This window comes from Pleurodeles waltl, chromosome 7 (genome assembly GCF_031143425.1).
Source record: "Pleurodeles waltl isolate 20211129_DDA chromosome 7, aPleWal1.hap1.20221129, whole genome shotgun sequence".
Classification (NCBI taxonomy): domain Eukaryota; kingdom Metazoa; phylum Chordata; class Amphibia; order Caudata; family Salamandridae; genus Pleurodeles; species Pleurodeles waltl.
The window spans coordinates 1,323,463,952-1,324,040,667 of NC_090446.1; the positions used below are offsets into that span (position 1 = coordinate 1,323,463,952).

The 576,716-nt window shown below is 45.3% G+C and overlaps 1 protein-coding gene and 1 non-coding gene across 2 annotated transcripts; both read right to left on the minus strand.

The window, feature by feature from the left end:
• Nucleotides 1-141,430: 141,430 nt before the first annotated feature.
• On the minus strand, nt 141,431-439,612 carry CACNG8 (calcium voltage-gated channel auxiliary subunit gamma 8). The gene is made up of 5 exons (XM_069200664.1): nt 438,919-439,612; nt 260,257-260,887; nt 192,835-192,918; nt 149,878-150,018; nt 141,431-143,962 (listed from the first exon to the last, which is right to left on the minus strand). The coding sequence occupies exons 2-5, from the start codon at nt 260,477-260,479 to the stop codon at nt 143,379-143,381; spliced, it is 1,032 nt and encodes a 343-aa protein (XP_069056765.1). The 5' UTR covers nt 260,480-260,887; nt 438,919-439,612; the 3' UTR covers nt 141,431-143,378.
• LOC138247485 (U5 spliceosomal RNA) lies at nt 162,470-162,585 on the minus strand. Its single transcript, XR_011194524.1, has one exon. It is a non-coding gene; the product is annotated as a U5 spliceosomal RNA (small nuclear RNA).
• Nucleotides 439,613-576,716: the final 137,104 nt, after the last annotated feature.

Genomic DNA, 576,716 nt, shown 5'->3' on the forward strand with positions numbered 1-576,716 from the left:
ACCACCCTGGGCGTCGCGCTCCTCACCGTGACCTGGACCAATACCACCTCAGGCCCAGACATCGCCATCGGCATCCCCCAGGGACGCAAGATCTCCTGGAAATACCACCCCAGCCGCCCTGGGGGGGGGGAAGGGAATCACCAACCTCCGCCTGAACACACACTCCGAAGACTCCGAAGAATCCACAAGCCTGATGGAACACCTCCAATTCAAGCTACACACCAGCCAGACATCCACCATCAGAGGAATTCTCATCTACCACCTCCTCCGGACCATGTACACCCTTCTCCGACTCCATAACGGACTGCATCTCCGCACAAGCCTTCACAGCTACCAACTACACCATGCTGGGAGACCTCAACTTCCACCTCAAGAATCTATAAGACCCCAACATCGCATCTCTCCTAGACAACCTCCATAACACAGGACTCCGACAGATCGTGACGGAGCCAACACACTCAGCAGGACACACCATCAATCCCATCTTCACTACAGGAACCTCCGCTACCTTCAGTCACACCACAGAACTCCCATGGACAGACCACCGATGCGACAGACTCAACACCTACTTCCACCACAAAATCAAGACCATCAACAACAGTTTCAGGAAGGACAACCTATGCGCAGCACCCCCTCTACCAAATCCCGACACCAACAAACCAACAATCACCACCCGGACCCCCCCTCACCACCGAAGATACGTTAAGAACAATGAAGTCCATACACTCTGGGGCCCCATAAACCCATGCCCACACCACATTTTGAACACAGCTGCAGATTCCATCACCCCCAAGCTCCCCCTCACCATCAACCGCTCACTGGCTGCCGCCACCTTCCTCGACGACTGGAAAAAAGCCAAGATCAACCCCCTCCTCAAGAAACCCTCGGCAGACCCCACCGACCTCAAAAACTTCCGGCCCATCTCCCTACATCCATTTCCTTCGAAGGTCATCGAAAAAGCAGTCAACAGCCAACTCGTCACGTTTAGAGAAGACCACAACATCCTCAACATCTCCTAATCGGATTCAGGAAAAACCATAGCACCGAAACAGCCATCCGGGCCACAACAGATGACTTCCGCTCCCCGCTGGACAAGGGAGAGATGGCAGCACTCATCGTACTAGACCTCTCAGTGGCTTTCGACCCAGTTTCCCGTCACACCCTGATAAGAAGACTCCACAAAGCCGGCATTAGAGATAAGGCCGTCAACTGGATCCAATCCTTCCTTTCCAGCAGAACTCAATGAGTGAGACTCGCCCCCTTCCTCGAAGACCCCACACCCACCACCTGCAGAGTGCCCCAGAGATCCTCCCTGATCCCCATGTTGTTTAACGTCTACATGACCCCACTTGCCACCCTTGTCAGAAGCTGCAGAATTAACATCATCTCCTATGCTGACGACACCCAACACATCCTCTCCAACAAACCCGACAAAGCCAGACACAACTTTCACAAAGGCATGAAAGCAGTTGCCAACTGGATGAGAAACAGCTGCCTTCAACTCAACGCAAACAAGACAGAAGTACTCATCATGGGCCCTCAGCCCAACACGTGGAACGACTCTTGGTGGCCACCCTCCCCACAAACCTGCTCACCCCCTCCATCCAAGCCCGCAACCTCTGAATCATCTTGAACTCCGACCTCAGCATGAACCATCAGATCAACTCAGTCACTTCCACCTGCTTCCGCTACCTCTGCCTCCTACTCAAGTCCCTCAAGTGGATCCCCCTCGAACATAGAAAGAGTGTCACACATGCCCTCATCACCAGCAGACTGGACTACAGCAATGCACTCTATGACGGAATCCACAAGAAACTCACCCGCAAACTAAAAAAAATCCAGAACACCGCCACCAGACTGGTCCTCGATATACCTCGACACTACCATATCTCGCAACGCCTGCATACACTGCACTGGCTTCCCATTTAGAAAAGAATCACTTTCAAGATCCTCACCCACGCACACAAAGCCCTCCTCAACTACGGACCAGCCTACCTGAACCAGCGACTCAACTTCCACGTACCCCACAGGGCCATACGCTTAGCCCAGCTCTCTCGTGCAGAAGTACCCCCATCAGGAAAACCAGAAATGGAGGATGCTCCTTCTCCTACCTCACAGCCACCGCCTGGAACACCCTTCCTCTCCACATCAGACAAACCACCTCCCTCCTCAGCTTCTCAAAGGAAATTAAGACATATCTTTTTAAGAAACCACCTCACTGGCATACGGTAGAATTCCCCCAGCGCCTTGAGACCCTAACAGGTGAGTAGTTGCGCTTTACAAGCACTGATTGATTGATTGATTGATTGAGTGTAGATGTTAGTCCGATTCAAGATGACGCCCGACATCAGCCTGATGATGACACCCCAGCAGGCTTCAGTTCTCTGGCACAGCAAGCATCAGCATCAGTTCTCCGCACGGAAACTAGCATAGAACACCGAAGGATCTCTTGTGCCACAGTCCCATGGAAACCAGCATACAAGACACCTCTCGTGTAAACATCTCTCATGCAAATATTGCACTGGAGTCAGCTCGCAGGGCTTTGGTTTCTCGTGCCGCACACAACCGTCCTTCACTCTTCCTCTCTAGAGAGAGGCACAAGTGAAGAGTAAAATCTGCTTACTGCATTCGTTTGTAGAGATGCTCCACATGTTCTATTCTATTAAAATGATAATCAGACTTCTGGTTTTGGCGTTTCCGATTTAATAAATCTTCTTGGGTAGTGTGGAATTAGTGGTGTGCTTGTCCATTATCAAGCTTGGTGCTCATCGTCTCTTTGCCAGTGTTAAGAAGGCTCTGACTTCTTAATTAGTTTAAAGCTTTATTGGCTGAAAAAGATACACCACAAACAATGTCTTCTGCCAGCACAGTGCACCAGTGTCTAACTGCCCTCTTTAGGACATTGCGCTCAAAAGACTATAACATTCCTGGCATGAGACAAATGCTCCGGTTAAAGAAATACACCTATACATTACTATAACAGGTTGCAGGCCATGGTCCTCTGAAACCACAGTTCCTGGAACACTTGACACATAGTATTGCAACTTGACTGGTATTAAATCACAAGAAATTATTCTTGCAGGGACCAGTATACAGGCATGGAGCCTTGAGCAGGTGAGTGTAAAAAGGTGTGTGTGCAGCCTCAGAGATCTGGCCTCTGATGTGGCTTGGCTGAATCATCTGTCATGCAGTTAGTTTAAATGTCACAAGGTGAATTTGAATCAAATTGAACTTCCTCACATACCCATCAACAATATGCCTAATACCAACAGAAGACCATATTGTTTATCTTCCTGCCACAGCTGCTGCTTGTCAGGATGGCAGGGACCAATGCGCCCTTGTACTGTGCCAGGACAGCCAGGTCCTTCGACTTCCAGAGTGTACACTGTGCCTGAAGTGTAATCATAGACAGTCAAACCTCCATCTGCCCTGTCACTGCACTCTTCTTGTGTTTCTTATTCTAAAATGAATGTGTGAACAGTGTCTCGAGTTAAGGGGTGGAAGAGGTGCACTAGGAATGCAAATGTATAGTCATATGCCAGCTGCTTTTCAGCCAAAGAAGGGACTCAGCCTTTCCACGCAGTTCCTTGTGTGAAGTCGGGTGCCTCTTGTTATGTTATGTTATGTTATCAGTTAGGCCCTTATGTGTTTCCAGCACAATTGCAAAATGCAATCCTACTTCTCAGCCAGAAGCACTTGTAGACTCCTAGGGTCTGAAGCATTCGTTTCTCTGCAGTGCACGTGAAACAAAATCCTTCTGAACTGCTGCTCTCGGTGAAGATGAGTCATCACAGGAGCCAAACACCTATAACTTTTAAGCCGGAGCTAGCCATGGAAAGAAGGCAAACACAGCCTTTTTGTCTTCAGTAAAATCAGCTGCATAGTTAAGCCCTGCATTTGTTCAGCATTCTGAATATTCTGCCCCAAGTAAATAACTTTACTGACCTGAAAGGGCCCCTGTTAGGGGGGGGCAGATACAAATATAAGCTGGCCAGGCCCTGACACCTCCACCTCCTCCAGCTGCGGCCCTGAGGATTGACCCCTTGACCCTTGTGGCTTACTCAGCCATATCCCCTACAGTGGAAGGTGTAGTCTGAGGTCGGCTACCCAGAAGATACAGAGACAAAGCTACAGAATAGCCATCATTACCAGTTTTTGCTAATTAAATATCTGCCACCTGGAGTGTCATTTGGGAAGCCATTTTAAAAAACTGCTAGGTTGCAGATTATATGTAAATCAGCAGATCCTAGATTTAGGAGCATGGGCTGAAAAAAATAATGAAGTGTTTGTGGTTCTTGAAAATTCTGTGTTTTCGATGAAGTATGTTCTTACTTCTGCCAATTATGGTGAGTTTTCTAATCAGATAGAGCAGTGTTTAAAACAGATGCCCTGAAAATCTGTGAGGTGATCTCAAGCCTGAATGAGTTTTAATGTGGAATCATTGGAGTGACAACTGGAATTTGTGGTCACTACTTTGAAAACAAGATATCAATTGTGGTGTAATGTGCAGCATTGACTTTAGGGTGTCAAATGTACGTCTGTTAAAATTTTCATTTAGACACCTGAATCAAGGACACGGGTGGTTTACTCAAAGCCCACGATAACCGAATATGCCCCGAGATTACTACTTAAAATAAGCATTCTCTTTTAAGTATGTTTTGTCTACATGGAAGTATTTCAGAGAGGATGCTAAGCCAGGGACGTTCGCTAGAGTCAACAGGGCCAGATCCATTTTAGAATTTTAGGATACCGCTAACTGAAAGGGAAGGGGGGAAGAGAGGATGTAGCGTACACCCTTCTATTTACAGTAACCAACAACAATTGCTCTAGATAAACTAGGAAAATATCTTATGGGAAGTATTTATCTTTTTAGGATGAAAACCCTCATTAACCTCAAGGTGGTGTGTTTCATCATGAGCTCCTTCCCACATTGGCAAGATGTTGATTCTAATGTGGGCTACAGCCGAGTAATTAGGGAAGCACTTAGAACCATATGTGCATAAGCAATTTTGTGGGGTGAGCTAATGCATACTGACAGAGGGGAAAAAGGAGTTAGGTAAGATTAAAACTATGTACTAGCGAACCATGGGCCAGATGTAGCAAACTTCCAAATTGCGACTTGCAATTTGCGAGTCCCAGCGACTCGCAAATTGCGACTTGCAATTTGGAATGCAGTACGGTGTCTCAGACACCGACTGCGACTCGCTATGGGGTCGCAATGACCCACCTCATGAATATTCATGAGGTGGGTCGCAAATTGCGGCCCCATAGCGAGTCAAGGCACTCGCAAACATGGAGGCCTGCTGTAGTCAGCAGACCTCCGTGTTCGTGACTGCTTTAATAAAGCAGTTTTTTTTTTTTTTAAGTGTAGCCCGTTTTCCTTAAAGGAAAAGGAGCTGCACTTAAAAAAAAAAAAAGAACGAAACCTTTAGTTTCGGTATTTTTTAAGGGCAGGGAGTGGTCCCTTGGACCACTCCCTGCCCTGAAAAAATATTTTTGGGTCCATTCACAAAGTGGAAGGGGTCCCATGGGGACCCCTTCCAATTTGCGAGTGGGTTAACATCCACTTCAAGTGGATGGTAACTGCGACTCCATTTGCGACCGCGTATGCGGTCGCAAATGGAATTGCATCCCACTGCGAGTCGCAAATAGGAAGGGAACACCCCTTCCTATTTGCGAGTCGGAAATGCATTTTGCGAGTCGGTCCCGACTCGCAAAATGCATTTCTGCATAGGAAACTCACATTTGCGACTCGCAAACGGCCATTTTTGCCGTTTGCGAGTCGCAAATAGTTTCCTACATCTGGCCCCATATGTTTTATTTGTGCCCCAGGTGTTTAGATTAAAGGTTCTGGGCAAACCTTAAACCCTGTGATGTGGTTGTTACAGAACAAACATTATTAATAAAAATAGGAATGGACACATCTTATAATTGATGTGTACTAAAAGAGCTTAATCAGAGAAACTTGTGCTAGAAATATAAACGTGCATGTTTGAAAAGTGATTGACATGGTGTCCGCCACTTTGAGTTTTATGTGAAATAATAAATAACATTGAAAACATAATTTTGATTATCTTTTGTCAATACTAATGATTATAATTAATGACTAGATCTAATGATTTGAAATTATCAATGATTAATTAATGTACTAAAATATGGTTTGACTATTAAAATTGTTTTATTATTCATGTATTACCATTAGCAAAAGATCTAAGCTTTGGTATTTTTCCACTCTACAGTGTTCAAGATGTTATGCTGACGAAATTGAAATTCTTCTTTCTTATTGAAAGCTCCCAGTGGAAATCTATTGTCCTGTTCCACTCTGATCATTCTGTACTTCCTTGTGATATCATTGAAAGTTTTTTAAATGGCCTTTAGTTTCTGGTAGGAAGTACTAGTTAAAATGTCATGTTCTGTGCTGTGTTCTACAGTGTTATTATTCTGCTGAAACTGTTGTCTGGAGAGGAGTGTCAACATGGGCCTATCTCAAAGAAGCAATGAGAAAAGATACAAACGAAAGAAAGGATGTAATCCAATTGGTTGCTCACTGTCATACCACAAAGTCTTGTATAATAGAAGTGATTCTTGAGACTTTAATTAGGCAAAGTTCTAGATGATGTTGTTCAGAATTTATTTAGTTATGTTCTGATACAGTTGCGTAGTGTAATATTCAGCTCTAAATTTGACGTATGATTCTAACAGTTCAATTACCTTATGCACAACATTACTGAACTGTTGCCCCTTTCCATGTTCCTAATGCTGATCTTTGAAGACCTGCTGTTCCTGTGCACTGCTGACAAAGACTCTGCTAACTGTTGTTTTCATGAGGAGAGGTATAACCAATGTGCACTTGTTTTCCTTTATAGATTTCCCTTTATAAATCCAACTTCTTATTTATGCTTGTGCCATAGTATATATGTTTTCCAAATGAATTTTTGCCTTATTTGTAATTTTTTGCATGTGACAAAGCCCAGCCCACACATGCTTTTTGAATTAGAATTTGGTAGCAAAGATGTCTGACCCAATAATTAAAATGTTTGTTTATTCATTTATCATGACTAATTCAACTACACAACTAATGAAATCTGTTGCTATTTCACAAATAAATATGTTGTTAATCTGTATAATTCTTTTGGAGTGTTTTATGGTGATTGCTTTTATTAGATTAAGATTATTCAGATGTTTTGGTCAGCTTGTGTTGTTTCTGTATTGCTATCATCTGGTTTGCATATTATTTATTTAACTTTAGCATTGTTCATATAAAGGCAATAAATGTTTAAACATTACTAAATTATATTGATTCATGGCCACATAGCTCATGATGAGTGTAAATTACTGACTCCTTAGTGAATTTTGTTGTTGTTTATTTCTATTAGTTCTTCTAGTCTGATTGGATGATCTCATTGCTCCTGTTTGAGTCAAAAGATTTGAATCGACCTCTGACGGTAGTTGATGTCACTGCCCTCTTACATGTCACCTAAGCCTAATTTAGGAGGTCACACGCCCACATGGTCATTATGTTTCTGTCTATAAAATCACGCCCTACAAGTATCAGAGGACATTCATCGGGACCTAGACCCTCTCTGTATCTAGTTAGTCCCAAATTGAGGTTAAATCATAAGTGTCTAAAAGTATTTAAACAAAAGCTTCCAAAGGAGGGCAGGGCTTCCACCATTCCCATATAACCTAATGTATGTTATTTCCTACCACCCAACATGGAGGGTGAACAGTATAGGAATCAATGTAAAAAATATTCATAATTGGAAGTCAGTGTTGCCAGTTTCAACAATGCATTGGCAAAGCCAATAGGTCTGACATTGGTAGTCAATCTTTTAGTTCGTTTCTATGCGTGTCTTGTTTTGACGGGGATTTTGTGAAACTTGAATGTTGTAGGACCAGTGGGGCCCCCATCATTGTAACACATTTTTACAAAAAGCATAAATATTTTTTGGTTGCAAAAAGCACACATTGCCACAGTAGTTCCTGGCACTGAAGAATACTACTTTGTGTGCTGATGTGCTCCTTGTGAAAGAGCAGATTGCCTTCATTGTAATGTAACCTGGATTTGTACAGTACAGAACTTGCCACCTGTGAGGGTATCCATGAGCTGAGTAGGAGCGGGTTCCGCAAGTAGGATCAGTCACATTGAATCCAGCCAATAGATGGATATAGAGAAATAGAATTTTAATAAAATAAAAGGCCTTGGTACACGCCAGGCCTATCAAAGGTATGTGTCTTTGCATTTGTGCAGATTTGCGTATTTCATGAACTCACAAGAATTCAGAGAAGTAGACCAGGAAATCATACTCCTTGAAAATATTTGTGAACCGTATGTTAGCATGAGCAAATATGCATGTGTAGATTTGCTCATGCAAAAATTTGTTGAGTGTTTAGAAGCTTACTTTCCCTTTAACCACTTTATTCCCAACCCTGGAAGAAGGTTTACTTCTGACCCTTGTCATGAGTGAATTTCCAACTTTTCTCAGTATGGAAAATAATTAGAAAGATCTGATCCTGATACAAACCCTTAAAACATGCAAGTTAGTAGGTTTGAACAGACTCAAAAGGACATTCTAACCCTTGAACTATTGCCTACTGCTTCCTCCAGCCTCAGTATGTAGATCTGTGGAAAGGTGGCAAAATAAGGAAATTGCTAGTATTCAAGCCCTGCTATAGTATTAACCCTGGCACATCCAGAGAGACTATTACCAGAGCTCAAATAATGAGATTGATGCCATAACTTGTTACCTCGCTATATGGCACCAAAGGGCAAGTCGATTTTTTTACAGGACAAGTAGATTTATGAAGCAACCTGTCCCATGGACAAGTAGGTACTTTATAAAATTTCACATCCCTGTCATAGGGTAGTAATTGTTTCTGCCAAAAAGGAAATCAAACACTGAAGCTTTCATCTGCAAATTACATTTTAATGCAATATTTAGACTTCTTTTAATCCGCCAACAGGTTGTCCAAAATATGCAAGACATTCATTAAATGTAATGCATAAAAGACAGAGTCAGCACCCTACTTCACACCACACAGTTGCATGACACAATCTTAGAGCACAGAAATTGCAGAAAACTCAGTCTTAGGCGATGTAAACATTGTTTGGAGACAGCCATGGACAGGCAACAGCAATTCATGACAATTTTGAAAGATAAAGTGATTGATGCTGGCAGACAAATGCCTCTGGATGTATTGATTTTACCATACCCTATAGTGATGATCCCTTCTGTCATGTCAGCTCAAGAGTTTGAGGGTTGAGTCCCTAAATTAACTCTACCTCCTTTAATGAATTACACGTGCAGTCTCTGGCGTTAGAGGAGCTAGCATTATGTCAATGGCCAGAGTCTATTTTACACTATAATGATGATTCTTCATGGGCACAGGTTTGAAACTAGATCTATGATCTACAAATGACTTGTCCTAGCCCACCGGTCATTGCTTAATTTGTGCCTCTGGGTGCAGGATGCTAGCACCAGCACGTATTGTGAATGACCAAAACTTATTTTTCTTCATCACCCAGTAAAAGAGAGCGAATGGAGAATGGAGAGAAAGAAAATGGAAGAGAAATTTGGAGAAAAGTGAAAAAGGGGAGAGCAGGGATGGAATAAAACCTACAACATATAGAGACATTGTTAGGGTGTTGGAAGAAAGAGAAATTGGGTGGAATCAAGACAAAACAACCTTGAAATTGAGCAATAGCAGTATGTGGCAAATTCAGTAGAAAACTACTAAATAAGTTTTGGACCCCTGTACCTATTTAAATGTTTGTGAAGGGCCCTTAGAAAAGGCTTTTGGGTCCTGCAGTTATTTTATTGTAGGCTTAAAGCACCTAAGAAGAGCTTTAGGCCTCTACATTTATTTTCTTTTTTTACCTATATAGAACTAACACTGGCACTCATTCGAGAAGAGGATGGACCTTAAATATTGTGCAATAATACAAAATACTACATCCACATAACTCCCAGAGGTAGATTTCTTTGCAGAGTACCACATATAAATGTGTAAATTCTGTTGACAACTGATCAACAGGAGATATGTTGTATTCAGGATCAGTTCACTGTTCCATACTGGTTTATTTAGCACAACCCACTCAGTGCATAATGTTACGATTTGCAGCCGCTTCCTGGGCGCCCTTTCAGAGTGCATGGCTGAAAAGGGGTATGTTGCACCTTAACTGGTTTCTCAGGAGTCAGTCAGCCCGACTGACACTTCCAAAGTTCCACCTCATGGCACAATAGAGAATGGAACCTGGACTCATCCAGGATTCCTTGACAGACATAAAGGTTAAAATAGGCAAAGTTTAAACAACAAATTACTACAAGATCTAACTGACTCTCCTTTTTTAAAGGGAGAAAAAACAGCAATGGTACAGGACTTGTTCCTGCATTAAGGATGTGCAAGCCAAACTGTCTATGAATTCTCTGTTTTCCAACTTCTGAACATTTTCTATTCCAATCTCTTATCCTTTACCATAACATTAATACCCCCCAAGAAACAAACATCTTGGAAAATTATTCTACCATCCTGTTTCCCTTGATTGTCATAGAAGTTCAATGATCTCCAGCAATTTTCCCTTAAAATGCATACACAGCGAGCAACAAGCCTTTTCTAATTCTGGTGGTGGGTGATGTTTCATGACATTTGCATTTTGGTATTACTTTAGACCTTATGGCAGCTTTTGGCAGGATAATTGGGATAAGGAGCATGGGCTGCGGGATGCAACTTCGCCTGGTAGGCTGACCATATCCTACAATGTGAGGTTCAAATTATCACAACAATTGTGAACAATTAGAGCATTGATGTCCTATGTCCCTCTATATGCTGGAACTGTTATTAACTGTGACAAGATTTTCTAATGTCGGGGTTCCCTGACATGCTGCCCTTCGTAAGTACTTACCATTGTCTGGCACCTGTGGTGAGGTGCCTCATTTTGCCCGGTTTCTCTTGCCTCCATTAGGTGTCCCATTCGATATGTTGGCCCTGATGAGACCCATTTTGCACTAGAGGGTTGAAACGCCATTAATAGTGTCAAAAAATGTGATTCAACCCCTTGAGACTCAAAAGTGTCTTGATTGTTAGAAATGTATTGAGTTTAAGATAATTTGTTGTAATTACGGAATCCTCTTTTGGTTAGTTTTTTCTTCTTTTTTTATGATTGGACTTATGTTTATGTTTTTGGGTTCCATTTCACATTGGATGTGATAGGACTCCAATAGAAAATAAGAACATTTAGAATCATAATACTAATCATTAACATGAGAATTAATTGCTAGGCCTAAAATCTGTTGTTGCATGAACGTTTAAAAGCATGTTTTGAACGCTGTCTAATCTGTGCTGCATGACTTGGGAAAGGTGCTAGGCTGGCACAATTAAAAAAAAATGTTTCTTCTATAACCTCTTCTTGACCTGTGAAATTACACAACTTTATTTAAAACAATAGAACCAGTATTACTTACACTCATACCCACCTGTTACACTGCTTTGGAATGTGCTTATGTGTATTTAGAAAATAACCTTTTGTTTGAGTTGAAGCATTACCATTGGATGAATGATGTGAAATGAGTGGGTGTTGTACTTATGCATGTAAAATTGTTCTTACAGAAGGAAGAACGCGTATGGAAAAGGATACATATATATCCGATCCTCTCCATCCAACAAGATGATGCGTTGTCTACTGTTGCTATATCTCAAGAGACTATTACATTGTTAACAATTGTATCAATCAAATTAATTATAAAAGGTGTCATAGGGAACGAGGAGCATCAGCATCATATTCGGGCATAGATTAGACATCAGATAGCAGAGAACAGAGATGACAGATGATTGACTGAGAGAGAGAGAAACAGGGAGATGACCACTGTGACTGACCACTAATTCTTGCCACTGTTGCCATTGGGAGCTGAGAGTATGGGTAACTAGTAAGCACTATCTGAATAATATAGAGGGTGTGAGGTGATTTTTAGACAAACCATACTGAGCATATTAGTTTAAGTGAGTAGGAACAAGCTTGGAAAGGTTTGTGGGGACTGACTAGTTGACGAGTTGTTTGATACCACAGAGTTATTCATTCTGCTGCCCAGATTGTATTAGGTCTTAGAGAGAGTTCATAAATTGTTTCAGAATAGTATGATAGCTGCAAGCACATGAGGCAGATAACTGTGAGAAACAGACTGAATGTTATTTTCTGACTTTCCCAGACTAATTGACCATATCATTTAGACAATTTACAGTTGTGCGATGAAGATGAATAGAGTAGGGACAGATTCAGGACACTCTTTATGGATTCATAAAAACAATATTGATTCTTTAAATACATATTTTGAAAACTATTAGAACTCTATTGACTCTAAGAGAACTAAATTGTGAATACAATTATTGTTATTGCAAGGCAAGACTTCTTCAGCCATTCTCAGTTAAATATCTATACGGAGGATCCAGTTATAGTAAGGGGGACGTTGCACCCAGCAGTACTTTCTGGTAGCAGAGGGACGATTCAGTGCTAGGAAGAAAAATGAACCAGCAAAAGATTAAAAAAGACATTAAAAGATAGATGAGAGATAGGATATAATAATACTTGAAGCCTGATTTCAGTGAGCAGATGAAGAAGTGATCAATGATGGTCACACGTGGCTGTTGCTGAACTGAAGAAGGCTTTCAATGGGTGTGAGTATTAACAGGGCTGCTGTGTCAATGAGTACGGAAATCTTTGAATGATTGTTTTGTTTTAATAAGAAAAGAGGTTATCGGACTAAGAAAAAGTCTAAGATCCCTGAATACCTAGATAGGTAACTGAGTTATTTTGTCTGCTAAGGTGAAGTGTAAATCGTGAGAAGTCTTCAATTATGCAACGTTAAGGATTAAGTGGATGTACTAACAGGAATTGATGATTGGGGAACCTAATGTGCAAAGGTGATTTGTCACTAATTAGGTGATTTCCCACAGGTTGAGAACTCATTCGAAAGAATTGTGGATTAACTTGGCAAGCTCCCCTTAAAAAAAACCTTACTCCAGTAGATTCAGAGAGTATCCTCTGATTTCTTTAGAAGAATCAGACAAAGATTTAGTAAACCTTGTATATTATAGTGGTATTCTATTTAGAACAAAGAAAATTATAAAGGAGGGGTACGTGCTGCAGAGAGTAGGTTGTGATGTAATAAGGTGCCACGTTGTTATTGGTCGGTTGGTGAAGGTTAGTGCTGGGATTGGTGGAAGGTCGACTGAGAAGACTTTGTTTCTGATCATTGTAATTAACCTAAGTTTTGACAATAATGAAGATCTTAAAAACAATAAGACAATTAGTAAGTGGAAATGTGGTGATTCTGGTTAGAGAGGGAGAAGAAAATCCTCCAGAAGGAATAACAGGTCACCATATACTGGTAGAGTGGGGATTACATACATGTTTCTTGCTCAGAGAATGGAGTACGATTACTGAAAAGGAGGATGAACTGAGTTTTCCATGATGGGAACTTTTAATTTAGCAAAATGAAGACATTTGAGAGAGATGCTGTGTGTTTTAAGCCCACCCACTGGACCCATTCAGTTTGAAGTGTTATATGAATGGGAGAGATAAACTTAAAAGCATGAAAGGGAAATAAATATTAGACAAACAAAAACAACAGTAGGAAATTATGAGGATGCAGTTTGGGACCAGAAGGCATAGATTTGGAGAAAAGCTATGGCTGAAGGGACAAGATTTTACCCTATGCATTTAAAGGAAGAAGAGAAAAAACTGAGGAAGAGGAAAAACATCCTAGAAGAAAGTTTAAGACAGAAAGTGAAACACAAGTAGAACAAAATACATATACTAACACTGATTCAGGGGACAATATATTGCAGGAAATGTTATCAACATGTCCTCCTCAGTATGTAGAATCCTCTATAATAAGCAATAGAAATAGTATGGCAAATAAAACTGCTTCTGTATATCCTGCATTTTTACAGCTTACTAGCCAAAGGCAAACACTGATGCCTGTAAATATACCATCCATAGTGGAACAGCAGATACCGTCACAAGTAATAATAGCCCAACCAATTGCACCACAGCCTGTTGTCATGCAACCCTTGACACAGCGAGCTATTGTTAGTACTCCTGCTCAAATCAGAACTTCCCGGTTGATATCTCCATTAGAGGTGTCAGTTGGACAGGTTACGGTTACTCAAACTATTGGACTAGTGTCACAGCAAACAGAACCTACACAGGTCATGCCGACTGTAGAGACACAGCAGACTTCAGGGTATATTCTAAGGAACAGGTTTATCTTGACCTCAAAGAATTATGGTTTTGACTCTACCACAAAATGTAATGACACTAGCAGAGGGAACCCGATTTGTCTTTACAACACAACCTAAACAGGCTGAGGAAGCAACAAGAGAAGGATGGGTTCCAGAATGGATACAGGAAGTTAAAACAGAAGAAGCACAGCAATTGAGCACTAGCACCAGCATAGTCAATGCTGAGTCAAATCCAGAAACCCACAACAAGAGATCAATGAACATTCCTCAATTAAAAGTAGAATTGCAAGAAATCTTGAGAGAGTGTTTAAAAATTAAGCATATTGAACAATACCAAGAAAAATAATTATTTTATTTGTGAAAGGATTTTCCAGAAGAGCAGCACAAGTGCATGACCAGTTGAAAGATATAGCAAATAAATACAATTTAGACATTTCCAAAAGTGTACCCCTTCAGAAGAGCTCTACAGTGCAGGTAGATGACAATTTTATTAAAAACATGCATTCACCAGGATTGCGAATACACCTCACTGAATTGGTGAAATGTGTACGCAAGTTGCATGACATGGAAAAATACAAAATTAAGTGGGCACAAAAGCAGGAGAAGAAAAGGAAGCAAGCCGAGGATGCTGAGGGGAAAATTAAAAATAAAGACCCGTCAGAAAAGAAAGAAACCACTACCGCATATCCTTTGAGAGAAACACCAAGTGGGGAATACATTCATGTGCCATGGAGCAGAGGTGATCTTTTGTCATTTACAAACAATTACCCGAAATTTAAAGACAGTCCAATGCAGTGGTATACCCATGTTGAAAGGTTTGTGAAATTGTCAAAGATTTTTCAGGTTGATTTAGTACCTTTTTTTGACATAGTGGTGCCAAGTGATTTGTGGGCTGAGTGCAAGGCAGCAGTTCAATGGCCAGCCTCAGAGGGAAGATGGTACAAATGTGCCGTCTCCTGTAGTGATGACAAAATACAATGAAGCGGTTGAGTTTTTATAGAGGAGTATTCCTCCCAAGGACCTGAATTATTTAAAATTAAACAGAATGCATCAAGAGGTTAAGGAACTGGGCAAGACTTTAATGAACAGTTAATGAAAGCTTTTCAGCAGCATACAGGACACACATTTAGATCCAGGATGACTTTTGTGCTTGATTTTCCACCTGAAATTTGTCAGCATATACAGCAAAATGTAATTTGTTGCCAGGCAAAGCCATTGGATGAGATTCTGAAGTATATGCAGTACTGTAGTGATGAACAGAAAAGGAAGCAGGGAAATATTAAGGAGAAATTCATGCTAGCCCAAACTAAGTTAGCACAGCAAGGGTTACAGAATCCTACATGCGTTGACAATGCAACAGCTATTCAGGGGACAAGAGGAGTGATGCAGACAGAAATTCCGACATTACCAGGAAAAGGAATGGGAGTTCCCATAGATTCAGGAACAGTTGATTTTGCAACACTAAAGGAAACAACTGCCTGTCACATGTGCAATAAGGTAAGGCATTGGAAACAGGAATGTAGATTTACGTCATAAAGAATCATGTTAATCAAATGCAAGAGAGGAATCAGGTCCAACAAATAAATGTCCCTATAAGACAAATTCAAGCTTCTATCCAGAATCTGAACCAATTAATGACCGTGGTACAACCACCTGTGATTCACCCTAATGTGAATGGGCCCCAATTTAATCAAAATCAACAACAACTTCGAATGTCCCGAAATGTAAACCAGAATCCTGAAATAATATCACAATTCCCAATGTTTGATGAAAATGAGGTACTGGATCTTGGCATGTCACAATGGCGGTGCCTGAGAAGAGAAGCAGCTCGCATGCTTGGTGCAATCTTAGAGGTACACCAGAGTGGAATATATTTAGAAGAAATTGTGAATAGTCACTCAGGAGTGTTTTTAATAGACATTGGAGCTACCCATACCACTATGAGAACAACATAAGTACCAGACCTACCTCTTTCGGGACTAATAATACAAGTGATAGTTGTTGCAAATAAACTGGTTACTAATGCCATTTCCGAAGAAGTCTCAGTAAGCATAGGATCTTTCAGAGACAGACATCAGTTTTCTAGTATGAGATCCAAGTACTGTTAACCTGCTAGGAAGGGCTCTATTGTGCAAGTTCAACTGCATCATCAGTTGTACTCCTAATGAAGTCATTTTTCGGATTCATGATGATTTAAATGTAGGAATCAGACCAGGTTTGAGAGAAACTACAGAGTTCTTTCCAATGTTGGTAATAATTATTTACCCAAGCAGCTGATTGAAAAGGTGAAGGCAGATGTCTGTGAGGTTACCGGTTCAGACATTGGATTAATATTAGGAGTTGAGCCAGTACAAGTAATTGTTAAGCCAAATGTGATTTACCCCATAGCATGACACCAGAACCAATAGCAAGAATTGCACTGCTGATAAACTAGATGTTGAGGAAGGAAATATTAAAGGAACGTATTGGGAGTCCATGCAACTCAACAATCATGGGATTACGCAAACCAAATGGTAAATACAGAATAGTGCATGATTTGAGAAAAATTTATGAAATTTTAATCCCATGTTGTCCTGTGGAGCCGAATCCAGCCAACATATTTTACCAGATACCGTGCACAACAGAATGGTTCACCATGATTGACCTCTGTGATGCTTTATTCTCTGTATCTTTACACAAAGACAGCCAGTTCCTATTTTTCTTTATGTTCCAAGAGAAGATATTCACATGGTGTTGTGTCCCACAGGGGTATCCTGAGAGTCTGTTGCTTTTTAATCAGATTTTAAGGAAATGTTTGGAACCTTTGAAATTGCCATGTGACTCATTCTTAATTCAGCACATCGATGATCTACTGATCGCATCTAGTCATGAAGAAAAATGACAGGAAGACTCCCTAGCATTGCTAAACCATCTAGCTGAGAATGGATACAAGGTATCACCACAGAAACTACAATATTGTCCAAAAGAAGTGCAATATTTGGGGCACATAATTGAGAAAGGAACAAGGAAAGCGTCCAAAGACAGTACTGAAATGATAGTGTAAATGAATACCCCAAGAGCACAAAAAGAGGTCAGAATATTTCTTAGAATGGTTGGCTACCCAACTTTACCTAGTGGCAAAACCATTGTTGAAAATGACTTACAAGGATGTTACTGATCCGATTTCATGGGACAACGAATGCATGAATGCATTGTTAGAACTGAGAGAAAGTCTTTGTTACGCACCTGCTTTGGGAATGCCGGATTATACTAAGGAGTTCATTCTGTTCTGCAGTGAGAGGGAGGGGTGCGCTCTTTCAGTGCTAATCCAAATTCACAGAAATTACATAAGATCAATGGCATACTTCTCTGTGACTCTTGATCCCGTAGTGGTCGCTTTCCTTGGTTGTTTGAAAGTGGTAGCCACACTAAGTGCGAGTCTTGAAGAAAGCAAAAATATTGTGTTGGAATTTCCCTTAACTGTTATGGTTCTGCATTCAGTTGAGGTGTTACTAACCAAAACTAAAACCCAGCATCTCATGAATTCGCGACTTACTAAATATGAGCAACAGATATTGGCTGGAAGCAATGTGGGCCATTAAAAGATGTCATGTTTTGAATCCCAGTACACTGTTGCCAATACCTGAAAAAAATAATTTTGATCATTATGAACATGATTGCCTCAATGTCACAGATTTGTGCACCAAATTGAGATCAGAAATAAAGGCTAAGCGTTTAATCAATCCAGGTCATGTGCTTTTTGTGGATGGCTCATGGTTAATAACAATTGAGGGATGCTTAAGAGCAGTGTGTGCATTCTGCACAATGCAAAACGTAGTTGACGCTTTTGGTTATAGGGAATCACATCTACTTAAGTTGCAGAATTGATTGCTTTTACTACAGTCTGCAAACAAACTACGGGAGTCAGAGCAACAATTTTCAGAGACTCAATATGGGTTTGGTGTTGTCCATGACTACGAGCAAATGTGGTTGCAGCAGAGTTTTATGACCTCTGTTGGAACGCCTATTAGAAATGGGCAACATGTGAAAGATCTATTGGAGGCTTTACAAGAAACCACTGAAATAGCTGTTATAAAATATGTGGCACATTGGAGTGACTATAGGTATGTCACAATCGGCAACAGGGATGCTGATGAAGTGACACTTTATCGTGTGACTATCTCATGCACTCGCAAAGGATCGTACATGATTGGAAATCAGGAAGGGAGCATTCTTGAAATTATTTTAAGAACTGCTGACAATTTGTATGAATTGAGATGGATGCATTTGAATGCACTGATTGAGGAGAAGAAAGGATGGATCGAGGCAGGATATGGAATTGATGACAATAATGTATGGGTTTCATTAGAAGGGCACCCAATATTAGCAGACAGCTTACTGATTCCAATGACACAACAGATACATGGTCAGGCACATCTGGGTTGGAATGCCATGATTACAACATTCAAGCAGTACTGGTAAAACCCATGATTCAGAACACAAGTAGAAGAAGTTTGCAACAGATGCATTCAATGTCAGCAAATGAATGTGGGGAAAAGAACACACATTATGCTGAGTCATGCAGGCAAATCAAGAAGACCTTTCAACAGGATGCAGATGCATTTCATTGAAATGCCACCTTCCAATGGGCTGAGGTACATTTTGGTGATTGTCTGCTTCTTTTCCTGGTGGGTGAAAGCTTATCCAACAAGAAGGAATGACAGTCTAACAGTGGCTAAATTACTTTTGAGAGAACTGATACCAAAGTATGGTATTCCTGTTTCTCTGGAATCAGACCGAGGTATTCACTTTAATAGTGAGATTATAAAATTGTTGTGTGCCGCATTGAGGATTGATCAGAAACTTCATTGCAATTACCGACCAGAAGTTTCCAGAATAGTTGAACAAATCAATGGGGCTATAAAGTCAAGATTGACAAAAGTCAGTGCATCAACATCATTAGAGTGGCTGAATGCTTTACCCCTAGTCCTGATGAGTTTACAAAATACACCAGATCGAAAAACTGGGTTGTCAGTCAACGAAGCATTGATGGGGAGAGTCATGAGATTGCCTGCAGTCCCAGCAAATCAGCTTGTGAACATAACAGATGACATGGTACTTGATTACTGCAAAGGTCTGGCTGATGTGGTACATAAATTCCTCACCCCGAGGGGAGTGACCCTTGCCTAAGGGGTCGCTCCCCACCTGTAAAAATAAAAAAGTAAACAATCCCTGGCATCTAGAGGTTTCTGCCCCCTTGGGGGCAGATGGGCCTAATTAATATAGGCCAAACTGCCCCCAAGGGGGGCAGAAATGGCTTTATAAAAAAAATGGCCCCTTTGGGGAGCGATGCTTGCCTAAGGGATCACTCCCCTTAAACCAATTAAAAAAAAAAAAAAACATCCCTGGTGTCTATTGGACATTTTTGCAACCCGATCGCTTCAGAAATGCTCAGAAAGACATCAAAGGAAAGGAAAGGCCTTTCTTTTCCTTTGATGCCTCTCTGCCGTCCCCACCCCCAGATCGGAAAAGAAATGCTTTGCATTTCTATTCTGATCGCGCTGGAAGCTCAGCTTCCAGCTCGATGTGGGTGGCCTCTGATGAGGTCAGCGCGCGATTGCGAGCTGACATCATCAGATGCGCCGGGGTGTGGCCGGGGTGGAAGTGGAAGCGATTCCCCTTCCATTCCTGCCCTAGGCACATGGGGAAGCACTAGCGCTCCCCCCCATTGGCCTGGTGCAGGACGTAATTAATGGTTACGTCCTTGGCACCGGAGCGGTGCTGCCAAGGACGTGACCATTACGTCCAAGGCACCGAAGGGGTTAAACACATTGGGAAATATCTCTAACATGCGAGTTTCAACATTTTTTCTCAGCAATGATTATAACAGAATCTGGATTATCAGGTTTCACAATCATGTGAAGATTGCCTTAATCAGACAACACCAACACAGAAAAGCCACTTTTGCCAATGTACAATTTATCAATAGTTTCCGAGTTCTTAAATTGAAAAATCAAGGCTCTAAAACCCACATTTCAATGTTTCTATTCAGTAAAACTCTTTAGGCGAATATCTGACTCAATTAATCTAGCCAAAATTATCATCCTCTTAACCTTGCTCGTATTTGTTTTCTGCACACATTATAAATGACCCATAAAACCACATGAAGTACAATGTTGTTTTAAGGCAGGAGAATCTTCCTATATGCCAAATGTGAATTTACTTTCAAATCGATAGCATCGTAGAGTTTCTTTATACTGTTTTTTACTCCTGGCACTGCCTTTCAGAATGTTGGGATTTTATTGTACTCTCCCCAAAACTTCTTCGTGAACACCTACTGTTCTCACTCTTGTAGCTTTGGTACGGTTGCTGGATAATTCAGCTTTATTTCTATTGCAAGGGTGTCATTAAGCTCGGAATCACTGCACACCCACAATCTTTCTTGAATTGTTTGGTTTCTAATGTGCACGACTACCTGGTCCTGGACAGGGTCCTCTTGCAAACTCCCAAATTTACAATCAAGAGGCAATTTCTTAAGTGCTGCACCATACTCATCAATAGATTCGTTCACTTTCTACTTTCTCTGGAAAAATCCTTATCCACAGTGCTTTAAATGGAAAAATAGAAGTGCAGGTACTCTCTATCAGAGTACCTGCTGGTTTCTGAGAAGTGCCGGTACTCTCCAATTAAAAGTATTACGTTTTTCTTGAGATATGCTGGTACTCTCCCTCTCAAAATAAAAAAGTGCCGGTACTCAGTACCGGAGAGTACCGGCCCATTTAAAGCACTGCTTATCCATACATTTGGAGTAAAATAGGCGTCAAAATCAGTGACTGCCTTGTCAAATACAAGCCACCCTCTCCCGAATCTTTAGGCATATGGTCATGAACTTTGAATCCCTCTGGGATAGTGGAATGTAAAAATACTCTTTACTTTTATTCTGCAGCCATCTTTCCTTCTTTATAAATGATCTCTAAATAGTTAATAAAACATGATTTCCATTCAGTCTACCTGCAGGCTAAAATGCCTGGAGAGGAGATAATGAGAAATTGGGATTACTCATGTTTCAAGTGTAACAAAATGTATGCACTGTGGTTTAGTTCAGTGTCCATTCTTCACTACAGAGGACTAGTTCACTATTTCACTGTTCTCACTTCACCAGTGGAAGGTATAATTACCAAAGCAGGCAAGGGGAATTTAACTCCAATAGTTAACCAGAGCATTGGTATTTCCTCTTTTTTAATGAAATAGTAAGTACACCATTTAGTCCTATAAAAACCACTCCAACATTAAGATACGTCCAATAACCCAGTACAGGCAACAAAGATGGCTGCATGTAGCTTGAACTAGGCATGACCCCCAGTCATTTGATGTATCAGCTCTGCCAAGCACCACACATCAGGGGTTAGACTAATGCATTTTAGTGTAGTGGTCCACATCCCTGCACTAAAATGCATTAGTCGCGCATTTATAGCACCTCCTGACACCACCAGCTCTATGAGGCACAATGCGAGATCACGGAGAGGAGCTACATTAGCGGTGTGAACTGTGCACTGCTGGAAGGGGGTACAGGCCACGAAGACTGGGGTCGTTGAGTCTGAAATGGGTTCACCAATAACCCTTTGAAAACTTGTATGCAATTATAGTAACAACCAAGAGAGCTGTTTTAACATGAAAAGGAAAATCCTATTGCAATATGCTGTGGCAGTGCTCTAAACCAAACTTTCTTTGCACAGGACTGGTATAGTTTTGAGAGAGCATAGCATATATAATCTATATTAACATGAAATGTTTATGAACTAATGTATGATAATGCTGCATAGAAGATGTATTAATGTATTTTGCTATAACATGCGCTTGAAACGTGCCCACAGGGAGTGGCTGCCAACATATACGAAGACTGATGAAAATAACTAATAATGTTGAAATGATATGTTATGATATGATTTTACACTAATAATAATAGACATATGTAAGAGTTTTGCTAATAAATCATTAGGCTTTAGTTAGCATGAGAGGCCTAGCTGCCTGACTCTCATATTAAATGTGTTTTTCTAACGTACAGTGTGCTGACTTGCTGAAGGGCATGAACTCTTGTTTTTTTCCTCTAAACTAGAAGCTGAATGTAACTGTAGTAGATCCGTTCTCATGAAATTCGACTTGCTTGTAGAAACATTTTAGCTGAATACAACACTGTAGACCAGTCGTAGGTACAAGGTCGCCTGAACTGGTACAGACAATGGAGCCACTGACCGAAGATGTGCAAAGAACCACAAGACTATGAAATCATACCGGACATTCCACCCACTAAAGACGTCAATTATAAGGACCAATAAATACTGAGAACTGTTATGGGGTGACAAATTCGATGAGCTAATGTGAAGTTAATTGGTTAAAGATAGTGGGGTGCAACCCCTTGTCCAACCAAATTTTAGGGGAATGTACAACAGAAAGGGGATAAAAACCCTTGACACCAGGAAGTAAATTAGAACTAGGGAGTAGGAGACTAGGAAAGGGGAAGATGCTGATGCGATTTGCTATGATCCAGACACTTTGTCACTTTGCTTAGTGACTTGCTAATTTTACTTAGAATCATCCTTGCCCTTAGATTGCCCGTATACACTTTACCTCCCTATGAGGGAAGTGCCCCCTTTTACCCGATTGCTGAATTCCTGATAGCGAATCAACTGATGTCCTGAGGACGAAGAGCGAACCTGAGTGCTGACCCCAAATGGAGGGTAACTATATGACAATGAAATTGTGATTGTCTGTTTGCTTTTCCTTTCTAGGTACCAACTGCTTCTTTTGACAGAGACCATAGTTAGATGTTTTCCAAATTGATGTTATTAAATTGTTTTGCATGAAGCCCAATATGCCAATGCTAATTAGAGGTTAGTTGAGAAGGGTTCACTAAACTGACGCGAATAGACAAATGACCGAATCTACTCTTTGTTGAATAACGTGATGATACTCTGCTAGAATAACCTATGCTGACGCCGTGTTATATTCTAATGTTCGTGATTCTTGCTTTGATGAAATCTTATCAAAGTTGCCATATTGTGACTATGCTAATATGTTTCTTGGTTTTGAGACTAATAAACTTACTAGTAGAATTGTAATCAATAGGGAATAAATATCACAAAATTCATATTATTCTGGTGTGGTTATTCATGACTGAAAGGTCATGGTGTTTCTGAGTTTCATTAAATGTCATTGACTAAGGTAAATTGCATTGTTATAATAAATATTGATGACGTTATTGACATATTGATTGACATGCTGATTAGCTATCTCATCCTAAGGTGTCTTCAATCAGGGTCAAAAGATTCATTGGCCTAAAACGAGTCCCAAAGTGAGTAAATTAATCATAAAGGGACGCGTTAACAGTTCCACTCATCCCTAGAAAATGGGGATTTTGTCCGTGCTTGCAGAAGAGTCTTCAAATTGGTCCCTCCCGCATGCCACTCGACAAGAAAAAGTAGTATAACATCATCACATGTTTTCCACTGAACCAATCAGGAAGAAATCGTGAGTAGTTTCTGTGATGACTCTAGAGTCATCTCATTTAAATATTTCACCCTATACACATACTTCAGGATGGTTTGGGACGACTTCCCCAGGGCAAAACCTGAACTGGAGCAGCTAATCACCCTGGATCTAGGGTACTTGGCAGGACTGTACAGAATGTTCCCCTTCCTGTTCCCAAGACCCCCTGTAGTCTGCCATCTATGCCAAGGCAGGGATAAAGATGCCTTTTGCTGGGATGTCTTTACTAGGCCCCCAGTAGCCTGTCCCTCTGACTCTTATGAAAAAGACAATTGAACCCCTGTGCCTCATCCTCTCTGCGGGGGCCAGCGCCTAACCATGTGCCTTTTATAAACAGTCAAGCTCAGGTGCCTCACCTCCCTCCTTTGGATCATGCATAAAGCCCCACAGCAGTCTGAATACTGGGATGGTCTGCATTGAAGCCAGTGCTAATCAAGTGCTGTATCTCATTGACCTTCTCCATTCCCCTTCCACCACTCACCTTGAAAAGCTTCTATTTGTAAAACAATCAATTTGTCTTTATTTACAGTGACTATCTACTAACGTATCCAATGAACTTATGGTCCTGTGATGCACCAGTATTGCTGAAGGTCGCATATCTAAGGTAGCCACCTCCCACCAGGTCAAAAGGTCACTGTGTCTAGTCCTGAAATGTTCACCTACACATTATCCATTTCAGGTGTGTTAGTCTAGTTAGTTGAAGAGAAGCAAAACAAAACATGGCTGCAGCACTCGGAATACATTAGGCTATCATACAAATGTCCACGACTGGAAATGGTGACCTTACCAACAGGAAGGGAGTGACATTAGGACCACCCCCGCAACAAGTGCATAGCTCCCAGATTGAAGACCTCTGAGTTACAAGATGAAAGTAATTAGCTTATTCCATTCAGCTTTTTTCAACCAATTGGATAAAAAACATTGTCAATCACAATTCAGATCACTCCAGTTCTCTCTAACAGTTATGCTGGTGGCTGGTTTCACTTGTTCATTCTTCCTGTTATGCAGTGCTTGCACTGCAGTGCATGATGGGTTATTTTGAATCTAAAAATGCACTAATCATCACATGTTTTTTCCTATTCAATTATTCATCTCGTGTTTGCATTGCATACCGAAAGCAATCACCTTTTTAGCTGCAGCATGCACATTTGTATTTCTTTTGTCATGCTCGAGTGCAAGTCGAACCCTAAAATGGTCTCTTAATTGTTCTCTCACTATACTGTGATTAATGCAAGCATTCCAGACCATCACCTTTTTGTTTTCCTCAATGTGATGTCCTAAGTGACACAGGTATCCTGAGTCTTGGTTCCTGTGTACACTTTGCCACAGTAATCAAGCAACATCTCACGGATGAAACCCAAAACAGGCAGAAACCAGCATGAATTTGTTTGTTCAAAGGGGACCTGGCTTGAGAGATCAGGCTGAACTGTTTATATTTGTGCAGTACCAAGGCTGATTTGCATGAAGGTTGTCCTTGTCTGAAGTGGCACAGTGGTAACAGTGGAGTGAAATGTGTCCCGGGAATAATTATGAGTGGCTGAGATTATTTCAAGCATTCCACCCATCAACTTTTTATTTTTCTCACTGCAGAGCCCTGTGTATGATGGGTATGTCCAGATGAGAGGAAGATACTCAGGATGCCAGAGGAATTAAGCTTCACTTCACTGACAGGACCCAAAAAGGCTGCCACTGGTCTGGAGTTGATTATTTCCCTAAATGGAACCTGGATTTGCAGTTTTTTGCTGGATTGTTCCTACTGGAGCAGGACAAAGCCTCTTTTACATGAGAAGGGATCCTGTCTGAACTGTCACAATGGGCAATAAACAATGTTCTGGAATGCAGCCAAGAGGAATTATGAGTGGCTGAGATGAATTCACGTTTTTCAGCAAACACTTTTTTTCTTTTCCTTATCACATCGGGCATCCATCTTGAAGTTAGGTCATACGGAAATGATAAAAATATCAAGAGGTGTTTGTACAACATGTACACATATTAATATTTGGTCATGGGATCAGAACAAATGATCCGTCAATCACCAATGTCACACCACATGTACACCATCATTAGTACTATAATGAATAAAGCCAACACCAATACAGATACCACCACCATCAATCCTCCATCACTACCACCACAGCTACCAGTACCGGCAATACGAATTTGACCACCAATATATGACTAATGCATACAAAGCAAGCCAGGTAGTGGTGGCAAGTAGGATGCACTTCCCAAATGTGGTGACAGCATGAATGTGGTGTTTTAGATAGAAAACTGTAGATACAATGCAGTTAAGTACACTCCACTACCCTAGAGCGTATTTTGGTGTTCAGGACAAACACTTCAACAAAGTTAATAACAGACACCGCCACACTCAGAAAGTCCATATATAAATCAGTCTTTCAGTTGAAAACAGTTGCAAAATGATCCTTCGAGTGATCAACATTCCTTAACCACAGCCATCGTACTCAGTTGAACCTTTTCATTCTAACACAGACCGTTTTACCTTTATTATTGCCACTCGGATTCATTCCGGGATTACAGCAGTTTTGAGGCACATCATCCTGGCTTGTGCTTTCAGTTATTTTTAATGGAAAGCCCCTTGTCTGTTTACTCCGTAATGCACCTACTTTTGCCCTCGGTTTGTTTCCGACAATATTGGATTGCACCAATAGCCCTTGCTTCATTTGTCGATCGGTTACTAGGTTCAATATTATTTTTTGCTCTCCTAGATACTTGTGCTAATCATTTACAAAAAGAATTCCATGTACATTTAACCCTATTTTTTTTGCACTTTAAGATATTTGTGCTTACTAGTTATCTAACACTTGCCATCTATATATAGTAATAAGTTCACATTTAGTCCCGCCACTCTTGCACATCTTTTATAATCTTTGTTTACTTTATAGAGATTTTACGGTCTCAAATCTTACCTGGAATTTTGTTCCCTCACAGATTTGAGACTTATCATGGTCTCACATAACTGCCACTTTTCTTCCTTGTGACTACCATGAAAGATTTACTCATAACCATATTTCTGAAGCATATTCTATCTTCTTTCTACATACATTTGGTACTTTCTGGACCATGCCTTTGCTTTGAGGTATGCTTTTCTTCATTTCTCGGCTATGATACACTATCACCATTTCTAGGTAACTCCTTGATGTTGGTGATGGGGTTTTAATACAAGATTTTATTTGTAACACTTTTCCTATGCCATCACTACTATGTTATGTCACTCAGGGTATGCTGACACTGGGTTCAGGAAAAGTATGTTTTTTTTTATTACTATTGATTTTTTATTATTGTTAATTGCCCCCCATACCCTGTCCCCTGCCTGCCCCTCCCCTTGAGATTTGCGGCAGCTGCCTCAGATCACCAATATCAATACCATCAAGAACACCACAAAAGCTACACCCCCAATACCACCGTCAATATCACCACCACTACCTATATCACCACAAATACCACCAGCAGTACTACCAATCCCATGATCACTACAATGCCACTAATGTTACCTACACAATACCAGTGCCATCACCACCAATAACACACCACCAATAACACTAACAAAGCCACTACTACTGCTACCATTACAACTATGTTTTGGCAAAGCCAGTAGATCTGGCTTCATGATGGTATTTCATGGAATACTCATGCTTCCATGCCTATGTTTGCATATGTTAAAACAATAAACCCAGCCACATTGGCTTTGGCAATGCTTGTTTATGTTTACTGTTGTGAAACAGGCTGAGGATTCCATGGGGCAATGCTAATCAGCCTCCTCCAGGGTGATCCTAAAGCTGGTTTATTGTGGGCCAAATGCACTTAAAGATTCTGCGAAGTGAAAAAAAGATTGGTAGGATAGCATATCTCGAAGCACTCCTTACCAAAAGGAAACTAAGGGCCACATTTACAAGAAAGTGGTGCATCACTAGTGATGCCACTTTTCTTGCAGCCTCCTTGCAACTCCTCACGCCACCATGGTAGCACCGTGTGATGCATGTTAGGGGCAATAGCATCATTTTATTTATGCTATTGTAACGCTGTACTAGATTAGCGTAAAATAAATGACGCTAATCCAGTATAGTGTTAAGATGCTCATTGAAATCAATCAAGCAGGCGTTAAAAATGAGGCTAGAAATGACGCAATGGAATCCATTGCACCGTTTTCAGTGACCCTTTAACGAGGGAACACCCCCTTTGCATACATATATTATGCATGATGTGGCGCAAAGAGTTTACAAGGTGGAGCAAACCTTGAAGAATGGGTTATTCCATCACAAATGTGGAAGGTATCTCCCACCGCATTATAAGTGCATTATATCCTATGACACTTGTGACATGGAGGACAGGATACCTTGAGTAAACCATCCACCAAACTGTAAATCAGATTTTAAGCTACCAATGTGCATGCTGCTTTTAATGGCACATATCCAGCACTGTATCCACTCTGCCAACTGCAAGTTCAATTCTCAAAGACTATTGTAACAGTGAACAAAAGGCTGTGTATATGTGCATGGCATACATCACTTGATGATTCACGAAACTCCATTTTGAATATAGGAGTGGATGTCTTCCACATAATTGTCAGCCATGCCAGCACAATATTATGCAGTCAAAAAAGTACTGCCAAAGTATAAATTGTGAAAACGGGAAGAGTGTAAAAATGTTGAAGGTCTTCTCAAAAGTGAGTGTGAACGTCAAGGAGGGGCACAGGAAAGGCAATGCAAATCCCACTACAAGTCTACTAAATAGAAAGCCCACCTTTAAGAAGGTGTTATGTTTACATTCTCTTTATCTGTTGTGCTGATATTTACCAGGTGAATGTGGCACGCTCTCGGTACTCTAGAATTGTCATAACTTGATCTAAAGACCCCTGAGGGCAGTTGCCAGAGAGGAGTTGGAGAGTTCAGTCTTCCTTCCGGCTCCACCTGATGTTTCAGTTATAGAATAAACATCTAAAGAAGCAGCTGTTTGACGATTTACTTAGCACAGTGACGACGAGGGATACATAAAACACTGGGAATGTTCAGACCTACGCAAACATTTGGAAATTTGGAGTTTCATTTATTATATTCTTCTCTACAGTTGATCATTGGATCTATTTGGAAATTACACATACTTTCTGAAAAATGGTTAGGTTCCAATTGTATTTTCCTTGCCCTTGGATTGTTGAGACATGGCCGTGCTGTGCATGAATGTGACGAGTCATTTGGGACGCTGCCTTGCATTATTTAAATTACTACCTAACTGTGAACATATCTGTGGGAGCCGCCACAAGCAAGCCCATAGGTATGCCAGAACTCCTGTTAGCGGGCTCTACTCGCCGCATGTTCCTGCGCGGGACTTTGCCTCTATAAGAGAGAGGCACTGAGCTTTGTGTTCCACTTGCAGTTTTGTCCAAACTCTGCAGTCCGCATCAACAGCTCCAGAAACACAGGACATTCGCAGTATGTTACGTATCGCCTATTAATACATCATAGCTGCCAAGTTTCAGATTGTTTATGGGCGACATTACCATGGATTAAGTGTTTTTATATGCGACATTTCATGGTTTATGTGTGATACGATCAGTGAAACTTAATTGCAAAGCAGAAAAAATCCTGTAAAGATAAATATGACAAGGGACCCCGATTGGTGCCATATGAAGGACTAGAAGTGCCACTTGTATACTGACAATGAATTTTGATTTACCTGCATGTGCAGCCAGAAGGTACCACCCACCATCAGCCTGATAAAACAGTGCTCACTGTACAAGGTTTGCCAATGACAGCAAATATATTTTCACACATGTGGTACACAAAGAACTGCTGCCCAGCGCATAGGAATTCTCAAAATTGCTTCACAAAAGGTTGCAATGCGGGAAAGACTAACTCCGTGGTGCTGGAACAATTTTCAGACAGGTGGTGCTGCAATAAATATTACATCACTGCGGTCATAGGGATTCTGAAAAAATCCAAGCATCACACAAAGAACAAGTACCACAAATGAGTCACACCCATTCAGCAGGAGAGTGGTAAGGGTGTGGTATGTAGCCGATGTTGCATTACCCTGTTGTTATTTTCAAAGCCAGGGCCTGGGACATTTTCACCATCTAGCTAATTGCCATAATGCTCATTGTTTGATGTACACAAATGAGCAAATCAAAACATTATGTTTTTTTTTTAAGGTACAGACTGCATCCTTAATTATGATCCTTGGCTAGAATACATTTTGAAAGGCACATGCTGACTTCACAGCTCTCTACTAGAAGGACCTAGTGCATGAGTTTTACATTTTCCTTAAAATATTAAAGAGGACAGTTGACTGGATTTTACTGGATTTACTGTTTACCTCCAGAAACTACTATTTTTGCTTGATCTTATTTTAGACAAGTTTGGTCAGGGTCCAACACGTTTTTGTATTTCCTGCTTTCCTTCCGCTCATCACTAAATATACACCCAGTTTCCAGAAAGCGCTTTTCTGTGCGCATTTCCACCAAAGTAAACACCTCACTGTACTCTAAAAATTCAAACATCAGTGGAACTAGTGAATTGCGCTGTACACATACACATGCTCTATGAAATATGGTCAGAAATCTAAAAGGAAGATCATCCTGGAGACATTCTGAAGTCATCTGATGACTTCAGCTAGGCTATCCCTGTAGTTATCCTCGCCATGCACAGTTTTCTCATCAATAATTTTAATGCAAATGTAACAGTGATATTATCAATGATGTCATTAAAGAGGTTATGATAAGTGCTGTATTATCTGGGGTAAGTAGCAGTGCATGGTGAAGACCCGAGTTATAGTTACCTTAGGGCATGAGGAATAGTTACTTGAAAAAACTCTAACGTTCCTGTAACCTTTGGTTTTTAGTGAATTTCTTAGTTTATTTTAATTCTATTTCCTAGCTCTAATAATGTCCCTGTACCCTTAGTTTTTTTCAGTGAATTTCTAGTTTTGTTTTTACGTTAAGTAAAATACCCATCACAATGCATAGTTGGGGAAGGAGTTGGACGCAGGGCTTGGTCTAGCATTGTGCTGCCCACACCCAAGCTTGCTGCTACGCCCCTCCTTGCCATCCATTGTCCAAGCCGTGCCCCTGCTCCCTCATTACAGCCCTGTGTGGCTGTTGTTCTGCCAGTGCCCTTTCTGCCTGCCCTCAACAGTTAGCTTACTGCCCCACCCACCTCCTCCCCACCCTCTGTTGTCCGAGTCCATACACCACTCCCATCCCTCCTGCCCTGCATGGTCCAATGTGCTGTCACTGCCCTCCATTTAGCTTGATGTCCATGCCCACTCTTCCTGCCCTCCGTTGCTCAATTTTATGCCCCATCATTGCTCTCCTGCTTAGCCGCTGTGCTTAGCTTACTGCCCCAACCTCCTTCCCCCTGCCCTCCGATGTCTGTGTGCCTGCCCCTGCTCCCTCCGTTCCCCACTCCATGTTCCATGGACCTGGCACTGCCCCTCCTATCTACACTGAGTGTGCTGTTGAGCTGACACTGCCCCTCCCACCTGCCTAGCATGGTCAGATGACTGTCCCTGCCACCTCCACTCTGCCTGTCCAAGTTTCATGCCACTATTCCCTCCCTCCTGTCCTCCATGGTCCATTTTGATGCCACTCACTTCTGTCCTCCATGCTCTGTTGTGCTGCAACTGCTCCTCCTGCCTACCCTGCGTGGTCTGTTGTGAAGGTCCTTCCCCTTCCCTCTCTTGTCTGTGTGCAGTCCCTGCCCATCCCTTCTGACCTCCCCAGTCCTTGGTGCATGCCCCTAGCCACTCCCTCTTGCCCACCATGGTTACTGAGCTGTCACTAACTCTCCTGCTTGCCATGTATGTCCTTCTGTGCTGCCACAGCCCCTCCCATAAGCCCTGTGTGGTCAGCTTGCAGCCCTTTTCCCCCTCCCATCTTCCCTCCGTTGTCTGTGTGTAAGCCATTATAGTCTTACTGTTGCCCTCTATGGCGTGTTGTGCTTCCAGCGCCCATCCCACCTGCCCTCCATGGTCAGCTTGCTGCTCAAGCCCGGCTCCCTTGCCCCCTGCCCTCTGTTTTCCATGTGCAGGCCGCTATCCCCTCCCTCCTGTCACGTATACTCTGTTGTCATTCCCCTGCCCCATCCCTGCTGCCCTCCATGGTCCGTTATGCTGCAACTGTTCCTCCTGTCTGCACACGATGGTCAGCTTGCTGCCCTTGCCTCTTTCCCATCTGCTCTCTGTTGTCCATGTGCATGTTCCTGTCCCTCCCTATTGCTTTGCATGGTCCGTTGTGCTGCACTGCTGTCCCGCATGCCCTGTGTCTTGCATTGTGCTGCTGCAACCCCTGACGTCTGCCCTGTAATGTCAATTTGGTGCCCCTGACTATCTCCCCCTTGCTCTCTGTTACCCGAGTCCATGTCCCTATCTCATTCTTCCTGCCCTCAGTGATCTAATGTACCATACTTGTCAACATTTTGAACTTGGTAAGAGGGAAATTTCGAGAAAAAAAACTACGGAATTGATTTTCAACCATTGTCTTACACAGAAAATTAGGATATTTTAGTCAGTAGAAAGGTAATATAAAGCCCTTTTGGGCTTAAAAACATCAGCTGAATTGAGTCTTTTGGCATGTATGGTTGTACTGCCACTTCCTCTTCCTTCTGCCCTTAATGATCTCTTCTATTGCCACAGCCTTTTTTGCCTGTCCTGCATGGTTGGTTTGTGTTCCCTGTCACACTTTCCCCTGCCCTCCATGGTCTGCTGTGCTGTCACTGCCCCTCCTGCCGCCCAGCGGGTTCAACTTGTTGCCTCTGAACCCTCCTCCCTGCCCTTTATAATCCAAGTCCCTGCCCCTGACATCGGCTTTCCCACAGTATTCTAATCAACAATTAGACTGCTAACATTCTATATTTAAGGAAAAAAGTGTGGCACGCCTGACATCATCTTGATGTAATTGTTAACCCTAAATTAAATATTGATTATTCATGTAGTCTGAGTGTTGAATTTGCATAGAAAATGAATTAACGTAGAGAAAAATAATGCTCGCATTTGAAGGTGCACCCTTCTGAGTGGCCGCCAATGTTCACAAAATGTAATTATTAGTGGCTTATTAATATGAAATGTTGAGTTTATGTTTGATTAATGTAGTAATATGTCAATCAAGGGTTATGCATTAAGTATTAGGTTTATTAATCGTAGGCCTTAATTTAGCGAGGTCTTGGCCTAGTTGCATGGCCTCATGTCAAGCTGCATTTCTAAATCAACTTATAAAATGGCTGTCCAAAGAATTAAATTGTGATTTCCACTGTGCGGACCAAGTGCTTGTAGGTAAAAGTCTTTCTCATGAGAACTGCTTGCTAGAGGATGATGTAGCTGCTAGTGAAACAATGTTTGATGTAATGTGTGTAAGACTGACCTTCCCAGTGGAAGTCAATTGATGCAGTGACTGGAGTATAAGCTGCAACAATATTGACACCTGACAAGCCAAACGATGGGAACAGGAGAAGAGGAGCCAATCACTGACATGTGCCATGTACTGGTAGAAGTGTAGATTTAGGGTTTTAGTTTCATTGGACTAAGGCCCACATTTATACTTTTTAGCGCCGCCTTTGCGTAATTTTTTGAAGCAAAAGCAGCACAAACTTACAAAATACAATTGTATTTTGTAAGTTTGCACCAATTTTGCGTCAAAATATGACGCAAAGACAGCGCAAAAAAATATAAATATGGGCCTAAATGCAAACATGCGATTCTTCAAACTAATAGGGACATGGGAAGTAGTTTTAGGAGATCTAACTTAGCTGGACTGCACTGAGAGGAAACTACCATTTACCATCTGCCATTCTTCCATTTTCTCGAGAAGCGACATGCTTAACTTTATTGCTTAAAGATACTGCTTTTTCTGAACTTTGATGCTGAATCCTGATGCCTTGCTGGTTGAACTGATGTCCTATTGACGAAGACTGTCCCAGCATGCTGAACCATATTGGGGACAGGTATTAAGACTGAGGGGTCATTATGACCCCGGTGGTGAGGGGCAAAGTGGCGGCAGTACCGCCAACAGGCTGGCAGTACATACCGCCACATAATGAGAATGGCGGGTTGGCTGATAGCAGCCGCCGGGGCGGAGATATCAATCTCCAGCCCGGCGGCCGCTATAGTACCGCCGGCGGCATTTTGAGCAAGCCTACCACCACGGTTGTCAACATGGCGGTAAGCCCTACTGGTGACAGGGAATTCCTTCCCTGTCACTGGTAGACGGCTCATCCACCCCCTCAACACTACCGCAGACGTCCCCCCCTCCACCAACACTCCCCCCTCCGATCCTCTCACCCCCATACACGCACACACCCGCAGACATGCACCACGCATACACCCACTCACTCACACTGGCATACATGCATTCATACATGCATACATCTAGTCTTGCTCACCACATTCGTACACCAATTCACATTACCATTCTTACATGCATCCACCCACATGCATACTCCCACGCAAACAACACTACACACACAGACGCATTCACGCACACACTCACACATTCATGCACACACTCAGACACACACACAACACTCCCCACCCACCTTCCACCCTCCCCTGTCGGAAGCCCAACTTACATTCTTCCAGGTGGTCTTCCGCAAGGAACGGGAAGGGGTGCTGCTACCGCCAGCAGCGCCTGCCAGCAGAACACCGCCAGGCCGTATCACAGGTCATGATACGGCTGGCGGCGGTCTACTGGCCTGGCAGTGCTGGCGGTAGCAGCGCCACCTTACCACCATCCGCCACTATGATCACTGCCGGATTTCCACCCTTCTTGTGTCGGAAGTCCGGCAGTGCTTATAACATGGTGGACGGATGGTAGCTGCGGTGACGGTCTTTTGGCGGCCGTCACCACGGCGGTAGGCAGTTTTTACTGCCAATTACAAAATTAGGGCCTATGTTACTGATTGTGATTTCTATTTGCTTTTGTTTCTAGGTACCAACTGCTAATTTTGATAGAGCCATAGCTAGATTTGTTTCAAAATTTGTGTTGACTAAATTGTTTTGCATGAAGTAAAAACATGCTATTCTAATCTTACGTTAGATAGGGTTCTCATTGAGTATGTTCGTTACTTGTAATAACAGTTGATGTCTTTTCTTTGCTGAATCTAAATGTATGTGATTTCGTTTGTGCAGTTATTCTTGCTATTAATTTGTATTGTAATCTTAGAATGTGTAGTTGCTCAAACCTGGATTAGATCGCAATTCTTTTGCTGCTTTGGTCAGCCAGTGTTGTTTCTGTATGTTTATCTTTTGATTTTGAGATTACGTTACATGACTTTAGCATTGTTATTAAGGGAAATAAGCATTCCAACTTTTACATAAAGGTGTGGTTATTCATGACCTCAAGGTCATGGAGTGTGGAAATTACTGACTCCTATTGATTATTGATGTCATTGATAGTTATTGCTATTGATTTGTATTGGTACAGGGTTCATGGTTCAAAAAACTCGAAGCACAGTCAAAAGGTCCATCGACCTATTCACATCTTCCTTGTAAGTTCACTTCATAAGAGCCGGAAAGAGGACAAAGAGGAACTGAGACCAGAGCTGAGCAAGTTGAGGACGGTTCAGTCACTCCTGTGAGAGACGAAGGAAAAGACCTCCAGGAAGTTGATAGTGAGCCTATTTCAACTGAAGCAGCAGGAGAGTCTAATCAGAGGTTGGCTCTCCCAGAAGTAGATGATTTTGAGAGACAAACAGAGCAAACGCTAGGCTCCGAGGGGGAAGGAGTTGAGTTGGAACAAAGCCAATATGATCTAACTCCTCCTGAACCAGTTGTGGGTCCATCAAAAGAAAATCCTGCAGAGCAAGAAGTTTCAAGTTCAACACTAAAAAGAGCATTGACCAAGGGTCCACTGAAAGGAGATAAATGGCTGGAGTCAGAAGCAAAGAGAAAGGAATCAGTTGTTGTGACAACAATCGAGGAAGAAGTAGATATGACCAGGAGAGAAGACCTGAGAGAAGGAGAAGTGAATGGATATAAAAAGCTGAAGAGAAAGAGAATAGCAAGTCAAAGGTACGCAGGTCCTGAATGGGAATATACAACAACAAGTGAATGGCAGAGAGAGTTTTTGTCTTTTTGTTTTGATTGAGACGTTCCATGTCAACATTTTGGTACTGGAAGGAAATGAATGAACTGAACTGTTGAAACAAATTGACAAAAAAGTACAAAGAAAAAGAGACTGTTGAAAGCAACAAGAAAATACTTTTGAAACCTGATTATGACAAGATAACCTGATTTAACAAGCTGCTAAACTGATTTTTGAAAAAGGATCCTGGAAGTGAGACTGAAAAGCTAAAAATAAATACTGAAAGAAGATTGAAGATTTTTGTTTTTGATTTTTGCTGCATAGTTTCTAAATTTTTCTCTTCTACTTTCTGATTCTTTACAGATCATGAGTAATGTTAGCCAGCAGGGTAGGAAGAGCAGGCGCTGTAAATACATGAGTATTGGTTTGGCAATTGTGTGTGTGATATTGTTTGTGATGTTGATTGTGGGTATGTCTGTTCCTGACAAGAGTAAAGCCAACCATACTTCAGCTTCAGAGACAACTGCTGCATTAACAGCAATAGGGAAGTTTAGGTTAGAGGAGAAGTATTTGGACATAGGAAATGCACAAGGGGAACTTTCCTCTAATGTCTTCTATCGCTTATTAAGTGAGTATGTTGAGAAGATGGATGCGAAGAATTGTTATGTGTGTACACAGATTCCTTCATCAGTCGAAGAAGGAGTTACCTATCATAATTTTTCCCTTACTTATGGGATAAGTTGTAGTTACTAACAAGATTCTATAACCAAGAGTATATTCAGTATTTCTACTCCAATCATGAAATAGTGGACATTACAACCCAGGCGGTCGGTGTTAAAGCGGCGGTAAAACCGCCAACAGGCCGGCGGTTAAAAAAATGGAATCACGACCGTGGCGGAAACCGCCAACATAGACAGCCACTTTAACACTCCGACCGCCACGGCGGTACAAACAAACACCGCAGCGGTAACCACCAACAGACAGGCGGAAGACAATGTACCGCCCACCGTATTACAACAGGCCAATCCGCCACCTTTTCCGGGGCGGATTTACCACGAACAAAAACACGGCGGAAACAGGACTTGGAAGGGAAAACGCTCACCTCTACACACCCCACGAGGAACCAGGACGCCATGGAACTGGAACTCCAGATTCTCCCTGCCTTTGTCTTCCTGCTCCTCCACCAGGAGCACGAACGCCGCCGGCGGCGACCACGGTGAGTACTGCACCTACGACACAGGGGAGGGGGGAGGGAAAAGAGAGTGAAACACACACGCAACACCCCCACCCACACCCCCACCCTCACCCACTACAACACACACCAATACATATTGATACATTACAGTTACACCCCCAACCCCCCCGGAAGAATGCAAAGACAAAAGGAAATGATTTCAACGTTTGTAATCTATTAAAATCCAGTACTCAAAAATATGTATACACTACAAACAAATATATACATCAAGAATAAAAGTCCAGGTATTGCACCATTAAAGTCCGTGGACCACTGGGCCCAAAATGCATGGGCGAGGCCCACACTCAATACCCGACCAAAACTGAGAGAACACTGCAGGGGCATCAGATAGAAATACAACAGGCACCTCAGGGGGAAGGGAAGGGGGGCACCTCAGCCGGATGAGTACACAATGCAAGATCCACGAGGGGGCTCCATGCCCACTGCTCTATCCTGGGGAGTGCAAAGCCAAGGTCTCACAAGGCTCTCCAGTGGGTGGGTTGCCCACTGCTTTTCATGGGGAGTGCAAAGCCACAGTCTTACAAGTCTTTTCAGTGGGTGGGTTGCCCACTGCTTTATCCTGGGGAGTGCAAAGCCACGGTCTCACAAGTCTTTTCAGTGGGTGGGTTGCCCACTGTTTTATCCTGGGGAGTGCAAAGCCACAGTCTCACAAGTCTTTTCAGTGGGTGAGTTGCCTACTGCTTTTTCCATGGGGAGTGCAAAGCCACAGTCTCTCAAGTGGATAACAGTCTCCACTGGTTCTGGAGGGGGCTTTGTGTCCAGAGTGCTTCATCCTGCCAAGGACAGAGGTAGTGGATGTCATGCTCCACTGGTTCTGGAGGGGGCTTTGTGCCCAGAGTGCTTCATCCTGCCAACGACAGAGGTAGTGGATGTCTTTCTCCACTGGTTCTGGAGGGGGCTTTGTGTCCAGAGTGCTTCATCCTACTCGTGGCGGACTCAGTAGCGTCGGAGCTTTCTGCGCTCATTGGCCTGCAGTGCTGGTGGCGACGGTGTCCTTGGCAGCGGTGCTGGTGGTGGTCTTGTCCGCCGTGCAGGTTTGCAGCGACTTGCCTTTCTTTCTGTGCCCCCTCCCCACCTTGGATGGTGGCGCAGCTGTCTTCCCACTCCCAACTGTACTCCTGGGAGAGCCTTTCTCCCACCGGGCAGTGGGCAACTTTTCATGCTTCTGAGGTGAGGGACTGTCCGTGGTCTGGCTCCTTGGCACAGTGGCTGCCCTGCTGCTTGGCGCACTCCAGAAGCCGGTTACTGCTGGCACCACTGTTCCCGGTGATGTGGTGGCTGAGGTGCTGGGTTGGGACCTGGAAAGGCGGGCCTTAGGGGACTGAAGGGGTGGGGGAGGTGAGGGGAAGAGGTCAAGGTTGGACAGGAAATGTTTTTTGGACACACTGGGACGGGTAGATGGAGGGGGTTTGGGAGTGGAGGAAGAGGTAGTGGTTGTAGGAGGTGTACGTTTGCTGACTTTGGGTGAAGGTGCATGGGCTGGAGGCTGTCGTGAGGTGGATGGCTGTTGGGTGGGTGTGTGGCTGCGTTTGTGTACCTTGGGAGGTGGGCTCACAGACACACTGGGAGAGGACACAGGGGATGTGTGAATGGTGAGTGCACGTGAGCGGGGTGTGGTGATGGGTGTGCTGGTGATGGACGTAGTGGCTGAAGATGTAGTGCGTGCAGGTGTGAGTGGAGACGAGACAGAGGGGGAGGAGGGAGACGAGGAGGAGGGGGACACAGTGGAGGCAGTGGATGTTGGTATGTGTGCATGGGTATGATACTTGTGTGAGTGCCTGTGGGATGTGTGGTGCTTGTGTTTGCCATAGCTTCCGTTGTGTGTTGAGGTGTGTGCATGCTGGTCTGATGGTGTGCTTGGGATAGGCTGAGGTACAGAGGATTGGGGCTGGGTGGAGGAAGTTGGAGGGGGGGGCTGGACACAGGGACAATGGCTGCCATCAGTGCTGAGGCCAGAGTCTGAAAAGCTCACTGTTGGGCTGCCTGACCAGAATGAATGCCCTCCAGGTATGAATTGGTCTGTTGCAACTGCCTCTCTACACCCTGGATGGCATTCAAAATGGTAGAGTGCCCAACAGTGAGGGATCTGAGGAGGTCAATGGCCTCCTCACTGAGGGCAGCAGGGCTGACAGGGGCATGGGCTGAGGTGCCTGGGGCGAAGGAGATGCCGACCCTCCTGGGTGAGCCGCCACGGGGCACACGCTGAGGGTCTGCTGGGAGGGCGGTGCTGGTAGGGGGGGAGGCGGCTGTACCTGTAGATGCGGGGGGCACAGAGGGGCCCGCCACCGCTAGGGAGCTCCCATCAGAGTCAGTGTCGCTGGTCTCAGCTCCCGTCCCCGCCCTGGAGCTCCCCTCGCCCTCCGTCCCACTGGTGGTTTCAGACTCCGTTGTGTCGCCCTCCAGGGCCATGTGGGATGCAGCTCCCTTCTGCTCCGGTGGCACAGCTCCTCTACCTGATGAAGCTAATGCACACAAGAACAGGGAGACCACAAAAAGGGGGGGAAAGACAGAAGAAAGACATGTTCAGTGCATGCAATACCGCTACCGTCGGCGGACACTACAGACACAGAAGCCCCCTGCACTACTCCTTACGCTTTGAGTACCATAATTAATCACAGGGACATGGGTTACAAGGCCTATGCCCGTAACACATGGAAGTCACAGGAGCCTGACTAGGTGTAGTTGCCTCTGAACACAGGTGTGGGGGGTGTGCCACATGGCCTGCCTTACGAAGGGACCTTGCTTACTAAACACGCCCTGGCCTAGGGGAACTCACAGCCCACCTCCCCCACCCAGAAGCCTCCAATGCGTGCTGAATCAGCTGAATGAGAGTGTACTCACCCCCTTGTGGCTGCTGTGATGCCCAAAAGTGCCCATCCAACTCTGGATACGCCACCGCCAGGATCCGGAACATCAGGGGGGTCATGGTGCGATGGGCACCCCTCCCACGTTGGGAGGCCATCCCCAGCTGGGCCTCAGCCGTCTTCTTGCTCCAGCGGTGAATGTCCACCCATCTTTTACAGTAGTGGGTGCTCCGTCTGTGGTGGACCCCCAGGGTCCGGACTTCCTTGGCGATGGCACGCCAAATATCCTTCTTCTGGTGGGCACTGACCTACAGGAATAGTACAGGGGAAAAGGAGAAGATATAACCGTCTGCACCGTCACAGTCATTGGCCTGCACCCCTACCCTTGCCATGACGCACATCCACTCACCGTCGTTTCATGCACGCCTCATTCTCCCCCCCTATCTTCCCTCCACACCACTCCACACAGGCATTGCCCATACAGCATGCTCACAGTGTACTAACCTGTTTGTCTGGAGGACCGTAGAGTAGTGTGTACTGGGGTAGGACCCCATCCACTAGTTTCTCCAACTCCTCCGTGCTGAAGGCAGGGGCCCTTTCCCGAGGCACATGAGCCATTGTCTCTTCCAGACTGAGGTCACAGCAGCACTTGCAGTGCAGGTCCTCTCTTGTCGAAGATCAGGTATCAAGTGAGTGAACAGAGAGAAAATGGCGGTTATGTCCGCGGCGGTTCGTACCGTCACCGCCGGCGTACATCGTCATTGGCTCCTGGGACCCATAGGGTCCAATGTTAACCAATGCAGGATTGCGCCGCGGTCTTCGACCGCCTACCGCAACGGTGTACAACGCCAGCGCAGTTACCTCATATCCCCTTGTCCCACATTACAGGTCAGGCAGCTGCCATTTCAGGGGGCCACATGGCATTAATTTTAAATGCGTCACACATATCTAGGCCTTGCATACACACTAAGACAGGCACCTAGCGGATTAAAAAAATTGTGGAATAAAGTTATGTTTTCGTACCTCAGTGTTGGCTGACTCTCTGCTCGCTGTTCTCCTCCATAGAGCACGTCCGCTGGGGCAGGTGAGGAAATGGCGGCATCCTCAGGTGTACAGACAGCTGGTGGACCTGTCGACAATGGAAGAGCGACATGTAATGGTCACCTACAGACTGGACCGTGGCACAATCCAGGAACTTTGTGCCCAGTTGGAGCCAGACCTGATGTCAGCTATCCGCCATCCCACAGGAATCCCCCTTCTAGGGCAGGTCCTGTCAGTACTCCATTTCCTGGCAAGTGGGTCTTTTCAAACAGCAGTGGCCATTGCATCAGGGATGTCCCACCCTATGTTCTCCAACGTGTTGTCCAGATTGTTGTCTGCCCTGCTGAAACACATGCGCAGCTACATCGTTTTCCCTCAGGTGGAGGATTTGCCTACAGTGAAAGGTGACTTCTATGCCCTGGGACATATCCCCAACATCATTGGTGCCATTGATGGGACACATGTGGCCTTGGTCCCCCCCGCAGGAGTGAACAGGTGTACAGAAACCGGAAGAGTTACCATTCAATGAATGTGCAGATGGTGTGTTTGGCTGACTAGTACATCTCCCATGTGAATGCCAAATTTCCTGGCTCAGTTCATGACGCTTACATTTTGAGGAATAGCAGCATCCCTTATGTGATGGGGCAACTCCAGAGGCACCGTGTGTGGCTATTAGGTGAGGACATGGACCCTATACAGTGTGACTAGGTGTCTGGGGATATCCCTAAGAGTTATTGTGTGTCTCACACATTTCCCTCGACATTTGCAGGTGACTCTGGTTACCCCAACCTGTCATGGCTACTGACTCCAGTGAGGAATCCCAGGACAAGGGCAGAGGAATGCTACAATGAGGCCCATGGGCGAACTAGGAGGGTTATAGAGAGGACCTTGGGCCACCTGAAGGCCAGGTTCAGGTGCCTCCATATGACAGGTGGTTCCCTATTCTACTCACCAAAGAAGGTGTGCCAGATCATCGTGGCCTGCTGTATGCTTCACAAATTGGCTTTGCGACGACAGGGGCCTTTTCTGCAGGAGGATGGTCCAGATGGAGGTCTTGTGGCAGCTGTGGAGCCTGTGGACAGTGAAGACGAGGAAGCAAAAGAAGAGGATATCGACAACAGAAACACAGTGATTCATCAATAGTTCCAGTGAGACACAGGTAAGAAGACATCACTGCCAGCTACATCTGATACCCTTGTTCTACCTCTCATCTGTCTGTCACTTTCACCCAGAGTATGGACCCTGAGTTGTCACTTTCCCTTTCAATTTCACAGATGTGGGTCCCACTGTGTGACATCTGCTTTGTTTCCTCATGGACTAGAGCTGTGTGACATAGGTATGTTGACAATACAATGGATATAGCAGTTTTCCACAGTTATTGCAAATACACATTTTCGAAAGCACAGACTGACTCCAGATAGTTTTGTGATTCAAGGGTGTTTGTTTAAGTGCTAAATAGTGGAGGGGGTTGTAAAATGGTCAGGGGTGATGGTGGAGGAATGTCCATGGCAGAGTCCAGTCTATTAGTCTCACAGGTGCATCATCCAAAGGGGCATAGGAAGTGGAACTGGGGCAGTTTAAGGATGGATAGGGTGACAAAGTGGGACAGTAGGATGACAATCAGGGTGGTCTCATTTTTTGGCGGGGGTCTTGGCATTGTTCTCTGTCTTTGTCCTGGATCTCAGGGACCGCTTGCAGGGTGATTCTCCATCTGCACGGGGTGAGGTGCTGGTGTTGTGGTCCTGTGGCGGTGCCTCCTGTCCACTAGCGCCGGCGGAGGTGGTGGGCAGTTCATCGTCCAGGCTAGTGTCAGGGGCCCCTTGTTGTGCCAGAGTGTCCCTCCTGGTGTTGAAGAGTTCCTTCAGCACCCCTACAATGGTGCCCAGGATGGTATTGATGGATTTGAGTTCCTCCCTGAACCCCAAATACTGTTCCTCCTGCAGCCGCTGGGTCTCCTGAAACTTGGCCAGTATCGTTGCCATCATCTCCTGGGAATGGTGGTAGGCTCCCATGATGTTGGAGAGTGCCTTATGGAGAGAGGGTTCCCTGGGCCTGTCCTCTCCCTGTCGCACAGCAGCCCTCCCAGTTCCCCAATGTTCCTGTGCCTCTGTCCCCTGAACCGTGTGCCCACTGCCACTGCCCCCAGGTCCCTGGTGTTGTTAGGGTGGTGGGTTAGCCTGGGTTCCCTGTAGTGGGGGACACACTGCTGCTTGAGGTGTCCTGGGTACAGAGGTATGGGCCCGCTGGGTGGGTGCTATGCTGGTGTTTCCAGAGGGGGGAGGCTCTGTTGTGGCTTGTGCCAGTGTGAGGGGAACCGACTGTCCCGAGGTCCCAGATGGACCGGGATGGTCATCTAGATCCAGTTGGACAGAGCTGCTGTCATCACTGTGGGCCTCTTCTGTGGGTGGAGTGGACATGTCTGGAACCTCCAGTCCGGTGACGTTGGGTAGGGGTCTTGCAGGTTGTGTAAAGGCATGATTATTGCATCTGTGTGTGCCATGGTGTGCAATGGGTGGGTGACCCTGTACCCCAGTGCTTGCATTCTTGTGTAGGACCTTGTGTACTAATTGTTTAGGGGTCTGTGTGGGTATGTGCAGTGGCCATGCATTGGTGATGGGTGTCCATGCTTTGTTGTTGCATGCAGGGCTTGGTGTTGGGATGTGTGGTTTGTGATAGTGGGACATGTGTGAGGAGTTGGAGTGATGGGGTGAGGGCGAGGGTGGGGGTGTGTGATAGCATGCAGGTAGGTTGGGGGATGAAGTATTTAAAGATTTGCCTTACCAGAGTACATTCTTCCAGCTACTCCTGCGAGGCCCTCAGGATGCAGTATAGCCAAGACTTGCTCCTCCCATGTTGTTAGTTGTGGGGGAGAAGGTGGTGGTCCGCCGCCAGTCCTCTGAACTGCACTCTGGTGTCTTGAGACCAGGTAACGTACCTTCCCCCGTAGGTAGTTCCACCTCTTCCTGATGTCATCCCGTGTTATTGGATGCTGTCCCACTGCATTGACCCTGTCCACGATTCTGCGCCATAGCTCCATCTTCCTAGCTATGGTGGTGTGCTGCACCTGTGATCCGAATAGCTATGGCTCTACCTGGATGATTTCCTCCACCATGACCCTGAGCTCCTCCTCAGAAAACCTGGGGTGTCTTTGCAGTGCCATGGGGTGGTGTGGGTGATGTGTGGGGTGGTGTGTGTTGTGATGTCTGGGGTGATGTTTAGGGGTGTGTGGTGTTGTGCGTGGATGTTGTGTGAGTGATGGTGTTGAGTGCCTGTGGATGCTAGTTTGTAGATGGTGGTGTCTCTCTCTGGCCTTCAGTCGCAATTGTGGTCGTAAGGGTTTGTGGGCGATGTGGATGTGTGTTTTATATTGTATTGGATGTGTGGGAGTGGTGTGTGTATGTGTATCAGGTGTGTGTATTTGGAATTGTCCAATGTGGTAGTGTTTAGTAAATGTGTGTGTATTTTGAGCGTGGCGGTGTGTACCGCCAATGGAATACCGCAGTTGAAAGACCGCCGCGTGGATTTGTGGGTCGTGATAGTGTGGGTGTATTCCTCTTGGTGTGACGGTGGAGGTTTTGTTATCACCAGTTTATCACTGAACTTTGGTGTGGCGGACTTGTGTGGGTGTCTAAATTTTGGCAGATTCCGAGCTGTGGGTCGTAATAGCGATGGCGGAATTCTGCGGCCGCAGCGGTGTGTTGACGGTCTTCTGCACGGCGGTAAGCAGCATTTACCGCCAATGTTCTATTGACCCCCATTGTGTTTTCGTTTGTCCACATAATTAGATACCTGAGTAGAATAGCTAAGGACAATGACATAGTATTAGTGAGAGGTTTCCTTGAGCCTGCATTAACTTTTGGCACAGCTTGCGCGCACAGGAATAACCTGACATGTTTGCTTACACCTTTAGAAAAGAGCTTTTTAGATCACACAGATGACAGGACAAAGGCATTGAAGGAGAAGCTAGAAAAGGGTTTAGAGAAAAGGACTTATAAAAATGATTATGCTTTTAGGGAAATAAAAACACAAGGGAAATTAGCTTTAGATGCACAACACGTAGGAAAGCTTTGTGTATATAGATCTAAATCTCACACTGACCCTTTATTTGTGGGAATGAGTGAATGTAGACATGTGTTTTGGTTTCAGAGTAAATGCACATTTATATTGAATGGACAGGATCCAGCGATTCCTGGCATACATTACATTTGTGGACCAAATGCTTTTTACCATCTTCCAAGAGGATCTTATGGCACATGCTATTTGGGGATAGTTTTCCCAAAGATATTCCAACTTGATGACCTGAAAAGGTTTCTGAAAGTGACAGAATTATATCACATTAGAGAAAAGAGAGGGTCTCCTTCTCGTATAGGGGGAGATATATGTGGAGCAATAATTCCTTCAGTAGGAGTTGTTCTGAATTCGATAAAGATTTGAAAGTTGTGCACTATTGTGAATAACATGCTGACAAATTTTTCAGGAGTCATGATCCTGATAGATACAGAATTACCCACTGAAAAAGTTATGACTCTCCAGAACCGCCTTGCGTTAGACATCCTTTTAGCAAAAGATGGCGGAGTTTGCAAAATGCTTAATTCTAGGCATTGCTGCTCATTTATTCCTGATAACAGTAAAGAAATGAGAAGCTTACTTACTAATCTTTCTAATGAAAGTGCTGATTTGAAGGAATTGAAAGACCGAGGTGTTTGGGAGAAAGTTGGCAAAGGATTTGCTTCAGTGGGAAATTGTCTCAGCAACATTAGGAAAGGGATACTATTGAAAATAATACAAGGGATATTGATTATTGTGATTTGCGTAATTGGAGCATGGGGAATATGTACATTGTGTAAAAGGATCAAACTGAAGAAAATGAAAAATAATCAGAGGAGTGAAGAAATTAAAAGGGAGAAATTTGAAAAAGGAACAAAGATTTGAAGGGATAGAGTTGACAGAATTTTAGCTGAAGCACAAAATTTGTGTGGGAATATTTAGGCCCTCATTACAACCCTGGCAGTAAATGCGGCCTACGTCAATGCTGACAGCCTCCAACATACCGTGACTGCGGCGGTATACCGCTACGAGTACTATGACCCACACAGAGAAATCTGCCACTATAGACATCCACACAAGTCCGCCAGCCCAAAGGTCAGTGATAAACTGGTGGTAACAAAACCCACACCGCTACGCCAACAGGAATATGCCCACAGTATCAGGACCCGTGAATCACCGCAGTGGTCTTTCAACTGCGGTAAACCATTGGCGGTACAGACCGATGCACTCAAAATACACACACACTAACAAAACTATACCACATTGGACAATTCAAACTACACACACCTGACACACATACACACACCACACCCACACAAACACACACCCACATTACCCACAACCCTTTCAACAAAAAAGATTGCCAACAGAGAGAGAGACAAGGCAGGAGCACCCACTCAATCTGAGTCACAGAATACCATCACCCATACACCATCGACGCATCTCACAACACACACCCCAACACATCACCCCACACATCACCCCACATATCCTCACACATATCACTCACACCACATCCATGGCACCCCAAAGACAGCCCAGGTTTTCAGAGGAGGAGCTAAGGGTCGTGGTGGAGGAAATCATCCTGGTAGAGCCACAGCTATTCTGATCACAGGTGCAGCAAACATCCATTGCAAGAAAGATGGAGCTATGGCGGAGAGTTGTGGACAGGGTCAATGCCGTGGGACAGCACCCCAGAACAAGGGATGACATCAGGAAGAGGTGGAATGACCTACGAGGGAAGGTGCATTCCGTGGTTGCGAGATCCCAGGTAGCAATACAGAGGACTGGCAGTGGACCCCCACCTCCTCCCCCACAACTAACAACATGGGAGGAGCAAGTTTTGGCGATCATGCATCCTGAGGGCCTCGCAGGAGTAGCAGGAGGACTGGACTCTGGTAAGTCAAATTTTTACTACAAAATCCCCCACCCTACCTGCATGCCATCACAAACTCCTACCCCTACCCTCACCCCCATCACTCCACCACCTCTAATATACCCCACTATCACAACCCACCCATCCCAATAACAAGCCCTGCATGCCACACCAGTGCATGGACCCCCATCACAGACCTGCATGGACACCCATCATCACGCACACAAGGCAAAGCTAACAGGGCAATCACAACCATACAGGGAAACACACCCATGCACAAGATGGCACACTCAGATACAATAACATTGCATTGCATCCTCACAGGATCCCTACTCAATGTCACCGGAGAGGAGGTGCCACCAACATCCAGTCCCCCCACAGAAGAGGTCCACAGTGATGACGGCAGCTCTGCACGCCTGGATCACAATGACCAATCTGGCCCATCAAGGACCTCTGGACAGTCGGTTTCCCTGCCACAGTCCCATACCACCACAGAGCCTCCCCCTCAGGAAACACCAGCACAGCACCCACCCAGCGTGCCCATGACACTGTCCCCAGGACACGTCAATCAGCAGTGTGTCCACCACTACAGGGAACCCAGGCAAACCCACCAACCCAAGAAAATCAGGGACCTGAGGTCAGTGGCAGTGGGCACACAGTTGAGGGGACAGAGGCACAGGACAACAGGGAAGCTGGGAGGACTGCTGTGCGACAAGGGGAGGACAGGACCAAGGAACCCACTCTCCACGAGGCACTTGCAGGGATCCTGGGAGCATACCACCATTCCCAGGAGACGATTGGCCAGATACTGGCCAAGTTGCAGGAGACCCAGCGGCTACAGGAGGGACAGTACCTGGGGATCAGGGAGGACCTCAAACACATCCACACCATCCTGGTCACCATTGCAGGGGTGCTGGCTGACATGGCCAACACCATGAGGGAGGCAGTGGCACACCAACAGGCCCTGACACTAGCCACACCGATGAACAGCCCTCCACCTCTGCCGGCACTAGTGGACAGGAGGCCCCACCACTGGAACAACAGGCCACCAGCACCCCACCCCCTGCAGAAGGAGAACCACCCCGCAAACGGTCCCTGCGATCCAGGCAGAAGCCAAAGAACATTACCAAGACCCCCGCCTGGAAATAAGACTCGCCTGATTGTCACCCTTCTGTCCCACTCTGTCAACCTGTCCACCTTGAACTGCCATTACTCCCCTTCCTACGCCCCATTGGAAAATGCACCTGTGATACCAAGAAACTGGACTCTAACTGGACATTCCTCCACCATCACCCCAGCCCATTGCACATCCCCCTCTACTTATTAGCACTTAAATAAACACCCTTAGAACAAATACAAATCTGGAGTACAACATTCTGAAAACATTGCAATTAATATGTACAGTAATTTATACATTGGCATGACCTGTAGTGGGCAGCAGTAAACATACCAGGAGCCAGAATGAGGCACAGAGATCTGAAAATAGAGATGCCTAAGGGTACAGTAAGTGGCCATAGACATAGGGAAATCATGCAGCCATGTACAATGTCCAACAGAAAACTGAAAAGTAAAGTGAAGTTACAATGTCTTACCTGTGTGTCACTGGAAGTACTGCTGTATGATATTACTTCTGTTGTCCACATCTTCTTCCTCTGCCTCCTCTTCCTCACTGTCCACAGGCTCTACTGCTGCCACAAGACCATCTCCAGGCTCCTCCTCCTGCAGAAAAGGCAGCTGGCGTCTCAAGGCCAGGTTGTGCAACATGCAACATGCAACGATGATCTGGCACACCTTCTTGGGTGAGTAGTACAGGGATCCACCTGTCAGATGGAGGCACCAGAACCTGGCCTTCAGGAGGCCGAAGGTTCTCTCAATAATCCTCCTTGTTCACCCATGTGCCTCATTGTAACGTTCCTCTGCCCTTGTCCTGGCATTCCTCACTGGGGTCAGTAGCCATGAGAGGTTGGGGTAACCAGAGTCACCTGCATACATCGGGGGTCAACTGTTAGACACACACTAACCCTTAGGGACAACCCCATACCCAGACACCAACCTATACTGGGTGGGGACCTTGGGCTCACCTATAAGCCACACACGATGCCTCTGGAGATGAGCCATCATATATGGGATGCTGCTATTCCTCAAGATAAAGGCATCATGCAAAGAGCCAGGATACTTGGCATTCACATGGGAGATGTACTGGTCAGCCAAACACACCATCTGCACATTCATAGAGTGATAGCTTTTTCTATTCCTGAACACCTCTTCATTTCTCCGGGGTGGGGGTGGCAAATGCCACATGTGTACCAACAATGGCACCAATGATGTTGGGGATATGTCCCAGGGCATAAAAGTCAGCTTTCACTGTGGTCAAATCCTCCACCTCTGGGAATACGATGTAGCTGCGCATGTGTTTCAGCAGGGCAGACAACACCCTGGTCAACACGTTTGAGAACATTGGCTGAGACATACCTGATGCCATGGTCACTGTTGTTTTGAAGGAACCACTTGCCAGGAAATGGAGCACTGACAGGACCTGCACTAGAGGGGGGGTACCTGTGGGCTGGCGGATAGCTGACATCAGGTCTGGCTACAATTGGGCACACAGTTCTTTGATTGTGGCCCGATCAAGTCTGTAGGTTAGGATAATGTGTCTGTCCTCCATTGTCAAAACGTCCACCAGGGGTCTGTACACTGGAGGATTTCTCAATCTCATATTCATCCTCAGCGGTCGAAGCCTAGGGAGGAAAACAGTGAGCAGAGGGTCATCTTCACACATCTATTGCAATAATGATGCATCTCTTCATTTACAGAACCAGTGTGTGAGTCCGAGAGTCAGTTGATGTGCCAGTGTCTGCTGTGAAGCAGTTAGGTGCCATCCCCTGTGCCCCCCTGAAATGGCGGCTGCCTGACCTGTGAGGAGGGACAAGTGGAAATGAGGTAAGTCCGCTGGTATTGGGCGCAGTTGCGGTAGGCGGTCAACGACCGCCGCGCAGCTTCGCATTGGTTATCATTGGGCCCTATGGGTTCCAGGAGCCAATGGCGATGTACGCCGGCGCTGACGGTACGCACCATCGCAGACGTGACCGCCATTTTCTAACTATTCACTCACTTGCTACCTGACCTTCAACATGAGAGGACCTACACTGCAAGTGCTGCTGTGATCTGTGTCTGGAAGCGACAATGGATCATGTGTCTGGGGAAAGGGCCCCTGCCTTCACTGCGGAGGAGTTGGAGAGACTTGTGGATGGGGTCCTACCCCAGTACACTTCACCTTATGGTCCTCCAGACAAACAGGTGAGTACACTGTGAGCATGATGCAATGGCCATGAATGTATGGAGGGCTGTGTGTGTAAGCCACATGTAGGGGGGGCTGAGGTGTCCTGGGCAGAGTGTTGCATGTATGGTGGTCAATGTATGTGCATTAGTGTATGGAGGGATACGGTGGGGCATGAGTGTGACGGTCCGGATGGTATGACTAATCCCTTTTCTGCTGTATTTTTCCTGCAGGTCAGCGCCCATCAGAAAAAGGGTATTTGGCGTACCATCACCAAGGAGGTGCGGACCCTGGGGGTCTTTGACAGGCGGGGCACCCACTGTCACAAAGGGTGGGAGGACCTGCGCCATTGGGCAAGGAAGACGGCGGAGGCTGGCCTCCCAACGAGGAAAGGGTGCCCATCAGACCCTGACCCCCCTGATGTTCCGCATCCTGGCGGTGGCCTATCCGGAGTTGGATGGACGCTTGAGGGCATCACAGCAGCAACAAAGGGGTGAGTACAAGTTCAGGTTCAAGATTTGGCGTGCCTTAAGGTTTTACCTGGGTGAGGGATGTGGACTGTGGGTGCCCCTAGGCCAGGGCGAACATGGCATGGTAGGTCCCTTGCTGGGCAGGCTCTGAAGCACTCCAAACCCAATGGTGTTAGTGGGCATCTACTACTGGGCAGGGTCCTGTGGGTTTCAGGTGTGCAGCTGATGGCATTATGCCATGTCCCCCATGGGCTGGTGACTAGCATTGTAACTGGCAGTGCATGGCCTAATACATAGGGCAGCTCCCTGTGTGTTGTGTACGCCAACGGTAGTGGTGTTGCTGGCAGTGACCAAGTGCATCCCCTGACTCTCCCCCCCCTTTTGTTTTGTCACCCTGTCCTTGTGTGCGTTAGCATCATCTGGCAGAGGAGCAGAGGCACCGGTGACGGAAGGAGCTGCATCCCACATGGGCCTGGAGGCCAAATCCACCGAGGGTGAGGGCACCAGTGGGACGGAGGGCGAGGGGAGCACCATGAGGAGACAGGAGGGGCCACTACAGACAGCGACTCCTCCTCCAATGGAAGCTCCCTGGCGGTGGCAGGCACCTCTGTGCCCACCCCAACAACAGGTACAGCCACCACCCCCCTACCAGCACTGCCCTCCCAGCAGCCCCTCAGTGTGTTTCCCGTGCCCGCTCACCCAGGAGGGTGGGCATCTCCTTCGCCCCAGTCACCTCAGGCCCTGCTTCATTCAGCCCTGCTGCCCTTAGTGAGGAGGCTATTGACCTCCTTAGATCCCTCACTGTTGGGCAGTCAACCATTCTGAATGTCATCCAGGGTGTCAGGAGGCATTAGCAACAAACAAATGCATACCTGGAGGGCATTCACTCTGGTGTGGCAGCCCAACAGAGAGCATTTCAGGCTCTGGCCTCCGCACTGATGGCAGCCTTTGTTCCTGTCTCTAGCCTCCCCCCTCCAACTTCCTCTACCCAGTCCCAATCCCCTCAACCCCAGCCTATCCCAAGCACACCTTCAGACCAGCATACGCCCAAATCAACACACAAACGTGGCTCAGGCAAACACAAGCACCACACTTCTGCTCACAGGCACTCACACAGGCCCCATCCCCATGCAGACACACCAACATCCACAGCCTCCACTGTGTCTCCCTCCTCCTCGTCATCCACCTCCCTCCCAGTAGCATCTCCACTTACACCTGCATGCACTACATCCTCATCCACTACCTCCATCACCAGCACGCCCATCACTACACACCCCTCACTGGCAGTCACCACCCCCACATCCATGCACACGTCCCCTGTGTCCTCTCCCACTGTGTCTGTGACCCCCTCCTCCCAAAATACACAAACACAAGAACACACCCACAAAACAGCCATCCACCTCACAACAGCATCCAGCTCATGCACCTGCACCCAAACACAGCAGACGGACACCTCCTACAACCACTCCCTCTTCCTCCACTCCCAAACCTTCACCCTCTTCCTGACCCAATCTCCCTAAGAAGCTTTTCCTAGCCAACATTGACCTGTTCCCTACCCCCCGTCCTTCCCCTCAGGTCAGGGTGGCCAAAACCCAGCCCTGCATCACAGCCACCAAGTCCACGTCTGCTGGGGTTCCTGCAGCTGTCAGAGGCTCAAAGAGGGCACCCGTCAGGCCAGCCAGTGTGCCACCAACCCCTGCCAATGCAAAGAACATTCTGCCACCTGGCAAGGTGAAGAAGAAGACAGCATCCAGTAAGGGAAGGAGCCACAACCACCTAGCAAGGCCACCTCAAAGACTCCAGCTGCCAGACACAAGGTGACACCACCATCTGCCAAGGGCAGGAAGGGGCACAAAACACCAGCCAAGGGACTTCAGCCGTCCGAGCCTGCAGGTGAAAGCCTGGTGGCTACCAGCACAACCGCCAGCACCGCCACCTGCACCGCGGCCAGCACCGCCACTTGCACCACCACTTGCACCGCCACAAGCACCACCGCAAGCACTGCCACCTGCACCACCACCTGCACCGCCGCAAGCACCACTACAGTCAGCAGCAGCAGCCACAGTGGGCAGCCGTCCAAGGCTGCAGGAGAAGGGCTGGAGCCTCCCCCCACCACTGGCAGCACCAGCACCTCCACCGCGGCCAGCACCGCCACCTGCACCGCCGCAAGCACCACCACCTGCACCACTGACAGTAGCACCACTGGCAGCAGCCCCAGTGGGCAGCAGTCCAAGGCTACAGGAGAAGGGCTGGAGCCTCCCCCCACCACTGGCAGCACCCGCACCACCACCAGCACTACCACCACTGTGCAGCCGTAGCCATCAGCGGATGGATTGTAGCCCTGCCCCCATGGTCTATCATGCATCCTGACCACTGCAAATCTCTTGGCTCTGACACCCAGTCGAGGGACTGTGACCTGGCACCCCCCAATTGCTGTATCACTGGGCACCAAGCCCCATCCAGAACCAGTGGAGAAACGCATCCACTCACCCTATCCTTGGCAGGATGAAGCACACTGGGCACAAGGCCCCCTCCATAACCAGTGGAGAAAGGCATCCACTCACCCTATCCTTGGCAGGATGAAGCACACTGGGCACAAAGCCCCCTCCAGAACCAGTGGAGAAAGCCATCCACTCACCCTATCCTTGGCAGGATGAAGCACACTGGGCACAAAGCCCCCTCCAGAACCAGTGGAGAAAGCCATCCACTTCCCCTATCCATGGCAGGATGAAGCACACTGGGCACAAAGCCCCCTCCAGAACCAGTGGAGACAGCCATCCACTCACCCTATCCTTGGCAGGATGAAGCACACTGGGTACATGTCCCCCTCCAGAACCAGTGGAAGAAGCCATCCACTTGAGAGACTGTGGCCTTGCACTCCCCAGGACCAAGCAGTCGGCAACCCACCAACTTGAGAGGCTGTGGCTTTGCACTCCCCAGGACCAGGCAGTGGGCAACCCATCCACTTGAGAGACTTTGGATTTGCACTCCCCAGGACCAGGGAGTGGGCAACCCACCCACTTGAGAGACTGTGGCTTTGCACTCCCCAGGACCAGGCAGTGGGCAACCCACCCACTGGAGAGACTTGAGAGACTGTGACTTTGCACTCCCCAGGACATCGCTGTGGGCATGGAGCCCCCTCCAGGAGCAGTGGCATTATACCATCTTCCGGCTGAGGTGCCCCCCCTTCCCCATCCCCCTGAGGTGCCTGTGTGTTTTCCATGCCACTGGATTCAAGCTAGCCTGGCTGATGAGGGGTGAAACCCCGAAACCGGTCCCAGGATGCTTGTTTCCGGTCCAGTGAGGACCTGGCTTGGCAGTTCGGTCTGGACTGTTCCCATGAGGAACAGGGTCAAGACTGATTTGCATATGGCTGGGTCCAAACTGGGGTGGCATGGTGAGCAAAAGAACGATGGATTAAACCCAGATCTATGACTGGGGGTGAGTGTTTGACAATGTTCAGCATTCCGTCCATCACTTGTTGTTTTTGCCTGTGTGTTTTCGACTGATGCCCCTGCAGTGTTCTCTCCGTTTTGAGGCAGAAGTCAAGTGTGGGCTTGGCCTATGTGTTATGGCCCACTGGGCCACGGACTATTTTTGTGTGGCCAATGTCCCTCATTTTGCATATATTGTATATATTGTACATACTGTTTATTTATTTATTAACGTATTTCTCTTAAATTCTCTATTACACTAATTTGACTCAATTCCTTTTGTCCTTGCGTTATTCCAGAGGGTTACGGGGTGTATTTGTAATGTTGTTGCATGTGTTTGTGTGTATGGTGTTGGGGATGTGGATGGGGATGTTGTGTGTTGCGTGTGTGTGCCACTCTCTTTTTGGTCATTGTTGCCACCGTATGATAAATGAGAAGATACACCAGCATGGGCAGGACCTGCAGCTCAGCCTCCATGGTGTCCTGATTCTTCCTTGAGTGTCGAGAGGTGACTGGTTTCCCTTCCAAGTACTGTTTCTGCTGTGCTTTTGATGGTGTTGGTCGCCCCGGAAAAGCTGGCGGATGGGTGTGTTGTAATCGGGTGGGCGGTACATTGTCTTCCGCCTGGCTGTTGGCGGTTACTACCGCGGTGTTTGTTGCTACCGCCGTGGCGGTCGGAGTGTTAAAGTGGCTGTATGTGTTGGCAGTTTCCGCCGTGGTCGTGATTCCATTTTTTTTACCACCGGTCCGGTGGCGGTATTACCGTCCCTTTAACACCGACTGCCAGGGTTGTAATGAGGGCCTTAGTGTGATGACAAAAGAGGGATTGTTAGCACTGAATTTAATAATGATTACTCATGTATTCTGAGTGTTGAATTTGCATAGAAAATTAATTAACGTTGAGAAAAATAATGCACCCACTTGAAGGTGCACCCACCTGAGTGGCCGCCAATGTTCACAAGGTGTACTTATTAATGGCTTATTAATAAGAAATGTTGAATTTATGTTTGATTTATGTAGTAATATGTCATATTAAGGGTTATGTATTATGTATTAGCTTTATTAACCGTAGGCCTTAACTTAGCGAGGTCTTGGCCTAGTTGCATGGCCTCATGTCAAGCTGCATTTCTTAATCGACTTATAAAATGGCTGTCTAAAGAATTAAATTGTGATTTTCCACCTTGCTGAGCAAGTGCTCATAGATAAAAGTCTTTCTCATGAGAACTGCTTGCTAGAAGATGATGTACTTGCTAGTGAAACAATGTTTGATGTAATGTGTGTAAAACTGACCCTCCCAGGAGAGGACAATGGATGCACTGACTAGAGTATATGCTGCAACAATATTGTAACCTGACAAGCCAAACAAAGGCAACAGGAGAAGAGGAGCCCATCATCGACATGTGAACCACGTACTGGTAGAAGTGTAGATTTAGGGTTTTAGTTTCATTGGACTAAATGCAAACATGCTATTCTTTAACCAATAGGGACAAGGGAAGTAGTTTCAGGAGATCTAACTTAGCCGGACTGCACTGAGAGGAAACTACCATTTACATTTGTAATTTTTTAATTTTTACGAGAAGAGACGTGCTTAATTTTATTGCTTAAAGAGAGTTTGCTTTTTCTGAACTTGATGCTGAATCCTGATGCCTTGCTGACCGAACTGATGTCCTATTGATGAAGACTGTCTCAGCTTGCTGAACCATTTTGAGGTCAGGTTTTAAGACTATGGCCCTCATTTCGAACACAGCGGGAATTCCCGCCGTGTTCGGGCTGGCAGTCTTTCCATCGACTGCCAGCCTCCTTGAAAACCTGCCGCCCGTATAAGGATCTCGCCTGGCGGGGAACACACGCGCAACATTGAGGGCGGCTCCATGAGGAGCCACCGCAAATGTTGTTGTGCGGCGGGTGCAGCAGAACCCGTCGCGCATGTCACTGCCCGTAAATCGGGCAGTGACATGCGCGACGGGTGCCTGCACGGGGGCCCCTGCACTGCACTGCCCCCTCCACCAGCCTTTTCCTGGCGGGACATTCCGCCAGGAAAAGGCTGGCGGCATTTGAAACATTATCCGCAGGGAAGCGCAGCTACCCTGGCGGATGGTGTTTCCTCCCGCCGCCAGGCTGTCTGGCGGCGGGTGCATGGCGGTGGGTGACGGCTGCTGCTGGCGGGCGTCACCCTGTTCTTTATATGGCGGTTCGGCCCGCCATGCCAGCTGGCGGCTTTAGCCGCCACTGCCGGCATGGCGGGCCAAACCGCCATGTTCGAAATGACCGCCTATTTTACTGATTGTGATGTCTATTTGCTTTTGTTTCAAGGTATCTGCCGCTAATTTTGATAGAGCCATAGCTAGATGTTTTACCAAACTTGTGTTGACCAAATTTTTTTGCATAAAGTCCAAACATGCTATTCTAATCTGATGTTAGATAGGGTCCCACTGATTATGTTTTCCATGATCTCTTTTCTTTGCTAAATCTAAATGTATGTGATTTCGTTTGCACAGTTAATCTTGCTATTAATTTGTATTGTAACCATAGAATGTGTAGTTGCGCAAGCCTTGATTAGGCTGCGATTCTTTCACCGCTTTGGTCAGCCAGTGTTGTTTCTGTATTTTTATCATTTGATTTTGAGATTAAGTTACGTGACTTGTTAATATAGGGAAATTAACATTCTAACTTTTACATAAAGGTGTGGCTATTCATGACCGCAAGGTCATGGTGTGCGGAAATTACTGTCACCTATTGATTATTGATGTCATTGATTGTTATTGCTATTGATTTGTATTGGTACAGGGTTCATGGTGGGGAAAACTCGAAGTGCAGTCGAAAGGTCCATCGACCTATTTGTGCCTCCTTTGTAAGTTTACTTAACAAGGTCTGACGTGCTAACGTACTCAAAACTGTAATACTTAAAGCATTTCCATTTGAAATTATAAAATTAGAGGGTCTTATTCTCATAGAAATTATGGTTAGTGCTCTAAAAAACTAAAATGAGGGCATTTTCTGAGTTCTCAAATACCAACAAATCACTTTTCAATTATTTGCTATCTTGATTTTTGTTTTATTCAGTTGATCACCTGATTATATGTTACATTTAGGGAAGAGAATATGACATTACAGCAAGAGCTGCAGACTTTGCAATTGGGGAACCAGGGTCGAGTTTTGGCATCAACTCAACATATTGTGATTCTGGGCAAATTACTTAATCTTTCCATACCAAAAGCCAAAAAGGAGTGTTTCCTTGTGTAATGTAAGTGATGCTCATGTAAAGCACTCTAATACCTTTGAGTCAAGTCTGTGCTATATAAAAATAAAACAAAACACCAAAAAATAAACATTTTGTACACTGGTCTCATTGGCCTATAAATGGGCTATATTTGAGGGATATTTGTACTACATTTGGGCTCTTTTTTCTCTGGTGGCCATCTTGGGAGACTTATTTGTTATGAAGCTCCCTAATCTCCTCAATTACTGCAGTATCCTCAGTAGAAAATGCTTTCAGTTTTCCACTTTGATACCATCAAGATGGCAGTCAGATGTTGCCACATTTTTGGCATAAATTCAGAATGTTAGCATTCTTGTTGCTTATTAGAACACTACAGTAAACTACTGATAACCAGAGAGTTAACTGGCAGTCTGCTGCTGGTGTTGAAAGTGCATGTTTCAATCTACATGTCAGAATTTTTTAACCAAATAGAAGAGGAAGCTATGTAATAACACACTTAAAACATGTACTAATTTTTCTTTCTACAGCACCAACCATAATTTTTATGACAAAATGAAACCCCTCATTTTATTCCTTTCTAAATTAAATGTTTTATACTTTACCAGTTTGATTAAATCAAGATGGCTTCAGGTGCCACACATTTGTCTTATGTAAGACTGTTAGCACTTTAGTTGCTCTTTAAAACACTCTGGAAGGCTGCAGAAGGACACAAAGGAATCAACTGACATGTGCTTCTGTTGAAAGTACATGTTTTACTGAGAATGTCAGACTTCATTCTCATATGGCTGAGAAAGATAATGTGCATTTACAGAAAATATGCTCTCATTTTAGCTTCTGGAGCTCCTACCATAACCCCCATAGGAAAATAATGAGAAAATAGCTTTCTCTCAAATATGATTCATGAAATCCCAGCAGAACGCTTTTTCACAGGGTAAAGTCATCTTAGCAACAAATGATTTATATTGTAACTAAAATCTGATATCACCCTTTATAAGTTCTACTTTTTGTGACTCTCAAAACCTGCCATTCACTACAATGCATTTCAGTTGGGTGCTATCATGTACATTGGTCCCAAGATGACTACCATCACTTTCGGAATGAAGTGCTGACAGACAATCAGATCTCACCATATATAGATATATACATATATACATATATAGTTATATCTATATATATCTCTATAAATATTCACTGAAAAAAAGGTTACAGAGACGTTAGAATTAGGTTCTGAATTTACTCCTACAAACCCATAGAAATTCAGCAGTCATAGTTGGAGTTCTTTCAAGTAACTATAACTCTTGGCCTTGCCATGCACAGTTTTCTTATCAATAATTAAATTGCAAATGTTGCAGTGATAATATCAAAGATGCCATAGAAGATGTCATCAATGATATAAAATGTGGAGTAATTAGCTGTGCATGACGAAGGTGGTGTTTGTTGCTAGAGTTATAGTTACCTTAGGGCGCGAATTATGGTTATTTGAAACATGGAAAACACAACCTTTTTTGACCGCCCCTTTTACCTGGCCCCCACTTGACGGATCACCCTGAAACGTTCGGTGTGCAACAAGAATCACTGGCACACTTTTTTTGGGAAAATTTCATGAAGATTTGTCAAACGGCGCCAAAGATATAGGCAAGTAAGAAAACGCTTTTTCAATGCAAACATAACTATAATTATCTAGTGGTAAGATTTATTTTGTCAAAAAGGGTCACAGCACTCCAAGAGACTTGGTTTTCCATTTAATAATCACCCCAACACCAACACCAATGTGTTTCGACCAACAAGTCTTGATCACAGTAGTGAGTGAATTTTCTGTGTTCACTATATATTTTGTCTCATATTATACCATTATCCGGCATTCTGGTGCCTGAAGTTCTATCTACCAAACTAAAGAAAAATAATGAAAAAAACTATTTTTCTTTTTTAAACGTTAACATGTAATTGTGAACTAAAATCAAATGTACTATTATTATTACCTTAAAGAACTTAACATTTTACATTCTGTCATCATTATAATTGTTTCCAGGCTACCTAAGTCTTTTGGATGTGCTACTAGAATAATGTCTACCTTTAACATTGATCTTCGGTTTTCTACTGATATCTCAGTTCTCTATTTTCATCATTTTTCTTATGTAGCAAGACATACTTGTAAGGCAGGATTTCAAGTTCATTAAAAGTTCTATCAATGTATATTAGCCAACACCTATGTCTTGTAATATAATAATTGCTGTTCATCTATGTTTATATAATATTGCCTCCAAATATATATGATCTACTCACTGGTCGAGAGCTGTATCAATAGTGGTAAACTTATATTTTCACCCTAACTGATAGTTAAACTTAAGCTCATATTTAAAGGATACAGGTGACTTCTTAAGGGTGTTAGATAACATAGCATGATAAAACTTCTGAATGGAATTACACCAATTCGTCAGAAAGCTAGATCTTGATGCACAGATTGTGCTTTTTGTGATTTTGTGTTAATCTGTTTAGTAATTTTTGAGAAACTAAGGGTCAAAAACAATTGTATATTTTAGCAGTTTGGCTCGCGGGAGCTCCATTTTTTAAAACAGTGCAGTCTGATTGGACCAGGGAGCTTTACTTCCCTTGGGCTATATCACTTTCACTTAGTGAGACTCCCTCGAAAGCGAGCACTCTGATTGGTTACAAGCAACATGAGAATAATGTTCCTGGCAGCCATTACAGGACTCGGGTACTTAGTTCCCTGTCCTGAAGTAGTTTTAAAAAATGACATATGGGGGCAGGGTAGGGATACCTGACCCTTTATGCCCCGGTGGGGGGATCTAGAGGGACCCCCTGGGATTAAAAAATAAAAACATGGCAAAAAATGTCATGATTCCTTAAGACTCTTGCAGGATCTCCAAAAAAAACAAGGGGGCCAGGCCGTATTTATTCATTATAAGCCACAGGGAGCTTACCCTTGGGGCTAAAAATTATTTTTATGAGGAGGGGGGATGCATGGGCTCCCTCCTCGAACCATTAGAGGCCCCGGGGAGTCCCCTCCTGGAGCCGACATTAACTTTTATGGGGAGGCAACCATGCACCCTCTCCCAAGCCTCAAGCGGTGCTGAGGAGCCCACCCCGTGGTCATTTTTTAATTTTATAGGGAGGGAGGCTACATGGCCCCAGGCCCCTAAAAGCCCCAGGGAGCCCACCCTTGGGGGTGAAAATGCACACGCTTTACACCGGCTGAAGTTGTACTTTGACTTCACATGCGCCAACCGACAACTTGGCACATTGATGAAGGCACAAGTGGCCCGCATGAGCAGTTTGCTTGGATCACAGCAAACTCTCCAGGAGAGCACTTTCTTCTTTGGGTTACTTATCTCATTGTCAGTTGTAGCGTCTTCCCCAGCTTGGTTCCCACTGAAAGGCCACACAGGGAGCTGTAAATCATATGTCTTTATTCCTCTGTGTGTACCTGTGAACTCCAACATACTAAAGCAAGCTTTCATTACTTTCTACACTAGCAATTATGTCATATAGATATGGAGTCATCTGAGAGCCAGAAAGGTTCTGTTCTAAAACATGCAAGACACTACGGTGCCCAGTGCTCATTTATGAGTCATGAAGAGCCCCATCTCAAAAACAAAAATTCTAAGCACCAGTTTTGAAACCAGTGATTATGAGAAAAGAGGAAATAGAAAAACAGTACAAATCGAAGAATTCCAGAGAGAATATTCAAAAATATGATCTTTGTTTGATCTTTTGTTATTTTTCGAGTAACGCTCCATCATTTTCGCTAATAAGAAAAGACTTGTGTGAGGATCCTTTACAACCCATTCGGGGCCACAGGGCAAGCAGGGGTTCCTGGGCCACAACAATGAGAGTTGGAGCCTTTTACCACTAATGTCCTGGAACCTGATTTACTATAACACAGAAAACTAGTTGACAAGCCGACCCTTTCTGCACTTGACTCTCGCTGTACCGAGGGCGAGCAGTCCAAGGCCGATCAGGGTTAGTGTGGAGGTGGACACTCAGAGTTGAACCAGTCAAACAACAGACACAATAATTACTGTCCAGCCAGTGTCTTTCATGTAAAAAGAGAAATACTTTGGTAATACACCTAAATGTAATACTACTTATAGGAAATGTTAGCTACACAGTTCTAAGAACAATGCTATGGGGTTCTAAACACACATAAATAATCCACCATTAATCTGGCACAGGTGCAAGCTCACTTTAATGTGTTGCAAGCAGCTTCCCTGGTTCTGTGGCCCATTGGTCAGTCCATATATGCATCGCTTCTAAGGTTCTTTAAGACAGTTCATCCCCACTGCAGTAAATAACCCACTTGAGTTACTTGAAGCAGGGGAAGTCACAGTTGTTCAAGTTCATGCACCTCAAGTTACCAGATGTTAGAAATGGGGTCTTTGGTTGGCAGTCAGGTTACCCCCTGTCCAAGCAAGGAACCCCACTCTAGTCAGGGTAAAAGAGAATCACCCTCAGCTAACCCCTGCTTACCCCCTTGGTAGCTTGGCACGAGCAGTAGGCTTAACTTCAGAGTGCCAGGTGTAAAGTATTGGTACCAACACACACAGTAACTTAATGAAAACACTACAAAATGACACAACACAGGTTTAGAAAAATAGAACATATTTATCTAAACAAAACAAGACCGAAACAACAAAAATCCACACTACACAAGTCAAGTTATCACTAAAAATGCAAAAACAGACTTCATGTAATTTTAAACACAACACTAACGCTGCTAGCATGAAAATGTACCTTGGGTGCGTCAAAAATAACCCCACACAGGCGAGTGTGCGTCAAAAAGGGCTTACGATGCATCGATTTCACTCACAAGTGAGATCTTGCATTGTTTCTCCTTTAGTCGGATCGGCATGTGTCATTTCTTCTCTCTGCAGGAGAGCGATGCATCGATCCGGTCAGCACTCTCGGGTCCAGGCAGGCCTTGCGTCTTTTTTACACCCCCAGCCGTGTTTGCGTTGGAAATCTAGCCGCACGATGATCCGAAAACCACGCAGCGCAGGTTGGGATCTCACCAGCCTCAGTCAGCGATGTTGTGTGTCGTTTCTCTAGCCCCGGGCGTCGATCTTCGAGTTGCGTTGCAGGCGAGTGGCGATTTTCAGCTGTGAAACCGGTGGTGCATCGATTTTTCAGCCGCAGATCGGAGTCGCGTCGATCTTTTCCCTGAACGGAGTTCTGTGCGTGGATTTCTCACTCTTGGGCTGCCAGCTTTCCCTTTCAGGGTCCCAGGAACTGGATGGGCACCACTTGGCAGGGTAGGAGTCTCTCCAGAGACTCCCGGTGCTGGCAAAGAGAAGTCTTTGCTGTCCCTGAGACTTCAAACAACAGGAGGCAAGCTCGAAATCAAGCCCTTGGAGATCTTCACAAGAAGGAGCAACACAAAGTCCAGTCTTTGCCCTCTAGCACCGGCAGAAGCAGCAAATGCAGGATAGCTCCATAAAGCACAGTCACAAGCAGGGCAGCTCTTCTTCCTGAGCTCTTCAGCTCTTCTCCAGGCAGAGGTTCCTTTTGGTTTCCAGAAGTGTTCTAAAGTCTGTGGTTTTGGATGCCCTTCTTATACCCATTTTGTCCTTTGAAGTAGGCCTACTTCAAAGCAAAGTCTCTCTTGATTGTAAAATCCTGCCTTGTCCAGGCCAGGTCCCAGACACTCACCAGGGAGTTGGAGACTGCACTGTGTGAGGGCAGGCACAGCCCTTTCAGGTGTGAGTAACCACTCCTCCCCACCCTCCTAGCACAGATGTCTCATCAGGAAATGCAGACTACACCCCAGCTCCCTTTGTGACACTGTCTACTGTGAGGTGCAACCAGCCCAACTGTCAAACTGACCCAGACAGGGAATCCACAAACAGGCAGAGTCACAGAAATGGTATAAGCAAGAAAATGCTCACTTTCTAAAAGATGTATTTTTAAATTGTGAGCTAAGAGACCTCAAACTCCACATGTCTATCCGCTCCCAAAGGGAAACCACACTTTAATCAGATTTAAAGGTAGCCCCCATGTTAACCTATGAGAGGGACAGGCCTTGCAACAGTGAAAAACAAATTTAGCAGTATTTCACTGTCAGGACATATAAAACACATTACTATGGCCCTCATTACAACCCTGGCGGTCGGTGTTAAAGCAGCGGTAATACCGCCAAAAGGCCGGCGGAAAAAAATTGAATCACGACCATGGCGGAAACTGCCAACATAGACAGCCACTTTAACACTCCGACCGCCACGGCGGTAGAAACAAACCCCACGGTGGTAACCGCCAACAGACAGGCGGAACACAAGGTTCCGCCCACTGTATTACAACACGCCTATCCGCCACCTTTTCCGGGGCAGTACCAACGCCATCAAAAGCATGGCTGAAACAGGATTTGGAACGGAAACCACTCACCTTTCGACACACAACGAAGAACCAGGATGCCATGGAGCTCGAACTACAGGTCCTGCCCATGCTGGTCTACCTCCTCTTGAATCAGGAGCAGCAAAGAAGCCGGCGACGACCACGGTGAGTACTGCACCTAGCACACAGGCGGGGGAAGGGAAAAGAGAGTGACACACATACACAACACCCCCACCCCCCGCTCTCACCCACAACACCATACACACAAATACATGCAGCAACATTACATATACACCCCTTCACCCCCTGGAAGAACGCAAGGACAAAATGAAATGATTGTAACAAGTGTAATCATTGAAAAATCAGATAGGCCAAATTCATATATCAGTATATTCAAATATGTACACCAACTACACAAGTCCGGATATAAATGAAATTATTGTCCGTGGATCAGTGTCCCAAAATGCATGGGCGAAGCCCACACAAGATACCTGACTCGAAACGGAGAAAACACTGCAGGGGCATCAGATGGAAAATAAACAGGCACCTCAGGGGGAGGGGGCCACCTCAGCCGGATGAATGGACGACGGCACTGCTCCACGAGGGGGCTCCATGCCCACTGATTGGTCCTGGGGAGTGCAAAGCCACAGTCACTCAAGTCTCTCCAGTGGGTGGTTTGCCCACTGCTGTATCCTGGGGAGTGCAAAGCCACAGTCTCTCAAGTCTCTCCACTGGGTGGTTTGCCCACTGCTGTATCCTGGGGAGTGCAAAGCCACAGTCTCTCAAGTCTCTCCAGTGGGTGGTGTAGTGTGGTTAGTTTTACGTATTCTTCGCGCATTAGCTTCAGGCTTTAGGCCTTTGTGCACTTTGCCCTGGATGTATTTTATTCATTTGCTTGCAGCTTAGAGCCTCTGTGCACTTTGCTCTAAATACTTTTTATTAGGCTTCGTACTGTTATTTTTCAAATAGCCAGTTCTACGGTCTTGTTTTTTATTCATATCACACTGTTTAGCCTACTTCAGCACTGGAGTTCTCCATAACACATTCCTGTTCACTCTGTGCTTCAGTCAAGGATACAGTCTGGTTTTTTGCCGATAGACGTGGTAGGAGTTTAGTCTTTGGCATTCCTGCGTAGGGACATTTTGTGATCACGCTGACATGTTAGTTATAAAATCACTTCCTTGTCCCAATACATACAAGAGGGAGATTCCGACCAGGGGACCACAACTAGACGCTGACTGCCTCGTCAGATGCTGAACCAAGATCACAGGCCTTTGCCCAGGTATGAGGGCTGACGTCTCCCCAGTGATTCAGGAAGGCAAGTTAGAAGCTTAACATGCTGTGCTCGAAATAGACCAAGCAGAGGGAGAGTAGAAACTATTAGACACCATGATAGCTTTGTTCTTATGTTTTACTCTCCTGGTGACTATTTCAATCCTACTGTGTTGTATGGTTCTGGTTATTGCGGCTCACGCCTTATTATCTAAAATGCAGTCGTTTTATTAAAACATTATATAAAACTTATACTGCCTTTGTCATTTGTATATGAGATCATACTGTAAATGAGAGAGTTGGTTTGGATCTGAGTGACCACGACTTCCCTGAGAAGTTCCAAAGATGTCATGCGCTCGGCTGCCCAATCATCTCTTCCCCTTGGGAGAAATGAGCCACTGCTAGTTAGCCGGAGCAAAAACCGGATTTAGGGTGACAGAGTTCCTTACACGTGGGTCCGACTCAGTCCCCCACACCGTGATCGATCCTGCTGCCTAGAAATCCAGTAGTCTCATTTAGGATAATGAGAGCCCACGCGACAGTGGTTTGCCCACTGCTGTATCCTGGGGAGTGCAAAGCCACAGTCTCTCAAGTCTCTCCAGTGGGTGGTTTGCCCACTGCTATATCCTGGGGGGTGCAAAGCCACAGTCTCTCAAGTGGATGCTTTTCTCCACTGGTTCTGGAGGGGGCTTTGTGCCCAGAGTGCTTCATCCTGCCAAGGACTGAGGTAGTGGATGTGAATCTCCACTGGTTTTGGAGGGAGCTTTGTGCCCAGAGTGCTTCATCCTGCCAAGGACTGGGGTAGTGGATGCTGCTCTCCACTGGTTCTGGAGGGGGCTTTGTGCCCAGAGTGCTTCATCATGCTAAGGACTGGGGTAGTGGATGCTGTTGTCCACTGGTTCTGGAGGGGGCTTTGTGCCCAGAGTGCTTCACCCTGCCAAGGACTGAGGTAGTTGATGTGAATCTCCACTGGTTCTGGAGGGGGCTTTGTGCCCAGAGGAATTCATCCTGCCAAGGACCGAGGTAGTGGATGTGAATCTCTACTGGTTCTGGAGGGGTCTTGGTGCCCAGAGTGCTTCATCCTGCCAAGGACTGAGGTAGTGGAAGTGAATCTCCACTGGTTCTGGAGGGGGCTTGGTGCCAAGAGTGTTTCATCCTGTCAAGGACTGAGGTAGTGGATGTGAATCTCCACTGGTTCTGGAGGGGGCTTGGTGCCCAGAGTGCTTCACATGCAGTGTGGCAGGTCCCATTCCCTCACCTGGGTGTGTGTGCCACAGGATTGCCTGGGAACAGGTAGCATGATACTCCATGGAGGCAGAGACACACTCCACCCTGCTGCGACTTCGCCTGACACTGGTCCCCTGTGATGCCCATTAGGGTGGTGTGCATGTCTCCTCTCTTTTCTAAGACAGGAGTCATGTGGTATGGATGGGTTTGCATCAGAAAATGATACTAGGTTGGTTAGAGTCATCTTTTTTTACTCTAGCCAGCCTAATGTCATTTTTTGGTGCAAAACCCCCTTCTCCCACACCGCCAGCCCCACCCGGCTAACGTAATTTTTTTTTTTTACGCTAGCCCACCCTTTGCACCAGCTTGCGCCATTCAAGAATATGGCGCCCGGCAGGAGCTCAGTAATGGTGCAAGCCGGTGCTAAACTTTTTGGTACAAAACTGCGTTAGTGCAGTTTTGCACCAAAAGGTATAAATATGCTGCTTAGTTCTTCAGCCCATGGCAGACATATACATTGGGGATCCACTGCCATTTACTGGGATTCTGCTTACTTGACTTGTTGCGGAAACCTGTAAGGGAGCAGGGAGACCTTCTACAAATTTAGGACAGCATATTTCCAGACACTGAATGTTATTCCTACTGTCAACATCCATAAAATAGTTTGGAGTGGTTCCATCTAGTAGTTTATTTTTCTTCTGCAGAGCAGACACATTCCTTTTCAAATCCGCTGATTCTCACAGTATGCAATGACGATTCTAGCTCCAACTGAAGCAGACACATAAAGAGTGAAGTGTGTGCACATGGCTGACATCAGCCTTCTGGATGAGCATTCAAGGAAGAGACAAAGGAGACAGTACCTCGACAATTTCATCTCCTTAATAACACAATCCCCTCCCCTTCACCACTAGCAGCCCAAATGGCAGTGCTGAGCAAAAGATAATTACCAGATCCAACTAATCATAGCCTCTAGTTTTGCTATAAAATTAGAGACATGTTTGTTTTTCTGGGATTGCAGGCTTCTCTGCATTGTATCGAAACTTGCTCTAGCTTTGTCTGCACCTGTCCGGACTGTTTTCAAACAAGGGAGACGTGTTTGCACAGAAAATGTCTTGCGAGAAATGTGACACTGATGTCTGTCATATAGATTTTTTCAGTGGAACAAACTCCGGCAGGCATTTTGAGCCCCTTTTGTACCTCAGGTATTCCGTCTTATACAATATTTGCGCTGACAGCCAGAGAAATGTATTGTTCTCGTGATTATTGAAATCACTTCAACAATATATCCGAAATGCTTTCCTGCCATCTGAAATGCTTTGATTTATGCTGAAAGTACATCTTATTGCCTCTGGCATACCGTACCGAAACCCTATTTAATTAGGGGACCCAGTACTGAAGTTGTATGCCCCACTGAGAGGTAGCCTTGATCAATTAATTAACTAGCCCCAACCTAGCCATGTGAGCAACTTTAAGCATTGCTGCCCTTTGTTTGGCCCTTTTGAGAATTCTGTTCGTGGCACTGGTCATGACACTTTTTGGAAGCTATTTTGGAGTACATAATTTTCTCACATTTTTTATGTTTGTGGAACTTGCAGTGTTTGTATGCAAGAATGGAGATTATAAACAAATAGTGTACACATACATAAACGCTCTGCTCAGTGCTGCATTGAATCAGTTACTAGTTTGCTGAAAGTTAGTTCTATATCCAATTCGTCAGTTTTCTACTAGCTGAGATGTTCATAAAAGGGTGTATTTTATTGTCTTATTGCATTTCATGGAAAGTACAAAATCCAGAAAGGAGGACATTTCATGGTTTTTGGCTTGGGACTGAGATTGCTAGGATGAGGTTATGAGGTGTTTGGATTCGTGGGATGCTGGGTTAATTAATATAAGTTTTTGCTACCTATGTGGTTAGAGTGACTGGATGTAGTTAGTTTTATTATAAGGTAGAAATGTTGCTATAGGGCCTAAATTAACTTGTGTTGATGGCAACAGAGTCATCCACTGCAGAAATCTGAGGTTTGGTGTAATACAGTTACAGTTCCTCACCCCAGTAATGAGCCTGGATCATGGATTTTGGGGCAGTTTCACAACTTGAAATCTTATCAAATTGCATTTACTCAGCTGATGCGGTTCTGAATGAATCAGGTAAAGAAAGAGTTTAATGTCTGTAAGGAAGTTTTCATGGTATTGGGTCAACTGTGTCCTAATGGCAATGTGCCTCACAGACAACAGTTGGAATCCATGAGGTGATACCACTGTTTGCTAGACAAGGCATCAATGACTATACACCATTTCCTTTCTATGTGAATAAAACAGAGAAAGTACTCTAATTTTGCAGGATTGGATTTGAGCCTACAGTTGATATCCAGGTCTTAATGAGTGACAGGTAGTTCTATAATTGATAAGTATGGGGTTTTGATAATACACTGAGGAATAATTTGATGTTCTAGGCCATAGTCCATAAAGGCAAAAGATTCAGAGAGATCCAGCAGTAATGTTAAGCAGGTTCCTTTCTTGTCTGTGATGTGAGTAATGTCACCAACCTACTACACGGTGTCTGTTTTTGCATCAGTGGGGTTTAAAGCCAGAAATATAAGGAAGGAGAAGGTCAGATCTGTATGCTGAGCTTTAGGTAACATGTCAATAATTTCTTAATAACCCCACCTTGGAGGGACATCAGTACTAAATGTGGTAAATGCCAAATGTAAATCTAAAGATTTTTAAGGCGGCGGCCACCCCTTCCACCACTGGTACAGAACATTTGCATCTATAACACAGAAATATGACTGCTCCACTTAAGTCACCTTCCCAATTCCTTCATACATGAACACCTCTTAAGGCCAATTCTTGAGCTCACATGACCTCACTAGGGTTATTTCCATTTATGGAAGTAGAAGCCTCACACATCCAGTTGTGTCATGCTTCATCCTTGGCTCCTACTCCCCACCATGGTAGGGTCAATACCACCAAGGTGGACTCAACCATCTGTCTCCTCTGAGCAGATGGGAGTTATTGATGAATATTTACTGGCTAAAATGACCAGGATCCAGACTTATAAGAATACCTTGTGTTTAACCCTGGTAATTTCTTTATTAGTGGGGAACACAGGTATTATTAAAAACATAATGTGAGGATACAATAGTGATGATTCATTTCACCTATTTAATTCAACATGTTTCTGCCTATTATTACAAGCCCCTATGGGTCTCAGGCATTCATCGGGGACAAGGTTCCCTACTCACCAAGATTTTCTTTTTTAATTCTCTAGTACACCCTACAAGACATTTCTGCAGAGAGTCACCAGCAAAGAGTCCTACCATCAATAAGGTTAGAGCTTCACAGGGCACCCTGAATAAGAGGGCCTTTCATTTCATGGTCCATAATTGGGGCAGCGCCCTTTGTGGTCACACCTTCATCAAAAGGAACACCCGCTTGACACACGTATCTCATCCCCGCATTGTCTGTAGAAATTAGTCTAAACCTTACCTATCTATAGGTATGGTACTGGTAGCCTCCCAATTAAGGTTTTGGCTGAATCATTACTGCTGTTTGTTTCAATATTATGTCAAGCCATGCATTACCCTGGATACCTGTGAGAAGCTTCGCTGTCAAATATCAGCTCTCTAGCATTCTCTGCAAGCAGCGAATCTTCATGTCTGTCCCTCCCTAATTCACATTTCTCCTTATACATTCTTCCTCTATGTTTTTCTATCAAGATAGAAGGAGGAACTTATGTGTGTAGATAAATACATGCATGAAGAATACGTCAATTAGGGAAATCTCCCAAAAGACAGCAACTGTATCAAAAATAAGCTTCTTTCGTCCTCAGTACTGTCATCGGCTGAACAACCTTGCAAAGTTCTTCAGTGCACTTAGCTTCCTAAAGAGCTGAGAGGAATATTTTCTATTTTCTGCATTTCTGTTATGTTTTCCAGCGCAACTAATGTCAGCCTGCTTATGAAACAATATGGCAATCTCACAGTTCTACAAGCTATGGTCACAGTTCCAAATAGTAGCTTCCATATTCACATTCCTGAGAATTAGTGTGATCATGTTTAACATACAAGTAAGCCTCATTTATCTGTAAAATATACAGGTTGTCAGGAAAGCCATGCCATTTATGTCACTATCTCTAGCAAATCTGCCTTTTCTGCGTGGTCACCCCAAATTGTTCATCGTTTTCTGAACTCTATATTTGCTGGCATTAGAACTTGTTGCTCTTCACTTCTGCTAAACAGTAGTAATGTGTCTGTGCTTCCCTTCTAAAACATGTGCTTTACATTGGAACTCTCTATTTAGCTTCCCTATACGTCTATGTAAATGGTACCTAAAATATGCCTCTGAACTGGAATGTTGAAGTCATTTGTAGGCTGCAGTGTGTATTCATACCTGATGTTTGTGAATTAATAGAAAATGAAAACTGAGGAACAACATTGGAGAAAACTAAATCATGGAAAACCAATTTTAAAGGAAGACAATTTTAAGGAAAGACAACAAATCGAAAATGAAACAAAACATTTTAGAGAAATGATAATTCCATGGAAAAATTCTAAATTAAATTAAATTTGGGTGGAGTTTAGGACTACTGTGCGGGCTCCGGGTTCAGGCATGGGTAATGATGGTTTTTTAGGGGTCAGGAATAACTGGCGTTCTGGCATAGAAAGGATTTTAGGGTTCATAGATGAATGGCGTTTCAGTGTGTGAAATGTTTCTAGGTTTCACTGATGTGTGGGGTGTAAGGGTGTTGAGGGGTTTCAGGGCTAATGGATCGTAGTGTTTAGGGCTGGTGAGGGTTTATAAGGTTCAATAATGGATAACGGTTTGGGTAGTATAGCAGTTTTAAAGTTCAGGATGGGATGGATCTTAGGCTGGTGAAGGGTTTTTAAGATTAATGACTGGGTGCAGTTTAGATGTGGAAATGTTTTTTTAAGGGTTCGGGGATGAGTAGTTTAGGGTGAGGAGGAGTTCTTATGGGCCATTGATGGCTTATGATTAAGGGTGGTGAGAGTTTTTTAGGGTTCAGGGATGGGGGGAGTTGGGGTGTGCTGAGGTGTTTGAACGGGCATGGAATGAATGGCCTTTAGGCATAAAAGTGGGTTTTTAGGGTTCAGGAATGCATGGAGTTAAGGACAGTGAGTGAATGTATGGTTCAGGGCTGGTGGATATTTGGGGTAGAAAGGGTTTTAGGCTTCAGGGGTGAGTGTGGTGAGAGGTTTTATGGGGCAGGGATTGATGGTTTATAAGGGTTGTGAAAAGTCAGCGAAGGATGGTGTTTACAACTGGTGATGGGTCAGTGATTATTTGAAAGCATCCAACATAATTGTTTGATAGTTTAAAAGACATGAATATATGAAATGATGTTCCCTGAAGTAAAGCTTTGAGATCAATATCTCCGACAAAATAGTTTCTGAAAGTGAGATCCACAACCATTGCATTTATACTAACGAAAATAAGCATTCCAAAGCTGATTTTGACCAAAAAGGCATTCTATGAATTGGTTTCTGTGAAAAGATAAGCCATTCATTTAAAGAAATTCCATTAAACAGGTCAGATGAAATGGTTTCTCAATACTGGTATTTCACAGAATCATTTTTTTTTCTTTAAATTACATACAACCCTTTGTACCACAAATATGGCAAAGCACCACAGTGCCCAGATAGGGATGAACCTGAAATGTACTTCAATGATAGGGAATATGCCTTTGCTTTGTAGGACAAGCTTTTTTTCATCAGTTAGACCTAGCTTTGCCTTGTAGGCCCACAAGACAAGGTGCTTATGTAGAAAAATAGGGCATCCTACATATAAAACCCCAAAGATATTTCACTTTGTAGACCCAGGAAAACTTTTTCCTAATAGTCATAAGTAGGCCTATTATTTTCCCCATCCACTTTGGAAAAGACTAGAAACATGCTTCAAATGTATTCCTGCTTAGGTTTTAAAATATGACTTAATAATGAAATTAGGTTTTTGATTACTTGGGCAGAAAAGTAACTTTGTAAGAATCCCTAACCCAGAAATGGTTAAAGCATTCCTGGGTCCAGGAAACGGCAATGGGTGTTAACCTGCTGACCTCTTATCAGGGATTAACTGTTTGGGAGTGGACAGAAGCAGTTTGCAGGTCAAAGGGTAGCCTTAGCACTACTCTTTTGACTGGAAAATGCCAGGGCGGGCTTCCACTATTCATTCCCATTACACACATCAATTCAAAATGGATCCATTCCTCGTCAATAACCAGTACTAAATGTGGTGTAACTCCTGAATGCTATTCAACATTTACCCAACACTGTTTGCTCATAACTTAGGGGGTCATTCTGGCCAGGGTCGGCGGGAGCACCAACGACAGACCGGCGGTGCCCCGCAGGGCATTCTGACCGCGGCGGTTCGGCCGCGGTCAGATGCGGGAAACCGGCGGTCTCCCGCCGGTTTCCCGCTGCCCTGCAGAATCCTCCATGGCGGCGGAGCGCGCTCCGCCGCCATGGGAATTCTGACACCCCCTACCGCCATCCTGTTCCTGGCGGGACTCCCGCCAGGAACAGGATGGCGGTAGGGGGTGCCGCGGGGCCCCTGGGGGCCCCTGCAGTGCCCATGCCTATGGCATGGGCACTGCAGGGGCCCCCGTAAGAGGGCCCCACAAAGTATTTCAGTGTCTGCTATGCAGACACTGAAATACGCGACGGGTGCCACTGCACCCGTCGCACCTTCCCACTACGCCGGCTCAATTCTGAGCCGGCGTCCTCGTGGGAGGGTTGATTTGCCCTGGGCTGGCGGGCGGCCTTTTGGCGGCCGCCCGCCAGCCCAGGGCAAATCCCAAAATACCCTCAGCGGTCTTTAGACCGCGGAGCGGTATTTTGGTGGGGGAACTTCTTAGTCTCCTACAAGATCATTTACCATTTGTATCCTGATTATCGAAAGTACTACGCACATATATACCTCAATCTTGATGATAAGCCTAGCAAACTCCATAACTTGTCTCACTGCCTTCCTTGGTTCCATCTTTGAGAGTAGAGTAAATAGCTCAGTCTAAATGTTGAAAGAATTGAAATCCTGCTATTTGTCCATTCATTCATAATCCCCTTCCGTTATCTTGGCCTGAACTGGGAAGTTGACATTTCCACAACGCTCAATGCTAAAGCATACAGATTGGGAGTGTTCTGTGATAGTGATTTGTCATATACCCTAAATAAACAGTCACCAAAACAGAACTTCATCATGTTTTTCTGCTACAAATGGTTCTGCCGTTGCTCAACTGCTTTAAGAAAATTGCCACCATCCTTGCCATCATCGAGACCCTTCAATTGCTGCAACAGCGTATACACAAAACTAACAACATTTTTCTATATTAACTGCACATAATTCAAAACTACTCTTTTGTTTGAAACAAAATGAGCACATTACATCAGCCATGAAATCTCTCTGTAAGCTTCCAGTAAAAAACAGTGTCCTCTAAAACACCCTACCTCATAAAGGAAGTTCCTTCTACTTTTTTACACAACTACCATGCAACACTGTTTCTTACTTACAGAACAGAAGCTTCATATCTGCAAACAGGTTTTGACTGACTATCTGACTGATTAAATGTAGATAATATCCATGTTTTGGACGCCTCCATTTGGAATACCCTATAACTACGCTTGAGACTGGAAAATTACTAGATCACAGTCAAAATATTCTGAAAGACTTCACCTGTTCTCCTTTGGTTCTCCTTACATGTAACCACACATGAAGGCCCTCTTGGGTCATTAGCTGTCTTTTACAAAAATCTTAAATAAAATAAAATAATAAAATAACTCACTCTTCTCTTCTACAATATACTTGAGGATACACACAAACAATCAATGGTATCTTCCCTACTATGAACCTCCTCACCAGCATCACCTCAGATGCCCAAGCAAAACTTCAAATGACATTTAAATACACTCCCATTTGCCACGGTTTTGCAATCTAGTAACACCATAAAGGCTTTACTGGCACCCCACTAATTATTCTGTAATTTTAGCCAAAGCAAAATTACTTTAAATGGGAAAACAGTATACCACATAATTCAGACCTTCCTGTGATACACTGACACCTTCATTCTCAGGATGATGCTTGCTTCTGGGATAGATTGCTCAGTATACAATAATTCACCAAGAGACCTTGAAGGGCCCAACCACTTCTTCTTCAGTCTCAGTCAAGTTCTGCATCTGCTGACCAATCAGAGTGTGGGCATTACAGTTGTGCCTGAACAAACTCTACTCTAAGGGCCGGCCTCATAATTTTTAGAGTTTTGGGATGAATCAATTTCTACAGTGGCTCTTAAGTTCTCCAATTTGACAGTGTTTGATGATGTCAGTTTGCAAGTGGATACGATTACAGATAGCTGTAGGAAGGCTCTGGTGGAAGCATGTCACATGCCTAATATGTTTGAATATGTCAAATATGCTACACATTAAAGCGGGCATATGATCAACCTCATCTTCTCCAATCTTTCGTTAATCCTTGACCCTCCTCTGCCCCTCCTATCACTTCCTGATTCCTTTTTCCTGGGATGCAAGGACCAAGAAAATTCGGTCTGATAGTCAGGGCCCCTTGGAGGTGAAACTTCAGAGTAAAGTTGAGGAGGCCAGAATTAACTCTTTCTTAAGGACCTCTCTACGGGCTTTCTCAGGTGCAATGAACAAAGATGCTGGGTTATTTAATATTTGGTTGCAGGATGCAGCTGCTTTGTTCATCCACCCTAAAATGATTTCAACTTAGGAAGATGTCTCTCCTCTCTCTAGTTTTTGCCTGAACTTTTGTCTATTAAGAAACTGTGTAAACATTTGGAACAGCAATGCTGTCAGGACTGTAACCCAGCAAGCAAAGATCGATATAGACAAGCCATAAAGGACTATCACTTAGCCATTAAAAATGCTCAATGTTCCTTCTAGGCCAAACGCATTGATGCCGCTGAGGAGTCTTGCAAGGAAATTTTGAAAATAAAATCCTATTTAAACACTTTATCATGTATTCCATCCATCCCTACCTTGGACATGCTTTGCAAGCAATTACCTTCTTTTTTGAGGATAAGGTCCTAAAGATATTTGATGGCCTTGACCCCCTGGTCCCTGCTGCAGAGTTATTTGAAGTAGCAACTCAGATTATAAATCCCATTGTTTCATTCTCCCTAAATAAATTAGAGCCCCTCTCCTTGGCTCAAACTCAGTCTGCCCTACTTTGTTTTATATCTGGCTGTCCTTCCATCTAGGTTCCTCCCACCCTTTTTAGATTATTTGCCTCTTTTATTGCCCTGGTATTAACTTAGCTTTGCAACAGTTCACTGGAGTTAACATCTGCCGCAGCCTGCTGGAAAAGAGTCAAAATGATTCCTCTTCTACAAAAAAAGCCTCTTGCTGATCTAGTTGTTATGTCCAGCTATTTGCCTATCCTCTAATTACCCAAGGTCACCAAAATATTAGCGAGAGCTGTTAACATCCAGCTATGTAAATACTTGGAGACCAATGGACTTCTCAATAGCACTCAGTCGTGTTTCTGCTTGCAGCATAGTATGAAACCTGCCCTTCTCAAAACTTCTGAAATCATCAAATCCACATTGGTTGAAGGGAATAGTGTTTCTTTAGGATGGCAGAGACATGCATAAGTGGCTCGGCTTGGCATTGGTTTAAATCCTTCTTTGAAGATACGGTTCATGAAATTTGGCTTGCTCCCTATTTTTCCTCTCACAAGAGGCTTCCCTCAGGTGTGCCACAGGGCTCTTCCCTGTGCCCTACCCTGTTTAATATCTACATGGCCCCTCTAGCTACTTTGATTGAATCTCATGGTGTGGCAACTATATCTAATGCTGATGATACTGAAATGAATCACTCTACCTCCAACCAGATTTCGTCTTTTGTCATTTGCCTGAGCGATGTACTGCATTGGATGTGTAAGACCTATCTTCAGTGTAATGCAGACAAAACTGAGATATTACTATCTGAGAAGGCTGGAGTCTTATGGACAAATTATAGTTGGCTGAGGGATATTCCTCTTCTTCCTCCTCCTACATCAGTAGACAAGAATTTGCGTATAAAAATAGATTATGCTATCTATGGACTTCCAGATTGTGTCAGTAGCGGGGACCGGTTTTAGTGTGCTTTGGTCTATGAGGAAATTTCCTGACTTGCTACCTACCACTATATGCGCCCAGAACAGTTGACCATGCACTCATCACTTGGAGCCTGGGCTACTCAAACTTCCTCTATCTCGGGGTTCCAGAGTATAAAATAGGGGAACTAGAAACAGTACAAAATGCAGTGGCACGTTCAGCCTGGTATTATCTAGAAGGAAATGTTTCTCTGCCCATCTCTGGAAGCTGTATTGGTACCCTATTGGGAAGAAAATTATGTTTAAAATGCTGATCATCTTCCATTGTGTCTTTTATAATCAGGGCCCCACGTACCTGGTTATGAAAATTACACACTACAAACGTTTCAAATCCTCTGCTCTGCTATGACTAGATCTGGAGGGCGGGTAAAACTTGGAATAAGCTTCCATGAACTCTTTGCTGTAGGCATGTGGAAATTCGTTTTAGGAAAGAGCTGGAAACCTATCTTTTCTCAGTGGTCTGATTACTACAGTGATTGGCCTTTTGAGGTTTAGCGCCAGCACACTCCATAGAGTAGCTGCACGCTTTATAAATCCCTTCATTCATTCTAATAGGCCCTTCCTCCTGGAAGAATTTATAGAACTCACTTAGTGATACCTGTAAAATACCCTTAAGAAGAATTGTTCTTACTTAGCAGCCCTTAAATGATGTTGACTCAAAATATACAGGCAGACGCTTAAATTGCCTCAAACAAGGTAAGAGCTAACTTGTGTAATATTTTAGCTGCTTCTAAAAATAGTTAAGCCACCTTGTACAATATTGAAGCATCAGTAAAAAAACAGAAATGCTAGCAATACAATTATTACTAATTACAAATTAGATTTATTATTTTCAAAAGAAACTTGGCTATTTAATGACTGTGAGCCTATATTCAAGGACCTCATTCCAATGGGGTGTAAAGTATTATGTATTACACTATGGGCCAGATTTAAAAAGCAATATTGCCACAGGAGCATCACTTTTAGTGACGCTCCGGTGGCATTATGCACTGCTCCATATTTACAAAGTGTGGTTAAGCCACTCTTTGTGGCTAAACGACATTTTGTAAATACGGCCCCTTCACAAGCAGCACTTTCCGTGGAAGGGGCGTGCAATGGGCATTGCTGTGGACGTGCCACAGCAACACCCATTGCATTTTTACTCTGCCCCAGATTTATGAGTTTTCAGAAACCTGAGGCAGCGCCAAAATCTAACGCCACCCCAATGGTGGTGTTTGCATGGCGCAACAAGGAGAAATGCTCTCATTTCTCCTCGTTTTTTGCTCTTTCTATGTGTGCTGCATTCTGCCTACTAATCGAGAATTCCCGACTTAATGTACATGATCTTGTAAGTTGGCTCCCAACACCCTCAGCAATGTGCAGTGCTCTGTTGCTTTCTAGCTAGGTTCAGTCTCCATAACATAAACAAATTTATAGCCACACAGATTAATGCTATCATGGTAGAATGCTCTTTAATCGAGTAATTGTCTCGCCCCCAATTATTGCCTTCATGTCAACGTATTCTATTGTTACTGCCGACTTCTATGTTTCATGTTATCCATAACACTCAGAGGTCAACTCAATGCGGTTTATAGTGCTTTAGACAAATAAATACAAATTTGAAATAATGCAGCCAAGTACAGATGTAACAGCCATGTAAGGACTATAACATTTGTAAGAGTGAAATTGTCAACCGACTTTAGACAATAATGCACTTTTACGCAGAACTGTTCCACTACACTGAAGTTTTATGGTCTAAAGATTAAATGGATTCGATTATAATACGTTTTTGTTTTGTTTCCCATTTCCATAAGACAGATAACTTGTTTGTTTGTGTTTTTGTAATATAGGGAGCTCAGTAGAGGTGTGGTATTTATTAACATTTGCTGTCTTTTCTATCCTTCACTTACTTCACGAGCCTTGCATTTTATTCTTGGTGTTCTGGTTTTCGCCATTGCAGACATGGGGCCAGATGTAGGAAACTGGTTGCGACTCGCAAACGGCAAAATTTGCCGTTTGCGAGTCGCAAAACGCAGTTTCCTATGCAGAAATGCATTTTGCGAGTCGGAACCGACTCGCAAAATGCATTTCCGACTCGCAAATAGGAAGGGGTGTTCCCTTCCTATTTGCGACTCGCAGTGGGATGCAATACCATGTGCGACCGCGTACGCGGTCGCAAATGGCATCGCAGTTACCATCCACTTCAAGTGGATGGTAACCCACTCGCAAATTTGAAGGGGTCCACTCCCTGCCCTGAAAAAATACCGAAACTAAAGGTTTCGGTTTTTTTTTAAGTGCAGCTCGTTTTCCTGTAAGGAAAACGGGCTACACTTAAAAAAAAAAAACTGCTTTATTGATCAAGCAGTCACGAACATGGAGGTCTGCTGACGACAGCAGGCCTCCATGTTAGCGAGTGCCTATACTCGCTATGGGGCCGCAATTTGCGACCCACCTCATGAATATTCATGAGGTGGGTCATTGCGACCCCATAGCGAGTCGCAGTCGGTGTCTGAGACACCGTACTGCATAGCAATTTGCGACTTGCAAATTGCGAGTCGCAGGGACTCGCAATTTGCAAGTCGAAAATTGCCGTTTTGCTACATCTGGCCCCTAGTGAAGTTGTCCAGCAATCCCTTCTGAATAGGCATCTTACCAAGGTTTGAAAGTCTTCAGAAATTCCATCACTGTAGCTCCTATTGTAGATGAGAATTAGGGGTCAACTTTGTTATAGTAAGACAAACACTGTGAGTTAGATGATGGTTTATTGCAAGAAGACCAACCCAAAATAGGATCCGTGCTCCGTCATCTTACAACTGCTGTTCCTCCTCCAACCGCCTTCCTCCCAGAACCTTAGTGTCTCCAAGCTCCAGAAGTAGGTCCTGGAACACAGAGGACGGCGGGGTTCCAGGTATGACTCAACTAAGCATTACAACACATCCCCCTCCCTTTACATTGATGTCTAAAAACCCAAAACAGAAAGCCCAAAACAGAACAGATAAACAATGCAATAAAAGAAATAGAAAAACAGTGTTAAAAACAGACTCGCAACTAACAACAAGTTAAGATACATAGGCCCTCATTCTGACCCTGGCGGTCCTAAACCGCCAGGGCCGCGGGCAACGGAAGCACCGCCAACAGGCTGGCGGTGCTTCATTGCCCATTCTGACCGCGGCGACCAGGATACGTCAATGGGCATGGTGCCCCGTCGTGGATCTGGCTTCGCATTCATCTGGCTGAGGTGACCCCCCTTTCCTTCCCCCGGAGGTGCCTGTAGTATTTCAATCTGATGCCCCGGCAGTGTTCTCTCCGATTGTGGTCAGGTGTCGTTTGTGGACCTCGGCCATGCATTTTTGGACTGTTGGTGCACAGACATTGTTGTGTACATATCTGCACTACTTCTCGTATTGTATATAATTATGAGTGATTTTCAAATATATATCAGTATATTTTTGTATGAGATGTATATTGGCACATTATAATGTTTGACCGAATTTCGCATTGTGTTTTCATTCTTCCGGGGGGATTGTGGGTTGTTCTTGTGATTTTTGTGAATGCATTGGTGTGTATGTTGTGATATGCGAGGGTGGGGGTGTTTGGTGGGTGTCCCCCTAACTTTTGCCTCCCCCCCCATGTCGTAGGTGCAGTACTCACCGGTGTCTTCTGCGCCTACGTAGCTGTTGTTCGTAGAGGAGCAGAAAGACAAGGGCAGGGAGTATTTGCAGCTCTGGTTCCATGGAGTCGTCGTTCCTCGTGGGATGTGTTCAGGTGAGCATTTTCCAATAGCAAAAGCTGTTTCCGCCGTGTTTTTATCCACGGTGAATCCGCCCCGGAAAAAGTGGCGGATTGGTGGGTTGTAATAGTGTGGGCGGTACATTGTCTCCCGCATGTCTGTTGGCGGTAACCGCCGCGCTGTTTGTCTGTACCGCTGTGGCGGTCGGAGTGTTGAAGTGGCTGTCTTTGTTGGCGGTTTCCGCCAGGGTCATAATTCCCTTTTTTTGGCCGCCGGCCTGTTTGCGGTATTCCCGCAGCTTTAACACCATCCGCCAGGGTTGTAATGACCACCATAGTCTTTCATCCAGACTGGTTTGGAACGTAGTCTGGACGGAACATTAGTAGACTCCATAGAAGTTCTTGTAGAGAGATTCCCTCTCCAGTCATTCGAGGTGGAAGAGCTCTCGACACCAGTAGAGAAGTTTTCCACACCAGTCCATTTTGCAATTCTAGATATACTCCACGCATCTCCATTGTCCAGGATCACGACATTTTTCCTTACTTCCCTGATGCGGAAAGGGCCCTTGAAGGATGATTTACCCTTAGTTTTAAAACTCAGGTTCTTCACCGACACTAGGTCACCAACCCTCCACCTCACTTTGCCAACACAATGCTTAGCATCAAAACGCAACTTGTAATTGCGTTGGTACATATCTCGGAGACTAGGTGCCTTATCAAACCTTTCTGGGTCCAAATCGACCCGATGTAGAGTGTTGTTGAACCATGCCGGGAATAACTTAGTGCAACCCAACCTTCCTCTCATGTACTCAAAAGGGGCTATGTTGGTGATGCTATTTGGAGTGTTGCGATGTGCCCACCACAAATCTCTCAGAAGATTAGCTAAGGGAGTTCTAGTCTCAATAGCTTCCTGCACACAAGCCTTCACCATCCTATTCATACGCTCAGCTAGACCATTGGCTTGTGGCAGATACAAAGCCGTTCTCAAGTGTACAATAGCAAGGGAGTCTAGAAATCTCCTCATGTCTTGTGATATCAACTGCACACCATTGTCCGTGACTAAATGACTAGGTATACCCTCCTTAGAGAACTCTTCTTCCAAAAATTCAATCACAGTACGAGTATCAATTGAGTTCACACATTTAGTCACTACCCATTTGGATGCATAATCCACCATGAGCATGACATATCGTTCATTCAGTGGTAACAGATGGAAAGGTCCCATGAAATCAAGACCTAGTTTCACTCAGGGTTTATCCGGGATCTCGACGGGAGAGAGAGGCGCTCTCGCCACCACTTTGCTCTTGTCATTATGTGCACAACTCAAACAATCTTTCACAACTGCCTCAGCTTCACTATCCAACTCTGGCCACCAATAGATGGCTCTAAGTCTGGATTTGGTTAAACTTCTGCCCAGATTCCCCTCGTGAGCCAGATTCAAAAGTTTGCTTCTCAGCCCCTTAGGAGGAATAGATTTACTTCCCCTAAACAACTCACTCCCATTTAAGGAAAGTTCATTTCTCACATTCCAATAGCCTTTTAATGAGTCAGGTAAATCCCTAAACTCTGGCCATCCTCTAACAATAAATTCACCAAGCTTATGTCTGTCCGAGTCCTTCTCTGCAGCTAACTTCCACTCCTCTTCGTTGATGGCCGTTTCTCTTACCCAACCAATCATAACCTCATCAACTACTTCATCACCTTTGTCAATCGAAGAACGGGACAAAAAATCTGCCACAACATTCTTCGATCCAGGCACATACTCCACAATAAAATTGTATTCTAACAATCCTTCTGTCCACCTCCGTATTCTCGGGGTCAATTCTTCATTTTTCTTAGGAGAAAAGATTTGGACGAGGGGTCTGTGATCCGTCCTCACCACAAAAGGTAGACCCCACAAATAAAATCTGAAGTGTTGAACCGCCCACATACAGGCAAGGGCCTCTCTTTCTATGACCGAATCATTTTGTTCAGCCTCTTTGAGAGATCGGGAAGCAAAAGCTATTACCTTCTCCTCCTGACCAACTCTCTGCACAAGAACAACACCGAGACCCTTGATGCTAGCATCAGTGTACAAGTATGTTTTCGCACACACATCGAAATGCCCTAAGTTGGGCATCACTCCAATACAGTTCTTGACAAAAGAGAAGGCAGTCATACATTCTACCTGCCAGATGAACTCACACCCCTTCTTTAAAAGGGCTCTCAAGGGTTGTGTCGCGCTAGAAAAATTGGGAAAAAAATTAAAGAGTAATACTCCGCCAACCCTAGGAATGACCTCACATCATCCTTGTCTCTAGGTTCAGGTGCCTGAATTATAACATCCACTAGTTCCAACTTGGGTCTGATCCCTTCACCTGAAATGGTATGACCCAGGTATGACACAGAAGTGACTCTGAACTTGCATTTTTCCTTCTTAACAGTAAAACCGGCCTCTGCTAACTTACTCCAAACTATCCTTAAAATCGCGTCATGATCAGCTACAGTTTTACCATGAACTAAAATGTCATCCTGGAAACACAACGTGCCTGCGACCTCTCCCAAGATTTTTTTCATGATGCGTTGGAAGCACGCAGCCGCCGAGGCTAGACCAAATGGCATCCTCAAGAATTGGTAAGCCCCCAAAGGTGTAACGAAAGAGGTAAGATGCCTGGACTCAAGGTGCAAAACAATCTGATGGTAAGCCGAGGAAAGATCCAATACGCTGAAAACTCTAGACCCACCTAAACTTGACAATTCCTCCGTAATGTTGGGTAGGGGTTGACGATCTATCCAAATGTACTTGTTAAGATCCCTGAGGTCCACACACATCCGGATGCGTTTCCCATTATCTTTGGGTGCCAAAACAACAGGGGCTAGCCACTCTCAAATCTCTTCAATAACTCCAGCCTTAAGTAACTTATTAAGTTCTGCTCTGAGAGGTTCTAGCATCAACTTGGGTACTCTTCTGACTTTATGTACAGTTGGCACAGCATTTTTTTTTAGAATAATCTTGTGTTCAAAGTTTGTCAGGCAACCTAAACTTTCACTGAACACACTCGGAAACTCTTTACAAATCTCTAACGGATCATCTCCAATGTTTACCACCATGACTTGATTGTCCGCATTGGGATCTAATTTAATACCCATGTTTCGTTGGTGTCGCCATCCTAACAAGTTATTATCACGTTTAGCTACATCAACTTTTGCTATGGTCACTCTGTCTTGGAACTGTATTTTCATGACTCTATATCCTATTATCTTTATTCTGGTTCCCCCATAGCTGACCGGGTTGATGTCAGGTTCAATAAAAGAGTCCAGAGACTCCCCAAAAATGGCTTGCCAGTTCTTAAAACCAACTATAGTGTAGGGAGAACCCGAGTCTGCTAAAACCATAACTGTTCTATTATCAAGTTTAATAGTGCATTCAGGCATGATCACGGGTCCCTCATCTACCGTGCAGGTATCATGCCCAACATGGTCAACCTCTTGACACACACATAATACCATCTTATTGATATTATCGGTGACACAATCTATGTTGCTCTTATCATTGTTGCAAACTCTAGCATAATGGCCTTTCCTCCCACACTTTCTGCATAATGAGTTACGTGCAAAACAATTGGCACTGTTTGCAGCATGACCCGCGTTGTCACAACGGTAACAAAGTAAACCTTTAATGTCTCTTTTCTTATCTTGAATGGATGCTTGTGCTTTAATGTCATTGCTCACTCTAGAAACCTCTTCTTGAACCTTTGGTAACTGCACAGTAGCAAGATTGTCCCCTTCAGTATGATTCATTTCTTTGATCCAGTTGCTAGTACTCTCCATTCCTTCGACGATGGCAATGGCTTCTCTCAAGTCAGGGTTCTTCGTCAAAAGTTTCTCCTGAACCTTTTTACTATTGGTACAGCGCACAATTTGGTCGTGAATAAGAGAGTCCGTGATTTCACCAAAATCACAGGTGCGTGCCAAAGTGCGAAAGGCAGCTACGAAATTCCCTATGCTCTCGGTGATACCTTGAGATCTGGCGAAAAATGTATGTCTCCCTAACACAACATTAAGTTTGGACTCAAAGTGTGTTGCAAAGATTGCCACCGACATCTCATAAATATCTCTAGGTTCACCATCCGCTCCACCAATAGCCAAGGGTTCCAAACTGTCATATATATTTCTGCCTTCGATTCCCAAGTTGTGTAGAAGAACCGCTTGTTTCCTGGCTGGGGAAAAATTTTCTCCACCAATAGCTATTAAATAAGAATCAAAAAGATTTTTCCATGGGAGAATGGGGTTGCCTTTGTCTGATAAGAAAGGAGGTGGTTGTGACATAGTAGGTGTAGCCATAGTAGCACAAAGGAAAATTAAGTTCAAATTGTCAGAAATTGGTAGCAAAGTAGTAACTGTATCAAATCACAAGTAAAAATGAATAAATAAAAAAAACAAGAAAAAAATATGAGTCAGTACTCTTCTTTTTTTTTTTTTCTTCCGTTTGAACTGTGGCAAAACCGATGAATAGAGACAAGAAAACTATACTTGGATGCTTAAAAGGCTTAAACGTTTAGCACACACCTTCTTATTTAGTTACAGTTCAGTTTTTAGAAGTTAGCGGTCTAGACCCTGAACCGCTCGCACCAACGGCACGCGTGACGTCAGGATTGTCATGTTCTGCAAATAAACATGCGCGCAAGAAGGCGCGAGGGTGCGCGAGAAGGAGCGCGTGCCCCGACAGGAGACAACGGCCACAGCGCGAGCTTGGTTCGAAAGCGGACCTCTCACGGGAACCGGCAGGAAAAAACGAAGAATATAACAAAAGTCCCAGTTGTGGCACGGTACCTCCAGTACTCCTCCGGCAATCTTCAGTTTGTAGGCTCCTTAGCCTCGAACACCATAAGCGGCAGCACGGACCCAAAATCATCAAGGTAGCCGGTGAGTTCGTGGGTTCAGGGTTGGTAAATCGTCGCCAGTGTTATAGTAAGACAAACACTGTGAGTTAGATGATGGTTTATTGCAAGAAGACCAACCCAAAATAGGATCCGTGCTCCGTCATCTTACAACTGCTGTTCCTCCTCCAACCGCCTTCCCCCCAGAACCTTAGTGTCTCCAAGCTCCAGAAGTAGGTCCTGGAACACAGAGGACGGCGGGGTTCCAGGTATGACTCAACTAAGCATTTCAACACATCACCTCCCTTTACATTGATGTCTAAAAACCCAGAACAGAACAGATAAACAATGCAATAAAAGAAATAGAAAAACAGTGTTAAAACGGACTCGCAACTAACAACAAGTTAAGATACATAGGTGGTCATTACAACATTGGCGGCAAAAGGCGCTTACCGCCGTGCAGAAGACCGCCAATACACCGCCGCGGCCGCGGTAGACCGCCACAGCTATTATGACACACATCTCGGAATCCGCCGAAATTCAGACACCCACACAACACCGCCATACCAAAGGTCAGTGATAAACTGGCGGAAACAAATCCTCCACCTCCACGCCAACAGAAACACACCCATGCTATTACGACCCACGAATCCACGCGGCTGTCTTTCAACCGCGGTATTCCATTGGTGGTACACACCGCCGCGCTCAAAATACACACACATCTCCAAAACACCGCCACATTGGACAATTCCAAATACGCACACCTGATACACATACAAACAACACTCCCACACACCCAACACTATATAAAACACACACCCACATCACCCACATCACCCACAAACCCCTACGACCACAAATTCTGAAAGAAGGCCAGAGAGACAGCACAGCAATTGACAACCCCATCACACAGAGGCACACAACACCATCACCCACACAACTTCCACGCACAAAACACCACACACCACTACACTCACCACACTCATCAACACATACACCACCCCACACATCACACACACCACCCCATGGCACGCCAAAGACACCCCCGCTTCTCCGAGGAGGAGCTCAGGGTCATGGTGGAGGAAATCGTACGGGTAGAGCCACAGCTATTTGGCTCACAGGTACAGCACACATCAATAGCCAGGAAGATGTAGTTATGGCGCAGAATAGTTGACAGGGTCAACGCTGTAGGACAGCACCCAAGAAATCGGGAGGACATCAGGAAGAGGTGGAACGACCTACGGGGGAAGGTGCGTTCCACGGTCTTCAGGCACAACATTGCGGTACAGCGGACTGGCGGTGGACCCCCACCTCCTCCCCCACAACTATCAACATGGGAGGAGCAAGTCTTGACCATCCTGCATCCTGAGGGCCTCGGAGGAGTCAGTGGAGGATGGGACACTGGTAAGTCAAATCTCAACTATCAGATCCCCCACCCTACCTGAATGCTGTCACACCCCCCCACCCTCACACCCTCCCCTATCACTACAACTCATCACTAATGTAACCATAACACAAACCACACATGCAAACACCAAGCCCTGCATGACACAACTAAGCATGGTCAACCCTCACCAAAGCATGCTCACTGCACATACCCAGAACACCCCCCCAACCATCATCACACAAGCCCCCACACAGGAAAGCTTGCACTGTGGTTCACGCACAGCCAGCCATTGCACACCATTACACACACACATGCAATAATCATGATCTTATGCCCCTGCAGGAACACGAAGGACCGTCACCACACCAGAGGGTCCAGACCACACCACTCCACCCCCAGAAGAGACCCACAGTGACGAGAGCAGCTCTGCCCTACTGGGACCAGCCCGGACCATCGTGGGCCTCAGGACAGTCTGTTCCCCTTGCACAGGCAGAGCCCAACACCGACCTTCCACCCTCTGGTAACACCAGCACAGCACCCACCCAGCGGGCCCAAACCTCCCTACCCAGGACAGGTCAATCTGCGGTGTGTCCACCACTACAGGGCACCCAGGGTAACCCAATCTCCCAACAACAACAGGGACCTGGGGGCAGTGGTAGTGGGCACACGGTCCAGGGGACGGAGGCACAGGAACACAGGGGAACTGGGAGGGCTGCTGTGCGACAGGGGGAGGACAGGCCAACGGAACCAACTCTCCACGAGGCCCTCTCCTCCATCATGGGAGCGTACCACCACTCACAGGAGACGATGGCGACGGTCCTGGACAAGTTGCAGGAGACCCTGCGGCTGCAGGAGGAGCAGTATTTGGGGTTCAGGGAGGAGCTCAGAACCATCAGCTCCGCCCTGGGCACCATCGTAGGGGTGCTGAAGGACATACAGCAGACCTTGAGGGACACCGTGGCACTCCAAGGGGCCCCTGACACTAGCCAGGACGATGAACTGCCCACCACCTCCGCCGGCGCTAGTGGACAGGACGCCCCGCCACAGGACCAACACACCAGCACCCCACCCCTTGCAGACGGACAACCACCACGCAAGCGGTCCCTGAGATCCAGGAACAGGACAGAGCAAGATGGCAAGACCCCCGCCAGGAAATGAGACCACCCTGATTGTCCTCCCACTGTCCCACTTTGTTACTCTGTCCATAGTTGAACTGCCCCAGCTCCACTTCCTATGCCCAGATGGGCAGTGCACCTGTGAGACTAATAGACTGGACTCTGCCATGGACATTCCTCCACCATCCCCCCTCTCCATTTTACCACCCCCTCCAATAATTTGCACTTAAATAAACACCCTTGAAACACAAAACAATCTGGAGTCAGTCTATGATTTCGTACTTTGTATTATCAATGACAGTGTCATAATGGCTGTACCATTGTAAGGCTAACATACCTATGTCACAAATCACAAGCCCTTGAAGGATGCAAGCAGTTGACACGTAGGTTACCACACCTGTGAAACCGTAATGGAAGGGTACAACTCAGTTAACAAATTGTGATTGAAATAGACAAACAGGATAGAGGTAGACGTGTGACAGTGAATGTAATGTAAAATCTGAAAATTTTCTCACCTGTGTGTCACTGGAAATATTGCTGTATGACTGACTCCCTGTTGTCGTTTTCTTCTTCCTCAGCTTCATCCTCATCACTGTCCACAGGCTCCACAGCCTCCACAGCTGCTACAACACCGTCATCTGGATCATCCTCCTACATAAAAGGCACCTGTCATCGCAAAGCCAAATTATGGAGCATGGAGCAGGCGATGATGATGTCGCACACCTTCTTCGGTGAGTAGAATAGGGATCCACCTGTCATATGGAGGCACCTGAACCTGGCCTTCAGGAGTCCGAAGGTGCGTCCGATCACCCTCCTAGTCCGCCCCTGGGCATCATTGTAGCGTTCCTCTGCCCTGGTCCTGGGATTCCTCTCTGGGGTCAATAGCCAGGACAGGTTGGGGTAACCAGAGTCCCCCAATAGCCATACCCGGTGCCTCTGGAGTTGACCCATCATATCAGGGATGCTACTATCCTGCAGGATGTAGGCATCATGCACTGAGCCAGGGAACATAGCATTTACCTGCGAGATGTACTGGTCTGCCAAACAGACCATCTGGACATTCATGGAATGATAACTCTTCCTGTTCCTGCACACCTGTTCACTCCTGCGGGGGGACCAGAGCTACATGGGTCCCATCAATGGCACCTATGACGTTGGGGATATGTCCAAGGGTATAGATGTCACCCATCACTGTAGGCAAATCCTCCACCTGAGGGAAAATGATGTAGCTCCTTACGTGTTTCAGCAGGGCAGACAACACTCTGGACAGCACGTTGGAAAACATAGGCTGGGACATCCCTGATGACATGGCCACTGTTGTCTGAAAAGACCCACTTGCAAGGAAATGGAGCACTGACAGCACCTGCACGTCAGCGGGGATTCCAGTCGGATGGCGGATCGGTGACATCAGGTCTGGCTTCAACTGGGTACATAGTTCCTGGATAGTGTCACGGTCAAACCGGTAGGTGACGATTAAATGTCTTTCTTCCATTGTCAACAGGTCCACCAGTGGTCAGTACACCGGAGGATTCCGCCATCTTCTCATATGTCCCAGCTGACGGTGCCTACGAAGGACAACAGCGAAGAACCAGTCACTATTCCTCCAGGTATGTACCCACAGTTACACACAAGACTACACCACTCACGAAACCCTTCCTGTATGTGTGTTGAGTGTAGGCCTAGCTATGTGTGACGCAGTAGTAAATGAAGCCATGTGGGCCCCTGAAATGGCGGCTGCCTGACCTCTAAACTGGGACAATGGGATTGTGGGGTAACTGCGCTGGCGTTGCACACCGTCGCGGTAGGCGGTCGTAGACCGCCGCGCAATGCTGTATTGGATAACAGTGGATCCTATGGGTCCCAGGAGCCAATGAACAGGTGCGCCGGCGGTGATGATGCGCACCGCCGCGGACGTTACCGCCGCGGACGTCACCGCCATTTTCTAACTGTTCAATCACTAGATACCTGACCTTCGACAGGAGAGGACCTACACTGCTAGTGCTGCTGTGACCTCGGTCTGGAAGCGACAATGGCTGCTGCGTCTGGGGAAAGGGCCCCTGCCTTCACTGCACAGGAGTTGGAGAAACTTGTGGATGGGGTCCTCCGCCAGTACACGCTACTCTACGGTCCTCCAGACCAACAGGTTAGAACACAGGGAGCACGTTGTATGGGCTAGGCCTGGGTGGAGAGGGCTGGGTGGAAGAGGGAAGTGGGCAGAGTTGATTGAACATTAATGCATGCGAATGAATGGGCCACATGGCCAGAGTAGGGAGGGGACCACTCACAACGACGGTGCAGTTGGTAATGACTGTTCCTCTTCCCTTGTGCATGTCATGTAGGTCAGCGCCCACCAGAAGAGGGACATATGGCGTGCCATCGCCAAGGAGGTCCGGACCCTGGGGGCCCACCACAGACGGGGCACCCACTGCCAGAAGAGATGGGAGGACATTCACCGCTGCAGCAAGAAGACGGCGGAGGCTCAGCTGGGGATGGCCTCCCAACGTGGGAGGGGTGCCCGTCGCAACATGACCCCCCTGATGTTCCGGATCCTGGCGGTGGCCTACCCGGAGTTGGATGGGCGCTTGAGGACATCACAGCAGACACAGGGGGGTGAGTACAACCTCATTCTGTGGACTCTGCGTGCAGTGGAGGTGTCTGGGTGGCGGAGGTGGGCTGTGGGTGTCCCTGGGCCAGGGCGAGTTAGGTAGGCAAGGCCCCTCCGTTATGTAGGCCATGTGGCACTCAACCCCACCTCAGCAGAGTGCCAAGTCGAGGTATATTTGCCCCTGTGGCATCCACGTGCGCAGATGTCCACCATTGCCATGTAGGCCATAACCCAAAAATTGCGTGTGCAGAGTGCAGGAGCACGGCGTAATGCAGGGGGCTGCTGCGTCTGTCTTGTCCGCCAACGGTAGCGGAATACCATGCACTAAAACTCTCGTTCTTCTGTCTCCCCCCCTTTTTCTGCTCTCCCTGTCCTTTTGTACATCAGCATCAACAGGCAGAGGTACAGTGGCACCGGAGCACGAGGGAGCTGCATCCCACATGGCCATGGAGGGCGACACCACGGACTCTGAATGCACCAGTGGGACGGAGGGCGAGGGGAGCTTCACGTCGGCCACCGGATCACCAACCAGCGACACAGACTCGTCCGCCGATGGGAGCTCCCCTGTGGTGGCGGCACCATCGGTGCGCACCACTTCTACAGGTACAGCCGCCACCTCCCCTACCAGCACCGCCCTCCCAGCAGCCCCTCAGCGTTCGCTCCGTGCCCGCTCACCCAGGAGGGTGGGCAGCACCTTCGCCCCAGGCACCTCAGGCCCTGTCCCAGTCACCCCTGCTGCCCTCAGTGAGGAGGCCATTGACCTCCTCAGGTCACTCACTGTTGGGCAGTCTACCATTGTGAATGCCATCCAGGGTGTAGAACAAGAGTTACAACACGGTAATGCATTCCTGGAGGGCATTCATTCTGGTCAGGCTGTCCTTCAGTGAACCCTGCAATCTCTGGCCTCAGCACTGATGGCAGCCATTGTCCCTGTGTCGAGCCTCCCCCCTCCAGCTTCCTCCACCCAGACCCAATCCCCTGTACCCCAGCCCATCCCAAGCACACCTACAGACCAGCATGCACACAAGTCAACACCCATACAGACACAGCAGCATCCACTGTCTCCACTGTGTCCCCCTCCTCCTCTTCTCCCTCCTCCCTCCCAGTCTCGTCTACACACACACCTGCATGCACCACATCTACAGGCACCAGGAATCGCACCAGGACACCCAGCACCACAAGCCACTCACCTGCACTCACCACCTCCACTGCCATTTACACGTCCCCTGTGTCCTCTCCCAGTGTGTCTGTGACGCCCCCTCCCAAAGTACCCAAACGCCGGCAATCACTCACCCAACATCCATCCACCTCACAACAGCCTCCTGTACCTGCACCTGCACCCAAAACAGCTAAAGTAACACCTCCTACAACCACCTCCTCTTCATCCACTCCCAGACCCCTCCAGCTACCCATCCCAGTGTTCGTCAGAAACTGTCCCTGTGTAAAATTGACCTTTTTGCCCCCCCCCCTCCAATTCATCAGTCCCGTCGTAGCGCCTCAGCCAAAAAGCCTCCAATACCAGTGGTGCAAGTTCAGGGATTGTGGAGTGCACCGGCCACTAGGGCAGGCAGTAGGACCCGGAGACAAGGCACTGGCAGCCCACCCCCTGTAAAGGCTCTAAAATTGGAGAGTGGACGACGGGACCGTGTTAAGACTCCTGGTAGGACAACAACTGACCTGGGTTCAGGGGGGATTGGAGAGTCAGCTGTGACTCCACCAAAGGTGGGGAAGGTCCAGAGGAAGTCTTGCCAGCCTGTTGTGAGTGTCACGGCGGAGAAGTGCGCCATCATTTCCGGTGGTCCAGACACAACCGCCAGCACCGTCGTCACTGCTCCATAGACCACCGCCAGAGTCACAGCCCAGGAGGGCCCAAGTATCGTCACGGGTCCAGAGACCACCGCTAGAGTCACAGCCCAGGAGGGCCCAAGTGTCGTCACTGGTCCAGAGACCACCGCCGGAGTCACAGCCCAGGAGGGCCCAAGTATCGTCACTGGTCCAGAGACCACCGCCGGAGTCACAGCCCAGGAGGGCCCAAGTATCGTCACTGGTCCAGAGACCACTGCCGGAGTCACAGCCCAGGAGGGCCCAAGTATCGTCACTGGTCCTGAGTCCACCGCCGGAGTCACAGCCCAGGAGGGCCCAAGTATCGTCACTGGCCCCGAGTCCACCGCCGGAGTCACAGCCCAGGAGGGCCCAAGTATCGTCACTGGTCCTGAGTCCACCGCCGGAGTCACAGCCCAGGAGGGCCCAAGTATTGTCACTGGCCCGAGTCCACCGCCGGAGTCACAGCCCAGGAGGGCCCAAGTATCGTCACTGGTCCTGAGTCCACCGCCGGAGTCACAGCCCAGGAGGGCCCAAGTATCGTCACTGGTCCTGAGTCCACCGCCAGAGTCACAGCCCAAGAGGGCCCAAGTATTGTCACTGGTCCTGAGTCCACCGCCGGAGTCACAGCCCAGGAGGGCCCAAGTATCGTCACTGGTCCTGAGTCCACCGCCAGAGTCACAGCCCAAGAGGGCCCCGGCTGCCACAGCCCCGCTGGGCAATGATGGAACGTCATGCCACACACCAATGTCCGTACCAGAACCGCCATGGCAAAGCACCGCTGAACAGGGCAAAGACCGCTATGGCAAAGCACCACTGAACAGGGCAAAGACCGCCATGGTGAAGACCGCTGAACAGGGGAAAGACCGCCATGGTAAAGACCGCTGAACAGGGCAAAGACCGCTATGGCAAAGCACCGCTGAACAGGGCAGGCACCATGTAGGAATGAATGGACCGCCACATCAGGCATCCTTATCCCATGTGCAGCTGGGACAGTGACAGGACAGGAACTTTCACATGGAGACTCATCCAGTATGGGCACCAGTCCCACCCAGTACCAGTAGAGAACTGCATCTACTTGAGAGACTGTAGCTTTGCACTCCCCAGGATGGCACAGTGGGCAACCCACCCACTGTAGAGACTTGAGAGACTGTGGCTTTGCACTCCCCAGGATGGCACAGTGGGCAACCCACCCACTGTAGAGACTTGAGAGACTGTGGCTTTGCACTCCCCAGGATGGCACAGTGGGCAAACCACCCACTGTAGAGACTTGAGAGACTGTGGCTTTGCACTCCCCAGGATGGCACAGTGGGCAAGCCACCCACTGTAGAGACTTGAGAGACTGTGGCTTTGCACTCCCCAGGATACGTCAATGGGCATGGTGCCCCGTCGTGGATCTGGCTTCGCATTCATCTGGCTGAGGTGACCCCCCTTTCCTTCCCCCTGAGGTGCCTGTAGTATTTCAATCTGATGCCCCGGCAGTGTTCTCTCCGATTGTGGTCAGGTGTCGTTTGTGGACCTCGGCCATGCATTTTTGGACTGTTGGTGCACGGACATTGTTGTGTACATATCTGCACTACTTCTCGTATTGTATATAATTATGAGTGATTTTCTAATATATATCAGTATATTTTTGTATGACATGTATATTGGCACATTATAATGTTTGACCGAATTTCGCATTGTGTTTTCATTCTTCCGGGGGGATTGTGGGTTGTTCTTGTGATTTTTGTGAATGCATTGGTGTGTATGTTGTGATATGCGAGGGTGGGGGTGTTTGGTGGGTGTCCCCCTAACTTTTGACTCCCCCCCCCCATGTCGTAGGTGCAGTACTCACTGGTGTCTTCTGTGCCTACGTAGCTGTTGTTCGTAGAGGAGCAGAAAGACAAGGGCAGGGAGTATTTGCAGCTCTGGTTCCATGGAGTCGTCGTTCCTCGTGGGATGTGTTCAGGTGAGCGTTTTCCAATAGCAAAAGCTGTTTCCACCGTGTTTTTATCCACGGTGAATCCGCCCCGGAAAAGGTGGCGGATTGGCGGGTTGTAATAGTGTGGGCGGTACATTGTCTCCCGCATGTCTGTTGCCGGTAACCGCCGCGCTGTTTGTCTGTACCGCTGTGGCGGTCGGAATGTTGAAGTGGCTGTCTTTGTTGGCGGTTTCCGCCAGGGTCATAATTCCCTTTTTTTGGCCGCCGGCCTGTTTGCGGTATTCCCGCAGCTTTAACACCATCCGCCAGGGTTGTAATGGCCACCATAGTCTTTCATCCAGACTGGTTTGGAACGTAGTCTGGACGGAACATTAGTAGACTCCATAGAAGTTCTTGTAGAGAGATTCCCTCTCCAGTCATTCGAGGTGGAAGAGCTCTCGACACCAGTAGAGAAGTTTTCCACATCAGTCCATTTTGCAATTCTAGATATACTCCACGCATCTCCATTGTGCAGTATCACGACATTTTTCCTTACTTCCCTGATGCGGAAAGGGCCCTTGAAGGATGATTTAGGGGTCAACTTTCCTCTGTTTCACCATGGGTATCTAGCCCTCACCTTTATTTTCATCCACACAGAGTCTGATGTTGATAACGCAGGTATGCTAATTAGAAATTAATGTTTAGGTAGTTTGAGTAATTAATGTAGAAGAAAAGTATACGTTTGAAAATGTGCCCTTGGAGAGCGATCACCAAGATTCACAAATGTACTAATAAAATGAATAACATGTATGAAATATAGAAAAACGTATTGAATGATGTAGTACTATGTCTTATTGAGATATATAACGTATGTTTTACAGTATATTGTAGAACTAACTTAGCGGAAGCTGTAGCCTAGTTTACCAGGTCTTGTGCAAAAATCGAGTATTAATGCGCAATGTAGAAAAAAACTAATGTGCTGGACTGACCGTGAACCGCTTATTGTTTAATAAAATCTGCTAAGCAAAAATCCTATGTGTGAACCATGAAGAGGAGATGCCAGAGAAAACGTTGTATCCAAATCAGTGTAAAGTATACTGGATGTACTTTCCCAGGACTTGAACAATGGTGATACTGACTGGAGAAGAAGATGCAACATTTTTGATACCTGACGTGCCGGACGATGAGGACATCGTACAGCGAACCAATCGACATCTTGAGAACTGTGTAATGTTAGACTTCATAGATTAGGATAATATGGACTACTGGATAATGCAAAATCATGAGACTAATTGACCACTTAGGAATTGGGGGATAGTCTGGGTGACTTTAATATAATGATGTGACAGAAGGGGAGAGTTCAGATGTTAGGTGCAGATGTTCGGAGAGACACTGCGAAATCAAAGAGATTTGAGATTCTGTCATTGGGCTCATGCTCATGAGAGCCTGATGAGATGCTGATCGATTGGTGACCTGAAGACGAAGACTGATTTTGTTGCTGATCCATTATCGTGGATAAGTAGCTATGACAATGTGACTGAATTACCGTTTGTGCCTTTTCTTTCTAGGTACCAACTGCGCTGTTTGATAGTTTTCTTTTAGCTAGATTTGCTTTTCCAAATTCATGTTCTAAATTGTTTTTGCATGAAGTCTCTCATGCAGATGCTAATCTGGGTTAGGTGCGGTCCTTACCTAATGATATTGACAATCGCAGAGACAATTGATTGACAAATTGATTGCTGAACTTCGCTATTCATGTTGACTTATTCGTTCCTGATTCAGTTATTGACTTATGCTACTGCTTTAGAATGTACTCTGATGCAAGTTTTGATTAGATTATATTCTTGGCGCCTTCTAATGAATTAATATGGATTTACTTTGAATAAAGTTTGAATTAATTCCATGATTTAGTATTGTAACTAATAGGGAGATAAAATTGATAAAACGTTCATTGAGTTGTGCTTATTCAAGACTGAGGGGGTCATTCTGACCCCGGCGGGCGGCGGGAGCCGCCCGCCTGGAGGGAACTGCCAGAATACCGCTGCGCGGTCAAAAGACCGCCGCAGGTATTCTGGGTTTCCCACTGGGCTGGCGGGCGACCGCCAAAAGGCCGCCCGCCAGCCCAGTGGGAAACACCCCTCCATGAGGATGCCGGCTCCGAATGGAGCCGGCGGAGTGGAGGATGTGCGACGGGTGCAGTAGCACCCGTCGCAAATTTCTGTGTCTGCTAAGCAGACACTGAAATTCAGGGTGGGGCCCTCTTACGGGGGCCCCACGACACCCCATACCGCCATCCTGTTCCTGGCGGCCGAAGCCGCTAGGAACAGGATGGCGGTATGGGGGTCAGAATCCCCATGGCGGCGCAGCAAGCTGCGCCGCCATGGAGGATTCTACAGGGCAGCGGAAAACCGGCGGGAGACCGCCGGTTTTCCCTTTCTGGCCGCGGCTGAACCGCCGCAGTCAGAATACCCTGGGGAGCACAGGCAGCCTGTTGGCGGTGCTCCCGCCGACCCCGGCGGTTTTAACGGCTGATTAATGTTTTGCTTAAATACTTATTGATTTGTGTATTGATTACTGATGAACATTGGTTACACCGTAGCTAGGATACTCCATGTGAATCAAAAGGTTCATCGACCTATGCGCGTCCCCTTTTAAGTTTACTTATTAAGGACTGGGCGCTCTAGCAGTTTTTGCTAGCAGCTTGATAGTTAGTTTCCTTGGAGAATTAGTTATGTGGTGACCGATGGTTATGGTGGTAGTTTGAGTTAGGGTTAGTTATTTGTTTTTATGAGATTTGAATTTTGTTTTCTGTAATGGCAATTGTAGCAAGAATGATGTCCCCTTAAGCCTAGAAATGACTTTCCCAGATCCTGGATCCTGCAAGTAGAGTTGGGTATGTTCTCGGCGCTTTAGTGATAGTGTGAAAGTCATAGGTTGCGCTTGCAAAGGCTTATGCAAATCTCCGGTGAATTGTGACGTATGTGAGGGAAGTAGCAAATCGGCGTACTCCAGTTGAGGTTTAGTAGGAGTGTGCAGACTCCGCAGTATGAGAGTAGGGAAGTCGTTGAACTTCACATGTGAGTGGCGCTTTGTGCTAAACAATTGTCCTCGTGGTCGTTGGTGATGTACAGACCCTGCGTGGTCTAAGACTCCGGAGTATATTGACAAGTGTAAGAGATATTTGGTTATATGTTGTAATCCGTCTGGTTTAGTAGGTTGATCGGGCGAGGTCAACAAGTCGGTGTGTATAACAAGAGAGTAAAAGAAATTTTGACTGAGATTTGATGAGTCCTATGTTCACCAAGACAGACCCATTGATCAGTTGAGAGTAAAATTTGCAGGTCGAATTTTGCTTGCGAATGTGGGAGACTGAGAAAGAGGAATAGCTGCATGAGCGAAAGGGCCATCAGTGAAAATCCGTAAGGTCTCTGAAGCGATTGCGTACCTTCCTGTAGTAAACCAGCAGATTTGTTTTTGGTTATTGTTTTTTTGGTTAGTGCTTGCAATAATTTGCATTAGTTTGTGTGAGTCGGAGAGTAGGAGGACGAGCCGCAAGACTTTGTCAACCGCAGTGTGTAAGTGTGACATCAGAGTGAGTCGCACTGGGATAGGTTGGTTAGTAAGAAAAGTCGCAAGCAGATTGGCAGCTGTCTGTGAGAGACAATTGGTTGAGAAGGCGGGTGAAGGGAATCCTGCGAGTAAAAGTCATTTCCTTATTGAATTCAAATAAAAACAACAGAGAAAGATGATGTTTTTCAAAGCGTTGAGGTGTGCCATGAAGCGTGATACATACATTAAGGTGACAGTGGGGGAGCCTACCCCACCGGAATATTCTCCGGCTTATATTGTGATGGAGGAGCGAAGTGTCACGCCATGTCTTTGGTTAAAGCAGTGGTGCAAATTGACCGAGCAACAGGGAGCTTTAGCGTTTCCAGAGCATGGAACGTTTAATTTGAGAATTTTTGACCAATTGCGGATGACATTGTATGAGACAAAGCCTCTCCCGAGACCAGCACAGTTTGAGGCATTAGCAGTTTGGGAGCTCATAGCGAGACACCAACAAGAAATCAAATTCCAGAGGAGAATAAGGAAGGTAGACAAGTCTCTAGCAGAGGCAAGATGGGATTGGAAACAGAAGAGGTGGAGAGCGGCGACATTGCAGGATGTTAGGTTGTTTCCTGCTATCACAGAAGAAGATGAGTCAGAAGGGAAAGAGGAAACTAGCAGGAGGGATAAAAGTTCATTAGGGAGTAAGAAGAAGAAAAAGACCTATGTAGAAGAGGAAGATTCAGATGTTGAGGCTCTTAATACTCAGGTGTTGAGAGATCGACCTCCACCATATGAGATGCATGAGGGGGGTCCACGTATTAGTTCTGCTCCAACTGCCCCAGCACAAGTTTTGGGGACAGCGGGATCAGTGCAAACAGATAATAGACAGGTACAAGCGGTAGTGCAGAGTACTCCTAAAGCACTGGCTACTTCGGTAGTCCAGGCGCAAATGCCCCCGTCACCAATACAGAGAATTTACCCAGAGATACCGATTCTTGAGACAACCTCGAACCTAGTGATACCTACGGAGCAAGTGATTCGAGGCCGATGCTAGTTCAGACTGAGCCAACTCCAATGTCCATAGGGCTCGCCGAAGTTCACACCAATGACAGGGACACAGTCAGATGTGACACTAGTAATGAATCAGAGTATGGGGGTAGCCCTTCCACAAAATGTGGGTGTCAGAGCAGCACCAGATGCAATATCGCTGCAAATTACTGTTGGTCCAGCAGGAACCATTATTTGCGCAGAAGAAGCAGATTGCAGGAGAACAGGGTGAAATGTCACAAAGCCTTGTGAGGAGGAGGGTTAGACAGCATGTGCAGGTGGTTTCATCTATGGGTCAGACCTTTGATGGATCTAGGCCATTAATGGACCTTAGTCCCCTTGTTGCGCTTCCAGATGCCCTAAATGGCCCGAGTGTAAGTCAGAGCTTGAAGATTTTGACACCGCAAACTCCAGGTGCAGTGGTACAACAGGTGCCATTGCCGAACTCAAGTATTGTTTCATTATAGGGACTGACAGCACAGCAGTTAAATGAGTGGTTAGATAGTCTGAATACCCCACGAATCACGTCCAAGGGTGAAGAGCAAATTGATTGTGTACGGCTGGCTACGGAAATGACTGAACTGGTTGAGGGATCAATGGGAGTGAATAGGTTAGAATACTATACTGAAGGAGAGCTGAGATACTTGTGCCCGAGAATCACGAGAGAAGTGGGCAAGATACATCAGAAATTGGCAGATTTAGTAGAGAAGCATAACATAGAAATTGAGAAAACAAAGCATTTGAAAAGGAGTTACAGGTTAGATTTTGAAGCAAAGGATTTTGAATATATGAGATCAGCTGGGATGAAAGCGCACCTTAGAGAACTATTGCAGAGTGCTCAGATCTGGGGAGCATTAGAAAAGTGGGAAAGCAGATGGGCAAAGAAGAAGGACAAACGGAAACAAGATTCACAAGAAGGGTATGAAGGTGCTCAGAAAGAAAAGGATCCAGTAAACATTTTGCCAATGAGGGAGATTCCAGGAGGGCAGTTTTTTCATGTTCTGTGGTAGAGAAGTTATAATCTGTCATTCACGAATGATTATCCGAAACTGAGGGAGAAACCGGTTGAATGGTATCAGCAGACAGATAGATTTTGTCACAGTGTCCTTTCCTCGGTATCTGCATGTTGCTGGGCAAAAGGCCCACCTTCCGGCGTCACCAACTCAGAAAGCTATTATAGCACAGAGTTATGATGAAGCCAGTCCGGGGAAGGGAATTAGGGTAGGGAACAACAGGGAGAGGGATCTGAAAAGAAAAGGTTAGGACAAATATGCACTTACTCGTTCATAGAAATATAACTCATCAATAGACTCTTGACTAAATGCATCTCCGATATCAGATGGAGACCCCTTTTGAAATAAGGGCAAAGCCCCTTTTTGAATCATGGAACAAGAATAAACTATGACCTCAGAACCAAGAAATGGCAAGAGCTTTGGACTATGATCATCATGGAACAATAATAAACTATGACCTCAGAACCAAGAGATGGCAAGAGCTTTGGACTATGATCATACTCAGAATATCAATCCTGTAATATCTATGCATTCATAACATAAACCTTTGATCATGACCTAGAAAATCTCAAAGAATTAAATATGCTTTTCACATATTTTGCTTTCCAAATACAATGAAAATTATGATTTGCTTATCTCTAAAAATACTTTCACATTCACAACTATAAAGGCCGAAAAGTTTTTACTCATTGAACTTGAAGCGCTATACTTATAACACCAGGAAGCACTTTTACTTGTCTTGCCTGAAGCGCTACACTCGTTATGCTAAGGGGGCGCTTTACTCATGTGGCGTGAATCACTTTGATTGTTGTACCAAGAGCCTTTTACTCCTGTGGATTGAAGCGCTTTGATTGCCGTGCCAAGAGCGCTTTTCATCTGTGAATTGGAGCGCTTGAATTGCTGTGCCAAGATCGCTTTACACCAGTGGACTGAAGCGTTTGAATTGCCGTGCCAAGAGCGCTTTACATCTGTGGACTGAAGTGCTTGAATTGCTGTGCCAAGAGCGCTCTACACCTGTGGACTGAAGTGCTTGAATTTGCCGAGCCAAGAGAACTTTACATCTGTGGACTGAAGCACTTGAATTGCCGTGCCAAGAGCGATTTACATCTGTGGACTGAAGCGCTTGAATTGCCGTGCCAAGAGTGCTTTACATCTGTGGACTGAAGCGCTTGAATTGCTGTGCCAAGAGCGCTTTACACCTGTGGACTGAAGCACCTGAACTGCCGTGCCAAGAGCACTTTGCATCTGTGGACTGAAGCACTTGAATTGTCGTGCCAAGAGCGCTTTACACCTGTGGACTGAAGCGCTTGAATTGCCGTGCCAAGAGCGCATTACATCTGTGAACTTAAGCGCTTGAATTGCCCTGCCAAGAGCGCTTTACATCTATGAACTGAATCGCTTGATTGTCGTGCCAAGAGCGCTTTACACCTGTGGACTGAAGCGCTTGAATTGTTGTGCCAAGAGCGCTTTACACCTGTGGACTGAAGCGCTTGAATTGCCGTGCCTAGAGCGCTTTACATCTGTGAACTGAAACGCTTTTGGTCATCGCGCCAAGGCCACTGTACTCTGGAAACTGAAAACCCTTTGCTCATTGTGCTAAGGGGCGCTTTACTTCTGGAAGTAATGACTTCCTCCTAAATTGGATTCATCAAGGCCTTACCGCTACGAGTACGACCTACTCGTTTTTTAATTCACCATGGAAACAAGGATACTTCGATTGGATGTCCCTCTGCCATGCAGGAACTCTGTTCTTCTTCAGAGGAAGCCCCCACAAGGTCTGACTGCAGTGAAGTCTTCAAAATAATGAGCAACGTGCTTGGGTGTGGCTGGGCTTTATAGGCCTGCCACACCCCAAGATGGCTGCTGCCTCTAAAAACATGGGAATTGTAGTCCATTCATGGAATAGCACTGATAAGTGCATCTTGTCCACCAATGTCCTGAATCTGCAGCTCTATGAGCTTTGCCACAGGGCAGACAACGCTGATGACCACTTTTGGAACACGAGAGGATGACAAATGGTGCGCATACATAAAGCACGCCAGAACCACGCAGCGGAGTTTCGGGCGGGACCTGGACTGCGTATGGCCTTATTCCTGACAGATTTGTGAAGCTTTTGAAATGTCTGTGGGAAGACCTGAATACTCTGTTGGAGATAGTGATTCCAGCTGATCTGTGGGTTGAATGCAAGAAAGCAGTGGATTGGCCAACGAGTGAACCGGAAAGAGATAGAGTTACAGGTGCACCATCACCCGAAGTGATGAAACATTATTATAAAGTGATTGAATTCCTGAAGACGAGAATCTCACCTAAAAATATTGATGGGCAGAGAACTGACAGGACAGTACAGGAAGTAAAAGAGTCGATACATGCGTTCCATGAAAGATTGTTGAAGGCATTCAAGGAGTACAGCGGCAAGGAAGCGATTGAGCCGAAAGACATGCTACACTTTCTGTTCAGGTTTGTGGAAGGATTGAGACCTGAAATAGGTCAGATGATTAAGAGTCATTTGATTTGTTGGCAAGCAAAGCCGATTGATGAGGTGTTCCAATAGGTGAAGTACTGTAGTGATGAAATTGAGTTAAAACAGAAGAAGTTGAAAGAAAAACCGATGGTGATGCAGATTAAGGCAGCTCAAACAGGAGTGCAGGGAGCTTTAGTGCAGCAGATACTGCACCAGCAGGGAACTGTTATGTTCCAGCCCCAGGTGAGAGGTAGAGGTCGTGGAGCTAATATGAATCATGGTCCAGATTTGAATACGGCAGTGGTTCAAAATTATGTGCAGGGGATGAAAAAGATGTTGCCGTGTCATCTTTGCGGAAACGTGGGACATTGGAAGCAGGAGTGTCGGATGATGATGCAGGATGGTGTTATTAAGCAAAGTGGTGATGTCAATACGCTTCAAACTGTAAAAGTTCCAAGACTCAAGGACTTAATCCAAATTTCCAGAATAACCTGAATCAAGTGCAGGATTTTCAACCCATGCAACGGATGCAAATACCTCGTGCACAAATGACACAGTTGCAACCAATGCAGCAGCAGGTTCCTATGATACCTAGACAGCAAATGCAGATACCTCAAGCCCCGATGGAACAGCAACAGACGATGCTTACTCAGCAGGTCACAGGTCAGAGACAAGACAGAAATATTGACACAGTGCACCAATTCCCATTACATAGTGAGAATGAAATAAACGACAAATGGATGTGTGATAGTTCGAATGACGAGCCATGCATTCTTGCAGCGTCCCTAGAGGTAGATCAGAGAAGACCCTTTGTGAGAGGAAAGTTGATGGGTCATATGGAGCTACACGTTCTACGGTGAGATGTGCGGAAGTTCCGAACTTACCTCTTTCAGGCAGAACAGCTCAGGCTGTGGGGGTAGCGAATAGACAGTTGATAAATCCGATCACAGATCCAGTACAGGTTGAGATTGGCAACTTTCAGGGACTGCATAAATTTGTAGTCTGTGATTTAAGTCCAGTATCCCTACTGGGAAGGGACTTGTTGTGCAAGACCAGATGTTCGATTAATTGTTCAACTGCTGGAATAGAGGTTCAAACGAATAGTGATGACGAGAAAGAACAAACTCCTGAAACTGAAAATGAAACCACTAATGAAGAGTACCCATTGATTGAGTTTTTCCCGATGTTTACTGTGAAAGTATTGCATGCAGACTTTCAGGGAACAGTGTAGGAAAATGTGTGGGACCTGACTGGTAAAGAAGTGGGTTTAATAAAGGGAGTGGAGCCGATTAAGATCACTTTGAAGCCGAAGGTAGTGTTTCCGCAGCTTCCACAGTATACCATGGCACAAGATGTTCTGATGAAAGTGGCGCAGATAATTGGAGATTTTCTGAAACAAGGGGTTTTGAAAGAAGTGTTGAGCAGTCCATGTAATTCACCGATAATGGGCTTGAAGAAACCTTGTGGGAAAGTACGAATTGTGCAAGACTTGCGAAAAGTGAATGACATGGTAGTTAAGTGTTGTCCTGTGGTGCCAAACCCAGCAGTAATATTGTTTCAGATTCCATGCGATGCAGAATGGTTCACAGTGGTTGAATTGTCAAAAGCTTTCTTTTCTGTCCCTCTTCGTGAGGATAGTCAGTTTCTTTTTAGTTTCAAATTCCTAGACATAGTCTACAACTGGTGCAGGCTTCCTCAAGGGTACACGGAGTCACCACCCTTGTTCAATCAGATTTTTAAAAAGAATCTGGAGTCATTGGAATTGCCATACCAATCGACTCTGGTGCAGTACACTGACAACTTGCTGATTGCATCCAAAACGAGGGACGAGTGTAAGTACTACTCGGTTGCCCTGTTAAATCATTTGTGAAAATTCACACATAAAGTGTCACCTTTGAAATTGCTGTATTGTCAGAAGTAGGTGAAATATCTGGGACACCAAATTGAGAAGAGGTCAAGGAGACTTTCCAGAGAAAGTATTACCATGATAATGCAGAGAAGTCCCCCGACTTCACAGAGAGATATCAGGATGTTTTTGGGAATGGTAGGTTATTGTCGTCAATGAATTCCAAATTTTGTTGAGATTGCCAAACCGTTGCGGCAGTTGACACATAAGGATGTTACAGATCCCATTGCTTTGGATCAGGATCAGATGAAAGTGTTCACTGAGTTGAGAGAGAGTTTGTGCAGGGCTCCAGCGTTGGGAATGCCTGATTACACAAAACCATTCACATTGTTTTGTCATGAAGCCTTGGTCGCTCCTCACACTGCCGCCCTGCGCCACCTCCACTTGGCCATTCCCTTTTGCTTAAAATCCCTGCCGCTGCGTCCCCGCGGCCCCTCTCGCCTCCCCCCACCTCCTCACCGTCCTTTTTCCGTCTTTTTCTCCTTTCCCTTGCCGCTGCGTCCCCACGGCCCCTCCCGCCACCCCCCACCTCCTCACTGTCCTTTTTCCATCTTTTTCTCCTTTCCCTTGCCGCTGGATCCCCGCGGCCCCTCCTGCCTCCCCCCACCTCCTCACCGTCCTTTTTCCATCTTTTTCTCCTTTCTCTTGCCGCTGCGTCCCCGTGGCCCCTCCCGCCTCCCCCACCTCCTCACCGTCCGTTTTCCTTTTGTTTTTTTCCTGCCGCTGCCCACCTCCCAGCCTTCCCTTTCGCCCAGACCTCCCTCCTCCCAGCTGCCACTGCCTCCCTCCTCCCCATTTATGGCAACCGCGGCGCTGTAACAAGGAGCAACCCTTGGTCGCTCCTCGCACTGCCGCCCGCGCCACCTCCACTTGGCCATTCCCTTTTGCTTAAAATCCCCGCTGCTCCGGCCCCGCCCGCCTCCCCCACCTCCTCAGCGTCCGTTTTCCATCTTTTTCTCCTTTCCCTTGCCGCTGCGTCCCCGCGGCCCCTCCCACCTCCCCCACCTCCTCACTGTCCTCTTTTCATCTTTTTCTCCTTTCCCTTGCCGCTGCGTCCCCGCGGCCCCTCCCGCCTCCCCCCACCTCCTCACCGTCCTTTTTCCATCTTTTTCTCCTTTCCCTTGCCGCTGCATCCCCGCGGCACCTCCCGCCTCCCCCCACCTCCTCACCGTCCTTTTTCCATCTTTTTCTCCTTTCCTCGCCGCAGCTTCCCCGCGGCCCCTCCTGCCCCCCCCTCCACCTCCTCACCGTCCTTTTTCCATCTTTTTCTCCTTTCCCTTTCCGCTGCGTCCCCGCTGCCCCTCCCGCCTCCCCCCACCTCCTCACTGTCCTTTTTCCATCTTTTTCTCCTTTCCCTTGCCGCTGCATCCCCGCAGCACCTCCCGCCTCCCCCCACCTCCTCACCGTCCTTTTTCCATCTTTTTCTCCTTTGCTCGCCGCAGCTTCCCCGCGGCCCCTCCTGCCTCCCGCCACCTCCTCACCGTCCTTTTTCCATCTTTTTCTCCTTTCTCTTGCCGCTGCGTCCCCGTGGCCCCTCCCACCTCCCCCCACCTCCTCACTGTCCGTTTTCCTTTTGTTTTTTTCTCGCCGCTGCCCACCCCCCAGCCTTCCCTTTTGCCCAGACCTCCCTCCTCCCAGCTGCCACTCCCTCCCTCCTCCCCATTTATGGCAGCCGCAGCGCTGTAACAAGGAGCAACCTTTGGTCGCTCCTCGCACCGCCGCCCCGCGCCACCTCCACTTGGCCGTTCCCTTTTGCTTAAAATCCCCGCCGCTGCGTCCCCGCGGCCCCTCCCGCCTCCCCCCACCTCCTCACCGTCCTTTTTACATCTTTTTCTCCTTTCCCTTGCCGCTGCGTCCCCACGACCCCTCCCACCTACCCCACCTCCTCACTATCCATTTTCCTTTTGTTTTTTTCCCGCCGCTGCCCACCCCCCAGCCTTCCCATTCGCCCAGACCTCCCTCCTCCCAGCTGCCACTCCCTCCCTCCTCCCCATTTATGGCAGCCACGGCGCGGTAACAAGGAGCAACCCTTGGTCGCTCCTCGCACCGCCGCCCCGCGCCACCTCCACTTGGACGTTCCCTTTTGCTTAAAATCCCCACCGCTGCATCCCCGCTGCCTCTCCCGCCTCCTCCACCTCCTCACCATCCTTTTTCCATCTTTTTCTCCTTTCCCTTGCCGCTGCGTCCCCGTGGCCACTTACGCCTCCCCCATCTCCTCACCGTCCTTTTTCCATCTTTTTCTCCTTTCCCTTGCCGCTGTGTCCACGCGGCCCTTCCCGCCTCCCCCCACCTCCTCACCATCCATTTTCCTTTAGTTTTTTTCCCGCTGCTGCTAATCTCTGTGGCCCCAACCCCCCAGCCTTCCCATTTGCCCAGACCTCCCTCCTCCCAGCTGCCACTCCCTCCCTCCTCCCAAAGGCAATCCCGTCTGTGCCCGTCCGCCAAGACCGTGCCCAGCGCCAGCCCCCCTGGCCCCCTCAGACAAATCTACTCCCCCCTCTCCCTCCACTCACTCAACCCAGGCCCTCGCCCCACCTGCACCCTTTCCAGCCCCACACACACTCATGGCCTCTTCACATGCCACACCTGTCATTTCGCCTGCTCCTCATCCCTCACACCACACACCAACCATAGCGACCCCCCGACAACAAACACAACACCCCCAACGCAATACACACCTGCTTTGCCTCCACCCCCACCAACCAGCCTTGCAGCATACCACCCCACAATCAGAACACACCCCGCAACAAAACCCTCATGCACCACAACAACACCACCCACCACAACTACCTCAACTGCCTGCTCCTCAACACCCGCTCCCTTCACAAACATGCCATAGAACTCTGGGACCTCATCACATCACACTCACCTGACATCGCCTTCCTCACAGAAACCTGGACCAACCCCTCCTCGGAACCCGACATAGCCATCGCCACCCCCAAGGGATACAAACTCCAACGCAAAGACCGCCTCAACAGGCCAGGTGGTGGCATCGCCATCCTGCATAGGGACACCATCAAAGTCACCACCAGCTCCCAAGACACTATCGACAACACAGAACACATGCACTTCCTAATCCACATTAACAACAACTCCACCCTCAGAGGTACACTAATCTACAGACCACCAGGACCACGCCCCGCCTTCTGCGACACCATCGCCGACACCATCAGCTCGCACGCCCTCACCTCCACAGACTACATCCTCCTCGGTGATTTCAACTTTCACTTGGAGAACCTTCAGGACCACAACACTACCTCCCTCATAGACAACCTTACCAACCTCGGACTCAAACTACTGGTCATCGCACCCACCCACTCAGCAGGACACACGCTCAACGCAATTTTCAGTTCAAGCCAACACATAGCCTACACCCACACCACCGAACTCCTCTGGACTGACCACCACTGCGTCCACTTCTCCTTCACCAAACCCCCCGCACACCACCATCAACACACCACACCGTACTGCATGTGGGACACACTAGCCCCCCTCAGAAAACACATCGCCACTCGCAACATCAAGAACACCCCATGGTTCACCCCCTAACTCCAAGACTCCAAGCGCAAATGCCGCCAAGCAGAGAAAATATGGCGACAAGAACCCTCTACAACCAACTTCTCCACCCTCAAAGCCACCATTCGCACCCATCACCAACTCATACGCACTGCCAAAAGAGATCACTACAAGACACGCCTTGACAACAACTCTCAAAACAGCAAAGAACTCTTCACCATCATTAAAGAACTAGCCAAACCCAAAGTCAGCAACATAGACCTCACACACACAGCCCCTATGTGACGCCCTCTCCAACCACTTCCACAACAAAATCCTGGACATCCACAACAGCTTCATACCACACACACCCACCACACACACCCCTCACTCACCCAACTCAACCCCCACTCACATTCACCGCCACCACACTCACCACCTGGGCCCCCACCACACACGAAGAAACCAAAAAAAATATGAACACCATCCACTCCGGATCCCCCTCCGGCCCCTGTCCACATCGCATCTACAACAAAGCCAGCCCAACCATCACCCCTATACTCCGTGACATAATCAACTCCTCTTTCGACTCCGCCACCTACCCAGACCCCTGGAAGCACGCAGAAATCACTGCTCTCCTAAAAAAAACAAAGCCGACCCGGAGATCCTCCCCATCTCCCTCCTCCCTTTCCCCGCCAAGGTTGCCGAGAAACTAGTCAATGCCTGCCTATCCCACTTCCTCAAAGAAAACAACACTCTTGACCCCTCACAATCCGGGTTCCGCAAAAACCACAGCACGGAAACCGCCCTCATCGCATGCACTGACGACATCAGGACCAAAGTCGACAAAGGCTAGGCCGTCGCACTCATCCTCCTAGACCTCTCCGCAGCCTTTGACACTGTCTGCCACTACACACTCCGCACACGCCTCCACAACATAGGAATTTGCCACAAAGCCTTAGACTGGCTCACCTCCTTCCTCACCGACCGGACCCAGAGAGTCTGCCTTCCACCTTTCCAGTCCACCGCTCCCTCAGCCCCACACGCTTCAACATTTACATGATCCCCCTGGCCAACATCCTCCGACCACACGGAATCACTATCCTCTCCTACGCATATGACACCCAACTCATCCTCTCCCTCACCCGCAACCCCACCACCACCAAAACCAACCTGCATGCTGCTCTCCTCGACACCGCCAACTGGATGACAACTAACCACCTCAAGTTTAACTCCAACAAAACCAAGATCATCATCTTTGGCCCCAACAAAACCATATGGGATGACTCCTGGTGGCCCACCGCCCATGGCCCCGCACCCACCCCCGCAAACCACGCACGCAACCTCTGCATCATCCTGGACCCCTCCCTCTCCATGACACAACAAATCAATGCACTAACCTCCTCCTGCTTCCACACACTCTGCACTCTAAAAAAATCCTTTAAATGGATTCCCCTAGAGACCAGGAAGACAGTCACCCATGCACTCATCAGCAGCAGACTTGACTACGGTAACGCCCTCCACACCGGCACCACACTCAAACTCAAACACAAACTCCAGAGAATCCAGAACACAGCCGCACGCCTCGTCCTTGGCCTCCCCGCCAGGAACGAATCTCACCACACCTCAAATCACTTCACTGGCTCCCCATAGACAAGAGAATCACTTTCAAGATCCTCATCCACGCACACAAATCCCTCCACAACACCGGCCCGACCTACCTCAACGAAAGAGTGAACTTCCACACTCCCACCCGCAACCTCCGATCAGCCGACCTTGCAGTAGCTACAGTCCCCCGCATCCACCTAACCACCAGAGGAGGCAGGGACTTCTCCTACCTCACCCCCACAACCAGGAACTCCCTCCACACCAACCTCCGCAAAACCAAAGACCTCCTGCTCTTCAGAAAAAAACTCAAGACATGGCTGTTCGAACAGTAACCCCTCCTCAACCTCCCCCCCACTAGCGCCTTGAGACCCTCACGGGTGAGTAGCGCGCTCTATAAATCTTTTTGATTGATTGACTGATTGATGAACGTGATGCTTGTTTTTTGTCTGTCTTGACACAGGTCCATGGAGGTGCTTATCGCCCGTAGCCTATTTTTCAGCTACCTTGGACCCATTTGCAGCAGCCTTACTGGGTTGTTTGCGTGCAGTTGCCGAAGTTGGTCAAAGCCTTTCACAGTGTGAGGGAGTAGTGATGGGATACCCTCTGACGGTAATGGTACCTCACTCTATTGAGATCTTACTGACAAGGACAAAAACGCAGTATTTGACTGGTGCCAGACTGACAAGGTATGAGACGAGCATTCTACGTGCTCCAAATGCAACATTGAAAAGATGTACAGTGCTGAACCCGGCAACCTTAATTCTAAGTGGTACTGTTCAAATTGAAAAAGAATTAGATACTGAGCATGATTGTCTTGAGGTAACTGAGTTGTGCAGGAAACCCAGACCTAATATCAGAGATACACGATTGGAAGAAAATGACCAAACTGTCTTTGTTGATGGCTCATGTCTCAGAGATGGTACAGGAACATTAAGAGCAGGATATGCTGTGACCACAAATAAGGGTACTTTAGAAGCTTTTTGGCTTTGAGGTGAATATTCTGCACAAGTAGCAGAATTGGTAGCTTTTACTAGAGTGTGCCACGTATCTGCAAGATTGAGAGTACCATCTACACAGATAGTCAATATGGATTTGCAATTGTCCATGACTTTAGTCAGCTGTGGTCGCAAAGAGGTTTCCTAACCTCTAATGGGAACTGATGTCAGATGAAGATAATACATGTTTCGCATTGAGGGTGATTGATTCTTTAGAAGAGTTGAAAACGCTACAAAATAATGTTGACAAAGAAGAGAAACAACTTTGGTCCAAACTAAAATGTGTTCAAAGGCCAGATGAGATATGGGTTTCCGAGGAAGGTCAGATGGTCCTGCCAAATAGTTTACTGTCACAAATGGCCAGGTACTACCATGGTCAGACACACATTGGGATGGAAGCCATGGTATGTCTGTTTAAAATTGACTGGTTCAATCCTAAGTTTAGACAGGCAGCAGAAGCAGAATGTCATCGCTGCATAATGGGTCAACAACTAAATGTGGGAAAAGGGACAGAGGTCAATTTGAGCCACATTGGAAGAGCAGGAGGTCCATTCAGCAGAATACAACTGGATTTCATTGAGATGCCTGCGTGTGGAGGTTTGAAGTATGTGTTGGTGATTGTGTGCATTTTTAATCACTGGATTGAAGCATACCCCACAAGAAGGAATGACAGTCTTACAGTAGCAAACCTGTTGCTTAGAGAGTTGATACCATTGTTCGAGTTTCCGATATCTTTAGAATCAGATGGGGAACGCAATTCAATAACAAAGTAATTAAGCTTTTGTGTGCAGCACTAAACATTGAGCAGAAGTTGCATTGTATTTATCGCCCTGAAGCATCAGGACTAGTGGAACGACTACAACAGCTGTGAAGTGTGCAGGACTCCCAAACTAGATTCATGCAAATCATACGAAGAAAGTGGCATGTCCACTGGATCTTGAAGAAGTGTTGTTGAGAGCACCAACAGCAGTGAAACAGGTTGTCACACCTGAACCAGAAAAAGAATCAAGAGAGCCTGAAATTGAACAAGAGCTTGTGGAATATGGTTCTATTACCGCTGTAGAAGACAAAAGTGAAGAATTACAGGAGCGTGCGGAAGAAACAATCTCCACAGATACAGCAGGGGAACCTAGCTCAGCAGGGGTTCTCCCAGAAGCAGATGGTGTTCAGAAGCAGACAGAGCAAGTGCCAGACCAAGAAAGGGAGGGAGTTGAGACGGATCAAAGTCACGGTGATTCGACTCCTCCTGAGCATGTTGCAGGTCCATAAAGAGAAAACACCATAGAGAAAGAGAAGGAGAAGAGTCCAGTCTTGAAATAGAATATTAACAGAAGGATTGAGGAAAGGAGATAATTGGCCTGAATAGCAAGTAGGAAAAAGAAAGGAAGTGGTCATAAAGGAAACAATAGAGGAAGAAGTAGATACTACAAGAAAAGAATTGAGTTAAGGAGAAATAACTGGGGATCGAAAGTTGAAAAGAAAGAGAATAGCAAGTCGGCGATACGCAGGTCCTGAATGGGCATATGCAACTACTAATGAATGGCAACACGTGTTTATGTCCTTTTGTTTTGCTAGAGAAGTTCCTAGTCAGTATTTTGATGTAACCTGATGGGGAACAAGGAGCTGAATTGTTGAATCAATCTGAAAAACCTTAAAGAGACTATTGAAAATAACCTGGAGAAGACATTGATAACCTGATTTGACATAAACTCGGATGTGACAAGCTCCTAATCGATTTTGACAAAGGAAAAGGGTTTCTGAAAGTGAGACCGAACTGTGAGAGAAGAATTTTTCCTTAGTTTTGATTTAAATGCACTTCATAAGAAATTTCTTCTGCTTTTTGATTATTTACAGATCATGGCTGAGTTAAATAATCAAGTTAGGAATGCTAGGCGCTGTAAATATATGAGCATTGGATTGGCAATTATGTGTGGGATTTTGTTTATTGTATTGATTGTGGGTATGTCTATTCTTGATGCAAGAGGAGACATCCATACTACTGCTTCTGAACTACTACCCTAACACCTTTAGAGAAGTTTATGTTAGACGAAAAGTATTTGCATGATTATACTAATACACAAGGAGAGCTTTCTTCTAATGTTTTCTATCGCTTGTTGAGTGAATATGTTGAGACAATGGATGCAAGGGATTGTCTTGTGTGGACGCAAATTCCTTCGTAAGTAGAGGAAGGAGTTACGTACCACAGTTTTCCTCTAACCTACGGAATAAGCAGTAGTCTGCTACTAACAAGGTTCTATAATCAAGAGTATACACAGTATTTTTACTCCAATTATGACTTGGTGTTTTCGTTTGTTCCTATTATTAGGTATCTGAGTAGAGTAGCTAAGGATCATGATTTAGTATTAGATAGAGGATTCTTTGAACCTACACTAACATTTGGAACTGCTTACGGCAATAGAAATAAACTCACATGCTTGCTTACACCTTTAGAGAAAAACTTTATAGAGCATACTGATGACAGAAGAAAGGCACTGAAGGAGAAATTAGAAAAAGGCTTAGAGAAAAGGACTTACATGAATGATTATGCTCATACTGCAATTAATGTTCAAGGGAAATTAGCCTTAGATGCATTACATGTAGGGAAGCTTTGTATATATACATAGGCCAAAATCATGCACTGACAATTTATTTATGGGAACGAGTGAATGTAGGCATGTGTTTTTGATTCAGAGTAAATGGACTTTTACGTTGAATGGTCAGGACCCTGCAATTCCTGGTATCTATTATATTTGTGGACTTAATGCTTATTACCGTCTTCCAAGAGGATGGTATAGGACATGTTATTTGGGGATAGTTTTCCCAAATATTTATCAGATAGATGACTTAAAGGAGTTTCCAAAATTGACTGAATTACATCATAAGTGACAGAGGAGGGAATCCTCTTCTGCTATTGTGGGAGATATATTTGGTGCGGTGATTCCTTCAGTGGGAGTCATCCTGAACTCAATCAAGATACGGAAGTTGTCTACTATTGTGGATAACATGTTGACAAATTTTACAGGGGCATTACTCCTGATGGATACAGAATTAGCTGCGGATAGCGCTATGACGCTTCAAAATCGCCTTGCTTTAGACATCCTTCTAGTGAAGGATGGTGGGGTCTGATTAACTCTAGGCATTGTTGTTCTTACATACCAGATAACAGTAAAGAGATAAGAGACTTACTCACTAACCTGACTAACTCAAGTAAGGATTTGAAGGAATTGAACTCCCCAGGTGTTTGGGAAAAGGTTGGAAAGGGATTTGCTTCAGTGGGAAATTGGCTTAGTAACATTTGGAATGGGGTATTATTAAAAATTATACAGGGAAAATGTTATTGTGATTGCTTGTATATCAGGATTATGGGGTTCACGTAAATTGTGTCAAAAGATTAAATTGAAAAGATCTAAAAATAATCAGAGGAGGGAAGAATGAAATAGAGAAAGAATTTATAGGGCAGAATTAAGAAGAAGACAAAATACTGAAGAGATTGAATTGTGAAATTGTTAAGAGTAAAAGTAGTGTGATGACTTATTTAGTCATCAGAGGAGGGACTGCTAACGCAGGTAGACTAATTAGAAATTCATGTTTAAGTAATTTGAGTAATTAATGTAGAAGAAAAGTACTCGTTTGAAATTTGTGCCCTCGGAGAGCGATCACCAAGATTCACAAATGTACTAATAAAATGAATAACATATATGAAATATAGAAAAACTTATTGAATGATATAGTAGTATGTCATATTGAAATATATAACATATGTTTTACATTATGTTGTATAGCTAACTTAGCCGAAGCTGTGGCCTAGTTTACCAGGCCTTGTGCAGAAATTGAGTATTAACGCGCAATGTAAAAAAAAACTAATGTACTGGGCCGACCGTGAACCGCTTATTGTTTAATAAAATCTGTTCAGCAAAAATCCTATGTGTAAACCACGAACAGAAGATGACGGAGAAAAAGTTGTATCCAAATCAGTGTAAAGTATACTGGATGTACTTTCCCAGGACTTGAACAATGGTGATACAGACTGGAGAAGAAGATGCAACATTTTTGATACCTGACGTGCTGGACGATGGGGACATTGTACAGCGAACCAGTCGACATCTTGAGAACTGTATAATTTTAGACTTCATAGATTAGGATAATAAGGACTATTGGATAATGCAAAATCATGAGATTAATTGACCAATTAGGAATTGGGGTATAGTCTGGGTGACTTTAATATAATGACGTGACAGAAGGGGAGAGTTCAGATGTTAGGTGCAGATGTTTGGAGAGGCACTACGAAATTGAAGAGATTTGAGATCCTGTCATTGGGCTCATCCTCATGAGAGCCTAAAGAGATGCTGATCAATGGCTGACCTGAAGATGAAGACTGATTTTGTTGCTGATCCATTATCGTGGATAGGTAGCTATGACAATGTGACTGAATTACCTTTTGTGCCTTTTCTTTCTAGGTACCAACTGCGCTGTTTAATAGTTTTCTTTTAGCTAGATGTTTTTTTTCCAAATTCATGTTCTAAATTGTTTTCGCATGAAGTCCCACATGTAGATGCTAATCTGGGTTAGGTGAGTTCCTTACCTTATGATATTGACAATTGCAGAGACAATTGATTGATAAATTGATTGCTGAACTTCGCTATTCATGTTGACTTATTCGTTCCTGATTCAGTTATTGACTTATGCTACTGCTTTAGAATGTACTCTGATGCAAGTTTTGATTAGATTATGTTTTTCTAATGAATTAATACGGATTTGCTTTGAATAAAGTTTGAATTAATTCCATGATTTAGTATTGTAACTAATGGGGAAATAAAATTGATAAAACGTATATTGAGTTGTGGTTATTCATGACTGAATGTCATGATGCAATGTTTTTAACGGCTGATTAATGTATTGCTTAAATAGTTATTGATTTGTGAATTGAATATTGATGAACATTGGTTACACCGTAGCTAGGATACTCCAGGCAAATCAAAAGGTTCATCGACCTATACGCGTCCCCTTATAACTCTACTTATTAAGACCTGGGCGCGCTAGCAATGTTCATAACTCTTAATTCACTGATCTAATAGTGATAATTTTTACTAGTGAATAGAATTCCTAGATTGGTTTAAATCTCTAAGTTCTTATTCTCTTTTGAATGTATTGTTGTGTAAATTTTCACACCATCACCACTATGCGTGAGTGGAATTTCCGTTACGCCTGCAAAATCCTGCATGTTTTTGGAAATTTTGCACCATTGTTGTTATGTGAAATTTATCAAATTATGCTATTACGCCATGTCAAATGATAACATGCTTTTGCTTCAAAAATGTAGCGCGAGCACACGGGAACAACGTTAATGACCACCAGAACACAAGCGGTAGCTTTGCATAGCTTTTGTTTTTTAAAATATTTTTATACTGCAAAATGCTCCTTGTGTCCAAAATGGATGTGTGGACACATCTCATGCTAACATATGGTGTCAAATGCCGTTTTCGTGCAATTACAGATATTGTTGCGTAATTTCTCCAAAATTTCACATAATTAAGCAAAAGCAAATTAAGCAAGTTTTGCACTTCCCTACCATTACTGGTCAAGCCAGATTACCAGAGGTGAGCCGAGAATACCTTACATGATAACCTGTTTAACCTTCAGGGGTGGGCATTAGGACTAGAACCACAGACAGGCTCCTAACATGGTTAACTGTTCTAAGCAGCTAAGATGCTCCTTAATGAGTTAAACACTCGGAACTGTCATCTGCTGTGAATTGCAGGTAAAATGTTCGACCCCTCACAAAGCTTGTGCATCCTTCCGAGGTCAGCTAAAGGGAGTACAATTAAACTGAGTTGTAGCACATGATATTTAACCATTTACAGAACACACAACCACGTCACTGAGTTTTAATAAAAGACTAGTTGTCATTATTATATTTCACATCCTGTTTAACATTCAGTTGGTCTCTTAGAAGACAGATACCTGCCAGGAGATTGCTTGAACAAGCAATCTCCTTACTTGTTCAAGCCTTGTTGAGGTTTTAGGAAACACGGACATAGACAATTACATGAGATGGTCCTAATATCGGCTACATTTTTAAGAACGACTTGTGATGGCAAAGAAATGATGTCATCATGATAAGTAACCACTTACATATCTGACTCCTTCTTCTTAAACCGAGAATGTGGAAATGTTTTCTGCACAAATTGAGAGACAATCTAACAACAATTACTTTAAACCAATGACATTCTGTCAGCATTTTTCATTTTATGCGATCAATTGTCTGAAAAATTGCCAGCGCCATTAAAAGAGGCATAGATTCAGAAAAATAATTTACAAATTGTGAGAAAATAACAAAACCTTCATGCAACCTCTCAGTTTTAAACTAGACACTTTCGCTAGGGAAGTACCTATTAACACTTTTCTGTGAGTAGTTAATTCATGTAAGCGCACAAGTCGATTAATACAAATTACATATCTGGTTTCTGGAGGGCGATATCAAAAAGAACAACTTGCAGCTCAGATTCTTTTAATAGCACTTTATTTATAGAAGGACTCCAGTAAAAATTCATGCATTGTCATTCTTGGTTTTTATGTTTTTTTGTTTCTGTTTGTCGGTTTATTCTTTGTCAACTATTCAACAGCAGTACAACAGGTGTACACAGGAACGTAGCTTGTTAGGGAACATGGAATGGGTCGGTGCTGAGCTTTTACTCTCCTTTCTCAAAAAGAAAGGGGTCGGCGTAGGAAATAAAACAACTCATATAAAACATATTGATTGATGATACTGAAATGACAGAAATCGAGAGAGAAAGAGCTTGTTGAAACGGCATTGGTGGGCTGCAGGTACCACTTTCAGAAGTGTAAAGATGGGACAGACAAATGACGATGTAGAAAGGTTAAAAGTGATTGTGCTCTGGTATAAAACACTGTTTCATTCTGTCATTGTCACTCGCACACACGCACACACAGTCTTTCAACTTTATTTATAAGTAATTGTTTTACAAAGATTCTGAAATGTCTCCTCTCCACAGTCCCTTTGAATTTAGCTAGTGTGTCGAGAAGTTATTTTCATGTAGTTAAGGTATTTACAGAGGACTGATGGCAGAGACTGAACGCCCAAAAACTAGTCATGTCATCCAATGTATAGATTTTAGTAGCTCTGCAAAAAACATTTTCACGATTTCTATTGGGAAATGGAGACATAATGAATGAGAACAGGATCATGAAACTTAGGCCCATATTTATACTTTTTTGCGCCGCATGTGTGACATTTTTTGACACAAAAACGGCGCAAACGTACAAAATATAATTGTATTTTGTAAGTTTGCGCCGCTTTTGCGTCAAAAAGTGACGCAAACGAGGCGCAAAAAAAGTATAAATATGGGCCTTAATATCCTCTTTTAAAGGACACCAGTATTTGCCTGATAAGGAAACGAAGGCATGAAGCAATGAAGGGAGAATGGCAGAATGCAGTCAAGTGGAGTAGGCAGGATTAGAACTCAGGTGTCCAGGATCCACAATTTTCAAAACAGCCACCGACCACATCTATTCCATTATCCAACACATGCTCCTTTGACTCCTAATGAATCACAGTTTTCCCTTAAATATATGAGATATTGAACCCACCACCCAGATATTAGAAAATGTGTAGTCAACCCAGCCTATCAACAGGTAAATTGTACACAACTGGTGAAGTTGCATTGATCTAACCGGAGGAAAGAATGTTTGGAGCACGTTGCAATACAATCAATCAGTTAGTCATTTGTAGGGTGCAGCACTATCACCCCTGGGGGTATCTGGGTGCTGGAGAACAGATGTGTGTTTCATAAAAGTCTCTGTCTCAGCGGTTGTGATATGGCAACACGCCATGCAAGGTAAGGAGGAAAACTTCCCCTCCACTAACCACTCAACGCTTCTCTGCATCGGTTTCGTGCTTAAGTAGCAGTAAAGGACCCTGGGAGTGGGCAGCCCTGTCAGGGAAACACGTGTCTGAGTAGTACGTTCCTATCCTAGCTACAGGTTTCCTAGAATGTTAACTGTACACTGTCCCTTGTGACCTAGTGATCTATGGCTCCATTAGGAATGACTTTTCTCTCCGAGTGACCTTGAATGAAAGATTCACTCACACATTGTCTCCCCCTGTGCCAATGCCCAGAATAAAAAGGAAGGTCATGGCCCTTTGTCTCCATGTATCCACTGCGCACGGAAAAAAGTGATCTTCTTGCAAATAATTCCAGTGTTCCTCATGACAGGAAGATGGTCTCAAATCCTTTGACTTTTTTTTATTTATGGTATAGAAGGTAATTCCCCATGGAACATGTGACCGTTACCTCTGGTCCTGCATTACTTATTGGAATCGGCATATAACTGATGTTTCAACAATGCGTGAACTTTTTGCTGACCTATAATGCAAACACCCCCACCACACTGAGGAACGACCTACATCTTTTAAAAGAGTTAAATTCTGGTTTGATAGTCCTGTACAAAGACCTGGAGGAAGATATACTCTTATAATGCCTTGCCTGTGCCACTGGCCCAAAAAGCTGTTTGCCTCGGCTTATCTTCTCTATACCATTGGTCCGGGGGTGCTTTCTGCCATGTATTGGTGCCTCTGTACTAATGATCTAGAGAAAGGGGATCTCTCTCGGCTTAAGATCACTGTGAAAATGGCTTAGGGGAGAACATTTTGTCTTCTACTGAACATCACAAAGAGTGGACACATTGAATAAGTCTGAATGGATATTTTCTTCCTAAAGGACTGTATAGTGGTTCAGAATATTAAATTGACCTGCCTCCCCCCCCCAATGTCCACCTTCTATGGAAAAATATGACACCCTATGAGTGGCATAAGTGCCTCATGTCCTGTGTAAGGCTGTTGGCCATGGCCACTCCGAGCCTATTCTATATGACCTGATATAGCCTGGGGATGTTTACTTAATCCTCGCTTCTGTATACTTGTAGTCATACAAAGAGTCCGAATGATGATTCCACAACCTTTTTCAGTTCGGAATCTCATGCGAGTCCTGTCATTGTTCTAACTGCTACCTTTTAAACCTGAAGCTGACCAATCCTTTTTTGGCGTGGGGAGCCACAGTTTTTCTCATAGCATAACCCCCCTCAACTGACTCCATCATCAGAAACCATACCGTATCAATGGATGCATTGTAGGCAGTGAGATCCCACATGGCAGGCGAGCATTTCAAAATATGGCAAACAGTCCCCAGCCAGCAGGACGGAGGCCATGGCCTCTGCTGACCTGACAATCGGTGGGCCATCTACGGAGGTCTAAATCACCTCTCAGGCATTCTGTTTGTATCTATGGATAGCAGCTTTTTGAATAATCCTTACCCTTGATGTACATGCATCTGTATTTTAATGAATATGTGTGTAAACATTTTGCACACCAATAAATGTTTTAATAAAAAAAACAGTTAACATCAATGTTTTCTCTTTGGCCTTGTGGCAAGAGTAGCTTCTTCTAATCCTGGATTAAAGTGAATATACATGTATGGCAATTTCTAAGTCACTAACAGACTTTCTGATATAAATCTCTTGAAATGATACACAGATGATATGACCCTGGCAACCTAATCAATTGCTCTTAGAATTGTAAATGTTCTCAGCGTAAGGACACCATATAGTGGCTACACTGTTAACTGTGGAACATGCAGGTGTTGAGTTCTAATCCTGGCTTTCCTGCTTCACCAAAAAGAGGAAAGTCAGCTTCCCTGAGTCTCGAGTGTCTTAAATGCCAAACTCACATTTGAGTACTTAGGAACAGCTCTATATGGCAACTGAACATGTAGTTAGATACACCATGCTGTTCATTCTCAATGGTTAGATCTGCCAACATCCTTTTTTGACATTCAAATAACATTATGGCAGAGGGTTATGCAATATCACACGAGTAGAAGTAACGGAATGGCTGTATGATACAGTAGAGAATTAAATACGTATTTGTTTGTTAATCCCAGAGTGATAAACAGAAAACAATATAGAAATCCAATACATTTAATATATATGGAAATAGCTAAGATAAACACCATTAATACTTTATCATAAAAGCAGTCAGTTAAAATTACACATTATCCCTTTTTAGGTCCTTGAAAGAAATACTGGTTGAGAAAACCAGCTTTAAAGCTGTCTTCACAGTGCGTTGTTAGCCACAAAGACATGATTTTCAGACTTTCTCAAATTGTATTTAAGTCTACTGGTAAACGCCCTCTTGGTCCTTATTAGCATGTATCAGCATACAGATACACAGAGGCACATACGTATATGTGCTGCAGGAGATGGCAGTTTTCACTTGGTTTTTTGCGGCAGGTGCCAGGCAATTCCTCAGGCCGCACCCAGTATGTTCAGTCCCCATTGTTCTAATGCCCTAGGTACATCTCTTGCTCTTATCCCTACTTGCATGATACTGAAAGCAACATTCAGTATTTAGTAAAAAGAAAAGAAAGACGGCCTATTGAACACCCACCAACCCACTTGCTCAGATTGATAATCAATGCAGCATAGTTCTTAAAAACTGGGTCTGGTGACCAAACGAAGGTGGAGACAGCTTAGAATCTTCTTACCTTGTTTTTCTTGATTGTATGTCACAAAAGAATGAGGATTGCCATGAAAAAGTTAGTCAGTTGGATTTACATTTTCAAGTTGCTGCTAGATGGAATTTTGTGATGGAGACCCTGAAAAAATAGGTCAAGGTATATAGGGCATGGCATATGGGGAAATAAGTAAAACGAAAAAATAGAGGTCTCATATACATCTGTAGGTTCTTCTTAAGCTCTGGGGCACACCATTGCCCCAGCTTTGACACTGTCACGCACTCAACCACTCTGCACGCGGAGGAGTTGTCCCTGGTGTGCCCTAGACAGCCCTGATAGTGTGAACGGAAATGTTTTCCAGACATTTGTATATGACAAAGCATCGACCCACCATTCCTTGACTTTCTATATAAACTCCCTTCTTCCCTTCTAGCTAGAGCAGGTCTCGTCCCAGATGCAGCAACATGTTGAAACTGCATGTGGAAACTGTTTGTGTGATCACCTGTAAAGGATACTGGATAACCAACAAGCACCGATGAATCAGCATGTACCCCAGTTGTTTCAGGTGGTATGTACTAAACCTAAACCAGGCTGTAGACAATAAGATGGTCTGGAGTGATCAACATCTTCGGAAAGCTTGACCAGTGAGTGACAGTAGCAATTTGTCTGTATCTCGGCTATAAAGAAGACCTCTACACCGCATGGATACTTAAACAGACACACCTGTTCTACTGAATTGTGATCCTTCTTCATCCTACGTGGAAATTCTCTCTGTCTTCAGATCATTGGCTTTGTGCATCTGCCTATCTATCAGTAAAGCAATCAAGCGCAATGAGGCCTTACTTCTGATCACCAGAGCTAGGCCTGCCTGGTCACAACGTATCTGCTATGATTTCAGGCATATATACCAGTTTTTCAACTCTCAGCTACAAAGTGTCGAAGTGCTGAACATATACTGGTCTAGATAGAATAACTGTGCCATTGTACCCACATTGTATATATACATTAATATGTACATTAATCTACACATAAATTAGGCTATATAATTGTAAATATATACATTGGTGTGGGAGATATCAAGTGAATAGATAGATAGATAGATAGATAGATAGATAGATAGATAGATAGATAGATAGATAGATAGATAGATAGACACTGCCACAAAAATTTGATAAGCTTAAAAACATAAGAAACATTTTTTTTATAAAATATATAGTTCTTCGTGTGGTATACTTGACTCACTGTATCTAATATATACATAGTTATGTGCCCAAATATAATGCAAAATAACAAGTTTTGTCTGTTTACAAACCGTATGGGATCTCCTAAGCCATAATGAGTTTGATGCTTCAGTGGTTCAAGGCTGGCGTCTCAGTACATTTGTTAGAATCAAACCAGCATAATCTGAACTCAGCGGTAGCAAACAGTTCACCCCCAAAGAAGGAGGATGGCAATCTGTATCCCTGTGACGTGCAAGTCCTGCAAGACATATATGCCCAGTATTGCACCGGCTATTATACAGATATAGGGTAAGCACTGCTAATTATATTTACCATTTATCCCGCTCAGGCAATCTCATAGCAAGAATATTCAGTAGGGGGTATTACAAAGCAGCGAGTGCGGATCTCATGGTAAATAAGTTGTGGCTTTAGTATCACATTGCTCACCCATAAGTGTGAGTGAGCATTCATTATGAACTGGAAGTAGCCATCTTTAAAATTAATGGCCGAGAAGGTTGGTTTAAGGTCAGCTCTACCACCACTATCCAGGAGGATGGACTTCTGGCTGAGGGTTCTTGCATTCGTTAATTCCTTGTATTTTGTTATGTCAACAGGCCTTGCTTTCTAATACGTTCAGGGTATAGTATTTATGTATGTGCAATGATAGGGTTATTGAATTAACGCTCTGCTGAAAGAGACTAGATAGAAAGCAGTATCCCCTTTTTTTATTTTTTCAATTAAAAAAAAAAGGAAAACTGAAATGGATATTCGCAGAAATTGCTCCAAATTAGGAATAGGTGAACTGTGTGGATTTTGTCGTTAATTTACTTTCACATAATTCAATGTCTTTTGTGCCTGACCACAATGTAAAAAAGGCAAACAACTGCCAACTATTATTGAAATTTTGAAGTCAAATAACACTCCTGCTAAACAATCCAAACAGTTGCTTTTTTGTCATCTACAAATAAATGTGTGAAGCAAATTATCTAAACTCTCCTCAGGCAAAACAATCCCAGGAATTAGAAATGGGACAGACTAGATTTATAACAGCATTTTTCTACAAAAAAGACTTACTCCCACTAATTGTTCATTCCATTTATTATGTTTTGTATTTTGTCAGGAACATATAGACGTTATGGGCCCGATTCAAGAAAACAGTAGTAAATCAATACCTGTACATATGTTGGTTTGAGCACTTACTACAACTTTTTGAAACTCACAACCATTCCCATAAGTAAGTATATCTGGAAAACCATGACAGCCATTGGTTCCTGGGCATACTGGTAGAAAGGCCATGTGACTACTCTCAAGGATCCTACTCATCCTGTACGGAGTTCTCCATAGGGGCGATGTCTTCACTCTGTAGCAGAGACATACACCCTTAAATACTTATACTTCTGCCTTGATCTCCTTTGTGAATTACTGGCAGGCATAAAAAGGTGAATGCAGTCATAAACTATCGTTTAGAACCAAATTTGCCTTTATCAATAGAGCCCTTTATGTTTTGCTATTGTTATTTCACAACAAAAGCTGTTAGCAAACAAACACCGAATTCATGGGAATCACATCATAGACGTGGACTATTGTATGTAACCGTCAGTGTCATTCCAACCACATGTGCAACTATGTCATTTTTCAACCAAGACATATCTAAGATGGGCTATAAAGGGACATAATGAGAACATGTATTATAGGCCACCGCTGGAGTTGTGTTGTGTTTTGTGGTATAGACTAGATAGATGTCAATAACATTTAACCCTAAGCGAAGTTTGTGTAGTTTCCTTTGCATAAATTATGTGAAATGCCAAAAAATAAACGTAAGTGTTATTTAAGCTGAATATGTTTTCATGCAAAATGGGCGTCATCGCATGTCACGTTAACAAATGTAGAGGAAAATTACACATGACATGAACAGCCATGTGAGTTCACTTTTCTCATGTCATCCCCGTGCTCCCATGACAACATTTCTACCCTTAAGAAATCTGTTTCATGATGTGGTATGATGACATAATCTCTGTCATTTCACGAAACAATGGTAACATGAAATGGCAGAGATTGTACGACATTTAACAAAGCAAATGAAATTTCGCCCGGGCGTAATGATAATCTTTTGAATCACTACTTCATTTGTGAGAAATCTATGACAGATAATTGCTTTAGTGACATTATTGCAATTTTATTTCAGTTTATGTGGCAAGAAAAGTATGGTTAGTTATGTGAAACTGTTTTACTTTTCATTTTCAGTTTATGAGGCAAGAAAAGTCCGGTTAGGAGTTCACGACGCTGATAGCTCTAACTCGAACAAATGTGAGACCCATTGCATTGAAAATGCTTGTTTAAAATATATTTCTGGCTTTCCTAGAAATTACAGAGAAGTCTAGTTTTATGCTTGGGAAGCTGTGATAGTCTCAGGTTCAAGGACAGCATTTTTGCAAGTGCAAATGCAACTGTTGTACATTTACTCATGCCTGAATGTAACTCAGTGGTACAATCTCTTCATCTGTATTGGAAGATCGTGCCTGTGAAGAAACCCATTCTCGGAGAGTCCAACAAATGTTGTTTGTGTTACTCCTTATTCTATCCTTGGCCCTGTCAGAGCTCAAGATCTCACCATGTTCAGATTGTACTGGGCCATGGAAACATTTGTGTATACGCATGCAATACAATGTGTGGGGTGCACGTACCTCCTAAGGAATTCCTAACCTCGAACACCCACTTGCAGCCTATGGGACAGATTTGCTCACATGGACAAATCCTTTTATAGCTGCAACCCTCGCTGGGAATCCTAAATCATTAGCCATAGGGGAAAATGAGGCCACTCACGCATTTTAGGCATACTTAAATGTAGACCTGGGTGAAATTTAAATTATGCCAGAATAATTTGCATACATTTGGGATTTTTTTGTTATGCTTGTTACGTGAAATTCCTGAGATTACGCCATTATGCTAATTGGTGTAATTATGCATTATTTGGGGGTAAATAAATTACATCGAAACGTGTCTGTCACTCATTGCAAAAATTTACCAAGAACGCATGCAAAGAGAAGAGAGCAAGCAGCTGTTGTTAGAGGTGCTTTTGTTAAATGCGACTTTGACAAAAAGTTGATGCAAGGGTGCATTTCGCGCTACAATAGTGTGCAAATTGAAGTATTTACATTTTGTGTGTTTTTGCTGCAATTTCGCATAATTACACAAAAGCAAAGTACTAGAATTCCACACACTTCTGCCTAAATGCTGAACTAGCTTTTAGAATCAGCCCGGAACCAATACTCTGATAATAATACAAAACAGTATTGCACTCCTGGGATGACCTGTGTGTTACACAAGTGTAGACGCCTTTGGGATTCCTCCCAGCCGGATGCAACTCTTTTGCTAAGAATTGAGACGTATGAAGTCAGTAATCCTGTGAGTGTATTCCTCCAAGAAGGGGTTAATCTGGTCCCAAATTCAGGCCAGTGCACGAGGAAGCGGATCGAACGCTCAAAAACAGACCCCAGTGACATTTCTGATCGATCTAGTCTGTCTCTCATTTTCAGGTCTATCTGTACCAACCTCTTCAGTTGACTCTGCACGTTGTCATCATTTGCCTGCATTCAAGATCCTTCGTGTGGCTAGCTACTTTGCTAGAGCTTAGCTGTTATTTAGCTTTCGTTACATTTTTTAGGGAAATGTATCTTTGTTAACCTTTTCGCGAACATACTGCCTGAGTAAAATATGAAAGCGGTTTTTAACGGCTATGTGCCTATATGGAATGTTTTGGGGCATGCGCAATCCTGCTATCCTTGGGTCCAGCAAACATTGAAAATCTAATAGTTCTGGTATTGGCAAACATGTGCTTTAGATTAGATTTACTATTTATTTTTTCATTCAAGCATATGGCACAAAAATGTAAAGCAGCAAAAAAAAGGAAGAAACGTGGTGTTCCTGCAGTGCGGTAAAAGTGCTTGCAATACATTTTTTTAAAATGTACATTATTGTAGTAGAACAGCATAAGTGCTTCCTCGCAAACAGGTGTGCTTAAAAATAGAGTAGAAACCTCTTATGAATAGATTATTCTAAGTGAAACAAAGATTAGATACTATTAACTTTCAATTACCTGAAGACATAGACTCTAATTACGAGTATAGGTGGTATCGATAGCGCATGATAAATAATGATACCACAGGGTGTTATTTATGAGGTGTGATAAATAGCACTTATTACGAGTTGTTGGGGAATAACAAGCAGATTTTGCTGTTTAATGCACTAAAATCCACGCCAAATACTGTATGGTTTTCACTTGTTGAATTTCAGCAGGTCTGACTTGTTGTAATTTAATCAAGGATTGAGTTATTTTCTGTTACATAACTAACAACTAGTAATTCTGGTCCTTGGGTAAACAGGGGTTTATGCACGGGTCAAAATATACTGACCACATCGTAAGCAGTGACATCGTGTAAAAACACAATGATGGCTGAAAAGGTAAATGAAACTTCATAATGAATTGAAAGAAAAAAACATTGGAAACGTAATTTATTGGCTGACCAGCCCGGCAAACTGTAGTATTCGTCTTCTCTGATATATGATTTTTCTTGTTCATTTGCATTAATGAAATGTAATTGTCTATTAGTATATTTTTCTGCCATTAGGTAAATTAGCTAGAGTTAGCTTATTTATATATTTTGTTATATTATTTGGAATTGTATTGATCATTCATTTAGGGCAGGAAAAGACTATACTACCAATAGATTGGTACAATGATTAGGTTATAACTAGTTCCGCTTGTTAATTGGATGCACTCTTTATTGATTCTCAGACATGTGATTCTCATTATAGTGTTAGGATAATATAAGCTGTGTGTTTAGATGTCCGAATACCTTCCCGTTTGATGAATGCCTTGATTGGACCCAGCTGCTCTTTAGGTCTCTGAAAGGTGTAAGGTTACCATAGTTTAAAGTTTACATATAGTGGGCTTTGAGCCCACCCAGAGAAGTATTATTCTCTCTCCCGAAGCTATTTGATGTAGCATTCTGCCTTCAAGGAAAATAGGTTCTTCCACTGTAACGGCTTAGTGACTATTTCTCATCTGAAAAGTGCAATGAATCATCATGTTGTTTGCCACACTAAAATATTTAACTCAAATATGCATTTTATACATAAAGCAGTCCTTCCTTTATTGGTACTTTTTTCCAGGAAATTGGCAAAGACAATAGAATAGACTTTAATGTAATAAACATAATTTTGGCATGGAACACATTGTAAACAGCATTTATGAATGCTGGTGGTTACATATGTTGGCACAACAAAACCAGAGCTATTGGTTAGCCCAATGCTTTTGGACAGTTTGTTAAACATATGTTATATAATGATTATGTAATGAGTTGGTCAGTGGATGCCCTTCATCTTTTAAGGAGAGAAATGCTGGTTGTTCTCAATAACTGAACAATTCAAACACACAAAGAGGGTGAGGGAAGATTTTAGGACCAGCTGATATTAGCTCCCCACAACACAAATCAAAAACACAATGAAATGAAAATGAAACTAAAGTAATGATATGTAAGCTAAGATGTACACAGATATTTCTTTATTAAGATGAAAACCCTCACCCACCAAGGATGGCATGCTTCATCACAGGGTTTCTCCTCACACTGCAAAAAACTGTGGTGTGGGCTACAATTCGTAAATAATTTAGGAGGAGATCTGCAGACATTTAAATGAGAAACTATGTGAGTAATAGTTTGGGTGGGTAATGCAGAGTGTGAAAGGGCTAAAGTGTAATGAAGCGAACACAGTGAGTTAAAACTAACTCCTCCACAAACGTTAGGCTTTGGGGTAAGGGTTAAAAAACTGTGCACAAGTGAGTGAGCATGGAGGGGTTTACCCCACCCTAGTAGTGCTCTTATCTTTGGTCAGCCCTCAAGATACCCTTATCTCAGGTGTAGGCGCATTGATCAGGACCTAAGTTTCAATCACACCTGCTAATCACAGTCAAGGTATAAGGTAAGACAGACACTTGCTATAGAAGGGACATGCACTGTAAACTGTGTAGTCCTGCAAAGATTTTTTTTTTAAATTGAGCTATAATTTAAGTTGATTTTTAAACGTTACTGTTTAAGTAATCACATGATATGAGGTTGCCATGACTTTGTGTGCTATGGTTAGGAACGGAGAGTAAAGTGCAACAACATGCTGTTATGTTTCAGCCACTTTCCAGTGTTGTTTTTTCTATAGTACAATAACGTATCCACGATCAAGCTGCTTAGTAAAAAAAAAAAAGTGTCTATTTAACACTCAATACTGATCCACCACCAGACTTAAAGAATCTAAGAAAGCACCCTATCTTTGAAAGCAGTGAAAACCTGGCTTTAGAAGATGTCTGCTTAATAAATTAGATACATTAGGCCCTCATCTTTGAAGTTTAGTTCTCACACTATACCTAGGTGCTATGAGGCTTTAGTGAGATAGTGTAAACGAATTTTAAAAAATGACACATGTCAAACTCCGATCCTTTAGTTAAGCTCACTATTTAGAAATGCTTTCCCTGTCACAACTTTGCAAGTGTACATGACATATTTTTGGATTGGATTGTTCATATTGTTGCAAACTTGATTCTTACTAAAGCAGCATATAATGACGAATTAACTAACACTGTGTGGAGCAATATTTTGAACTGCAAAGTGTGTATTTCTTTAGCGGACAAAATGTGGTCTTTTTGACTACATTACTGTGTATGAACCTAAAGTTCTGGATTAAAAGTCAAACATTGACATTTTCCAAAATACTGTTATCCTTTGTATATAAAGTCTCTCTTTGTGTCACAAATTATAAATATCTTTTCATGGTAATATAAAATCCAGCTTTTTATAATCTTATTTTAGGCAGAAGGCAAAGCTTTGGTCTCCATTGAATACTAGGAAACAGCACTGTGACAGCATTAGTTTCCCTTGTTTCCTTTTTTTTTCTGCACGTGTTCTGCTTCTTTGAAACATTGTTTTAAATCCTGCTTTCTCGGCCTTCCTTGAATGATTGTGGAATATCTGAGGAAATATATATTTATAGCACTGGGAATATATCCTTCTAGCCATTTTATGGAGCAAGCAGAAGAGAAATATATCTAGTTTCTTACTAAGGAGCAGTGAGGTTCTAACAGGCAAAACAACAGGCAAACCACTAGGGACTAGAGGAGCCTGCTAGAACCATTTGATAGATTTTGATTCTAAAAATATTTGCTTCTGCCCAATGAACTCGGTTCTTTTCCACTTGTAATAGATTGTTTTTTCTTAATCTGCATTCTGTAGTCTCTGACTTCACATGACAGCCTGCACAAATATGTATATATTAAATCTTGTTTCTCTATGTATTTGCATAGAGGCCTATAGCTGTTCGTTGCATGTATCAAATTGTCATCACATCTAAAAATCCTTTTTATGTTCTATGATTACATCCTTGAATATATTTATTTGTCACATCACATCTTCTATACCTTCATTCTCATATTCATGGCTGTAATATCTTGTATCCTATCCTGAAGTGTCCTAGACTTTGAATCATGCTGCGTAATAGCTCTCAGTACTTAACTACATCAGGGTATGCCTCATTTCTAGTATAATTTAATGCATTCCCTTGCTTTATGTCACATCCAGTAATCTCTAATTTCCTATGTGGCTGCAATCTTTCCATTGTTACAATCAACTCTAGAAATCCTCATTACTTATATCACATGCTTTAACTTTTTAGGTTTTACATAACACATTGTAATTTCCCATGTTTTGCCTCACACGTATTAAATATATTTTGCTGTACCTTCATAATTACCCCACGTTCTGTTATCCCTCAATACATACTTCACATTTTGTTGTCTCTCAGCACATACTTGAAATCTTCTAGTACCCAGTTCCCTACATCATCTACTGTTGTCACTCTGATCTTACAACTCAGTTTACAATCTGTAAAGTTTTACACTACATCGGGTAATCTCCCAGGTTGTTAAACACTTTATGTAACAGATCAAAATTATATATTACAATTCCCTATAACTTAATCTCATCACATCCTGCAGTCTCTGGAAGCATCTAATACTCTCAGCTATGCCACATATCCAGTTATCCCTCAGTTCTTAGATAACATGACCTATCTCCTTAGTTTCAACATAAAATCAAGTAATCTTCCCATTTCTCACATCACATCATGCAATTGCTCAATTCTTACATCAAACCCTTGTATCTCTACATCCTTTCATCACATCCTATAGTAACGTAACTTTAAAATCATATCTTGAAAAGTTCTGCTGTTTATTATTATGGATTTTTGTAAAGTGCTGTACATCACTTTGCCGCAGTGTCAGTGCACTGGCAAAATTCTTTGCGTTTGCTTTATGATTACATCACTATTACGATGATCCAGGAAATATGCTGATTAGCAAGGAGAAGAGGCCCATCTAAATGGAAGAGATAGGATAGCCCATTGATACAATATTATAATACAATTGAGACTTTCTGCAATTGGTCAAGAAAACATTTGGGGGAAATGACATACTTAGCATTATCAAAGTTTTAGATTAGGTATTCTCTGGGGCACAGGCCACCAGTGAATGCAATTTAAGAGAAATGGAGGAATTGATATGGAAGTTGTTTAAATTAGACCTTAGACTCTTTGGTATAAGTAATAACGTTGAAGTTCAAGCTTTCTGGCATCTTTCAGTTATGTATATGGCAATCTAGACAAAGTGCAAACTGCAATGGTGATTTCATCTGACACATGGTTTTGGTCGGTGACAAATTAGCATGCCTATGGAATTGCTGAAATATATGTTTCCAATACATCATAGAATGAATATTAAATGGCCCATTGTGGAGAAATGTATCTAGGGTATGCCCGCAGTAGACTCATGGGCAGATTAATTAATAGAATTGCCAAGGTATGATTGTAATTAAGCATAATTTTCAAAGTCAAGTCTTGCATATCATTGATCAGACTACAGTTTCCAATAGATGCATGTCACAACGGTACAACTGCAGTATAATTCTGCTGCCTTATAAATTATTTTCACTATGGCATATTCGCAGTAAATTATTATGACATGCAGCACGTATGGATTGGGGGCACTATCTTTTGACACCATTGCCCTAGCATGACTGCAATGTATGGATTTCACATGTGACATCAAAATCCACATGACTGCAACATAACTATTTGGCACACATGTTATCAGTTAATATGTGATGCTACTGTGCACACTATGTACTGATGTTCCCAGGAAATTAATGCAGTGTTTGGATTTGGCACTATAATTCATGTTCCCATGAAGTCGTTGAAGCAAATCGATTTGGCACGTTATTCAAAGATGCATTTCTAGCATATTGGTAATATTTTGACTTGGCACATTCTCATTAATTAACCCGTAGCACGACTAAGCATTACACAATTGGCACAACCCTCAACATACCCTTGACGTAAGTGCAGAGTATATATTTATTGAAAAAAAGTATATTTATTCCATCACTGCCTCTTTTATGCAGTCAATACACTAAAGGTTGACTTATCCATGATGTCTGAAAAACATTGCTCTGGTACCCCATAGGAGGAAGTGTAACATTATCGGCATTATTGCATGGTGCAAACATTTTAAAATTCACCCTCGAAGCTGGATAGAGTTGAAAATGCCTTACATGCTTGGAACTAGTTTATAATATTATGCTTCTCTTGCAGAAACAGTTTGTGAAAGAGTTCACTTGATTAAAGTGAATGTGTTTGCAGCGTTTCCCTCTTACCAACTTACATATACCAAAGGATTCTCCTGCTATTTATGTATTTTTATCTTTCAAACTTTATGAAGCTCACAGTGATTGTGAAGTTTAAAAACGGAACAAACGGTGCACCTTGTACATCCCTAGTGTTTATATGACATATTTAAAGAAGTTGTGTGTATTGGAAGACTGCAGTATTGTAATTTGGCACCTTGCAAAGGGCATTGCAGTAATAAGGTAAGTCTAAGTTTAGAACACTTAGGGCCTGATTTATACATTTGATCACTGCATGTGCATCATTTTTTTTATGCAAAAGCGATGCAAACTTACAAAATATTATTTAATTTTGTAAGTTTGCACCGCTTTTGCATCGAAAAAATGACTCAAATGCTGTGCTAATTTATGCTATGCCACAGGCCCTTAATTTATGGTTAGACCAATACTGGCTGTAATCTGCACTGATTAGGCAAATATTAGGAGTGATCTTACTTACTGCTGGCTTTCATTGTTTGTTTTAGACATGGTACTGTAGTATAAGATTTTGTCAAAATAAATAGTTTTTGTATCTGTGTAATAATGTAAATGCAGGTTTGACAAGGTATACAGAGCTAGATTCATGGCATAACCATTGCTTACTGTTTTGGTGTATATTATCATGTGTATCTTTTTACAGTAATGTATAAACTTATCATGCAAATATTTAGGTATAGTTATGTTACAACTAAAATACATGTATTTTGCCACACTCATGCAGTGAACATCCATGTTATGATTACAGTGTATCAAATTAGCAACCTAACAATAGGTCCACCCCTATTAGGAATGCAGTATATGAATTCAGCACCTTAAAAACGAGTGTATTCATGTTGTGAATGCAGTATATCCATTTTGTAGACTACAGATATGCATATACTTGGTGTGACTGCAGTGTTCAGGTTTGGCACAAAATAGTATCTCAATAGTGTGACAATGATGTATTGACTAAGAGCTGTGGTATAAACAAGCACAGCCTTGGTAGGACTGGTATTTATGAAAGGGCACTGTGTAAATCAATTCTTTGTAGTTATGAAAGCAGACTCTGGATTCAACCCAACTGTAGAAGGGACAAGTGTGGCAAGACAGCCGTGTAGTTCATGTGGCTCACAAAAGACTAGTAAAGTCTTTAAAACACTTTCTCCCATAAAGTGCTTATTTTTAAATAAGCATACCATGAAATCAAAGGAGTTTGTATTGAGATAATTAGCTCCACCATAATTCTCATTCTTTGCTAAAACCATTAGATGGCGGCTGTTGTACCATCATATACTAATATTGGGTTGTCCACATAATGTGTGATAATAATTGCATACAGTCATTAAACCAAATGGATACTTAAGAACTTACAAAGAGAATTACCCAGAAGTGATATAAGATGAAATATGTCTATAAAGTACTAGCAAATGTTCTACAATATTTTCAATTGGTTAAAAGTTATGTTGATCTGTGATGTTTACTTGCGAGAAATTATATGAATTATTGGAATGAAAACTGTAGTTTATCATTTATCATTTATTTAAGTACATTATTTTATAAAAGGACTGCTGTAGCCAAAGCCAAAAGAAAAAAAAAAACTCAATAGGAAAAAACTTAGGGCCACATGTACTAATATTTGAAACTGCGATTTTCTAATTGTGATTCAATGCGAAGTGCTATTAGGGAAGCGCAATTCCAAATGTAAGAAAGTCCATTGAGTTTCTTTTGCGATTCCCAGTGGGTCGCAAATAGACCTGCCTCATTGAAATTAATGAGATAGGTCACACTTTGCGACCCCCCAGGACCACCATGTCTATGATTGCTTTTAAATAAAGCAATCCTTTTTTTTTTAACGCAACCCGTTTTCCTTAAAGGAAAATGGGCTGGGTTTAAAAAGAAAAAAATGAATCCGTTGGACCACTGCCTGCTCTCAAAAAACGTTTTCACATGCATTCACAAAGGTGAAGGGGCCCCTTGGGGACCACTTTTCCTTTACGAATGAGTTAGCACCAATTTGAAATTGTTGCTAACTTCGATTGTTTTGCGACTGCATTCACGGTCACAAAACAACCATACATACCATTTAGATTCGGTATTAGGAAGGGACGCCCTGAACATGCCCCTTCCTAGTACCGAATCACAAAACCCAAATTGCGATTCGGTAACAAGTTACTGAATCGCAGTTTCGGATTTGTACATCCTAAAAAACATTTTTCTAGTCACAAACAGGACGATTCACAATTACAAAAATGCTTTGTACATGTGGCCCTTAGTTCTTCATTCCATAACGCAAGAAAAAATCAGCCTACCTAGGCAATGTTAGATAACATAACATGCATTAGAAACACATATTTAACAGAAAGAGGGTAAATAGACCCTGATGCTGTCCAGTACCTACTGTCCACATGTGTCAATACTTGCCCTATCTGCAATCTACAGATCAGGCATCTGTTGCATTCACCAGTACTGCAGTGTCACAGGTTAGCTTGCAGTTATTTGGCCTGACAGACTTGCTAATGCCCAAAATGAGGGGTGCGAGAAAGGTGGGGTTACAGATGAATAATGTGCGGCGCATCCTGTGGACCATAAAAAAAATGAACACATCTTTTATCTGACTGAAAAATTCTATGGCTGAACAATAAAGACACTGGAACATGCTCTTTCTCTGCTGAGGTAGGTAGCAGATGAAATGGAAACCCAAACACATCCGACTTTCCCCCACACCGACAATCTTCAAAAAGTTAATAAAAAATGCATGTCGGCCAAGTCCCTGCACAGGTGTAAACAAGACTAATCAATCAAAGGACTTGCAGTTTTGTTCCAGCACACTCTCAAAATACCACAATATCTACTAAAGAGATTTATCACATCTTCTTTTGATCTATGTCAAGAACTAAGGCGCCAACCTAGACCTGGTTCATATTTATACACAACTCCCATCAATAAATTAATAAACAATTAATAATACATTTTCGGAATTAAGCTACTTTGAGGACTATTTTAGGCAAATATTTGCTCTTGGGAATTCATTGTAAGCATTGTGCAACTCGGTACGTTTTGTTCATTGCCGGTTTGATCAAGCTATCACTCAGTGTTACTTTATAAGCAGCCATTTTGTTCAAACTGTGACACGGTTTCTATTTTCTGGTTACCTGCCTTGTTTGGTCGCAAGGAAGGGTGTCCTCTACCACTGGCTCCTGACCTTTTTGTTTTCTTTTTTGCAGCCAGAAAGTGAAACTGAAATGGAACATTTCTCTATTGGAATATAATAGGTGGTACAATCGCCTGCCTGCCATAGCAGGAGAACTGCCATCTTGTGCTCCCGCACAAGGTATTCACAGCATCTTGTTGCAGTAGGTTGCTAACGAGGCCTCAGCACTATATAATGCAGGCTTCCATTTCCACTTCATAACTTTGCCTATGGCTCGTCTTTCTTGCCAAGAATCCAAGGAGGTATTTTAATTGGAACACTATTATTATAAGCAAATTAGTATTCTAAATGTATCATTTTCGTTTCAGTGTTCTGAATATAAACGAGGTATGACCTCTTCACTACTGTGATCATCTTGTTAAATTATATAGGTATAGGATGATGTTATTGCTGAGTGCAAAGGTCATCCCTCGAATATAATAAGTGACTGCCATTGCCAAAGCTCGTCTTCATAGCACGGGAAGAAATTCAACTTGAAGACGATGCAACTGAGAGGGTTACAAGAGTCAAGGAGAGCAGGAAGAGTAAAAAAAACAGAAATGCTTTGAGTGCGTAATAAATATGTATTATTGAAATACAATTTGTAGGAGACACTTGTCCTCACATCAATATTTCATTTCAACTGAATTGATAAAAAGTTTTATACTGTTGAATATAATTATAACATCTCTCTTTTTCTCTCCATGATTCTCTGTTTATCTTTACACAGTAAAGCTTGCTTGCCAACACATACTGTCGTGGATCTATTTTAGTTTGCTGAGTATAGCAGTTTAACTTAACTTCGGCTAGCAGACCTTTGCCCTTTTACCTAGATAAACATGATCTGTTTGGATTATTCATTTTATTCATTTAAGCATTGCTTGGAGTTCTTGCATTTTAGAAGAAATGTTTTTATTTTAGAATCATTTGCCATTCTTTGAAAGCATCATTATCAGTAATGTATGCATTGGGTTGTCATCATGTCCTTTGCTGTACATTAGACAAGAACAGAATGTGAACATGTCAGGCATTTTCTTATTATATTGCAGACACAAGTTTGTGCACACAATTTAACACTTAGGTACATACCCACGTTAGGATGTCTGCACGGACAATAACATGGGCCTTATAAAACACACTTTGTGACACCAAGGCCATTAGAGGGGGTTATGCCCAGTATATTCCATCTATACTGCACGTCGCTTTGCGGCAGACTTCAGCCTTTGTGTCGCTACGAAGCCTGATTCGGAGACTTAGGCCGACCTTGTTCCAAGATAACGGGTTGGGGCGCTTCTCATAGCTTGGGCTGATTAGGTTTATCACACCTTGCTCTCTTTAGGGTCGAAAATATGCGTTAGGGAGGCATTTGTGTATTCATATTTATTGCAAAAATGTTGGGATTGTTCATATTCACATCGCTTATTCTCACAATGCTGATTTTGTCTCGTCATTATCCTAATTATTGCAGCTCATGCATTTTATCATAGATTGCAGTCTTTTCAACAAACGTATGAAAAACTACCCTGCATCTTCTTTCTTTCCTGTGTGTGTGTAAGAGACTCATTTCTAACGAGAGAAAAGGATAAGACTTGTTGCCCTATGATTTCCCAGAGATGATTTCAGAGTCCATGTGCTAGACTGCCAGAAATCACCTTTATGATTTTGGTTTTAATGAGGTACTGCTAAAGAGCCAGAAGGATTGGCCCTACAGCTGCCAACTGGTGTAGGAGTGACTCAGTCACCTACAATTAGGGGTGCTGCCGCCCCTAATTCAGCAGTCTTGTACAGATGAAAGAGCCCATACAACAATGCTTTACAAATAAAGTTGTCTTCTTAAAGCCTAACACACATTTCACACAGTATTGTCTCTACTTGCACTGTTTATTTGGTAGAGTGTTTTATTCAGGTTAACATGATTGAGGAAGGCAGGTTTTGAGAAAAGCATTGACATGTACAAAGACTAACAAAGTAGCATTGAGTGAAGTACTTAACTTGCTTTTAGGAAGCAACTTTTGTTGTGAAACGTGTCAGCGAGCAAGTTTTTGAATGTGAACAATGTACTGGGAGAATCATAACATTTTCTATATTCATAATTAACTATATGAGAAAATAATAATTTTGCTGAAAATAAATAATTGCTTTCATAACAGGTGCCTCCCATATTTAAGTAATTTCACATTATAGTCCTCATTTAGAGTTTGGGGGGAAATAGAAGACCTGCGATTTAGGAAGGAAACTCTAAATATGGAGTAGAATCCATTGGCTGAATTTCATCCACAATAATATCCCGATGGTGGAGGAAGTCCAGCTAATGGATACTGCTCCATATTTAAAGTTTCCTTTAGAAACTTGAATGATTTTTAGTTCCTTTCAAACTCTAATTAGGACCAATGTGACTTTAAAAGAATGAAGATACCCTTATGATTGTGCTATTTTGAAGCAAATGTCTAACTTTTGATAGACCATTGATCTGAGAAAATGTGACAAAAGATTTTTTCTGAGGTGATGCAGGTTCACTGGGAATTGCTGTATTATAATAACACACCTATGCCTCTTTCAGATGCTTACGGCAGGAATATATTCACCCAGTAATGTCTGTGTTCACTTTTAATCAAGTGAGTTACAGAGCCCGGTCCACCTTTAGTGCATCACAATATAGGCTTTTAAGAGCTAAAACCCCCCACTGCTAGGAAGTCACACGTAGGGCAGAGCCAGTACATGAGAGTTTTCTTGTGCTTGTGCCTAGACTTCATCCAAGTGGGGACTAGATTCTGTGCGCTGAGCCAGATAAACATCTGCATCCCCGTCCTTCCCAACTTTACATAGGTGATGGTTATATTTCTTCTCCTTAGCAACCTCAGGTTAACTGTGATGGTTTTTACAACCGTGCATGGTACATGTCACTTTTTTCAGTCTCAACCGTTTACCAGAGGCCAGAAAGCAGATCTTAATTTCAGAATTGTAGCTATTAATGGTGCCATAAGGGAAGAGACACTAGGATCTTGCTCACTCTTTTGAACAATGCCAGAATGCTGGAACTCATTGTCTTCAGACTTGAATGCCAAAGTTTACACTAAAACAAAGCTATGGATGTGTCCTTTGTCTCCCTGGTTGTCTTTAATGCCCATATTGTGTATTGATTAAACCAGGCAAAGCGTATTGCCCGTTAGAAAGGACATGATGATAAAAAGACAAAATGAACTGGAAATTAATATATGGATAGCCTTCTGGGGGAAATGTTTCTTCACATCTCTTCTGAATCCCTTACGGTCTTCAACAAAATTTAGATATGTAGGGAGAATGTTCCGTAACACAGAGCCCTGCACTGAGAAGTTCCTACCCTATGTTTGCTCAAAGGAGAAATTACCATATAGTAGCTGGTAGACGTCGTACATCATTGGTGGGTCCACATCTTATTACTCAGTTTCGCATCAATAGGGTGGGATCTGAAGCGTAGGCTCTGTAGGCCATAGTTATGATGATAAACCAGGCTTTGGTACAGTGCTTAATTTGTAAAATAATGAGTGCTGTTGCCCAGAGCACTTCTCAGATGTCACCAGCTGACTTTCTACTAAATATCAATGTGCCAGATACCAAGGATGCATAGTCCTAACTCCACATGAGGCCTCTTAATTCATCATCAGACAATCCCTGAACCTTTATCTCACTCTTTAAGGTTCCTGCTTTCTCCAATGGTGGCGGTTTTCCACCTTTCCCTTCCAAACTTTTTCCCATTTGTGTATTTTTCCCTCTCTTTTCTCGGAAATGTTCTGATGAGGAGAAATAAGTGCTGGTCCCCAAACATGAGTGCCGGTGGCCCCCACTGGCAATGACTGCTGTGGTGTAATTTGGGGCCTGAACAACAAACAGACTTTTTCTGAGTGTAGCACAGTGACAGGCTCATTGAGTGTCCCACTTTAATGTTATTTTAGGGGGAAAAAATGAGCTGCAACCCAATTAAGTCTCAATTCTGACGAACCACGGAGTTATAATGATGCATTGAACTGAGAAACAAATGCGAGGTTAAGTTGAATGGAAAAGGTACAACACAAAATCCCTCCTTTACTTACACTGAATGCTAAACTTAGTTGTAATATCGAGAGGTAACACTATTACTCTGCAGCTGTTTTTGATTGACAGTTGATCCCTGTGTAGCCCTTTACGGCATTGCTCATTAATGTATGCAAAGGTAGTGGAGGGACATGTCTGGGAAAGTCCAGAGCAAGTATCTAGATTTAGCACAAAGGCTGACCTACTGAATTAACATGATCTGGCTTTGCCCCAAAATGTAATGCTGAGCAACAGGTGGGTCAAGAGGTATCCTGCTAATGAATCTACTTGTAACAAGTGTCTTTTACCTTGAAGCACAAATCTTACATGTCTGAAACCTATGCTGTTATCTCCATCTAGAAATGTATATTAGAGGGTGTACCTCTAGCACAAATCCAAGGCCAGACACTGCTGACTTATCTTTGAAAACAGTGTAAGGGTTAGTGTCACGTACAACAGTCAGACGTAAAGTGAGTGTTGCCAGTGACGTCATTGGCGGGTGCCCCTTACTAAATCCGATTCGGCGCTCTTTTCTGCCCCTCGCACAACCCAGTGCTGCAATAGTTTTACCTCGCATTCCGTCGCGTTGACAGCAATAGATCTGGGTGTATGTGTTCACTGCATGAGATAGGCACAACTCCCTCCCAAACATGCTCCAGCCTGCACTGTTCCTGGTCTGTGACAAGAACAGGGCTTTTGTCCCCAGTCCCCTCGGTCGTCAGCACTACTGCTTCACTGCCTCTATCCTGAAATAAATGATGCATCCAACCTCGAGTGCTGTGAGACCCTCACCTCTGCTGAATGGTGCTCCTGCTTGCACTGTCCCTGCCCTAGGATACCCAGAGAGCATGTGTTCCCAGCATCAGGGGTGTAACGAAGGTCCGTGCATTCACTGGGGTGCACGGGGACCCTTAGTCCTTCAAGAGGCCCCACCCCATCAGTCAGCCCCAGACCAAAGAATAAGTGCGGCATGGGAGACTTTGGTGCCCTCGTCACATTCTGCAGTGAGGTCCCCATCATGTTGAGTTATGTCACTGTCCAGCATTCCCAGTCCTCGCCTCCCACAAGCCCTGAACCTGCAGTGCTCCTCTCCTGGGCTGCTTTGACCCCCCCTGTTGTCATTGGCCACACTTCTCCATTTTAGCCCTGCTAACCGGACGTAACCGGAAGTGAGGCGCTGTGGCCGGAATGGAAGGGGCTGTCGCCAAGGATAATGTGGGGACAGAGGGTGGTCAAAAAAGACTGCAGCTATAAAAAGTTATCGGTAAACAATTACCAGTTACCGCTTACTTCGACCTTCGAACAGGCCAAGGGCTTCGGCTTTCTGTCTCTCGCCTTCTAACAGCCCTGCGTCTGGACCGTCTACCACCTAATGATTAGAGGATGTCGCTCTACCCCCCCCCCCCCCCAACCCTCACCCCCGCTATTGCCTGTCAAGTCCCTGTGCTTGGGATCAACAGAGAGTTGCCGTTCACCTCCCCTTAGCCCTGCTCTTGTCTGCATTGTTCCTGCCGTGTGATAAAAGATGTGATCCCACGGCTCTGTCAGACACTCACCCCATCGCTGCTCCTGTCTGCACCAATCTTTCTTATTAGAAACCGAGCGTTTAAAAGTTGTCAGTCACGGACTCGCCCTTTGCCCTGTCCCTGCCTTACATGTGCACGTTCTGCGTCAATCAGAGGGTTTCCCTTCAGAATGATGTCAATCTCTCGCCCCTCCCCCACCCGGCAGTGCACCTGTGCTCACTGCCCACATCACTTTCAAGGCTTCAGTCCAGAGGGACGTCAGTCTCTAAGCCCTCCAACCAGCACTGCTTCTGTGCTCACCGCCTATGCACTTGCACGGCGTCACTTACAAGACTTCAGTCCTGAGTGACGTCAGTCCCTCATCCCTACCAAAAGCACTGTTCCTGTGCTAACCACCTATGCACTGTTTCACTTACAAAGACTTTAGTCCAGAGTGACATCAGTCCCACATCCCTCCAACCAGCACGGCTTTTGTGCTCACCGGCTATGCACTGCGTCACTTACAACGCTTCAGTCCAGAGTGAGGTCAGTCCCTCGCCACTTACAAGGCTCCAGTCGCCCAGCCCTGTCACCAGTGTTCTTCTCCTGTGATAAACGAGGGGCTTGACTGGGGTCAGGGCCTCACCGAGGGTCCTCAGACTTCCTGCTGTCCCGCCAGGGTGGCTGTGCATGCTGCAATATGCTGCTCCATGCCTAATCCATCTGACACCCTCCCAGCCCCGTCAGACAGGGTAAAGCATTTCCCAGCGCAGCATCGCCATAAATTATCCAAAACAGCAGCTAGGTGATCATCCAGGAATACGTGAAATAAACGATGCGTGGGCGATGCTGGCAGAGGTAAATTACCCGTTGATTCGGATGCATTTGCCCTCATCTGTGGAGTGAGTCTCCCAGGACGGAGGAGCGTGAAACATCTGTCCCAGACACCTGCTCCGGGAGGGCCTTCCGCCTAACGTGTAAACGCTTCCATCCATCTCTGTTCCCCCACGCTCCCACTGCACCCCTCTCTCGGGTCTCGCCTGCCTGCGTTGTGTTGGCAGCCGCTAGTGGGGGTGGGGGGTGTAGGGGGTCTGTCGTCACGGCAGCTCCGCCTGCAGTGTTTGTTGTGTTTTCCGTGTGGAGTTCACAGAGGAGTTCGATGCTGGGCTGATGGTCTGGGTGGACAAATTATGGTTGAACTCTCACAGACCCACATAATTTCATGCCTACCTAGACCGCTGACAATAGACCATGAATGCTCCCCAAGAGCCCATGAATGCCCTTCAGTTCCCCCGTTCCTGCCCCGCACTGCTTAATTTGTAAAAACAAATACATAAATAAATACATAAATAAGCGAGGGGTCCCAAATGTTGCCTTAGGAGCCCGCCGCTGACGCTGCCAAAATCCGGGGCTATGGACTGAAAAGGCTGCCCACTCTCGATTCCGTCTCATGTCTCTATTGTTCCCTCACCCTATATTTCCTGTCCCATTATCTCCCTCGTGCAGGTTCTTTCACATTCCTGTATTTCATTGTTTTCTTATCACTCTCTTTCTCATCCTTTCTCCCTATTTTATATTTCTTACCGGGTCAAAGACTGAAGGTGAAAAATAAGCATCAGTCTTTAAAAATCTGTGCTGCCCACCACCCGTAACCACTGGCACAAATTAGGCACTGCTGCCTCACTCACACCAGTCTATGTCACACAAACAAATTATATGCAAAGCTTTTATGAGGTGAGCAAGTTCTGGAGTAGATCCCATAGGTTATTGGCCTACGTGTGCTTTTTAAATTTCCTACATTTATGCCGTTTATAATTCTCCTTCTCAAACTGACAAGCTCACTAATTGGCTTTGACACTGATGCGCCGAAGTGACTGCTAACAATAAGCAATGATTGCTCACCACCAGGCTGTGGATGCCTTAACCAAAGATGCCCAGGCACCAAGATGTGACTCCCTAACATTAACTAATGATTGCTCGCTTCAAGCTGTGGATGCCCGGCCTCGACCAATGATGTCCAGGCAATAACATATGACTGCCTAACATTAACCAATGACAGCTCGCTATCAGGCTGTGGATGCCCGGCATCGATCAATGATGTCCAGGCACTGAATGTGACTGCTAACATTAGGCAATGATTTCCCACCATCAGGCTGTGGATGTCCTACCTCTGCCAATGACGGCCTGGTATGAGAATGTGAGTGCCTGAGATTAACCATTGACTGTTCAGGATCAGCTTGCGATTTCAGGGCATCATCCTATTACCGATCATTATAAGTCTATGACAGCTCAACACTAGCCAATGATTATCTGAAATTAGGTGTGATTGCCTGACATCAGCAAATGAATGCCCAGAATGAGCCTAAGACTGCCCACTATCGGCCCATGGATGACTGGTGTCAGTATTAGACCATAAATATTGGCATCAGTTCTTAAAAGCCCATCATCAGACCCTGACTTGCCTACATAAGTCGGTGTCTACCTGGTATTTGTTCATCATATGTCCATGACTGCCAGATATCAGTGCATGACTGCCCAGCACACACCAAACAGCTGCTTAGAATCAGCCAATCACTACCCAACATTAGCTCTGACTGCCCAGCAACAGTCAAGAACAGTCCAACATTACTTCATAACTGTCAGGCATCATCCCGTAACCGGGCAACATTAGGTCCGGGCTGTCTACATAAGCCACCAAATGACTGGCATCAACTCATCATAAACCTCTGATTTCCTGACCCAGCCAGTGAAGTGCAGCATCTACCAATAGCTGTTTGGCATCAGTCAATGACTTGGCTTAGCGCAAGCCCATAACAACCTTGCACTTTGTTGTCACCAGGCTTGCAGGACAAGTTCCAGCCTCACTTAGCATTGTAGTGTAGAGTTTCAGGGATTGGTTGCGACAGTCCGGGAAGAAAGAGCAACACACCAAGCAACTTCAACCTAACTACCCAGCAAAAATAGGATGGGATTACCTCTTACTTACCGTTTTAAAAATATCCCTTTCCCTACTTCCTTCATGTCTTTCCCCCTATTCACCTCCTTTCCTTGTTTCCACCCATCCTCCTTGTTTTCTTTCCTTTATTTTTCTGCATTATTTCCTTATTTGCTTTGAACACTCATTGCTTTCTTTTCTTCCTGTCTCCATTTTCATATTTTTCTTACAATGCTTTTTTCCCACCATGTCTTACTTTTCTTTTCTTACACTGCCTCCTTTCAGTGTTCTTCAGCATACATAATTGTCGCTGCTCTTTTCTCTATGTGCAATCTATCACTGCATCACTTTCCTCCCTCCATCCCCCAATTTAGTTCCCCGATATATCTCTGTGAGTTTTAATCTTTTGTGAAGGAAAACATTTCTGGAATCTTTCTCGTGGTGCTTCATGGCAATAATGGCTAATAGCTCCTCCCACAACACTCGCTCAGACACACACACACACACACTCCCATACACTCACACCAACACATCCATGGGCATGCCAACTCCCCTACACAGGCGTGGTCTTCCTGTTTAGCGTGTTGGTGTTGGAGCCATCTTTGCCCAGCGTGCCCGTGTTGGACGCTGGACCAGTGACGGTCACGGTGACCCCAGACTCCTTGGGGAAGCAGTTGTGGAGCTGCAGGAAGCTGTGATCTGCCCGCTCTGTGTTGTACAGGTTGCTGACGTTAGCCTTGGAGGGATCCCTGGACAAGGTGTACATGGAGATGTCAGTTGATGGGACCCCTTTTACTCCCACTGGTGACGTGTCCCGGGACTGGGAGGGCTCGGTGGACCTGGAGCTGGACCGGGAGCGCCGGCGGTACCTGAAACGGTAGCTGGGCAGTCGCAAGATGGCTGATGGGTTTTTGATAAGTTCCGTGCGAGATTTGCAATGGGCTTCCCTGTTTTTTTCAATGTAGATGTTGACAGCCAAGACCCCAATCATCTCTGCCAGTATGAATGATAGCCCTCCAAAGTAAAAAGACCAACCATACGAATAATGGCTTTTCTTTTCGTCGTGAGACTTGCCCGCTGGCTCGCTCGTATTGTTGGCAGATATGTAAACAATCACTCCAATAATGTTGCTCAAACCTGCAGTAGAGGGGAGGAATGAAAATGATGAATAACTATGGTGACTAACAGAATAAATACAGCATTCATTAGTACATAAAGCTATGTGAGGGCTGGACCTCTACACAAATGTTTTGCAAGAAGAAATTCTATGTAATCAGAAACTCCTCAATTTGAAGATACAGATTTTTCAATATATTTCATCCTTAATCCTTAGGCCACAGGCATTGTTTTCATGTAGTACTAAATGTATTACATAATGTCCTCTAAAAATGAACTTAAGAAGATTGTCCCCTACAAAATCCTAACATTTTATTTTCAATAAGGGTACAAAAAACACGTTTTTAAAAAGTAAAAAATGTTATTTTCAAAATCTGTAATAATCAAACCCAATATTTTTAAAAGTTAAACCAGGTATTTAGTTTTTAGGGAAACTTGGGCTTGCTAATCAAAAAGTAATGACATTTAGTTACAGTAAACATGGTAAAAGTAGGACTACTAATGACAAACCTCTAATCATTTTCTGTCCACATTTTACTACTAAGTAAATATTGTGCTGGAAACAAACAAGTGGTAATTCTTTTTGCAGAGTTTTTTCTGCAAACTTGCTTGGTGATGTATTTGGAAGGCAGGTAAGACAAAGATCCAAAACATCTGTCATCATTAGCACTAGCTTACCACGAAGAAGCCTAACTATTTCAAAGTAATCACATTCATCAACTAGCCAATGCAGAAGAAGAAAAACATCTACTAGTATATGCTCAAACGCCAACTAAACACATCAAAGGCAGCACACATTAGCAAAGCCAATAGGTCTGGGTTTCACGTACTAAAGCATGCTGTGTTAGCTTATTAGAGTGAGATATACGAGAAAGAGAAAGAGCAAGCAGGAGCAGATAGAAAAAAGCTATAGTTGTAAAGTACTACCTCTTGCAGTTTAATGCAAGCGCTCAAGTGTGGTGAAAGGAAACACCTAAACAACTAGTCATATTAGGTTAGAGATAAGTACTCTACTGGGCTGAAGGAAAACATGACCGACAGATTGTTAATTATTTGGGCAATGGTGAAGCATGTCACATTATGTGAGTGAGCCCACCTCATCCAATTCTTGGAATTGCCTGCAATTGGAGGTATCTGAGCAGACAAGTATATAAATCAGTTGGAGACGTTTGAGAAAGATTCAAGTACCCGACTAAGTGGATACTGCATCCTTTTATGTTGTGACAGTTGAGAGGCAGGCGCAGTACCCTAAAATAAGACTCCCCTTTCTCTCTTCCTGGTTGCAGTTTGATAGATTGTTAAACAATTGGCTGAAAGAACCTGGTCCTAAAACGTCTATGGTGGAAATGGTGGACCCAAAGCCCATTCTGTGTTACTTATTGACAATACTCTGATTTGGCAGCTCTGCTAAACAGCAATTTTCCCAAACGTAACCAATGATGGAGGGAAATTGACATTCCACTGAGAAGGGGCTACAAAGTTCTACCACTTCTAATAGGGACCGATCTAACCTTATTGTGAGTACAGAAACTCCTCAAAACCTACATCTCAACAGACAAATAAATCAATACCAGACTTTCAGCCTCAATACAAATAAACATTACTTAGAGAATTTCAGGATTACAACAGCGGTACAAAATATGTTTAAGTAAATAACCGAAAGGACAAGAGAGAACATTTCATGCAACTCTGGGATTATGGACTATGTAAGGGCTACTGGCGTACAGTTCTGCAGATGGTTGGTCATATGCACAGCAGCAGGAGGTGTCTGATTTACAAATGCAGTGTATAAGTGAGAACATTTGCACTTATAGGGTTAGGCCTAAACTTGGCATAGAGCTCCTGTTTTCTAAGAATGCTCAAACTGTCAATGGAGTAATGCAGAAAGTCTGCGACAGTTGAAGGATTCTTAAAGAAATCCAATACATAAAACATAACCATCAGTAATTTACTCATTAGAAAATGCTGACTGTGTAAGTGATGTGTACATGTGAATTAGTGCATATAACTTTTTTCCTCTAAGGAGAAATACTTTGTTTCAACTGAGAAATGAATTACTCTGCATTCCCTTTAAACATTGAACACCTCCTCTCATTTCCAAATCAATTACTTGTGACACTCAGAGAAAAAAACTAAGTTTGTAGTTTTCCACCTACTTCTACAGGAAGCCCCACCAAGAAATACCCACAATTTCAAGATTCTGAGTTATTTATGACAGTCTAAAGTTCACTGAGTATTCTACTCTGGAGAGTTTTAACAATGAGGTTATAATGTTTTTTTATGCTTTACTTTTTGAGTGACCACCTATGAGGTAAAGGAAGTATTGATACATCTAATAATAGTCAGAGTGAGGACTGCCTAACAAAAGATATTCTTTCAATTTAGTTCATTAATTGTATTCGCTGCTGCACTACAGTTGATGATTTTTTTGAAGTATGCAAAAAGTGATGGGTGGAATGTCTGAATTCATCTCAGCCGCTGGTAATTACACGGTGACGCATCCCAGTCTATCATTGCTGGGCTCGAAATCCTCACTCAAAGAACTAGCTTGACTGCGCTGAACTGTTCATCAGTATAAATTACTGGTTGCCTGACAACTTCACAGCGACATTTGCCACATGTATATACCTTTGCCACATCCAGTTTATTCAACCAAGAATCTTTATGTAAGTACTTTCTCGTCCATCTTGTACTGCGCTACTTCCTGAAATGCTGCCAGTTTTTCTGTGAATAAGAGTTACTGTGAGGGAAAAAGGATGGATTAATTTTTCTTGCTCTCTGGTTATAATTTGCCTCATCATAATCCTGTAGTCTTTGGTTTCTTTCCTGAAGACAAGAACCCTAGTTGGGAAGGTTAATGATGGTCATTTCAGTTTATTAAAAACACATTTAAATGAAAGATATCTAACCCTAGGCACTGAAATCAGCCAGCAGGCACTTCTATTCTAGGGATGCCAAGGTAGGTCTTATGCCCTTTTAAAGTTAAGGTGAAAGAAGTTGGTGATAACATGGTTAGGGCAAGCTCACATTCTGATTCATAGGAACTTTTTCATATATATATATATATATATATATATATATATATATATATATATATATATATATATATGTATATATATATATGTGCACTGCATTACAAAAACAAACCGCTTCTCCCGGTCTCTTTTCCATGGAGTGGCGCGTGTTTCCCGTAGTGGCACCTGGCATAAAACATGAAAAATTATAATCCAAAAGGATGAAGTCACGCACCCTAGGTCTATCGGGGCTGGACTTTTTTGCAAGCCTTAATAAACATTTCGATAGACTAAGAGTGCATGACTTCTTCTTTTGGATTATAATTTTTCATAAATATATATATAGCTATATATATATATATATATATATATATATATATATTACCTAGTGGGGGTTGCCAATAGGTAGTTATAGTTAGTACCTAGTTTCCATGGATGGAGCGTTTTTTTGTTTCATCTATAACTTTGGCGCTGCTTGATGAATCTTCACAAAATATTCCAAACATACTTTGGTCAGTTCTGTTTATGTCTTGAAAAGTTTCAAGATCCATCAAGTGGGGGCCGAGAAAAAGGGGGTATCCAAAAACGCATTTCCCCATTCATTTTTCCATAGGATGTTTAGACACGCCTACAACCCGAACGTTTGAATGGAATTACACCAAATTTGGCACAAAGCTAGATTCTGTTCTGTAGATTACACTTTTTGTGGTTTGGTGCAAATCCGTTCAGTAGTTTTGGACTCATTTAAGGCAAAAAATATAGATATCTAGGTACGCAGACCCTCCGCAGATCCAACTGTTGCCATGCTGATACCTGATTGGTTGTAAACACTTCAACAAGGAAGTGTTGGTAGCCATCTTGTACCGTAAGGTAACTCTAGCTCGCACCCTCACCATGCACTGCTAATTACCCCACAAATTAAGGCACTGATGGCATCTTTGATAGCATCATTGATAATATCACTGTAATAGTTGTAGTAAAAGTTTTGACAAAAAACTGTGCATGGCGGGGGCGTGAGTTATAGCTAACTTAGGGCACAAGTTATAGTTACTTGAGATAAGGCTAACTATAACTGGTGAACTTCTATAGTTTTGCACATTTAAAATGTGTGCCTAGCTATAATGTCCCTGTAGCCTTTGTTTTTTTTAAGTGAATTTATATATATATCTTTAGAGGGGGGGATGAAAAAGCTTATATGAATCTCTCTGTTAATATAAACATCTATGCTTATATTAAGAGAGAGAGGGGAAGAAATGAAAAAAGCTCCTATGAATCAGAATGTGAGCTTGCCCTAGCCATGTTACCACCAACTTCGTCCAACTTACCTTAAAAGGGCTTAAGACCTACCTTGGCATCCCTAGAAGCGCATATAGGCTGAGATCAGAGTCTAGTTTTAGATAACTTTTATGTAAAGTTGTTTTTAATAAGCTCCATCATGATCATTAACCTTCCCAACTATGGTACTTGTCAGCAGGGAAGAAATCAAAGACTACATGATCATGAAGAGGCAAAAGAGAACCAGAGAGCGAGAAAAGTTGACCCATCTTTCCCTCACAGTAACACATATTTTTATATATTTAGAGGGAGGGGAGAAATGAAAAAAATGAAAAAAACTCCTATGAATCAGAATGTCAGCTTGCCCTAGCCATATTTGCACCAATGCACCAAATATATATATATATATATATATATATACATATATATATATATATATATATACATATATATATATATATATATATACATATATATATATATATATATGGAGAGAGAGGGGGAGAGAGAAGGAGAGAGAGAGTTCACCAGGCACAGGACGTCTAAATACATTGCTGAACGTAATCTTACCCTATAGCCAAGAAATCATGTGGCTGTGTCCTTGGGTGCGACAAGAAATATATGGGAGACAAGGTAAACCTATCTGTATATAATCGTATCATATGCTACCCAGCTAAGAATTGCGTGAAAATAAGCAAATGCTGCCCACATGTACATACGTCTGAAGAGAAGCACCACAATGGTGTGCAACACATTGAATTTCAAGCTATATGTGAAAGTGGACTGGTAACATGAAAATGTATGTCAACATATTGAAATAAATGTAATGAAACACGGCCAGGTTTACGACAAGCAGTGAGGTTTTGACTTGGCGTGATGATGGCAGGTCTGGTAGCTTGGAGCATGTTCAGAGGCATCAGAATATCTGAGGCGCAGGGGAGGAGAAACTGTTGCAATTCTAAATAAATACCAAAATAAGTACACACAAAAGGGTCTACGTAAGAAGGAGAGAAATTGATTTGACAACAATGAACTTGTTGGTAAATAGTACCCTTTGTGAGGAAAATCTCAGATAAAGCTCCTTATTAAGTTGTTCAGCACGATAGTTCAATTCAGTGCCAGAGAAATTTAATCTGGAGCACCTGAAACAAAGCTGGCAGCACGAAGAAATATGTCGCATTGCATTGCATCATTTATATAGTGCTTACTACTCTCACGTGGGGTGCTAGAGCTCTTTCCTAAAAGGACAGCATCCTTCAAGGTGTACAGAGTGCGTTGCTAGAAGGGTGACTTCGATTCACAAAGGGACTTACGCCTCATAAAGTTCAGAGTGCTGAATCTCCGTACTCGGGTGCAATTTCCACACTGAGCACTACAGTGCGGAGATTCCCCCCGAGTGCGGACATTCCACCACAAGTGCAGGAACTCACTCAGCTCTTGTAACTTTACGAGTCGTAAATATCTATGTGAATCAGGCCCTGAGTTTTCAATGTCGGGCATGAGGGCCATTGTAGTGTGTTTATCGTGTTATTTGGCGCTGAGCAGCGTGAAGGGTGACGTGTGAGCAATAGGCAATTCGTTTATGGCTTTCAGTAAGATAACAGCTTTGAGGAGTTGCGTTCCCGAACTGGAATTTAAAGTACTCACCTGCAGCCACAAAAAGAATTCCAGCTCCCAAGATAATATTCCTCTTGGATTTGTAAACACGACTGGCGGCGACACACAGTCCTCCCAAGAGAAGGAGCATGGCACTGAGAATGGGAAATATGCTGGAAGCGCGCACTACGCCTGTTCAGAAAGAAATAAAAAGTCAGACAAAATAAAGAGGCAAGACAGACAACATTCGGGCACAGCACGACCATGGTAATTGCATCACTATTCAGAATCACAGCTAGGGCCTAAAATAATATTTAACAGCCGCACAAGGTGCCACAAGCAATACGGTGCCGGATTGCACTAGAAGCACCGTGGGAACTTTTTCAGAAGCCCAAGTGCACAAAGAGTTACTGGGTTCAGATTATAACAATAAGATACTTTTACCTCTGTGGTCCTGGTGTTTGTTTAGCTATTACAACCAAAGCTGAAAACAAGAGACATCCCATTTGACCCTCAGGGTAGCTACGAATAGAGGTCCAAGTCTTACTCAGGGAGATAGTGTGGAGTAGAGACTCAGATCACAGTAAAGGAGGACATAACACTGTTCAGTCAGTGCTTTTATGTGGAAAGAAAAAGTACTTTAATCAATGCGCAAAGCTAAATGTTAAACATGGAAAGACAGAGCCCTAAATAGTGCACATATGTACAGGAAATCATTGTGTGGTAGGAGCCGGCCACGCTGTTCCCAGACATTTATACAAAGGGTATTGAGGTGAAACAAACAGTGCTGGGATTTGTATGACACAACTGCGCATGCCTGAACCATGCAAGCGTTAATGCAGTCAGAACTATGGCCGAGTCTTTACCATGCATGCCTTTACCACTCATGCCTTCACAACGAATTTTGTTGTAAAAGTATGCTTGGTAAAGAATGTGTGTTAAAGACATGCATGGTTGTGTCATACAACCACCCGCCCTGAGCCCTGTATCCCTGCCCCCTTTAAAAATAAAAACTACTCTGACCCCCCACCCGCCCTGAGCCCTAAAACCACCCCAGCCCTAAAAGATCCCCCTAAACCTGACCACAGCCCCACATACCTCACCACGCTTGCAACTACTGCACAACAGTGCCCCCCTCTCTGCCCTGAGCCCTAAAACCCTACCTCTGTAAAAAACACAACAACTATCATACCATCTTCACCGTCCTGAGCCCTAAACAGCCACAACCCTCAAAAGTACACCCCCAAACTCGGCCCCAGCCTGACCCCCCATCAAAAAAACTTACCCAACCTCCCGCCCTGAGCCCAAAAACCACCCCACAACTAAAAACCCCCTCCTAAACCTGGCTCAAGCACCACTTACCTCACCACATGTGCAACTACTGCACAACAGCGCCCCCCTCTCTACCCTGAGACCTAAAACCCTGCCCCCTGTATAACGTGGTGGTGATTTTCCTTAGCACCAAGATGTCACAGATGATTTGTAGTTGGCTGTGTCATTTGTAGACACATTCACAGTCTCCAGTCTCCTTCCAAAATGCCAGTGGACTAGGCAGAGGAAATGCAAGCACAGATTTGCAGAGTGAATCACCTATCTTTGATGCATGTGGCAGAGGGAGCAGGGTCACAGTGCCTCACTTGGTGGTGCTGAGCTACAGCTGGCAAACATCCAGTTTTTTCAGCATAGGTCCTCTTCAAGGCAGCCTTTCATTCATACACAGATACGTCCAGCACCCCTCACCACAAATCAGTGGGTTGCTTCCCACAAAGGTTGTTCAAAGTAGCTCTTTGTTGCCGTGAACATAACTTTGCCAATGTGTTCACATTTTATGTTTGCTGGGTCGAAAAAGGTCCCATGCATGGTTAAATAGGGTATGAATGCCTGTGTTGAGTTCTCCATCTAGCAAGTCTCCTGTAATGTTTTATTTTTGGCCTCAGCACACAAAACAAACTTATACTTACTCTGAGGGCCCACTGTGACATGGAATTGGAATGGGACCCACGACCTAATTCATTGGTCTGGTAAGACACATCTTCTGCCCCCTGCCCCCTCCCCCACCCATGTTTTACTGCGCATGACTACCATCAGATCACCAGTCAAGACAGGGCTTTTGACTATATTTTGTAGCCCTGGTATGTGAGAAATCCTGGCATAATTTCCATCCTTTTGTTACATCAATCATGCAGACAGCATGGTATTCAAAAAGTCTGGCTCTGGGGGCAGTTTCAGTACCTTTTTGACTTTTGCATATTCCACTCATACTAAAAAAGTCAGAGCCTTTATCCTTTAGTGAAGCAAGAAGGTGAAGCAGGGGTGGATACTCTCTCTGAAAGCAACCCAAAACGAAGGCATAAAAGAGGGAGAGGTTGTCTCTACAGTTCCACAGGGCTCTCTGTGTCCTATCATCCACTCCTCGTCCATTTCAAAAGATCTCATGAATGCTTTGGAGGAGACCTACAATTGACATTGCTATCTGGCATGTTCCATCCAACAACCATACAATGCACCATTCACAGGAGATCCAAAATGAATTCCTTAGTTGCATCAGTAAAGCACAGAACATATGTTCCATTCTTATCCTAGTACACATTTAGAGGTAACACATACTATACCACATACATGTCCAATGTGGATGGAATGAAGGGTATGGTTGAATGGGCAGACAATTGTAATAGCTGAGGCTGGTAAGCAGTTCTCCATGTCCATGAAGCAAATATAAAGGTCTGTTCTGACCGGTGAGGTGATGGCAGTCACTCTCAGTAAAATCGGGGGTTGCACATGGTGTGCCCTTCCAGGCTAATGAATTAAGTTGTGGGTCACATCCCATGTCACAGTGAGTCCTCAGATCATAAGTATATTGTTTTGTGCGCTGAGGCCAAAAATAAACAAGCATTGGCAAACCTAATAGGTCTCACCCATGCGAGAGCCATTGGCTTTCACAGTGTGTTTTAGTCATGTTGTACACCAATGTGGCTGCTGTTCAGTATGGCTACAAGTTAGTGGTATGGGGTGGGTTGGGGTGGATTTGATTGGGGTAGACTGGAGAGGAGTAGATTGCAGTATATTGGAGTGGGGTAGATTTGAGTAGAGTGGAATGGGATAGATTGGAATTAAGTAGATTGGGGTATAGTGGAGTGGGGTAGATTGTAGTGCGGTACATTGGGGTAGAGTGAGGTGGACTGAAGTGGGGGTAGATTGGGGTAGGCTGTAGTGGAGTAGAATGAGGAAGATTGAGTGGGTAGACTGGAGTGGATTAGAGAGGGGTAGAGTTGACTTGAGTGGGGTAGATTTGAGGGGAGTGGGGTAAAATGGAGTGGGATAGATTAGCTTTGTGTAGATTGAATTGGGGTAGATTGAAGTGTGGGAGAGGGGTAGATTGATGTTGTAGTTAGGATTAGGGTAGATTGGGGTTGACTGGGGTAGACTGGGGTGGAATAGGATAGACTGGAGTGGACTGATGTGGATTGGTATATATTGGAGTGGACTGGGACAAACTGGAGTGGGGTGGGGTAGATTAGAGTGAGTGAAGTACGGTAGACTGGGGAAGAGTGGAGTGGGGTTGATTGGGGTGGATTGGAGTGGAGTGAGGCTGATTAGGGAGGAGTGGAATGGGGTTTACTGGAGTGGAGTAGGGTAGTTTGGAGTGGGGTAGATTGGGTAGATTAGAATGGGCTAGATTGGAATTGAGTGGGGTAGATTGGAATGGAGGGGGGGTCGAATGAAGTGGAGTGGTGTAGAGTGGGGTAGACTGGAGTGGGGTAGATTGGAGTGTGATATTTTGGAGTGGCATAGATTGGGATAGATGGTTGTAGAGTGGAGTAGTGTAGAGTGGAGTAGATTGGAGTGGCTCAGAGCATTGTGGGGTAGATTGGGGTATTGTGGGTAGAATGGAGAGGGGTGAAGTTGGGTAGATTGAGGTAGAGTGGGGAAGACGGGTAGAATGGGGTACATTGGAGTGGAGTAGACTGGAGCGCAGTAGATTGGGGTAGACTGGAGTGGGGTAGATTCAGGTGTGGTACATTGAAGTGGGGTAGATTGGAGTAGGGTAGATTGGATAAATGGGGTAGATTGGAGTGGGTGGACTGGGGTGGGTTGGTGTGGAATGGGTTAGAGTGAATTTGAGTAGGGAAAGTTTGAAGGCAGTGTGGTAGACTGGATTGAAGTGGAGTGGGGTAGAATGGAGTGTGGAAGATTGGGGTAGAGTGGAATGCAGGAAAATGGAGATGAGTGGCGTAAGGTAGACTGGAGTGCAGTGGGTAGATTGTGGCAGATTGGAGTAGGGTGCATTGTGGCACAATGGAGTGGGGTAGATTGGAGTGAAGAGGGGTAGATTTGAGTGCAGTGAAGTTGGCTAGATTGGAGTGGAGTGGTGTTCATTGGAGTGGAGTGGTATAGTCTGGAGTGAAGTGAAGAAGATTAGATTAGGGTGGAGTGGGGTAGGGTAGATAGGAGTGGAGGGGGAGAATAGATGGCTTAGTAAAGGGTAGATTGAAATAGAATGGGGTAAACTGGGGTAGACTGGAGTGGGGTAGGTTGGAGTTGGGCAGATTGGAGTTAGATTGGTAGATTGGGGTAGATTAGACTGGGGTGGAGTGGGTAGGGTAGACTGGGCAGAATGGAGTGGAGCAGATTGGAGTGGGGTCGACTGGGGTGGGTAGTGTGCAGTAGGGCAGATTGGACTGGATTAGGGTTGGGTAGATTGGAATGAAGTGGGGTAGATTTGAATGAAGTGTGGTGGATGGGAGTGGGGTAGATTGGAGTGGATTGGGGTGGAGTGGAGTGGGGTGTGGTAGACTGGAGTGAAGTTGAGTGGGGTACACTGTGTGGATTAGAGTAAAGTAGAGTAGAGTGGGGTAGATATTGGTAGATTGGAGTGGGTACAGTGGGGTATATGGGAGTTGGGTAGGTAGATTGAAGTGGAGTGGAGTTGGATAGATTGGAGTGGGTAGAGTGGGGTAGATTGGAGTGGGGTGGGTAGATTGAAGTGGACTGGAGTTGGATAGAGTGAAGTGGAGTAGAGTGAAGATGGGAGTGGAGTAGATTGTGGTAGACTGGAGTGAGGTAGAATGAGAGAGTTTGGAGTGGGGTAACTTTGAGTAGATTGAAGTGAAGTAGAGATTGGAGTGGGGGTAAATTTGAATGGAGTGTGGTAGATGTAAGAGCACTGGATCAGATTGGGGTAGAGTGAGGTAGACTGGAGTGGAGTTGGTAGATTGGAGTGGAGTGGGGTAGACTGGGGTGGAGTAGGTTGGAGTGGGGTAGACTTGAGCGGAATGGATTGGGGTAGCTTGGACTGGGGTAGATTGGAGTGGAGTGAGGTAGATTGCGGTAGATTGGAGCGGAGCGGGGTAGATTTGAGTGGAGTGCGGTAGATTGGGGTAGAGTGGAATATGGTAGATTGGAGTGATGTGGGGTGGGGCTGATTGTATTAGACTGAGTGGAGTAGACTGGAGATGTATGAAGCGGAGTAGATTTAAGTGGTGTGGTTAGGTTGGGATGAAGTGGAGTGGAGTAGATTGGAATGGAGTGGGGTAGATTGGAGTGGAGTAGATTGGGGTTGCAGTGTTGTGGAGTGGGGTAGATTAGGGTAGAATGGATTGTAGTGAATTGAATTGGGGATCACTGGAGTCGAGCGTGGTAGATTGAAGTGCAGTGGGGCAGACTGGAGTGGGATAGATTGGAGTGGGGTATTTTGAAGTGGCATAGATTGGAGTATAGATGGCTGTAGAGTGGAGTGGCTTAGAGTGGAGTAGACTGTAGTGGGGCAGAGCATTGTGGGGGTACATTAGGATATTGTGGGTAGACTGGAGTCATTTAGATTAGGGTAGAGTGGGGAAGACTGGGGTAAGATGGGGTACATTGGAGTGGGGTAGACTGGAGTGCAGTAGATTGAGGCAGACTGGAGTGGGGTAGATTGGGGTGTGGTACATTGAAGTGGTGTAGATTGGAGTAGGGTAGAATGCATTGAAGTGGGATGGGGTAGATTGGAGTGGGTGGACTGGGTGGTTTGGTGTGGAGTGGGATATAGGGGACTTGAGTAGGGGAGATTTGAAGGCAGTGTGGTAGACTGGAATGAAGTGGAGTGGGGTAGAATGGAGTGTGGAAGATTGGGGTAGAGTGGAATGGAGTAGATTGGAGAGGAGTGGAGTAGGGTAGACTGGAGTGAAGTAGGTAGATTGTGGCAGATTTGAGTGGGGTGCATTGTGGCACAATGGAGTGGGGTAGATTGGAGTGGAGTGGGTAGATTTGAGTGGACTGAAGTTGGATAGATTGGAGTGAAGCAAAGAGAATTAGATTAGGGTGGAGTGGATTGGATTGGGGTTGGTGGATAGGAGTGGAGTGGGGAGAATGGGTGGATTAGAGTAGGGTAGATTGGAATAGAGTGGGGTAAACTGGGGTAGATTGGAGTGTGATGGGTAGATTGGGGTAGATTAGAGTGGGGTTGAGTGGATAGGGTAGACTGGGTAGAATGGAGTGGGGAAGATTGGAGTGGGGTAGACTGGGGTGGGTAGAGTGGAGTAGGGTTGATTGGACTGGTTTAGGGTTGAGTAGATTGGAGTGAAGTGGGGTAGATTTGAATGAAGTGTGGTAGATTGTAGTGGAGTAGATTGGAGTGGATTGGGGTGGGGTAGATTTGGGTAGAGTGGAGTGTGGTAGACTGGAGTAAAGTTGAGTGGGGTACACTGGGTGGATGAGAGTACAGTAGAGGAGTGGGGTAGATACTGGTAGATTGGAGTGGGTTAGATTGAAGTAGACTGGAATGGGTAGAGTGGGGTAGATTGGAGTGGGGTGGGTAGATTGAAGTGGAGTGGAGTTGGCTAGATTGGAGTGGAGTAGTGATGGGAGCGGAGTGGAGTAGATTGTGGAAGCTTGGAGTGAGGTAGAATAAGGGAGTTTGGAGTGGGGTAAATTGGGGTAGATTGAAGTGGAGTACCGATTGGAGTGGGGTAAATTTGAATGGACTGTGGTAGACTGGAGTCGGGTAGATTTGAAAGCAGTGGGTTAGATTGGGGTAGAGTGAGGTAGATTGGAGTGGAGTTGGTAGATTTGAAAGCAGAGGGTTAGATTGGGGTAGAGTGAGGTAGACTGGAGTGGAGTTAGTAGATTAGAGTGTAGTGGGGTAAAGTGTAGTGGGGTAGACTTGGGTGGAGTAGGTTAGAGTGGGGTAGACCTGAGCAGAATGGATTGAGGTAGTTTGGACAGGGTAGATTGGAGTGCAGTGGGCTAGGCTGAGGTAGATTGGAGTGGGGTGGGTAGATTGAAATGGAGTGGAGTTGTATAGATTGGAGTGGAGTGGTGATGGGAGCGGAGTGGAGTAGACAGTGGAAGATTGGAGTGAGGTAGAATGAGGGAGTTTGGAGTGGGGTAGATTGGGGTAGATTGAAGTGGAGTACAGATTGGAGTGGGGTAGATTTGAATGGATTGCAGTAGACTGGGGTAGAGTGGAATGAGATAGACTGGACTGATGTGGGGTGGCGTTGATTGTATTAGACTGAGTGAAGTAGATTGGAGGTGTATGAAGTGGAGTAGATTGAAGTAGAGTGTGTTAGGTTGGGGTGCAGTGGAGTGGGGTAGATTGCAGGGGAGTGGAGTAGACTGGAGTGGAGTAGATTGGGGTAGATTGCAGTGTTGTGTAGTGAGGTCGATTGGGGTAGAATGGATCGTAGTGAAGTGAATTGGGGAAGAGTGGAGTGTGGTAGATTGGAGTAGTGGAGAGTGGAGTGTGGTAGATTGTGGTAGAGTGGCATGGAGTGCGGTAGATTGGGGTACATTGAAGTGAAGTGAATTGGAGTGGGGCAGAGTAGATTGGAGTGGGGTAGATTGGGGTTGCAGTGTTGTGGAGTGGGGTAGATTAGGGTAGAATGGATTGTAGTGAATTGAATTGGGGATCACTGGAGTCAAGCGTGGTAGATTGAAGTGCAGTGGGGCAGACTGGAGTGGGATAGATTGGAGTGGGGTATTTTGAAGTGGCATAGATTGGAGTATAGATGGCTGTAGAGTGGAGTGGCTTAGAGTGGAGTAGACTGTAGTGGGGCAGAGCATTGTGGGGGTACATTAGGATATTGTGGGTAGACTGGAGTCATTTAGATTAGGTTAGAGTGGGGAAGACTGGGGTAAGATGGGGTACATTGGAGTGGGGTAGACTGGAGTGCAGTAGATTGAGGCAGACTGGAGTGGGGTAGATTGGGGTGTGGTACATTGAAGTGGTGTAGATTGGAGTAGGGTAGAATGCATTGAAGTGGGATGGGGTAGATTGGAGTGGGTGGACTGGGTGGTTTGGTGTGGAGTGGGATATAGGGGACTTGAGTAGGGGAGATTTGAAGGCAGTGTGGTAGACTGGAATGAAGTGGAGTGGGGTAGAATGGAGTGTGGAAGATTGGGGTAGAGTGGAATGGAGTAGATTGGAGAGGAGTGGAGTAGGGTAGACTGGAGTGAAGTAGGTAGATTGTGGCAGATTTGAGTGGGGTGCATTGTGGCACAATGGAGTGGGGTAGATTGGAGTGGAGTGGGTAGATTTGAGTGGACTGAAGTTGGATAGATTGGAGTGAAGCAAAGAGAATTAGATTAGGGTGGAGTGGATTGGATTGGGGTTGGTGGATAGGAGTGGAGTGGGGAGAATGGGTGGATTAGAGTAGGGTAGATTGGAATAGAGTGGGGTAAACTGGGGAAGATTGGAGTGAGATGGGTAGATTGGGGTAGATTAGAGTGGGGTTGAGTGGATAGGGTAGACTGGGTAGAATGGAGTGGGGAAGATTGGAGTGGGGTAGACTGGGGTGGGTAGAGTGGAGTAGGGTTGATTGGACTGGTTTAGGGTTGAGTAGATTGGAGTGAAGTGGGGTAGATTTGAATGAAGTGTGGTAGATTGTAGTGGAGTAGATTGGAGTGGATTGGGGTGGGGTAGATTTGGGTAGAGTGGAGTGTGGTAGACTGGAGTAAAGTTGAGTGGGGTACACTGGGTGGATGAGAGTACAGTAGAGGAGTGGGGTAGATACTGGTAGATTGGAGTGGGTTAGATTGAAGTAGACTGGAATGGGTAGAGTGGGGTAGATTGGAGTGGGGTGGGTAGATTGAAGTGGAGTGGAGTTGGCTAGATTGGAGTGGAGTAGTGATGGGAGCGGAGTGGAGTAGATTGTGGAAGCTTGGAGTGAGGTAGAATAAGGGAGTTTGGAGTGGGGTAAATTGGGGTAGATTGAAGTGGAGTACCGATTGGAGTGGGGTAAATTTGAATGGACTGTGGTAGACTGGAGTCGGGTAGATTTGAAAGCAGTGGGTTAGATTGGGGTAGAGTGAGGTAGACTGGAGTGGAGTTGGTAAATTTGAAAGCAGAGGGTTAGATTGGGGTAGAGTGAGGTAGACTGGAGTGGAGTTAGTAGATTAGAGTGGAGTGGGGTAAAGTGTAGTGGGGTAGACTTGGGTGGAGTAGGTTAGAGTGGGGTAGACCTGAGCAGAATGGATTGGGGTAGTTTGGACAGGGTAGATTGGAGTGGAGTGGGCTAGGCTGAGGTAGATTGGAGTGGGGTGGGTAGATTGAAATGGAGTGGAGTTGTATAGATTGGAGTGGAGTGGTGATGGGAGCGGAGTGGAGTAGACTGTGGAAGATTGGAGTGAGGTAGAATGAGGGAGTTTGGAGTGGGGTAGATTGGGGTAGATTGAAGTGGAGTACAGATTGGAGTGGGGTAGATTTGAATGGATTGCAGTAGACTGGGGTAGAGTGGAATGAGGTAGACTGGACTGATGTGGGGTGGCGTTGATTGTATTAGACTGAGTGAAGTAGGTTGGAGGTGTATGAAGTGGAGTAGATTGAAGTAGAGTGTGTTAGGTTGGGGTGCAGTGGAGTGGGGTAGATTGCAGGGGAGTGGAGTAGACTGGAGTGGAGTAGATTGGGGTAGATTGCAGTGTTGTGTAGTGGGGTCGATTGGGGTAGAATGGATCATAGTGAAGTGAATTGGGGAAGAGTGGAGTGTGGTAGATTGGAGTAGTGGAGAGTGGAGTGTGGTAGATTGTGGTAGAGTGGCATGGAGTGCGGTAGATTGGGGTACATTGAAGTGAAGTGAATTGGAGTGGGGCAGAGTAGATTGGAGTGGGGTACATTGGAGTGGGTGGGGTACATTGGAGGGGAGTGTGGTTGATTGGGGTGGGGTGGGGTATATTGGGTTACATTGTAGTGGAGTGGAGTAGCCTGGATTGGGGTGGGGTAGATTGGAGTGGAGTGGGGTAGATTGGAGTAGAGTGGAGTAAACTGGGTGGATTGGGAGTAGGGTAGACTGGATTGGAGAAGGGTAGATTGGAGGGATGTTTAGTGGTGTAGATTGGAGCAGAGTGGAATGAATTGGGGTAGATGGAGTGAAATGGGATAGACTGTCGGGCAAGGGATTGGAGTGGGGTAGACTGGAGTGGAGTGGATAGAGTGGAATAGATTAGACTGGAGTAGACTGAAGTAAAGTGGAGTGGGATAGATTAGATTGGAGTTGATTGAATTGGGGTAGACTAAAGTGATGTGGGATGGATTGGGATAGACTGGAGTGGAGTGGGGTGAAATGGAATTGAGTGAGGTAGATTGAAGTGCGGTAAGTGGTGTGGAGTGGAGGGGTATAGAGTAAAGTGGTCTATAGTGTCATGTTCTATTGTGGAGTGAGTGGTGTAGAGTGGAATAGCCACCGGCGGCTGCCGCAAATCTCAAAGGATGGGGGAGTGGGGATGACAGGGATGGGGTTAATAAATAATAATTTTTAAAAAGTACCTGTTTCTGACACCGAAGCCTCACTCCTCTTCTCTTTTCTTCTGGTGTCCCATCATTCCCCGGAACACCAGCATAGGTTCCTCAGCAATCCTGGAGCTGCTCTCATGCTAAGCATAGCATGAGAGCAGTGCTAGGATTGGTCTGAGTTGTTTGGTCTGCCGCTCAGACAGTACACTGGAGCCTGCGCAGTTTCTCCAACCTGGCTGTGTAACACAGCCGGGTAGGAGAAACCTAAATGCGCATGTGTGTTTGGCCAGCCTGAGACAGCCGGCCAAACACACATGCGCACTTAATGCACAGACTCCACTCCAGCATTGTAAATTCCTACCTGGACGTTTCTTGCCCCATAAATTGAAAATAAAAAGTAAAACAGTTGACATAAGCGAGCCTGTTCGAACCGCCAGTGCTGCCATGAGCATGAGCGCAGAGACACAAAAGGAAAAAGAAGTTCACTCGCAGTCAAACCTATCGACAAATGTACAATTACCCATGTAACAGGGTCGATGTCCAAGGTGGTAACAAAACCACCCCAAAGAGGGTCAATTGTAAAGCATTTACCAATATTAACAAAGGTTTTTTGAAAGGCAAGCCCATGAACAAGTGATAGTGATGGAAGTGCGGTGGGCATGGTAAAAAGCCCAGATAGATTACAACAGGTCAAAATGCTTGCATGGTCAACCTAATGAATAAGTTAGTCCAGTGCTAGCCTCAATATATCACTTTTTCCCAAAGCATTGATACAGCCAATAGGTCTCACCTATGTGAGACCTATTGGCTTTCTCAATCTTTTGTGACATGTTGTACAGCTGCACGGCTGCTGTGCAGCACGGAAATAAAATAAAATAAAAAAGAGCTATGATGGAGCAAGCGTTGACCGTGCCATAGAACTTTTTTTTTTTCTACTTTCAGGCTTGTTGCATAGCAGCCACGCTGCTGTACATGGCTAAGAAATAGCATAGACAAAGCCAATAGATCTTGCATAAGTTCAATCTATTGGCTTTGCTATTGCTTGTGGTTTTTAGGCAAGGGTTAAGTGATTTTCCCAGGATCGCAGGAGATTCATTTTGCTGGATTCGAACTTTATTCACCAGTTTCAAAGTTGGCCATTAGACCGTGGCATGACATACATACATTTTACACACACACACACATATATATATATATATATATATATATATATATATATAGATATATATATAACAAAAAAGATTCTTGCAATAACAAGAAAGGTCAGGACACTTCCAGTGAAATTGAAGCTTTCACTATCATGCAGATATTCACAAATCAGGACACTTCCAGTGAAATTGAAGCTTTTACTATCATACAGATATTCACAAATAATTATTTGTGAATATCTGTATGATAGTAAAAGCTTAAATTTCACTGGAAGTGTCCTGACCTTTCTTGTTATTACAAGAATCTTTTTTGTCTTATTTATGGTGTTTCCCGAAACCATGGTCGGACTGCCACTTTTTTGAGCCTCGGTATTTCGGGTCTCTTTGATATATATATATATATATATATATATAGAGAGAGAGAGAGAGAGAGAGAGAGAGAGGTATGTTTGTAAATGTATACTTTAACACATATTTACAATTAAGTCACAGATGGGATTTGAATAAAATCTCAATAATCAATGAGAAAGGAGAGGCAAGAGCTGATCCAGAAATAAAACTCAGATTAGATACAGTTGTGTGTTTCAGTTACAAATTGAGCCTTCCTTACCTGTTGTTATGTATTGCTGCTTCCCACATGGTACTGGATCCTTTTGGATGATATGGAGTTTTTTGTGCAGCATGCATCCTTCTTATATGTCATGTAAAAGGGCTATAGGTTAATTGTGTTGCAGTAAGAATCACTCCTGAAAAGCGCTTCAACGGATACCAAAAGATAAATAAGGGTAACCATGCACTTGGTAAGGATTTCAAAAATTTAGTGAAACTCTTAAATGTTCCTCTCCAGGGAAATCTTTAACAAAAGGCGAAAGATTTATTTGTTTTGAAGAGAAACCAGAGTATATGTTTCATGGCCACCGTCTGTGGCGCCAGGAAACACAGTTCCACAGACTGTCAGGGTGATTTAGTTAGAAACCCCTTTAAAAAACAACCAATTCATAATAATAGTTGTAATCTGGTATATTGATGAAACACTTGTTGCCAAAAAGAAACAACAGGAGGACTCAGAAATGACATGTGTTGGAAAATGGGTTATTGGTAGGGCAGGTAGGTACCTACACCTAGCAACAAGCCACTAACCTCCACATAGGTACAGTTAGGTCTCAGTAAATTAATCCCAGCTCAACCCTTGGTAGCTTGGCAACGAGCGTCAAGGCTTAACTTAGGAGACAAAGTGTAAAGCATTCAAATATCACAAAACAGTAATTAAATAAAACACAGGAAACAGTTTAAAAATCCAAAACCAATTTATAAAAATAGTTTATATTTTTATCTTTAAAATGACACAAAAACGATTAAAATCGGTTCAGGGGAACCGGAGATATGAATTTTTAAAGAATTATTACTCTTCTAGCGCTTAGAAACAAAAAGCGCCAATCGGGTCATCTGGTTGCACCTCGACCGGGGCAAAGTCAAACTTTCAGGCCGACCGCGATGGAGCCCTGCTCGGCTACAGGTCGCGGGAGGCCTCGGTTAAAAAGTTACCTTCTGACTTAGTCTTTATTTTGAAGTTTTTCTTCACCGGGACGAACCTGCCAGTTGGATCCGACCTCCTGGAGCCCCTGTCCGGATACGCGATGTGGGTTTCCTCAGTGGAGACTTTTACCTTCGGACTTAGTCGTTTTTTCGAGATGAAAATCCTTCGACCGCGGTAAACCTGGATCTTGATCCGACGTCCATGGAGCCCTTCTCGGATACGATGGCTGGGAGGTCCCGGTCAACTTTTTACGTTCGGACTTAGTCTCTTTTTTGGATGTTTTTCTTTACCGAGACAAACCACGAAGTCAGGCCGGGTCGCGGTTGAGGCAGGCCGGCTAGAATTTCCGCGGCGGGTCGGTCCCTCTCTGGAGCTTTTTTCCCAAAATTCTCAAATCTTTTCCAAACTTCTGGGGCTTCACCCAGATGTTCTTTTAAGGTTCTTTTGGGGTCCACAGCTCACCCCAAGGGTCCAGAAGTTCTGTGATGGTCCTTGGGGGGTGCGGACTTCAACTCCCAGAATGCACCTGGCGCAAACTCCTTTTTGGCCACTGGACAGTGGTCAGCTGGTCGCTTTCTTCAGGAGTTGGTGCAGGGGACTCTGGTTAGCAATTTTTCACCTGTAGCAAACAGGGAGTCCCTCCTTGAACCAGTTGAAGCCAGGCAAAGTCCTTCTTGTGGTGAAACCCAAGTGTGCAGCTGGTGCAGTCCTTCTGAGTGCAGGTTCCAGGTGCAGGCCAGGGGTCCAGCAGGGCAGTCCTTCTTCTCCTTTAGTTCCTTTCTTGTTGAAATCTGGTAGGGATCTGAGGTGTGGGGTCAGGTCTGCCAGTTTTATCCTTGCTCCTGGGTGAAAAGCAGGGGGGTCCTGATCCTCCAATCAGGTACAGGGTCGTCCCCCTGTGATGACCACTTCCTGGGAAGTGTGGCAAAAATCCATCCCAAAAGGCAACAGTCTCTAAAAATCCAACATGGCTGAATCTGATTTTTGGAGGTTACATCTGGCTGAGCCCACCCACTGGTGTGGCTAAAAATCATAAACACACCCCTCTCCTGCCCTCTCCTAATCTAATCAAGGGGGCACCTAGTTGTCTGGGGTTGCAGGATGTGGGGGTGTTGCTGGGTGCTCCAAATGTCCTTCTCTGCCTTTGAAGACCAGTTTGGCCGCCCTCCCCCTTCCTGCCTCACCATCTGCTGAGGGGAGATTCTCTCCCCCAAGCACATTCCTTTGTGTGAAGTCAGGCCACTTCACACCTCATCAAGGCAGCCTGGCAGAAGCTGCTGCAGGCTGGCCAATCAGAGCACAGCAGCAAAAACAATGCAGAGCTGAAATTGGCAACTTTTTAGGTAAAGTCTAAACTTTTTACCTGAACAAGTTATATTAAATCCAACAACTGGAAGTTGTGGGATTTATTACAACAATTAATTTGATACCAAATTCTTGGTATGTAACATTTAAGGAGACTTTAAAATTTAAAATAAAGTCTGCCCATTCTAGCCTATGAAGGCCATTTACTTCAATGAGGGAAAAACGAATTTGGCTGTTTTTACCTCACCAGGGCTTATAAACCTATTTTTATAAAGTCCCTGCTTATAGTTATATGGCACCCAGCCCTAGGGGCACATAGGGCACACCTTAGGGGTGACTTATATGTAAAAATAAGGTAGTTTAAGACTTTGGAAGTACCTTTAATTCCAAAGTCGAATTTGCATATAACTTTAATTTAAAAGCAGCCAGCAAGGCAGGCCTGCTTTTAAAATGACACTGGGCACCTCAGCAGTGCACCTAGGTGTGCACCACCTATGCTGTGGTCCCTAAACCTACATGCCCTACCATATACTAGGGACTTATAGGTAGGTTCACTTAGCCAATTATAATTAGCCTAATTTGCATATTGATTTTACACAGAGCACAGGCCCTGGGACTGGTTAGCAGTACCCAGGGCACCATCAGAGTCAGGAAAACACCAGCATAAAGTGGAAAATGGGGGCAAAAAGTTAGGGGGCCTCTGCAATCAGCCCTGTTTTCCCACACAACCCCCCCCCAGCCCACACGCCCAGGAGACTCAGCCCAACCCTGGGAGTGTCTTCCTGGCTTGTTAGGCGAGGAAGACAGTGAAGAAAACTGGCTGTCCCTTTGCAGGGCCTACTCTGCCTTATATCCTCCTGTCAGGGTCACTCCCTCTGGGTAGTGAACCCACCCCAACAATGAAAGGACCCATTTCAAACTGAAACTTCCCTCTAGGGGGGTCTTCCTCCTCTCTCTCTGCCAACTTGGGTAGTGAGGTGCCCACCTCCCCTACTCCTAACTTTGCTAGGGCAACACCTAGCTTACCCAAAGAGGTCACCCAACACTTGAGCAACCCCACCATGACCAACAGTGTCAGGGGGCCTACTTTGCTATTGGCCCTGGGGTCTGCCTCCCAGGCCAAGTACAGTGCTGCCAGGAAGGCTAGCACCCAGCAGAGGCTACTGACAGCTGTCAGTACCCAGAACCACACCCTAAGCTCTCCACTGACAGGTGGCTGAGCTGCTTTAGGGGCAACTTTGGGGTCCTGGCACCCCTCTTGCTGTCTAGAGTGGGGGGCTACCACCTCCTGTGGCAGACACCCTCCTTCCACTCTCCCTTCTGTCAGTGCAGGGGCAACACCCTGCATCTGGACAGCTGCCTGACTACTCAGGACTTCCTTGGGGTCAGGGGAGGCCTCACCAGTGCCAACTCTGGGCTCCCCCCCTACTGGGGCAGAAGGCCTTTGGCTCCCTGGAACTCTCTTTAAGAGTGGCCTACCCTTCCTTTTCTTCTTTCCTTTTCTTGGGGACCCCTGTCTCCTAACTGTAGGGACTGACTCCCCAGGACTTTGGGTTGGGGGGGCGCCCTGGGCGACCACCCCATGTGGGACCAGACTCACCTCTGGGAGGTCATTGCCCAGGATACAATCTAGGGGGAGGTCAGCACTGACTACCACCCTAAACCAGTCAAGGATACCCTCCCTCTCTAGGGGCACTATGGCTACAGGTTTGGTGGTGACCTCCCCTGTGGCTATCCTGACTTTCCTTGTCTCTCCTGGGACATACATGTCTGGGGTCACTAACCGGTCACTCACTATAGTGTGACTGGCACAGGTGTCTCTCAGGCCAGTGGTAGGGATCCCATTCACCTGAATGGGGTGGAAGTGCCTACTTCCACCCTCAGGGATCACCAGTTTACCATCTGGTCCTGTCTCCCAGCTCAATGCTAGGAGGACTTCATCACCTGAGGAGTCCTCCTCCATGGCTACACTGGACAGCCCAGTGCTAACCACCTTCTTTGGACAGGCTGCATCTCCTCTGAAGTGACCTGTCTGCTGACAGTCAAAGCAAGCCCTACTGTCCAAGAGCTTTTTTAACCCTGGGTCTAACTGTCTCTGCTGGTCAGAGTGGGATTTACTCTCCTCCTTCTTAGGGTTCTGGGGTACAGAGGGAGTCTCTGTGGTGGGCTTACCACCTCCCTCCTTAGGTTTTTGGGGACCTGTCCCCCCCTTCTTGGAGTCTCCCCCCTGGGACTTGACAACCACCCTGGTTCTCAACCACTCATCAGCTGCCTCCCCTAGCTCTCTAGGGTTGGTCTGCTTAGAGTCCACTAGATGCTGGCGTAACCTTTCTTGGGTACAATTGGTCAAGATGTGCTCTCTAATGATCAGATTGTATAACCCCTCATAAGTATCTACTTTGTTACCAATAATCCAGCCCTCTAGTGCCTTTAGTGAAATGTCCACAAAGTCAACCCAAGACTGGGTACTGACCTTCTGGGTGTCCCTGAACTTCATTCTATATTGCTCTGGGGTCAGACCAAACTTCTTGGCTAAGCACCTCTTCATACTAGGGTATGAATCTGCCTCCTCCCCCCTTAAGGTCAGAAGCCTATCCCTCCCTGAGTTGGGGACCAACTCCCACAAAAGGGAACCCCAGTATTGAGGCCTAACCCTTCTCATTTGGAGTGCCCTCTCAAAGGCCCCCAGCCACTTATCTATGTCATCCCCCTCTACATAAGCAGGAACTAACCCCTTGGGTAACCTGGGGCAAACTCCCCCACCCATGGACACCTCAGCTTCTTTATCGCTGCTTCCATCTCTTTTCTCTTTGTATGACCACTTTTTCTTTTCTAGGGCCAGCTTCTCTGCTTCCAAAGCTATGTATGCTAGCTGGGCCTCCAGCTCTCTATCTCTGATGGATGGGTTCTCTCCTCCTGAAAGGACCCCCTTCCCACCACTAGCTTTGGATCTGCCCCTAGTGACTGTATTTACTGAGGACCGTTCTTCCTCATCCTCACTTAGGCTCAGATGCCTTCCCTCCCCTGAGTGGTTAGAGCTAGCATCCTCCCTTCTTTCTCCCTCCTCTGGAGCTTCTTCTGACTCTACCTCTTGGGCCTCAGCCCATGCTGTCAGGGATGTGATCAGGATTTGCTTCCTGAGATCAGTGGTTGCAGGCAACCCTCTTTCAATACACAACCTCCTAAGCTGGACTACTGTCAGTGTGGGTAGGCTAGCCAGATCAAGCTCCATGGTTCCCTAGTTTTGTGTCAACAAAAACTTTTTGCAAAAATTGAAAAAAAAGAATTTAGAAAAATTACAAAAATTCAATAATTGAAATTAATCCAAATTAAAAATTAAAAACAATTTTTGCACTAGGACAATTTAAAGGATTTTTAATTTGTTTTACCTAAAACTGTAACGTGATATTGAACACAAGTACAGGATCCCGTCGCTGCTTCCAATTATGTTGGAAAATGGGTTATTGGTAGGGCAGGTAGGTACCTACACCTAGCAACAAGCCACTAACCTCCACATAGGTACAGTTAGGTCTCAGTAAATTAATCCCAGCTCAACCCTTGGTAGCTTGGCAACGAGCGTCAAGGCTTAACTTAGGAGACAAAGTGTAAAGCATTCAAATATCACAAAACAGTAATTAAATAAAACACAGGAAACAGTTTAAAAATCCAAAACCAATTTATAAAAATAGTTTATATTTTTATCTTTAAAATGACACAAAAACGATTAAAATCGGTTCAGGGGAACCGGAGATATGAATTTTTAAAGAATTATTACTTTTCTAGCGCTTAGAAACAAAAAGCGCCAATCGGGTCATCTGGTTGCACCTCGACCGGGGCAAAGTCAAACTTTCAGGCCGACCGCGATGCAGCCCTGCTCGACTACAGGTCGCGGGAGGCCTCGGTTAAAAAGTTACCTTCTGACTTAGGGGGTTATTCTAACTTTGGAGGAGTGTTAATCCGTCCCAAAAGTGACGGTAAAGTGACGGATATACCACCAGCCGTATTACGAGTTCCATAGGATATAATGGACTCGTAATACGGCTGGTGGTAAATCCGTCACTTTTCCGTCACTTTTGGGACGGATTAACACCTCCTCCAAAGTTAGAATAACCCCCTTAGTCTTTATTTTGAAGTTTTTCTTCACCGGGACGAACCTGCCAGTTGAATCCGACCTCCTGGAGCCCTTGTCCGGATACGCGATGTGGGTTTCCTCGGTGGAGACTTTTACCTTCGGACTTAGTCGTTTTTTCGAGATGAAAATCCTTCGACCGGGGTAAACCTGGATCTTGATCCGACGTCCATGGAGCCCTTCTCGGATACGATGGCTGGGAGGTCCCGGTCAACTTTTTACGTTCGGACTTAGGGGGTCATTTTGACCTTGGCGGACGGCGGAGGCCGTCCGCCAAGGTACCGCCGCTGAATGACCGCACGGCCATTCAGACATTTCCTCTGGGCCGGCGGGCGCTCTCCAGAAGAGCGCCCGCCGGCCCAGAGGAAATGCCCCTGCAACGAGGACGCCGGCTCAGAATTGAGCCGGCGTAGTTGCAGGGGTGCGACGGGTGCAGTTGCACCCGTCGCGTATTTCAGTGTCTGCTTAGCAGACACTGAAATACTTTGCGGGGCCCGCGGCACCCCCTACCCGCCAGGAACAGGATGGCGGTAGGGGGTGTCAGAATCCCCATGGCTGCGGAGCGCGCTCCGCAGCCATGGAGGATTCACAAGGGCAGTGGTAAACCGGCGGGAGACCGCCGGTTTACCCTTTCTGGCCGCGGCTGAACCGCCGCGGTCAGAATGCCCTCGGGAGCACCGCCAGCCTGTTGGCGGTGCTCCCGTGGTCGGTGACCCTGGCGGTCACAGGCCGCCAGGGTCAGAATGACCCCCTTAGTCTCTTTTTTGGATGTTTTTCTTTACAGGGACGAACCACGAAGTCAGGCCGGGTCGCGGTTGAGGCAAGCCGGCTAGAATATCCGCGGCGGGTCGGTCCCTCTCTGGAGCTTTTTTCCCAAAATTCTCAAATCTTTTCCAAACTTCTGGGGCTTCACCCAGATGTTCTTTTAAGGTTCTTTTGGGGTCCACAGCTCACCCCAAGGGTCCAGAAGTTCTGTGATGGTCCTTGGGGGGTGCGGACTTCAACTCCCAGAATGCACCTGGCGCAAACTCCTTTTTGGCCACTGGACAGTGGTCAGCTGGTCGCTTTCTTCAGGAGTTGGTGCAGGGGACTCTGGTTAGCAATTTTTCACCTCTAGCAAACAGGGAGTCCCTCCTTGAACCAGTTGAAGCCAGGCAAAGTCCTTCTTGTGGTGAAGCCCAAGTGTGCAGCTGGTGCAGTCCTTCTGAGTGCAGGTTCCAGGTGCAGGCCAGGGGTCCAGCAGGGCAGTCCTTCTTCTCCTTTAGTTCCTTTCTTGTTGAAATCTGGTAGGGATCTGAGGTGTGGGGTCAGGTCTGCCAGTTTTATCCTTGCTCCTGGGTGAAAAGCAGGGGGGTCCTGATCCTCCAATCAGGTACAGGGTCGTCCCCCTGTGATGACCACTTCCTGGGAAGTGTGGCAAAAATCCATCCCAAAAGGCAACAGTCTCTAAAAATCCAACATGGCTGAATCTGATTTTTGGAGGTTACATCTGGCTGAGCCCACCCACTGGTGTGGCTAAAAATCATAAACACACCCCTCTCCTGCCCTCTCCTAATCTAATCAAGGGGGCACCTAGTTGTCTGGGGTTGCAGGATGTGGGGGTGTTGCTGGGTGCTCCAAATGTCCTTCTCTGCCTTTGAAGACCAGTTTGGCCGCCCTCCCCCTTCCTGCCTCACCATCTGCTGAGGGGAGATTCTCTCCCCCAAGCACATTCCTTTGTGTGAAGTCAGGCCACTTCACACCTCATCAAGGCAGCCTGGCAGAAGCTGCTGCAGGCTGGCCAATCAGAGCACAGCAGCAAAAACAATGCAGAGCTGAAATTGGCAACTTTTTAGGTAAAGTCTAAACCTTTTACCTGAACAAGTTATATTAAATCCAACAACTGGAAGTTGTGGGATTTATTACAACAATTAATTTGATACCAAATTCTTGGTATGTAACATTTAAGGAGACTTTAAAATTTAAAATAAAGTCTGCCCATTCTAGCCTATGAAGGCCATTTACTTCAATGAGGGAAAAACGAATTTGGCTGTTTTTACCTCACCAGGGCTTATAAACCTATTTTTATAAAGTCCCTGCTTATAGTTACATGGCACCCAGCCCTAGGGGCACATAGGGCACACCTTAGGGGTGACTTATATGTAAAAATAAGGTAGTTTAAGACTTTGAAAGTACCTTTAATTCCAAAGTCGAATTTGCATATAACTTTAATTTAAAAGCAGCCAGCAAGGCAGGCCTGCTTTTAAAATGACACTGGGCACCTCAGCAGTGCACCTAGGTGTGCACCACCTATGCTGTGGTCCCTAAACCTACATGCTCTACCATATACTAGGGACTTATAGGTAGGTTCACTTAGCCAATTATAATTAGCCTAATTTGCATATTGATTTTACACAGAGCACAGGCCCTGGGACTGGTTAGCAGTACCCAGGGCACCATCAGAGTCAGGAAAACACCAGCATAAAGTGGAAAATGGGGGCAAAAAGTTAGGGGGCCTCTGCAATCAGCCCTGTTTTCCCACAACATGGAATTATGGATATGTAAATTTAGTAGTAGGTCACATGACTGGAAAGGCTGCACCACAATAGTTTCCCTGCTCAAGTCGTAATGTCAGCTCCTTTACTGTGCACATTTTGAATGGTGCCTCACACGGGCTTTTGTGAGGACCGGTGGCACCCAACAAGAGGATTTTTATATGCCTACGTCAAAGCATCCTTGCTGGCTCATTGCTATTCTTTCGGAGACAATGAATGAGCCAGTGTGTTTTGTACTTGAAGCCTGTAAGGCTGCATAAGCTGCTGTAACAAAACAAGTATTGGCAAAGAGGAATGAGTTAGAGCTATTAGCATTGTAAATTCCTAACTGGACCTTTCTTGCCACATAAATTGAAAATGAAAAGTAAAACAGTTGACATAAGCAAGCCGATTCAAAGCGCCACAGCTCACTTGCATTTACATGTATTGGCAAAAGTGCAATTATCCATGTAACAGGGTCGATGGCCAAGGAGGTAACAAAACTGACCCGAGGAGGGACAAACGAAAAAGCATTTACCAATGATAACAAAATATTTTTTAAAGGCAAGCCCATGAACGAGTGATAGTGATGGTTGTGAGGTGGGTGTGGTTAAAGCCTACAGATAGATTACAAATGTCAGCGCGCTTGCAAACTCGACCAAAAGAACACCTCTATGGATTGTTTCTGTGCCCCTTCCTGCACAAAACTAATCCTGCCAACAACACAGGCGCCCTTACACCATGGTTCAAGGGTGCTTGTGTTGGCTCTATGTTGCCTAAAAAGCACAGAGGGAAAGGACAGAAATGTACCATATTGCATAAATTCGGTGCATTCCTACCCTTTCACTTAGGTGTAAGGAAGCGCAGCAAAGTGACTTACTGCACAGCCCTACGCCAAATCTTCGTAAATTTGGCCCATAATCCCCATAATTAATTTGGCAAAAAGGAACTGCATATTATGGAAGAGCAAGTGTTGCAGCTTCGGGTCCTCCTTACATAAATGTAAATCATAAATTCACCTAAAATATAGATATTCATTTGTCCCTTTCTTTCACATAGTTGGGGGAGGAAGTAATCCCTATACAATCTCACCGTCAAATATACTAACGCACTGGCGACGACAAAGTTTAAGACGAAATTGCACTTCCTCATGTGCAAGTGCAGTTTGAAAAGACAGCTTGCAAATGTTATACATTAGCTCTACTTGTGCCCGTAAAATACAAACGCAACACATTGTAAATGGCGCCCATAGAATGCAGACTGGCATATGCTATTGTTCATTTTGCACCTTATTATATGATCAACGTCTTCTAACTTGGATATGGATTCCTTTTCTCTAAATATAAATGTGCTATACACCCGTTTGAGTTACAAAGATGTAACCCCCCAAAAGTATCTGCAGTCCCCATCTAGGAGAAATCGAAGTGTTAACATGCCCTTGGAGTAATTCTAAATGCGCATCCTCTTAGAGTTGTCTACGTGGGTTTTATAAACATGATTTCGCTCATATTACATGTTCAAGTGCTAACCAAAGTGAGGAAGAACTTACTCAAGCCAATGTTTTATCTTTCAGGTGTCACGTGGGTTAAGGACTGCTAGCTCCTGGACTAGTTCCTTTACAAGTGACAACGTGCAACTCTTTCACGTTCTCTAACATGCTTGTGTGAAACAGCCCTGAAATGTCTAAATTCCTGTTAGTAAAAGTGCAAAGAGGGCACAGTCCTGTTTATTTGTACTAACTGCAAATAAACACTCTGAATTTTCCTATTTTATTCCCATTTTAGATGTGCTGGGGCTAATTCACTAAAGAATGCAGGAATATGCAAAAGACTACTGCAGTAGTACTACTTTACCTACTCCAAAAAGCCTTTGAGAATAGGCCCTGTTGTGTTTAGCCTAAGACATTGTCAGTACAGTACTGTTTTTTGCGTCCTATCTCCCTCTGTGAAAAAAGCACGCTGTTGCTATAAGTCTTCTACTGCAGACTCAGTACTAAGTCTGCTTTTCACTATTACTGTTTACACGAGTATTAGATCCTGTTCTAAAGGACAATCAATTCCTTGTAGTGCCACAGCGGACGATCAATGAAGATTCAGTTGTCGTTTAATTTTTGTGCCCGCCTTTTTACATGCGTGATTGTTTGCATTCATTTTTAATTTCCTGCCTTTTGCTTGTCCAGATGTGTGTGTTTTATAAAACGCTCTCCTATGTTTGTTTTTAAAAAACAATTATTTATATTGCACGTTTTTAATTAATTAAATGCATTTGAAACTGAACTAAACGCAGTATAATCTCAACAACAGTTCCTTTTGTGATGCAGCGTGGGACTGTATCAGAACGGTAAATAATTGATTTTCTTTGAAATGTCAAGGGAATTGTCGATGGTAATTTATCACGTCGGCTGTGCAGACAGGAACAACTGCACAGCACTATAATGTGAATCGGTTAAAAAAATAGCGATAGCATTTTGTTTTCTGTTTCTAGTTTTTTTTCCTTGCACATTTTTAAAATAAAAGTCATCATTCAGTGAAACAATGTTTTGAGCTGGTGAATTAATGCATTTGTACAATTTAATTATAAAATCCAATTAAAACGTATGTTTAAAAAACACTGTGCTGTTGTATAAGCAATCGCGTTTACTCACTGTCGCAGATGAAACTACCGTATCAGCGGACCCCACTAGTATTGTGTGTGCATATATTTATTTGCCTGTGTGTATGTCTGTCTGTGTGCACCTGCGTGCAGAAAAGCAACGATAATATTATCTTATGCATTGTATCGGTTTCATTTATAGCACTTTATGCCATGCGCTTTAAATACACATTGTATTACATGTTTGAAATTGGCCCATGTTTTAACCGATCTTGGAAAGAAAACATTAAAAAACAACGAATTAACCATCTAAACTGGTTCACCAGCTATGATTTGACATAATAACTAGATGCACCAACACACAGGGACTCTTAGGGGATATCTGAGAAAAGGTATGCATGAGGTTTACTGAAGTATTGTGCGGGTACCCAAATATATGACTTTAACTGCGGTGTGATATATAAAGTGTAGGAGTGCAGCTCAAGTCTTTGCTAATAGGTCTACAGTGATCAGAAAACAGGGAAACGTTTTAAAACGTTTTATAAAAGTGGAGGTGTTTTATTATAGTGCCCGTTTTGCTGAATATAAGTCCACGTTCTCCACATTTGTAAACTTTCAGTTACTTTAAGGCAATGTCTTCGTGTCACAAGCCACTGAAGTACAAACAAAAAGTGATGGGTAGTGATGTTTGAATTAATCCCAGCCACTGCTTGCTCAGTCTGTCTTTTTGCCCACCATGCCATCTCACATGCAAATCAGCCTTGAGCCTCCTCCAAAAAGAGCAGTTCATCCTGAACTGCCAAGCCAAGCCATCTATGAAATGGCATATAACCTAGGATTGGTTTTTACCCTAGATGGGGCTCATTAATCAGATGAAGCCTGGTTCCAGTGATAAAGTTAGCCTTGGACCCATATCTTGGCACACAAATTACACTTAGGCACTCGCACAGAACTGGGCAAAAAAGTGATAGCTGGGAGGCTTGAATTAATGCACGCCACTGGTAATTACTACAGCCACGTCCCAGTCCCTAATTTCATTTACCCTAATGCCACCGCACATTAGATCCAGCCGTATTTACATCAGTCTTGAGCTTGTTCCCATTGGAAGAGTCCAGCCTGACCTGCCAAGCCAGGTCCTCTCTGAACCAGAACAAAGCACTATATTTATTGATGTTTCTATGCCTGGCTTCAGTGCCTCCTAAAAATGTTGTCAGGTCCTGCTGCCTTCCCATTCTCAGATGTTTGACTGCTTGCCATATTTCTTCCTTGGTTGGTGTGCTGCAGTTAATTGGCAAGTCCTTGTCAGCTGGATGTATATCTGGTGGAGACTTCGGCACGGGCTGCTTAAACAGCTCTTCAAGGGTCTCCGCCCATCTTAGTTGTTGGCCTTTGTTACCCATGATTATCTTCCCATTTTTATCTTTAACAGATGCTCCTGGCTTGCTGTATCTGTCAGAGAGTTTCCATGTTATGTCAAAGAGTTCTTTCAAGTTTCCATGGCTTGCTGCTTCCTGGGAGTCTGTGCAAGTTCATCAATGAATCTTCACTTGTCTGCTTCTAAGCTTCTCTTTGGTTCCTTGTTGGTTTCGGTGTACTCACCCTGAGCTCTCACTGCTCTAATATGGCTGCGACTTCCCCGTATAATAAACTACTTTTACTGGGTCCAGTCATATTTATTTGAAAGATTTCACCTCGACCATTAGCAACTGTGGATCTGAGCAGACAGCCTTTATCAAAGGAAAATGTCTTAAGCATTAGGAAGTACCAAAATAGTTGAATAAGAAAAAAAATGCATTAAAAACCCAACATCAATTCATAAAAAAATAGGTTGTATTTTTATCTTTAAATAGACACCTCAACAACAAAAATCCAGGTATAGTGCTTTTGTTACGGTAGAACATGTTGATCAAAAGTGATTGTTTTTCTTTTTGTTTGCATCACCACTTTAAGATGACGCTGATCATATATGCGAGATGGTGTTGCTCTTATACACAAGAGAACAAACATGTTTGAAAGTCTAACAGCATAGGTATTACATAATTGTAATGGGTTTACAAAGTTAGGTTTTAGCAATGGCTTTTTTGAGCGAGTGAACACAAATGGAGTACAGAGCTACTGATCTGCACCACTCAGGAACAAGTACGATTGTAATTTTGGGTGATCATATACACAAGGTAACAAGCTTGCTTGACCACTTTAAGACGGCGGTAATTTTATACGCAAGGGAATGAGCATGTTTGAAAGTCTGACAGTGTGAAGATTACGAAGACTAAAGTATATAAAGTGAAGGTTTAGCAATGACGTCTTTACTGCTGGTTGAGGGAGTGTACATACATCGAGTATGGAGCTATTGCTCTGCACCGCTCGGGAAAAAGTAGGTTTGTAACTTTAGGTGTTTAAGGGATGGGTTTGGATAATCTCTATGGCGAACAATTTGGGATGCACAGCATGCCTCTGTGTAAATTAGGGCAATACTGTGTAACGGGGAATAGGTTTAAGTTACAGTTGTCTGTAGGAAAATACGGATGTTGCAACTGTTGTAGTTTAATTACAAATCCTTTACATTAGTTTAACTGTCCGTTGTTGATAATTTATTTAAATAAGCTTTTGTTTGAGTTCTTTAGAATGATGGTCATTACATATGTGAAATAGGAGGTTAAAGTGGAAACTTGAAACCGTGGTGAGGACACGAAGGGTTTGTTTGTAATGTGTGAGTGAATGAGTATGTGATTTAGTGTAAGTGTTGAAAACGATTTTAGAATGAATTGGTCTATGATTATGGCATTTATATATATTTTTTTAAATAGAATTAGGATGTGACTCTACTTAATGTTAATAGAGGCCCCTTTGTTTTTTGCCATCAGTCTGAATAAGAATATATGCCATGGCATTGCTTGATAAATCGTTTTGCTAAGTGAATTTCAAGAACAATGATAGTAACATTGGTTAATAATAACATTAAATTGTCATGCAATTAATAATGCACTGTTATGATGTTACTGTATTGCTAAATAAGTTCTTAGGATATATAAAATGGGAAGTGCTTCTGAAGGACAGGGAGGTCCAAATGATGATGCAGTGAATATACTGGCCAGTGCACCAGCATGATTATTAGTACTGGATGTGCAGTAATTTTAAATGATTATGTGGTAAATATTGTTTCTACACACACAGATATATATATATATATATATATATATATATATATATATATATATATATCTGTGTGTGTAAAAACAATATTTACCACATAATCATTTAAAATGATTACATATATATATATATATATATATATATATATATATATATATATATATCTGTGTGTGTAAAAACAATATTTACCACATAATCATTTAAAATGATTACATATATATGTGTATATATATATATATATATATATATATATATATATATATATATATATATATATCCTTGCCTCAGGCCTTCATCAGGGACTATAAATATATATATATATTTATAGTCCCTGATGAAGGCCTGAGGCAAGGACAAAATGTGTTGGCTGGCTCATTGAATATATATTGGAATATTATCAAGATGAACAAATAAAGAAGTTGTAAATTCTCTCAGCATGAATACTTTTTCTTTTGGACAAATGGATTATGGGATGTCCCCTGAAAACCAGAATTTGAGAAATAAATGAGCATTGAGTAGATGACTAAACAGATTTGTTGAACAGAGAAATTGCTCTTCCATGTCTTGTTAACAAAAATCCACTGAAGGAATCTGGAGAATTTTCAAAGGAGCAAAAATGACAGCTTTTTCACTCAGTGCAATAAATCATTGATTGCGGTCAATTTTGCAAACTCTCTAAAACGTTTATAAAATTATAAACTGCAATTCCAGTCCAATTTGGGTGACCAACTCAGCCAGGGTGTGAGTCACAGGGGCCATAGAAGCTTAGCTGAACAGTTATCTTGCAGTTAACGCAATGTCCAATCCAGTCCCAGGCTCTATGGGGGAACCACCATAGACTTTAATGGAGTGGTCCTAATGCAATCGATATATGATGCTGAAGGATGCTGATCCGGCAAAGTGGGTTTGAATGGGTCTACTCCTTGGTCCACGAACATGGGGGAGCTTCTCTGGCCACATGAATCGATGTCTCCCGAAGTCCGGTTGAAGTCCAGCCACAAAACAGTTGCCACTCGTCTACTGGTCACTGCTTATAGCGAAACAAGCAGTTCCCTTTAACTGGCAATCTTTTTCTTGCTGGGTGACCAAATTGCAATTACACAACTGTTAGACCTGACAGACTTAAGGTGGTCACCCCCAACTTTTTGCCTGCCTCCCACCACTTTTTGACAATGTTTTTGCTGGTTTTAGGACTCTGCGCACTTTACCACTGCTAACCAGTGTTAAAGTGCATATGCTCTCTCCCTTAAAACATGGTGACATAGGCTCCTACCCAATTTACATATTTAATTTACTTGTAAGTCCCTAGTAACGTGCACTGCATGTGCCTAGGGCCTGTAAATTAAATGCTACTAGTGGGCCTGCAGCACTGATTGTGCCACCGACATAAGTAGCCCGTTAACCATGTATCAGGCCTGCCAATGCAAGTTGTGTGTGCAGTTTCACTGCCACTTCGACTTGGCATTTAAAAATACTTTCCAAGCCTTAAACTCCCCTTTTTCTACATATACGTCACCCCTAAGGTAGGCCCTAGATAACCCACTGGGCAGGGTGCTGTGTAGATAAAAGGCAGGGCATATACCTATGTGTTTTGTATGTCCTGGTAGTGGAAAACTCCTAAATTCGTTTTTCACTGCTGTGAGGCCTGCTCCTTTCATAGGCTAACATAAGGGTTACTCTCATATACTGTGTGAGTGATAGATTCTGATCAGAAAGGAGTAGACAGGTCATATTTAGTATGCCCAGAATGGTAATACAAAATCCTGCTGATTAGTGAGGTTACATTTTATATTACTATTTTAGAAATGCCACTTTTAGAAAGTGAGCATGTGTCTGCACTTAAAATCCTTCTGTGCCTGACAGCCCCTCTCCAATCCACGTCTGGGCTGGGCTGGTTGACAGCTCCCTTTTGCATTTCACTCAGACAACCACAAACACAGGATGCTCAGTCACACCTGCACACATCTGCATACTGAATAGGTCTTCCTGGGCTGGAAGGGTGGAGGGCCTGACACTTACATTTCAAAGGACAGTGGCCTGTCCTCCCACAATGGACTGCCAAACCCCCTACTGGGACCCTGGCAGACAGGGCTGTACTGAAAGCGGACCTCGTGCACTTCAAAACCACTCTTTTAAGTCTCTCCCACTTCAAAGGCACTTTTGGGTATATAAACCGGGTCCTTGACCCTATCAACTTAGAAACTTCCTGGGACAGACACTCTGAACCAGATCCTGCAATCTGCCAAGAGGAGCAGCCTGGCTGCCCAAAGGACTCTCCTGGACTGCTTTGCTGTCTTCAAATGACTGCTGCCTTGCTGTTGCCCTGCTGCCTTGCTGGCCTCTGGCTCTGCTGAGAAGTGCTCTCCAAGGGATTACATTGAGCTTGCCTCTGTTTTCCTGAAGTCTCAGGGCCAAAAAGACTTCATCTGTGCAAAGGAACACCTTTTGCGACAAAAATCGACGCACTGCCTGCTTAGCATTGAAAGAATCACTGCAGCGCCGAACCGGAGTGACTCAGGCCGGCTCCCCGAGTGGAGATCGATACGGCACCAGCGTTGCGACTGGAACTTCGACGCACAGCCCACTGGATCAACGCATCGCCAAGCCAGAACGACGCAGCCCGACTTCCTGTGGGAGGAATCAATGCAGCACCTGCGATGTGACAGAAACTCAGACGCATCGCCCACCAGATAGACGCAGCACCTTCGTCCTGCACGCCGAGGATTTTCAAGCATCATCCCCGGTCATCAAAAGACCCTGCATCTCAAAGAGGATTCATCCCTGTGTTAGGAATTCGATGCAAAGTCCTTGCCACGTGGAAAATAATCGACACATCGTCTGTGTGCGCCCGGAAATCCGATGCACACCCTTCATTTTCCTTGCATATCCTCCTCTGCGGTCTCTGTGTGTGTAAGTTTGACGCATACCAAAAGTGATATTTCAACTTTCGAGTGTGCAGATATATGTACATGACATCAGTTGTTATCCGGACCCAAGGACTGTGTACCTAACATCTATTAGGTATTTGCAGACTTTATTTGTTTTATTTTTAAGCACGGGGATAGACACGCTTGTAGTTGGTTCACGTGGTGTTTTTTTTGGGATGTCCATGGGTGAATGGATTCACTATATCAAGGAGTTTTTTTGCCCTTTGTTTCTTACTCTTCAATGGTTGCTAGTCATATTGTGATGTCCAGTATTCTTTCTTTGGGCATTATTTCGTAGCACCAGGTTAGACACGTTCGTAGATGGTTCACGTGGTGATTTTCTTGGGGTTCCTATATGCATATGTGCTTACCGTATTGATGAGTTATTGGCTCCATGTTCCTTAATTTTTCATGGTTGCTTGCTGTATTGCACTGTCCAGGACTCTCTTTTTGGAGGTGTTTCTCTGGTCTTTTATTTTTTGATTTCTGGTGGCAGTAGCTGTGTCAATTTTTTGCATCATGCTTTCCACTTCAAGTGTTCTGTTTTGGTGAAATTTCAACCCTGAAGAAGTCGTTGGGGAAAATTCCCCCTGGACGAAACACATGTTGGCTGTTTTGTTCAAGAACTTTGTCAACGGTGTACCGGAGAGTGTGTTTGCTTTACTACATGAATTTGATGTATCCGACTGAAGAATTCTCATCACTTTGTGGAATACAGAGCATCTCATGAATAAAAATTACAAAGACTGGCAATATATCAGGAACTGTACACTGATTTGTCCTTGTGGACTTTCAACAATATTGCAGAGTATTTGTAATGTTCATGGTTTTCACTCCCTTTTTTGTTTGTCTAATAGTGTATTTACTTATGAATGAGTGCCTCACACATGTTTTTGATCTTTTATTTTTTACTTGGTAAACTTGTTAGGGGATTGGGTGGTGTCCCCTGTGAGTGTACCTTCTCTATATAGTGTGCCTTACTCATTCCTGGAGCGCCTGTGTGTTTTCTCCTACATTCCCACCCAATATTTTTCTGATATTTCAACTTGTGACTATTAAATCTTGATCGTTTTGACCTTCATTTATTCAGATACATGTCTGATATTTTCTAAAACCGTGCAGTGTATTTTTGTGTCTTTTTTTTTACTGTGTCACTGCATGATTTATTCCACAATTACTTCACACATTGCCTTCTAAGTTAAGCCTGACTTCTCAGTGCCAAGCTACCAGAGGGTGGGCACAGTATAATTTGGACTGTGTGTCACTTACCCTGATTAGGTTTGTGGTCCCTACTTGGACAAGGATGTATAGCTCTGCCAACTAGAGACCCCATTTCTAACAATGACTTTCCTGGGTCCAGCAGACTCGGGTGCATCCTTCAAGGTCAGGACCTGGTCTGCAGGCTGCATACTGGTGGTCAGGCATTTTTGGCCACCAAATCACTTCTTTCTTCAGTGTCTGTGGCCCCGTAACTGTAACAGGAAGTCAGCCAACTGCCTCTTGGGGCCACTTCTGTCTGTTGTTTCCTCAAGCAAGCCACAACAGGCATGGCCCTCTGTTTGCTAGTCCAAGGAGCAACAGGTGCAATCCACTTCTTGGTGCAGCCGCTCTTTGCTGGGGCCAGGGAACAGCACGGCAGTCCTTCTTTGATCTACTTTTCAGTAAAAACGTAATCAGAGGTTTGGTTGTCAGGGGTGCCACTTTCATGCCCCCTAAGAGCTTAGGGGGATAGAATGGCTAGCTAGCCTATCACGCTACTAGATGCCTCCCGCATGATGATAATTTCTTGTGAAGTGTGGCATCTAGTTATTCTGGTGTGCAACATTATGTGCATTCCCAAAATGGCAGAACTCTTATTTGTGTGTGAAGCTCCCTATCTTTTCCTAGGGGTGTGGCTACCTGGGCTGCACACCCCCTTGAAAAAACAGTTTGGCAATGCCTCTCCATCTCTGGCCATGATGCCAGCCTTTCTGCAAAAACAAAAAAGCAGCCCCTCTTGTGTGTGACTACCATTTGCACTTCAAAGCTGGCTTCCCCTATGAAGCCCTCCTTTTGTGCTCACACCATTTTGGCCTTCCTGGCTGGAGGAAGTCACACCTTCATCCTTGGCAGATTCTTTATGTTCCTTTTTGAGAGCCGTTCCCACTTCTCTCCAGGAGGACAGAAGGCTGTCTTGAGGACAGCAGCTTGTGTACAAAAATAAACAGTCACTGCAAATGTTTGGGCATCAAAGAGGCAACATTCTAAAGTTGCCATTTGTGCAAGAGTAACATTAAGTTCAACTTGATCAATGCCAGGTTTAATGTAAAGATTCTTTTGATACCTTAAGGTACCATATCTGTTGGTCCCATTCAGGAAGCATAGCTGAGTTTGTCAGCGTGTTACCCTGTACTTGCGAATGGGGCTATTAGCCTTTTTATGGTAAAAATTACATGGTAGGGTTTTTACTATTTTACTATCTGGACATGTAAAACACATATGCTACTTTTTAATATACAGCACCCTACCTTAGGGGATGTTAGGCCTGCCTTAGTGGTGACTTATGTATATACTAAAAAGGAAGGTTTTGGCTTTGACATTACTTTAAATGGCAAAGTCTAGTTAACAGTTTAAAACTGCTCTACATGTCTGCAGTGATAGGCTTGGAAGCATGCTTTACTTTGTTACACGTGGTAGCACAAAAAGTGGTCTAGTCCAAGGGTCACACTTTACTTTACAGGCCCTGGGTGCTCCTGGTACCAGATACTAAGGACTTATAAGTATATCAATCTATGCAAACTGGGTATAAGCCAATCAAGCACACACTTTTAAGGGTCAGAGCACATACATTGAGGCATGGTCAGCAGAGTACAGTGCATTTCCGAATATTACACCAGTACCCAATAGTCGAAGTAAGGAGCAAAAAATGGGTGGTAGCCGGCAGAAATCCATTTCCTCACAATGTCAATGAGATACAATTCACCCTTAGAAGTCTTCTGATGTAGGCACAAACTCTTTCACACTTAGAGGCTTATCCCTCTGCTGCTCACCTCCAAGGGCCATGTAGGACCATACGTTCCCTATTCAATGTTTACCTATCAGCAACATTGTGGGAAAAGGGGTACTGGCATCTGATATTCCTCTATCAGTGACATGTCTCCAGCTAGGAAAATGAATGTAGAGAGGGCAGCTACTTTGCTGAGTTTGATTCCTGTAAAACCCAGTTACATAGGCATTCCCACTATGCAGTTCAGAGGTCTGTAGGTCAAAATATATGTGTTTTGACACACATACAGGATTCTACATTATATTATTATTATTATATTATTGCATTATAAAATATTTTTTTCTTAGGAGCCCACCACTGGTGCTATGACCATTGAGGCTGCTGAATACCAAGGCTGCCTCATCTGGAGTACACCTTTCTTCCACTGCCCAGCACTTCCTATTTCTTAATAACCCTCTTGCATACTTTTTTATCTCCTATTTCAATCTTTGTCACTGTTTTTCTATCTTTTCCTCTTTATTTTTCTTTTTCCCTTTTCTGTTTTATTCTTTCCTTCTGCGGGTTAATGTCTGATAATGAAAAATAAGTCTCAGTCCCCCAACATGAGTGTCATTACCCGCCACCTTTTAACGCTGACACATATTAAGCACTGGCAGGGATGACCTTAACCTGCAATGAATTATGAATATCTTCAAGATTTGTGGACCTGGCTGGCACTATGGTCTCCTATGCCTTCTCCTTTCTGTTTTTATGAGGTTTTTCAGCTTCCAAGGGTTTCCTTTTTTAACTTGTTGCAGTCAAACTCTACTTAGTTGCCCTCACGTTTTATTTCAGCCCCAATCCAGAGCTACAGATGCCACCCCATGAATTGATCACAGATGCCATCATGGCCATAAGCCCTGGTAAGCATCAAGGGACTGGCAGCACAAGAAATAGGCTGTGAAGCCTACACCAGCATCACACTTTCTGTGGTGAAGTAGCTGCAGATGTTGAAGATGTTAATTTCATATTAGAAATGGAGTACCTTGTTCCATACCAGTTAAGATGTCATTGCTTTAAAAGCTGACATTCACAAAGACACCTCTAGTTTTATTGTGAATAGGAAACCTTTGCCAAAAGAGAACAGGTCATGCATCTGTCTATTAAACTACTTTTCTGGATGCTTAATACAGTGGATGACTAGGGGCCTGATTTAGAGTTTGGCAGATGGGTTACTCCGTCACAAACGTGACGGATATCCCCTCTGCTGTATTACAATTTCAATAGGATATAATGGGATCCAAAACATGGTGGGCAGGATATCCATCACATTTGTAATGGAGTAACTCCATCTGCCAAACTCTAAATCAGGCCCATAGCCATCAAAGGCCCTGTTTACCAGTTGTGGTGAAGAGAGTACCCAGGTCTCCAAGTACCATTACCCTGGGGTGAGCTATTTGCAAACTGTGATTAATAGCTCCTATTATTACTTTTCAGCATGGGAATGAGGCATTGCATACAGTATCAGTTTTAACACACCAACGTCAACATGTTTCGCTTTTTTTGCCTCTGCGTTTTCCCTGATACATTTTGTCAGGTTTGACCTGCGAGTATCTATCAGGGGAAAACTGTGATTGTGTAATAATTATCACATAACTCCGGGCAACCTCTTATCTGTAAAGGGATGGGAATTTAGCCATGAACTTCTAATTAGGACGAAAAAGCTGCTGTCTTACTTATCTTGCCTTCTTACTTTATATCATATGCTGCTTGTCTTCAACAGAGGTCGCATGACTGAGGAAAACAAGAGATGGGGGAGCTCAATCCAGAGAGGTTGTAGAAGACACCTCCGCAGTGGCACCTGCTACCCTGATGACATCCACCCGTTTGAAGGATTTAATGGTGTGAACCTCCTCAAGAACATTAGCTGATTCTAGCAGAAGAAATGCTAAGGATGTCCTCTTTACTGAAAACAATTTCACATCACGAGGAAGGGCTTCTATGACAACTGGATTGGATCAAATTGAGTACTGTCTATTTTGAAGGTGCTGATTGACTTTCCAGCATCTAAATTAGCAGCAGAATGCCAGGGGTTTGGCTGCACACCTCAAAGCCAGATCCTCATCCCTGCTGTCTGCTCTCGTCCAAGGAATGATGAGTTAACAGTCATGCTAATATTAGGTTAGGTAGATCAGACGCAGTGGTGGCCACTGTCCATCCGGTTGGGTTGGATTCATAGCAGATTTTCAGAACGTTCATTTACAGTACATTAACATTCAATGAATTTAAATGGAAGTGTTCACTTAGTTGCTGGCCGTTTTGAAATCCTGGGTGGATCTGGTTCTCTGTACCTTTGTTGGAGGTGCCTACCGGACAGACTGAACCCCTGGCAGAATATTCTCTGACGATACATGTCAAGTGGAATTACTTAGAGGGAGCTCAAGAGAAACAGGTCTCCTTCCACAAACTGATTTCTGCACCCTAGCGATCCCAGCAAAGGGGCACTCAAGTCTGCAAAGTGCACTTCATAAATAGTCAGACACAATCATTCATGTGTCATTTCTGATTGGAAGTAAACTATAACAAATTCAGAAATGTGCTAAAATGCTCATCATTCAGAGCAAGGACAAGAAGATATTTACACCCATGAGAAAGCAGAACTGGTGCTCAGAAACATGAGGGTTCAAATTCAAGACAAAGTGCCCAAATGCAAATTCAATCTATAGAGAGGACAATCGTTCAGGCTATTGATTAAATATGTCTGATATGAGTTGGCTCCAAACTTATTAATGGTTTCAGTCACTTGTATGTTATACACCCCTTTGAAATGTCAGAGAAAGGTACAAGCAACCAGATATCAATATTTTCTGGACTTGAGCAGTCAGTTTCTGCTGAAGAGGAAAGTCAAAACTCAGCCTTTACTGGGTTGGGAAGCTACCTGCACAGAAGCAAGAAGCAGCAAGTAAATGATGTCTCTGCATTTTCATGTTGCACTGACTGCAGCATGTAAGGCACTCCTTTTGGCGGTAGATGCACAGCCAAAACAGAGCTGTGGGCTGCCTCAGTGATTCAGTCCTCGCTCCTAATTGGACTGTGTTATTGTGAGGGGCATATGTAAAGCACAACGAATGAAGAAGCCTTCATGGGTTTTTAAATGTTAACAAAGTGCAAGCATGTAATGTAGTACTGCTCAATGTTTTCCTTGTGGACGGTCTAGTTGTCAGCACCCCCCTGCATGCGGCTTTGGTTTGTTCCAGCACACTGTGCACTCTGCCAATAGAATCACATCAGCATGACTGTTCAGCCATTCACGCACCTGCATGAAACTACACAAGCGTTTCTGTGACTCTTTCATGCGCCCCACATGTGTTGGCCTACCACACTGGCGATGAGGACTGTGCTTGGCTTATGCCCTGATCACGTTGCAGCTAGTATCTCTCAGCTGCACAGCACCCACCAGAGGTCCAAGTGCAGATGGTGACCGCACCAACCACATGGCTGCCTTCTGGGCTTAAGCACGGCTACCAATCACAGTATGTGAATGCCCCAGGCTCATTCAGACAGCCTGCGGTGGGCGCCATTTTTCGCAGACCGACCACTGCTCCAGGAACGCAAATAAAAACAGTTATAGAGGTAAATAAATATCAAAAACTTTCCGTGGGGAGGGGGGGTGAAAAGGTGCTATTGGGAAACAATAACTAAAAAAAAAAAAATTTACGCCATGGGGAAAGACATTGCCAATGAAAGGCCTGCACGCAGAGGTCTTTAACTAGATGCAGCCACAGGCCAATGGAAACTGCTTCATCTCACTCAAGATTGCAGACAGCATCAAGTCATTCATAACCAGAACCATGAGGCCTTTCATACATAAGGAGGGCTCCTCATAAACCTCACACAGCTCGACAGCAGCACAACGGGCTCTCGGTCAGGTGGCTGTCTGCGTTCCAGACGTGATAGTGCTCGTGTGGTGAGGCAAACCTACAGGTGTCATGAAAACCTATCATAGATCAGTACGTTGGCAGTGAAGTCATGGCCACAGTCCCTGCCATGGAACCATTTATTGTTGAAGGTGCCCCCTCATCACAAGGACCCAAGTGGAAGGACTCGGTAGAGCGTGTCCAGTTCTACTACAAATGTGCCGACATAGCAGCCAAACGGTGTTGTGCCCTACTTCTACACCTATGGGGCAACGACATTCATAAGATTTACAAAACACTAGTAGAGGTGACTTCAATGCTGATCACAGCCCTGAATGTGCATTTCAAACCTAATGCAAATAGAGACTCTAGAAGATTTGTCTTCAGACACGCCCGCTAAGAATAACTGAAGAATCACTCGACATGTTTCACAGTCGCCTCAAAGAGTTAGCGAACACTTGCTGTTTTCACGATGAGCAGGAAGCGATACAAGGCCGTATCATTCAAGGGTGCTAGGACAAAACCCCAAAGGACTAGGAGCAGAGAAGCCATACTTCAAGAATCAGGAAAGTCGCTCCAAGACATTCTGACTTTCTGTAGATCCAAAGAACTTTCAAAAGCAAGAGCGTCCCACATGACGGCAGCACTCCAAAGGGTGATCAAAACAGAAACTGTTAACATCATTCAACCACGCCACGTCTCAGAATCTTCACAAAGGCCCACTGAAAAAAAGAAATCCTGTGGGTACTGCTGGGAACTGACCCACAGACAAAATTATTGTCCAGCAAAGGGCAGAAAATGTACATCCTGCTGAAAATACAACCACTTCGCAAAGGTCAGCTGATCCAAAAACGAAAGCTGCCCATGAAAAAAATGGTTCAAGCGGTCGTAGAAGCCATCAAATGGCGGAATACATAGTTCACACTGTTTTTGCAATCAGACCTACCAACTTGGCACATCGCCCCCTCTCCCAGTGCTAGATACAAACGGGACCCCCCCCACCATCATAGCAACAGTCAATACAGGGGTCTCAATAGACCTTATGTCCACCAATACCTATTCCCCACAACTCGACAAAGCAAGGGTGAAGGTTTTCGCACATGGACAGTCTCAACCCCTACCGATGCTTGGAAGCTTCAAGCCGTCATGGTGGCACAAGCACAGAAACCACCATTTACGTAGCCGATGGAGGTCAAGTTATTCTGGCCGGCAGCCACAACGTGGAAACCCTGAAACTGATCTCCTACACATTCCAGATATTGCAGAGCTGTCAAACATCCTAGCTGAGTTTGATGATGTTTTCCAATGGATCGGCTGCCTTAAAGGCAAGGAGGTCAAGCTGCAGATTGATCGACCCATTCAACTGGTGTCCCTGCAGCACAGACGCATTGCATTCCACCTCAAACTGAAAGAGCTTGAGAAGCTTCAACGAGCAGGCATCATTGAAAAAGTAAAATGCCAAACCCCATTTGTATGCCCAATTGGAGTTGCCAAGTGTTAGAAACTGGGTCTCTAGTTGACAGAGGTATACAACCTTGCCCAAATAGGGATAACTCAGGGTAAGTCACTACACAACCTAAATTATCCTGTGCTCACCCTCTGGTAGCTTGGCAATGAGCAGGCAGGCTTAACTTAGAAGACAATGTGTAAAGTATTTGTGCAATAACTCATACAGTAACGTAGTGATAACACCACAAAAAGTGCTCCACACCAGTTTAGGAAAATAGATATTTATCTGAATAAAACAAGGCCAGAATGTCAAGAATCCAATGTACACAAGTAAAGTTATGAATTTTACAATATTAAATCCTATTATAGCGCTTAGAAAGACAATAGTTCTAACTGGGGCTCTTATGACGTTGTGACAGAGTTGTTCCCAACAATCCAATGCCACTCGAAGAGAAGTGCGGGCTGGTCATGGAATCGCACGCGCCCTAGGCACAGTACCTTTGGAAAATGAGGAAACAACAATGTTGCATGGAGTTGCGGAAATGAAGCATCGCAGGAGCCAGTGTGGCGTTGGTTCCTTACTATGGGCATGGAGGTAAGGAGTCGGGTCCTTACTGCCAGGCAGGGGAGGTAATGAATCAGTTCTATTCCGTTGCAGGGGAGGTGATGCCTCTTTGGTAGTGAGGCGTTGGTTCCTTACTAACCAGCAGGGTCAATGAGTCCAGCAGGTCAAGACACGGTACATCAACTTCCCAGTGTTGCGATCACACTACAGGACTTCAGCGGTGTCACAGCGATGTCAGGCTTGTGTTGCAGGTCACGGTCATTGCACTCAGTGAGGTCTACAGAGCCTGAGCAGGCAGCATCATCGGACAGCGCAGCTGGTTCTGGAGTCGCTCTGAAGTCGGTCACATAGCTAGAGCTAGTAGATTAAGTCTTTGTCAGCTCTGAGACTTCAGAACAGGAGGCAAGCTCAATCTAAGACCTTGGAGAGCACTTGTGGAGGAAGGCAGAGTCCTTCCACCACAGTCAGGGAGCAGCGGGCAGCAGGGCAACAAGCAAGAGAGAAGTTCTTCCTGAAATGCAGTCCACATGAGCCTTTTTAGCAGCTCAACAGTCTTTATGACAGAGTCCAGTTGTAGATCCAGAAATGTCTGATTTAGTGGGATCACAGATCAAGTATATATATATACCCAAAAAGAACCTCAGAAGTGGAGGAAACTTCACAGAGTGATTTTGAAGTGCAAAGTTCCCCTTTCAAACCAGCCCTGTCTGCCAGGAGCTCTGTGGGGGTTATCAATCATTTGTGTGAGGAGAGGCCACTGGCCTTTGAAGTGTAAGAGAGAGCCACTGCACCCTTGCTGTTCAGAGAAACCCATCTGTATGCAGATGAATGCAGATGCAGCTGCGTGTCCTGTGGTCATGGCTGTCTGGGTGAAATGCACAAGGGGAGCTGTCAACCAGCACAGACCAGACATGGTTTGGAGATAGGCTGTAAGGCACAGATGAAAGTAAGTGGAGAGAAATGCCTACTTTCTAAAAGTAGCATTTCTGAAATAATAATGTTAAATCCAACCTCACCAGTTAGTAGAATGTCTCACTACCATTCCAACCATACCAAATAAGACAAGTCTATTACTCAGATCAGAAAATACAACTTAAAAGCATATAAAAGGGATCTCTAATGCTGGCTTATAAGAAGAGCAGGCTTCACAGTAGCAGCTGAAGCTGCTTGTACTAACACTCTGTAGAGGGGGAGCTGGTGGAAGGTTTTCGCGTGGGAGAGGGTGGGAATAATAATATTTAAAAAACACTTACCTACTGCATGCCACCTCGGTGTTCCTCGCCCCCTCGGTGCTTCTCTGCTTCTTCTTTCCCCACCCAATCCAGATGCTTCTCTCATGCTGTTACACAGCAAGAGAGAAGCATCTGGATTGGTCTGAGCGGCTTGAAATGCCGCTCACCTGGGGACTGGGAGCCTGCACTGGTTCCTCACCCGGACTGTGCAACACAGCCCTGGCGGAATGTTCTAAGTGTGGATGTTGGTTTGGCTGGCCTTGGACAGCCAGCCAAACCAACATGCGCTCTTAGAGTGCATACTACTCCTTCTTCTCCTGCTAACCAGCATCGCCCTGCCTGCCCTGCTCCACGAGGTGGAAGAGAAAAGTAACATTATAATACAATAGTTGTATTATCATTTTAATTTAATGCTGCCTTTCAGCAGCGAGGTGATGCTCCTGGGCCATAGTGGAGGGGCCGTTCCTGCACAGTAGCGGAAAACATCTTTGGGAAATGTTCACTATCAGGACATGTAAGATATATGAGTACATGTCCTTCCTTTTACTTACATAGGACCCTGTCCTATGGGTTATGTTTGGCCTGCCTTAGGGGTGACTTAGGTGTAAAAAAGGGGAATTTAAGGCTTGGCAAGTACTTTTAAATGCTAAGTCGAAGTAGCAATGAAAGTGCCCACATAGCCCTGGCAATGGCAGAAATGAGATATGGTTAAGGGGCTACTTAGGTGGGTGGCACAATCAGTGTTGCAGGCCAACTAGTAGCATTTAATGTTCAAACCCTGGGCACATATAGTCCACTGTACTAGAGACCAATAGGTACATTAAATATGCTAGTTGGGTATGAGCCAATGTTACCCAATTTTAGGGAGACAGAACATGCACTTTAGCACTGGTTAGCAGTGGTAAAGTGCCCAGAATCGTAAGGCCAACAACAATTAGGTCGTAAAAAGAGGAAAAATTAAGAGCGGACTCAGAACCAAAATCTGGTTCTCTCACATTGAAAACATTGTTGAAAAAAGCAGTAACGTCCTGCCAGTTGTGTCAAGTTTTAAGATCCTAAGATGCACTGGCCCCAGTATTCACTGAACTAGGTCCCCAAGAGCCCTGGCAGTGTGCCAGCCTTGACTTTCGTCATCTCCCAGATGGATGCAATACCCTTGTCCTTATAGATGAGTGCAGTAAATATCTCAAAGTTAAATCAGTGGGATCCCAAGCAGCATCCAATGTCATCGCAAAGATAGAAAAGATTATTGCCTTGCATGGTTTGATAAAGGAGTTAAACAAAGATAATAGGCCACTTTTTTTAAGCCCAAAATTTGCAGATTGCCTCCGGTCATGGGGTATTAAATACTGGAAGATAAAATATCTGTTTTAGTTGGCCATTTGTTTTTTATGTTCAGTGAAATTGGGGAGAGATATAATGTAGATGTGCTCCTCCTGGGTGATCTAGTTGTCTGCACCCACCTGTGTGCATGTTTGGCTTGTTCCAGTGCGATGTGCGCTCTGCCAATAAAAGTGCATAACAAGGTTGTTCAGTCAGTCGTGCACCTGCATGAAACTACACGAGCATGTCTGTGTCCCTTTCATTCAGTCCCCGTGTGTTGGCCCATCACCCCGGGACCTGACACCAGAAAGCACTGCAATTTACACTACTAGAATCGCAGGTTTTTTATCCTATTTAGATGTGGAGGAACTACGGGTTTTTTGACTGCATAGCATCAGCTGGCTCTGCTGTCAGATTTTGTGGATTAGTCACATGCTCATTGTCAATTACATTTCGCCTCTTTGCTATAGGTAAAGGTAATGTACTGCTGGTGCTATTTTAAAAAGATCTTAAACTCACATTACAGCTTCTCTCAACAGTTGTTAGGGATACAAAAGGGCAGCACTGGGTCTGAGGTTGATGGGATCATAGTCACTTTTATTGAAGCGTGGTGTTAGGTGACATTCATTTTCCAAGCACTGCTTGACATCTGTGGTGGCTCCGGAGGCGGTTGTTGGGCACGTACTTGTTACTCATATACACATAAGGGCACATTTACAAGCTCCTTCTGCCCCTTTGCGCAGCCATAGCATCGTTTCTTTTACGCTACAGAAACGCTAAACAGGCCCACACCCTGCGCTGCATTTACAAAGTTGGACAATGCTAACATTGCACCACATTGTAAGCCCTTGCGCCACATTATACCTGCGCCAGGTATAATGTATGCAAGGAGGGCCCAAAAAATGGCTCAGTGTGCCATTCTAGTGCCATTTTGTAATGCCTGCCCAGAGCAGGTGTTAAAGTGACATTAGGCTATTTCCTGTGGGCCTCCCTGAGATTTGCTAGACTAACGTCAACATTTTTGCACTAGTGTAGCAAAGCACCACAGTAGAGCCAAAGGTTTTGATGTTGTTGTGTGCCTTGGTTCGCTGTATTGTAAATATAGTGCTACCATGGTGTCGTTAGGGGGGTGCAGGGCGACACAAAGAAACTGGCGCATCGGAGCAGATGCAACAGTTCCTCGTAAATATGCCCCATAGTGTTCATATGAGCGGTAATCATTTCTCCCATTATCTCTCGTTTAGAGCCATTCGGCACATGCATCAGAGGTATTTACCACTGTCACGCATTCCTCAAGAGACCTTCCTCATGCGCGCCTCTGTCTACCTATATGTGGGTATATTTGTCACTGTCATTACTTACAAGGGAGGGGGGAGCAAATAAATGTCTTCCTTTGCTTAAGAGATGTTTATTGCTAACTGTGGTATTTGAGAAAAAGTTCTCTTTATAGCAGTTGCTGTTTGCCTTTAGCTTTAGGGATTCAGTGAATTAAACTCATGTGGAATAACATACGAGAGAACAATCTTTTGGAGCAGCAGTACTTACGCAGGAGGTATTCGGCACTGTCATGATCGTAGTCTGTGTCTTCAGGGAAGTGGTTTATTTTCACACACACACCCCTCTTAAGACCTAAATATGAAACAAACAAAAACATTAGTGTCCTGAACTAATTAGCAATGAGCTTTGACTTCTACAAGCTCTTGTTAGATCTTGACATTGACAAGTAGGACAAAGCAGAGGGCTATTGATGCTGCAAGGGGATGTATGAGAGGCATACCATGGTTAGGCCCTAACAATGCAGTATCTCACGCTCTCCCGTGTTAGATTTGACTACCTGTTGCAGTGATTTGTTTGAAATTATTTTTGGTTACAGTTGGTGCTGCTCACCAGCTTGCTGCGAAATCATGTGCTGGAGCTTAAGAGAGGGCTTAGTTACTTCGAATATGTTGAAGAGAGTAGTTGTGTTGATCCGGCTTGAAGCATATGGCAACACAAACTTAAACACTATGGCAGCGCTAAACAGGGCCTCACCCTGCGCCGTAATTACAAAGTGGCACAATGCTAGCTTTGCGCCCCTTTGTAAATCCTTGTGCCACATTAGACCTGCACCAAGTATAATGTATGTGGGGGGGGGTGTGTGTTCCCCAACAGGGAGGCCCACAAAAATGGCGCAGTGAAATTTACAAGATTTCACTGTGCCATTCTAGTGTAATTTTTTTAAGCCTGCCAAGGGTATTGATGCTAGGCTATTTCTTATGAGCCTCCCTGAGCTTTGCTGGACTAGCGTCAACGTTTTTGGTGCCAGTCCAGCAAAGCACCACAATAGCATCAAAAATGTTGACACTATTGTGGTAAAGTGTGCCATGGTGCGCTATATTGTAAATACATCGCTACTATGGAGTCGTTAGGGGATGCAGGGCGATGCAAGAAAACTGGGGCATCGGAGCTGATGTGCCTGTTCCTTGTAAATATGCCCCTAAGTTTGTCTTTCAGTATAAGATTCGTCACAGTAAACCTTGTTCCTTGTTAGGGAAGATGCTGGTGTCACAAAGCTGTCAAGTGGCTCCCTGCCATGTGTAGCACTTTCTGCCAGTCTAAGCATGACATCGATAGGAGCACCTTACAAATTAGTATTTTTGATTTTTGATCCCAGATTCACAAAACTAAAGGAACAAGTATACGTTCACAAATGTTACATGCCTCTCAGAAAATACCTAATTCTGTCTGGGAAACATTCCTGTGTTTAATAAAATAATGTGTCGCCGCATAGGTACATTTGAGTGGGTAGCCCTTTAAGTGTAGCTAGATCTCGTCTGCAAAGAATATTGAAGTAAATGCATGTGTACAGCAATTGTTTAAATTCAGTGCAGCTAGACATAATGGGAGGCAGAGCCAAAGCACTTCTTGTATCCACCCATAATGAACAAAAGCATATTGGTCTATTGAAATTGCTTTTTGGCTGTCTGCAAAATCGGAAACGCAGCATTGCTGTGGCTCTGTCAATCACATCAGAGATTCAGGGGCATATTTATGAGCCCCGTGCGCCGCCGTAGCATCACTTTTTGTGACGCTCCCGTGGCACAGACCACAAAATCATATTTATGGGACAACGCAAAGATGCTTTGTGTGGCTTTGAATGGCTTCATCGATATGGAGTAAGGCAAGGTAGCACAAGTATTGCCTCACTTTGCTCCAGGGTGACGTTCAATGGGCATTGGGGTTGGTTTTCTGCGCAACACCCATGGATTTTGACACATTCCCAGATTTATGAGAGCCTGTAAATCTGGGGATGGGCCTAAACCTTATGCCTCCCCAGGACAGGCATAATGAGGAGAAATATTTTTATTTTTCCTCATGTTTTTTCCCCTTACCATGAGTACTGCAGCAGCACACATAGAAAGAGGAAAACGCCTCCATGGATTGTTTCTGTGCATGAACATGCCCCTTCTTGCACAAAAAGTATCCTGTGAACAACACAGGCACACCTGCACCATTCCGAAGTTGCTTCAGCACAGTAGGAAAGGACAGGAATGCACTGTATTGCATAAATACGGTGCATTCCTGGCTTTCTCCTTGGCGTAGGGCAGTGCAGCAAGGTGACTTTTTGCCCTGCCCTGTGCCAAATCCCCGTAAATAAGGGTCTCAGTTTACTTGTGATTGACTCTTCCCTACTCTGATTGATTTTCTGTAGACACCAAGGCATTGGGAACCAACCCCAACCCATTTCCTCATATTGCCTGTCCATCAACAGTACTGACAATTGTAGGAAACCATAAAATTAAGTCCATCGCCAACTGACAATATATAGCCCTTATGTTTCCAAGCTCATTACTGAGTGGCTTGATTTTTTTTTTTTCCGCAGCATTATTGTATTTTAATCCTGATTTTATAATTGCATGATTAGGACTAAAAGTGAAAAACCCTGGTACATACTTTACTCTCGAAAGGACCGGTGAAACTTAAGTGTTCTGTGAAGGGGCCTATAATGATGCTTTGTTTTCATTTTAATGGATTAAAAGCAAGACAATACCAGCAAAGTTTCCCAGGTTCATGTTTGACTACCTGTTCCAGTCCAGGGTTTGCTTGCATACTGGAACTCGTAGTATTACCCCATTATAAAGCCAAGAGAACAAGTTACAGAATGGAAAGAGAAAAACTGTACTGGAGCAGCTAACTATGAATGGATATTGGAAACTTGGCAGGGCTGAAAGACTGCAAAAACAAGAATGCATTATGTTATGATATAAAACGTCAGGACTGAAAACAGTGGGCCAGATGCGTCAAAGGATTTGATAAATTCTGTGTCTATGGGAAAATGCTTTAGTACATATGGCCCGTGTCTTTAATGCCCTCCAACTTGCAGCAGACTTTGACAAATTCCCATGGTAATTATATTTCTCAGACTTTGATCCAGAGCAAGAGTGAGAAAGGCAGAAAAGGGAAAATGAAAGACAAAGAAAAATTGATGAAAACAGTGACAAAGGGAAAAAGCAGGGATTATAAAGGACCTGCAAGAGTGAGACAAAGAGACTGGAAGTCTAGGGTAGTGTAAGAAACAGGCATGAGATTAAATTAAGGCCATGCTGCCTTGGTATTTGGTAACCATCATCATTTGGAAGCATGCTCCAAAGTAAAACGTGGGACCCTTGCACATTTTGTTGTTTGCAAATTAAGTTCTTCTGGCAGTCATGTAATGGTCTTCTGCCATTTTCTGTCCCAGGTTAGGATAAAATATATGGCATAATCCCATACTTCTCGTATTTCCTTTAATAACAGATTACGCTCTGTTAGTTGTATTTCTGGTTTACATTAAATAAAATAACTGGATTAATATACTTTTAAGTAATGAACAAGGAAAGACTGGTAACATGTTGTCCCTGAAGATATGGAGTCATCTGCTAATCTTTCTGTTAACAATCTCCTATGTAACTATGTATTTTATAGTGGTGGGCGGTGAGCACTCCTCTGCTGGCAGAGCTAATGAAGTTTATGGCATTCTGCGCTCCACTTGAAGTGTGGAGCTCGCCCAAAAACTCCACGGAGCGACGCTTACCAGGTGCACACTGCAGCCCAGTTACGGGCCACACAACGCAAGTGCAGACAGTCTGCGTTTGCGCTGTGTGGCCCATAACTGGGTTGCAGTGCGAACTTGGCCTGGCATCATAGAGCTGCTTGCCAGCACCAGCCCAGCAGCTCCAGATCCAGGCCTCCCTCTGACTGCTAGCATCCCAGGCTGGGAGTAGGCCAGGGGGCAGAGGAAGGCAAAAAGCCAGGCCGCTGGCAATGATAAGGATCCCCTGGGAGGACCCAGATAAATCCTCTTATTTTTTCTTATGTGCACACTGGTGCACAAGAGGCCTGATTTCAGGCCAGGGCTGTAGGCAGCAAAAGCAGTGTAGTGAACACTGGGGCAGGTTGGTGCACAACAGGCCTAATACGGCAGCTTTCACTGCCAATGGCCCGGTCCCTAATGCGCCCAATCTCAGAAGTGATAAGCAGTGTTGGGCCTGGCTAACCATGCCCGACCCTTCTTAGTGCTTCCGAGATCAGGCGCTTCCAGGACAGTGTGCCACTGCGCCGCTCACGGATCTCCACCTCTGCGGAATTCCACAGAGTTTTAAATCAACCCAGCGGAAATTTCGCAGAGAGGAACTCCGTGAGCTCCGCTCAGGCTAACTATTTTACTGCTCATGCCAGACACTTCAATGCTTTTCAAGCAGAAATTTTCACACAATGGCATAGCTTTGTAAATAGTTGAAATAAGCAGTTTACATTTTCTGCAGTGCAGCTTGTCCTGCTCTATTGTCTTTTTGGTGAGAAATGCCTGGAGCACATTCTGTGCTTGGTAATCAGACTCACCTAAGCACTAAATAATAATGCATGTTAGGTGAAGAGCTAATCCCTGGATTTTGTTGATCTGCTAGTTTTGCCCTAGAAACCCAGGGAAGACAGGTTCTGGACGTATGGAATGAAACTTCCCTCATTAGGGAGGGACAGAGGGAACACAGGCAGAGTGACCTGTGACGGCCTTGCTGCCTTCACCTAGTGAACCTGAAAGAACTAACCATCAGGCATGCACAGATGACATTTTATTCCCTTGCACGTTATATAAGGAAGAAGTTTGTGTAGCAAGAGCTCCCCTAGGTGCTCCCCTGGTAATAAAGGAGGAGCTCTTGAGAACCACCAGGTGCTGCCTTTGAATGTGCAGAACCTCTGGAACTGAGAGGAGGCTCTCATGGAGGACTACTTTTTGATCCTAAGAAAGGAGCGCAACACTACTGGGTAGGGCAAACCAGAGCTGAAGAGCAGAGGTGCAGGAAGGAGAGGGCAACTATTGCAGAGGGGCTGCCATCCCAAACAGTCAGGAGGTGACATGAGCTAACATATTTTTGAAATTGTGCAACCCTTTAGGGGATGGTATGGGGTAGGGAAATATGTATTTGGGTTTCAATATAATTATTTATTGTACTTTGGAACTCAGACTTGCGGAGCAGAAGCAGAAAACTTAAATAACGCCTTAATGGTTGGGACACTGGAGAGGAAACTCCTTACCAGAAGGTTGGTTGACTCAGTCCATGTGGAGGTTGCGCTGGAATGAACCTGTGGGACATGTCTTTAGGTAGTCACAAAGAGTGAGGACAGGAGGTATATGATCAGTTATGGCAAAGGAGAGACTCTAATTTCGACACACACTCAGATGAAGAATATTAGCAGGTGTCAAAGGCGAGCATGTCAGTGCACTGAAAAGGGCAGAGGAGTGACTGCATTTGCGTCACCATGGCATGTCACTGTTGAATCTTTCAAAATAAACAATTAGCAGAAAATGTCCTTGAAACCCTTTTACTTGTTTTCATTCTGCAAACCTGTGCCCTCTGTTAAATAATAATAAAAGAGAAATTAAATTATCAGCTTCTGTAAAACCTGTTCATAACTCAAAAATAATTATTTAGAACAGAAAGATCAATTCATACTAAATACCGTGAATATATCAGAGCAGATTTGATTATCATGTTGCGAAGAGTAATGACATTAATAAACATGCATTCTATATTTGTCACTTATTTAAATAATCAACATATGTGGCTTAAAAAGGGGGATATCTGAAAGGAAAACATGATAATTATAAGAGAGGTACAGAGTGAAAGGGCCTATGAATGGGCTTATCAAGGGCTTCACAGAAACATCTAAGTGCTAACTGTATGCCAAGAAGTCAGATGATGGCAGGCACATCTTTCTCGTCGGAGAGTGAAAGGAAAAATGTGGAGGATTCATGCCTTTAGAGGTGACAGGGCCTAAAAGAGTATGTAGCACTGATTGGCAGATAGGGGTGGTAAGGTCTGACAGGATAAGGTGATCGAGCCAAGGCTGACATCTAGAGTATTACTGTGCTTGGGGATTATTTCTTGTATGTGTACTGAAACATAAAATTAGGGATCAAGGCCATGACACAGGAGATGCTGCCTGTTACACGTCTGATGCTTATGATTTTATTATACCCCTTCTATGAGCAATGTAATGTGAGTGGGGCAGAGCATGGTTTGCTCTCCTTGGTGGTGCCTGGCTTAAAGTAAATGTGACAGAGCAAGATGAGGGGGGCAACTGCTAATGGCTTTTGAGAATATGATAGAAGGATTGCCAGGGCATTTAGAAGTGCATGACGATGTGGGAGACATCATCAAATGGGAAATGCTTACCATGTGGCTGCAGGGACTGCTGTAGATAGAACTTTGAACAGTGTCTTGTTACAGGCTAAGCTGGTGATGGATGTGTATGGAGATCTGACCAATTTGGCTGCAGAAGCGGTGCACTAGCAATTGGGACATCAATGGGATGAAGGTTGTGGGTGAATGCAGAGTGGCAGTTGTTGATTTTGGGTTGCACAACACATGATATGAAAAAGGGAAGTAACAGCATGTGCTTGAGTTTGACAAGGGATAGGTGGAACATGAAAAGCAGGAAGGGTGCTTGTATGGGTAAGGCATGGCATGTGTTTGGGAGTTGCACAATTGAGAGAAGTAGGGCGATGGGCTGATTTAGTTTGTTAGGCAAGCAAGGAGTGCTAGTGTTTCTTTCTTCCTAATATTTTAGCAGGCATTCTAGCTGATAGAGCAAGGCGAGACAGCCAGGTGGCAGTTTGGGGCCCAAATATAGGTAAGGCCCATGAGTGTGGTGACTGAAAGGAAGAATGGCACCATTTATTTTTGAGTGGTCAGGAATAGCGATGACCAAGGAAGTACAACATCATGCTGGTTTTGATTTGGCCTTCTTCTGAAACAGGAATTGCCTAGAACTCAGGCAGATTTGAGACCATTTCATTGCACTGTTTGCTAAGTGGGTAGTCAGCGACAGGGTAAATGGAAGTGATGTGGGGTAGTTACAAATTTGTGTACAGCTATAGCCTATGGGGTTTGAAAGTACAGTAGGCAAGTGAGAGTAGTTGTCCAAGTGGGGTGGATGTAGAAATAGCTCTGTTGGTGGCAGACAAAGCACTCAATAGAAATAAATTGGGCGTGGTATAGGTTTGGTGATATGTAAGAATGGGTAAAAACAGTAAAGAATGGGGAGATTGACATCCATGGCTGAAGATCAGGCTGGCTAGCCATCTAAATTCAGGTTGGAATAGTGGGGCAGGAGGCTAGTGAATGCCATTTGGCCGGAAGAATGGTAGGTCTTAATTCACAAAGGAGTGGTGGCCCACAAGGCAATTGTGGTCGGTAGGCTCAGAAACTAATAGGTCACGAATCATGAAGAATGGTGGTGCAGAGGGATAGATATTAGGCTTTAGGCCCAGTATAGGACTGGTAAGCTTGGAAAAGTTAAAGGTAGTTAATAAGAATAGTTGTCAAAAAGGGAAGTGGCTTTAGACCCAAATGAATTTTGAGGGTTGGGGATTGGAAGTAAAGTTTATGTATCAGTTTGAATGAAAGGACATACAAGAGTATGTAGAAGCAGATGAAAAATGTGCACTGCATCCTGCCTCTGTAATAAAGTCAACTATTCACAAACTGATAAATTAACGAGTCCCTGTGGTCTATGCATCCTCAATGGAAATCGACAGAAAATAGAAGAACCTGAGCGGTGAAGAGTTAACAGGACACTAATCATTATCATGTCAACCTCTGCTTTAGCATCTCTTTATTTTCCATCTAACGTCTTGGTGACTATTTAGACTCATGGTGTACAGGCAACATATTTTTCATTTTGCGTTCTAGTTTTACTGTTACTAGCCACTGTACAAGGGAAATGTCTTGAACAAGGACTCCGGAACAACTATGTCGTCTACAGCGCAAGCTTTTTCTCTGCCTCAACCACGCATGTGCAGAACTATGCATATGCGTGGTTAAGGCAGAGAAAAAGGCAGAATGGATAGAGAGAGGGTGCGGTCAGGTAAGTGGGGTTGGGGGTAGTTTTTAGGTGTGGGGTGGATTAAGGGCTTGGGGTGGGGGGTCGGGGTAGTTTGGTTTTTAGGGACGGGGTGGGGAGATCGGGGTAGTTTGGTTAGGCAAGTGGGGTTGGGGCAGGGTTGAGGTAAGATTTTAGGGGTGGGGTGGATTAAGGGCTTGGGCCAAGGTTGGGCAGTCGGGAAAGTTTGTTTTTTAGGGGCGGGGAGAGGGGATTGGGATAGTTTGGTTTTTAGGGGCAGGGAGAGGGGATTGGGGTAGTTTGTTTTTTAGGGATGGGGTGGGGGATTAGGGTAGTTTGGTTTTTAGGGGTGCTGGGGATTGGGGTGGTTTGGTCAGGTAAGTGGGGTTGAGGGTTGTTTTTAGGGATGGGGTGGATTAAGGGCTACGGCGAGGTGGGGGTCTGGGTAGTTTTGTTTTTAGGGGTGGGAGTTAGGGTAGTTTTGTTTTTAGGGGCGGGGTGTGGGGTCAGGGTAGTTTGGTTTTATGTGCAGAGGTGGGGGGATCAGGGTAGTGTGGATTTTAGGGGAGGGCGGGGGTGGGGGATAATGGGGTATTTTTGTTTTTAGCGGCAAGGGTGTGGGGGTCTGTTGTTTTTTGGGCGGGTGGCGGGTCGGGTACGGTTTTAGGACTCAGGGTGGGTGGGGCTTTTTGTTTTTTTTGTTTTTAGGGGTCGGTTGGGGGATCAGGTAGTTTGGTTTTTAGGGGAGGGGTGGGGTGATCGGGGAGGAGGGATTTTGGGGGCAGGGGTCAGTTGTTTTTAGGGCAGGTGGGGGGTCGGGGAAGGTTTTAGGGCACAGGGTGAGGGGGGTCAGTTGTTTTTAGGGCAGGTGGGGGGTCAGCAAAGGTTTTAGGGCTCAGGGTGGCTGGGCGGTATTGGGGTAGTTTTGTTTTTAGGGGTGGGGGTCAGGGTATTTTTGTTTTTAGGGGCAGGGTGTGGGGGGTCAGGGTAGTTTGGGTTTTAGGGGTGAGGGATCGGGGTAGTTTGTTTTTTAGGGATGGGGGAGATCGGGGTAGTTTGGGTTTTATGGATGGCAGTGTGAAGATCAGGGTCTGTTGTCTGTAGGGCGGGTGGGGTGGTTGGGGAAAGTTTTAGGGCTCAGGGTGGGTGGGGTTTTTTGGGGTAGGTTTGTTTTTAGGGGTAGGGTGGTGGGGTCAGGGTAGTTTTGTTTTTAGGGGTCGGGTGAGGGGGAACAAGGTAGTTTTGTTCTTAGGGGTGGGAGATCAGGTTAGTTTTGTTTTTAGGGGCATCTGTGGGGTAGTTTGGTTTTTAGGGGCAGGGGTCAGGGGGTGGGGTTAGTTTGGTTTTTAAGGGCAGGGTGGGTGGTCGGTTGGTGGGGAAGGTTTTAGGGCTCAGGGTGGGTGGGGGTGTTGGGGTACTTTTGTTTTTAAGAGCGGGTGCTGGGGTTGGGGTAGTTTTAGTATTAGGTGTGGGGTACTTTTGGGCCTTAGGGCAGGTGGGGGTGGCATGCTAGAACCAAACATGGCATTCCCACACATGCCTTTACTAGGCATGTTTTTTACAATGAAATATCGTTGTAAAGCCATGCGCGGTAAAGGCATTTTTTGTAATAACGTGGTCTTGTTCCGAAAGCGATGTTCAGGCCTGCGTGGGTGTCGCATTAGTTGTTCCATCATACATTCACTATACAATGTTGCCAAGACAAGAATTCCCAGAATCAATTGAATTCAAGCCTTATATCGACCTTCTAGTTTGTTCTGTTCGTGTTTGGAATGAGGCTGGGATATCGACCTTCTAGTTTCTTCTGTTCGTGTTTGGAATGAGGCTGGGATGGTCCAGCCAGGGTGCTTTAGCTCGTTCTGACGGTACACACAGAGGTGAAAATAAGCAATGCTAAAGCCAAGTCTATTTATGTTTCTTTAGTGAAGATGTTCCTTTCACTTATCACTCACACCCAGCACAGCAGCAGTAGTGCAAGCACCAGTCACAGAACAACGCATAGAGTGTGGCCAGCAGCAGTGCATGCTCACACACCTACACATGTACACACACACACACACACACACACATACACACACACACATACGCAGGGTATGCAACATACACAGGCAGACACACACTCAGACATATTCACACACACAATCACACACACAGGCCCAGAAGGCACACAGACAGAAACGCAAAAATACCATGGGTAGTAGCTGCACAAACTTCCTTTATGGGCAACAGCAGTGAAAGCAACCCAGAAACGTACAGAATGGGCATATTTTATGTATATTGCTATAGAATGTAGGTTTTTGAAGGTATGATGTCAGGTGAGCGCAGCTCAGGAGACGGTTAAATGGTGAGAGAAGGAGATGGAGCTCTTGAGTCATAATGTACCTGCCTGCTTCTTGTCGATGAATTAAACTTCTACAACATAACCCTGCACTGCTGCACATGTTGCAGCAGTGCAAGCCGCCTCACTCGCAGAAAACATTGCATAGCCTTCTACCTGACAATGACATCATATTGTGTGTTACCCATATAAGATTATACAAATTAACCATAACATTACCACAAGCGGTGTTAAACCAACTGTCTTATCTTCCTGGGCCCCACTGGCACATGACAACAAATCAAAACTGCTTGTTTAATCCAGACTGGCCTTTTACTTCCTGACAAATCAAAAGTGGCCTCTGGATTTATCCATACCATTTTCCAATATTATTGGTTCCCTGTATCGTTTCTCATAGGCATCATTACCCCATTTTTAGCCACTCATTATTTTCAGACCCTGAATGGTCTTCAGCTTTACCCCTCCTTACTGAACATTTCTATCCCTGAGAGCCATCTGCCAAGAATACACAAGGTGTCCAAGTAATTACAGTTGCTATCAAAAAAAGCAACTCAAATGGTTATTAATCTATGACATGGTGTAGGTTGATTTCATTTGTTGAGAATTGAGAGATCCCTCTTTTGTAGAGTGCTTGCTGCTAAGGATGGCCAACCATACTGTTTTCTGCATGAAATGTCCAGTTTTTTAGGTCTTGTCTATCAGACAGCTTTAGTTGTCTGGTTGTGAAAGACCTCTCATGCACCATCCTCAAAACTCACAGCGGGCTTAGAGCCTACCCACTGCTTCCATTGGTTGGTTTTACTGTCACTTTTATTTCGCTGCCTTGCATTTAATTAATTTTGTTCCTCTTCTTGTGTTTTTTTCCCATGCTTTTCATTGACTGTACACTTACATGGCTCATTTTTAGGTAACTGTAATAAGTTTGGTTACTAGTTTAGGTGGGAACACGACTCAATTAGTAACCACAATCCTTGGCAGTGTGAGGTGTAAGCAAACCCCAAATTAACCTGTGATCCATCCTCTGGGAGCTAGGCAAAGAGCAAGGAGGCTTAACTTAGAGATAATGTATTTATGCGCTACTTCAAACAGTAATAAAGTGAAAACACAAAACAGGGAAAACTACACCAATGTAGAAAGATGGAGCATGTTTTAATAAATAAATCAATACTGAAAGAACAAAAATGCAGTCAGTAGAATCAGAGGTATGCAATTTTAAAGATTCAAGTGAAAATAGCACCAAAAAGCACAAAGCGCCAACTGTGGTTTTCTGGTTGCACTGAACAGGCACAAAGTCACTACTTCAGGCCAATGGGCGATGGAGCGTGGGCCAGCTACAGGGACCCAGTTAGGCTTGCTGAACAAGAGTACCTTAAATACTGGCTGCAAAGGGAGGTAGAGCCCTGTGCTGAGGATGTGTAGCATGGCAAAAGTGATGCAAGGTCTGGGTGAGGAGATGCGTCATGCAGCACCGGTTTCAGGGAGATCTGAAGTGCAAGGTAATGTCCTTTTGTGGAGATGCATTGCCCAGCGATGCTTTCGATGGGCTATAATGGGAGAGGCGATGTCCTGGCATGCAGATACGTCGGCTCCAGTGGGCTAAAATGGGTGATACGAAGACCACACAGTCGAGGCAATGCCTAGTTTTTTAGGGCGATGCATCAAGCAGCAAAGGTGATGTGGCGGTTCTCTGGGAGATGCGCTGCGCCATGGAGCCGATGCATTGGTTCTGCTGGAAACACAGATGGGCTGGCAGAATACCTTCAGGCCCACTTCCAAGGGTCTAGGACTGGGTTGGCACCACCTGGGAGGGCAGGTCTTACAGATGGCAGAGCCTAGGTGCTGTGTTCATGGTTGTTGGAAGCCTGTTATGTCCCTGAGACTTCTGATTAGGCCAGCCAACTGGCCTTTGAAATTACTCTGGGGTTGTGGGTTTAGAGTTGCAGGTCCAGTCCTTCTCACCCAGGCAAGAGGGCAGCAGGTCAGCACAGCATGGTAGCAGCTCCTCAGAGCAGAAGTCCAACAGAGTGTTAGCTTTTTCAGTATCACAGCAGTCCTTCTCCCGGGTAGAGTCCACAGATCCAGGAGTGTACTGAAGTGTTTAGTCTAAGAGTCCAACATTTATACTTGGTGCCCACTTAGAAATAGAGGAAGCTTCTAGATGGTTTCACTCCCTGAGGTGTCATGCATCCCCTTCCTTTCTGTTCTAGTTCCAGCTTGTCTGGGGTCACAAAAGACTAGTGACCAATGCTTTGTGAGAGTGCTGAGGCAGAGCTTTTGTGATGTACAAGTGTGGTATGTGACAGCTCCTCCCCCTTGTTAATTCAGAGTGGCCCATCCTGCTAACACCTATCTTCCCTTTGTCACACTGTCAGGGAGCAATACTCAAAGATCAAATGCCAGCTACACCAAGTCATGTGACCCAGGATCAGGCTGCAGCAGAGATCGAAGTGGGCGAGATCAGAGGGACACGATGTGCCCGAGCTTTTTCAATGTGTGACAAACCATGACATGTGCCCGCTACCTTTTTTTTGGAAAGCCAAATGCCCCGGGCAGTTAATTCCAAGACATTTTGATAGTTTAAATCCATCAGCAAGTGTCATTCAGGGAGTGTCCTGTGCTGTGAAACCAAAGGTGGGCACACAGCTAAACAAGAAACAATCCTTCTCTCCACAGTGTCTGCCTGCAGCAACGGCCTGTCCGTACGGGCTGAGGGCCACACCCTGACCTTTTTCCTGACCTGAAGAGTATCTGTTAGCCAGAACAAAAGACAGCCTGACAGATACTCTTTCTGGTTTAGGTCAGGCAGCAAGGAGTAAGACATGCGTTAAATGTGCAGACTCCTGGCTGCCTGAGCTGAACTTTGCTGGACTGACGAAGTCACAGCCATGTGGGTATGACCTCTTCAGCCTAGCAAAGGGGCCTCAAGGCCCTCCCCCTCATGATGAGGGGGAACGTCACGATTGCTTCGGAGCTCAGCACTTCAATTTTAAGCCCTAAAGCGACCAGGGCCGAGTGTCAATCAGTGACATCTCGTCACAGTGTGGGGTCAGCAATCTCACTGACCCCATCCCACTCTGTGACGAGTTGGGACGGCTGCCTTCCCTCATTTGCTGACCTTAGGCCAGCCAATGAGGGAAGGCAGCAGTCTCAACCCGCCTGGGACCTGTCGGAGCTGCTGAGGTAAGTTATATTTTTTTTTTAAATGTTTGGTGCCTGCATGCGTGTATGAATGTAGTTGTATTTGTTAGTGAGTGTTGTGAATGGGTGTGTGAGTGCATGTCAATGATTGGGTGTGAGTGAGATGTATGTGTGCATGTGTAACCTCCTCCCTCCCTTTTGAAGTTACCGGCCACCACTGCCTGCTTGCATGAAAGAAATGCAAATGTGGGCAACTGGTTAACAAGCAAATGTATAGGGTGCTTGGGAGCGGTACTGGATTTAATTGATGCAATCACTTGAAGCTTTATGATGACAAAGGTTTATTCTTTTTTAGTGGTAGTCCAAGGGAGTTACCGCCTGAGCTCTGAAGTGCCTTCTTTTAAGGGGCATTTATATAAAACACAATTGTATTACGTACCGCCAAGGCATTACTAAAATCTACATTTTGAAACCACCGTTGTATCTTAAACTTTTCTGTTTAGCAGTCTATCTTACACTGTGGGAAATGCAAGTTTAAAACTATGACTTTCATAGTCACAGTGCTTTCTTTCACAGGCTGGGACCTCATAGCACTAAAAATACACAAGCCACTATTCTCCATTGCACCAACCAAGCTTTAAATCTGTAGTTCTCAGGTTACAGATACAGATATCTGCAGTGCATTAACTACTAGAGATTTCATAATATACTGTATTGCATTTTTCACTGATTGACTTAACTTTCTTTCTTTTTAATTTAAGCTGCACATAATTTTATATATAGCTACCTGAAGGTGAAAAAACAAAACAAAACCTTACAGAATATTTAGTTTTTTAACCACACCTTTGACCCTGCCCACACACTCACTGATCCACCCCCTTTGCATGGAGCATCGCAGTTCCCAAACTTTTTTAATGCACTTGACTGCTGGGCTGTAGGCACCAAATGGTTAGGATGAGAAAACGCCAACTTTCTAACAGTGGCATTTTCAGAATTGTGGCTCAAATTCTGATTTCACTATTAAAGAGGGCTTTTAATTACAATTCCATAGACACGAAACTCAACATCTCCACCTGCTTCCAATCAAACGTTATCACTTATTAAATGTAATAATGAAACTTAGGGCCTCATTTAAAAGAAACTGATGTATCTGCATCGATGAGTCAGATTTCTTGCGCATGCTGCAAATCCCCTAATGACGCCATGGATGCGCTGTATTTACAATACAGAGCTCCGTGGTGCATGTTTTCGTGGATGCGTCAGAAATTCTGATGCATCTGTTGGCGATAAAGTGACGCAATGCTGGAGGTGTGCTGTAAAACTGACGCAACTCCAGTAATGCGTCAGAACACAGAGGAGAACCCAATTGTAAAAAGCCCTGCATCAATTTTACGCCTATTCTGAGAAAGCGTTTCAGTTTTGATACAGTGAAGTCGTAGAGTGATGCAGTGAAAAGTTGTACATTTCACTGTGTTACCTCTACGTGACTTTTTACGTGGGGACACCTACCCTGCATACATTATACCTGGCGCAGGTAAAATGTGATGCAGGGCTTTACAAACTGACTCATTAGGCTCAATGTGCTAGTTTGTAAATATGGAGCAGTGTAGAGCACTGATTGCATCTCCGCTGCATAAAAGAAAATGACACAACAAAGAACTGGCCCACAATGTCATCCTATGGAAGAGGTAGGCCTTGAGTAGGGAAATACAAATTTAAGAGTTGTTCACTACCAAGACATGTTAAACTTAAAAGTACATGTCCAACTTTTTAAATATACTGCACCCTGCCCTCTGGACTTTTCAGGGCCTGCCTTAGAGAAGATTTATATGTATTAAAAAGGAAGGTTTAGGCCTGGCAAAAGGTATATTCTGTCATGTCAAAATGGCAGTTTATAACTGCACACCCAGGCTGAAATGGCAGGCCTGAGCCATATTTAAAGAGCTACTTCAGTGGGTGGCACAAGCAGTGCTCCAGGCCCACTAGTAGCACTTAACCTACAGACCCTGGGCACATGTAATACCACGTTAGTAGGGACTTACAAGTAAACTGAATTAGCCAAGTTGGTGTAAGCCAGAAATCAGGAGAGTGAACGCAAAAAGGCTGGGAATGACCCTACAGAAAATGAGCCAACAGTAACTACTTTTTATTTTTTGTTAAGCACTCCATGAGAGTGCATGTGTTCACCAGCTCTCTCTCTCTCTCATGTTCTTCTCATCCAACAAATACCCCCACTACTCCCAGGGATGCATTCTCCTGCATGTTTATGCGCTTACTCTCTGGTGCTTTTCCGTGTCTCTCAATTATGTGCTGCTTTTCTCCTTCTTTAACCCTTCTTCTTCACCCCGTTTTATTGTTAATTTCCCCTCCCCCATCCACTCCCTGTTGCTTTCCCACCAGAGACATTTCAAGACATGAGCAAAGTGGGATCTGGAGGGCCACAGCCATTCAGGGTGCCTCCTGAAAGATCCGTCCCCATTCTCCACAAAGTCCTGTCCTGATGACCTTGAATAATTCTTAAACATAGATTGTAATATGAGCGATGTGTGGGAGCCTTTTATGAACATTTTACAGAGAAATGTTTGTTTCTCATGTAACATTCATAAAAATATGTTTTAAAAATAAAATAGCACCTCACTGCCATTTCTCACATATGAGAAATGCCAATGAGTCGCAGCGATTGTTTCAGTAATATTTGTGAGCTTCTGCTATCTAAAATTGGATCACAATTTCAAAGTTGTTCGGAACAAGTGCCCCCAAAAATACGTTTGGCACAGGGCTCTCAAAATCCTTACGATGTCCCTGCTACCCACTCCTTCATTTCTCATCCATCACTCACTGTATCTATGTATGTATGTATGCATGCATGTATATATATATATATATGTATATATATATATATATATATATATAGGTACACATGTGTGTATGTATGTAGGTATGTATATGATATAGTATGGCCAGGTTCTGACCAAAAGAAGCATAATGCTAATAACAAGGCTTTGTTTTGAGCTGAAAAAAATTAGCAGCAGCAAACCTCTCTGCAATGGGCCTTTACTGACATGTTTTGTAATTTATATCCAACCTTGGAGTATGTGTAAAAAGGAAAGTGATTCCATACGCTCTTCAAAAACCCCAACCCCTACTTCTAATAATCACGCTGTGGATATTTTTAAACATTAGTAAGGCACGCCTGATGGGAATATTATGTTTTGCATCATTTATTTGTTTGCATTTTTAAAACAGTAACAATGTAACTGCAATGTTTAAAAAAGTGTAGACATATTTAAACATCGCAATTTCATAGAATAATTATGATTTGTTTGTCACGGGGTGCAGCATTTATAAGTTTAAAGATCACTGGTCTAAGATCTGATGGTGTCTTGGCAATGGGTATACCCAGATCCACAAGAGATAGTGAGAATGTCTAAAAGATAAGAGATGGTGTTGGTTGTGATAGCTTTGATAGCTTTTTACATTTTGCATCTGGTTTTGCAGGTGGGTTGTGTCAGCAATGTAGTTCTTTTAGGATGGGGGTATGTGATCATATTTCTTGAGGCCCTGGATGAAACATTCCAGTGTGGAGACTAGGAGGCTAGAGTAGGGCACAGTGCTTAATTTGTGCTTGTTGATTCCGGTGCTGAGCACCGGCACTTATTTGTGAGGGCCGGGGCTTATTCTTATGCCTCAAGCATTTGCTGCGAGCAAAAGACACAAATGGGAAAGTCGGAGGAAGGAAAAACTAAAAAGGGTCATAAAGGGAGAAAGTAGAAAGTTGCAGGATGAGCTGAAGGGGCAGGGGTGGCCGTAAATGGACTGAAGAGGCCCGAGATGGCTTCAGTATTATGCTGCCTCAGTATTCAGTGCTGGCAGATTTAATTACAGCAGCCTCGTGTTTAAGAGAAGGGCTTTGAGCACCGGCACCTCTTAATTTACAAATTAAGCACTGGTAGGGCATTACTACCATCCAGATGCTACACTATGAGAGCTTGGACAGTACCTATCTGGAGGAAACCAATGACCTTTCTTCAGAAAAGAGAGCTGGTACCAGGGCAGCTTTGTTGTTTTTGCCAATGTGTTCCCTGAAGGTGAGGTTGGTGTCTATGATGAGTCCAAGTGATGTGCCATTTAATTAAAGTTCTTGTTTGAAGCTGTGAATGATCATGTCACCCGCCTGGGTTTGTACTGTGTCTTGTTTATTGTTCTTGGTAAATAACAGAAATTCTGTCTTGGTTGGGTGAGCTTCAGGTATGGTTGTACTTCCAGGTCTGGATGATGTGCAAGCAATGTTTGAGCTGTTGGATTTCTGAAGCAGAGGAGATTGTTGAGTAGAGTTGTGTGGCATCTGCATATTGGTGAATCATGATACTGTTATCTGTGAGCAGCTCCACGCTAAGGCTGAAGATGACAGGAGACACTATGGAGCCCTGGGAGGCTCCTCAGGTGATAGGGATCTTTTGTGGCCTGGAGGTGTCCAGGTTAACAAACTTCGAGCAAAAGCACTGAAGAACATTGCCAGTCAATCCCATTTGAAACTCTAGGATTTGTCTGAGGGCGAGATAGTCCAGTGTGACGTAAGCAGCTCTGAGCTCCATGAATATATCTGGAGGCAGGGATCATCATCAACTGTGGTCAAGAGGGCATCATCTGTGAGATGTAAGGTTGCAGTCTCTTTGTTGCGGTGTGATCTGAAGCCAGACTAGTAGCCATTCAGGAGATGGTTGGCATTGAAGTGATGTTGGATTTGAGTATAAACTGCAGATAAATGTTGGTGAGTAAAACACAAGCAGTTAGTGAGGTCATCAGGGTCTAGTGTAGGTTACTTTAAAAATGGGAGGTTCTGGCCTGTCTTGAAAGCATCTAAGAAGATGTCCGGAAGTGAGTGAGGCATTGACAATACTATGTAAGGTAACAGAGCATCCCCAGAGAAAGCTTTGATAAATTATGATGGTAAGACATCGTCTTCATAAAAAAGTTCATTTGATGAAGTTGAATACATGCAAGATTTCTGGGAAACAGAGGGCTTTCAAGACTGACAACTGCAGGATTCTATCAGAAGGGGTGGGTGTAAGAGCTGAAGCAGGCTTGATGTAATTGATGTGCTGACGAATCTTATTATTATTTTCACTGAAGAAGGGGTTGATGGCATTGCACTTTTCTGCAGAGAGAGGAATGGGCAGGTCCGACTGTCTTTTTATATATATCTCAACATTTTCTGGACAGCCCAGCAACCTAATTGAATGCTGGGATGTTCCTCTGGCATCAATGCATTTTAGGGCAGTTGAAAATGTATCTTTTCATATGCCACACCAAGTGGTATCTGCCATCTTGGATCAATAAATGTAAAGAGAAAATTAAAATAGCACCCAGGCAGTTCACCAGGCATGCACATGTGTGCACATAAATGATTCAGGAACCAATAGCGCTATGAACTGTATGCACCGTGTACGCCGTGTCATGATACATTTTTTCTTTTTTTCTTTTGCAGATTCTGCACATCAGCAAAGGGCACCTTGCTTTTTTTCCAATGTTGTACATAATCAAGGCTACAAAGGAAAGGCCCTGATTAAAAGTATGGCTGCTATTTAGTGCACCTGATAAATAACAATACCACGGATACGTTGTTCATCAGGAGTGATAAATTGCACAATTTATGGGTAATTGCATATGGATTTTGGTGTTTAATGCATGATAGGATAAATACTGTGTGCTCCTTACCCGATACATTTCTGCAGGTTTGACCTGCCGAAATTTAACGAGCCTTGAGGAATTTAACACAGTCTTTTAACTTGCAACTCCAACCCATGTATAAACCGGGGCTTACATAGTGGTCTGAACACAATGACCACATCATAATGAGGCCCTTTTAGGTTTTGCCAAAGATGTTTCAAGTTAAAAACAACAAAGCAAAGAAAGTCTTAGGAGCAGAAGTGTTTGGAACAGTCAGACAGAGGGGGTCATGCGCAGAATGACGGAAGCACCGCCAACAGGCTGGCGGTGCTTCAAAGCCCATTCTGACCGCAGCGGTAAAGCCGCGGTCGGAAAACCGGGGCCGGCGGTTTCCCGCCGTTTTTGCCCCGCCTGGGCGAATCTGCCAGGGCAGCGCTGCAAGCAGCGCTGCCCTGGGGATTCTGACCCCCTTACCGCCAGTCTGTTTCTGGCATGGGCAGTGCAGGGGTCCCCTAACAGGGCCCCGGCCAGCTTTTCACTGTCTGCCTAGACAGTGAAAAGCGCGACAGGTGCAACTGCACCCGTCGCACGGCCGCAACACCGCCGGCTCCATTCGGAGCCGGCTTCTGTGTTGCGGCCTCATTCCCGCCGGCCCAGCGGGAATGTTGGAATGCCGGCAGCGGTCTTTTGGCCGCATGGCGGCCGATTGGCGGTTCCCGTCTGGCTGGCGGCTACTGCCGCCCGCCAAAGTTGGAATGACCGCCAGAATGTCTTAAGCGGACTGGCACAGTGTACCTCTGTCATTTTGACAGCCCCACATGCTAAAATGTGAGATGTAAAAGACTACCCTTTGGACAGAGTTTATTTACAGGATAGCTGAGAGGGAGGCACTGCAACAGCAGCATAAGTGTCCTGCACAATGCTGATAAGGAGGAATATGAAATCGTACAGTGAAGTGGCTCTGATGCACTGGTGGGTACTGAGAGGGGTCATGATGCACTATCCAACGTTTTTCATGCAGTCCAAAGGCCCTTGTCCGCCTATGGGGACAATAGCCTGAGATCTCAGTGCCAATCAGTGAGTGTGACTAATTATACAGCACGTGAAAAAGAAAAATACAACCATATTGCAACAGGAATCTTTAAATCCATTTCCAAATGCAGGATCAAAGCTGCACTGGAAACCAATATCAGCCCTTGCAAACATGTTCAAACCAGCCCCACATTGCCGGAAGCGGTTTCTACAATGGGGCACTACAGGCATGGTTGAGTCCTAGCAACCTATCCTGCTCTGAAAGCAGCTCCCTATCCTGCAATCCACTGGGAAAATGTGAGAGTAACAAAATGGTGTTGACTGAGATGTGTTGGAAGACTCACATGTTTACACCTCTTTGTTGTGATTGAAATGTAAGTTTAAGAAAGAACTTGATAGTGAGCCTTTTTTTACATTTTTGCATAGTGACATATTGGGGGACAGGGTAACTAGGAGAGTATGATTTGCTCCAGTACAATTTTGTAAAATAGGAGACTCATGACTGCAAAACTATACTTTTTTTTGTTCTTTTTTTATTGAGTCCTCATATATAACAAAAGATAGACAAGAGAAGCTGCAGCAGGCCCCAGCCTTGGTCATTGCTCTGGTACTCCAGTGACACTAAAGGAACGAGCTGCCCCCATCAGCCTTAGGGGAGGGGGCAGAACTCGTCCGCCCCCTTCCTCCTAGCTGTTTGGTCTTAAGACTTAATCATTGGACTCTTACCAGAATCAGATCTCAGGAGTTAAATCGGGTGGTATCTAATTAATTCACACTATCCTGATGCCTGGAGGAGATGGTTCAATAGAAAGCCAAAAAGGGTTCCCACATTCTAAGGCACCTGTCCAAACCATTACTACAATCTAAGTCAGAGATTCTCTTATCTGCCAACAGCCAATCCCTGTGGGTAGGGGGGAAACTAGAGATCCGCTTAATGCATATTTCCCACTGGGCTATCAAAACCAAATTAAAAAAGAGATGCCTCAGAGGTCTCTCCAATCTGTCGTGCAAACTCCTGTCGGCAACCTCATATAGCCCAATTACAACCATTGGTAAAGTTATCTCATTACGCCTATTTATAATAGACAAGATCGACTTGCCCACATGTTCCCAAAAAATATGTATCCCTAGACACTGCCACCAAAGATGAATATCATCAGCTCCCTCTAAATCACCCTTTGGGCAATTGCTCTTTCCTTGGATAGCTATTTTAGTAAACCTTTTGGGGGTCCAGTAAGCCCGGTATACAGTAAAGAAGTGGTTCTGCCGCAAGGGGGAAGGCTTAACCACAGACCAAAGAATCTTCATAGAGGCCCGCCAGTAACAAAGAAGGTCTAGGGTAGGAAAAACAAGATCCCATCCCTCTGTAGAGGGGGGAGAAGATGCATCTTCGTCTTGTATGAGTACCCAGTACCACTTCGAAACCTCTATTTTCGGCTCTGTGGACCAGTAATTTCCCAGAGTGCCGGAAAAGCACATTGGGGGTTCTGTGTATATACCAGGAGGTCCTCCGCGTAGAGGGCTTCCTTCACGACCCAATCATGATACTGAAAAGGTGTAATTCTCTGATCTGCCCTGATTTTCCTAGCCAGCGGTTCAATATAAAGATTAAAGAGAAGAGGAGAGAGAGGACAGCCCTGCCGAGTGCCCCGTTCAATCTTAAAATGTGAGGATAGGATGTCTTTAACCAGAACCTGAGCAGAAGGAGCCTTATAGATAGCTTTGATTGCGTTAAGAAAGTTGTCTCCCAAATTGTTGCGGTCCATTACCTCCTGCAGAAAGTGCCAACTCACTCTATCAAACGTCTTGGCAGCGTCAATTGTTAATATAGTTAGAGGCATATTCATAGTAGTTGCCAAATCGATTGCAGCAACTAAGTCATGAGTCAAGTCTCCTAAATATCGATTTCTCATGAATACTTTCTGATTAATATGCACTAAGTCACCAATCACCTTATCCAACCTCCTAGCAAGTATTTGGACAAAAAATTTATAATCATTATTGAGCAGTGAAATGGGTTTTTAAGACTTTCATCTTATGGCGTCTTTCTGGGGCTTTAATATTAAGGTTATGATAGCTTCATTCCAAGATGGCAGAACCGGAAGGGAATCTATAAAGATCAAATTCATCAACTGCGTCAGAAATTGTGCAAACTCTTCTCTCAAGAGTTTATATACTTCTGCCGGTATCCCATCGTGACCAGGCGCCTTCCCATTTTTCAGGCCAGCAATAACACTATCTACCTCACTAAGGAGAAAGCATTGATTAAGGCTCAAATTCTTAGGTTCTAATCTAGGGAGTGTGTCCCGCTTTAGCCAATTTTCTCCCCTCCTCATCTGTTTTATCACATAGCCCATCTATGCAGGAGGCAGAACAGGACACAGTCGGGGGGGCGTCTGCGTTTCCGCACGAGGTAGAGTCTGAACGAACTAGTGCATCCCACATGGATTCCCTTCTCCAGTCATTGCTACAGGAGATGAGACAAATTTGCTGTCAATCAAGCTGAAATCCAGGGGCTCTGTGATGGTCTTGACGCGAAAATCACTAATTTAACCGAGAGGTTAGCAGTTATGGAGTCTTCTATCTGTGCAATACAGGCAGATGTGGAGTCGAACACTCATGAGGTCCAAACGCTGAAGCGAAGTGAGAAGGAGCTGAGAGAGAAGCTAGAATCTTTGGAAAAATCACTGCAGGAGGAATTACCTCAGATTCTTGAATATTCCAGAAGGGGCGGGAGGAGACAATATTAAAGACTTTATAATATCCTTGATTAAAGACCATATCCAGATGGTGACCTCCCTAGATTTGGCCTCAGAAATTCAGAGAGTCCACCGGGACCCTTTCAAGAGAAATTGTAACAAGGAGAAATCTAGAAAGGTTCTGGTTAATTTTGCCTCATATCGAGTAAAAGAATTGATTCTTGCAGAAGCTCTCAAAGTCCAGGGCTTTTGGCATGAGGGTTGGTCATTCCTAATAAGATCTGATATGTCCAGGGCAATGCTAGATCGACGCTGGGAACTGGGGAAGGCTATGCAGGATTTTAAGTCTCTGGGTGCTACTCTACAATTGAGGTTCCCTGCCACCTTGCAGGTAATTTGGAAAAACAAAATGTATAATTTCCGTGATCCCCAAGAAGCTAGGGTTCTGATTGATCAGATAAAAGGGGAGAGCCAGCGAGCTGCAGAGGGCTGAGGCCCAATGGGTAGTATGAGCCACCCAATATGGTTTTAGGGAGGGTCCCCAGGGAGGGTACTGGGAAGGGTAGTGTGTCACGTGTTTTAACGATACAACTAAGGTCATACTGGGTGGGGAGCAGATGGTGAAAAATGAAAACAATTGAGTTCTCACACAGTTGTACAACTGTTATGGTTAGACTGCAAAACTATACTGTGTGCTAAAAGAACCCTTATGTTTGTACTACAGCACATTTTAGTGTTTTGATGAATAGACCTTGAAGCTGGGCGCTCTCTCCTCTGGCATAATATTCAGTGTGTGTTGAGTTTCAGTATCATTTTAAATATCATATGTATTAGCAGGTTTTAGCATATCGCCCACATTTGCAAATCAGGGCAATTTTGATCTTGTAAGGATACACTGGATAGGTTTTTATTCAAGCTATGGAAGATTGAATGTATTTATGCTTGCTGCAGGCAATGTTTGTGATAACATCATGGAGATCAACAGTACAAATGGTCTCAAAGAACATACGACAGGTCCACATGCAGCAAGAAAAGGGCCCACATATTGGCCAGTAAGACCTGCCCTTCTGGCATTGCCAGATTTCCCGATAGACCAGTCTAACCCTGATTAGATCTCACTTTTCCTAGGTCCATGGATACAATACAGTCAATGAACCCCATCTAGTGGCGGTGTCTGCCACCAGATCCTGCCAAGGTTTTAATACCACTGGCAACCTATATTGAGCTTGTGTAATAAGTAGACTATAATACCTTTTTTCTTTGAGTCCTGTGGCAGTAGGTATTTACTGGGGAGTATCTATGATGGATATTGTTGTTTACGATTGGTGTTTCAGTACCTAAAATGCTATTTCATCCAGTTGGACAACAGAATTATTCATTTTGTAAGCTTGTCAATCCAAAGGCAACAATAGTAAGCAGTTAAGGTTTAGTCCAGAATGTGGTAGAACGATTGGAACTCAAATACACAGTATGGTACAGTAATCACACCCAATGAGCTCAAAATTTGGTTAGAGCTAAACTGAAAAATTTACTTTTTTCAGATGCTAGCAATATGGAAATGAAACCTCAAATATTTCTCCACAGAGGGGCGTGGCCGACCGCTGAAATTGGCCGCACACTAGAAGAGCTCTCTAGTTGCCAGCTTAATATCCCCTGTCATCAGCCCTATAATCCTGCTGAACAGCACTCAGTGGGGGTCTTACTACTTCTTTGTCACCCTGGGTCTCCCCCCTGAAGTGCTGTGACGTTTTCCCAGACTGGCCAGGGGAGACTTGTGAGGCTCGACCTGAAGCAGCACCTTGATCAAAATGGTGGCTGGTGCCACGGAGATTTCTCAGAGAGAGGAGGTGGTGAAGAAATAACTGGTGGACGGCACCAAACCCCTGGCAGACCCGGGAGGTGAGGGCAGTGTGCTCTGTGACTATGAGGGCTGCAGAGAGCAGCCCAGATGTCTGAGAAAGCACAGCAGACAATGGTGCCTTAGGCCTGAAAGCCAGCCGTAGGACGGGTTGTGGTGTCTGCTGTGCTGGCCATGATCACACATGGGGCCTCCCATAGCTTCTGCAGAGTGGAGCCACATACTGTATCTGACACAAAGACCAGAGGTCAGAGTTTAGGAGCGGAAGCTCCACATTACAGCTGAGAACTCTAGCGGCAAGCTGGCACACCAGGAGGGGTGCCCATTATAGACACAACTGTTGTAGAAGACCTGTGGCAGAGGGGTGGAAAAGAAAAGGTTATGGTGTATGAGGAGCCCCCTTCCAGCCCCCACATAGTGCCAGCAAACAGGCTAGCTCTCTTCCCCACTCCTATGGATGCCCAGAAGGCCTTTGGGAAGAAAAGTCACTTTTGGAAGGTGGTAACGTGGAAGGAGAATAAACCCCCCCCCCCAACCCCCACGGGACATCTGGGACTGGCAACATTCTAGGACACTCTCCGGGCACTGACCCTTGCAGTAGGCAACTAGCCTGAAGGACGCAGCCTCCTAAACTTGGGGTAGCCCTTCCCCTTTGTACGATCCTTGCACAACCCCCACCCACCGCCAGCCAGACCATGGTGGGAGGGTGAAAGGACCAGTAAAATAAGCAGCAGATATGATCTGGAACCGGGGACCACAGCCCACGCAAATGAATGACCTAAATAAATAAGCAGTTATGATGGCTGTGCCTGGTGGGGCAACAGGGGGTTAGTGGTGATGGATGACAAACTGCCTGATGTCTAGCCTCCTGATGATCCCTCCCTGCAAGTGATTAAAGCAGCGATCCAAGACTTAAGAGGAACAATTGAGCCTAAACTGGATGCAGTCACAGGAGACGTGACCATCCTGTGGCAGACTTCCTCAAAAGTTCCCAGAAGGTATTGGTGGCAGAGGCTCAAATAAATGACCTGCAATTTACCACTGAAAGACTTGAAGACCAGGTTCAATCCTTAATGAAACAGAATGCAGAAAATGTTGCAAAGCTGAGCGTTCAAGAAGGAAGGGCCTACCACAACAACATGAGAGTGCTGGGGGTTCTCAAGGGAGCAGTAGGACCCAGCACAGATCTCTTTCTGTAAGATCTTATCCTAACCTACCTCCATCCAAAAAGACTTTCAAAAGTTTTCTCAAGCGATAGGGTGTATAAAGCACTAGGGGCCATATGTACGAACACATTTTCCCATTGACACAGAATGGGAAAAACCCTTTGCTACATCTGGCCCTTGGACTCTCACCACGCCCGGTGTGCCTCCTTGGATGATCATAGCCAGGATGTTTAACTTTAGGGACCGAGATGCAATTTTGCAGGCAGCACTTACTCATGGTGACCTTCAGTACGAAAATTTGATTTTTTCCTGACTTTACATTGCAAGTCCAAAGACAGTGACAAAACTTTGACAAGGTAAAAAAGGCCCTTCAGGCCAAAGAGTTGAAGTACATGAAGTACCCAGCAAGGCTGAGAGTGGTAGCGGAAGGCAAAACGTGGCTATACCTGAGGAGACGTGGGACTGGCTAGAGGGTTTGTGTGTTGCGGGCCGAAATGACGCTCAAGCCCAAACTAGAACACATCCACATGACTTGCCAGCACAACATAGCACTGCCTACTTGGAGACCCAGCAGCACAATGCCTCCCCGGTACACTCCTAAAGTACTACTCACCAGACCTGAGTGACGGTAGAACTGGTTTTAGTCCTTGACCATGAAGGCGGTAATATCCAGCACCAAGAAATGTAGGTACTGAGCTCCTGGTGATCCCGATGTAGAGGACATTGCATCGCTTTGAAAACTGCACATGAACCTTATTTCTGGAGATTTTGTGATGTACTGTTGGGGGGAGTGAACTGGGAGGGTCACTGTATTTATTGTCAATCTGGGTCAGCAGGTCTTTAGACTACATCTATCAGGGGACATGGTTACTAGAATTACTATCCTGGTATGTGGTGGCAATACAACAGTAACCCATCTACATGTGTTGATGTTTCCTGAGCGGAAGGTTCTCTGAAAATTGGTGTGGTGGGTGGTTCTGAACCCACGATGCAGCATAGGGGGGGGCAGTTTCTTCGTTGGGGACAAATGTTTTTCTTCTGTTTTCAAACTGGTTATTGTTTTATCTCTCGTACACTGGTTCACCAAAAACAAATGCAATACTGGTGAAACCAGGATGTCGCCAATTGCGTGAGGGGACAGAGGGGGCGCCCAGCAAGACATGGAGCCCTCTCAGAAGCAAGCAGCACCCGCAGAAGTGCCGGAACAGGCACTACGAAGTGGAGTGAACCGGAGCTCACCCGAAGTCACAAAAGAGGGTCCCACAACGCCGGAGGACAACTCAGGAGGTCGTGCACTGCAGGTTAGAGTGCCGGGGACCCAGGCTTGGCTGTGCACAAAGGAAATCCTGGGAGAGTGCACAGGAGCCGGAGTAGCTGCAAAACACGCGGTTCCCAGCAATGCAGACTAGTGTGGGGAGGCAAGGACTTACCTCCACCAAACTTGGACTGAAGAGTCACTGGACTGTGGGAGTCACTTGGACAGAGTTGCTGAGTTCAAGGGACCTCGCTCGTCGTGCTGAGAGGAGACCCAGAGGACCGGTGATGCAGTTCTTTGGTGCCTGCGGTTGCAGGGGGAAGATTCCGTCGACCCACGGGAGATTTCTTCGGAGCTTCTAGTGCAGAGAGGAGGCAGACTACCCCCACAGCATGCACCACCAGGAAAACAGTCGAGAAGGCGGCAGGATCAGCGTTACAAGGTCGCAGTAGTCGTCTTTGCTACTTTGTTGCAGTTTTGCAGGCTTCCAGCGCGGTCAGCAGTCGATTCCTTGGCAGAAGGTGAAGAGAGAGATGCAGAGGAACTCTGATGAGCTCTTGCATTCGTTATCTAAGGAATTCCCCAAAGCAGAGACACTAAAAAGCCAGAAAAGGAGGTTTGGCTACCTAGGAGAGAGGATAGGCTAGCAACACCTGAAGGAGCCTATCAGAAGGAGTCTCTGACGTCACCTGCTGGCACTGGCCACTCAGAGCAGTCCAGTGTGCCAGCAGCACCTCTGTTTCCAGGATGGCAGAGGTCTGGAGCACACTGGAGGAGCTCTGGGCACCTCCCAGGGGAGGTGCAGGTCAGGGGAGTGGTCACTCCCCTTTCCTTTGTCCAGTTTCGCGCCAGAGCAGGGCTGAGGGATCCCTGAACTGGTGCAGACTGGCTTATGCAGAGATGGGCACCATCTGTGCCCATCAAAGCATTTCCAGAGGCTGGGGGAGGCTTCTCCTCCCCAGCCCTGATTCAAATCAAATCAAATCATTAACATTTATAAAGCGCGCTACTCACCCGTGCGGTTCTCAAGGCGCTAGGGGAAAGGGGGGGGTTACTGCTGCTCGAAAAGCCAGGTTTTTAGGAGTCTCCAGAATGCCGAGTGGTCCTGGGTGGTCCTGAGGCCGGTGGGGAGGGAGTTCCAGGTCTTGACTGCCAGGAAGGAGAAAGACCTCCCACCCGCCGTGGAGCGGCGGATGCGAGGGACGGCAGCGAGCGCGAGGCCAGAGGAACGGAGGAGGCGGGTGGGGACGTAGAAGCTGAGGCGTCGGTTGAGGTATTCCGGTCCCTTGTTGTGGAGGGCTTTGTGTGCCTGGGTGAGAAGTCGAAAGGTGATCCTTTTGCTGACTGGGAGCCAATGCAGGTGTCTCAGGTGTGCGGAGATGTGGCTGTTGCGGGGTACGTCGAGGATGAGGCGGGCCGAGGTGTTTTGAATGCGTTGCAGGCGATTTTGGAGTTTGGTAGTGGTCCCAGCGTAGAGGGTGTTGCCGTAGTCCAGGCGGCTCGTGACGAGGGCGTGGGTCACGGTTTTTCTAGTGTCGGCGGGGATCCAGCGGAAGATCTTGCGGAGCATGCGGAGGGTGAGGAAGCAGGCGGAGGACATGGCGTTGACTTGCTAGGTCATGGTGAGAAGGGGGTCCAAGATGAAGCTGAGGTTGCGGGCGTGGTCTGTGGGGGTCGGTGCGGTGCCGAGGGCCGTGGGCCACCAGGAGTCGTCCCAGGCGGACGGGGTGTTGCCGAGGATGAGGACTTCCGTTTTGTCAGAGTTCAGCTTTAGGCGGCTGAGCCTCATCCAATCTGCGACGTCCTTCATACCCTCTTGTAGGTTGGTCTTGGCACTGGTGGGGTCCTTGGTGAGGGAGAGTATAAGTTGGGTGTCGTCGGCGTAGGAGGTGATGATGATGTCGTGCTTGCGTACGATGTTGGCGAGGGGGCTCATGTAGACATTGAAGAGTGTCGGGCTGAGCGATGAGCCTTGAGGTACGCCGCAGATGATCTCGGTGGGGTCTGAGCGAAACGGTGGGAGGTAAACTCTTTGGGAACGGTTTGAGAGGAAGGATGCGATCCAGTCCAGGGCCTGGCCTTGGATCCCGGTGGAGCGGAGGCGGGTGATTAGGGTGCGGTGACAGACGGTGTCGAAGGTCGCCGAGAGGTTGAGGAGGATGAGGGCGACTGTTTCACCGTTGTCCATCAGGGTTCTGATGCCGTCTGTGACTGAGATGAGGGCGGTTTCTGTGCTGTGGTTGGTTCGGAATCCGGTTTGTGAAGGGTCGAGCAGGTTGTTGTTTTCCAGGAAGGTGGTCAGCTGTTTGTTGACGGTCTTCTCTATTACCTTGGCTGGGAAAGGCAGGAGAGAGATGGGGCGGAAGTTTTTCAGGTCGCTCGGGTCAGCCATAGGTTTCTTTAGGAGGGCGTTGACTTCGGCGTGTTTCCAGCATTCGGGGAAGGTAGCAGAAGAAAAAGAAGAGTTGATGACGGCCTGGAGGTGCGGGGCGATGATGTTGTCGGCTTTATTAAAGATGAAGTGAGGGCAGAGGTCCGAAGGGGCGCCGGAGTGGATAGAGTTCATGATGGATTTGATTTCTTCAGTGTTGATGTGGGTCTAGTTGTTGAGGGTGAAGGCCGGGGGTGCGGGTTCGGTGATGTTAGGTTGGGTCTGGTGTCCGAAGCTGTTGTGGAGGTCGCTGATCTTGCGGTGGAAGAAGGTGGCGAGGGATTCGCACAAATCCTGTGAGGGCGTGACGGCGTTTGCGTTGGCGTTGGGGTTGGAGAACTCCTTGATGATGCTGAAAAGTTCTCTGCTGTTGTGGCTGTTTTTGTCCAGTCTGTCGGTGAAAAAGTTCCTTTTGCAGTGCGGATCAGGTGGTGGTGTTCGCGAGTAGCGTTCTTGAGGGCGGTCATGTTGTCAGCGGTGTGGTCCTTGCGCCAGGCCTTCTCGAGGGTGCGACAAGTTTTCTTTGATTCTTTGAGGGTGTCAGAGAACCAGAGAGGTTTTTTGGTGTTGGTCTGTCGATGCGTGCGTTTGAGGGGAGCAAGGTTGTCTGCGCAGTTGGAGATCCAGTTTGTGAGGCTGAGGGTTGCGTCGTTGGGGTCGGTGGTGAGGGTGGGTTGGTTGGCGGCGAGTGCGGAGAGGAGTTGCTCTTCGGGGATCTTGTTCCACTGTCGACGAGGGATGGGTTGAGTGCGGAGGTGGCGGGTCTCGCATCGGAATGTGAAGTGGACACAGCTGTGGTCGGTCCAGTGTAGAGCAGAGGTGTGGCTGAAGAAGATGTGTTTGCTGGCGGAGAAGATAGGGTCGAGCGTGTGTCCGGCGATGTGGGTGGCAGTGTTCACCAGTTGCTTGAGGCCGAGGTTGGCGAGCAGGGCGGTGGTGTTGGGGTCGTTGTTCTGTTCCAGATGGAAGTTGAGGTCGCCTAGGAGGATGTAGTCCGGCGAGGCAAGGGCGTGCGGGGAGATGAAGTCGGCAATGGCGTCGCTGAAAGGGGCACGCGGTCGCGGGGGACGGTAGACGAGGGATCCTCTGAGGGTCTTCCTGGGGTCGGTGCGGATTTGAAAATGCAGATGTTCAGCGGCGAGAGGGGTGTCTTCGGGGGAGGTGGTGACGCTGATGGAGTCTTTGAAGACGATGGCGATGCCTCCTCCTACTTGGTTGGTGCGGTCTTTTCTGGAGATCTTGTAGCCTTTGGGGATGGCAGTGGCTATGTCTGGAGCTGATGAGGCATTCATCCAGGTTTCCGTGATGAAGGCGACGTCCGGAGCTGTGGAGTCCAGGAGGTCCCAGAAAAAGGAAAAGCCCTGACACCTTTTTCCAAAGGGAGAGGGTGTAACACCCTCTCTCTGAGGAAGTCCTTTGTTCTGCCTTCCTGGGCCAGGCCTGGCTGGACCCCAGGAGGGCAGAAACCTGTCTAAGGGGTTGGCAGCAGCAGCAGCTGCAGTGAAACCCCAGGAAAGGTAGTTTGGTAGTACCCGGGTCTGAGCTAGAGACTCGGGGGATCATGGAATTGTCTCCCCAATGCCAGGATGGCATTGGGGTGACAATTCCATGATCCTAGACATGTTACATGGCCATGTTCGGAGTTACCATTGTGACGCTATACATATGTCGTGACATATGTATAGTGCACGCGTGTAACAGTGTCCCCGCACTCACAAAGTCCGGGGAATTTGCCCTGAACAATGTGGGAGCACCTTGGCTAGTGCCAGGGTGCCCACACACTAAGTAACTTAGCACCCAACCTTTACCAGGTAAAGGTTAGACATATAGGTGACTTATAAGTTACTTAAGTGCAGTGGTAAATGGCTGTGAAATAACGTGGACGTTATTTCACTCAGGCTGCACTGGCAGGCCTGTGTAAGAATTGTCAGATCTCCCTATGGGTGGCAAAAGAAATGCTGCAGCCCATAGGGATCTCCTGGAACCCCAATACCCTGGGTACCTCAGTACCATATACTAGGGAATTTATAAGGGTGTTCCAGTATGCCAATGTAAATTGGTGAAATTGGTCACTAGCCTGTTAGTGACAATTTGGAAAGAAATGAGAGAGCATAACCACTGAGGTTCTGAATAGCAGAGCCTCAGTGAGACAGTTAGTCATAACACAGGTAACACATACAGGGCACACTTATGAGCACTGGGGCCCTGGCTGGCAGGGTCCCAGTGACACATACAACTAAAACAACATATATACAGTGAAATATGGGGGTAACATGCCAGGCAAGATGGTACTTTCCTACAAACTGCAAAGAAGTGTTGCACACCTAGGGATCCTCCTGTAGGATTTGAGTCCCATTGTTAGTCTCTTCCTTTGTAAATGGTACCACAAGTGAGGCCAAAAACTGACTATATAGGCATGGAATGTGAACGGCTGGGGGGCAAAGTAAAGTGCAGATTAGTCCTTCAATATTTGTGTAAGCATGCCCTAGACCTTATATTGCTGCAGGAGACACACCTATGAGGCTCTACTTGTACGGCATTAACAAATTAGTTTGGTTATGCCCTACGCGCACACGCAGGTTGCACCACTGACTCAAAGGGGACAGGTATATTAGTTAAGAAATCTGTGCCACCTAACCCCATCGCACCTGAAACAACTTCTTTGGAAAATATGTGGTCATGTCTGCCACTTGAGAGGGTACTCTCCTCAATAGTTGCTCCCTATAGACTGTGCCAAGACTCCATGCCCAAGCCCTCCCTGACATTGCTGCGCTTCTTTTGGAATTGCCTCCTGGAGTGCTCACACTAGGGGGAGACACAACTGCGGTGGTGGACGCTGAATTAGATAAAGTGAAGGGGTATGCCCCAGGTAGTGTGGGGGGTCCACTATGTCACTTTGTGGAGGCAATGGGCTTGGTTGATCAAACCAGGGAACTGTCTCATTGTCCTGTACCCTTTGGGATGCTTTTAAGACAGTTATACGGGGGCAAGCTCAGGCCCTGATTGGAGGGAAAGAGAAAGAAACTGCCTTGAAGTGCAAGAAAATAGAAAGCAACATTACAAAACCTGAGGACCGTTTAGAGTCTGATGATACGGAGTAGCTCTGTCACCTCTTGTGCCTGTGACAATGTGATCGGTGTGCCTTGATGGAGAGAAGTGCATAGTTATGCCATGGTTGCACAAAGCCGATTATACAATGTGGGTGACAAGGCGAATAAGTTACTGGCCTGGCTTGAGAAGAGAGATAAAGGGCGATCCTGGACCTTGGAGGTGACTGACGAAAATGGCAGGCTCCACAATAATAGTAGCGACATAGCAGAGACCTTTGCAACCTACTATGAGGGTCTTTATGCATCAACTACGACAGAAGGGGACGGTGCTGTGTTCCTCAGAGATATCAATCTCCAGACATTGACAGGGGAAGAAAGAGAGATGCTGGAGGAGAACTTGCGTGTGTCTCAGATTGCACTGGCTATCCGAGATCTCCAGTCGGGAAAGGCTGCAGGTCCAAATGGCTTACCTGCTGAAATGCATAAAGGAATGACAGACAAGGTAGGTACACACGTTAGACATGTTCAAATCGGCACAAGAGTAGGGCTCCCTCCCATTAGACCAACGACTAGCTGCAATAGTAGCTATTCATAAAGAAGGTAAACCACCAACTGTCCTATAGACCAATTTCCCAATTTAATGTAAAAACTAAAGTCTTGGCAAAGGCTGTAATGTGTAGATTACGCAAAGTAATTTCCTCTGTGACACACCTTGATCAATCGGGCTTCAAGCCACATAGAAGCACTTGCGTTAACCGGGCCTCCTATATGGTATGCTATATACGGCGGAGCCCTCCCATCCTCAAGCAGCAGTTTTGATGGCCTTATACGCAAAAATGGCCTTTGAGACCATAGAATGGAATTAAATCTGTGCCACACTAATAAGATTGGGCTTTGACCCTAAGTTCTGCATCTTGGGGAGACTTCTATACCAAAGCATGTTAGATAGAGTAAAAGTAAATGGTGCAGTTTCACTTGTCTTTCCCCTGTGCAGAGGGACAAGGCAGGGTTGTCCCCTCTCCCCCATGATTTTACAGGACTATAGATGTTTGAGCCTCTAGCCACCTGTGTTCGACAAGATCCATTGCTATGTGAAATGAATACAGGGGGGATTGGGAGGAGCGTATCTCCCTGTACGCAGATTATGTTTTATTGTACCTTGCCCAGCCAGCTCTCCATATCGATAGGATCCTGCAAATATTCAGTATTTTTGGAGATCACTTGAGCTAACAAATTAATTGGTCCAAATCCCTAATCTTTCCATTGTCGGTGGTCCCCTGCACATCCCCTGCACTCTGCAGCACAACTGGTGACCGAGAGTTTTAAATATTTAGGGATCCATGTTACCCAAGACTCACAGACCTTTTTAAGCAAGAATTTGCTCCTGCAGATTGAGAGGTTACACTGAGACGTTGAGAACACTGAGAACGCTGCCCCTGCTGAGAGCCCTGACGTTGAGACCACTACCCCTTTCCCTGATAGGTAGGGCAGCCTTGCACAAAATTATGTCTCTCCCACACCTAGGGGGTCATTCTGACTCCCGCCGGCCGCGGTAACCGCGGTGCAGGCGGGAGCCGCCAGAATACCGCTGCGCGGTCAGAAGACCGCCGCGGTTATTCTGTGTTTCCCGCTGGGCTGGCGGGCGACCGCCAGAAGGCCGCCCGCCAGCCCAGCGGGAAACCCCTTCCCACGAGGAAGCTGGCTCCGAATGGAGCCGGCGGAGTGGGAAGGGTGCGACGGGTGCAGTGGCACCCGTCGCGATTTTCAGTGTCTGCATGGCAGACACTGAAAGTCTTTTAAGGGCCCTCTTACGGGGGCCCCTGCAGTGCCCATGCCATTGGCATGGGCACTGCAGGGGCCCCCAGGGGCCCCACGACACCCCTCACCGCCATCCTGTTCCTGGCGGTCACACCCGCCAGGAACAGGATGGCGGTGAGGGGGTCGGAATCCCCATGGCGGCGCAGCAAGCTGCGCCGCCATGGAGGATTCCTCAGGGCAGCGGAAAACCGGCGGGAGACCGCCGGTTTTCCGTTTCTGACCGCGGCTGTACCGCCGCGGTCAGAATGCCCTTGGGAGCACCGCCAGCCTGTTGGCGGTGCTCCCGCGGTCCCCGGCCCTGGCGGTCAATGACCGCCAGGGTCGGAATGACCGCCCTAATGTTCATACTTCAGAACACTCTCTTCAGGATTCCACCGGAGTTATTCCAGTGAACAGACCATGTAATCCACCTTTTATTGTGGAATGAGAATAGTTCACATATCCCTCTTTGCCAACTCCGTGTCTGATAGAGGGCTTGCAGTTTCAAACACCCTTATATAGCACTGGGCCTTGCAATTGGAGGTGGTAAACAATTGGGTCTTTAGTGACCGTGGGGAGCCAGCCAACAGGGAGGAGGAAACCAATGGCCTTAGCTCAATGGGCACAACTGAACTGCAATTAAAGTCCTTTGTCCACGTGCAGTAGAGCCAAGTCAGTCTGTGACGCTGTTGCCATCTTTTTGGATATTAAGAAAGAGAAAGACTAACCAAACTGTTGTCAACAAGAATTTCGTGTTAATTGCTACTTTAGTTGTGGTATTTTTCAGACGGAAATTGTATTGTGGAATGGCAGCTCACGGGGTGCGGAAGGGGTGGGGCGGCGCCCAAGGTGGGGGATAAGCATTAAATTTATTAAATAAAAAAAACGCTTACCTTTCCCGCAGCCGCTCCTCTGCTGCAGGCAGTCACAGGCTCGCAGCCTGCCCTGTGGCAAAGCCTGATGCTGCATAGGGCAGGGTCAGGATTGGCTGGGGGCACCCCCAGGCAGACATGGAGCCTGTGCAGGCTCTCTCCAGCCCGGCAACTGTGTTGCTGGGCTGTAGAGCGCCTACTGTGCATGTGTGTTTGGCCGGCCCGAGATCGCCAGCCAAACACACATGCGCTCTCACTGCCCGTCACCCCCGTGGCCCGCCCCTTTAACAAAGTTTATTATCATTTTCTATTAAAGGTTTTGCAGCTGCTGCTGCTGGTGGGGGTGAGGGGAATGCTCCTTCGCGCTAACGGAGGAGCGGCCCCAGCGTCTGATCAATTCAATCTAAAATTTGAAAGATATGTACCATTTGAATATCTTGCCAACCATGGTTTTGTTTGTTTTCAGTGCTTCTGTTTGACTACGGTAATTGCAGACTCTGGAGAAACTTACTCAGTATTACTGCATCGTGGCCAGTCGCTTCTACGAGCGTCTAAACTCAACTGTTCTTTTCAAACTCCCTCAAACCCAAACATTCCTGTTTGACTCTATTGGCTTCCAATTGGTGGAAGTGGTTAGGTGCATCATTGCTTGACATGTTTTTTTCATTTATAAAGAAGTTGGGGCATCATGCTTAATGTAGTTCTTCCATTTAGAGAGTTTCAAAACTACTTGTCTTTTCGATTTGAAGTCTCAGACCAACTTCAACTATCACATTTTTGCTGATTACATAATGCTGGCTGGCGGTTTTTCCACCCATCTATTCCATGTAAGAAACCACAGGTCCACCACCTGTCTTAATAGGCTTGTTGTTTCGCCAGGCAAGGAGTACAGGTTTAAGTAGTACTGTGAGTAAGGCTCCAGTCCCGTATACCTCTTAGAAGTCAGCTATCTTTGCTCCCAGGCATCCCATTTTGCCTGGCCTCCAGAACTCTGGAAAGGATTTTTATAAATGATGCAGTTCTGATATCTCATTCAATCCTTGTGTGGTTGTATTAAATCTCAAGACTAAGTACGCCTCCCTTTGAGTCAGATATCTTTCCAAATCTCCGCCTCTTGGGTCAGGTTGAATCCCTGCTAAAACCCTCCAAATGAAATCATTTTCCGTATGCTTCTTTTCAACAAAATGATTGATCAATGGCGCGTAAGTGACTTTTTGACAAATCCTCAATTAATGCTGGATAATCTGTTGTCAAATTTCCTGATTTGTTTTGCCAATGTAAAATGTTTTGCATGGACTGATAATTCAATGCACTACATTCTTTGTCTCGCAATTTGAAATTGTTGGATGCTGCCATTTGATATTGTCAAATTGTAATTGTAATTGTAATTGTAATCGTATTTATATAGCGCTTACTACCCCTGACGAGGCGTTGAAGCGCTTTTCGATGAGTAGCACGCTACTCCGGTACCCAACAAGAATTAGTGATGGATTAGTATAATTTAATAAGGAGTACAGTTTTAGTATTATTATGAGTTAATTTGAGTTGCAGATATGAGAGTTTGTTAGTTAGATTGACTGGAGTAATGGAGGGGTGGAGGAGGAAAGAAATCCAGAAGTGTTAATTGGGAGTTTATCCTTCATTTACTCAATCCAAAGGCTTGAGATGAATAATAGGGGAGCGGAGGGGAAAGAGGATGTGGATGGGTTAGGGAGAGCATAGAAGTAGGGTGAGAAGAATGCAGGAAAATTTAGTAGGGTTGTGTGGTAGGTCACAGAGGTAGAGTGAGGTTTGGTGAGTTAGATGTGGAGGTGGAGGGGAAGAGCTTAGGCAGAGATATTTAGGAGATGAAAGTGGTCGAAGGGATTTGGGATGAGTCCGAGTGAGAATGGAGGATAGTTTGATAGAGACATGACATAAGAGTGATGGGTAGATAAGTGTGATAAAAAGAGAGCAGAAATTCATAGATATCAGGAGCCATGCAATGATCCACAAACATGCCAAGGCACAGAAACAACATATACACATGCATACACATATATATATATATATTTATACACACACACACATGAATAAAACACACATATGCACATACAATACATAATTAGAATCATGGGTAAAAAATACTTAGTCAGACAGGTTTAAAAGAGTGTGTGTGTATTTTATTGTTATTGGTTTAGTTTCTGTAAAATGAGCATCGTGGCCTACCCAACCGGAGTATTTTCTACGAGTATGTCAGTAAGCGTTACCTAGCATGTTTTATACGCCCCGTTTATATTGTACAGTAAGAGTACGTGATGGGCCACGGGGTAAAAAACGTCTCCAGCAAACCTTGTGTGCCATTGGCAATGTGATTGTTACTAGTGCGTCTTTGTGGATATGTCCTCGTGCTTCTGAGCATCAACAACGCACCACCGGAATCGGCGGTAAACGCAGTGGGGTCGTTTGGAAAGCTGTCCATCATCCTGGTAAAAAGGCGGGAGTTCCTTTACCTACTTCGAGGGTGGACGGGGCGTGGCTCAGCGGGCGGAGCTTACAGGTGCTTTATAAAGGGAGAACCTACTACAAAAACGTTTTTGTGTTTATATTGTACACTAGGGGTACGTGATGGGCCACGGGGTAAACGTCTCCAGCAACCTTGTGTGCCTTTGGGAATGTTATTGTTACTAGTGCGTCTTTGTGGAGATGTCCTCGTGCTTCTGCGCATCAACAACGCACCACTTGAATCGGCGGTAAAACGCAGTGGGGTCATTTTGGAAAGCTGTCCATCATCCTGGTAAAAAGGTAAAAGGCGGGAATTCCTTTACCTACTTCGAGGGTGGACGGGGCGTGGCTCAGCGGGCGGAGCTTACAGGTGCTTTATAAAGGGAGAACCTTCAACTCTGTTTCTCCAGGAGAGGAAGATAGAAACCGCGCGTCACAGTCAGATACAGATTACGCTCCAGTACATCATCAGTTCACCTCCAGGAAGGATTCTAGATTGTTTTCTGCTTTGGAATCCCTGAGCGCACAGCCTTGCTTTATCTTTGCCAAGCCCAGGAGTTAGGGTGGCTTGTCCTTTCCAGAAGCTGAGCTTCAACTGGGGCACCTGCTACGTTTATATTTGTAAGTGCTTCCTGTTGAGGTTTAGTGTCTGTAAAATGAGCATCGTGGCCTACCCAACCGGATTATTTTCTACGAGTAATTCAGTAAGCGTTACCTAGCATGTTTTATATGCCCCGTTTATGTTGTACACTGAGGCTACGTGATGGACCAAGGGAGAAAGTCTCTAGCAACCTTGTGTGCCTTTGGCAATGTGATTGTTACTAGTGCGTCTTTGTGGATATGTCCTCGTGCTCCTGCGCATCAACAACGCACCACCGGAATCGTCGGTAAAAACGCAATGGGATCGTTTTGGAAAGCTGAATTGAAACTCTGAGCCCTCAATTGTTTGATTGCATGCTGCACAGGTCCCACATTTGTGATGCCCCTTTATAGGAGATAATTTCCAATGTTGCCTCAGATTACTTTTTGATACTAAATGCCAATATTTTAATATAATTCTTTTGAAATGGTTTGCTTGAGGACAGCATGTAGCTACGCAAACACGTCGGTCTGATGTGATTCTTTCTTATGTCTCTAAAAGGCTTTCCCTCGGGGTAAACCAGGCCCTCTTCAGCGGTTCTTGAGGGTATCCTTTTTCCTTGAGTTTGTCTAAGAGCCTGGTAGCATGATTGAAATAGTAAATTCTCTGTGTGCAATTGCATCAGGTCTTTCAAAATTCCCTATAGAGCAAATTAACTCTAAGTCTGCGCCTGTCGAAACTTATGCAATGAAGAGCATCATTTGTATCCCTTAGTTTTTGGTGTGTTGTTGTTATTAATTGTTCACCCAAAACCATGACTTCATCAACCAGGAACGTGATCACTTTATTGTTTTTGCTCAAACTGAATTTAATGTTGGGCGACCAGTTGTTCAACCATAGGTGGAACTGAACCAGAGCTTCTTTGCTGGTACAAATGCACAGAATATCATCAATGTACCTGAACCACTTTGTGACTTGATTGCAGAAAGGATTGTTATTATGAACAAATGTGCCTTCAAATTGGGCTATGTACAATATCGCCAGCTCTGGGGCGAAATACCACCCAATCACAGTCCCTTCAATCTGGAAGAAAAATTGTTCCTAAAATTTGAAATAATTCCTCTTCAGTGCTAGATGAGCCAAATCCGTTCTTAATCCAGTTGGTACACAATGTGGTCTTGGTCTTGCTTTCAGATTTATTTAAATGGCCTCCAGGCCATCGTCTTGAGGAATTTGAGCGTAAGTAGAGACCACATCAAAGGTTACCAACCAGTTGGAGTCAAATTCTAAGCCTTTGATTTTATTAATGAAATCCATAGTGTCTTGCAAGTATGTTGGTACTTCATTTATAAAGAGCTTTAGGAAGATGTTAACAACATTGTGAAATAGGTTCGAACACTGAATCACAGCCCAAGACTACAGGTTGCCCAGTTTTTTTTCCATCCGTATGTATCTTTGGAAGAAAATACATCACTGGTGCATAAGAATTCAAGTTTTCGAGAAATTCAAATTCTGACCACTTCTCCTCCCTTGTCTGTAAGTTTCATAAATTGAAATATGACTAAGGCTGGACTGTAACCAATAGTTTTTTTCTGTTTGCTTTTGTTTCGTCTTATAGTCTAACTTACTAACAGGAAAATGATGGAACAAGCAACTTCAAAAGACAAGGAATGCAAGCACTATAGAGGGGTCTTAAATTAAATAGAAATGGCATCAGAACTGATGCGAATATTACATAGCAATTAATTTATTTCATTTTTTTCTCACAGTTGCATCCAGTTCTTGGTCCCAAGGAGAACCCAAAATTACGGGGTTCGAAGCACGCCTATGATTATGCACTAGGTACAGGTAACCCTTTGGGGAAATATTGGTGCCTTGTTTTTGCCCAAAAAACAAGTTGTTACAACCCCTTGTGCAGTTTCACTTTAGGAGTGTGGACAATTAAGATAAATAAGTTACTCCTTAGGCAGAAAAAGTTGTGAACTGGTGCATTTTAATTAGTCATAAATTGTTCAATATTTTGAAAATTCATAATTTATGTTTGTGTTTTGAGACAAAACCACGACCTAGGCTGTGGGACTTTCAAATCTATTCATATTTTGACTAATGGCTATGTGTTCCAATGTATATGATTTAACATGTTTAATACATTTTTGCACAAATAGGCACAATATACATTATGTATAAAAATGTAGTCATGCTAATTAAATTTCGTGGTCACAGATCAATAATGCACTGTGTTTGTTAAATTATGTCAGACAAGGTATAGAATGTTGTTTTGATTTTCAAGTGGTACAACCTTGCTGATTTGAAAGACCTAACCATTTCGTGTTTACTTTAAGAAAGTTAGCATTTTTCTGTCTCAACTAAATATGTCTTTCTGAGAGTGTCGAGTGTCACATGACTGATAATGGCTCTCATGTGGTGTGATGTGTATGCCTTCCAAGCAGGGAATCAAAGGGTGTGAAACGGGTATTCTTCTCATGAGTAAGAAGGTCTGGGGAGGGTTGAAGTCAGCCTGTTCTTGAGCTTCAAAGGGTAAGTTTCCTGACTTGTGAACCTGCCTCCTCCATCACTAGCTAATGTATCTGACACCTGGCCCTGCCTGCCCTTTGTTGCCCTAGACAGTTTGGAGCAAAACCTAGGGGAAGATTCAGACCTGACAACAAAGAAAGTGACCCCCACTCAAATACTGAAACCATTGCTTAATTTGAGGTGATGGTTGTTCGTAGGGGGAAAGGGCACTTATTTTTGAGGACCAGCACTTATTTTTCACAACAGATATTTCTTAAGTGCAAGAGAGGGAAAAAACTACAGATTGAAAGTAGGGGTGGGCGGAACACACAGAGTTTCACTCAGTTGAATTCAGCAGATTTACAGAAAAACTCAGTGAGATTCCACAGAGTTCTGCCAATGGGTGGAAAATGTCCAGCTTGTGCTGCTTGCACTGCAATTTAGTGCCGGTAGCATGAGCAGAGCTGAAAAATCAGTGATAACAGCACCATGCATCGCACAAGAGCTTTCAGCGATTCAAGTTGATTTTGCTGCCACTTGAGTAGAAAATTACTTGAGCAGCAGTAAATCTAGTCGAGTGGCAGGCCTCTGACCAATAGCGACAACTAGCATTAGAAAATCATGCTAGGGGATGCCAGATCTCACTCACCAGCTCACATTTTATGGAGCTTTGTGGGAGAAAAGTTCCACCATGAAGAGATTTGCGGAATTTGGCTGAAACTCCATGTGGAATAGTAACGCTGACCAAATTACGCCAATTTTGAGTCTGTCCACCACTAAATGAAAACCGAGGATTAGAAAGATGGCAAAACCATCACAAATGGAAAAAGCAGAAACCTGCAAGCATGAGATAAAGGGACGGGAGTGTCTGGTACTGCATTAAAGGTCCAAGCTGTACATTTAGGTCTACCAGCTTTCATATTCTGCACGCCAACATTTATTTGAACTGGCTGCAGGCTTCGTAGTAGAGCTTGGGGCACTGGCTATCTTTATTTTACAAATTAAGCATTGGGTGGCACAGGGTACAAAAGTGGCACCCCGACATACAAAAATCACAACAGCCTCAGCTGAAGTGAGTCCTAACCCCCAAGAGCTGCCTCCCCAGGTGCTGCACCATTGGTTTGTGTCAGTGTGTACTCCTCTAACATGCAAACTGCAAGAACTGGATTCCAGATGAAAATCCAGAGGTTCTAGGCTCTTCACGTCAGAAAAGAACCAACCCGATCTCCTTGTGGATGCTAGCAGACTTCATAGAGGCAGACACTGAATGCCCATCAGACTGCTGATGCAAACTCCCTGACTACAGTCTCTGGACTTCATTTGCACAGTGCTCTTTGCCTCAGCAACGACCACTCAGTGTTCCCTGACAATGCATAGCTCCAACCAGTGACCAGTTTTTCAGACCAACAATGATCTCCTCTTAGTCAGAGTCTAAGGGCCAGATGTAGGTAGACAGCAAAATGCGACTTGCAATTTGCGAGTCAAAGCATCTCACAAATTGCAACTCGCAATTTGCTATGCAGAAAGGTGTCTCAGACACCTTCTGCGACTCGCTATGGCGAGTCTGGGCACTCACGGGGATGGTGCCCTGCTGGAGACAGCAGACCACCATGTCCGTGACTGCTTTTAAATAAAGCAGTTTTTTTTTTTTTTCTATCTGCAGCCCGTTTTCCTTAAAGGAAAACGAGCTGCACTTAGAAAAATATACCTAAACCTTTTGTTTCAGTTTTTTTCAGAGTAGGGAGTGGTCCATAGGACCACTCCCTACTCTGAAAAAATACTTTTGTGATCATTTTCAAAGGGGAAGGGGTCCCATCGGTACCCCTTCCCGTTTGCAAATGAGTTACCATCCACTTCAAGTGGATGGTAACTGCGAGTTGATTTGCGACCGCTTTCGCGGTCGCAAATCAACTTACATCGCAGTGCGAGTCGCAAATAGGAAGGGAACACCCCTTCCTATTTGCGAGTCGGAAACACATTTTGCGAGTTGGTTCCGACTCGCAAAATGTGTTTCTGCATCGTGTGTAGGCATTAGCGCCTCGCAAATGGCGTTTTTCGCCGTTTGCGAGGCACTAATGCCTTGCTATATCTGGCCCTAAGTGTCCAGCTCTTTGCGTCAACAACTATCTCTGTGCGGTTCATCACCAGCGCAGTGCTTTGACTGAGGCTCATCGCGTGAAACTGGACTAAGTTAGGAGATTAACTTTCCACCAGGACAAACCTGGCACCCTGCATCAGATCCACGCTTCATTGCAGTCAGCCTGAAGTTTTGACTTTTAACTGGTCCACCGCAACCAGATAACCATGATTGGCACTTTTTGCTTCTTGGTGCTATTTTTACTTTAAAAACTTTTTAATTCATAACTTCAGCTCTGGCTATTGGATTTTTGGGTGTCATTTTATTTATTAGAATGTATTCGATTTTTCTAAATTTGTCTGGGATTTTTCCTGTGTTGTGTTTTCTCTTTAATACTGTTTGAATGCTGCATAAATACTTTACACATTGCCAGTAAGTTAAATCTAATTGCTTTTGTGCCCACTACCAGAAGGTTAAACACAGGTTAATTTAGTGACTTTTGTGGTTCACACTGACATGTATTGTGTTTATTACTTGCCCTTCTTAACTACTAAATCAGTTTCTAACAGCTACTGTGATAGCTGCAAAAATGTTTCGTGCAAGTATAGAAAGCTCATTGGTTTAGCGCCAATTGCAGACCTATGTCATTCATCATTTTTAGACTGATAAAAATGAAGGCCATTTAATTGGCTGAAACACTGATTATTTCAACTATCACTTATTACAGTTACTGTTAGGAAGTGAAATTGAAACAGCTTGCCTCATAGAGCCTGTCTGTTATTTAAATACATAGGGCTTGATTTAGAATTTGGCAGACAGGTCACTCTGTCACAAAGGTGATGGATGTCCCGTCCCCCTATTATGAGTTTCATAGGCTATAATGGAATTGTCTGCCAAAATGTAAATCAGGGCCAAAGTTCGTGCTGAGGATGCACTAGGTCATTTTGGTCAAGTTTGTTGTAATTAACAAAATCTGAGCTCATTTGCTACTAGCTGAACTAGAGAGAAGTAAATCAAGCATTTTGTCCAAACAATATTAACCATTACTTTATGCTCCCCGGAAATATTGTGATTAAAAATCTAACCTGTGTTTATTACTATATTAATGAAACAAATATGGCATTCCTCTTCACCCTCATATGACCTGGGCTTACTGAAGGATGATGCCAGGGTAGTAGCATTGGAAATACTCCATGCAGAATGTATATAGAGGACACCTATTGCCAGGACTTGATAGTACGCAGAGTGCCAACTTGTGAAATAACATTAACAATATGAGGTCAATATAACAAGTGAACAGGTGCGCATTGGCCAATCGGCTGAACGGGCTTCATCCCTCCCGTCAGGTACCGTTGATTGGGCTGGGTTGCCAGCCAGTAGCCTAGGGTATTGCACTGGTCAAACTACATCCCTGGCAATGGCAGCGCAGAAAAATACGTCAGCATTTATGTTTTTTTTTCTTTCTTTCTTTTAACAGCTTTCCTTGCCTGAGCCCTTTCATGGCTTAATCGCACATCTCTGCATAACAAAGGTGATGAGATGGGCTCCAAGATAGGAAGCTGGTATGATGTTAAGGCAGACCTCTTCATTCAGGAATAAACAATAGGGCTTCCGAAAAGCGCATAAAACAAAAAGGGAATAAGCTCCATCAACAATGGCTATTGCTTCCTTTGCACAGACTGAAGGGTGAGGGGTAGGTGAATTTAAAGTGGAGAGATGACAGATGTATCTACAGTTATTGTTGGAAAATGGCCCTCTCTGAAGGCTCACCCCAAACTTTTTGCCATCCTCCTCATCTTTTTCTGACCTCATTTTTGTTGGCTTTAGGACTCTGGACACTTTACCACTGCTAAAGTGCCTGTGCTCTCTCCCTAAAAACATGGTAACATTGGCTCATACCCAATTAGCATATTTAATTTACCTATACGTCCCTACTAACATGCACTACATGTGCCCAAGGCCTATAAATTAAAGACTAATAGTGGGCCTGCAGCACTGATTGTGTCACCCACACAAGTAGCCCTTTAACCATGTCTCAGGTCTGCCATTACAAAGCCTGTGTGTGCAGATTCACCCCATTTCAAATTAGCATTTAACACTACTTGCCAAGCCTTAAACTCCCCTTTTTCTACATATAGGTCACCTCTAAAGTAGGCACTAACTAACACATAGGGCGGGGTGCTACATAAGTAAAAGCCAGGACATGTACTTATGTGTTTTACATGTCCTCGTAGTGAAAAACTCACAAATTCATTTTCCACTATTGTGAGGCCTGCTCCTCTCATAGACTAGCATTAGAACTGCCCTCAAATACTTTTAAGTGGTAGATTGTAATCTGGAAGGAGTATCCCTGTCACGTTTAATATGGCTAAAACAGTAATAGAAAATTCTGCCAACTGGTGAAGTTGGATTTAATATTACTATTTTAGAATTGCCACTTTTAGAAAGTGGGCATTTCTCTGCACTTACTACCATCTGTCCCTTACAACCTGTCTCTAATCCACGTCTGGTCTGTGCTGGTTGACAGCTATCTTTGTGCATTCCACCCAGACAGCCATGAACACAGAAGACTCAGTCACATGTCCATCCATCTGCATACTGAATGGGTCTCCCTGGGCAGGAAGGGTGGAGGGACTCTCTCTTATATTTCAAAGGCCAGTGGCCTGCGCTCACACAAAGGACTGATACCCCCACACAGGGATCCTGGCTGACAGGACTTTGCTGAAAGGGGAACTTGTGCACTTCAAAGCCACTCTTTGAAGTTTCCCCCACTTTAAAGGCATTTTTGGGTACATAAACTGGGTCTCTGACCCCACCAAATCAGACACTTCTAGACCTACACCTGGACTCTGTCAGAGAGACTGCCTGGCTGCCCAAAGGACTCATCTGGACTGCTTTGATGAAGGACTGCTTTCCTGCTTGCTTGTTGCCCTGCTACCTGGTGCTCCTGACTCTGCTGGAAGGACTTTGCCTTCCTCCTTAAGCGCTCTCCAAGGCCTTGTGTCGCGTGGGCTCTCATTATCCTGAATGAGACTACTGGATTTCTAGGCAGCAGGATCGATAACGGTGTGGGGGACTGAGTCTGACCCACTTGTAAGGAACTCTCTCACCCTAAATCCGGTTGTTGCTCCGGCTAACTAGCAGTGCCTCATTTCTCCCACGGGGAAGAAATGATTGGGCAGCCGAGCGCATGACATCTTTGGAACTTCTCAGGGAAGTCGTGGTCACTCAGATCCAAACCAACTCTCTCATTCACAATATGGTCTCATATACAAATGACAAAGACAGTATAAGTTTTATATAATGTTTTAATAAAACGACTGTATTTTAGATATGAAGGCGTGAGCCGCAATAACCAGAACAATACAACATAGTAGGATTGATATAGTAACCAGGAGAGTAAAACATAGAAATAAAGCTATCATAATTCCTTACCATTTCTACTCTCCCTCTGCTTGTTCTATTTAGAGCACAGCATGTTAAACTTCTAGCTTGCCTTTCTGTATCACTAGGGAGACGGACACACTCATACCTGAGCAAAGGCCTGTGATCTGGTTCAGCATCTGCAACGAGGCAGTCAGCGTCTAGTTGTGGTTCCCTGGTCGGAATCTCCCTCTTGCATGTATTGGGACAAGGAAGTGATTTTATAACTAACATGTCATCGTGATCACAAAATGTCCCTACGCAGGAATGGCAAGTCTAGACTCCTACCACGTCTATCGGCAATGTACCAGACTGTATCCTTGACTGAAGCACAGAGTGAATATGTTATGAAGAACTCCAGTGCTGAAGTAGGCAAAACAGTGTGATATGAATAAAAAACAACACCGTAGAACTGGCTATTCTGAAAAATAACAGTACGAAGCCTAATAAAAAGCATTTAGAATAAAGGGCACAGAGGCTCTAAGCTGTTAGCAAATGAATAAAATATATTTAGGGCAAAGTGCACAGAGGCCTAAAGCCTGAAGCTAATGCCCAAAATATACGTAAAACTGACCACACTACACTTGGATTGAGCTTTCCTCATGTTTCTGAAGTCTCAGTGGCAACAAAGACTTCACCCCCTCAGGAAATCCTAGTGCAGTGGAAAATCGATGCAACGCCTGCAAAAATCGACGCAGCACCTGCATCCCAGCTGGAAAATCACTGTGCCGCTGACTGGAATGACACCGCATCGGACTCGCAAGTGGAAAATTGATGCAGTGCCTGCCTCACGGCTGAAAACTCACTGCAGCGCCTACTGGATCGACCCAGCACCTGCTCCTTTCTACCAGCGCATCAAAGCATCGTCCCTGGATATCAAAAAATCCCCAAATCACAGTGAGGAACCAAGGCTGCGCTTTTGGAAATTGACGCATCACCTTGCAGCGTGGAAAGAAATGATACATTGTCTGTGCTGCGCCGGAAAATTCAACACATCGCCTTATTTTTCAACGCATCTCCTCCTCTGTGGCCCCGTGCAAGGTTATTTTTGACGCATCCAGGTACTGTGTGTTACAAGGATACAACTACTGATTCTTAAGGATTGAGACTCTTTTAAACTTTTAAAAAGTGATATCTCAACTTGAACATGTTGGAGTTTTGTTGTTTTTATCTTATTTTATTTAGATAAATATTAGCTATTTTTCTAAACCTGAGTGGTGCATTTTTGTGGTGTTTTCACTGTGTTACTTTATGAGTTATTGCAGAAATACTTTACACGTTGCCTTCTAAGTTGAGCCTGACTGCTTAGTGCCAAGCAGTCATAGGGTAGGCACAGGATAATTTGGATTGTGTTGTGACTTACCCTGACTAGGATTGTGGCACCTACTTGGACATGGGTGTATACCTCTGCCAAATAGAGACCCAGTTTCTAACAGTTACCATCTTTTATCAAATAAATAAGTACGGGCACCAAGCTTGTATTTCAATATCAGTTTGTGGAAAAATCTTATGTATGCCTTTTATTTCCCTGTTCCATCTTTGTTAGTTTAATAATCCTCTAGGGATTATGTACATTGCTTGGGAATAATTTAGGTCCAATTTATGCTTGTATTAACTGTTTAGGCCTTTTATTTCAAGCAAGAGCAAATACCAGCCTTTGTTGGGGTTCCACATTTTCTTTTATCGACGTTTTCTTAAAATATCATAAATTTTACTAACAGATTGGCCAGGTGGTGATCCTATGGAAAAATACATTATGGAGGGAAAAACTGGTTGTCGATGTGGCTGAACCATTGAGACAAGGAGGGCGAGCCAACAAATTAACAGGGAGGGCCAAGCCAAGGATCTGGCTCGGATCTTAGAGCCCGTGGACAAGCTGAGTCCTGAAAACATTTGCTGTATTAATCAGACAGCAAACATCATGTAAATTATGATTAAGTCTCTTCAAAATTCAAAAAAGTGTATTTCCTTAACATGTGAGAGCTTTTACATGATAGGGCACAGTATAGCACTGCAGCCGAAAGTACCTGTAAAAAGTAATAGTTTTGTACAACTGGTAGTCTGAACTTTTATTTGAAAGTGTTTTCAGACACAAAAGAAAAAAGAGTTTGGATGAAATAAAATATTTGCCTAAGATCACATGATTTAAGCAGAGAAGCCGCTATTTATCCATGGTTTCTGGTTTCACTTTACACAAATAAGCCAGTGAATGGGTATTTATTTGTCTTTCCTTATAGTTTAAGCTTTGTTTTTACCCTCTAGTGCATTTTTCTGCAGTCTCTAAAAAAATAGCACAAACTTAAACCTTAGTGTTGGACCTGGCTTTATGACAGGGTCATCCCCAAACTTTTTGCCTCCTTCCTCCTATTTTTTCTGACCTGTTGTTGTTGGCTTTTGACCTCTGGGCACTTTACCACTGCTAACAAGTGCTAAAGTGCATATGCTCTCTGTGTAAATTGTACTATTGATTGGTTAATCCATGATTGGCTATTTAATTTACTTGTAAGTCCCTAGTAGAGTGCACTATATGTGCCTGTGGCCTGTAAATTAAATGCTACTAGTGGGCCTGCAGCACTGGCTGTGCCACCCACTTCAGTAGCCCTGTAACCTTGTCTCAGGCCTGCCATTGCAAGGCCTGTGTGTGCAGTTTCACTGCAACTTCGACTTGGCATTTAAAAGTACTTGCCGAGCCTAGAACTCCCCTTTTTCTACATATAAGTCACCCCTAATGTGTGCCCTAGGTAACCCCTAGAGCAGGGTGCTGTGTGGGTAAAAGGCAGGACATGTACCTGTGTAGTGATATGTCCTGGTAGTGTAAAACTCCTAAATTCATTTTTACACTACTGTGAGGCCTGCTCCCTTCATAGGCTAACATTGGGGCTGCCCTCATACATTGTTGAAGTGGCAGCTGCTAATCTGAAAGGAGCAGGAAGGTCATATTTAGTATGGCCAGAATGGTAATACAAAATCCTGCTGACTGGTGAAGTCAGATTTAATATTACTATTCTAGAAATGCCACTTTTAGAAAGTGAGCATTTCTTTGCACTTAAATCTTTCTGTGCCCTTCAATCCACGTCTGGCTAGGTTTAGTTGACAGCTCCTTGTGCATTCACTCAGACACACTCAAAACACAGGGTACTCATCCTCACTTGCATACATCTGCATTTTGAATGGGTCTTCCTGGGCTGGGAGGGTGGAGGGCCTGCCCTCACTCAAAGGACTGCCACACCCCCTACTGGGACCCTGGCAGACAGGATTGAACTGAAAGGGGACCTGGTGCATTTCTTAGACACTCTTTGAAGTCACCCCCACTTCAAAGGCACAATTTAGTATAACACAGGGCCTCTGCCCTACCTCATCAGACACTTGCTGGAGAAGAAACCTGAACCAGAAACTACATCCTGACAAGAAGAACTACCTGCCTGCTCAAAGGACTCATCTGTCTGCTTTCTCCAAAGGACTGCTGCTTTGCCGTTGGCCTGCTGCCTTGCTGAACTCTTGTCTGGCTGTAAAGCTGCTCTCCGAGGGCTTGGATAGAGCTTGCCTCCTGTTCCCTGAAGTCTCAGGACCAAAAAGACTTCTCTTTTTCATTTGGACTCTTGTTACGCGGCGAGAAAAATGGCGCACACCGACGCTGATCGACGCGACGCCTTCGGGGCGACTGGAACTACGACGCACGGTCTCGCAAGGAGAACGCCGCCCGACTTCCAGAGGGGAAATCGACGCGACGCCTGCCGTGAGAGCAAAACTTCGACGCACAGCCCCGCGGAAAACAAGCAGGAGAATCCACGCACAGACCCGGGACATCTGGTAATCCCCACGACCCACAGAAAGAGACTGTCCGTGCACCACAAAACGACGCACGACTTCCCAGCGTGAAAAATAACGACGCAAGTCCATGTGTGCTGGGGAGAAATCGACGCACACACCATTTTTCCACGTATCTCTGCTTCTGCGGCCCTTTGCAGAGATTTTCCACTCCAAACCAGGTACTTTGTGCTTGAAAGAGACTTTGTTTGCTTTTTAAAGACTTAAGACACTTTATATCACTTTTTAGTGATATCTTTACAAATTCATATTGCATCTTTGATCGTTTTGACCTGCAAATACCCAGACAAATATTATATATTTTTCTAAACACTGTGTGGTATATTTTTGTGGTGCTATATTATGGTATTGTATGATTTATTGCACAAATGCTTTACGCATTGACTTCTAAGTTAAGCCTGACTGCTCGTGCCAAGCTACCAGAGGGCGGGCACAGGCTGATTTTGGATTGTGTGTGACTTACCCTTACTAGAGTGAGGGTTCTTGCTTGGACAGAGGGTAAGCTGACTGCCAACCAAAAACCCCATTTCTAACATTTAGGTATTGGGGAGCATGCATTGTTTGCACCCACAGAGAGATTGTGGGCCATATGTACTAAAGCATTTTCCCATAGACACAGAATGGGTAAAGCCCTTTGATACATCTGGCCCGAAGTTATTTACCCAGAATCCTATATTTCCCTAGAATTTTATGATGTTGAACCAATGTTGAGACTTAAAACTAGTTTCCAAGTTTCACAGTCAGCCGCTCTAAACATAACGCCGCTTATTGGGTGTAGTAAACACAGGCAGAAGCCACATGAAAGCTCGGCTTGGTATGGGCTAAAGGTTCCAACAGGACCTTGAGCTGAGACAGGCTTCAGTGTTGAGTCTGGCTTAAGCTTTCAGTAGCTCGCCTACCTCTAGTGTATGATGGGCAGAACCAGTGACAGAAGATGAGAGGCTTAGGAGATGTGACAGTTAAAGAGTAGAACATCAAAGGGAGTGGTGGATATAGGGCGAGAGAGAGAGAGAGAGAAGTAAATGCAAGAGTGGCAGAATCAGTAAGAGAAGAGAAGCTCTTGATAGGAGAGGTAGATGGAGAAGAGGGGAGATGAGATGTGGATATAAGAGTGACAGAGCCAGCATGAGAAGGAAAGAGCGAGGCCAGGGGAATACTCTTTTAGACTCTTGCCTGAGACACAGCCTTATCCGTGGTGAGAATCTCATTGTAAAAAAAGAGGAAAGGGAGTTCTTCCTGCAAATGTGAGTAGATGGTCAGCACTTTGCAAACAAAATGCTGCAAAGAAAGTGAGATTCTGATATTGTACCCAAGACTGCTGTATCACTACACTGATGCATTATAGTGCAACCTGGTATGTGCTGCGGCTTCTAAATGATAACCACATACGTTAATGCAGGGGCTGGACACAGTGGAATAGCAGTATTCGAGTCTGACTAGCCTAACAAATAGGAAGAGTGGGCACTGGCATGTCCTCATGAATGCTAAATAGAAAAAACTTAGAGCACGATGCAGATACCAAAGGAGGATGGAAGAGATAAATCACTTCTGAACATCTGCATAGATCAGACACAAGGCATCCAAAAAAAGATGGGAAATCCCAGATATAGCCACCCAGTACCGTCTTTACTGGGAGATTTTTTACAGCTAGTCACATACGACTGTAACATCGAAGATTGTTACCACAGAGGGTTCTGCAGTTACGGACACTGCTGAGAGATTGCGCCACATATTGCTGCCAGAAAGGATAATCGCGCAGGACTAGAAGCAAAAATTGAAACTAGTGCTTAATGTAGAGCTAACTTGGAGCGGATCAGAAGACACTGGCTAGTTTATAATTAAATGCTGAAACAAAACTGCCAATGACGAAAACTTACTATTGAGCCCTCAGGAAGCACTTTAAAAAAAAAATGTCCTTAAATACTGGGCAGATGCAGAAAGAAGAGCTATGAGGAGCAACAAATAGATTTTGGGCCTCCCTGAATGAACTGGAAACCCAGGCACTGAACTGTTTTAGGAAGTGTAATGTAGCACAACAGTTGTAACCAACGTCCTACCAAGTTCTTCTCAGTTCAACAGACACACAGGAGCCGGGTATCACCAGTCACACCTGTAATTGCGAAATTCTTAAACAAAGGCGACAGAGACGTTATCCTGTAAAAAAATGCGTGAAGCATGAAAGCCTAGGTCTTACACCCAACACCCAAGGATCTCCCGACTCACTACAACAGAGTGCCAGTAGGGAGTGGTAGCAAGGCCATGACAGGTCCCATGGTTATCACCAGCAGAATAGTGCCAGAGAGAAGTACAGTCCTCATCTGTGCCTCGTGTTTCCGAATCCCTTCCCTGCCTTCTACAAATGTTGCTGGCTGACTGTCACTTTATTTATAACAGAGAGACACATTTTTGAAAAACATTATTGTCTACTAAGTGACATAGAATTGAACTCTGAACTGATTAATCTCAAGGTGTTCTCAAATGTTATGCTTATGGAGAAGGAGGCACGGGGAAGAAAATTAATTGCCTCAGGTCGCATAGTTTGGTCAAGCTGCGAAGCTGAGATTGAAAGCAATTTCTTAAGTGTACACTGTGCAGTTATGAAACTGTAGGGCTATCACGTTTTTCTTCTTCTACTTTGGTTATATTCTTATTATTCACCAAAGAGGCAAGTCAGATGTCTTGTTCCTCCTATATAAGGCCTATATTATTGTAACACCTGGAGCAACATTATGGTCTATTAAACCATATATAAGAAAGGATTTTTTACAGTGTGCATCCTGAACTAAGTTATCTCAAGGTGCTCTTAAAAGTGATAGTAAAAAGGAGTAACAATGAAGAAAAGCAATTTTCAGGGTCCCACAATTTGGCCAAGTTGGGAAAACAAACTCTGTTGGTCAGGGCACCACAACTAGCTTTGTCTTGAGCCCCACAAAAGCTTCTGATTAGTCTAGATTGCTTACACAATTGATGATGCAGAAGTACTGATTTTTATTGCAAACTGGCAGTGCAACAACTAAAGAGAATGTTTCTGGAAATAATAAATGACTTCCTTAATCACACCTCAAGTACATGTTATCATTCCCAGCAGACCTGAAACTCCAGCACAACAGAAAATCTAATTTCTTCACTGATGGATCAGCAGAGTGGGCATGGGCTGTAGCACTGACAAATTGTGGAAGGCCTATGCACAAGTCCCATTACAGGCCAAGATTGTGATTGCAACAAAAGAGAAAACGACAGTTACTTGGCCGACCATCCTGTACTCTGCAAAAGCTGAGAGGGTTGCTGCAGCAGTGGCCGCACTCAACGAATCCTTAAGCTTGACTCGCACTCGTGATTCCGGAGACAGCACATTGGCAATTGGTGGTGACAGACATGTCAGGAAACTTCCATGCAGATGAGACTAGTGGCTACTGCTAAACCTGTTTAATGTGTAGGAAAATACATTTACCATTTGTACTGCTGAAATTCCTTGAATGACAGGTAAAATCTTCAATTTGTTGGAGGACCAACATGCATTAAAATGCACTATCTGCCATGTGTTGACCATAAAATGACCGCCAAACATATTACTACTACAGTGACTATAACAAAGAGGAGTTGTATCATTAAGACCAGAGCAGCCAACTTTGGAACTGGGGAACCAGGTTTGTGTCTTTCTATCTCTTAACATCCTGTGATTCTGGGCAAATCACAATCTCCCCATGCCTTCCAAATAATGAGTCTGGCCTTGTGTAATATAACTGGTGATCATGCAAAGCACTCTAAGGCCTTTAGATTGGGTTTGTGCTATATAAAACTGCAAAATAAATAACGGCATCACCAACAAGCTATTTTAAGCCAGAAGCAGATTCTGGCTTTACTTCAGGGTTTGAGGTGTCAGCCCCTCCCCAAATTTGGGTCTAGTTGCGCCCCTGCATGTGAATCACTGGTAGCATATGCAGGCATAGTGGTCACAGGCAGTGGTACAGTCATCTCTTCATAGAAGAGGCCATGTTAAGTCTGGCACATTTCCATGCACAGTGCTCACAGGCTGTGGTGCAATCCTCTCTTCATAGAAAGTCATGCAAATCTGTCTGCTGCATACGCAGGCGGAGTGCTCAGAGGCGCAATTACCTTCACATAGGAGGGGCCATGTGAGTATGTCTGCCTTCATGTGTAGGAAGAGTGCCGACAAACAGCAGTGTGATTACCTCTTAGTTACCAGAGAACAAGTGAATATTTCTGCAGCATAGGCAGTCCCAGTGCTCACAGGGGTACGGAGATACAATCACATCTTTGCATAAGAGGCCATGTGAATGTGTCTGCCGCATGTGCAGTGCTCACTGGCAGCAATGCAATCATCTCTACAAAGAAAACGCCATGTTAAGATGTCTGCTGCACGTACAACATTCACAGGCAGTGTTACAATCATCTCTACATAGAAAAGGTCACCTTAAAATGTGTGGTGCATGTGCAGATGCATTGCTCACAGGCAGCGATGAAACCATCTCTACATAAAAGAGGTCATGTGAATATGTCTGAATTCACATCTCAGGTGCAGTGCTCTCCAGTAGCAGTGCAATCACCTGTGCGTATGGTGAAAGTGTCTGGCAGCACATGGCGGTGCAGTGCTCACAGGTAGTGTAGAGGCAGTAACGTAGCTATGCTCACTGCAGCATACGCACAGGTGCCACGCTAACAGTCTGTGGTGCAGTCACCTCCACTTAGTAGAATCAATTTGGTTACCTCTGGCAACAAGTATAGGTATTGTGCTCAAGCTTATTGGTGCTATCATTGCTTGTGTAAACCTAGAACAGCTTCTTCGACTCTTTGGGCCTAGTGCACCACAGTGCTCACATACAGTAGCGCTATCAATACATGGTTACACATATAGAGCACTGTTACATTGTTACACCTGCAGAGTACTGTGACTGGTGTAGCAGTGGGACACAGAGTACACACAGGCAGTGGGACCATCATTACTTTCTTTTATGTAGCACTGTGTGGGGACTAGAGACGGAGACATAGGAAGGAGAAGGGAAAGGGAGCAGAGGAAGGATAAAACATGATATAACTAATGTGGTTACATATAGTCCTTCAGCTACTTTAATGGTACTCTAAAGGGAGGAGGAGATTGAATCAGGGAGTAAAGGGAAGGTTATGAGCCGAAGAGAATGAAGGAAGAAATGATAACATGGAGGGAAAAGGAAACATGAAGATATGATTGGAACCAATGAAAATAAAGAGTAAGAAGGTAGGGGAAGAAAGAAATAGAAATGGAGAGTTTAACGTTGCGAGTGAAAGAAGTGGTGGAATAGAAAGGGTGAAAAAGAAGACGAATGGAAGGAGAAAATGAAGGGTGAAGGCGATGATGGAAGAATGAGGGGAGAAGGAGGGAAGGAGAAGGAGGCGTTTGGATGTATGAAATGCGTAGAGAGAAAAAAGAAAATGTTGGACAAAAAACTCAACTGGAGGGTTTAGAAAGATTCTGAAGAAAGACTACGAAGAGTGAAAATGAGAGAAGACTGAGATAAGGAGTAGCAATTTATCTAGTGAATACAATCAGAACCAGATCCAAATGGGTGCTACGCTAGAGGTTGCCCAGGTCACATGGGAACAAAGCTGCATATGACCTAGTTGAATTTCCTCGATCTGGCAACTTCAAGCTCCCTGGTACTGGAAGCCACTGATGACAGATAGACTGCATTACAGACAATAAATAGGGTTAAAGCTTAATAGATCTCAAAAGAACATCAAGTAGGAAAACAACTTTTTAATAAGAGAAAGAATATTTGTGAATTGAATGAAGTCTACACTAAAAAGTGCCTCAACTATCTCCATAAATAAGTTTCATTCGGGAGCCTGAACCTTGCTTATGGATGAATATAAAGTAAACCTTGCCAATGTCCGTGAAACAGCACTTATAAAGGTTCAACTGTGAATGGGCACTGACTAGAAATTACTGAGATTCAAGAGCCATCTATGAATGCAGACCTCTACAAATACTGAGTTGTCGATTCATAGAAAATCTCATTGGCTTGTCAGGAATCCAGGTAAGAGGGCAGGAGAATTACTGCCACAAAAGGGAACCACTAAGTGGGTATGTCTTAACATGGGAGTACTGTGGACTGAGTTTGTCTATTTGGAATTAATAAATCATAAAAAGTGTTGATGTGCTAGGAGTAAGGGGTGGAAGCAATGGGTGTAAGAAGTTAAAACGTTATCAGTGAAGTCAGCCAAAGTTAGGAAGAGTCACCTTTCTTGAAGGTGCGTTTAGTTTCCCTATTTCTGCAATTTTGTCTGAGGTCAAGCTTAGCTTTTATCTCTGGGGTTGCCTGCAAGAAGGTGCCCCATTCATGAAAGGCAGTACATCTGTTCCTCCTAGAAAGGGAATTTCCTACTGCTTGTTGCTTCATGTCCTCCATCTGAAGATCATAGAAAGATGACAATCAGAGTCCCTGCATCAACATCTTCTAAAGAAATCTACTCTCTGGATGAAAAAGAAGAAACAACCAGAGTCAATGAGATGAACATGCTAAGAAAATGGAGGCGGAAAAGTCAGAAAAGCGAGAACAGGCATTCCGACTCCAAACTTGCAACAAAGAATGACGTCCCTCTGAGCTCTGGCAGGCTCCCAGATCTACAGGTCTTCCCTGACCTACAGATCATAGTTGCAATCCTAAACACATCGGGATCAGAAGATAGCAACAGCTGGGGTGCTACAGATTTGAACAGGAATACCCGTACCCAGGGCCATGCCCTGCCATGGGTCAAAGATGTCAACTTTGCGGGAAGGACAATAATTTTGAGCAGCTCAGAAGGACATATAAAAATCTTCCACAGAATCCAGATCTCAACACCATGCTAAGGCAATATGTCACAGGCAAAAACACTCCATCAGTTCTTTGTGATCAAGCTTATGGTTGCACGTTACATACAGATCTCAACACTCTGCATCTCGTGAGTCAAGATCTCTCACCCCAATTTCCCAAGACAGCGATGAATATGTATGCATGGTCGCTGATCCTGATAAACTAGAGGGAACACTTCACAATCATTATAAATCAAAAGGCTCTCATAAGCATAACCTCTGGGCGAAAATGCCACCCAGGATTGAGCGATGGGGAATCCAACTTCAGGAATACACTTACACGATTGTCCACAAACCAGAAAAATCAGCAAATCCAGCTTTCTACATCACAAAGACATTCAAGAACATCCTTCAGAATGAAAAGAGAGCTGGCTGAAGAATACATTCATTTTGTCATTGATCAGGCATGACCACTTGCTATCCAAATGGAGGCCATCATTGAGGTGACTGTAGAGGATTCCAGCCTCCAAGATGTGGTGCATAATCTCCAAACGAGCACGTGGAGACACTTGGAAGAGCACGAGGGTGACAAAAAGATAGACACCCGAGTACTGGAATCTTTTTGACATTTCAAAGAAGAAATGACAATTGCCAACAATGGATTGTTAATCAGAGACTAAAGGATTTTCATACTTTTAGAAATGGGGTCTTTGGTTGACAGTCAGGTTACCTCCTGTTCAAGCAAGGACCCTCACTCTAGTCAGGGTAAAAGAGAATCACCCTCAGCTAACCCCTGCTTACCTCCTTGGTAGCTTGGCAAAGCAGTAGGCTTAGCTTTAGAGTGCTAGGTGCAAAGTGTTTGTACCAACATACACAGTAACTGAATGAAAATGCTACAAAATGACACAACACAGGTTTAGAAAAATAGGAAATATTTATCTAAACAAAACAAGACCAAAACGACAAAAATTCACAATACACAAGTCAAGTTATCAATAAAAATGCAAAAAGATTCTTTTAGTAATTTTAAACACACACTAACGCTGTTAGCGTGAAAAAGTACCTTGGGTGCGTCAAAAATAACCCAGCACGGGCGAGTGTGCGTCAAAAAGGGCTTGTGATGCGTTGATTCCACTCACGTGCGGGACCTTGCTTCGTTTCTCCTTTCGTTGGGTCGGGCGCATCGTTTCTTCTCTCCGCAGAAGAGCGATGCGTCGATCCGGTCAGCACTCCTGGGTTTGGGCAGGCCTTGCGTTGTTTTTACACGCCCAGCGTTACTTGCATTGGAAATCCAGCTGCTCGATGATCCGAAAACCACGCAGAGGGGGTTGCGATCTCCCAGCCTCTGTCAGCGATGCTGTGCATTTCTGGTGAGTGTCGATTTTCAGCTGCGGAGCCGGAGGCACATTGTTTCTTCAGCCGCAGATCAGAGTTGCGTCGATCTTTTCCCCGCACAGTGCTCTGTGCGTGGATTTCCTCCTTTTAGGCTGCCAGCTTCTCCTTTCAGGGTCCCAGGAACTGAATGGGCCTCCAGAGACTCCAGGTGCTGGCAGAGAGAAGTCTTTGTTGTCCCTGAGACTTCAAACAACAGGAGGCAAGCTCTAAATCAAGCCCTTGGAGAGTTCTTCTCAAGATGAAAGGCACACAAAGTCCAGTCTTTGCTCTCTTACTCTGGCAGAAGCAGCAACTGCAGGATAGCTCCACAAAGCACAGTCACAGGCAGGGCAGCTCTTGTCCAGGCAGAGGTTCCTCTTGTTTCCAGAAGTGTTTCTAAAGCCTGTGGTTTTGGGTGCCCTTCTTATACCCAATTTCTCCTTTGAAGTAGGCCTACTTCAAAGTAAAGTCTCTTTTGAATGTGAAATCCTGCCTTGCACAGGCCAGGCCCAGACATTCACCAGGGGGTTGGAGACTGCATTGTGTGAGGGCAGGCACAGCCCTTTCAGGTGTGAGTGACAACTTCTCCCCTCCCTCCTAGCACAGATGGCTCATCAGGATATGCAGGCTACACCCCAGCTCCCTTTGTGTCACTGTCTAGTGTGAGGTGCAACCAGTCCAACTGTCAAACTGCCCCAGACAGGGAATCCACAAACAGGCAGAGTCACAGAAATGGTATAAGCAATAAAATGCTCAATTTCTAAAAGTGGCATTTTCAAACACACAATCTTAAAATCAACTTTACTAAAAGATGTATTTTTAAATTGTGATCTCAGAGACCTCAAACTCCTCATGTCCATCCGCTCCCAAAGTGAATCTACACTGAGATTTAAAGGTAGCCCTCATGTTAACCTATGAGAGGGACAGGCCTTGCCACAGTGAAAAACGAATTTAGAAATATTTCGCTGTCAGGACATATAAAACACATTACTATATGTCCTACCTTAACCATATAGTGCACCCTGCCCTTGGGGCTACCTAGGGCCTACCTTAGGGGTGTCTGAGATGGAAGAAAAGGGAAAGTTTAGGCCTGGCAAGTGGTTACACTTGCCAAGTCGAATTTACAGTTAAAACTGCAACACACAGACACTACAGTGGCAGGTCTGAGACATGATTACAGAGCTACTTATGTGGGTGGTACAACCGGTGCTGCAGGCCCACTAGTAGTATTTGATTTACAGGCCCTGGGCACCTCTAGTGCACTGTACTTGGGACTTACTAACAAATCAAATATGCCAATCATGGATAAGCCAATTACATACACATTTTGTAAAGGAGCACTTGCACTTTAGCATTGGTTAGCAGTGGTAAAGTGCCCAGAGTAACAAAAACAGCAAAATCAGAGTCCAGCGCACATCAACAACCTGGGGAACAGAGGCAAAACGTTAAGGGAGACCATGCCAAGGATGAAAAGTCTAACACATACTAAAAAAACTGCATCAAGGATTGGTCAGCTTGGCACATGAAGGACACAGGGGCATGGTGGCCACAAAAAAGGCATTACGGGAACAAGTCTGGTTCCCCTCTCTTGACCTGATGATCAAAGCCAGACTCAAAGACTGCCATCAATGTCACCTTGTCAGTTGAGAAGAACCACCCTTGTCCTATAAACATCCAAACTGCCGGAAGGCATATGGCAACATACAGCAGTTGCCATCTTTGGTCCTCTTCAGTCAGGGAAATACATAATTGTCATAATGGATGAATATTAGACATTCCCAATTGCCCAACAAGTGCCATCTACCAAGGTGGCTGTCATCATACCAGTACTGGGTGAAGTATCTACAGCTTGGGGCCTCCCTAAGTGGTTAAAACGTACAATGGTCCTTGTTAGAAATTGGGTCTCTAGTTGGCAGAGGGATACACCCTTGTCCAAGTAGGGACCACAATCATAGTCAGGCTAAGTCACAACACATCCAAAATGATCCTGTGCCCACCCTCCTGTAGCTTTGCACTGAGCAGTCAGGCTTAACTTAGAAGGCAATCTGTAAAGTACTTGTGCAATAAATCATACAATAACACAGTGAAAACACACAAAAAACACCACACAGGTTTAGAAAAATAGATAATATGTATCTGAATAAAATAAGGTCAAAATTACAAAGATCCAATGAGCACAAGTTGAAATATCACTTTTACAAGTTTTAAAAGAGCCTCAATCCTTAGAAATCAATATTTCTTTGTAACATACAGTTCCTGGGATGCGTCAAAAATAACGATGCACAAGGACAGCAGAGGAGGAGATGAGTGGAAAAATAAGATGTTCCATTGGATTTTCCGGCACAGACAATGAGTCGTTTCTTTCCACGCTGCAAGGGGTTGCTTCATTTTTCAGGTGCGCAGTCTTGGTTCCTTTCTGCGATGCGAGGATATTTTGACACCCACGGATGCTGCGCTGAAAATTCTTGATGCGCTGGTAGAAGGAGCAGGCGCTGCATCGATCAGTAGGTAATGCATCGAATTTTGAGTCGCAAGGCAGGCGCTGCATCAAATTTAAGTTGGAATGTCAGTGCTGCGTCATTCCAGTCAGAGATGCGGTGATTTCTCAGCCGCAATGCAGGCTTTTGCAACGATTTCTGCAGGCGATTTTCTTGAAGAGGTGAAGTCTTTGTTGGCCCTGGGACTTCAGAAACAGGAGGCAAGCTCAATCCAAGCCCTTGGAGAGCACTTCAGGAGGAAGGCAGAGTACTTCCAGCAGAATCAGAAGCCCGAAGGGCAACAAGCAGGGCAGCAGTCCTACTCAGCAAAGCAGTCAAGGTGAGTCCTTTGGGCAGCCAGGCAGTTCCTCTAATTGGGTACAGGTGTAGGTCCATAAGTGGCAGATTTGGTGGGGTCAGAGACCCAGTTTATATACCCAAAAATGCCTTTGAAGTGCGGTAAACTTCAAAGAGTGGGTTTGAAGTGCACAAGTTCCCCTTACAGCCTAGTCTGGTCAGCCAGGATCCCTTTGAGGGGATATCAGTCCTTTGTGTGAGGGCAGACCACTGGCCTTTGAAATGTAAGAGAGAGCCCCTCCACCCTTCCTGCCCAGAGAGACCCATTCAGTATGCAGAAGAATGCAGATGTTACTGAGTGTCCTGTGTTTATGGCTGTCTGGGTGGAATGCACAAGGGGAGCTGTCAGCCATAACAGACCAGACATGGATTAGAGACAGGCTGTGAGGCACAGATATCAGTAAGTGATGAGAAATGCCCACTTTCTAAAAGTGGCATTTCTAAAATAGTAATGTTAAATCAAACTTCACCAGACTTTCTGTTACCATTCTGGCAATACTGAATATGAGGAGGCTACTCCTTTCAGATCAGAATCTTCCACTTAAAGGTATTTGAGGGCAGTTCTAATGCTTGTCTATGGGAGGAGCAGGCCTTACAGTAGTGGAAAACGAATTCATGAGTTTTTCACTACCAGGACATGAAAAACGCATATGTACATGTCCTGTCTTTTACCTACATAAAAGTTGGTTACCTAGGGCCTACCTTAGGGGTGATATATGTAGAAAAAGGGCAGTTTAAGGCGTGGCAAGTAATTTTAAATGCCAGGTCAAAGTGGCAGTGAAACCACACACACAGGCTTGGCAATGGCAGGCCTGGGACATGGTTAAGGGGCTGCTTATGTGGGTGGCACAATCAGTGCTGCAGGCCCACTAGTAGCATTTAATTTACAGACCCTGGGCACATATATTGCACTTTACTAGGGACTTACAAGTAAATTAAATATGCCATTTGGGTATGAGCCAATGTTACCATGTTTTCAGGGAGAGAGCACCTGCACTTTAGCACCGTTTCACAGTGGTAAAGTGCCAAGAGTCCTCAAGCCAGCAAAAATGAGGTCAGAAAAGAAGAGGAGGAAGGCAAAAAGTTTGGGGGTGACCCTTCCAACGGGCCTCTATTTAACAGACATGAATTTTCTGAATTTGCCAGTCACCTCAACTTCAGACATCGGAAGATCACTCCCATCTGGCATCAAGCCAATGGGATGCTGGAGAGGATTATGCCCAGGTTAAAAAAAACATACAATAAGCCGAATTGACAAGGCGAGATGTCCAAATAGCTCTGAATGAAGTGCTGCAATCTTATGTCTATCCACTCTGATGCTGGGCCACACTGTGCACACGACAATCCTTACATGGGAAAATCCTTCCAGCTGTGGCTCTCAGGCTCCTGGCCATAAAGAACTGGCAAGCTAGATTATACTAAAACGGCCAAAATGAAGGAATATGAGGACACTCACCGGAAAGCAAGAACACCTAGTGTCCAGGAAAGAGACTGGGTACTAGTCAGACAAGAACAAAGAAAAAGGACAAACAGTCGGTGTTATGAACATCTGCTGCATGTGACTAATCTAAAAGGAACTATGGTCACTGCTGTCTCTAATGACAAGAGAATAACTTGAAACGCCTCTCACTTCAAAAAGTGTGATCCCAACACCAAGCAGTTGACGCTGTTAGAAATGGGGTTTTAGGTTGGCTAGGGTATGCACCTAAGCCAGGCAGAATCCAACACTCTAGTCCCGAGAGTCAGTTACACACCAAAAATAACTTGTGCTTACCCTCCTGGTAGCTTGGTGCAGAGCAGTCAGGCTTATCCCCAGAGGCTATGTGGAAAGCGTTTGGGCAACAAACTCACACCAATGATACAATAAACAAACTACAAAAGAGACTCCACACAGGTTTACATCAAAATGTGTTTCAATATTGTCTACATCTTGCTAGACCAAAAAGCGACATGAATCATAAAGGTTGCGCATGTAATGCAAGTTACTGACATGGTACTGGTTATTCTGGTCATTAGGGCACCCAACAACCCACGTCAGGAAGTAAAAATCATAAAACATATATGCAGTGCATATTATGCCCTTGCTGGAATAGTCTTTGCTAGCTTGGTCATTAGGAGCAACAACTGATATATATCATACATACTTTGGGAATACAAAGACAGCAGAAGAAAACATATGGTTCCCAGAAGGAAAGTGTTGATCTAAGACCACCTGCCCTTCTATTAGTAGAGGTATGGTAGTTATTTCACGCTACCGGGAAACAGGAACATATGCAGTGCAGAGGACACAGAAACCTCTGCACCGATATCAGGGTTTATATGGTACCCCAGATTCTTTCTAAAATACACAAGAGCCTGGAAGTGATTGTATGCCACCCTCCTGGCGCAACCCCGGAATGTGGACCTCTGGTCCTAGTGCATGCAAGGTATGCCTCATGCAAGGTGGGGTGGGAGCACACACTGGGGGAGTCAGCAGGCGATCCTCAACGGCCCCCCATGCAGACTTACCAGTGCAGATGCCCATGGCCCTGCAATGCAACTGCTGTAACACAACCCCGCTCTCACAGGCCAGGAAGCACTGCCCCGCTCAAACAGGCTAGGTCACCCGCGAAGGACCCACTGGGCAGCAACTTCTCTCCCGCAAACCCTCTTCCCCACAATACCTTTCGGCAGATCACTGCAGTCACTGAGGGTGCCAATTCTGGAGCAGCCTAGTCCCAGGAGGACACTTGGGTGGGACACACAACAGGCAGCAGAGGGCAAGCAGACCAGCTCTTCCTGGTACAACAGATGGCAAGGATAGTGGTTTCTCCTGGCCACTCAGCAGTGTCCAGTGGGGACAAAGTCAGGGAGCAGCGGGCAGCAGGGCAACAAGCAGAAAAGCAATCCAGTGAGTCCTTTATGCCACCCAACACTATCAGCTAGGAGGGCAACAGAGGAAGAGCAGTCCAGTTGAGTCCTTTGGGGTAGCACAGCAGTCCTTCTGACAGAGGTCCAGCCTCAGTTTCAAAAGTGCTCTTAAAATTATGGGGTCATGTTGCCTGTACTTATACTCCAAAATGTTTTTGTTCTGATGGTGACTTCAAAGGGACTCTTGTAAGTGTAACACAACTCCTTTCAACCCAGCCCTGGCTCCAGACATCCATAGGGGGTAATTCAGTCCACTGTGTGAGGCAGGGACACAGCCTATACAAATATAAGTGTGCCCCGTCTCCCTCTCTCCCAGCCCAGGAAGACTATCAGTATGCAGATGGATGCAGATGCCTTCCCTGTCACACATAGCCCCTCCTCTGTTGTGGCTTTCTGGAAAGTATGCACAAAGTGTAGCTGTCACTCAGCCCCAAATGTGGATCCAAGTCAAGTAGCAAAGCACATAGAATTATAAGCACAGAGAAGTGGCCACTTGTAAAACTGGCATTTCCAAAATAGTAATGTAAAATCCAACTACATCAGTAAGCAGGATTTCTCACTACCATTCCAAACATACCAAACATGCCCATGGTACTCCTTTCAGATCAGAAATGAACACTTTAAAATATATAAAGGAATTACCAATGCTAACCTATGAGAAGGACAGCCGCTGTCACTAGTGGAAAATGAAATAGGCTGTTTGCCACTGCTAGGACATGTAAAACATAAAAGTGCATACACAGCACCCTGGCCATAGGGCTACCTAGGGCCTAGCTTGGGGTGGCTTAGGTTTACTAAAAGGGGAGTTTAGGCCTTAGCAACTAGTATGAATTGCTCCCTTAATATGGATGTAAAGTGCACATGCAGGGGCTGCAGTGGCAGGCCTGAGACATGTTTGAAAGGCTACTTCTGTGGGTGAAGCAATCAGAGCTGCAGGCCCATTAGTAGCATTTAATTCACATTTCCTGCGTACACGGTATACCACTTTATAAGGGACTTACAGGTATATAAATATGCCAAACAGGTGTAAGCCAATCATACCAAGATTTGGGGGGGAGAGCACAAGCACTTTAGCACTGTTAAATAGAAGTAGGGTGTCCAGAAAGCCAGCAATAAGAGAGTCAGAAAAATAGGAGGAGGAAAGCAAAAGGTTTGGGAATAATGCTGCAAAAAGGACCATTTCCAACACAGTTCAACCCGAAAAACAATACCCTCAAAGTAAATCGGGAACCAGCGAGAAGTCGTGAATCACACACCTCTCCTGTCTCAGTGCAGCTGATGGAACCAAGTTCTTTTTGCTTGTCATAGCAAACATTTTGGAGACCTGCTCCTCTCGTTTAAGAAATTGAAAGACTCACATCTCAGTAAGAATCAGCTTTGCAAGTGGGAGGAAATGTAATGTTGAAACTGTGCTATAACACAAACGTGTTAGGACCCTTGTGGTGAAAAGAATCCTTGGAAGGGAAAGCAGCAAGGGAACCGGAAAGGGAGAAGTCAGGGCAGATCGCGATAGGAAGGGACAGTGAAGGTTGGAGCTGCCTGAGCTCCTGTAATTGTAGGCTAATAAAAAATAGGTTGAAGCTCAACATTGTGTCGTCCAATCATTGATACATTCACACTACATTGGGCATGTATGGACTAGAACTACCACCCATGGGATAGCAGAGTGCATGTGGTCATGGATTAACTGCTTGGGACATCACTGGTAGGACACTACAGTGGGCAGTGGAATTTGAGCATGTGAGTCAGCCAGTGAGAGAGTTTACTAAACGTTTCAGCAGCTGAGTGAGTAAAATCACAAATCACATCTTTAAGTTAATCATTGAAAATTCCTAAAACTATATTTACAATCAAAGGTATTTTTTAAGGAGAAAATACAATTTAAATGGGTTAAGATACATGCACATTAAACCATTTATATTTTTCAATCTTCGTAGGTAAGTGAATGATTAGGTGGGTGAGTCAATTAGTTAATAAGTGAGTATACAGGTGTGTAAAATTATTAACCATGTAAACACATGAAAGAGCGAGTGAGTGAATGAAAGAGTGGACAACTGTGTAACTGTGTAAACGTCAGTGTGTGAGTGAGTGAGTGGTCTGTGAATGGGTGAGTGAGTTGAGAAGGAAATAAGCAGACATCTGACTTCAAAAGTCAAATTACAGAGGACAAGGTGGCTGTGTAGTAGGTTTGCACTACCTTTTGTATGGAGTGAATTAAGAAACAGCAGAAAAAATGTACCGATATAAAAAGGTACTGTAGCGGGTGCCAACACTAGTAAGCATCCAGCCACCAGGAAGCCAGGAATGCAGTCTTGTTGATTGGAAAACACCAAAGACACTTCAAAACATAATATTATCGAACCAGGGCACACCATGAAAGTCCATTCCTTCTTGTCGAAGATATCAAAAAACAGTAGTTAGAGGTATGTATAAGATAGCAGTTCTTTATTGCTCCTTCCAATAGTTCATGAAGAAAACAGACATCATAAGTCCAGGAATGCAACAGCCAACACGTGTTTCGTCAGCAAGACTTTTTCAAGGCCCGAGCATAGACATGCATACATAATGTCCAAGTTATGTTGTAGGTAAAATAGATGGTTGTAGTAAGGAGAAAAATTTGTATCATACATACGTTGGTTCTCATGCTCAAAGGCTTATCAAGGTTGTATGGGTTATCTAGTTTTGCAGGACGAATGTCTATGGACATATTCTCCACATTGTTAATGTTTTTTCTCCGTACTACAACCATCTATTTTACCTAAAACATAACTTGGACATTATGTATGCATGTCTATGCTTGGGCCTTGAAAAAGTCTTATTGACGAAACACGTGTTGGTTGTTGCATTCCTGGACTTATGATGTCTGTTTTCTTCATGAACTATTGGAAGGAGCAATAAAGAACTGCTATCTTATACTTACCTCGAACTACTGGTTTTTTATATCGACGACAAGAAGGAGTGGACTTTCATGGTGTGCCTTGGTTCGACAATATTATGACTTCAAAAGTCAGTCATTATGTGAGAGCGAGCGAAAGTAAGGTCATTCACTGAGTCAAGTGAATAAGTGCATGAGCGACATAAAGTCGTTTGTAGAGTAGTTTGGGGCAAGAGTGTGAGTGAATAAGAAATTGAGCGAGTGAGAGAGTTTTCTTCTGCCTCATGTACTATGGACTGGATCTCATGTAGACGTTTGAAAAATCTAGAGATTATGCATGACAATTGTTCATAATGTAGAGGTAAATGTCCATGCTCGTCCCGTAGTTGGATGTCTCTGCAAATACGCACAACTTGCGACTATGTGATTTGCAATGGTATTTTTTGTGGGAAGTAGCATGGGAGAGGGTGTATGCAATCATCAAAAGAGTGAAGAACTAGAGAGAGAAGTAGGAGGAGCAATTGGTCATGCAGAGTAATATATCACATTTCAGAAGAAAGTTCAGGTGCACTCTGGGATGTGTATAAATGGCATTGTGAACATTACCTTCTAAGCAGCAGATCCTCCAGAGGCCGGAATGGGTGAGCCCTCCAGGGTCCTTCTTGTCTTTCAGTGGTGTGTCCTCACTAGAAATGTTGGTGGTGTTACAAATAAAGGCTCTCGCATAGAGCCAATAGTCTGTGCCAATGGCTATCGTCATAAGGCCAAATGCTGCAAAGGCCCCCACCGTGGTCAGCAGGATCTGGACCCCCTTCTCACACCACACCATTCTGCCTTCATTCCATCTCTTCCACGACTCCAGGGTGACAGCTTAAAGGGTTCCAAGCCAGAGAAAAATGGTCCTTTGAATCTAGTGACTCAGGCTCCTTCCCTTGGCCTTCTGCCTTCTCTTGCACTCCTGTCTTTCTCTTTGTGTCCTCCCTCCTGGTGATAATGGCTTCAGAGACAGCTTAGATATGTCAGCCACAAGGCAGCAGGGCTCTTTGGAGATTGTGAGGAAGCCACTAACTCACAAGAGACAAGCTTTCCTCCAGCAAGCCCTAAACTTGGTTCCATTGACGTCTTGAGGGTCTTCTGAATACCTTTCACCGTTCAGTGAGGTGGTTCGCACACATCTTGATTGCTGTGAGGCACGGGGTAATCTTACTTCTTTATGGATCAGAATCTGGAAGCAGTCCTGTCGGCAGAAAAAAACAGTTTGCATTCAGGTTGTGTTGACTATTCTTCAAGTTTCATTACACATGGAGAGAGGAAGAGGGAGGAGGGGGGATAAATATGGAGGAACACTCCGTACTTAGCTCCCTATAATTCAAAATACACACGAAAGTACGGGGTTCTCTAAAAGCGGACGTCGCGGATATTAGCGTAGCCCTGGGTTGTATGTATTCCTATTTGGAAGGGTAAAGTCAGTGGAATGTCAGTTGGAAATTACCGAGTGGAACAGCGAGGGGTGGGAAGAAAGGGATTTCCTTTTACGGACTAGGTGGTCTCACACACTATATAGTGTCATGCTTCATCATTTGACCACCTAGACCCACCCAGGTAGGACAGTGCCACCTGGGCGGACTCAACCTCACTGTTAAAGGAACAGGAGGGAGTGCGTAAATAAACTTGTTTCTGGAAAGATCGGGATCCAGCTAATCTACTGAAAAACTAAAAACACCTAAGCAGACACCTGTGAAGAGCAACAAATTTAATGGTGGTGTCTGACTGGTGTAGTTAAAAAGGGGGGTTGGGACACCTCTGTGAGGACAAGGACTCACAGGGTCACCTAACTAATTACTAGCCAACATGTTTCTGCCCTCAAAAGTGAGCCAATGAAGGTCTCGGGGCATTCGTCAGGGCCTAGGATCCCTACGTCTCACGTTGGAGGGAAATACTCTATGGGGAAATCAAAGAGTGAGAAAATGAAAAATGAATGATCTACATTACCCAAGGAATTACCTTGAGGCGGCCTATGGGGAGAAAAACAATTAATTAGCACTCTGGTGGCACACAGCACTGCAAAACCAACCAACTACACACGTGTCAAGGGGATGCATTCATGCACGAAACACATATGTTCAAAAAAGGTAAAATACATGCGTGGAGTGACTGAGTGGGTATATCTACACAAGTGGACAGTCCTATCACTGCAGGGAATTATAGTTCTTACCCTTTTCTTAGAGGCAGCTAGCCTCTGGTATCCAGGAGGGGGAGTGTCCCCTTATAGTCACACACTAAGGGATAGAGATGAACATAAAGACGAAGTGAGGAGAGGAACAGAAGTAGGCAGAATAGATACAGAGGGAGCATTAGGGGGGGGAAAGCAAGTTCCCATTAGGAACCCACTATTGCTGGTAGAAAAATACTGGTTAAGAGAAACCGAAGTGACTATAGACAAAAAAAGTAAGATTAAAAGCAATAAGGGCTTATCTGTGCTGCCTGTGATCCGGTATGCCACTCACTACATCAAAGGGGACGCTCGCCGTGCGCCTACTTCGTCCTCTCCTTGGACCGCTTGTGACAAGTGGCTGAGGGAGAACGGTCTATTTATGGCTGTAAGAAATTCCAGGTGTGCCCTGTTAGCGCGTAAATTGGAGTTCAATTGATGTTAATCTCCGCCGCGGGCTTCTTTGCGTTACTAGCCTCGATATGATTGCCGTAATGGCGGGCGCACCGGCCAAGCCGGGGCGCCGGCATGAATGTGATCGAGTGCAAAGGCGGGCCTCTTTAGGTTGATGGCCTCGGTGTGCTTTACCGCACCCGCGGGCGCCCCAGCTGTGCCGGGGCGCCGGCATGAATGCGGGCGAGTGCAAGGGTGGGGCCCGAGCCGGAAGATTCCGGCCCGAGCGCCACCAGCGGAAGGCTCGCGTTTCCAGTGGCCGCTGGGAAATGTAGTTCCCAGCGGTCCCGTAGCCCAAAGGGCCAAGAAAGAAAGAAAAAAAAAAAAAGAAGAGGAAAATGTGGGAAAGGATAAAGAAAAGGAAGGAGGGGGGGGAAAAGAAGGGGGGACGAAAGAGAGGGAGGAGGGAGAAGGGAGAAGGGAGAAAAACACTGTAACGAGCCTGACGGATAATCAAACAGATAACATTATCAATCTGAGTAACCGGGTTCTGAGTGAAATTGAAACTAAGGCACTAAACAAGGGCTTAAACTTTGTGCCCACGCCCAAAATTGACTTATTTAAAACCCGAACAGAACTAGCAGGTTTGTTTCGAAAGATACGCTTGAAAACGTTCTTCTTGGAGAAACATTACGAGGCTTCAGACAAAAACACTGGCCTACGCCCAAAGTCCACTTTCTGCCCAACCACGGGACAGATGCCCCCCGAGGTCCTGGCTTTTGAGAAATCAGTATCCCTAAAAGTCAACGCACTTACTGGGACCACCAAAAAAACATACCAGAATATGAGTACGGCCGAGCTTTCAGCTCTGAAAGGCCTGACATCTGACCCCATGATAATCATTAAACCAGCAGACAAAGGGGGAGCAACGGTAATTTCTCCACTTAAAATGTATAGAGATGAGTGCGAACGTCTGTTGGGTAATACCCACCATTATAAACGCTTATCTCGAGACCCCACACCTGATATTCAAGACGAAATTTCCTTTTTCGTGATGAAGGGCATAGAGAACGACTGGAATACTCGACATGAGGCAGACTTCCTGATACAGGCTAACCCTAGGATTCCCTATTTTTATATTCTCCCAAAAATGCATAAAGGGAAAATTCCCCCACCAGGGAGACCTATTGTATCCGGGATCGGATCGGTTCTAGAACCCCTGTCTCAATTTGTGGATTTCTTCCTTCAGCCATTGGTCAGAAGAATTCCTACTTACCTAAAAGACACGACGGATGTGTTAGTCTTATTAGACTCTGTGGCTTTTGACACAACTAGAGAACTGTTGATCACCCTGGATGTAGAATCCCTATACACCAACATTCCCCAGGAGGCCACTCTGCAGGTCATTAGCGACCTTTTGGAAGCCAATAGAGGAGAGTCACCTACACCGCCTGACTTCATACTTGACTTGGCACATTTGGCTCTCACAAGGAACTATTTCAAGTTTGAGGATAACTTTTTCCTGCAAATACAGGGTACATCTATGGGTAGCACTTTCGCACCTAGCTTGGCATGTCTCTATGTTGATCACTTTGAGAGACAGGTAGTCAACCACGATGACAACCCGTTTTTCCAGCAGATTAAACTCTGGAAACGATATATAGATGACATTCTATTGGTCTGGACAGGAACTAGAGATGAGGCGATGAATTTTGTAAATTGGTTAAATACAGCTAACCCTTTCCTGAACTTCACCATGACCATAGGTGACAACCAACTAGCATTTCTTGACCTATCAATCTATGAAAGCAATGGGGCTCTAGCCACAGAGGTCTATTATAAACCCACAGATCGGAATAACCTGCTCCAATTCAAAAGCTTCCACCCAAGGTCCCTGAGGGAGAATCTCCCTGTTGGTCAATTTTTACGTCTACGACGGAATTGTTCCACCCTCACAGACTACCGCAAACACGCTGAGAAATTGGTTAGTAAGCTGCAAACCAAGGATTATCCCACACATTTGGTGAAGAGAGCATACAAAAGAGCGGGGAATAATAATAGGGACCAACTACTACAACCACGCACTAGGACGTCTGACACTGAACAAATTGTGTGTGTGACTACCTTTAACCCACTATCCAATAAGATTCAGAAAATCATCAAAGATGAGTGGAAAATCCTTATATCTGGTGGTTTACCTTTTCAGCAGCCACTACATGCGTTTAAAAGAGCCACAAACATACGGGACATGGTTGTCCACACAAGACCCAAAGAAGAAAAAAACAATTCCCTAACGACACAAACCACACTATGGGGCCTCCCACCACCAAGAGGACACTACCCATGTGGCAACTGCAGTGTCTGCTGTTTCACCAAAAAGTCAACCACAATAGACCTAGACCTTAAGACTCCATGGGCTCAAAGATCCCTAACCAACTGTAACAGCAAAAACGTGATATATTTGATTAGATGCCCCTGTAACCTTAAATACGTGGGAATGACATCTAGAAAGGTCGCCACAAGAATCTGTGAACATAGGAGTACGATCCGTTGTAAACGAGAGGCTACTAAATTGACTAACCACTTCCTTCTGGAAAAACATTCGGCAGATGACTTAAACTGGACGGTCATTGAGCAACTATCTCCATCGTCCTCCAATATGACACAGAGATTGCTCCAGACCGAACAACGTTGGGTCTGGAGATTACACACGGACACCAATGGTCTTAATGATGAGATCCCCTGGTTCACACTCAATAAATGATTTCTCTGACTAATTTATGAGTCCTCTCTTCCGTCCGCTTCTACTCTATCTTTTTCTTCCCCTTCCCCCCCCCCCCTGGTTGCATTTCTTCTACAATATCCATATCTTTCCCTCTTCTTCGTTTCCCCCTAAAAAGAAAATCCTTCATCTCCCGCTCTCCTCTCTTTTTCTCGCCTTTTTATTTTTAGTTTTAGTTTTATTTATCATTATTATTTTTAATTTTATTTCTCTCCCCTTTTTCCCCCCCCCTTTTGTTTTTCCCCCCCCCTTTCTTCTACTGCCCCCCCCCCCTGGTTGTCACCCCCTCCCTCCCTCTCTTTTCCTTTTTCTTCCCGTTCTGTCTCTCTTTCCCCCCCCCCCCGGTTGCATTTCTTCTACAACACCCAACACTCCCCCGTCCGTTTTGTTCCCCCTTCTCCCTCCTCCCTCTCTTTCGTCCCCCCTTCTTTTCCCCCCCCCTCCTTCCTTTTCTTTATCCTTTCCCACATTTTCCTCTTCTTTTTTTTTTTTTTCTTTCTTTCTTGGCCCTTTGGGCTACGGGACCGCTGGGAACTACATTTCCCAGCGGCCACTGGAAACGCGAGCCTTCCGCTGGTGGCGCTCGGGCCGGAATCTTCCGGCTCGGGCCCCACCCTTGCACTCGCCCGCATTCATGCCGGCGCCCCGGCACAGCTGGGGCGCCCGCGGGTGCGGTAAAGCACACCGAGGCCATCAACCTAAAGAGGCCCGCCTTTGCACTCGATCACATTCATGCCGGCGCCCCGGCTTGGCCGGTGCGCCCGCCATTACGGCAATCATATCGAGGCTAGTAACGCAAAGAAGCCCGCGGCGGAGATTAACATCAATTGAACTCCAATTTACGCGCTAACAGGGCGCACCTGGAATTTCTTACAGCCATAAATAGACCGTTCTCCCTCAGCCACTTGTCATAAGCGGTCCAAGGAGAGGACGAAGTAGGCGCACGGCGAGCGTCCCCTTTGATGTAGTGAGTGGCATACCGGATCACAGGCAGCACAGATAAGCCCTTATTGCTTTTAATCTTACTTTTTTTGTCTATAGTCACTTCGGTTTCTCTTAACCAGTATTTTTCTACCAGTAATAGTGGGTTCCTAATGGGAACTTGCTTTCCCCCCCCTAATGCTCCCTCTGTATCTATTCTGCCTACTTCTGTTCCTCTCCTCACTTCGTCTTTATGTTCATCTCTATCCCTTAGTGTGTGACTATAAGGGGACACTCCCCCTCCTGGATACCAGAGGCTAGCTGCCTCTAAGAAAAGGGTAAGAACTATAATTCCCTGCAGTGATAGGACTGTCCACTTGTGTAGATATACCCACTCAGTCACTCCACGCATGTATTTTACCTTTTTTGAACATATGTGTTTCGTGCATGAATGCATCCCCTTGACACGTGTGTAGTTGGTTGGTTTTGCAGTGCTGTGTGCCACCAGAGTGCTAATTAATTGTTTTTCTCCCCATAGGCCGCCTCAAGGTAATTCCTTGGGTAATGTAGATCATTCATTTTTCATTTTCTCACTCTTTGATTTCCCCATAGAGTATTTCCCTCCAATGTGAGACGTAGGGATCCTAGGCCCTGACGAATGCCCCGAGACCTTCATTGGCTCACTTTTGAGGGCAGAAACATGTTGGCTAGTAATTAGTTAGGTGACCCTGTGAGTCCTTGTCCTCACAGAGGTGTCCCAACCCCCCTTTTTAACTACACCAGTCAGACACCACCATTAAATTTGTTGCTCTTCACAGGTGTCTGCTTAGGTGTTTTTAGTTTTTCAGTAGATTAGCTGGATCCCGATCTTTCCAGAAACAAGTTTATTTACGCACTCCCTCCTGTTCCTTTAACAGTGAGGTTGAGTCCGCCCAGGTGGCACTGTCCTACCTGGGTGGGTCTAGGTGGTCAAATGATGAAGCATGACACTATATAGTGTGTGAGACCACCTAGTCCGTAAAAGGAAATCCCTTTCTTCCCACCCCTCGCTGTTCCACTCGGTAATTTCCAACTGACATTCCACTGACTTTACCCTTCCAAATAGGAATACATACAACCCAGGGCTACGCTAATATCCGCGACGTCCGCTTTTAGAGAACCCCGTACTTTCGTGTGTATTTTTTATTCTTCAAGTTTCCCTTTGGCAGTACTTTAGACATACACAGGTTGTCAGCTGTAGAGTCAGTGCTAAAGCCACAATATCACCAGTATTAGGATACAAGATAATAAGATGTTCTACCCGTGTCCACTGGTGTTCATTCAATTATCCTGTCCCTGCCATGGACGCAGATCAACAAGGCCCTATGATCCACTCAATTAAAAAAATGCAGCGAGCGAAAGGCACGTCCTTCCTCAAGTCATACCAGAAGGCTGCAAGACCTCACTATAGACATCCCAAAAGGTGGAAGAGCCCAACACAGACATAACAATTGCTGCAAAAGCCTGTCATAGACATAAAAAAGCTGCTTACCATAAACATACCAAAAGCTACAAGAGCGGAACTCAGCAGTGACATTCCAAAACTAAAAAAGTTCAGCATTGTGTGATATCCCAAAAGCTGCAAGAGCCCAGCATAGACATACCAAAAGCCCCAAGAGCTCAGTATAGTACAAATACCATTAGCTATAAGAGCTCAATGGTGACATGCCAAAAGATACAAGCGCTCAGCATTGACCTCACAAAACCCGCAAGAGCCCACCATAGATATACCAAAAAGCTACAGTAACGCACATATCTAGGGCTCAACACAGACATAACAGTAGGTTCAAAGGCTCAGTATCCACACAACAAAAGCTACATCACCTCAGCATCAACACAACAGATACATGAGCTCCACCACAATATATCCAAACCTGCATGTACAAAAGACGGACACCACGAAAGTTGCAAAACTCGGCACAGACATATTAGAGGCTGCATGGACCCGTCCCAGAGATAGCAAAAGCTGCAAAAACAGCCTAGACTCACCGCAAACTGGAAGAGCTGATCATAAACATGCTAACCGCTGCAAGAGCTCGTCATAGGGATATGAAAAGCTGCAAGAATTCAGCAAAAATGTAACGAGCACTAACTATACACACATAAACTGCAAGAGCACAGTATACACAAACACAGTGCTCCATGTATAGCAAAGCCTACAAGAGCTCAGCACAGATATTCCAAAAAAAACATAATGCTCAGCATATACACACTAAAACGTGCAAGAGCCCAGCATAGACATACCAAAAGCTTCAAAATCAGGGTAGAATAGCAAGAGCAGCAGTAGGTCAGCACAAACACACTGAAAGTTGTAAGAGCCGAGCACAGACATACCAAAAGTTAGAAGAGATCAGCATTTACAGACCTAAAGCTACAAACATTCAGCATAGAGATGACAATAGCTGCAACAGCCCATCTTTAGACATGTCCAAAGTTTCAAGAGATCGGCACAAACACGCAAAAGCTGCAAGAACCCATGAAAGACATTCAAATCTGCAAGGCAAACACACTAAAAGCGGTATAAACCATCACAAAAATATAAAAAACGGCAACAGACTAGCATAGCCGTTCTGTTTTCCCTAGCCCACATTCAGAGTCATTTGCCTGAATGGCTTGTGGTTTGTATTAATAATGTAAACAACCACTCTTTATGATGCCAAGATATTCATATTTCAAAATGTGTCCTTGATTTTTCGTCAAGAAGTGTAATGCAATAAAATGTACTTGCGAAAACATCCCCTAATTTTACGACCTCCAATTGAATAAAAAATAAGTGGCAGATTTTCCAAAAGTACTTATGCAATTCACATAATTGGTTTATTATTTCTATACGAATATTTTAGACAATATTAAAACGCACATAAAATCATTATATTGCACTACAATAAAACACGATTTCGTTTCTAAAAGGATTATGAAATTAATTTTAAAATCTTCTAGTTATACTTCACGTCCCTTGTCCACCATATGTCCTCCATCACTTGCTCTCATGTTATGAAGTTTACGTAGAGTCCATAGACACATGTTGGAAATATTGACTGAGTATCAGCCAGTCAAGAGAAAGCGCAACAATGAATTATTACTGGCGAAGTCATTATAATCAATTTAAATCTGGTACATCTTTGTATGTTGTAAAGAGACGGAGATCAGTACAACATAGTATACTTTGTATACCTTGCTTTAGTTATTTAATCTACATTCTGAGAGGGTTGGAGTTAGTTAACAAAGCTAAAATGAAAACTGTATGGTCAGTGCCTGCAGGTGTCTGCAACAATGGCCAGAAAAGCAGAGAGAAGCCGTCCTCTGACTGTGGTCCCATGCCGCACAAGCTCCCTGAGGCACTTTCAGAAAAAGAGATATTGTTCTGCTGGTAGAGTGCAAGACATCCGCTGCTGCTGAGCGGCAGCTAAAAATAGGACGAGGCTTTGCACACCCTCTCCAGGAGCTTTTTGTCCCATGGTTCCTCTCACGCCAAAATCCCTCCGCGGACTCGCGATCCTGACACCAAGGCTTTTCAGCGGGCCTGCTTTGCACTGCGCGTGATTCATCTTGACATGAGCAATTTGGAACACTTCGTTGCCCAATGGGCAGGGGGATAGCCCAGGGGGGCTAGATACAGGCAGCTAAACTCGCAGTGACTCATCTCACACACAGGCTGTGCCACTTAGAACTTACTGGTTGATGGGGGATGTGATAGAAGGGTACCCACGTCCGTCCCTACTGCCGCAGGGATCATTGAACAAGCGTAAGTGCTACGAAAAGAAAGAATTGGCCGCCCTGACAAGACAAAGAGACGCTTAATGGTGAAAGAAGCATTGGAGAGCGTCTTAAATGCCCGAGGAGTCGCCCCTACACGCTTTAATGAGCTGGAGTGTCTTCAAGGTTTCCATCCGGCACTTTGATGTGTGTAATGCTATTTGTGTAGCGCAAGCCTAGCTGGGGAACTGCGGAACTCTGGACATTATAGACGTCTTGAGAAATGGCCTTTCATGCACATCAAGTGTGGATTTACATCTTTCAATTACACAATTGCACTTCACACCTTTGGCATATGCACATTTTAATCACTAGGGGATTAAGTGATTCGCCCAGAATCAAACAATTTTCAGTTGTGTCAAAGCCGGGATTCGATCCGGGTCCCTCTCTTCCAAAGTAAACATCTGAGTTGCTATATAATTAGATGGCTTGTAATTATAAATGTACAGCGCGGCCATGTAATTCGAGTACTCCTGACAATCTACAATTGTCTATTTCTGAATCTGACACAAGTTTGAAAACTATTGGTATTGTAGGTTAAAATGTAGGAATATAGCGTTCCATCATTTGATATAAGGGCTTTGGAAACTGGATGATCTGTAAATTATCATCGATAATGGATTTATGAGTCACAAATGTCGATGCTGTTGTCTGATGTGTCGCCTTATATGTTTGTCACCAATGCCTATCCGGTGTTGTGACTTGATTCTTTATGTTTTGGTGTCCCTTTGCTTCTGACTACAAAGCTGACGTTCCTGATTTTCCACTCACTCCTATTGTGCAATAATTTATATGTCCCCTTAATTTTATTCTGTGTTATTTTTATTTTATGTGTGTTATTCTATGCTAACGCCAAACAGATGAATTCAAATAAAACAAGCATTTGCTATGCAATGGTCCTTGCGTTTGCTCGAGTTAGAGCTATTAGCCTTGTAAATTCCGAACTGGACTTTTCTTGCCACATAAATTTAAAATGAAAAGTAAAGCAGTTGTCAGAAGCAAGCTCATTCAAAGCGCCATGGTCGCCACGAGTATGAGCGTGAGAGTTATTGGCTCCCTATGTGAATGTCTAGAAAGGATCGCGGCTGGAATGAAAGGCAAACCAAAACCGGAGGAGGGGCCATCACACGCTGTAACAGGAGGAAGCGTGACATAGTGTGGTGGCCAACAGAAATGTTCACTTAGTTAAATCGCCTGGGGAGGGTACTCAGAACACAAAAGAGGAACATTTCACAAATGCACTAATTAAAACTAAGCTTTTAGGACAAGCACAACAAAATATGAATAGCAAGGGTGGGCGTGGTTAAAAGCCCACAGAGAGATTACAACAGGTTGGAGCACTTGCAAACTCAACCCTAAAAACCTGAAACCTGAACTTTTGTCACATTTATCATCTTCAAATATCTCTAATATTGTCTCATCTACTTAAATTAATTTATTTTATTTACTTTGTGAATTAAGAGGTGCAGAGGAAGCACTGGGGCCTTGAAAAATTGCCACCCTTTCTTTCAAACTGTGTGTACTTCTTGAAAAAGTGGGACTTTGGCAAGTATGTTGTAATCGTGCGTAATTTGTTTTGTGTTACTCTTAAGAAAAGGTAAACAATGTATGCTCTCGCATAAAGAATGCTTCCGAGTTGCAGAATACTAGAAAGAACAGGTCAGAAAACAAACTGCTCACAAAAAAATCACTTTAGCAGCACAACACAGCTTTTTAACTTTTTGTACACCTTAGCTGCAGCACTTAACCAAGTAGCTCCCCTCAAGATAAAGTTGTTTTAGTCCCAGAAAAAGTTCAAAACCGAGGTTACAACGGTTCTTCATCTGCTGTCCACTGCCAACAACGTAAAGGTCGCTGAGGCTACTTTACAGAATATATCTAAAACAATTAATTACAAAGAACTTGGCAAAGCCATATCAAACTTTATTTGTATTGCTAATAGCTAAATGTTAGAAATGGGGTTTTTGGTTGGCAGTCAGGTTGCCCTCTGTCCAATCAAGAACCCTCAATCTAGTCAGGGTAAGTCACACACAATCCAAAATCAGCCTGTGCTCACCCTCCGGTAGCTTGGCACGAGCAGTCAGGCTTAACTTAGAAGGCAATGTGTAAAGCATTTGTGCAATAAATCATACAACACCATAGCATAACACCACAAAAATACACCACACAGTGTTTAGAAAAATATATAATATTTATCTGGGTATCTTCAGGTCAAAACGATCAAAGTTGCCATACGAATTTGTAAAGATATCACTGAAAAGTGATAGAAAGTGTCTTAAGTCTTTAGAAAGTAAACAAAGTCTCTTTCAAACACAAAGTACCTGGTTTCTAGTGGAAAATCTCCTCAGAGGGCCACAGGAGAAGAGGTGCGTGGAAAACTGGTGTGTGCGTCGATTTCTCCTCAGCACACACGGACTTGCATCGTTATTTTCCACGTGGGGAGTCGGGCGTCGTCTTCCGGCGCGCGGACAGTCTCTTACTGTGGTTTGCGGGGAGTACCAGATGTCCCGGGTCTGTGCGTGGGTTTTCCTGCTTGTTTTCCGGCTGCGCATCGTTCTGCGGGGCTGCGCGTCGAAGTTTCGATCTCACGGCAGGCGTCGCGTCGATTTCTCCTGCGGAGTCGGGCGGCGTTGTCCTTGCGAGGCCGTGCGTCAAAGTTTTGATCTCACGGCAGGCGTTGCGTCGATTTCTCCTGGAAAGTCGGGCGGCATTGTCCTTGCGAGGCCGTGCGTCAAAGTTTCGATCTCACAGCAGGCGTCGCGTCGATTTCTCCTGCGGAGTCGGGCGGCGTTGTCCTTGCGAGGCCGTGCGTCAAAGTTTTGATCTCACGGCAGGCGTCGCGTCGATTTCTCCCGGGAAGTCGGGCGGCGTTGTCCTTGCGAGGCCGTGCGTCAAAGTTTCGGTCGTCCCGAAGACGTCGCGTTGATCAGCGTCGGTGTGCGGCGTTTTTCTTGCCGCGGAACAAGCTGTACGTCGAAAAGTTCGGCACACGGAGCGTCCAAGAGGAAGAGAGAAGTCTTTTTGGTCTTGAGACTTCAGGGAACAGGAGGCAAGCTCTATCCAAGCCCTTGGAGAGCACTTTTACAACCAGACAAGAGTTCAGCAAGGCAGCAGGCCAACAGAAAGGCAGCAGGCCTTTGTAGAAAAGCAGACAGGTGAGTCCTTTGAGCAGCCAGGCAGTTCTTCTTGGCAGGATGTAGTTTCTGGTTCAGGTTTCTTCTCCAGCAAGTGTCTGATGAGGTAGGGCAAAGGCCCTATTTTATACTAGGTTGTGCCTTTGAAGTGGGGGTGACTTCAAAGAGTCTCTAAGAAATGCACCAAGCCCCCTTTCAGCTCAATCCTGTCTGCCAGAGTCCCAGTAGGGGGTGTGGCAGTCCTTTGTGTGAGGGCAGGCCCTCCACCCTCCCAGCCCAGGAAGACCCATTCAAAATGCAGATGTATGCAAGTGAGGCTGAGTACCCTGTGTTTGGGGTGTGTCTGAGTGAATGCACAAGGAGCTGTCAACTAAACCTAGCCAGACGTGGATTGAAGGGCACAACAAGATTTTAGTGCAAAGAAATGCTCACTTTCTAATAGTGGCATTTCTAGAATAGTAATATTAAATCCGACTTCACCAGTCAGCAGGATTTTATATTACCATTCTGGCCATACTAAATATGACCTTCCTGCTCCTTTCAGATCAGCAGCTGCCACTTCAACAGTGTATGAGGGCAGCCCCAATGTTAGCCTATGAAAGGAGCAGGCCTCACAGTAGTGTAAAAACGAATTTAGGAGTTTTACACTACCAGGACATATAACTACACAGGTACATGTCCTGCCTTTTACCTACACAGCACCCTGCTCTAGGGGTTACCTAGGGCACACATTGGGGATGACTTATATGTAGTAAAAGGGGAGTTCTAGGCTTGGCAAGTACTTTTAAATGCCAAGTCGAAGTGGCAGTGAAACTGCACACACAGGCCTTGCAATGGCAGGCCTGAGACAGGGTTAAGGGGCTACTGAGGTGGGTGGCACAACCAGTGCTGCAGGCCCACTAGTAGCATTTAATCTACCTGCCCTAGGCACATGTAGTGCACTCTACCAGGGACTTACAAGTAAATTAAATAGTCAATCATGGATAAACCAATCAGTAGTACAATTTACACAGAGAGCATATGCACTTTAGCACTGGTTAGCAGTGGTAAAGTGCCCAGAGGTCAAAAGCCAACAACAACAGGTCAGAAAAAATAGGAGGAAGGAGGCAAAAAGTTTGGGGATGTCCCTGTCAAAAAGCCAGGTCCAACACTAAAGTACTGCTCAAAAACTCAGGCAAACGATTGTTTTGGTTAGTAAATAATTTCCTATGACCGTTTGGAAGAGCCACTGCATCTACCCCCAGGCAAGTCTTCTGAAATACTTCAAGAACATGTTTTTACTTCCAAATTCAAATCTTGTTATCGCTACATCAGTTGCTTACAGCATTCTGCTCTTGACCGTAACAGTCCACCCACATCTGTTCATACCCGCTTCATGTTGAGTTTCCACCCTACAATGTTGAAGGGAGTCACTGATTTATTTCATAAGGTTGGATGCACATGCCTTTCAGCTGCTCTCAACTTCTATTGCACTGTTAACGACTAGCTTAATCAACCTGTTGTTAGCTTGGAAAAGTAAAGTGGTTTTCTAACAATTTAATCTTTTTACAGCACTGTAACAGAAAACTATTGTCTTATCAGACTCCTGCCTTTTGTTGCCGAAGTAATTTAAGCTGCTGCAGCCAATCAGATAACAACGGTAGTGAGGAGTGTGATTTATTAGACAGTTGGCAAATGCGTTTTTGCCCAGGAAACCGCACTCACTACAGTGGAAGACGGCCTGAGACAAATTAGGGGCCAGGGAGATGCAGCGGGACTGGTGTTAACCGACCTGTCCACTGCATTTGATATGGTTGATCATTGTATCCTGCTTTCTTGCCCTTGAGAAACTGGCATGCAAGGGCACAGTAACCAAATAGTTTTCTGCCTTTCTGCAAGATTGCATACAATTTGTCAGCTTATTTTATGACAGATCTGCGAAATCAACAGTACAATATGGTGTTCCCTAGGCTGCCTCTCCGCCTTCTATAGTATTCAATATCTATGTCGAACCACGGGCGTACCACAAGCCCCTGCAGCATCTGCAAAGTAGGGGGGCCCAACCTTTCAGTGCCCCCCAACATCTTCAAAGAGGCCTGATTCCTCCCAAAGTCAATACATTTCTTTGAGATATGGAAGACTCAGGAGCCCCCTTCATATTCTGCAGGGAGCTCCCCGTTATTTTATGTTACCCTACTGTGCCAAACCCCTCTCTCAGCTTATCTGAAAATGTATGGTCCATTGGGTTTCATTTACAAATCTACCTGTGCTAGAGTCATCTCAGACTGTGTCCTAGCTACAATGGAATACTGTAGCAGTCTATATTTCAGTTCACATGAATGCGCTTTGAAAAAGCTACAAAAAACCCAAAACATTACCATAAGGAGAGCTATGGGTCTAAGAAAATAGAATGTTGTAAACAGATCATGACAGTCCATCCATAGGCTTTTGGTCTAAATATTGATCATTCTTATGGTCCAGCTAAACAGTACAGGTGTTCACAAAAAATGATGTGAGCATTGCTAGGAAGGGGCTTTGGCTCCTCCCACATGTTGGGAGTCGGGAGTACACGTTATGTCTGACCTGCAAAGCAGTACACGGAAATGGTTCAAAATATTTGACTTCCAGGCTACATTGGTATAAACGCAATCAACAACTCCGCTCAGTAGGATCTTTCAGAATTCAGGTCCCCCGTACCTATAAAGCGAAATGGGGAGATAAAGCCTTTACGGTGGCTCCATCTAAATGTTGGAATTCTCTTCCCCTGACTATCAGGAACAAAATTTCTTAGCCTTTAGGAGGTTAGTCAAAACATGGCTTTTTCTGCGCTAGTGCTTTCCTTTGAATTTTTCTTTATTCTGCGGGCTCTTCTCCTTACCTTCTTAGCGCTTCGATGCCTCTGCCGGAATGTGCTCTAGAAATACAAAATACAAATACGTTTTGATTAAGCAGAAGTTTTATGCTTCCACAAAAAAAGGTGCCTGACCTTACCAGCTGTGGTCCTTTTGTTTACTTATTCAGCTGCCTAAGCTTGAACTTTTGGGGCCACATATGACATTGAAACACTATTAAAGTGTCTTTAGATAACAAAATAACTTATGTTGTTTTTCGCTGGCAGCAGCACAGATGGTAGGGGTCAGTCATTAACCTACATGGATTTTGAGGTCTGGCTTAATAGTGAAGCTGTCATCTAACCTTTTGACCAACACCAATATAATTCTTTCCTCCCACACAAATACATTACTAATCCCATGCTATTTGCTTGTAATGCTTTGTATTGCCATACAACATTCCTTTAAAGTCAGACCTATTGGCATTGCCAATGCTTGTTAAAACTGCCAGTCATATGCACAAAATGTATTGCCCTTACAGCTCATGCCTTTTCTTCAAGCCTAAGACGAACTTGATCAGACTCCCCTGTCATACTCTAGATTCCATAAAACACTAGCTTTTGCATCCGTGGCCACTCTGTCAACTACTTGACCTCTGCTCAAGGACTCAACAACTGATCCCTCTACTGTTACCAACAAATGATAGCTCTTTCTGGAAAGGCCTCAAGACTCACTCATTCTGCTGATTTTCATGTCCTATAGTCATGTTCTCCTTTTCTACACTTTCAGCCCCAGTGCCCATGTGCTCCATTTATAGCAATAGTTTCTGCCTTCTGATTAATTAGATAAAATAAATTGAAATAAAAATACTTGAAAGAAAATTGTAAACAGGGTATGCAGTCAAAAATGTTATAGGAGTTGCAAAGAAAAAAAGGAGGGGGGGTCCCAAAACAGGTTTCAAATCCAATGCATTTTTCATTGACTTTTGTATTTCACATAGCACAAAAGCTGTTAGCTGGAGTTTTATGAAATATGTCAACATTACCTTTGAAGGGGCTCAGATGATTCTGTGGGATACTGTAGGTACGTAGAGTAACTAAATGTTAATTTATATCGTTTTTCAACTTAGTGATATTTTGCAGCACAATACTACTAAAAGTAATAAGGAAGCCCAAAAAATAATCTAAACTGCATATGTAAAGTTTCAGATTTACCACGTGAACAACTGAAAGACCTGTTTATTGCCACATGCTGATAGAAACTTATCAACAAATGCACAATGAATAGCATGCATCTTAATCAATGTAAGTTTTATTTTCTTTGCATGCTCTTTGTCTCACAAAATACAATTGGCCCAACAAGCCAAACAAAAAACATCTTTCCTATGCGCCCCGTGCAACAAAATGAAAGATTTACCTAAAGAGTGAGCCACGCAAACTATTTAGAGGGCATGATAATAGGCCACTGGGAAAACAATAATAATCTCAATTTTATAACAATAAAAATGATTGCCTTTGATTCACTTTGGTCTTCACATGTGACACAATCAGACTAAAAGTAACAATGAAGCCCCAAAAATAAACTACACTGCATATGTAAAGTTTCAGTTTTACTACATGGACAACTGAAAGAGCCATTTATTGTCACATGCTAATGGAAACCTATAAACAAATAAATAATGAATAGAATACATCTTAATTTACATACATTTTCTTTGCATGCTCTCTGGCTCACAAAATAAAAGTGGCCCTACTATCTAAACAAAATCCATCTTTCTTGTGCACCTCTGTGCTACACAATGAAAATTGCAGCGGCAGTGAACCACCAAAACTACTGTTTGGAGGACATGCTAATTGTACACTAGGAAAAAGTAATAATCTAAACATTTATATTAATAACAATGATGGTCTTTCATTCACTCTGGCCTTCATATGAAGCACAATCATACTAAAAGTAGCAAGGAAGCCCAAAGAATAAACTAGACTGCAAATGTAAAGTTTAAGATTTAATACATGAACACCTGAAAAGCACATTTATGGTCACACGCTAATGGAAACCTATAAACAAAAATACATAACAAATAGAATACCTCTTAATCAACAGAAGTTTTCTTAGCATGCTCTGTGGCTCACACAATAAAAATGTGCCCAACTAGCCAAAGAAAAAACATCTTCCTTATGTACTCCTGTGCAAAAAAATGGAACAGTGACCTAGCAGTGAGCTACACAAACTAACTGCTAGATGGAGGGCCTGATATTTGACCATTAGGAAACAATAATAATCTTAATTTTTATAACAATGATCATTTGGCTTTCATTCACTTTGGGCTTCATATGTAGCAGAATCCTAGCAAAAGTAGCGAGGAAGCCCAAAAAGAATCTAGACTGCATATGTAAAGTTTCAGTATTACTACATGAACAACTAAAAGACACATTTATGGTCATATGATTATGTAAACCAATAAAAAAATACATAATAAATGCAAAAGAAATCACATTGAATCTGATTGCCACTCTTTAGTTTTAATTAGCATTCACAAAGATAGAATTCCTTGGATATTTCCTCCCTATTAACTTTCCACCCATTTGACGAATCACCCCAAACATTCCAGACCTGAAGATATTTCCATATATTGAGAGGAAATAAATGTTTTGTGCTGAATAGGTAAGGGGGTGGAAAGATAAAAGAGGGTCCCAAATGTGTTTTTCCACAAATGCATTTTCCATTCACTATTGTATTTGATGTAGCACAAAATCAGCTGAATTAACTTATGCTCTATGGTGCACAGATGATGCTTTTCAGGTACTGTAGTTAAGTAGGGTATGTAGTTTTGAGTTATAGTGCATACTTTTGTGGAATTACACTACATTTTGTGAAAACTACTGTACCCTTCTGTACTCCACTGTACTCTACTATACTATGAAATATTACACTCTACGCCACTCCACTGTACACCACTCCAGTCTAAGCAACTCCACTCTATGTTATTCCACTTTCTGACACTCCATTGTATGCTGCTGCACTCTATGCCACTCCAGTGTACTCTTTTCCACTCTATATAACTCCACTCTACAAAACTCTACTACACTCTATGCCATTCTATTAGACTCAACTCGTCCCTAACATGTCAAAATTTTCATTCAGCTCTATGTCCATACACTCTATTGTACAACACTCTACTCCAATCTATGACAGTTTTCAACACTGTACGACACAGCACTCCAATCTATTGCATGAGATGCTGCTCCAATTTATAGTGGTTTCCTCGACTCTGCGGTACACCACTTCAATGTATGCCACCCCACTTCACTAATCCACTGTACCCTACTCCACTCTATGCTATTCCACTCTATGCCATGCCAGTCTTCTACACTCCACTGTACAGTATTCCACTGTATGCTAGTCCACTGTATGCTACTCACTTTATGGTAATCCATTCTTTGCCATTCCACTCTAATCTGCTCCATTGTATGACACTCTCCTCCACACTATATAACTCCACTCTATAAAAGTCCACCACACTTCCTGGCACTCTATAGCATTCTACTCCACTGTACAAGACTGTACTATAGTGTATGCTACTCTACAACACTCTACTCTACTTTACTCTAGTCCACTGTGCAAAGTTGTAGACAACTCTTAGTATGCTGCTGCACTCCACTTTACTCAATTATACTCTGACACAGTACTCTACTGTATGCCACTCCACTCTACGCCACAGAATGTCATTGTGCTCTATAACACTGTATGCCAATCCACTGTACCACATTTTACAACACTGTACTGTACACCACTCCACTCTACAAAAATCAACTTGACAGTGTGGCGCTCTACTCTGCTATGGTCTATATCACTTTCCAAATAGTCTACGACACTCCACTACAATCTACTGTACAAAACTGTACTCTAATTTATGACACTTCAGTTGACTGTATGCTGCCCCTCCACTTTCCTGCATTCCATGCCACTCTAGTGTATGACATGCTACTCCACTCTACAACACTTAAGCCCACACTTCAAATCTCCTCTCCAGTATACTCCACTCTACTATACTCCCTCGATCCCACTCTATGCCTCTCCACTGTCTTACACTCTACTTCACTGTATGAAACTCCACTCTACATCACAGTACTACACTCTATGCCACTCAATGACACTCTAACCCACTCTGTGCCCATCCACTCTGCACCACTATACTACATTGTATGCCACTCAACGACATGCCACTCAACTTTTCTCTACGTTGCTCCACTCCACTATATGACACTGCATTTCTTTCTATTCTCTTCTCCACTGTACTCTATGACATTCCACTTGAGGATACTTCACGCAATGGCATTCTTTTTTACCCTATCTCACTCTAAACGACTCTACTCACTTTATGACAGTCCACGGAACCATACTCTACTGTTCAACACACCATTCCACTGTAAAATTCGCTGCTCTAGTCTATGATATTTGACTCCACTACATGAGACACTATGCAATTAAAGTATATAACACTTTACTGCACTGTACAATACTACTACTACTCTCCTCGATTCAAATATACAGTACTCCAGTTTATGACATTAGACTGTGCAACTATCTCTGCAACTGTACTGTACCATGCGCCACATAATAACTCTCCACTTGTGACACTAGATTCTATGATCTGAAACACAATTTCATTAAACATTTTAAAAACACACTGAAATTCAATGAAAAAAACAAAGGTTAATGCTTAGTTATAGTTAAGAGAAGTTTTTTCTCTATGCAAAGCAGGTTTAAACTACACAAACTTAAAAAATTGTAAAGTTATAGTTAACTTTCATTTACAATTTATGCACTACCTGCAAATTATTCTAAGTAGCGGACCTCGTTACACTGTCTTTTCAGCTCACTATCCAGGCAACAGTAACTATAAGTCCCCACTTTAGCATGCACTGTGTAGTGACAATAATGTCACTTGAGAAGATATAAGTGTTGTTGTGAATGCTATGATTTCATATGCTATAAGTGATGTAGTACGTAACAGTATTAACAGTGCATGGAAAAGGCATGAATTATACTTAATGTAGTGTGGCGAGTGAGGTGACAAGACATATAGGGGGTCATTATGACCCCGGTGGTCCCAGATCGCAAAGCTGGCAGTGGCAGTAGTGCCGCCAACAGGCTGGTGGTGCGAACCGCAGTATTATGACAGTGGCGCATCCGCCACGGTCATACCGCCGGTACCTCCAGGCTACCGACAGCCGTCAGCCTGGCAGACGTAATCCTCAAGGGCAGCGCTGCCCTGGGGATTATGAGTCCCCATCTGCCAGCCTGTCCATGGCGGTAAACACCACCATGGAAAGGCTTGTCGTAAGGGGGACTTGAGGTGCCCCTGGGGGCCCCTGCACTGCCCAAGCACTTGGCATGGGCAGTGCAGGGGCCCCCAGGCACAGCCCCATCGCGCATTTCACTGCCCGAATTATGGGCAGTGAAATGCGCGACCAGTGCTGCTGCACCCGCTACACCTCAATATTGCTGCCGTCCCGATTACAGGCTGGATTCAATGTTGTTGTGACTTTTCCGCTGGGCCAGCGGGCAGAAACGCTGTTTCTGTCCGCTGGCCCAGCGGAAATGTCATAATTGGGTGCCAAACATACCACCAGCACTGGCGGTATTTTGGCGCCCCTGGCATCGGCAGTCTTTTCCAAAGACCGCTAATGCCAAAATGAGGGTCTTAGTGTTCAGGTTTATCTTGTAAGAATTTTCTTACATTATATTTGTTTCAGCAAATGACTGCAAAAAAGAATGCCTTCTACTGAACAATCTTCAGAGGACCATTCTGTAATCCAGTAACGTGTGATTAAGGAGAGAGCTGATGGTATGGGGAAGTATTATTTCATACCTCAATATTCTGAAGCACATTATGGCAATGCATAGCATTGCTTTGCAACCCTGTCAGGGGTATGAAGCCAAAATACAATACAGTGCAGCACTATTTCCACTACCATATTTCTGATGTCAGTGTTTCTTTTATAGCAGTATATCCACAATTGCGTTTCTTTATCTAGAACACAGTGTTTCTGATGGTCATTATCTATTCTACCATTACAGATACACTGGGCTTTACTTCTGCTGTGGCTCTTTGTTTCATATTGACAACATTTTGGCTCTTACAAAATATGTTTGCAGTCCGGATTCCAAGCAGGGTGACAGTGGCACTACAAGCAGCAATGGGCAACTGTGTAATACATAGTGAACAAACGAAGGCTGATCCTCTAGAATGGCTTTTGGGTGGCTCGGTCTGGGATTGCTCCCACAAGCAGAAATGTCAAAATGTTGTAAAATACTGCACTTAAACTGCAGAATCTTCTATAGTCTGTAGGGACATTGCTGCTATGCAGCTATGAAGACACCCCACCGACTGAGAGCCCAGATGAAAATGTTTATTGCTTTCCATATGACCCATTGCAGTCTTAGTGCCGCATGGGCATAAACTCTCTCAAGGAAATATAAACATTGACAGTGCTGAAGAAATTAAATGCATTTGGGACAATGTTGAGTGTGGTGAGAATTACATGAATTGAGGCGCTACAACTGGACTGTTAACAGCTCTCCGTCCATGAACCCACAGTATTTAACAGAATGCACATTTTATGAAGCATAGGCACTTAGCAAACATTGATGTGCATATGGTGCCTTTGTTTTGTACAACCAGTGTAGCATGTCAGGGTCCAGTATATATTTCCAAATAGGGCACCCAAAAGTATAAGCCCGGTCTGCACTTCTTCAGACCATATCTCCCCTAAGGTTGCTGGTATGTGAAAATGTTATTTGACATCTTCACTTACACATACACACTCCATGCATTTAGAGTGTCTTCAAGGAATGTTGCACAACACAGGGTGGCCAGTCAAACTCAATGAAGACATATTTGCACAATAAGTATTGTAAACCCTATATCTATGCTAACTGCAGAATCAGAATGATAGAACTCTTCTGCATTAAACTACAGATCCTTCTAAATATGAAATTAAAACTGTTAATAACATTTCTGGCCGTTGAGGATAGCCGTATGTTTTATTTTTAAAAGACTGTTCATGGCATAACAGCATAATCAATTTCAAGGTGTGAGTTTATTTTTCAGTGCTGGTTGTCAGACACAAATGAAATTTACTGTCCCCTATTGCATCACCCACAACCATTTTGTGCCACTTCACAAAATACTATTGCAAAACTACCAGTAACATGTAGTAAATTGAATTAGATGGTTCAATGTCTGGTCTGAGCCAACCAACATACCAATCAGAAAAACATACACGTAATTTTGTAGTACCAAATTGTCTCAGTTGCAAGTGGAATCTGCAACACAGATTTGATATAATCCTTAAACAAGAGAATGTTAGCATTGATCCCCTTAGCCTACAACCAGATTACAGTACCATTTAATTTAAGATATATAAAATTCAAGCCTATCTAATCACAGAAATCATTAGACTGAGATGTTTTAGTTCAGCACTTCTCACAATTTTCTTGGAGATAGTACAGTTAATATACGTTTTCCTCCATTATCAGTCCAAAAAAACACTCAACCCCCTTACTTAGTGTAAGAAATGGAGGGCATCAGTTTAGAAGAAAACTTGCTGCATCACTTCATAGAAAGGACAATCTGAAACATAACAGTACACATTCAAAGAACATTAGAACAGGTATTGCCAACATAGCAACAATTAGCAGGATCTCTTTATTCTACATTCTGACACCTTCCCTTAAATATTTACTGCATATTCATTGGAATTTTAGGAATTCTAATCGTGTCACGGATATAATTGAAGATTTGCAATAACTTAAGGTGAGTTTGTTTCTCATTTTTTGTGGAAGATGAACACTATTCACATAAAGATTGTGCAAAAACTCTCATCTCCAACTCTTCTGTTGCCTGCAAGAGCAATACATACCTGACCAAACATTCTCATTTAGACTCCTATTACAATCAAACATATAAGCAATCTTTCTACCTGGAGTAATAGAGGATATGATCCAGATCACAGTTGACCTGCAACCTGCCATGCTACTGAAAAAAAGCTATTTTTATCACCCTTTGTATTGGACATCACCAAAACCCAAATACCCTCCTCCCTTTCTTCTAGTGCAGTACTGTTTCAAAAAGCAATAATGGCATACTTTTTAAAAGAAACTGAACTTAGTCATAAGAATATGGGGAGCTTTCCCTAATATTAAATCTTACCTATGCCATAACATTCTTGGGTTTAGATGGAAGTAAAAGAACTTCAATAGTATTAATATGACAATCAGCTATTTAAGCCTCTGTAGTGGGAGTTTGGTCTGAACCATCAAACAGAAAGACTCACTACTTTTAGTGATAATGAATTATCTGAGATAGGTGCTGGCCAAAAACGGTGCAGAGCACCTGCTTGTTCTGATTTGTCAGCAGCACTGTCCACAATGAAATCTTACTTCACAGATGATATCATTTAGGAGCCTGCAGTCTTGTTAAGTTTGATAAAAAAAATCTCTGACAAAGTACCTAGTGATTATTTCCTCACCACATAGATCAGCACACTTAATTTGGTCTTTTGGATTCTCCTCTACCGATATAAAAACATTTTGATTTTCAGTGGGTAAAATCATTATTATAACCAAATAGAGCCACTGTATGCGCTACATATTTCTGAAACAGTATATGTTAAAAACAGAAAAGTAGCTAACATGGTAAAATTGTTTTTTTTTAGCTCAGCACCTAAAATAAGATGGTCCTTTTTCGGCCCCATCTACACAAAGCTCAAAACTCTCAGGCTCAATTTTAGTTCTTCAAGACAACACAAACTGATTTAACTTTATTTTGTGTCACTTTCCAAAAATATTAAAATGCAAGAAGGCTCACAAAATTAAGTGTTAAGGCCACATTACCACAGTCTAGTATCTTGAGGTGCTATTAATGAACTTAGCACTTGTAAGTCATGTTCAAAGTTCATTTTATCTAGGTAAGTAATGTAATCTACTACCTCACAATGCCACCAAACCATATGAAATAAAACCATATTTTTTATTAGAAGCAATTTTCACAAAAGACAAACAACAGACATAATCAGACAGAAAACAACCATGCAGCAAACATAGCACAAATTTGCCATGTTGGTGAGCAGTAATCACTAACAGCTACCATACAATTATTTTTTTTTATGTTTTATTGGTCTAAAATATTAGAACATCAGCTATTTCAGGCAGTTTATCTTGAAAATAGAAGAAGAATACATCTGTAGCATAAGTAAGGGTGCACTCACAGGTGCCAATGCCTAGGAGAGTGAGCATCTCAATCTGCAGTATAACAAGAGAAAGAAAATATGTTTGTAATATCAACATTTATGTTATAGATCACATTCTGCATATTGCCTTTGTAACACATCTCAAACATAACTGGTATCAACAGAAAACAACATATCTGAGGCATGTTAACTCCCGTTCCCAAAAGGGGAGTTGGGGGAGGGAAGAGGGGGAAGAGAGGAAGGCAGGGGTTGGGGGGGATGTAACTGAATTTTGAGAGGAGCCCGGTAGGAGTGTCTCCCATGCAGTGCACTGTTAGTGCAGACATGATGGCAATGGCGCCGTCCTCCCCAAGCCATGTGAGGTTGTTGGCTAAAAGCCTGTGCCCTTTTAAGTTGAGCACATCATGGTAAGTACTCAGGGTGACCAGTCATCCGATTTGGCCTCTACCTTCTCCAAATATGTGTGCCAGTCAGGAGGATTAGTCGGTGCCAAGCACATGCCTCCACTGCTATGTAACACATGTTGTTCTGCCAGTATACCAGACCTTAAGTCCACTAACCACTGCCTAATGGGGTGAGGGTGTGGTGCTTTCCAGCACATGGCAATTTTACGTTTTGATAGAAACACCAAGTCGATGAATTTGTTAACAGGTTTACGGTTTGCTGAATGGGAAGTGACACCCATTAAGCAGTGGAGACTATCCCTCTGGAGCGGATATGCCGTAGCCTTTGATAGAAACTCTAGCACCTCATTTGAATATGCAACTAAATGTGGATGTTAGAAATTGGGTGTCTAGTTGGCAGTGGTTTAGGGACCCTCAATCTAGTCAGGGTAAGGGAGGCACACAGCTAAGATAACCCCTGCTCACTCCCTTGGCAGTTTGGCACAAGTAGTCAGGCTTATCTCAGAGGCAATGTGTAAAGTATTTGGGCACACACACACACATATGCACACACACACAGTAACAGTGAAAACAGCATAAAAGTACACCACAACAGTTTAGAAAAAAAGCCAATATTTATTTGAATAAAACAAGACCAAAATGACAAAAATACAACATATCCAAGCAAAGATATCACTTTTTAAAAGTTGTAAGGAGTCTTAATCCAGAGGAATCAATGGTTGTCTCTTTTTAACACAAATTAACTGGGATGCGTCAAATACAAAGGCGTTGCAGCAGGCCGCAGAGGAGGTGAGGCACTGGAAAACAAAGCAATGCATCGGTTCCTTACTGACAGGGAGGTGATGAGTCAATTCTATCCTCACAGGAGAGGCCATGCAGTGGTTCCTTATTGGCAGGGAAGGTGAGGCATTGGTTCCTTTCTAGCAAGGGGGTGATGCATTGGTTCTCTCCCCGCAGGAGAGATGATACGTCAGTTTCCGGTCACACAGCCTCCGGTCCTTCTTGCGGAGCGGGGTTCGTGTGAAAATTATGCCCGGGGATGATGCCTGGTAAAATCCAGATGCACTGTGATGATAGAGATGTGGTGGAACAGGCACTGCATTGATATCACAGGTGCTGTGTCGATCCTTCCACCGCAAGGCAGGCACTGTGTTTATTCTTCAGCCACAAGGCAGGCACTGCATTGATTCTTCTGGCGCTAGCCAAGCAGTGCGTCGATTTTCAGCCACAGCGATCCGATGCATGGATTTTCTTCCTTAGGACACCAGTTTCCACATTCAAGGGTCCAGGAACTGGATTTGGCACCTATTGGCAGGTCAGGACTTTCAGCAGACGAGTCCAGGCACTGGCAGATGAAATCTTTGATGTCCCTGAGATGTCTCAATAGGAGGCAAGCTCAGTTCAAGCCCCTGGAGAACCTTGGAAGGCATGATGTAGAAAGCAAAGTCCAGTCCTTTCACTCCCAGAACAGAAGCAGCAAGCAACAGGCCAGCTTAACAAAGCAACAGGCAGAGGGGCAGTTCCTCCTACACCTTCCAGCTATTCTTCCTCTCAGAATGTCCTCAGTCCAGGAGTGTTCTGATGTTGTGGTCTCAGAAGCCCAATACTTATGCTAATTTCTGCCTATGAAGTCGGCAAACTTCAAAGGAAAGTCTTTGTAGTGCACAAGACCCTGCCTTTCCTGCCCTGGTCCCAGACACTTCAGAGGGTTGGAGACTGCTTTGTGCAAGGGCAGGCATAGCCCTATTAAGGTGCAAGTGTTAGCTCCTCCCACCACTCTAGCCCATGGAGACCCATCAGGATATGCAGGGCACATCTCAGCTCCCTTTATGTTACTTTCTAGAGTGAATTCATAAACAGCCCACCTGTCATCCTGACCCAGACATGTATTTCACAGGCAGGCAGAGGCACAGAATGGTTAAGCAAGAAACTGCCCACCTTCCAAAAGTGGCATTTGTAAACTTACAATTGAAACACTAACTTCACCAAAAGATGTCTTTTTAAATTGTGCAGTCAGAGACCCCAACCTCCATATCTCCATCAGTTCCTAAGGGGAATTACACTTAAAAGTTATTTCAAGTCAACCCCCATGTTAAACTATGTGAAAGATAGGCCTTGCAATAGTGAAAAAAGAATTTAGCAGTATTTCACTACCAGGACATGTAAAACACACCGGTACATGTCATACCTTTTAAATACACTGCACCCTGTCCATGAGGCTGCTTTGAGCCTACCTTGGCGGTGACTTACATGTAGGAAAAGGGAAGATTTGGGTCTGGCAAGTGGATATACTTGCCAGGTCAAACTGGCAGTCCCAAACTGCCCACACAGACACTGCAGTGGCAGGTCTGAGATGTTTACAGGGCAACTCATTTGGGTGGCACAATCAGTGCTACTGGCCCACTAGTAGCATTTGATTTACACGCCCTGGGCACCTCTGTTGCACTTTACTAGGGGCTTACTAGTAAATCAGATATGCCAATCATGGATTAAACAATCACAAATACAGTTTAGACAGAGAGCACTTGCACTTTATCATTGGTCAGCAGTGGTAAAGTGCCCAGATTCCTAAAGCCAGCAAAAATGAAGTTCAGCACAGGATCAAAACAGGAGGTCGGAAGCCAAAAAGACAGGGAAAATAATGCCAAGGGCTGATAGGTCTAACTGTGGGCATGTCGACACCATGGGCCTCATTACGAGTACGGCGGAAGGTTTTGCCCGTCCGCTGAACTTCTGATGGGGAGGTTGCTGCCATAGCGGCTACCTCGCTACTGGGCCATGACAAGTTTCCCGCTAGGAAGGCGGGCTAAAACCTGAGTTTCCACCCTCTGGCCTATTGGGAAACACCCTACAGCATTGTCTCCGGCTCATAATCGAGCAGACGGCAATGCTGCAGGGTGGGGGGAGCCCCTGCACTGTGCATGTCAAGTGCATAGACACTGCAGGGGCCCCCTGCAACCGTTCTCTGCCGCTGGTGGAGAACAAGTTTGTAATCCCCAGGGCAGTGTTTCCCTGGTGGAATAGGACCGCCACAACCGCCAGACCGCCGGGACAACTAATCCTGGCGGTGCTGGAGGTCTGACTGCGGAACGACCACAGTGGCATAACGTGGCACTCAAACTGCCGCATTGGCGGCGGCCCAGCCGCCATCCCTAGTCTGGCGGTCAAGTGACTTCCAGCCTCATAATGAGGCCCTATGTGTAAAGAATTAGCAGGGGAGGTCTGGCAGCATGGACAGGCATCGGGCAACCCCGGATACATGCGTGGGAGTCTCTCTGGGCTAAGGTATGTGTGATGAAGTTAATCACATTGAGTATATTTTAGTCTAGCATTTGTGGAAATACATTTGGGGCCTTCTAGGCACTCTGCCCATTGTTTGTCTGTGACTGTGATAGTGAGCACAGCATCCCAGTATTCACTTAGTGAATGGAGTGCTGTCAAGAGGTAGCATACATAACATCAAAGAAAAACAAATTATAAAGAACACTGCATATAATTCCCACACCCAATAGATATGCTTTATAGATGGATGTCACTGCGCACACAACAGTGCTTACCTTCTCAACACTTCACACACAAATTTACAGCCCAGCATAGTACAAAGAACTGCCAACACCAACAAACACAATTTAGACAGATCAGTGGGTAGCTACCATGATTTCAGAACAATCCCTCCAATTACCTTACTCACGTAGTACATATTGAACAATGCACCTACCTAGTAAGAGGACCCGATTGACTTGTAAGGCTTCAGCCACACTGATTAAACAATATAACACACTAACATGTAAATGATTTAGACACAGTAAAGGAACCCAAATACCCCTTCCAGGACAACGATTCACAGTCCAAATTAGACTCCAGACTGTGAAAGAATCCTCAAAACTAGGGTTGAAAAGTATCCCCATAGAGCTGGAAGACCATAATTATGGCAAAAATGCATGATATTCAAATCAATATCTCATACATCAACCTTTTAATATGTATTGATAAAGTGAAGACATTTCTATAGTGAAGCTCTTTTCTAAACCTTCATTAACATACAGAGAACATAAAACCTCTGTTCGGGAAGCAGAAATAGGTTGAGATCCCTTCAAACTAGGTAGAATAATGACAGCAGCAGTGCAAGCTACCTCCCATCAAAGAACAGGTGCAGCACAGACAGCAACATTGCACACATCCCTTGCAGTGCTGGAAGAGAAGCTGATAGAGGTATAGTGAGCCCTGTACGGATATCACTAAAGGTGCAAAAAATAGTCTGCCCTATAGGGCTGTGAAAATGTACCAAGAAAAGTTGTGAAATATTAAAGAATATTTTGTAATGTTTGTGAAGCACTGTACTTCTCTCAAAAAAGTATTTGTGAAAAAATGATCTTGCAACATTTTTCTAAGTGTACGAATTATGAATTTGGTCAAAGTTGGTTAACTTGAAAAACCCCAACATTTCTGGCAACTTAGTGATATGCAGTTCAAGGGAAAAGTTTGACTCGTCACCCATCCCTCCCACCAAGGTGATGGTGAGAGGATGCAACTAGCAGTGGTGTGGTCCAGACTGGTGACAAAAAAGAAGAGCATTGGTCTCTCCACTTGCAGGAACCAAATGGAAAATGCCCATAAGCCAAAATGCCCATGTGTTGGAATTCCCCAAGGACCTACATTTAATGCTCACTATTGGTAAATCCCTGCCAATAGTTGATTTAGGAAATTCATCCTAAGCTTGGCCCCACAAAGATCCAAGTTTCAGCGTAAGAGTGGGCAGACTGGGTGTGCTGCCCTATATGTTGCCCTACACACATTCCTCCTTCACATAGACAGGGCAGACAAACTTCGGGTGGCAGACTGAAAAATAGTCTGAATGAAAAATAAAAATTAAGTTTGTTAGCAGTGATCTTTTAGCATTTTGTGAAATAGCATTACATTATATCAATTCAAGAAAGTGTGTAATTTAATTTGTGTTTGCAAAGTTTTCAATTTATATAGTTCAAATTTTGTAGAAGTTGCAAAGTTTTCAGATTTTGCAAAAGGTTTCCCGAAGATGGAATTTATCACGAACGTCTTTAGCACAATAATCCCTCCTCTAGCAGTGTGTTGTCGATGAAAGTTTGTGTACAGGAAAACTACTCCAAAATTGTTTCTCCCGATTTAAACTTATCAACTTATGTGAAGGGTGTGAAGCTTTGAGGTTTTCTTATTTGGGGAAGAAGAAACTTTGCAAATTTGTATATCCAACATTGGGACAAGGAGTTAAATGCTTTTATGCCATAGTAACAATTATACTCGCACCTTGGTAGCAAGCTGAAATGGCACACCACCTCTGCTATTAAAATGGTATGCAAATTGCTGTCTAGGTTCCTTTATGCATCCTGGTGTTTGGATTGCATATCTGGCTCAGTACCATTTTCATATGCTTACTCCTATCGTGTACGTGTGACTGACTGCTTAGCTTACATTAAGGATTTCCATTGTAGCAAAGTTAATTTTTTTAACTTAGTTAACAATAAAACAATGCCATGTGTGAAAGAGAATAAAACATTATTTCTGCCTTTCCTGGCCGTCAACTCCTCCCATAATCACAGTTACAATTTACTTGTGTGTTAATGTAGTCCCAAGTACTGTGAGAGTGTGAATTTTCTAATATGTTTATTAATGATTTTAGTATACTAATTAAATAATGAAATAATGTGTAAAACGGGTGACTTTTGAAAATGGGCGCCACAGCTCATTTCTGTTCCTAACTGAGCAAAATTCTAACTAAATGTTGTGGTTATTTTCCATAATTCAAATGCTTATTTAAAAGTGTATTCAATGCTTTCATAGATGTGTCCACAGCTACTCCTAGCGGGTTGCTGCATTATGTCTTACAAGGTCATGTTTAACTGAATTTGTAAATATATTGAATGTACTATTGTTTGGGAATGTTACTAATACGTGGTTTCTTCCTAGAGGATGGAAGTGAATGTAACAAGTGAGAAAGTTTCTTCCTGAGAAGAGGCGTTTAGACGAGATGGAACAATGGAGCTACAGATGAGACGGAAGAGAAAAAGTTACTGTTGAGAATATATCCTGGTTAATGTGCCAATGTCGTATTTTAGGTTATCAATTAGAATTATTATTGGCTGAAACGTAACCACCCCATGAACTGACCAATCATAAGCTTTTTGAGAATTAGTATAACCACCTGAGTAGGATATTTTAGAATCAGATTCAGATTTTGAGATTTTGAGAGAAGAGTCAAGATTTTAGAGACAGAGTTGGAGACCTGAAGACTTAGAGACTATTCGTGTTGCTTTAGCTGTTGTTAGGGCAGATTCTCCTGAAGACTTACTTGATGATGTCCCCTCGCTGAAGTAGACTGCTTGTTGTTACCATTTGGGTAATGTATGCAATTGTTTGTTATATATGACTCTTTTGCTTTGCAGGTACAAGCTGCAATTTATAATATAATTGCTGCATATTAATGATGTTTTTTTTTTATAACCCGAGTTAAAGAGATTTTTCTCAATTTGTGTTTTCAAATTCTTTTACATGAAGCCCAACATGTTAATGCTAATTTGTGATTAGTGAGGGGATTAATACTGAATGCTCAAGATTTATATTGACACACTTTGAATGTTGTACTAATGCCTAAATTGCCATTATTACCTTTTTTAGTGTTGTTAATCAGTGTTATTGTTTTGGAGATTATTTGTTTGACTTTTTTGATTAAACTGAGATATATTAGACATTCTAATCAACCATTATTAATTCTATATGCTTACCATTTGTGTTTGAGAGTTATTTCCGTGACATCTGCATTGTTAATCTAGGGAAATACATTTTATAATTCTTCTTAATAAACTGGAGTGGTTATTGTTTGGGGTTTGAGATCTTTGATTATATTGATTATTGTTGATGATTACATTCCTCATTGATGACATCCCCTCAAATCTATGTTGCTTCGATCCATTGACCTCTTGCGCAGAATCCACTATTTAGTTTAAGTAATAGCTAGGATTCTGTGGCGCTGAAGCAGTTTTTGGTTAGCAGATTACGGTTACGTCATTGTTTGATGATGTCATAATGAGGTTAATGTAAAATTTTCTTCTTTTCCTCGAAATTAAAATTTGTTGGGTTTATTTTTCTAAAATGTTATACAGATTTAACAAGATGAGTTGCTAGTTGCCTTAAGTGACTTTCCCCAGTTCTTGGAGACCCTCTATGTTGAAGGGTATGTTTCCAGCGGTGTTTGGTGTTTTGATTGAATTGAGTGGAGTAGCTTGCGCTTGCACAGTGTGAGCTAATTTGCAGATGATTGAGGTGCGTACGAGTTTGGAGGAGTGGAAATACTCAAGTAGAATTTAGCAGGAGTGGGCGTACTCCTATAGGTATGAGAGTAGGGAAGCGGTGTTCTTCATTTGAGAGTGGCACTTAATGCAGTAAAAATCATCTACGTGGTTGTTGATGAAAGGCCTAAGGAGAGAGGTCTGGGATTCTGGAGTATATTGACAAGTGTAGTGAGACACTTGGTATATGTTGTAATTTGTCCATTTAATAGACTGGTCCGGCGTGATTGGGAAGTCAAGTTTGCGAGATAATTGGTGTGATTGAAATGATACTGAGACTTGGTGAGTACTAAGTGCACTACAGTCCAAGGATCAGTTGAGAAGTGAAATTTGCAGGTCGAATTTTTCTTGTTATTGAGGGAACTGTGAAAAAGAGTAGGCGAAAGCCGAAGGTTACTTTGGAAGGTTCTGAAGTGATTATGTTACCCTACCTGTAGTAAATGGGCAAATTTGTTTTCTCATTTTTTGGTTTAAGTTAGCTCGCAAATTAATATTGCATTGATTTTATGTGTGGGTTGTGAAAGAAATCGGTATGATAGGCTTTGTCAGTGTCTCAGCGAGCACACTGAGGAGGTGTGTATGTGTTAGTGTGACGTAAGTGGTGCCACGCTGGGATTGGTTAATAGTGAAAAGGGTTGCGCACGTATTCCTCAATCAGTCCGACAATAGAGTAAAGTGATTGGAAGGTGAGAGGGTCGAGAATTGTGGGATCGTAGTCACTTTTCATGATTGGTTGTTCTTTCTTTACATTTGATTTACTATTTGTGTTGCTTAGTTTAATTCAGTTCATAAATAACTTTTGTTGTGGTCATCAGGTTTAAATAAAATTCAGTTGAAAATGAAGTTTTTGAAGGCTTTGAGAAGCGCACTGAGAGGTGATGAGTATATTCCGGCACTCGAAGGAGACGTTTGTCCACCAGAAAATACTCCTGCATATATTGTGTTTGAGGCGAGGGATGCAGGAGCGTGTCTTTGGTTGAAACATTGGGTTAAGATTACAAGAAAAGAAGGTTGTTTGGCTTTTCCGGAGAATGGAACATCTAACTTCAGAATTATGGAGAATTTGAGGTTAAAGATGTGCAGTTTAAAACCTCCACAGAGGCCAGCACAATATGAAGCTTTGGTGATTTGGGAGCTGGTAGCTAGACAGCAACAGACATTGAAATTTGAAAAGAAAATGAGGAGAGTAGAAAAGAAGCTAGCGGAGGCTAGATGGGATGAAGAGCAGAAAAGGTGGAGAGTGGAAATACTAAACGGAATTAGATTATTTCCTGCAAGAACAAAGGAGGATGAGAATGAAACAAAAGATGGAAGAAAAAGAAAAAGGGTTCAACAGAGACTAAAGAACAAAATTTGAAAGACTTGAAACAAGTCATGTTTAATGATGACAATGAGATGGGTGAAGATGAGATAGTTTCTGAGATTTTAGAGACTTATCCTCCACCAGATGTGAGAGAGATAGTGGATCAAATGGGAGTGGAAATAGTAATACAATTCCTACTGCACCATCCACATCAGAAATATCAAGAGGTATCCTGAACAATGAAAGAGTTCATATGCAGAGTAGTTTCAACGACTCACTGAACAACAGACAACAGTTGGAAATAAACATTCCTGAGATACAGCCAGAGGCTCAGTTTGTAAGGACGACTACTAATTTAGTGTTGTCTCCTAGTGAGCAAGGATTGAACATAAGAGAGCCTGTTCAAATACAGATTTCACAGATGCAGAGCAAGGGTTTAGGACAGATGCAGAGGGTTGGATCTTTAGCTAATCTGGATGCAATTACTGAACCCATTGCGATGGTTCCGGTAACTCCATTATATGCACGAGTAAACAATAGTGGAGTAAATTCCTTAATTAGAGTTCAGAACGGGTGATTGGAAAAGGATTACAGGGAAATTTTCAGCAGTTGCCACAGGAAAATGGTTTGTTTCTGAGTCAAGGTCGAGGTGGAATGATGCTTCCGGTAGTCAATAGAAATGTGGATTTGAGTTCAATGGTGATGCAGGATGAGCAACAAAGGCGAAAAGTGTTACCTTGTCATACTTGCAGAGTAATTGGACATTGGAAAAGACAGTGCCCGATGTTAAATCAAGGTGGAGTTGTGCAACAGACAAATTGTATCAATTCATATGAGAGCATGAGCGGACCTAGGATAGCGGGTCAAAATCAAAATTTCCAGAACAGTGTGAATAGTATCCAAGGTTTTCAGCCTTTACAGCCAGTACAGCAGGTACAGAATGCCCAACAGCAGGTATATCAGGTACAAATGCCACAAATGCAACAAATGCAGCCACAGGTGCAAATGGTGCCTGTACAGCAAATGCACATACCAAGACAAGTTCAAATGATACAGAGCCCTATGGATCAACAACAGGTAATGCTTTCGCAAGTGGTCACAAATCAGAGGAAAAACAAAAGTGTAAAAACAGCTGAACAGTTCCCTTTACCCAGTGAGGTTGAAATAAAAGCTGAATGGCCATTGGATTGTTCAGATGAGGGGGAGTATATGATGTCCGCATCATTGGAAGTGGATAAGAGGGGTCCTTATGTGAAGGGTGAAGTACATGGTCATGAGGTTCATTTTCTGGTCGATACAGGAGCAACACGCTCAACAGTGAGAACTGTAGAAGTTCCAGACATACCGATTTCAGAGAAGACAGTGCAGATAGTAGGAGTTGCAAATAAACATTTGATTAATACTCTTACAGAACAAGTTCTTGTGAAAGTTGGAAATTTTAGAGATTTTCATAGTTTTGTTGTTTGTGATTCTAGTCCAATTTCATTATTGGGAGGAGACTTGCTGTGCAAAATAAATTGTTAAATCTTGTTTTCAATGAAGGGGATTGAGATTGAGACAAACAATGAGGGAGAAGATTTGTCAGTTGTTGTCGAAAGAAGGATGGTGTCTTGAGTATTTCCTTTGATTGATCTCGATGTTCAGACAGATGAAAATGAGCAGACAAATGGAGATAACAATTTATTAGATTTAATTAATTTCTTTCCAGTCTTTGAAATAAAAGATCTGCCAATCGATTTACAAGAAAGAGTTAAGTCATATGTTTGGGACTTATCAGGAAAAGACATTGGTTTGATTAAAGGAGTTGAAGGAGTCAAAGTAACAGTGAAAAAGAATGTAATATTTCCGCAAACTGCACAATATCCAATGACAAATGAAGCAATTGAAGGGATAAGACCTTTGATAGAACAATTTTTGGAACAGGGAGTCTTGAAGGAAGCGATGAGTAGTCCGTGTAATTCACCAATAATGTGTTTGAAAAAGCCGAATGCAAAAATTTGTCTTGTCCAGGATTTGAGGAAAATAAATGATATTGGGGTGAAATGTTGTCCATTTGTGCCAAATTGAGCAGTGTTAATGTTTCAGATTCCATGTAATGCAGAATGAGAATGGTTTACAGTAACTGATTTGTGCCAAGCTTTCTTTTCCATGCCTCTACATGAGGACAGTAGATATCTCTTTTGTTTCGAGTTCCTAACCATAGTCTATTGCTGGTGTGAGATTTCTCAAGGGTTTACAGAATCACCATCAATTTTCAATCAGATTTTGAAAAAGAACCTAGAGTCATTGGTAATGCCTTACCAATCGACATTAGTGCACTACATTGACTATTTGTTGATTGCATCAAAGACAAGGGAAGGTTGTAGGGAGGATACAATTGCATTATTGAACTTTTTGGGAGACAACGGTCCTAAGGTATCTCCTACTAAGTTGCAGTATTCTCAGCAAGAAGTGAAGTATTTGGGTCATTTGATTGAAAAAGGATCAAGGAGAATTTAGAGAGAAAGAGTAGAGGCAATAATAAAAATAAAAATACCTAATTCGCAGAAAGAGTTGAGGATGTTTCTGGGAACGGTAGGATATTGTCGCCAGTGGATTCTAAATTTTTCAACTATTTCTAAGCCACTACAAAGACTGACGTAAGGAGTTTCAGATCCCACAATGATGGATGAAGAATGCATGAGAGCATTTACTAATTTGAGAAGAGAGTTTGTGTCAAGCTCCAGCTTAAGGTATGCATGATTACACAAATCCTTTCTTGTTGTTTTGTCATGCGCGGGATGGATGTTCCTTGTCTGTCTTGACACAAGCACATGGTGGTGTCAATCGTCCAGTAGCATATTTTTCAGCTACTTTGGATAATGTTGCATCAGCTTTACCAGGATGCTTGTGAGCAGTTGCAGCAGTTGAGCAGAGTATAATTCAAAGTGAAAATATTATGATGGGTTATCCTCTGACAGTGATGGTACCTCATTCAATAGAAATTATATTAACCAGATCAAAAACACAGTACCTGACAAATGCAAGGCTGACACAATGTTATGTGTTAACATGCTTTAAGGTTAAGTCATTTAGGAATGCTAGTGTTGTAGAACTATTATTAGAGGATTTTGGGATGGAATGTGGAATGAGGAGGGAGGTGAAGGATTTATTGCTGGAGAAGACTTGGATGAGAGAGTACTGTGCTGGAAGAGAATAAAGACATCTTTGTACCTTACATCCTAAGAGCGTATTTGATAAAGTGGCAACGAGTTGGAGGAACACTTGTTACAACCTAATTACTGCAGCACAGGAGCAGTGTCGCTTCCATAGAACACATTTTCACTTTCAACAGGATTCAATGAGGTATCTGGAGTTACCTTTCAATGGTGCCATGCTGGTAACGTATATTTTAAATTGAACAATTTGTGGCTGCAGAATTGTGAGACATCGGGTAACTTTTCAAAGTAAGCGTTTCAAGCTTTTATTTACACGCTGTTGGGAGCTCAGGAGACCATTAACGCTACTGCACGCGTTTATTTCAAAGGATGCATTCACACACCCACACATAAGTATCAACGGCATCAGTAGTTTCAAAGGACGCACCCAGTCACACGTGTGCAAAAAAAAAAAACGCGTGTTGTTTCCAATATTTCAAAAGATGCAAGCTATCACACGCGCACAAAGAAAAGGAAACGCGCGTTGCTCCTAATCTTTGTTACCACATTGCATCGCATAATATTAAAAATAAAAAAACAAAGAAACATCAGACTCACCATTGTCTGGTTGCTTCTGCTTCTCGGAAGGGCTGAATCTCCCGGGAAGCTATTCTTTGTTCGTCTCGACCACTTCCTGTTTCTATTTGTTTGGTCTTCATGGTTCTCATTTTTTAGTAGAAAGTGAAAGGAGTCTTAAGTGAAAGGAGGAATCTTATAAGGATTTAACTGTTCAGTAGTTTCACAAGCCTATTCCACAGTGATTTGCACACTTGGAACCTTAATTGCAGATCAACAGTTTAACTTTGGGAGTTTGTGTTATAATTCTATTAATATTTGTTTCGCTTCATATATTATCTTTTCAAGTTGTTTCTATAAATATGTAATTTGAACCTCCTACTAAGTTCTTGCAAAATAAAGTTGATCCACCTATACCTTGGGTTAGGTGGAAAGAGGAATTTCTAACTTATGAAAGTAATTGATGACAATGAAATGTCGCGGGAGAGGATGAAAAGTATTTTACTGCATTGTTCAGGTTCAGAAGGACAAATAATTTTCAGAACCATACCACAAGTTGTGATCCTAGGGCAACAAGAAGGAGAAATGGACGTATTCAAGGAGGCATTACTAAGGCTGGAAAATAAATTTAAACCTACAGCAAACATAGCCTTGAATAGGTTCAAGTTTTATACTAGAGCACAACAATCGGAGGAAACTTTTGATGAATTTCTCACAGCATTACGAGCATTATCAATGCATTGCAATTTTGGAATGATGACAGATGAAATGATTCAGGATCAAATCATAATGCATGTTAAAAGCAAGAGGATTCAAGAGCAGCTGTGGATGATGGGTGACCCAAAATTACAAGAAGTTATTACTAGAGCGAAAGCACTAGAGCAATCAGAAAAATGGATAAAATCTGTACAAGAATCGGACAAGCTTAAAAGTGGGGAATCTGAAGTTGTGGGTGCTATAGGGACCAGTAGTTCTAGTAGTAAGGCAGATACCAGGAACAATATGTAGGAAATGGGATAGACATGATAAAGCTGAACAGTTATCATGCTATTGTTGTGGTAATATGAATCATATTGCAACTTCACCTGTGTGTCCTGCTGTTGGGAAAGAATACAAGAAGTATGGCAGGATTGGACATTTTGCTTGGGTATGTAGAGATATAAGGAGAAGTAGCAATATCACTCAAGGAAAAGTAGCCTGCATGAGCAATGGAAGAGAGGATGGATGTTGGCATAAGAGTGATTTGAGAGAGGAAGAGGAGAAAGGCATGGTTTTGCCAATTAATGGTGAAAGGAATATAGAGGATTGTGCAGTTTTAAGTCAAACAAAGTGTAAAGTGCAAGTGAGGGGAACAGAATTGGAGCTTATGGCTAATTCTGGGTCACCATGGACAATTGTTACACAAGATTATTTTGTTCAATAATTTGATCGTGTTTGGAAAGTGACTCATTTGAAGGCACCAGGTATTATAGCTGAAAACTTTGATGGAATGGCAATTGATGTTGCTGGATATGTTGAGACTGAGATAATGTTTAAGGGAAGATCTGCCAGTATAAAGTTGTATGTCCCAGGAAAGAGTGTCAATGTGCTGGGATGGAAAGACCAAGGTAAATTGGGGATTATATTGAACCCTAGAAGTCATGAACCTATGCTGGTAATGGAAGGTTGTGAGGAGAGGGAATGGATCATATCCAGATTTCCAGACGTTTTCACCAATAAGTTGGGAAAACTGAAGAAGTATAGTCACAAGATTAAGGTTAAGATGAATGCTAAACCAATTGTACAAAAACTCAGGAATGTGGCAATTAGTGTGAGAGAAGAATTGAAGCATATCTTGTGGTATATGATAAATAAAGATGTGATAGAAGAGAGTGAATCATCTGAGTGGGTATCTCTGGTAGTTTTAGCCCGGAAAGCTGATTAATCTTTGAGGCTATGTGTGGACCTATGAGCTGTGAATGCAAATGTCACTGTGAACTGCCATTCTTTACCAAATATAAATTGTGTAATTAGCATGTTGGAAAGTGCTAATATTTTTTCCACTTTGGATTTGAGGTCAGCATACCACCAAATTGAGCTGACAGAGGACTATAGGCATTTTACAGCCTTTATCACACCGTAAGGGTTGTTCCAGTTTAAAAGAATGCCTTTTGGTTTAGCCTTTGCAGTGTCGGTTTTTCAGAGGGCAATGTTTCATTTATTTAAGGACATGGATATATATGTAAAATGTTTTCAAGATGATGTGTTACTGTTTTCAAAAAATGAGCAGGAACACGAGGAACATGTTAAAAATGTGTTTAAGGTGTTAAAGAGTAGTGGTTTGACATTAAAATAAGGGAAGTGTCAATTCTTCTCTAAGTCTGTGGAATATTTGGGACATACTGTATTGGGAGAAGGAGTAATACCAAAATGGTCATCAGTTAAAGCTATTGTTGGTGCTCCTCCTCCTGACAATAGGGATAGGTTATTGTCATTTACTGGGCTATATGAATATTATAGCAAATGTATGCAAATTTCGCTACAAAAATGGAACGACTGAGAGAGCTTACACGGATAGGGCTAATCTATACATGGACAGAAAAACAGAAATGTGCCTTTGAGATGACCAAGAGAGAAATTGTTGAGGCTCCTACTATGAAGCCTTTTTGTGTGGGAGCACAATGTGTAGTGACTGTTGATGCTAGCATGTTTGGCATAGGTGGTGTGTTATCTCAGAGGTGTGGTAAAGAGACATGGAATGTTACTTTTGCTTCACATATGTTAACAGATGCTAAAAGGAAGTATACTGTTATAGAAAAAGAACCATTAGCCTGTTGAAAACTTTCAGAATTACACCTGGGGGTCACGCTTTCTTCTTCAGACTGATCATAAGCCGCTGGTGGGTATTCTTTCTCCTAGTGGGGGTTGGAATGCTACTGCTCGTATTGTGAGATGGGTATCAAGGATGCAGTTGTATTGCTTTCTGGTTGAGTATGTTCCTGGGAAGAGTAATGCAGTGGCAGATTGCTTGTCGCGTCTTCTTCAAGAGAGAGCAAAGGAGGATGGTGTACATTGTAATGACTTAGGTGTCTGTTGTATCAGAGTATATGACTAATGAATTTAAAAGTATAGAAGAGGTGGAATGGATGAAGTGTGATGAGGAAGATCTGGTTCTGCAAGAGGTGAGAAGATATCTGAGGTGTGGTTGGCCTGATAAAAAAAGGATTTCAGCAGAAATATCATCATTTTACAAGGTAAGGGATGAATTGGAAGTAGAGAATGAACTTATGTTTAAAAAGGGGAAGTGGATTCCGCCAAGAGGAATACAAGAAACTATCTTAAAACTGGCACAAGAAGGTCATCCTGGTATGTCCTCATGAAAAGATTAATACGTACATGTTTCTGGTGGCCAGGGCGGGACAAAATGGCAGACAGAGTAGTGAGGGAGTGTGGTGTATGCGTTAATGCTGAGAAATTATTGAAGACAGTACCAACTCCGCTTAAGCCAGTGCCTTGGCCGGATTTGCCCTGGCAGAAGTTAGGGTTTGATATTTCTGGTCCATATTATTCACTGCCTGCTGAAGCTTGATATGCTTTGGTTCTGATAGATTACCATTCTAAATGGCCTGAAGTCAAGTTGGTCTCTCAAGCTACTTCTGGTACCATCATTGAATTTTTCAAGGAAGTGTTTTCAAGAGAAGGGTAGCCTGAAGTATTGATATTCGACAATGGTGTGCAGTTGGTGGTGAAGGAAATGCAAAGTTTTTTAAGATATAGCAATATTAAACATGTCACCACTCCACTGTATGAACTGCAAGGAAATGGGCAAGTTGAGAGATTCATCCACGTGCTTAAGGAAAGCATTAGATGGGCATGTGGATTTGGAGGTCAGTGGAAGGAAAAACTAAGAGATAAATTATGACATCACCAAATCACTCCCCAGAGCACTATGGAAGTTAGTCCTTTCAAATTGTTGAAGGGAAGACATCCAGTGTCCAAACTGTGTCCACGGTGGTTCAAGAAGAAGCAAGGGAAAGATTGGGATAAGATGTGTATTGAGAATGTTAAGGAAAATGTAAGAAAGAAACAAGAAAAGTTTAAGGAAGGATATGATACCAAATGGAAAGTGAAAGAACCTTCAATTCTGGTAGGAGATTGGGTTAGGATATGCAAGCCAGAGTTTGTGAGGAAAAGGTCATCCAAGTTCAGTGGAGCCATGAAAGTAATCAAGGTATATAACAAGAGTGTTGTTTCACAAGATGGAAAGGTTTAGAATGTGAGAAGGTTGGCAAAGTGCAAGGCTGGGTGTGAGCTATCTTCGAATGGTGGAAATACAAGTACAGTGATGAAAGTAGTATCTGAATGTGATGGGAGGGTTTTACCATTCTTTCGGAGTTTTAGAGAGAATGTAAATCAAAATGAGACCGGATTAAAAAACAGCCTTTTATGTGAGGATGAAATTGTGAATACAACTAGTAATGATTGTGACAAAATAACAGAAAATGATTCCATAGCATCACGAGTACAAACTGGTGCACGTACAAGATGTTTACCAGCCAAACTTGATGACTTTATATAATGTTGTAATATTTTAACCACTTTGAGAGACATTGTATATATTGTAAAGTTTTCTTCTGTTTTATTGTTTTGACTCCTTATTTAAAGGAGGGAAATATGTTATATGTTAACATGCTTTAAGGTTAAGTCATTTAGGAATGCTAGTGTTATAGAACTATTATTAGAGGATTCTGGGATGGAATGTGGAATGAGGAGGGAGGTGAAGGATTTAGTGCTGGAGAAGACTTGGATGAGAGAGTATTGTGCTGGAAGAGAATAAAGACATCTTTGTATCCTGCATCCGAAGAGTGCATTGGATATCATTACACACGATATGAAACATTGATTCTTGGAGTACCAAATGTAACGATCAAAAGGCGCACAGTGCTTAACCCTGCAACATTATTACCAAATGAGGGAGAAGATCCAAATACAATAGATGATGTTGAACATGATTGTTTGGAAGTGACAGAATTATGCACAAAACCAAGAAATGACATTAAAGACACTTGTTTGGAAGACAATTATCAAATTCTCTTTGTTGATGGCTCCTGTCTAAGAGACAACAGAGGTGCATTGAGAGCAGGTTATGCGGTATGTACAGTTACTGGCATACCGGAAGCCTCATGGCTTAAAGGAGTAATTTCTGCTCAAGTTGCAAAATTGGTGGCTGTTACTAGAGCATGCCTATTATCAGACCAGATGAAAGTAACGATCTACACTGATAGTCAGTATGGATTTGGTATTGTACACGATTTTGGGCAAATTTGGTCACAGAGAGGGTTTCTAACGTCGTCAGGTTCACCTGTGAGAAATGGTGAAAGAATACATGATTTATTACAACCTGTACAGAAACCTGAGAAAATTGCCGTGGTTAAACGCAGCGCACACCAGAGAGGACAAGATTATGTAACATTGGGAAATGCTTATGCAGACCAGGTTGAAAAATGTTGTTCTCTGATTGGAATTTCATTCAAAGGAAATTGGGAATTAATGTCTGAAAATGATGAAGTGTATACAAATGTTACGATGCAAATTGTTGAGATATTAGAAGAGTTAAAGGCTATACAGAACAATGTTTCAGAAGAAGAGCGTAGGTATTGGTTAAAACATCAGTGCATACAAAGAGAAGATGAAATTTGGATGACAATAGAGGGAAAAGTGGTTTTACCAATCAGTCTGTTGACACAGATGGCCAGATACTATCATGGTCAGGCACACATAGAGAGAGATGCAATGATTAGATGTTTTAAACAGTTCTGGTACAATCCAAAATTCAGGCAAGTTGATGAACTGGTTTGCCATAGGTGTGTGGTCTGTCAGCAAATGAATGTCGGCAAAGGAACAATTGTCAACATGGGACATATAGGTATGGCAAGAGGTCCATTCAGCAGGATGCAAATGGATTTTATTGAGATGCCTGAGTGCGCTGGTTTGAAATATGTGTTGGTGGTAGTGTGTATTTTTAGTCACTGGATTGAGGCATATCCAACAAGGAGAAATGATAGTCTTACAGTAGCTAAGTTACTTTTGAGAGAACTAAATCTACGTTTTGGTTTGCTGGTCTCTATAGAATCAGATAGTGGAAGCCTCATTCAATATTGAAGTGATCAAATTGCTTTTGTCAGCATTAAACATTCAGCGGAACTACATTGTAGTTATCGCCCAGAAGCTTCAGGACTAGTAGAGCAGAGGAATGGAACTTTAAAGTCACAATTGGCAAAAGTATGTGCATCAACAAATTTAAAATTGCTAGATGCTTTGCCACTAGTGGTAATGTCAATAAGAAGCACTCCTGATAAGAAGACTGGGTTGTCTCCTTACGAGATCCTAAAGGGGAAACCAATGAGATTGCAAGCAATACCTGCAAATGCACTTGTGAATAATACAGGTGGCATGGTTCTAGATTATTGCGAAAGCCTAGCTGATGTGGTTTGGTCTTTTCTCATCAGGTGGAAGTAACAACAGTGCAACAGATGCAATGTCAAGGCCACAGCTTGAGAGATGGTGACTGGGTGCTCATACGGAAGCATGTGAGGAAGTCTTGCCTGGAACTATGGTGGAAAGGTCCTTACCAAATCGTACTTACAACAACAACAGCTGTGAAAGTGGGCAGGTTTGCTGAACTGGGTGCATGTCAGTCACACGAGAAAAGTGAATGATCCAACAGAAAGAGAAGAAGAGCTGTTGAGATTACCGACAGTTGACAACATCGGGAGCAAAAAGAAGGAAAGTGAACAGAACATTGAAAATGAGAGAGATGTGCCGACTCCTATAACAGATGAAAAGGAACAACATTCAGAAGAAAGAGAACAATCTGCAGAAGGAGTAGAAGAGTTGGTTCGTGACGAAAGAGAAACTCTGACTGATTCTGATCAGAGGAAGGTGTCGTTGAATGAGAGTGATCAGAAAAAATTGGCTGAGAGAAGATCTGCTCAGAGGAGGGTGTCCTCAGAAACAGGTGGTTTGACGTACCAAACTGAACAAGGACTGACCCCATTGGGAAAGGAATTGAGGGTAGTCCTGCCCAAGTGGATTATACTCTTCCTGAACCAGTTGTGGGAACGTCAGAAGAAAAAGATTCAAAGGCAAGTGAAGACTCAATCTTGAGAACATTGTTGACGAAAAAGACATTAAAAGGAGACAATTGGCCAGACAAAAGCTCAAAGAGTGGAAGAAATAATGTAGTACCACCAATTCAGGAGGAAAAAGAGTTGAATGAAGGAGAGAATACTAGTAAAGAAGAAGGTGAAAGCAGTAAAAGACCAAAAAGAAAGAGAGTTGCAAGCAAGCGATATTCTGGACCTGAGAGGGCATATTTAACTACAAATGATTGGCAAGAAGAATTATTTAGCTATTGTTTTGACAGATATTGAAAATGTTTATTCTGGAATGTGAAGATTACGAGAAAAAACTTTGGGAAAAGATATTGAAAATTATTTGAAAGTCTTGCTTAAAAGAGACATTAATGACTGGAATTGACAAATGAATAACAGGATTTGACAAGCTGCTATACCGAAAATTGACAAAGAGAGACTGTCCGGAGTGAATGAATTTAAAAAAAAAAAAAAAAAAATGTAAGTGGGATTTTTGATTGCTTATTTTTGCTTACTTAATTGTTTTAAAGGTTGTTTTTTTGAAAATGTTTGTTTTTTTATTTTTTTTAAACTATGAGAAACTTTCATAACCAAAACAGTAGAATTAGTTGTTGTAAAGTTCGAAGTATTGGATTGGCAGTAGCAAGTGTGTTAATGTGTTTATTGTTGTTTATAGGGGTGACTATTTATGAGACAAATGGAGCCAACCATACTGCAAAGATTGATAATTCTTTGGATAAACTGGTACATCACTAACAAAAGATAAGTTTAAAATAGATGTTCAATACTTACATGAAGAGAAAGAGCTTTGTTCTAATGTTTTCTATCGCTTATTGGATGAGTGTGTTGAAGTGATGGACGTGAAAAATCGTTATGTATGTACACAGATTCTCACTTCAACGGAAGAAGGAACTACTTACCATAGCTTGCCTGTAACTTATGATATAGGTTGCAGTCTTTTAATAACGCATTTCTATAATCAAGAATATATTCAGCATTTCTATTCAAATTGTGATATGGTTTTTTCATTTGTACCTGTCATAGGTTATTTGAATAGAATAGCCAAAGATAATAACATAGTTATTATGAGAGATTTATTTGAGCCTACTTTAACTTTTGGAACTGCATTCACTCACAGGAATAACCTAACTTGTTTACTAACTCCTATAGAGAAGAAATGTTTAGATAACACAGAAGATAGAAGAAGAGAAATAAAGGCAAAGATAGCTAAGGGAATAATAAGTACAAAACCTGGGGTTGATTATGCTTATACTGATATTACTAAACAAGTAAAACTAACATTAGATGCTGAACACGTAGGAAGACTTTATATATGTAGACCTTGGAGTAAGAATGATAGAGTGTTTGTGGGAAAGAGTGTAGACATGTCTTTATGTTTAGGAGTAAGTGGGATTTTATGATGAATGGACAGGATCCACCAATACCTGGAATTTACTAAATTTGTGGAAGAAATGCATATTAACGTCTTCCTAGAGGATGGTATGGAACTTGTTATTTGGGAATAGTCTTTCTGAAAATCTATCAGTTGGAAGACTTGAGTAAGATACGTGAAACGATGCAATTTCAAACGAGACACCAGCAAGAATCAGTTACTAGAATTGTGGGAGACATTTTTGGGGCTATAATTCCTTCAGTGGGAGTGGTCTTGAATTCTATCAAGATACAAAAGTTGTCTATAATTATGGATAACATGTTGACAAGATATTCTGGAGCTATCATTCTTTTAGATACTGAGTTGGCTGCTACAAGATCTATGGTACTTCAGAACCGCGTTGTGTTAGACATTCTTTTAACAAAAGAGGGCGGAGTTTGCAAATTACTTGGTTTGAATCATTGAGGCTCCTATATACCAGAGAGTTCAGGAAAAGTTAAAGAATTAAAAGAACTAATAGAAACTACAGTTTGGGAAAAAGCTGGCAAGGGAATTGCAGCTGTGGGAAATTGGTTTGGTGATGTGGGAAGAAGTGCTATTTGTTATATTTTGTCTGATTGGAATCTGGGGGACATATAAAATAACAAAATGTTTGAAAAACAGAACACTGGAAAAGAATCGGAAAAGATTTGATATACAAATGACTACATTTTATGGGAAAAAAAGAATGAGAAAGAGAAATATTGTGAAACTAAAGGAGACCAAATTTTGAGGTATTTATGATAATAAATACATTTATTATGGGTTGATGTGATGACATGAATAGTCATCAGAGGAGGGATTGTGACAGTGTGAATTTTCTAATATGTTTATTAATGATTTTAGTATACTAATTACATAATGAATTAATGTGTAAAACGGGTGACTTTTGAAAATGGTCGCCACGGTTCATTCTAACTAAATGTTGTGGGTATTTTCCATAATTCAAATGCTTCATAAAAGTGTATTCGATGCTTTCATAGATGTGTCCACAGCTACCCCTAGCGGGTTGCTGAATTATGTCTTACAAGGTCATGTTTAACTGAATTTGTAAATAAATTGAATGTACTATTGTTTGAGAATGTTACTAATAAGTGATTTCTTCCTCGAGGATGGAAGTGAATGAAGAAGTGAGAAAGTTTCTTCCTGAGAACAGAAGTTTAGACGAGATGGAACAATGGAGCTACAGATGAGACAGAAGTGTTGCGCCGCGGGCTGCTGCGGCGTCTCCCGGCCGGGCCGCAGGGGAAGGTGCGGCCCGTGTCAAAGGTCGCGGAGCCCGCGGCGGCCCTTTTCTCCGGCCGCGCGCTGTTGTGAGGATGCGGAGAGGCCGGAGGCCCAGAATTGGGTCACGGTCCTCGCGGCGCACAGTGCGCGACGTGGATATTGTTGTGGGGTGTTTGGGCCCTCCCCCCTAGCATTTACTTACCTGCCACACGCTTTCAGGGCCTTCCTCTTCCTCATGCATGGTTTTAAGGCATGCCTTCTCCTTCCCAGCATGCCGTGCACTTCCCTTCTTCCCTGCATGCATCTGTTCCTCTTGTACAAGGGTATATTTTCTACCTCTAGCTATAGCTCCTTCCCAAGCCAAGATGGTGGTGTTACTACTTCCTGTTTATCACTTCCGGTCTAGGGGTATTTAAGGAGAATCATTTCTTCTTCTCATTGCGTTGCAACACTTCAGCGGTGGTGGTCACGCTCCGGCTGGTCCTCGTTTGGGACGCCAGTCGTTCTTGTTCTGTCTTCAGTCTTCCAGATTTCCAGGATCCTGAGTTCTAATCCTCGTGTCCTCCTTCTGTTTCAGGGAGTTCCTGTTGGAGGTTTTTTCCCCCTTCGGGTTTTTCCTCTGGGACTCCTTCTGGAGGGCACAGACTGTGGTGGCTTATTATTGTTAACAGCACCGTGGCTACCGGAAGGGGTCGCCCCTACCTCGGTCAGAGCAGGACTTGCAGGAACCGGGGCCGCTCACCATCCCTCTCCAGTACCGACGGTAAGCCCAGGGTGAATCGTGACAGATTGCAACGCCCAAAACTTCAGTCGCTGACCGGAACCATGGAGAATCCCGTGATGAGTACGGAACCAACAAGTCAAACCTTGCTCCTGACTATCCAACAACAGGCCCAAGAACTCCAACAGCTACGAACCGAAAATACGGCTTTCCGACAAGCCTTAGCCTCTAGAGCCACTGATGTTCCTACTGTCTTTGCAACCACACCTCGCTTCTCTGGGGATCCTAACAAATTGAGAGAGTTTCTAGATGCCTTGACAGTTTATTTCGCATTCCGTCCTTCACAGTTCATGCAAGACAAGACTAAGGTTGGATATTTGATCAGCGCTCTATCTTGCCCAGCCTTGGCCTGGGCAACCCCTTTGGTGACAGGCAATGATCCCAGCCAGTCTAATTATTCAAACTTTGTCGCTTCCTTTAAACAAATGTTTGAACGTCCTGGACTTGAGTCTTCAGCAGAAGAAGCTCTATGCGATATTCAACAAGGAAGTCAGGACGTTCTACAATACATCACACGATTCAGACAGTTGGCAGCTGAAACTTCTTGAGTGGAGCGTACTTTGGTGACCCTGTTTAGCAGGGGTCTTAGGGATGACATCAAAGATGAACTAGTGCACTCCGCCAGAGTGGATAACCTCAAGGGTTTAATGGATCTGACCCTTGCGATAGAATATCGTCTAAATGAGCGAAGGGTGGAGAAGAAAAAGAGTTGTATACCATCACACTCGATGACCTCCTGAGTCCTTCCTCATCACTCCGAGGAGACTCACTCTGAACCCAAAGGTACTACGGATGAAGAGCCTATGCAAATTGACATGGCACGAGGGCAATTATCAACTAGTGAGCGGGAAAACAGGTGAAGAAAGGGACTTCGCCTTTACTGTGGTGCTGCGGGTCATCTACTTCGTACCTGTCCCATCCGTCCAGCCAAGCCCTTGGGAAACGCCAGCTCCCGTTCTCTGTGAGAAGGGTGAGGACGGGATATTCCGAGATACCTTCCATCTGTTCCTCAAGGGAAGAAATAACTGCTCTTTTCCTCTTACCCGTCACATTACACTTAACAGATGGCCATGAAGAAAGAGCACTGGCCTTGCTGGATTGTGGAGCCAGTGGTATCTATCTAGATGAAACCTGGGCCATGGAAAAACAGATTCTGCAAATACCCAAGGAAGAACCAGAGCAAGTCCACACAGTGGATGGTTCACTCGTAGCCTCGGGACCTGTCCGGCATACCACCCCTACCTTATGTCTGCAGTTCGGGAAACATCAAGAAAATATTTCCTTCGACTTAATATCCTCACCGCATCACGTAATGATTCTGGGGATTCAATGGCTAACTCAGCATAATCCCTACATTAATTGGGAAACCAGAATAATTTCTCTTTCCTCCCACTTTTGCCAACAGCATTGTTATTTAGCAGGAACCTATTGGTCCCCGAAGAGTCTCTTACTAACACCACCTAAGGTGGGATGTTCCATCAATGTCCTTCAAGGAATACCTAGACATTATCTAGAAAATGCCGATGTATTCCAGAAACCAGAAAGGCCAGAACTGCCACCCCATAGAGAATACGATTGCGCCATTACCTTGGAATCAGATGCAGTGGATCCTTTTGGGCGAATGTATTCTCTAACCGAGCCTGAGAAAAAGATCCTCAAGCAATATCTAGAGGAAAATGTACAAAGTGGTTTGATTGCCCCTTCCTCTTCACCTGCAGGGGCTCCTCTCTTTTTCGTACCAAAAAAGACGAAAGACTTACGTCCTTGCATAGACTTTCAAGGATTAAATAAGATTACTACTAAGGATCGCTACCCTCTGCCTCTTATTAAGGACATCTTAGAAGCCGTCAGAGGGGCTAAGAAATTCACCAAGTTAGATCTTAGAGGAGCATACCATCTTTTAAGGATAAAGGTAGGTGATGAATGGAAGACCGCCTTCAGAACACCTTTCGGCCATTATGAATATCGGGTGATGCCTTTTGGACTAACCAATGCTCCCTCCATCTTTCAAAGATTCATGGACGCTATTTTTTCTGATCTTCTACACCAGACAGTGGTCGTCTATCTGGATGACATTCTAATATTCTCTGTTCACCCAGAACAACATACTAAACATGTACTCCAAGTATTAGAAAGGCTTAGACAACATCATCTATTTTGCAAGCCAGAAAAATATGAATTGACCAAACTGAGGTAAAATACTTGGGGTATTGCATTAATCAAGTAGGTGTTGCCATGGATTCAGACAAGATTCTAGCCATTCTGGATTGGCCATCCCCCTCTTCCATCAAGGAAACTCAGTGTTTTTTGGGATTGGCCAATTTTTATCGACAGTTTATAGCTGACTTTGCCCAGAGAACCAGTTATAGTACACAAACCCTTAAGAAAGACAATCTAAGGAAGGGTTTTTGTTGGACCCAAGACGCCGAATTCGCCTTTCAAGAGTTAAAGAAGGCCTTCATTCAAGCTCCCACTCTACGGCATCCAAACACCACCAAACAGTTCATCGTCGTCACGGTCGCCTCAGAAAGAGCAATCGGGGCTGCCTTGCTACAAAAACAAGATGATGATGGGCTAGAGCACCCTGTATTCTATCTCTCACGCATACTATCCGACTCCGAACGTAACTATTCAGTGTTAGAACGAGAACTACTCGACTTGAAGACAGCTTGCACAGAATGGAGACACTTTCTTATGGGATCGAAAGAACCTTTTGAGGCACGGACAGATCACCGGAATTTACAGTGTTTGAGAAACTTTCAGTGGCAAAATAGTCGTCAGGCTCAATGGGCTTTTTTTTTTAGTCAATATGATTTTTACATCACGTATATCCCTGGTTCTCAGAATATTTTGGCAGATGCCCTATCCCGTCGCTACCCTGAGTGTAGCGATTCTCCTGTACAAAACCTATTTGAAAATAATAAGATCATTGGCCTAGTACAGACATTCCTAGACAAGGTTAAGACTGAATATTTCAACCTTGAAATAACTGAAATGAACAATTTACGACCGCAGCTTCATAAAAACCAGGAATACTATTATTACAAAAAGGCCTTGTTTCTACCTACTAAGATAGTCCGAACAGAAGCCTTACGTATGTGCCACGGCTCTCCCATCGCAGGTCATCGCGGAATGAAGGCTACCCAAGAGCTCCTGCTTTGCTCTTTTTGGTGGCCCACAATCAAAGCAGATACTGAGGACTATGTGACTTCTTGTCCCATCTGTGCACAAGCCAAGACACCTCGCAATAAACCAGTAGGATTACTCCATCCGTTACCTGTTCCACCAGGTCCGTGGCACACTATCTCCACTGATTTTATGTGCTCTTTGCCCCCTTCGGTTGGGAATCGGGTAATAATGGTAACGATTGATTCCTTCACAAAAATGGCACATTTCACGGCATTAAGGAAACTACCTACGGCTAAGGAACTAAGGGGGTCATGCCAGGGTTGGCGGGAGCACCGCCAACAGGCTGGCGGTGCCCCGCAGGGCATTCTGACCGCGGTGGTTTGGCCGCGGTCAGAAGTGGAAAACCGGCGGTCTCCCGCCGGTTTTCCGCTGCCCAAATTAGTCCTCCATGGCGGCGCAGCGGGGATTCTGACACCCCATACCGCCATCCTGTTCCTGGCGGTTCTCCCGCCAGGAACAGGATGGCGGTATGGGGTATCGTGGGGCCCCTGGGGGCCCCTGCAGTGCCCATGCCAATGGCATGGGCACTGCAGGGGCCCCCGTAAGAGGGCCCCACAAAGAATTTCAGTGTCTGCTCAGCAGACACTGAAATTTGCGACGGGTGCAACTGCACCCGTCGCACCTTCCCACTCCCCCGGCTCCATTCGGAGCCGGCGTCCTCGTGGGAAGGGTGTTTTCCACTGGGCTGGCGGGCGGCCTTTTGGCGTTCGCCCGCCAGCCCAGTGGAAAACCCAGAATCACCGCAGCGGTCTTATGACCGCGGAGCGGTGTTCTGGAGGGGGGAACTCTGGCGGGCGGCCTCCGCCGCCCGTCAGGGTTAGAATCACCCCCATAGTCTAATCTTTATTCAGGAGATCTTTCACCTTCATGGCCTGCCACAGGTCATTATCTCAGATCGGGGTCCCCAATACATCTACCGATTTTGGAGACAATTTTGTAAGACACTAAGAATAGAGGTGGCCTTATCATCAGGTTTCCATCCCCAAACGAATGGACAGACAGAATGGCTGAATCAAGGCCTTGAACAATATTTACGTAGTTTTTGTAATGCTACGCAGACCAATTGGTCTACATACCTACCACTTGCAGAATTCTCATACAACAATTCAGTACACAGTGCTTCGAAAGTCTCACCTTTTTATTGTTCTTATGGATTCCATCCAAAGGCCTTTCCTATTCCTCTGAAAGAAACCTCCAATCTTCATGCCATTACCTCATATGTCCGGCAACTACGGGGTATCAAACGTGTTATACATTCAATTCTTTTAGCCACTAAAACACGCATGAAAAGAATGGCTGATAAGAAACGTTGTGAGGCCCCGCGTTATCAGATACACAATAAGGTCTGGCCTTCCTCTAAATTCTTACCTCTCCGACTAACCCAAAATAAATTTAAACCTCGATATTATGGCCCATTCCTGATTCTTCAGAAGATCAGTCCTGTGTCTGTTCGTCTTCGCTTGCCTCTGACTTGGAAAATACATCCTGTATCCATGTATCACAACTCAAACCCTACATCCCTGATCCTTTTTGTAGACAATTCACCTGTTCTCCTCCTCAACTGATTGATAACGTGCCTGAATACGAGGTCCAGGAAATCTGTGACTCTCGGGTCTTCCGTGGTCATCTCCAATACCTCATTCATTGGAACGGCTACCCTATGAGTGAATGCTCCTGGGAAGACGCACCTTCAGTTCATGCCCCTCTTTTTATGCGTTATTTTTTCCATCTTTTCCCTCACAAACCTGGGGCCTTGGGGGGGGACCTATTGTTGCGCCGCGGGCCGCTGCGGCACCTCCCGGCGGAACCGCAGGGGAAGCCGCAGCGTCTCCCAGCCGGGCCGCGGGGGAAGCCGCGGCCCGTGTCAAAGGTCGCGGCGGCCCTTTTCTCTGGCCGCACGCTGTTGTGAGGACGCGGCGAGGGCGGAGGCCCAGAACTGGGTCACGGTCCTCGCCGCGCGCGACACTGACATTGTTGTGGGATGTTTGGGCCCTCCCCCCTAGCATTTACTTACCTTCCACACGCCTTCAGGGCCTTCCTCTTCCTCATGCATGGTTTTAAGGCATGCCTTCTCGTTCCCAGCATGCCGTGCACTTCCCTTCTTCACTGCATGCATCTGTTCCTCTTGTACAAGGGTATATTTTCCATCTTTAGCTATAGCTCCTTCCCAATCCAAGATGGTGGTGTTACTACTTCCTGTTTATCACTTCCTGTCTAGGGGTATATAAGGGGAATCATTTCTTCTTCTCATTGCATTGCAACACTTCAGCGGTGGTGGTCACGCCCCGGCTGGTCCTCGTTTGGGACGCCAGTCGTTCTTGTTCTGTCTTCAGTCTTCCAGATTTCCAGGATCCTGAGTTCTAATCCTCGTGTTCTCCTTCTGTTTCAGGGAGTTCCTGTTGGAGGTTTTTTCCCCCTTGGGGTTTTTCCTCTGGGACTCCTTCTGGAGGGCATGGACTGTGGTGGCTTATTATTGTCAACAGCACCGTGGCTACCGGAAGGGGTCGCCCCTACCTCAGTCAGAGCAGGACTTGCAGGAACCGGGGCCGCTCACCATCCCTTTCCAGTACCGACGGTAAGCCCAGGGTGAATCGTGACAAGAAGAGGAAAAGTTACTGTTGAGAATATATCTTGGTTAATGTGACAATGTCATATTTTAGGCTATCAATTAGAATTATTATTGATGGAAACGTAACCACCCCATGAACTGACCAATCATAAGCTTTTTGAGGATTAGTATAACAACCTGAGTAGAGTTTTTTAGAGTCAGATTCAGATTTTGAGATTTTGAGAGAAGAGTCAAGATTTTAGAGACAGAATTGGAGACCTAAAGACTTAGAGACTAGCAGTGTGGGTTTAGCTGTTGTTAGGCCCGATTCTCCTGAAGACTTACTTGATGATGTCCCCTCGCTGAAGTAGACTGCTTGTTGTTACCATTTGGGTAATGTATGCAATTGTTTGTTATATGTGTCTCTTTTACTTTGCAGGTACCAGCTCCAACTTATAGTCTAATTGCTGCATATTAAAGATATTTTTTTTTAATAACCTGAGTTAAAGAGATTTTTCTAAATTTGTGTTTCCAAATTCTTTTACATGAAGCCCAACATGTTGATGCTTATATGTGGTTAGTGAGGGTCTTAATACTGAATGCTCAAGATTTATATTGACACACTTTGAATGTTGTACTAATGCCTACATTGCCATTATTACCTATTTTAGTGTTGTTAATCAGTGTTATTGTTTTGGAGATTATGGCCCTCATTACAACATTGGCGGTAAAAGCCGCTTACCACCGTGCAGAAGACCGCCAACACACTGCTGCGGCCGCGGAATTCCGCCACAGCTATTTTGACCCACAGCATGGAATCCGCCAAAATTCAGACACCCACATAAGTCCGCCACACCAAAGGTCAGTGATAAACTGGCGAAAACAAAACCAACACCGTCACACGAACAGAAATACGCCCACACTATAACAACACATGAATCCACACGGCAGTCTTTCAACCGCGGTATTCCATTGGCGGTACACAATGCCGCGCTCAAAATACACACACTATTACAAAACACAGCCACATTGGACAATTCGGAATACACACACCTGATACACATACACACACCACTCCCACACACCAATTACAATATATAACACACACCCATATCACCCACAAACCCCCACGACAAAAAATTCGGAAAGAAGGCCAGAGAGAGATAGCACCAACAAGAACAACAGCATCCACAGGCACACAACACCATCACCCACAGAACTTCCACGCACCTCACACAACACACCACTACATATCAGCACACTTAACACCACACACTCCACCCCACACATCACCTACATCACCCCATGGCACAGCAAAGACACCCCAGGTTCTCGGAGGAGGAGCTCAGGGTCATGGTGGAGGAAATCGTCCGGGTAGAGCCACAGCTATTCGGAGCACAGGTGCAGCACACCTCAATTGCAAGGAAGATGGAGCTATGGTGAAGAATAGTGGACAGGGTTAACGCAGTGGGACCGCACCCAAGAAATCGGGAGGAGATCAGGAAGAGGTGGCACGACCTACGGGGGAAGGTGCGTTCTGTGGTCTCCAGACACCACCTGGCGGTTCAGAGGACTGGCGGCGGACCCCCACCTCCTCCCTCAGAACTAACAACATGGGAGGAGCAGGTCTTGGCGATTCTTCATCCTGAGGGTCTCGCAGGAGTAGGTGGAGGAATGGACTCTGGTAAGACAAATCTTAACTATTACATCCCCCACCCTACCTGCATGCCATCACATACCCCCACCCTCACCCACAGCACCCTGACTCCTCATACATGTCCCAACATCACAAACCACCCATCCCAACACCAAGCCCTGCATGCAACAACAAAGCATGGACACCCATCACTAAAGCATGGCCACTGCACATACCCATACAACCCCCTAAACCATCCTAACACAAGGTCCCACACAGGAATGCAAGCACTGGGGTACACAGTCACCCACCCATTGCACACCATGACACACACAGATGTAATAACCATCCGTTTATACCCCTGCAGGACCCGTACCCAACATCACCGGACAGGAGGGTCCACACATGTCCACACCACCAACAGAAGAGTCCCACAGTGATGCCAGCACCTCTGTCCAACTGGATCTAGATGACCAGCCCGGACCATTGGGGACCTCGGGACAGTCGGTTCCCCTCACCCAGTCACAGGCCACCACAGACCGTCCCCCCTCTGGAAACACCAGCACAGCACCCACCCAGCGGGCCCATACCTCCGTCCCCAGGACACGCCAATCAGCAGTGTGTCCACCACTACAGGGAACCCAGGATAACCCACCACCCCAACAACAACAGGGACCTGGGGGCAGTGGTAGTGGGCACACGGTCCAGGGGACGGAGGCTCAGGAACACAGGGGAACTGGGAGGGCTGCTGTGCAACAGGGGGCGGACAGGCCAAGGGAACCCACTCTCCACGAGGCCCTCTCCTCCATCATGGGAGCATACCACCACTCCCAGGAGACAATGGCAACGGTACTGGCCAAGTTTCAGGAGACCCAGCGGCTGCAGGAGGAACAGTATATGGGTTTCAGGGAGGAACCATCAGCTCCACCCTGGGCACCATCGTAGGGGTGCTGAAGGAAGTACTCAACACCAGGAGGGACACTGTGGTACTACAAGGGGCCCCTGACACTAGCATGGACGATGAACTGCCCACCACCTCCGCCGGTGCTAGTGGACAGGATGCCCTGCCACAGGACCACTGCACCAGCACCCCACCCCCTGCAGAGGGAGAACCACCCCGCAAACGGTCCCTGAGATCCAGGACAAAGACAGAGCACGATGCCAAGTCCCACGCCAAGAAATGAGACCACCCATTTTGTCATCCTACTGTCCCACTTTGTCACACTGTCCATACCTTAACTGCCCCAGCTCCACTTCCTATGCCCATTTGGGCAATGCACCTGTGAGACTAATAGACTGGACTCTGCCATGGACATTACTCCGCCATCACCCCACACCATTTCACTACCCCCTCCACTTAAAGAAAGACACTTAAAGCACAAAACAATCTGGAGTCTGTCTGTGATTTCAAAATAGTGTATTATCAATTACAGTGACAAAATGCTCTTTCAATTGTAATGTCAACATACCTATGTCACACAGCTCTAGTCCATGAGGAATCTAAGCAGATGTCACACAGTGGGACCCACATCTGTGAAATCGTAAGGGAAAGTGACAACTCAGTGACCATACACTGGGTGAAAACGACACACAGTAGAGAGGTAGTAGTGTTAAAGTACATGTAGTAGGCAGGTCTGTACTCTTACCTGTGTCTCACTGGAAATATTGCTAGATCACTGAGTCCCTGTTGTTCATGTCTTCTTCCTCTGCTTCCTCGTCTTCACTGTCCACAGGTTCCACAGCTGCAACAACACCGCCATCTGGACCATCCTCCTGCAGAAAAGGCACCTGTCATCGCAAAGCCAAGTTATGAAGCATACAGCAGGCCACAATGATCTGGCACACCTTCTTTGGTGAGTAGAATAGGGATCCACCTGTCATATGGAGGCACCTGAACCTGGCCTTCAGGAGGCCGAAGGTCCGCTCGATCACCCTCCTAGTTTGCTTATGGGCCTCATTGTAGCGTTCCTCTGCCCTTGTCCTGGGATTCCTCACTGGGGTCAGTAGCCATGACAGGTTGGGGTAACCAGAGTCAGCTGCAAATGGTGAGGGACAACTGTTAGACACGCACTAACCTGGAGGGATATCCCCAGACCCAGACAACCATTCCCACTGACTTGCCTCCAGGTGCTCACCTAATAGCCACACACGGTGCCTATGGAGTTGACCCATCACATAAGGGATGCTGCTATTCCGCAGGATGTAGGCGTCATGCACTGAGCCAGGGAACTTGGCATTCACATGGGAGATGTACTTGTCTGCCAAACATACCATCTGTACATTCATAGAATGATAACTTTTCCGGTTTCTGTACACCTGTTCACTCCTGTGGGGGGGAGGAGGGCAAAGCCACATGGGTCCCATCAATGATGTTGGGGATGTGTCCCAGGGCATAGAAATCACCTTTCACTGTAGGCAAATCCTCCACCTGAGGGAAAACGATGTAGCTCTGCATGTGTTTCAGAAGGGCAGACAACACACTGGACAATACGTTGGAAAACATAGGCTGGGACATCCCTGATGCTATGGCCACTGTTGTTTGAAAAGACCCACTTGCAAGGAAATGGAGCACTGACAGCACCTGCACTTGAGGGGGGATTCCTGTGGGATGGTGGATTGCTGACATCAGGTCTGGCTCCAACTGGGTACACAGTTCCTGGATTCTGGCACAGTCAAGCCTGTATGTGATAATCAAATATCGCTCCTCCATTGTCGACAGGTCCACCAATGGTCGGTACACCGGAGGATGCCGACATCTCCTCACATGTCCCAGCGGACGGTGCCTATGAAGGACAACATCGAGCACAGAGTCAAACAACTCAGAGGTACATACCCACAGTTTACCCAGAACACCAATCATACACAAAAGGTGGCCTGTATGTGTGTTGAGTCTAGGCCTAGGTATGTGTGACGCAGTTGGAAATGAAGCCATGTGGGGCCCTGAAATGGCGGCTGCCTGACCTCTAAAGTGGGACAATGGGATGTGAGGTAACTGCGCTGGCGTTGTACACCGTCGCGGTAGGCGGTCGAAGACCGCGGCACAATGCTGCATTGGTTAACATTGGATCCTATGGGTCCCAGGAGCCAATGATGATGTACACCGGTGGTGACGGTACGCACCGCCGTGGACGTGACCGCCATTTTCTATCTGTTGAATCACTCGATACCTGATCTTAGACAGGAGAGGACCTACACTGCAAGTGCTGCTGTGACCTCGGTCTGGAAGAGACAATGGCTCGAGTGTCTGGGGAAAGTGCCCCTGCCTTCACATCGGAGGAGTTGGAGAAGCTTGTGGATGGGGTCCTCCCCCAGTACAGGCTACTCTACAGTCCTCCAGACAAACAGGTAAGTACACAGGGAGCATGTTGTATGGGCTATGCCTGTGTGGAGAGGGCTGGATGTAAGAAGGAAGGGGGGAGAGTGCTCCGTGCATGAAAGATGGTGAATGCATGTGCCACAAGGCAAGGGTAGGGATGGGGGCCAATCATTTTGACAGTGCAGTTGGTAATAACTTCTCTTTTTCCCCTGTACATTTTATGTAGGTCAGTGCCCACCAGAAAAAAGATATTTGGCGTGCCATCGCCAAGGACGTCCGGACCCTGGGGGTCTACCACAGACAGAGCACCCACTGCCGTAAAAGATGGGAGGACATTCGTCGCTGGAGCAAGAAGACGGCGGAGGCTCAGCTGGGGATGGCCTCCCAACGTGGGAGGGGTGCCCGTCGCACCATGACCCCCCTGATGTTCAGGATCCTGGCGGTAGCCTACCCGGAGTTGGATGGGCGTTTGAGGGCATCACAGCAGCCACAAGAGGGTGAGTACACTCTCATTCTGCTGACTTTGCGTGCAGTGGAGGGGTTTGGGTGGGGGAGGTGGGCTGTGGGTTTCCCTAGGCCAGGGCTCGTTCCGTAGGCAAGGCCCCTCTGTAAGGCAGGCCATTTGGCACCCCAGCCTACCTCTGTAGAGTGCCAAGTACACCTAGTCATGCCCCTGTGTCATCTATGTGTGCAGATGTCGTCCATAGCCTTGTAGGCCATTTTCCAGGAATTGAACAGTGGAGCCCAAGAGCGCGGCGTAGTGCAGGGGGCTTCTGTGTCTGTCGTGTCCACCAGACAACATGTCTTTCTTCTGTCTTCCTCCCCCTTTTTGTGGTCTCCCTGTTCTTGTGTGCATTAGCATCATCAGGTGGAGGAGCAGTGGCACCGGAGCATGAGGGAGCTGCATCCTACATGGCCCTGGAGGGCGACACTACGGAGTCTGAATTCACCAGTGGGATGGAGGGCGAGGGGAGCTCCACGGCGGGAACAGGAGCTGACACCAGCGACACGGACTCGTCCTCTGATGGGAGCTCCCTTGTGGTGGTGGCAACATCTGTGCCCCCCGCATCTACAGGTACAGCTGCCACCCCCCCTACCAGCACCGCCCTCCCGGCAGCCCCTCAACCTTTGCCCTGTGCCCGCTCACCCAAGAGGGTGGGCATCACCTTCGCCCCAGGCACCTCAGGCCCTGCCCCAGTCACCCCTGCTGCACTCAGTGAGGATGCCATTGACCTCCTCAGGTCCCTCACTCTTGGGCAGTCTACCATTTTGAATGCCATCCAGGGTGTAGAGAGGCAGTTGCAACAAACCAATGCATTCCTGGAGGGCATTCATTCTGGTCAGGCGGCCCTTCACTGAGCTTTTCAGACTCTGGCCTCAGCACTAATGGCAGCCATTGTCCCCGTCTCTAGCCTCCCACCTCCAACTTCCTCCACCCCGACCCAATCCCCTGTACCTCAGCCTATCCCAAGCACACCTACAGACCAACATGCACACACCTCAACACCCAAGGGAAGCTCAGGCAAAAATAAGCACCACACATCCCACAGATACTCACGCAAGCATCACACAAATGCAGACACACCAACATCCACTGCCTCCACTATGTTCCCCTCCTCGTCTCCCTCCTCCCTCCCAGTCTCATCTACACTCACACCTGCATGCACTATCTCTACAGCCACTATGTCCCTCTCCAGCACACCCACCACCACACCCTGCTCACGTGCAGTTACCACCCCCACTACCATTCACACGTCCCCTGAGTTTTCTCCCAGTGTGTCTGTGATGCCCCCTCCCAAGATACACAAACGCAGGCACACACCCACCGAACAGTCATCCACCTCACGACAGCCTCCAGCGCATGCACCTTTACCCAAAGTCACCAAACGTACACCTCCTACAACCACCACCTCTTCCTCCACTCCCAAACCCCCTCCAGCTACCCGTCCCAGTGTGTCCCAAAAACTTTTCCTGTCCAACCTTGACCTCTTTCCCACACCTCCCCCACCACGTCCGTCTCATAGGTCCCGAACTAGCACCTCAGCCACAACATCTCCGGGACCAGTGGTGCCTGTAGTCACCGGAATGTGGAGTGCACCGGCCACCAGGGCAGCCAGTGTGGCACGGAGCCACAGCACAGACAGTCCCACACCTGTCAAGCATCAGAAGTTGGCCAGTGCTCGGCGGGAGAGGGGGAAGACTCCAGCCACCAAACCTGCTCCCAGGGGTACAAAGTGTCGAGTCAGCTGTGACACCTTCCAACGTGGGGAAGGGCCACAAGAAACCCGGCAAGTCTGGAAAGAGCAGCACGGCGGAGAAGACCGCCATCATCCCAGATGCCCAGGAGGTCACCGCCAGCACCAGCCCAGCTGCCCAGGAGGCCACCGCCAGCCCAGCTGCCCAGGAGGCCACCGCCAGCATCAGCCCAGCTGCCCAGGAGGCCACCGCCAGCACCAGCCCACCTGGCCAGGAGGCCACCGCCAGCACCAGCCCCGCTGGGCCATGAAGGACCGCCAGCACTAGCCCCGCTGGGCCATGAAGGACCGCCAGAAAAAGCCCCGCTGGGCCATGAAGGACCGCCAGCAGCTGAGACCCTGCAATGGAGACCACCATCTCAAGCACCGCTGAACAGGGCACTGCCGCCTCAAGCACCGCTGAACAGGGCACCACCATCTGAAGCACCGCTGAACAGGGCACCGCCATCTCAAGCACCGCTGAACAGGGCACCGCCGCCTCAAGCACTGCTGAACAGGGCACCGCCGTCTCAAGCACCGATAGCCCATGAGCGGCAGGGGCACTGACGCAACTGAGTCCGTCACGGGGTGAATGATGCACTCTGGGCACCATGCCCCCTCCAGAACCAGTGGAGAGATCCATCCACTACCTCTGTCCTTAGCAGGATGAAGCACTCTGGGCACCATGCCCCCTCCAGAACCAGTGGAGAGATCCATCCACTACCTCTGTTCTTAGCAGGATGAAGCACTCTGGGCACCATGCTCCCTCCAGAACCAGTGGAGACTGTCATCCACTTGTGAGACTGTGGCTTTGCACTTCCCAGGATTGAACAGTGGGCAACCCACCCACTGTAGAGACTTGTGAGACTGTGGCTTTGCACTCCCCAGGATTGGACAGTGGGCAACCCACCCACTCTAGAGACTTGTGAGACTGTGGCTTTGCACTCCCCAGGATGGAACAGTGGGCGACCCACCCACTGTAGAGACTTGTGAGACTGTGGCTTTGCACTCCCCAGGATTGGACAGTGGGCAACCCACCCACTGTAGAGACTTGAGAGACTGTGGCTTTGCACTCCCCAGGATTGGACAGTGGGCAACCCACCCACTGTAGAGACTTGAGAGACTGTGGCTTTGCACTCCCCAGAATATGGCAGTGGGCATGTGGCCCCCTCGTGGATTTGGCGTTGTGCACTCAAGCGGCTGAGGTGCCCCCCCTTTTCCTCCCCCTGAGGTGCCTGTTTAGTTGTTCTCTGATGCCCCTGCAGTGTTCTCTCCGTCATGGTCGGGGATCTTGTGTGGGCCTTGCCCATACCGTGTGGTCCCAGTGTTCCACGGACTTTCTTAGAGCACTACCTGGACTACTATGCTTGGTATATATTTTGTACATGGTGTATATACATATATATTTCTGCCTACTTGCTTTTTATATATTACAATGGTTACACTCATTTTCTATTGTCTTTGCATTCTTCCGGGGCATTTGGGGAGTGTAACTGGGAAGTATTGATATGCATTAGTGTGTGTGTTGTAGTGGGTGAGGGTGGGGGTGGGGGTGTTGCGTGTGTGTATCCCTGTTTTTTGCCTCCCCCTTCCCCTGTGTCGTAGGTGCAGTACTCACCGTGGTCATCGCCGCCATCGTTCGTGCTCCTGGTAGAGGAGCAGGAAGACTATTTCAGGTAGAATTTGGAGTTCCGGATCCATGGCATCCTCGTTCCTCGTGGGGTGTGTAGAGGTGAGCGTTTTCCCTTCGGGATTCCTGTTTCCGCTGTGTTTTTATCCGCAGTGAATCCGTCCCGGAAAAGGTGGTGTATTGGCCTGTCATAATAGTGTGGGCGGTACATTGTCTCCTGCCTGTCTGTTGGCGGTGACCGCCAAGCTGTTTGTGTGTACCGCCGTGGCGGTCGGAGTGTTAAAGTGGCTGTCTTTGTTGGCGGTTTCTGCCACGGTCGTAATTGCAAATTTTTTACCACTGGCCTGTTGGCGGTATTACCGCCGCTTTAACACTGACCGCCAGGGTTGTAATGACCACCTATTTGTTTGACTGTTTTGATTAGACTCAGATATATTAGGCGTTCTAATCAACCATTATTAATTCTATATGATTACCATTTGTGTGTTTGTGTGAGAGTTATTTTCGTGACATTAGTATTGTTAATCTATGGAAATACATTTTATAATTCTTCTTAATAAACTGGTGTGGTTATTGTTTGGCGTTCGAGATCTTTGGTTATATTGATTAGTGTTGATGATTACATTCCTCATAGATGACATCCCGTCAAAACTATGTTGCTTCGATCCATTGACCTCTTGCTCAGAAACCACTATTTAGTTTAAGTAACAGCTAGGATTCCGTGGCACTGCAGCAGTACTTAGGATGGGACTTCTGGCAGACATGTATTGGATGATGTTCAGGCAATGCAGAATTTCCCTGCTGCTACTATTGGCTAAGTTGGGAGTAAATTATTGCGCTACTCCATTGTGTCAAAAGGCCACTTTTGTTTGAAGCAATCCTGGCAAATGTACCTTCTTTAGCTGAGCCCCACATGGTAATAAGCCGGTTCTAACAGTTTGTTACTACTACATAACTCCACCCCTAAACAGCAGCTCCTCCATTTTCCCACCCTGGTTTCCCAAAAAACAATGAGGACAACCCTCAATATTATGGGCCTCATTACAACCCTGGCGGTCAAAGACAGGCAGTACAATCTGGCGTATTACGACCGCAGCGGTAGTGCCACGGTCGCACCGCTGGGACCGGCCGTTTCCCGCCATGGTTGTCCCGGCAGTTTCCCGCCATGGTTGTCCCCGCGGTTTCCCGCCATGGTTGTCCCCGCGGTTTTAACCAGGGGATTACGATCCCCTTCCCGCCAGCCTTTCCATGGCAGTAGAGACCGCCATGGAAAGGCTGGCGGGAAAGGGAGTTGCGGGGCCTCTTAGGGCCCCGCAACTGCTCATGCACTTGGCAGTGCAGGGGCCCCCAGGAACAGACCCACCCTGCTTTTTACTGTCTGCACAGCAGACAATAAAAAAGGCAACGGGTGCAGCTGCACCCGTCGCACGGCCGCAACACCGCCAGCTCCATTAGGAGCAGGCTCTAATGTTACGGCTGATATCCCTGCTGGGCCGGCAGGCGGAAACTATGTTTCCGGCCACCGGCCCAGCGGGGATGTCATAATGTGGTTGGCGGGATTGCAGCCACATAGGCGGCCGCTCAGCGGTAAAACCTTGGTGGGCATCCTCCGCCACCCGCCAAGGTTATAATGAGGGCCTATTCATGTGTTTTGCCTGACTGTCCATGTACTATTTACTTGCCTGCCTTTGGACTAGCCTCTGACATTGAGTCATCTTACCTTCTCTTCTTCCTCTACTTCCTTTGACTCCAATTTTTTTGCTCCACTTATCTATCGTTCCCTCTTTGCCCCTAGAGCTGCTTGCTCCCATGCGGCAGTACTTTACTGGATCACTTCCTCCCTATCCTGCCTGCTCCCAGCTTCTTCAATGCACCACGGAGAGTGGTGGGCGTCTGCTTCAACAATGTCAGGAAAGGTGTGTCAGTTATTGTTGTCAACATATATTGTTTAGTTAATAAAAACCATAACACATTTTATATACAGATCACTAGGGGCAACAACATCGATCCAAGGCCACCTGTTACAAAAAGTTAACTTAATCATGCTTCCAAGAAGATTATTTCTAAAACTCAGACTGCACAGTGAGCACCTTGAGGTTTAAAATAAGGCATCATAAAATCGTTTAGATTGCAAAGAGCTAAAATGAACAAAATCAACCCATGAGCTAAATGATTAAAATGCGGTTTGTACATGACTAAAGGCTGAAAAGTGCTACATCGGATTAATGTCCTGTGGACCCTCAAACTAGGCATTCCAAGAGGTTAGGTGCAATATTCAATGATAAGCTTTTGAGTGTACTTGATAGGCTTGGGGTCGGTAGTTCAAAGTTGAAGGTAAGCTCTAAGTTTGTTGACATATGTGCTGCACAGTGTCTTACATCAGATTGGGAAAATCATATTGAGGCGGCCTCATGACAGGTGCAGGCCCCCTTCATTAGAAAAATTGGTATCAGTAAGGAACACCAAGCATCATTGAGAGAGGGGCAGCAGCACAGGAGATGTAACCAATATTTGTTCCTAAAATGACAGAGGGCCTCATTTTGAGTACTCACAGAAAGGAGGCCAGCGCTATGGCGGTGATGTCCCCCCCAAGCGTATTATAATATTCCTGCCGGGCTGACCGGTGGGAACATTGCAATATGCATTCCCACCGGGCTGCCGGGCATGAACAGATTTATAGATATTGGCCTCGGCTCCCTTAGGGGAGCCGAGGCCAATATCTTATCACTCCAGCACCATCGACAATGCGCATTCCGTGGGTGCTCGGCAAGGGGGCCTCTGGCACTGGCTTTCCGCCAGCCTTTTCATGGGGGGTTGCCCGTCATGATAAGGCTGGCGGAGAGTGAGGTTGTAATCAGCCCGGGTGACGCTGAGTTCAGCAATTCCATGGCTAATTACAAGCCCGACCTCTGTCACCCCGTAGGGATCAATGATCCTTGTGGAGATATAGACTTCAGACGGATCTGCCCGCCAAAGTTGTAATTTGGCAATCGGACAGCTACAGGGGTCTGACTGCAACCACGAGATTGGAGGCCATGCACCGCGAGTTTGGCAATCACGTGACTGACAAAATCACAATGAGACCCAGAATCTGCAAGCCCCTCTCTTCCCTGGAGAGGGCCATGCCGAGTTGAATTCTACCAATGGTAGGCCTAGCAGTCGCATGTACACAATATCTATACATGCTTGACAATTTATGGCCTCTGAAAGGGCTGGCTGGGGTCTTCCTTCTAGATATGAAGTATTAAGCTGGTGTATGTCTGAAGACTTCAGAGAAGCAATGTCTCGCTGAAATGACGGTAAGAGCACCTGTGATGGTATCAAGTGTTAGTGTTGATTCTTCTATTTGGAGCAATTTAATAGCCTTCAGTAGTAGCCAATGCCAAGGGTTCCCAGTTCTCTCAATGCACCTTTCAGACAAGCTTTGAGTGAGTTCACAGGTGCTTTTGTATGTGTATATAATATTTCAGGATTTCAGACTCAGAGGTTAATAGTTGACTTGACAAGTCAAATTCCAAGCAAATTCTGGATTTACGCAGATATCTGGGTAGTTGAAATGCCTTCTTGTAACCTATAGTCTGCAAATGCTCCAAACTAAGTGTATAGATGCTTTGACAAGCCTAGTGCTCATAATGTAATGCAAGAAGGAGACAGGCCTTTATAACTTTAAGGATTGGTGAAGTATGGGTGCTTTTTAGTTTCTTGTCGACGCAGGCAAGACCATATTTAATGGCATACACAATGAGAGGGATTTCTCTTTTTATAGCGACCAAAGGCTATGACTATGGGCTTATTTTGATTGATTGTGAGATAATTCATTTTATTGAAGGTATGGAGACTACTCAATGCTCACTGTATACCAGTTTTAGTGTGATCCATTATGACAATATCACCTGCATATTGAAGAATGTGTAGAGTTGTGTGGCCTAATCGTGGGGAGTCAGGCTGCTGTTCTCCAAAGCTTTATCCAGGTCTGCTGTGTATAGATTGAAAAGCAGTGGGGTGAGGATGCAGCCCTGCTTCAAACCACCCTTGGTAGTGATTTTAGGGGTGATGGCGTGTGGCCCAGTTTTGAAGCTGACCAATGTGTCTGAATAGACAGAGATTATAGCCTATAAAAGGTTCAAGGGAATGCCCCACATAGTTAGTTTCCTCCATAACGTATGCCAGTCTAATCTGTCAAAAGCAGTGCTGTAATCAATAAAACAGCAAAAGACTAAAAGCTGTTTCCTTTGGGCTGCTTGATGGCTCAGCACAGCAAGTATAGTGATGTTATCTATGGTTGACGCTGCTGACCGATTGTCTATCTGAAAGAATGGAATTACACTGTTGTCCAGAACCCAGGCCTCCAGCTGCTTAAGCAGTAACCATGCATAAGCCTTTGCCTCTAGATCTAACAGGGCTATGAGTTGATAATTAAAAGGCTTTGTTGGGTCCCCTCTCTTAAAAATGGGGCACAAATTGGAGCCCCTCCTTGCATCTGGGATTTGGGTGGTAAGTAATGCTTGATTAAAGAGAGAAGTTAATAGCTTTGCCCAGCCCCCCATTGTGCTTTTGAAGATTCCAGCAGGCAAGCCGTTGGGTCCCAGTGCCCCACCATTTTTCATTGCTTTGATGACTTTGCAAACCTGGGCAGGGTAGTAAGATTCTGCTGGTTCCGGGTGGACTGATCTGTAGACTCCTCTTTATCCACATGTGCTGGTGCAGCTGGGTGGCTAGAGTATTGCGCTTCTACGTAGGTCACCCAGACTCTTTCCGGGACTCTATGTTCTCTAGTATAGTATGGGGGTTTTAGTTTATTAATGTAATTCCAGAAGTGAGCTAGGCTTATTTCCTGGAGTATTTGATGTACCTTTAACCATTCTTTATCTACCATGGCTTTCTTTGCTCTCCACTCTGCTTATGTTCCTTGGGTGATTTACTGAAGTGCATTGCAGTTTTTACTGTGGGGTTGGACTTGTTGTTGCACAAGGACCTTCTTAGCATACCCCTTGTGGTAAGCAGGGCCTTATTGTACTGCGGTTGTGCTGCTCTTTCCCTGTTGTCACTGAAGGTTGCGCACTGCCCTCAGTTGCGAACAGTAAGTCTATAAGCTATGATAGCTGTCTGCTCCACATAGTTTGCATTTCACCCTGGGTGTGTTGGGGTCCATGATCACCTTGGGTAGCCAATAAGTCACAGTTGGGATGTCTGCAATCCTCCAACTGATCCTCCTGACTAACTTTGTTGCTTCTGCGAGCGTGGAAGACCCACTGTCCAATGTTTGGCCACGATAGGAGCTTCCAAATTCACAGTTGGAGTCAAGGGTTTGTGATCGCTTTCGTGCCAGTTATGGATCTCAAAATTAATGAGACGGTCTGCTAGACATCCAGACAGGAAGATATAGTCAGCTGTTGAGATTCTTCTAAAAGTAAAGGGGAGTGGGTGTTCGGCGACTACCGCCTTAAATGCTTGTTCAACAGAGATTAGTTTGTAGGTGCTCAGGAGATTATTCATTTTTTCCTGATCCTTTAATTTTTCAGACAGCAGCTCCAGTGCTTCACAGGTCCTTGATATTAAAACCTCCTGTCAAAAGGACTTTGTGTAAGGAATGCTCCAGAAGGATAATTTCCAGGCAATTGCAGAGGTCATCTTTTGCGCCCATTTGTGGTGATTTCTGCCTGTTTTAAGATAGCAATTTACCAGAGCAAGGGAGTCAATTCTATCGCAAATTGTTAGCCCTGACACTGTTGCCACTTGTAAGGCCAGGGAGTTTTGTAAGAAGGGCTCAACTTCAATCCTACCATTTTGATTTAGAAGATTGAGAGGCCTCCTGACAACCGGTCAAATAAACTGGTGTGTTTTGCTGGCTTAAAGAGTAGGCTTGGGTGGAGTTTGTGGAGTTCTGCAACATGAAACTCTGCAAAGTAACCAAAAAACTCTGCTGTGCTACGCAGATTTCTGCAAAGTGGCACAGTGTGTTAGGTCGCACTGTTCGCGCTGATTTTTAGCACCAGGTATTTGTCCCGCACTGCAAAATCAGTGTGAAAGCCACCACACACAGTGCAAGAGGAGGCTGCTTCTTTTCTGCCACTCAGTCGATTTTGTACTCGAACGACAGCTTCCTCAATGTGAATGGAAGGTTTCTCTACACAATTGATAGCAAACAACGGCAACCGTCCGCATTGAGAAATCTCACCAGAAGGTGGTCTCGAGTAAGATTTTCCTCGCTCGCAAACTTAACGCTGGTGAGCATGAGCAAGGAAAAAAACCCACTTTGTTCTGCAGAACTTGTCGGAACTCCGAGCTCTAAGCAGAGCGTGGAGTGGGAAAAACTCTGCGAAAAAAGCAAGTGGACCGAAGTTTACCGCCCATCCCTATTAAAAAGCTCAGAGAAGCCTTGCGAAACTGTTGGAGTAAGCACCCATGTTTCCTGTGAGCAGATGATGTCACTTCCGTGAAAAACTGCCACCGCAGATTTACTTGTTAAGACTGTCCTCACACCTGCCACATTCCACGATGTAACTGGAAATCTGGACGCCATTGCAGATTTCTGAGGCTGCATGCAGTCTGATGGTTAGGAATAGGTCTCACAGGTCCCTGGCTTTGGTTGATGTTATTGTTGCTTTTTGTCATTCATGTTACAATTCTTTGATTATGAGCACATATTTCTAGGGAATTTGAAGCTTTTGATGCACTTGGAAGTCAGTCATGGATAGCACCCCATGTCCCTCTCAGGATGGTCCTGTGCAGCCTAGATGACTCTTGTGGGACAAGCACATGGGAGTATTTTGGTGTGTATCAGCCTCTCATATCACCCGCTACTCCCTTTCCCTCCCAAACTCTCTGGGCGTAGAGGCCATTTTTCATTCTTCCACCCAAAGACGTTTTAAGGCATGGGCTAAGTGGGCTCTGGCCCATGGCCTCAGCATTTCAGGGGGCCCGATAGAGCTGATGACCTTGAACAATTCTTAAACATATTGTTTTAAATACTTTTTTCCTTTGATTTATTTTTAATTTGGGTGATGTGTGAGTGTCTATTACAGACATTTTGCAGCAAGATGTTGTGTTTGTTACATGCACCAGCCATAAAAAAAAGTTTCTTTTAGCACAAAACAGGACCTCACTTATGAGAAATGGGAAAGTGTCACAGAGATTGTTTGCAGTAATACTAGTGAGCAGCTACTACATTGCAATATTTAAATAATGCATCACTATCCCTGAATATTAGCTGTAAATACATTTAGAGTTTGTGCAAGAGTGCCTGTGCACTCTCAGTGACCTCCCCAAAGAGGGCATGAAAGAGCTGAAACTGGATCATAAATTCAAATCTGTTCTGAACAGGGTCCCCCAAAATACGTTTGGCCCAGGACCCCCTAAAATCCTTAAGCTGTCCCTGCCTCCAGCTGTGGTCTCTGGTGGGGGGAAACCTGTGAAACCTGTGAAAGGTAAATCGGAAGCTCAGGATTAAACTAAATGTTGCTTGCTCTGTGGACATCAGGAATCTTTGCCTGCCCTATTGAAAGGCAAAGGTTCCTGACTTGCTCAACTCAGATTCGAAGAGACGGAGTAGAAAACTTTGTGCACATTTCTCCAAGACCGCTGCTAGTGGGCTGACTTCATTGGCCCTCACCATCAGTCAGTAGCATGTCGATCATTGGAAAAAAGTGCCTGTTTTTTTGAATTTGTAGGATTTATGAGCTGAGCTATTTCCCCATTTCTTGAATTTTGTACTGATTTTATAATTAAAAATATGTTTCACAACTGATTCAAATATATCTGCCAACTTTAAATGTTGAAAAATTCAAACGCAGGAGGCACAACACAGTTAATCGAGATGTCATTACATGTAGGCACAAAATCGATAAATCACGATTTTCTACAGATTCGCCCAATCCAAAACCTATTTTAAGGCATAGCTTTATCTGTTCTCTGGAGCTGAGGGTACCACAAGGAAGAATTAAAAAGCAGTAGAGGGCATGGACAAGTGGCTCTGCCCTCTGTTGATTTTGTTCTTATGGGCAGATGATTCAGTAGCAGCTGTGTCTGCCTACCTCTGATGTTGTTCCATTGCTCACAGCTGATAGAGGCATTGATAACACAGACTCCATGTCCAAAACTGTAGGAATGAGCATTATATAGTTGTAATCTTGTGACAGAATACAGTAGGATGGCATTTATAACATCTTTGAAGCCCTAAAGCATGCAAATAGATTACGCCACACACAGGAGGTGCGGTTGAGTATGACTTTATTCTCCAACATCCATTCACCCACTGCTCATTACATCATACTTCCCAGAACCACACTCTGACACCTCCCCCACATCTCACGTAGTTCCTGTTTAGAGCCCGCCCAGAACCACTATCAATATGCTACATCTGCCCCTTTGTTAAATAAAAGGTAGCAGACATCATTTGAGATCACATCTCACAATCAGACTATGAGGAGATGTCACTTGCCTGCTGGCTTGGGTGATCCAAGGTGATCAAGGTCCACCCATATCAGGCGAAGGCCGCTCAGGAGCGGGAATGGTGGGTGTGGTTGACTCCACCGTAGTTGCAAGAGCTTGTGAGTGTTGAGGTAGATGTCTAACGTGTGATGTGTCCCGAGTAATATGGACTTCCCAGGACAATATGCTGTCACCATGTGTCCCTTGCACATCACCACCTTTAACGAATCAATGGCAAAAGGGGTGTCTGTCTTTAATTTCTGTCTCTGCTTTAGTGGTACCCAGTCTCCTTTGACAAAAACTGTTTCCTGGGCATGTAGGTGCTGATTAGCATACACCTTCATTTTGCTCTTATGAGTAGCATCGGTGTCATGAAGTTTGTCAGCATTCACTGATCGATCTGATGTCCGTTACGGTGTTTTTGTTCTGATGGCACTCCCAAAAAACAAGGTAGCTGGCCACTCACCCGTTACAGAGTGAGGACTTGACTGATAGGCCTGGAGGGCCTGGCAAATAGTTTGGCTCAAATCGATTCCTTCCACGAATGCTCGTTTAATTACCCTCTGGACGGGGTCAAAATAAACTTTATTGTATGTGGGTTATTAAAACTATCACAATTTTTCAAGGATAATACAAAGAAGATGAATCATACAAAATAAGAGAAACTCTAGGCATCAAAGAAGAAGACACATATTAAAACAGTACAGTGAGCTAAGACGGTGGTTCTAATGTCATATCACTTTAGCATAAAAAACCAAAGTGCTAGTGAAAGGGAGGACCTAATAAAAGCCGTAGGGACATCAATACATTGGATAGAAAGGGCAATCAGGCAATTTTGCCTAGCACAGAGGCCATTTGAAACGTTTTAAAGAAACAACTATCACTGATCTACTAATGAGAGAAAATGTCTTACAAGTGCTAGTGCAGAAAATATAGCAGCAAATAATTAATTTAAACATTCATCATCAGAATTACATCACACCAAAATCACTGATGTGTAGGAGGCACACAAAGTCTTAATACCAATATTACATCAAGAAAAAGAAAAAAAACTCACAATGTGCTGTGGCAAAGTATGAAGCTGAAAATGAGTCATTAAATGGATATCCTGGGGACAAGGGGATCTAGGCTGAGCCTGCTGGGGGCATACTGCGGATGGGAGCTGAGCCCTCCAGAAGAACACACAGAATAAAACAGTACAGAAAGCTAAGACAGTGGTTGCAATGTCATATCACTTTATCACTAAAAATCAAACTGCTAATGCAACAAAGGACCTAATGCATTGGATAAAAAGTATGATTAATCACATTTGCCTAGCACAGAGGCCATTTAAAACGATTTGAGGAAACACACCTCACTGATGTACTAATAAGAGAAAATGTCTCACAAGTGCTGGTGCAGAAGTTGTAGCAGCACATTATTCATTAAAACCGTATTCATCAGAGTAGCATCACACTAAAATCACTAGCAGGTGTTGGAGACACACAAGGACTGTTTTAAATACCATACAAAGTAATAACTCACAATGTGCCAGTGCCAGAAATGAGCAGCACATTAGTCATTATATCGATACCCTGTGGGCAAGGGGAAATAGGCTGAGCCTACTGAGGGCATACCTGGGATGGGAGCAGAACTCCCCAGTGCAGACCCTGTACGACTGAGCCAGTTGAATGCAAGGGAGACAAATGTAGTCAGCAGGATGTTCAAAGAAGTATTGCCTGGGTTGAAAGGTGCAATAATGGCCTACCAACAATTATGAACTCCCAATTGGTCCTCTCTTGCCAAAGCCTGATTTTGCACTCATCCAACAATGCTGGGCAGAGGCACACAACATGTTCAAGAGATTCTTCACACTGGCCACAGCCCCTACAGGATGTTCCGTCCATGGGTTGAAACCAGCTGGCAATGTGCTTCAAGAATGGACACTACCCCAGCCTGAGGGCCATGAATCTTGCCTTCACATGATTAGAATACATGTAGGCATGATAGGGTGAATGCGATGCTGGCAGGTACATATTAAATGCTGCCCAAATGTTCTTACACTTGGCTAGGATGGGCCTGTCAGATTGTATGACCAGAGGAAGACACATTTTTAATACCCAATAGCCAATTTGAATGCTGATTGACTCTGATTGATGGTCCAAGTTCATTCACATTTTAAAGCTGCTGACAGTCCTTGTGGAACTGACGGTGCTCGTGCCCACTAGAGCTAATTTGGGTCCATAGCAATGCCTCTAAAACAGCCAGACCTAGCCCTCCACAGCTGATGACACAGGTTGAATTAGGCACCAGCACCGACTGCCTGCTGATCAGGAAGGCCTAGTTCTAGCCTAATCTGTGTGGCAGATAAACACTTTGGCAGCCGGAGGAAACATTTGTATTTCTTTATGATGAGTTTGTTTAATAGACTGCTGTCATTGCTCAATAAGATTTCACTGCCGTAGGTCATAGAAGGGGACATTTTGGCCCTCATAACATTTAACGGGGAAGAAAGGTTTGGCCTCAGAAGTGATTTTGATAGTTTTGATAAAGTAACCTGAAGGGTCAGGGCCTTTGCTTCAACTTCCTTCCATTGCCTTACAAAGAGGGGTAAACTCTTTTGGTGTTTGACGTTGAGTCATAAAAGAAACTCTTTCCTCTTGAAGGGTGGGCCATTATCAGATTTGAGGATCTCAGGGATACCCCAAGTTGCAAAGATTTCATCAAACCTCTCTATGACTTTATCATGAGTTGTTGAGGAAAGTGTTTCCACCAAAGGAAAACAGGAATATTCGTGTATGACTACCATGAGATGCTGTCCACCTCCTAATGATCTGAAGAAGTCAACTGCGACTCTCTCTTAGGCATGGGCAAGAAGGTCAGACATAGTTCCTGGATGCTGTGTCACCTTAGGGGACAGGCAATTGCAGATATGGTATGCTTTCAATTTTAATTTTCTACTTGCTGATCTAGTCGAGGGAACCACACTCTGTCTCTCAAAGCTCTTACGGTGGCTATAATGCCATGATGTCCTTAATGGGTCAACTTGATGACCCATTGCCTTAGGCTCTCAGGAATGATGATTCTTGAGCCTCTTAGTATTGTGCCTTCTCATGTGATGGCTAACTCATCCTGTACGTTTTTGAAATCTTGTAATTCAGTATCATAAGCCAAAGGCTGTGCGAATAGTCTCCATGATTGTATCTCAATGAGTTCTTTGTCAACTGTCTGTCTTGGTCTGTGTTGGTGGCAGCAATCATTTGGTCCACAGTCAGAGCCGCAGGTGTTCTGGACCTCAGAATAAAATTTAGATATTCTTCAGCCATCCTGGATGTCAAACTAGGACAATGTAACGGCGCTCATGAAAAGTAATCTGTTAGGTTCTGATCCTTCCTTGATTTGTGTACAAATTTCATAGTCATACTCTTGCAGCCTCAAACCCCACCTTTCGATCCAACCTTCTGGTTTCCAAATATATTGAGCAATGCTTGGTGGTCCGTGATGACAATAAATTGTTTCCCTTAGAGGAATACATGAAAATGTCCACAGGCCCACACCACAGCCAGACTCTCCTTCTCCGGCTGACAGTAAGCACATTCTGTTTCAGAGAGGCTTCAACTGGCATAGGCCACAATGTGTCTCTGAGCATTCGGACAGCCATTGTTTTGAACAAGGATAGCCGTCAGCCCCACAGACTGTTATCTACTGCGACCTCTGTATGCAGTGTGGGGTTGAAGTAGGCCATTTCAGTTGGATTGCGATTTGCATGTTTTATCTCTTTGAAACTCTGTTCACATTCAGGAGACCTCTAAAAAGGACTATTCCACTTTGTCAAGTCTCTCAATGGCCACTCACTGTGGCAAAATTGTGAATGTATCTTGAGCAATAACTGGTCATGCATTAAAAGGATCACAATCCAGCAATATCTTGGGTGGGTGGCAAGTGGATTCCAGTGCTTGCATCTTGCCTTGATCTGGAGTCATTCCCCCATCAGAGAATGTGTGCCTCAAAAAACGTAATTTTGGTTTGGTGAAATTCACATTTTGCTGCATTTAAGTGAGACCTACCTCTCAAGTAACTGGCACTCGACTGAGGGCTTTGTCATGTTCTTTCTGGGTTCTCCCAATGATCAGTATGTCATCAGTGTAATTGAAAGCAGGTGCAACAGGTTGGATTACTGTGCGGATAACATCCTGCAAAATCTCAGCAGCTCAAGATGATCCAAAACTGACTCTCTTGTATCTGAATAAACCAACATGAGTGGAAAAAGACTTCAGTACCATTCAGTTGCATGATCATGTCCACTATATGGGACCAGGGTATCTCTACCTCTCAATGGCTCTGTTTGACTGGTGCATATCAACACAAATTCACACTGCTCTACTACTGTCCTTTTTTGGTCCAACTAGTATGGGCGAAACCCATGGCGTGGGGCCTGTGGAACGTTCAAATGTTTTGAAAACTTTGCCAACTCTTTCGCTACAGCTTCTTGAAGATGAAAAGCAACTCTACACTTAATTTTTCCTAAACGCTATACACAGTTATGATGTGGTTCTCTTTCCCATAACCCTTACAGATTTGTCCTAGAGTTGGACATTTGCCTTCATGGGGGAAACCACAATGCACATCAAAAGCAAAGTTTTGTTTTATTCAATGATGTTGACTTACGGGCATCTGCTGTGTGCTTATGCTTGTTTTTCACGGTCAACGCTGATTCATTATGCACTGTCCCTGCTTCCATGTCATCAGCTTGTCGTTCTACTCGTTCTTCTGGTTTCGCAGTTATCAGTATTTTCTCTACACTGAGAGCTACTCTTAAAATGCATCTTTTAAAACAATTGGAAATGCAGCCATTGATGATTCTGAGGCGCATGGCTTCTTCATCAGTAAAGTCACAGAACTTGCAATGTTTAATAAGTGGGTCAAGTCTTTCAACAAACTCATCCATAGTTTCACCAGTCTGCTGTCCATGCTTTGTTGAGGATATACCTTTTATAACCAACTTTTGGCATTGAATTGAACTTGGTTTCCAGCACTTCTTTCACCTTTCGGCACAATGTTGCGCAAGTCTGTGAAACCTTCTTTAGCACTTTTTTCACTCCATCACCTGCAAGGTTTTTCAAATATCTGATGATTTTCTTATCATTTTCTCCCTCTCCAGCGCATCTATTTAGTCACCAAATGTTTCAATCCACGCAGTCCACCTGGCACCAATGTTTTCTTTCTTGAATATGTTGTATTTCACGCTCCCTTCTGCCGCCATTGCATTAGCATGTGTCATTCAACTGATTTCACTGTGCAGGGTGACTCCGACAACCTCTGCTAGCATCAGCTGTGTGCAGGGTCCTTCATCACAGTATGCTTGAATTGCTCCTGGATGTGAGTAAGCTATTTGATTCTTGTACCTTGTTGGCTCTATGGTTATATTCTTGCTTTGTCTGAATAGTTGTTCTGTGTTCTTGGTGCAGCGTCTCTGCCGACAACTTCACTGGCGGTATTGGCAGGTATTTTTATTAAGCTACTTTACAGGGCCTTTAATTGCTTCTGTGGCCTTGTATGGGTTAGAGCAGGGTTTGACTACACATATGTTGGTTGTAGTCTGTTTTGCATCGATTCTGGGAACGTGTGGCACACACAAGCAGTTAGCCGTACCATTGCAAACTCTCAGAGGCACCAATCTTGTTTTCCACGGGCAACTAATCCCCTACTCGTTGGCAGTTGTAGCATCTTCCCCAGCTATGAAGCATGCAAATAGATTACATCATACACAGGAGCTGCAGTTGAGCATGTCTTTACTCTGCCACATCCGGTCACACACTGCTCATTAGGTCATACTTTCCAGACCACACCCTGATACCTCCTCCTCTTGTTACATAGTTCCTGCTCAGAATCAGCCCAGAACCCCCAAGGGTCTTAATACTTATAGCATCAATATACTACAGCATTTACATTGTGGACCCCCTGACATACACAATACCAAGAGGTTTTAAACGTGTGCTTTCTAAGGAAAATACAATAGAAAGAGCGTTCACGTAGTGGAACCAGTGACAAATGCAACAGGTAGGGGTTTACATGGTGAACTTTCTGACCAATGCAGTTGGAAGAGGTTTTACATTGTGAACTCCATATCAAACACCACAGGAATAAGATTTACACTGTTTGGTTTAGTTTAGTTTCAAGGATTCGTAGAGCGCATGGCTACCCGAACGCATCCCAGCACTGAGGAAGATCACTAGGTAAGAGGAACAGACCTAAACAGGGAACAATACAGTTTTCACTTTTCTACGAAAAGAAGATTCTGACATGTCATGATGAAGTTCCAAGGGGAGGGAGTTCCAGCTGCTCTACAGGCGAAGGATCTACCCTCCCATCTAATTTTCTTAGCACAAAAGGAGTTAATTAAAAAAGCTGAAGAAGATCTGAGTATTCGCTGGGGGTAAAGGGAGTGATCATTCGTCTGAGGAAGACTAGACCTTTGTTTTGAAGGTCTTGGTGAATAATAACACATAGCTTTAAAAATAATGCATTGTTCAATCGGAAGCCAATGGAGGGAAGCCAAGACTGGAGTGGCAGATGAATGTCTAGGGGTGTCTGTGAGTAGGCGAGCAGCAGCGTTCTGCACCACCTGAAGTCTCTTTAGAATATGCGAGGGAGAGCTCAGGAGCAGTACGTTCCCATAATCGAGACGTGAAAGTATCAGAGCCTGAGTAAGAAGTATTTTGGCTGAAAATGGAAGTAATTTAAAGATTTTCCTAAGGATTCTTAGAAAACGGAAACAGGTAGCTGCCAGTTTCTTAGAATGGCACTCCATTGTAAGGTGCGGTCTAGCCAAAGCCCAAGCTTTTTATTGAATATTTAGGTGGAGGTAGATCCTTAGGCAAGTTCACTGCTAAGGGGGACCTAAGTAAGGAAGGATTCCCAACGATCATAACTTCTGTTTTCCCATCGTTGAGCTTAAGCTTGCTCTCTAGCATCCATCTGGCGATATCTGTGAGACAGGAAGATAAGGTAGCCTGTTCTTGGGTATTCTTAGCCGAAAAGGAGTATACCAACTGAGTATCATCTGCATAAGATACTAGAGATAGTCCATGTGGCTCAATAATTCTTGCCAGGGGGGACATATAAATGTTAAATAGAGTAGGGCTCAGAGAGGAGCCCTGCGGCACCCCTCAACTGAGTGGCAGAGGTTTAGAAAAAAAAGATCGATCTAGGACTTGAAAGGTTCTGTCCTTCAGGAAGTCAGAGAGCCACTCAAATGGGGTCCCTGAAAAACCCATCCAGGAGTTTCTCTGAAGGAGAATATTATGATCTACAGTATTGAATGCAGCACTCAGATCTAAAAAGATAATTGCTGCATAGCCACCTGAATCCAAGGGTTGCCGGGTGTCCTCGGCAACTGTCAACAGGGCAGATTCTATGCTATGCAAAGGTCTTAAACCCATTTGAGTGTGATGTAGAAGATTGTAATCCTCGAGAAAACCTGAAATTTGTTTGTTAACATGTTTTTTGATAATTTTAGATTTTATCGGCAGAAGGGCAATAGGTCTATAATTGCTCAATGACCTAGGATCAAGCCTAGGCTTTTTAATAAAGGTTTGATGACAGCATGTTTCCAGTTTTGTGGAAGCTGACCAGAGGGGAGAGAATTATTGAGAATCCTAGTTAGAACAGGCACAATAACATCTGCGCCAAGGATTAATATAGATGGTGGGGCCGGATCAAGGGGAGAGCCTGATTTCATAGTGCGTAGGAGATCGAGAACTAGGTTCTCAGCCAGAGGCTGAAATGCTATGAAGGTGGCATTCAAAGGGTCTTGAAATGCCGTAGTGGCTTCTTGGGCGGAGAGGTGGGAGAAGCCTAATTGAATATCAAGAACTTTTTCATGAACAAAAGCTGCCAAATTGTTACTGTGCTCTGAAGATGCTTTAATTGGGCAGCAAGGAGAATTAATTCTTTAAAAATTTTAAAGATTTCTTTAGGAGAATTGGAGGACTGTTCTATTCTGGCAGCACAGAACAGTCCTTGCGCAGTTTTAATTAGTGGTGATAGACCTCCTAACAGACATCTGTAGCTCAAGAGGGGCTAAATGATTTTTGGTTTTCACTGCTCACATCTATACATATTTGTTTACTATTTAGTTGTCTGCAAATTCATCTATATTCATAAATAAGAGAAAAAACACTGGCTGGACATGTGTTTATGTATTAAGCTTCTAACCCACAACTCTTCGCTGAGTAATACTTGGACTGCTTTACTTCTCTACCCTGAGGGTGAAGTGCTAAAGGGGTATTTCTGTTCAGGTTGGGTCCAATAATAATGTGGCCCAAGTCTTTTGCTCTGCTCCGTTGCAGATCTTCTTGTGAACACTTCAATAAGAAACAGTTATGTTAACTCACCTGCGAAGTCGTTTCATTGCTCAGACCAAATAGAGGCATTGATAATTCAGACCCTATCATAAATACAGTCAAAAGGATGTTTGCATAATGTAAACCAGTGACAACATACAGTAGGAGGGGGTTTTCATTGTTTACTTCCAAACAATTGCAATGGGAAGGGAACTTACATTGTCTGTCACCCTCTGACAGAACAGGAAGGAGGTATACATTGCAAACAAACACTATGAGAACAGTGATTTTACATGTGAATGCCACAGCACCACAAGAAGTAGCTTTTACACTACTAGCTACTGAGACCGCTTTGAACAGACATTTCTATTTCAGGACAGGCTAGAGAGGTCTCATTTTCAATGTGTGCATTAGCAATTTTATGTTTATTATTCAGGTATTTGTAATGTGTAGTACTTTTTTTTTTTTAAAGTGAAAAAATTGACAGAACATTTGTTAATTGCTGTTTTTTTTTCCTAACCCCCATCATTAAGCCTTAGATTGCTCTGCCACGTTATCCGGAAGGTCACTGCTAAAGTGGTGTACTTACATTGGTCCAACAGTAAGGAAACTGCAGGACATAAGAGTGAAAGACTTCAGTTGTCACACATGCAGTCCAGTGACACCTGATTAATTCTGGACATCCATGAATCTGTTCCCACATTACCACATGAACTGCAAAGGTGGTGTATTATTATTACTCTCTTCCCCAGAATAAACCATCCATACTACTGTCAATTTTGTTCTGTGCCCTTTGCTGTGGCACCACAAGTTTCAACAGCTGCAGTGCCGGTTGCTAATGAATAAAAAGCAAAAGAACATCACATTGTAGATGCCAGAAGTAGGAACATTAAATACAGCATGACACACAACAGATTCACTATAAGATGACACCGCCTCCAAACATAGGCCCTCATTATGACATAGGCGGTAAATGCCGCCTACAGCCACAGAGACGGCCGCAAAAAGACCGTCGGCGTGGCTACCAGCTGACTGCCATATTATGACCGTACCCGGAACTCTGCCAAAATGCTGGTGGAATTCCAGCTACGGTCATTGCGGCGGACAGCAGTAAGGTGGTGCTGCTGCCAGTAGCAGCGCCATGCCAGTAGACCGCCGCAGACCGTATCATGACACATGATACAGCCTGGCGGTGTTCTGCTGGTGGACGCTGCTGCTGGCAGTAGCGCTCCGTCCCGCTGCCTGCCGGAGGATCCCCTGCAAGCAGGTAGTTCGGGGGCTCCGACAGGGGAGGGGGTGGGAGGTGTTGTGTGTGTGTATGTTTGTGTGTGCGTGCATTTGAGTGTGGGGCGTGTGGAATGTGTGTGTGCATGAATGGATGTGAGTGTGCGTATATGTTGTGTTGTGTGAATGCGTGTGTGCTTGTATGTATGTAAGTGTGTGTGGGTGTGTCTGTGCATGGATGTAGACATGCGTGGATGAATGTGCGTATGTGTGTGTGTATGCATGTGTATAGGGGAGGGGAAGACTCTGGAGAGGGAAAGGGGGGCGGGGAGACCCCTATCAGTGCCAGGGAAGGAATTCCCTGGCACTCATAGTGCCTACTGCCATGGTTTTTGTGGCAGTAAGAAAGCCACAGAAACCATGGCGGTGGGCAGGGTCATATTCTCGTGGTCGGCCCAGTGACGGCCGCCGAGCTGGAGACTGTAGTCTCCAGCCCATCGGTCGGTACCGCTGTGCCGGTTGGTGTGTTACATTGGCCGTTTGGCTTTTGCCAAACCGCCAATGTCATAATATGGCGGCATGTACCGTAAGCATGTTGGTGGTACTACCGCCACTATAACACCGACCGCCGGGGTCATAATGACCCCACTAATGTGGCAATGGTATATTTGATGGACTAGTAGGCAATGCTTGTTGCAGGAAACAATCAAACAGCTGATCAGCTGTGATCTTCCAGTTGCTTCTCCTCCAGTGGAGATTGTGTATTGTATTTTTTGGTTGCTTCCGGGTTTATGCCACCCCACTGACATCCATCTGGTTGTTCTGGTACTAAAATTCTGAGCTCTTTGATGCTTACTTAAGTACATGCTCTTCTGCACATGATTGTGGCTAATAGAGAACCAGCTGTGCCTGGAAAACTTACTGTACTGTAGTGGATATGAGTCCTGCTCCTTAAGGGCACTTTACTACATATGTACATTGTGTGTACACATGCTGGGGAGCTGAAGTGACTTTGGGGTTTTGGTGCAATGAACGTTCCATTAGTCTGGGGGAGTAGCTGCTAGAAATTGCAACTAAAGCTGTTCACAGTACCGAAACAGTGTGACAGTCTGTGAATACAAGAATCTACTAAGGATGGTGACAGGTTCTGTTTACTACTGTAACTCATGCTTGTTGATGGTAGCAAATACAATTGACTGTGCACATTGTTTACCTGGCATCCTTGGTGTGGTTTCCCCTAACGTTTTACCTTCAGACCTCCTGTTTTTGCTGGCCTTGGGATTCTACCCATTCGTCCCCTGCTAACCAGTGCTAAAGTGCTTGTGCTCCTTCCCTAAGACATGGTCACATTGGCATATACCCAATTGTCATAATTAATTTACTTATAAGTCCCCAGAAAAGTACACTACCGTTGCCCCTATGCTGCTAGTTGGCCTGAAGCACTGATTGTGCCCTCCCCCCACACTTAAGTAGCCCTTTAAACATGTCTCGGACCTTCCACTGCAGAGCCTGCATGAGCAGGTTTCAAGTGCCATTTCGACCTGGCAAAGTAAGCCTTTTGACAGCTCTAAAACCTTCCTTTTTAATACATATAAGTCATACCTATGGTAGGCCCTGGACAGTCCAGAGGGCAGGTTGCAATGTATTTAAAAAGTAGGACATGAACTTTTAAGTTTTACATGTCCTGGTAAAGAAAATCTCTTAAATGTGTTTTTTCAATACGGCAAGGTGTATCTCTCCCATAGGTTAACATTGGAATTTTCTTATTACACCTTATAAGTATAATTCCCAAATGGGAAGAGATCACCTCTTCAAGTTTGTTTTTTCTGGAGTCACAATTCAAAATCCTAATTTATGGCAAAGTTCAATTTTAAATTGCAGTCATGAAAATGCAACTTTCAGAAATTTTGCATTTTCTTGCCCTTGCCATTTGGTGCCTGCAGTCTGCCTCTGGTCACATAACTAGGTGTATTTGACAATTGGGCTTTGTGTATTCCTCCTAGACAGCCACACACAATGTGAGCTTAGGTGTGACTTGCTGGGCCATCCTGGGCAGGATGGGAGGGAGGAGCTGGTCACAGCCACATTTACACCTGAAAAGGCTGTGTTCTGCCCCTACACAAAGGACTGCACACTCCCTGAACTTATTCTGGAGCTAAGGCAGTGAAGGCAGAACATTTGTGTACTTCAAAGGTGTGGTGACCATGAAGTCTCCCCACATCAAAGGCTCCACTGGATATAAGAAATGGACACCATCCCTTCAATACACTTCTGGACTAGTGGATACTCTGTCAGGAAGAAGGACTGCTGTGCTGCTGAAGGACTGATACTCCGCTGGACTACACATTTCTGGACTCCTGCTTTTGCTGTGCTGACCTGTTGCCTGCTGCCTTCTTGTCTGTGAGTGAGAAGGACTGGACCTGCAACTCTCCAACCCCGAACTCAGAGTGACTTCCAGGCCTTGTTGACTGGCCAGCTGATCTGCAGTCTCAGGGACATAAAAAACTCCCTGCTTCTGCATCTGGACTCTGCCATCTGTGAGTCTACCCTGCCAGGTTGTGCCTTTCCAGTCCAGGACCATTGGAAGTGGGCCAATGGTGCTTTCCAGCTAAATCAACATATCTTCTCTGCTGAGCAGTGCACCCCGAGCAGAACCAACACATTTGGCTGCGCGGCTCACTCTCACCACTGCTGCGTGGACTGGACCTATTGCTGAAGACTTGCATTGCTACCACATCCTGCATCTTGGGTTCAACGCATTGCTTTGGAACTGCCAATGCATGACACTTTCCCACAGCAAGACCTCACATCCTTCATCGAAAGCCACCTCGATGATGATGATAAACCTCTGCATCGTAACTTCATCGCTCATCGGAACTGACACATCATCTTGGCTGTGCAACACATCCCTGACACTGGCCTTTGCGTCTCCAGCCCTGTAGAGCGGATCCTCAACTCTAACACAACAGGACCTCACATCGCAGCCTTGCTGCATCCCAGCACCAACTCATCGCATTGGCTGCGTGGCGCATCTTCGACTCAGATTCGCACATGCTCCGCAACCAGGTTTTAAGGTACTTAGTTCAGCAGGTCTAACTGGGTGCCTGTACCCAGCCCATACTCTATCATAGTCAGCCAATACGATTGACTTTGTCCTGATCTGGTGTGACCAGATTTCCCTGGATGGAGATTTTTTCTTCCAAGTGCTATTCTGCGGTTGTTTCTTTATAAAATCACAACTCAAGTTCTACTGATTGGATGTTTGTCATTTTGGTCTTGTTGTATTCATTAAATTATGTTGTAATTTTGTAACCTGGTGTGGAAATCTTTTTATGTGATGTTTTCACTGTTTTACTATTTGAAGTGCTGCACAAATAATTTGCACATTGTCTTCAAGGTAAGCCTGACTGCTCTGTGCCACGCTACCAGAGGGTGAGCACAGGTTAATCTAGGGTTTGCTTGTGCCTTACTCTGACAAGGACTGTGGTTGCTGCTTGACCGAGGATCACACCCCAGTCAACCAACAACCCAATTTCTCACACACATGATATAGGAGCCAGTGATCTGTTCAGGGGGAGTAATGGGTGAAAGCAGACTGCCAATGATCACTGGGCAAGCATCCTCACAAATAAATAATTGGACAGGCTGGGTAATTACTTCCCTGCCTAATCTTTGGGCAACCACATTAAGTCAAGCAGTCCTTTGATGGTGACAAGTAGAGGAAGAGGGCTCTGCAAAAAAATGATTGCTTGGCCTTGTTTCAAGAGCAATGGATTCAACGAAAACATCAGGGGAGCTGTGAAAGCCATTATGATGGAAAACCAAGAGCAGTTACTTCACGGTCTACACTTGCTACCCCTCACACCTTACCAGAAACATTCTTGCATCCCTCACACAGTGGTATCCTCGCACTATCAATAACACTCACAAAGGTAACCTTCCAAACCACTCTCACAAACCCTCCCAAACAAGCTGTCACGCATACCAGAAACACTCTTCCATTTCTCACATTACTGACAGCACTCTCACCTGCCTCGCAAACTAGCACAGGCATCTATAAGTCTGAGTTATAGCTGTCTTATAACTGAAAGTGTATTTTTATTGTTTGGTAAATTTGTCTGGGTATGTGTATTATTGTGGATAAGCTAGCGTGTGAATGCAAGATTGGGTCAACTGGGGAAAGAATAGATGCGTGAGTGCAAGAATGAGCAAATGTGTGTCTGGATGATGAGTGATTTAATGCATGGACAGGTGGAGTGGCTGCAAGGGTAGAAGCATCTAGGGACAGATGTATGAAAGTTTTTTACCCATTCTATGTTTATGGAAAAATGTGTTCATACATTTGGCCCCTAGTCACTCTCATTTCTAAGATAGATCTATTGACTTTGCCAATTGCAATTTAGTGTGTCTGTAAGAATAAGTGAACTATTGCATCTTTGTTTCTTTCTTACGAAGCTCCAAGGTGTATGTGTACCTAACCATGCACAAATTATGTCAATCCGTTTACAATTTCTGGATGCTTGTATTTCTGATGCTCTGCCCATATTCTTATTCCTGATGTTAGTAAACCGGCCGGTGCTCTTGAATACTCAGCAGCCGAAGAAAGCTGGTTCTCATTACAGCGAGAGAAAACATTTATACTTAAGTAAAGGTGTTTTTTTCGCAGTATCGTCCTTTTAGAGGCGTTTTGCGCTGTGTTAATGTAATTGAAAACTCAAATGATTGACGCTCATCGAAATAGAAAATGTGTACTTCATTTCTCGTTCAGCCTGAGCGACACAGGAATTGTGACACTCACTTAATAGCAGTTTCAAAAAACCTGTTACATTGTCAAAACTGGTTTTGTTGTTTGTTAATGTTCAGTCATACCAGCCAGGAGAAAATCCAATTCAGCAGGGATTAACATCTTGTTGCAATTAAGGGAATGACTCTCTCGCATAATGATATAGCCGGTCATATTTTTTTCTGTTTCCAGTGTCTGCCACCATGTCTCGATGCAGAGGCAGCTAATAAGAATTAATTAAATTATTAATCAATCACGTCGATAGCTTGTTTTGTCACCTATCGTCTCCTTATATCTCATCTAACTTTTTATCATACCCCAGGCACTTGGGGCCAGATCTAAGAAAAGTGGTGCTGCACCCAGTGCTGCGACACTTTTCATGTGCCCCTTAGCGCACCCCTAACGCCATCATGGTGCGCTGTATCTAAAATACATTGCACCATGGCGGTAGTTAGGGCACCAGCGTCAACATTATTAACGCTAGTTTGGAGCTTTGCAGGATTATTGTCAAAAATGTTGATGCTTATACTACAAAGCCCATTGAGGCCCATTGTAAACAATGGTGTACCTCCTCTTACCCCCTTCTATGAGTGTTAAAAGTACCGAAAAAACGATGCAAAGAAATCTCTTAGATTTAATTGCGCTGTTTTTTCAGCCCTCCCTTGCATACATTATGCCTGGCGCAGGCATAATGTTGTGCAAGGGGCTAGAAAGGGCGCAATTCATGCATTGCACCACTTTGTAAATTTGGCGCAGCGATTTCGGCCTCGTTGGGCCACATTAGCATAAAAAAGAATTACGCTATTGTGGCGCAAAGAGGCACTAGAGGCTCTCAAATCTGCCCTTAAATCTATTTAACACTCTTACCTAAGCTTAAGTCGACATATCAGTATGTTATTTATATGGCTTTCAAAAGTCTGGGGCCATTTGTTTTGAGTGGATCAAATGGCCGAGCTTCAGAGGTCAGCTCGTGTGATGTCACTTCTATAATGTTCAGACTAGATTAATCTGGGAGCTAGGGGAGTGCGGGGAGTGTGCAGGGAAACAGGAATGAAGAAGGAATCGATCCTGTCAGGAGCTCTGTCAAAGAGGGCTGTTCTATGGCTAGACTTAGTCCAGAATTTATAGCTCTGTCCTGGGACTCCTCTAAGGCTTAGTCAGTAGGAATTTCAGGCTCCTGGAGTGGCCAGTTGCCACCTTTGCGCACTTGATGTGTTCGATTCCTGGGTATGAGGGAATGCCAAAGGTCTAAACTCTTATGTACACCCCAGGAGCCTAATATGTGCCATTGCCTTGATGGCCCCTTTTTTTCTGACTGATGATGGGCTGCAGGTCGGATGGGCAAATGAGGAGAGAATGGTGACTAAGGCCTGCCAGTAGGATGTGGTCCAGTCAGGGGCCTGCTGTGAATGCCCTAGAAGGAGAACTTGGTGATGTACAGACTAAGACTGCTGAATGGGCCTTTGATGCAGTGGAATAGTCTCTTGCTATTTGCTGAAGCCTCGCAGATTTTGCTTCTTCCATGGTGTTCCATATGTCACACCTCTCAGCTAGAGGCCTGTTTATCTCCCACGTGGGCCACCTTGGGATCAAGTGAACCACCTTTCCAAATCCATACACAGGGATTGGGGCTGCTGTCTCTGTCTAACACTGCCATCTGCCTGTGTTCTGTTCCAGCAGTACTGTACACCTATCCTCATCCTCACAGCCACAGTATGAGCAAACTCACAGTAACCATGCATTGGAGAGTCGCTTGAGAGATGTGGTGATATCTGTGACTAGTAGTGCAAAAATGACACCTTCTTCCAGCACCACTGCAGAGTTCTAGGCAGAGGCAGCCATCTTGGCCTCTGCCTAACTCCACATCTGTAACCTGTTGTTCATGTTGGTAGGTATTTTGGATATTGAGCTAACTGATAGCCTTGTTATAGTGCTTCACTTGAGCTAAGCCTCTGGACCACCGCTTGTCAAAGTACTTGAGGGCTGCCTTGATGACTTGGGGTATAAATATACCTTACTGTTGCAGATATGAGTCTTCATATCTACTTATACACCACATTCTGGTAATGCCTAAGTCTTTGGGTTTGAAGTGTTTAAGGATTTTCTTCTAGTGCCCCACGATATTTGTACTATGCTACTTTCATAATCGTGCTGTTGTCACAGATGACAATGGTGAAGTCCAAGGATCATTTTTGGTTTCCTCTCGTGGACAGGTTTGGTCCTCTAATGATCACCCCTATTACACAGTTAATGGATGTGTTCAGTCTACCGTACAGATATCAACAGATGTTTCTGAATCCTTGAGCAAAGTTTTGCTACAGTCAAGCCTCAAGTTAATTACAACAAATACTGGTGTTCCACAGTTTTAAAAAACGACAGGTTATGACTAGTGGAGCTCTCAGCATAGTAGAAATACAAAGAAATCACAAAGTTAACTTGCTGTTAAGGGAAAGATGTGTCAGTTCTAAATCTCAGGCTCCAGACATGGTTGACAGGACTGGAACAGGCATTCATGTTAGGAGACCAAAAGTTGTTTTCCCTCTATCTTGCTCCAACAATTGTGATTTGTGTGTGCTTTGTTTCACTTCTTCCTACTACTACACATCTAGCCCAGGCCAGCCCCCAAATATTTTTGGAAATTTTAAGAACTGACAAAGAGAATGCCTCAATAGTTCAGCAGGATTTTGGTGTTTTGAGGAAACAGGTTGATACAGATGCTAAAGGACTAGAAGAGGCAAGCCTAATGGTGCATCTTAGATGTTGAACACAAATAACCAAGGATATCTGGATGACACCACCGTAAATCTGGTAACGTTCTGAATTAAACAGTGCCAAATAAAGCACTGGACTGCTACAAGTCAAAAATGCCCTACACTAGTCAAGGACTGCTACAGTGTCAGCAGAATATGTCCCATTGAGCTCTTTGCCGACTGGTAGACCTAGATCATACATCCTTGTGTGTTGTGATAAATGACAAACCATTGACTGTGCAACAATAGATACAATTGGACCACCTGGATAGTGAAAAACATAAACAATCAATTAATGACTTAATTTATTTCTTCAATGGCACATAGATCATGTTCAGGTGTTATCTCATGAGATAATATCTCAGATGATTGGAGTTTATATGGCCTGTAAATGAGAAGTCGTTTTTCATGAGATCATGTCACACTGACTTGGAGATAGTAAACCTATGCAAGAGGCCTCCTGTATAAGACGTAGTAGCGGATTGCACTGGAGTTAACAGGTCTTGTAAAGTAAGCCTCTTAAGTTCTATGAAATGGTGTATCACATTAGGATGGAGTTATAAGGTTTTATAAGGGAGACCGCTTATTTCCATGAAATGTAATAGTATCCTAGACAAAAACAGTAGCGCTTATATAGGCCTGTGTTCAATGAGATATTGTCTCACAATGGACTAGAGTTAACAGGCCTTCTAATGGAGGCATAAGATGATCTTTAAGAGATCGATTCATATTGCTCTGGAGTGTTTTATGAGATATCATCAAACACTTTTAGTGATGTACATGCTGTGTTCATTGAGAATTAATTTCACATCAGCATGAATTGTTAGAGGTCTAAATGATTTCTATCATTTACATTAATCAATTTTCAGGAACTATAGTTAGAAATTACTACAATGATCCACTGGCTCCCTTTTACTCTACCTCTGAGTTGGTACGTATAATATTTGGGGTGGACTTCAGTTTAAAAGCTGACAGACCATTTAGTGTATGTATCTTTAATGAAGGAAAGGGTATCTTCTACTTAATGTGAATTACAATGCACTGAGTCTCATACACTTTAAGGTGTGAGGTAATGGGCCCAGAGCTTGATGTTTATTTTGCTGTGTACATGTCCACATTCAGAGTTCTAAGTATTTAAGCAGTGTGACTCTGTTGTTGTGCTTAAATCTGCTGAAGACAAGTGAGAATGCTGAGGAAAGTAGCCTGTAATTGGTGCTACATCACAATGAGCTTGTTGTTGCCATAAGCAGAGAGCATGGATTGGGTTGTTGATGGAAATTCTGCAAGTCTTCGATAATGTTCCTCTGTGGGATGACTCAGAATGTGAACTTTCCAGGATAGACAGTTTGATGACCATTTATAATTTACAGAACCGTTGGCTGCTTGTGAATCATAATGCACACAGAAGGTGCGCTGTATATTAGAAATGCGTCTTCGTGTTATGATATTTTGCTGATAGCAAAAACACAGCATTTAATGCGGATTTCCCTCACAGAGTTATGTATAGCCATTGAAGTTAACCCGTCTTTACATAAAATAAAATTGTCTACATGTGACTGAAATGTTTTTTTGAGGATCTTGAATTTAAAAAATGCACGTCAAAGCCCTAGGCCGAACTTGAACCCGTGAAGGATGCATGTGCAGATTACTGTGATGTTCAGCTACTACTTACTCCTACCCCTTCATTTATAGGGAATCATATAATTTACATAAATTACACTTAGGCCCTCATTATGAACTTGGCGGTTCAGACCACTATGCCGGCGGCAGCAGAAAAGACCGCCACCGGCATGGCGGTCTAAACAACCATATTATTAACACAGGGAGGGCCGCCGACAGGTAGCCTGATGATGGAGGATTACATTATCCGATAGGGCAGCGCTTCAAGCAGCAGCGCTGTCCTCCGGATAATGTACCCTGCTTCCCCCAGCCTTTCCCTGGTGGAAGGGGTGCTCCGGGGCACTTGGCATGGGCAGTGCAGGGGCCCCCGTGCAGTGCCCCGTCACGCAGGCCACTGCGCAACGGGTGCTGCTGCACCGCCACACAGCAGCGTTGTCGACGGCTCCATGTGGACTTGTCGGCAATGTCCCGGCCCTGCATTCTGCGTCCGGCAGGGTCTCAGGGGGGCTGGCGGTCTATGGAAAGACCGCCAGCATGAACACAATGGTGTTTACCGCCGTGTTCATAATGACCCCCTAAGTACTGAGAGATGAATACTGTTAGGTGCAGCTACTGTGCACCCGCAACATCATGCAGTTACTATGTTCAATCTACTGTGACAAACAATTACTCTGTGCAAATCTTCATAAAGTTACTATGTTCAAATTTCCTTGATGTTCAAAGCCGGACTTGGGAATGAAAAGGAGCCCTGGTAAAAAATGCTCAAACCAGCCTGCTCCTTTCCTCTCTTCACTCTGTCTCTCAGTTTCCATTCGTCCATTATCTCTCCTCTCCTCTATCTCTCCTCAATCTCGTTCTCTTCACCTCCCTCTCGTTCTGTCTCCTGAGACCCCATCCCTCTTACCCGAGACCTGGTGCAATTCACCTCTGGAAGCTGTGTAAAGTGAAAAAGCCACTAGCAGTGGCCCTGGGCTTTCAAAACCGACCTCCATTAGCTCCAACCCACTAGGGAAATGCCCAATGGAATATAAAGGTCTATCCTATCATGTATGGTAATCCACTGGTAAGATAAAAATGCTTCTTGTACTTTGCGACTAATACTAGCACTCTGTCCACCATCCATAGCAGCTCAGCAGTTGTAATGTAAGGTCAGAGAACTGTGGGAGGGGAACAGTAGCTGTACGGGGCCCACTGCCACACTAGAGCTGTAGAATGCAGCAGTTGTTACCCAGCACCAATAACACTTAAGAGAATCACTAGAAATGCCTACTGGAGAATCCACAGGCATTGACAATATTGAACACGTTGGTTTTCAAAGCGTTTATTCATGACTGATCTGCACTGCTGCTGACAATACAGTTGCTACCCACACATGACTGCTTCTACTGACAAAGTGGGTCACCTGTCATCACCACCAAAGATTCAAAATGCATGACAGCTGCACACATGGTCCCACAGAGTTGTGCTAAATACAAAGGGTTACTGACATTGCAGATTTCTAACATATTGATGCCCAACTGAAACTACCACCATTACACCAATGTCTGTAGAGGTATCAATGCCATGGTACACAACTCCAGAGGAATATGCAGGTCAAAGTCACAAGAATTGCAATGATTACTTGTGATAGTGTTGATATCCTAGATCTATGACCTCCGCTATCACATGCTGCAAGCCAAGGACAACTTCTAGTCATTGTCACATCACATATTGTCATCATGACATATTGCCCCATGCAACCACATTGTGTAGCTCATTGCGACAAACTGTTATCTGAAAATACTACATATCCTACTTCTAGTTTTAATGTTACATCTACCAGTGGTCAAATTCTTCCCTGGATCCCACTGAATCCAGAGTAAAATGTAAATCCCTGGTGATAATGGTTAAGGCTCTGCATTATCGGTCAAGCTTGAGCTCTTGGCACACACCCACTTGGAACTTAAATGCAACAATCCTGGGATTGGATACAACTTTTTAAGTGACATTTTTTGGAAACTCTTTACATTTCTTTGGCTCTCAATGTTGGGATTAATCCCTTGCCCCCAATTTATCTTATTATGAGTTAGCTGAAAATGGACTAAACACCAACCTTTTTACCAATGGATCGGATAGACGGGGTGCCAGCACCTTGATACATTTTGTGTAAATGTTGTATAAGTACTATAGCAGAGGACCGGAGAGTGCTGCAAGGTATCTAAAATTCCTGACAGAGTGTTATTATGCCTGTTCCTTTACAAGCAACATGCAGGGCTCTATACTGATAGAATTCCTAACAGTTACAGGTATTGATGGTTTCTATTCTATTGTATTTTATTTCAGTTTATAAAATAAACAGTTATCAAAAAAGGTGTCTTAATGCTAAGAAATCACATCATAGAAACTGAAGTAAGCTAGAAAAATCAGAATTTAAAGAGCGAAAAGTCAGGTTTTCAAAGGTTTTCGAAAAGGTGGTAACTGGTCATGAGGTCATAAAGGTACCAGAAGGTGTTTAGCTACACTTACCACAAAGGCTTGACCTCCAGTTTGAGAAAGGCTGACCCTATGGACCAATAGCAAATGGGCATTGGAAGATCTGAGGAAACAAATGGGTGAGTAGTCAGACAACTGACACTAAAGGGAACTGGAAACCAACCAGTTGAAGTCTTTGAAAGTGATTGAAGAGAATACACTTGGAAATGGGCAAACAGTGGAAAATGTTAAAACAAGCTGAAGAAGTTGTGACAATGGAAGCACTGAGATATCAGCAGGGAACCAGTGTTCTAAATATGTTGGTGCCTTTCAATCAGAGAAGATGGAGAGCCTAGAAATAACAAATTGCAATAATCCGGACAGCTATGACCGCGATAATCAAGTAGCTAGAATCACTAGGAACAGAAGAGAGGATTACAAAGTAATTTGAGAAACACAAAATAGGAGTAGGAAAGTTTGATGACCTGGGGGACTAGTGAGAGATCCTGATTGAACTAAGACTAAGCACCTGATTTAGAGTTTGGCAGAGGGGATTACTCCATCAAAAACATGACTGATATCCCATCCACTGTATTACGATCAAATTATAGCCTATAGGAATCGTATCATAGCACACAGGATATTCGTCACGTTTGTGATGGAGTAACCTGTCCTCTAAACTCTAAATCAGGTCCTAAATTCTGGGCAGAGGGAACAAGAACAGATTAGGAGTCCAGATTGAATGCCCAAATGCCAGTAGGTAAGGCTTTGGGCCTGTTTTGAATTTATGACAGTAAGATCTCCGTCTTCTCCATGGGGAGCTCTAGAGAATTCATCCAAACCAAGTTAACCACCTTTCGCATGCACTCATGAAAACTTGTGCTGTTGTTGTGAGGATGTTCATGATGAGAAATGAGAATCTGAGGATTACTAAGGCAGCACATGAAGCTGAGCCCAGGGACAATAAGCTCCACTAGAGGACGGGCATACAGATTAAATGGTGTAGGACTCTTTAAATCATACTATTGATTCAGTTACAAGTTTTGTGGCTTTTTTACAGAAACTGCTGCTACCACACTAATAACATCACTGACAAAATTATGAGAGGTGTCTCTGTCATTACTGGTACATCACAGTTGGCTTAATGCTTGCTGTAGAACTTTAAGTATCCCAAAGCTTATTGTAGGTGATGGTATAATGTAGTTCTGCTCTACAAATCTCTTGAAAGAAATAAGCTTCTTGACAGGAATGCCCATTATATGGATTTGTCAAGACAAAACACTCCCCATAGCATAGTAAGATGTATTTGCTTCAACAATAAATGGATGCTCCACAATGGGTACTAGGATAGTATTTGTTCCAAAAACAAAACACTTGATCAGCCTCTTTAAACAAACAAAAATATTCCTTTTCATAGTAATGATGACCCTTACTATTATGAACACTTATGAGTGAACCTTCTTTAAATATTGATACTGCCCAAAAAAGTTCAAATACCTATAACTGATACTTTTGTTTACTCTGTCTTAGTGCCTTCAAGCGTAATTACGTAACATAAAAACTCTACAGTAGTAGTATGAAAAACAAACATATCCATCTTAGCAAAAGATCATGTCCTCTCAACTGTTGTAAGTTTGCCTTAATATGCTAAGGTGTATGATAATCTCCAGGGAATATGAATAGATCAGAATGCCATTCAGATGGAGAATGCAGAATGCATTTAAGTATTCTGTCAGATTATGAAATACTGGAATGCTCCAGGAATGTTGCTAAATTCAAAAGGATTGACCTGATACCCTAATAGTCAAACACAGTTTTCCACTTGTCACCCTCTCAGCATCTGACTAGATGGCATGTTCCCCTGAGATCTAGTTTAAGGATTTTTTTAGTTTTTCTAATCTGACCAAATAAAAGGTGAATCAGGCGTAAAGTGTATCTATTTTTTGCAGTATTTTTTACAGTATTTCTGTTGATTGCTCTATCATCTAAACATGGCCTTAGCTCTCCACCTTCATTTGAAACAAAAAATAATGAAGAGGAAGATGGTGACTGTGATTGTCTAATAAACCCATTAACCAAATTCATATACTGTCTAAGGTGTTATGTTTCTGATTCTGTGAGTGCATATATTCTACTACAAGTAATCGGTGAACCAGGTTCCAAATTAATTTTAGAATCATATCTTTTGTGTGGGTTTCTGGTTGACAGAGGTATGCACCCTGCCCGAGTAGGAACCACAATCCTAGGCAGTGTAAGTCAGATAGAGGCTTAACTTAGGAAGCAATGTGAATTTGTGCAGCACGTGAAACAGTAACACAGTGAAAACACCACAAAAGACTCCATACCACATGTTAGAAAAATAGGTTATATTTGTATGAATAAAACAAGACCAAAATGTCAAAAATTCAATAAGTAGATGTTGGGATATGAATTTTTAAAGAATATATGTGAAGGTAGCGTTTAGAAGCAATAAGCGCCTATGAGGGGATCTGGTCCTGCTGGACCGAGACAAAGTCAAGAATTCAGGCTACCCACCATGGAGTGCAGGCCAGCTACAGGACTCATGCAGGGCCTACTCAGCAGCAGTACATTAATCCTTGTCACAGCACGAGATGCTTCGGTGATCCCCATGCAGTTGGGGTATCGCGCAGGATTTCTTCACTCACCTGTGGCGAAGCATCAGTTCTATTTAGTCAAGTGCAGGGTTTGAGTGCAGCAATTTGAATGCAAAGTGCTGGGTTAACCCATGCTGGAGTGGGTAATTTGTCAATCTCCTCCATGCAGTGGCGGCAATGTATTGGTTCTGAGGTAGTAGTCCCAGAGCCGAAGCAGTGGTTCCGAGTGCCATACACTGGGTTTCACCACTCAACGGTGAAAATGCCCCAGTTCTGATGAAGATGTGTGTGGATTCTGGTAGTTGCAGCACTTTATACTCTCTTCCAAGAGCCCAGGACTGGGTTGGCACCACTTGACAGAGCAAGAATATCAGCAAGCAAATTCCAGGTGCTGTTTGTAGATTGACAAGAAGTCTTTGATGTCTCTGAGACTTCAGAACAGGATGCAAGCCATCAAGCCCTTGGAGTCACTTTGGTTCTGGGGATGTAGAGATGCAGGTCCAGACCTTCTCACTCCCAGGCAAAGAGGGCAGCACAGCAGGATTAGCAGAACAGGAGTCTAGCAAAGTCCAGCACAGTCCACCTCAGTGACAGTCCCTTCAACAGTGCATCAGTCTTTCTTCCTGGCAGAAAGTTCTCAGGTCCAGAAGGTATTGAATTTGTGGTGTCTGAGGTCTGGTACATATACCCAGTTGAGCCTTTGAAGTGGGGGAGACTTCAAATAGAGGCCATTGAAGTGCACAGGGTCCCTGCCCTTCCTGCTCTGGCTCCAGACTCACTACAGGGGGTATGCATCCCCTTGTGTGGGATCAGGACACAGCCCATTCAGGTGTAAGTGTCCACTCCTGCCTCCCATCCTATCTAGGATGGGCCATCAGGCTATTGATGGCCCTTCAACCATATGTATGCTCCCTTTGTGTGTGGCTGTCTGGAGGGAATAGTGGCCAGAGTCTTAAATCCAACAAAAACGAGTTCAGGAAAAAATGAAGGGAAAAGGAAAAAGGTTTGGGGATGATCCTGCAGAAAGGGTCAGGTTCAACAGTAATATATTGCATTTTTCACATCAAACACATCACTATGACTTCTTCATAACAGGTTGACAAATCGTGGATGGTTCACATGATATCAGGTAACTGTTCTGACAATGATGGGACTTCAGCAGATCTGTTCTAGCCACTCAGACAATGTTGAGGTTATGCAATCTAAACCATGGCATATCTGAAATTACCTGTTTTTTAATATTATACATTTGTTTCAGTTTTATCATGAACAATACAGCAGTACTGGGTGAAGACGTAGACTCATAGGTGGGCATTTGTGTGTCAGGTGAACAGATATTGCTGGAATTACTTTGAACTGAGGCAGATCTAGTAGATACAAAATATATCTATGACGATTCACTAATACACAATAAACCAAATAAATGATTTGTGAATTAAAACTAGACCTAAAGACAAAATAGAGCCACTGACTGACTTAACCTCCTAAGGAACCTTTTACTGAATCATAAATATTTGAAGAAATTGAACAAATGTAATGTCCATATAGTTTCCAGAAGATCTTGAATTTCACAGTCTTGGAACAATGTTTTCTGTCTAATTAGATAAAGTCATTTTCATTGGCACACACATACGAGCTACCAAAGACTGCATGATATTTACTAGCAATTTCAGAAATGACTTAATTTCTGCACATAACAAGGTAGCTAGTTTTCATTCAGCTGTTGATTTTCTGTGTTATGTTTCCAATGCCTGATTTTTAAATATTGTAAGTGTAATCCGCCAGCCTTTAACAAAATGTCTGGCCTTCCCACTCCACATGCATGAATTCTGTATATTGGTTTCTCTTTATTCTTTAGAGATGAAGCCTTTTATTTTGTCCAATTACATGAGTTTAGAATTTTACTCTCTTCAAACTTCAGACCTAATATTAATACCTTACTCTCAGAATTTGTTTTCTCAAAACAAAATTCAGCTAAGCATTAATATAGCAATACCACTAGCTCTGCACACATAGTGGGAGCATTTACTACTTGCGCCAAAACATCCATCAATTCAGTTCGAAGTCCTTGATAAAAAAAGATGCTTCTTTGGTTTAGAATGGCCAATTGCAACAACTAAATGAATAACTATAGTTATAAAACTCAACACATTTTTATGGCTGTTATAAGAAATTGGGTTACTGGTTGAGGGGATAAAATCCTTATATAGCAGCAGCCACAGTTCTTCTCAGGGCAAAGTCAACAGCAACCCCAAAATTATACTGTGCTCAAACATCATGAAGCTTGGCAAAGGGCAGTTCGGTTTAACTCAGAGTCAATGTGTAAAGTTTTTGTGCAACTCTTCAAACAGTAACACAGTGAAAACACACCACAAAAAGTACCCACAACAGAACTAGAAAAACAGTGTCATTTTTCATGAATATAATGACAAACAAATCCAATCAATAGAATCAAAGGTATTTAATTTTAAACACTTTAGTAAAAATACCACAAAAAGGCGAAAGGCACCAACTCTGGCTATCTGGTCACGTTGGAACGTGACAAAGTCACAAATTCAATCCAATCACAATGGAACATGGGCCGGCTACAGGGAGCCAGTTAGGCCAGCTGAACAGAGAATCTTAATTAAATCTTGGTTTGCAGAACGCTGCAAGGAAGATGTGTCGTGTAGCCAAAGTAATGCATCGGTTCTGAGATGCAGCAGTGTGAGGACCCGTAGCATCATCATCAGAGACCCCGTCAATGACGTTTTGCATTGTGAAGTCCGGGGTCAGGACTGCGTCACACAAATAGGGGCACTGAGGCAGTTTTTAGGAGCTGTTAGATTGAGATTGGGAATCTGAAGTCATAGTGAAAGTTGTCATTGACAAGATATGCGAGGTCCTGATGCGTGGTCATATTGCACCGTGGCAAATTCGATGCAGTGAAGAATTGTAATGCGATACAGGTCTCTCTGGTTGTTCTGATCCACGCAGATGTGGAATTGGGTCGGTTCTGCTTGGGGTTGCGCTGCTCAGCAGAGGAAATGGGTTAGTTCCACTGGATCCACAAAGGCTGGCAGAGCACATTAGACCCACTTTCAATGGTCCAGGACTCGGGTGGCACAGCTTGGCAGGGTAGACTCACAGAAGGCAGAGTCCAGCTGCAGAAGCAAGGTTGTTGGAGCCTTCTGTCCCTGAGGTTCAAGGTAGCAGGCCAGTTAACTAGCCCTTGGAGTTGCTCTGGGGTTCTGGGTTCAAGGGATGCAGATCCAGTCCTTCTCACCCAGGCATGAGTGGCGGCAGGCAGTAGGTCAGCCAGCCAGGCAGTAACACAGTGAGGCAGTAGTTCAGCAGGGTAGCAGTCTGGCACAGTGACAGTCCTTCAGCAGCAAAGCAGTCCTTCTTCCTGGCAGAGGTTCCGAAGTTCCGAAGTTCAGAGCTTCAGACGTGTACAGAAGTGGTGGTGTCTGAGGTCCAGTATTTGTACCCAGTTGTGCCTCTGAAGTAGGGGAGAAGCCTCTGGAGTGTTCCCTTTGAAGTACCCAGGCTTTGCCCTCCTTGCCCTGGCTCCATACTAACTAAAGGGGGTATACAGCCCTCTGTGTGGAGGCAGGTCATAGCTTCTTTGGGTATTAGTGGGGCTGTGCCCAGCTCCTCCCTTCCATTCTGCCAGTGACGGCCCACCCAGGCACACCTAAGCTCCCTATTGTGTGTGTCTAGGATGAATAGACAAAGCCCAACTGTCAGCTACACCCAGTCATATGAGCCAAGATAGGCTATACGCATAAAATGGCTAGGCTAGGAAAATGCCAGCTTTCTAAAAGTGGCATTTTCAAAACTGTAATTTAAAATCCAACTTCACCATAAGTTAGGATTTTAAATTAGGATTCTAGAGTCAACAAGCATGATCCATTTACCTATTCCCATTGGAAATTACATTTACAGAATGTAATAAGGTGACTCCAATGTTATCGTATAGGAGAGGTAGGCCTTGCAGTAGTGAAAAATGAACTTAAGAATTTTTCAATACCAGGACATGTAAAATTTAAAAGCTGTCCGGGGCCTACCCTAAGGGTGACTTATATGTATTAAGAAGGAAGGTTTGGGTCTGGCAAATGGTTTGCTATACTAGGTCGAAATGGCAGTTTAAAACTGCGCACCCAGGCTGCAATGGTATGCCTCAGAAATGTTTAAAGTGCTACGCAAATGGATGGCACAATGAGTGCTCCAGGCCCACTAGTAGCATTTAATTTACAGGCCCCTGGTACCTGCACTTTACTCAGGACTTATAAGTAAGTTAAATATGCCAAATGGGGCTGAGCCAATGTTACCATGTGTTAAGGAGGTAGCACCTGAACCTTTGCCCTTGTTAGCAGTGGTAGTGTGAAGAGTCCTAAGGCCAGCAAAAATGAGATCAGCAAAAATGGAGGCGGAAGGCAAATAGCTTGGGGAGACCACCCTAAGGCAGATAAGTCTAACAGCTGTGTAAGAAGCAAAGTGGCTCACAATCCAAAGCAAGCCTTGTTTGGAAAACAAGGTGAAAACTATTTACAAAAACAGATTGTTTCTATTTACTAACAAAAAGTCTAGTTAGCAGCATTTTTGTTTATATATGACAAAACAAAAACTACACTATACCACTTATCTGGAAATGTCATGTATTAACATAAAAATGCAATCAAGAGTGAATAAGGACATATAAAACATGTCATTTGATCCTCTGTAAATCTCTCAGAAGGTGCTAGAGGTGTGATGGGTATACATGAGGAATTTAGGCTCTTGTATTAGAGGTGGCAAGGCAAACAGATCTGATATTGTAGGATCTGAGTTTAACAGTACCTAACTTGCTTTTTACTTTTCAGTTTTTTGTATGGCACCAATTTCTTGTTTGACTGCTACTGAATTTGACTAAATGGTTTTACTCTCAGACCATATCATGCTAAACTCATATTATAATTTAGTCACTACATCTAGAAATTGGGACTCCAAATCTATAGGTCAGATTAGATGAAAGTGTGTGATGAAAACATGGAGTAGGCTATATATCAAAAAGTACCAACCTGAATTCCTGATCCAACAGGAGCTATGTACTCCTTTGCCCTTCATTATTTCCATAGGCACCCATTCCCCAGAGGGATTTAGTGGTTAGTATTAGACCCAGGGAAGGGTAATGGGGTAAGAAAGAAAGCAAAGACACTCCGTATCGCCACTCAAAATATCACACTTTCAAGAGAAAGCTATCTTCAGGGTATTCACATCTGGTAACAAGGTTCTAGTTTTCAGCAATCGCTGATGAGTTCAAAGTATGGTTGAGAGCATTTTTTAAATAACTACAGTTAAGGAGTTTTAAAACTCTCTTATCACTCTTTCCACCACCAGGAAGACTTTGACGTCAGTTACTTGTACAATAATAAACTGAATGTCTTCGGAAGATGATTAAGAAATATTTAGGAACATGAAGCAGAAACCTGGTAATATAATTAAAATAATTTCTGTTTGCACACAAACAGTGTTCTTATAGGATCTAATATAAAGAAGGAATGCCATTACCTTTGTTGCTTAACAGGCATAGCTACAAAAAATATTGCAGTTATTGAGTGAGATGTGTCTGGATTGCATTGTGGATAGGAGAATTTAGAAGTTAATGTTTCTGCTTGCTCATTCCTAAAACATTTTAGAAGGGACTATTTAATGCACAAGGTGGAATAATAATAATTGATTTGCCTCTTTATTTGAATCTTAAATGGCTTTGCAAGGGTCTTGGAAGGGTATGAGGCAATTACATAAGTGTGCCAGAATCTGAAATTAATGGAACATTTGGTAGCATACTAGCTACAGAAGGGGGGAAATGAGCATTTACTGCATTGGGTAATAGAATATGTAAGAGGCTGTGGCTTCCAAAAACATTTAGCCAATTGACAGGTTAAAGCACAGGTGGTCGACATAGGTTAGGAGTCCTATAACCATGCCATGCAGCATGCCAACTATTTCCATTTAGATTCATTTTTTCTAAATTTATTTAGGGCATTGATCCAAGCCTCTTGGGTATTCTTTCAGATATGACTGGGCTATAGAAGACATTTCCAGGTTCTTTCAGTCCTTTAGGGATGATCAATAAGGTTTTCTTTTAATCCCACTTTTCATTTCTCTTTTAAGCACTTTATAATACAAGGCACTTATGACCAGTGCGTTGTTGAGTTGATAATAACTATTGCCACTGAGCTGTTGTTCTATATTAGCATTACATATTAGTAGGCTTTTCATTGGAATATTAGTAGGCTTCTGTAAAATGGGTGGTTTGGTGTGTTTGTGCAATGTTAATCATATTTCTGTGAGGGTTTATATGCACTTTGGCAGTGACAATAGATCTGGCTTATGAACAAAAGTGATGTTTGTCTTACTCAAGGAATATATGCACTTACTTATACGTCATACATGCACTCTATCATGCATCTTTGCACTCATACAACCATTCATCCATCCACTGACTCATTCTTGCATTCACTCTCTGACACAGCCATAGGGAAACACACACAAATGCAACAACATATGCAAAGAAATTAAAAGAATATCATTGAAACAAACATGATGCTCTCTAAACACACATTCTTGTAATAACATAATTAAAAACAGCAGCAGGGTTCCATCTTACAGTAGTATTGTCCATAGTCTATTGCTGTTTTAAAGTTCTGGCTTGGTTGCCCCACTTATAAGCATCCTGCTTGAATGGTAAAACAATGATATACTATTGACAACCACAATCCATAATAGTCGCCTGCTTAAAATTAACTGATTGCACATAATACCGCACACTGCAGATTAAATGAGGTGCAAGCAAGCCGCCTCATTTGCCCTGTCTAGGGAGCTGTAGTATTATCTTAAATACTAAATTAAAATAAAAAGCGGTGAAGCAAATAAATGTAAAGAAAAGTATAAAACAAAGACAATGAAAACTAAAGGACTGGCCAACCAGCCTTGACAATGAAAAGCACTTATGTTCAGATGGATGTGCATCTGATCAGAAATTGCCACCATTCACAGGGCAAGAAAGCCAATGACTGATGTGGACTGGACCATTACCATATGCAATCCTCAGTCATAGTTGAAAGCTGTGTGTAATTGATAATCAGACAGACAAATAGCAGAAGAGGGCTGACAGAAAGGCCTTATATTTATTAATATGGATATATATTTATTTATATGGATGAATATATTAGTTAAATATTTTTATCATGTGATCGTGCTACGCCTGTCAGGATTTACAAAGTGATTTTAGCAAGTATTGTTACAGTGCAAATCTTCTGCTCCCTAAGATTTATAAGGAGAGCATAACCAACACAGACCCTTCCTTTCAAGGTAATCTGTGAAATTTCATGCAACAAAATTCCTGACTACAGGCTTCAAGAAAGTGCAAAAACAATTGACACTGAAAACAATGTGATAACAACTTCCACTGTTAAAAGTTCACTTTTTAAAGAAAGTTTTTCACAATAAAATTAGGCATTTTTCCAGTGCACCAATCAGGCCTGTAGCTTGTCATCATAACCAGCACAGGCTAACTATTTTAAAAGTAAGGATGCAACCATCAGGCACATGGTCATAACATTACAAAGGTATACAAAAGTACAGTTGAATATGCAAAGTACTATCACTCCTAAGAGGACCATACAATGCAGAGCAAATCTTCCGTACTCACAATTTGTCATGAGGGTAACCATCACCAAATACCTTGCCTACAAGAGTAATCTGTAAGATTTCATGTGACAAAAGCTTTTTCTGCTGGATTTTATACACACTAACAACACTCCACCCATAAATGGATTTATGTTAACATATGCTTTTCACAATATAAATGTCAGGCCCACTGCCTTTATCATACCATTTCATAATATCAGTCTTATAGCCATGATCATTGTCTTACCAACATAACCAACTCAGTTGTCGAGAAGTGTGGCTCAATGTTTAGAGTGGCAGACCCTGATGCAGAAATCTGGCCTGGGACCAGGGTTCAATTCCTGCCTTGGTGGGTCTTGGGCTCAATTTCCTTGGACCTGATAATTCTCGCATGGGTGCCTAATCTAATTCCTGGGTCCCACTCTGTAACTCTGGGCAATAGCTTGCTTAATCTCCACAATGGCCCCAAAAGTGCTGGGATGCCTGGCTTCACCTTGGAGGTTGCCCAGGAGTAGGCACCTCACAGGGAAAAGCCAGGAGGGGTTCCACAGTGGAATGCATACAGCGCCTTGAGACCCTAACGGGTGAGTAGTGTGCTGTACAAAGTTTACAGTCCTGCGGTGTTGAGTAGAAGCTTAACATAAGCCAAAAAGTGCAACACAGACACTCTTTTCAGTGGAAGCACACTGCTTTGATCTAATCAAATCATGTACTTAGGGAAATCAACATGTGGCTGGAATGTATGGCACTTTAAGTAGTATTCTGAAAGCTTTTTTTGTTGATCACATAAGGTTATGCAACAACTACACAGTCAAGCTAGCCCTAGAAAGGAAAGCAAATATCTGGTGAGGATGGAAAAGGGGAGCTTTTTTGCCCAGGAGGCGTGTCCTTTTCCCAGGATATCTGTCATGGGTAGACAGGGAGGTTTGGAGGGTCATGGTGTGGACACTGACAAAAAGAGCAGTGTCAATATTTGTGCAAGAATTAGAGAAAAGGCGTCCTATTAGACTGCTTTAGAAAAGGATGCTTTTCAGAAATATACCTTCCAATGCCAGAAGAAAATCCTGTTTCATAAGCAAAATTAATTTGGTGAATAATATAATCCTAGTGTTTGGAGGGGACCAAATTCTTGAGGCATAACACCCATCAATTATATTTACATGATCTTTTGTAATACAAGTGCAGACGGTTTTAAAAGTGCAAAGGGCGCAATCCTCTGCAATATGTGAAACAATGTTTGAGAATCACACAGTAACTTTACACAAACAATAGCCTTGGAGATTATGGCCATTTCCAATAGTCACTATATCCTCATACATGTGGAACCGTGGTGAGGCCAGTATTTTCATTAAAGACTAATGTTTCGTAATAACAGTGCAAACATAGCAAACATATTTTCCTGAAAAAGAAAGTGGTGTACCAATTCTTCTGCAATATTAGATTATAATACTATTTTTCTGGTAACCCTGATGGAGAGCATCTGACTCTATAGGCTTCCAATTACCCTCAAATTTCTACCCCCCCCCCACCACATAAAGCTGGCAGCTGATGTTCTAGCATTCAAAAAATGTCCTCAGATGGACAGATGACTTAGAAAACCGAATCTCCACTTACCACACAACACACCACAGGCAGAAATAATGGCTCACCAGACTCTAAAAGACACTAGTGCTACAATGATTAAACCTAATGAAAAGGGTGAGTGTTGGAAAATGGGTTATTGGTAGGGCAGGTAGGTACCTACACCTAGCAACAAGCCACTAACCTCCACATAGGTACAGTTAGGTCTCAGTAAATTAATCCCAGCTCTACCCTTGGTAGCTTGGCATCGAGCGTCAAGGCTTAACTTAGGAGACAAAGTGTAAAGCATTCAAATATCACAAAACAGTAATTAAATAAAACACAGGAAACAGTTTAAAAATCCAAAACCAATTCATAAAAATAGCTTATATTTTTATCTTTAAAATGACACAAAAACGATTAAAATCGGTTCAGGGGAACCGGAGATATGAATTTTTAAAGTATTATTATTTTCTAGCGCTTAGAAACAAAAAGCGCCAATCGGGTCATCTGGTTGCACCAGGACCGGGTCAAAGTCAAACTTTCAGGCCGACCGCGATAGAGCCCTGCTCGGCTACAAGTCGCGGGAGGCCTCGGTTAAAAAGTTACCTTCTGACTTAGTCTCTTTTTTGATGTTTTTCTTCCCCGGGACGAACCTGCCAGTTGGATCCGACCTCCTGGAGCCCTTGTCCGGATACGCGAAGTCGGTTTCCTCGGTGGTGATTTTTACCTTCGGACTTAGTCGTTTTTTCGAGATGAAAATCCTTCGACCGGGGTAAACCTGGATCTTGATCCGACGTCCATGGAGCCCTTCTCGGATACGATGGCTGGGAGGTCCCGGTCAACTTTTTACGTTCGGACTTAGTCTCTTTTTTGGATGTTTTTCTTTACCGGGACGAACCACGAAGTCAGGCCGGGTCGCGGTTGAGGCAAGCCGGCTAGAATTTCCGCGTCGGGTCGGTCACTTTATGGAGCTTTTTTTCAAAAATTCTCCAATCTTTTCCAAACTTCTGGGGCTTCACCCAGATGTTCTTTTAAGGTTCTTTTGGGGTCCACAGCTCACCCCAAGGGTCCAGAAGTTCTGTGATGGTCCTTGGGAAGTGCGGACTTCAACTCCCAGAATGCACCTGGCGCAAACTCCTTTTTGGCCACTGGACAGTGGTCAGCTGGTCACTTTTTCAGGAGTTGGTGCAGGGGACTCTGGTTAGCAATTTTTCACCTGTAGCAAACAGGGAGTCCCTCCTTGAACCAGTTGAAGCCAGGCAAAGTCCTTCTTGTGGTGAAGCCCAAGTGTGCAGCTGGTGCAGTCCTTCTGAGTGCAGGTTCCAGGTGCAGGCCAGGGGTCCAGCAGGGCAGTCCTTCTTCTTCTTTAGTTCCTTTCTTGTTGAATTCTGGAGGGGATCTGAGGCGTGGGTGCAGGTCTGCCAGTTTTATCCTTGCTCCTGGGTGAAAAGCAGGGGGGCCCTGGTTCTCCAATCAGGGACAGGGTCGTCCCCCTGTGATGACCACTTCCTGGGAAGTGTGGCAAAAATCCATCCCAGAAGGCAACAGTCTCTAAAAATCCAAAATGGATGAATCTGATTTTTGGAGGAGAGATCTGGCTGAGCCCACCCACTGGTGTGGCTAAAAATCATAAACACACCCCTCTCCTGCCCTCTCCTAATCTAATCAAGGGGGCACCTAGCTGTCTGGGGTTGCAGGATGTGGGGGTGTTGCTGGGTGCTCCAGATGTCCTTCTCTGCCTTTGAAGACCAGTTTGGCAGCCCTCCCCCTTCCTGCTTCACCATCTGCTGAGGGGAGATTCTCTCCCCCAAGCACATTCCTTTGTGTGAAGCCAGGCCACTTCACACCTCATTAAAGTAGCCTGGCAGAAGCTGCTGCAGGCTGGCCAATCAGAGCACAGCAGCAAAAACAATGCAGAGCTGAAATTGGCAACTTTTTAGGTAAAGTCTAAACTTTTTACCTGCACTAGTTATATTAAATCCAACAACTGGAAGTTGTGGGATTTATTATAACAATCAATTTGATACCAAATTCTTGGTATGTAACATTTAAGGAGACTTTAAAATTTAAAATAAAGTCTGCCCATTCTAGCCTATGAAGGCCATTTACTTCAATGAGGGAAAAACGAATTTGGCTGTTTTTACCTCACCAGGGCTTATAAATCTATTTTTATAAAGTCCCTGCTTATAGTTACATGGCACCCAGCCCTAGGGGCACATAGGGCACACCTTAGGGGTGACTTATATGTAATAATAAGGTAGTTTAAGACTTTGGAAGTACCTTTAATTCCAAAGTCGAATTTGCATTTAACTTTAATTTAAAAGCAGCCAGCAAGGCAGGCTTGCTTTTAAAATGACACTGGGCACCTCAGCAATGCACCTAGGTGTGCACCACCTATGCTGTGGTCCCTAAACCTACATGCCCTACCATATACTAGGGACTTATAGGTAGGTTAACTTAGCCAATTATAATCAGCCTAATTTGCATATCCATTTTACACAGAGCACAGGCGCTGGGACTGGTTAGCAGTACCCAGGGCACCATCAGAGTCAGGAAAACACCAGCATAAAGTGGAAAATGGGGGCAAAAAATTATGGGGCCTCTGCAATCAGCCCTAGTTTCTCACAGTGAGGCACTAGTGACACCGGATTTATGCAAAAATACCAATAAATACTAATGTAAATATCAAATACTGATCTCCACAAGAAATTATCAAATAACTCACTTACGGACTCACAACAGACACTAAGAACAGTAACAGAGCAGACAGTGAGTTAGTGTCACTAGTGTGTAGTATGAATTCCTCAATAAACCATAGATGAGAACACCTGTGATCCATGCAATATGCACATTACACAAAACCCCTGCGAACCTGCCAGGTAGACCCATTGATGCGGTTGTGATTGGGTTCTATAGCCTTGGTGTCAAAATACTACTTTATTAAACCATTAGTATCTTTGGTTCCATCTTCTATATGAGAAAGTACAGATTTTAATAATGGAATTAAGGCATTCAACATTGAGCAGGACATCCTGTTGACTGTTGTAGCATTTTTGAAATATGCAACATTTGCAAACATTGAGTGAAAATTATCTTTAATTTAATTAGTGTCTTAATGATGCATATAGTAATAACCAACGAACTAATGATGTTGCACTTGGAAGGAGGTAATTAGCTCAATTAGAGGTGTACAATAATGCTATGAATAGTTATGCCACATTTTTGTGTAAAATGCCTTTTTTTTTTTTTTTTTATGAATGCCATTTCTTATGTTCTACTTATCTTGGGCATGCTCGTTCCCCTTCCAAATCAAGTCTTGCAGCAAAGCCATCACTCTTCTTGGTTCTACAGAGCACCAAGTGAATGACATCAAAGTTTTAGCAATATACATCATTGTTAGAAAACGTGTCTCGTGAATGGAGCTTCCATCATGTGCTCAAAGTATCATTTTTAAGGACTTCCGCTGGAAGTGATAGTGTAGTTGTGATACTTTTGTGAGCCATTGTTTAAGAAATGTTTCATTTAACTATAAACATAGTAACAGTGGAACATAACACACATTTAGATATAATTATATGTCAAAAGTCTTGGCATGGATGTGTCAATTATTTATGGTATTCACTTCTGCTCATTCTCATCCATTCCCCATTATGTTCCATAACAATGAGGTATTCTGTAGCCATGAACACATTTTTGAAGTCCCTTCTTCAGTTTCCTAAATGTGATATACTTTATATTAATAACCCAAAAAGATTATTTCGCCTTGGATGTGTCCCTTTATGTGCACCTACTTATGACACTTGCAAAGGCAACTCATTGACCTCCTTCACTCCCCAGTATTCCAATGCATTGCCCCCTCTTATTTTTCCCTTCTATTTCTTTACAATGAGAGCCTTCCCATGTCACCCTTAGGAGAAGGACAAAGAATATCCCGAAAAACAAAACGCTCCACACAAGATGTCATGGTGCCACACCCATAAGTTTATTCTGCTCATATACAGAAATGTTATTTGAAATAGGGTCTCTAGTTGGCAGAGATATAACCCCTTGTACAAATAGAGACCACAATCCTATTCAGGGTAAGTCACAACACAATCCAAATTATTCTGTGCCCACCCTCTGGTAGCTTGGCACTGAGCAGTCAGGCTTAACTTAGAAGGCAATGTGTAAAGTATTTGTGCAATAAATCATACAGTAACACAGTGAAAAATCACAAAAATACACCATACAGGTTTAGAAAAATAGATAAATGTATCTGAATAAAATAAGGTCAAATCAACAAAGATCCAATAAGCACAAGTTGAAATATCACTTTTAAAAGGTTTAAAAGAATCTCAATCCTTAGACATCAATAGTTGTTTCTTTGTAACACACACTACCTGGGATGTGTAAAAAATAACGACGCACAGAGACTGCAGAGGAGGAGAGGCATAGAAAAATAAAGTGTTGCGTCGGATTTTCCGGTGCGGCACAGATTATATGTTGTTCCTTTCCACACTGCAAGGGTTTGTGTCATTTTTCCAGTACGTAGTCTTGGTTCGTCACTGCGATGCGGGGGTACTTGGACACCCAGGGGCAATGTGCTTAAACTCCTTGATGCGCTGGTACAAGGAGCAGGCACTGCGTCGATTCGGCAGGCGATGCCTTGAATTTTCTGCCGCAAGGCAGGCGCTGCATTGAATTTCCAGTTGGTGCTTCATTGTTCCGATCGGTGGTGCAGTGATTTCCCAGCTGCAATGCAGGGTTTGCATCGATTTCTGCAGGCATTGCATCAATTTTGGATGCACAAGGACTTTCTTTGAAGAGGTCAAGGCTTTGTTGGCCCTGAGACCTCAGAAAAAGGAGGCAAGCTCAATCCAATCAATCAATCAGTGTATTTGTAGAGCGCACTACCACCCGTGAGGGTCTCAAGGCGCTGTGGGGAGAGAGGGTGCTGCTACTGCTCAAATAGCCAGGTTTTGAGCCGCTTCCTGAAAGTCAGCAGGTCTTTGGTCTGTTATAGGGGTAAGGGAAGGGTGGTCCAGGTCTTGGTGGCGAGGTGGGAGAAGGATCTGCCTCCAGTAGTCACTCTTCGGATGCGGGGGACGGAGGCGAGGGCGAGGTCGGCTGAGCGGAGTTGGCGGGACGGGGTGTAGAAGGTTAGTCGTCAGTTGAGGTAGGCTGGGCCGGTGTTGTGGAGCGCCTTGTGTGCCTGGGTGAGGAGGTTGAAGGTTATCCTTTTGTTGACCGGGGGCCAGTGTAGGTCTCACAGAAGGGGAGTGATGTGGCTGTGGCGGTGGGCATTGAGGATCATGCGTGCAGAGGTGTGTTGTATGCGTTGCAGTCGCTTGAGGAGTTTGGCCGGGGCTCCTGCGTAGAGGGTGTTTCCATAGTCAGGTTTGCTGCTGACGAGGGTTTGGGTGACTGTTCTGCTTGTATCTGTGGGGATCCATCTGTAGATCTTGCAGAGCATTCAGAGGGTGTTGAAGCAGGATGAGGAGACGGCACTGACTTGCTTGGTCATGGAGGGTGTTGAGTCGAGGATGACGCCCAGGTTGCGTGCTTGGTTGGTGGGTGTTGGGGCTGCTCCCAGAGCGGTTCGGCCACCAGGAGTCATCCCAGGCTGAGGGGTTGGCGCTAAGGATGAGGACCTCCATCTTATCTGAGATCAACTCCAGTTTGCTGTTCCTCATCCATTCAGCGACGGCCTTCATTCCCTCATGGAGGTTGGATTTGGCGGTTAGGGGGTCCTTGGTGAGGGAGAGGATCAGTTGGGTGTCGTTGGCGTAGGAGATGATGTTGAGGTTGTGTAGCCGGGCGACGCGGGCGAGCGGGGCCATGTAGACGCTGAATAGTGTAGGGCTGAGGGACGAACCTTGGGGAATTCCGCAGATGATCTTGGAGGCTTCGGAGCAGAAAGGGGGAGGCGGACGCTCTGGGTTCTACCGGAGAGGAAGGAGGTGGTCCATTCCAGAGCTCTGTCCCTGATCCCTGCGTTGTGGAGGCGTGTGCGTAGGATGCGATGGCAGACGGTGTTGAAGGTGGCCGAGAGGTCCAGGAGGATGAGGGCCGCGGTTTCGCCATTGTCAAGCAGGGCCCTGATGCCGTCGGTGGCGGCGATGAGGGCGGTTTCAGCACTGTGGTTGCTGCGGAACCCTAACTGGGATGGGTCCAGGATGTTGTTTTCTTCAAGGTAGTGGGTCAGTTGTCTGTTGACGATCTTATCAATGACCTTGGCCGGGAATGGGAGCAGGGAGTCGGGGCGGAAGTTCTTGAGGTCTCTCAGGTCCGCCATGGGATTCTTGAGTAGGGTTTTGATCTCAGCATGCTTCCAGCTCTCGGAGTAGGTCGCGGTCTCAAAGGAGATGTTGATGACTTTGCGGAGGTGGGGTGCGATGGTGGCGCTTGCTTTGTTAAAGATGTGGTGCGGTCATGGGTCTGACGGGGATCCAGAGTGGATGGTGCTCATGGTTTTGATTGTGTCGTCTTCGTTCACGTTGGCCCAGACGAGCAGGGAGTCGTAGTTGAAGGTGGGTGGAGAGTCTGAGGAGTCAGTGATTGGCAAGGTGGTCTGGCTGTTGAAGGTCCAAGTCCTTGGAGAACACTTCAGGGGGAAGGCAGAGTCCTTCCAACAGAGTCAGATGCCAGCAGGGCAGCAGGGCAACAAGCAGGGCAGTAGTTATTTTCAGCAAAGTAGTCCAGATGAGTCCTTTGGACAGCCAGGCAGCTCCTCTGCCAGGGTGCAGGTGTAGGTCAAGAAGTGTCTGTGTTGGTGGGGTCAGTGACCCAGCTTATATACCCCAAAATGCCTTTCAAGTGGGGGAGACTTCGAGGAGTAGTTTTGAGGTGCACACATTCCCCTTTCAGCCCAGTCCTGTCTGCCAGGGTTCCTGTGGGGGGGGTTATAAATGCTTTGTGTGAGGGTAGCCCACTGGCCTTTGAAATGGAAGTGGGAGGCCCTCCACCCTTCCAGCCAGGAACACCCATTCAGTATGTAGATGAATGTAGGTGTGACTGAGTGTCCTGTGTTTGTGGTGTTTGTGGTTGTCTGGGCGAAATGTACAAGGGCGCTGTCAACCAGCACAGACCAGAAATGGGTTGGAGACTGGCTGTAAGGCACACATTAAGTGCAGAGAAATGCCCACTTTTTAAAAGTGGCATTTTCTAAAATAGTAATATTAAATCCAACCTCACCAATAAGCAGGATTTTCTATTACCACTCTGGCCGTACTAAATATGACCTGGTTACTCCTTCCAGATCAGAATCTACCACTCAAAAATATATGAGGGCAGTGCCAATGCTAGTCTATAAAAGGAGCAGGCTTCACAGTAGTGGAAAACACATTTTTGAGTTTTTCAGTACCAAGACATACAAAACACATAAGTACATGTCCTTACGTAGAGCCTAACTTAGGGGTGGTTTATATGTAGCCAAAGGGAAGTTTTAAGGCTTGGCAAGCAATTTTAAATGCCAAGTCGAAGTGGCAGTGAAACTGCACCCACGGACCTTGCAACGGCAGGCCTGAGACATGGTTAAGGGGCTACTTATTTGGATGGCACAATCAGTGCTGCAGGCCCACTAGTAGCATCTAATTTACATGTAATGTGCTTTACTAGGGACTTACAAGTAAATCAACTATGCCAATTGGGTATGAATCAATGTTACCATGTTTAAGGGAGAGAGCATATGCACTTTAGCACTGGTTAGCAGTGGTAAAGTGCTCAGAGTCCTAAAACCAACAACCAGTGTCCGAAAAGTGGAAGGAGGCAGGCAAAAAGTTGGAGGATGATCACCCTAAGGGTGTCAGGTCTAACAATGTCACATCTGATCTCAAGCCAACACTGATCTCCCTGTTGTTACTGCAGCTTCCTTCTCAACAGTAACCTTTAGTGTGTCAAAAAGCTAGTGAAGATTCCCATGACAAAAGTTGATATGCATCAACCCAGAGAAAGCCTTAATTCCAATGACCATGAAGCCACCAACTTTCTTGTGAACATGTTTGACCTAAATGAGGCAACTTCTAACGTCTTCCCAGACACTTATAATCCCTAGCAATCAGGGAACCATCTATTGAAAAAGGACCAAACAAGCTTCATCCCATTCATCTCTGTGTAAAAAGTGCAAAAACAATGAGTTGCAAGACAGAAAAACCTCATTGTTTACCAATATACCTATACCAACTGCTTTGCGTCCAGCCCCTGCAAATCTGGACAGCCTGTCCCTCAGTAACACCACTTAACAATATTACCTGCTCAGCTATAGATTGGAGGAGTATTCACATCACCAAAGATAAATCCCATGGTGATAGTACAACCTTTGTAGTTGGGGCTAACAACATGCACTCCTTTAGTGATTTGGGAATCAGAGGCTGTATTACCGCTAAGTTCCTCCAACCCTAATGAAGGCTGATGTAATCTTTTAACCCCCAAACTGCTGGATTCAAGTGGAAGAAATGTTGACACGGAGTCTGCCATTGGACCCACTGACATGCTACAACAGGGAACTAAGTATGCAGCCCTAAATCACCTCCACACTCTACCGCTTTGAACCTTGGTCATTACTTTTGAGGACAATGGGACAAGTGAGAAATGGCACCAAGTAAGAGGAACAATACTTATGTTGTATCATCTAGATCTTACAGTGAATTTGAAGGCAAATCCTTTTTATTTTAATTGTATACTCACATTTAATAGGAACCGTGTTACCTGCAGGAGGAGTGAGAAACTGTGTTGATCTTAATGTAAACTGTACATAACTGTGTTCCTTTCCTAAACAAGAAACAGTACATTTGCACTTTTTCATTTTCTCACCATAACGTGCAACCTGCAGGGAGCGTAGGAAGTGTTTTGAAGATTTCTTGTTAACTACACCATGATCATGCAAAGTTTCAGTATCTGCCCACCACATGCTTTCTGGCCAAGTGGATGGAGTGGAAACAATACTTTTAAATTACATAGCTACTGTGGATGAATCATGCAAAATCCCTGTGGAATAAATTATCTTGCTACATTCCTTAGGACCTTATAGATTGAAAGTATACAACCAAATGTTAAAAGCTCCTATTGTAGGGGATTTGAATGTTTTTGAGGTGGCATTGAAGGATCTTGATATTTATTTTGCTCCAAAAGTATGCATTGGAATAACCAGATATACATTTTTCCAACGTAAAGTGAGGGAGTGAGTGGACAATTATGTGGCAGAACTGAAAGAAATTGGCAATCGATTGCAAATTGGGTGTTTTGCATGATGCTTTGGTCAGAGAACAGTTAGTCATGCATGTCAACAAGTAGGCATCCAAGAACGGAAGTGGGTAAACAATGATTCAGTACTTGAGGATGATAATAATATTGTGCCCAAAGCTGATATTTCAGGCAGATGTGCCAAAGAATTAATGTCTAAAGATAGGGGAATGGAAGTTTGTAGTTCGAAGTAGTTTGTAAAGTAAACAGCAAGCCCTAGAGCAAGGACTTTAATGCCCAATCAAAGTATTCATCCAAGGATAAAGGCAGATGTTACAGGTGTGACAGTAAAGACCACCAAGCATACAATGAGAATTTCCGAAGTCTGAAACAAAAATGCAGACGTTGTGGAGCTATCAGGCATTTCACAAAGGTGTACAGAATGGAAAAAAATGTTAAAGGAAAATTAGAGGACAAAAGGCATGAAGAAGGTGATGTCAGTGAGAATGGTGATGTGAAATAGGACAGTGTGATGAATCTAACAAGTAAAATATCTGTGACAAGCACATGAAGAATAAGCCTGAATTTTGGATGAGCATTAGTGATGTGGAAATCAACATTTGTGTGGATTTCGGATTACTGTATAACATGGAGGGAAAAATGTATAGGAAAAATTGGCTTGTAAAAACTGGACATACAACCCCAACATTATAGTGGGGAAAAAATCAAAAGGCTGGTTTACAGATGGTTGACTTTTAGGTTCAAAGGTAGATGCACATGATAGAAGTTGTGTGTAGCTAAAAGAGGTCCCCCAGTGCTTGGATGGCTTGAACAGGGGAAGTTACACATCAAACTCATCCCTATTAGCAAAGATCTGGTGAGGGTAGTGGATGAGGGGTCCACTGTTGCTCAGGATATGTTATAAATCTTTTTCAACACAACCCTAGGAAACCTGAAGGGGTTTGAAAATCGCATTATTTTAAAAACCAATTCCATCCCTAAGATATACAAGGTAAGAAATATTCCTATTACGATAAAAGAAGATGTGTCAAAAGAACTGGACAAATTGGTAGTATAGGAATATCAGTGATAGAACTTACTGAGTCCTCTGAATGGATCTCCCCATTGATAACCGTCTGGCGCAGCAATTGAAAGATATGTTTATCTATGGATATGTGCCATTTAAATGACAATGTTGCGGTTGACCAATCCCCCATACCCAAAATTAATGAAAAGGTCACGTGTCTTAAGGGTCCTAACGTATTTTCTACCATAGACTTATTGAGTGCATACCACCAGATCTCCCTAACACATGACTCTATGAAGTACACAACATTCATCACACCATTTGGGTGTTTCCAATCCAAGAGAATGCCTTTCGGTCTGGCGTCTGTAGCCTACGTATTTCAGAGACACATGCACAATCTTTTTGGGAAAGAACCAGTGTAGGAAAGTACCATCTTGCCTGGCATGTTACCCCCATATTTCACTGTATATATGTTGTTTTAGTTGTATGTGTCACTGGGACCCTGCCAGCCAGGGCCCCAGTGCTCATAGGTGTGCCCTGTATGTGTTACCTGTGTTATGACTAACTGTCCCACTGAGGCTCTGCTAATCAGAACCTCAGTGGTTATGCTCTCTCATTTCTTTCCAAATTGTCACTAACAGGCTAGTGACCAATTTTACCAATTTACATTGGCATACTGGAACACCCTTATAATTCCCTAGTATATGGTACTGAGGTACCCAGGGTATTGGGGTTCCAGGAGATCCCTAGGGGCTGCAGCATTTCTTTTGCCACCCATAGGGAGCTCTGACAATTCTGACACAGGCCTGCCACTGCAGCCTGAGTGAAATAACGTCCACGTTATTTCACAGCCATTTTACACTGCACTTAAGTAACTTATAAGTCACCTATATGTCTAACCTTTACCTGGTAAAGGTTGGGTGCTAAGTTACTTAGTGTGTGGGCACCCTGGCACTAGCCAAGGTGCCCCCACATTGTTCAGAGCCAATTCCCCGGACTTTGTGAGTGCGGGGACACCATTACACGTGTGCACTATACATAGGTCACTACCTATGTATGGCTTCACAATGGTAACTCCGAATATGGCCATGTAACATGTCTATGATCATGGAATTGCCCCCCCAATGCCATCCTGGCATTGGTGTGACAATCCCATGATCCCCCGGGTACTGCCAAACTGCCTTTCCCGGGGTTTCACTGCAGCTGCTGCTGCTGCCAACCCCTCAGACAGGTTTCTGCCCTCCTGGGGTCCAGCCAGGCTTGGCCCAGGAAGGCAGAACAAAGGACTTCCTCAGAGAGAGGGTGTACACCCTCTCCCTTTGGAATAAGGTGTCAGGGCTGGGGAGGAGTAGCCTCCCCCAGCCTCTGGAAATGCTTTGATGGGCACAGATGGTGCCCATCTCTGCATAAGCCAGTCTACACCGGTTCAGGGATCCCTCAGCCCTGCTCTGGCGCGTAACTGGACAAAGACCTGCACCTCCCCTGGGAGGTGCCCAGAGCTCCTCCAGTGTGCTCCAGACCTCTGCCAGCTTGGAAACAGAGGTGCTGCTGGCACACTGGACTGCTCTGAGTGGCCAGGGCCAGCAGGTGACGTCAGAGACTCCTTCTGATAGGCTCCTTCAGATGTTGCTAGCCTATCCTCTCTCCTAGGTAGCCAAACCTCCTTTTCTGGATATTTAGGGTCTCTGCTTTGGGGAATGCTTTAGATAACGAATGCAAGAGCTCATCAGAGTTCCTCTGCATCTCTCTCTTCACCTTCTGCCAAGGAATCGACTGCTGATCCTGCCTCCTTCTCGACTGTTTTCCTGGTGGTGCATGCTGTGGGGGTAGTCTGCCTCCTCTCTGCACTAGAAGCTCCGAAGAAATCTCCCGTGGGTCGACGGAATCTTCCCCCTGCAACCGCAGGCACCAAAGAACTGCTTCACCGGTCCTCTGGGTCTCCTCTCAGTGCAACGAGCGAGGTCCCTTGAACTCAGCAACTCTGTCCAAGTAACTCCCACAGTCCAGTGACTCTTCAGTCCAAGTTTGGTGGAGGTAAGTCCTTGCCTCCCCACGCTAGACTGCATTTCTTGGAACTGCGTGTTTTGCAGCTACTCCGGCTCCTGTGCACTCTTCCTGGATTTCCTTTGTGGCCAGCCAAGCCTGGGTCCCCGGCACTCTAACCTGCAGTGCACGACCTCCTGAGTTGTCCTCCGGCGTCGTGGGACCTTCTTTCATGACTTCGGGTGAGCTCCAGTTCACTCCACTTCGTAGTGCCTGTTCTGGCACTTCTGTGGGTGCTGCTTGCTTTTGAGTGGGCTCCTTGTCTTGCTGGACGCCCCCTCTGTCTCCTCACGGAATTGGCGACATCCTGGTCCCTCCTGGGCCACAGCAGCATCCAAAAACCCTAACCAAAATCCTTGCAGCTAGCAAGGCTTGTTTGCGGTCTTTCTGCACGGAAACACTTCTGCACGACTCTTAACGACGTGGGACATCCATCCTCCAAAGGGGAAGTTTCTAGCCCTTGTCGTTCTTGCAGAATCCACAGCTTCTACCATCCAGTGGCAGCTTTTTTGCACCCACAGCTGGCATTTCCTGGGCATCTGCCCACTCCCGACTTGATCGTGACTCTTGGACTTGGTCCCCTTGTTCCACAGGTACCCTCGTCAGGAAATCCATCGTTGTTGCATTGCTGGTGTTGCCATTTCTTGCAGAATTCCCCTATCACGACTTCTGTGCTCTTTGGGGAACTTAGGGGCACTTTGCACCCACTTTTCAGGGTATTGGGGTGGGCTATTTTTCTAACCCTCACTGTTTTCTTACAGTCCCAGCGACCCTCTACAAGGTCACATAGGTTTGGGGTTCATTCGTGGTTTGCATTCCACTTCTAGAGTATATGGTTTGTGTTGCCCCTATCCCTATGTGCCCCCATTGCATTCTATTGTGACTATACATTGTTAGCACTGTTTTCTATTGCTATTACTGCATATTTTGGTATTGTGTACATATATCTTGTGTATATTTGCTATCCTCATACTGAGGGTACTCACTGAGATACTTTTGGCATATTGTCATAAAAATAAAGTACCTTTATTTTTAGTATATCTGTGTATTGTGTTTTCTTATGATATTGTGCATATGACACTAGTGGTACTGTAGGAGCTTCACTCGTCTCCTAGTTCAGCCTAAGCTGCTCTGCTAAGCTACCTTTTCTATCAGCCTAAGCTGCTAGACACCCCTCTACACTAATAAGGGATGCCTGGTGCAAGGTGTAAGTACCCCTTGGTACTCACTACAAACCAGTCCAGCCTCCTACATTGGTTGTGCAGCAAAAGGGATAAGTACTTGCAACTACTTACCACTTTGTCATATTGTACTTTTCATAAGAGAAAAATATACAAAACAAGTTCAGTGTATGTAGACCTAACCAAAAAGTTTTGCTTTTCTCCTCTCACTTCTTTACTAAGTGCTGAAAAGTACCTCTAAACTTTCAAAAAGTTCTTAAAAAGTTTTAAATGTTTTTTTTCTGTTCTTTAAAAAGTTCTGAAAACTTTTTCTTTCTTTTTCTGTCCCTTAAACTCTTGTCTATCATGTCTGGTACAGGCCAAAATCTTGATCTGGCCAGCATAGCTTATGACAACCTTAGCTGGAAGGAAGCAAGGAGTCTCTGCATAGATAGAGGTTTAGGGGTAGGGAAGAATCCCTCAAGACAACTGTTAGTTAATATGCTCATTGAACAAGATAAGACCTTAGTTGGCACTTCTGGTGAGAAATTAGCTGATGGTTCACACTCTGATTCTGGGGCACCCCTAGGAAAAGGGTTAGAAGGATACCTTCCCAACCTGCCCCTTAGCAGGCCACCTAGCATAGCTGGTACTAATGTGACTTCACATCACAGTAAAAGTGTTACTTCTCATCACAGTAGGATTGTGACTTCTGTAGGCCAGGCTGTTAGAGTGCCATCTGTTAGGGACAGGTCTCCCTCTGTTCATTCACACCATTCTTCTGTGTCAAGGCATGCCCAACCCACCCTCCCTGAAGACAGATTGTTAGAAAGGGAACTCAATAGATTGAGAGTGGAAGAGTCCAGGCTGAAGCTTAAAAAGCAACAGCTGGATCTAGACAGGGAAGCATTTGATTTAGAAAAAGAAAGACAGAGGTTGGGGTTTGGACCCCATGGTGGCAGCAGCAGTATTCCAAACAGTCATCCTGCAAAAGAGCATGATTCTAGGAATCTGCATAAGATAGTTCCCCCTTACAAGGAGGTGGATGACATTAACAAGTGGTTTGCTGCACTTGAGAGGGCCTGTGTTGTACAGGAGGTCCCTCAAAGGCAGTGGGCTGCTATCCTATGGCTATCTTTCAGTGGAAAGGGTAGGGATAGGCTCCTTACTGTTAAGGAAAGTGATGCCAATAATTTTACAGTTCTTAAGAATGCACTCCTAGATGGTTATGGCTTAACCACTGAACAGTACAGGATCAAGTTCAGAGAAACCAAAAATGAGTCTTCACAAGACTGGGTAGACTTTGTTGACCATTCAGTGAAGGCCTTGGAGGGGTGGTTACATGTCAGTAAAGTTTCTGACTATGAAAGCCTGTATAACTTAATCCTGAGAGAGCATATACTTAATAATTGTGTGTCTGATTTGTTACACCAGTACCTGGTAGACTCTGATCTGACCTCTCCCCAAGAATTGGGAAAGAAGGCAGACAAATGGGTCAGAACAAGGGTGAACAGAAAAGTTCATACAGGGGGTGACAAGGATGGCAAGAAGAAGGATGGTAAGTCTTCTGACAAGGGTGGTGACAAATCTAAAAATGAGTCTTCACCAGGCCCACAAAAACACTCTGGTGGGGGTGGTGGGCCCAAATCCTCTTCAAATCAAAACAAAGAAAAGAAACCATGGTGCTATTTATGTAAAATAAAAGGCCATTGTACAACAGATCCCAGTTGTCCAAAGAAAAGCACCAAGCCTCCTACCACTACAACCCCTGCTGCTACACCTAGTGCCCCTAGTAATAGCAGTGGTGGTGGGATCAAACCTACTAATAGCCAATCCAAGGGAGTAGCTTGGCTCACTTTTGGTAATTTAGTTGGGGTTGGTCTTGTTAGGGAGACCACAGAGGCTGTGTTAGTCTCTGAGGGGGCTATTGATTTAGCCACCTTGGTTGCTTGTCCCCTTAATATGGATAAGTACAAGCAACTACCCCTAATAAATGGTGTTGAGGTTCAGGCCTACAGGGACACAGGTGCCAGTGTTACCATGGTAATAGAGAAACTGGTCCACCCTGAACAACACCTACTTGGTCACCAGTACCAAGTGACTGATGCTCATAACAATACACTTAGCCACCCCATGGCTGTTGTAAATCTCAACTGGGGGGGGGGGGTTACTGGTCCAAAGAAAGTTGTGGTTGCCTCAGATTTACCTGTAGACTGTCCACTAGGGAATGATTTAGAGACATCAGCTTGGTCAGATGTGGAGTTGGAGGCTCATGCAGCAATGCTGGGCATTCCAGGGCATATTTTTGCTTTAACCAGGGCTCAGGCCAAAAAGCAAAAAGGACAGGGTGACTTGGATCCTGGAAGAATGGACCAAGTACTCCCTAAAGCTAGGGTTAGTAAAGGTAAAACACTACCTACTATCCCTCCCTCTACAGTGGATTCTACTTCTGAGGAAGAAAATTTTCCACCCTGTGCAGAACCTACACCAGAGGAGCTGGAAGCAGACACTGCTGAGCTTTTGGGTGAAGGGGGGCCTGCCAGGGAGGAGCTGAGTGTGGCACAGCATACCTGTCCCACACTAGAGGGTCTAAGGCAGCAAGCTGTCAAACAAGCAAATGGGGATGTCAGTGACTCTCACAGAGTTTACTGGGAGGACAACCTTTTGTATACTGAAGCAAGGGACCCAAAACCTGGAGCTGCCAGGAGATTGGTGATTCCTCAGGAATACAGAAAGTTCCTCCTAACTCTAGCCCACGACATTCCCTTAGCTGGACATTTGGGGCAAATGAAAACTTGTGACAGGATTGTCCCCTTGTTTCATTGGCCTAGAATGTCAGAGGACACAAAGGAATTTTGTAAGTCCTGTGAAACCTGTCAAGCCAGTGGCAAGACAGGTGGCACTCCAAAGGCACCCCTTAATCCACTGCCTGTGGTTGGGGTTCTCTTTGAAAGGGTAGGGGTTGACATAGTTGGCCCCCTTGACCCTCCTACTGCTTCAGGCAATAGGTTTATCTTGGTGGTAGTGGACCATGCCATCAGATATCCTGAGGCAATTCCTCTAAGGACCACTAGAGCTCCTGCAGTGGCAAAGGCCCTCGTGGGAATCTTTTCCAGGGTGGCCTTCCCAAAAGAGGTGGTATCAGACAGGGGAAGCAATTTCATGTCTGCTTACTTAAAGGCCATGTGGAAGGAATGTGGTGTTACATACAAGTTCACCACACCCTATCATCCACAAACAAATGGACGGCTTGAGAGGTTTAATAAAACTCTCAAAGGAATGATAATGGTACTCCCTGAAAAACTCCGCAGGAGATGGGATATCCTGTTACCTTGCCTCCTTTTTGCTTACAGGGAGGTACCCCAAAAAGGAGTGGGCTTCAGCCCCTTTGAACTCCTATTTGGACACCCTGTAAGAGGTCCTCTAACACTTGTGAAGGAGGGTTCGGAACAACCTTTAAAAGCTCCTAAGCAAGACATAGTGGACTATGTACTTGGCCTAAGATCTAGAATGGCTGAGTTCATGAAAAAGGCCAGTAAAAACCTTCAGGCCAGCCAAGAGCTCCAAAAGCAATGGCATGACCAGAAGGCTGTTTTGGTTCAGTACCAACCAGGGCAGAAAGTGTGGGTCTTGGAGCCTGTGGCCCCAAGAGCACTCCAAGACAAATGGAGTGGTCCCCACATAATTGTTGAAAAAAAGGGAGAAGTCACCTATTTGGTTGACTTATGCACTGCCAGGAGTCCCCTTAGGGTGCTCCATGTCAATCGCCTGAAACCCTACTATGACAGGGCTGATCTCACCCTGCTCATGGCAACAGATGAGGGACAGGAAGGAGATAGTGACCCTCTCCCTGATCTCTTCTCTTCCACAGAACAAGATGCTCTAGTGGAAGGTGTAGTTTTGGCAGGTTGTCTTACTGCTGAGCAGAAAGACCACTGCATAAATCTCCTGGGTCAGTTTTCTGAACTCTTTTCTACTGTGCCAGGCACCACTTCTTGGTGTGAGCACACTATAGATACTGGAGACAGCTTGCCTGTCAAAAGTAAGATCAATAGGCAGCCTGACCATGTCAGAGACTGCATAAAACAAGAAGTGCAGAAAATGCTTGAACTGGGAGTGGTTGAGCACTCTGAAAGTCCATGGGCCTCTCCTGTGGTACTTGTACCAAAACCTCATTCCAAAGATGGAAAGAAGGAAATGCAGTTTTGTGTAGACTATAGAGGTCTCAACCAAGTAACCAAAACTGATGCTCACCCTAGACCAAGGGCAGATGAGCTCATAGATACACTGGCATCTGCCAAGTATCTAAGCACCTTTGATTTGACTGCAGGGTATTGGCAGATCAAGTTATCAGAGGATGCAAAAGCAAAAACTGCATTTTCAACCATTGGAGGGCACTACCAATTCACAGTAATACCTTTTGGGTTGAAAAATGTACCTGCCACTTTTCAAAGGTTGGTGAATACAGTCCTGCAAGGGCTGGAAGCTTTTAGTGCAGCATATCTAGATGATATAGCTGTCTTTAGCTCCAGCTGGGATGATCACCTGGTCCACCTATGGAAAGTTTTGGAGGCCCTGCAAAAGGCAGGCCTCACTATCAAGGCTTCAAAGCGCCAGATAGGGCAGGGCAAAGTGGTTTATCTGGGACACCTGGTAGGTGGAGAACAGATTGCACCACTTCAGGGGAAAATCCAAACTATTATAGATTGGGTTCCCCCTACAACTTAGACTCAGGTGAGAGCCTTTTTAGGCCTCACTGGGTATTACAGGAGGTTCATAAAGAACTATGGCTCCATTGCAGCCCCTCTTAATGACCTCACATCTAAGAAAATGCCTAAAAAGGTATTGTGGACAGCTAGCTGTCAGAAAGCTTTTGAGGAACTGAAGCAGGTCATGTTCTCTGCACCTGTCCTAAAAAGCCCCTGTTACTCTAAACAATTCATTGTCCAAACTGATGCATCTGAATTAGGGGTAGGGGCAGTCTTATCACAACTTAATTCTGAGGGCCAGGATCAACCTATTGCTTTTATCAGCAGGAGGTTGACCCCTAGAGAAAAGCGTTGGTCTGCCATAGAGAGGGAGGCCTTTGCTGTGGTCTGGGCAGTGAAGAAGTTGAGGCCATACCTGTTTGGCACTCACTTCATTGTTCAGACAGACCACAAACCTCTACTTTGGCTAAAACAAATGAAAGGTGAAAACCCTAAATTGTTGAGGTGGTCCATATCCCTACAGGGAATGGACTATACAGTGGAACATAGACCTGGGAGTACCCACTCCAATGCAGATGGACTCTCCAGATATTTCCACTTAGACAATGAAGACTCATAAGGTCATGGCTAGTCTTATTGTCCTTCGTTTGGGGGGGGGGGGGGGGGGTTGTGTAGGAAAGTACCATCTTGCCTGGCATGTTACCCCCATATTTCACTGTATATATGTTGTTTTAGTTGTATGTGTCACTGGGACCCTGCCAGCCAGGGCCCCAGTGCTCATAAGTGTGCCCTGTATGTGTTACCTGTGTTATGACTAACTGTCTCACTGAGGCTCTGCTAATCAGAACCTCAGTGGTTATGCTCTCTCATTTCTTTCCAAATTGTCACTAACAGGCTAGTGACCAATTTTACCAATTTACATTGGCATACTGGAACACCCTTATAATTCCCTAGTATATGGTACGGAGGTACCCAGGGTATTGGGGTTCCAGGAGATCCCTAGGGGCTGCAGCATTTCTTTTGCCACCCATAGGGAGCTCTGACAATTCTTACACAGGCCTGCCACTGCAGCCTGAGTGAAATAACGTCCACGTTATTTCACAGCCATTTTACACTGCACTTAAGTAACTTATAAGTCACCTATATGTCTAACCTTTACCTGGTAAAGGTTGGGTGCTAAGTTACTTAGTATGTGGGCACCCTGGCACTAGCCAAGGTGCCCCCACATTGTTCAGGGCCAATTCCCCGGACTTTGTGAGTGCGGGGACACCATTACACGTGTGCACTATACATAGGTCACTACCTATGTATGGCTTCACAATGGTAACTCCGAATATGGTCATGTAACATGTCTATGATCATGAAATTGCCCCCCCCAATACCATCCTGGCATTGGTGTGACAATCCCCTGATCCCCCGGGTCTCTAGCACAGACCCGGGTACTGCCAAACTGCCTTTCCCGGGGTTTCACTGCAGCTGCTGCTGCTGCCAACCCCTCAGACAGGTTTCTGCCCTCCTGGGGTCCAGCCAGGCTTGGCCCAGGAAGGCAGAACAAAGGACTTCCTCAGAGAGAGGGTGTTACACCATCTCCCTTTGGAATAATGTGTCAGGGCTGGGGAGGAGTAGCCTCCCCCAGCCTCTGGAAATGCTTTGATGGGCACAGATGGTGCCCATCTCTGCATACGCCAGTCTACACCGGTTCAGGGATCCCTCAGCCCTGCTCTGGCGCGTAACTGGACAAAGGAAAGGGGAGTGACCACTCCCCTGACCTGCACCTCCCCTGGGAGGTGCCCAGAGCTCCTCCAGTGTGCTCCAGACCTCTGCCATCTTGGAAACAGAGGTGCTGCTGGCACACTGGACTGCTCTGAGTGGCCAGGGCCAGCAGGTGACGTCAGAGACTCCTTCTGATAGGCTCCTTCAGGTGTTGCTAGCCTATCCTCTCTCCTAGGTAGCTAAACCTCCTTTTCTGGATATTTAGGGTCTCTGCTTTGGGGAATGCTTTAGATAATGAATGCAAGAGCTCATCAGAGTTCCTCTGCATCTCTCTCTTCACCTTCTGCCAAGGAATCGACTGCTGATCCTGCCGCCTTCTCGACTGTTTTCCTGGTGGTGCATGCTGTGGGGGTAGTCTGCCTCCTCTCTGCACTAGAAGCTCCGAAGAAATCTCCCGTGGGTCGACGGAATCTTCCCCCTGCAACCGCAGGCACCAAAGAGCTGCTTCACCGGTCCTCTGGGTCTCCTCTCAGTGCGACGAGCGAGGTCCCTTGAACTCAGCAACTCTGTCCAAGTGACTGCCACAGTCCAGTGACTCTTCAGTCCAAGTTTGGTGGAGGTAAGTCCTTGCCTCCCCACGCTAGACTGCATTGCTGGGAACCGCATGTTTTGCAGCTACTCCGGCTCCTGTGCACTCTTCCAGGATTTCCTTTGTGCACAGCCAAGCCTGGGTCCCCGGCACTCTAACCTGCAGTGCACAACCTCCTGAGTTGTCCTCTGGCGTCGTGGGACCCTCTTTCATGACTTCGGGTGAGCTCCGGTTCACTCCACTTTGTAGTGCCTGTTCCGGCACTTCTGCGGGTGCTGCTTGCTTCTGAGTGGGCTCCTTGTCTTGCTGGACAGCCCCTCTGTCTCCTCACGCAATTGGCGACATCCTGGTCCCTCCTGGGCCACAGCAGCATCCAAAAACCCTAACCGCGACCCTTGCAGCTAGCAAGGCTTGTTTGCGGTCTTTCTGCACGAAAACACTTCTGCACGACTCTTCACGACGTGGGACATCCATCCTCCAAAGGGGAAGTTTCTAGCCCTTGTCGTTCTTGCAGAATCCACAGCTTCTACCATCCGGTGGCAGCTTCTTTGCACCCACAGCTGGCATTCCCTGGGCATCTGCCCACTCCTGACTTGATCGTGACTCTTGGACTTGGTCCCCTTGTTCCATAGGTACCCTCGTCAGGAAATCCATCGTTGTTGCATTGCTGGTGTTGCTGTTTCTTGCAGAATTCCCCTATCACGACTTCTGTGCTCTTTGGGGAACTTAGGTGCACTTTGCACCCACTTTTCAGGGTCTTGGGGTGGGCTATTTTTCTAACCCTCACTGTTTTCTTGCAGTCCCAGCGACCCTCTACAAGGTCACATAGGTTTGGGGTCCATTCGTGGTTCGCATTCCACTTCTAGAGTATATGGTTTGTGTTGCCCCTATCCCTATGTGCCCCCATTGCATTCTATTGTGACTATACATTGTTTGCACTGTTTTCTATTGCTATTACTGCATATTTTGGTATTGTGTACATATATCTTGTGTATATTTGCTATCCTCATACTGAGGGTACTCACTGAGATACTTTTGGCATATTGTCATAAAAATAAACTACCTTTATTTTTAGTATATCTGTGTATTGTGTTTTCTTATGATATTGTGCATATGACACTAGTGGTACTGTAGGAGCTTCACTTGTCTCCTAGTTCAGCCTAAACTGCTCTGCTAAGCTACCTTTTCTATCAGCCTAAGCTGCTAGACACCCCTCTACACTAATAAGGGATACCTGGGCCTGGTGCAAGGTGTAAGTACCCCTTGGTACTCACTACAAGCCAGTCCAGCCTCCTACAACCAGGCATTAGCTTTTTTCAGGATGATAATTTAGACTTTCGAGAGAAAAAAGTGTTCATGACTTGAGACTACGGAAAATATTGGGCATTTGGGGAAAGAATGGTCTAGCTGTGAAATTCACAAAATGTAAATTTACAAAGCAAACAGTGACATATTTAGGGCATGAAATTGGAATTGATGGAGTAAAACCTAAAACAGCTCCCATTACTTCCACTAAGCAAGCCCCAGCACCTAGGAACAAGAAGGTGCTCAGGTCGTTTTTGGGGTTGGAGAATATTGTTCATAATACATTCCACTATTTGCAAAAAAGAGTTTCTAGATAACACAGCTGCTGAAAAATATGTCTTAGTTTGAATAAACAGTGGAATGTCAAGAGGAATTTAATCTGATTACATTGGAAGTTGAAACAATTCTGACATCAGATTGTTTTGATCCAAATTTGAACTGCTGTATCACAACTGATGCCAGCGGTAAAGGTTTGGATGCAGTTTTGATCCACAAGACAAGAATGGTAAAGAGTTTATAATATCTTGCATGGGGCAAACCTGTTACAATGTTCTGTGACTACAAGCCTCTTGTGAAACTGTTGATAATGGAAGGGACTGTCAATGCTTCAGCAAGGGTTGCCAGACTATTAATGCAGATGCAAGATTACATTTTTAAACTTGCATGTACACCTGGTAAAGATAATGTGGTGGCAGACTGTTTATGCAGGATGCCTATTAAATTAGAAGAATGTGAGGATGAGGTTTGGAATCATTTTTAAGTGGCTTCTGCACAAGGGAATGGTGCTCATGCTCTATATAGGAGAGAATTGATAGCAGAGTATGAGAAGGATGGAGTGCTGACATAGCTTAAGGAATTTATCAAATGAAACTGGTCTAACAAGTTAACTTGCAACTGAAGATAAAATCATTTTGAGAAGTTAGGTCACAGCTGACGGTGGATAATGGCACCATTTTGAGAGAAGAGAGGATTGTGCCACCAAATGGTCTATGGAACTTGATCATTGAATTGTGCCACAAGGACCATTTTAGGATTGTAACACAAAGGTTTTGGTAAGGAACATGTTTTGGTGGCCAGGTGTGGACGTGGAAGTAGAAAGGTTTGTGAGGGAGTATTGTAGATGTGCTGGTGCAGTTAAAACCTCTCAGACTATGAGATCTCCCATGTGAGAGACTTTTTTCCCCTATGCAACCATTGGAGATAGTAGCTATTGACTTTCTAGGTCCTGTTGGAGAAGAACATAAATTTGTCATCATGATCATTGATTTGTTTTCACAGTAGCCCATGTTTGAAGTTTTTGAAATGGCTGATACTGTCTCTATGTTGGAATTTTTGGACAAAATTGTAGTGTCCAAAGAGTTACCTATGACTGTGCTAAGTGATAATGGGGTCCAATTCCTTTCAAATGCATCCCAAGAGTACTTTACGAGAGTTGGGTTTCAACACAAAACCATCTCCTTTTACAACCTAAGTGGGAACAGTATGGTTAAGGGATTCAACTCGATTGGGAAGGGAGTTACTCAACCTGCAGTGGCTAGTAACACAGACTGGAAAATGCAATTGCACAAGGCAGTTTGGTAATAAAGAGTACAAATAATGAAGTCACAGGGTTATCACCATTTGTGATCATGAGGGGGTGTAATCCCAGCTCTGAGTTCAACCCAAGTTCGTTACATCATTCAGATGTTGGACAGTGAAAAAAGAATAACTGTTATAATGAGAAGCATAGAGTTAAACCAGTTGACGCTGTTGGTGATTGGATTTGGGTAAAAAAAAACTGTTAAAGGTAAGAAAGGTCAGACTCAATTATATGAAGCAGAAGAGGTGATGAGGTATTAAGTAATGTGGTCAGAGTGAGGAGTGGAAAGGTGTGGAATTTAAATAAGATGGCGCTAAATTCAAAAGAAATATGGGATGAAGATCGGTCTTACTCTTCTGCCCAACATTTTCAGTGGTTGGAGTTTGAGACTATGACTGCTGGTGGAAACGATACAAAGCCAAACATTGCAAGGGAGGAAGATGATGTTGTGAATTGCACTCTTAATTATGGCTCATGATACTGTAAGTAATGCAATTGCTACCAATGTCATACCAGTTAGGTCTAATGGTGTCCCGATTAAATGGGCAAGTATTGTTCCAAGTAAAGTCCTACGAAAATTGTTATTTAGTTACTGTTTAGAAAAGGTGGTAGATCATGTTGGGATATTGAATGCCTTTGGGAAGATCACCGGAATGCTAAAATCATTGCTTACAAGACCCATTGAACCTGGCAGGGCAGGAAAACAGGAGTTGTTTGATCATTAATGCAACCAGGCATCAAAACTTCTAAGGGAGTCTCTTCATGGATCTCCTCAAGATAGCTCAGTTATTAGAAACCTACCGAAGACTTATAAGCAGGTTATTGCAGCCAGGAAGAGAGTACTGCAAGAGGAGTCTTGGATTAATTTAGCTCAGGACTCTTAGGGCCTGATTACAACTTTGGAGGACGGTGTTAATCCGTCCCAAATTTGACGGATATACCACCTACTGTATTACGAGTTCATTATATCCCATGGAACTCGTAATACGGTGGGCAGGATATCCGTCACATTTGGGACGGATTAACACAGTCCTCCAAAGTTGTAATTAGGCCCTTAGACAAAGGATTCAGTTTTTAGTTTGGCCCAAGTAAATACCCCTTTTTAAAAGTTGACACTCTGCCTGAACTCACCTCATTGGTTTCTTGTGATGCAAGGGTGACCCATTTTATGGGTATTTTTGATTCCAATATGGTAGATAAACCACAGGTAGAGGAAAAGGGAGTATTAACCAAGTCTCAGGTACCATTACACACCATCTTAGAGGAGGTCCTTTTCGCCATAAGTATGAGTGCCGGTGGTAAAGCACCAGCGTCAGATGGGATCCCAGTGGATGCTTTCAAAGCTGAGAGGGAATTATGGGGTTCCATTTTGACAAGGGTACTAAAGGGTTAGATTCCCCCTCCTGGGCTATTTCTATTACAATCACCACTTTTAAAAAGGGTAATACATCTGTTCCGAAACGTCATCTGCCTATTTTCCTCCAAGATTCTTCAGCTAAACTGATGGGAAAGATTCTCCTACATGGAGTGGAGAACTGGGCTGAAAACAGTTCTATTATATCTGAGATACAATATGGGTTTAGGAAACTGTGGGGGACTGTAGAGCAATGTGTAAACATTGAACTACTTATAGGAAAGTATACCAAAACCAATCCTGGACCACTCTATTTATGTTTTGTCGACCTGAGCAGTGCCTTTTGATCTGGTGGACCATTCAATACTTTGGTCTACTCTTGCTTCCCTGAGTGCCCTGAGGAATATAATTGGCTTCCTTGCAAGCTTTTAAGAAAATCTACAGCCTCTGGTGTGGTATGGCCTCAATGGGGAATATTCTCCCCTTTTTAAGATCAAGAGAGGGATGGGTACTGGCACCATTCTACATTAATATTAATGGGGTGGATGACACACTACAGACTCTGCAGGCTCATGTATCTATTATCGATGGCTGCTCGTGGCAATACTATTGTACTCCGACAACGCCATCCTGCTATCCGGGACACCAATCAGCCTACAAACATTAATGGGCACCATTGGGAATTTCATGGCAGCTAAGAGAATGAAAATAAATAAGAAAAAAACATTCACGAAGATGTGTGGGGAAAAAGATACACAAGTGGAGGATCTTTTATTTTGAGGGTTCCCGAATGCTAGTGTAAACTCCTGTTATCTAGGGATTTTATTTTCTAACACTGGATCATGGGTGCAACAAGTCTCAAATATTCAGCTGAAATTGTGTTGAATATGTGAGGGAATAGTTAGGGTCTCCCATGCAATTGGTAGTGTACTAGTTAAGGAGATGGTTGAAATTTATAAAGTTAGAGGTGTATCAACTGCTACTTAAGGGGATATAAGCCCATTAAATCCCTTCAGAGAGAGGAGACTTGTTTCCTCAAACATTTGTTGTTTTACCTAGATTTGCATCATCCCTTATAACTCACTAGGAAACTGGCCTGCACTATTTGGAAGACATACTACACTTAAAACATTTACTACTATGGCAGTCTATTTGGGGAAAAACACAACAAGTGTTACAAAGTCTATTATCCTAGACTGCCTTGCTTTGAATGATGCTCTTAGGATTCCCCGGTTGTCCTGCATAAGTTGTTCTTTTAGATTATTCTTTAATTTACCTGTTCTGAGTAACCCTGAAAGTTGCCTTTCTGTGGAGAAGAGGGCTATTAAGGCCTACTTTATGAATTATAAACTGTCAATCATATCTTATCTGGATAACCAACAGCCAGCACCGTTTTATCCTAACCACATTGAGGACTGGGCACTGCTCACCACTTCGTTGCCTTTCCTGATATGAAGAATTCCCTTTCCCTGTGATGCTGTATGATACAAAGCTTGCAGCACTTTATCCTATTGTGTGTTTTTTATGTGGATCTGAGGAGACTTTACTTAAAACCAATTTTTCTTTGTTGGAAAATGGGTTATTGGTAAGGGCAGGTAGGTACCTACACTTAGCAATAGGCCACTAACCTTCACTTAGGTCCAGTTAGGTCTCAGTAAATTAAACCCAGCTCAACCCTTGGTAGCTTGGCAACGAGCGACAAGGCTTAATTTAGGAGACAGAGTGTAAAACATTCAAATATCACAAAACAGTAATTAAATAAAACACAGAAAACAGTTTAAAAATCCAAAACCAATTCATAAAGATAGATTATATTTTTATCTTTAAAATGACACAAAAACGAATAAAATCGGATAAAGGGAGCCGGAGATATGAATTTTTAAAGAATTATTGTTTTCTAGCACCTAGAAACAAAAAGCGCCAATCTGGTCATCTGGTCTCACCTCCACCGGGGCAAAGTAAAAGTTTAAGACCGAACGCAATGGATCCCGGCTCGGCTGCAACCCGCGGGAGGCCTCGGTCAAAGGTTTACCTTCACACTTAGTCGTTTTTCTGAAGATTTCTTCAGCGGGACGAACCTGCCAGTCCAATCCGACCTCCTGGAACTCTTCTCTGGATACACGTCGCGGGAGCCCTCGGTGGAGATTTTTACCTTCGGACTTAGTCATTTTTTCGAGGTGAAAATCCTTCGACCGGTGCAAATCTGGATCTTGATCCAATGACTTTGGAGCCCTCCTCGGAGACGCTGGGTGGGAGGTCACGGTCAACTTTCTACATTCGGACTTAGTCTCTTTTTTGGAGATTTTCTTCACCAGGACGAACCTGCAAATTAGGCCGGGTCGCGGTGGAGGCAAGCCGGCTGGAGTTGCCGCGGCGGGTCGGTCCCTCTATGGAGCTTTTTTTTCAAAAGTTCTCCAACCTCCTCCAAACTTCTGGATCTTCTCCCAGATGTTCCTTTAAGGTTCTTTTGGGGTCCACAGCTCACCCCAAGGTTCCAGAAGCTCTGAGATGATCCTTGAGGGTGTGGACTACAACTCCCAGAATGCACCTGGCGCAAACTCCTTTTTGGGCACTGGTCAGTGGTCAGCTGGTTGGTTTCTTCAGGAGTTGGTGCAGGGGAATCTGGTTAGCAATTTTTCACCTGTAGCAAACAGGGAGTCCCTCCTTGAACCAGTTGAAGCCAGGCAAAGTCCATCTTGTGGTGAAACCTAAGTGTGCAGATGGTGTAGTCCTTCAGAGTGTAGGATGCAGGTGCAGGCCAGGGGTCCAGCAGGGCAGTCCTTCTTCTTCTGTAGTTCTTCCCGGTAGGGATGTGGTAGGGAACTGAGGTGTGGGTGCAGGTCTGCCAGTTGTATCCTTGCTCCTGGGTGAAAAACAGGGGGGGTCCTGATTCTCCAATCAGGTGCAGGGTCCTTCTCCATGTGATGACCACTTCCTGGGAAGTGTGGCAAAAATCAATCCCAGGAGGCAACATTCCTCAAAAATCCATCATGGCTGAAAGTGATTTTTGGAGGTTACATCTGGCTGGGCCCACCCACTGGTGTGGCTAAAAATCATAAACACACCCCTCTCCTGCCCTCTCCTAATCTAATCAAGGGGACACCTAGTTGTATGGGGTTGCAGGATGTGGGGATGTTGCTGGGTTGCTCCAAATGTCCTTCTCTGCCTTTGAAGACTAGTTTGGCAGCCCTCCCCCTTCCTGCCTCACCATCTGCTGAGGGGAGATCCCCTCCCACAGGCACATCTCTTTGTGTGAAGCCAGGCCACTTCACACCTCATCAAGGCAGCCTGGCCAGGCTGAAAGAGGCTGGCCAATCAGAGCACAGCAGCAAAAACAATGCAGGGCTGAAGTTGGCAACTTCAGAGTCAGGAAAACACCAGCAAAAAGTGGAAATTTGGGGCAAAACGTTAGGGGGCCTCTGCAATCAGCCCTGTTCTCTCACACAAGCCCCCCAGCCCACACGCCCAGGAGTCTCAGCCCAACCCTGGGAGAGTCTTCCTGGCTTGTCAGGCGAGGAAGACTATGAAGAGAACAGGCTGTTCCTTTGCAGGGTCTACTCTGCCTTACATCCTCCTGCCATGGTCACTCCCTCTGGGTAGTGAATCCATCCCAACAGTGGAAGGACCCATCTCAAACTGAAACTTCCCTCTAGGGGGGCCTTCCTCCTCTCTCTCTGACAACTTGGGTAGTGAGGTGTCCACCTCCCCTACTCCTAACTTTGCTAGGGCAACATCTAGCTTACCCAAAGAGGTCACCCAACACTTGAGCAACCCCACCATGACCAACAGGGTCAGGGGGCCTACTTTGCTTTTGGTCCTGGGGTCTGCCTCCCAGGCCAAGTACAGTGCTGCCAGGAAGGCTAGCACCCAGCAGAGGCTACTAACAGCTGTCAGTACCCAGAACCACACCCTTAGCTCTCCACTGACAGGTGGCTGAGCTGCTTTAGGGACAACTGTTGGGTCCTGGCACCCCTCTTGCTGTCTAGAGTGGGGGGCTACCACTCCTGTGGCAGACACCCTCCTTCCACTCTCCCTTCTGTCAGTGCAGGGGCAACACCCTGCATCTGGACAGCTGCCTGACTACTCAGGACTTCCCTGGGGTCAGGTGAGGCCTCACCAGTGCCAACTCTGGCCTCCCCCCTTACTGGGGCAGAAGGCCTTTGGCTCCCTGGAACTCTCTTTAAGAGTGTCCCACCCTTCCTTTTCTTCTTTCCTTTTCTTGGGGACCCCTGTCTCCTAACTGTAGGGACTGACTCCCCAGGACTTTGGGTTGGGGGGGGCGCCCTGGGCGACCGCCCCATCTGGGACCAGACTCACCTCTGGAAGGTCACTGCCCAGGATACAATCTAGGGGGAGGTCAGCACTGACTACCACCCTAAACCAGTCAAGGATACCCTCCCTCTCTAGGGGCACTATGGCTACAGGTTTGGAGATGACCACCCCTGTGGCTATCCTGACTTTCCTGGTCTCTCCTGGGACATACATGTCTGGGGTCACTAATCGGTCACTCACTGTAGTGTGACTGGCACAGGTGTTTCTCAGGCCAGTGGTAGGGATCCCATTCACCTGAATGGGGTGGAAGTGCCTACTCCTACCCTCAGGGATCACCAGCTTACCCTTAGGGGTGACTTATACGTAACAATAAGGTAGTTTAAGACTTTGGAACTACTTTTAATTCCAAAGTCGAATTTGCATATAACTTTAATTTAAAAGCAGCCAGCAAGGCAGGCCTGCCTTTAAAATGACACTGGGCACCTCAGCACTGCACCTATGGGTGCACTACCTATGCTGGGGTCCCTAAACCTACATGCCCTACCATATACTAGGGACCTATAGGTAGGTTGATTTAGCCAATTACAATTAGCCTAATTTGCATGCTGATTTTACACAGAGCACAGGCCCTGGGACTGGTTAGCAGTACCCAGGGCACCATCAGAGTCAGGAAAACACCAGCAAAAAGTGGAAAATCAGGTCAAAAAAATAGGGGGCCTCTGCAATTAGCCCTGTTCTCTCACATTATTTGACAAAATAATAGGGATTTTAAAATGTAAAAGTTCTGCACCTCATATATTTGCACTTGAGTATTCTTTAGTATGTTTTAGTATTGCACTTTATATTTGGGGCGCTATATATCTTAGGAAAAGCATTGTATTGTAGTACGAATGTACAGGGTCAGTGTGATTGTTTTTTCATTTTACTGTTATGCTTTTAAATGGTATATTTATTGGTATTAAGTGATGTTATTTTATTGTATCAGCATTTGTGCTGAATAAAGGATTTTAATTGAATTGACTTGGGGGTGAGTGACAATGTAAAAGGAAGTGGTCACATTGCAGAAGGTAGTGGTAGCGGTGATGGAGAGAGTACAAAATTGACTGTAGATTCTGGTATGGATGGGAAAGACCCAGAAAAGAGAGATGAAGTGAGAGTGAGAAACCCACCCCCAGATGGCTGGAAGATTTTGTGTTTAGAGAAAAGGCATTCCTTGTAAAAAAATAATGTGCTGATGCTATGTGCAATTGTTCATTGTTCTAGAGTGCTGATAAGAAATGTTTTGTTCTTGTATGTTTATTCTAGATATAATACGTTTTGATTTGGACTATATTTTATTTTCGTTAGTTGATTTTATTTATTTTTTATTTGGTATTAAGGAGGGGATGTGTTATGTCCCACTGTTGCTATGTATATGGTTAAATGTGAGTTGAATACTCTATATGGAATATAGAACACTGGGAGAAGTCAAAGGCAGTGAGGAGTGTGGGGAAGACGTGCTAGCCTGTGGCTCCAGATAATAAAAATGTGTACATAGGAATTGTGTAAGGCATATTGGTACACACTTGTAAACAACAATGTGGTGCCTTACGTGGAATTGTTAAATTTATGATCATCTGAAAGATAGATAGAGAGGTCTTCAAGCACTTTGCTCTCGGAATGGAGTTTAGTTCTTGCACTGCAATAATGTAGCATTTACCTATTTTCTTATTGCCACTATTAGAAACTGTCTTCACAGAAATCATTGAATTCAGGCATTTGCTGTAACATCCTGTAAGCATCTTATTAACAGCATCACAACACTGGATGAAGTCACTGTTTAAAAATGGGTCAGTAAATCTTACAGTCCTCATCTCATTACAAGGAAGTACTGCATGAGACCGTTTTCTTCAGGCAAATTTACATAAAGACTAATGGAAAGATTTACAGCCTAGCAGATGAATTCAAAATAAATAATTAAAATGAAGTCCTGTTGAATGTTTTCTTTTTGTAATTGATAATCTTTTAAAAAATACACAGAAAATGTGTTTGGAAAGCAGATAACAAAATACATGGTTCCAGTATATGATGCTGTAAATATCGTTTGACAAAAATATAAAGTCCTAAGTATTATTTGCAAAACAACACTCCAGTGGATTTAATAATAGAAAATGTATACTGACTGGAACAATATTTTTAAAAGAATATTTAGGCTACAGTATATGTACAGCAGATCATACTTTAGTGACCAATATTCTAACATGCAACCAAACAAAAATAAAACAAGCTGTCAAGATCATCAACTATAAGGCCTTAATTACAAAGACTGTTAATCCTGTTCCAGGTGTAAACTCAAGTTTTCTTCCAGATGGGCTACGAACAGATTGCGCCTGATTCAAGTGTTTGCCATCAAAACATGATACAGGTAAAACCTACACAAAGGTGGAATGGCAGATAGAGAACATTCTTATTTTGTGCATGTCAAAATAATAGAAAAAACAGGTAAATAATGCATTATATGAAGGGTTGGTAGACAATCTACAAGACTATGTATATGAAGTGGGAATTATACAAATACATTTATACACGTTACATTTTTAAACAAAGGAAGATTAAGGGATATCCACAGAATCACACCATGTTGAGTCAGGCACCTAGGCTGGGATCTGAGCCTGGGTCACCAAGTTCCAAATACAGTGGCATTGTCCACCAGAACACATCTCATATTTCCACATCAATGTAGAAATATGAACCTAGTAAATAGAAGCATATATCCCATAGCTCAACTAGCATTTCAAGATTGTGCCAGGCATTGCATGTTTCAAAGGTATAATTGCATGAATGCCAGTGATTTGCTCAGATTATGACACAATGGACCTGACACTTCCACATAAAGATGCACACTTCCACATATACCTCACAGCGCCATATGAGGTCTAATTTGGTGCATAGACTTAAAATGGAGTACCCTTGGTTAGTCAGATTTTAAGGCTCAAGGACTGGCTTCACATAATACCAACAAAAAGGGAGGTAGTATCCACAGCTGTGCAAAGCCTTTGATAAACAACTGACGGAAACTCCTGTTATAAACTAATATAATATAGAGTTGAAAACATATTTTCATTGACAGCCCTGAGGGATCCTGCAGAAGTTCCAATAGAGAAGGTTGTCAATCTCAGGAAGGGACAGCTATGTGGTGATAGTGTTCTCTAAAGGGAGATGGTTGTAATTTTTTATGATGAGAGCAGGCAAAGTGTTAGAAGCTTAGAAGCTTTTCCTGAGAACAGAAGCCTCAGTGGTATGATATGAAGAAATAAATACATGTCGAGTCAAGATGCCCCTACTCTAGTACAGGATGGTAAGGATAGAGTCGAGGTCTGAACTTTGAAGTATGACATGAGATGAACCGGCTCACAAGTGTAAGTAGAATTCAGTGGTTTAACCTATGAAAGCACGCCCTGTGCACCATGGTGACTTTAATCTCATCTCGTCTGGAAACCCAAACTTAAAAAATATGCACCTGAGAAGTCTGAGGCTATGGAAGGAGGAGGATTGCACTACATAATTCACAGGTGATGCAAAGGAAATGTCAGATTGCTGAATGACTATGGATCAGGCAGATGACGCATCCATCGTTGTTGACTGGTGAGGGACAGGCAGGGGCGGGGGAGTATGGTGAAAGATATGCAGTCACTAACTCATTGCAAGTCTGGATCTGTTCTTTTGTTAAGCAATTTCCTAAAGCGACCGGTTTGGAAGCATTTGAGGCAAATCCCCAATTAAACTGATTTTGCAGCCAAACACTATAGTTTCCTTGTCCCTGATAACACGTGTTTTATACACTGTGATGTCACAACTGAGTATGCCGCAGCATAGCTTTCTGGTAAAGAGCTTACTAAAGACTACATTATGGAGAGGAAACACCAGGATTATAGAGAGTGAGAGCAGAGCTGGATTTTACTCTGGCACAACTAGATTGTACAGTATCGCGGCACAATTGGATAGCGCTGCGATGCATAACAACCACACTTGACAGAAACATCACCCACTTGGATTGTATGGAAACCGAGACTGCCTGAACTCGCCAAAACCTGAACATCACAGAGTCATCACGTAACCAGATTGTTCAAAATCAGAGCACACCTGGATTTGATAAGAAAGAAGGCTGCACTCCTGGTTGCACAGCCCCGCCGTCCCCCGCGCCTCACTGTAGAGAACCTGTGTTGTTCAGAATTGAAAAACATACGCAATTGAGCGCTAGGTGAGTTCTCACATTTTCTCCATGGGGCTTTCATGAGCTCCATGCTCCACTGCTCTCCACGCACCAAAGTGTTTGTATTGAGGAGAAACAGTGTAGTCCCGCTGATTGTACCGCATTGTATCGCGTACTCACAGAGCGCAGGCGCAACGAGGGGTTTGTTGGGACTTGAGTGAATGACAGTCAGCTGCCTGTTCAACTGCGGAAAGTCAGATCTGTGTGTCCTGGCTGAATGGCAGATGATTAGATAAGGCCTGCATAGGAGAGAGCACTCAGTTCTAGAGAGAGGGAGCCAAAGCAATGAATGCGCAGCCATCACGGGTTTATTTTTAAGAAGAGGATCTGTGAGCAACAGACCAGTGCTCATTCCAAGAGACTGACCTAGGAGAGAAGGTTTTAGCTTCTACAGCATAGCATAAGGAGCAGGCTCGCGAACAGCCTGATGGGATCTGCACATACTGGATGTGAAAACGTTGACGTTTGTACAGCGTGGACGTAATTTAAGGCTCGCCAGGGGTCGCAGCTGCGAACCTTGGCTTGCCCTTTGCTACCCCTGGCACTGCCTTTGCGACCCCTGGCCTCAGAAGTGGAAATTCAGTGCAAGGAACAGTGTCAGCTCGTCCTTATCGATATCAGTTAAGGCTCCACTCTCCTTGATTTTTAGTCAACGTTTTATTACACTAGAGTGAATAATATGTTATTCACTATTAGTGTAATAAAAATCGAGTACATTTAGCTGGAATATGCCCTTCCATGGCAGTGAGTTAGGTAAAAAGGCTTTTAAATGTATGTTGTGTGCATGCTTGTGGGTGAGAGTCTGTTTATGTGAGAGTGTATGTAAGTGTGAATTTGTATGTATGTGTATGAGTGAAAGTGGATGTCAAAGGAAGTGTGATGTCACTTCCGCTACCCCTTGCATTTTGATGAATTGGCAACAGGCAGGGGCGTAATTTCGGGGGTGGGGAGTGTTTGGGGTGTTATACCTCACTAATAAATGCATTATTATCTCATGAATAGTTGGGTACAGGTGCTTTCAGGCGACCATAGTGAGGTGTCTGTCGGATTTCACCTGGGACCTTTCCATGCGCATGTGAAAAAAACACACACACCCTCTCACTCAACCTGTTTTGAAAGCCCTAAAAATTGTTCATTATTTTACAAAATATTGTGTTTCTCTCACTTAGTACCTACCAATCCGCATTCCTCTTCCATTCCACTGCCTTGTAAGCCCCTTTTGTGCACCCTGCTTCTGGTCAGGGCCGGTTTTAGCACTGGTAACGCCCTCTGCCACAGTCTTTTTTGGCGCCCCTCACCCCATTACCACCTCCTCAGATTCACTCACTACCACCCCAGCAAATGTGCCCTTCATCTCTCCACAAGCAAAGCAAAACACAAATGATGGACGGAATGCGGAACCAAACAAACATTGGAACAGTCCAGCCCGAACTGCCAGGCCAGGCTGATGAAAGGTGAAACCCTGAAACCGGTCCCAGGATGCTTGTTTCCGGTCCAGGGAGGACCTGGCCTGGCAGTTCGGGCTGGACTGTTCCCATGAGGAACAGGGTCAAGACTGATTAGCATATGGCTGGGTCTAAACTGGGGTGGCATCGTGAGCAAAATAACGATGGATTAAACCCATAATCTGTGACTGGGGCTGAGTGTTTGATTGGTTCCGCATACCGTCCATCATTTGTGTTTTGCTTTGTTTTTGCCGCCATAAGTGTGCCAGGTATGCCCAGACGTGGGTCCCGGGCTCACTATGCCACTGGCTTCAAGCTAGCCTGGCTGATGAAGGGTGAAACCCTGAAACCGGTTCCAGGATGCTTGTTTCTGGTCCAGGGAAGACCTGGCCTGGCAGTTCGGGCTGGACTGTTCCCGTGGGGAACAGGGTCAAGACTGATTTGCATATGGCTGGATCAAAACTGGAATGGCATGGCAAGCAAAAAAAAAACTGATGGATTAAACCCAGATCTGTGACTGGGGATGAATGTTTGATTTGTTCTGCATTGGGGAACAGGGTCAAGACTGATTTGCATATGGCTGGATCTAAACTGGAATGGCATAGCAAGCAAACAAACTGATGGATTAAAGCCAGATCTGTGACTGGGGTGAATGTTTGATTTGTTCTGCACTGACGTGGGTCCCGTGCTTGCTATGCCACCAGATTCAAGCTAGCCTGGCTGATGAAGGGTGATACCCTGAAACTGGTTCCAGGATGCTTGTTTCTGGTCCAGGGAAGACCTGGCCTGACAGTTTGGGCTGGACTGTTCCCATGGGGAACTGGGTCAAGACTGATTTGCATATGGCTGGGTCTAAACTGGAAGGGCATAGCAAGCAAAAAAACGGATGGATTAAGTCCAGATCTGTGACTGGGGGTAAATGTTTGATTTGTTCTGCATTCCGTCCATCATCTGTTGTTTTTGCACTTCATCTCTCCACAGCCCTCCTGCACATACATTAATTTATTTTAAAACACTTGTAAGGCTGGCTTTACTAATCCGCTCAGTTATCCACCTAAAATATAGTTCTGCTGTTTGCAGCAGACATATTAACCCTCTATACTACTTTAAGGCGAGTCAAAGCTGCATACTCTCATCTCCCTACCTGTCAGGAACATTAATCACAAGAGTTATCTTGACCCTTTAATTGTTTCCTGAAGGATGGACGCACAAGGAACTTTTCAGCAGGTGCTTTTAAGTTGCAAATTTCGTAAGACATTGCTAAACACAGGGCCCTCGGAGGTCAGCGTCCCCAATCCAGGTCAGCACCCGATGTGGCCGCACTGCTCACACTGCCCTAAAACCGGCCCAGCTTGTGGTATAATGTGTTTCGACATTATATGCAAGCGTGATTGTTGTGAAATCTGAAGTTCACGCCCCCTAATCCTGCTGACCTAGCTACGCCCCTCGTAACAGGAAGCCACAAGAATAGAGTGAACCTGCACCATTGAGAGATAACTATCTGTAGGAAGCTGGCCTGGTGTGTGGTTGGTACCAAAGGTACTTATACCTAATACCAGGTCTAGGTATCCCCTGCCAGTGAAGAGTAGGCAGTGTCTAGAAGCCAGACTCTCCAGAGTTAGCAGTGGATGAGCAGCCAAGGCTTATCTAGGAGACATGCAAAGGTTGTGCAGTACCACTACCGTCACACAGTACTTACACACAAGAAAGAAAACACTTGGTTGTACAAAAATAAAGGCACTTTATTTTTGGAACACAGTATCAAAAAATACTAGAGCGACAACCCTCCAATAGGAGGCAAGTAAATACACTATATATATACACTAATAAACAGTAAGAGGCATAAAAAGGTTAGAGAACAGTGTAAAATAGCAAAAAGCAATAGTAGCCCTAGGGGAACCAAATACTAAGAAAGTGGAATGTGAACACAGGGCCCCCACCTAGGTAAGTAACTTGTGTATAGGAGAGCTAGGAGTACTAGTAAACCACACAGGTAAGTAATGTAGTACCCCCTAGCGACCAGGAATGCAGGAGTACACTGGATCTTCCCAAAACCACCCTAAAGAATGAAAAGAAGAAAAATAAGACACCCGCAACATCCTGCAAGAAATCAGCAGTGTATTACCGAAGATGGAGAGCTATGGAGAGAGGGGACCAAGTCCAGAAGTGTCTGTGGAGTCCAGGGGGAGTAGGAGATACTACCCACCCAGACGTACCTTTTGGAGTTGGTCAACGAAGAAGGAAGACAGGTCAGCACTGCAGCACAGAAGCGGGAGAAGAGTTCATGATGCGTGGAAAAGGTGTCCCACACTGGAAGCTGTATTGCAGATGAGTGTTAGTGGAGGAATTCCAACAATAAGCCTTGGCAAAGGCAAATTCGCAGTGGAGGAAAAGGGGTGCTACCGTGGACCAGGAAGGACCAGGAGGACTCTACCCAGGAGGGGGAGTAGCAGGGGACACTCTGTGTTGCAGAAGGTCCACAGGAGTAGAGGCAGCACCCACAGGTGTCCCATAGAACAGGGATCAATACACATGGAGAGAAAAGGGGAGACATTTGGGGGAACCACTCCGTACTCAACTCCCTAAATCACCCAAAAAAATGGCATTGGCTCAGTGTTCGAGCCTCTCTCTCAGTTTGTAGATTTCTTCCTACAACCATTAGTGATTTCTTCCTACAACCATTAGTGAAAAAAATTCCAACTTACCTCAAGGACACCACCGACGTCCTGTTATTACTCGAGTCTGTGTCTTTTGATAAAACCAAAGATCTCTTGATCACATTAGACGTGGAATCCTTGTACAAGAATATCCCCCAAGAGGCCACACTGGAGGTGATCAATAATTTGCTTGAAGCCAATAGAGGAGCTTCACGTACGCCTCCCGAATTTATATTGGATCTTGCGCATTTAGCTCTTACGAGGAACTACTTTAAATTTGAAGAAAATTTCTTCTTACAAACACAAGGACCATCGATGGGCAGCACATTTGCCCCTAGCCTGGCATGCCTCTATGTCGACAACTTTGAGAGACAGGTGGCCCTCCATGAAGACAACCCGTACCGACAGCAGGTCAAAGTCTGGAATGATATATAGACGACATCCTATTGGTCTGGACGGGCTCAAAAGAAAAGGCGCTTTCGTTTTCCTATTGGCTCAATGGGGCCAATCCTTTCCTGAATTTCACCATGACCATAGGTGACAACCAGCTTCCATTCTTAGATCTACCCATCTTTGAAAATGATGGAGGACTGGCTACAGAGGTATACTACAAGCCAACGGACCGCAACAACTTGCTACAGTTCCAGAGCTTCCATCCGTGGGCCCTGAAGGAGAACCTCCCAGTTGGACAGTTTCTACGACTACGACGGAACTGCTCCACGTTAATAGACTATCGCAAGCATGCGGACAAACTAGCTACTAAGCTACAAGCAAAGGACTATCCTACCCACCTGGTCAGTAGAGCCCGGAAAAGAGCACGCAATATTAATAGGGACCAGTTACTGCAACCTCGGGCAGTAAAACCAGACATGGAACAAATAGTATGTGTTACAACCTTCAGCCCACTATCCAACAGGATCCAAAAGATCATAAAAGAGGAATGGAAGATCCTCACGTCTGGTGGCTTACCTTTCCAGTAGCCACATGCCTACAAGAGAGCCACAAACACACGGGATATGGTGGTCCATACAAGACCGAAAGAGAAATCCCACTCCAGACAGAGTACGCTCTGGCATTTACCACCTCCAACAGGCCCCCACCCTGTGGTAATTGTAGTGTTTGTTGTCTAACTCAAAAATCCACAACGTTAGACTTAAAGACCCCATGGGTAGAAAATCCCTTACTAACTGCAACAGTAAGAACGTGATTTACTTGATCAAATGTCCGTGCCAACTCAAATACGTGGGTATGACCACTAGGAAGGTCAGCACCAGGATCTGCGAGCACAGGAGCATGAGCCGGTGTAAACGCGACACCACCAGCTGACCAACCACTTCCTTCAGAACAATCTTTCCCCAGACGACCTTTCCTGTACTGTCCTAGAGCAACTACCCCCCTCAACCCTTAATATGTCACAGAAATTGCTTCCGGCTGAACAGCGTTGGGTGTGGAGATTGCACACAGACACTATTGATCTGAATGATGAGATCCCCTGGTTCTCGCACTACAAATAAGCTCTCTCCTCTTTTCCCCCGCTTCTTCCCCCCTCTTTTCTTTCTTTGTCACCCCTGCCCCTCCTCCCTCCCCTTTCCCACCCTCTTTTCCCCTCTTTTTCCAAACTTTCCCCCCCTTTTGGTTGTAATCCCCTTCTCTTTATTGTAACCCTTTTCTTCCCCGTCTTTCCTTTTTTCCCCTTTTTTCCACCCCTCCCCCGTTTCTTCTCTATTTCTTGGGTTTTTGCCCCTGCCCCCCCTTTTTTCCTTCCCTTCCCTTCCCCCGTCCCCCCACCGCCCTCCCTTCCTGCCGTTAGTCTCCTTTTGTCTGCCTTTCCCTAACCACGGCCGCAGGGAACTACGTTTCCCAGCAACCGCGGTAATCCCGCGAGACCTATCACTGCGGTGTGGCTCGCACTTCTTTTCCTTTCCACGGCCGCTGGGAACTACATTTCCCAGCGGTCGCGGTAATCTTGCGACGCCTCAGTGCTCCCGCCTCCAGCCGGAAGCCTCCAATTCGGGATGCACTCGGACGCATCAGCTACTCCGGCATCCACAGTAGGGAAACACTTCTGGGTCTTTCATCTGCCCTTTGATGATGCCGCGGGCCACAGCAGTGATTTTACACACCTGGCTCATTCATTAACTGATTAACTTAATTGAGGACGCGGTCAACTACAATAAATACACCGTCTCTCCTTGGTCGTTTCATGCAAGCGGTCCAAGGAGAGGACGGCATAGGCGCATAGCGAGCGCCCCCTTTGATGCAGTGAGTGCTCGACCAGCGCCATGGACACACAGATAAGAACAGTCTTCTCTGTCTTTGCTATATCTGACTTACCACCATATATACTTATAGTGCTCCACTTGGGCATTCTTCTTTTTCTCTCCTCAGTCTGATATCTTCTATAAATGACCAGAGTTGCCTCCATGTTTTGGGTCACCCACCCACCTTGTATTTGTGCACTTCCCCTTACTTTTCTTTCCTTTTTTGTCTTTTCTCTCCCCTGTATTTGAACCTTAGTGTTTGACAATAAGGGGACACTCTCCCTCCTGGACACCAGAGGCCATTAGGGATTGGGTAAGATTCTCTACTTGCCCTTAGTAGTAGTAGTATCTACAATATGTTTATGCCTACTCTGTGCATGACTACTGCGTACAATAAGTGTATCTCTCTTGTTGTGCATGTGCAAATTTTCTGTGTCACGTGTGTGTTTGGTTTGCTGTGCAGTGCTTCACGTGTGTATTCATTGCCTGTCTGTTTTATACCCTGTAGGCCACCTCAAGGTAGTTCCTTGGTAAGGTAGGCTGTTTCCTTTATTTCTTCTTGAACCTGTTACCAATTTAGCAGAGTTTTTCTATACTCATAAAGTGAGTCTTAGGGATCCAATGCCCTGATGAATGCCCCAACACCTTCCTAGGCTCATTACTGAGGGCAGAAACATGTTGGCTACAACTTCTTAGATAGGTGACCCTGTGAGTCCTAGTTCTCACAGTGGTGTCCCCTTCTTCACTTTTAACCACACCAAACAGACCCTATTATTAAATTGTAACTTTACACCAGAGCCTTTTTAGGTGTTTTTATCCCATAGATTAGCTGGATTCCGATCTTTCCAGACCTAATAGTTATTTACGCACTCCCTCCTGTTCTTTTAACAGTGAGGTTGAGTCTGCCCAGGTGGCACTGTCCTACCTGGGTGGGGCTAGGTGGTCAAATGATGAAGCATGACACTATATAGTGTGTGAGACCACCTAGTCCGTAAAGGAAATCCCCCCTTGTGTTCCCTTTCAACTGCTCTCCTAGCTCACACTGACCCCCTTTCCACCATTAGAGGGCCATGAGGAAACCCTGGGCACAACTGGTACTAACGGAACCCATCCCTCGATATACAATAGAACCCCGCACTCCTTAGTGTTTTTTTCCATAGAACAGGGACACAGAAGTCGCTGAAGCAGCCCATGCAGCACCACAGAAGTTGCTCCCACGTCGTCGGAGGACCACGCAGAGGACCAGGAGTTGCAGGAGGGAGTGCTGGGGGCTGGAGCTACACGTTGCCTGAAGTTCCCCTTAGAGGTGAAGCAAACAAGCCTTGGCAACTGCAAAGGATGTGGTGCACGGGGGCGCTGTCTTGCGTGGAATAGAAAGGACTTAACGATGACCAAGCTGGTAGAAAGGACCTAGGGAGACTCTCTGGACCACCACCCGTGATGGAGGACCCACGCCCTCAGGATGAGGGGAGAGCCACGTAGCCGGTCGTCATTGTAGCCAGGTACCGGTGGTTACAGGGGAGTTATGCCTTCACCCCAAGGGAGATTCCTTCTTCTTCTTGTGCAGGCTGAAGAGTTGCAGTCCTCTGGGAATGCACAGATGGGGAAATGTTGCAAAGCTGGCAGGAATTCTGGATACAATGTTACAGAAGAGTCTTTCTCATGGATCTGCAGCTTGTAGGTTCCTGGAGGTTCCAGTCGCGGTTCCGGAGGCCAGAAGTCAAATCAGAGGTTCCAGAGGAGTCCTACTGGAATCTTGTAAGCCGAATCTGAGGACCCACCCCAGAGGAAGACCCTATATAGCCCAAAGAGGGGGCTTGGTCACCTAACCAGGTAACTACCTACCAGAGGGTGCTTCTGACGTCAACTGCCTGACCTTGCCACTCAGATGCTCCCTGAGTTCCCTGCCAACCTTGGAATCAAGGTGCCAGAATCCAGGGATCCCCTAGAGTAGCTCTGGGCACCACCCCTGGGGCGGTGATGGACAGGGAAGTGGTCACTCCCCACTCCATTGCCCAGTTTTGCATCAAAGAAGGGACTGGTGGTCCCTGAACCGGTGTGGCCTGGTTTATGCACAGTGGGCACCAAATGTGCCCTTCAAAGCAAACCAGTGACTTGGGGAGGCTACCCCTCCGAAGCCAGTCACACCTTTTCTAAAGGGAGAGGGCTGGAAAATGCAATAAGACTGGTGGTAGCAAAGCTGGGGGTCCTGTAAGAAGCCCACAGAGTGCATGGAATCATACTTCTAATACTTAGAACTGTATTGGGGTATGATTCCGACATGTGTTATACCTAACATGCCTAGGTTCGGAGTTACCATTATGTAGCTGGACAAAGGTAGTGATTTATGTCCAGTACACATATAAAAAGGCATCCTGCACTCACAAATCCAGTAAAATGGGTCTGGAGGCCGTGGGGGCACATCTGCTAGTGCAGGGGTGCCCTCACAGACAGGTACCTGCACCCTGCCCTCTGGGCTGAGAAGACCCTACCATAGGTGTGACTTAGAGTGACCTGGTGCAGTGACCTGTAGTGAACACGGGTGCGTGCACCAAGTTCACACAGACTTCAATGGCAGGCCTGCGGAACCCTTTGCATGGGCTCTCTATGGGTGGCATAATAACTGATGTAGCCCATAGGGATCTCCTGGAGCCCCAATGCCCTGGGTACCTAGGTACCATATACTAGGGACTTACATGGTGGCACCAGTATGACAATTGTGGGGAGAAAAGGTTAGTAGCAACCAAATTTAGAGGACAGAGCATAATCGCTGGGATCCTGGTTAACAGGATCCCAATGAGCACAGTCAAACACACTGACAACAGGCAGAGAATTAGGGTAACCATGCTAAGAAAGGGGGCACTTTCCTACACTATCCATGATGGAAGCCGTAGTCTGTAACTGAGAGAAAGAGACAGACCATCACCGAAAATCAGGGGTCAAACAGAAACCTGGCTAAAGCTGACACCTGAGGTATGGTTTTGGGCAGTGCCTGGAATGCAAGTAGGTGAAAAGGAAAATCCATTCATTGACACCATTGGGGACACACTGCGATAGGCGGGGGTGATCCGAGGTACAGAACAGAATAGTTGGTTCACTGTGGGCCAGATTTACAAGGCCCTTGAGCCACATTAGCGTCATCTTTTTCTCACTAATGTGGTGTTAGGTAGGCATTACTGATGTGCCATATTTACAAAGTGGCGCAATGCCAGCATTGCACCACTTTGTAACCCCTTGCACCACATTAGGCCTGCGCCAGCAATAATGTATGCAAGGGGGGCATTTCCATCAGGGAGGACACAAAAAATGGCACAGTGAAATCTACAAAATTTCACTATGCCATTTTTTCTGTCATTTTTAACACCTTCAGATTGCAGGCATTAAAGTGACACGCCCATATTAACCTATGGGCCTCCCTAGTGCTTTGCTGGTCTGGCACCATAATTAATGGCGATAATACAGCAAAGCACCACAATAGAGTCATAAATTCTGAAGCTATTGTGCTAACGTGCGCCATGGTGCGCTGTATTGTAAATACAGCACTACCATGGTGATGTTAGGGGGACTAAGGGCGGCGCAAGAAAAGTGGCACATCAGGACTGATGTGCCACTTTCTTGTAGAAAAGTCTCTCAAGTGGAGTTTGCTCATACTTTAGTGGCCAGGTGGATGTGGGTTGGGACCCACCTGACGTCTCAGAATCCCTGTTGGGCAGTAAGGTAGACTATGGACCAGTGATATCACCTGCAGTAAAAAGCTACAATAATGCCATACAGTATACTATAAAATACTAATCACAGTGTGCACTTTACACCATGGAAGTAACGGGAAATGAACAAGCATGCCTTTTTGCCTACCATTAAGGAAAGAAAGATTGAAAAAGACATCTCAAAACAACTAGATAGACTCTGATGATTTGAACTGATGGGGGTGCATTAGAAGTTGTTCCAGTCCAATGTCAGGAATATCCTTTCCCCATGTACAGCTCAAGGTAGTTCAGGCTACCCGGAGGCAGTCTGACAGCATCTCTTCCTCTTTCCTTTAGCAAAGAAACAAAGAGAAAGTCACTTCCTGGAGAAATGTATAAACCTTTAAACCTTTCTTTCCCCAACATTACTGCCAGTGGTGAAAGCCACTACTCACGAAGGCTTTCTTCTGGAACTCAGACTATTCTCATGTTGGTTCAGTATTCTAGATGAGTCTGACAATAGTGGAGCACATGATATCATGAATCATTAAAGGTCAACAGTCATGATTTCTTTCCCAGTCCAAGTATTTTCTTGATAAGGACATGGGCCTCAAGCACTCTTCCTATCAACCCAGAGAGCTACCCTATTTAGTCCTTCATGGATGGCAGCAGGAGCTGCACTAAAGAAATGACCAGTGGAAGAGAAAAAGATCTAGTTGGGAAATTGATTCATGCAGATCAAAAGGGGTTTATGAAGGGTAGATAAATGCATGAGTTAACACATGGCTTGATAGGGACAATAGATTTAAAGAGCATGTGTAAGCTTCCTCTTGCGGTAGTGATGATCGATGCCACTAAGGCATTTGACATGGTTAATTGGTCCTTCCTGGTCACGCTTTGTGAACATCCTAATCTGGGGAATAGGTTTATAAGGATACTACGGATGATATATCATGATCCAGTGGCAAGAGTTTTAGTTAATGGCTCCCTAACCGGTCCTGTTAGGATTGAGAGAGGAACAAGACAGGGATGCTCGCTATTTCCCATGTTATTCAATTTATATATTGAGCCCTTGGCTAGTATAATTAGGCCCAACTCTTCAATACTCCCTTTCCAGTACGGAAGTTGATATAAGAAAGTACCATTATATGCCGATGATTTTTTGGTTTATACGAGTAATTTAAATCAATCCCTCCCTGTATTGGAAGAATTGATAATGGAATTTGGGGGAATGGCGGGGTATGTGGTTAATAAAGATAAAACAGAGGTCATGGTTTGGAATATGCCTGAGATTACTGCTCTGGGGAACGTTAAAATAAGTAGAGAGTTGAAGTATTTGGGCATTGCGATAACAGAAGACCTGGGGGCGACCCTAGAAAGAAACTTTGTGAGAGCTATGACTGAGACATGTAAGCAGATGACGAAGTGGGTTAACCTGCCTCTTACGATTCTAGGTAGGAGTCAACTTGGTTAAGATGATGCTCTTGCCGAGGGTGCTGTTCATTTTCAATGCACCACCTTTAAGATTTGATAAAGAATGGATACATAAATTTCAAAGCAAGATTGGCAGCTTTATATGGGCAACAAGAGCGCTCGTATAGCATGGAAATATGAGGGCGAGGAAAGAAAAAGGGGGTTTAGCACTAGCAGATTTGCAACCGTAAGCGTGGGCAACTTTTATAAAGAATATGAGGAAGGCTTGAGTGGCACTGCCACCTCTGATTTTGGGTCACTCTTAAAGGTAATGATGAAAGTGGCAAAGGTTGCAGAGGAGGGCTTTCTGTACAAATTTGGAGACCCTACATTTTTCATGAAAGTGAGACTTAGAATATCAGCCGATGCAGCAAAAATCTGGTATGAAATAAGGAGAGGTACTAACCTGCCATATTGCAGTAAACAGGCACCCATATGGAACTCTCCAGGGTCACCTGAATGGACAAAGGATATTTTAGCTGTTCCGTTGCGGGAGTTTGGGTTGTTGCAATGGGGGCAGCTATGTATGGAAAAAGGTCTGACTCCCTACAGCAAACTTTTAAGGGACACAGCAGGAAATCTATCTAAATTTAAATACTGGCAAATAAGGAGCTGGGTGATGCAAGTCAGAGGAGGAGTGGGCAGCACAAATCCAGTGGAGGAGTTTTTACAGGAGGAGGAAATCGGCAAAAAAGAACTATCAAGATGGTATTGGACCCTCCTGGAAACGCTGGATGGTGATTTTGTGCTGCCGGAAGATACTTGGAAAGATCACCTCCCAGGAGTGCAGATTACGGAGTTGTGGCAAGTATCTGTAGCTTTGTTGTATTCTGCAGTCAAACTGGCTTATTTAAGAAGGAACCATCTATTTACAATTCACAGGGTTTTCTGGACCCCAGACTGGAGTCGGGCAACAAGATCTGCTGCCGCAAGTGTGGAGCAGAGTCGGTAGGGGATCTGCATAAGTTTGTAGACTGTCCCTGCCTCCAACGCTTCTGGTCTGAGGTGAGTGAAGGTATTAACCAGATTTTGCCCATGGAGTGCAAGGTAAGCCCTTCCTTGATCATCTTTGGTTGTTCTCAAGGAGATAACAGGATAAAAAAGACTGTGCCAAGTCACTTGATCTTGTTGGCCAGAAGAGAGATATATAGAAAGTGGATTAGCCCGGTGCCCCCAACTTTTGAAGATTGGAAGGATTCGTTATTCTATAATCTAGTATGTGACGCCAGAGAAGGGGGAACTAGTAAATGTTCCGGATTTTGGGAGTCGTTAATTAACTGGTTTGTAAAGTAGCAAGTAGCAGTTGGTCATATGATTATACTCTTAGAAGTCCAAGAAATGGTACACTCAGTGTTCCAGAGGGTTACTCAGCCCAAACATGGACTTTTTCCCAGGTCTGGACATCTTTTGCGATAAACTAGATAGCCATTTGGGGACGGTTCAGACTAGGGAACTAAGGGAATGAGGACAAAAATAAATAAATCGCAGAGAGCTTGTCGGTATGTTTTGGAATTTGTATATCAAAACCTAGCTGCTATAGTGAGAAAGCATTCAACAATAAGTATGGGGTTCATATGTGGTACAAAGAGAAACAAATCAGACTAGAACATGGGGAGCGCGAATAAGGGGCAATAAATCTGATACATCTAAATCTTTAACTTCCCAGATAGCCTGGCAGTAGCATGCCTTCACACTATCCCATTTCAAGTCCAGACTTGAGAGGTAGTAAAGGTGCTGAAGGAAATAACTGAATTACGTGACCAGCACAAAGGAAGACTGTGAATGAGCTTATCTTAAAATGGGCTGCGAATATGGCACTCATTTTTACTGATTTATTTGCCTTTTTCATATAGTGCCAAAGCAATAATAAAACATAATAGGATATTTTGTACTTAAGTAAAGCAGATAAATAGTAATAAACTTAGAACTGGGATTTACGAGGTAGAGGCTTGTGTTTGCACTTTAGGAAACTTTCTCATTTCAGGAATAACTGGAAAAGAAAGGCTTTTAAATAAAGTCAGTGGGCAGAAGAAATAGTTAGTTCCTTACATTAACAAGAAATGAATTCCAGAAAGCAAATCCAGCTCTTGCAAAGGATTGGTTTTAATCTTGCCAGCTATGAGCTTTGGTGCTTCTAAGTTCACAAAACTCCTACTTCTGAGTCTCCTTCAACTACTGGAGTTCGTGAGTTGACTGGAAAATGGGTTGGTGTATTATGATCAAAGGCTTTAGAGATTAAAGGCCACATTTATATATTGGCGGACGTCCTATTGTTTAACCAAGGCGATGTAGTAAAATACTCCCTCGTTCTAGTGAATGGACCGCCCTCCAGATATATAAATGATCATCAAGCTGGCAATCATTTATAAAGCATTGCCAAGAACCGCCATCATGATGGTTCCTTTCAATGCATTTTTCTGTTTGTTACAGGGCTCCATCAGCAGATCCCTGTACCAAAGATGTTCCGTTTTTATTTTCAAAAAGAATATCCTGAAATGGGGTTTCTTTAAGAAAGTAAAAAACGCAGTGCTCCTCTCGAAATGGGTGTCCTCTCCCAAGGCTAGGGAAACATTTAGAGGTTTTCACTAACCCCTTACCACCAGGATTAACCTGGAGGTGATGGGCAGTGAAAACTGACATGTCTTCTGCCCATCTAAATTAGGTGGCTGGAGTGGCAGGTCCGAAGGGCCCTCAGAGGAGATTAATCAGGCGGAGGTGTGGCTACCTGGAATAGCCCTAAGGTATGTTCACATTTAAATTCATTCGGTGGACTGCATTCTTGGTATAAGGATTCCCCAAAGCTGTTGTGACGGAGTATCCTTAATGCTAAGCATTAAATTGGCCCCTAAGCAGCATATTATAACTTTGACCATTGTTTAATGGTGAGGCAATGTAAGTTTCTTAGGATAGAAATTATGTGATCAAATGATCTTGATGAAGATAGGAGGTTGGCTGTCGAGGTGAAATATCCTTAAGTAGGAAGAGAAGGAATAAAATGACTCCTACAACTAAAGCATCGCTAAAGTCCAAGCAAGAAAGAACGATGGTGTGAGCTGCTGCTTTTAGGTGGCCAAGCAATAGCAAAGTCTATATTTGATGAAAATTGGCAGTTTTAACTACTTTGCCTATATGGGAAACCATTAAAAATGCATGTTCATTGTAAAGCTTAATGATTTCACAAATAGATAAAGAGAAGGGGAAAAAAGTAATTTAATTCCATCCAGGAATGAGATATAAAACCTGTCTCTATTTTTAAATACTATATTGAGAAAATCTTTTTTTTGGTGTTCAGCCTAAAAAGTTGTCATCCATCCAAGCTTGAAGCAGACGAGCTTAAAGAGTAAGACGAGTATATAATTTAAGGAATATTTTGGTGTCACAAACATGCTGGAACGTTAAAACCCATGCCTCCTCAAACATCGGGCTCAAAAACACCAGAAACATATTGAATGAGTGGGTGTGCTAAAATGGAAGTCTAGGACACAACACATGACAATGCATATTTTACTGAGGTTTTAGCATTAATTAGTGTGCATAAAGCTCAGCCTGAGCTTTGTGCACATGTCCTTCTGCATAAGGCTTTGTGCATGACACATTGTGCTGTAGACCTGAGATAAACTGAGACACTGCTGGGAGATTCTTATTGGAATGTGGGACAGCAGAGGTTTGTAGGAAGTGTTTATCAATTTATAAACCCAAGTATTGGAATCCCTAAGTATTACAAGCTAAGCACAGAGCAATAGTGTTTGACTGACAAGGTCATTGAAAGCATCAGCGAAATTAGAGTTGAAACCTCCATATTTATAAACCAAAGTAAAACCAAATGACTACAGGCGCAGAAGGAAAATGTGCAGATCATTAATTGCATGGAAGCCCCTGATGAGTGCAGTGGTAGATTATAGCACTAATATACATTTGGTAGCGGCAGAATGCCTCTGTGTAGCCCATAGGGGGAGTATGTTTGGACTAAAACCTCCCTATCGTCATTTTCAAGTAATTATGTGCATATTAAAAATTACAATAGAAAGGCACATTTGCGTTCAAGGATGCGTAGGGGTGAATCCATAGTAAGAATAGACTGAATAGCATATGCCAAAGGCGGACAGGGGAGTATAATTTAGAAATCCAACCTCGAGTTTGAATCGAGCAAGATATTGAAACAGTCATGTAGGAGCTGAGTCATGCGTTAAGGCATTTTCCAGGCGCATGTCCTTTGAGCAGGACTAGCTTGTCAGTGCTGCATTTGATGGTGATGTCAGTGCAGCAGATACAGTGGCACTGGGACCCAAAGGGGTGAGGAACCCGCTATATCCATTGTAATGGTTTCTTTTACCATACAACTTTGGAAGATGTTCGTCTTGCTTGCTTGTAGTAGGGCCAGAGCATCCTTGCAAGGTAACTGACTGACTAACCTTCACTGCCCTCTATATGCTTCTATTTTGCTTCCAGCATTCTTTCTTCTTCTTAGTCGCCTGAACCCCTTGCAACAGCTTTATTCGATCCTCAGGCCTAACACCCTCAGCCTCCATCTATTGCGATTCTACTGCTTTTCTGTGCTAGTTTCATTTGAGGTACCAGACTTCACCCATGTCCTGTCCCCACACTCATGAGTGTGTTTTTCTTGTTGCTGCTCTCTACTATTGCTTGGCCGGTACTATACCACAAAGGGCCAGTTTACTATCCTTCATGGAGTGGAGAGCTCAGTGAAAATGTGCTGCATTGTATGGAGGACAAAAATGTGCCCCACCAGGTTTAGATAGATTCTAAGAGCTAGAGATAGATTTCAACTAATGACCTCATGTATCGGGCTAGTGCTAAAAATAGCTATTTTAAAGGATGATCAGCAAAATCCCTTTGTATAATCTGACATCAAAATCAATTTGTGATTTTTTTAAATCTCCCATGTTTTTGATTGGACTTTTTTTTTTAACCTTTTTTTTCCTAAATCTCACTCCTATCCTTACATTTTGCACCTGTGAGTTGTGCAAGAAAGGAGGTGGATCTCACCAACACTGAAAGCTCTCCTGTGGAAGGCCTGGAAAAGTTGTGTAAAGAGAACAGGCTGAAACTAGCAAAGTACTCTAAAAAGCTTGATTAACAGATAGCTGTCAAATTCAGAGATCTACAAATTGTAGTCTACATCACAAGGACACGAGGATGATGGTTCAGAAGAGGACTAAACAGAGAGGGAGTATCCTGGTAATAGCCCCAGAGCCGCAAGAGAGAGGAAAGCACACAGGATTGTGGTTGCCTCCTGAGTCCAGGGCTGGGAGGAGTGCTTCTTCTCACAACCTGACCCCTGCAGATTTGGAGGACAGGCAGAGGGAGAGCTGAGGCTGCAACTGACCACTCTAGCCATGGAGGAGACAAAGCTGGCTATGGTGGTGTGGAAAGCTGAAGCAGCCAGTGCCATGGAGGAGAAAAAGACAGAAGCTGAGAGAGCCTGAAAGGAAACAAGGGTAGCTCTGGAGGGGCCAAAAATACAGCTGACACATGAGATGATCCAGAAAGAACTGAACCTGAAAGTTAGGAAGGTCACAGAGTCCAGTAAAGTTGGCAGTGACACAGGGTTGCCTAGAGGAGGTTAAATGTCCACATCCTCAAGACCTGGTGCCTTGCTTTGTGTTGCAGGATGACATTGACAAGTGGTTTGAGACATATAAGCTAGCTCTCTGCATGTACAGAGACCTAGAGAAGGATTGGTGGCTAGTCTTCAGAAGCAAATGCCAGCCCCTGGGAGGGATACCATACTTGCCCTAGTGAGAGCTGATGGGAAGAGATATGCTCCCATGCAAGCAGCCCATATTGGCAAATTTAGTTTTAACCCAGAGAAATACCATGCAAAGTTTAGGGACAGACACAAATTGTCTGTCCAATCCTGGATGGATTTAATAGATTACTCCAGTAAGGAACTAGATGGTTGTGTGAAGGGCAGCAAAGTGAGTGACTAAGATATGTTGTACAAGCTATGCATGAAAGAGCCCATGTTCAGTAATTGCTTCACAGAGCTATGCCAACACCTGATTGATTCAATGCTCACTGTGCCCAGAGAGCTTGCAAATGAGGTTGATGCCTGGATTAGTACCAGTGTCAAAAAAGAAAGCTAGAGGGACCCAAAGAAAGGTGAACAGGGTCCCTCCCAACAGAAAGAGGGGGTAGGAGGTAACAATGAAAATCAAAAGGATTTCTCTAAGGGCCCATAATAGAATGTTGCGGAGTAGCATTTGCAGTCCAATCCTGAGCAGAAAGGAGGGTTGAATGGGTAGAAGTCCTTAAGCTACTTCCAGCCCATTGAGTTAGTATGGGAACTTTATTAGGAGGGATGCTCTCTACTTCAAGTAAGCCCACCCCTGCTGGGCCTACAGCCTGTTGAATGTCTGTTAGAAAATTACCTCGATCACACCATCTGGAAAGAAGTAGACCTCAGGCCCCACTTGGAGATGTTGGGATTGCCTAAGCGGGCATGTCTGACCACATGGTCCATGGAAGCTTGTCGGTGGAGTTAGTAGGACCTGGAGCCTGAAACTGTGGCCCAGGTGCCTGCCAAGAAAAGGAAGGGCATGGGGTATGGGAAACCTTCCCCAGAAATTTACGTGATCAGGGATGAGGCAGATCCTGAGGGTGAAGCTCTGCAACCTACAAGGGAAGACATTGCTGCAGTGGTGAAGCTGCCAGAGTTAACCAGGAGACAAGGTGAAGGAGGGCCATCCGAGGCAAACTTCTGCAAGGCGCAGAGGGAGTTTCCCACTTGTGAGGGCCCACAGCCATAGGCCGCAGCCACGGCAGCTAGTGACATCTCTGGTGGTCAACTCATTTATTGGGAGAATGGACTTACATATAATGAGCCTAAAGTCCCTGAGCCTGGATCAACCCATTTGTTGGTGGTCCCCCAGTGCTACCAGGACTTCATATTGGAGTTGACACATGATATCCCTCTGACAGGTCAAAACCTTTCCACTGATCACCCACTTTTAATCACACCACATGAGGTTGCAATCAGATACAGTCTTGAAATCCTGCTTAACATACTACTCTGGTGGGCAGTTAGGGTTAAAGTAAAAGACCCCCATGTGTCCATTATCTGTAGTAGGAACGCCATAGGAAAGGATGGGTATTGGCATTGTTGGCCTCTGGACCCAAGACTGCCTTAGTCAACAGGTTTATCTTAGTGTTGGTGGACCATGCCACCTGGTACCCTGTGACCATGCCTTATTGGTGACTGCGTGGGGCTAGGACACTGATATGGATCCTTACCCATGTGGGCTTCCCCAAGAACATTGTGTCTGACAGGGGCATTAACCTCATGTCTGCGTACATGAAGTTGATGTGGGATGAATGTAGGGTAACCTGCACATTCTAAACCCCATCCTACCTCCAGAACAATGGGCTTGTAGAAAGATTCAGCAAGACTCTGGAAGACATGATCATGGGCCTATCAAACCCCTTGAGGTGTAAGTGGGACATCCTTGTATCATGCCTACTATTTACATAGAGGAACGTGTCTCCGAAGGGAGTGAGGTTCAGTCCCTTTGAACTTCTGTGTGGTCACCCTGTGCATGGACCTCTCTTAGTCTTGTGAAGAAAGGATAGCAGCAAGCTCCCAGGAAACTCCCTGAATATGGTGTGAGTTACATGTTAGCTCTCATGTCTCAGATGAAGCGCTTCTGGAAAAAGGCCATTGAGAACATGAAGGCCAGCCAGAAAGTCATGAAGCGCTGGTACAACCCAAAGGTCACTCTGGTGGAGTATCAGCCTGGCCAAAAGGTTTGCTGATGGAGCCTGTTGACTAAAGAATGCCCCTGCCACCTTCCAGAGGTTGGCTAACCGGTGCTTGCTGGACTAGAAAACTTCACCCCGCCTACTTGGATGACATTGCTGTTTCCATCTCCAGCTAGTATGACCACCTGCAGCCCCTTCGGGAAGTGCTTTAGGCCCTGCAACAAGTAGGTGGGACTAACAAGGCCAGTACATCCCTGATAGGGAAGGGATCAGTGGTATACTTAGGTCATCAATTCGGCGGAGTTAAGGTTCTTCCTAATTTTTGGAAGCAAAACCCATGAGGCACCATAGATCACCATAGATCATCATCACGGTCTAGTTCACCAAAATCTCCTTGTAAGAACCTAATAGATAGTGCACTTGCACTCCTATTAGGCCTTATATGGTAATTTCAGGTGGGTTCCTTTGGATATAAGCCAGCTACATAGAATGCAAGAGCACCGGGGTTCCTGTTCTGGCCATTACAGTAATTGTATACTTTGGGAAATGCAGCAACCTCTTCCAGAAGGAAAAGCCTCCATCAAGGACTTCCCTGTAATGGCACCAGTGCCCCTGAGGTATGTGCCAACACTGGTGGTGGTGGTATTTAATGTAGAATGTAGCGGGGAGGACTCCCTGGGTCTCCCTGTGTCGAGGCGACCAAGGCGGCTTAAATGCGGGGCTAGGACAAGCCCCTTCCGGGTCCAGGGAACTCACAATAAGTTAAGAGGAGTCGGTGGCGCACATTCTTCACAGGCCTCTGGTGTCATGATCTCGGGCTGGGGCTGGGCATGTGTGCGTCTGGCATCAGTCATCCAGCCCTCTGGATGAGAAGGGCCTCGCAGAGGGATTCCATTAATGCATCATGTCTGTTGGGCTGCGCTGAGGAGAGCTCTTGAGGTGCGGCAGGCAATCACTGATGCGGGGCAGGGAATTTCTCCTTCACTAGGTGCGGCATCGCTGTCAGGCCGTGCTAAATTCCTCCTGCTGCTGCATAGCTAGTCTTATGGTGGCAGGATAATTACCAGGCAGCAGGTGCCTCGACACTGCACCCCTGCCTTAACAAAGCTCCATAATCAATAAGGAGCGCTCAGCATGAGCTGGCTGGTACTGGGGTTAATAGAAAGACTATGCAGGATTGTATTCGGCACCCAGGCATTCAGTAGCCACAGACTTCTGACCAGTACTTTGGGACCTGTATCTTATTCCTTTGCAAACTAAGCACTGTCATAAACCCAATGAATTAATTTCATCAGGCTGCACTTTCAAACATATTTATATTCACCACAACCTTCAGAATATTCTCTTGTTGCTTGAATTTACCTGAATAGACCATAAAGCCATTTTCTCCATCTTTCTGAAAGAAAAGAAGTCCATTAAAGACTGCTTTGCTTCAGGTATCAATTGTCATTCATGGACTAAAAGCAGCGCCGGCAGCTGCAAATCTCAAGGGGAGGGCCAGGGGGGTGTCAACAGAAAGAAAATTTAAGAAAATACATAAACTTACCTTCACGGACACCACCGTCTCCTGATGCCTTGCACTCCTGTTCCCTTGATGTGGTGACCAGCACAGGGTTCCCTGCAATCCTGGTGCTGCTTTCATGCTAAAACTAGCATGATACAGCATCAGGATTGGTCTGAGCGGCTTGGACTGCCACTAAGAAACAACCCTGGGGCCTGTGCAGTTTCCCGGCTGTTTAACACAGCTGAGCTGGAGAAACCTAAGTGCTCATGTGTGTTTGGCAAACATACGTGCGCACTTAGCTGCACTCTCTCCTCCTCCCCCTCCTCCTCCTCCTCTCCTCTCTTGCCTCCCGTGGCCCAGCCCGAACCTCCATTCACATGCTGCTGGCTGAGCTAGCAGCAGAAAAATAAAATGATAATTTATCATTTTATTTTTCTGCTACTGGCTCAGCCAGGGGGCCAACGCTCCTTCGTCATTGCGTAGGAGCTGCCCCTTTCTAAAAGTGACCTACCTAAATTACCCTATCCTTTCGATATCATCTGATTTACACTGAATTATGACATTAATACTTATGTTGAGTGCTTCAATAAATGGTTTTTAAATGACCTCGACCAAATGCTGGCCTTAAATTCGTACCCTTTCTATCGTTCCATATCTTCCACTCTCTGATATACTCCTAGCCTCACCTTAGCCTGGAGGAAATGTAAAATGCTTGAAAAGTCCCAGAGGTACAACAACAACCGCTATGACATACTTATCTATAAATCAGAACTAAAGACTTATAAAAATCTTTTACACATTAGTCCCTCTAAATATTACCAGGATCACATTCTGTCCCTTAAAAAGTGTGCCAAAGAAGTGTTCTCCATTCATATTTCTTTAGTCAAACCAAAGGCCAGCTTCTATCATCCCCCTACTTAAACTGCGTGCTTTGTTCCCGCCAAGTTTTTCCATGAAATGATTGGTCCATGAAATGACCTTGTCAATGAACTGCTCTGCCTCCGTGCAGCTCCACCAGCAAGTACAGCCTATCTGTCTTGAACTCTGACCCCGGTCAGGAGTTCGAGGCCCTCCACCTCCAGCAGGCTCCTGCCTGCGCCTCATCCCTGGTGCCTGGTGGGAGAGCTCTGCTCTTTGACTGGGCTGCCACTTTTTGCCTTCTTTTATTTTTTCCATTCTGTGCTTTTTTCGTCTTTTTTTTTGCTTATTCTCTTTTTCACCCGCGTTTTTCTTTTTTTTTTTTCACTTTCAGTGCTTCCCACTTCACCCTCCCTGCTGCTGCTACCCCCGTGGCCCCATCCCCCTTTTCAATGCCGTTTTCCTGCTCCTGCCTCCCAGCTGTCCTCTCCTCCCCCTCTCCCTACTTAATGGCGGCTGGGCCGCTGCCACACCAAAGATAAGCCCGTCTGTCCCCCTTCCGTGACCCGACCGCGACCAGCGCCAGGACCCTACGACCTCACGCCCGCCACCTCTACACGCCAGCAGCACTCATCGCACTCATCCCAGGACGCAACAACAACTGTAAGCAGGCATCACTAAGCGACACCAAGGGACCCTTCACGTGTCACCACTGCAGATTCACCTGTCTCCGCAACTCAAATCCACCCGAGGACCCACATAGCAGAACACACGCTCAATCCACAGGCACGCCATTGAGCTCTGGAACCTCATCGACACAACATCCCCGCACGTTGCCTTCCTCACAGAAACCTGGCTAAATCCCTCCTCGGCACTGGACATCGCCATCTCTGACGGCTACAAGATCATCCACAAAGACTGCATGAACCGTCCTGGGGTAGGCATTGCCATCGTCCAAAAAGAATCCCTGCGCCTTACCACCAACACCGAAAACACCACGACCAACATGGAACTCCTCCACTTCCAGACTGAAAGTAACCCAAACACCACACTGCGGGGCACCCTTACCTACCGGCTGCCTGGCCCCCAACTCCCATTCTGAGACACCATCGCCGACCTCGCCACCACCCATGTGCTCACTTCCAAGGACCACATCCTCCTCGGGGACCTCAACTTCCACCTGGAGAACCCCAGTGACAACAACTCCACGATGCTGCTCGAAAACCTCCCCAACCTTGGACTCAAGCAACTCATCACTTCACCTACCCACTCCACCGGACACACACTTGACCCCATCTTCACCGCCAGCAACCACATCTCCGTCAGCCACACCACCGAACTCCAACAGACCGACCACCGCTGTATCACCAAGGACCAGCTATTCAGCAGCCTCAATAACTCACCCCCCGAGATGACCTCGACACAAGCACAGCCGCCCCAGACCTCAACAATTGGATCTCAGACTGCGCCAACACCCAAGCCCCCATCAACAAACCCTCCAATAGATGCACAGCAACGAAAGCTAATTGGTTCACCCCGCCTTCATGGAATCCAAAAAAAACTGCAGACGTCTCGAAAGAAAATGGCGCTCCGACAAGACCCCCACCAACCACAAAGCCTTCAAAAAGCCATAAACACCCACCACCAACGCATCAGAACCACCAACAGGAACGCCTTCCAGAAACACATCAACAACAACGCACACAACAGCAAAGAGCCCTTTTCGATCATCAGCGAAGTTACCAACCACAGAGCGAACTCCACAGACATCCCCCTCTCCCAAGAACTCTGCAACAACCTCCCCACCTACTTCCACTGCAGGATATCAGACATCTACGACAGCTTCCAGGCTTAGGACAACCCCACTTCCGCCACCATCATAACCACGACTGAAGCTCCTCCAAACCCCTGCCACCTACTCTGTTGGTCCAACATCTCTGATGAAGAAACCCTCAACATCATGAACACCATCTACTCTGGCTCACCCTCCGACCCCTGCCCCCACCACATCTTCATCAAAGCAGGTAGCACCATCGCTCCCAAACTCCGGCACATTATCAATCGCTCAGTTGAAACTGCCACCTTCCCAGAAATCTGGAAACACGCCGAAATCAACCCCTTACTGAAGAAACCCACCACAGACCCAGATGACCTCAAGAACTTCCAGCCCATCTCTCTGCTCCCCTTCCCAGTGAAAGTCATCCAAAAATCTGTCAACAGACAACTCACCAAACACATCAAAGACAACAACATCCTGGACCCTTCACAATCAGGCTTCCGGAGCAACCACAGCACTGAGACCACCCTCCTCTCCGCCACAGATGGCATTTGCATCCTCCTATGCAGGGGTGAGACCGCAGCTCTCATTCTCCTTGACCTGTCCACCGCTTTCGACACCATCTCCCACCACACTATAGGGACTCATCTCTATGACGCAAGCACCCGCGACAGGGAGCTAGAATGGATCACCTCCTTCCTCACTGACGGGACCCAAAAAGTCAGACTCCCCCCCCTTCTACTCAGAGGCCACCAAGATCAACTGCGGCGTCCCACAAGGCTCCTCCCTGAGCCCCACTCTCTTCAACCTCTACACGGCCCCACTGGCAACCATCACCAGACACCACGTGCTCAACATCGTCTCATACGCCTATAACACACAGCTAATAATTTCCCTCACCAACGACCCACACACAGCCAATGCCAACCTCCACAACGGAATGAAGGCAGTCACTGCCTGAATGAAGGATAGCTGCATCAAGCTAAATCCAGAGAAAACAGAAGTCCTTGTCATCTGCAACAAGCCCTCTGCCTGGGACGACTTGTGGTGGCTCACTGCCCTCGGAAGCACTCTGGCCCCTATCAACCACCCCGCAACCTCGGCTTCATCCTGGACTCAGCACTCTCAATGAACAATCAAGTCAGTGCAGTCTCCTCCACCTGCTTCCACACCATGAGTATGCTCCAGAAGATCTTCAAATGGATCCCAACCAAATCCAGAAGAACAGTCACCCAGGCCCTTATCAGCAGCCGCCTAAACTATAGAAACTTACTCTACGCCAGAACCACCACCAAGGTACGGAAAAGGCTGCAACGCACCCAGAACGCCTTTGCTCGTTTCATCAAGAACGCCCCCGGACAAAGCCTCACCTCCGCCCTACTGAGAGACGTGCACTGGCTCCTAATGGACAAGAGAATAACATTCAAGCATTCTCAAGCACACTTACAAAGCCCTTCACAACACAGGACCAGAATACCTCAAATGCAGACTCCACTTCTACACGCCCACCAGACAGCTCTGCTCCGCCGACCTCACCCTCGCCACCATTAAACGCATCTGGAAGACCACAGCCAGAGGAAGTTCCTTCTCACACCACGCCACCAATACCTGGAATCCCTCCCCATCCACCTCAGAAGATCTCCCATTCTATTGCAATTCAGAAAAGACCTCAAAACCTGGCTCTTTGACTGACCCCCCACCTGATCATTGATGACTGTTCCTTTGCTGCCCCACCCCCAGCGCCTTGAGACCCTAGTGGGTGACTAGTTGCACTCTACAAATCCGCTGATTGATTGATTGATTGATTGGTCCACTCGTGTCGTCTCCTAATTTCGACAAAATATTCTAGACCTATTTCCTTAGCTTGCAAAACCGTTTTCCGCATCTCATGTGACTCAGTATACTTGGTCTGAATTCAGCCCAGTGTCACTAGATACCATACTCTTCAAGCTGCCTTTAGTTGACTGAGAGTCCCCACTTGCCCCATGTCCCACAAAAATCTTAAAGTCTAATGGTCTTAATGTCTATTTGAAAATCTTCTCTGTCAATGGGACAGCTTCCATCTTTCTGTGGAACTGCACTGGTTATTCCTCTTCTAAAGAAACCCTCCTTGGATCCTTTGATTCTTTCTATCACCCAGTTTTTCTGCTCTTTTTGACTGACAACATTTTTGACGATTGTATTCATTCTCACTACATTGAGTAAAAAGTCTATCTGAGCACATATCATTCAGGGTTTGGCTCCTCTTTGAGAATCAAGACCACGGTAACATCCGCCAGCAATGATATCCGGATGTTCTTGGGCTTATCTCCATGAGCCATCGGAAGCCTTTGACACACTTTCTCATGACATCCTCTATGACAAATTCACTACTGCAGATGTGCAAGTAAATGTTGGTGGTTGAGTCAAATCTTTCCTCAGCTCTCACACCCAGGTGGTTCAGCTGAAGTGGTGTACGGCAGGGCTCTTCATTGAGTGCCACATTGTTCAATCATTGTTGCACCTTATCTGATTTGGTTGACTGTTTTGCCTTTGCTGATACTCCCTAAGCATTCTGTTCTTGAAGTGTGGGCAGCACTCTACCTGGGGCCACATTTAATGCTGCCTTAAATTAATACTGGTTGGATGGTTCTAGTCTTTTGTCATTCTTCCATCTGGTCCTTATACTGGTGGCTTCTGTCTTTGGGTGCTCGACCCTCTTCCAAACCCAGTATGTGCAACTTATGAGTAATCTATGCTAGTCTTTCTTTTGAGGCTCTTATCAACAAACTCAGTCCACTTTACCAGGGTCTGGACACTTGTTTTCTTTGAGAAGCTGGGAATAAACAGCTACATGTTCCTCAGGAACATTATAATGAAGGAACAATTGACAGTGAGATTGAAGTCCTATGCATTATTGCACTTCCTACTTTTCTATCTGCTGTATAAGGCCACAAAGAGGCAATTATTAATTCCAGTCTTGTGAAGTACAGTATTTCGAAAATTATGTTTTTAATTTTTTTCATTATTGGCTACTGAGTCACTGGCCTCTAATGCATTAAAATCATATTGCCCAACTACATGAATAAAGGAAGGACATTTGGAATGTAGTTACACCTAGTGTAAGAAAAGTTTAATTTATTGCAATGCTTGGCTAGCATGGGAGTGTTTTTAAGCTACCACTGTGCTCTAGTTCTTTTGAGTCTTTTTCATGGCGGAAGGACTGAACTCAGTAGTTTCTTCACCTTTATTTGAAGGGACACCTGAGAACGCGTACTTCTTACAGTGTACAGTATAGGGAGACCAGAAAAGGGGTACGCTGGCAGTCTCAATATTGTGACCTCTCAACTTTGGATGGAGTATGGGAGAAAGCAATTTGGTTGGTGATATGGGTATTCCTATGTTTTAAGTAGATCCTACTTATGCCTTTCTGTGTCAGACTCTTGCATGCTGAGTAAAGAAGAGCTGACAGCACTGAGAAATCCCCTTTATATTGGGCAATCATAGCATATCTGGACCATTGGTGTCCAGACAAAATTAACTTTTTCTTGAGGTTAACAACTTCATGTCCTACCTGAACACTTCTTTTAATGCAAATATATCTAATACTATTGAACAGATCTAGACCAAATATCAAAAAGTCTGCTTTCTGAATAAAGTTTTAACTTGTACCAAATATTGTGTGATTCTATTCAACCCTTATTACTGTATTAGAAAATAAACTTTAATATTGGAATTAAAATGGAAAATTGATGTTTTGGGACACCCTATTTTTCTTGGTCTCTTCTTGGTGGATCAGCACCAACCTTTCCATGAAGGAGCCAAAGTGGATGATTTTTTGGGGAAAGTTTTGTGCAGATTTGTTGAACAGCACCAAAATATTAAGAAAAGAAAAAAATACCTTTCCTTTTGAAGCTCTGACCTAATCAATTACTATGACTCAATTGTCTTTAAGGTAATAAAGATATATAAATATATATATTAAGATCATCAAACTCCAAGTTTTTTGTTTTGCTAATAACTTTCATGCCGTTTCATGAATCTTCATGAAATGTTCCACCTAAATACAATGGTCACTTCAGCGTCTGTCTGGAAAGTTTCATGGTGATCTGTCAAAAGAGGGCCGGGAAAAAGGAGGGGTCCCAAAACTGGTTTTCCCCATTAGTTTTTCCATAGGGATTTTTAACATGTGTACAGCCGAACTGCTTGACGGAATTCGCAGTAAATTAATGCGTGGGGGCCGCCCATCCCTGCCGCAGCCCCAGTGACTGGCACCTCCCCGGGGCTAAATTTAAATACCATGGGGGGTCGGTTTGAACCCTCGGCCCCGGAGACCACCACCTCCCCAGGACAATTATGGTTGGAGGGGCTCAACTCGAGGAGCCAATGAAGGCCCTGGGGCCCGCCACCACCCGTGCTTTGTCTCAGGGTGCCCACAACCGGGACATAGCTGTTTGCTCTGACTTGGCGGGAGCTCCCGCCAACTCAGAGAAAACACTTTACTTTCTGTAAAACACTTCTCACTTGCAGAAAGTTACATTTTCATCTGTTTCCCTGCACGCATATTTGTGTACAGGGAACTGGATGAAACCAATGCTCCTGCAAGCTGGGGTTTAAAGCAGCAATACCAGCTCCCGCAGGATGTGTGGAGCCGGCTAGGACTGCAGAGGTATTCAGGCTTCCCTCCACCCTCGGTCCTGTCACTCTCTCTCTCTCGCTCACTTTCTGCAGGAAGAGAAAGAGGAGATTGTTATTGCAATGATCTCTCCATACAATGACTTAAAAGAGTCAAACTAGCAAGATGTTTCATATGAATGGTATAGTCACATTTGGATGCAGAACAGCACAGAGTCACTTCTGGCCTCATGGTCAAGGTCTTGTGCTATCACTCTGTAGGCTGAAGGGTCAAACCCTTGGATCTCTTGGCAGTGTGTCTGTTTATTTTCTAGTGTTTTCACTCAAAATATGTGGGTTGAATGTCATAGCTAGTTCTGAACTCTCACAGTAAAGAGTCACCTTTGGCCAAGTGGTTAAGATCTCAGACATGCAAGGTTAAGGGTTCTAGTCTAGGTGGGTCTATGGTCATTTCCTGTTTTAGTTTCTTCCCAACTATAAATATTTAAGTTACATACTGGAAGGTGGTCTCACTCTTTTTAATTGACAAAAACGAGTATCTTTTCAATTTGTCCGGAAATATCTCACTCTAATTATATCATTCACAAAGGCTAAATTGCTCTCTCTCTCAATCTCTCACTTTCTCTCTCTCTTTTTCTATCTCTCTCAGGCTTGGGTGGTTAGGGGGTTGGCAGCCGGGCCTTACCGCAGACCAGGCCCTGCGGCCAAACTCACCCGTGTGTGGCGCAAGGTTAGGTGATTATAGGGCATTGGTCATGCCCTGTGGCCAACTACTGCTACCTTCGGCTGAAGGCCGTGCACAGTGGTGGTTGGATTAACGTACAGTAATGACAATTACCAAACATTTAAAAAAACATAGAAATTACTACAATGTCTCTTGAACCTTTCTTTTTTTTCATTGAATACATATACATATTTATCCGCCAATTTGTAACTATTTTAAAATGGAGGAGATATTAAGCAACTAAGAAAAGTGGTAGGCCCAAGTAAACAGGTGTGGGAAAGGAATGCTGTACTTATTCAGACATGTGCCCCTTAACTCAGCGAAAACTAATGAAAAGGGCCCACCACTTAATTACTAATGAGTAATGAAGTCCATTCATGCATATTCAACAACACTGATTCAAAGTGCCACTAAATGTTTTTGAGACACACCTTGTTGAGGAAGTAAGACTCTGGCTGCTCTTCTCAAACAGGAACTCATGCATTTGGTTATTAAGTTTGTAAGGTGCCAATGTATCAACCTTTGATGAAATGTGGGCACTAGCTATCCAAATATTAGACAGGGAATTTACAAACCCTTGAAACACTGTTCAAAATATGTGAGATTATGAGAATTGATTGATTTTTAAATGTTTCTTCTAGACCTGAAGAAGTCTATCTTGCCTCTTTGGGATGAAATACATTGACTCTATCTTTTATCTTGTTGCACAATGAAATAAAGAATAGTTTTAGAAATATATTGAGTGCTCTGGACCCCTGGATCAGTGATGATGAATATGCACGAATGGACTCCACTGGTTCATTACTAGTTATGTGGTGTGCCTTTTCCATTAGTTTTCTTTGATGTATTTCATTTTTTTTTTGGTACAGTTAACTCGGTAAAGTAGAGCACCCACTTTTGTGGAACGACTAAGTGTGAGGTGACACATATCAAAACCACCCTATTGTGTCTCTTAGCTGCTTTGAGTCTCTTTAAAACTATACTATGCATTAAATTACTTAAAACTCACGACCCACCTCAAATTTTCAGCCTTCTGGTTTCATGCCTGTATTACATCTCAATGCTCATTTACTCCAGTCTGATTTTTAGGAAAGGCTTTAAATTCAATGACTCCTGCAACAAAATGACATTCAGGGGTGCCTCACTTTTGTCTTGAATACAAAATGTTTTCTGTCTAGTTGTCCATTAGAACTCTGTGGTGAAACTGCAGTTGATTACAATTAAGCTAGCTAACAGCCTGCTGCTATTGTTGGAAGCACTTCTTCTACTCTGCATGTCAGAATATTTTACTGAAACGGTTGAGGGAGATATGGAAGAACTCACAGAAATTTGTATCTCATTTTAGTTTTCTAGAGCACAAATCATAATTTCTATGACAAAAAGAACTCCCTCAGTTTTTCATTTACTACAACATTTTCTGTAGAAAATGTTTTCCGTTTTACAGCCATGATTCCATCAAGATGGCTTTCAGGTGTGCCACACTTTTACCATAAACAACAGAAATTTTGAGCTCTATTATACCCAGTGTGAAAAAAATGTTCTAAATTAAAAAGAAGGAAACAGAAAAACAAACAATGGAATGTTGGATCATAAGGATTTTACTAGCCATTATAAGCCCTAAACCACTTAATTGTCTTCAATGGAGCTTTCAACATTCCAATGTTCTAATTGTTTATTAGAACTCAGGGCTCTATTACGAGTTTGACAGACAGGAAAGCCCATCCGCCAAACTTCCGACAGGGTGGCTGCCTACGCTGCGACCTCCCCATCAGAGTTATTAAGAGCGTCCTGCTAGGTCGGCAGGTGGAAACCTGAGTTTACGCTTGCCGACCTAGCGGGTAACAGGCTACAACATTGTCTTTGTCTCGTAATTGAGCTGGCGGCAATGCTGTAGCCTACAGGGGGGCCCTACACTGCCCATGCCAAGTGCATGGGCAGTGCAGGGGCTCCCCTGAGGCGCCCTGCACCTGTTCTACACCAGCCTTTTCATGGCAGTGGTACTGCCATGAAAACACTGGAGGAGAATGAGGCCGTAATCCCCAGGGCAGAGCTACTTGCAGCACTGCCCTGGATGATTAGGATGGCCACCAACCTCCAGACCACTGGGATCCGAGATCCTGGCAGAGTTGTTGGTGCCCTGGCAGTCCGATTGCCAGGGTTTTAATGTGGTGGTTGGACCACATCACTGGTGGCGGTCCAGACCACCACCGTGGGTGTGGCAGTCTATAGACCCCCACACTCGTAGTCGGCCCATAGTGTTGAAGCTGCATTAGAACATTGGGGAATCAACTGACAGGCTCCTGCTGGTGTTGGTAGTATGTTTAACTCAGCACACCATTTTTTTCTGATAATGATGAGGAATATATTAGAAAGTGTATTGAAAATGTGTCCTCATTTTAGATTTCTAGAGCACAATTCATAATTTCTATGACAAAATGAACCACTTCATTTTGTTCATTTCTAATTAGAATGCTTTCAGTTTTCCAGCTGTGATTCCATCAGCATGGCATTTAGGTTTCCACACTTTTGTCACGAATACAGAATGCTAGCATTTGATTTATTCATTAAAACACTGTGTTGAACCAGTGATAGAACAGTAGGAAATCAGCTAAAAGGTGCTGCTGGTGATGGAAGTACATGTTTCAGTAAAAATATCTGGCTTTGTTCTCACATGGCTGAGAATGATCATGTGAACCAATGTGTTCCCACTTTACCTTCTGGAGCACCTTCTATAACCTGTATGAGAAAATTATGAGGGAAAACGTTTTTCTCTTAACCTGTGTTCATCAAATCCTAACAAACGTTCAGCATTTTTTCACAGGGTAAAATCCCCCTATAATACGCCACATTTCCTAAACATATTATGATACCAAGAAAAAAATGACTCATATTGTGACTAAAATCTGTTATCACGCTTTATATGTGTTCCTATTCATGACTCTAAAATCCAGGCCTTCACTTCAATGCGTTTAAATGGGCACCCCATCTTTCTTTGTGTCCTGTAATGTTTGTCACAACACGTTGTCCATGTTTTGGCCAGGTAAAAAAGGTGGGTGCCTTTGGTACGGCCCACACCCCACATGTCCCTCGAGATCAGGAAGTGCTCACCATGCCCTCTTATATATTTTTTATTCATTTCAGGGGCCATGTCCCTGTGTCCTGTAATAGCTGCCCCAACCTACTGTTGAAGTTGTGGTGAGCCAATCATGGTTGACTAGTCCCCTTTGAAATGACCAATCAAAGCATATTTTAACACCAGTCTAAATATTATTTAACCTTTCACTTGTGGCTAACCCCTTCATGACTTTCAGAGCTACTTTTTAAACAATCATTTCTCAAAAACTATTTGAAAGATGTACACACGCTAATGAAAGGCATGCTTAGTGAGTAAAGTTTGAACTTTCTGCCAAATTTGGTGTAATTCTTTTCTGACATACTCTATCAGACAGCAAACATTCCGATAGGAATGAACATGGGAAATTAATGTTTTCTATCCTACCTATAAATACTCTGGTGGCAATAGCAATATATATATTACAATTGGAGATGGGAGAAAAGAGTTATTATTTTTTTTTCATTTTAAAACACAAAAAGTGCCAAGAAGTCCCAAAACACTATTTGAAAGTCATGGTTCATGGCTGGCCAACATTGAGGCATGATTTATGGATGACCACCATGGAGTGCTTGTTTGGTTTGCCCACCAGGTCACACCAATCAAATGTTTAGCTAGGGGCCTATATGCTTTAATGCTCTTAAAATCCTTCAGTGGGGCAAGGCAGAATGTTGAAACTGGCAGGGGTCACTTGCAGTCAGGTATATTATTATCATAGAGCTCTCAGCGAATCTTCAGTTTTGACATCAAAAGCACCAACTGGGACAAAGTAGGATTTCACAGCCACTAATGTCTCTCCACTATTAGGGTGGGTTTGCCTCTCCCCAAGCTCAGGTTACTTTAGATACAGTATGCGTTTAGTTCCTGAAATCCTCCAGCTGAATGCTGTAGCTGGATAGGGCTCGACAAGGCAAGATAGCTTCACCATCAGGTCCCACAGAAGCCTTTTCCTTGGTCACCATGAGTGAACCAATCCAAGATATCTTGTAGGTCGAGGATGCAGCCTTCTTGAAGAAGCATCAGCACATTGTGCTGGCCATCCAGAAGTCAAGACAGTACCAAGGAGCTTATTTAGGGTTTCGCAGGATATGCTCAATTCTGGGAGATCCTAAGTACTCTATTGCCCTGATGAAGTGTAGCCGCTATATTTAGAGATGTCCGCTGGGCCACCTCTGTGCATTCAGCAGAACTGTTCCATAACTGATGTCACTGAAGTTTTGCTGTGGCTGTGCCATGCCAATAATCCTGCACTGCAATTTTATTTATTTTTTCAAAAACAAACTCCCAATTTGGGTGTTTGTTATTAAGAAAATCAACTGGTTTTGACATGCAGAGAATTTTGTCTCACAATATAGGAGAAATGTATGCCTTCCCTGGTGTTGCTGAACTGGAAAAATTATGTCAGGCTGTCGTTCTTAAATCAGGCAAAGTGTCTGAGGTACTTTGACCAATGGTCCAATATTAGTCAGCCTGTCAGTCGAAGTTTTCCACTGGTGGAGCCACTGGGGAATCAGCTCTCGGAAACACAGTAGTTCCACAACTCTGTTCCATATGGCAGAGTACCATGTTTGACAAACACTAAATAAGGCCCTAAGTCTTACGAAGTTCTTGATATGGGAAAGGTTACTCCTGGTCTCTTTCAGAGCTACCCGGTCCATATGGCAAGCCTCTAAATTCTTGGTCACTTCCCTAAAATGGATCTCTCAAGGGCCAGTAACAAGTGGTTAGCTAGTTCTTTTTCAGAGAATGGAGCCTCTCACCCTTTTGTCTCCACATAGCGTCAACGGGAGGCCAAACACTTGACTCTTAGATAGCAGTTGCAGTCCAGCAATTTTTTTATTATCTAGAAGTCAGGTCGAATTTTTGTTTATCTGATGTGTCTTACAGGTCCAGGAATATTCTGAAGAGGTGGTGGTGAGTTATAAGGCTTATCCTGTACACCAGACATTGCTTGTAAAGTTCCCTACACCACGTCATGGCAACTTTGCCATGGAAACTTCCCCTTTTTTTACACAACTTCCATTCTAAACCTACAACAAAATGCTGCAGAGTCCATCATCTAATATGGCTTCTTCCATCTGCAGGAGCCTTGTCATACCCTGTAGACATGCTAGCGCTGACCATTTTTTCTACTGCTGGAAGCTCAGACTGAAGGTCTTCTGTGGCTCTGAGCTTGAATGGTTCTGGTGTCTGAGACCTCCTTTGTGGTCATCTCTTCAAAAAGAATAGCTGCTAAGGCTGCCCTTTGTGATGCCCTCTATTCCCGTCCCACAACAAATAACTAAACTTTGCTAAGTGGTCTCTGTTGATACCACTTCAGCTGTCATGACCCTAGTAACAGTTGCACTGTCATCCATTTTCTGATTCTTAACAATCAGTCTGGAGTTTATCATCCTGTCTCTGAAGCAGGCCTGCAAGATAAACCGGTTCTAAAACAGTTTTCATATGCAGTTAAATGCACATTTTGTAAAAGCTGCTTTTGAACGTAATCTACCAAAAATGTAGTTTCACCATTGAATTATATTTTAATAACAAATTATAAATAACTTTGAATTTAATTTCAAGGATCTTCCCAGCTGAAGTTACAAGAGCAAGCTTATATTTGTAAGTAGGCCTGCTCATGGAAATTGTAATTAATGTGCAAATGGCTTTTTGCAGCTCTTCGCAGTGAGAACATACTTCTCCTTAATATTCAGCATGTCCCACTTTTAAATATTAAGGACCCAGACCACTGTGGGGTGCCTTAGTTCATATATATACATGTAGGTTTTCCTACATTACAGAGCACTTTTCATTTCCATATGTCACAGACATGGTTTTAAAACTCCAAATGAACCACAGCACTATGGTTCTCCCTAAAGCCATACTATGTAGACACATATGCCCATACAGGACACCTAACTTCCAACCCCCTATTGTATATCTGCACTAACTGATTGCACCTTTACTGGGAAGTTAAATAAGCTAATTGAGCGAATCCAATATAAATTACACATTTTAGGGGAGACAATATACATTGTTTAGCAGTGCCGTAGTACACATAGTCCTAAAGCTAGCAGTACTAAACAAGAAAAAGTGGAGAAGCCACAGGAATATGATGTTTTTTCTTACACACGACGCATCTATATTTTGCAGAGACAACAGTACATCTGCATCGCACAGCACACTTTAAAATAAAACTATCATTGCATACCTGACTTTTACAGAGCCACAGGAGACCTGGAATTTAAAGAGCCACGGCGTACCTCGATTGCACAGTGCGATAGCACAGCTGGTTTGTATGGTGCCACAGCACACTGATGGCACGAATTCACAGAATACCTTGCCTTTCCACTGAATGGAGCATCAGCACACTTGGACATTACATATTTACGACATAGCCTGAGACATACTGAACCATAACTTCCGTGGGTTTTACACCGCCTTGGTACACCTACATTACTTAAGCTCTTTGCAAAGTTGCATTTTACAGAGGCAACAGGGCTTTACTGACATATGGTCGGTGAAGATTCACGTTGTTCTCAGATCGTATGCTGCCATGCCACTCAGTCATAGCACAGATGCACAGCATGCCTAGATTTTACAAAGATTTAATGAGCTTAGACTGCATAGGCCTTTGCCATGCTTGGGTGTTAAAATCTCATTCTCACCTTAAGTGAAAAGAGAAAAAATGGATTTCACTTGTCCAGACTGACTGGTATTTCACATATCTCTAACACACGTGGGTTGTACATAGAAATGGCACAACTGTGCTTTAACGAGCTATTCTATAAGAGAAGCAAACAGAACCATCACACATCTGGATAGCTGAGAGCCCTGGTTCATCTAACTGTATAAAAGTCTGAACTGTCATTGCAGACCTGATGGTAATGCATTGTGACACACCCTAAATTCACTAAACCATAGTTTACATGAATTGAACAAAACTATGTCGTACCTGGGTAATACAGATTTAAGCGAATCAAGATCGTACAGGCTAGAAAACATGGATGCCACAGATGTTTGGCACATCTGGAATATACATATCCATTACGCACCTAGAGTTTGCCTATCCAGGCACACTTAAACTATGTATAGTATTGGCTCGGGATGGATGGATGGCTGGACGGATCAGGACAAAGATGCTCTTAACACGCAGAGGATTATGTGTGATATAGATAAAGGGACTGGGACGATGATGAGGCGAGGCGAGTCATTAGACTACTGCCAAAATGACTACGTAAGTTTTCACCATACTTCAATTAGTGAAAATAAAAACATGTGCGGCCTCTAACTTTAGCAGGTCTTTACTACTCCGCTTTACACAATTGGATAACTGTTTGGATTACTCTGAAAAATGCGGCCAGTGTTGTTAAGATCAGTCTAGGACGACAAGGGCCGTGGAGTTTGCATCAAAAATGTATATCCCTTTCGAATCTCAAAAACAATTTATCTATTTGAGGGCACATAAAACGCCTAACTAGAACGTCATCGAATTTAACATGCTGTGGGGCATCACTATAGACTGGGTAGTTTGTGGCAATAGTACATGTCCAGGACCACACTGGAACCCAAAATTCACCATGGGTAAAATGTTCAATCCAGCCCCACACTGCAGAAGGCTGCAATTATAATGGGGCCATCGGGGCGTGGTTGGGTCATTGAGCCCATCCTGCTCTGAAAGTAGCTATCCTGAAGCCTCCTAGGTAAATGGCAGCCTGGCAGACGTGCCAGGCCTTTATGCTCATTTCTAGCCCTTATTGTTTAGGAAATGCCATAAAAATACAGCCCCTACTTAATTCACAAAAGATTGGAATATACTGGCTTTTGGCCGGCCAAATCTGGAGCTAACTGCAAATTCTAATTTGAATATCTGATTGGTTCATCCCCTAAACATACTTTATATGCTCTCATCTTGGATTTGCGGGTATCTGCAGGTCCCCAAAGAGTAAAGGGCCATAAACACTACACTCGGCATGACTTTGAGATATTTTGACCATAGGGTGTTTCACATACTGCCTCATAACTGATGAACAACTAGTTTGGGCCAGAAATGCAGTGGCATAACGCAAAATGTTGGTCCCCTTGGCCAAGGATGAATAAAATATCAGCTATGCTAGTTCTTTACACATATACATAGGCACTGTGCCTAGCGAGCCCCCTGCACTGCAGGGTTGTGCATTATGACCCCCCTTCACATGTGCACTTTAAAGGGGTGTTCCTGGACACAGAATGTGTATGTCCCTTATGGTCCACAAACAAACATGGAGCTTCAGTGTCGAATTAATCAAAGCACATCAATTCATACTCTAGCATTACTAATTTGTCTCTTAATCCCTACTACTGATTTAGGCAAACACATACTTTATTTACTAACAGGAAGTATTCGTGTATTGAAAGGGTGCATCTTGAAAAACTCAACCGTGTAGCTCCTATGAAATGAAACGCCTAGGACATGAACCATCCCTCTCTCACACACACATGCATCGAATCTCTGTGACACGTAAACGAATCGTGGACCACGCATGTCACATCTTATTGTGTTTGCGGCACACCTCACGTGTATCCTGTGTTTTTAGCCTGGTTGTCACACGCTTGACATGTGCGGCACACATCAACACACTGAAGCACCCAGTCCCAGCTCAGCGCCTTAGGGCCATGCTTCATTAGCTTCCTGGTGGCTTTAACTCATTCAGCTCCTAGACGGCACCAAACCATTAGAAGTTCCTGACGTCCTTTAACCTGCATTATAGATCATAATTCTCTCTCCATAAGGTCTCCCATTCCTGATCCTCTCTGCATGTCCTAATTGCCCCATCGGGTCCCCTTTACTGCTTTTAACCTAAAAGGTACCAGAGTAATCCCCGGCTCCATCATTACTCCCCTCATCGGGTCCCCAGTGTACTGGTGTGTTGTGTGTATGATGTATTTGAGTGCCAAACACAGGCATCGAACATGGCGCAGTGCTAAAGTTGAGTATCAGAGACAGATGCATACCACTATTCTTTGGAGATGAAGGTAGCAAGTCATGTTTTTGGTTCACACGTATCACAGCCAATACTCCTCGTGCCGCAAACACATCCATGATATCCTGCAACCTCAGGGTGTGTGGGTTCATTCATGTATATTTACGCATGCAGGAAACATGGTCTATAGGCGCAAGAAGAGCTTGCAGTCAGTTGTGATGTATCATAGAGGGACGCTTTTGTGTAAAATAAAGTCTATAGTTAGAGGCTGCATGCCACATTTAGTGTTTTTGAATTGCAGACACATAGTAAGGGAAGAGGATGTACACTGTGTACAAACACTTGCCCCACCAAGATGGTTGTATCTAAGTCCTACACGAGTCCGCATTAGCAGACTCTTCCCTATGGTACCACATGCCCAACCAACACAATTAGAGTGATGAATCTCATTGGGATGCACGTGCATATTCCCTGGAGGATTGCAATTATGATTTGTCACAGTATAAGATAGTAAAGCTGATGGAATTACTTTAAAAAAATAGAATTAAAATTAAAACACAAAGCAGCCAAATAGGGATAAAAAATGGCCATGCGGGGAATACAATCATAGCAATGACTTGAAGCCGTCTAGATGAAGTGACCTTGAGGTTGTGACTGCAATTCTCAACCAATTCAGTTAAGTGAACTTCACCGGTTAAGGGAGGTAAGCAGACGTATCTGCGTCTTAACGATGTCTCATGACGTCACGCATGGCATCACACATGGCATCGATGATTTCACTGATTTCATCACATATAACATGACCAGCTGCATTAATGACACCATGTGTATCAAAAAAACTACACAAGTTCTCTTAGTGCACATCTATGGTGGCCATCTTTCTTCTGCACAAAGCTCTAGCAGTACTGATCCCTGCACACTGTGCTAGGATACATTTCTGCTATGTATGCTTTCGCTGCTGCCATGTCTCGCATAAACTCTTATTTAGGAACCTTATGTTCCTTGTAACATGTATGCCCTTTGCACACAAGAATTTTGAACCGGTGTTCTCTGCATGGGAAGAAGTAACACTTGTGCGCCCTGTACTCCCACCAACCCTGTCATTCACCTTCCAACATTCTCTCCAAGAGGCACAGCTGCTTCTCCTGAGCACACTGCTGGCACCCTTGTGCTCTCCACAGGTACCCGCCATGTCCATGTGCCCCAAAGCAATATCCTCCTAGTCAAGGTTTCAACACACACAGTTAGAAACTCCAGAAAATGTGCCTTTAGCTCTAGTCCTGGCAGTAATGTGTGACACACGGATCACCCTCCTTGCTTTGTGTCTCTACTCTAAGTTATGAGTGACTCATTGATAGAAGCAAAGCCTCCCTTTTAACATGTAATCATACCTGGCCTCTACTGGCCAGCTGATAGCATTCTATTCTTCAAATACATAGCAAATGGTCCTACTGGAATCAAAGAGAGGGATAAATATGTGCAAGCTGTGATACTTAGGGTGTGACAATATGGACGCACTGTAGCATTTATTTAGCGGTAAAGGCTGCACAGTCATTGCTTGGCATTACGTAAATGGCAGGGTTAGGTAAAGTGTTATACAATATGGAACGTGTTACTTTGAGAAATATTCCAGCAACCTATTCATATAATGGGGTGTGATGCAATTAAATGTATCATTGGTGATCATTGATAATGCAGCTAGTAACAACACCAGTTCAGTCACTGGGGATGTCGTGAGTCAAGTGATGGGGAACTTGAGAATTGAACATCTACCGTAAGTAAGAAATTGTGGAGTATGTCAGCTTTGTCGTCATAATCTATGATCATTTCAACTTGTGTTTGTATGAAATAAGCATATTTTTAAAGTGAGATAACATTGACCTTCTGATTAGCATTTGACCTTAACATTCCCTTCATAAACTTTTTTGCTATGAACATAGGCATGAATAGATAAATAAATAGAGAGATAGATAGATAGCTACGTAGATAGATAGATAGATAGATAGATAGATAGATAGATAGATAGATAGATAGATAGATACTGCACATACGTCACATAGGCGCTTGTGTTGATATTTTTGTTGAGCATATTGGTGTTAAAACTACTGCTCAGTAAATTATATTATTGCGAGAAACGGGCAGTGGCGTAGTCAAGGTGTCATGGGCCTTTGTGCAAGGACGGGAGCTGCTTCTCTGGCCAATGTTTGCACTGTGAAATGCAGCAACAATCAGGGTTCAGTGGGAGCCCCAGGCCTCTGGGCCCTGTGCCACTGCACCTGCTGCACCAGTGGAAGCTACGCCCCTGCTCACAGGCGAATGCACCGCTCTCGAAGAGCGGCATCGAAAAAACATGTAAACTGCCTCGCGGTGTGTGCTTGTTCAGATATATATATATACTTAAACTGCTTGCGTACTCACTTCAGTTTAGAATACAACTTCTAGTTTAAATTAGCTGCAGTAGATTTCATACACTTAGTACTTGATATATTATACATTTAGTTTTTCCATTAGTGTATCCTCATAGCGCTGCATGCACAAACATGAAATACATATACTTGAAAAAAGGACCAAGGGGACTCGTTGTCGCTTTCAACCTATGTTGTCTGCACTCAACAGGAATTATTGGACAACTGAAGCTAATTCTCATTTCTTCTTGTGTGTCACAGGAAGGACCAGTATCGTATGGTCAGCTCTCTTCTGTGGGGACATTTACTTTAACATCCCACGTCCACCAGTACCTTGCCGACCCTCTCCACACGGCAGGTATGTGGCACGGCGCTGGCATTATTGTGCTGTGAGGTTTAACAAATGCTGCACATACGATTAAAATGCCACAACAAATATTAGGACAGTGGGAAGGACACGAGAGTAACTTTAATGGCTACGGGGGGGGGGCGTAGGTAATTGACCAGATACACTGAGACTCCAGTGGAGGAAACACGACCCTTTTAAAACCACATCGGAAATCGCGAAGTACACGAAATAACTCTGTGCTCAATATGATGAAGGGTGTCTGGGGCTTCTGTGGGAAGCAAGAATGTTAAAAGCATGTACTCTACCTCCTGACCACCAAACCTCGGTCATCCCTCCCAAAGCCCCAGACAAATATCACCAGGTTATTTCCACTATGGGGCCACAGAAGGCACCCCCCGTCTGCCTCCAGTAAATGTGCAAACACAGTACATGCAAACTGAGCCCCCGCTCTTACAACCCCGCGCCCTGCGCCCACACCGGTCACCCACGAGCCGGGAGGCCACAGACATCAACATGCGCCCTTGTTCAGCCAAACTAACAGAGCAGAAAATGCATGTTTTGGTGAAAATGCCCGTCATTTTGGTTGAAGCAACACAACCTTTCTGAAGCGCGCTTCCCTCCCCCCTCTGAAGGAGATTAGGGATGTGGGAAATATCAATACGAATCGCCAAAGCAAGGTATCTGTTGCATTCCCTATCCGTCCACACCCTCCCCAATAGACACCCTCCAGCCCCCACACTTTATTCAACAAGCCTCCCCCTCTCAGAGATGCCCACTTCCGAGCCACGCCAGCGCTTGAAGCCTGAATACCACTGCCCATGTGAGCAAAATGCATTCAACAATTAATGCGGTGGGGCCCGTGCCGCCCCCGCCCCGAACCCTCCCGGACCAACTGCCTGGCTATAACGCCCCTCCCCCCCCCACTCCCCCCCCGCTCAAAGCGCCTGCATGTGCAACATCTGTGAAAGATAATAGGTTAAACGGCTTACCTTTAGCTCAGAATGAGTGCCTATTTCTATAACGAAAAAAAATCAAATAGATATTGGAAATGCATAAATATACATTTAGCTCTCCGTCTGCCGCTCTTCCAATCAATAGGTGCACTGGGCTCGCGTTCCCCTCGGCCCTGGAAGAGTCAGTTGAAATGGCGTTTATTTTAAGAGGAAATCTTTGCAGAAAAGGAGAAAGACTTCAGCATCCTGTGATTATGTCACTGGAAGGAACCACTGTGAGAAAAGTACCATAGAGAGAGAGGGAGAGAAGGGGAGGGGGCAGGGAGAAAGGCAGAGATGGAGAGCGAGGGAGGGAGGGGGAGCCGGAGAGGCAGGGTGCCCTGGGATTGTAGGTGGGGACGTGGGTGGGTGGTCTGACAGGGAGTGTGGGAGAATGGAGGGCGAGGAGAGCTGGAATGGAAAAAAAGGTAGAACGGAGGGGAAGTGCATGCATCAGGAGCAAAGTGAGCTGAAGGTGGGCGATGGGTCTGGGGGGAGGAGGAAGCGTTTTTACATCAGAGCCAGGGATGAACAGCTGTGAAAAAGGGAAATGTGAGAGGCAGAAAGATGGAGAGACTGAGAAACCGGAAGGGAAAAGGGAGATGGAAGAGAGACACCGAGGATGAAAAGGAGAGTGGTGGATAGGACGAGAGAGACAGTGGAGGCATGAATGGAGCACAGGTGGAGGAGTGAGATGAAGGATGGAGGCATGGACACGAGCGAGACAGAGAGGAGGAGTAAGAGATCGAGCAAAGGAAAGAGAGAGAGGGGTAAAAAGCAGAAATGGGAAGAGGGAAATGTACAATGAGAAAAGTGGGGAATGGCCAAAAAGACACAGGGGAAGAAGAAAGAAAAAATAATGGGAGATAGGTGGAATTTTCAGAAAGACTGCGGGAGTGGGGGCGCGTGGGGGTGGTAGATGGAAAGATAAGAGGAGGTGTTGCACCGACCCTGGGTAAGAGAGTTGGGAAGGAACGGGCCTAGAAAGGGAGTTGGGGGGGTTGCGTGGGAGAGAAGAACGCAGAAAGCGGGCGATGGGGAGGCAGATAAAAGAAGGGGCGAGGGGGCGGAGATGATGTGAGCGAGGTAGAGAAAGTAAGATCGAAAGGCGAAGAATGCAAAAGGGAGAGGGAACTCTCATTTCCGCGAAAGCACGTAAAAAGACCCGTTAATAACAGCAAGAGAAAGGGGTGGAAAAAAGAGCAGAAAGGACAGCGAAGCGAGTGTGACGTCCCTCGCTAGGTGCAGGCCAGGGCGCGTATAAAGACTACACGAAGCACACCTAAGGGAGAAGGAAACGGTCAGACTGTGGTGACCATACACAGTCATACGATGACCAAAGGGGAAACGAAGAGGCTTGAAAAGTGAAAAAAGGAGCACGAAAGTGCAAATAAAAATGGCTTAGTGGCAGTGCTTTAAATGGGCCGGTACTCTCCGGTACTGAGTACCGGCACTTTTTTATTTTGAGAGGGAGAGTACCGGCATATCTCAAGAAAAACGTAATACTTTTAATTGGAGAGTACCGGCACTTCTCAGAAACAAGCAGGTACTCTGGTACAGAGTACCTGCACTTCTATTTTACCATTTAAAGCACTGCTTAGTGGTTTAAAAAGTGGCAGTGTGAGGGTTAACGTTCCCAAATTGGGAGTCCTGCTGTAAAGGGGCAAGTGAGGCGTGGTAATACAATTGAGAAGAACAAGTGTGTCCAGAAGGTCGCAGGTACAGGTGTGCACCGGCCGTAAGGTGTAGGGGGTAGGGCATGGTCCCTTTGACAAGGCCACGTTTTGTGAGAGCCAGGGTCCTCGCCTGTAGCCTTCTCTGGTGTTCACTGAGTACCCAAGTCAGCATCTCTCTCACTCGCAGGCAGGCCCAGCTCCAGCTCTGATCTCGCTGTTTCCATGGCAACCTGGGATGCTCAGCTAGTACCAGAGCCTTCCCATCCATGCCTTTCGAGGGGTAATGCAGCTTAATGCCTTTTGTTTTTCAGAGCACCGAGGGGGAAACATGGAGCTATTTTCATTTTAATTACTTTTTGTATCTCACTCGTCCAGAAAATGGACGGCTGATCCGATGATGGGTGGAGGGTATGGGGCTTGCTTTTTTGCAACTCCTCTCCCTGAATGTCTCCATGTATACCGCCAGCTTTTATAGCTATGCCCTCTATTTTGGGGCGCAATACGAGTGCCACCTTGAAGCTCGTTAACCCCAACCTCCAGAATTCCACATGACTGCGGTACTTAGCTTTGGTGAAACACTGGCACCTGGGATTTATAGGCTTCCTTAAGAAATAAGGATTTACATCAGAATTGGTAATTCTGAATCCATTTCATTTAGTAATTACTAATTTCTTCTGAGTTTCTTCCTAGACGTTTTGCTTGTTGGAACAGGTGAACTATCTGGAAAGAAACCACCAGGACTGTGTACATTGTAATTCCATGGGCGTCGATTCACCAAAATGCCATGGGGAGAGGAAATGACATCACATACCCTTTGACCTCAATGACATTAAGGAAGTGACATCTTATGAGCCCTGACCCTGATTTATTCTAGGAAGCCATGTCACATGACCTAACATCACAACAGTTGTGAATTTACATTGGATAGTAGCACAAAGTAATGCAAAGTTGTGCTAGGCGCTGCTTTGAATTATTTTGAATCAAGGTGGTATTCCATGGTTGGTGCTTGGGGGTTCCGACACAACCAGCCATTAGTTTTGATGCACATCCCTAGCTGCAAACATTTGCAGACAGGAATTACCACCAAAATCTTATGCCTCATTGAGACAGGCGTAACAAGGAGAAATGTTTTCATTTAATCTAGTTTTTCCAATGCTGTTTTGCACGGCACACATCCAAAGTGGGAAACGCCTTAAAACACAGGGGCATATTTATAAGAGAGTTGTAGTGCTCCAGCACCACACAATGTAGTTCAAGAACGACACAACTCCAAAATGTGATTAATAATACCACGCCAGGCCATCTTGTGTGGCCCTGAGTGGCTTGATAAATCCAGAGTAATGCAACACAGTGCATATCAATTCATTGCATTACTCTTCCTCAGGGAGGTGTTCCAGAGATGATGTGTGTGTTCCCACACAAGATCCATGGATGTTGATGCATTTACAGATTTACCAAATGTGGCAGACCTGGGAATGTGTCAAAATGCTATGCATCACCAGGTGAGGCGTAAAAAGGAGAAATATCTTTATTTCTCCTTGTTTTTTCCTCTTTGTATGTGTGCTCATTCTGCAGCATACATAAAGAGGGGAAAATGCCTCAGAGGATTGTTTTTTTGTGTAGGAAGGTACCCCTTCCTGCACAAAACAATCCTCTTTACAACACAGGTACCCTTGCACCGTGGTGTAAGGGTGCCTGCATTGGCATTAGGCAGCCAAAACAGCACCAGTGTAGTGAAAAGGCAGGAATGTGCCTTATTCTTTTAAATATGGTGCATTCCTGCTCATTCCCTGTCACATAGCACAACGTAGCAAGGTGACATGCTGTGCTGCATCACTTTCTTATAAATATGGCCCATCATTTTTGTACTGGAAGGGTCCCCTTCTAGAGAATGCACACAACTTGCATCTGGCACATGCGCATGTGCATTGACGCATGGCTTCCAAAGTGCACCAGCGCATTAGGAGAGAAATAATGTGGCATACCTTATTAGATATGGCACACTTTTTCTTCCCCCCTTTGACGCATGGAAGCACAGCAACTTTGGGGCAGCATTGCATTGAATAACAGTAAATCTGCGCCTTAATCTCACACTATCTGGTAGAAATGGGGTCTTTGGTTGGCAGTCAGGTTATCCCCTGTCCAAGCAAGGACCCTTTCTCTAGTCAGGGTAAAGGAGAATCACTCTTGGTTAACCCCTGCTGACCCCCTTGGGAGCATAGCACGAGCAGGCAGGCTTAACTTCAGAGACGAGGTGTAAAGTATTTGTACCAACACGCACAGTAATTCAGTAAAAACACCACAAAATGACTCAACATAGGTTCACAAAAATAGCCAATATTTATCTAAACAAAACCAGACCAAAATGACAAAAATCAGACATACACAAGTCAAGTTATGAATTTTTAAAGATTAAACTCAAAAATAGCACTTAGAAACACAAAATGCATCAATGAGGTAATAACACGGAGTTGTGACGGAGTCGTTTCCAACAATCCGACGCCAATGGCGCTGAGTACGGAGTCACTCAGGCCTCCAGGTAAGGTACCTTAGTAATATGTGAAAACAAGCCGGTGCGTGAAGTCGGGGGTCAAGGTGTCGCTGGGTCCGAGAAAGGGTTGGTTCTGGTGCTGCGGGGTGAAGGAGTGGAGGCGTCACAAAGGGGCGTCCAGTCCTTGCTGCGGAGCAGTGCAGGTGAGGCGGCATTGGTGCAAAGCATTGAATCGGTGCACTTTGGGCGGAGTCGATATCCAGCGGTCATGACGTGGTGCAGCGACTTCCACGGAGTCGCAGTCTTCGGCGGGGCTGCTGTGGTGTCTAGCCTGCGTGAGTTGTTGCACTCCAGCGAGGTCTTACTTAGTTGGTCGCAGGCGGCGTCACAGGATTTAGCAGTGGCATCGGTCTGAAGTCGGTTTTCTTGGATCTTCACCAGCTTCTCCTTTCAAGGGCCCAGGGACCGGATAGGGCACCACTTGGCAGGGCAGGAGTCTCAGCAGAGAGTCTAGGTGCTGATAAGGGAAGTCTTTGATGGCCCTGAGACTTCAGAACAGGGGGCAAGCTCAATCCAAACCCTTGGAGATTCTTCTCAAGCAGGAATATACCACAAAGTCTAGTCTTTGTCCCCTTTCACAGGCAGAAGCAGCAACTGCAGGAAAGCCCAACAGAGCACAGTCACAGGCAGGGGCAGCACTTCTCAGAGCTCTTCTCCTTGGCAGAGGTTCCTTTTGATTCCATAAGTGATCTAATTTTGAGGGTTTTTTGGGGCTCTTCTTATACCCCTTTCTGCCTTTAAAGTAGGCCTACTTCAAAGGAAAGTCTCTCTTGTTTGTAAGATCCTGCCTTGCCCAGGCCAGGCCAGGCCCTAGACACACACCAGGGGGTTGGAGACTGCATTGTGTGAGGGCAGGCACAGCCCTTTCAGGTGTGAATGACCACTTCTCCCCTCCCTCCCAGCACAGAAGGCTCATTAGGGTATTCAGGCTACACCCAGCTCCCTTTGTGTCACTGTCTAGAGAGAGGTGCAAATAGTCCAACTGTCAAACTGACCCAGACAGGGAATCCACAAACAGGCAGAGTCACAGAATGGTTTAAGCTAGAAAATGCCTACTTTCTAAAAGTGGCATTTTCAAACACACAATCTAAACACCAACTTCACTAAAATATATATTTTTAAATTGTGAGGTCAAAGACCATAAACTCCATATTTCTTTTTGCTCCCTAAGGGAATCTGCACTTTAATAATATTTAAAGGCAGCCCCCAGGTTAACCGATGAGAAAGATAGGCCTAGCAATAGTGAAAACCAAATTTGGCAGTATTTCACTGTTAGGGTATGTAAAACACATAAGTACATGTCCCACTTTGACATACACTGCACCCTGCCCATGGGGCTAACTAGGGCCTACCTTAGAAGTACCTTACATGTATAAAAAGGGAAGGTTTAGGCCTGGCAAGTGGGTACACTTGCCAAGTCAAATTGACAGTTTAAAACTGCACACACAGACCCTGCAGTGGCAGGTCTGAGTCATGTTTACAGGGCTACTAATTTGGGTGGCACAACCAGTGCTGCAGGCCCACTAGAAACATTTGATTTATAGGCCCTGAGCACTTCTAGTGCACTGTACTAAGCTCTCACTAGTAAATCAAATATGCCAATCATGGAAAGTCAATTATGCCTAAATTTTACATAGGAGCACTTGCATTTAAGCACTGGATAGCAGTGTTAAAGTGCCCAGAGTAACAAAAACAGCAAAAGCAGAGTCCAGCACACATCAACAACCTTGGAAACGGAGGCAAAAAGTTAGGGGAGACCTCGCCAAGGATGCCAAGTCTAACACTATCTCACTCACAACCTATCACTTGACTCTCATTCACTTTCACTCACACACGTTTACACATACAGACCCCTGAATGACATCCAAGCATAATTCAGGTGGGTCCTGTAACAGGAGGTACCCGTACCCTCAGAATTAAAGGGTCATTCATAACAAGATCCTGTGTGAGAAAATATTTTTAAAAGACAACTGTGCCAATGATTAAATTGAGCATTTCTTAAATATAACGGTCTCTGTACCATCCCTGTAGGCATTTGAGAGATGTCGTTTGTCATGAAATGTGATAGGTATAAAAGGTGTGGGCTGGAGTAGGACTCGTGATGTCTGATTTTATACTGTGCGTAGAAAGATCTCTGATGAGACACAACATAACCACATCAAAAAGTGAAAGTAATGCCTTTAATGCAATGACTTTGAGTTCAGAGGAGAGAAATGTATTTGATGTAATGTCCTGGTGTTGAATGTAGTACTGTCTCTGATGTAATGGTGTGAAGCTGAATGGAGAGGAGTGTGTCTGATGTGATCATCTGGTGTTGAATGGAGAGGAAGGTCTCTCTTTAGATGTGATGACCTGGAGTTTGAATGGAGAGGAAGGTCTCTGATGTAATGACCTGGTATGGAATGGAGTGAGCTTTATTCAGTTTCTACTTTGGCAATGGTACTGCATGTTTAGGAGGGCAGCACTGCCGATTGTGGGCAACTGAGGTCACCCCACACCATTAGTAGCTGTCAGCCTAACTCCTGGCTAGCTCACAGTGCCTCACCCAAGCCTCCAAACCTGTCAGGGTAAAAGGTGATTATGGTAACTTGAACATGATGCTCCGACTTCGAAGGGAAGACGTGGAAACAAATCGTACCTCTTTCAGTCAGTTATTCATGCATTTGAAGGCGAGACACAAGATGAAAAATACCTTTTAATACATTTGTTGAAGCAATCTCAATCTGGTATAAAAAGCATGTGCTGCGATAATTAGGCAGATAAAACAAAGCAAGCTAACCAACATTACTGTTGGAAATGGCCTTTTTTGCAGGGTTATCCCCAAGCTTTTTGCCGTCTGCCTTCTATTTGTTCTGACCTGTTTTTGTTGGCTTTTGGACTCTGAGCACTTTACCTATGCTGAGAAGTGCTAAAGTGCAAATGGTTGCTGTCTTAAAGGTATTGATGATTGGTTATCCATATTTGGCATATTTGATTTACCAGTAAGTCCCTAGTATAGTGCACCATGTGTGCCCAGGGCCTTTACATCAAATGCTGCTAATGGGTCTGCAGCACTGAGTGTGCCACCCACACGAGTAGCCCTGTGAACATGTCCCATACCTGCCACTGCGGTGTCTGTGTGGGCAGTTTTAAATGACCATTTCGACCTGGTAAGCGCACCCACTTTCCAGGCCCAACCATCCCTTTTACTACATGTAAGTTGCCCCTAAGGTAGGCCCAAGGACACGCCAAGGGCAGGGAGCAGTGTATATGGAAGGTAGGACATGTACTGGTGTGTTTTACATATCCTGATGGTGAAATACTGCAAAATGTGGTTTTCACTATTGCAAGTCCTATCGCTCCCTTGTGGTATCATGGGGTTGCCTTGAAATATCCTTTACGATTATTGGGAGCAGATAGAGATATGGAATTTGGGATCTCTGAACTCACAATTTAAAAATACACCTTTTGGTGAAGTTTTTTTTTTTTTAGTTTGTAAGTTTGAAAATGGCACTTTTAGAAAGTGGGCATTTTCTTGCTTAACCATTTTGTGCCTCTGCCTGTCTGTGGAACACACATATGGGTCATGATGACAGTTAGGCTGTTTGTGAATTCACTCTAGCCTGTCACACAAAGGGAGCTTAGGTGTGCCCTGCTTATCCTGATGGGTCATCATGCGCTAGAGTGGTGGGAGGAGCAGACAACTTGTTCCTGAATAGGGCAATTCCTGTCCTTACACAAAGTAGTTTTCAACCCTCTGGAGTGTGTCTGGGGACAGGGCAGGAAAGGCAGGGTCTTGTGCACTACAAATAATTTTCTTTGAAGTTTGCATACTTCAAAGGCAGAATTGGGTATAAGTACTGGTCCTCTGACCCCACAAAGTTTGAAAACTCTTGACTGAGGACATTGTGCCAGGAAGAAGAGCTGGATGCTGTAGGAGGGACTGCCACTCTGCGTGTTGTTTTGCTGTGCTTGCCTGCTGCTTGCTGCTTCTGTCCTGGGAGTGAAAGGACTGGACTTTACTTTCTACATCCTGCTTCCAAAGGTTGTCCAAGGGCTTGGACTGAGCTTGCCTCCTCTTAAGAAACCTCGGGGACATCAACAACTTCATCTGTCAGAAGCTGGGCTCTCTTGCTTAGAGTCCTGGCTTGCCATGTGGTACCTAATCCAGTTCCGGTGCCTTTCGGTGTGAGTTCTGGTGTAACCAAGAAGAAACAAGCACATCGATCCAGAGCGACTTCAGAACCAGCGCCGCTGTCTGACTCCACATCACTGCCTGCACCGGAGCCATAGTCCCACTGAGTACAACAACTTCGACCGGCGCCTCTAGCCCAATGCCGCTGCAGTGCCTCTGAATTCTCACCTCACCATGAGTCCCGAGTGAGGACTGAGGACATTCTGCCATGACATCCGTGACAACGGATTCCGCTGCCACACCTGTGGCCCCGCAGTGTGAGTGCTACACTGCAAACTCAATGCCTCGCATCTTGAGCTGCTGGATTCGTTAACCCCGCCGGAACGTAAGGAACCGACATCTCCCTACTGATGCAGCATCACCTCCCCTGCAACTGTAAGGAACCGACGCCTCACCTCCCCTGCCTAGCAGTAAGAAACCCATGCTTCACCTCCCCGGTAGCAGTAAGCAACCAACACTGCACCGGCTCCTGCAATGCCTCACCTCCCCAACTCCATGCAACATCTTTGTTTACTCATCGATTTCCAAAGGTATTGTACCTGGGTCCTTGCGACCCTGTGACTGGCACATACTCCCTGTCGAGTGGAGTCGGAGTGATGGGAATGACTCCATCAAGATGCCATGATAGCTCCAGTTGGAGCTGTTTCTAAGCACTTTACTAAGATTTAATCTTTGAAAATTGATACCTTTACTTGTGTGTGTTGGATTTGTTTTCGTTTTGGTCTTGTTTTACTCAGATAAATGATGGCTATATTTCCAAACTGGTGTGGAGTACTTTTGTTGTGTTTTCACTGTGTTACTGTGTGTGTAAAAATACTTTACAAATTGCAGCTGAGATAAGCCTGACTGCTCATGCCAAGCTACCAAGGGGGTGAGGAGAGGTTGTCTTAGCCGTGTGACTTCCTTACCCTGACTAGAGTGAGGGTCCTTACTTGGACTGGGCGCAAACCACTGTCAACTAGAGATCCGATTTCTAACACTGGTGCTCAACGGTGAGGATAGGACTGTCACGTAGGCTCTCATTTATTCTAATGAGACTACTCGATTTTGAGCAGCAAAATCATCCACAGTATGGGAGACTGAGTCTGACCCACGGTGGATGACACTTGTCGCTCCAAATCCGGGCTTTGCTCCGGCTAACTAGCAGTGCCTCATCTCTCCCAAGAGGTAGAGACGATTGGGCAGCCGAGCGCATGACATATTGGTACTTTTCAGGGAAGTCGTGGTCACTCAGGACACAACCGGTTCTCTCATACACAGTGTGGTCTCATATATAAATGACAATAAAAGCAGTATACGTTTTAAAGATTGGTTTAATAAAACGACTGCATTTTGGATAGCAAAGCATGAGCTGCAATAACCAGAACTACACAACACAACAATATTAAAATAGTGATGATGAGAATGAAGCATAAGAATAATGCGATCATAGTGCCACTAGAGTCAATGGACTATTCCCTATCTAAATCATATTTCGAGCACAGCATGTTAAGCTCTAATCCTGCCTTTCATGTTCCCCAGGGAGAACATCAACCCCCATACATGAGCAAAGGCCTGTGATCTGCGTCAGCATCTGCAGCGGAGCATTCAGCATACAGTTGTGGTTCCCTGGTTGGAATCACCCTCTTGATGTGTAATAGGACTAGAATGTGTTTTTATAACTAACACAGCAGATGTTCTAAGAAAATGTCCCTACGTAAGAATGTGTATTTTCTACGGAAATTGGAGACTAAACTTCTACCATGTTTACCGGCAATGTACCAGACTGTAGCCTTGACTGAAGCACAGGTTGATCAGGAATGCGTTGTTTGAGAACACAGTGCTGACCAAAGCAAAACAGTTTAATAGAAGAAATAAAAACAAGAGCGTAAAACTGGTTATTGTAAAAATAACAATGGGAAGTTGAATAAAATATATCGAGGTCAAGGTGCACAGCGGCGTAGTGTATTAAACTAACGTGCCTGGAGCTATACTTAAAATGGCTACACAACAGGACTTGTATTTATAATTTATAATTTACATAAAGTGATTGGTCTATACTACTTCTATATCACAGACCATTACTTCCCAACATACTGGTTTGATTTTCCTCTTTTTGCAACTTTTGAGTTTGATTCACAGTCATGTCTCAATCTGGTGAGCCATCAGTGGGAACTGCAGACATAGGGCCTCATTACAACTTTGGCGGTCTTTGCGCAAGACAACTGTGGTGGCGGCCGCCGAAAGACCGCCACGTTGGCTGTAATCCAACCACCATATTAAGAGTCACTGAAGGCCGTCAAAAAACAGCCACAAGTCTGGCACCACCAGAACACTGGAGGGTGGGAAAGAGTCGGTTCCACTACCTGCACCATCAGACCGACAACCTTCCACCCACCACATTACAATCCACAAATCAGTGCAGCAGTTCTTCCATGGCAGAAAATGATTGGTGGTCTGAACCGCTGTGCTCAAAAACTCACATCAGACAGAACACAACACCACATTGGATTGTTCGGATACCCCACACCTGACACACATACACACAAAGAAGACACACCTACTCACTGCACTATATAACACACCCTTGCACAACCCACAATCGTTTTTGACAAAAAACACATACAGAGACAGCAAAGACCTACAAACTTATACTTAGCACATATACACTTCACACTCAGCACGCACCACAGAACTGCATGATCAACACTATACACGTATCACTACTGCTCACATACACCACAACAAGCCAACACACAACCAAACACCCCCAGCCCACCGAACACCCTACACTGTACCCTACACACACAACACCTACCCTCACCCACAACCACCATGTCCTGTCAAAAGCACCAACGTTTCACAGACGATGAGTTGAGGGTCATGGTCGATGAAGTCATCAGGGTAGAGCTGCAACTGTTTGGAGCACAGGTACAGCAAACCTCCATTGCTAGGAAAATTGAGTTATGGCACAGAATTGTCAACAGGGTCAACTCAGTGGGAAACCATCCCCTCACAAAGGAGGACATCGGGAAGCGTTGGAACGACAGATGGGGGAAGGTGCGTTCCATGACATTACAACACCGAATTGCCGTGCTGAAGACTGGCGGTGGGCCCCCACCTCCTTCCCCAGAGTTCACATTGAAGGAGGAGAAGGTCTTGGACATCCTGTATCCAGAGGGCCTGACTGGAATACCCAGAGGAATGGACTCTGGTGAGTAACTAACACTCCCCTGGCACAATTTGTCCAGTCCAGCATGCTTCCACACCACCCAATCACTCCACAATTCACCCTATCTTCCACTACACCTCCCACCTATGCCCCTAACCCTGCATGCCACACCACCACCAAGTGCCAATACCCACACAGTCCCTGCCAAGTGCACAGATAGCACTGCCAATCACTGAGATTCCCACAATACACCTGCCCATCACCATCTAAACCTGAAGTGTGCACATCACATCACAACCCTTGCATGTATGACCATTGTACCAGCTGCACCAACTGGATGCTTCGACTGAGGGCCACTACATAGCAATGACACCATTGCAATGGGACAACATAATTCCAAACACAGAGACAGCACTGTCACCAAACCTAAGGGCCAGCTATCCAGATCAACACCCCTGAAATGGACTGGTCATGGCCATGAAAGTAAGAAGGTATATTCCATGTACAATACAACATGCACAGATAGGACGAGCAATCCTGCATACACATATACCATCCTCCCACTTGGACACCATGCTGCAGTGTACAACCATACCCACTCACATCTAGCAAGTCTGAATAGCCATCTGCTAACAGGGCACACCTGTCATGTGAACCTTCACACAGGAACAGAACCCACCCACAGATCAAAAGTTACAGAGCCTGATCAACCACAACCCCTATGGAGCATGGTACATATGTCACAATCCACTATCCACAAACTGTGTTAGTAGTGCTGCACCTGTCATTGCCATTGCTAAGAATCATGTCAAGCCACTGCATGCATCAGACAAAGAGACAACCATTTACACCTCCACCATTTAACCCTCTCTCATTCCATCCACAGGTATCCTTGCCACAGCCACCTTGGAGAGCATACCAGAGACTGCCAGCCTTCCTCAGGAGAAAGGCATCAGTGAGGACAACGCAGCTGGATGTCTGGACAGTGTCTACCTACCTGGCTCATCTGGGACCCCTTGTCAGTCTACTACTCTGTGCCTCACCCTGTCCCTATCAACCACCACCCCCTGTGGCAGCAATATCATAGCCAACCCTTTGTCCCCAAACCTGTGCCCCAAGTACTGTATAATCAATAGTGAGCACCACAGTACCGGGACCTGAGTCGACCCCTCATATCCAAGACAATGAAGGTCATGGTGAGACTGGGAGTGGGCACACCGTGCCAGGGGCACAGGCACATGGGGGCAAGGGGTGTGGGAAGGAACCTATGGGCCAGAGGATGGGGCACCCAAGGCAGTCACCTGACCAGAAAGTCATCTCCCAAGTCCTGGGAGCATACCATCAATCCCAGGACAGGATGGGCCAGATCATTTACATGTTGTGATTAATCAAAAGGCTGCAGAGGGTATACCACCAAGAGATCATGCAGCTGTGGCAGGCCCACAATGCCACCATGGCCTCCAATGCGGGGGTGCTCAGGGACATTAATACCACCCTGCGTGCTTCCTCCAACCTCCAGCAGGTTCTTTCCCCTAGGCACATCACATCCGAGCCTTCAACATCTGACGCAGCCATGGAATAGAAGCCCTACCAGGGGAACCACAGTCCCCTGGCACCTTCCCTCTGTAGCTGAAGAATCCCCTGCAAATGTGGGTGCCTATCGAGACATCCAGCCGGCTCAGATGCCAAGACCAATCCCACTGCCCGGAAGTGACTCTCTCCTGATTTCTCTCCTTGTGTGCCACTGAGACACCCTATGGACTGTTCAATAACATTTCTCCATATTACCATGGCCCATGGACCCGGGACCTGTGTCCACCTCTGTCCACATTTGCTGAAGAATTCCCCGCAAATGTGGATGTCCATCCAGACATCCAGCTGGATCAAATTCCAAGACCAAACCCATTGCCAGGAAGTGACTCTCTCTTGATTTCTCTCCTTGTGTGCCACTGAGACACCCTCTTGACTGTTCAATTACATTTCTCCTCATTACCATGGCACTTTGACACTGAACTTGTGTTACCTACAGCTGTGCCACCTACTCTGATGATTTAATCGACCATGACCCCACTCATCACCTTTTTGGTCACTGTATGCACAATAAACACCATAGATCACAGCAACTGCATATGTGTTTTTATTTGTACAGATACATTAGTATGGGCAGCAAAAAGTTATGTGGGTATGACCCCCTAAACTAACAGGCAGTGTAATGGACAACAGAGGGAGGCATCCTCTGCAGGTGACACAATACAACAGACATGTCCCAGGGCAGGTGTAAGGGAGTCACTAGTCCCGCCACACACAAATGTATATCCACTTATCCAACCTGCAAAATGACCATTACAAAGACTTACATCAGGTTAGTAGGCATGGTGGCATACAAAGCACATATGAAGTTCTTAGTTGTTGTGCCCAGTGTAGATTGCCAACTAAACAGGGCACAACATATGTCACTTAAACATCACCAGTCTCAGGAAATACATCACAACACACTGAAGGTGGCATCTGTCATGAGCAAACGTGTACTCTGTAAACAGTTACCAAAAGGCTAAAGAACATTAATGCCTCAAGCAATAGGTAGGAGAGGCAAAGATTCACAGTACACTGTTACTCGCTTGAATGACATGAAAACAAGAGAATGCAGGACACATAGCACAATACAGACCTGTCCATACGAGATGTGAGTCTTGCAACCTACATAGAGTACACATGTTGGAGAGGAGATATTTGAATGGTGCACCTTACATGCAATCAGTCACCTCCCACAACACACACATAGGGATAGGAACTCATCACAGCACCACTGATAACCCAAATCAGGAGGACCATTAACACCAATCAATGTGGAAATACAACACTTGCAAATACCCACACAACATACCTGTATGTTACTGGAAGTACTGAATGAGGAGCTCAGTCCTAGAGTCAGCTGCACCTTCCTCATCTGCCTCCTCATCACTTTCCATGTCTGCATCACCAGCTATTGGTCATGTTGTCTCCCTACCATCAGCTAGTAATGGTATCTGATGTCCCAGAGCTAGATTGTGGAGCATACAGCAGGTAACTATGATCTGGTGTACCTTTTGGGAAGTGTAGAGGAGGGCACCTCCAGAGACATCCAGGCACCTGAATCTTGCCTTCAGTAGGCCAAATGTCCTTTCAACTACATGCCTCATTCTGCCGTGGGCCTCATTGAAACAGTATTCCCCTTCCGTGGCAGGGTACCTCACTGGTGTCAACAGGCAGGGAAGGTTAGGCTAGCCAGAGTCACCTATGTGCACAGAGGTAGGACCTGTTACAATACAGGTACAGCCACAGGGTAGATAGTGATTACAAGAGCCATAACAGAAATACACACGTACAAATGCCTAAATAATAATGAGCCAAGCCCTCTCCCTATGTAGTCGTGTCATCATGTGGGGGACATTGCTGTTCCTCAGGATGTAGGAGTCATGCACAGATCCTGGAACTTTGGCTGTCACTTGGGAGATGTACTGGCCTGCCAAACACACCACCTTAGCATTGATGGAGTGGCAGTTTTACCTGTTCCTATAATCTGTTCATTGGCACTGGGAGGGACCAAAGCAATATGGGTGCCATTTATGGCCCCTATCACATGAGGGATGTGTCCCATATCATAGAAGTCTGCCTTCACATAGGCCAAATCAGCATGATGGGGGAATCTGATGTAGCTGTCCAGGTCTTTCAAGAAAGCACAGAGTACATCCTTCAACACAAGATTGAACATGGGCTGTGACATCCCTGTTGCCAAGCCCACTGTATTCTGAAAGGAGCCTGTGGCAAGAAAGTGGAGCACTGACAGGACTTTTACTGTGGGTGGGATGGCATAGGGATTATGTATGGTAGGCAATAGATCTGGCTCCAACTGGGTACAGAGATCCATGATGGTTTGACGATTCAGAAGATAGGTCATGATGATATGCCTGTCCTACATGGTGGCAAGGTTGACTAGCAGACAGTACACTGGTGCATGTCTCAATCTTCTCATGACAGGGTATCTAGAGAGGAGAGAATGTACAATGTGACAAGCACTCCACATATTTCAGCTGAACATGTCCTTATCACACACACCTAACACTGTAGACATGCCTTGCACTGCTGACACATATGGGGGGTTATTCTAACTTTGGAGGAGGTGTTAATCCGTCCCAAAAGTGACGGAAAAATGACGGATTTACCACCAGCCGTATTACGAGTCCATTATATCCTATGGAACTCGTAATACGGCTGGTGATATATCCGTCACTTTACCGTCACTTTTGGGACGGATTAACACTCCTCCAAAGTTAGAATAACCCCCATGATGTTGCACATGCTGAAGCGGCATGGACACCATCCTTGCTGCACATTGCTGGCTCTGATCAATAGTTTGCAACACAGATCATATGTGACGTTCCATATGTGGCATACAGACCTGTCCTGTACTGACCATGTATGGAGTCATGCCATATACCTATATGGTTACACTGCCTATGAGGCTCCTAGTATCTGGACATGCACTTCATCAGACAACCGGCCATGTAATGTCATTGTTTCATGCATGTCATGTGTAAGCCTAACTATGATGGTACAACATAGGCCTGCCCCGAATTCTGAACAAAAAATGTTTATGGTGCACTTATTTAGGTGCAGCAAGGCATGATATGTGTATGAAATAGCAGCCACCTGTCCTGCATGCACTGGAGAGATGGAAGGGACCTAAGTCCGCCAGCATATGTCGTCATGGCGATAGGCGGTCGCAACCGCCTTGCAACTTCTCATTGGTTAACATTGCTGCCTATGGGGGACTGGGGCAAATGGCGATCACTGCCGGTGGTGATGGTCCTGTACGCGGCAACCGTGACCGCCATTTTCTGCAGCCTTGCTCACTTGACTCCTGACACTCTTGCAAGCAAGACCTCCATGACGGGAGCTGCTGTGTACTGTCTGGGAGCCATGATACCATGTTCTGCAGGTGAAATGGCCCCAACCTTCACCCAAGAAGAGCTAGAGAAACTGGTGGAAGGGGCCCTACCCCTCTATGGACAGCTGTTTGGGCACCGGAGTAGCAGGTGAGCCCAATGTCATTCTCATGTGTGATAGGGGTGTGTGTGAGGGTGAATGGCGTAGGTGTTCCTGTCAGGGAGTACATGCATGCAGGGAACATGGAGTTAAGGCGTGTGAACCGTGAGCGGTGGGAGGACCTGAGGCGCTGGGCCCAGAAGACTGCGGAGGCCCAGCTGGCGATGTCCTCCCAACGAGGGAGGGCTGCCTGTCGGACCCTGACCCCCCTAATGGCCTGCATTTTGGCAGTGGCCTACCCTGAGGTGGATGGGTGTTTGAGGGCTGTACAGCAGCCACAAGGGAGTGAGTACTGACTGCATCCAGGGACTTGGCAGGCCTTAAATGGGATTGGGTGCCTCACTGGAGGCAATGTGACATTGTCGTTAATGCTGCATGTTTCTCTACAATTGGAAATGGGTATTAGGCACCCTGGCAGTCAACCATGGGGATGACTCTAGTAGTGCAGTCCTACTTAGGTATTGATGTAGATATGAGGGTTAGCATAGGGGTGTGGGTAGTAGTGACATGTAATGACATGATGTAGGTAATGTGTATTGGAAAATGCAATTGCCTAGCCATGATATGTATTGTCACAGATTAACATGTTTATTTGTGTTTATGGGAGATATATGTTGAACTTTTTCACCCTTATCTGTCTCTTTCTCCTTCCCTCTCTCTCTTATTGTATGCATCAGCATCATCTGGTGAAGAAGAAGGGGCAGAGGTGAGTAGGGAAGCAGCAGCCCACGGGACCCAGGAAGCTGGAACCAGTGAGGCCGAGGGACCCAGTGGGACTGGGGGCAAGGGGAGTGCCACAGGGAGACAGGATCTACCATCTCATCTTCGGAATCCTCCTCCGGTGGACACTCCCTGGCGGAGCTGGACCTATCTGGGACCACCCGCACCATCTTTGTCTACCACCCGCGTATTACCACCAACCTTCCTGTAGCTCCCCACCCAGTTGCATGTGCCTACTCACCCACGATGGTGAGTGTCTCCTTTGCTGCAGGCACCTCTGTCCCTGCCCCAGTCAGCCCTGCTGCCCACAGTGAGGAGGCTATTGACCTCCTGAGGTCCATCTCTGTGGATCAGTCCACCAGGGTCTGGCAGCTCAAGTCCAACAGAGCAATGCGTTCCTGGAGGGCATTCACTCTGCCATGGCTGGCCTACAGAGATCCTTTCAGGCTCTGGCCTCCACTCGGACGGCAGCCAGTGTCCCTTTATCTCCAATCCCCCTCCAACTACCTCTTTCAATCCCAAACCACTCTCCCCATACCCATCCAAAGCACACCTACACACAGGCATGCAACCACCTCCACAGACAAGGGTAGCTCAGACAAACACAAGCACCACAAGACCCACCACCGGCATGCATACAAGCAACATCCATCTGCAGACACACCAACATCCACTCCCTGCATTGACTCCCCCGCCACTCTCTCCTTCACAGACACTACACCAGACATACAGGAAACCACCACACCATCATTCACGGATCCAGCCACCAGTCCTAAGTTACCCACAGTCAGCACAATAGCAGACCGGCAGATATCCCCCCCAGTCACCACATCCGAGGCCACCACAGACACCCCCACATGCAGGACATGTACCTTACCTGCAGACACCACCCCAACAGACAGTCAGCCATCCACCACGACATCTCCCAGCACCTCCTCCCCCCTCCCAAAACACCTAAATGCCCACACTCACCCACCCAACAGACACTCAGCACCCACAAGCATTCCACACATGCACTTGCACCCAAGGCATCCACAAAGACACATCTTACAACTACTCCCTCTCCCTCCACTCCCAAACTTGTTTGCCATGACCACCCCAGTGTGTCTAAGAAGCATTTCCTCTAGAGTTTTCCCTTTTCTCTAACACTCTCCCACCATGTGATACTCCCAAGTGCTCTGTGTACCTCCCCAAGTTCAGCCTTTCCACCTCCAAAGTCCTTTCCTGCCCCCCCGGTGGTTCCCATGCCCCTACTGCTGCCAAGAAGTCTACCCCTCCCAAGCCCAGGCCCAAGGACCCCACTTCCAAGCCTAAGCCCAAGGACCCACCTCCCAAACCCAAAACCAGGCCCAAGGATACCCCCCTCCCGAGCCCAACCCCCACCCCAGCCCTCCTCTCACCCCTGAGGTGCCTGTCTGCCCCCTTGATGCCCCTGCCCTTTGGAGGTCATTTTGCAGTCAGGTGTCAAGAAGAGGGACAGAGTGAAGTTCCATTTGTGCCTTTGGCAGCATGTACATTGGACTGGCCAATAGTCTTGTGAATGTAAATAGTTATTGATTTCTTTACAATTTGACCTTCTAAATACATCTAGCCCAACCTGGTGTTGGATTCTATGACAACATACGTGTCCTGCCTTTCTTTCTACATGGCTGTTTAGTGTTTCTGGGCTTTGGTTTGTGTTTGTGACATGTGTGTGTGTTGGTTGTGATAGCTGTTGTGCCTGTGCTGCATGTGTGTGTGGCACTGCCATCAGTCCAGCTGTCATTGCTGTGTATTGTGTGTAGGATATGTTTGTGTTTGGTGCATGCATGTGTGTAGCTACATTGTGTATTGTTTGTGTTGCCATGTGTTATGGTGGTGTTGTGTGCCCTTGTGTGGATGTTGTGTGTGCCTCAATGTGTGTGGTGATGGCTATGCCATATGTGTTGTATGAGCATGGTGTTACATATGGAACGTTGTATGGCAGTGTGGTAGTGATGATTGGTTGTATGGTGTTGTTGTCATGTGTCGGTGCGCAGTGACAGTGTTTGCCGGATAGTTTGTGTAGCTGCCATTGTGATGTTGTTGTGTGACTCAGTGGTGTTGTCTATGATTGTGTTAGACAGTGGTGGTGATGCGTGTGTACGGGCTGGTGCGTGTATGGCACGTGTGTGTTGGCCGTGGTGTGTGTACTTTGGGTGTGTGTGTATGTAGTATGTGTGTGCATGTGTTTATGTAGGTGTGTGTTCGTATGGGTGTGTTGTGACTTGTGTGTGTGTGTGTGGCAGTTGCAAGCGGTCCCAGCTGTGTGTGTTGTGTGTGTGTGTACTAATACATTTCCCTCCAGTGTGTGCCAGGGGGGTGTACTTACGGTTGTTGTCTCCATCATTGTCACTGGTTCTAGAGTCATTGTGTGAGCAGGAGCAGTGGGAAGACTTTGAGTTCAGGTTTCATGGCGGCTCCAGAAGAGTATGGCTTCCTGAAGATGAGTGTGACCTTTTATTCTGTTGCGTTCCGTCAGGGTTTTGGTGGCGGTGCAACCGTGACAGAAATCTCGGCAGTGTGCAGCCTCAAAATATGTCTGGTGGAAACATGCTCCCCACTGGTCTGAAGACGCCTACCGCCGTCCACAGCGGCCTGCCAGCACTGGTAGTACTGGCAGTAGTTTTGCTGTGTTCTGTTGGGAGTACCGCCATGGTCATAATTTGATGGCCTTCACTGCTGAGCCGTCAACATGTCGGTCCTGAGACTGCCAAAATCGTAATGACCGTTTGGTGTTTGAGCAGGAGAGGTTGGAGACCTATTTAGTGCCTCAGTCCAAAAAGTTCTGCAGGGAGCTCAAATATCCTATTAAAGGCCTCACTAAAAAGAAGGAGCTGCAAAAGGTGCTGAGGGCCTCATTGGCAGCAAAAGACATTGAAAAGCACACAGGGGAGGAATACGCTATTGTGGAGGGAGAGGAGAAAAACCTGCATGATGATTTGATGGAGAATGAGGTTCTGTCTGGGAGGAGGGCATCTTCCAGGGCAAGCTGCATTGTTTCCTCAAGAGGCCTGACCCCAGGGGAGCTAGACGACAGGCAGGAGGCTCCAAATAGAGTTGGAAAAGCTCAAGCTTGGGGGGAACTTCAGTTGGAAGTAGCCGGGTTCAAAAGGGAGTCAGAGAAATTAAAAATTGCCATAGAGAAAGAGGAAATCACCATAGATAAGAAGAAAATGCTTTTAGCTCAAGAGCTGAGCTTCAAGGAGCTGGATCTAAAGTGCAGGTCCAGCACAGATGGTGGGAGCTGATCTCCAGTGCACTCTGAGGGGACGGTCCATAAACCCAAGAACGTGGTGAAGGATTTTGTTGTGGGGGATGACATAGAGCAGTGGGTCAGAGGTTATGAGGTGGCACTGAGAATGCACAGGGTCCCTGAGAGAGATTAGGGCAGACCTGTTGAAGTCTTTCTCAGTGGAAGGGAGGGCCACCTTGTTGGCTTTAGAATAAGAGGATAGGATGAGGTACCCTGCCATGAAGAAAGCCCTAACCAGGATTTATGTTCTCACCCCGGAGAGTTATAGGGTAAAATTTCGGGAGTGTACTAAACTTGTTTTTTAGACTTGGGTGGGGTATGTTGATTCTTTCTGCAGGGCACTGGATGGTTGGGTGAATGACAGTGAGGTAACAGACTATCAAGGGCTGTACAATTTGATTGCATGAGAGCACTTGTCTAGTCGCTGTTTTCTAGAGTTGCGCCAGCATTTGATTGACAGCAAGCTTACTGACCCCAGGAAGCTTGCTAAGGAGGCAGACGCTGGCTCATCACCATGGTCCAAAAGAAGTTGTATGTGGGAGACTCAGCCAAGGCTGGGCAGGGTTCTCAACAGAAGAAGGAGAGAGAGGTCAAGGGAGACACAGACTAGTCCCATGATAAGGGGGAAGAAAACGTTTCCCACATCCCTTCTGACAGGAAGGAAGGAGGTTCTGGTGGGCTGTGGCCCAGGGAACCCAATTTTCAACTCTGTTGCTTTGAGTGTTTTCAGCTGGCACACAAGAAAGGGGACTCTGTCTTAAAAAAAACACCACTGGTAGACCCCTTTTCAGGGGTGGCCAGTTTGGCCTTAGGGGGAGATAATCCCCAGGGGCAGGTCATAGATCATGCCATAATCTCCCTTGGTTAGGAGGTGGACTCAGAGAGGGAGTTGGTGATCTGGGGAGGGGGGGAATCATCACTTCCACTGGGTAGAAGTGGAGGGGGACCCAGTCACTGCTCTGAGGGATACTGCGGTGAGCCGGACCATGGTTGTGAAAAGGCTAGTTTCCTCAGAGCAGTACACCGGCCAGGTGTGTGGAGTGACTCAAGCTCATGGGCAGGACTTTTTCCACCATATGGCCTTGGTGTTCCTAGAGTGTCCCTAGAGTGGGGAGGTGACCCAGAGAAGGTTCATAGTTAGTCCCCAAATACATTCTGGGGTATGAGTTGCCCTGGTGTCTGGGAAACTGAGAGGGGTGACCACCAAAGGCGCACTAACTGTTCAGTTTTTTGGGAGTACCCACTTCCTAGGCCCAAACCGTCCCTTTTACTACACGTAAGTCTCTCCCAAAGTAGGCCCAAGGCAGCCCCATAGGCAGGGTGCAGTGTATTTCAAATGTAGGATATGCACTGGTGTGTTTTACATGTCCCGATAGTGAAATATTGCTAAATTTTGTTTTCACTATTGCAAGGCCTATCTCTTCCATTGGGTAACATGGGGCTTGCCTTGAAATATCTTTTAAATGTAATTTCACATTGGGAGCAGATAGAGATGTGGAGTTTGGGGTCTCTGAACTCACAATTTACAAACATATCTTTTGGCAAAGTTGATTTTTAAATTGTAAGTTTTAAAATGTCACTTTTAGAAAGTGGGCACTTTCTTTCTTAACCACTCTGTGCATCTGCCTGTCTGAGTTATACATGCCTGGGTCAGGATGACAGTTGGGATGTTTGTGAATTCACTCTAGACAGTCACACAAAGGGAGATGAGGTGTGCCCTGCATATCCTGATGGGTCTTCCTGAGCTAGAGTGGTGGGAGGAGCTGATACTTACACCTGAATAGGTATCCTTACACAAAGCACCTGGAGTGTGTTTGGTGCCAGTGTAGGAAAAGGGGGGCCTTGTGCACTACAAATACTTTTCTTTGAAGTTTGCCTACTTCAAAGGCAGAAATAGGTATAAGTAAAGGACCTCTGACTCCACAAACTTAGAATCCTTATGGACTGAGTACAGTCTGCCAGGAAGAAGAGCTGGATGCTATAGGAGAGACTGACGCTCTGCCTGTTGTTTTGCTGTGCTGGCCTGCTGCTTTCTGCTTCTGTACTGAGAGTGAAAGGACTGGACTTTGCATTCTACACCCTGCTTCCAAACGTTCTTCAAGAGCTTGGACTGAGCTTGCTTCCTGTTAAGAAGTCTCAGAGACATCATAGACTTCATCTGCCAGGACCTTGCTTAGAGTCCTGACTTGCCAAGTTGTGCCAAACCCAGTTCCTGGGCCCTTGGGAATGAGTTCTGAAGTAACCAAGAAGAAACAAGCACATTGGCTCTAGAGAAACTTCAGAACTGGTGCCGCTGTCCAACTCTGCGACTCTTCCTGCACTGCAGCCATGATCCCCACTGAATGCAACAACTGTGACTGACGCCGCAGGCCCGACACCGCCACAGTGACTCTGAAGTCCCACCACAGTGTGAATCCTGAGTGCCATGTTACCAACGTCCGTGACACTCGACTGTGGCTCCACCGCCACACCTGGTGCCCCGTGAAGTGATCCCGACACCGCAAAATCAGCGGCTTGTGTCATGACCTGCTGGATTCATCGACCCCACCAGATCATAAGGAACCAATGCCTTACCACGGACACCGCATCACCTCCCCACAAACTGTAAGGAACCAACGCCTCACCTCCCTTGCCTAGCAGTTCGGAATCAATGCTTCACCTTCCTCGTAGCAGTAAGGAAACGATGCCACACCGGCTCCCGCGACACCTCACCTCCTTAACTCCATTCAATGTCTTTGTTTCCTCAATGTTTTCCAAAGTGCTGTGACTGGGGTCTGTGCTACTCCATGTCCTGCCTGCACTCCCTTGCGAGTGGCGTCTGACTGTTGGGAACAACTCCACCAAAATGCTGTGATAGCCCCAGTTGGAGCTTTACTGTTTCTAAGCAGTTTACTAAGATTTAGGACCTTGTTAGGATCCACCCTATAATGATTGCCTTTGAATATATTGGGATCATAATACAACGGACAGGATTTTCGCCACATTTGTGATGGAGGAAAACCCATCCGTCAAGGTAGTAATAAGGCCCTTAATCTTTGAAAATTCATATCTTTACTTGTGTGTCTTGGATTTTTGTTGCTTTGGTCTTTTTTTACTCAGATAAATATTGACTATTTTTCTAAAACTGTACTTGTGTTGTGTTTTCACTGTGTTACTGTTTTGTGTGGACAAATACTTTACACATTGCCTCTGAGAGAAGCCTGACTGCTCGTGGGAAGCTGCCAAGGGGGTGAGCAAGGGTTATATTAGCCATCTGACTCCCTTACCTTGAGTAGAGTGAGGGTCCCTAATTGGACAGGGTGCAAACCACTGCCTTCTTGAGACCCCCTTTCTAAAAATTACAATCAGAGTGAAGAAGATAAACAAGGTCACCATGTTGTATGTGGTTCTAGATGTGCTAAAGGCTCCTTCCTACCTCTATGGCTATGTCTGAGACCATGGTGGTTGAACCCTCTGCTTGGCCTGATCTAAGGGATCAATCCCTAGCCCCATACCTGGATAGAATATCAGAAATCAGCCTGTCTTGTAGATGGCAATTCTTTTGAGATTCTGGAAGTTCAGCACAAGCAAAACTGCATTTCGTGTACTACGTGTCCCAGGATGATCATGACCGGAATGCCCTGTGCTGCCTTGGGTCAGTGTGTAGTTTATGTAATAACCCATTCCACATTGGGTCCACAGTTCTGATGTAGTGCTGTGTCTTTAAGATAGAAGTTGACTCCTGGACTGGCAACACAAAGCACCATATCATGTACTGTGTGCAACAGCCTTGCCCAAAGAGTACAGATTATGGCCCTCATAATGACATTGGTGGTAAATCCCACTTAACGCCACGCCGACGGCCGCCAACTTACCGCTGTCGCGGCAGATATCCATTCACCATATTATGACACACACACACACTAATCCGTCAGTATTCAGCGACAGACCCAAATCCGCGAGCCCAAAGGTCAGTGATAAACTGGCGGTATCAAAACCCACACCGTTACGCGAAGCCAATGTCACCACGGCGGACATTTAAAGGTGGTAAACCATTGGCAGTACATACCGCCGCGCACCGAATGACACCCACAAATAAAACAACACCACATTGGACAATTCGAACAACACACACCTGACACCCATACACACACCACACCCACACCACTATAAAGCACACACCGACAGAACCCACAACCCTTTATGAATACCAAGCATTGCCACCAGATAGACACCAAGACCTCTGACACAACTAGAGCCACACACTACTCACACCTATACACCACTCACGCACTCCACATCACACACCACAACACATTACCCAACACACCCTCACTAATACACATCATACAACAACCATGGCACCACAAAGACACCCCCGTTTCACAGAGGAGAAGCTAAGGGTCGTGGTGGAGGAAATTGTCAGGGTAAAGCCACAGCTATTTGGAGCACAGGTGCAGCAGATATCAATCGCCAGGAAGATGGAGCTATGGCGGAGAATTGTGGACAGGGTCAACGCAGTGGGACAGCACCCAAGAACTAGGGATGACATCAGGAAGAGGTGGAATGACCTACAGGGGAAAGTACATTCCATAGCAGCAAGACACCAGCTTGCTATCCAAAGGACTGACGGTGGACCCCCACCATCTACCGCACAACTCACGGCATGGGAGGAGCAAATCTTGACAATACTGCATCCTGAGGGCCTGGCTGGAGTTGGAGGAGGACTGGAATCTGGTAAGTCAACTCTCTACTATTATCACCCCCTACCTACATGCCATCACATATCCTCACCCTCGCTCTCACTTTCACTCCCATCACTCCACTACATTCCACACACTCCAACATCACAACCCACTCATCACAATGCCAAGCCCTGCATGCTGTACAAATGCATGGACACCCCTCACAGCCCTGCCTGGGCACTCATCACTAAAGCATGCACACCATAGAGAATTAACTATCCCACCAAGCACTAACATACACAAGTGAAAGCTGGCAGGGCAAATCCAACCATAGAGGGGAAGCCACTGATGTCCAATATGTCACACACATTAACCGTAACACATCATTTACATCCCCACAGGTACCCCATCCAATGTCACCAGAAAGGAAGTGCCAGCACTATCCAGTCCCCCAAATGAAGAGGCCCACAGTGATGACAGCAACTCTGGCCTTCAGGATCTGGATGACCTACCTGGCCCATCAGGACAGGCGGTTCCCCAAGCCCAGTCACACACCACCACAGAGCCTCCCCCATCAGGAAACAGCACCCACCCAGCGTACCCATAACTCTGTCCCCAGGACACGTCAATCAGCAGTGTGTCCACCTCTACAGGGACCCCGGGGCACACATCACACCCAAGACAATCAGGGACCTAGGGTCAGTGGCAGTGGGCACACTGTTCAGAGGACAGAGGCACAGGCCACCTGGGACACTGGGAGGACTGCTGTGCAACAGGGGTAGGACAGGCCCAGGGAACTGACTCTCCAGGAGGCACTTGCCAAGATCCTGGGAGCCTATCAACATTCCCAGGACACAATGGGCCAGATCCTGGACAATGTGCAGAACAGGCGGCTGCAGGAGGGACAGTACCAGGCTATCAGGGAGGACTTGCAGGCCATCATTAACACCCTTATCTCCATAGCAGGGGTGATGGCAGACATGGACAACATTATGAGAGAGGCAGTCTCACACCAGTGGACCCCTGCCACTAGCCAGACATTGTAGGAGGCTGGCCTGGCTTATAGTGGGTACCTGATGGTACTTACACCTTGTGCCAGGTCCAGTTATCCCTTATTTGTAGATTAGTAGTGTTCTAGCAGCTTAGGCTGATAGAGGTAGCTAGAGCAGAGCAGCTTAGGCTGAACTAGTAGACATGCAAAGCTCCTACTATACCACTTATATCATAGGAAAACACAATACTCAGAGTTACTAAAAATAAAGGTACTTTATTTTAGTGACAATATGCTAAAAGTATCTCAGAGGATATACTCCCTTTGGAAGTAAGTAATATACACAAAATATACACATTAACCAAAATCAGGTAAGTAAAACACTTAGAAAAGTAGTGCAAACACTGTAGAACACAATAGAATGCAGTAGGAGACAATAGGCCTAGGGGCAACACAAATCATATACTCCAAAAGTGGAATGTGAACCAGGCCTAGTGTAGTGTGTAGAGGGTCACTGGGGGTGTAAGCAAACACTAAGGGTGTCCAAGATACCCCACCCCAAGACCCTGAAAAGTAGGAGTAAATTTACCCTACTACGCCAGAAAGACAGTAAAGTCGAGATAGGGGATTCTGCAAAGACAACAACTGACTGCAAAGCACTGAAGATGGAATCCTGGACCTGAGGACCTGCAAAGGAAGGGGACCAAGTCCAAGAGTCACGCAAGTGTCCAGGAGGGGGGCAGGAGCCCACTAAACCCCGGATGTAGGTGCAAAAGGGCTGCCTCAGGGTGGAAGAAGTCAAAGATTCTGCAATAACGGAAGGTGCCAGGAACTTCTCATTTGGTCAGAAGATGTTCCACGGCGTGCTGGAGGATGCAGAGTTGTTTCCACGCAGAAAGACTGCAAACAAGCCTTGCTAGCTGCAAGAGTTGCGGTTGAAGATTATGGGTGCTGCCAGGACCCAGGAAGGACCAGGAGGTCGCCTCTTGGAGGAGGAGAGAGAGGGGGCGCTCAGCAACACAGAGAGCCCATGCAGAAGCAGACAGCACCCACAGAAGTACTTGAACAGGTGTTCAAGAAATCTGAGCATGGCGGTCGTCTCAACACAACAAAAGAAGGTCTCACAAAGCTGGAGGTCAACTCAGAGAGTTGGGCAATGCAGGACGGAGTGCTGGGGACCTGGGCTGTGCTGTGCACAAAGGAAGTCTTGCAAAAGTGCACAGAAGCCCTAGCAGCTGCAGATCACGCAGTACACAGGATTACTGTCTGCCGTGGGGAGGCAAGGACTTACCTCCACCAAATTTGGACAGAAGGACCACTGGACTGTCTGGGTCACTTGGATCCAGCTCCTATGTTCCAGGGACCACGCTCGTCAAGATGAGAGGGGACCCAGAGGACCGATGATGCAGAAGCTTGGTGCCTGCGTTAGCAGTGGGAAGATTCCGTTGACGGGAGATTTCTTCTTGGCTTTCAGTGCAGGGTGAAGGCAGACAGCCCTCAGAGCATGCACCACCAGGAAACAGTCGAGAACGCCAGCAGGATTAGGCGCTACAATGTTGCTGGTAGTCTTCTTGCTACTTTGTTGCAGTCTGGCGGGTGTCCTGGAGCAGTCAGCAGTCGATCCTTGGCAGAAGTTGAAGAGAGAAGTGCAGAGGAACTCTGGTGAGCTCTTGCATTCGTTATCTGAAGAGAAACCCACAGGAGAGACCTTAAATAGCCCACAGAGGAGGATTGGCTACCTTACCAGGTAAGAGCCTATCAGGAAGGGTCTCTGACGTCACCTGCTGGCACTGGCCACTCAGAGGTCTCCATTGTGCCCTCACTCCTCTGCATTCAAGATGGCAGAGGTCTGGGACACACTGGAGGAGCTCTGGGCACCACCCCTGGGGTGGTGATGGACAGGGGAGTGGTCACTCCCCTTTCCTTTGTCCAGTTTCACACCAGAGCAGAGGTTGGGGGCTTCCTGAACCGGTGTAGACTGGCTTATGCAAGGAGGGCACCATCTGTGCCCTTCAAAGCATTTCCAGAGGCTGGGGAAGGCTACTCCTCCCCAGCCCTTAACACCTATTTCCAAAGGGAGAGGGTGTAACACCTTCTCTCAGAGGAAATCCTTTGTTCTGCCTTCCTAAGACTGGGCTGCACAGACCCCAGAAGGGCAGAAACCTGTCTGAGGGTTGGCAGCAGCGGTAGCTGCAGCGAAAACCCCAGAGAGCTAGTTTGGCAGTACCTGGGGTCCATGCTGGAGCCCGGGGGATGCATGGGATTGGCACCCCAATACCAGATTTGGCTTGGGGGGAAAATTCCATGATCTTAGACATGTTACATGGCCATGTTCGGAGTTACCATTGTGAAGCTACACATAGGTATTGACCTATATGTAGTTCAGGCGTGTAATGGTGTCCCTGTACTCACAAAGTCCGGGGAAATTGCCCTGAAAAATGTGGGGGCACCTTTGCTAGTGCCAGAGTGCCCTCACACTTAGTAACTTTGCACCTAACCTTCACCAAGTGAGGGTTAGACATATAAGTGACTTATAAGTTACTTAAGTGCAGTGTAAAATGGCTCTGAAATAACGTGGACGTTATTTCACTCAGGCTGCAGTGGCAGTCCTGTGTAAGAATTGTCTGAGCTCCCTATGGATGGCAAAAGAAATGCTGCAGCCCATAGGGATCTCCTGGAACCCCAATACCCTGGGTACCTAGGTACCATATACTAGGGAATTATAAGGGTTTTCCAGTGTGCCAATAAGAATTGGAGAAAATAGTCACTAGCCTGCAGTGACAATTTTAAAAGCAGAGAGAGCATAAACACTGAGGTTCTGGTTAGCAGAGCCTCAGTGATACAGTCAGGCACCACACAGGGAACACACACAGGCCACAATTATGAGCACTGGCCAGCAGGATCCCACTGACACAGGCAAAAACAAACTGACACATAAGTAAAAATGGGGGTAACATGCCAGGCAAGATGGTACTTTCCCACACACATCTGAACAGCCTTCCACCTCCGCTGCCACTAGTGGGCAGGATGCCCGGCCACAGGACTCACAGGCCACCAGCACCCCTCCCCCTGCAGAAGGTGAACCACCACGCAAATGTTCCCTGTGATCCAGACAGAAGCCAGAGACACTTGCCAAGACCCCCACCAGGAAATGAGACTCTCCTAGATTGTCACCCTTGTGTCCCACTCAGTCACCCTGTCCACCTTGAACTGCCATTGCTCCCCTTCCAATTTCCCCTTGGACAATGCGCCTGTGCTACAAACAGACTGGAACAATACCCTGGAGACTTTCCTTCATCATCACCCCATCCCATTGCACTCACCCCTCTATATATTAGGACTTCAGTAAACACCCTTTGAAAAAAAAAAATTGGAGTATGTCATGTATATCAAATATGTATTCATTGAAACAGGTACAAACATTGCAAATCAACTGTACAGAGAATGAGCATAGATTAATGACCTGTAGCTGGTTGTAGTGATCACACCAGGAGTATATGTCAGGTCACCAACATCTGCAAAATGAATTGCCAGAGGGAACAGTAAGTGGGCATAGAAGTGGAAAATCTCAGCATGCCATTGCCACACAAATTACAACCAAAGTAATTGAAATGTGAAGTTACTCTGTCCTACTTGTGTGTCCTTGGAAGTATTGCCGGATCACAGATGTTCTGTTTTCCTCATCCTCATCCTCTGCCTCCTCATCCTCACTGTCCACAGGGTCTACTGCTGGCACACGGGCATCTCCAGCCTCCTCCTCCTGCAGGAATGGGACATGGCGTCTGAGGGCCAGGTTATGCAACATGCAGCATGCCACCACTATCCAGCAGACCTTCTTGAGTGAGTAGCACTTGGAACCACCTGTTATATGGAGGCACCAGAACCTGGCCTTCAGGAGGACAAAGGTCCTTTCAATAATCCTTCTGGTTCACCCAGTGCCTCATTATAACATTCTTCTGCCATTATTCTGGCATTCCTCACAGGGGTCAGCAGCCATGATAGGTTTGGGTAACCAGAGTCACCTGCAAATTTTGAGGGACAACATTTAGCCACACACTATCCTATATGGGCAACACTATACCCACACACAAACCTCTACTGGGTGGGAACCAGGGCTCACCTATTAATCACACCCTGTGTCTCTATAGTTGGCCCATCATATTTGGGATTCTGCTATTCCTCAGGACAAAGGCATCATGCACAGACCCTGGATACTTAGCATTGACCTGGGAGATGTACTGGTCCGCCAAGAACACCATCTGAACATTCATGGAGTGGAAACTCTTACGATTCCTGAACACCTGTTCATTCTGCCGGGGGAGGGCAAATGTAATATGTGTTCCATCAGTTGCCCCAATTATGTTGGGGAGATGTCCCATTGCATAAAACCCGGCCTTCACAGTGGCCAAATCCTCAACCTGGGGGAAAACAATGTAGGTGCACATGTGTTTTATCAGGGCAGACAACACTATTCTCAGCATGTTTGAAAACATTGGCTGTGACATTCCTGCTGACAAGATCAATGTCACTTGGAAAGAAGCAGTTGCCAGGAAATGGAGTACTGATAGCACTTGCACAAGAGGGGGGATCTCAGTGGGCTGACGGATAGTAGATATCAGGTCAGGTTCCAACTGGGCACACAACTCTGTGATGGTGGCCCTGTCAAGTCTATAGGTGAGGACTTGTCCTCCAGTGTTGCCAAATCCACCAGGGGTCTGTACACAGGGGTATTTCTTCATCTCCTATTCATCCGCAGCGGTAGGAATCTAAGGGACAAAAGAGTGAGGAGCCGGTCATAAACTGAACAATGGAGCTACAACAGTAGTTTGCATCCTGTAAACATGTAATAGGTCATTGTGATTTGTCCAGTATGTGCTAATAACTCTTGTGATGCAGCATTATTCCAGGGCCTGCCCCCCCCCCCATGAAATGGTGTCCGCCTGTCCTGTGTGGAGGGACAGGTGGAAGTGAGGTAATTCCGCTGACAATGTGCACCTTTACGGTAGGCAGTCGGGAACCTCTGTGCAACTCCTCATTGGCTAACATTTGGGGGACAGTGGCCAATGGTGATCTATGCCGGTGGTGATGGTATGCACCGCCGCGGATGTGACCGCCATTTTCAATCTGATTCCTCACAGAGGACCTACATTGCATGTGCTGCTGTGACCTGTGTCTGGAAACTACCATGGCCCGTGTGACCTGGGAAAGGGCCCCAGCCTTCACGTTGGAGGAGTTGGAGAGACTGGTGGATGGGGTCCTACGGTCCTAGTACGGACTGCTGTATGGGCCTCAAGACCAAAAGGTGAGTACACTGTGGGCACGATACATGTGGCATGAATGCATGGAGTTGTGTATGTGAAGGCCTCATGTAAGGGGGGTGGCTGCATGTCCTCTTGGCATACAGGTTGTGTGCTGAGCCATGTGTGTGGCAATAGTGATGGGAACGGGTATGGTGGGAAGGGGCAGGACTGTTTATTTATTGGTATTTTCCTGTGTGTATTGCCTCTTCAGGTCAGCGTCCATCAAAAGGAGGGTATATGGCGTGCAATCACCAAGGAGGTGCGGACCCTGGGGGTCTATGGCAGGTGGAGCACCCACTGTTGCAAACGGTGGGAGGACCTGAGACGCTGGGCACGGAAGATGGTGGAGGCCCAGCTGGGGATGGCCTCTCAACGAGGAAGGGGTGCCCATCAACGAGGAAGGGGTGACTCAACTGATGGCTCGCATACTGGCGGTGGCCTATCCAGAGCTGGATGGGCGCTTGAGAGCATCACAGCAGCCACAAGGGGGTGAGTACAGTGGCCATCATTACAACTTACGCATGGTAGGGTGGTATCCGGGTGTTGGATGTGTGTCAGTGGGTGCCACTAGGCCAGGCCTGACATTGCAATGTAGGTCCCCTGGTGGCTAGGGTTCTGATGTGAAAATCCTGTTACCTAGCTCGTAGGCATCCACTAATGACCAGTGTATCCTTTGCCTCTTCCCCCCTTTCTTGTTTTGTCATCCTGTCTTATGTGCATTAGCATCATCTGGCAGAGAAGCAGAGGCACCAGCGACGGAGGAAGCTGCATCCCACAGGACCCAGGAGGTAGAGTCCACCGACAGTGAGGGCACCAGTGGGACGGAGGGTGAGAGGAGCACCACGGCGTAGACTAGAGGGGAAACTTCAGACACAGAATCCTCCTCTGAATGAAGCTCCCTGGTGGTGGCAGACACTTCTGTGACCACCCCAGCTGCAGGTACAGCTGCCATCCCCAGTACCAGAACTGCCCTCCCAGCAGCCCCTCATCGAGTTGCCTGTGCCCGGTCACCCAGGAGGGTGGGCATCTCCTTCGCCCGAGGCACCTCAGGCCCTGCCCCAGTTAGCCCTGCTGCCCTGAGTGAGAAGGCTATTGACCTCCTGAGATCCATTTATGTAGGGCAGTCAACCATTGTGAATGCCATCCAGGGGCTGGCAGCCCAGATGCAACAATCTGTTGCATTCCTGGAGGGCCTTCACACTGATTTGGCGGCCCAACAGAGATCGATTCATGCTCTGGCCTCCTCTCTGATGGTAGCTATTGTCCTTGCTTCTACCCTCCCCCCTCCAGCTTCCACTGCCCAGTCCCATTCTCCTCAACCCCAGCCTATCCCAGGCACACATACAGATGAACATGCACACAAGACAACACCAAAGAGTGTCACAGGCAAACACAAGCACCCCACTTCATCCCACAGGCACTCACACAAATACCATCCAGTTGCAGACACAACAACATCCACTATTTCTACTATCTCCCCCTCTACCTCCAGCTCCTCCTCCCACCTAGTTACGTCCACACTCACACCTGCATGCACTACATCATCATCCACTACCAGCTTCATCACCACACCAAGCAGGACACACACCTCACAGGCAGACACCTCCACAACATCCATGCACATGTCCCCTGTGTCCTCTCCCACTGTGTCTGTCCCCCCTCCTAAAGTACACAAACACAAGCGCTCAGACACCCAACAGTCATCCACCTCACAATAGCATACAATCCATGCACCTGCACCCAAATCCAATAGACAGACACCTACAACCACCACTCCCTCATCCTCCACTCCCATTCTTTCTTCCTCTTCCCTCCCAGATGTCCCTAAAAAACTGTTCCTATCCACCATTGACCTCTGAACCTCCCCCTCCCCCCACCCTGCACATATGGCCAGGGTATCACGAAACCAGCCAAGCACCTCAGTCACACAGTCCATGGGCCCAGTCCTAACCGCACCCACTTGTGGTGGAAAGGGATCCGGGTAACCTGTACTAAAGGGGAAGGAGCCTGCACCAGCCAGCCTAAATGGGAAGGAGCCTGCCTTAGCAGGCAAGAAGGGCAAGGAGCCTGCACCTGCCACCTGAAAGGCCAAGGAGCCTGCACCTGCCACCCGAAAGGCCAAGGAGCCTGCACCAGCAGGCAGGAAGGGCAAGGAGCCTGCACCAGCAAGGAGGAAGGCCAAGGAGCCTGCACCAGCAGGCAGGAAGGCCAAGGAGCCTGCACCAGCAGGCCAGAAGGGAAAGGAGCCTAGAACAGCAGCTGTGACGGAGCTCCCACCACCAACCATGGTTGTGCATCTGTCCAAGGTTGCAGGGGATGTACAGGAGCCTTCTTCCACCATCAGCACCTCCACTGTGCATCAGTCCAAGGGTGCAGGGGAAGTGTAGGAGCCTCCCCCCACCAGCAGCACCATCACTGTGCAACTGTCACCGCCGGCAGACGCAATGTATTTCCTGCTTCAATGGGCTGCTGTTCGGGCTGCCCCCTCCAGAACCAGTGGGCAAGACACCCACTCGACAGACTGTGGCCCATCACTCCCCAGGATCAAGCACAGGGCATGTTGCCCCCTCCAGAACCAGTCGGCAAGACACCCACTCGACAGACTGTGGCCCATCACTCCCCAGGATCATGTAAAGGGCATGTTGCCCCCTCCAGAACCAGTGGGCAAGACACCCACTCAACAGACTGTGGCCCATCACTCCCCAGGATCAAGCACAGGGCATGTTGCCCCCTTCAGAACCAGTGGTCTTGTTTCATCTCCCGGCAAATGTGCCCCCCATCCCCCTGAGGTGCCTGTCTATTTACCAACTGATGCTACTGCAGTGTTCTCTCTGTGTTGAAGCAGTGACAAGTGGGGCCTTGGACTTTGGCCTTTGGCCATGTGGCCCACGCAAATTGAGGACTGGGCTGTGTCCCTTTTCTGTACATTTGTATATATCTGTTATATTGCCTAACTTATTATTTCTACTGTGTTGATCTTATTACAAACACTTTGGCAATATCATTTTGTCCTTGCATTTTTCAGCCGATTTAGGGGGGTGACTTGTTTTCTTGTGCAGCTGGTTGTGTGTATGGGATGTGAGTGTTGTGTGTGCGTGTCACTGTCGTTTTCCTCCCCCCATCCCTTGTGTTGATTTGGCAGTAGTTACCGCCAGCCTGTTGGTGGTATTACCACCACTTTATCACGACCACCAGGGTCGCAATGAGGGCCTATATGTAGTGCAAAGGCTGATTAAATGAACAGCATAGACTTGACCTCCTAGAATGAAGCAGCTCATAAAATATGTAAAAGCCATCCCTAAAAAGCAGTCTTACTGATAATGAATAGAAATGTGTATGAAGCGTGAATAAGACACTAACTGTAAAACTAAACTAAAACAGGGGTTCCTAACTTGGGTAATAAAAGGGGACCTCCCAACACCTTCCCCTTTCCAGTTATGGAGTGCAGATTCTAAGGTCTACTAAAAGAGAGTAAAGATATTAAAAATACTCTAGAATCATTTATAAACATGCTGACAAACAGAGCACGACAAAGGAAGGCGGCCAATTAAAGTAACTAGGGGGTCATTATGAACACAGCGGTAAACACCACCGTGTTCATGCTGGCGGTCTTTCCATAGACCGCCAGCCCCCCTGAGACCCTGACGGCCGCGTAAAGAACAATCTGCTGGGCCGGGACATTGCTGACGGCTCCACATGGAGCTCCCATCAATGCCGCTGTGTGGCGGGTGCAGCAGCACCTGTCGCACAGATCACTGCCCATAAAACGGGCAGTGACCTGCTTGACGGGGCACTGCAGGGGGTCCCACTGCACTGCCTATGCCAAGTGCATGGGCAGTGCAGTGGTCCCCGGGGGGGGGCCGGAGCACCCCTTCCGCCAGCATTTCCCTGGCAGGGGAACCCACCAGAGAAAGGCTGGGGAAAACAGGGTACATTATCCGGAGGGCAGCGCTGCCCTGTCAGATAATGTAATTCACCATTGTCAGGCTGCCTGTTGGCAGTAGCCTGGCGGTGGCAGGCGGTTCAGATCGCCATGCCGGTGGGGGTCTTTTCCGCCACTCCAGGCATGGCGGTCCGAACCGCCAAGTTCATAATGAGCCCCATAATCTTTCAAAAGTCTGAATTAAAAGTCTTGCATAAGGTCATCAAAAACTTCAGTCGCAATGGAATCCAAGAGGGACCCTGCTTCTGCAGACGATATCACCACCAAAGCTACATCCAAAATGTCAAAAGCACATATGATCCAAAGCTCCAGCTGCAGCTGAGGGGGCGGCATTCTGTGTCACACCCAATGAAAACACCCCTTGAGCCATTGCATCCCTGTCCTTGTAAAGTGGCTCATAGAAGGCGTCACTGAACAACTGTATTCTCATAGGACAACTCGGGGAATGAGCCCTCAACAGGGACATCAGCAGATTCATGTCAGTAGAAAGTACTTGTTGCTGAACAAGACACACTTCCATTGCATTCTCAGAGGGGTAATATAAGCAACGGAAAAAAGCCTGCAAGAGCAAAACACCGGTCTAAAGGATATGGAGCAGTATTTGTTCAGTTCCTCCAGCAGTGATACTTCAAAGTACTGCATCATATGATCATAACACATTTGGGCTAGTGGAAGCTTTAGCACCCTTTGGCTTTGAGATGTGGCATCCATTGCAAAGCAAAGATAAGAACAGCAGGATACGGCCATATAATGCCAGTACAATCGGCATGCCTCAAAAAACCCTCAAAAAAAGGAATTGTATGGCTGATGATATTATTCAAAAAATAGTCTGGAAAGTACTTATGAATCTATACCCTGTAGCCTTAAAAAATTGTACAACCCTGCAGTGTTGGATGCATTGAACTGCAAGTGGCTTGAAAAGTTGTTATTTAAGATGGGTTGTATCCCTGCTGATGACCTTCCCACTTCTAAATAATAGTTTTCATGGGCAGATGTAAGTGCCATGTGTTTTTGAAACAATAGTGCTTTCAGCCTGCTCCGCTTGTCGAAGAAATGAAATAGATTTATATAGTGTGGATTATCACCTGTGAGAGTCTCAAGGCGCTGTCCATGGGCACAGGGACATTTAGGCCCTCATTACGAGTCAGTTGGACTGCCGCTAAAGCGGCGGTCTAACAGCAACATAATGACCATGGCAAAAGCGCCACAGTTTACCACAGGCACCGCCACTTTTTCACCAGGGGACAGCCTGGCAGTGCCAGTGGTCTCAATCCGCGAGGGTAGCATTGCAAGCAGCACTGCTCTGGGGATTACGACTCCTGTGTCCACCAGCCTTTGCTTGGCAGTTCTACTGCCAAGCAAAGGCTGGTGGAGACGGGGTGCCTGTGACCCCATGGGGGCCTCTGTACTGCCCATGCACTTGGCATGTGAAGTGCAGGGGCCCCCATGGGCAGCCCTATCACGCCTTTCACTGCCTGAATTACAGGCAGTGAAAAGAGCGATAGGTGCTGTCACGCCCGACACACCGCAACATTGCCGCATGCTCAATTACGAGCCAGCTGCAATGTTGTGGGTAGTTTCCCACTGGGCCAGTGGGAGAAACACTGTGTCCGCCTCCTGGCCCAGCAGGAAACTCATAATAGGGCCAGTAGGCGGAAAACCGAACTGGCGGTCTTCTGACCGAACGAGTTTGGCGGACGGCCTCTGCTGCCTGCCAAACTCATAATGAGGCCCTAAGTGATTTGCCCAGAATCAGACGACGTGCCGGACCCAGTTCTCCAGCTCCTGAGGCACTCACTCTGACCACTGCTCTACATCCTCTGGGTACAGGGACACATTAAATGATTTGCCCAGAATCACAGGACCTTGTGCCGGTGTCAAGAGTCGAACCTGGATCTTCAGCTCCTGGAAGTAGCAAGTGATGCCACAAACTCGATACTTTTATCTCATCATGGGTATAAATAACACATTTCCACAGCAGGTCACTGTTTGAGAAACAGAAACCACATATGGGAGACCTGCCCTATTCCTAAAACAGCATTCAGCAACAAGTAACTTTCATTTGAAGCTAACCAAAACACTGGGTGAATCAACGGTGCAGGAATACCCTTCAAGCAACAGGCTGAGTTAGCCAATGATGCCCTACATACGCCGTTCAATGCAACCTGTTTACAAATCATTGAATGGCTTACAGAAGTTTCACAGTCGCTTCCTCTAGGAAAAACTTCCTTTCCATCACTCATGCACTTGTAATCGCAAGGTAAGTCCCATGTCATGAATGAAGCTCTCTCATAAATGCTTAAACCTGCCTATTGGTAAATGTTTCAAATATGATGTGAATTGAAAGGTCGGTATTGGAAATGATAGCGCCCCATGTATTACCACACCGATGACGGTGTTTCAGCCACTGTAAAAGGCAACTTTTCTAATTAATCTGTGTTAATCATCAGTGTAACTGGCTGCTTTCTTTGCCATTATCTGTTATTTTCATGTGAGGTTCAAGGGTGCAAAAAACTATTTCGAGGTCATATGCTTCCAAGGCACACTGTTTGCATTGAGTACCAGGAAAGTCCAACTCAACTGCATTATGAACCTAAGTTGACTGCATTCATTTTATAAAAGTGACATATCATTTTGTATAATGTCTATTGCAGATGACACAATGTTGTTTAATGTGGAAATGCGAGTGGACAAGGTATTCATACCATTATGAACAATAGTTAATGCTTTCTCTAAATTTCACTGATCTCTTTGCCTTAAACAAGCAGCAGCTTCCATTTTTGAAAGCTTCCATATTTCATTGAATATGGCACACAAAAGTTTTCTGGAGCATGGTTCGTAGGACCCAACAAGAAATCACTGCTGACCTAATTTACCTATGCTATATGTGGTGAAAATACCTGTACATTGTCTGGTGACATAAAGAGGGTCTGGTTGCTTTAAAACCCTGTGTGGAGTTAATAAAACATGCATGACAATCATTTGTGTCCACTAGCCACAATAACCACCCGTTGGGACCTGAAAGTCTAGAATTAAATATACCATTCTTAACCATGCCATTGAGCTGTTCTTCTGTAAAATTCACAACATTTTGCCAATTTTCAAATATTGCTATTGAGGGAATACTGGGTACATTCATATCTTTAACGTTCGCTAAACCCAGACAAGTTGTTGAATGGTTTCGTTCTGAAAAATCATTTGCATTGGTATGAAACATGCTTTAAATAAGGCATCTGTTGTTTGTACTTGCCAATCTTTCGTTCCACAGACTGATTTTAGATCAATTACTTTTTTCCAATATTCATATAGCTACATGGTAAATGAATGAATTTGAATATATCGACTTAGTATCAGTCAGCAAAGATTTTCTTTGTTTTACTGCTGCCAATTTGAAATACTATGACTCAGAATCAGTTGCATCATGGCCACAAAAATATGTGAATTTTTCTACATATGTTTTGGAAATTCGCCTAGCTGGAGTTGGACAATGTTCCCATTGTGTGTAATTACAAACTGTACATGGGGTACTAACCCTGTGTAGGTAACTGTGTAGGTAACTGTTAGACCTGACATGCGCCGGTAGTGTTTCCCCCAAGTTTTTAGCTTTTGTCTAGGAGGTTTTGCTGGTTTTTGCAAGGGGCTCAATGTCCCTTGGCAGTTTTTCACTGTTAATACAGTGTGAAAGTGCCGGCACCATCCTTTCATCTATCTGGAAGGGGCGCTAGCCCATGTGTGCATACTGACACTTGGGTGGTTTGCTACATAGATATTGCTTCTGGCTTCACCTGCCAGGGTGTGCACATTTTCATGCAGGTATCTAAATCAGTGGCTGAGCCTAATAGAGCAGGCCTGCACAGGCATACCTGCCCCCATGTGATGGCTGTAGGAAAAGTGTCCATCCTGCCTCTGAAGGCTCGCAGGGGCACATGTGCCCAGGTGGTGCGGAACATCCATGCATGTTCACACTACCCATTAGAGCTGCTCTGCCCATAAGGTAACATAGGAGACAAGAGTCCTGTTAGGTCTGGCTGCAGTAGTGAATAGCAGCCTCATGATGTTTGCTAGCATTGGACTCAGTGTGCCAAACCCCCTCTAATGGTAAAGGTGGTTTTATTAGTAATACACTAGAAATGCCCCATCGGGAAGTGGGCATTGCTAGGTTCTAAAAAGCTTTGTGTGTCTTATAAATTTGACTCCATTCCATTGGATGCGGGGGAAGAGCACATTTGTGCGTTCCCCAAGCAACAGCTATAAAACGTGGGCATCCAGAACAAAAGGCACCTGCCATTGGTGGCCTGGGATAGATCGATTGGAGGGAGAGGTTTCTGACACTTGGCCACTCGGAACCAGAGCATGGCAACACTAAAGATAAAGATCTACATTGCACGTCCTCAGGTGGATGGAAAGGAAATTTAAGGGAGACATCTGTGGTTCAATTGAGAACATTTTAAATCACCCCTACCTTCAAAAGCACTTTTTAGTATAACAAGAGGTACTATCCTTCAGCAAGGGTGAGTTGCATCTAAGGCAACACAGGACTGGTGCTGCTGGACTCTATGGTGCTCACTGCCAGAGGAATCTGTTGTGCACAGGAGGATATCTGTCCAAGTAGGGGATTCTTCCTGTATTGTAGCTAGTCAGAGCTGACTGCCTGCTGCTGTGTTGTGACTTGAGGTGTGCACTCCTAGGGCAGGTTGGCTGACCCCTGTTCTCTGTGGAGGTCTCACATCAAGGACCTCCTGTGAGGGACTTACATTGTCTGCCAGCACCATCTGGAGAGTGGTGCCCTCTTCTGCACCTTTATTGTATGGGGGACTCGACTGCACAGCTGTGGCGTGCCCTTGGATGAAGTATTAGGTCTGCAGACTGGAGTTACCTAGTGAGGAGCCTGCAAGTACTACCCACACTTCAGGTGAGTGGTCATGCATTGGGACCACTGAATGCCAAGAAGTCTTGTGGTATGAGCAGGATCACCATAGCGGAACCCTGCATGGCCCACTGTTGTCAAGTGACTTACGTTTCTCTTGTACCTTCCTCTGGTGCACACACACTATGTGCTGTGGCCCGTTCTTAGGTTACAATCCTCAGAGGGGGGATGCAACCAGGTTTGTGCTATACACTGCCTTATATGGTATGGCTGAACTTACGTCGAAGTGGGTGACCGGGTGTCAGGAATCCCCAAGGTGCCTCCTGCATTATCTGTCAGCATCCCCAGGGATTAGGGTTATATCATATCTCTGTTCTTGGTTAAACCTCCATGTTTCTAAGTAAACATAATGTGCTGTGTTACACAATTGGTTTTATCAATGCATGTTATACCAATGCTTGTTTGCTAATGTGAGCAGGTGTAAATATGTGCTTCTAATTGGGTGTGGTGTAGACTTGTGCTTCTTATAGGGTGTGACTCATCCACATGTGGAAACTAAACTGCTTTCCTGATTGGCTGTAAATAGCAGAGTGAAGCATGCCTCCCTGCTTGGCTTCGTTTTGCTTCCTGATCTCAGCATCTGATTTGGCAGACCAGGCCCTGCTGTCATCCTCGTATTCAGGACTTTTGAGGCAATTCTTTTCTTTATTCCTGTACCAGCTGACACCAGGCATTCCTCCAGCATTCCGGAAAAGACTGCAGCTAAGTCACTAGTATTCTCCAGGGAGTTTGTTCTTTGAGCGCCACGCTTTCCTAGAACAGCTGGTGTATTTCAGACCTCGTATTTTGGCAGAGTGCTTTTCTTGAAGAGACAAATGCATTTCTAAACATTCTACATTATTATTGTGGTTACTTACTTGCCTAAATGCGCTTCAGGAAATCTGCTTGAGCTCCAGTACTACAAAAAGTGACAGTGCAATTTTAAAAGAGCATTTACGTGACTTTTCTTTCTCTAAATAGCATAACTCTTGGATTTAAATTGTGTCATTCATGCCTGTGTTTCAGGTTTGAGGAATTTGCTTTTGAAGGGTTTTTCACACACACACAGTGAAACCAAACCAAACTGTGCCACCCTAACTGTTTAAACCCAGAGTGGACATTTGTATTTTTTGGATTGTTTTTGTTCCTTTTAGTTTAACCCTATGCATGCAGGAAAGTTATACGTGATATAATTAATGCCCTTGTTTGTCTTTCTTGTGCATGATAAGTGCAACCACAGTTCTAATTGCAGTGTTCAACAGTGAATCTCTGTGGAGCCAGCCCTAATGTCGCAGTACTTATTGTTATGGTTCTCAGTTTGGGTTTTTGGTAATGCAGTGTTAGTAATTGTGCTAACAGTTATTATTATCCAAAAAAGTGCTGGAGCATCCCAGTGTTCTTCTACTGCTCCTGTGCCCATATCAGAAAGAGAGATTCAGTTTCAAGGAAGTTGAGTGCACTAACTCTACTACCACTCTGTCAACAACAACCTATCCCCCGAAGATAGAGGGTGCCTGGCTGGACCGGCAAGATGTGGCAGTGTTTTGTCTCTTTCTCTTCCACTCCCCCTTTTCTTTTAGGACACCTGCCTGGGTTTCTGTGTCCACCAGGAAGTGCTGAGAGGTATTCCAGGAGGTCAGGGGCATACCATTGCCCCTGCAGACATCCTGCTTTTCAGGTGAGTGGCCCATCTCGACACTGGGGAGTCTAGTGCAACTAAAGTCATCTCATACCATAGGTTGTGCCTCATTCCAGGGAGGTATGGAAACGAAGCTCCTCGTGTGACCGTAGGGTCTAGACCAACTCAAGTCACTGAGTGCTAGACATTGTGCCTTATTCCAGAGAGGTATGTGTGATTTACATTCTTCATGGGACCGTCTGAGAGTGTCTGGTGCAGTTCAAGTCATCATGAACCAGACTAGTGCCTACTCTTGAGGAGGTACCTCATTGGGAATTGTCTTTTGAGCTATCATTGGGTTGGGACCAATTCAGGGCATCAGGCCCTGGCATTGTACCTCATTTTCATGGAGGTACAATGCACAATGACCTCTTTTCGCTTGGGTGTGTAGCCGATGGTACAGCTCAAGCCTTTATGCACCAGAAACAGTGCCTGCTTGTAAAGGGGGCCCAGACCTAGCAACTCATTGTAGGCAATCGGAATTGTTGAGGTGAGCCAACTTACCCCGATGGTGCACCTCTGTTTGAGAGGTGCTGAAACTGGTAACTATTTTGTGTCACTGACTTTCTGGTGGGGCTGGGTGCAATGTTGGCTACTGGGAAGCCCCAGTAACTCTCCCCCTGTGTGTTGCCGACCTCTGAGTGAACCTCCTACTGGGTGCCCAATCATCTCCTTGCTAATTGTTGCCAAATAAGCTGTTGTCTTTCCTTCCCCCCTCTATCTTGTCCCCAGGATCCTGCGTAGACTGACTAGGGGCAGAGAATGACCTACTTTTCAGGGGGAGTTGATGCAATCTATGGTTTGAGATGGGGAGGGATAGCCAAAGCTGGTTGGAGGGTGGAGACAGGTTTGGGACCTGTGGTACCTGCAAACACAGTGGCATCCACTAGCCGGACATCAGGGCACCGTGTTAGGGTGCCAGGAGTGCATGTGTACAAGTGCGTGGGTGTGCACGAGCTGACTGATGTGTGTGGCACTGCCTGGCTGTGCAGAGTGGATGTATGGGAGTGAGTACGGGTGTTTACGACGGCAACACTGGGGTGTTGCTGGTCACGTTCATCTGCCAGGGAAGTTCGGAGGTTGGTAATTATAATTTACTAGTGCGGCCTATGCAGCAGTGCTCTGTGGAAGTATACAACCCTTGTATTTGCATATTGCTGCTATCACTGGTAACCAGGACACACCCTGAACTAAATGGTTACATCAAGCTGGGTAAACTATAAAGTGGGTCTTGTGCTGGCAATGTTTGGCACGGCACAAAGGTGTGTGGAGGGAACGTCTCCATTTCTTACTTGTACATACTGTGGTTGGTGTTACTCCCAGTTGGACTGAATATTGTGAACGCTATTGTTGAATGTGATTTATGCCCAGATTTCCTTGACACTCATGCTGTGTTGACAATATTATGTTGAATACAAACTTTAAATTCCTACATAGTGTATGAAGTCTCATTTGTGCCACTCAGCGTGGTTGTGGTGGAGAAGTGCTGTGCCATTGCTTTACACATTTTCTCTGTGATAAGCCTGACTGCTCTGTGCCAAGATGCCCAAGGGTGAGCACAGGTTATAGAGTGAATGTAATCACCCACCCCCAACAGGAGTGGCAAGATTCTGTCTGGCTAAGGTCTTGCCGCAGCCTACCATAATGCACCATCTCCAACAGTAATGGTGTTCATCATAGTAGCAGAACATTTTACGATGGTTTGCAGAATTCATGTACATGTCATCACTTTCAAATTCAGTATAAAATTTGAACTCAGAGAGCATAGAATCAACCGTTTTTGCATCCCTGTCATCAGAATTAATGCCAGTTGTAATGATATCATTCAAGGAAATCATAAAAACATACAGAATCTGAATAGTTTCAATAGGGACAAAAATATCATATGGAAGTATATCTCATAAAATCCCATCAGAAACTGGAACAGCAGAAATGTTCATTATGGACAACTCTTTCCACACTTTATGGGAAGACAAATAAGTTTTTAAATTCTCATCTAACCGCTCACCAGCAGAGCGTTCAGGAACAAAATGCCCATGTATAAACAAAAAGAAAACAAAGACAAATTCAATCCATAGGAAAAGGCAAACAAAGTTAATGTAATCCACAGGTAAGCACAAGTACAACAGCTGGCGGTTCATACCGCCACATTATGACATTGCCAACCCGCCAATATACCACTCCGACCGCCATGGTGGTAGCAGCTGCCAGGCCGGAGATAATAATCTCCAGTCCGGCGGCCGCTACTGTACAGCCGGTGGCAATTTGACCCTGCCTACCGCCATGCGGTAGGCCCTACCTGTGACAGGGAATTCCTTCCCTGTCACTGGTAGGAGGCCCATCTACCCCCCAACACTCCCCAGATGCCCCCCACCCTCCGCCCTCCATCCATCCACGATCCCCCTTTCAAATTCCCCCCATACACGCACACTCGCAGACACACACCACGCATTCACGCACTCACTCACAGAGGCATACACACATGCATCCATTCATTCATGCACACATCTGTACACACATACACACTGACACACATTCACATTTCCATTCATACATGCATTCTCACACATGCACACACACAGAAACAACACTACACACATATTCGCATTCACGCACACACTCACACATTAATGCACACACACCACCACACACAACACCCCTCAACTCCCCTCACCTGTCGGAAACCCAACTTACCTGCATCCAGGGGGTCTTCCGGCAGGGAACGGGACTGGGCGCTGCTACCATTGCCAGCGCCCACCAGCAGAACACTGCCAGGCCGTATTATTTGACATAATATGACTTGCGGCGGTCTACTGGTGTGGTGCTGCTGGTGGTAGCAGCACCATCTTAACACCATCTGCCAGTTTGGCCACAGACGGATTTTCACCCTTCTTGTGGTGGAAATCCGGCTGTGGTCATAGTTTGGCAGATGGATGTTAGCCACGGCAACAGTCTTTTGCCGGCTGTCACTGCTGCGGTATGCAGCATTTACCGCCATTGTCTTAATTAGGGCCAAAATGTTTATGTTTGGAACCAGTAAGCACTAGTAGAATCACAGTTCTGGTACCCTGTATCCCAAGAACTGGCACCAGTGCTCAGTAAAATGGGCTAAACTCCTTTTTCACAACAATCTTCTCACAAACCAGATCTCCAAGTTTTGGAATCCAGACTATAGAAGTTTGTGAATCCCTTAATCCCAAAGTGGCAGAGTGTGTAGTAAATGTTCATCTCAGCACTGCTGAAATTCTTGTTAGGAAGTGAGACATTTATGTCAAAAAGGGTTTCTGCTGCCACTGCTCTGGGAACATCAAGATCTGGGATGAACATTGGAGTGCCAAACAGGACTTCATATGGGGTACGACCTCCCAGATATTTTCTAGGCAGATTATTTAATGCTCTCTGGACCCCATATAGGTGATGGATCCAACTACGACCTGGAGCTAATACTCAAGCTGTTAGGGATTACTTTAAGTCTTGTTTTTTCCTTTCCACTATCGAATTTGCCTGGGGATAATAGGGGGAATAATAATGCACTGCTACACCCAGCGTTCCAATGGTGTCACTTTAAACTTTAGAGGCAAAAGCAGGTTCCTGTTTCAAATGTAATGTAGCAACTGCATATGTCCCAATAAAGACTTGCAAATCTTAAATAACAGTACGAGCTTCAGACGATTATTGTGGCCAAACCCAAAGGAATCGGGAGCAAGAATCTACTGCTAGTAGAATGTTTTTGTACGCATAGAATTTAAGTGACCATAATAGTCCAGGTACCCTCCCTGTATATGCTTGTTGGACACTAAGAAGGGTGACTGCTTTGAGTGTTTGATGGTGGAAACTGTGATTTGTTGACGGATGTCACAACTAAGGACATACTGTTCGGCCTGTTTGTATAGACTGTGCCACCAGTAGCATTTTGGTAATAATAAAATTGTAACTGTCACAACAGCATTGGCAGAAGCATCACTCTCATGAGCTGCTCTGATTAGTTCTAGCCTATGATCTTTGTTGGGAATAACATGATCACCTACCTCTGGAATTGATACATATTTAGGGGGTCATTCTGACCCCGGCGGGCGGCGGGAGCCGCCCGCCTGGAGGGAACCGCCAGAATACCACTGCGCGGTCAAAAGACCGCCGCGGGTATTCTGGGTTTCCCACTGGGCTGGCGGGCGACCGCCAACAGGCCGCCCGCCAGCCCAGTGGGAAACACCCCTCCAAGAGGATGCCGGCTCCAAATGGAGCCTGCGGAGTGGAGGATGTGCGACGGGTGCAGTAGCACCCGTCGCGAATTTCAGTGTCTGCTAAGCAGACACTGAAATTCAGGGTGGGGCCCTCTTACGGGGGCCCCTGCAGTGCCCATGCCATTGGCATGGGCACTGCAGGGGCCCCCAGGGGCCCCACGACACCCCATACCGCCATCCTGTTCCTGGCGGCCGAAGCCGCCAGGAACAGGATGGCGGTATGGGGGTCAGAATCCCCATGGCGGCGCAGCAAGCTGCGCCGCCATGGAGGATTCTACAGGGCAGCGGAAAACCGGCGGGAGACCGCCGGTTTTCCCTTTCTGGCCGCGGCTGAACCGTCGCAGTCAGAATACCCTGTGGAGCACCGCCAGCCTGTTGGCGGTGCTCCCGCCGACCCCGGCCCCGGCGGTCCTTGACCGCCGGGGTCGGAATCACCCCCCTAATGTTTTGGGATCCCAAATGGTAGAAATATTTTGTTTGGTATGTTTTTGATGAAGGCATGCCATCAGCAGCCAGGGTTTCAACATCCACCCTCATATGAGAATGCATTATTGCAGCCACATTTGCCATAACAGCTTCAGAGTCAGCTGCTTCCATCAGCCAATGAATTCTCTACAACGGATATTCCAACACATTGATTGACCAATTTTTGTATTACATGAACCTGTGGCAGTCTGTTTTTGTGCTCTGCCACCTTTCCATAAAGCATTTCATGCTTGATGGTGTTTCCTTTGGAGTCTATGAATTTGTTAAAACACCAATAGTGTACGTTTCATTGAAATACTGAACACAATAGCACTAATCAGACACAATCAGTGTCAGGGATTCAGGATTTGTATGTTCCAAATCCAAAATCAGTGCTTTCAGTTCAGCAAATTGTGCGGTATAATCTCCAAGGGACGGTGTAAGAGTTTGTTGAGGGTGAAATTCTCCATCCCTCATCACTCCATTTACAGCTGCGCAAGCCGCGGAGTATTGATGTTTGGTCCCTACAGCAGGTTGAGCTAAATCATCAGTGTAAATGATGTGTTTGTAATGATCTAGAGGTCTGACATTAGTGGCACAGGGTACCCCCAAGTTTGTATTGGAGAAATTCTTGCGTCTGTAATTTTGGTCAAAAACATAATCGACATCAGTGACAGTTAAGGAGGTGGCCCATTGTATCCATTCTAGATTTAGTGCTTTTACGTTTGCAATGCTGGCTTTTGTAACAGCTTCTAGGGCTGGGATTGAGGTAACAACAATGATGCTTTTCCCTGGCACAGTGGTCTCTCCCTTAATTTCAGCCATCTGAACTGCAGTCACAGTGGAAACAAAATGCATTTCTTGTTTGGAATATAGATTTGATTTATGTGCAATCGGGACTGTGTTACCTTCATTGAATGTGACATAGGTAAAGCCAATAGCACCCGGAATATCCAGATGACCAAATACGTTTTGTTGTCACATGTATGTAGCTGTTTTGCTTTGAGCATGTCTGTTTGCAAAGATCTCTGTATTTGTCTATGCTGTGGTGTTCAATGTTTGCTTGAGAAATCTGAATGTATGAAATCATAAGGTGGTTTATGCATTGCACATAATCTGGTATTCATGTTCTGCCAAAGTTATGAATCCTAACAAGGATTGCTATTTTTTATGGTATTTGGTGATTGTAGTTGTGCACACTTCTCAATGGAAGTGTGGTGCCAGATTCTTACCCTCACTAGAAAGCTTGTATCCCAAAAACAGGACACTGATAAATGCAATTTTTGGTTTTCTTAAAGTTGAATTTGTAGCCATTTTTGCCAAATCTCAATACAATGCAATCTACCCTGGCCAAATGTGTGTTTAAGTTATTGTCCACTAGATATATGTAATCTACGTAGCACAATGCCTCAGAATCAATATTGTGCAGTAGTGATGTTACATGGGAAGAGAACTCTCTCTATACCCTTGGGGAAGTCGACAAAATCGATGCTAAGAGCCGAGCATGAAAAGGTGGTTAGATCCCTGCTAGATCCTGCTATGTTTTCTCAGAAAAACCCATTGGAAATGTCCAAGGTTGTTTTGTATTTTTTACGGACAATATTGTTCATTAGAGCTGTGCTGTGAGAGTTTTGAATCGCAAATTTGCACATGCGACTGTTCAAGTGTCTGTAATCTAAGACTGTTCTATGGGAAAGGTCCGATTTAGCTATTGGGAATAAGGCATTATTCATTGGAGATACATGGGGTTCGCCTATTCCCTGGTTCTTAAACTGTGAGAGAATTTCCCTCACAGGGGGGTTTGCTTCATGTTTTATAGGGCACCGCAGTTGTATTTGCGGGCTGGACCGTATAGGTATAACATGATACGGAGAATCCCTATCCCAGCCCATATCATTGTGGTACAGCGCTGGTGCCTGTGCTAGAGCCAAATTTGCAGCATAGGCTTCTTTTACTTTGGGATTTGGGAATGGAATTAATGAGTACTTTTGCCACAGTATTCTCTGTTATTTTAGGAAATATTAAAGGGGGAGGAGCAGTGTTGGCAGCACACAAACAGATCAAACAAGTTGCTTTATTAGATCTGGAACACAAGCTACCAAAATAATTTGCAAGAATTGTATTAGTATAGGTTGGGATAATTTGGGGGGCAGACCAAATAAACAGCAGCTTAAAGGCAGTTCTGAAAAGCATAACAAACAAACAAGTGCAGCAGTCTTTTAAAAAAAAGCTGGGATAAACAAAAATCAAATAAAGATAAAGTTAAGGCTTCAGGAGAATCTTCGCATCTATAGAACTCTGAGAAACATTACCTTTTATGTAACTGTGAAATTTTGAGACAACATGACAGGTATCAGTATACAGACACACGCCCTCCTTGTTCCTTTCAGGACTCTTCCACCAAACGGACCTAGAGAATTGTGTGGTCAGAATGCAGAACAGAAAAATACATCAAACCAAAGAAAGACTCACAATGCTCATCTGACGCAATAATAATAAAGGAAGAAAATCATTCACTGTAGAAACCCGATTAAAAAACTAAAGTTGCATTAATTTTGTCGGAATATGCCTCACATATTGAGAACAATAATGCAGAACAGGGTGTGGGCAGTGACTCTGCTAGACAGCGTAGCAGAGGTCACAATAGTTTATCAGAATCTGCAAGAGTTTCTGAATGTGAGAGCAACTAAGGACCATATAGAAGTTGAAACTCCAGACAGGGTAGTCACCCCTCCAGGCTTTGTCTATAAATTAAAGATTCAAATTGAGGGGGACATACTGTACACAATTAAAGTAATTTTCTGAGAAAGATTGATGCTCAGCTGCAACAATCTCTTGGCAGAAAAAGATTGTCCACAGTGGTTTGGTAGAAGCCTTGCACAAGGAGAAGATATCACTGGATCCCCAAACCCATGACAGCAGCAGCCCCTTGTTCATTTTGAATGCATTTTTTAACACCTTCAGGAGAACCAAAAGAGATGGTGTACTATTCGCTATAGTATATATCGCAGCAAACACTGTGCCCCAAGTAGCACAGTCATCTATTGAGAGAACCATACCAAATGGCAAACACATTGTGAGAATTCTTCTTTTATCTTGGGGTCCCATATGGGGAAATGATGATTCCTGCTGGTCTGTTTTTTGAGCAATGAGAAATTGATTTTTTTCTTGTTTGGTGGGAACTTTACCTATAATTGCATTAATAGATAATGGGTTTATACCCGGTGTAGCCAATTGTTGTTAGATATCTGAAGCAGCCCTTGTTGGGGCTGCATTGAATGTTCACATTACAAAGTGCATCAAGCATCTATATAGTCATACTAAACTATTGCATAATGGGCACAGTTCTGCTGCCTGCACATTTTGTACATTAGGATAAGGGGTGTAGGCAGCTGGGTCTGGCCATGAGGCCCATCAATACTGAAGAGACCCAGTCCAACAATTTCAACAATGTGTGGAAGGGGGCCTTGGAACCAGTTTTGATGTTCCTGGTATGTTAATTGTATTCCTAAGTAGTTTCATGCTCTGTACTGTTGTGGAATATTCACCACTGTGTATGTATGAGATGTATTTGAATTGGCAAAGACTGCAAGAAAGTGGACCTATGTTCTGTATGCTTTGAGTGAATCAACTATAAACATAACATCCCCACCCTCATTAGGTGGTCCATTTGCAAGTAAATGTTGTGTGAAAGCATGTCTACAATGTACTGGAATAACTACTGGATTTGACCATTTTGAAATTTAGAATTCAGAGATAGAAACACCAAGAGGGGTATTCTTTTAATAGTTTAAGCTTGAACAACTTACAAGCAACTATAGGTACTATCTATATAGCTGAGAAGGAGTTTTCCCTAAAACCATGGATGTCTGCATATAAAAGGTGAATAGGGTACCTTAGCCATTCAAGAGAGAACTACTCAGGAGATCCATTTAATAAGTACCTAACCTTGATACTTTGGTGGCACTATGTTATACAGTTCCTTCTTTGCTAATAGGACTGCATGTTTAGGATGGCAGCACTGCCGAGTGTGGGAGACTGAGTGTACCCCACACTGTTAGTAGCTGTCAGCCTAACTCCTGGCTAGCTCTCAGTGCCTCACCCAAACCTTCAAACCCGTTGGGTTAAAGGATGATTATGGCAACCTGAAAATGACACTCTGACTCCCTAGGGAAGCTGAGGAAACATATCCTACACCTTTTGCTGAATTAATCACGCATGCCAAGGTGAGACAAAAGATGCCAAATAAGTTTTCAATATATTTATTGAAGAAATCTGGTTTGAAAACCATATGCTGTGATAATTAGGCAGATGAAACAAAGCAAGGTAACCAACATTAAGATCACGGTGAAGGAGAGAAAACCCCCCACCATGTTGTATGTGGTTCTAGCCGCTCTAGAGATTCCTACCTAACCCTATGGCTATGTCTGAGAGCATAGTGGTTATAACCCTCTGCCTGACTCAATCTAAGGGATCAACCCTATCCCCATACCTGGATAGAATATCATCTTAGTGTACTGGAAATTCAGCACAAACAAAACTGTGTGTCATGCAGTAAGTGTCCCAGGATGATCATGATTGGAAAGCCCTCTGCCTCCCCCCTTTAGCTCACTGTGTAGCTTATATAATAACCCATGCCACATTGGGACCACAGTTTTGATGTAATGCTGTGTCTCAGAGATAGAAGCTGGCTCCTAGACTGGCAACACAAATCAGCATCTCACCGCTGATCATGAATAAAAATGTGTATAATATGTGAATAAGACACTAAGGCCCTCATTTGGACCTCTGTAGTCTTTTTTCAAGACTGCCGAGGTACCGCCGGGCTGAAGACCGCCAGTGCAGGTGGTCTCCCACCCAGCGTATTATGACTGCTGGCAGCCCTCCGCCCTTTTTCGGCAGTGAAGTGGAGGCTGCTCCACCTCCAACGCCCCGTCATCAGAACACTGCCCACCGAATCACAACCCAGGATTCGGCGTGGCGGTGTTTTGGTTACAGGGTGCTGGCGGCGGAGCAGCCCCCATGGATCCCGTTCCCTCCCGGAGGATCACCGGACCAGGTAAGGTGATCATCCGTTAGGGGAGGGGGGTGTTGTGTGGTGTATGAGTGCATGGGGGTGAGCGTGTGAGTGTGTAGAGGGATTGTGTGAGTGCGTGTATGCATGTGGTGAGTGTATTGTGTGTATGGGAAATGTGATGAATGTCTGTGTGAATGTATGTGTGCACATATGTGTGTGTGTATGAGTGGTGTGAACGTGCCTGTAAGGGGGGTGGTGTTTGTGTGTATCTGGGGGGTGGGGGGAGGGGGTCCTACCACCTTTGCGGAGTGGTAGGGGGGTCGTGGGTGTTTGGGGAGGGGGAGGGGGAGGGGGGAGGGAGAGACCCTAATTAGTGCCAGGGAACGTATTCCCTGGCACTGATAGTGCCTACCTCCATGTATTTTGTGGCGGTACAAAACCCCACAAAATCCATGGAGGTATGTGGGTTTCTGATACCACCGGCGGTATAGTGACAGCTGCTGGGATGGAGACCGAAGTCTCCAGCCCATCGGTCATCACCACCCTGGCGGTCAGAGTGTAAAACTGGCAGTTTGCCCTGGCGGTAACCGCCATGGCCGTAATTCCTCTTTTTTTCTGCCGGACTGTTGGCGGTATTACCGCCACTTTTACTTCGACCGCCAGGGTTGTAATGAGGGCCTAACTGTAAAACTCAACTAAAACAGGGGTACCCAACTCAGGCACTAGAAGGGTACCTTTCAACAGTCTCTTATGTGATGAACTGATGTGGAATAGAGTAAGGTCTCTGATGTAAAAACCTAGTGTTCAATGGAGATGAACATCTCTGATGCAATCACCTTGTGCTGAATGGAATGGAAGGTCTCTCTTTAGATGTGACTACCTGCTGCTCATTGGAGAAGAAGGTCTCTGATGTAGTGATCTGGTGTTGAATGGAGTAAGGTCTCTGATGTAATGCTAATGATGCTGAATTGGGAGGAATATCTCTGATGTAATCACCTTGTGTTGAATGGAGAGGCAGGTCTCTCTTTAGATGTGATGACATGGGGTGCTAAATGGAAAGGAAGGTCTCTGATGTAATGACCTGGTGTTAAATGAAGAGGAGGAACTCTGATGATATGACCTGGTATTCAATGGAGAGGAGAGACTCTGATGTTAATACCTGGAGTGTAATAGTGAGGAAGGTTCCTGTTAAGATGTAACGACACAGCAAGCAAAATGTATTGTTTTGCCCAGTACGCCTTTCCAATACATAAAGCAACAGTGTTGTGATCAGTGAAGAGGGAATGTCCTGCTCCATTTGTTATCTTCAATGCAGCAGCTTCAGGTGCTCTATGTGCTAGGAAGACCATAATATTTCGAGGGAAATTAGCATCTCTCTTTAGGCCCACTATAAATGCTGGAAAGCACAAATGTGAACAGTGAAATGTTTGAATTAACACACTCTGTGTACCTTGCCAAGCTCCTCTTCTCAGCCTCCCTATCAGTGGTGCAGTGATACCTCTATTCTCAAGCTAATAATTCATGTGAATGCACCTGTAAACCCAAGACACACAAGCAGAAATGGAAAACACATTTCTGTGGGCAGGGAAACAGAGGAAACATCTGCTTCCAACAAGTGAGAGCTGTTTGACAGCTCTCGCTTTCTGGAACTGGAGAGTTTGCTCTGACTTAGTGTAGGAGGCTGGCCTTGTTTGAAGTGGGTACCTAAGGTACTTACACCTCATACCAGGGCCAATTATCCCTTATAAGTGAAATGTAGTCAGTGTCTAGAAGCCAGGCTCTCTGGGGGGGTAGTGTGGATGAGCAGCCAAGGCCTAACTAGAAGACATGCAAAGCTCATGCAATACCACTGTAGTCACACAGTACTCACACACATGAAAGAAAATACTCAGGCCCTCATTATGACATTGACCGTAAATCCCACTTACCGCCACGCTGACGTCCTCCAACTTACTTCCGCTGCGTCGGATATCCGTTCACTATATTATGACACATACACACCAATCCAACAGAATTCTGCCACACACACAAATCCACCAGAACAAAGGTCAGTGATAAACTGGCGGTATCAAAACCCACACCGTTACACCAAAAGACCTACACCCACCACATTATGACCCACAAATCACCACGTCGGACATTCAGCGGTGGTAAACCATTGGCAGTACTTATCACCGTGCTCACAATGGACACCAACATACAAAAGAACACCATATTGGACAATTCAAACAACACACACCTGACACCCATACACACACCACATCCACACACCCAAACCACTATAAAACACACACCCACATTATCCACAACCCTCTACGAATACAATTCATTGCCAACAGAGAGATACCAAGACTACTGACACAACTAGAGCCACACACTACTTATACCTATACACCACTGACCCCCTCCACCTAACACAACCTAACACATTACCCAACACACCGTCACAAACACACCTCACATTACACCCATGGCACCATAAAGACACTCCTGTTTCACAGAGGAGGAGCTAAGGGTCATGGTGGAGGAAATTGTCAGGGTAGAGCTACAGCTATTTGGAGCACAGGTGCAGCTGATATCTATAGCAAGGGAGATGGAGCTATGGCGGAGAATCGTGGACAGGGTCAATGCCGTGGGACAGCACCCAAGAATTAGGGATGACATCAGGAAGAGGTGGAACGACCTACGGGGGAAGGTACGTTCCATAGCAGCAAGATACCAACTCGCCATCCAGAGAACTGGCGGTGGATCCCCACCTCCTCCCCCACAACTCACAGCATGGGAGGAGCAAGTATTGGCAATACTGCATCCTGAGGGCCTGGCCGGAGTTGGAGGAGGACTGGACTCTGCTAAGTCAACTCTCTACTAATAATACCCCCATACCTGCATGCCATCTCAGCCCCTCACCCTCACTCCCATCACTTCACTACATCCCACACACTCCACCCTCACATCTCACTCATCCCAGTGCCAAGCCCTGCATGCTGTACCATTGCATGGACACCCCTCACAACCCTGCATTGACACTCATTACTAAAGCATACACACCATAGAGAACTACCAATCCCACCATACACTAACATACACAAGTGAACGCTGGCAGGGCAAATACAACCATAGAGGGGAAGCCACGGATGTACAATATGTCAGACACATTAACCATAACACATCATTTACATCCCCACAGCTATCCTAGCTAAGGTCACGGGAGAGAAGGTGCCAGCAATATCGAGTCCCCCAACAGAAGAGGCCAACAGTGATGACAGTAACTCTGGTCTTCAGGATCTGGATGACCTACCTGGCCCATCAGGGACCACTGGACAGCCGGTTACCCAAGCCCAGTCACAGACCACCACAGAGTCTCCCCATCAGGATCCAACACCACAGCACCCACCCAGCGTACCCACAGCTCTGTCCCAAGGACACGTCAATCAGCAGTGTGCCCACCTCTACAGGGACCCCAGAACACACCTTGCTCACAAGACAATCAGGGACCTGAGGTCAGTGGCAGTGGGCACACTGTGCAGGGGACAGAAGCACAAGCCAACAGGGACACTGGGAGGAGTGCTGTGCACCAGGGGGAGGACAGGCCCAGGGAACCAACTCTCCAGGAGGCACTCTCCAAGATCCTGAGAGCCTATCAAAATTCCCAGGCCCGATGGGCAAGATCCTGGACAACATGCAGGAGAACAGGCGGCTGTAGGAGGGACAGTACCAGGGGATCAGGGAGGACTTGCAGGCCATTAACAACACCCTGATCTCCATAGCAGGGGTGATGGCTGACATGGCCAACATTATAAGGGAGGCAGTCTCACACCAGCGGGCCCCTGCCAATAGTAAGACATCTGAACAGCCTTCCACTTCCGCTGCCGCTAGTGGCCAGGAGTCCCAGCCACAAGACTCACAGGCCACCAGCACCCCTCCCTCTGTAGAAGGTGAATCACCCCGCAAACGTTCCCTGCGATTCAGACAGAAGCCAGAGACACTTGCCAAGACCCCAGCCAAGAAATGAGACTCTCCAGATTCTCACCCTTGTGTCCCACTCAGTCACTCTGTCCACCTTGAACTGCCATTCCTCCCCTTCCTATGTCCCGTTGGACAATGCACCTGTGCTACAAACAGACTGGAACAATACCCTGGACTTTCCTTCATCATCACCCCATCCCATTGCACTTGCCCCCTATATGTTAGCACTTCAATAAACACCCCTTGAAAAAATCCATTTGGAGTATGTCATGTATATCAAATATGTATTATTTGAAACAGGTGCAAACATTGCAAATTAACTGTACATAGAATGAGCATAGATTAATGACCTGTAGCTGGCTGTTGTGATCACACCAGGAGTATATGTCAAGTCACCAATATCTGCAAAATGAATTGGCAGAGGGAACAGTAAGTGGGTATAGAAGTGGGAAATATCAGCATGCATTGCCACACAGATTACAACCAAAGTCATTGAAATGTAAAGTTACTCTGTCCTACCTGTGTGTCATTGAAAGTATTGACGTATAACTAAAGTTCTGTTGTCCTCAGCCTCATCCTCTGCCTCCTCATCCTCACTGTCCACAGGGTCTACTGCTGCCACACGGGCATCTCCAGTGTCCTCCTCCTGCAGAAAAGGGACATGGCATCCGAGGGCCAGGTTGTGCAACATGCCGCATGCCACTACAATCTGGCAGATCTTCTTGGGTGAGTAGCAAAGCTGTTAGATAGAGGCACCGGAACCTGGCCTTCAGGAGGCCAAAGATCCTTTCAGTGATCTTTCTGGTTCGCCCATGTTCTTCTGCCCTTGTCCTGGCATTCCTCACAGGGGTCAGCAGCCATGATAGGTTTTGGTAACCAGAGTCACCTGCAAATATTGAGGGACAACATTTAGCCACACACTATCCTATATGGCCCACACCATACTCATACACCAACATCAACTGGGGGAAACCAGTGCTCACCTATTAGCCACACCCTGTGCTTCTGTGGTTGACCCATCACATTTGGAATGCTGCTATTCTTTAGGACAAGGGCATCATGCACCGACCCAGGATACTTAGCATTGACGTGGGCGATGTACTGGTCCGCCAAGTACACCATCTGAACATTCATGGGGTGGAAACTCTTACGATTCCTGAACACCTGTTCATTCTGTCAGGGTGGGAGGGGGATAAATGCAATATGTGTACCATAAATTGCCCCAATTATGTTGGGGATATGACCCATTGCATAAAACTCAGCCTTCACTGTGGCCAAATCCTCAACCTGGGGGAAAACAATGTAGCTGCACATGTGTTTTATCAGGACAGACAACACTCTTGTCAGCACTATGAAAACATTGACTGTGACATTCCTGCTGCCAAGCTCACTGTCACTTAGAAAGAACCAATTGCCAGGAAATGGAGTACAGACAGCACTTGCACAAGAGGGGGGTCCCCGTGGGGTTACAGATAGCAGATATCAGGCCAGGCTCCAATTGGGCACACAGCTCTGTGATTGTGGCCCTATCAAGTCTATAGATGAGGATAATGAGCCTGTCCTCCAGTGTTGCCCAGTCCACCAAGGGGTCTGTACACGGGGGTATGTCTCCATCTCCTATTCTTCTGCAGCGGTAGGTATCTAAGGGACACAAGAGTGAGGAGGCTGTCACAAACTGAACATTGGAGCCACAACAGCAGTTTTCAATCTGTAAACTTGTAATGGATCAGCGTGAATTGTCCAGTATGTGCCTATTTCTCCTGTGGCGCAGCATGAATCCATAGCGCAGCCCCCCCCACCTGAAATGGCATCCGCCTGTCCTGTGTGGAGGGACAGGTGGAAATGAGGTAATTCCGCTGACGTTGTGCGCCATGGCAGGAGCCGATCAGGAACCACAGTGCAACTCCTCATTGGTTAATATTGGCCCCTATAGGGTACAGTGGCCAATCGTGATCTACGTCGGCGGTGACGGTATGCACCGCTGCAGACGTGGTCGCCATTTTCTATCATATTCCTCACTTGCTACCTGACCTTCCATAGGAGAGGACCTACACTGCATGTGCTGCTGTGACCTGTGTCTGGAACCTACCATGGCCCGTGTGACCGGGGAAAGGGCCCTAGCCTTCACTTTGGAGGAGTTGGAGAGACTGGTGGATGGGGTTCTACCTCAGTACGGATTGCTGTATGGGCCTCCAGACCAACAGGTGAGTACACTGTGGGCACAATGCATGTGGCATGAATGCATGGAGTTGTGTGTGTGAAGGCCTCGATGTAAGGGGTGGGGGGTGGATGTCTTCTGTGCAGTGTACATGCTGTGTGCTGGGCTATGTGTGTGCCAATGGTGATGGAAATGGGTATGGTGGGCCAAATGTGTAACAGGCTGGACTGTTTGTCTAATGGTGTTTTCCTGTGTGTATTTCTTCTGCAGGTCAGCACCCATCAAAAGAAGGGTATATGGCAAGCCATTGCCAAGGAGGTGCGGACCCTGGGGGTCTATGGCAGGTGGAGCACCCACTGTCGGAAACAGTGGCAGGACCTGAGATGCTAGGCACGGAAGACAGCAGAAGCCCAGCTGGGGAAGGGGTGCCCGTCAAACCCTGACCCCTTTGATGGCCCACATACTGGCGGTGGCCTATCTAGAGCTGGATGGGCACTTGAGGGTGAGTACAGTGGCTATCATTACAACTTACGGCTGGTGGGGTGGTGTCTGGGTGGTGGATGTTTGTGGATCTGTGTCAGTGGGTGCCCCTAGGCCAGGCCTGACATAGCAGCGTACGTCCTCTGGTGGCTAAGGTTCTGAAGGGATAATCCTGCCTACCTAGCTTTTAAGCATCCACTACTGGTCAGGTGTGCTGCATTTGGTGGTGTGTGCCCCTCATCATGCCTTGATGGCTAGCAATATCAGTGGTGGTGCAATGCATAGTACGTACGCCTGTTCCCTCTGTGAGAGGGTGCTGCGTACGCCAACTGTGGTGTTGGTGCAACCACTACTCAGTGTATCCTTTGTCTCTCCCCCCATTTCTTGTTTTTTCATCCTGTCCTCATGTGCATTAGCATCATCTGGTGGAGGAGCAGAGGCACCGGCAACTGAGGGAGCTGCATCCCACAGGACCCAGAAGGCAGAGTCCACTAACGCTGAGGGCACCAGTGGGACGGAGGGCGAGGGGAGCACCACGGCAGAGACTGGAGGGGACAATTTAGACACAGATACCTCCTCGAAAGGAAGTTCCATGGTGGTGGCTGACACTTCTGTGCCCACCCCAGCTACAGGTACAGCCATCATGCCCCGTACCAGCACCACCCTACCAGCAGCCCTTCATCGAGTTGCCTGTGCCTGCTCACCCAGGAGGGTGGGCACCTCCTTCCCCCCAGGCAACTCAGGCCCTGCCCAGTTAGCCATGCTGCCCTGAGTGAGGAGGCTATTGACCTCCTGAGATCCATCTCTGTAGGGCAGTCAACCTTTGTGAATGCCATCCAGGGGCTGGCAGCCCAGATGCAATAATCCAATGCACTCCTGAAGGGTATTCACACTGGATTGGCAGCCCTACAGAGATCGATCTAGGCTCTGGCCTCGTCTCTGATGGCAGCCATTTTCCCTGTTTCTACCATCCCCCCTCCAACTTCCTCTTCCCAGTCCCATTCTCCTCTACCCCAACCCATCCCAAGCACACAGCCAGAAGAGCATACACACGGGACAACACCTAAGAGTGTCACAGGCAAACACAAGCACCACACTTCATCCCACAAGCACTCACGCAAACACCATACAGTTGCAGACACTACAAAATCCACTGCCTCCACTGTCTTCCCCTCCTACCCTTCCACCACCTCCCTCCCAGTCACGTCCACACTTACACCTGCATGCACTACATCATCATCCACTATCAGCTTCATCACCACACCAAGCAGAACACACACCTCACTGGCAGAAACCTCCACAACATCCATGCACACGTCCCCTGTGTCCTCTCCCACTGTGTCTGTCCCCCCTCCTAAAGTACACAAATGCAAGCACTCAGACACCCAACAGTCATCCACCTTACAACAGCATACAACCCATGCAGCTGTACCCAAATCCAGCAGACACCTTCAACAACCACTTCCCTCATCCTCCACTCCCATTCCTTTTCCCTCTTCCAGCCCCAATGTCCCTAAGAAACTTTTCCTATCCACCATTGACCTCTTCCCTACCTCCCCCCATCCTGCACATATGGCCAGGCTATCACAAACCCAGCCAAGCACCTCAGCCACACAGTCCACAACCCCAGTTCCATTCGCACCTACTCATGGTGGAAAGGATTCCAGGCCACATATACTGAAGAGGAAGGAGCCTGCACCAGCAGGCAAGAAGGACAAGGAGCCTGCACCAGCAGGCAAGAAGGGCCAGGAGCATGCACCAGCAGCTGTCATGGACCCCCTACCACCAAGCATGGTTGGGCATCCATCCGAGGGTGCAGGGGATGTGCAGGAGCCTCCCACCAGCACCACCAGCACCACCACAGTGCATCCATCCGAGGGTGCAGCGGATGTGCAGGAGCCTCCTACCACCACCACCAGCACCACCACAGTGCATCCATCCAAGGGTGCAGGTGATGTGCAGGAGCCTTCGACCACCAGCACCACTACAGTACAGCCGTCACCACCTGTGGACGCAATGTGATCCTGCCTCCATGGGCTGCTGTGCAGGCTGTCCCCTCCAGAACTTGTGTGGGAGACACCCACTCGAGAGACTGTGGCCTTCCACTCCCCAGGACGAAGCACAGGGCATGTTTTCCCCTCCAGAACTAGTGTGGGAGACACCCACTTGAGAGTCTGTGGCCCATCACTCCCCAGGGCCAAGCACAGGGCATGTTTTCCCCTCCAGAACTAATGTGGGAGACACTCACTTGAGAAACGGTGGCCTTGCACTCCCCAGGACCAAGCACATGGCATGTTGCCCCCTCCTGAACCAGTGTGGGAGACACCCACTTGAGAGACTGTGGCCCATCACTCCCAAGGACCAAGCACAGGGCATGTTGCCCCCTCCAGAACTAGTGTGGGAGACACCCACTTGTGAGACTGTGGCCAATAACTCCCCAAGACCAAGTACAGGGCATGTTGCCCTCTCCAGAACCAGTGTGGGAGACTCCCAATTGAGAGAGTGTGGCCAATCACTCCCCAGGACCAAGCACAGGTCATGTTGCCCCTCCACAACCAGAGGTCTTGTTTCCACATCTGACTGAGGTGCCCCCTCTCCCCTGAGGTGCCTGCCTATTTGCCAACTGATGCTCCTGCAGTGTTCTCTCCATACTCATGCAGGTGACAAGTGGGGGCTTGGACTTTGCCCTGTGGCCATGTGGCCCACGCTAACTGAGGACTGGGCAGTGTCCCTTTTTCTGTACATTTGTAGATATCTGTAACATTGGCTAAGTTATTTTTACAGTGTGTTGATATTATTACAATCACTTTAGTGAATTATTTTTGTCCCTGAATTATTCAGCCGATTTAGGGAGATTAACTTGTTTTGTTGTGCATCTGGTTGTGTGTATGGGCTGTGTGTGTGGGGTGTGTGAGGTTCGTGTCACTGATGTTTCCCCCCCTCTCTTGTGTGCTAGGCGGCTGTACTCACCGTCATTGTCTTCGCCGGCGTTGGTGTTCGTGGTGGAGCATAACATAGAATATCATCAGAAATACATGCAGTTCTGGTTCCATGGTGGCGTGGTTGTTCCCTGTGTCTCCATTGGTGAAGTGCTTTCACTTCTGAGCTCTGTTTCCGCCATGCTTTTGATGTCGTTGGTACCACCCCGGAAAAGATGGAGGTTTGCAGGGTCTTAATATGGTGGGGGAACATTAACTTTCGCCTGCATGTAGGCGGCTACCACCGTGGTGGCTGTTGTTTCCGGCCTGGCGGTCGGTGTTTTACATTGGCTGTCTTTCACAGATCTTCCCACCATGGTCATAATTTGGCAGTAATTACCGCCGGCCTGTTGGCGGTATTACCGTCACTTTATCACCGACCGCCAGGGTCGTAATGAGGGCCTCAGTGTTACAAAAATAAAGGTACTCTATTTTGGTGACACAAATGCCAAAAATACCTTAGAGGCTATACTCCCTTAGGAGGTAAGTAATATACGCAGAGGATTCCTGCTGAAGTCTTTCAGTCCGAATCTGAAGAACCACCCAAGAGAGAGACCCTAAATAGCCCTGAAAGGGGGATTGCTCAGCTAACAGGTAAGCACCTATCAGGGGAGGGCTTTTATATCACCTGCTGGCACTGGCCACTCAGATGCTCCCAGAGTCCCCTGCCAACTAGGAATCCAAGATGGCAAAACCCAGGGACACACTGGAGGAGCTCTGAGCACCACCCCTGGGGTGGTGATGGACAGGGGAGTTGTCACTCCCCTTTCCTTTGTCCAGTTTCACACCAGAGCAGGGACTGGAGGTCCCTGAAATGGTGTAGACTGGAGTATTCAAGGAGGGCACCATCTGTGCCCTTCAAAGCATTTCCAGGGCCTCTGGGAGGCTACCCCTCCCATGCCTGTAACACCTATTTGCAAGGGGATAGGGTGTAACATCCCTCTCCCAAAGGAAATCCTTTGTTCTGCCTTCCTGGGCTTGAGCTGCTCAAGCAACAGCAGGGCAGAAACCTGTCTATGAGGTGGCAGAAGCTGGGGCTGCCTGGAAAACCTCAGAAAGCTGTAATGGCAGTACTGGGGTCCTCTAAGGAGCCCCCAGAGTGCATGGAATCATACAACCAATGCTTGCAAAAGCCTTGGAGTATGATTCCAACATGTTTGATACCAAACATGGCCATATTCTGAGTTACCATTGTGAAGCTGTACATAGGTAGTGACCTATGTATAGTGCGTGCGTAAAATGGCGTCCCTGCACTCACGAACTCCAGGAAATTGGTCCTGGACGACGTGGGGCCACCTCTGCTAGTGTAAGAGTGCCCTCACACTCAGGTACTCTGTACCCAGCCTTCAGGGTTGGAAGGCCTGGTATATGGGTGACTTATAAGTGACCTCATACAGTGTAAATGGCTGTGAAAGGGTTCATGCAGGCTGCAATGGCAGTCCTGTAGAAGCATTTACATGGGCTCCATATGGGTGACAAAAGAAATGCTGCAGCCCATAGGGATCCCCTGGAACCCAATGCCCTGGGTACCTAGGTGCCATATACTAGGGACATATGAGGGTGACCAGTATGCCAATTTGGGATGAAATATTGGGTTAACAGTATCCAACAACCAAATTTAGAGGGAGAGAGCATAACTACTGGGGTCTTGGTTAGCAGGCTCCCAGTAGACACAGTCAAACATACTGACAAACAAGCCAAAAATGGGGGGTAACCATGCTAGAAAGAGGCTACTTTCCTTACACCCCCCCCAACGAAGGACAATAAGGTTAACCTTGGCCAGCTGAGAATTAATTGTCTAAGTGGTGATAAGTGGAGAGTAGATCTGCAATAGACTGGCTACCCCCTTTATCATCCACTGTATGGTCCCTTCCCTATGTGAACTCTGAGATTCCCTATTTTTAAGGTTATAAAAAAGTTTTAAAGTGGGACAGGATGGCTGTCACTGGGATCCTATGTCAGTACAGGGTTACTGTCCTAAGGATTGTAATGCTAGACAGGGATGCTGTTTTAGCAAGGCTAGAGTAGGGAAAAAAGTTTGTCCCTATGGCTCTAGGAGAGGACAGGGTTGCTATCCCTCTTAGGATAGAGCAGGACAGGTTTGCTGTCCTAAGGGCTCTTCATAACAGAGCTGCTGTCCTTCAGTTTTAGAGGTAGTGCAGGAGTGCTACACTAAAGGTTGTCTGGATGGGGTGGAGGGTTGCTCCAAATTTACTAAGACAGGGCAGGAATACATTTCTGTGTTAGTTTTCCCACAGAGAGTTACTTTTACCTCTGTGAGTCCAGCTGTGATAGCTGTTGACTCTTTGGGTACAGGTTCCACCCTAAGAGGGGTGCCTCCCACCACAGGAATGATATCCTTTGTGGTAGGAGATTCTTTGATACCCCTTTTACCTAGGTTGCGAGGAGGATCCTGAGGCTTCAGGATTCCTTCTCTTCTTTGCTTTTTAATCTCACCTGAGATTAAAGGAAGCAATTCCGTGGGTATGCCCAGGATGGATGCATGGGTCCTAAACTCTACTTTAGCCCAACTTTAGGCCTCTAGGTAATTTCCTAAGAGACAGTCTACAGGTAAGCTAGGTAATACCATCACCTGCTTAGGGCAAATAACTCCCCCCAACAAAGTTGCACTACAGCCAAGGGGAGAGACGGAGTGGAGTTGTTGACATTAGTAACCTGGTACTTCTGTCCAAGGAGGTGTTCTGCAGGTGATACCAAGTTTTCAGTCACTGAAGTGATACTGGCACCTGTGTCCCTGTATGCCTGGACCTCAACACCATTTATTTCAATTGACTGCTTGTACTTATCCATAATAAGAAGACAAGCAGCCAAGGTGGCAAGGCCAATGCCACCAGGTGAGACAGAAACTGTCTTGGTGGTTTCTACACCCACCCCAGTTTCTATGATGGACCCAAAAGTGACCCTAACCACATCTTTGCTTTGACTATTGCCAGTAGTCCCACCACTATTATTACTACTACTAGGGGCACTAGAGGTTGAAGTGAGTATAGTAGTGGTGGTAGGCTCAGGGGCATTACCTGGACAGGACTTGGCCCCTGGCCTTTGCCTCTGCACACATAGCACCAAGACTTGTTTTCGTGTGTAGAAGAGTAAGAAGAATTTTTATCCCCACCCCCACAGGAGCGTTGTGGACCTGAAGAGGAATCTTTATTTTTATGTTTGTCCCCATGCTTGTCGTGAGACTTTTCACCGTCTTTCTTCTTTTCTTTGTCACCCCCTGTATGAGCTTTCCTGCTCACCCTTGTCCTGACCCATTTGTCTGCCTTCTTTCCAATTTCTTGGGGAGAGGTATTATCTGAGTCTACCAAGTATTGGTGCTACAAATAAGACACACAGTTATTCAGTATATGCTCTCTCAAAATTAGATTAAAAATACCCTCATAGTCAGGCACTTTGCTGTCATGTAACCAACCTTCTAAAGCCTTCACAGAACAGTCCACAAAGTCTATCCAATCTTGTGAAGACTCTTTTCTGTTTTCTCTGAACTTCATCCTGTATTGTTCAGTGGTTAAGCCAAATCCATCCGATAGTGCAGTTTTAAGAATGCCATAGTTGTCTAAGTCTTCTTCTCTGACAGTGAGAAGTCTATCCCTCCCCTTGTCAGAAAAGGACAACCATAGAATAGCAGCCCACTGCCATTGAGGGACCCTCTGAACTGTGCAGGCCCTCCCAAGTGCAGCAAACCACTTATAGATGTCATCCCCCACCTTGTATGGGGGAACAATTGTATGCAGATTTCTGGAGTCAAAGGTATTCTCCCTAACACCACAATTCTTGAAACTGCTGCTGCTGCCACCATGGGGAACTAACCTCTACCCCTGCCTCTCTCTCTCTCCACAGCCAAGGCCTCCCTATGTAGGGCTAGCTGTTGCAGCCTCAGCCTGGCCTCCTCCAGTCTCAGTTTCCTGAGCTCCCTATCTATGGAGTTATCTCCTGCAGTTGAACCATGGGATCCCTCAGAAACTGAGGTGATATAAGAGTGGGCAGAAGTAGATCTTTCCCTAACCTTAATAACCCTGGTAACCTGACCTCTAGGTGTGAAGGGAGCCCTCCCAGAGTGACTACCCCCCCCACTGCCAGCTGCACTAGATGGTTTGCTAGGGGAAAGATCTTTTGAAGAGCCCTCCCCTGAATCTTCAGGATGATTCCCTGACTCTAAGGTGTCAGAATTTCCCTCCCACTTCTCCTCCTAGTTATCAGCTTGATCCTGATCATCCTGGAGAAGGAGACTTAACAGAAAATTCTTATTAGGGTTCATTCCCCCATCTAAGCTTCTTTCTGAGCAAAGCCCCTTGAGTTCTTTGAAGGTCATGCCCTCATAGGGAGTACCCATGACCTCAGAGCTAGGCCCAGCAGTAGACATAGTGTAGTGTGGTTGTTACAGTAGTATAAGAGAAAAGAAAACCTACCCTACCTAAACTCTAGTCACTTAGAAAGGAAGGTAAGTGACTAGGGCCCTCAAACGACCCTAGCGGTGGGTGATAAAGTGGCAGTAATACTGTCAACAGGCTGGCGGTAAGTACCGCCAAATTATGGTGGGATAACTCCCATAGACAGCCAATGTACCACACCAACCGCCACGGCGGAAACAACAGCCACCACGGCGGTAGCTGGCAACAGCCAGGCGGAAGACAAAGTATTGCCCACCATATTTTGACACAGGAAACACCCACCTTTTCCGGGGCGGTACCAACATCAACAAAAGCCTGATGGAAACGGAGCTCAGAAGTTAAAGGACTCACAATTGGAGACACAGGGAAGAACCACGCCGCCATGGAACCCAAACTGTATGTTTTCCTGATGATCTTCTACGTTGTGCTCCACCTGAAACACCAATGCCAATGAAGACGACGATGGTGAGTACAGCTGCCTAGCACACAATCGAGGTTGGGAGGAAAACAAGAGTGACACACACACTCATCACTCACACCCGACATACACACACCATACACACAACCAGCTGCACAAGAAAAACAATTTGTCCCCGAAAAATGGCAGAAGACTGCAAGGACAACAGGAATTGACTAAAGTGATTGTAATCAGATCAACATCAAAATTAATAATTGGATTTGTCAATGAAACAGATATGTACACATGTACACAAAGAGACACTGCACAGTCTAATGTTCAAAGGGCCCACATGTCCACAGGGCACAGTCTAAGGCCCAACTCAAATCCTGACCACATCCTGATAGAACACTGCAGGGGCATCAGTTTGCAAATAGCCAGGCACCTCAGGGGGAAAGGGGGCACCTCAGCCGGATGCGGGAACAAGCCCACTGGTTCTGGAGGGAGGAACATGCCCATTGCTTTGTCCTGGGGAGTGCAAGGCCACAGTCTCTTAAGTGGGTGTCTTTCCCACTGGTTCTGGAGGGGGCAACATGCCCATTACTTTGTCCTGGGGAGTGCATGGCCACAGTCTCTGGAGTAGGTGTCTTTCACACAAGTTCTGGAGGGGGCAACATGCCCATTGCTTTGTCCTGAGGAGTGCAAGGCCACAGTCTCTGGAGTGGGTGTCTTTCCCACTGGTTCTTGAGGGGGCAGCCCGCACAGTAGGCCCTGGAGGCTGGACTACATGGCGTCCGCCAGTGGTGATGGCTGCACTGTGGTGGGGGTTGGAGGATGCTCCTGGGTAGCCCCTGCACTCACTGATGGCTGCATGGTGGTGGTTGTTGGAGGAGGCTCCTGGGCAGTGCCTGCACTCACTGATGGCTGCATGGTGGTGGTTGTTGGAGGAGGCTCCTGGGCAGCCCCTGCACTCACTGATGGCTGCACATCCACATCTGGTGGTGGGGGCTCGTGACAGCTGGTGATGGTGGCGGTGTTAGCCTGACAGCTTCCACTGACGTAGAGTGCCTCGTCTCCTCTTGTTCATGGGTCAGGGATCCCTTACCCTTCCTGGCAGGGGTAGATGGGCTCTTCCCCTCTCTGCCTGGTGGTGCAGGCTCCTTCCCCTTCCTGACGACTCGTTCAGGCTCTTTCCCCTTTCTCACAGCTGGTGCAGGCTCCTTCCCCTTCTTCACAGCTGGTGCAGGCTCCTTCCCCTTCCTCACAGCTGGTGCAGTCCCTTTCCCCTTCCTCACAGCTGGTGCAGGAGTCTTCCCTTTCATCCCTGGTAGTGCTGGCTTCTTGTCATGACCACACAAACTTGCCATGCTGAATTGGTGAAACCTCTAAGAAAAGCAATAATAATGCAGGCAAAAAGGTATCTGCAGTGGAGACAGCGACATCTAGCTGGAAGGTTTGCCAAGCAGTATTACGTTTAATATAAGAAAAAAAAAGAGTCAAAGAGAGAATTGCAAGATGGCTGACGCAAGTCCAGAAGGTTAAGTTGCAGTACTAGTGTTGCATTCAGTTTAGTTGATAGGATACGCATGTGCCTCTTGGAAGCTTAGCACTTCAACTGAGATTTGACAGGAATCAGCTGTGTGGAGAGAGGGCGCTTTCGAGGTAAATGTCTTTTGAGGAAAACTAAATGTTGAATACAATTTTACAGATAACCGTTAACCGCTATAGGTATAGTCAGAGGACAACAAGTATTGCAGCTATCGAGAGAGTTGGCAACTCTACAGAGTTTTGGGCAGGAATGTACAATAGCGAATAAGCATTTACAGGCTCCAAAGTCCTTGACAGATCTATCGAGCTCATTGAAGAAACGAACAATAATGAATAAACATTTACCAATACCAAAGTCCTAGACAGCTCCATTGAGCTTAGTGAAGAAATGAACAATAACGAATAAACATTTACCAATACCAAAGTCCTAGACAGCTCCATCAAGCTTATTGAAAAAACGAACTATAACGAATAAGCATTTACAAATACAAAAGTTCTTGACAGCGCTATCGAGCTTATGGAAGAAATGAACTTTAAAAAATAAGCATCTACAAACACAAAAGTTCTTGAAAGTTCTTACAAGCTTATGGAAAAAACAAACTATAACAAGTAAGCATTTACAAATACAGCACTTATAAGACAGTCAAGAGGAAATATACCTTATCAACTCAAACTCAACCAAAAAAATAACTATATATATCTATATATATTTATATCTATCTATCTATCTATCTATCTATCTATCTATCTATCTATCTATCTATCTATCTATCTATCTATCTATCTATCTATCTATATATGTATATTTATATATATAGTTATAAATAGCAACCCAACAAATTAATTAAGAAAGTGCTGAGAAGCTCTTTGTGTTTAATTGACATCCTTTCAACGAGGTTCATTATCACATCAATAATAATCAAATACACAAATATAGAGAAGCAAGGCCTCAGGGAGCTCAGGGTGAGAGAGAATAACATTAATTATTAGAGAAAATAAAGGTTAATAGAATAGAAAGCAAAGTAGCTGATATAGGGTGTTCCGCCGTGGTGCTCTCCTCGTCCTCCGTCCAACTTGTTCCCTGTGTCGCTGGTGCCTCTGCTCATCCACCAGATGATGCGAATGCACACAAGGACAGGATGACAAAACAAGAAAGGGGAGAGAGACAAAGGATACACTGGGTCAATGACTGCACCAACGCCACCGTTGGTGCACACAACACCCTCACACACAGGGAACAGGCCCACACACCATGAATTGCACTACCAGTGAAATAGCTAGTCACCAAAGCATGAGGAGGAGCTCACACCGCCAGCTGCAGCACATCTGGGACCCATGCAGCCCTGCCTAAAAGTGAATACTAACAAGCTAGGTTACCTGTATTTGCCATGCAACCATCACCCTTCAGAGGACCTACGCTGCTATGTCTGGCCTGGCCTAAGGGGCACCCACTAAGACACAACCACCACCCGGATACCACTCCACCAGCCATAAGTTGTAATGATACCCACTGTACTCACCCCGTTGTGGCTGCTGTGATTCCCTCAACCGCCCATCCAGCTCAGGGTATGCCACAGCCAGTAAGCAGGCCATAAGGGGGGTCAGGGTCTAATGGGCACCCCTTCCTCGTTGGGAGGCCATCCCCAGCTGGGCCTCCGCGGTCCTCCGTGCCCAGCATCTCAGGACCTCCCACCATTTCCGACAGTAATAATCCCTTCTTTTGATGGGCGCTGACCTGCAGAGGTAATATGTTTAACTACATTAAAGAAACAGTCCAGCCTGTCACACGCATGGCCCACCATACCCAATCCCATCACCATTGGCACACACATAGGGCAGCTAACAACATGTACACCGCCAACAGACAATCTCCCCACCTCCCACCCACCATTACAGGATGCCTTCACACACATCTCTGTGCATTCATGCCACATGCATCGTGCCCACAATGTACTCACCTGTTGGTCTGGAGGCCCATACAGCTGTCTGTACTGGGGTAGGACCCCATCCACCTGTCGCTCCAACTCCTTCCGAAGTGAAGGCTGGGGCCCTTTTGCCGGTCACACGTGCCATGGTTGGTTCCAGACACAGGTCACAGCAGCACATGCAGTGTAGGTCTTCTCCTGTGGAAGGTCAAGAAACAAGTGAGGATTGAGATAGAAAATGGCAGTCACGTCTGCGGTGGTGTATACTGTCACCGTTGGCGTAGATCTCCATTGGCCACTGTACCCCATAGGGCCCAATAGTATCCAATGAGGAATTGCATGGTGGCTCACGACCGCCTACTGCCACTGCGCACAATATTGGAGAAATTACGTCACTTCCACCTGTTCCTCAACACAGGACAGGCGTCGGCATTTCATGGGGGAGTAAACAGGCCTATCGATAATTGCTGCGTCACAGGGTAAATAGGCACATACTTTTATATTACACTGTCCCAAAACATGATCGCATGATGTTGACTGCTGTTGTGGTGCAGTTGTTCAAATTGTGACAGCCTACTCACTCTTGTGTCCCTTAGATACCTACCACTGTGGATGAATTGGAGATGGAGACATACCCCCGTGTACAGACCCTTGGTGGACTTAGCTACACTGGAAGACAGGCACATTATACTAACCTAAAGACTGGACATGGCCACAATCACAGAGCTGTGTGCTCAGTTGGAGCCTGACCTGATCTCAGCTATCCGTCATCCCACTAGCATCCCCCCTCTTGTGCAGGTTCTATCAGTACTCCATTTCCTAGCAACTGGTTCTTTCCAAGTGACAGTGGGCTTTACAGCAGGAATGTCACAGCCAATGTTCTCAGTCATGCTGGCAAGAGTCTTGTCTGCCCTGGTAAAACACATTCGCAGCTACATTGCTTTCCCCCAGGTGGAAGATTTGGCCACTGTGAAGCCCAAATCTGTGAAGGATTTTATGCAATGGGACATTTCCCCAATATTATTGGGGTGATTGACGGTACACATATTGCGTTTGTCCTCTCCCCCGGCAGAATGAGCAGGTGTACAGTAATCGTAAAAGTTTCCCCTCCATGAATGTGCAGATGGTGTGCCTGGCGGACCAGTACATCTCCCACGCCAATGATAAATATCATGGGTCGTTGCATGATGCCTTTGTCCTGCGGAATAGCAGCATCCCAAATGTGATGGCCAAACTACAGAGGCACAGAGTGTGGCTTATAGGTGAGCCTTGGTCCCCACACAGTGTATGTCTGTATATCCCTCTGGTGTTAACCTCATAGGATAGAGTGTGGCTAAATGGCGTCCCTCAATACTTGTAGGAGATTCTGCTACCCAAACCTATTGTGGCTGCTGACCCGTGAGGAATGCCAGGACAAGGGCTGATGAACGTTATAATGGGGCACATGGGTGACCCAGAAGGATAATTGAGAGGACCTTTGGCCTCCCGAAGGCCAGGTTCAGGTGCCTCCATCTGACAGGTGGATCCCTGTGCTACTCACCTGAGACGGTCTACCAGATAGTAGTGGCATGCTGCATGTTTCACAACCTGGCCCTCAGATTCCATGTACCTTTTCTGCAGGAGGAAGAGACTGGAGATGCCCGTGTGGCAGCAGTGGACCCTTATGAGAGTGAGGATGAGGAGGCAGAGGATGAGGATGTGGACAACAGAACATTAGTGATCCGTCAGTACTTCCAATGACACACAGGTGAGACAGTGCAACTTCACATTTCTATGACTATTGTTGTATTGTGTGTGGCATTGGCATGCTGGCATTACCCACTTGTTTCCTCTACTTACTGTCACCTGCGGATTATCATTTTACAGATGTTGGTGATAGAACAACAATGCCGTGATGTGATCACAACAGCCAACAACAGGTCATTCATTCTATGCTCTCACTATGTACAGTTCATTTGCAATGGATGTAATTGTTTCAATCAATACAAATTAGCAATACATGAAATACTAGGAGTCGAGTTTTGTCCAAGGGTGTTTATTGTAGTGCTAATAAATTGAGGGTAAAGTGCAATGGAATGGGATGATGATGGAGGGAAGTCCAGGGAATTGTTCCAGTCTATTTGTACCACAGGTGCGGTGTCCAAGGGGACACAGGAAGGGGAGCACTGGCAGTTCACGGTGGACAAGGTGACGGAGTGGGCCACAAGGGGGACAATCAGGAGAGTCTCATTTCTTGGCGGTGGTCTTGGCAATTGTGTCTGGCTTCTGTCTGGGTCACAGGAAATGTAGTCCAAATCCAGCATAGAGCCCTGGTACTGGCAAACTAACTTTGTGGGGTCTCCTCTGCAGCTACTGCTGCTGCCAACCCTCAGACAGGTTTCTGCCCCCCTGGGGCCTGGGCAGCCCAGTCCCAGGAAGGCAGAACAAAGGATTTCCTCTGAGAGAGGGTGTTACACCCTCTCCCTTTGGAAATAGGTGTGAAGGGCCTGGGAGGAGTAGCCTCTCCTGGCCTCTGGAAATGCTTTGAAGGGCACAGATGGTGCCATACTTGCATAAGCCAGTCTACACCGGTTCAGGGATCACCCCAGCCCTGCTCTGGCGCGAAACTGGACAAAGGAAAGGGGAGTGACTACTCCCCTGACCAGCACCTCTCAGGGGAGGTGCCGAGAGCTCCTCCAGTGTGTCCCAGACCTCTGCCATCTAGGATGCAGAGGTGTGAGGGCACAATGGACAGCTCTGAGTGGCCACTGCCAGCAGGTGACGTCAGAGACCCCTCCTGATAGGTGCTTACCTTTCTCTGTAGCCAATCCTCCTCTGTGGGATATTTAGGGTCTCTCCTGTGGGCATCTCACCAGATAATGAATGCAAGAGCTCACCAGAGTTCCTCTGCACTTCCCTCTTCGACTTCTGCCAAGGATCGACTACTGACAGCTCCAGGATGCCTGCATAACCGCAACAAAGTAGCCAGAAGACTACCAGCAACATTGTAGCGCCTCATCCTGCTGGCTTTCTCGACTGTTTCCTGGTGGTGCATGTTCTGAGGGCTGTCTGCCTTCACTCTGCACTGGAAGCCAAGAAGAAATCTCCCGTGGGTCAACGGAATCTTCGTCCTGCCAACCCAGGCACCAAACGTCTGCATCACTGGTCCTCTGGGTCCCCTCTCATCCTGCCGAGCATGGTCCCTGGAACACAGGAGCTGGGTCCAAATGTCTTCGACAGTCCAGTGGCCCTTCTGTCCAAATTTGGTGGAGGTAAGTCCTTGCCTCCCCACGCCAGACAGTAATCCTGCGTACTGCATGAACTGCAGCTGCTCGGGCTTCTCTGCACTTTTGCAAGACTTCCTTCATGCACTGCCTAGCCCAGGTCCCCAGCACTCCATCCTGCATTGCCCAACTCGCTGAGTTGGACTCCAACATCGTGGGACCCTATTTTGTTGCTCTAAGTCAATCGTCATCCTCAGATCTTCTAAGTGCCTGTTCAGGTACTTCTGCGGGTGCTGCCTGCTTCTGCATGGGCTCTGTGTATTGCTGAGCGCCTCCTCTGTCTCTTCCTCTAAGGGGCAACCTCCTGGTCCTTCCTGGGCCCTGGTAGCATCCAAAATCCTAACGTGACTCTTGCAGCCAGCAAGGCTTGTTTGTGGTCTTTCTGCATGGAAACAACTCTGCATCCTCTAGCATGCAGTGGGACATCTTCTGACCAAAGGAAAAGTTCCTGGCACCTTCCGTTGTTGCAGAATCTTTGGCTTCTTCCACCCAGAGGCAGCCCTTTTGCACCTTCATCCGGGGTTTAGTGGGCTCCTTCCCCCCCTGGACACTTGCGTGACTCTTGGACTTGGCCCCCTTCCTTTACAGGTCCTCAGGTCCAGGAATCTGTCTTCAGTGTTTTAGTGTCAGTTGTTTTCCTTGCAGAATCCCCTATCTCGTCTTTACTTTCTTTCTGGGGCCCCACCCTCTTCAACATCTACATGACCCCCCTGGCGAACATCGCACGCAAACACGGACTCAACCTCATATCCTACGCAGACGACACCCAGCTCATCCTATCCCTCACCAACGACCCCACCTCAGCAAGAACCAGACTACACGAAGGCATGAAGGAAGTAGCGAACTGGATGACAGACAGCCGGCTTAAACTGAATACAGAGAAAACGGAGGTCCTCATCCTCGGCCCTACACCTACCGCCTGGGACGACTCCTGGTGGCCTCCTGCCCTAGGCAGCACTCCCCAACCCACCGATCACGCACGCAACCTCGGTTTCATCCTGGACTCTTCCCTCTCCATGACCAGACAGGTCAACTCGGTGACCTCAGCATGCTTCAACACCCTCCGCATGCTCCGCAAGATCTTCCGCTGGATCCCCACCGACACCAGGAAGACCGTCACCCACGCCCTCGTCACCAGTCGCTTGGACTATGGGAACGCTCTGTACGCCGGCATCACCATCAAGCTACAGAGGAAACTACAACGAATCCAGAACGCTGCTGCACGACTTATCCTGAACATACCCCGCCACAACCACATCTCCGGACACCTGAGGAAACTCCACTGGCTCCCAGTCAACAAGAGGATAACCTTCAGACTCCTCACCCACGCACACAAAGCCCTGCACAACCGCGGACCAGAACTCATCAACCACCGCATCTCCTTCTACACTCCTCCTCGCACCCTACGCTCGACCGGACAAGCCCTGGCAGCCGTACCACGCATTCGCAAAGCCACTGCCGGAGGCAGGTCCTTCTCTTACCTAGCAGCGAAGACCTGGAACTCCCTTCCCAGCCACCTTCGCGCCATACAAGACCACCTTCACTTCAGACGGCAGCTCAAGACCTGGCTCTTCGAGCATTGAACCCCCCCCCCCACAGCGCCTTGAGACCCTTACGGGTGAGTAGCGCGCTTTATAAATGCGACTGATTGATTGATTGATTGGTAGGGTAACTTTACTCCTACTTTTCAGGGTCTTGGGTGGGGTATCTTGGACACCCTTAGTGTTTCTCACACTCCCAGTGTCCCTCTGCACACTACACTAGGCCTGGGGTCCATTCGTGGTTCGCATTCCTATTTTGGAGTATATGGTTTGTGTTGCCCCTAGGCCTATTTCTCCCTATTGCATTCTATTGTGTTCTACAGTGTTTGCACTACTTTTCTAACTGTTTACTTACCTGATATTGGCTTGTGTATATATTTTGTGTATATTACTTACCTCCTAAGGGAGTATATCCTCTGAGATACTTTTGGCATATTGTCACTAAAATAAAGTACCTTTATTTTTTGTAACTCTGAGTGTTGTGTTTTCTTATGATATAGTGCTATATGATATAAGTGGTATAGTAGGAGCTTTGCATGTCTCCTAATTCAGCCTAAGCTGCTCTGCTATAGCTACCTCTATCAGCCTAAGCTGCTAGAACACCTCTAACCTACTAATAAGGGATAACTGGACCTGGCACAAGGTGTAAGTACCACAAGGTACCCACTATAAGCCAAGCCAGCCTCCTACATTGGTGGTGCAGCGGTGGAATAAGTACTTGTAACTGCTTTACCACTTTATCATTGGTGCTTTCCATAAGAGAAACATATACCAAATACTTCAATATATATACGCATTGAACCAAACAGTTTAACTGTTCTGCTCTAAAACTTTCTTCAAAGTTTCTGAAAAGTTCTGAAAACTTTAAAAAGTTTTCAGAAAGTTAGAAGAAGTTTTTTTTCTCTGTACTTTCAAAAGTTCTAAAACTTTTTTCTCTCTCTGTCCTAAACCTTTTCTAGCATGTCTGCAGTAGAGCTCACTCCCAAAATTGTCCAGGCAACCTATGAGAGTTTAAACTTTAAAAGTTTGAGGGGTCTCTGCATAGAAAGAGGCTTAAGCATTGGCAAGAATCCTACCAAGGACTTTCTCTTTAACCTTCTTCTAGAAAGTGACCAGAACCAGTCTGGCCCATCCCAGGAACAGGAGGTAGGAGGGGAAGGTGCCCAGTCAGACTCAGAGGAGTTCCCTGAAGAGACTGAGGAGGGTTCTTCCAAAGACCTGCCATCTGGCAGGCCACCTAGTGACACTGGTAGTGGAAGGGGGTCACATACTGTATTAGTAGGGCACCTTTCATTCCTAAAAGGCAGGTTACTAGGGTCCAGCCAGTTAGGGACAGGTCTCTCTCTGCCAATTCCGAAATTGCCTCTGTATCTCACAATTCCCAAGCCTCCCACCCTGAGGATAACTTAATGGAAAGGGAACTCAGAAAGCTGAGGTTGGAAGAGGGCAGGCTGAAGCTTAAACAGCAACCGCTGGCCTTAGACAGGGAATCTCTGGATGTAGAGAGGGAAAGGCAGATATTGGGGTTAGTTCCCCACGGTGGCAGCAGCAGTGTTTTTAATAGCAATCCTGTTAGAGAGCAAGATTCCAGAAACCTGCATAAGATAGTCCCCCCTTACAAGGAGGGGGATGACATTAACAAGTGGTTTGCTGCACTTGAGAGGGCCTGTATGGTGCAGTTGGTCCCTCAAAGGCAGTGGGCTGCTATCTTGTGGCTATCTTTCACTAGTAAAGGTAGGGGCTTACTGTCAGAGAAATGGATGCTAATAACTACAAAGTTTTGAAGGATGTACTCCTGGATGGATTTGGCTTAGCCACTGAACAATACAGGATTAAGTTCAGAGACACCAGAAAAGAGTCCTCTGGAACTGGAAAGACTTTGTAGACTGTTCAGTGAAGGCCTTGGAGGGTTGGTTGCATGGCAGCAAGGTGACTGACTATGAAAGCCTGTATAATCTGATCCTGAGAGAGCATATTCTTAACAATTGTGTGTCTGATTTGTTGCACCAGTACTTGGTACACTCAGATCTGACCTCTTCCCAAGAATTGGGAAAGAACGCAGACAAATGGGTCAGAACAAGAGTGAACAGAAAAGTTCATACAGGGGGTGACAAGGATGGCAAGAAGAAGGATGGCAAGTCTTCTGACAAGGGTGGGGACAAAGATAAAAAACATTCTGAGTCTTCATCAGGCCCACAAAAATCCTCTGGGGTGGAGGGTCCAAATCCACTTCTAATAATCAGAAAAAGCCTTGGTGCTATTTTTGTAAAGTAAAAGGCCATTGGGCAAGTGTCCAAAGAAAAACACCAAAACTCCCACCACCACAACCCCAACTGCAACCTCTAGTGCCCCTAGTAATAGCAGTGGTGGTGGGAAGTCCACTACAAATAGCCAATCCAAGGGTGTAGCTGGGCTCACTATCGGCAGTGTAGTTGGGGTTGGTCTTGTTAGGGAGACCACAGAGGCTGTTTGAGTCTCTGATGGTGGCATTGACGTTGCCACCTTGGTTGCTTGTCCCTTTAATATGGGTAAGTCCAAGCAACTACCTCTAATCAACGGTGTTGAGGTTGAGGCCTACAGGGACACAGGAGCCAGTGTAACTATGGTGATAGAGAAACTGGTTCACCCTGATAAACACCTACTTGGTCAGCAGTACCAAGTGACTGATGCTCACAATAACACACTTAGGGCCAGATGTAGCGAGGCGCAAAAGCCCCCACACGATGCAGAAACGAAGGGGTGTTCCCTTCCTATTTGCGACTCACAACGCGATGTAAGTTGATTTGCGACCGCTTTCGCAGTTACCATCCACTTGAAGTGGATGGTAACTCATTCGCAAATGGGAAGGGGTCCCCATGGGACCCCTTCCCCTTTGTGAATGATCACAAAAATATTTTTTCAGAGCAGGTAGTGGTCCTATGGACCACTGCCTGCTCTGAAAAAAACCGAAACAAAAGGTTTCAGTATTTTTTTCCAAGTGCAGCTCGTTTTCCTTTCAGGAAAACGGGCTGCAGATGAAAAAAAACCTGCTTTATTAACAAAGCAGTCATGGACATCGTGGTCTGCTGTCTCCAGCAAGCCACCATCCCCGTGAGTGCCCAGACTCGCAATGGGGTCACAAACTGCGACCCACCTCATTAATATTAATGAGGTTGGTCTTTGCGACCCCATTGCGAGTCGCAGAAGGTGTCTGAGACACCTTTCTGCATAGCAAATTGCGAGTTGCAATTTGCGAGTCGCTCGGACTCGCAAATTGCAAGTCGCAATTTGCAACGTACCTACATCTGGCCCTTAGCCACCCCAGTTGTGGTAGCCACTGAATTACCTGTAGATTGCTTACTAGGCAATGATTTGGAGACATCAGCTTGGGCTGAAGTGGAGTTGGAGGCTCATGCAGCAATGCTGGGCATTCCTGGGCATATTGTTGCTTTAACCAGGGCTCAGGCCAAAAAGCAATAAGGACAGGGAAACTTGGATCCTGGAACAATGGACCAAGTGTTCCCAAAAGCTAGGGGTAGAAAGGGTAAACCCCTGCCTTCTATCCCCCCCTCTCCAGAAGATTCCCCTTTTGAGGAAGAGGAATCCTCTCCCTGTGCAGAACCTACACCAGATAAGCTGGCAGCAGACACTGCTGAGCTTCTGGGTGCACGCGGCCTGCTAGGGAAGAGCTGAGTGTGGCACAGCAGAACTGTCCCACAGTAGAGGGTTTAAGACAGCAAGCTGTCAAGCAGCAGAATGGGGATGTCAGTGATAGCCATAAGGTGTATTGGGAAGACAACCTCTTGTATACTGAGTCAAGGGACCCTAAACCTGGAGCTGCCAGGATATAGGTAATTCCCTTGCAATACAGAGAGTTTCTTCTTACCTTGGCACATGACATTCATTTGGCTGGGCATTTGGGCCAAAGTAAAACTTGGGACAGACTTGTTCCCCTGTTTCACTGGCCTCATATGTCAGAGGACACTAAAGATTTTTTTCGCTCTTGTGTGACCTGCCAAGCCAGTGGCAAGACTGGTGGCACTCCAAAGGCCTCCTTAATTCCACTTCCAGTGGTTGGGGTACCCTTTGAAAGGGTAGGGGTTGACATAGTTGGCCCCCTTGGCCCTCTACCAGCTTCAGGCAATAGGTCTATCCTGGTAGTAGTGGACCATGTCACTAGGTACCCTGAAGCCATCCCCTTAAGGACCACTACAGCTCCTGCAGTGGCAAAGGTCCTCCTGGGAATTTTTTCCAGAGTGGTCTTCCCTAAGGAAGTGGTGTCAGACTGAGGTAGTAACTCCATGTCTGCATACCTCAAAGCAATGTGGAAGGAGTGTGGTATAACTTACAAGTTCACTTCTCCTTATCATCCACAAACAAATGGTCTGGTTGAGAGGTTTAATAAAACTCTCAAAGGTATGATAATGGGACTCCCAGAAAAACTCAGAAGGAGATGGGATGTCCTGTTACCCTGCCTCCTTTTTGCTTACAGGGAAGTTCCCCAAAAAAAGGAGTGGGCTTTAGCCCCTTTGAACTCCTCTTTGGGCACCCTGTGAGAGGTCCCCTTGCTCTTGTTAAGGAGGGTTGGGAACAACCTTTAAAAGCTCCTAAACAGAACATGGAGGACTATGTACTTGGCCTACGATCACGAATTGCAGAGTACATGAAAAAGGCCAGTAAAAGTCTTCAGGCCAGCCGGGAGCTGCAAAAGCAATGGCATGACCAGAAGGCTGTCCTGACTCAGTACCACTCAGGACAGAAGGTGTGGGTATTAGAGCCTGTGGCCCCAAGAGCACTCCAGGACAAATGGAGTGGACCCCATCTCATTGTTGAAAAAAAGGGTGAGGTTGCCTACTTGGTAGACCTTGGCACTGCCAGGAGCCCCCTTATGGTGTTCCATGTCAACCTCCTTAAACCCTACTATGACAGGGCTGATCTCACCCTGCTCATGGCAACTGATGAGGGACAGGAAGAAGAGAGTGACCCTCTCCCTGATCTCTTCTCCACCACTGAAGCTGATGGCCTATTGGAGGGAGTAGTACTTGCAGACTGTCTTACTGCTGAGCAGAAAGATAACTGGTATAAATCTCTTAAGTAAATTTTCTGAACTCTTCTCACTGATACCAGGTACCACTACTTGGTGTGAGCACACAATTGATACTGGAGACAGTTTACATGTCAAAAGTAAGATTTACAGGCAGCCTGACCATGTCAGGGACTGCATCAAACAAGAGGTTCAGAAAATGTTAGACTTAGGAGTGATTGAGCCTTCAGAAAGCCCCTGGGCTAGCCCAGTTGTGCTTGTCCCAAAACCTCACACTGAAGATGGGAAAAGAGAGATGAGGTTTTGTGTTGACTATAGAGGGCTTAACTAAGTAACCAAGACAGATGCTCACAGGGCAGATGAGCTCATAGATACACTGGCTTCTGCCAAGTATCTAAGCACTTTTGATCTAACTGCAGGGTATTGGCAGATTAGGTTATCAGAAGATGCAAAACCAAAGACTGCATTTTCAACCATTGGAGGGCACTATCAATTTACTGTAATGCCCTTTGGTCTGAAAAATGCACCTGCTACTTTTCAAAGGTTGGCGAACACAGTCCTGCAAGGGTTGGAAGGTTTTAGTGCAGCATATCTAGATGATATAGCTGTCTTTAGCTCAACCTGTGATGATCACCTGGTCCACCTGTTGAAAGTTTTGGAGGCCCTGCAAAAGGCAGGCCTCACTATCAAGGCCTCAAAGTACCAGATAGGGCAGGGGAAAGTGGTTTATCTGGGCCACCTGGTAGGTAGGGAACAGATTGCACCACTGCAGAGGAAGATGCAGACCATTATGGAATGGGCTCCCCCTACAACTCAAACCCAGGTGAGAGCCTTTTTAGGCCTCACAGGGTACTATAGGAGATTCATCAAGAATTATGGCTCCTTAGCAGCTCCTCTTGATGATCTCACTAGCAAAAAGATGCCTAAAAAGATATTGTGGACAGCTAGCTGTCAAAAAGCTTTTGATGAAATCAAACAGGCCATGTGCTCTGCACCTGTCCTAAAAAGCCCTGCTACTCCAAAAAAATCATAGTCCAGACTGATGCTTCTGAATTAGGGGTTGGGGCAGTGCTATCACAGCTGAATACTGAGGGCCAGGATCAACCTGTTGCTTTTATCAGCAGAAGGTTGACCCCTAGAGAAAATTGTTGGCCTGCCATAGAGAGGGAGGCCTTTGCTGTGATCTGGGTACTGAAAAAGTTGAGACCATACCTGTTTGGTACTCACTTTATTGTTCAGACAGACCACAAACCTCTACTTTGGCTAAAACAAATGAAAGGTGAAAACCCTAAATTGTTGAGGTGGTCCATATCCCTACAGGGAATGGACTATACAGTGGAATATAGACCTGGGAGTACCCACTCCAATGCAGATGGAATCTCCAGATATTTCCACTTAGACAATGAAGACTCATCTGGGCAAGGTTAGCCTTATTGTCCCTCGTTTGGGGGGGTTGTGTAGGAAAGTATCATCTTGCCTGGCATGATACCCCCATTTTCACTGTATGTATGTTTGTTTTTACCTCTGTGTCACTGGGATCCTGCTAGCCAAGACCCCAGTGCTCATAAAGTATGCCTTGTATGTGTTCCCTGTATGGTGCCTAACTGTATCACTGAGGCTCTGCTAACCAGAACCTCAGTGTTAATGCTCTCTCTGCTTTTAAAATTGTCACTGCAGGCTAGTGACTAATTAAAAAAATTCTCATTGGCACACTGGAACACCCTTAAAATTCCCTTGTATATGGTACCTAGGTACCCATGGTATTGGGGTTCCAGGAGATCCCTATGGGCTGCAGCATTTCTTTTGCCACCCATAGGGAGCTCAGACAATTCTTACACAGGACTGCCACTGCAGCCTGAGTGAAATAACGTCCACGTCATTTCACAGCCATTTTACACTGCACTTAAGTAACTTATAAGTCACCTATATGTCCAACCCTCACTTGGTGAAGGTTAGGTGCAAAGTTACTTAGTGTGTGGGCACCCTGACACTAGCCAAGGTGCCCCCACATTTTTCAGGGCAAATTCCCTGGACTTTGTGAGTGCAGGGACACCATTACACGTGTGCACTACATATAGGTCAATACCTATATGTAGCGTCACAATGGTAACTCTGAACATGGCCATGTAACATGTCTAGGATCATGCCTCCCTGGGTCTCCGGCATAGAGCCCGGGTACTGCCAAACTAACTTTCCGGGGTCTCCTCTGCAGCTACTGCTGCTGCCAACCCCTCAGACAGGTTTCTGACCCCCTGGGGCCTGGGCAGCCCAGTCCCACGAAGGCAGAACAAAGGATTTCCTCTGAGAGAGGGTGTTACACCCTCTCCCTTTGGAAATAGGTGTGAAGGGCCTGGGAGGAGTAGCCTCTCCTGGCCTCTGGAAATGCTTTGAAGGGCACAGATGGTGCCCTCCTTGCATAAGCCAGTCTACACCAGTTCAGGGATCCCCCCAGCCCTGCTCTGGCGTGAAACTGGACAAAGGAAAGGGGAGTGACAACTCCCCTGACCAGCACCTCCCAGAGGAGGTGCCCACAGCTCCTCCAGTGTGAACCAGATCTCTGCCATCTTGGATGCAGAGGTGTGAGGGCACAATGGACAGCTCTGAGTGACCAGTGCCAGCAGGTGACGTCAGAGACCCCTCCTGATAGGTGCTTACCTTTCTCTGTAGCCAATCCTCCTCTGTGGGATATTTAGGGTCTCTCCTGTGGGCATCTCACCAGATAACGAATGCAAGAGCTCACCAGAGTTCCTCTGCACTTCCCTCTTCGACTTCTGCCAAGGATCGACCGCTGACTGCTCCAGGACGCCTGCATAACCGCAACAAAGTAGCCAGAAGACTACCAGCAACATTGTAGCGCCTCATCCTGCCGGCTTTCTCGACTGTTTCCTGGTGGTGCATGCTTTGAGGGCTGTCTGCCTTCACCCGGCACTGGAAGCCAAGAAGAAATCTCCTGTGGGTCGACGGAATCTTCCCCCTGCCAACGCAGGCACCAAACATCTGCATCACTGGTCCTCTGGGTCCCCTCTCATCCTGACGAGCGTGGTCCCTGGAACACAGGAGCTGGGTCCAAGTGTCTTCGACAGTCCAGTGGCCCTTCTGTCCAAATTTGGTGGAGGTAAGGGCTTGCCTCCCCACGCCAGACAGTAATCCTGCATACTGCGTGAACTGCAGCTGCTCGGGCTTCTGTGCACTTTTGCAAGACTTCCTTTGTGCACAGCCTAGCCCACGTCCCCAGCACTCCGTCCTGCATTGCACAACTCGCTGAGTTGGATTCTGACGTTGTGGGACCCTCTTTTGTTGCTCTGAGTTGACCATCATCCGCAGATCTTCTAAGTGCCTGTTCAGGTGCTTCTGCGGGCCCTGCCTGCTTCTGCATGGGCTCTCTGTGTTGCTGAGCACCCTCTCTGTCTCCTCTTCCAAGGGGCAACCTCCTGGTCCTTCCTGGGCCCTGGCAGCACCCAAAATCCTCAACCGTACCTCTTGCAGCTAGCAAGGCGGCTTTTTTGTGGTCTCTCTGCCTTGAAACAACTGTATCCTCCAGCACACCATGGGACATCTTCTGACCAAAGGAGAAGTTCCTGGCACCTTCCGTTGTTGCAGAATCTTCAGCTTCTTCCACTCAGAGGCAGCCCTTTTTCACCTTCATCCAGGGTTTAGTGGGCTCCTGCCCCCCAGGACACTTGCATGACTCTTGGACTTGGTCCCCTTCCTTTACAGGCCCTCAGGTCCAGGAATCCGTCTTCAGTGTTTTGCAGTCAGTTGTTGTCCTTGCAGAATCCCCTATCTCGACTTTACTGTCTTTCTGGGTAGTAGGGTAACTTTACTCCTACTTTTCAGGGTCTTGGGGTGGGGTATCTTGGACACCCTTAGTGTATTCTTACACTCCCAGTGACCCTCTACACACTACACTAAACCTGGGGTCCATTTGTGGTACGCATTCCACTTTTGGAGTATAAGGTTTGTGTTGCCCCTAGGCCTATTTCTCCCTATTGCATTCTATTGTGATTCTACATTGTTTGCACTATTTTTCTAACTGTTACTTACCTGATTTTGGTTTGTGTGTATAATTTGGTGTATATTACTTACTTCCTAAGGGAGTATATCCTCTGAGATACTTTTGGCATATTGTCACTAAAATAAAGTACCTATATTTTTTGTAACTCTGAGAGTTGTGTTTTCTTATGATATAGTGCTATATGATATAAGTGGTATAGTAGGAGCTTTGCATGTTTCCTAGTTCAGCCTAAGCTGCTCTGCTATAGCTACCTCTATCAGCCTAAGCTGCTAGAACACCTCTAACCTACTAATAAGGGATAACTGGACCTGGCACAAGGTGTAAGTACCACAAGATACCCACTATAAGCCAGGCCAGCCTCCTACAGTGACCGACTGTCCAATGGTCCCTGATGGGTCAGATAGGTCATCCAGATCCACAAGTCCAGAGTTACTGTCATCCTTTGGGGCCTGTTTTGTTGGGGGACTGGATAGTAGTGGCACCTCTTCTCCACTGACATTGGCTGAGGTACCTGTGGGGATGTAAATGATGTATTATGCTTCAAGTGCATGACATTTGTACTTCCGTAGCTTCCCCTCTATGGTTGATGTTGCCCTGCCAGCTTTTGCTTGTGTATGGTGATGTATTGTGGTTATGTTAGTTCCCCTATGCTGTGCATGCTTTAGTGATGGATGTCCATGCAGTGCTGGGAGGGCTGTCCTTGCATTGGTATTGCATGCAGGGTTTGGCATTGTGGTTAGTCATATGTGGAGGTGCACTGTGTGGGATGGTGTGGAGTGATGGGAGTGAGGGCGAGGGGGTGTGATGGCATGCAGGTATGGGGGGTGATAAGTGTTAAATGTTGACTTACCAGCGTTCAGTCCTCCGGCTACTCTAGTGAGTCCCTCAGGATGCAGTATTGCCAGTACCTGCTCCTCCCATGCTGTGAGCTGTGGGGGAGGGTGTGGGGGTCCACCACCAGTCCTCTTTATGGCAAGCTGGTACCTTGCTGCCATGGAACATACATCCCCATAGGTCATTCCACCTCTTCCTGATGTCGTCCCTTGTTCTTGGGTGCTGTCCCACGGCATTGACCCTATCTACGATTCTCCGCCATAGCTCCAACTTCCTTGCTAGAGATATCTGCTGTACCTGTGCTCCAAAGAGCTGTGGCTCTACCCTGACAATTTCCTCCACCATGACCTTTGACTCCTCCTCAGTGAAACGGGGGATCCTTTGTGGTACCATGGGTGTTGTGTGATGTGTGTTGGTGAGGCTGTGTTGGGTGATGTGGTGGGGTGTGTGATGTGGAGTGCGTGAGGGGTGTATGGACGAATGTGGTGTGTGTCTCTAATTGTCTCTGTGCTCTTCTTCTCAGTCCCCTGGCAGTAATTGTTGTTTGTAAAGTGTGGGTATTGTGGGTGTGTGTTTTATAGTGCTGTGGGTGAATGGGTGTAGTGTGTGTATGGTTCTCAGGTGTGTATTTTCCATATTGGCCAATGTAGTGTTGTTTTGTATCTGGGTGTCCATTGTGAGCGCAGCGGTATGTACCGCCAATTGTTTACCGCTGTTGAATGTCCGCCATGGTGATTTGTGGGTCATAATGTGATGGGCGTTGTTTTGTTGGCGTACCGGTATGGTTTTGGGACCGCCACTGTTGCACTGACCTTAGGTCTGGCGGATTTGTGTATGTGGCTGAATTCTGTCGGACTGGTGTGTGTGTATATCTCTAGGTACAGAGTACTCTTTCTTGTGGAAAGCACAAATGACAGAGTGATAAGGTAATTGTAAGGACTTCTCCCACCGCTGCACCACAAGTGAAGGAGGATGACCTGGTTGTAGTGAGTACCTAAGGTACTTACTCCTTATACCAGCTACAGTTATCCCTTATTAGTTAAATGCAGTCAGTGCCTAGAAGCCAGGCTCTCTAGGTGTAGTATGGATGAGCAGCCAAGGCCTAACTAGGAGACATGCAAAGCTCATGCAATACCACTGTCGTCACACAGTACTACACACATGAAAGAAAATACTCAGTGTTACAAAGATAAAGGTACTTTATTTTGGTGACACAAATGCCAAAACTACCTTAGAGACTATACTCCCTCAGGAGGTAAGTAATATACACAGCATATACACACTAGAATGCAGAAATAGCTGTAAAAACTGTTAGAAAACAGTGCAAATAGTAAAAATCACAATAGTTAGAAATTGGCCTGGGGAACACAAACCATATACTAAAATATTGGAATGCGAACATCGGTTTCCCACTTAGGCAAGTGTAGTGTGTAGAGGGTTGCTTAGAGTGTTAGAAAACACCTAAGGTAAGCAATAGAACCCACCTCAAAGTCCAGGAAAACAGGAGTACATTACAGTAACTTTCCAGGAACACAAGAACATGTGATAGAAGATTTTGAAAGACCTGTGGAGGAAGGGTACCACGTCCAAGTAGCAATGAAGACTCCAGGGAGAACAGGAGCCCTTGCTAACCCGGATGATGATGCAAAAGAAGAACCACTGGTGAAGAAGAACAGTCAGTACTGCACCCAAGAAGCTGGATGCAGGTTCCTGGTTGGTGCAGATGATGTCCCACGTTGGATGGATGATTGCAGTCGGGTTTGCATTGCTGGATTCCTGCAACAAGCCTTGGCACATGCAAAGCTCATGGTTAGCAGAAACTGGCGCTGCCTGGGACCAGGAGGGACCTAGTTGCCTCTATCCAGGAGGGGGAGACAGAGGGAGCTCTCAGCAACTCAGAGATCCCTCAGAAGACACAGGAGTCCCACAGCAAAGGTGCAAAAGGAGGCCATGCAGCACTACACATAGGGATCCGATACCGCCGGAGAACCACGCAGGAGGCTGTGAGTCACAGGAAGGATTGCTGGGGCGGGAGCTGCACAGTGCATGAAGAACTTTGTGGAAGTATGCCAACAAGCCTTGGTAACTGCAAAATATGCAGTGCACAAGGGTACTGTCTTGCGTGGGAATGTAAGCTCTTACCTCCAGCAAAGTTGGACAGCTGGTCTTCAGGATCATCTGGACGACTTCAGGCCACAACCCAGGATGCTGGATCCACACACTTCTTCAGGAGAGGGGAGGCAAGCCACCGGTCGTCGCTGCAGAGGGGTGCCTGCTGAAGCAGTGAAGTGACTACTTCACTTCAAGGGAGATTCCTTAGTTCTTCTGATGCAGGCTGAAGCCTGGCTGTGGTCTGAGGATGCACATCCAGGAAACAGTTGAGGTTGCTGGCAGGAACTGAAGATACAATGTTGCAGAAGTCATCTTTGCTTCTTTGTTGCAGTAGTAGAGTTGCTGGAGGGTCTAGATGCAGTTTCTTCGGTAAGAAGGTGAAGTAAAGGATACAGAGGATTCCTGCTGGAGTCTTGCAATCCAAATCTGAAGAACCACCCAAGAGAGAGACCCTAAATAGCCCTGTAAGGGGGATTGGTCAGCTAACAGGTGAGCACCTGTTAGGGGAGGGCTCTAACGTCACCTGTCGGCACTGGCCACTCAGATGCTCCCAGAATGCCCTGCCAACTTGGAATCCAAGATGGCAAAACCCAGGGGCACTCTGGAGGAGCTCTGAGAACCTCCCCGGGGTGGTGATGGACAGGGGAGTGGTCACTTCCATTTCCTTTGTCCAGTTTCACGACAGAGCAGTGACTGGGGGTAAGTGAACTAGTGTAGACTGGATTATGCCGGGAGGGCACCATCTGTGCCCTTCAAAGCATTTCCAGAGGCTCTGGGAGGCTACCTCTTGCATGCCTGTAACACCTATTTCCAAGAGGAGAGGGTGTAACATCCCTCTTCCAAAGGAAATCCCTTGTTCTGGCTTCCTTGGCTTGATCTTCTCAAGCAACAGGAGGGCAGAAACCTGTTTGTGAGGTGGCAGCAGCTGAGGCTGCCTGGAAAACCTCAGAAGGCTTTAATGGCAGTACTGGGGGTCCTCTAAGGAGCCCCCAGAGTGCATGGAATCATTCAAACAATGCTTTCAAAAGCCTGGGAGTATAATTCCAACATGTTTGATAGCAAACATGGCCATATTCTGAGTTACCATTGTGAAGCTGTACATAGGTAGTGAACTATGTATAGTGCACGCATGAAATGGCGTCCCCACACTCACAAAGTCTGGGAAAATGGTCCTGGACAATGTGGGGACACCTCTGCTAGTGCAGGAGTACCCTCACACACAGGTACTCTGCACCCAGCTTGCAGGATTGGAAGGCATGGTATATAAGTGACTTATTAATGAGCTGGTGCAGTGTAAATGGTTTTGAAAGGATGCATGCACCATTTCACACAGGCTGCAGTGTCAGTCCTGTAGAAGCCTTTGCATGGGCTCCCTATGGGTGACAAAATAAATTCTGCACCCTATAGTGATCCCCTGGAACCCCAATGCCCTGGGTACCTAGGAACCATATGTTAGGGACTTATAAGGGGTGACCAGTATGCCAATTTGGGATAAAATACTGGGCTAACAGTATCCAACAACCAAATTTAGAGGGAGAAAGCATAACTACTGGAGTCCTGGTTAGCAGGATTCCAGTACACACAGTCAAACACACTGACAAATAGGCCAAAAATGGGGTAACCAAGCTGGGAAGAGGCTTCTTTCCTACACTTGGCGGTAGCTCTCAAAGCTCCTGCCAAGTCAGACCAAACAGCTACGTCCTTGGTTAGGCACCTCGGGACATAGCAGGAGCTGGTCTGGGGGGGATGGTCCCCAGGGCCATCTGTGGCTCCACAAGAGTGTCCACATGGCCACCCTCCAACATTATATTTGCACCAGGGAGGTGTTGGTTCCTGGGGCCCACAATGGATCCCCTTCATTCTTTTATTTCAGGCCCAAGGAGGTGGCAGTCCCCAGGGCTATGGGGGGGGCTGTGTGGCCCCTTTTAATTTGAATAAATAGCCTCAGGGAAGTGGCAGTCCCCGGGGCTGGGGGGCCGTGTTGCCTCCCTTAATTTGAATAAATAGCTCAAGGGAGTGGTGGTGCCTGGGGCTGCGGGGGAGCACCATGGCCCCTCCTTAATTGTACTAACTTGCCCCAGGGAGGTGGCGGTCCCTGGGGCTGGGGAGGGGTCCACGTGGGCCAACCACACAAACTTTTTATTTAGCCCCAGAGTGGAGGCAGTCCCCAAGGCTTTGGTGGAGGCTATACAGGCCTCCCCCATATAAAAAAATAAAATTTTGACCCGGGTAGGTGAGGTTGGGCTGCACGGCCCAGTAATTTTCTTTTTTAATTGCCCTGGGGAGGGATTGTCCCTCGCGCTAATATAAGTCCAAAGAGGGAGGCCCCATGCATCCACCCTCTCCTTTCTCAATACCCCCGTGACCTGGTCCACCCAGGTGGTCAAAGAAAAGGGGGGAGACCGTCCGTGTTTTAAAAGAAAATATCAGAAATATCTGAAGATCTGGAGTCGCTGATTTTACTGAGATTTAAAAAAAAATGTTTTTAGCCTTGGGGGTGGGTCTGAGGACCTCTAGACCAAGGCTAGGTGCTCAGGGTCATCCTACCTGGCCCCTTTTCTTTTTTTCACTTTTTTTTCTGGGACTTGGTTGAAGCCAAGTCCCAAGATGGCTTCCAACACCTCCGTGTTGAAGTGTTGGTAGGAAATCAGTTATCAGCATGGGGACAGTTGAAATTGCGGAGGATTCGCATCCCTATATATATATATATATATATATACACACATATATATATATATATATATATATATATATATATATATATATATATAAATATGTATCATTTTTAAACCTTTTTTATCTCCAAAACTAACTATATATATATATATATGTTTGACCATGTAGCTGGTGGCTATTTTGTGTGCTATGCTTGAGGCCTAGTAGTTCAATGCTCAAACTAAATGTACTCTATCAACAGTGTTTTATATTATATTGCATACTTTTTAAAATGTTTTATGCACTACTCCTTGCCTCCCAAATCCCAGTGGTTTCTCATGGTAGTCCCCTTCCCCTAGTACATCAGTAATTATATTTTCTTTTACATGTTTCTTTTCAATATTTATTTCACAAACTTTGAATTATTTCATTTATGTTTTTTTCAATTTATTGTTTAAATTTGTAGTTTTATTACCTCTTCTCACATGTTTATCATAATTTGGAAAAGGAAAATTAGGAAAATTACATTTTGTATTTGATTTTTTAACTAATGTTTTAATACATTTTTATAAAGTTTTAAAAAAAATTTACATTTCTTTTAGTTTCTTTCCCCATTTTTCCTATCAGGCCCATGTCTGCCAGAGGTGCACAGCAGCACAACAGCATTCATTTTTTACAGATTATTCCATTTTCACCAGCCCCTCCCAGTGCCACATGCCAACTTTATGCATATAAAGCTAACAGTTACAGCTGTACGTTGTTCCTCTTTCTTATCATTCCTGAGTTTGCATAATGATGAAAGTTTATGTTGGTTTGGTTTTATGAATGGGTACACTGTATTGTTAATTATTTATAATTTAAGTAACCATTAAATGATATTGTTTGTACTACTAATTCAACTGCAACAATGCCACATTCACTGATGTTCTTCTTGCTTGTTTGCTTTTAAGTGCACAAGAAAAGAGATACAATTGACAGTACTGACAGACAGAAGGCCTGTGCATGACATTACACGTGACCACACTCACGACACAGACATCTCTTCAGCTTGTGAAGCTAAGTGCTACTGCCAATTCACAGCTACCAAGAAAGTGGCCAGTGATGAGAAGGAGCTTTCCACCACTGGTATGTTGCCCCAGACCTTTTTTTGGGAAAAATGTGTGTCTGCCGCAAGCTGGGAGCAGCACTCCCATATCAGTGGCCTCACTCCAAACTTGGCCTAAGTCCATGTCTAGCACAGAGGCAGCTACTCTAATCACGGCAACGCCGACGAGCAGTGACGCTGAATTGGACTTATCTCTTTCTCAAAGTAGTATCCAATCATTCGCTGGAAACTCAGCTCAGTTGACAACAGCAGCTGCAGCCAGCAATAGTAGTTCATCCCAAAGTAGGAGCACTTCAGGATATTGAGCTTCAAGCTGAGGAAGTTGAAGAAGCCCCTCTTTCACAAGATCCACTGTCTTCCAGATCTCCACCATCTTGTTCTTCAAGCTCCCATTCTGATAATCAAGACTGCACATGGATGCCGCCTCAGTCTGAGACACACCAGGAGAGGCAAAGAGTGAAAAGGAAGGTTCCAGAAAGCCTTATAGTTATGGATGAAGAAGAGGAGGATGACGATGAGCCAGTCATCATGGATGTTAGTTCAGCCACAGTGGAGTCTGACATTACCCCATCTCAACCTGCTCTGACGGATGTGGCATAGATACCACCACCACCACTGCCAGTTTGCCCCGGCTGTGACCTACTTTCACAGCACCTCAGTAGAAGTAGGTACTGCAGAGAGGTAAATGTCATCAAAACACCAACACCCCCACTTCTTCTGACATTGGCCATGGCACCAGTGTTAGAAAGTTGACCTCCCCAGTTTGGGACCTCTTTATGGTTAGTGAAAAGGAGCCAAACATTGCCATATGCTCCAATTGCAGATTGATTTTTAGTTGGGGTAAGCTTGGTACAAACTATAGTATTGGAGGCCAAACAACCCATTTGAGAAAACACAACACAATCCGCTGGGAGACGCACCTTAGCAGCCAAAAAAATGCAAATAGTGTTGGTGAAGGTGCAACGACGCCAACACCGCTTCGCTGACCACCAACCTCCACAACTTCGGACTCCACCAACTGGTCAACACTCCCACCCACATCGCCGGTCACACGCTTGACCCCCTCTTCACCTCAAGCAACCACATCTCTTTCAGCCACACCTCCGAACTCCACTGGACCGACCATCACTGCGTCCATTTTACCTTCAAGAAAAACACCGAACACCACCGAATCCCTCTACCACCTCACCGCCGCTGGGGAAAAGTCACCAAAGACCAACTAACCAGCTCCCTCATCAAACACCCACCACCCGACTCCAACAACCCGAGTGCCGCCGCCTTCAACCTCCATCAATGGATCCTCGACTGCGCCAACACCTTAGCTCCACTCAAGAAACCCACCACCAACCAAGGAAAGAAAAAACCAGCCTGGTTCACAGAAGAACTGACCACCTCAAAACGCACCTGCCAGAAGCTCAAGAAGAAATGGATCCTCAAGCGCACTCCCGACAACCTTGCCACCCTCAAAGACGCCAACCGTGATCACCACCAACGGATCCGACTCGCCAAGCGCGCCCATTTCACTGAACGCCTCAACAACAACGCCCACGATTGCAAAGAACTCTTCGGCATCGTGAAGGAACTCTCCAACCCTAACGCCAACATCAACGACGTCCCACCCTCCCAGAAACTCTGCGACGACCTCTCCACCTTCTTCCACCAGAAAATCGCAGCCATCCACAACAGTTTCAACACCGCTCCTCCACCAGACCCCACCCCTGACGACGCCGCCCACGCCTGCCGCCTCACCGCCTGGACCCAAGTGGACGACGCCGAAACCCTAACAACCATGAATTCCATCCACTCAGGCTCTCCCACGAACCCATGCCCACATCACGCATTCAACAAAGCCGACGCCACCATCGCCCCCATACTCCGAAAGATCATCAACCTCTCCTTCAACACCGCCACCTTCCCGGACAGCTGGAAGCACGCAGAAATCCAACCCCTCCTCAAGAAACCCAAGGCTGACCCCAACAATCTCAAAAACTTCTGACCGATCTCTCTCCTCCCTTTTCCAGCGAAAGTCATCGAGAAGATCGCCAACGCACAGCTCACCCACTTCCTAGAAGGCAACTCCATCCTAGACCCCTCTCAATCTGGATTCAGACGAAACCACAGTACCGAGACCGCACTCCTCGCCGCCACTGATGACATCAGACAACAAATAGACAACGGCGAAACCTCAGCCCTCATCCTCCTCGACCTATCAGCCGCCTTCGACACAGTCTGCCACCGCACCCTACTGGCCCGTCTCCACGAAGCCGGCATCCAAGACAAAGCCCTCAACTGGATCTCATCCTTCCTCTCCGACAGAACCCAGAGAGTCCGGCTCTCCCCCTTCCGCTCCAAAGCCACCAACCTCATCTGCGGCGTCCCCCAAGGCTCCTCTCTCAGTCCAACGTTGTTCAACGTCTACATGGCCCCCCTTGCAAAAGTGGCCCGTCAACACAACCTCAGCATCATCTCCTACGCCGACGACACCCAGCTCGTCCTCTCCCTGACCAAAGACCCTCTCACCGCCAAAACCAACCTCCACGAGAGACTAAAATCCATCGCCGAGTGGATGAACAACAGCCGCCTGAAGCTCAACTCCGACAAGACGGAAGTCCTCATCCTCGGACGCTCCCCCTCGGCCTGGAACGACTCCTGGTGGCCCACTGCACTCGGACCCCCACCCACCCCAGCCAACCACGCAAGAAACCTCGGATTCATCCTCGACTCCGCTCTCACCATGTCCAAACAGGTCAATGCCGTCTCCTCTTCCTGTTACAACACCCTCCGAATGCTCCGCAGAATCTTCAAGTGGATTCCAATAGGAACCAGAAAGACGGTAACTCAAGCCCTCGTCAGTAGCAGACTTGACTACGGCAACGCACTCTACACAGGCATCCCAACAAAAGACATCAAACGACTCCAACGCATCCAGAACGCATCCGCCCGCCTGATCCTCGACATACCCCGCCGATGCCACATCTCCCCCCACCTGAAAGACCTCCACTGGCTCCCCGTGGAAAAAAGGATCACCTTCAAACTCCTCATCCACGCTCACAAGGCTCTACACGACACCGGACCCACTTACCTCAACACCAGACTCAACTTTTACGTCCCCACACGTCAACTCCGCTCTGCCAACCTCGCCCTCGCCATCGTCCCCCGAATCCAGCGCAAGACCTCTGGCGGCAGATCCTTCTCCTTCCTCGCCACCAAGACCTGGAACTCTCTCCCCACCTCGCTACGCCAGACCCAGGACCTCCTCACCTTCAGGAGACTCCTCAAGACTTGGCTCTTCGAACGCTAGCAGCTCCCTCCCCCCCCCCCCCCAGCACCTCGAAACCCTGACGGGTACATAGTGCGCTTAATAAGTTCTCTGATTGATTGATTGATTGATTGAAGGTGGCGAGAGTATGGAATCTGATTCAATCATGGTAGAAGGTGAAGAAAATGGTGACATTTTCTTACACAAATCAGCCCTGTCCATAGCAGTGCAGTAGTATCATTGTCCACATCTTCCACATTGCAATGGCACAAGACTCAGAGTCAGGTCTGCCCCTCTGAGATGCACATTGAGCTTACCACCACCTTCTGCTTTCAAGAAGTTGCTTGCATCAGTGGCTCCAGAAGAGAAAAAATTCTGGCTACTATTACTGGCATGTTTGGGTAGGAAGGTCAGTATGAATGTAACCACCTAACAGCACGTTTCTACAATGAGAAGCTGGCTAAAATGTTAGCGCTGGACCTCCTCCCTTTTTCTTTCATGGGAGGAGTGTTTTTTCTAGAATTTGTGGTGGCCATCTGCCCGAAATGGAAGTTTTCAAGCTGGACCTAGTTTGTCAGAGTTGTTGTTCCAGCGCTACATCATGATGTGCTGGAATTGGTTGGAAAAGCTTTGCAGCAGAGTGCTGTCCACACAATCCATCTGCCGACAGACAAGTGGACCAGTTGCCAAGCCACTGATTACATGTGTATCACTGCACAATGGATCTCTTTTGTGGGGGTTAGAGAGGGGTTAGAGAAATGATATCTGCAGGTGTTGAAACTGCTGAAATTTTTAATGGTGCTTGGAAGCATGCAACAGTAGCCATGTTCGCCATGGAGAAATCCCATATAGCTACAAACATCTTTGATGACCTTAACAACAAGATCTTTGAATGGCTGTAACCCAGAGGGATTGACATTTGATTTGTTGCCACAGACAATGGCATAATATAATTAAGGCCATGTCAGATGGTGGCGGTATCAGGGTCCGGTCCTGTGTTTGGCATACTGCATCAACATCATTGTACAGGACTTTCTCAAAAGCGAACACCTAGTCAACAAATTACTGCCCACATGCAGAAGAATCTGCACATTTTCAGCCATTCTTTTAAAGCTTGCGATCTGTTGAGGATTATCAAGCGTGATAATAGAATGGCAGTTAAAGCACTCATACAGGAGGTGCCAGCATATTGGAAATCGACTCATTAAACATTGCAATGTCTGTTTGAGCAGTACAGGCTGATCAATTAATTTGTCATGCAAAGAGGGGATGCAACTGTGAAAGGCATGATCATTGAGATGGGTCAATGGGGCCTGGTCAAATGCCTGACAGAGATGCTGCTTCCATTTGTGGTTTTCACATAGGAAGTCAGCAAGGAGGACTGTACCATGGGCCAAGCTATCTCATTGTTGCATATGCTGCCGAAACAGCTAAAGGAGGTATCTGAAACGTATGCAGATGTGGACAAAAAAAAAGATGCGTAGAAGTTGGTGGTGAACCTAATCCTTCGCCTATCTGTTAATACAAGGCTGCAAAGAGATAAGGTGTCATCCAAACATTACACCTGTGTTACAATTCTTGACCCATGGTACAAACATTTACTGGCCACTTTCATTCCTTTTTCAGACTGAGATGTTTCAACCTACAAGACATGGATTGCTGAGCAAGCCGGCAACCTAGAAAAAGAACGGCTGGGAATTCGAGGCCCACTCATAGGCAGACATTCTGGAGTGCAGCCTACAACCTTCATAGAGACTGCAGACAGTGCTGTTGGCTCACAGCAGCCAAAAACAACACCAGAAACAACAACAGGAACAGCATCCCCAAAATCCGCATTTGAATGATTTTCTAAAGGCAGGGCTTGAGTCTAGTGCAGAGGCAAATGCAAAAGAGGTCGAGCAAGGTGGAGCACCAATACGTTTTGAGAGGATGGTCCAGGCCTAACTGGATGACCCAACTGAGTTCTATCTGGATCAAAACCCATTGATGTATTGGTATGGGAAGAGGCGCCAATGGCCAGTGCTCAGCAGACTGGCAATAAAGTATCTGGCTTGCCCTGAAGCCAGTGTGTCTGCTGAGCGTGTGTTCAGGGCAGCTGGTGCAGTTGTCATAGTATGAAAGACCAGTCTCTCCCCCCAAAACATCAAGAGTTTGACCATGATCAAAATTAATCAGTACGTTATAGCCCCGAATGACAGCATACCTGAAATATGACAGGAGGAGAATGAGGGTGATTTGTCAAATTAAGGTCATGGTAGTGTGTTAGCTGACAAACTTATGGGTGAACCACCTGAGTTTGAGGGTGAACTCTACTTCCCTGACTACTGAATAGACCTAGGCCACCATAGAACTTTCAACCGACAAACAGCTTTGAACAAAAAAAAGAAAGAGGAAAAAAATGATATTGCTAGCTAGGGGAAGATTATTATTTTGTTTGTTTGTTTCTCACTGACTAATGAAGCAACACCGTTTTAGACAAATGTATTGCCAGATTGGAGTTAGACCAGGGTGCAGTGAAGAACCCCCTCCCCCCAAAATCCCTTCATGGACATTGGAGAGTCATTGCTGAATTCCACCCCATGCCTGTCCTTTCTTTTATCCCGTAGCAAGACTGCTCCAGATTAGTTGATTTACAACGTAGACTGGCCAATGTGTGTTTCATGAATCAACGAGGATTAGTAATGTACCACTGTGCTTGATTGGAATAGGTAAGTAATGCTATGCACCAATGAGTGATATGTGAGGGATTCTTGTTTCAATGTTGAGCTGATTCATGTGGTGGCAGACAGTAAGAATGGGTATTTATTGGTTAACTATAATTATCATGCTTGATTGTGTTTGTGACTGATTTACAATGGTGGTGGCCTAATGAATGATCATATTTTTCCTGAAGGTGATTTTTTTCCTTCCCCTTTGACACTTAATGAGATTTGTTTGCCGGCTTCACAATGCTATGTCTTTTGGTTCACACTCCTCAAGGACCCGACTAGTCCATTTAGCTAACAAACACAAATCTGGTCTACACAAAAGAAATTACTTAGTGTTTCTCTTCTTGTTCATCCCAGCATTGCACTACAGGTTTCTCTTTCTCAATTGGGTCGAGACTCTCGGGATGAGTTGGTACGGAGTTGGACATAATCTTTACTCGGAGTCAGGAGGATGATGGAAGGACTCAGGGCATGACTTGACAACTTTAACAACTGCCAAAAGAAGGAGGTTGTCATTGTCACGGAAACCAACATGGTGATGATAATGACTCTAAGAGGTCTTCTCAACATTGTGGACCTATGAGAGGTGTGTTGATTACCTGATTTGGGAAATGCAATGCTGCTGCATGTGTGTGCTGGCTGGCTCAAATTTGAAATATGTGGTTGGGTGGGGGCCTGTTGTTGTAGTAGGTAACTGGAGACAGACGTGTCACATCTTCACATTATACATTTGCTCTAGGCTAAATGTTATTATGATGATCCTCATCATGACAGTTGTGAGTTTGATCAGCCTGACACATTTAGCCACTTGTCTATGATTGTTGTTCGTTGTAATTGCTCTCACTTAATTGATTGCACATCAGTCACAAAATGAATGATTGCAAAGGACTATGCTCTTCCTCTGCCTCCTCTGAGTCTTCTTGGTAAACTACTCCTCATGAAGATTATCTTCCGTTCTGTCCTTCTTCTTGATTCTACAATATCATGATAATCATTTCTGTTTTACTACCCGCAGGCCTTTTCTTCCCCTGCACAAAAGGCAAAAGCACCATAAACACTCATGCTTACCTCACAGGACCGCTACAGCCAGGCAGGCACTCAAGATTGACGGGCAATCCAAGAAGAATTCAGATGCACTACCCAATTTGACATTTCAGTATAATTTTTCTTTTAATAATCTTTTTTTAGAACTGTGTGTTTTCACCTTACTGCAACTACTTTTCAAACCTATGTGACTGAACATTTAGATATATAACTTGGTTCTCTCTGGGGCTGATGGACTGTTTGCAATGCATTTAAGTTAATTGTGTCATACTCATTCCTTTCTTTCCTCCCACAACAGGCTGCTGATCATAGCCCAGATCAACATTGCGTTTGCGTAGTGTTTGTGTTTTGCCACACCTTTCCACAAATCCCCTTTCCAATTCATTCATCAAATCCCTAACCCTCCTCCCCGGGTTTGTGTGATTTATTGAAGTGACAATAATTTACATCATTAATTGATCGCACAGTTAGTGGGGCGGATGTGGTAAAAGGAACACCAGCTCAGTGCAGGATCTTCAGCTCTATATAGCCCACACTTGTCCCATTTACCCACCCATGCATAAAAAGTGATTTATATTTTTCTGAAGAACATCATTTGCCAGCATCATAATTCAGGCACTGTGCTGCTGTTGTGTAAACGCTTACACTTGTCCTCTTCAGAGTTTGTGTCCACTTCACGAATCAAGATTCAAATAATTTGTAACTTTAGTTTTAATTAAAACACTAGCTCACTATTTTTTCTGAATAACTTAATTTAGCATTGCTTATTATATGTTCTCGACAGGTATTCTTTGTTGTGTAGTAGTGTAGTCTCAATTGTTTGTAAACCCATGGTATATCAATATGTAACTCATTAACTCCGTTTTTATGTCAATTTAGTTGCCTGTGATGAATAGTGCTTCCTATTAATCCACCTAGGTGGGAGTGGGATCCCGCTTCTGATGTCTTCTTTTTTAGTGGGCTAGCATGCTACTACTACCACCACCATGGCACCTTGGAAAACCAAGCAGCCCTCGCTTCATCTATTTAGGTAAGAGAACTATGGAGCATTTTTGTTCTTTTAGGCAATATAATAGGCATTGGCAAATCTCTCCCTCCTCCCCAACTACTTAGGGGTCAATATAGTTGCAGACTGCAGTGCAGAGACTAGGAGACTAGTAGGACCAGGGTACTGCATAATTAATTGTTATAGCCATCAGCAGATATAAAAACATGCTGCTCTGAAAGGTAGCACTGCGAAGTAAAACATCCTAAAATGATTTGAGGCATAAATGACATAAAATAAATATTTATTAACCCTAACAATAATATAATAAAGCCCACCCCTTCAACCTACAACTGGCCCACCCCTCTCCCCAAACAAATCTCCCTGTCCACAACTATTGTCTAGAAAACTCAAAAGTGTTCATCAAAGTCTAAATGTCCTGGTCCCAACTCCCACATTCCCACCAATCCACCCACAACAAGTCCCACCCAACAAAGCAAAGGATAAAAAGGGGCAGAAGAGGGCACTAAAAGCGGGCCAGGAGTGTTTTTGCGTGCCTCTCCATACATTCCTGTCTGGCTTCTATCTGTGCCAGTCTTTGCAGAATGTGGCATTGAAATGTGCAGTCTGAGAGGGCGTAGCAGTGATGGAAATGTAGTGGGCAGATGTCAGCAGACTGCAGCACTGGTTTTGAAAGGCTGGAGGTGCTAGGAGCTGGCTGGGGCCCTGGGCATTGGCAGCTGCTTTCTCCTCCTCTAGGGCTACCAGCCACTTGTCTTCAGCCCTGATGGCCTACAGCTTTTGCTGCCACAGCCGGGCTGCTATTTCCTGCCTAGAAGGTGTACCAGCAGGAGTAGCTATATCAAAAAAGAAAACAGACAAATTGTAAACAATGCTCTGTGCAAAACACTAGTTTAAAATTGTGTAGTGGAACAGTAACAGTACATTTGCTGGTCACCGCGGGCCATTCAATTTTGATGTGGTTAGAGGCACAGCCATTATGCACTATGGAATACAAGTACTCTTCTCTCTCCTGCTAATTTAATGGAGGCATCCTAGCTCAGCTGGCACCCAAGTCATACTTGTTAGTCGTACTTTGCTACTGTCTGTTGCTGGGGCAACTGTAATAGATCATTATCTTATCCCATCGGCCCTGCTCTTCTCTAACATGCCTTTCAATTTTACATTGACTACAGGGTAAATAAATACTCTGAATGATACATGTCACATACTATAAAATCAATCATGCAGTCATCCTGTCTGCCATAAGAAGACAGTGGGAAAAACGATGCACTGCAGTACAGGGAAAGGATTAAGGAACAGGATATATATTGTAATTGCCACATTCATCACAAACTATCTCATCCACAAAAGTCAAGACACTTACTTAGTCCAACTTTACTCCCTGATCTCACCCTCCTTCACCACACTTTGTAATTACTTTTTTCCAACAAAATACATTTGCTTGGCAGTAAGAAAGGAATCTTACCTTACTCTACTGCAGGCTAAGTTAGAGAGATTAGGCCAGGTAGTTAGACATTTTACTGATCATCTTCATCCTCATGTGCCTAAGGTTTGGATAGTAGTGAGTCACTGTGCTTGGCAAATGTTGAAAGGGAAAAATTGTATCGAGGAAGCCATAATGAAATACATCACTTGGCCAGAAAAATGTGGCACAAGCAAAGAAGGGATTTTTCCAATTTTTTGGAAGGCAGGGACAGAACTTAGGAAACATTAAAGGAGTGAAGTACTAGGAAGGAGTGGGCCCTGGAGGGAAGGGAAACACACCTTGTTTTCACATTGCCATGCACTGAAAACTTTGTAAATAAGTGGCACATTAACTTAACTTAAGCAGACACACATGGCACAGCCAACAATACAGTGCTAAATTGAACCTTGCAGCTGTTAGGTCATCATGGGTGGCATTGACGAAATGCCATAGGTAGGGAGGGAGGTGATTATTGATGATGGGTGGGATACATAATATCTGCCTCGTTTCAAAAATACTGTGATTCCAAGGAGTAATCAGAAATACCACCCCCAACCATTTGAATCAAATCTTTGATTAAACCATTCCAAGCAAGTAAAGAAGGTGAAAAGAATGCCCCTATCCAGAAGAGCTCCCTTGTTTCTTCATTCCAAGCATTTATCCATTCATCATTGCACTGTTCTTCTAGTATTTGTTTTCTTCACCCTTGGGTTTGATACACACCATTTAAGCTTTACATTCTCTCATCCAGTTTTTCTCCAATGAAAACCATCCATCATATATGTTATAAGGACATTGGTGTGGACATAACAGTACTGTACATTAGGTTATTATGTGATAAGTCGTATGTATATAAAGTTAGGATTTCATTTCCTCATGTATAAATATGTATATATATTTAGAGTTGAGATAGAACAGAGTTAAATTAAGAGAAATCTATTTAATGTTCCACAATTTATAGTAGTACATTCCACTTACCTTAGAATGTTGGGGCTTGGGCCAACCCGGAGTTTGCAATAGAATGTTGAGTTTATGAAGATGAGTCAGTTGTGAGGAGTCTATTAATAAACAGCTCGACTTCAGCGTTCCGTGTGATTACTACAGTAATATACTTAAATTGGCGACGAAGGTGGGATACTGTTGAAATCCATCGTGGAAGAACTGCGCAGGGGCAGTGTGACTCCTCACCCCTGTACCTGATAGTGCTGAAAATTGCTGGCGAGGGAAATTTATGACGTCCTGAGGTATACTGAAGACTTCCAGCTGAGTTACTAGAGTTCCTTTAGACTGTGCTTGCGCCAGCTGACAAGTGTGAATTCTTTACCTAACTGTCACGAACGAAAAAAAAAAAAAAAAATCTCTCTGGAGAACCTCAGCGTTGTGGTGCAGCGAGTTAACGTTATCCGGGCATCAGCTGATGAGAGGAAATCCAAATTCGCTTGTGAAGTTCGCGCTACGTTTCCCTGACCAAAGCTGTAGTGTTGTGGTGCACCGCGTCAACGTGTGTCCGGACAGTGGCTGTTGACAGAAAATCCGTCTTCACTTGTTGTTATTCCTGCTACGTTTCCCTGGCCTGATACGTTTCCCAGCTCAGCTGGGAGGTACTTGCGGCCACACAGTGGTGCTGTCGGCTTCCAGCAAGGAACTGAGCCGGCGATAGAAACTGAGCAGGTGAGGCAGCGCTGAGGCAACGTTAGTCTCGAGGAGAGACTGATTTGGATTCCTTGACGCTTGCGTTAGAGGCAGCTTGGAGGACGAGCCGGTAGCACTTGTTCGTAGTTTTTGTTAATACTGGGTCAGATTCTTCCGAAGAGTGCCAGCAGGAGAGTGTACTCGATCTTCTATCATTTAATTAGCAACTCAAACCACGAACGGGTGACGCTTTCTAAGGTTGCCGAGAGTTAACTCCTGACTGTCCAGAGCAGTGCAATTCACTGAGAGTTAACCTTTAACATTCCAGAGTAGTGTAATCCATTGAGAAACTTAAATGTGAAACTGTTTTTATCTCAAAAATTTAAAACTTTGATGTAAATATTGTGTAAAATGTAAAACTTTGATGTAAATATTGTGTCCAGCGCCTAGTGTGTGTACAGAGCAAATAATTTGGGAAATAAAAAAAAAAAAAAAAAAAAAGTATATTGAACATAAGTAAATTGGTAGACGAATCTAAAGTGCCTAAGAAATTTAAGTTAAGTTTATTTGCATATAGAAATATATAAATAGAACAAGGAGTACACATTGAGAAAAGTACGATTTGTAGTAATGAACCATGGCTGCAGCTAGTATGTCCCAACCTCCTCCTTTCTTAAATGATACCGGGGAACCCAGTTTACTATGGAAAGACTGGAGACGTTTATTTGAATCTTACCTCATAGCAATTGGTGGAGAAAAGTTTTCCTCACTAAGGAAACAACATATTCTACTACACAATCTAGGAGTACAGGGACGCAAAGTCTATGACAATTTAACAAAGTTTGGGGAGGATGAGGATGAAGTTGAGGAACTGGATGTGTATGAAGAGACTCTTAAAAAGCTGGAGAGACATTTTGGTGTAAAGGTAAATATAGTGTTGGAAAGACATAAGTTTTTCAGTAGGATCCAGGGAAGGGATGAGAAAGTTTCGAGTTATATAGCTAGCCTAAGGGGTCTGGCTGCGACCTGCGATTTTGGTAATCTAGAAGACTCACTTATCAGAGACCAAATGGTGAGATGTACTAATAATAGCAAAGTACAGGAGAAACTGTTAATTATAAGTCCCTCCTTGAAAGAGGCTATAGAAGTAGCCAAAAGCATAGAACAGACAGCAGAATGCATAAAAGCCTTCAAAAACTCCACTCTGGGGGAAGAAGTAAAGGAAGTTAGAACAATAAATAATCAAGAAGACAAAGACTGTAGGAGTGGTGAAGAATTCACAATTCATGAAATCACCAGTAAGAAGAGTACCAATGGGAGTGTTAAAAACAGGTGCTATAGGTGCGGTAATGCTAAACATTTTGCTAACAGCTTAGAATGTCCAGCCCGAAATTGTATTTGCAGGAAATGCGGAAACAAAGGGCATTATGCGAGAGCATGTAGAAGAGAGAGAGATGAGAATTGTAGTAAGAAAATCGTACATAAGGTGGAAAATACTCAAGACAATCACAGCAAATTTGTATTACAAGTGAAAAAAAACAATGATAACACAGTTCCAAAGTCTACTTTTCCGTCATGTGAAATAGACCTTAATGGAGAGAGTATAAGGGTTTTTGCTGATTCCTGTTCTCCATTTACATTTGTAAATTTTGATATCTTTGAAAGTAAGTTAAAAACAAGGGGTATAAGCTACAACCAGCTGATATCTGTCCAGGTGGCTACAATAGTGATCCTATACCCCTGGACGGAATGATGTCCATGCATATAACATTCAAGGGCAGATCGACTACAGGTAAAGTGTATTTTACCAAAAAGGGCTCAAATCTGTTAGGATAGGAGCACCAGCGAGATTTAGGTATACATTTAGATCCAAACAGGGAGGAACCAGTATTGCAGGTGGGGAATACAGAGAATGATTATACAGTGTGCAATGAGTTCCCAAGTCTTTTTGAAAATAAACTCGGTCGACTAGTAGACTATCAGCACAAAATCATAGTTAAGGAGGGTGCGATTCCAATTGCACACAGGGCCAGACCGGTACCACTCATGTTACAAGAACCGCTGAAACTTGAACTGTGCCGCCTACAAGGATTGGGAGTTATTGAACCTATTGATAGTGCACTATGGGTTGCTCCGGTTGTGATTACTAAGAAGGCTGGAAGCCAGGGAATTCGAGTATGTGTAGATTTGAGAGACCTAAACGCTAATATTTGGGTAGAGAGATTCCCCTTACCAAAAATCAATGAAATGTTAAGCACAATGGGACCAGCCAAAATATTTAGTGTTTTGGATCTCTCATCAGCATAAGTAGAACTTCATCCATCCTCACACTCTCTCACTTCATTTATTACACCATTTGGAGCTTACAGATACTGTAGAATGCCCTTTGGATTAGCCTCTGCTGCGGCTGTATTTCAACGCATCATGCAGAATATATTGAAGGGTATGGATCACGTGTTGTGCTTCCAAGACGATGTGTTGATATATGGCAACAGTAAAATGGAGCATGACAACACCCTAAGGAGTGTCCTTCAAGCTTTACACAAGGCAGGTATGACAATTAAGAGAGACAAATGTCAATTTGGAGTAACATCAGTGGAGTATCTAGGCCATAAAATTTCAGAAGAGGGAGTCAAACCTAAAAATGATCTGGTGAAAGCAGTAAATGAAGCTTTAGCTCCCTCAAACAAACAAGAACTTAGATCCTTTCTGGGCCTAGCCGAATATATGGCGAAATTTGTACGGAATTTTGCTATAATCATAGCTCCTTTAAGAACACTATTGAAGAAAGATACCCCATTCCAATGGAGTAGCGAATGGCAGCAAGCATTCTGCGACATTAAAGAAGCTATAAGTCATTCACGACACTTAGGAAAATTTGATCCTAAATTAAAAACGTATGTATCAACAGATGCTAGTGGCCAAGGATTAGGTGCAATGTTATATCAGAAATTGGATGGGCAAGAAAGGATTGTGGCTTTTGCCTCAAGAGCATTGAATGAGGCAGAAAGACGATACTCAACAATTGAAAGAGAAACATTGGCTTGCTTTTGGGCTGTAATTCATTTCAAATTCTTCTTGTGGGGTTTACCGTTTACAGTCAAAACTGACCACAAACCTTTGGTCAATGTATTCACCACTCAAGGCAGGGAACGTGCTACTCCACGAATAGCCAAATGGTTATTAGGTTTGGAAGGGTATAACTTTAAAGTGGAATATGTGCCGGGTGACAAAAACAACATAGCTGATTTTCTGTCTAGGCCTACGGAACTTGACAGAGTAAACAGTAGAGATGCAGAACAAGAAAAGGAAGGGCAAGAAAGAGAAGCAATACTATGGATAGATCTTGCTAGCCTCACTCAAAAAGAGTGGATAGAGGAGACAGAAAAGGACCATACATTACAACTAATCAAGAATAAAATAATTAATGGGTGGCCTGATAAGGCAAAAGAGGTTGAAGAACCTTTAAAAGGGTATTGGAACGTCAGACTTGAACTTCACATTTCAAATGACTTGGTAATGAGAGGTGAAAGAATTGTACCTCCATGTAGCCTATGGACCAAACTGATAGAACTTGCGCATGAGGGACATTTAGGCCGGAGTCTCACGAAAAACAAGCTCCGTGCCACGTACTGGTTCCCCCAAATGGACAGTGAAGTGGAGAGGATAGTACAGGATTGCTGGGCATGTGTCGCAAGTGATAAATCTCACTCTACACGTAAGGCTCCACTTTCTCCAGTGAATATTCCAGAGAAACCATGGGATAAGCTTGGTCTTGACATCTTAGGACCAATGTGTCACCTAGGGAATAAGGGTCAGTACATGTTTGTCTTGGTTGATTATCATTCCCACTGGACCATGTTCAAAATAGTTAGCCAAATAACCACGACTGAAGCTATTAAATTTATGACAGAAGCGTTCAGGAGAGAAGGAATCCCTAGCACACTTGTGACCGATAATAGTGTACAATTTACCTCGGACAACATGAAGGGATTCCTGAAATAATGGGGAGTGTATCATTTTAGAACAGCGTTGTATAATCCAAAAGCCAATGGTTTAGTTGAAAGGATGAATAGAGTAATAAAAGAATGTATTCAAAGAGCCAAGGTATCAGGCATTCAAGGGGAAGAAGCATTGAATGAGATGCTGTGGTCGTATCATAATACACCGAATTCAGTCACAGGTTTGTCACCTTTCCAATCATTGAAGGGGAGGCAGCCTGGCACCAAATTAAATCCAAATTGGTTAAGAGGTGGTCAACATATTTGTGAACAAAGAAATGCATCTACAATGTGTTTTAAAAGAAATCAAAGAAAGTATGCAGAATGGTACAATACAAAATTTGGAACCAAAAACAGGTCATGGTATGTAGGCCAATGGGTGAAAATTCGACTCCCTAGATATAATCAGGATCGTGAGAGTAAGTTCTCTGATCCTGTTAAGATTAAAGAAGTGCATCGTAACGTAGTAAAACTTCAAGACGGTAGAGTATGGAGCATGGATCGCATTGTACCTTACCAAGGAAGTGGAGACAGGCATGGAGAAGAGTCGGAGATTGTGGACAATACTATACGAGTTCCGAATACTTCTCAGAGAAGTGCCAGTGCACGTGTCCGAAGATCTCCTTTATGGCAGAGAGACTATGTGCTTCCTTCGTAAGGAAAGGAGATATGTTATAAGGACATTGGTGTGGACATAACAGTACTGTACATTAGGTTATTATGTGATAAGTCGTATGTATATAAAGTTAGGATTTCATTTCCTCATGTATAAATATGTATATATATTTAGAGTTGAGATAGAACAGAGTTAAATTAAGAGAAATCTATTTAATGTTCCACAATTTATAGTAGTACATTCCACTTACCTTAGAATGTTGGGGCTTGGGCCAACCCGGAGTTTGCAATAGAATGTTGAGTTTATGAAGATGAGTCAGTTGTGAGGAGTCTATTAATAAACAGCTCGACTTCAGTGTTCCGTGTGATTACTACAATATATTCATCCAAATTCCAAACATGGCTCTCACAAACCTTTCACTAACATCCGTTTACCCACCCATGCATCCTTTCACCCATTCGCCCATCGAACCCACCTGACAATTCCTTTCACCCACCCAGGCAGGCACCCTTTCACCCCTACCCTTTCACCCACCCAGGCAGGCATCCTTTCACCCCTATACCCTTTCATCCATCTTTCACCCTCCTATGCATCCTATCACCCACCTATAAGCACCCTTTCGCCCTCGCATCTTTTTACTCATATTATATTTCACAAATCCTTTCTCCTTCCAGCCTTCTTTCCCTTTTCCATCAACCCATCATAGTTAAAGTTCATGATGAACCCTTTTCTGCTAAGTTGTAGAGAGAAGATGCCATTAAATACTCAACTTCCGCTGTATCTGCTAACGTGGGGCGTTCACGAGTGAGTTAATACTAGTACACCCTTGCAGTGAGTATATTACTAATTGTCAATAAGCAAGCAATATCACTTACCACCACCTGCCACTGCCGCCATTGTGACCCCCCTTCAACCGCTGCCGTGTCTGCTGTGCTGGTCCTGGCACTGCTGACCCTGGCACTGGTGGTCGGTGCGGCTAGAAAAAGTTAACACATTTCAGATGGCAAATATTCCTCCCTCTGTTGTATTTCTTATGGCAAAATACAGCCACAATACATCACTACAATTTGGTTACAGTATCTTCTATCAAAATATCAGATTGGGCATTTTGTTGTTTGGCAATTTTTTAAAAGACAGGAAGGTAAGCCAAATAAAAACTTTTTGTAATGAAGAGGCAGAGATATTGATGAATCTGAGTTATTGAAGATAAATAAAAGGGTGTAAGAATTGGTCAATGAAGGACATATGGTCTTGGTTGGCAAATGCAATGGGGCAGTCCTTCTTATACTTCCAGCCATGGTGTACGGTCATCAACTATTGGTATACTATAATAATAATACATACACAACATTGGGGGGTCTAACATGACCATGGGCACTCCCTTGTTTTACTGATTGAGCATGAGGAAGGAAACGAAAGCCTTCTCAACAAACATGAGTAGTATACCTTACTTGGGCCCACTATCTTCACTGTAGAGTACCTGACCTAAATGGGTTCTCTGAGTCTTACAGTGCCACCAGCCACCAAGATATTTAAGGGGAAAGGGAAAGCTTTCTGACAAAGCAGAAGAAAGTAAGCTGCAGACATTCTAGTACAGACAGGCAGTTTGAAGTAAAGTACAGAAACTTGAAATACAGAAAATAAGTAAATATGATAATGCAGGGCTAAGAAGAATTTAGGAAACTGATAAATCAAAGAGGAGCTGGGAAAAAATTTGGAGACAAGCACAATGAAAAGGAAAAAAGTAATTCTAAATGTGGAGCGGTAAACATTAGGTAACTACAAATTTATATTAACAACAGCAGGAGTTACTGGGGCCAGCAGAGCCATCCACCTGGGTACTTGTGGAAAGGGCACCTCAAGCTCCCTCACCCGGCTGACCAGCCCTCTTCTTGCTCCTGGATGCTAATATAAGAAATAAAGAAAATACAATTAAAAAAGATTATTGGAACAGTTAATAATATTTTCAAAAACATTTTTTTGACTGGAAAAGGCAAACGCAGTAACTTTGAACTTTTCTAAATCAGATCATCTGTACAGTAGTACTAGTATCGTAGACCGTCCTAATCCAAATTTCCTAAACCGAACCCTATTCCAAATTTCCTAAACTACATTTTGGAATTACTAATTAATTGCAATGAATGTTCTTTGCTTCTCATCTCATTCTCAATCTCTCAACACCCTTTGACGTCCAACTCAGTCTGCATTTTTCAATGCATAGATAGATGCATGCACTGTTCGAGCTACAAAAAATAAAGGCACAGAGAAGTGAGAGAACGCGCTAACTCACTAATACTAATTACTGCCACTATCTTAATGACAGGACACAGGAGTATCTGCATTACTTCTTAAGTAATCAGCCCAAGCTAGCACTAACAAGTACGATTAGAAAGCACCGAGCACCTGTCTAAATGACAATCACATAACATTTGTAACATGAACTTAACTTACCTGCATGTGAACAGCATGCTTGCTATTTGGAAAAAAAATATTAGCATACAACACAACTAATAAATAATTATTAGTTACTCACTGAGTCTCTCAACCTCCACACCTAGCAGAATGAGCAGGCCCGTCTCTCTATCTAGGATGTCGGTCCACAAGTGCATCAGCTGTTGTTGGTGTGCGTTGAACACCATAACTGCGGTGCAGAGCCCTGTGCACCCTCTCCCAGCGCTGCTGGTGCTCCCAGAGGCCGTCGGCCAGGGTGGAGGGGAGGTGGTGCTGCATGTAAAAAAACTAGCACTGCCACCTCCACCTCGTAAAAAATGGCGCAGGGCTGCTCTCCTTTGCAGCACCACTGCCCGCAAGGAAGGTGGCTGGTGGTGGTTTGGTGGGGCCTGGTGCTGCTACTCCCTTGCTCTGCCATGGCACTTGGCACTGGTGGGGAAGAGAGAAGAAAGAAACAAAATAAGAAAGTAAAGCAAAACATTTTGAAAGTACAAAAGCCACACAAAAGGCACAAAAAATTGAAAAAACGTAAAATACACAATCACCAAGAAAAAAGGTGAGATAATACATAGATCAGAGGGGAAAATAAGTTTTATAGGGGTAGGATCAAAGAGATTAATCAGGGATTCAAAGTAGGCCCCAGCACCATAATAACAGAGCAAAGATGGCCACGCCCATGAGAACCGTATGGTGCTGTTCAAGTGAGATTTAAAGCGCGAGAACGCACTTTGCATTGCCATTGGTGTAAAACGTCACGCGAACAGGCGCAGCAAGAAACTCCGCTAGCTTGCAGAATTCTGTGAAATTGAGTTATTTTGTCACTTCACAGAGTTCCGCGTAGCGCAGCTACGTGAACTCTGCCGGGGCCTACAATATAAATATACATATATATATAGATACATATATATATAGATATATAGATATATATATCTATATATATATATGTATCTATATTCACTAAAAAAACAAAGGGTACAGGGACGTTATAGTTAGGAAACAGAATGAAAAAAAACATGGAAATTCACTTAAAAAAACAAAGGTTACAGTGACATTATAGTTAGGATCTAAAATTATTTGCACAAAACCATAGAAATTCAGCAGTTATAGGTATGGTTAGCTCAACTAAATATAACTCGTGCCCCCAGGTAACTATATCTCTCACCACCGCCATGCACAGTTTTCTGCTAAATAATTTTACTGCAGATGTTATATTGATATTATCAATGATGTTATCAAAGATGCTGTGAGTGATATTATATGTGGGGTAATTAGCAGTTCACGATGAGGGCATGAGTTATAGTTACCTTTGGGCACAAGTTATAATCACTTGTGCTAAACAGAACTATAGCTGCTGAATTTCTATGGTTTTGTGTGAGTAAATTAAAATCGTAATTATAACGTCCTCGTATACCTTTGCTTTTTTAAGTGTATTTCTGTTTTTTTTCAATTCCATTTCCTAACTATAATGTCCCTGTAACCTTTGTTTTTTTCAGTGAATTTCTTTGTTTTTTTTAACGAAAGTAATTTTAATTTGTGTAAGTTAATGCAACGACTGCTGCGCATGGTCTTTCGCCGTACGTGGCGGGGGATGGCTGCATGGCCTGGCCTATGGCCGGGCCTTGCAACAAACCCACTATAACTACCCAACCCCATGCCATGCACGGCCTTTGGCTGCCCACAGTGGGGTTGGTTACAGGGTCTGGCCTACAGCCAAGCCCTGAGACCAACACCATATAACCACTCAGCTGTCGTCAGTGGGGGTTGGTTGCAGGCCCTGCAGCCAACCCCATATAACCATTCGACCCCACATGCGTAAGTCTATGAGTTGGTCTGTGAGGGTGTACATGAGTACCTCAGTGGGTCTGTCAGTGGGTGCATGGGTCTCTGCGTGGGTCTGTGAGTGATTGCATGAGTCTGCGTGGATGTGTGTGTGGATGCATGACTCTTTGAGTGGAACTGTGAGTGGATGCATGATTGTCTGAGTGGGTCTGTGACTAGTTGCTTGTCTGAATGGATCGGTGAGTGCATGCATGAGTGTCTGAGTGGGTCTGTGAATGGGTGTGTGAGGGTCTGATTGAGTCTGTGATTGGGAGCGTGAGGGTCTGAGTGGGTCTGTGAGTGAGTACATGAGTGTCTGAGTGGGTCTGTGAATGAGTGTGTGAGTGTCTGAGTGGGTCTGTCAGTAGGTGTATGTAGGAGGCTGGCTCTCTATATTGTGTAGGAAAATGATGTGCACTGTGCAGAGAGTCCGAGCAACCCCACCTTTGTATCCAGAGGTAAAAAGCACAGCACTTTATGCTCTGTTATTGTGGTAGTGTGGGTGAGCAGTTAGGCTAATCCAAAGATGTGCTAAGCTTTTGTTGTGCTCACAGTATCAATACGTATGGACACACACTCTGAAGAATAACTCAAGACCAATTTAGAAAAATACAGATTTTAATACATTTTTTAAGAGCAAGATCATCAATATATGGTAAGTACTTCTTTTCTCATGATTTTTCAAAGTTTAGAAATTGTTTTGTTTTTGTTCCTAAGTTTGCACTGTTGGAATCAATGGGAACATTTTTTAAATTCATATAAAATCGGGCAATGCTCTCGCAAATGTGACCTTCTATTTTTAGGTTGAGATCGTCGGAGTGTCCAAGGGGCCAGCCTGAGAATGTCAGGCACTTCCTGGTTCAAGCAGGAGCAGAGACTGAAGATTTTGGAGCTGCACCCAAAGGAGAAGGGTACCACTTGGAAACACACTGTAAAGTTGGACTTACCCCTAAGTCTGCTGGTTCCACTTGGAGGGTGGAGGTCGCAAGGGGTTAAGGACCCCTAGAATACAGCTGGTTGGTCAATACAGGGGCCAGGAAGGCAGATAGGTCAGCCAATAGTCGTTTATCCTAAAGTCCTTGTATTCAGGAGCAGATGATTTTGAGGGTGGATTTCAGGTCAGCAGGGCCACTCTGGGGAGTGGTTCTTGAGTGTCCTGAAGTCCCTTGACTGGTGCTTGCTTCCTGGCTTTTGGGAGTCTGGAGTAGACTTTGCATCTGGGTGTCCAATGTTGGGAGTCCGGTACCCTGGGTAATGTACACACAGCTCTGGAGAGTGGCAGTATCACCAATCTTGGCACAGTGGCAGGTCTTGTCCTTAAGGGCTGTTGTACAGAGTTTGGCTGGCTGCTGGGTCCAGGTCATTTGTCAGCAGCTGGTCACTTTTCCAGACTTTGCAGGTTCCTTGCCTGCTGGATCCATGGAGTGATACCTTCACTCAAAGTGATTTTTGAAGGCTGGAGGTGCTCTATGGTTTTTAAGAGTCCTTCAGGTTTCCAGGCGTCACCTCAGCAGCAAATGTTGAGTCCCTGGAGCAGCAGTCAGGGGTTGGCACCTTTTTTTCCTGCAGCAGGGCTTCAGTTCTTGTGCCTTGGATTTTCTTTGTTCTTGGGTCTTCTTGGGTCTTTTGTGTCAGTCGCATCTAAGGTCTTGGTCTAGGGATGCCCACTAAATACTCTATTTAGGGTGCCTTAGGGGGAGTACCTGGTAGTGGCCAATGGGCCACCTACCTATGGGTGGTGACACCAACTAAGTGACCACTTCCTGTGGGAAGGGGTCACAACCCTAACCCTGATTGGCTATTTCCCTACTATCCAAGATGGAAGAAAATAGAATGGAGTGTTCACCTCGTCTGCCACACCTGAGAGATGGTGTAGAATGGGAATGGCCACTCCTATCCTTGCTAGGTTTCCCGCTGGTTTCCCACCTAAAGTGGGGACAAAACCATTGGACAGCCATCTGCTGCTGTCAGCAGAGGCAGAGGTCAGATTTCAAAGGTGACAAAGCATTTGAAGCTGACCACTGGTGCGGGGTGCCTGTGACACCTCTGTCCAGGTAAGGCTTTGTGTTCTGGTTCCTGAGAGCACAAGCTCTCACCCGAGGAGTCCATAATCATGTCTGGTGGTGGCAGGCTGGTTAGGACCAGACACAAAACATACTAGGGCTGTTAGGTTTTGCAGGGGACACCTCTAAGGTGCTGTTAGACTTGGCATCCTTGACGTGGTCTCCCCTAACTTTTTGCCTCTGTTTCCCTGGTTGTTGATGTATGCCGGACAATGTTTTTGCTGTTTTTGTTGCTCTGGGCACTTTGCCACTGCTACCCAGTGCTAAAGTGCAAGTGCTCCTATGTAAAATGTATGTGTAATTGACTTTCCATGATTGGCATATTTGATTTACTAATAAGTCCCTAGTACAGTGCACTAGAGGTGCCCAGGGCCTGGAAATCAAATGCTACTGGTGGGCCTGCGGCACTGGCTGCGCCACCCACATTAGTAGCCCTGTTATCATGGCTCAGACCTGCCACTGCAGCGCCTGTGTGTGCAGTTTTATACTGTACCCACTTGCCAGGCCTAAACCTTCCATTTTTAGACATGTAAGGCACCCCTAAGGTAGGCCCTATGTAGCCCCATGGGCAGGGTGCAGTGTATGTAAAAGGTGGGATATGTACTCATGTGTTTACATGTCCTAACAGTGAAATGCTACCAAATTTGTTTTTCACTGTTGCAAGGCCTATCTCTCTCATAGATTAACACGGGAGCTGCCTTTAAATATTATTAACCTGGAGATTCCCTTAGGGAGCAGATATAAATATGGAGTTTAGGGTCTCTGAGCTCGCAATTTAAAAATACATCTTTTAGTGAAGTTGGTTTTTAGATTGTGTGTTTGAAAATGCCACTTTTAAAAAGTAGGCATTTTCTTGATTAAACTATTCTGTGACTTTGCCTGTTTGCGGATTCCCTGTCTGTGTCAGTTTGACATTTGGGCTGTTTGCACCTCTCTCTAGACAGTGACACAAAGGGAGCTGGGGTGTAGCCTGCATATCCTGATGAGCCATCTGTGCTAGGAGGAAGGGGATGAGTACTCACTTACACCTGAAAGAGCTGTGCCTGCCCTCACACAATGCAGTCTCCAACCCCCTGGTTTGTGTCTGGGGCCTGGCCTGGGCAAGGCAGGATCTCACAAACAAGAGAGACTTTCCTTTGAAGTAGGCCTACTTCAAAGACAGAAAGAGGTATAAGAGCACCCCAAACCCCTGAAGATTAGATCACTTCTGGAATCAAGAGGAGCCTCTGCCAAGGAGAAGAGCTAAAGAGCTGAGGAGAAGTGCTGCCCCTGCCTATGACTGTACTCTGTGTGCTATTCTGCAGTTGCTGCTTCTGCCTGTGAAAGGGGACAAAGACTGGAATTTGTGGTATATTCCTGCTTGAGAAGAATCTCTAAGGGCTTGGACTGAGCTTGACCCCTGTTCTGAAGTCTCAGGGCCATCAAAGACTTTCCCTATCAGCACCTGGACTCTCTGCTAAGACTCCTGCCTTGACAAGTGGTGCCCTATCCAGCCCCTGGGCCTTTGAAAGGAAAAGCTGATGAAAAATCAAGAAAACCATGTTCGGACGACTCCGGACCGACGTCTCTGCCGAATCCCGTGATGCCGCCTTCAACCAACTCCGTGGTCCTTGCAGGAGTGCGACGACCCTTGCAGGCCCGACACCGCCGCAGCCCCGCCGAAGTCCCCGACTCTGTGGCAGTCGCCGCACTACATTGTGACCGCCAGATAACGACGCTGTCCAAAGTGCTAGGATTCAACGCTTCGCACCGACGCCACTTCACCTCCACTGCTTCGCAGCAAGGACCCGATACCTCTTTGTGATGTCCTTCGGACCGCAGCACGAGAACCGCCGCCGTCTCGGATCCAGCGATGTCACGATCACCGACTTCACGCACCGGCTTGCTTTCACATTTTACTAAGGTACCCTACCTGGGTGTCTGCGTGACTCCGTACCCGGCGCCATTGGCGTCGGATTGTTGGGAACGACTGCGTCAGGACGCCATGTTAGCACCTCATTGAAGCATTTTGTGTTTCTAAGCGTTATTTTTTAGTTCAATCTTTAAAAACTTGACTTGTGTATGTCGGATTTGTGTCATTTTGGTCTTGTTTTGTTTCGATAAATATTGGCTATTTTTCTAAACCTGTAGTGAGTCATTTTGTGGTGGTTTTACTATACTACTGTGTGTGTTGGCACAAATACTTTACACCTGGTCTCTGCAGTTAAGCCTGCCTGCTCGTGTCAAGCTACCAAGGGTGTGAGCAGGGGTTAACTGAGGGTGATTCTCCTTTACCCTGACTAGAGTGAGGGTCCTTGCTTGGACAGACGGTAATGTGACTGCCAACCAAAGACCCCATTTCTAACAGGTGCCCACTGGGTATACTTTATAATAAATCCAACACTGGCATAATTGTGGATTTATTATTCTGAGTTGTTTGATACCAAACAACCCAGTATTTAGAGAGGCCATCATGTAGCTGGAGAACTCATAATGACCAGTGTCCAGCACATTGGGGAAAGGGCTCTTGCCCTGGGGACCCATTTAGCAGGGGCCCAAGGCACTTACAGTTTGAAACCACATAATTTTCCAGACAAAAAAGTGGGGGGCTAACCACGTCAAAAGAGGCCCTTTCTCAGAGTGCATGAGTGTCTGAGTGGGTCTGTGAGTGGGTCCATTAGTGTATGAGTTTGTGCATAAATATCTGAGTGGGTTTGTGACTGGCTGTGTGAGTGACTGAGTGGGTGTGTAAGGGTCTGAATGGGTCTGTGAGTGGGTGCACGAGTGTCTAAGTGGGTCTGTGAGTGGGTGTGTGAGTGTCTGAGTGGGTCTGTGAATGGGTGTGTGGGAGTCTGAGTGGGTCTGTGAGTGGGTATGTGAGGGTCTGAGTGGGTCTGTAAGTGGGACGTGAGTATCTGAGTGGGTCTGTGACTGGGTGCATGAGTCTCTGAGTAGGTTTGTGAGTGGGTAGATGAGTCTCTGAGTGCATATATGAGTGAATGAATTAGTGTTGCAATGAGTCTGTCAATGTTTAAAAAAAAAAAAAATGGCGTTATTCGTGAATTTGTCACAATGTTAAATGGGGGGACGCACTGACGATCGCGCTGACTTTGCGAATATGCAACCCTTTTTTTCAACATATGCTACCTATCTGTTATACAGCAAAGACCCCTATATTACAGACATTGGGTCAGGTTGCATCCAACCTGAGCCCTTATGTAATATTTTGCCATTTCATTTGAGCCACCAGGACTGTTCTGATCAACTAAAATGGTGTCCGCAAATCTCTGCTCAGGTTGCAGCCAGCCAATAACGGCATTTGTATTGGTGCGCATAGTCATTAATTTGTCCGATAATTGCAAAGTTGTTGCAAAAGATCCACAGCCCAAGATATACAAATTTCTCAACAATTACTCAACAAATTTACAGCAAAAAAGCAAAAAGCATAATCTATGGAACAAAATCTAGCTTTCTACCAAATTTGGTGCAATCCTGTCCAGTGGTTCTGGCTGTAATCATGTTAAAAACACCTGTGGAAAATAAAACAGGAAACACATTTTTTGATCCCCTTTTTCTCAGCCCCCTCTTGACAGATAACCCTTTCTATGCCCCAACAAGATTCACCGGCACACTATTTTTGTGAAAATGTTGTGAAGATTCGTCAAACAACGCCAAAGATATATGCAAGTCAAAAAATGCTTTTTCTATGGAAACCAGGTCCTAACTTTACCTACTTACTGGAGCCATAAAACAAAAATAATATATATATATATATAGATATATATATATATCTATATATATATATATATTGATAGGTAGATAGATAGACAATAGTTAGGACCTAGTTTCCATTGAAAAAACATTTTTTGACTTAGCTATATCTTTGCCGCTGTTTGATGAATCTTCATGAAATTTTCCTAAAAAGTGTGCCCAAGAATCTTATTGTGCAATTAAAATTTCCGGGTGATCCTTCAAGCGGGGGTGATTAAAAGGGATGTCAAAAAAGGTGTTTCCCAAGGTAATTCTCGTAGACTTTTTAGACACGCCTGCAGCCTGAATCACTGGATGGAATTAAACCAAATTTGGCAGAAAGTTAGCTTTTGGTCCGCAGATCACTCTTTTTCTTATTTAGTGTAAACCTGTTCAGAAGTTTTTGAGATATTAAAGCCGAGCCTCTAAAGCAAACAAACAAAACAAAAGGGGGCAGGGTACATTTACTCTAACCCCTTAGCCTTGGTCCAGGGTTCCCCTTGTGACCCCGACTGGGCAAAAAAGCAATTTTGTTTAGAATTCATGGCAAAATTAATTGAATATTTTATTCACAGTGAATAAAAAAAAAGCAAGTGCCGACTCCCAGGCTAGATTTTCATTTTGCCCCCAGGTGGTCCAGTCCCTGTGGCATACATATTTTTATGATTAAAGCCTCAGGGACCACCACATCCTCAGGGCTCAACAGCAAAATATCGGGGAGGAGGCACACGAACTGCCACAGGCCCTAGGCACCATCACCTCCCCATGGCTTTGCTAATATAAGTATGCAGGGAGCTACTAGGATGCTCCTTGGGCCCTGGGGACCACCACCTCCACAGGACTTCAACAATTAAATTATGTGGGGACCACACAGACCCCCCGGATTACAGGGACCACCACCTTCCTGGGGCTGTATTTGAAAAAAGAAACCGGGGGCCATACCTCTCTGGGACCTTAAACATGTGTAAAAACATGGAGGGGGCTGGGCAGCCCCCGTCCTGGGCCATAAATGGCCCTGGGGACCACCACCTCCCTGGGGCATGCCCCTTGTAAAACAAAGAAGGGGGGCATATGTCCCCCCTCCTGGAGCCTTTTAAGGTCCTGGGGCCCCCAACCCCATAGCCGACTTCTGCTACCTCCTGAGGTGCCCACCTTGGGAGGTAGCTGTTTGCTTTTGTTTGGCAGGGGCTATGACAGCTCCAACCAATCAAAAGTAAACATAACTCTGCTCCCCACAAGTGGGAGAGTTGAAACTGCTCCCGCTTGCTGGGAGCGGTGTTTTCATCTCTTTCCCTGTCCACTGTCATGCAGGCAAGGAAAGAGATGAAACTATGGCTTCTGCATGGTGAAAGCTAAATTTACAGCAGCTCCCTTCTGTGCAAGAGTAATGCCAGTTCCCACAGGATGTGGGGAGCTGGCTGGGACCAGGGGTGCCTTGAGGCTCCCCCGCAGTCCCTTCCATTAACAAAGAAACGCTTACCCCTGCAAAGTACACATCATCCAACTGTGTTTTCTCTGCGGTTCCAACTTGTGAAGCTATCTGATGGAGACAATCAAGGAACAATTGCATTGTCAAAGGTACAGACACACAAGGTCACTGGCGACATTTAGGCAGCTGAAGTGTAAGAGATGCATTATACATTTACCCAATGAGGCAGCATTTACTAATTAGCCAGCAGAAAGTACTCCAGTTGGATAGACATTCTGCACAAAATGCTGGTGGATAAATATGCAGGGCAGGCTTCATTCTGACACAATGCTCATTTAACAGAAAATAAACCTCCACATGAAGCATTTACAGATATAAAAAAATCAGGTGCCCAAGTTAAAGCTCCACTTCTGTAAAGTACTAATCATCCAAATTTCTTGTTCATAGTAAAGGCAATGTAATGTTTTTTCTCAGCATTTTCACCTTGAAAAGTTATTTGTAAACCTTGATGGAGAGTTGTGTCATTATAGTGGGGTCCAAACCCCTGCCGCACACTGCCGAAGGCCATGCTTGGGGTTGGGTGGTTATACGGGATAGGCCGCACAGCATGGCGAAAGGCCAGACCCTGTGGCAAACCCCCACCATGCACAGAAGAAGGCCATGCACAGCAGAGGTTGGATTATTGTATAGTTAAAAAAATTACCTTACTTTAGAAAAAAACATAGAAATTCACTGAAAAAAACAAAAGTTACAGGGATGGTATGGTTAGGAAATAGAATTAAAAAGACATCAATATTCACTGACATGCAGGTCGAGAAACAGAGGAAACTATTGCTCTCACAAAGAGGGAGCTGCAACTTTAGGTCGGCCCCGGAAGGGGGACCACGAGAACCTAAGGCCAATTGCTGCTGCGCACATCCAAAGGCTGTGCGCAGTGTGGGATGGGGTGGTTAGGGGGATTGGCCGCAGGGACTGGTCACAGGCCAGGCCCTGTGGCCAAGCCCACTGCGAGGTTGGGTGGATACAGGGGGTTAGCTGCAGGGAGCCCAACCACTGCAGCGCACGGTCAAAGACAGTGCACAGAAGTAATTGGATTAAAATATAGTATTGAAAATTACTTTATGTTACAAAAGATAGAAATTCACTGAAAAAAACAAAGGTTACAGGGACGTTATAGTTATGAAATAGAAATGAAAAACCCATAGAAATTCACATAAAAATCCAAAGGTTACAGGGATGATATAGTTAGGCTCACATTTTCAACCCCTAGAAATTCACTTGTTTTAGTTAGAGTTATCTCAAGTAGCTATAACTCATGCCTTAAGGTAACATAAATGACGCCTCCGCCATGCAGTTGTTTCACCACAAATATTACTGCAAATATTACTTTGATATTATCAATGATGTTATCAAAGATATCATGAATGTTGTAATTTGTGGGTTAATTAGCAGTGCATGACGAGGACACAAGTTATGGTTACCTTAAGGCGCTTAGTTTGTTTTATTTATTTTCATCGTATCCACGGATCCAAGCAGAAATGTTTTAAAAAAAGCTTTTAGCCCGGGACCATCCCCCCACCAGAGCTAAGGGGTCAGGGGGTCTGTACCTTGGCCCTGTTCCTTTTGTTTTTACATTTTTTTCTGGGACTCAGCTACCGACTCCCAATATGGCTGCCATCATTTCCTCATTGAAGTGCTGACAGCCAATCAGATCTCTGCATGACATCCGGAGGGGTTGCAAATTCTTTGTGTCCCTATATATCCACTTTTGTTTTCCTCTTAATTTCTCAAAAGCTGCTGAATGGGATTACACCAAAACAAAAAACGTCGCTTTCAAGACCAGGACCTACTTTCTGCCAAATTTCATGTAATTCCGTCCAGTAGTTTCGGCACTATTGCTGTTCAAAATCCGTATGGAAAAAAGAATGAGGAAAACTTGTTTTGGGATCCCCCATTTTCTCCGCCCCCCCGGACAGATCACCCCAAAACTTTCCAGACAGCCACTGATGTGACTGGTAATTTTTGGGAAAGTGTTGTGAAGATTTGTCAAGCGCCACCAAAGATATAGGCAAGTAAAAAAAAACTTTTATAGAGAAACTAGGTCCTAACTATAACTACCTTATGGCTACCGTCACTAGGTAATAAATCTATATCTATATATGTATATATATATATATATATATATATATATATATATATATATATAAAATCACTGAAAAAAACAAAGGTTACAGGGACGTAATAGTTAGTTCTGAATTTACTCTTACAAACCATAGAAATTCAGCAGTTAGTGTTAGAGGTGTTTAAAGTAACTATTACTCGTGCCCTGAGGTAACTATAATTCACGCCCTTGCCATGCATAGTTTTCTTATCAATAATTGTATTGCAAATGTTGTAAAGATAATATCAAAGATGCCATACAAGATGTCATCAATGATATAATATGTGGAGTAAATATCTGTGCATGGCGAAGGCGCAAGTTATAGTTACCTTAGGGCGCGAGTTATAGCTACTTGAAAGAACTCAAACTATAACTGCTGAATTTCTATGGTTTTGTACAAGTGAATTCAGAACCTAACTATACCGTCCCTGTATCCTTTGTTTTTTTTCAGTGAATTTCTATGTTTTTTTACCGTAAAACAATTTTGATTACTATACATTATTCAAACCCCCCCAGCGCACTGCCTTTGGCTGTGCGCAGCGGAGTTTGGCCACAGAGCCTGTCTCTGTCAGTAGACCGGTGAGTGGGTGCGTGAGTGTCTGAGTGGGTATGTAAGTGGGTGTGTGAGTCTATGAGGGGGTCTGAGTTAATGCATGAATGTCTGAATGGGTGTGAGATTTGGTGTATGAGTCTCTGAGTGCATGTATGATCAAGTGAATTAGTATATGAACGAGTCTGTGAATGTTTTTTTTTTTTTTATTTTGTGCATATTCTTGATTATTTGAGAATATCCTTGAATATTCGAGGATATTCACGAATATCGTGCATGGTGAAGAAAAATCATTTTAAACTCATAATTTGACCCTAAAACACCCCTACATCACATCCCTGGGATCAGGGTATCTCCCCCCTGACCCCTTATACCAGTTACCATTTCTATATTCAGCTCCGGGGACCCTCTTGGACAACATAAAATGGCGGCCGCAACTTTCTAATCAGGTTGTGGAAAGCCAATTACAGCACTTCTATTTGTGCATGCATTTGCGAAGATTCACGAATTTTCATGATTTATTCACTAAGGATCCCCGTCCATAAATATACAAATTTATTTTCCCTTTAATATCTCAAAAATTACTGAACGGATTTACACTAGATAAGGGAAAGCATAATCTGCGTACCGAAAGTCAGCTTTTTGCTAAACATTTCATGTCACTCCGTCCAGCAGTTTGGGCTGTAGTCATGTCTAAAGGTCCCATGGGTATTAACATGGGAAATGCAAATTTTTCTACCACCACTTTTTCTCGGCCCCTGCTTGACAGATCACTCCATAACTTTCCATGTGCAACAAGAGTCACCGGGGCACTTAAAAAAAAAAAAAACAATTTGTGAAGATTGGTCAAACTGTGCCAAAGATACAGGCAAGTCAAAAAACACTTTTTCTATGGAAACATGGTTCTTACTATACCTAGTGGCGACTGCCACTGGGTAATATATCTATATATATGTATATGTATATATATATATATATATATATATATATATATATATATATATAGACATATATATATGTAGATATAGATATATATTAAAAAATGTATAAAGATAAAAGTACTGTAGCCAACTTGTTAAACATTCAAGCATGTATATGTGAGTGATAAGGTATGATATTTCCAACCTTATTCACCTTGCTGACGTAGGTGAGACTCGGCATTATTACTCAAACATGAATAAATCCTCATCCCAAGTGAAAGAACGATTCAACATATCATGGTGTTTCCGATACTGAGATAAAAAGATTGCTCATACAGAGGAGACCTTAAGACATTTGAATGTCAACACACTTCTGGCACGGCTGGAGACCACAGTAGCTTTCTGGTCCGACTCCACTTGTCAGTGATGGTAAGGGCTGCAGTGGTGAAGATGGTCTTCCTGCCTAGATGCCTTTACTTAGTCCAGAATGCATTGTTTTTGCTTAGGACACAGATCTTCCGTAAATTAGACAGCCTACTCATTTTGCTAGTGTGGGCAGGGCGAAGCAGTGGAGTAGCATTGTCAATGTGTAGGAAAGTGGATTATTGGTAAAGGCAGGTAAGTACCTACACTTCTCAAAAGGCTACAAACCCCTGCTACATCTAGTCAGGGTCTCAATAAATTAATACCAGCTCAACCCTTGGTAGCTTGGCAACAAGCAGTTAGGCTTAACACAAATTTATAAAAATAGATTATATTTTTATCTTCAAAATGATCGTGGATCCTGGGGGTGCTGGCAGAAGCCTGGCAGTTTGACCGCCAGGGTTTTAATGCGGCGGTCTGAAGTCAGCCACACTCGTAGTGAGGCCCTTGGTCTTTTTCATGAAGATTTTCTGGACCGGGACGAAGTCACCTGATCAAGCTGATACGCGTCTCATGAGACCTCGATCAAGGATTCTACGTTCATACTTGGACGATTTCTCATGACGGAAATCATCGTCCAGGACCAAGTTGAAATTGGAGCCGACCTCCCTGGAGCCCTCCTCAGATCCACTGCACAGGGAGCCTCTGTCAACTTTTTACGTTTGGACTTCCAGTTTTTTCTCTCCAGTGTCGGACAACCCTCCTCAGCAAGGCAATTTTGATTCAAGGTTGTCGGATTGCCTTTTCAATAGCCCCAGGTGAAATCCTGGCGGTATGGGGCTCTGGAGCTTTTCAGCCGGACGAACCTGTAAGTCAGGCCGGGTCACTCCAAACTTCTCCAAACTCTGGATTTTCTTCCGGAAGGTCTTTTTGTTTCTTTAGGTGTCCACAATGCATCCCAAGGTTCCAGAAGCTCTACGTTGCTCCTTGAGGGTTGGGACTTCAACTCACAGAATGAACCTGGCTCAAATAAAAAAATGACCATTGGTCACTGGTCAGCTGGACAATTTCATCAGGGCTTGATGCAGGGGGCTCTGGTCAGCTATTTTCTACCTGTAGCAAATAGTGAGTCCCTTCTTGATGTCTTAGAAGTCAGGCAGTGCCTTTTTCTTTGTGAAGCCCAATTGTGCAGCTTGTGAAGTCCTTCTGAGTGCAGTGTCCAGTTGCAGGCCAGGGGTCCAGCAGGGCAGTCTTTCTTTTCTTGTTCCAGTAGAGATCTGAGGTGGGGTGCAGCTCTGCCATATTTATCCTTGCTTCTGGGGTGGCAAACAGGAGGGGGTTCAGTGCAATCATGTCCATTTTCTGGGAAGTGTGGCAAAAATCAAACCCAAGGAGCAACGATCTCTAATAATCCAAGAGGACAAAATTTCAATCTCGTAGGTTAGTCCTGGCTGAGCCCATCCACTGGTGTGGCTACGTTTCCCTTCGCACACCGCTTTCCAGCCCTCTTCTAATCTACTCAGGGGGCACCTGGCTGATTGGGTTTGCTGGAAATGGGGGAGGTATAATTGCTGTTCCAAATGTCCTTCCCTCCTTTGAAGACGAGTTTGGCTGCTCTCCCCTATCCTCTTCCACCATCTACTGAGGCAGATCTCCTCCCACCAGATGGTTTCTTTGTTTCAGCCCAGACCATTTTATACCTCATCAAGGCAGCCTGGCTCAGGCTGCCAGAGACTGACCAATAAGAGAACGGCACTACAGGGCTGAAGTTGGTAACTTTGAGGAAGAGTTCTAAAACTCCTTATAGGTATAAATTATATTAAATTCAACAGTGACAAGTTGTTGTATTTATTATAACTTTTAATTTGATACTAAACATGCCAGATTTAGCTTCTTCCTATGGAAAATAAGACTTTATTATTTTAAAATAACGTATCTTGATGTGAGCCTATGGAACCAATTCACTATATTGGTGAAAAACAAATTTAGCTATTTTTCCCTCACCAGGGCTTATAAAACATATTTTATGTGTCCCTGCTTATAGTTACATTGCACTCAACCCTGGGGGAAGCTAGGGCACACTGTAGGGGTGACTTGCATGTAAAACTCTTAGGTCTTAGCTTAGGATTTTGGATGTACTTTTAATTCCAAAGTTAAATTTTGGTTTAACGTTAACTTAAAAGCAACCAGCAAGGCAGGCCTGCCTTTAAAATGACTCTGGGCACCACATCAGTGCACCTATGTGTGCACTACCTATGCTGGGGCCCCTAAACCTACATATCCTACCATATACTAGAGACTTATAGGTAGGTTGATTCAGCCAAATATAATTAGTCTAATTTGCATAATCCATTTTACACAGAGCACTGGCCCTGAGATTAGTTAGCAGTACCCAGGGCACAGTCAGAGTCAGTAACCACCAGAATCTGTTTGGCGGTGACTAGGGCAAAAAGGACTTTCCTACACAATCCTTAAGCGTGATCTAGAGGATGGGGGACTGGTCCTCCCAGATATACATTCTGATTATTATGCAGACACACTGCAGCACGTGACAAGATGGTTGAGGACCTCAGACAACTGGGAGAAGAGACTGTACAGTGGTATGGTGGCTGGGGACACCCTGGCACAGCTCCTAATGAAAGAGGGGCATTCTGAGCACCCAGTTCTGTTACTGGTGAAATAAACGGCGGTGGTCTGGGAAGCTGTGGTCACTAAGGTCCTTGATAGGGAAATTAGACTCTTGGATCTGGCACAGTTCTGTGTGATTAACAAGGACATATCCATGGACCAATTGAAAATAGGAGGCTGTACTGTGCAGGGGACATGTATCCTGGAGAGGATTTTCTTACCTTTCAAGAGGTCCAGTAGACATTTGGGGTGGGACCTGTACACTTTCATCATTACAAAAAATTAGAGAATACTGCCAGGGAGATATGGGTTAGGTTTCCTGCAGCACCACCGCCTTCAAAGGTGCTGGGCGGGTTGCTTCACTGGGGGGAGGGACCGAACCTTATCACCCTGTTTTAGGGCGCAGTACGGGCAGACGCAGGGGGTGACACAACTACGGGACTCAGCGCATTAACTGGAGATTTAGGGTAACCTATAACCGATGCCGATGTGTCCAGTGCATGCAAATTGTTGAGGCAAGTGTCTTCTAAGCACAGATTTAAATTGCTACATTTCAATTTTTTACAACACATTTACATGACCCCCAGGCAGTTAAATAAGATGGACCTCTCAAAAGGTGCCAGATGCGCCCGTTGTGGGAAACTAGGGGCTTAATTTGTTCATTTGGCATGAACCTGCAAAGGTATTCACAGTTTCTTGAGGGATGTGTTACATATCATAGTTTGGGCAATGGATGCGGAGGCCCCTTTCACTCTGCTGGCCTGCTTCCTGGGAGTGGTGACTTAGCCCAGTGGATGCAAGATCCCCTACAGGATTGCCAGCTTTCTTTTCTGTGAGTTTAACGGTGAGTGGCAATTGCATGGAGGAGCAAGAGACTACCACAGTTGAACTCATGGTTATGGGATGTTTGTGAATGGAGTGAGGCGGAGGAGGCCCACATGCACCTCACCAGCACTGATGAGAAAGCGGAGCCAGAGATGATGATGAGGAGCCTAGTCCTTAATAACTTTACTAACAACGAAGATGCTGGCTCTAATGATGGGTCGGACACCGAGCAGTAACAATCATGTATGGCCCCCATTAGGTCATACCATATATGATGACAGAGTGGGGAGCTTTGGCATTTCAAGATGTGTAAATAATAGGGATGTGTCTTGGAGTCACCATTTCGCTAGGTTATGTAAATATTACTTTTTGTGCCTCATAAGACCTATGGACCATTGTATTTACTCTTTAAATGTGACAGGATCCGGTTTTTAAGCTGTCACTTACATTCAAATGTATCCTGTTTTTCTGGATTACACTGCTGGGTTTTTGTTACGTTTTGTAAAAAAACCAAAGTTGAAAAAAAAAAACATATTGTGTCATTATCATATCCATGCTCAATTCATGCTAGGTTTCAAATTAAAAATATTGTCTCACCCAAGTGTCGTAAGAACATTGCTTAACCTGGGAACCTAGCGGAGCGTCCCCCTGTTGTCACACTCTTGAGAAGATACGTGAGACATTATATCAAGTAGTCATAGTTCTGTGAAATAATTAATGTAATTGTGTATCTTTTCTCAATACCTGACATTAATATTAAGAAGAATGAGAGGTTCTGAATACTCCAGCATTATTTATTTTCCCTAATAGGCTCCATATATTTAACATTTTTGCTTACTCATACAACCAAACTATGTCTTGCCCTCTGTACAATCAAGTTAAAGTAATTCATAAAAGGTTTCCAGTGAAGCCACCGATTCACAGAATACATATCTAATGAGGCTAGAAAATCACCCCAAGTTAAAAAGACCCCCGGTCCCATTCTCACAACTGCAAGAGCCAGACGCCAGTGGAATTAGATTAGTGCTCCCTCTGTCAAATGCGTCCTTCTACTTCGGCAGCACCTTTAACATGGATAGCTATGTGTCGTGCAAGAGGGCTTTACGTCACTACGCAATTGGCGCTGTGTACATGGCCCAACCCGACCACCATTTTAAAAGTATATTGAGCTAAATGAAAAACAACTGTATTTGTGAATAACCCTGACCTACATTTTAGGAGTGCCTAAGGCATCGTGTTATGATATGCTTGTTGTAGCAAGGTGGCAGTATTATATGGTAGGACCAGGGGTCTTACCGTGCTACACTAACACATTATCCAGAAGATTCACACCAGTAAACTGTAGCTCAGTCCTGATAGAGTGGCAAAGAGCAGTCAGGCTACTTAGAGGAACATGTCTAAAGAATTTCACAACACCAACGTGGTCGATAAGTAATTGACATGACTTGACGCCATGGAGCCCGAACTACAAGTCCTGCCTATGCTGCTCTTCCTCCTGCTCTATCAGGAGCAGGTCCGACTCCGTCGACGACCACGGTGAGTACTGCACCTACAACACAGGGGAGGGGGAGGGAAAAGAGAGTGACACACACACGCAACACGCAATATCCCCACCCCCACCCACAACAACATACACACAAATACATGCAGCAATATTACATATACAACCCCCCACCCGCCGGAAGAATGCAAGGACAAAATTAAATGATTGTAACGATTGTAATCATGAAAATCTGATAGTCAAAGTTCAAAATTCAGTATATACAAATATGTATACCAACTACACAAGTCCAGATAGTGTACCAATCACAAGATACCTGACTTGCAACAGAGAGAACACTGCTGGGGCATCAGATCAAAAATAAACAGGCACCTCAGGGGGACTGGGAGGGGGGTACCTCAGCCAGATGAACGCACGACGCCACTGCTGCACGAGGGGGCTCCATGCCCATTGCTGTATCCTGGGGAGTGCCAAGCCACAGTCTCTCAAGTCTCTGCAGTGGGTGGTTTGCCCACTGCTTTATCCTGGGGAGTGAAAAGCCACAGTATCTCAAGTCTCTCCAGTGGGTGGTTTGCCCACTGCTTTATCCTGGGGAGTGCAAAGCCACAGTCTCTCAAGAGGATAACAGTCTCCACTGGTTCTGGAGGCGCCTGGTACCCAGAGTGCTTCAGCCTGCCAAGGACTGAGGTAGTGGATGTCATTCTCCACTGGTTCTGGAGGGGGCCTGGTGCCCAGAGTGCTTCATCCTGCCAAGGACTGAGGTATTAGATGTCATTCTCCACTGGTTCTGGAGGGGCATGGTGCCCAGAGTGCTCCACGTGCAGTGTGACCTGCACCATTCCCTCACCTGGGTGTGTGTGCCACGAGATTGCTGAGGAACAGGTAGCATGATACGCCATGGAGGCAGAGACATACCCCACACTGCTGCAGCTTCGCCTTCCACCTGCAGGTGCAAACAGTGATGGAAATCATGCCTCATGGAAGCTGGGCAGGGGCCAGGAAGTCTCCTCCAGCCTCGGATGACTAACCACTGGGGATGGTAGCCATGTCAGTGGTGGTGCCACTGTCCGAGCACGTCGCAGGGCTGGTGGCAGTGCTTGCGGTAGTGTCTGTGGCGGTGGTGCTGGTGCATAGGTCAGCACCTGTTAAGGGACACAGCAGGATGTCTCCTGCAGCCTCGGATGGCTGCCCACTGGGAAAGATGCTGGGGACTGTTGCTGAGGCTGCAGACGTGCTGGTGGCTGTGCAGGTGACTGTGAAGGTGGCTGTGCAGGTGGTGGTGCAGGTGGTGGTGCAGGTGGTGGTGCAGGTGGCGGTGCATGTGGCGGTGCAGGTGGCGGTGCTGGTGCTGCTTGCGGTGTTCGCCGCCGAAAAGGTTGGTGTTGTCGTGGACAGAAGGGGTGACACTAGTCCCTCAGTCGGTGCCACCGTGCCCTGTCCTGACCTGCTCTTCTGCTTTTGTCCCTTCCCCACCTTTGATGGTGCCGCAGGTGTCTTGCCACTATCCCCTTTTGTTTTTGCAGAGCCCTTGGTGGCTGGTAGGTACGGCTTCTCCCTCCGGGATGTGGGCACCTTCTTCACCTTGGTAGGTGGCAGAATGTCCTTGCCCTCGCTATGTGGCACACTGGCAGCCCTGATGAGTAGCGCACTCGATGACCCCGCAGTTGCTGGCACCACAGTGCCTGGGGATTTGGTGGCAGAGGTGCTGGGCTGGGACCTGGAAAGCCTGGCCCTAGGGGAAGGACGGTGTGGGGAAGGTGAAGGGAAGAGGTCAAGGTTTTCCGGGAAAAGTTTTTTAGACACACTGGGACAGGAAGATGGAGGGGGTTTGGGAGTGGAGGAAGAGGTAGTGGTTGTAGGAGGTGTATGTTTGCTGAATTTGGGTGAAGGTGCATGGGCTGGAGGCTGTTGTGAGGTGGATGGCTGTTGGGTGGGTGTGTGCCTGCGTTTGTGTACTTTGGGAGGAGGGCTCACAGATAGACTGGGAGAGGACACAGGGAATGTGTGCATGGTAGTGGGGTTGGTGAGTGCACGTGAGCGGTGTGTGGTGATGGGCGTGCTGGTGATGGAGGCAGTGGATGAAGATGTAGTGCATGCAGGTGTAAGTGGAGACAAGACAGGGAGGGAGGAGGAGGACGTGGAGGAGGGGGACACAGTGGAGGCAGTGGATGTTGGTGTGTCTGCATGGGGATGGTGCTTGTGTGAGTGCTTGTGGGATGTGTGGTGCTTATGTTTGCCATGTCCACTTTGTGTGTTGAGGTGTGTGCATGCTGGTCTGATGGTGTGCTTGGGATAGGCTGAGGTACAGGGGATTGGGTCTGGGTGGAGGAAGTTTGAGGGTGGAGGCTGGACACAGGTACAAGGGCTGCCATCAGTGCTGAGGCCAGAGCCTGACATGCTCTCTGTTGGGCCGCCTGGCCAGAATGAATAGCCTCCAGGTATGCATTTGTTTGTTGCAAATGCCTCTCAACACCCTGGATGGCATTCAAAATGGTAGATTGCCCAACAGTGATGGATCTCAGGAGGTCAATAACCTTCTCACTGAGGGCAACAGGGCTGACTGGGGCAGGGCCTGAGGTGCCTGGGGCGAAGGAGATGCCCACCCTCCTGGGTGAGCAGGCACAGGAAACACGCTGAGGGGCTGCTGTGAGGGTGGTGCTGGTAGGGGGGTGGCGGCTGTACCTGTTGATGTGTATGCTCCTGTTCCCGTCGTGGAGCTCCCCTCGCCCTCTGTCCCACTGGTGGCTTCAGACTCCGTTGCTTCACCCTCCAGGGCCAAGTGGGTTGCAGCTCCCTCCTGCTCCGGTGCCACTGCTCCTCCGCCTGATGATGCTATTGCACACAAGAACAGGGAGACAACAAAAGGGGGGGGGGGAACAGAAGAAAAACATGTTCAGTGCATGCAACACCACTACAGTTGGCGGACACAACACACAGGGAGCAGCCCTCAGCACTACGCCATGCACTAACAGTACCTAGAAAATTCACATGCCCATGGGGTACGAGGCCTAAGCCCAATTGCTGCACACCTGGAAGTCACAGGAGCCTGACTAGGTGTAGATGGCTCTTACCACTAGTGGGGTTGGGGTGCCACAGAGCCTGCCTCACAAGGGATCTTGCCTACCAAGTTCACCCTGGCCTAGGGGAATCCACTGCCCACCTCCCCCACCCAGACACCTCGTAATGCGCGCAGAGTCAGCTGAATGAGAGTGTACTCACCCCCTTGTGGCTGCTGTGATGCCCTCAAGCGCCCATCCAACTCCGGATAGGCCACCGCCAGGATCCGGTACATCAGGGGGGTCATGGTGCGACGGGCACCCCTTCCACGTTTGAAGGCCATCCCCAGCTGGGCCTCTGCCGTCTTCTTGCTCCAGTGGCGCAGGTCCTGCCATCTTTTACGGCAGTCGGTGCTCCGTCTGTGGTACACCCCTAGGGTCCGGACGTCCTTGGCGATGGCAATCCAAATACCCTTCTTCTGGTGGGCGCTGACCTAGAGGAATGGTACAGGGGGAAAGGAAATTACTCACCCGTCCGGACCGTCATAGTCATTGCCCACCAGTCCCCACCCATGCCCTGACGCACATACACTCACCATCCGCACATTCAGGTCTCAGCCCCCCCCATATATCTTCCATCCACACCACTCAAAACAGGCATTGTCCAGGCATCATGCTCACAGTGTACTCACCTGTTTGTCTGGAGGACCTTACAGTTGCGTGTACTCGGGGAGGACCCCATCCACTAGTTTCTCCAACACCTCCGATGTGAAGGCAGGGGCCCTTTCCCCAGAAACTGTAGCCATTGTCGCTTCCAGACACAGGTCACAGCAGCACTTGCATTGTATTTCCTCTCCTGATGAAGGTCAGGTATCAAGTGAGTGAACAGACAGGAAATGGCGGTCACGTTCGCTGCGGAGCGTACCATCACCGCCGGCGTACATCATCATTGGCTCCTGGGACCCATAGGGCCCAATGATAAACAATGCAGAAATGCGCCGCGGTCTTCAACCGCCCACCGCGACGGTGGACAACGCCAGCACAGTTACCTCATTTCCCCTTGTCCCACCTTATAGGTAAGGCAGCCGCCATTTCAGTGGGCCACATGGGATGGATAAAAACTGTGTTACACCTGTGGACCTGTGGAATAACCGGCACATTGCGAATTACAAACGTTTCGGCAAATAACACATTGTGATACCTCAGTGCTGGATGACTCTCTGCTCGTTGTTCTCCTCCATAGGGCACGTCTGCTGGGGCAGGTGATGAGATGGAGGCATCCTCCGGTGTACAGACCCCTGGTGGACCTGTCGACAATGGAGGGGAGACACATCATAATCACATACAGACTTGATCATGCAACAATCCTGGAACTGTGTGCCCAGTTGGAGCCAGACCTGATGTCAGCTACCCGCCATCCCACAGGAATCCCCCCTCTAGTGCAGGTCCTGTCTATACTCCATTTCCTGGCCAGTGGGTCTTTTAAAACTACAGTGGCCATGGCATCAGGGATGTCCCAGCCAATGTTCTCTAACGTGTTGTCCAGAGTGTTATCTGCCCTGCTGAAACGCATGCGCATCTACATCGTTTTTCCTGAAGTGGAGGATTTGCCCACAGTGAAAGGTGACTTCTATGCCCTGGGACATATCCCTAACATCATTGGTGCCATTGATGGAACACATGTGGCATTTGTACCCCCGCAGGAATGAACAGGTGTACAGAAACCGCAAAAGCTACCATTCGATGAAGGTGCAGATGGTGTGTTTGGCAGACCAGTACATCTCCCATGTCAATGCCAAGTATCCTGGCTCAGTGCATGACGCTTACATTTTGAGGACTAGCAGCATCCCTTATGTGATGGGGCAACTCCAGAGGCACCGTGTGTGGCTAATAGGTGAGGCCAAGGTCCCAATACAGTTGGCGTAGGTGTCTGGGTATGGGGTTGTCCCTAATGGTTGGTGTGTGTCTAACAGTTGTCCTCGACATTTGCAGGTGACTCTGGTTACCCCAACCTGTCATGGCTACTGACCCCAGTGAGGAATCCCAGGACAAGGGCAGAGGAACACTACAATGAGGCACATGGGCGAACTAGAAGGATTATAGAATGCAACTTCGGCCTCCTGAAGGCCAGATTCCGGTGCCTCCATCTGAAAGGTGGATCCCTATTCAGCTCACCGAAGAAGGTGTGCCAGATCATCGTGGTCTGCTGTATGCTGCACCACCTGGCATTGCGAAGGCAGGTGCCTTTTCTGCCGGAGGCTGGGCGAGATGGTGGTCTTCTGGCAGCTGTGGAGCCTGTGGACAGTGAAGAAGAGGAGGCAGAAGAACAGGATGTTGACAACCGAAACAACATCATCATGCAATACTTCCAGTGAGACACAGGTAAGAAGATGTAACTGCTTCCCACATCTCATACTATTGTTGGACCTAGCATAAGTCTGTAATTTTCACTCAGTTTATGGACACTGACTTGTCACTTTGACTTTCCATTTCACAGATTTGGGTCCCACTTTGTGCCCTCTGCTATGCTTACTGCTGGCCTACTGCTGTGTGTACATTGGTATGTGAACAAGTACATTGACATTGCTATATTCCATAGATATTGCAATTACACATTTGTGAAAGCACAGACTGACTCCAGATTGTTTTGTGATTGAAGTGTGTTTATTTATGTGCAAATAAGTGGAGGGGGTTTTAAAATGGGCTGGGGTGATAGTGGAGGAATGTCCATGGCAGAGTCAAGTCTATTTGTTTCACAGGTGCATTGTCCAAAGGGGCGTAGGAAGTGGAGCAATGGCAGTTTAAGGTGGGCAGGGTGACAAAGTAGGACAGAAGGGTGACATTCAGGGGGGTCTTATTTCCTGGCTGGGGTCTTGGCAATGGTCTCTGTCTTGTTCCTGGATCTCAGGAACTGTTTGCGGGGTGGTTCTCCAATCTGCAGGGGGTTGGGTGCTGGTGGCCTGTTGTTCCTGTGGCAGTGCCTCCTGTCCACTAGCGCCGGCGGTGGTGGAGGGCTGTTCATTATCCAGGTTAGTGTCAGGGGCCCGTTGGTGTGCCGCTGTGTCCCTCCTGGTGTTGAGAAGGTCTGCCAGCACCCCTGCAATGGTGACCAGGGTGGTGTTGATGGACTTCAAGTCCTCCCTGATCCCCAGGTAGTGTTCCTCCTGCAGCCGCTGGGTCTCCTGAAACTTGGCCAGTACCATGCTCATGGTCTCCTGGGAATGGTGGTAAGCTCCCATGATGTTGGAGAGTGCCTCGTGGAGTGTTGGTTCCCTGGACCTGTCCTCCCCCTGTCGCACAGCAGTCCTCCCAGCTTCCCTGTTATCCTGTGCCTCTGTCCCCTGAACCGTGTGCCCACTGCCACTGCCCCCAGGTCCCTGATTGTCCTGTGTTAATGGGGTTGCCTGGGTTCCCTGTAGTGGTGGACACACTGCTGATTGACGTGTCCTGGGAACAAAGGGATGGGCCCGCTGGGTTGGTGCTGTGGTGGTGTTTCCTGAGGGGAGAGGTTCAGTGGTGGTTTGTGACTGTGTCAGGGGAACCGACTGTCCCGAGGTCCCTGATGAGCCGGGCTGGTCCTCTTGATCCAGGCGTGCAGAGCTGCAGTCGTCACTATGGGCCTCTTCTGTGGGGGGACTGGATATGTCTGGCCCCTCCTGTCCGGTGATGTTGGGTAGGGGTCCTGTTGGGGTGTAAATGCATAGTTATTGTATCTATGTGTGGCATCTTGTGCAATGGGTGAGTTACCCTCTACTCCTGTGCTTGCATTATTGGCTTGGCCCTTGTGTGATTGGTGATTTTGGGACATGAGTGAGCCTCTCTACCGGACATGTTTTGGGGATGGGTGTCCATGCATTGTTGTTACATGCAGGGCTTGGTTTTGGGATGTGTGGGTTATGTTAGTGGGGTATCTGTGGGTCATTGGGGTGATGGGTGTGTGGGTAAGGGTGGCGGTATGTGATGGCATGCAGGTGGGGTGGGGGGATAAAGTAGTTAAGATATGACTCACCAGAGTCCAGTCCTCCTGCTACTCCTGCAAGGCCCTCAGGATGCATGATCGCCAAGACTTGCTCCACCCATGTTGTTAGTTGTGGGGGAGGAGGTGGGGGTCCACCGCCAGTCCTCTGTACAGCAATCTGGTGTCTGAATCCCACAGAACGTACCTTCCCCTGTAGGTTGTTCCACCTCTTCCTGATGTCATCCCGTGTTCTTGGATGCTGTCCCACTGCGTCAACCCTGTCGACAATTCTGCGCCATAGCTTCATCTTCCTTGCAATGGATGTCTGCTGCACCTGTGATTGGAATAGCTGTGGCTCTACCCAGACGATTTCCTCCACCATGACCCTGAGCTCCTCCTCAGAGAACCTGGGGTGTCTTTGAGGTGCCATTTTGTGGTGTGGGTGATGTGTGAGGTGCTGTCTGTTGTGATGTGTGAGGGGATGTGTTGGTGTCTGTTGTTTGAGGTGCGTGGATGTTGTATAAGTGATTGTGTTGTGTGTCTGTGGATGCTGGTGTTGTGTTAGGTAATCCCTCTCTCTGCTTCTTCCAAAAAAATTCATTGTAAGGGGTTGTGGGTAATGTGGGTGTATGTTTTATAGTGGTGTGAGTGTGTGGGTGTGGTGTGTGTATGTGTATCAGGTGTGTGTATTTCAAATTGTCCAATGTGGTTGTGTTGTGTAAATGTTTGTATATTTTGAGCGCGGCTGTGTGTACCGCCAATGGTTTACCGCGGTTGAAAGACCAGCGCGTTGATTCGTGGGTCGTGATAGTGTGGGCATATTCCTGTTGGCGTGATGGTGTAGGTTTTGGTATCGCCAGTTTATCACTGACCTTTGGTGTGGCGGACTTGTGTGGGTGTCTGTATTGTGGCGGATTCTGAGATGTGGGTCGTAATACCTGTAGCGGAATTCCGCAGTGCAGCGGTATGTTGGCGGTCTTCTGCACGGCGGAAAGCAGGATTTACCACCAGGGTTGTAATGAGGGTCATAGTCTCCTCAGGGCACTAAAGTGTCCTCTCTTAGCGCTGCAACAGAGTTCAAAGTCCTGTTGTCGGTGACAACATCTTCTATGTGCCTTTTTTTCAGATTCAAAGTTAGAACTGAGGTTCTAGTGCCAGGGGACCGTCTTGAATTCTCTATTAAGGGGCGTTAAAGGTGTGGGACACAGTGGCCATTAGTCTACTGGTCCCTGCAGCTAGTCTATCCCTGAGGTGATGGCTTCCTATAGGAGTATGTCACTTTTATACCCAGTACCCTCTGATTCAGGGTCTGCTACAATGGCAGAGCACTTCCATGGCTGTCCGGACCTCCTAGCCCACCCTAAAGGTGTGGTTAGCCTTTTGACCCAAACACCACCCTCTGAGGAACCCTCGTCTACACGCCCCCGGCCCACAACAGCAGTTCAGCGACTCCATTACCGACATCATCAGCACACACGCTCTCGCATCCAATGAATACATACTCCTTGGAGACTTAGGGGGTCATTCTGACCCTGGCGGTAATTACCGCCATGGCGGAGGTCGGCGGTAGCACCGCCAACAGGCTGGCGGTGCACCGCTGGGCATTCTGACCGCGGCGGTTCAGCCGCGGCCAGAAACGGAAAGTCGGCGGTGTACCGCCGACTTCCCGCTGCCCTTGAGAATCCTCCATGGCGGCGGAGCGCGCTCCACCGCCATGGGGATTCTGACACCCCCTACCGCCATCCGGTTCCTGGCAGTTCTCCCGCCAGGAACAGGATGGCGGTAGGGGGTGCCGCGGGGCCCCTGGGGGCCCCTGCAGTGCCCATGCCAATGGCATGGGCACTGCAGGGGCCCCCGTAAGAGGGCCCCACGAAGAATTTCAGTGTCTGCTTTGCAGGCACTGAAATTCGCGACGGGTGCAACTGCACCCGTCGCACCTTCCCACTCCGCCGGCTCCATTCTGAGCCGGCGTCCTCGTGGGAAGGGTGTTTCCCGCTGGGCTGGCGGGCGGACTTTCGGCGGTCGCCCGCCGGCCCAGTGGGAAAGCCAGAATGACCGCTGCGGTCTTTCGGCGGGAACCGCTTGGCGGGCGGCGACCGCCGTCCGCCGCGGTCAGAATCACCCCCTTAAACTTTCACCTCGAGAACACCAACGACAACAACACCGCCACCCTGCTCGACAACTTCTCCAACCTTGGCCTCAAACAGCTCATCATGACACCAACCCACTCTGCAGGACACACACTTGACCCTATTTTCTCCACCAGCAATCATGTCTCTTTCAGCCACACCACCGGACTCCACTGGACAGACCACCGCTGCATTCACTTTTCCTTCAAGAAAACCACCACCCACAACAGATCCCCCATCGCAGTTGGAACAAGGTCACCGAAGACCAACTCATCGCGACCCTCTCCCAGAACCCACCCATTGACACCACCAACACTGATGTAGCTGCCTGCAACTGCAGGCATGGGGTCAACACCTGTGCCAATACTCTCGCCGCAATCAAGAATCCCTCCAACAGATGCACCGACAGAAAGACCTTCTGGTTTACCGCCGACCTCCAAGAATCTAAGGAAAGCTGCTGAAGACTCAAATGAAAGTGGCGCCAAGATCAGACTCTGGACAACCTCTAAGCCTTCAAAAACTCCATCCGCAGACATCACAAACTCTTCCAAGCCACCAAGAGAACCGCCTTCAAAGACCAAATCAACAACAGTGCTCACAGCCACAAGGAGCTCTTCAATGTCGTAAAGGAACTCTCCAACCCCAGCTCCAACACCAATGACATCCCGCCATCCCAAGACCTCTGTGACTCCCTAGCCTCCTACTTCCACTGCAAGATTGCAGACATCCACGACAGCTTCAGCACCCAGATCCCCGCGGCAACCACCAACACCACAGATTTACCTCTGACCAACCTCCTGATCTCCTGGACCCCCGTCAACGACAACAACACCATCAAAATCATGAACACCATCTACTCCAGCTCTCCATCTGACCCCTCCCCTCACCACATCCTCAACAAAGCAAGCTCCATCATTGCACCCCAACTATGGAAGATCATCAGCTGCTCCTTTGAGTTCGCCATCTTCCCAGAGAGCTGGAAACACGCCAAGATCAACGCCCTCCTCAAAAAACACAAGGCGGATCCAAAGGACCTCAAGAACTTCTGCCCTATCTCCCTTCTCCCTTTCCCGGCAAAAGTAATCAAGAAGGCTGTCAAAATAGACAACTAACCCGCTTCCTTGAGGAGAACCGCACCCTGGACTCTTCCCAATCTGGATTCTGCAGCAATCACAATGACATCAGTACCATACTGGACAGCGGCGAAACCACGGCCCTCATCCTCCTGGACCTCTCGGCCACGTTCGACACAGTCTTCCACCACACCCTACGCTGACGCCTCAGCAATACTGGAATCCACAACATTGCACTCGGAGGCCACCAAAATCATCTGCGGCATACCCCAGTGTTCATCCCTCAGCCCGACCCTTTTCAACGTCTACATGACCCTGCTCACTAACATTGCCCGATCCCACAGCCTCAACATCACCTCATACGCCGACAACACCCAGCTGATTCTCTCCCTCACCAAGGACTCCTCCAAGACCTACCTCCATGAAGGAATGAAGGCCATCGCCGAATGGATGAAGAGCAGCTGCTTCAAACTCAATTCCGACAAGACAGAAGTCCTCATCTTCGGCTCCACTCCCTCCACATGGGATGACTCCTGGTGGCCTTCCACTCTCAGAACCACTCCGACTCCCACCGACCACACACGCAACCTAGGATTCATCTTGGACCCCTCACTATCCATGACCGAGCAAGTCACCGCCATATCCTCCTCCTGCTTCAACACCCTGTGCATACTCTGAAAGATCTACAAATGGATACCCACTGAAACCAGAACAGTCACCCAAGCCCTCGTAAGCTGCAAGCTGGACTACGGTGATGCCCTCTACGCAGGAACCACAGCCAAACTCCAGAAGAGGCTGCAACGCATCCAGAACGCTCCTGCACACCTCATCCTGGACATCCCTTGCCACTGCCACATCACAGACCACCTGAAAAACCTGCACTAGCTCCCAGTCAACAAGAGAATCACCTTCAAACTCCTCACCTATGCTCACAAAGTACTGCACAACACCGGACCAGAATACCTCAACAGATGATTCTCCTTGTTTACCCCGACCCGGCATCTCCGCTCCGCCGACCTCGCTCTCGCAACCATCCCACCCATCCGCAGAACTACAACTGCCGCCAAAACGTGTAACACTCTTCCCACCCACCTGCGCCAGACCAAAGACCTCCTTACCTTCAGGAAACTTCTCAAGACCTGGTTGTACGAGCAGTAGCAGCACCTCCCTCCCATTTGTCCCCCCTCCCTTCCTCAGCACCTTGAGACCCTCATGGGTG

Excerpts from the sequence above, each read along its gene's own strand:
- CACNG8 (XM_069200664.1), bottom strand. The coding sequence starts at position 260,479 with ATGGTGTGGTGTGAGAAGGGGGTCCAGATCCTGCTGACCACGGTGGGG. Across the intron at positions 192,919-260,256 it reads GAGGATCTGCTGCTTAGAAG|GTCTTAAGAGGGGTGTGTGT; the intron begins GTAATGTTCACA and ends TTTCATATTTAG. Across the intron at positions 150,019-192,834 it reads CAGTGCCGAATACCTCCTGC|GCGTAGTGCGCGCTTCCAGC; the intron begins GTAAGTACTGCT and ends CTTTCTGAACAG.